This window comes from Dama dama, chromosome 19 (assembly GCF_033118175.1).
Source record: "Dama dama isolate Ldn47 chromosome 19, ASM3311817v1, whole genome shotgun sequence".
NCBI classification, from domain to species: domain Eukaryota; kingdom Metazoa; phylum Chordata; class Mammalia; order Artiodactyla; family Cervidae; genus Dama; species Dama dama.
The window spans coordinates 68160068-68590737 of record NC_083699.1 but is presented as its reverse complement, the minus strand read 5'-3'; the positions used below and the strand labels follow the sequence as shown (position 1 = coordinate 68590737).

At 45.4% G+C, this 430670-nt stretch overlaps 2 protein-coding genes across 2 annotated transcripts; both read right to left on the bottom strand.

Annotated features, from left to right (window-relative positions):
* Positions 1-71263: 71263 nt before the first annotated feature.
* On the bottom strand, positions 71264-387177 carry KCNJ6 (potassium inwardly rectifying channel subfamily J member 6). The gene is made up of 4 exons (XM_061167964.1): positions 387083-387177; positions 300147-300198; positions 158850-159770; positions 71264-71589 (listed from the first exon to the last, which is right to left on the bottom strand). The coding sequence occupies exons 2-4, from the start codon at positions 300169-300171 to the stop codon at positions 71264-71266; spliced, it is 1272 nt and encodes a 423-aa protein (XP_061023947.1). The 5' UTR covers positions 300172-300198; positions 387083-387177.
* On the bottom strand, positions 216584-217070 carry LOC133073984 (acyl-CoA-binding domain-containing protein 7). The gene has a single exon (XM_061167963.1). The coding sequence runs from the start codon at positions 217026-217028 to the stop codon at positions 216762-216764; it is 267 nt and encodes an 88-aa protein (XP_061023946.1). The 5' UTR covers positions 217029-217070; the 3' UTR covers positions 216584-216761.
* Positions 387178-430670: the final 43493 nt, after the last annotated feature.

The window sequence follows — 430670 nt, the reverse complement described above, 5'->3', positions numbered from 1 at the left end:
CTTGTAACTATGTATCCATCTTGGACCCCAACCAGTCCTTCCTGGTGGCTTCCATTAGGACGTTTGATAAACAACTCATGCAGCTAACAATGGTCTTGAAGTCTTTGCCTTTGTGGGCTTTCTCAATTTTGCAGTCCTGTGGATCACAATGCAGGTGCTTCTGGAATCTGTGTCTCCTGGCTGCAGTCCTAACAAACTCCAAATAAATGCCGCTTTATTTCAATCAGATCCCCGTTGCTGAAATTTTGGTTAACAGCCAATACTTCTGACTGATTCAATGGACATGAATTTGAGCAAACTCTGGGAGACAGTGGAAGACAGAGGGGCCTGGTGTGCTACAATCCATGAGGTCACAAAGAGTCGGGCACAATTTAGCAGCTGAATGACAACAATGGTTTACTTTCCCCCAAACTCTCCTTCACGCCTGTCTTTGTGCCTCTGGGGACAGACCAAGAAGCCCTGCTCGGATGTCTGTTTTTGATATATCTATCAAAATGGACCATATCTGGGTCCATCAGGCAGGAGTTTCAGGCCTGCATTCTGAGAACTGAGCGTCTCTGATTCTCTATCATTGTGTACATTTGGAGTATAATTCCTGGGCCAGAAAGATCCCCTGAAGGAAATGGCCAGCCACTCAGTACTCTTGCCTGGAGAATTCCATAGAGGAGCCTGGCAGGCTACAGTCCATGGAATTGCAAGGAGTTGGACACGACTGAGCGACTAACACTGGCACTCTAAAGACTCTTTACGTGATTCACTAACTTTTTAAAAAATTAATATTATATATCATTTATCACATTTGATGAAATGAGAAGTTCCAGGTTGCTCTTGCAGGTTTCTGTGTGACGTGGCAGGTGGGAATCTTAGCTCCCTGGCCAGGGATCAAACTGGTGCCCCCTGCACTGGGAACTTGGAATCCTAACCATTCACTACATTGCCAAGGGAGTCCCTGCTCTTTCTTATTAGGTGAATGGCTGAAATAAACAGTTTAAATAGGATTAAAAAATTAAACATGACTTAAAATAAGGGCATTGTTATTACTGAAATGAAGTGAAATCACATTACATACAATTAACCAATTTAAAGAAGGGCATTAGTCTAATTTTTTTTTTTACATCCCCTCCTTTCACAAACAGAAACCTTTGTTTCTCTCCCCATTATTAGCCTTGTGATTTGATGAGGTTAAAACCCATCCTCAGCTCTAGGAAAGGATCCCTATCAGTGCTCCCATTTCATTTAATTTATGTTTCCCAATTTCTCCATCTCTTTTTCTTCTTCTTCTTCTTTTTTTTTTGATGTTCTTTCTCAATACTTGATCAAGCATAGTAAAAAAAAAGCTTTTGTATACCTACATATAAATAATGTGTATAATATATATTTTAGAAAGCTTATGAATTTTTGCCTAACTAAAAAACTGATGACATTGGGAGCCCACTTGTTTGATTTAGTGTGACTAGAATGCTAGATTTCTAAATAAGAAACATAGATATGCAACAAGCAACAAAAGTTTACTGTATAGCACAGGGAACTATAGTCAATATCTTGTAATAACCTATCATGGAAAATAATCTGAAAAATAACATATATGTACCTGTGTAACTGAATCACCTCGCCATGCACCTGAGACACTGTAAGTCAACTTCAGCCCCCGGGGTCGCAAAGAGTCGCACATGACCGAAGTGACCTGTCTGTGCTGTGTGCTCCGGCATGTCCGACTCTGCGATCCCATGGACTGCAGCCCACCAGGCCCCCCTGTCCATGGAGTTCTCCAGGCAAGAAGACGAGTGGGCTGCCATCTCCTTCTCCAGGAAGTGACCTAGCACGCACGGAAGCCAGAAAGTCAGAGGACGGCTACTCTGGTGTCAGCCTGTCTACATCCCCCACCACACATCGGTGCTCAGCCTCACGGGAATAAAAGGAGACGGCTGCAGATGGGGCCCGCGGGCACCCCGCCGCTCTGCGGACAAGGGTCTGAGCAGGTCTGCCCTGCGGGACTGGCCATCTCGCGCCTGCGTTGTGGGCACTCCGCCTTCTCAGTGCTGGGCCTCCCAGACCACCTGCGCCCCACTCCAGCCCCAGCAGCACCCTGAGAACCCCAGGCGGTGTCATCTGCGCTGAGAGGCTATGTATTCACTGGAGCGACCACGTAGATGTGAATAGGCCCTCTGCCGCGAGGAGCCCCCCCACAGCCAGGACGTGGTCAGTCACTGCCAGCCGTCCCTGAATCTGGCCCTGACTTCCAGCTCAGGACCCACCGGGGAAAGCTGGCCGTGAGCTCACTCCTCACCAACCACCCAGGATGCCTGCTTCCCGTCAGCTGCTTCCGGCCTCCCTGTGCCAGCAGCCTCCCACCAGGGCTGCCTAAGCCGCCCCTCTCTCTCACTCGAACACCTTCCCACTTCCTGCTTTGCTGCCTTTTGAGTCTCTGCCATAGGCAAGTTTATGGGTTGAGTTCTGTCCCCCAGAAATTCATATGTATAATATAGAAATTCATATATACATATAATTTTGGCCATACTGCATGGCTTGCAGGATCTTGGTTCCCTGACCAGGAATTGAACCCGGGCCCTCGGTAGTAACAGTGCAGAATCTTAACCACTGGTTTGCCAGGGGATTCCCAGAAATTTGTATGTCGAAGCTCTGATCCTCAGTAGTTCAGAATGTGACCTTATTTGGAGACAAAATCACTGCAGATGTAATGAGTTAAGATGACAGGTCAGACTGGAGCAGAGTGGATTGCTAGCCCCACACATCTGGTGTTGGACACAGCTCTGCGCTGAGATCCAGTGACGCCTTTACAAGTCAAGGGACACCACAGGTTGCCACCAGCAGCCAGGAGGGATATCTAGATCCTTCTCCCCAGTACCCTCAGAGGGAGCATGGCTCTTCTGATCCCACCGTCTCTAGGACTGTGAGAAGACTCGTGTCTGCTGTTTAAGGCTCTGTACCTTGTTAGGAGAGCCGTCTCGAACAAACACAGCAGGTGACGGTGACTGACTCCCTTGCCACAACAAGTCTGAAGACCCCAGAGCCTTGGCCTGATGTCATTGGCTGGTCTTCAACTATTTCCACAGCACGTGGCCCTGCTGTGGGAAGGACAGGCATTCCTAGCGAGTTGTGGTACCCCAGGCAGCCAGGACTCAACGAGTGGAAAAGTGAGTGTGAGTCACTCAGTCTTGTCCAACTTGCCATGGACTGTGGCCCACCAGGCTCCTCTGTCCATGGGATTCTCCAGGCAAGAATACTGGAGTGGGTTGCCATGCCCTTCTCCAGGGGATCTTCCCGACCCAGGGATGGAACCCGGGTCTCCTACATTGCAGGCAGATTTTTTACCATCTGAGCCACTAGGGAAGTCTGCTGGAAGCCTTTTCTCAGGCTCCGGGTACTGGGTCTTGACACAGCCCGAAGTTCATCTTGACTGAGAGGGTCCCACAGCCTCTGGACCGCCCATCAGGGCTCCTGCTCCATCACCACTGTTGTCTGGTTACTAAAGAGCTTCCCACAAGGCAATGCGAGGCCCGGCCCGGCTCAGGGCGCTGGTGGGCTGGCTGCCGCTACCCCATCCCGTGGCTGCACCCCAACCCCGGGCGCTCACAAGACAGCTATGGCCCTGGAAGTCTGCGATGCTGTTTCATTCCCATTTTGTCAAGTATGCGGGGCTCCTTCAGAGGCGTCAGTTTGGCGTTCTCTAGGCTTAGAGAACAAGGGCCTCGCCTCCAGGGCAGGCGGAGGCTGACTGGAAACAAGTTATTTTGAGACGGGCACAGGCTGTACAGATAACAGCGTGTTTTCCTGCTGAAGTCGTCGTGTGAGAAATGTTGGGGTAGGGGAGAGAGGCACGGGGATGAGTCTAAAAATAGAAGGCTGTAATTAGCCGAGAGCGGACTCCTTCTGGAAGGCGTCGATTGCTACGGCAACCACACACCCCAGTTTCTCTAGGACAGCTTTCATTCTGTGAAATCTGATTCTTTGCCGTTAAGGTGATCTGTTACGTGTCTGAATGCAACTTAATGTTACAGAATCGTAGGCCCGTTACACATAATGCACAAATCCAAACAAACGCTTGGTCATGTCGGCACTCATTTTTTCTTTCTGTTATGGAAATACAGGCATCACGGCTTGTGGGCTTTTCCTACAGGTTAAGGACAGGTTATGAAGATAATACAGACATGCGGCTGTGGGTCAGACATGGGGCTGCTTAAAGGGTGTGAAGGGGGGAGTTAGGCTTAAACTTCTTGGTTGAAAAGCAGGACGTTTTTTACTGGCCGGAAACTCCAAGGGCCAGTTCCCAAGTCTTTATTCTGTATGTTGTATCTCATGGAATTCCAGAGTGGTTCTGTAGGGGACATGCATGAGCTGCTCTGGGTGTGATTATGGCACGTATGTCATCATGCTTACCCACAAAGTGATGGGTGTGTGATGAATGGGATTTGCACAAATGCACCCTGCAAAGCCCAGAGCTTGGGGCCCGAGAGGCCAGAGCCCCTTGGGTGGCAGCAGCATGGGTGGGATCCCTTTATGGACAGAGGACAGGAAACCATCTTTCTGTTTCCTGCCTCAGTTCTCAGAGGACGTGTCAGCTGTGTTGACTGGTGGATGGAGGGGGTTAGAGGCCAGCAGGCATCAGGAGGGGAGGACCCCAGGGGAAGAGATGGTCATGGTAGCACCGGAAACCTCCATATTGGAAACTTAGGTGTTTGTGGCTATTTGTATTTTCAATAAGGATTCCCCTTGTTTTTCTGCAGTCTTTGTTATATTAACATTCTTTCGCAAATATCAGCTAATTTTGTTTATCTTCAGGGAATAAGAGCAAAGTCTCTTATTTTTTGATGGGCACCAAAGAAATCAGAGTTAAAAATAAAACAAAACACCACTCCCAAGGGAAAGTTCATCTTGAAAGAAAGAGTCTGGGAGACCTGGAGATGAGTTGGAAAATGCCCCTCTTTCTATGAGGGGCTCCTTTCAAGTGCCTCTCTGCTGGAGGGAACTTTTGAGGGGTTTGCACTTGGGACTTACAAGGACGCTGTTCTGTGTTCTGACTGTGCTGCCCTAGGAGGTGGCATCTTAAAACACTTGCCTCCAACACTGCTTCTGGTTTGTAAAACAGTAAACCTGTTTTTCCATATGTGCTTTGTGGACTAGAAATATTACAGTTGCCATTTTGGAAAATATTCACCTACCATACAGCATAGCACAGTTTTTTTTTTTTTCCAAACAAGAACTTTGCTTTCTAAGAGAGACTGGCGCCAGCTCCATTCCTCGTGCTGTGCGCTGTACACCCAAATGGATCCTTGTGTGCATGCCCTTTTCAAAAAAATTATTCATTTGGTTGCACTGGGTATTAATTGCAGTATGTGAATTTAATTGTGGCACGTGGGCTCTTAATTCCCTGATAGGATCGAACAGCCCCCTGCACTGGGAGTGTGGTGTCTTAGCCATTGGACCACCAGGGAAGTCCCTCATGAGTCTTTAAGAGATCTTTTCGCTCATGCTATTCCTGATCCTTGTTTTTCTTCCTTTTTTTTCATTTTATATCATCTTTTTTGCTTACGCTTAGAAAAACTGTCTTTAAAATAATGTTTTTCCTTCAAAGGACACATTCAGAAACCATTATACTTCCTAAAAGTCTTTCAGTAATTTAACCAGCTGAGTAAATATAAGGTGTTTTGTTATATGTTTGTTTCATGAGAACGCTGATGTTAGGACAATGGCCATACAAACTGCTACCACACTCTCATCACCCCAGACCCCAACTTGTTCTTATTTTAATGACTCTTTTGAAAACAGATACTTTTAGGCAACCTAATTACAATATGATATATAACGTTTGGGCCAGTTGACCCAGATCAACATTGAATGGAAACCTCTGATTATTTAGGCAAAAAGCAAGCCTAATAAATTACATGTGGATTTCACAGAGGAGGTACAACATTAAAAGCATCATGCCATAGCAGGCAGGGGGCTGCCTGCAAGGTGGAGAGCTCCTATGCAATTACGTATTGTAGTGCCCCCGAGGTCACCCCAAGAAGCCCTACTTCTTGGAGCCCTAATGCCAAACCCTTCCTGAGACCTCAATGGTCCCTCTGAACATAGGTCCTGAACACAGAGTGGATTGTGTTTGGTGCTTAGGGAGCCTCACGCTGATCAATGGGCTGTAAAGCCCTCTGCCATGCAGGACGTCCAAGTGTGTTTTCCACTCAGCTGCCTTGTGCAGGGGTACATGTCATGCACTGATCAACTCTGGGGCACCATTCACATCAGAGTCATCTTCAGTGCAGTTTCCTGGCTGACAGCAGTATCCCAATTCGCGCAGAGGTGCAGGATGCTGGGGAGGCAAAACAATATGTGACTGGAAACAGTGAATTGGAATCTCTGTCCTGCCCCTTCTCCTTCCTGGCTGTGTGGCTGTCCTGTGTTATCAGTTGCCTCAGGCTGCCGTAACAAAGTATCAGTACCACAGACTGGGAGGCTTAAAGGACAGATGGTATTTTCTCACAGCCTGGAGGTTAGAAATCTTAGATAGAGGGGTCAGCAGGGTAGTTTCCCCTGAGGGCTCTCTCCTCTGTGTACAGATGTAAAAGGCCAACAAGTTTTGGGTGCACTAACCCTGCATATAGTTAGAAGTGACGGCGTCTTTACTGGGGCACGGACAAGGTCACTGGTGAGCAGTTCTACCTTCCCTGAACCGTGGCAGATTCTGAGCAGTGTTACTCCTGCAGCAAGCATTTGCCTGGGGGTGGAGGTGGCTGGGGTAGGGGTAGCAAATAGGGGTGGGTGGGTTAGGGTTGGGAAAGTGAGGGGAACGATGACAGATTGTTTCCTTTGGACCACCTGCTACATTTTGATAACATTTCTCAAAATGTATGGAAGTGCTCTTGCTTTCTGAATCTATTTCTAGAAGAGTGAGGAAGGAAGGTCAAATCTCTTACTCCCTGCCCCTGCAACTTCCACACTACCAACCTGGGCTAAAATCAGAGGAGTCTGAACAGATAGAGACAGGAGTCAAGAGCATGTCCAAACAAAGTAATTCTTCCCAACTTAATAATAACGTTGACTGCTTATGTCATCTTAGGCTTCTTAGTCTCTTCTTTGGAGTCAACACCATTGATTTATCAACTTGTTTTCCTTGACTTGTAAAGAATCTGCCTGCAATGTGGGAGACCTGGGTTCGATCCCTGGATTAGGAAGACCCCCTGGAGAAGGGAAAGGCTACCCACTCCAGGTATTCTGGCCTAGAGAATTGCATGGACTGTACAGACTCCCTGGGGTTGCAGAGTTGGGCACGACTGAGCGACTTTCATTTTCACTTCACTTTTCCTTGACTTTAAGGCTCTTTATCATTATTTTTCTGAATATGGCTTTGCTTTGTTCCCTGGAATAGGAAACGAAGGTTTCTGATGAACCCTGGGACAGGCCAGACCTTACTCTACAACTACATGCCTGCTCCCAGGCAAGTCTGGCCAGTAGTATTGAGAGTTCCCTTCATATCCATGGAATGTGGCCACAGACGGCCGTGAGCATTCAGTAGGCTCCTATGGTCTCAGAATCCCACAAAGGCAAGAGATGCGCCCCTCTACAGCTCGGGGAGTCTTAAGTTGACATGGAGAAACCCGGTCTTACCATCTCCCCAGAGATTTTCACCAAGTGGAAACACATCTCTGGACGCTCCCCAGTGTTCCGGGGGGGGGTGGGTGGGGGAGGGAGGAGGCTTCCCCTTGTGTGTGTCCTCTTCCCTCTCCCTGGGAACCCAGCTTTTTAATTTACCTCCTCTCCTATCAGAAAATTAGGGATTTAGTGTATTTCACCTATTAAAGAACCTAAAGAGGACTTCATAATCTTAAGAGTTGCTAATGGTGGAATTTTAGGCATTTCCACAGAATGTTTTAAATGATGGTGGGGGGACCTCTTGAGTCACCCGCAGGTGGCGGAAGCCGATTGTTTTGGCCTTACCAAGCCTATCACATGGGGCTGGAGACCAATGTTCATTTGCTGTGACTGGATTTCAGTCCGGACAATGCTTCTAGCCCCTTACAAGTTCCCTCAGAGAAGCGTCTGTGAGGGAGCTCATTTTTCATCCTTGCCCGGCTCTGTGGTTAAGAAGTGGCCCCCGGGAGTCAGCGCCTTCTTATTACAGCTGGAATCCACGGTGGGCCTCCTCCTCCGTCGTCCAGGCCCCGGCATGAACAAGAGCCCCCGAGGCTGGGGTTCACAAGCGGCACCAAGGCTATAGACCTGCGAAGGGCTCTGGTGGGTAGTGCCCACAGGCAGTCTTCTCCTGGGGACCGGAGGCTGGGTTCGGCCGCGGGGACACCTGGAACGCGGGACCAAGGGCACAGCCCACCCGTGACAAGTGCCCGGAGGCACTGGGCCGAGCTCTTCCCCCTCAGACCTCAGGGCCCACGTGCCGGCCTGCAGCTGGCCACTCACAAGCGGCAGTCGCCATCTGACTGCAGACACACGCGGCCGGGCTGCAGAGCCTGGCTGTGTGCAACCTGGGGCACGTTCCTCAAGCCCGTCTAACGCTCTTCCCTCATCTCTAAGGCGGGGACGAAGCCCGCTCTGCAGGGTAACGTAAGGGCGGGTGAGACGACCTGGGCGAGAGGCTGGCGGCTTTGCGGGGTTCGCACACACCAGCTGCTCTCGCACATCTCAGGCGGGGTCGACCCCGGCTTTCCTGCTGGAACGTTCTCCCGTGCCTCAAAAAGTTTTCGGTAGGCGGAGTGCAGGTGGTGACAGAGCGCTTTTAAAGTTGGAAAAGCGCGGGGCCAAAGCCCCCACAGACGTCCGTTAAGTTCGTCCCCACTTCCGGCCCCGGCGACAAAGCCCCACAGACGTCCTTTAAGCCCGTCCCCACTTCCGGCCCGGCGAGGGCCGGTCAAGGGCCTGGGGGCCACCAGGGTCGACTGAGGCGACGAGTCGACACCAGGGGGCGTGCGGCCCCGGTGGAACGCCGCTGTCCTGACGAGGACGGTCGAGCCGGCAGTAAACCCTTCCGAATCTCCCGCCCTCGGCGCGGCCCCAGGTGGAGACGGACGGAAGGGATAGGAAGGCCTCATGGTTCTCGCGAGAACATCCTCCTCAGGGTGGTGCCGGCGGCCTCTCCCCACGGTGGGCGGGGCTGCGAGGCGGAAGGCGGAAGAACGGGGCGCCCGCTGGCGATCACGTGACCTCAAGCCCGCAGCGAGGATTGGCCGGACGTTTCCGGGCCACGCCCCGAGGGCCCTCCCGCCCCCTCTCAGCTGCGGAGCTGCGGGTGGCGAAGTAGTGTCCTCAGGCGCACTCGGGTGGGGCTGTTCGGGCTTCTCGGCGTCTTGTTGAAGATGTGGTCCGCCGTGCAGGGTCTCGGGTGGCCAGGTACCTTAGGTGTGCAGAGCTTGGCGTCCTGCAGGGCAGCTGTCTCCGAGATAGAACTTTCTGGAGAATGCTTAAGGGCTGCGCTAAGGAGAAAGCCAGCCCTCCACGCGGCGTCATATCCTCGCTGTCCCTCCATCCGGGTTGTGGCGCCTGACTGGATCTCAGTGACCTGAGGGCAGCCCCCCCAGGAAAATCCTTGCCGAGGTCATCTTTCTCTTCGTGCAGAATCCGAGCCCAGTCCCAACTTGCTTTTCACTCCAGTTCGCCCTGAGAATCGCAGAATCGGACCTCAGGACACCCACTCCTACCCCTCTGGCTCCTGGGTTCCCTAAGGGGCATCCGTAGTGAGACCGGTACTGTGACTGATTGTTGCAGGCGTCATTTCTTCTGGCAGAAGGTGGCAGGTCGCTGCTGGCCTTCATGCCTGTGTCTGGCAAATCACAGGTGTGATTTCTGAGTGAATTTACTCACTGGAGCCACTGAGATTTTTGTTCAGTCGCTCAGTCTTGTCTGACTTTTCACCATCCCATGGACTGCAGTGTGCCAAGTTTCCCTGTCCTTCATTATCTGTGAGTGTGCTCAGTTCGCTTTAGTCGCTCAGTCGTGTCTCTTTCCGACCCCATGAACTGCAGCACGCCAGGCATCCCTGTCCATCACCAACTCCCAGAGTCTACCCAGACCCATGTCCATTGAGTTGGTGATGCCATCCAACCATCTCATCTTCTGTCATCCCCTTCTCCTTCCGCCTTCAATCTTTCTCAGCATTAGGGTCTTTTCCAATGAGTCAGGTCTTTGCATCAGGTGGCCAAAGTATTGGAGTTTCAGCTTCAACATCCATCAGTCCTTCCAATGAACACCCAGGACTGATCTCCTTTAGGATGGACTGGTTTGATCTCCTTGCAGTCCAAGGGACTTTCAAGAGTCTTCTCTAACACCACAGTTCAGAAGCATCAGTTCTTTGGTGCTCAGCTTTCTTTATAGTCCAACTCTAACATCCATACATGACCTCTGGGAAAACCATAGCCTTGACTAGACGGACCTTTTTAGGTCATCATTAGGGTCTTTTCATTGGAAAAGAATGAATTGGCTGTTTGCATCAGGTTGCCAAAGTATTGGAGCTTCAGCATCAGTCCTTCCAATGTGTATTCAGGACTGATTTCCTTTAGGATTAACTGGTTTGATCTCCTTTCAGTCCAAGGGACTCTCGAGTCCTCCAGCACCACTTTTCAAAAGCAGCAATTCTTCAGTGGTTAACTTCAGCGTCCAACTCTTAACATCTGTACATGACTACTGGCAAAACCATTGCTTTGATTATACAAACCTTTGTTAGCAAAGTGATGTCTTTGCTTTCTAATACACTGTCTAGGTCTGTCATAGCTTTCCTTCTGAGGAGCAAGCATTTTAAAATTTCATGGCTGCAGTCACCATCCGCAGTGATTTTGGAGCCCAAGAAAATAAAATCTGTCACTGCTTCCTCTTTCTCTCCTTCTATTTTGCTATGAACTGAGAGGATTCCTGTGAACTCTGCTTTAATGACCTCCCAGTCTCCTTCCTCCGCATCCTCCTCCAGGTGTATTCTGCTGTGCCAGGCGTGGTATAAGCTCCCACTCAGGAGACCTGTTGAAAAAGGGAACCCTGCCCAGTGGGACTCATAAGTCGGAAGGGGAGAGAGAACTGGTCCTTTAACAGTTACAGTATAATATGCCACTGCCAAGTAGCCCAGGTTAGGCTTTTATTTGTCAAATAAAATGACCTTATGAGTTAACTGTTACCTTCATGTCACTCAGGAGGACTCTGAGACTCAAGAATGAGACCTTGTGAAACCATTCACCTTTTCCTTCCGCTCCTCATCTGGCAGGGCCAGAAGAGAGCTCCATGGAGGAGGGGGAGAAGGCGAAGGGGACAGAGAAATTCTAGAGCCTTTGCAATGTGAAACACTGTTGCATGTTCAAAAATTTCTACAAGATTCTGCCTTATTTTTCAAGACTTCTGGGGTTGTTTTATATTTTGTTATTTTATTTTTGCATTAATCCTCAGAAGAAGACTTCAAGGCACTGCAGTTATAGTCTAACTATCTAAATTGACCAGACTGCAAAAACACATTTGAAATTGACCTCAAAGCATTTGACCAGAGTTTTTTTCCTTTCCAAGTGAAGTACAATTGCATTGCTCTGAAACTGAGCAATGATTCCGTCCTTCTTTGGTTGTGGTCCAGGCCCCACCTGCATCACTCGGTCAGTCACTGCACCACAGTAGGACTGACTCTCTGGGGGTGGAGTTTGGAAATCTGCAATTTTAATGAGCTCTCAGCAGCTGCAGAAGCACCGTAAAATGAGAGAGCCACTTCTCTATTTTTAATACATGGTTTAGGAATGTATTCCTTCCGGTGGAAGGAAGCCTGAGACTATATTCAAGAGCCAGAGCTTGGGGCTGACTTCACTGCTTTCAGTCTGCAAGGCCATGCCAGCCTTGCTCAAATAGCCTCATGTTTCCACTGTAGTTCTTTAATAACAAATAGAAAGCGGAGTCAACTCTCAAGAGAAAGATGAACTAGTGACTGTGTTTAAAAAATCTATGTCCAAATGAAAAATCTAGATGCTGTTTCTGTTATATTCCTTTATTGATACTCTCTCTTTTCTCTCCCTCTTTTTCTTGCCTCTCTCCCCTCCCCTACCCTTTTACTATTGCCTTCACCTTTTTGTCTATTACCTGGTTGACCAGAACTCTCACTTTGGAAACAGAATGATATTCGTGTAAAGACTGACTTGATTTCAGTGGGAACATTGACCACTTTGAGAAAGCAGAGCACTGGATTTCCTGCCAGCAAGATCTTTTAAGCTCCACTGGGGCCTGACGACCCTGCTTCACACCTCAGCGCGTGGCCAAAAACCATGTTTTTTCACTGTGGTGATCAGCTGATCACCATACAGAATGCTGCTATCATAGACACTCTGTCTTCTCTGTGATATAACAGATCAAGAGAAGGAACTTGTATCCGTTAAAGCTTGAGATCACATCATCCACAGTATCATCGTTACATAGAAATTTGCAAGTCAGGAGGGACTGCGGAGCTGCACCCTCAGCAAAGCCACCCTTGTTCTCCTTTCCTTCTTTCTGGGTGTGGTCCATTTTCCTTCTACAGCTCTGCTTTCCTATTTTCCTCAGGCAGCCGGCTTGCACAGAGGTCTGCAAATGAGGATTCTGTCCCCTGGGCAGTTGTTCTCAAGGATAGGGGTGGGGGATCATTTCCCCTTTCCTCGTATCTCCCGTGGGGAGGCAATATCTGCAGACATGTTTGGTTGTCATAGCTGGGATTCGTCTGTGTATGCTAAATCGCTTTAGTTTTATCTGAGTCTCTGCAGCCCTGTGGACTGTAGCCTTCCAGGCTCCTTTGTCCATGGAATTCTCCAGGCCGGAATAGTGGAGTGGGTTGCCATGTCTTCCTCCAGGGGATCTTTCCGACCCAGGGATCAAACCCACATTTCTTACATCTCTTGCATTGGCAGGCAGGTTCTTTACCACTGGTGCCACTTGGGAACTAGCGTCTAGGGGGTGGAGGCCAGGTATGCTACTCAGCATCACAGGGCAGAGCAATGGGCCACCCAGTCCCCACAGTCAACAGTGCTGAGGTGAGGAGACTCTGTCCTGAAGCAAGGAATAAAAACACGGTGAGTAATCTGAGTAATGCATATTTGTGCAGAACCCTTGTCATTTTGTGCAGTTTCCCATGAGGCACCTTACCTCATTTTGTCTTCACAGTGGCCTGGGAGGTGAGCAGTGAACCCTCATTTTACACTCAATAAAGAGAAGGACATCAGATTACTTTTGGCAACAATTTCAGGAGAAAAAGTAGTTGAATAATCTCTATTCTATTCGACCTTGTGGAAGAGTTGCAAAGGGTTTCTTTCCTTGAAAAAATACATCTTCCTAGCTCCACTACGATTCACCCCCCGCCTCCCTAGGCCAACCTACATCTCGTTACCTCCTAATGTAGACCATTTACCCTGGTCCAACCTTTCTCCTCTCTGACCTCCAGACCACATGCTCGTACTTATCCAGCACCACATCTATGACCCATCTTTCCAGGACTTTGTGAATCTCCTCCATGGGTACCTTCTGCATATTATTTCTCACATCATTTGAAAAATCCTGATAATAATTTTTCCAGTTGTATTGAGAAACAATTGACATACATCACTGCACATGTTTAAGGTGTATAGCATAAGGGTTTGATTTACACATACTGGGAAACTATTACCACAATAGGTTTAGTTAACATCCATCATCTCATCTATGACAGATACAATAAAAAGAAAAACAGTTCTACCTTGTGATGAGAACTCTTAAGGATTAAATCTCTTAAAAACTTTCACATAGAGCTTTCCTATTTAGAGAGAATATGCCTTGCAATGCAAGGGACAGCAGTTTGATTCCTGGTCTGTGAAGATCCCTCATGCCACAGAGCAACTAAGCCTGTGTGCCACAACTACTGAGCCGGCAGCTGCAACTCCTGAAGATCATGTGCCTAGAGCCCGTGCTCCACAACATGGGAAGCCGCCGAAATGAGAAGTGTACACAGCACAGCAAAGAGGAGCCCCACTCACCACAACTAGGGAGAAGCCCTCACAGCAACGAAGACCCGCCACAGCCAAAATATACAATAAATAAATCTGAAAAGCCACCTTTCAAATATATCATACATCAGGGTTAACTATAGTCATCATGTTATATGATATATCCCTAATACTCACTTATCTTATAACTGGAAGTGTGTACCTTTTGGTGATTTAAAAAATACACAAGACAGCTCTGAGTTTCTTGGGCTTCCCTGGTGGCTCAGCTGGTAAAGAATCCGCCGGCAATGCGGGAGACCTGGGTTCGATCCCTGGGATGGGAAGATCCCCTGGAGAAGGGAAAGGCTACCCACTCCAGTGTTCTGGCCTGGAGAATTCCATGAACTGTATAGTCCATGGAGTTGCAAAGAGTCAGATACAACTGAGTGACTTTCACTTTCACTTTACTGAGGAAAATTCTGAATCTGACCTGCCTCTTGAGAAACCCATATGCAGGTCAGGAAGCAACAGTTAGAACTGGACATGGAACAACAGACGGGTTCCAAATAGCAAAAGGAGTACGTCAAGGCTGTGTACTGTCACCCTGCTTATTTAAGTTATATGCAGAGTATATCATGAGAAATGCTGGGCTAGATGAAGCACAAGCTGGAATCAAGATTGCCAGGAGAAATATCAATAACCTCAGATATGTTGATGACACCACCGTTATGGCAGAGAGTGAAGAGGAACTAAAAAGCCTTTTGATGAAAGTGAAAGAGGAGAGTGAAAAAATTGGCTTAAAGCTCAACATTCAGAAAACTAAGATCATGGCATCTGGTCCCATCACCTTGTGGGAAATAGATGGGGAGACAGTGGAAACAGTGTCAGACTTTATTTTTTTGGGCTCCAAAATCATTGCAGATGGTGACTGCAGCCATGAAATTAAAAGACACTTACTCCTTGGAAGGAAAGTTATGGCCAACCTAGATAGCATATTAAAAAGCGGAGATGTTACTTTGCCAACAAAAGTCCTTCTAGTGAAGGCTATGGTTTTTCCAGTGGTCATGTATGGATGTGAGAGTTGGACTGTGAAGAAAGCTGAGCGCCAAAAAATGGATGCTTTTGAACTGTGGTGTTGGAGAAGACTCTTGAGAGTTCCTTGGACTTCAAGGAGATCCAACCAGTCCATCCTAAAGCAGATCAGTCCTGGGTGCTCATTGGAAGGACTGATGCTGAAGCTGAAACTCCAGTACTTTGGCCACCTGATGTGAAGAGTTGACTCATTGGAAAAGACCCTGATGCTGGGAGGGATTGAGGGCAGGAGGAGAAGGGGACGACAGAGGATGAGATGGCTGGATGGCATCACTGACTCGATGGACATGTGTTTGGGTAGACTCTGGGTGTTGGTGATGGACAGGGAGGCCTGGCGTGCTGCAGTTCACAGGGTCACAAAGAGTCGGACACGACTGAGCAACTGAACTGAACTGAACTGAACTGAGTGTCCAGGAGACAGCCTCTCAGGTAGCTCTGAGGAAGTGCTCTGAATAGTGAGGGGAAGAGGTCAGTGTATATGTGATTTTGGCCAAAGGGTACATACATTCAATCATACTTCTCAGTAGAAGGTTACTGCTAGTCATGAGGAATAGATAGCTGATGATTTCAGTGCTTTTCTAGGTATGGGAAGAAGTAAAAACCCAGGTTCATAAAAAATTTCATCTGGAATATTTCTAACTATCTAAGGACCTGTTTCGCCTCATTCCTGATCTTGGCCCTGAAATCCTTCCAGGAGGTACTGTATGTAGGTCAGAGACCAAAGTGACTAATGACTCCAGAACTGGATTCTGGGCAACATTCTCTCTCTCTCTTTTTTTTTTCTTGCTTTTGACCACGTTCCTCTGATTCTGCCTTCTCCACCCCAATTTAAAACTTCATTTTAAATTACTGCAGTAGTTGCCCCTTATGTGTGGTTTTGCTTTCTGTGGCTTCAGTTAACTGAGGCCAATTGTGGTTCAAAAATATTAAATGGAAAATCCCAGAAATAATCCACAAGTTTTAAATTGTGTACTGTTCTGAAAAACATGTTGGGACCCCAAGACCTCCTGATCCGTCGCTCCCAAGAGGTGAATCCTCCTTTTGTTTAACAAATCCTGCCCATCAGTCACTTAGTAACCTCCTAGGTTATCAGATGGACTATAGCATTATCACAGCGATTACGCTCTCGAAAGCCTTATTTTACTTAATAATGACCCCAAAACACCCCAAAGTAGTGATACTGGCAATTAGGATAGTCTCTAACTGTGCCTAATTTAAAAAGTAAACTTTATCCGAGGCATGTGCTTGCGTGTGTGCTAGGTCACTTTAGTTGTGTCCGACTCTGTGCGACCCCATGGACTCTAGCCTGCCAGTTTCCTCTGTCCATGGGATTCTCCAGGCAAGAATACTGGAGTGGGTTGCCATGCCCTCCTCCAGGTGATCTCCTCATCCTAGGCATATGTTCAGGAAAAATCACAGCATATATAGAGTTTGATACTATCCTTGATTTCAGGCATTCAGTAGGGGTCTTGGAATGTATCCCCTGAGGGTGAGGGGGTAGGGATGATTGTAAGTATTAACTGAGAGGCCATACTCTGGAGCTTATCAATATCCTGAATTGTTATTTGGTTATTTGGAATTGTTATTTGTTAATTGCTATTCATGTACTGAATCTCTCTCCGAAGTGACACTAGGAGCTGAAATGACTGAATACCAGTTTTGTCAAAATCTTTGAATATACAAAACCTCTGCCCCTTCTTTTATTTTTTTGATAACTTTTATTTATTTATTATCTATTTATCTTTTGGCTGCTCTGGGTCTTCATTGCTCACCAAGCATTAAACTCCTGCCCCCTGTGAACTCAGGTCTGTTCCCTGCATTGGTAGACGGATTCTTAACACCTGAACCGTCAAGGAAGTCCCTGCCCATTCTTCTTAAGGTGAGACCATTCATTCGTTCGGTGGTAGTGCTTCCTTATGGCTGAGTCAGATCTTGTACCAGAGATCATACTGTTAGTATTTTCATTAAAATTGGCTTTAGGGGAACTTCCCTGGCAGCCCAGCAGTTAAAACTCTGTGCTTCCACTGCTGGGGCGGCTGGTTCGACCCCTAGTCAGGAAACTAAGATCCTGCAAGCTTCATGGTGTGGCAAAAAAAAAAAAAAAAAAATTGGCTTTAGAACTGAGAAATCTGATTATTTCCTCTGTACACTGGAGGGGCAGAGTTCAAATCTTTCGTCTGAAGCCACTTAGTAACTTTGGAACTTAAGTGAGGGGCAGAGGCAAAGCTGCAGTCTTCAGTGATAGTTACTGAGACGACACAAAAATTAAATAAGAGTAAAGATAGCCTTGCAAAGAGAATTAGGCTTTAAGTTTGAAAAGCCAACTTATGAGAAAAGCCGTCAAGCCATTTACATCATAAAAATGTGTTTCATGATAAAAACACTATTTTATAAATCTGGTAACAAAATAAAACCGGAGTTAAAAAGAACTTTTTTATTTTTAAATTGAAATATAGTTGAATTACAATGTTGTGTTACTTCCTGCTGCACAGTGAAGTGATTCAGTTATACATGCATATATGTGTGTGTGTATATATGTATACACTCTTTGATATACAGCTGGTAAAGAATCTGCCTGCAATGTGGGACACCCGGGTTTGATCCCTGGGTCGGGAAGATCCCCTGGAGAAGGGAAAGGCTACCCACTCCAGAATTCTGGCCTGGAGAATTCCATGGACTATAGGGGTCACAAAGAGTTGGACACGACTGAGCCACTTTCACTTTGACTTTCTTTAAAATCCCCCTTTCCATTATGGTTTCTCACAGGATATCACATATAATTCCCTGTGCTACACAGTAGGACCTTATAGTCCATTGATTCTACATATGATAATAGTTTGCATATGCTAATCTAACCTTCCAGTCCATCCCTTCCCCACCCACTCCCCCTTGGGAACCATCAGTCTGTTCTCTATGTCTGTGTGTCTGTTTTGTAGACAAGTTCATTTGTGTCCTATTTTAGATTCCACACGTAAGTGCTATCAGGTGGTATTTGTCTTTCTCTTTCTGACTCACTTCACTTTGTCTGAGCATCTCTAGGTCCGTCCAAATTGCTGCAAATCTATGCCCTGCGTGTCTTGTTATTATTGTGTTCACAAATATTTTTGCCTGAAGAATTTTTTCTGTCTGAGACGAATGGTTTTCAGTCTTTCTGTTGAAATTTCTCTCACATCTCTTCTGACAGAGCTGCAAACACACCGACAACCCCCAAATGATCTGATACGGGATCCTTAACAAGCGTGGATGTGTTCTCCAGATGGGAAGTCCCACCCTTGCTGAGCTCGAGGCTTCTGGGTTAGAAATCCAGGTGGGAGTATGTTTGACAGATCTGCCAGGAAGCCCAGGATGACTTTTCTCATCTGGAGGAACACATGTCACATATTGAACCCATTTGCAGGCATTTAAAAACAATATTTTGATGAAAGTGAAAGAGGAGAATGAAAAAGTTGGCTTAAAGCTTAACATTCAGAAAACTAAGATCATGGCATCTGGTCCCATCACTTCATGGGAAATAGATGGGAAGACAGTGGAAACAGTGTCAGACTTTATTTTTGGGGGCTCCAAAATCACTGCAGATGGTGACTGCAGCCATGAAATTAAAAGACACTTACTCCTTGGAAGGAAAGTTATGGCCAACCTAGATAGCATATTAAAAAGCAGAGACATTACTTTGCCAATAAAGGTCCATCTGGTCAAGGCTATGGTTTTTCCAGTGGTCATGTATGGATGTGAGCGTTGGACTGTGAAGAAAGCTGAGTGCCAAAGAATTGATGCTTTTGAACTGTGGTGTTGGAGAAGACACTTGAGAGTCCCTTGGACTGCAAGGAGATCCAACCAGTCCATCCTAAAGCAGATCAGTCCTGGGTGCTCATTGGAAGGACTGATGCTGAAGCTGAAACTCCAGTACTTTGGCCACCTCATGTGAAAAGTTGACTCATTGGAAAAGACCCTGATGCTGGGAGGGATTGGGGGCAGGAGGAGAAGGGGACGACAGAGGATGAGATGGCTGGATGGCATCACCGACTCGATGGGCATGAGTTTGAGTTAACTCCGGGAGTTGTGATGGACAGGGAGGTCTGGCATGCTGCGATTCATGGGGTCACAAAGAGTCGGACACGACTGAATGACTGAACTGGACTGAACTGAAAAACAATTTTTGTAAGATTCAAACCTTCCATGTATAATATCTTCAGGTTCGCTGGTATTTACTGCAAGAAGAGCTCAGTGGTGTTTATACTGAATTTGGGGTGAGCTCTATGACCTCTGCCCCCACCCCCCCCAACTTCTCTTTGGTTCTCAAACTCCATTCCTCTGAGGCCTCTGGTGCTGATGACTGACTGATGTCCTTTAAGCTTCAAGCTCCAGGACCCATTCCTCCCCCAGGTCTTCAGTCAGAGTCATTCTTCTGCTCAGTCAAACCTGCCACTTCCATCAGTATTCTGCTCAGAACTCTCTCTTCCAAGGAACCTTTCCTAAAAACCTGACTCCATATGCTGATTTTTCATCATTATCCTTCTGCATGCTTTCCCAGGAGGCTCACTGGTTTAAGGAATCTACCTGCCAAGCAGGAGACCTGGGTTTCATTCCTGGGTTCGGGAGTTCCCCTGTAGAAGGAAATAGCAACCCACTCCAGTATTCTTGCCTGGGAAATCCCATGGACAGAGGACCCTCAAGGGGGTCATAAAAGAGTCAGACAGGACCTAGGAACTAAACAAAACAATAAAAACAAAACGCCCTTAGTAGCATGAAGTTTGACCAATGTGGGAGACCTGGGTTAGATCCCTGCATGTAGGATCATCAGTACCATCTTTCTAGATTCCATACATATATGTTAATATATGTTTATTTGTCTTTCTTATTTCACTTTGTACTATAGGCTCTAGGTTTATCCTCTTGGTTTCTGCTGTAATCAACATGTATCAGCCACATGTATATATATGTCTCTTCCCTCCTGAAGCCCCACCCTCATTTTCTTTTTAAAGTCTTTTTTCTTTCTGCTGTGAACTGAAAGCTTGTGTCCCCTTCCCCTACACAACCAAATTCATATATGGAAGCCCTCATGCCTAAGGTGGGGCCTTTGGGAGACGGTCAGGCTTGGATGAGGTCATTCAGGTGGAGCCCCTGATGGGACTGGTACCCTAATAAGGGGATGAAGTAGAGAGAGTCAATTCCTAGGCAGGTTGATAAGAAGTCTGGGGTCCCCAAGGAGGAGAATGGGTTTTGGGCTCTTGAAGTGGAGATAGGTGTCTGGGGTTCTCAAGGAGGAGGAAAGGACAAACTTGTTTTTCTTTACATTCCTTAGTCTTAGTCACATAAAATGCTTCTTTTTCTTTAAGCCCAGAACTGGTGATTATACAACAAACAACTCAGTTTAAACTCTGTACTAGTGATTATATAACAACAACGTATACTGCTTGAGGACAGTTTCTCCTTCCTGAAACTGAACTGAACTGAACTCCTGAAAGTGAAGTGAAGTCGCTCAGTCGTGTCCGACTCTTTGTGACCCTGTGGACTGTAGCTTACCAGGCTCCTTTGTCCATGGGATTTTCCAAGCAAAAGTACTGGAGTGGGTTGCCATTTCCTACTCCAGGGGATCTTCCCTACCAGGGATTGAACCCAGATCTCCTGCACTGTAGGCAGAAGCTTTACCGTCTGAGCCACTATTCACACTGAACTCCTGAAAACCTTCTAACTAATCCTGATATCTTAGAATGTATATTATGGGAGTGGGTCTGACAGGAGCTTTCTATTGTTAAGTTCTAATTCTGTTATCCTAAAATGTAAATTGTGGGAGTGGGTCTGGTAAAATTTTTACAACTTTGAGACTTTCTTTTGATTTATTGTAATAACTAGTTAAAAAAGTATATAACTCCCTTCAACAAAAGTATATAACTCCCTTCATTCTCCATCCCCCTTCTGATGTCTATGTCAGAAGCTTCCTTTGTCCCTTTTCACTTTAATAAAACTCTGCTACACAAAAACTCATGAATGATCATGCCTGGTCCCTGGTCCCGATGTTAAATCTTCTTCTTTGGAGATCAGGAATCTGACACCGTTCACCATAAGCTATCAAAGGGATCAGAGCTTTCTGTCTCTGTCGATGCCATGTGAGGACCAGGAAGAGAGAACTCACCAAGGATCCAGCCATGTTGGCACCTTGATCTCAGACGTTCAGCCTTCAGATCTCTGAGAGGTGAACGTCTGCTGTCTGAGCCACCCACTCTTCGGTATTTGTTACAGCGGCTTGAGCTGACCAAGACACTTTCTCCTTTTCCACCTGCATAACCTCAACTGACCTGTCTTCAAATCTGCTCATGAGCCACACCCAGCAATTTTTCTGTGCAGTTACCGGACTTTATCACTCCAGAATTTATATATTTTTTTTTCTTAAAGATTTTTTTTTTGATGTGGACCATTTTTAAGTCTTTATTGAATTGGTTATGTTGACTAAAAAAAAAGATGTACAACTTGAGAGTTGTGAGTTAAGTTTTATTTGGGGCAGAAGGAGGTCTGCAGCCTGGGAGGCAGCATCTCAGATAGCTCTGAGACACTGCTCCAAAGCTGCCTTGGGGGAAAGTCAAAATATAAGATTTCGGTGAAGGGGGAGTTCAATACCACGAAGCACTCAACTTACAAAAGGTTTTTTTGTTAGTCATGAGGGTCTGATGTCCCCATGAAGGGATTTAGTGCTTCTCTAGATATGAGGAGATGCAAGGATGGAGATCATAGAACCTGTTCCTAAAAACATCCAACTATCTAAAGACCTGTCCCACCAGATTCCCTGGAGCACAGAGTGCCTCACTCCACTCTGAACTCCCTCAGGAGGTGTTGAAGGTCAACAGCTATAGCAGCCCCGGGGTTCAATCTCCATAGAGGCAGATGGCAAAGGACTTTGTGTTCAGTCGTTGGCAATGCTCTTGGTAACTTCCAGTTTGTAGTTGACTGTTACAACAATGCTTCTATTTTATATTTTGGTTTTTTGGCCCCAAGGTATGTGGAATCTTAGTTCCCTGACCAGGGATAGAACCTGCACTCCCTGCATTGGAAGGGAAAGTCTTAACTACTGGACTGCCAGGGAAATCCCTCTATTTGTTTATTTAAAAAAGATTCTCATCTCTTTATCAATACAGTCTGTGTGGTGGGACATGGTTCTCATGCTGGGTTCTCAGATATGGCCTCCTTGAGTTCTCTGAATCTATTTATAATAGCTGATTTAATGTCTTTACGTAGTAAGTTCAATATCTGGGCTTCCTTAGAGATAGTTCCTGACTGCTTTTTTCTTGCAGGACATATTTCCTGTGTCTTTACAGGTCTAATAATGTTTTTGTTGCAAACTGGACATACGAAATCTTATGCTGTGCAAACTCTGGGAATCACATGGTCCAGGCTCTGCTTGCAACAGCTGATGTTTGTTTACAAACTTTCCTGAACTAAACATGTAGAGTCTATTTTCTTCGTCACGTGTGGCCACTGGGATTTCAAGAGAACTCACAGACAGGCCAGTGATGACAGAGTCTGGCAATGGGGCTTTTGGGGGGAGCAACTTTTCCCAACCCCCACAGCTGGGAAGAGCAAGATGGGCCCAGGGCAGGTTAAAATGCTGCAAAGTTCACATTTCTTACAGAGATTCAGTCATTTTGGGGGGAATAAATCTCCTCAAATTGTTGCAAGCTTTTGGTTAATTTCCAGAGTGTTGAAAATATTACTTTCGATAATTTTCTGTCATTAGCAGCCAGACCTAATTTCAACATTTGTTTAAAACTTACTCTTTCTGGGTCTTCGTTGCTGTGCCTGGGCTTTTTCTAGTTGTGGCGAGTGGGGGCTACTCTGCAGTCATGGTGCACGGGTTTAGTTGCCCCAGGCATGTGGAATCTTCCTGGACCAGGGATCGAACCTGTGTCTCTTACATTGGCAGGCAGACTCTTAACCAGTGGACACCAAGGAAGTCCATGAAACTTACTTCTATATCGCTTGCATCCAGGTTTGTAAAACGGTTTGCCCATCACTCCCTGGATTCCATCTTTAATCCAGCTCACCCACCTGCTGTCAGCTGCTCCCTGTGATTGCCTCTCTGTGCTAAGTCTCGCCTCTCTAGGATGCGGGGCTTTATCCCAAGCCCGTGTCACATCCTGGCATTTTGGTTTCCATTTTCTTTTTTTTTTCTTTTTGGTTTCCATTTTCAACTGGGGCATGAACACAGGAAGGGGATGTTTTCTCATGATATAACTGGCGTGCTTTCCATGGCTAAGTGATTGGTGAATTGACTTAGTTTGTATCTAGACTTCAGGTCAGTTTTCTTGATATGTCTTTTTTTTTTTTTTTAAACTGAACAGATGCAGTGAGCTACCAAATCACTGGGGATATGTGTGTACACGTGTGTGATGATCCCTGAGAAACCAGAGGGGTGGGGGATGACTGAGCAGAGAAGGGGGGAAAGAAGACATGGGGGTCCCGGCCTGGCCAGAAAGGCTGGCCGACTGTTTGGTCCCGTGCCCTGTCTCCGGGGAGGCTCTGTGGACGTGCAGCTGCTGAGAATCCTCCTTCAGGAGGGAGGCGGGGAGAATCCATCCTTCTGTTCGGTCTCCTGTTATCAGAGTTTCCTTCACAGTGATCAAACCCCACACTTCAGGGTTCTGCCACCTGCCCCAGAGTCCAAAGGGGTTGGAACCTCTCCTGGGCTGCTTCTGTCAGCCACCCCCTCTCTGGGCAGTCTTGTTTCTCTTAGGGAGCCTGTATTTTTCACCAAACTTTTTGTTTTATAATGGGGTCTAGCCAGTTGACAAACAGCATAGTGATAGTTTCAAGTGAACAGCAGAGGGACTTGAGAGAGTCGATTCCTGCCACTGCTGCTGTTGCTAAGTCGCTTCAGTTGTGTCCGACTCTGTGCGACCCCACAGACGGCAGCCCACCAGGCTCCTCCATCCCTGGGATTCTCCAGGCAAGAACACTGGAGTGGGTTGCCATTTTCTTCTCCAATGCATGCTCACTTCAGTCGTGTCCAACTCTGTGCGACCCCACGGACAGCAGCCCACCAGGCTCCTCCGTCCACAGGATTCTCTAGGCAAGAGTACTGGAGTGGGTTGCCATTTCCTTTTCCGAGTCAATTCCTAGGCAGGTTGATAAGAAGTCTGGGGTCCCTGAAGAGGAGGGAGGGGTCTGGAATTCTCAAGGAGGAGGAGGAAAGGACAAACATCTTTTTTTCCCGCTACATTCCTTAGTCTTAGTCACATAAAACATTTTTTTTTTCTTTAAGCCAGGAACTGATGATCACACAACGAACAACTCAGTTTAAAGGCTGTACTAAGGATTATATAACAACAAGGTATCCGGCTTGAGGACAGTTTCTCCTTCCTGAAACCCTTCTGGTTAATCCTGTTATCTTAAAATGTAAATTATCAGAGTGGGTCTAGTAAGATCTTTACAACCTTGAGACATTCCTTTGATTTATTGTAATAACAAATTAAAAAGTATATAACCCCCTTGCTAAGACTAGTGATGGGGGGCACTCTCCGTCCCCCTTCTGATATCTGTGTCAAAAGCTTTCGCTCTCCTTTTTCACTTTAATAAATCTCTGCTACACAAAAGCTCTTAAGTGATCAAGCCTGGTCCCTGGTCCTGAAGTTAAATCTTCTTCAGAGATCACGAATCCGACACGGTTCACCATAAGCTATCCGACTCAGCTATACATACACATGTATCCATTCTCCCCCAACCCCGCCTCTCATCCAGGCTGACGCGTAACATTGAGCAGAGTTCCCCTGGGCTATATAGTATGTCCTTGTTGGCTATCATTTTAAACATAGCAGGGTGTACATGTCCATCCCAAACAGGGAGCGTGTTTTTTTTTTGTTCCGTCTTTCCATGGGGCCTTTCTGCTTGGTGGTGGGATCACTACCACCTTCTGCTTCAGAAATGGTCTTGGTGCATGAAATGGCCCCCAGGATGGTCCCCACTCAGGGGACAGTCACTTTCATTAACACGTCCCGCAACTCTTCCCCAAGGGGAAGAAAGACGAGTCATAAAAACAACCCCAGCAAACGAAAAATAAGAGACATTGGTGACTTCTTAATAGAACCTGATGGCCTTGCATCCCCCAGCCCCAACTGGCAAGAGAACGTGGCCGATGTCCATGGAGAGTGGCCACTGCTCTGTCGAGTGGAGTTAGATTTTCTTAGACCCGCCCGAAGCTTCTATTATTGGAGTGTCCATTTTTAATAACAAATAGCATGAAATCGTGAACACGGAGTTAGTTGTGACAGTGAATATTTATTTGCGAGAGAAAAAATATCCACCGTCACCATCAATTATAAATTTAATAACACACCCATTAGAAAGTCCAGGAAAGTAAGGCATTATTTTATTAGTTATCTGCCTGCACCACCTCTTTCCCCCTTCTCTCTTTTTTTTGGCTGCATAGTCTTTGCTTTCCTCTTTGTCTGACAACAATTTTTAAATATACTTGAAAGGATAGAATAGATTTAACATTTTTAAATTTTATATTATAGTATAGTTGATTAACAATGTTGTATTAGTTTCAAGTGTAGAGCAAAGTGATTCAGTTATACATTTACATGTATCTATTCTTTTTTCAAATTATTTTTCCACTTAGATTAGTACAGAATTTTGAGTATACAGTAGGTCCTTGTTGGCTTTCTGTCTTTAAATACAGCAGTGTGTACATGTCAATCCCAAACTCTCAACCTATCCCTTCACCCCCCTACCCCTCATTGGCTAACCATAAGTTCATTCTGTGTGAGTCTGTTTTCGTTTTGTAAATAAGTTTATTTGTATAATTTTTTTTTTGGTTCCACATATAAAGGATGTCATATGATATTTGTCTTCCTCTGATTTATTTCAGTTAGTATAATAATTTTCAGGTCCATCCATGTTGCTTCAAATGGCATTACTTCATCCTTTTTGTGGCTGAGTAATATTGCATTGCATAAAAGTACCAGATCGTCTTTGTCCATTCATCTGTCAGTGGGCATTTAGGTTGCTTCCATGTCTTGGCTATTGTCAATAGTGCTGCTATAAACATTGGGGTGCATGTACTTTTTTGAACCCCATTTTTCTCTGGATTATCTGCCCAGGAGTGGGATCACTGGTAGCTGTATTTTTAGTTTTTCAAGGAACCTCCACACTGTTCCCCATAGTGGTTTTACCAACTTATGTCCCCACGGACAGTGTAGGAAGGTTCCCTTTTCTCTATATCCACCCTGAAGAGACAGAATGCATTGATCATTCAATCTTTCCTCTGGCATTTGTGATCAATATTTGCTATTGACAATTTATCATAGATTAATTACTTAATTAATTATAACCTCACCACTCACTATTGGTAATGTCATGTAAAGTTTTAGGATTGTTTTTAAAATTGGGACCATCTCTACTGAGTTTCTTTCACTCGTGAGCTTTAAGATTGCAAGGCATTTCAAGTTTTCTTGTGACTGATTATTCAATGTCCTTTTTGTAGTGACATGTTGGGAGTTTTACATTATCTTTATCACTACCAGTGTCACAGAAACAAAAATTGAAATCTTATTTCAATGTGATCCTATGGTTCATTTCTCATTATTAATTGGATACCAAATCATTCAAGAAATTATTATTTCTATTAGAAATTTATTTCCTTGTCTTAATGATTGACTGCTAAACTAATCATCTAAACTTTTTCAACAACATTCTCTTTGCAATAGCAGAATTATTTCTGTTATTCATTTCTTATCTTTATTGCTTTTAAAATATTTTATTAATTTTGATGTATTTTTTCTCTCAGTGTTTTAATAAATTCTAGCGACTGAACTGAACTGAACTGTCAAAAAGATGCTTTCTAATATATATCCATAGAAGTCTATAATTTCTCCCTTGTTTTATTGAAACCTTTCAAGGCATATTTTCCCATTGCAGTTAAACTGGCATATTTAAATTTTATCAACTTATTTTGAATAATTCTTTTTGCATTCCTGTTGAATTTGGGTTTCTCACTTTGATCTTTAAAAACATATATTAGAGTACTTATAATATTGTGATATCCAAGTTACAAGGCTAGAACAAATTTCTAATAACATCTCTCTGCAATTAGACTCTTCAAAGAAAAATCCAGTTGATAATGTGTGCTTAAAGTGCTCAAACACTGAAGCTGATAGAGAAAACATGTATTATTGCAAAATATCAGAGAAGTTAACAACTCTCTGTCTTATGAAAGCAGTTTTTTTTTTTTCCCTGTGAGATTAAAGAAATGAGATGCTCAAGGCAAATATATTGTGATATCTGTGTCACCAAGACAAGTGAACTGGAACAGTGGGCGGGAAGAGTATTCCTGGAAATCATTTCTGCACTAGAGTAGTTTCTCATTTCATTTTTCTGATAAAGTTCCTTATGTTTTAACCAATTTTGCCTATATTTCACTCCAAATATGTTAACACACATATTAATACATTTAAAGTCTTTATTTGCCTATGACAGTTCTGGGTCATCCCTGGGTCTGTTTTTATTGACTATTTTTTCTCCTATTTATGGGTCATGTTTCCTAGATGATTCACATGTCCTTTAGGTTTTTTTTTTTTTTAATTGACTGCTGCAATTTGAGTATAATAGAGCAGTGAAAACTGACAGAAATTACAATTTGTTCCCAAGAAGTGCGTGCTCTTTTGTGAATCAAATATCTTGGACTAGGATCCGGTCTCTTCAATGCAATCATTAGCTGAGCCAAATTGGGACTGAACTTGTACCTCTAGTTCATTTAATTCACCTCTATTTTCAAATACCTTCACCCTTGTTCCAGAAGGGCTGTGAGATCTGATTCCACAAAATTTCTCTTTGTTTCCTGTGTTATCTTCCTGGCCACTATTGACTCAGTAAGATTCCATGGGAGGGGGCTGGCAGACAGCTGGCAGACCAGATTCAGGCCTACACGTCAGCTGGTAAACATTAGTTTCTTCTTATGCCCCCAGTTCTTCTCTACCCACAGCAGACTTGCTTTTCTCCCATTCTGACCCCAGTAATGGAAGAAGGGCCCATCCTTGTCTGGATTTTGGTTTATTTGGATGTCTTTGAATCTACAACTCTTCATTGGCATCAAAAAACACACAATTTCAAGCTTATCCAGTACTTTCTCATTCCTGTGCTGTGGTGGTGGTCTTCAACGACCTCTTCCATCTTAACCAGAAGTAGAACCTCTTCATTTCATTTTTGATTTGGTAAAATCTACTCTTTTATAGGGCTTCCCTTGTGGCTCAGTTGGTAAAGAATCCGCCTGCAATGTGGGAGACCTGGGTTGGATCCCTGGGCTGGGAAGATCCCCTGGAGAAGGGAAAGGCTAGCCACTCCAGTATTCTGGCCTGGAGAATTCCACGGACTGGATAGTCTGTGGCGTCACAAAGAGCTCTTTTATATTTTGTTTCTTTTAAGCCATTTTTTTGTTTTGTTTATTCATCTTTATGTCTGTTCTAATTTTTGTTTTTCTGAAAAATTTTCCTTGTACTTCTAATCCTGTTCTGTCACCTGTCCTTTCAAACCTTTTATTTCTAAATGTTTCTAGTTATGATTTGTTATACTTTTTTTTTGGCCACATTGTGCAACTTAAGGGATCTCAGTTCCATGACCAGCGATTGATACTGAAACTGGGCAGCTGCCGAGAAAGCCTAGTCTTAACCCCTGCACTGCTGGGAAAGTTCCTAAGTTACACTATAATAGCATCTATCATTTGCTTAGTTCCTTTGGCCTCATTTAAAATATTAGGTTACATTTTATCTGCATTGTGCAGCATAGGTTTCTGTTTTGCTCTCGTTGTCTGTAGGGACAGTATTGTGTTCTTTCCCCTTACAGTAAATTTTATGTTAGAATTGGTCACAATCCTCTTCTATTGCGTTTTGTGTTTTGCCTTTAGGTGAAATGAGTTTTTCTGTTTCTGGGAGTGAGGGGTACGTTGAGACAGGTTTTGTAGCTTCCTGGCTCTAGCACTCCCTCTTCTGATGCTTTTGCCAAGTGACAGAAAACGTTATGTTTTCAGAGATCCGATGTTCTGATCCCCTCCCCCACTTTCTTCCTGCACCATCTCTCTTTTCAGCATCCTTCGCGCCTATATCCTCTGTGTGGAGTTTGTCTTGAGAGGAAGCTTCCCTGCACTATTTCTGAGGGCTTCTAGACTGTTCTTCCTGGTCAGAACGGTGTGTCATGGTCCCTTTGTGGCCCCTGGTGAACTGGGTGCTACCATTCTCAGCCTGGACCTGTGTGCTTCCTGTGAATACAGGTGAGCACTGTTGTGGTTTTTCTGTTTTCCGTGCTGTTGGTGTCTCTTCCTTTCCTCTCACATAGGTCTACAACCACACGGGTCTTGCAGCTGTTTTGATTTACCCCACAGGCTCATTTTGCAAAATTCAGTGGGAAGTGTGTGTGTGTGTGTGTGTGTGTGTGTGTGTGTGTGTGTGTGCGCGCGCGTGTGTGTATGGCTTAGTCACTCAGTCATGCATGACTCTTTGTGGCCTCCCGGACTGTAGCCCACCCAGTTCCTCTGCCCATGGAATATTCCATCCAGAGTATTGGAGTGGGATGCCATTTCCTACTCTAGGGGATCTTCTGGATGCAGGGATCAAACCTGCGTTTCTTGTGTCTCCTGCATTGGCAGGTAGATTCTTTACCACTAATGCTACCGTGGCTTCCCTGTGGCTCAGATGGTAAAACATCTGCCTGCAAACGGGGAGACCCGGGTTCAATCCCTGGGTTGGGAAGATCCCCTGGAGAAGGGAATGGCAACCCACTCCAGTACTCTTGCCTGGAAAATCCCATACCAAGTTCCTCTGGTAGGTTATAGTCCGTGGGGTCACAAAGAGTTGGACACGACTGAGTAACTTCACCAATGCCACCATACCTTGTCAATTATTTTGTTGTTAAAGTTCAAGGTCTTTGATTTTTAAAAAAATTACTGATTTATTTTTGACTGTGTTGGATCTTTGCTGCTGCTCTGGCTTTTCTCTAGTTGTGGTGAGCGGGGGCCACTCTCTAGTTGCAGAGCACGGGCTCTAGGGCACATGGGCTTCAGTAGTTGCAGCATGTGAGCTCAGCCACTGGGCTCTGGATCTTTGGCTCAATAAGCCTTGGCACAGGGGCTTAGTTGCTCTCAGCATGTGGGATCTTCCTGGGTCGGGGATCGACCCATGTCTCTGCACTGGCAGGTGGATTCTTTACTGCTGAGCCGCCAGGAGAGCCCCAAAAGTCTCTGATTTTGATACAGTCGTTGCTTGGTCTGATTTGATGGGGGAGTTTTGAGAGATGAAAACTTCACACCTCATAATCTCCCCAGAGTAATTGAAAGTGAAGTCGCTCAGTCGTGTTCGACACTTCGCGACCCCATGGTCTGTAGCCTACCAGGCTCCTCCATCCATGGAATTTTCCAGGCAAGAGTACTGGCGTGGGGTGACCATGTCCTTCTCCAGGATGCCTTCCCAACCCAGGGATCGAACCTGGGTCTCCCGCATTGCAGGCAGACACTTTACCGTCTGAGCCATCAGGGAAGCTCAAGTAGTCTCCCCAGAATATTGTCATAATTATTTTGAGATGATTCTAAAAGAAAAAACAATAAGAGTCTACTGATGACTTACCTCTGATGCCAGTCGACTAGGATATTTCTAGACAGGATGCTTCTGTCCTAGTTTGATGGCTAAGCAAGGCCATGTCACCGTCTGTGACTTTTCATAGAATCCCACAAACTCTGACCTGATTCCTTCATGCCTTGTCTTTTCTCTGCTATGAGCTGAACTGTGTGCCCTCTAGATTAATACCTATTGACATCCTACCCCCCATGCCTCAGAATGTGACTGCATTTGGAGACAAGGTCTTTAAAGAGGTCATTCAGATTAAATGAGGTTATATGAATGGGCCCTAATCCAACAGGACTGGTGTCCTTATTAGAAGAGGACATTCAGACACAGAGAAGTCTGGAGGGGCCATGTGAAGACGCAGGGAGAAGGTGGCCATCTACGAGCCACGGAGAGAGGCCTTTGGAGGAGTCCAACGATACCGACACCTTGATCTCAAACTTCTGGCCTCCAGACTGAGAATAAACCTCTGTTTTAAGCCTCTTACTTTGCTATGGCAGCCCTCCCCACCCTCCATCTCTCTCTCTCTCTCACACACACACACAAATGCACAGACTTGTTGTAAGAATCTGACATCTGGAGTCAAAAGACCATGTGTGCGTGCTTAGTCGCTCAGTTGTGTCTGACTCTTTGTGACCGCATGGACTGCAGCCCATCAGGCTCCTCTGTCCATGGGATTCTCCAGGCAAGAATACTGGAGTGGGTGGCCATTCCCTGCTCCAGGGGATCTTCCTGACCCAGGGGTCGAATCTGGGTCTTCTGTATTGCAGGTGGATTCTTTACCATCTGAGCTATGAGGGAAGCCCCTCAAAAGACCATACCAGGGCCTTCTTTTTCCCTCTAGATATATAGAAATGGCTCCCTAGACCTTTCATGCCTTTAAAAGCTCATTTTGTGGAAAGAAGAAGCTACAATATTTTTCATTTTATTTTGGGTTCTTGGTTCAGGCAGAACTTGGAGGTGACTGACTTTTTGTCTGTTATCTTATAATCTGTTCCTGTATGGCTATGCCTACAAGTGTTTAAATTATACTCAATATGTTCTCTGCATCCTCTCTCTGTCACCTTCTCTCTCTCTCTTTCACTCCGAAGGCATCCTGAGTAGGGCGTACGACAGCAAGAGGGCAAGTTTTGTTGGAAGTGAGAGGTGGCTTCAAGTCTTCCATCTGCTGCTCACGTGTAGGATGGTGGATGAGGCACCTAACATCTCAGAGTCTTTGCTTTCTCCTCTGCCAATGTGAAATGATGCTCCTCCTTCAAGGACACGCCTGAAAGGCCACAGGAGACAAAGTTGTCATTTGCTTCCTGGTATGTAATCGATACCAAAGAAATGCTACTTTCTGTTTGTTTGTTTTTATTCCTCTCCCAACCACAGTTAAACTAGAAAAAAACAATTATGGACCAAAGACAACTTCGGTGAACTGAATGTATGTTTAAATGTGTGCAAATTAGCAACATATTACTCACTGCACTCTTCAATAAGTGCCATCAGCGGCAATTCAAAGGGGGTGCCGCTTCCAAACTCGGAAAGCGCCCGGCGAAACTGTTCCATGAACGGCTCTCTGACGGTGGTCCTCTCCGCAGAAACAGAGGCTTGTTTCCAGAGTGCTCTGTGCATCGTTTCTTTATTCAGCAACTGGCAAACTGGTGTCCCACCTAGTGGTCAGCGGGAGGTAGCCCGTTTTGAAAAGAGAAGATATTTCATATGATCTGCTGCTGGGCAGAAACCTGGAGAACAGTCAGTCCATCCTTTTCTCCCCATTTACAGAGGCCCGGGCAGTGTAACCTGGAGGAGGAAATGGCAACCCACTCCAGTATTCTTGCCTGGAAAACTCTTTAGACGGAGGAGGCTGGTGGGCTACAGTCCAGGGGGTCGCAAAGAGTCGGACACGACTGAGTGACTTGAGCCCACATGCACGCTTGGGCGGTGTAAAGCCCACGATGTGAGAAGTGGCGGGGTGTGTGTGTGTGTGTGTGTGTGTGTGTGTGTGTAGGTGCTGTGGCAATAAAATAGGTATGCTAGAGAGAAAAAGAGTTATTATATTAAAAGGCATACTGCTGAATGCTTTTCTTAAAATATGGATGATGTCAAGTATTCAGAAAAGTTCATGACAAACAGCACATTTACCACCCAACTCTAGCGAGTTACAGCATTTTTTCACAGTTGCCTCCTGTTTCTTTAAGAAGCAAAAGAACATACATGCAGACAGAGCTCCCAGTATATCCTTCCACTATCCCTTTGTTCTCCTGTCCCTCACCCAGGGGGAGCCATCATCTCCAATTTGGTGTTTACCTAGAATGGCATTTGAAAATTCTATTAACATCCTATATGTGAATCCATATTTTTTGCATGTTTTCAAAATGTATTTTAGTGATGTTATCCCTTGTATATTTTTTCTATGACAAACAATGCAATAAACACTTTTGTGCCATTTTCCCTCGGGCACTTCCACATGAATTTTTCTATTCTTTCCCTAGAAACACAACTGGGGGATTGAACAGGAAGTCTTTTCTTTCCAGAGTGATTATAGCAAATTACCCTTCACATACTCATGTGTAAATGATCCCATGGGTCTTTATATCTGACATCGTTAAGCTTCTGAATATTTTCCAATTTGATGGCTGTAAAATATTTCAGTGTTTTATCTTTCCCTAATTAGTATTTATATTGGGCATCTTTTTAAAAGATTTTACTGACGTATAGTTGATTTACAGTGTTGTAATTTTACTTCTAATGTCAGCTTACAGTTGCACATATTTTTTCATATTCTTTTCCATTACGGTTTATCACAGGATATTGAGTATAGGCCCCTGTACTATACACTAGGAGCTTGTTGTTTATCCCTCCTATATATAATAGTTTGCATCTGCTAATCATATCGAGCATCTTTTTATATGTTTCTTGGTCTTGTATTTACCTCTTCAGGATGGGGGTTGGTTGCCAGAAAGACTACACCGGGATTAGAAGCCTGAAACTTTCAGCCTTGCCCCGCAACCTCTGGGGAGAGAAGACGGATGGGGCAGGGGTTAAAGTCATCACCAATGACCAGTAACTGAATCATTATACTTTCATGTAATGGAACTTCTATTAAAACTCCTGAGCAATGGGATTCAGGGAGCTTCCATGTGGCTGAACGCATCGAGTCGCTGGAGGGTGGCACCCCCCGAGAAGGCGTGTAGGTTCTGTGTCCCACCGCAAACCCCCAGGCTTCTCTGTCATTTGGAGGTTGCTGAGTTGTATCCTCTATAATAAACTGGTGGCTCAACAGTAAAGAATCTGCCTGCCAGTGCAGGAGATGCAGGTTCAATCCCTGGGTCGAGAAGTTCCCCTGGAGAAGGAAACGGCCAGCCACTCCAGCATTCTTGAACATCTGGAAGTTCATGGTTCACGTACTGCTGAAGCCTGGCTTGGAGAATTTTGAGCATTACTTTGCTAACGTGTGAGATGAGTGCAATTGTTCCGTCGCTGGAGCATTCTTTGGCATTGCCTTTCTTTGGGATTGGAATGAAAACTGACCTTTTCTAGTCCTGTGGCCACTGCTGAGTTTTCCAAATTTGCTGGCATATTGAGTGCAGTGCTTTCACAGCATCATCTTTCAGGATTTGAAATAGCTCAACTGGAATTCCATCACCTCCACTAGCTTTGTTTGTAGTAATGACTTTGCATTCCAGGATGTCTGGCTCTAGCTGAATGATCACACCATTGTGATTATCTGGGTCATGAAGATCTTTTTTGTACAGTTCTTCTGTGTATTCTTGCCACCTCTTAATATCTTCTGCTTCTGTTAGGTCCATACCATTTCTGTCCTTTATTGAGTCCATCTTTGCATGAAATGTTCTCTTGGTATCTCTAATTTTCTTGAAGAGATCTCTAGTCTTTCCCATTCTATTGTTTTCCTCTATTTCTTTGCAGTGATCGCTAAGGAAGGCTTTCTTATCTCTCCTTGCTATTCTTTGGAACTCTGCATTCAAATGGGAATATCTTTCCTTTTCTCCTTTGCCTTTCTATTCTCTTCTTTTCACAGCTATTTGTAAGGCCTCCTCAGACAACCACTTTGCCTTTTTGCACTTCTTTTTCTTGGGGATGGTCTTGATCTCTGTCTCCTGTACAATGTCACGAACCTCTGTCCATAGTTCTTTAGGCACTCTGTCTATCATATCTAATCCCTTGAATCTATTTCTCACTTCCACTGTATAATCCAGATTTCAATGTATAATTTCAATATACAGATTTCACGGTATAATCCAGATGTTCAAACTGGATTTAGAAAAGGCAGAGGGACCAGAGATCAAATTGCCAACATCCGCTGGATTATTGAAAAAGCAAGAGAGTTCCAGAAAAACATCTGCTTTGTTGACTATGCCAAAGAGTTTGACTGTGTGGATCACAACAAACTGTGGAAAATTCTTCAAGAGATGGGAATACCAGACCACCTGACCTGCCTCCTGAGAAACTTATATGCAGGTCAGGAAGAAACAGTTAGAACTGGACATGGAACAGCAGACTGGTTTCAAATAGCGAAAGGAGTACGTCAAGGCGGTATATTGTCACCCTGCTTATTTAACTTATATGCAGAGTACATTATGAGAAACGCTGGGCTGGATGAAGCACAAGCTGGAATCAAGATTGCCAGGAGAAATATCAATAACCTCAGACATGCAGATGACACCACCCTTATGGCAGAAAGTGAAGAACTAAAGAGCCTCTTGATGAAAGTGAAAGAGAAGAGTGAAAAAGTTGGCTTAAAGCTCAACATTCAGAAAATTAAGACCATGGCATCCAGTCCCATCACTTCATGGCAAATAGATGGGGAAACAGTGGAAAAAGTGACAGGCTTAATTTTGCGGGCCTCCAAAATCACTGCAGATGGTGACTGCAGCCATTAAATTGAAAGAGACTTGTTCCTTGGAAGAAAAGTTATGACCAACCTAGACAGCATATTAAAAAGCAGAGACATTACTTTGCCAACAAAGGTCCATCTAGTCAAAGCTGTGTCTTTTCCAGTAGTCATGTATGAATGTGAGAGTTGGACTATAAAGAAAGCTAAGCACCGAAGAATTGATGCTTTTGAACTGTGGTGTTGGAGGAGACTCTTGAGAGTCCCTTGGACTGCAAGGAGATCCAACCAGTCCATCCTAAAGGAAATCAATCCTGAATATTCATTGGAAGGACTGATGTTGAAGCTGAAACTCCAATAGTTTGGCCACCTGATGCGAAGAGTTGACTCACCGGAAAAGACCCTGATACTGGGAAAGATTGAAGGCAGGAGGAGAAGGGGACGACAGAGGACGAGATGGTTGGATGGCATCACCGACTCAATGGACATGAGTTTGAGTAAACTCCGGGAGTTGGTGATGGACAGGGAGGCCTGGCATGCTGCAGTCCATGGGGTCGCAAAGAGTCGGACACGACTGAGAAACTAATCTGAATCTGAATCTGAACCAGCATTCTTGCCTGGAGAATCCCATACACAGAGGAGTCTCGCTTGCAACAGTCCAGGGAGTTGCTAAGAGTCAGACACAACTTAATGATTAAATAACAAACAACAGTAGTAAGGGAAGTACCTTCCTGAAGTTCTGTGTGTTGTGCTAGAGGATTATCAAACCTGCAGAGGGGGCCTCGGACACCCCTGATTTATAGCCGTTTGTGAGAAGACTGGGTGGCCCAGGACTTGTGACTGATGTCTGAAGTGGGGACAGCCTTCAGGGACCAAATGACCCCTTTCACTGACTCTAGGTAGACAGTATCAGAAATGAATTGAATTAATGGGCACCAGCTGGTGTTGGAGAGTCGGACAAGTGGTGTGTTAGAAGACACCATGTACTTAGAGTCAGGAGGAAAAAAAAAATTGCCCAGGATCATACCTAATGTAAGTGTGGTGCCAGTCACGGAGGGAGCAGTGAACACATTCATTCATTCATTCCAGGTATTTATCGCACAGCTGCATCATACCAGACACTGTGGCAAGCTCTTGGGTGGTGACCAGAGTAAATACAGTGTAAAAATACAGTATCAAAAGTCCCTGCCCACGTGGGGTTGGATTCTAAGAGGGAGCAAAGAAAGAAGAAGGAAGCATGTAGCGGATCAGAAAGTGTGTTAATTTGTTAAGGCTGCCTTTGCCAGTGCAGACTGGGCGGCGTAAACAACAGACCGTGCCACCTCTGTGCTGGAGGCCGGAGGTCTGACATCAGTGCCAACAGGGCTGGTTCTTCCTGAGGCCATGAAGGGGAATCTCCTCCAGGCCTCCTTCCTGGACTTGTGGATGTTCTCTTCTTTCACTGCCTTCACATCCCCTTTCCTTTGTATGTGTCTTTCCTTTTCACAAGGACACAGTCATACGGGGTCATTTCATTAGTGGCTCAGTTGTGTCCCACTCTTTGGGACCGCATGGACTGTAGCCCACCAGGCTCCTCTGTCCCTGGGATTCTCCAGGTGAGGATACTGGAGTGGGTCACCATTCCTTTCTCCAGGGGCTCTTCCTGACCCAGGGGTTGAGTCCAGGTCTCCTGCATTGTGGGTGGATTCTTTACTGTCTGGGCCAGCAGGGAAGCCCCCGTATGGTGTTTGGACGCCTCCCTGTGGTCTAGTTTTAACTTGCTTCCTTCTGTGAAGTCCCTATTCACCAAATAAGGTTCTGAGCAAATAGGGGTTAGGATTCAGCATATTTTTGGGGTAGGAGACAGTTCAGTCTGTAACAGGCAGGCCCTGTAGCATGCAGAGGGCAGGAGTGGGTGGTTTGTATATAGAGAGCAGTCAGGAGGGCTTCCCGTAGAAGGTGAGGTCTAAGCAGACCTGAAAGACATGAGGGAAGAAGTCCTGCAGGTGTCGGATGTTGGGGAAGAGCTGTCCAGACTTGTGGTGGTCTCCAGGACCCTAGGGAGGAGCAGCAAGCCAGCACATGGGGCCAGTGTGGAGCCTGGGGGCAGGGCGGCGTCTGCTCCTGTGTGAAGGACTCTTGGTTTCCTGAGGGTGCTGTAACAAAAAATCACAAGCTGGGTGGTCTAAGCATCAGCAATGTGTTCGCTCACCGTTTTGGAGACCAGAAGTCTGAAATCACGGTCTTAACAGGGTCATGCTTGCTCCCTTCTGGTTGCCAGCCATCCTTGGCATTTCTTGTCTTCCAGCAGCATCATTCTAATCTCCGCCCTCCGCCACCCGTCCACAACCCCGTCAGCCACCCGTCCACACCCCCGTCATCTCACAACCATCATCCCTTTGTGTGGTTGTCATGTGGTGTCCTGCTGGTGCATTCCCATGGGCCCACGTCTGTGTGTCTCTTTTCTTCTTATAAAGACTCCAGTCATATTAGACCAAGAGCCTAGCCTACTCCAGTAGGACTTTAAAGTTTATCTTCAAAAAACCCTGTTTACAAATAAGGTCACATTCACACGTGCCCATAGGCTAAGACCTCAACATACCTTTCAGGGAACACAGTGGTACCCACACAGGGACCTTGATCTTACTGTATGTGAGCTGGGGTCGCTAGGCAGTGGGCTTCCCGTGTGTCTGATTCCTTGCTCTGAGCTCTTGGACACACAGAGGCAGCTGCATAGGGTAGAGCATGCTTGCCCACTTTCAGAAAAGCTTGGATAAGCTTCTACAGGTAAACGCACAGGGTAGCAGAACAGTTACAAAAGAAAAGGAAAATTTCTGATGAAAAGACTGAGAAATAACTCTGTCCTGGCCCCAGGGATGCATCGAAGACTGAGTCTGCTGGCAGCAAAGGTAGAAGGGAGAAATTGGTTTAGCAGCATAAATGACTTGTTTTCAAAACAAAACAGAAAAGCCGGAGGTTAGTATGATGACATGGAGAAGGAAATGGCAACCCACTCCAGTGTTCTTGCCTGGAGAATCCCAGGGATGGGGGAGCCTGGTGGGCTGCTGTCTGTGGGGTCGCAGAGTCGGACACGACTGAAGCGACTTAGCAGCAGTAGCAGTATGATGACAAAGGTCTGCAGCTACCGTCTGGCAAAGTCAGAGGAACCACCCCAGCGTGTTTCCTGACCTGCTGTCAGCCTTGCCCGGAAGCCAGCATCCTGGGGACCAGCCGAGGATGCAGGGTCCATTCAGCATCGTGTTATCTCTAAATCCAAGGACGCTTTTCTCTGCGGAGGGTTGAAACCCCATGCTTTCTAGTGCTTCAGTTGAATGCAGCATTTGCATTTAGAGGTCTGAGAGGGAGGGATGGCTAAGGGAATCAAGACTGTGCTGAACTGACCTTGAATCGCCCTCAGACGGGCCATACTAGTCACGTGATCTCCGTGTTCCGTGTCGCCCCAGCTCCTGCCTCTTCTTCCCCTCCTGGGTCCTGGCGAGTCCTCGCTCAGTGCCTCCCGTGTCCATCACTTTTTTATCCTCCCTCCAGCCGCGATCCAGTGGCCCTTTTCTGGGTGAGCAGCCTCGCCCAGCCTCCCGGACTCCTCGGCTCTTAGAGGAATCCTCTCAAAACACAGCACCAGCAGGTCAGCCCTTTGTTAGGCGCTGTCAGTGGTCCGAGCCCCACAGCCCGAGTTTGGAGAGCAATGGAGGGTGGAGTCCCGAAGCCCTGCACCCCCATCCTGCCCTGTATTGATGCTCTGATCCTCAGGGTAAATTAGCCGAGTTGGCTTACTTAGGGTGTCGCCAGGGTGGGGATCCTGCTGACTCAACCCGATAACATCGGGTGAAGGTGTCAGGGTGTCTTTGGGGGCTCTGCTGGCTCCCCCGTTTTCATGCTGACACCACAGTTCAAAGCTCCGGGGTGCAGTCTTACATCTTCCGCGTTTAGTTTCTTAGGGAGTGCACCGCCAGGCCCCAGTCACAGTGTGGTATGTTGCCAGGATTTGCGGTGTTGGGTAAGATGGTAAAGAATCCGCCTGCAATGCGGGAGACCCAGGTTCAATCCTTGGGTTGGGAAGATCCCTTGGAGAAGGAAATGGCAACCCACTCTAGTACTCTTTCCCGGAGAATTCCATGGATGGGGGAGCTTGGTAGGCTGTGGTCCATGGGGTCGCAGAGTCGGACACGACTGAGAGACTTCACTTTCACTTTCAATCTGGATCAAACTCAGTGATGAAACAGTGAGCCCTCCAGTTCTCAGCTGCATGGGGTCTCGAGCTCCATCCTTGCAGAGCTAGGGGCCCCCCTCCCTGAAAAGAGAACTCTTCTAGAAAGCAGAAGTTGCTTCTCTCTCTCTTTTTTTTTCTATAAGATTTCCCATGTTTTCACCTAATATGCATAATCTTCTTATTTTAGGTGCTGAATTAGCTCACATGAGAGCAACTTTACAGAAGACATGACAGCATTTAATTATGCCCCAAATATTTGTCTCAGGGTGGTGAGATGCTCAATGGGGTTGCTAATGAAATAATTAGAAGTGGCTGCTTCAGTTTCCTTCGTCTTAATAATGGGTACATTCCTAATTAGGGGTGACAGATGAGGCGGCCAGCCATTCTGATGGCCCTCCCCACCGGAAACAAGCATTTTATGGACAGATTATTGCCATTCACGCCTTCAGAGCTTCTAGAAATTTCTGTTAGCTCTTGGACTGTGGGTGTCTGGACATCGAGGGATGTGAACACACATGGGGAGGACTCCCTGGGTGCTCTGTGTGAGCGTTGGCTCTGAGGGTAGACTAGCATCTTGGCTCTCCCTCTTGCTGTTAATACCCATGAAGCCAGGGAAGGTTCCTGATACGTTCTGAGCCTCAATTGCCTCATCTCTAAAATGGGGATAATTAAACCTTGCTCATCAGGGGTTGTGGGGAATCTCATGAGTTAATGCGTGTTAAGCACTTAGCCTTTGGAGGACGAGAAGGTAAGATTCTTACTCTGGGATCACGTGCTCACAAGCAGGACTTCGTGTGTCAACCACGGTCATGTGGGCAGCCTGCTTTGCTTCATCCCAATTCTTTTTTCGAAGGATGGATGCACGAAGGGCTTAATACTCTAGACTTAGAGGAAGTTGCTCGTGCTGAGCAATTCCTCCAGGAGACTGGTACTACAGTCTGGAAAGTCAAGATGGTCGGGTGGGGGTGGGTTGGCTTTCCCCTTAACCACATTCCGGGAGGGACTGTTTCGGCTCTGGGGAGGTGTTCCCAAACTTTTCAGGGTCAGGAAAAAGGCAAAGTTGTATTTGGGGAGTCTTCCCTCTCCATGCTGTGCAGCGCCAAGGTTGCCCCGATTGCTGGGGCAGCACCGGGGAGAACCAGGGAGACAGCACAAAGCGTGGTTTGACCCGGTCTCAGTCGGGCGATGAGGGTGGAAGGATGGGCCGTGGAATAACCATGAATTACTCTTCTGTCCCTTCTCTGGGATTCTCTGCTCAGGTTCTCTTGAGTGGACATTCTAGTAGGGAACTTGGATTTTTCCAGCGCAGCAACTTGAAAGGGAACTGATGATTTACTTCCTGACTGTACTTGTTGAATCCTGGTGTGGTCCAGGCACTTAGCTAAGCTTTCTCTCACAGAGGCTCATCCATCCTGGCGAGACCACTCAAGACAGGTCCTGCTGAGGGTGCCGAGGCTCAGAGAGGTTGAGTGACTTGCCCCGGGATGCACAGAGTGTGGCAGACTTGCACCTGCCTCCCCCAGAGCCCAGAGCAGCTCCATGGAACCTCCGTGCTGCTGTGTCCTCCAGGGCTTAACACAGAACAGCACCATCCTGGGTGTGAGTCGTGCATGGAAGTGGCATTAGTGAAAGTGAAAGTCGCTCAGTCGTGTCCGACTCTTTGTGACCCCAGGGACTATACAGTCCATGGAATTCTCCAGGCCAGAATACAGGAGTGTGTAGCCTTACCTTTCTCCAGCGGATCTTCCCATCCCAGGGATCAAAGCCAGGTCTCCCGCGTTGCAGGCGGATTCTTTACCAGCTGAGCCACCAGGGGCTGGTGAACCTGTGGCAAGAGGTCTGGGTCCTGCTTCTGACTGCCACTGCTGGAAAGGGAACATTCAACCATCTGCACTTCCTTCTGGCCTGAGGGATGGGACTCTGTCCTTCTGATACAAGTCCTTACAATGCTGGGTCTCTGTGTGCTAGAGGATTTCAGGGAAAAGGAAGCCATGTATGGCTAGATGGAGTTAGGGATGCATCAGTGCCCTCTGACAAGCAGCAGGTCACACGGTGTGTTTCCAGACCCATCTGGGCTTTGTACTTCCCCCAGGTGAGTCCTGATCCAGCCCCCAGGTGAGTCCTGATCCCGCCCCCAGATGAGCCCTGGTGCTTACCTGGTGGAGCCCTGGTCCTGCCCCTTGAACAGCCCATGGAAGTGTGTGCAAGCCTACATGTTCCCGAGCCACCGAAGCAGATGGCATGGCCCAGCAGTCCTGCGCAAACTGCCCTGGCTCTGGGGTCCAGGGTCACCAGGTCTGGACGCCTTTGCCTTCCTCGTAGTGGAGCTGTGTCCCTCTCCCTCCTTCCTTCTGGGCGTGAAGACCTCCAGAAGGACCCTAGACCCCTTTCTCCCTTGTGGGGTCCCAGGACCACTGTGGATGAGAAGAGGCGATTGCTTTCTACAGAGACCCCTCCTAAGCCTGTGCTTTGGCTTCTTGCAGACAGACCGTGAGCCCTGGAGGACGGATTGCAGCCAGAAGGGAAGGCAAAACAAACCTCACCACTGTGTTGCTGTTCAGTCGCTCAGTTGTGTCCGACTCTTTGTGACCCCATGGACTGCAGCATGCCAGGCTTCCTTGTCCTTCACTATCTCCCAGAGTTGGCTCCAACTCAAGTCCACTGAGTCAGTGATGCCATCCAACCATCTCATCCTCTGTCGCCCCCTTCTCTTGCCGTCAATCTTTTGCAGCAACAGAGTGTTTTCCAATGAGTCAGCTCTTCACATCAGGTGGCCAAAGTATTGGAGCTTCAGCATCAGTCCTTCCCATGAATATTCAGGATTGATTTCCTTTAGGATGGACTGGTTGAATCTCCTTGAAGTTCAAGGGACTCTGCAGAGTCTCCTCCAGCACTACAGTTTGAAAGCATCAACTCTTCAGCGTTCAGCCTTCTTTATGATCCAACTCTCACATCCGCACATGATGACTGGAAAAACCATAGTTTGACTATACAGACCTTTGTTGGCAGAGTGATGTCTCTGCTTTTTAATACGCTGTTTGGGCTTGACATAGCTTTGTCAACACTGTGTATTTTCTGTTTTTTAAAAATGCTCCAGAAAATCATAACTAAACACAGATCCAGGCAGGAAGAGCCAATACCCCTTTTCTGGCTCACTTCCATTGTTCCGCTTTGGGCTGTGGTTGACCTTTCCAATCATCTCATTATCTCCTTGAAGGATGACAGCCTGCAAGGTTTAGCACCATTTATCTGCTGAACGGTGGAGGCTGCCGAGGACTCTACAAGTGGTGTATGTTTTGACCGTGTTCCAAGTTATGCAAGTCATCCCCTCTGGTGGATAACCGCAGGTCCCTGAATCCTTTGTCCCCGGTCCCTTCTGCCTCCCTGCTGCCCTCTCCTGTTCACGGGGAGACTCTACCTGGAATGTCCTTTTTCCCTGGTGGCCACTGGGAATTCCCATCTGGGTTTCAGCCCCTGCTTTCTTCTCAATGCCCTCTGCTTTGGGGACAGTAGCCTGGATAGTAAGAGAAGAGCCTTTCCCCCTAGAGTACGACAGTTTGGGTTTGACCCTGGCACAGCCTCCAAAGAACCTCTAAGGGGCAGGTTGGAGGGCAACCTCTAACCTTGGTGCTCCCATCTCCTTGCTCTTCCATGGGGTACCAGTAGCTACCACCCACCTGGTTGTTGTGGGTGGAAGAGAGGTCACGTGCTCTTTGGTTCTTTCCCTATGAAACTTGCAAATGGTGGCCATTGTATGGAAAACTACCAAGGGGAATCATCTTTGTCCTGATGCCTTTGGGACTCTCTCTTGTTGGTGGAGCCCAGACATGGATCAAATCACTCCTGTTCAGACTGGAGAATCATGACCTTGGGGGTCTCCTGAGAGCAGGGAAAACACAAACGGTTCTGGACCTGACGGTGTGGCTGCCTTTCTGTGTGTGCTCTGTTTTTGGATTTCCCTTCCTTTGCTGACTGGACACACGGGGGTTTGGGCTTTATATTCAGTTCCCAGGGGAGGCTGGAACAAGTCACCATGGATGGGGTGGCTTAAAACACAGATCTGTAGTTTTTTTTTCCCCCACATTGCACAGCATGCAGGATCTTAGTCCCCTGATCAGGGATTGAACCTATGCCCCTGCTGTGGAAGTGCAGAGTCTTAATGACTGGACCACCTGGGAAGTTCTAACAGGCCCGTACTATCTCACTGTTCCGGAGCCAGAAGTCCAACATCAGAGTCTTGACGATCCTGGGCGCCCCCCGGAGGCTCTGGAGGAGGAGGCTTCCTTGGCTTGTGGCGGCATCCCTCCAACCTGCTTCTGTCTTTCCTCAGCCTTGGCCTCCGAGTCTGTCTTTTCCTCTTCATAGAAGGACACTAGCCATTGGTTGAGGGCCTACCCTGTGATCTTGTTTTTGAAAATAAGGATATTTTATTTATTTGTGGCTGCACTGGGTCTTCGTTGCTTTGTGAGGGCTTTCTCCAGTTGCTGTGTCCGGGCTTCTCTTTGCGGTGGCTTCTCTTGTTGCAGAGCATGGGCTGTAGATTGCAGGCTCAGTAGTTGTCGCTTGTGAGCTTGAGAGCCTGTGCTCAATAGTTGTGGAGCACAGATTTAGTTGTTCCTTGGCATCTGGGATCTTCCTGGACTAGGGATTAAACTGGTATCCTCTGCATTGGCAGGCAGATTCTTAACCACTGGACTACCAGGGAAGTCCCCTATGATCTCATCTTGCATGCATAAGTCGCTTCAGTCATGTCCGACTCTGCGACCCTATGGACTGTAGCTCTCCAGGCTCCTCTGTCCATAGGGATTCTCCAGGCAAGAATACTGGAGTGGGTTGCCATTTCCTTCTCCAGGAGATCTTCCCGACCCAGGGATCGAACCCATGTCTTTTATAACCCCTGCAGTGGCAGGCTGTTTTGCTTTTTTTTTCCACCACTGGTGCCACCTGGGAAGAATGATCTTATCTTAACTTTAATTATGTCTGCAAAGACTTTATTTCCAAACAAGGTCACATTCTGAGTTTCCAGGTGGACATGACTTTCTGGAAAGCATGATCCAACCTACTACAGGTGTTAACTGCGGGGTCAGCAAGGAATAAGCACACACTCGTGCCTGGGTGGCCTGGAAGCTCTTTCATCTAGGTCCCCAAACAGACTGACGAGACTGGGGAACTTTCCTCTGCTTTCTTCCCCCAGGGTCCACGGCAGCTCAGAAATTCCCTGTCCTCCACTGGCCTTTCCCTGACTCTTCTTGCAGACTCATCTTTCGACATCTTCCTTTTTTTGTCCTGTCATCCCAAGTACCCTACGATGAAACCAAAGCCATGTCTGAGAGCTGTGGCTCCCGAGAGGGTAAACAGTTGTTTTTTTTTTTTTTTTAATGCTTTAGAATGTTTAAAAGCAAAACATTTTGAATTTGAAAACAGCATAGAGATAACCGCAACCTATAAATCAAGGAATTGGTGGGGCTCCAAAAATGCTCAAACCGAAGTCTTTCTGTTCTGCCCCCTTTCAGCTCTGTTGTCTGTTTACATGCCCTCGTGGGCTTTGTGGGGGGTTTCATTCTGCTGGTTTTGTGTACACAGAACAGACCTCCAGGTCTTGGCAGCCCTTAGGGAGCAGGACCTGGCAAGCGATTATGGCCAAGAATTCCTTCCTTTCAGGAACTCGTGGTGTTTTGTTGACGTGCCGTAGGGGCTTATGCAGCACTGCGGTGCTTGAAGGCTCATCTCTCCGTGCACAGAGATGGGAGCTGCAGGTGAGTGAGTGTCCCATTTGGCTCAGGGTGGGTGCCTCAGGCACAGCCCAAGGTTGGTTCTCCTCCGGCTGCTGGCGACACTGTTGTGGGGCAGAGAGGGGTGGTGGTCCCCGCTAATTTGTGTCTCTTGCATCTTTGGCGCCGGCGGTCTGCCTCTGGTGTTTCCAGGAGTGGAAAAGACCCCCCAGATTGTTTGTTTGGGATCCTGTTTGACATCAATTACTTGGTCAAGCTGTGTCCTAGGGCCCGCTGGGCTGCTGTCTGCCTGGATTTTTCATCTTGGGCTTCTCCTGTCTAGGGCTTGTTTGTTGGGACCCATTACCCTGTCATGCATCTTACAGAAGTAAAGATCTTTCTTTGTGTGTGTGATCCAGCTTAACTTATTTAAGAAATTGCTAACTGAAACATGTGCTCTGCGTGCTAAGTCGCTCGGTCGTGTCTGACTCTCTGTGACCCCATGGACTGTAGCTCTCCAGGCTCCTCTGTCCATGAGATTCTCCAGGCAAGAACACTGGAGTGGGTTGCCATTCCCTTCTCCAGGGGATCTTCTTGACTCAGGGATCAAAGCCAAATCTCTTATGTTTCCTGCATTGGCAGGCAAGTTCTTTACCACTAGTGCCACCTGGGAAGCTGATAATTGAAATATAATAGGTGTACAATATAGTACAATATTACATAAGTTACGGGTGTACAATAGAGTGATTTACATTTTTAAAGGTTATATTTTATAGTTATTATAAATATGGCCTGTATTCCCCATGTTGTACAATATACTCTTGTAGCTTTTTAAAAAATATATTTATTTATTTGGCTGCTCCAGGTCTCAGTTTCAGCATGCAGGATCTAGTTCTCTGACCAGGGACTGAAACCAGGCCCCTGGGGTCTCATTCAGGGGACCACCAGGGAAGTCCCACTGTAGCTTATTTTATACAGAACAGCTTGTACCTCCTCCTCCCCTTGGCCTACTCTGCCCCTCACCTGCTTCCCACTCCCCGGCTGGAGCCACTGGTCTGTTCTCAGTGTCTTGACTTCTTTTTCATTACAGGGATCGTTTTATAGGGCAGCTCTTTGTGATTTCAGCACAGGTGAAAAACTCAGGAACGACATGAACAGAGGTCTTGCCTGTTGCATTGTCACGAGGGAGCCACTCTAATGCTCTAACTGGATTAATTGATTAATTAAGTGATTAATATGATGAGGTTCTATTTTTCTCGTTGTTTTTTTTTTTTTTTTTTTTTGGTGAGAGAAAGAATGTGTGAATATGGAGAAAGTCAAGCAGGGGCCTCAGTGCATGTTGCTGGGACATAGAAGGGGCGGTGGCATCATGTAACCTGGGCTGAAGGGTTAAACCTTTCACGGGGTCCTTCCAGATGGAGCTTCAGGTGGATTGGAAGGAAACCACAGTGCATCGCAATGCAGGCAGGTAGGGTTTTTCTAATTGGGTGGCGGTGGGTAGTGAACCTGCCCGCCCCTCCACCTCCCCATGACAGAGCGGAGTCTCCGGCACCTTGGCTCTGGGGTTGGGGTGGGTACTGTGACTGTTCGGGTCAACAGAATGTGGTGACAAGTGGTTCAGTTCCTGGTGAGACAGGCTGGGACCCGGGGCTCTTTACTGGAGTGCTTGCACCTGGACAAACATCTCCTCCAGGAACAGATGCAAAGAAACTATAATGGACTAAAGATAGCTGTACGCAGGCACAGCTGGGGCTAAGTACGAACAATAAGATACAAAAAAGGCCACGGATCGATTGCCATTTCTGCGGTGCTGGGAGCCAAAGCAGGGCACTGCGCTGTGACCCCTGCACACAGCACCAGCCAGGGGGTGGGCAGCGCCCTCAGCCACCTCTCTGGGCCCGACCCCTCCATCTGCTCCTCCCCCCACCCCATTTAAGGAGCCAGCTCACCTCCCTTGGGGAGTGAGCGAGGGAGCCTGTTACTTGTTCTCCAACCCTCTTGCTGGAGCACGAGTCCCAGTTCAGTTCAGTTCAGTCGCTCATTCGTGTCTGACTCTCTGCGACCCCATGGACCGCAGCACGCCAGGCCTCCCTGTCCATCACCAACTCCTGGAGTTTACTCAAACTCATGCCCATGGAGTCAGTGATGCCATCCAACCATCTCATCCTCTGTCGTCCCCTTCTCCCGCCTTCAATCTTTCCCAGCATCAGGGTCTTTTCAAATGTCCCAGAGTCACAGTAAAGCCTTATCCAAATTCCCAGTCTGGTCTGTTGAGCTTGTGCTCAGCCCAATCACTTTTCCACTTCTGTAGACTCAGAGCGAACAGTTGATTCCCTCTCTTTTTGGACTCTGATTATACGATGGCACAGCCACAGCAGAAACCGTTTCTCCGTAGCACATTTACACACAGGTGTGAGGAATTCCGTATCTGGTATCTCACTTAATCCTCGCTCAGTCACCCAGCTGTGTCCGACTCTTCGCGACCCCATGGACTGTAGCCCGCCACGCTCCTCTGGCCGTGGGATTTCCCTGGGCAAGAATACTGGAGTGGGTTGCCATTTCCTCCTCCAGGGGATCTTCTGGACCCAGGGCCTCTTAAGAATTTCTACTGAGTCAAGAATCCGAGAACCCTGCTGGCTAACATAGGCGCTGCCCTCCTCTGAATGGTGGGGGTGTCCTGCCTCTTGGAAGCACCATCCTGTAAGGAGTGGGACACTTGGAGACGCCCATGGAGGATCAAAGCCTGTGTCTGGTGACCATGAACGTCCTTGGGAGCCCAGCGGACAGCTCACCGGATCTGAGACACACCATCCCTGTTCACCCTCCCCGACTCCTGACCCTCAGTATCCTGAGCCAAACCAACAGCTGTGTGAAGCCTTTAAGTCTGGGGTGGCTTCATGTGGAGCGGTGCTTACCTGGGGCGTTTTTGTCAAGATTAAAGTGGTCACCCGGCTGGGCAGGGGAGGAAGCTGGGTGACAGCGGCTCCAGTAAGAAGTGAAAGTGAAAGTTGCTCAGTTGTGTCCGTCTCTTTGTGACCCCATGGACTTTATAGTCCACGGAATTTTCCAGGCCAGAATACTGGAGTGGGAAGCCTTTCCCTTCTCCAGGGGATCTTCCCAACCCAGGAATTGAACCAGGATCTCCTGCATTGCAGGCGGATTCTTTACTAACTGAGCTACGAGGGAAGGAAGTGGTGGATAAAGATTTCAGCCGCTCTCCCAGGTGAAGGTGAAGAGGGGCGTCTGGTGGGGACCAGTGTGGGTACAGATGCCTGCAGGAGGCCCCATCCCCCTGCCTCTGGGTGGCGGCAGGGCAGCTGGAACAGTAAACATAGGGGATCCCCGAGTTCCATCACTTCTCAGATGCCAGCTGAGCTCACATGTGCTCAGCACGTGAGATAGGAGGCTGTGACAGGCACCACCCTGGTTCCAAGAAATCCCTGCCTATCCCAGGGGAGAAGAAGGAGCTCCCGCGGGATGAAGATGAGTCCAGACTGGAGGGTCGTGGTGGACGGGGAGTGGGCCCCCCGGACCTGTCACGTCCTGGCCAGCCTGCCTGTCTCCGCCTGCTGCGGGGCTGCTGGATGCCCTGCTTGATGGCCAGTCTGGGGAGAGGCTCAGCCAGACCTGGAGTTAGCGGCGGGACCCCACCGACCCACATCAGCTGCTTTCCTTCATCGTCCACTGCTGTTGAGCCCCTGCTGGTCTCAGCTCCTTGGCTAAGCTTCTGCTGCCCCCTCCCGGCTGGAGCCTAGTGACCCCATCACCGCATGGGTAGTGATGGGTGGTTGTGTTCCTCTCAACATGAATTTGCTGGATCGTTTCCAAGAGTTTAACATGAAACTGGCAGTATAGCTTTCAGTTCAATATTATCATTGTATTAATAGCTTGCCATGTCATTTAGGACTAAGTGTTATAATCTTTGAGCCTCTGTTTTCTCAGCTAGAAAATGGGACTAATACTACTGATTTCGCAGGGCTATAAGGATTAAGGGCTTCCCAGGTGGCACTGCGGTAAAGAATCCGCCTGCCAATGCAGAAGACGAGGGTTTGATCCCTGGGTCAGGAAGATCCCCTGGAGGAGGAAATGGCAACCCACTCCAGTATTCTTGCCTGGGAAGTCCCATGGACAGAGGAGTCTGGTGGGCTACAGTCCATGGGGTTGCAAAAGAGTCAGACACGACTTGATGACTAAACGACAACAAAAACAAAAGTGACCTTCAGGAAAGCATTAGCAGTGGGAGATGATAGGTGCCCTGAGTCCCACTGGATCCAACGTTCATTTCTCTTGGTGGTCTGCCAAGTGATGAGTGGGAAAGCACTTGCCTTTCTGTAGGCTATCTATTGACCTTAGATGACTGGATTATAGCCTACTGGTTGTAAACCTCCAGGTCACAGTGATGAACAATGATCAGATAAGTGGACCTCTTTTAAAAATGCAAACTAATGAATTTCACAGAAATCACTCATTAGGGTGTGCTAGGATGTGAGCAGTGCAGTATGCCTTGTCAAAATGTTGGATGAGGTAATTTAGTAGAATGAACCATTCTACCTTAGGTGGAGTCACCAGATCATTCTCTGTTGGGCAAGAGAGAGAGATTTTCAAAATGTAACATAGCTGTGAAAGCAGTAATAGGGGTTTCTATGGCTGCTATCGTCACTTGGATTGCAAACCATGAAGGTACTACTCTTTCTCCTCCATCCATCCAACCACCCATTCCCCAACCCACCCATCTACCTATTCATCCATCCATGCACTCATTCATCCATCCATTCATCCACCCATCCTTCCACTTGTCCATTCATCCAAACATCCATCCATCCATCCAACCATCCGTCCACCTACTCATCCATCCATCTACTCATTTATCCACCCATCCATCCACTCATCCATCCATCCAAACATCCATTTGTCCATCCAAACATCCATCCACCCACTCATCCATCCATTCATCCACCCACCCATCCATTCATCTATCCATCCAAACATCTGTCCACCCACTCATTCATCCATCCACCCATCCATCCACTCATCCATCCATCCACCCATCCATCCACTCATCCATCCATCCACCCATCCATCCACTCATCCATCCATCCACCCATCCATCCACTCATCCATCCATCCATTCATCCACCCACTCATCCATTCATCTGTCCATCCAAACATCTGTCCACCCACTCATCCATACTTGTCCATCCATCCAAACATCCATTCATCCACCCACTCATCCATCCATCCTTCCATCCCTGCATCCCTGCATCCATTCATCCATCCATCCAAACATCCACCCATCCACTCGTCCATCCATCCATTCATCCACCCATCCATCTATTCATCCATTGCCCACTCATCCATCCAACAAAAAAGCATTGAGCACCAACTAAGTGCCAAGTATTATGGAAGGTGCTGGGGACATATGGGTGAGACGATCCTTGGCTGTAAGGAGTTTGTTGTCTGCTGGGGACAACAGACAAGAAGGGTTAATGTGCAGTGCAGTGCTGGTTTACGAGCTTTCAAGGTAGAGATTTGGAAGCCTGCTAGGGTCAGGGGAGTCAGGGAAGGATGTCTGAGCTTCCCAGATGGCTCCGGATTCACACGCCAGGAGGAAAAAGCAATGTTTTCAAGGTCTAGGTGGCCTGGGAGGATGTGCTCTGTTGGTGAATGTAGACATTTGATAAAGGGGGCTTGTGGGGTGGAATACTGGCCCATCCATATGCGCCCAGCAATGAGTGTGAATGTGATGCTGCACAACGGTGATTATTGACCTCGGCCCTGAGGACAGGGGCTCATAACCTCTCCTTCTGCTACAACAAGGCAACTCCACGTCTATATGATTTCAATAGTGAGCTCCTGCTTGAGAGTTCCATCAGAGAAAAGTTTCTGCAGCTTAGTTTGGAAACCACCAGAGTAGATGAGCATGCTCCAGCTATGGGTTTGGCTGGGGAATTGTGCTAGACAATCCCTCTGGGGTAATGTGGAGGGTGGTTCCAGGGGAGTCAGCAGGGGTGGGGGCTCTTCTCTTGGGCAGCTGAAGGGGTGGGAGCATTCCCATGGGTTTCTTTGGGCCTGGGGAGCACTAAGTGGGACGGATGGACAAGGGGCTGGGGGATGCAGATGACACGTCAGTAACACTGCTGGGCGCAGCAGCAAGACTGGGTGGGGGTCAGACTAAGAAAGGTGGGATGAGAGAGCATCGGTGTCCTGAGAGCCTTATCTTATGTCCTGCAGCCTCTGGGAAAAGACATAACCCAAGTATGTGTGCTTGTGTGTGTATATATGTATATAGGGCTTCCGCAGTGGCTCAGTGGTAAAGAATTCACCTGCAGCGCAGGAGACACAGGAAATGTAGGTTCTATCCCTGGGTCAGGAAGATCCCCTGGAGGAGGGAATGACAACTTACTCCAGTATTCTTGCCTGGAGAATCCCCATGGATAGAGGAGCTTGGTAGGCTACAGTCCATAGCATCGCAAAGAGTCGGACACAACTGAGCGACTGAACACATATACACACACACACACACACACACACATATTTACCAATTACCCAAGACATTTGTTAAAATTGTCATGAACATATTTGCAGAGTAAAACTGTTTTTAAAAAACAGAGAGGGAGAGAGTGGGAGGGTATGAGAGAGAATGAGAGAAGCCAGCGCTTTGCTATCACACCCAGAAACACAGGAAGATGCTCTCTTATGAATGAGCTATATTAACTCCATTCCTAAAATAGTTTGAGTGTGCTGCATTTTCAGAAAAAGGGAAATAGCCCAGGTCCAAAGGAAAGGTTCCTGCAACACCGTAAGCCGTTCATGGGGCTGTCCTTGTGTGACCACCCGTCTGAGACCCCGATATTGAGGACAGCGAGGCCCCCATGCTATGGGTGACGGCCGCCCAGCTGCCATCACTGGTGACCCACCCCAGGTGTATTTTCACACGCTGTCTCCCATGCATGTTGTGGTGTGAGGCGCCTGGGCTGGACTCAGGGCCTTGCTCTGTGCCTCCCTGGAGAGGGCGGGCAGCCAAGCCCTCTGGAGTCAGAGCTGAGATGCTGGATTCGGCCAGAGCCAGCCCCTTGCAAAGTGGAAAACTGAGACCATGGAAAACTCTCTCTTAAGGATGATTCTTGAGCTCAACATTGGACCTTGTCAGATATTGTTGAAGTCCTCTGGTGAAGATACTTAAGGGAATTCCCTGGTGGTCCAGTGGGTAGGACTCTGTGCTTCTGCTGCGGGGAGGGGAGGGGTCATCCCTGGTCAGGGAGCTAAGATCTTGCATGCTATAGGGCCAAAAAAAAAAGAAAAAAACAAACAAACAAACCCAAAAGACAGAGCTATGGCAAGCAGTTGTGAACTGCTGTGAGTCCCGAGGTGCCTTTCATCTTTTTGTTGCTGTTGTTATGATTTTTAAAAAAAATTTCCATGGGAGGATAATTATCTAAGAGTATTGTGATGGTTTTTGTCATACAGCAGCATGAATTGGCCATAGGCATACGTGTGTTCCCTCCCTTCCGAACCAACTCCCCCCTCCCCTGCCCATTCCTCCAGGTCATCACAGAACCTGGAATTTGGGTGCCCTGCATCATACATCAAACTCCCACCAATGATCTGTTTTACATATGGTAATATTTCATGGGCTCCAAAATCACTGCAGATGGTGACTGCAGCCATGAAATAAAAAGACACTTACTCTTTGGAAGAAAAGCTATGACCAACCTAGACAGCATATTGAAAAGCAGAGACATTACTTTGCCAACAAAGGTCTGTTTAGTCAAATCTATGGTTTTTCCAGTAGTCAGGTATGGATGTGAGAGTTAGACTATAAAGAAAGCTGAGCACCGAAGAATTGATGTTTTTGAACTGTGGTGTGAGAAGATTCTTGAGAGTCCCTTGGACTGCAAGGAGATCCAACCAGTCCATCCTAAAGGACATCAGTCCTGAATATTCATTGGAAGGACTGATGTTGTAGCTGAAACTCCAATACTTTGGCCACCTGATGCAAACAGCTGACTCATTTGAAAAGACTCTGATGCTAGGAATGATTGAGGGCAGGAGGAGAAGGGGACGACAGAGGATGAGATGGTTGGATGACATCACTGACTCAATGGACATGAGTTTGAGTAAACTCTGGGAGCTGGTGATGAACAGGGAGGCCTGGCGTGCTGCAGTCCATGGGGTCACAAAGAGTTGGACACAACTGAGTGACTAAACTGAACTGAGCTGAATATTTCATGAGGTGCAGACATCTAGCAGGTATTGGATGGGTCCCACCTGGTTGGGCAGGTGTGGGAAGGAGCAGGGCTGACCTGTTGCTGGGATCTGACTATGGGCAGAGGAAGGGGAGAGGTGGGTGGGAAATAGGAGGGAGAACAGAGGGAGAGACACACACAGAAAGAGAAAGAGAGAGGGCGAGTTAATCTGAAGCCATGATACATTTCTTGAATTATATGGGCAGGAGGTCTGACTTCCTGGGTGATCCTGTGACAGGTTATGGGGCTTCAAAAACGACTCATGATTTTTTGGACACACATATACATAAAGAAGAAACCAAGACCATATCAAATTTTGTTTTTATTGTTCCAGTCAAAAAAAAAGGAGGAACACCTCAATATGTAAACAGTTACCCTAACACAGCGAGTTCTTAAAGATATATTTTTTTAATTCTAAAAAAATTTGGCATTGTAGTGATTCCTTAATACATAACTTGTGCTTCCGCGCGTCGCATGCTTTCGCCTTGGTGTCCGTGCGCAGACGTACTTGGAGCTGAGTTACAAAAGGACTGAAAGGTGGTCAGGAGCCAGACCAGTGCTTGCGCCCTACCTGGCTTTCCTTTCCAAAAACTGGTGGAAAGGTTGGCGATATTGACTTCAGAAGCCGATCTAGTTAGCTATCAGGAGGAAAAGTCAGAAGACTTGTAGGATTTTGGAAAAATCCATTTTCTTTCTTTTTTTTTTTTCTGGTTTATCACTAAAGGATCATTGGTTTTGCTCAAGGAAAACTTCATTTTTTGCATTGTATTGTTTAATATCTATAAATCTCTCTTGTAATTACCCCTGTTTCATGATTTTGCTGGACATGTAGATTACTACTAAATGCTATTGGAATTCTACCAATGATTTATTGTTTTCCACAGATTCACTGAATCATTTCAGCTTGCTTGACAGTGTGGTCAAGGACATTTTGCTTTTTTTTTTTCCCAGTAAAAGTCATTCTTTAAAAAAAAAATTCAATCCTAAAGCCTTGAGAGCTTTTTATGCACGATAGTGGGTTTCTTAATAAATGCTACTGTGCAATTCTTTCTGTGGTCTGTGTTCCTTAACCTGGAATCCTAAGTCTTCTACAATTTAGCACCAGTTTTCAAAATGCATATTTTATCAAATCTTATCAAATCTTACAATAAGCTATCTCTCCTCATCTGGGCTGACCTGGTTACCATCTCCCAATCTTGCTTTTTGTGTTTGCCTAGCTTTAGACCCTCTCTCATGCTGTCTCCTCAAACTGAAAGGAAAGCCCTCCCTCTTGGATCTCTATATTCCAAATCCCATTTTAGTCTCGAGGAATGTCAGGACGAATTTCCCTTCCTTTCCCAGGAAACCATTCCTGAGGGCTTATATATGGAAGCCAACCTGCTTTCTTTAAATTTCAGAACAGCTGGTATACCCTCTATATTAGGTTGTCTTATTCTGAAAACTAGAGTATGTTAATTTCCCTCTATGCCTCAATATTTTCATTTGTAAAGTGGGAGTCCATACTGCTCACTGGGCTCCTATGTGGCTTATGCACTCAGCACGTGTTGACACATGTTGAGAGCTGGTAGCCATGAGGTTGGTTGTAGGCTTACTGAGGGCAGAGGAAGTCACCATTTCTTAGAATCTTCAGGGTAAATTGCCTAGGATATCACCCACTGCACTGCAACCATTCATGGCCAATACTCAGTCCAGCACATGTAGATGTAGGACTATTAAGTACGGGGCATCCGCTTCCAGAATATTTTGAGTGGAGATTTTTCTTTATCTAGTCGGTGACTTACATCCCTGAGAATGGAAATACAAGTGTATGCCTGCTCCCAGCATTGGTGAACTTCATGCACCTTGAAAACGAAACATTTTATTTCTCTGTAGGTGAGATTTATCAAAAACTCAAGTTTTAAAGACTTTCTGGGAACAGCATTGAATCTCTTCTTAGAAAACAGCATTTTCTAGGAATAGAAATAGACATACTGTGCCTGGAACACCAGCGTGCACCCCGGTGACACCCTAGCTGATGACTTGGTATCAGGAGTGCCTGGGCTTTGATTTATGTAAGTAGTTCCTGACAGTTCTGCGTGGTGGTAGAAATGAGAACTTCTGGGTCCATAAAAACATGGATGTCTACAAACACGCAACGCTCAAACCAGATTAAGACTTCTCAATTTCACAGATTCAGATTAAAAAAACTATTAAAGTTTAGGCACTGCTGAGGACTTTTGATCTGTTGAACTTTGCAGAATAATTTTCTGTCTTATGAAATGGCTCACAGAACCACCTCACATTTTACAGGGCCACAGTAATGTTTTTGGCCTTATTATTGTGCTATTTTATCAGAAAAGGCAAATGTCATGAATTATCTTTCAAATAAGAGAGGAAGATGGTGATATGGTTGAAATAAAGCAGTTGAATGAAAATGTTATTATGGTTTAAGCTTTTTGCCTCCTTACTTATGTTTTGTGTTGTTTAGTATCAATTATTATTATTATTATTTTTGGCTAGCCTGGGGTCCTGGATGCATGCTTCAGGGAAGGTAGAGCTGTATTCAGATTAAAAGTAAGTTGTCAATAACCTGCTGGGGCTGATCAAGCTGTTCATGGATGAACCTGCAAGGTGTAGGCATGCACTTATTTTCTATTAAAGACACTATATTTCCTTGGGGCATTTTTTTTTTTTAAACTGTAGAGGAGAGTATAGTGCTTATTTAGTAATACCTCATTTGTCTAGAAGGCACCCAACTCACACTTATAGCTTGTCTATTTGCTACAGGTAGTAAAAGAGAGAAGAATGTAGTTGGTGAGGGTGTGCTGGTGACAAGCACATGGATGGTAATGAAATTTCACTGCTGCCTGCAAAGGAATCAGTGAAACTCTTAAAAGCATCTAAGACTTAAATCTAAATCATCTTGGGCTTAGTTAGTGTAAGGATGGAGTACACCAGATCTGATGGTGACGTAGACCAGAACTGAGTCTGTGGGATTCAAAGGCTTGCTGAAAAAGATGAAAGTAAGAGCAGACACATTTTCTCCTCAATCTTAACTGAAACACTTACCAAGATAAACCACATTCTGGGCCATTACACACACTTTAACAAACTTAACAAAGAGTAGAAATCATGTAATGTCTGTTTTAGACCACAATAAAATTAAACTAGAAATCAATAACAGAAAGAGAGGTGGAAAATCTCAACGCACTTGGAAATGCAAAAACATAATCTAAATAACTTACGGGTTAAATAGAAATCTCAAAAGAGTTAAAACATATTTTGGACTAAATGAAAATGGAATTACAACTTATCAAAATTTGTGTGATGCCTTGAAAGAAGATCTTAGAGTGATTGAGAAGGAAGAAATAAATTTCTCTTTTCAGAAGACATAGTTTTCTATGTAGAAAATCTGAAATAATCAACCAAAATTTTTTTTTGCAACTAATAAGCCATTATAGCAAGGTTGCAGGATACAGGGTTAATATACAAAACCTATATGCCAGCAATGAACAAGTGAAATTTGAAATAAAAAGCACACCATCGTTTACACGATCACTCTCCCAAATAAAACACTTAGGTTTAAATCTGACAAAATACACATGAGGAAAACTACAAAACTCTGATGAAAGATATAAAGATGAACTAAATAAATGGAGAGATAGTGCATGTTCATGAATAGGAAGAGTCAATATTGTCAAGATGTCAGTTCTCCCTAAAGTGAACGATAGATTCAGTGCAATTCTAGTCAAAATCCCAGCAAGTTGTTTTGTGGAAACTGACAGACGGATTCTAAAGTTTGTACAGAGAAACAAAAGATCCAGAGTAGCCAAACTAATATTAAAGGAGAATACCACAGTTGGAGGACTGACACTATCCCGTCTCAAGGCTTATTATAAAGCTACAGTAATTAAGACAGTGTGGTACTGGTGAAAGAACAGACAAATAAATCAGTGGAACAGACGAGAGCCCAGAAATAGACGAACATAAATACAGTCAACTTATCTTTGACAAAGGAGTGAAGGCAATACAGTGACACGGAGACATTATTTCAATAAATGGTGCTGGAATAAAACTGTACATTCATATTTCAAAAAAAAAATGCATCTAAACATGGGCCTTACATGTTTCACAAAATTAACTCAAAATGGATCATAGATTTAGATATAAAATGCAAAACTATAAAACTTCTACAAGAGAACAGATGAGATAACTTAGATGACCTTGGGTATGGCAATGACTTTTAAAATAAAACACCAGAGGCATATTTCATGAAGGAAAAATTGATAAGCTGGTCTTCATTAAAATTAAAACTTTCTGCTCTGCAAAAACACTGTCAACAGAATAAGAAGACAAATCACAGACTGGGAGAAAATATTTGCAAAAGACTCATTTGATAAAGCACTATTATCCAAAATATACAAAGAGCTCTTAAAACTCTACAATAAGAAAGTAATCTGATTAAAAAATGGGCAAAGAGATAAAACACACACATTTATGGTCTACTAATCTATGACAAAGAGGCAAGAATATACAAGGGCAAAAAGAGTTTCTTCAATAACAGGTGCTGGGAAAACTGGACACCTACATGTAAAAGAATAAAATTAGAACACTCAAAATGGATTAAAAACCTAAACGTGAGCCTGGATACTTTAAAACTCTTAGAGGAAAACATAGGCAGGATACTCTTTGAGATAAACTGAAGCAAGATCTTTTGATTCACCTCCTAGAGCAATAGAAATAAAAACAAAAATAAACAAATGGGACCTATTTAACTGAAAAGCTTTTGCATACCAAAAGAAACCATAAGCAAAGTGAAAAGACAACCCACAGAATGGGAGAAAATATTTGCAAATGAAGCGATTGACAAGGGATTAATCTCCAAAATATACAAATGGCTCATCTGGCTCAATAACAAAAAATCAAACAACTCAATAAAAATAAGCAGAAAACCTAAATAGACATTTCCCCAAAGAAGGCATGCAGATGGTCAAAAAGCACATGTAAAAATGCTCAATGTCGCTAATTGTCAGAGACATGCAAATCAACACGATACTGGTCAGAATGGCCATCATCAAAAAATCTACAAACAGTAAATGCTGGAGATGATGTGGAGAAAAGGGAACCCTTTTGCACTCTTGGTAGAAATGTAAATTGATATCACCCCTATGGAGAACAGTATGGAGGTTCCTTAAAAAACTAAAAATAGAGTTGCCGTATGATCCAGCGATCCTACTCTTGGGCATACAACCAGAGAAAATCGTAATTTGAAAAGATACACTCATCTCAGTGTTCATTAGAACACTATTTACAACAGCCAAGACATGGAAGCCGCTAAAACGTCCACTGACAGAGGAATGGATAAAGATGTGGTCCATATATACAAAATTTCTCAGCCTTGAAAAGAATGAAATAATGCCATTTTCAGCAACATGGATGAGCCTAGAGACTGGTACCCTGACTGAAGTCAGTCAGAGAAAAACAAATATCATATCATAATGCTTGTATATGTGGAATCTAAAAGAATGATACAGATGAACTTATTTACAAAACAGAAATAGAGCAAAAAAAACAACCTTATGGTTACCAAGGGAGGGGGGAGAAATGGATAAATTGGGAGATTGAAATGGGCATATACACATTACTGTGTTCAAAACAGTGGCTCAGTCAGCAACGTCAGTTCTCCTCACTCAGGCAGTCATGAGACTGCTTGCAATACAGGAGACCTGGGTTCGATTCCTGGGTCAGGAAGATCCCCTGGAGAAGGAAGTGGCAACTCACTCTAGTATTCTTGCCTAGGAAATTCCATGGACGGAGGAGCCTGGCAGACTATAGTGCTTGGGGTTGCAGAGAGTCAAATATGACTGAGCGACTAAACCACCACCAGCATGTACAAAATAGATTACTGAGGACCTACCGGATAGCACGGAGAACTGTGCTCAGTACTCTGTAATGAGCTACACAGGGAAGGATCTGAAACAGAGTGGTATATGCACATGTATGATTGATTCACTTTGCCATACGACAGAACCTAACACAACATTGTAAGTCAACCGTATTCCAATAAAAATGTTTAAAAAGTGGGCAATTACCTGAACAGACACCTCATCAAAGAAGAAATACAGTGGCAAATAAGCATACAAAAAGATGCTCCGTATCATATATCATCAGGGAAACGCAAATGAAAACAGTGAGACATCAGTGCATCCCTATTAAAATGGCCAACATCCAAAACACTGAAAACTCCAAATGCTGGCAAGAATGTGGAACAAGAGGATTTATCGTTCGTGGTTGGTGGGAATGCAAAGTGGTCCAGCTACTTTCGAAGACAGCTTGGCAGTTTCTTCCAAAACTAAACATAGCTTTATCTTATGATCCAGCATTCATGTTCCTTGGTATTTAACCAAATGGGGGAAAAAAACCCCCCGATGTCTACATAAAAAACCTGCACACGGATATTTATAGCAGCTTTATTCATCATTGTCAAAACTTGGAAGCCACGAAGACGTCCTTCGGGATGTAAATAGGTAAATAAACTGTAATATATCAGGACAATGTAGGACTATTCAGCCCTAAAAAGAAATGAGCTACCAAGCCATGAAAAGATGTGGAGGAACTTAAAATGTGTATTGCTAAATGAAAGAAGCTAATCTGTAAAGGCTAGGCACTGTATGATTCCAACTCTATGTTGTTGTGGAAAAGGCAAACTTGAGGAGACAATAAAAAGACTAGTGGTTACCAAGGTTTAGAAGGAAGGAGAGATTAAAAGGCAGAACACAGAAGGTTTTTAGGGCAGTGGAACTATTCTGTATGATGCTACCATGGTGGATACAGTTCATTATATGCTACACATTTCTGAAAACTCAAGAGTGTTCAACACCAAGAGTGTACAATGCCAAGAGTGAACCTTAATGTAAACTACTGGACTTTTGTCATGATGATAAATCAGTATAGGCTCATCAATTGTAACAAATGTAACCTCTCTGCTGGGAGATGTTGATAATGGGGGAGGTTGTACACTGTGGGGATGGGGATATATGGGAAGTCTCTATTTTTTCGCTTAGTTTTGCTGTGGACCTAAAGCTACTCTAAGTAAGACAATAAAGTTTATTGATTTGAAAAAAAGATGAGAAAACAGTTTCAGAGCAGCTCATTGATTTAGTCAAGACCATCTGGCCTTTCTAGGGATGGAAGCAGGGCCAGAATCCTACTCTTCCTCGGACTGAATCCAGGTTTCCTATGTACTAGTGAAATAAAAGGCTGCTTCCTGACCCACTGCCTGTGAGTTCAGGGCAATGTATGGTATATTTAAGAAAGAATACCACAGTGATGGTGAGAGGGGCAGGGGAGAAGTGGTTGTTATTCTGATGGCTTTGCATTTCTGGAAATTCACTTATGTGGACCAGCTCATAACTGACTGGGAAGGATGTGTGTGTGTGTGTGTGTGTGTGTGTGTGTGTGTGTTTAAATGCATGTATATTTGTGCAAATGTATGTATGTATGCAGGGAAGGGGTTGTTGCATTTGTCAACTGATGTGTTAGTTATGAAAGACTGAAAACTCCCACCGCATTGTGTAATGTTTAGCACAGTCTTTTTTTCTTCTAGAAAAGGAAAAAAAAAAAAAAAAGCACATGAAGATACAAACAGAGAGGAACCACAGGAGAAGAGGCCGCACATCTTGCTGGTGCCTGTTGTAATCGTGTTAGAAAGTAAGATGGAAGTCAAACTGCTCAGGTTGTGATAAATTCTCTTTTCTCCTAGCACCCCATTTGAACGTGGCCAGATGACCAAGTGAAGTACAGACTCTGGGATCTGGTCTGTCTGACTTGCAGAGTGTGGGCATGACTTAGAGATTTGAACATTAAGACCCTCCCTCTGAAAGCATATCCTCATCTTGAGCATCACTGCCTCCAGAGTTTCCCTGAGGTCGGTGTCCAGTGAGATTGCTACAGAGATGTTTCTGGTTAGCATAGTTTATTCCAGTCAGATTCACTGAGCCTGACTGAACTGAACTCTGAAATCTTCAGAGCTAAATTCCACTTCACCTTTCATGCCAACATAGAGGAGTTCTGGAGAAGACTCTTGAGAGTCCTTTGGACTGCAAGGAGATCCAACCAGTACATCCTAAAGGAGAACAGTCCTGAATATTCATTGGAAGGGCTGATGCTGAAGCTGAAACTCCAACACTTTGGCCACCTGATGCAAAGAGCTGACTCATTGGAAAAAACCCTGATGCTGGGAAAGATTGAAGGCGGGAGGAGAAGCAGACAGCAGAGGATAAGATGGTTTGATGGCATCACCAACTCAATGGACTTGAGTTTGGGTAGACTCCAGGAGCTCGTGATGGACAGGGAGGCCTGGCATGCTGTGGTCCATGGGGTCCTAAAGAGTCAGGCACAACTGAGCAACTGAACTGAACTGAAAGGAGTTTTTCTCAGGTTTAAAGCCACATGGAAAATGGCAAGTTCAAGGAGAAACAATGTTGAGAGAACTTTGCATCCTGGGGGCAAAAACGAACACTTCCAATTGGAAATTAGGTTTTCTAAAAAAAATTATAAGTAAAATTTAAAAATCCCATTTGTTTGTCCTTGAGTTTATCATTGAAGCACTATTTGACTATTTGTTTTGGACCAAACTTTATCTTTTATGTAGAGATTAATAAGATGGTGGCTCTTTGGACATATATCAGAAAATGTGAATTTAGTTTTGGTTTTGGAATCTTTTTAAAGGCAAATGTGATTTGAATGTGAGAGTGTGTGCATGGGGATGATGGCTTGAAGAATAGGTTTTTAAGGAGCTGTTTGGCCTCCTAAGTGTGTGCCATCTTAGGAATGTGAGATAGGAATACATCACACGTGGCATGCTGAATAAATACCCATTTGCCTGGGCACTGCCCCTTGTATCCTCGGTTTCCCCAAGGCTATCTACAGGTGGAACACTCCTGGGGAGCCTCAGCTCTCTGGGGCCTCTGCCCCAGGCACCACATAGGGGTTAGGTTTTTCCCCAGGGCACAGTCTGTGCAGATTGTGGCAGAGGAAAGACCACTTTTCACAGGCAGGTATCCGAGTCACCATTTCAGAAACCTGCATGTGTGTGAGAGTTCACTGTTGTCCCTGCGTGGCTCTCATTTTAGATGAAGAATCATCGGGCTGAATAAAGATATTTGTAACGATATTTGGCAAGCTGGCTAGCCTAGTCACAAGGACAAGAAAATTGCCTTGGAAAAGTGCAGCTTTCTCTTTTTCACTGATGTTCCATTCAGTTATGGGCTGATGTCAAAATGCCCAACCATCACACATGGGCCCTCAATGTCTCACATCTATGGGGTAGGAGCAAAATATTCTACGTTTTGGTCTCAGGTAATCCGACCATGAATATATTACATGTTCAATTAAAACTGGTGGTAGACAATGAAGTAAGAGATAGGATTAACCCCAGTAATGGGCTCCCCACGTGACACTAGTGGTAAAGAACTCCTGCCAAAGCAGGAGATGTAAGTAAGAGACGTGGGTTCAATCCCTGGGTTCAGAAGATCCCCTGGAGGAGGGCATGACAACCCACTCCAGTATTCTTGCCTAGAGAACCCCACGGACAGTGGAGCCTGGTGGGCTACAGTCTGTGGGGTCACAAAGAGTTGGACACGACTGGAGAGACTTAGCACGCACACAATAGGTTCTCAGTTGCTGTTCAAGAATGGAATGAACACTCAGAGGAAGGTGCCAGGAAAGTTGGCTTTTGGAAGTTGCTGAGGAAGGAAATTCAGAAAAAGGAGCTGGGGAGAGTGCTTGGATGACCATTTGCAGTGATGTGAAAGCTCTGTGGGCGCCTGGGGACAGCTTAAGTTGGGTCTCCAAGTGTGGCAATCCAGAGGTGTTCCTTGCAAATAAAAAGAAGATCCTCGACTTTGCTGTCACATTTGGTGGCTCTTCCAGAGGAAGAGAATGAGATACAAAACTTTTTGACCTGGCTGGCATTTTTTTTTTTTTTTTGGTTGTGGGGTGGATTTGGACACATCAAGACTCCTCACTTAAAAAGAGGGGACAAGGTCAAGATCATCTTGGGAGATGGCTGAAACTGCTGGATGAGCCAATCAAGTATGTACTCAGGGTACTGGGATACCAAAACGTGACAATTTCTAGAGGCTGAACAATTAAGTAAAAAGGAAAATAAAGCAGTGAGGTAATCACCACGGGAAATGAGAACTCTCCGGGACTTTACACTTTCTTATTTATGTGTTAGTACTGCTTAATTTTGAGTTACATATGTTAGGGGCTTCCCGTGCACAGGGGACTCAAAAGGTCTTATTTCAGTTCTTCTAGGGAGGGTTATCATCTCTGAGCCACGTGGGTGCTCTGTGGGGTCAAGAGTGCTGGCCAAGTGAAGCTCAAAAGATGCAGTGTTCCCAGCGGACGCTTCTGGGGGAGTTGTCATCAGTTAGATGGGGAGAAACCAGCGTTGGAGGGGAGGACTCACCCAGAGGTGGTGGATATGACCAAGGCTTCTGCACCACCCAAGGCTGAGCCAAGGGGCAAGGGAAGGTGTGGCTCATGTGCGTCCCCCCAAGTCAGCCAGGCTGAGAGATGATGTCGGAAGGGTACTTGCTATGACGGAATCTGTGAACAGTATTCCTTCTCCTTCTCTAAGCAGGCTGGTTAAAGACCCAGAGGTTCCAATCTCACAGCTGTTGGGAACCCAGCTCTCTGCACTCCAGCTGATTCGGTTCTGCTAGCTGTGTTTAGCCGAGATAGACCCAGCATTGATATACCTCATAAGGCATTCAGTTTGGACTGGGGAAATGGCAACCCACTCCAGTATTCTTGCCTGGAGAATCCCATGGATGGAGGAGCCTGGTAGGCTACAGTCCATGGGGTCGCAAAGAGTCGGACATGACTGAGCGACTTCACTTCACTTTAGTACCGCAAGGTTCCATCTTAGGCTCCTGGGATGTCTTGTTCTTTTGGATGGATATTTTATGATTTCAATTAGAACTTTAGATATGATGATGCATTAGGTGCTTATTTTACTAGGGCCTGTTGGTAGCAGGTATTTACACTGCCTGAGAGAAACAGCCCTTCATATTCTTATAAAGATTGGCTGGTTGATATCACAGCATTCATGATCGGTGTTAATACAGGGGGTGCGTAACCTTAATCTTGAAATGGTCAATTACGCTTTGTGAGCAGAAACATTTAGTTCTCTGAAATCAAGCTTTGTTGCCTATGTGGTCACAATTCTCTAACTGACCACAGAGCACGTTAAAATGGACGTCTAGGGGTGTGGTGTCTAAGAATAACTTTTAAATACCATTTTCATTGGTGATAAATCTCAGTTACTTAGTTGTGTTGCTATTTCAATGAGTTATTCTTGTGAGTGTTAAAGTATTTTGTCACCCTTTCCTCACCGCTCTTCTGTTTGAATTAGGTGGTTGCCTGAAGCTTTCTTTCACCAAGGTAATGGGGCCAAGTAAAAGTCTGACTCTTTTTAACACTTACTTAAGTTTTATGGTGCTGAACTTTGAGATATTTTCCCTCCCCCTTAGTTATTATGCCATTCCATGCAGCTGCAAGATTGCAAGCTTCTTGTATGATTGCAGATACCATCAGGTAGTTTCAAACACAGGGCCAAATCCATCTCAGTTTCCATCATTTATCTGTCAGCAATACAATATCACAATAATTTATTACAAAAATTTTTCTTTCCCACCTAACTTCCAGGAAAGCACTTGTAAGAGAACTCGATGTATTTTTCAGTAGAACTAAATGGGTGAAAAACCTGGCTGACCTATGTCTGGCTTTGGAAATGCTTCCTTAGAAAACAAGTGAGTTTAGTCTGGTGATACTAAAGAGTGTCATTAAATATTGATTTATCTCAAAACCCCAATGTCTGAATTTCTTCGATCCAATATTTCTGTAGTTACCAATCTTCATCTTGTACTTCAGATTCAGAAAGCAGCAAACAACGCACCAATTCTTATACTACGCCTCTGTTTCTTCCTGAGCATTTTTTCAAAGGACCTGTTTGTCTTTATTTGCATGTTAACCTTTTAGCTGAGTAGCCAGAGGGAGCCAGAACATGTACAGCTAAACAGGAGTGGTGGCTTAGGCTTCTTATCATTGATCAACTGTGGGCTAGAAGAGCCTGGCAAGGAAGGATGGAGAGACAGCTCAATAGTCTCGTTAGCTCTGTTCCAAGAAGGCATGAGAGGGAAGGAAGGTAGGAGGGGAATTTGTTTGGACATGTGGCAACCACTGCAAGTCCAGGCCATCCCACACCACAGAGACTTGGGACCCAACCGGCTCCATATTTAAATTCCTGTGCATGTCAGCGAAGCAATAGCTCAGTGAAGGAATAGCTGGGAATTCCAATTAAAAAAAATCATTCATCATTTTTAATTTTTAATATAGTAGTTTTACCATATCACTTTCTGCAGTTGCTACTAAATCTTGCCTCACTATTTACTCTACTTACCACCCTTGGGGAAATGGTTATAATAAGGAAACAGTTTTTCTTTGAGATTCAGCTCAAAGAAACATACAACTGTGAAGCAGTTGTCTCTCTTACTAAAAAACAAGTTATTTTTCCTCAAATAAACCTATGCACAATACTGGAAATAGATTTATACTGTAAAAGATCATCATTATTCTAAGTTGCCCAGGAATCTTTTAATAGTACAGTAAAATATGCAGTAGTATTTAATGGTACTAATAGGATTTAATAGTACAGTGCTGGGGCTGGCAAACTTCTCCTGTAAAGGATCAGATAGTAGATGCTTTAGTCTTCTGGCTGTGGGACCTCTAGCTAATTAACTCAACTCTGCTGTGTATTGTGAAAGTGTTCATAGCAACACATAAGCAAATGGGTGTGCATGTGTTCCTATAAAACTTTATTTATGGACACAGGAATTTGAATTTGATGTTATTTTTACATGTCTCTCTCTTTTATTTTGCACATGGGTTTGAGACCAGGATCTGTAATTAACTGGACTTGTGGCCTTGAGGATGCTACTCAGCTTGTCCAAACCCTAGTTTTCCATCTGTAAAGTGTAAATTATAATATTCAAGCTCTCCGGTAGATTAGAATTAAATGAGATAATTCATGAAAGTGCTCTGAATGCTCCAAAACACCACACAATGTAGGGTGTGCTACTGTTTTGCTGTTATTGTTCATACTGTATTTTGCCAAAATGAAATAGTAGCCTGACCAAGTTCTGACTTCCAGATGACACTTCATCCAGAAGCTCTCTATGACGTTAAGGGCAGAAATACTTGGGGGAGGTGTGTTTACTCAATTTTAAATTAAAGGATGACATTTGCATAAATACAGGTTGGCCATAAAATCTAGAAACAAGATATTATTAGTTTACTCTATTGTAATGCAATATCAATGAAACTTTTATTAGGTATCTGTCACCTATATGTTTTTTTACTTTATAGCCATCCACTGAAAAGAAATGATAGAAGACAAAGTTCACCATCTGTGTAAGACATTTAACTTTCAACTACCCTTAGGACTCTTTTGAATCACATAGAGTATCACCCAAGTCACGGCAGACTGAAAACTAGTCAGACTAGTTTGGCAAGCTCTTTTGGAAATGACTATATTTTATTTATTTATTTTTATCTTGAATCACTTAGCTAATCAAAATCAAATAATTTCACATTCTTTTGGTGAGTTCAAATAGTTTCCTAGTGGAGCTTTTGTCCACTAGCACCCACCTTCATAAACACTTTCTGAATATCCCAAAGATACTGACTTCAACCTAAATACAAAAGCAAAGAGGTGGAAAATAAGAAAACGTAGGGAGAGAAAAACAGGAATGTTCCTTGGAAGCTTAAAAACTTAGGTTTTTAAATAAAGTCACAAATAATTTAAAAATTATAGAGTATCATGAAAAATAGACATTTCAGAGCCTTTGTTTGGTTAAACTGGCAAGAGAAAATTGTGCTTTAGAAACAGGCTGAACTTTTTAGAAACAGTGGCTAGAATTAATCATATTCAGGAACATAAGATACTAAACTAAATCGATGGAACTAGAACTGGAGAAAGAGGGAAACAGCAAAAGAGAGGGTCGGATGGAAGAAGGGGTGGGGAAAGAGAGATTTCCTTCCCACGGACCTAGAGTGTCTATGTATTGGACCAAACCAGGCCAGAAAGCCATGTTTTGAAGAAACTGAAAAGCAATGACCTGACCTTACAGGGATCACAAGGGTGTTAATCCAAAAGAGTATAGTTTGCCCATGGGACATCCAGAAACATAAACTATTTTATTAGTTACATAAAGCTGACATGAACAGGTGATCTTCTAGTCAGAAAGCATGTTGGGGTGGGGGGCAACAAGAATCTGAGGGTCCCAGCAGCCCTTGGGGAGGTCATGCTTCCAGCTGAGTCTGTCTTTTCTCCAGACTGGGGTCAGCTGTGGCAAGTTGTAACCCTTTAGCCTAAAGTTCTCATCTGGCTAATGATACTGTCATGCTTTTATGGGAAAAGGACTCAAATATGCCACCGGACAGATCAAAATATCAAGTTGAGAGTGATCCTCACTCATTATGAATTTTGAAGGATTAAAATAGGCTTATTTATTTCAATAATGCTGGATTTTCTGTGGAAATAAACAAGGGACTGAGTGATCAGAGACTGGATATGGTGGAAGAGAATGGGTAGAAACTGTAGAGTCATCTTTGCTGAACTGTCGATGAAAAACACCTTTCAATACTTGCTACTTAGAAAATTCAGTCTTAATGAGCTTCTTTCAGTTCCAAATTTTAACAGTTGACACAAAATACACTGTTAAACTGTGTTAGCAATAATTGTAGAAAAATAGACATGTTTGATAAGGACATTCTAATAAAAGGTTCTTCTGGAGCATCATCATTTAAAGATTCAGAGGCTCACATTACAAAAACGAGATTTGGTTCGTGTTCAGTCTCCAACCACACTGACACCAAAGACAGTGAGAAAAGGGGAAAGACCTCACACTCGGGTGTCCTGTCACAGATACAGAACTGACACTCGTGTCTGCCCAAAGAGTTGCTAGGGCTCTTTGTTCAGTTGTGCTCACCTGCTCTTCCGACCAGACAACAATCTGTGTTTCGTCCTTCAAGCCTTAGTAAAGCATTTGCAAAGGCCCATTGAGACTCCAGGAGCTACATTAGCAGATTTTTGCAGCCCCAGCTGATCTTGCTTTGTGCTACCATGCCTTTCCCTGCAACTCTGGTGATGCTGCAGGGTTAGCGTCCCCACGCAAGAGCGCCCTTTCCAAGGTTACAGGGAGGTAAGGCCACAGTGCCTCCCTACAGCCTGGCAAGAAACACACGGGGCTCCCTCCTCCTCAACTACAACCTCCTTTTTGGAGTGTGTGGAATGAAAAAACAACTCAACACACATTCAATGCAAAAAGTGAAATGTTGGCTGGCAAAGAGGCGAGAGCTACGGCCAACAGTTTTGTTTTCCACACGATCAGTGCCAAGACGCAACTGTCTTAATACAAGGTGTCAGAAGTGGGAGAAGAGAGACACCCCCCTCCCCCGCCATGTCAAATTTAGGAGTTGCTTTATCTCTGGGACATGCTTTTTAGTACACGAGGTCCCCAAACTACAGTGAAGGCCTGTGATATCTGGTCAGGGAAGGCAAGGGCAACAGGGAGGGGCAGCTAGTTTGAGCTCTGCGACCTCCATGGTGCAAAGCTTCAAACTGAGCACAACTGTAGGAGCTGAAAATGAACTTGGATCCAGTCAATGAATATCTATGATGGATGGTTGTGTTAGGGAACACACAGTTTATAAATGCAAAATTAAGGTGAAAGATCTGTTTCAGTGCAAAATCTCCACCTGCCCTTGAGGTTTTGTCTAAGATTCTCTTCTTCCTCTTATTTTTTCACTTGAAAATTTTTTTCATTTTTGAAAATTAGATTTTCAGCACAAAATATTGTTCCTTCCTTCCCTCCTTCTCTCCTCTCTTCTTTCTTTCTTTTTTCATTTACCTTTGCAGATTAAAATGAATTAAGATTGTCATTGTTTTTTGTCATTTTCTTTCACTGGGAGACACTTTGAATTTATAGTTTCTAACCTGTGGCATACTCTAGAGCAGGTCTTTATTAGACGATCACCAAGATTGTTGATCTAATCATTGAATACTGAGCTCTGGTAATTTCATAGTAATAATAATAATAAATACCAATGCAAGGAATTCTGACGGCTAAGCCCCTAGATATAGGAAAAGTGTCAGATGGAGTCAAGGTGTGTGAGAGCAGTGATTACAGTATACTTTGCCCACTACATGCCATCGTGAATTTCATGACTTTAGACCCAAACCATCTTTTATGAACTTACCACGTCTCATCTTTAAACTGTGATTGTAGAGTGGAAACAGTTGGAGAAATGGTTTTGTAGAAGAAAAGGTTCTCAAACTGTGGTTCTACAAAGGGTGAAACTCACTGGAAAAGCATCAACACATCATTGATGGGAATTCCCTGGTGGTCCTATGGTTAGGACTTGGCACTCCTTCCCCTGCCAGAGCCCCAGGTACAATCCCTGGTCAGGGAACTAAGATCTCATAAGCTTCTCAGAGTAGTCACCCCTACCCCTCCACCCCACCCCCCCCCCCAAAAAAAGAGAAGGAAAAAAAAAACACATACACATACAAGAAACAAAAAAAAAATGCACATCATTGGTGGCATGCCAGAGCATGTTCTCCTCCTGAAATTCTGCCCCAAGCTAGTCAGTGAGGTCCTCGTAGTCTTAAAAAAGAGACCTCAGTTTTGTAAACATTTCACAGTATATCAGCATATTGGTGGTGGGTTTTGCCATCTACTGGACCTCCAAACTTCCCCCAGACCTATGGCTTATTAGAGTCAACGAAAGGGAACAGTGAGGTACCCAAACGGATGCCAGTCTGGGACATAGAACAAAGGCCATGCACTGAAGGGCCAGCGGTCAGTGTGATCAGAGAAATCCAGAAAACAGAGACATCAGAACAGAAATGCCTACTGTACTTTGGGGGTCTTTTTTTTTTTTAAATCTTATTTCTAAAGTTATATATCTAAACCTACATTGATTTTACATCTATGTACAGTATTTAGAAGTTGTGTTCTACAGTACTTTTGTACATGCTGGGTTTTATTACTAACTGCAAAAGAAAATAATTACATAAGGCATATATATGTACAGTGTTTTGTCTTCACCTCACCTGGGTCCTATAACCGCGACGCCCACAGAGGGCAAGCACCTCGCCCTGTGGATGAAATTTATTGAGATGTGTAAAACGGAGGGCTCGACTCCATGTCTCACTGCATGAATGAATAGGCACCAGAGACCTTCCTCGTCATATCCCAGGGAAACTCTTCGATGCACTCTTTTGAGTGATCTGCTATTTTACAACACATGCAGGGGAGTAGCGTAAATCTCTGATCAGATGTGCCCTATCCCGGGAGGAGACCAGGCTGGGACCACAAATGAGGGCATATGACACCTTAACCCAATCTGCAAGCTACCTTGTCAATCTGAATTAACTGAGAGGGCAGGTAGATATTTTACACCTTGAAGATTTGTTTCCTGGTAATGCCAAACTTAAATATAAGGAAAGAACAGAGGAAGAGACAGAAAAGAAAGCGAATGAGAGACAAGAGAAGGTTGCGGGGGGTGGGGGCGGGGGTTGGAGGGGAGAAGGGGTGGCCCCGGGCCCGGGGACTAAACTTTGGATTCATTCTCTAGGTTTGCCACGTCACCATTCCTCTCTGTCTGCTCCTCAGGGCTCTTGTCCTCCTCCTCAGTCTCCAGTTCCGCGTGTTGGTTGAGTTTGCTGGAGACAGACCAGCTCAGGGGCAGCTCGGCCCTGCTGGCCAGCTCGGCCAGCTCTTTGGCACTGAGAGATGGGGTGCTGGTCTCGTAGGTTTCGTGGAAGCTATTGTAGTCGACTTCGTAGAACCCGTCCTCCAGCGTCAGGACGGGTGTGAATCGGTACCCCCAGAGGATCTCACTGGTGATGTAGGAGCTGCGAGCCTGGCACGTCATCCCTGCAGAGAGGAGAGCAGAAGCATTAGTGTGTGTGTGTGCACGTGCGCGTGCGTGTGCGGGCTTCCCACTGACCAGGGGACTCAGGGAGCTGGGCAGTACTGCTGCGTGTAGTGTTGAGACTGCAACCTGCATAGGCTGTTGTAACAGGGAGGAACAGATCTGACTCCATATTTTATCTGCTTCCTTTAACCTTTGCACTCTGTCGCTTTTGCTGCAACTTACGAATGTTGCCTATAGCCTGAAATACACAGGAGAGCCCATTTTCAAAGTTCTGACCTTTGAAGGTACAACACTGTCCTATTCGTACAGAGATAAAAAGTTGCAGAACAGAGAATAACATTTGTCTGGCTGGAGTTTACAGGAAGGTCATGACCTGAACTATGTGGACAGCTGCAAGAAGAAAGGATTCCCCCTCTGAGAAGTTTGATGCTTTTGAACTGTGGTGCTGGAGAAGACTCTCGAGAGTCCCTTGGACTGCAAAGAGATCCAACCAGTCCATCCTAAAGGAGATCAGTCCTGAATATTCATTGGAAGGATGGATGCTGAAGCTGAAGCCCCAGTACTTTGGTCACCTGATTCAAAGAGCCAATTCATTGGAAAAGACCCTATTTCTGGGAAGGATTGAAGGTAGGAGGAGAAAGGGGTGACAGAGGATGAGATGGTTGGATGGCATCACTGACTCAATGGATGTGAGTCTGAGCAAACTGCAGGAGATAGTGTAAGACAGGGAAGCCTGGCGTGCTGCAATCCATGGGGTCCCAAGGAGTCAGACATGACTGAGCAACCGAGCAATGACAACCATACACCCTCCCCTTTTAATAAAAAAGGAGCCTGAAGTCTAACTCAGGTAAGATGGTTCTTTGGGACACTAGTCCACCATCTTCTTGGTTTGCTGGCTTTCCAAATAAAGACAACTCGTCTCTCGATTTACTGGCCTGTTGAGCAGTTCAAGCTTGGACTCAGTAACAGTACCACAACTAAGGAGGTGTGTTTCTCGTCACAGACGTCTAGGATGCTACTATATGCATGTGCTCTCCTGCAGGGTCCTAGGGAGCAAGGTGAGTGTTCTGGTCCACAGCAGGCAGTGCTTACCTGCGAGGTCACAGGAAGTCATGTGTGCACACGCACACAGGTACACACTCATATGGTCATGCCTTGTCCACGTTTTGCTCCAGATTCACCTGAGGTCATGACAGGGATCTGACATTGCTTTCAGAGGCTTTGCCTGAGTCCTACTGGGATTTGAGTGCTCTAGCCACAGACTTAGAATGAAAGTTGACTTATGAACTACACTTATATGCCCTTAAGCTGGAGGCCATGGATTAGTATTGCTCTCCCAAGTCCTTGACACATAGGCCATGACAGTGGTTCCCCAAATAAGGCTGTAAGGGAAACCCATCCGTTTGTACTTTCCCTGGGACTAGTGGAGATGCCTTTCGGCTTATGCAATAATATAACAAAGTTGCTCCCACCTCACCCGCCCTTCCTGCTTACAGACAAGAAAATTTTTCTAATTTGCACAAAAATGCCATTCGAGATACTGGCAGCCAGGAGTCAGGAGTGGCTTTCTTTTACATGTGAAAAGGCAGAACAAGGGAAATCCCACCTGTTATCTTAGGAAAGAAAACAAGGCAACAGGCTTGGGGTGAAATAGGGGAATGTCATTGGTGCATTTTTCCACCCCCACGAGGTCAAAGAATTCTTTTATGAAACTTCTTAGGAACGGGAAGCCTTCATTGAGCCATCCCTTCAGGACTGATTTTCCCTCTAGCTCAGTAAGCTCAGTGCTAAAAGCCCATCCTGTTTTTAGGGGCCCATGAAAACTTTTATTTTGCTTTAAAGTCAGAAGGAAAAAAAAAAAGAGATTTCAGGTAGAGAAAATATTAATATATTCATCTTTAAATAAAGTATAGTACATATTTAATGGACATGAGTTTGAGCAAACTCCAGGAGATACTGAAGGACAGGGAAGCCTGGCGTGCTGCAGTTTATGGGTCGCAAAGAGTCAGACACGACTGAGGGACTGAGTGACAAACAACAGCAACAGCATATTACATATTATCTGTGCATGCATGCTCAGTCGCTCAGTCATGTCTGACTCTTTGCAAGCCCATGGACGGTAGCCCACCAGGCTCCTCTGTCCATGGGAGTCTCCAGGCAAGAATACTGGAGTGGGTTGCCATGCCCTCCTCCAGGGGGTCTTCCCAACCAAGGGATCGAACCCAAGTCTCTTGAATTAGAAGCGGATTCTTGACCACTGAGCCACCAGGGAAGCCCTCATTACATATCATATGGAGTAGGTTATATACTTCGTACATATTATATCATGTAATTCTATAAAAAATAATCAAACACTTAAAAAATGGAATACAGAGACCATGAAGGTGAAGCTCCGTAGGACTCATGATATTCCTACTGCCTCCTTATGTTCATTCATCCAGGGGAGCAACCAGTCACTCATATATTGTCCGTCAGGACAGTTAATAACATGCATTAAGCAATTGCTTTATGCTGAATGCAGTTGGGGTAAGGAGAATAGGACACAAGTATGTTTTACCCAGAAGGGTTCAGATCTACAAAATATTCCCACAGCAGGGCACTGGCTCCTCATGGCTAGAAGAAGAAAATGGTCCTAAGGATCGGGACTTAAGGAGGCAGGGACTAAAGGACCGACCCGCTGCAGCTGGCAGAGTCTGAGCCCACACAGTCCTCATTTAGCCCTTTGCTCTTCCTCCAAACTGAATGCCACTCTTCTTCAATGTTTTCCTGACTCGCCAATGACTCGCCCCTCACCCCCATACCTCGAAAACAAGTTTACAAGGCTACTAGGACTTGCAAAGCAAAAAACAACAGCATCTTTTTTTGATTTTTCAAAGAACGTTTCTATTTGGAGTTACTGACTCCTTAGCTGTGTTTGGGAGTCATGGGGGAAGGCAGGTGATGGCAGGGTTATATGTGCTCAAAGTGAGACACAGACAGGAAGTCAAGAGGAAAGATGATAAAACAACTGTAACTTTTCTTCCCCTAAAGGAAGCATATGTTTATTTTAACATGACTAGAAAACAGAGACAGGCACATAAAATAATATCTACCCAGATTTTCATTTCTGGTTATGTAAATAGCCAAATGGAACTAGAAATTAGAAATACAATGATTAAAGTTAAACTCTATATGTTAAATTTATGTTAAACTCAATTGGCTTCACATCTGATTGGAACTGGCTGAAGAGAGAATTAGAAACTTGAGATACAGGTATGAAGAAACAATGCAGGAAGCAGCCAAGAGGATGTCCTTGGGAGTGATGGGGAACGGACCTCTGAAAACCCTCTCCTCCATGAAGGCAACGAAGACATTGGCAGAAATTGACAAGACAAGCTCTTCAAAACTCTGTAAATGAACTTCAGGAGTGTTTGTTCAAGAAAAATGGCGGAACTCAGTAAGAACCCTGAGCCTTGTAAAGTTTCAATGTCTCCCTGCTCAGTTTATGTTGGCCTTAAAACCAATAGCCTGAGCTTCCCCTGGGGGCTCAGTGGTAAAGAATTTGCTTGCCAATGCAGGAGACATGGGTTTGACCCCTGGTTCAGGAAGACCCCATTTCTGAGGGGCAACTAAGCGTGTGAGCCACAGCTTCTGAAGTCTGTGCATTCCAGAGCCCATGGTCTGCAACCAGAGAGGCCACCACAATGAGAAGTCCATGCACTGCACCCAGAGAGTGGCCCCTGCCTGCTCCAACTAGAGAAAAAGCCTGGGCAGCAATGAAGACCCTGCATGGACAACAATTAAAAAAAACAAAACCAACAAACCCAGCAGCCGGCAATTGTGGTGCCAAAGAGCAGCTAGCAACTCCTGGAGGAGGGGAACAGAATTGGAGCTCTTTCAAAGTCTTATGTTCAGAACTGTCATTATTTGAAGTTTCTAGCAGTTCCCTAGAAAGCCCCATTCACAAAGCATGTCTCTATTTTGGGCACAGATCTTGCCCAATGAAAATAGTCTTTTTCCTTGGGTCATTTGTCAAAAGCAACCAATGGCTAAATTTTGTACTCACCTTCCCCCAAATACATATGTTGTTCCAACCCCCAGAACCTCAGATTGTGGCTGTATTTGAAGAGAGAATCTTTAAAGAGGTAATTAAATTAAAATGAAGTCATGTGGGGGTGTCCTAATGCACTGTGACTGGTGTTGTTACAAGAAGAGGAGATTAGTTATACTGACAAGGACAGAGGAAAGACTACTTGAGGACACAGGGAGAAGATGGCCACCTTTATCCACAGACTGAGCAGAGAGCAACCAACCTTGCCAGCACCTTCCTCTTGAATGACAAGCCTCCAGAATTATGAGACAGTGATTTTCTGCTGTTTAAGCCTCTGTCTGTGGTGTGTTGTGTTGTTAGCCCTAGCAAATGGATGTGCTTATTGAATTTCAGTGGGATAGTCAAATACATTTTCATAGCACCACTTTAATAAGATTTTGTTATTGTTCAGTCATTCAGTCATGTCCGACTTCTTGCAACCCCATGGACTGCAGCATGCAAAGGCCTCCCTGTCCTTCACTATTTCCCAGAATTTGCTCAAACTCATGTCTATTGAGTTGGTGATGCCATCCAACCATCTCATCCTCTGTCATCCCCTTCTCCTCCTGCCCTCAACCTTTCCCAGCATCAGAGTTTTTTCTAATGAGTTGGTTTTTCAAATCAGGTGGCCAAAGTATTGGAGCTCCAGCATCAGTCTTTCCAATGACTATTCAGGCTTTATTTCCTTTAGGATTGACTGGCTTGATCTCCCTGCAGTCCAAGGGACTCTGAAGAGTCTTCTCCAGCACCACAGCTCAAAAACATCAATTCTTCGGCATTCAGCCTTCTTTATGGTCCAACTCTCATGTCTGTACATGACTATTGGAAAAACCATAGTTTTGACTAGATGGACCTTTGCCTTGTTTTCAAAGTGATGTCTGTGCTTTTTAATAGGCTGTTATAGCTTTTCTTCCAAGGAGCAAACCTCTTTTAATTTCATGGATGCAGTCCCCATTTGCAATGATTTTGGAGCCCAAGAAAATAAAGTCTGTCACTGTTTCCATTTTTTCCCCATCTATTCGCCATGAAGTGATGGGATCAGATGCCATGACCTTAGTTTTCTGAATGTTGAGTTTTAAGCCAGCTTTCTCATTCTCTTCACTATGGAGTGTAAACTAGATAACTAGGGGAAAGCTGCTGTCTATAGCGCAGGGAGCTCAGATCTGTGCTCTGTGATGACCTAGAGGGGTGGGGTGGGGGTGGGAGGGAGGGAGGATCAGAAGGGAGGGGAGATATGTAAGCATAGAGCTGATTCACGTTGTACAGCAGAAACAAAACAGTGTAAAGCAACTCTCCAATTTAAAACAATGACTAAGTGAGATTTAAACAAATGCTCATGGATGCTTTCCCAAGTTTTATTCACCTTTTGGTGTCCTAATTCACTGTAGAAGAGATTAAAAAAAAAAAGAATATTAATGTATTTGTCTAACAGTATTAAAAAGTATTTCCAGTGTAAGCCGTGAATTTTCATTTCCTTCAGAAAGATCCCTGTCTTACATATTGACGTTGGTCCCAGTCCATTCTTAGAAAAAATGTAATTTTTACTTATGTTGAAAAAATAACCAAATAAAACCAACTAAATGGAGCTGCCAAAATTACGTCAGTGTGTGACGATGGAGCCCTTGTGATTTTCAGTGTCACTGAACTCAGTGAAGTGTGACTGACTCTGAGAACAATTTTTCATGGATTTTGTCTTAGACTTTGGAATGAGCGTGAGCAGAGGATGCAGAATTTTATTTGTTTAATAAAGAAGATGGAACATGAAAAACATACAAATATTGTCAACACTGATACAGGAAAATGGGAATGATAAATGTATATGTACCAAGCAGGTAAATGTTTAGATACTACGTATCTAACGTATCATTCGTGGGCTTCCCAGATTGCTCAGTGGTGAAGGATCCACCTGCCAAGCAAGAAACCCCAAGTGGGTTTGATCCCTGGGTTGGGAAGATCTCCTGGAGGAGGGCATGACTATCTACTTCAGTATTCTTGCCTGGGAAAAGCCATGGACAGAAGAGCCTGGTGGGTACAGTCCATGGGGTCACAAAGAGTCAGACACGACTAACAACAACAACAAATCTATGCATACATAGAAACAATAAAATAAGAGGAGCCTTTCTTGAATCCAGAAAAAAAGAAGATTCAATCAGTGTATGCAGTTGTGTTTGTTTTTTGTATAAGAAAGATCACTACATTGTCCTGAGGTAGGTTTCTTAAGCGAGTGAAGTAATCTGTGGAAAACGAGATGCTTCTTTTGTCAAAATGAACAAAACCTGAAAAATCTGATCTCCAAGTTGGGGGTCACAGCCTTTACTCTGGGCTGTTTTGCTGTTTGCATTTCTAATTCTTTTTTTTTTTTGCATTTCTAATTCTTATGCCTGTATTTGTGCTGTTTGCTTTATCTTGAATGCCTTGTCTTTAGCGGCATCTTGCTCGTCTTATCAGAGCCGATTTATTGTCTCCTTTTCTATCTCCTCAGGGACTGACGGGCTTCCCTGGTGGCTCAGCTGGTAAAGAATTCACCTGCAATGCTGGAGACCCCAATGCAATTCCTGCGTCGAGAAGATCGGCTGCAGAAGGGATAGACTACCCACTCCAGTATTTTGGGGCTTCCTGGTGGCTCAGCTGGTAAAGAATCCACCTGCAATACGGAGACCTGGGTTTGATTCCTAGGTTGGGAAGATCCCCTGGAGAAGGGAAAGGCTACCCACTCCAGTATTCCTGGAGAATTCCATGGACTGTATAGTCCTTGGGATCACAAAAAGTAGGAAACAACTGCCCAACTTTCACTTTCACTTTCACTGGGACTGACTCCTCTTGAATTAGAACTAGGAACCCAGGGCTAGCGGGACAGACAGTACGGAGACATCCCCTCCCAGCCTTCTCACAGCTTCTGCAGCTCAGGCTAAGCTTCTGGGTTCCTTGTCATCTGGTGTCCTTGTCGGATGGTGAATGCCTCGGGGTTTCACCATCTTTTTTATTTGCATACCATTTAGCAAGTTCTTTAATGTAGGAGGTTCCTCCCAAATACCTGTTGTTAAGTGAGGAGGATGGACCTAAGGAACGCTAGAGAAGTGTTGATTAGAAATGTCTGACATGTATCATTAAATTAAAAGATGGCTCGTGGTCCTTAGAAAAGAAAGTGGGAGATTTCTGCTTCCTGCCTTGTGTCAGATTACCTGCGAAGGACTCTCAGTTACAATGTGAACTAGATACCAGAAAATTACAAACACTTTAATTTTATCCAAAATAAGTTCAATAAAAAGTAAGGGATGGGATTTCTGGGCTTGGTGAAGATGGAGTCAGTTCTGCCTTTCCTTCCCATTGCTTACACCCAAGACTTCTGGACAAAATACAAAATGCAGCCACCTGCAGACTCTGGAATGTTACCACTAGGGGGACGATAAGGGTTTAAAACTCAACATTCAAAAAACTAAGATCATGGCATCCAGTCCCATCACTTCATGGCAAATAGATGGGGAAACAATGGAAACAGTGACAGATTTTATTTTCCTGGGCTCCAAAATCACAGCACATGGTGACTGCAGTCATGAAATTAAAAGATGTTTGCTCTTTGGAAGAAAAACTATGACAAACTTAGCATATTAAAAAGCAGAGACATTACTTTGCCAACAGAGGTCTGTATACTCAAAGCTGTATTTTTTTCCACTGGTCGTGTATGGATGTGAGAGTTGGGCTATAAAGAAAGCTGAGCACTGAAGAGTTGATGCTTTTGAACTGTGGTGTTGGAGAAAACTCTTGAGAGTCCCTTGGACTGCAAGGAGATCCAACCAGTCCATCCTAAAGGAAATCAGTCCTGGGTGTTCCTTGGAAGGACTGATGCTGAAGCTGAAGTTCCAATACTTTGGTCACCTGATGCTAAGAACTGAATCATTGGAAAATACCCTGATGCTGGAAAGATTGAGGGCAGGAGGAGAAGGGGGTGAGAGAGGATGAGATGGTTGGATGGCATCACCGACTCAATGGACACGAGTGTGAGCAAGCTCCGGGAGATGGTGAAGGACAGGGAGGCCTGGCGTGCTGCAGTCCGTGGGGTCGCAAAGAGTTGGACACGACTGAGTGACTGAACCAGCAATACTGTGTAACATAATATGTGACATACATTATTTTGTACTTATCAAGTACTATATTTTAAAAAGGGCTTCCCTGGTGGCACAGATGGTAAAGCATCTGCCTGCAATGCAGGAGACCTGGGTTTGATGAGTAATCCCATTTTTTGTTGTAGTATTAGCCTGCTTATCTTTTGTGCAAGGGCCCTTCTTGTTCTGTGTTTTCAAAACTGTTTTTTTTTTTTTTTTCCCTTGAAGAATAGTTGATTTACAATGTGTTAGTTTCAGGTGTACCACAGAGTGATTAAGTTATATGTGTATGTATTCTTTTCAAAGTACTCCCCAACATGGTTTATTACAAGATACTGAATAATTCCCTGTGCTATAGAGTAGGTCCCTGTTGTTTGTATGAACTTATTCTTTTTATTTAAAGAATTGGAAACAGTAAAAAAGAATTGTGACATAATCTAATCTATATAATTCTACTTTGTACTATCATTTCTGGGCTTCCCTGTAGCTCAGCTGGTGAAGAATCGGCCTGCAATGCAAGAGACCCTGGTTCAATTCCTGGGTCAGGAAGATCCACTGGAGAAGGGATAGACTACCCATTCCAGCATTCTTGGGCTCCGTTGGTGGCTCAGATTGTAAAGAATCTGCCTGCAATGCGGGAGAGTTGGGTTCGATCCCTGGGTTGGAAAGATCCGTTGGAGAAGGAAATGGCTACCCACTCCAGGATTCTGGCCTGGAGAATCCCATGCAGTGTACAGTCCATGGAGTCCCAAAGAGTTGGACTGTCATTTAAATGTTTCCAAACATCTGTTGGCTCAAAATGGCTATAATGATTTTCTTGAAGCTATCCTGTTCTCAGAACTGTTAACCACTATTTTTTCGGGTCATATTTATTAAATGCAATCTATGTGCTAAGTCCTAGCCTCAAGGGACTGACAGTCCATCTTTTTATTCCTGTAGCAGTTCAGCCTCAGATATTCTGACTGGGACTTTTGGAAGTGGTGACCCTGGCCTGAAGACCAAGGGCTCATGAAGACCGACAACCGACTGGATGCCTGGGGCTTTGGGAATGTATGGTTGGGATGGGGAGGGAGGTTTGGTACCACTGGGGCCTAACCTCCATTCCTGTCTCCTCGGCTCCATGTTCTCGCTGGTGGAGTTAAATGGAAGTGCGTGATTGTGTTTGCCACCTTTTAACTAACTTGTCATGCATTTTTGTTTCCTTGACAGTGAGTCAGAAATTAGGTCTCTGTAGAGTAGAATGCCACCTACTCAGCCTCCTTGACTGCTTTCTGTGCAAGTAAGCCTGGGAGATGCCACCACTGAGAGTCAGCTTAGAGGAGGGTGAAATGAAGTCAGAGACGGGGATGCGATTGTAAGACTTTGTGCTCTGAAGGGCAGTCTCCATTTCTCTTATTCTGCACTATCATGTCACTGTCATCCTCTTGGAACACCCCTAAGTGGTTGCTCTGAGCTGGGGCTTTCTCAAGGCCTTTACCTTGTTTATTTCATTTAATCCTCATACCAACACCATGAGCAGGTGCTGTTACACTATTCTTGTTCTACAGATGAGGAAACTCAGGAGTGGAGCCCACTCATGTCCCATCCCTGGGGAATCTGGCCTCACCATCTCAAGAAAAACAGCTGGACATTGACATTACAAGACAGCATGGAGGCCAGCAGGGTCAGAGGAGGAAGGGTCTCTTGGCGTGTTCTTAGGTCAGGCAAGCCTTTAACTGTGCTTGAGAAGGCTGCTGGATTTCTGCCAAATCTTGTCACGTCTAAGTTATTTCCCCAAAACCCAAATGGGTAGGTGTGTGTGTGTGTGTATATGTGTTTGTGACTTAAAAAAATTATTGCACTTAATTTTTCTACTGAGAAATTCTCTGGTGTGTGTTAGTCGCTCAGTCATGTCTGACTCTTTGTAACCCCATGGACTGTAACCCTCCAGGCTCCTCTGTCCATGGGATTCTCCAGGCAAGAATACTGGAGTGGGTTGCCATTTCCTTCTCCAGGGGATCTTTCTGACCCAGGGATTGAATCTGGGTCTCCTGCATTGTAGACAGATGCTTTACCGTCTGAGCCAATCTCTGGTTAATCTTCTAAAAGTTGAACTCACTTGGAAGTGAATAGAAACGGCCCATCTTTTTGGTGGTGTTTCCTTCCTTGAGTAAGGCGGTGTTAGGGTGAGGAGTTGACAAGGAAGCAATGCTTGGTGGTGGTGTTGAAGCAAGCCCGAAAACCAGGAAACCAAGCTGAGGCCCAGATAAGGGATCTAAAAGCCCTGAGCCACCATGGGTCTGGCTCTGCAAGATGGAGATTTAGGAGGCAAAGCCCTATTTTTAGATTCACGGTGACAAATAATGACAAGAGACATTTCATGTAGAATAGCAATACGATGAAAGCCATCCTCAAGAGAGATCCCTGAAAAAAGCCAGAGGTACTCACTCAGTAGATAGAAAATACATCACAAAGGCCCAGAGAATGTGATTCCAATGAAATAAGATGGATTTGAACCACCCTCGCCGCTTTGGAATTCTGTAAAGTAAATCTAAATTGCCAGTGCTCAGAAACAGAGAATTAACTGCTGACATTTTGCCTTTTTTATTTCAAATACCAGGCTGTATGATGCAATGTTTTCCTTGACTCTTGTTTCTCATTCTAATAAACCTGCACTGAACTAGTGCGGTAATAAAGTTCTCTGCACTAATGTTTATAGGTCTTCGCGTGGAGAATGATGTTGGTGATTTACCAAGGCCAGTGTCAAAAAAGGAGCAGAATAATCTTGCCGTAATAGTGGTTTTACTTCAGGAGGCTCAGCCAATTGCTGATCACTTAAATAACAAGTCCTGCCTTATGTTCAGGTTAAAAATACCTTCAGTAAACAGTTGTGCTTTTTCTGTTAGTGAAATATTAGACAGCCAGTGAAGTTCATCTCTAGCTGCACAAAAAAATATTGAAGTGTGCATTTAAAAAAATTTCTTAAAAAAGACATTCTACATGTGTACTCCGAATTCTGCTTTCACCAAAGTAGCTGACAAATTCATAAATCAAGTATTGAATTAAGTAATATACATTATTTACTTAGAGTGCTTATGTGTAGTCACTTAGGAATGTGTGACTCTTTGCCACCGAGTGGACTGTAGCCCACCAGGACCCTCTGTCCGCAGGATTCTCAGGCAAGAATACTGGAGAGGGTCTCCATGTTCCACTCCAGGGGATCTTCCTGACCCAAGAACTGAACCCATGTTTTATGTGTCTCTTGCATTGCAGGCAGGTTCTTTACCCGCTGAGCCATTGGGGAAGCCTGTTTATTATATGCCAGGCATCAAATGCTTTGCATTCGTCAATCAATAACATCTTACAACAACCCTCTTAGGTGGGGGTGATGCTACGATATCTATTTTACATAGAAGCGAACTAAGACAAAGAGAGGTTAAATAACTTTCCTGGGCCACAGTTTTATGGACTGAACTGTACGCCTCTGAAACGCCTCTACTGAAGCCCGCACCCTCTTACGTGACTCTGTTTGGAAATAGGAACTTTAGAGAGGCAATTAAAGTTAAACGAAGCCATCTAATCCAAAAGAAATGGTGTCCTTTTGGAGGAAGAGACTCCAGAGAACTTTAGTCTCTTTCCACCTGTGCTCAGAGAGGAGGCCACGTGAGGACACAGCCAGAAGGCGGCTGTCCCCAAGCTGAGAAAGAGGCCCCACCAGAAACTAACCCTCTTGGCTCCTTGCTTTAAAACTTCCAGATTCCAGAATGGTGAGAAAATAAAATTTCTGTTGGTTAAGCCATTCAATCTGCAGTATTTTGTTATGGCAGCCCTAACAGACTAATACCAGTGGGTCATTAGTGGAACCAAAGTTCTAATTTAAGGAGTCAGTCTCTAGAGCCTATATAGTCAACTGCCACACTGTTATATCTGCTTATTAAAAGAGGGATTATGTGTTCATTGTGATGTTTATAACTCCTCATGCATGCGAGCATGCTCAGTGGTGTCCGATTCTTTGCCACCTCATGGACTGTAGCCCACCAGGCTCCTCGGTCCGTGGGAGCCTCCGGGCAAGAATACTGGAGTGAGTTGCCATTTCCTCCTCCAGGGGATCTTCCCGACCCAGCAATCGAACATGCCTCTCTTGTGTCTCCTGAATTGGCAGATGGGTTCTTTACCACTAGCACCACCTGGGAAGTCCTGTAACTCCTATATGTGCCTTATACTTAAATTTACAAAATAAAATGGAGTGTGGCTGAATCATCATGGCCAGAGGATGCTGCCGTTGGGTGTTGTAACTTAGTTGCCAACAAATACCTACTTGTCATTTATCTTTCCCACTATATCTTCCATTTTTTTCCCCCTACCAGCTCTCCTAAGCCTGTCCATCTGGAGCACTGGCTACCAGTTCCAGAACGTTGCTTGGAGACATTAAGCAACCGTGATTCTTTTTGAAAGAAATCATGAGATAGCCTCAAATCAAATCACAAACTGTAGAATTCTTCTTCAACCTCTCCCACTCTGTATGTGTGTCTCTTCTCCAGCAGTTCTGGGCTCCCAACAATCTACGCATTTATCACTGGCTCTTTCCTATAAGCACACAAAACAGTTTGGGAATGATGACACCCATAAGGGGGCTTCCCAGGGGGCGCAGTGGTAAAGAATCCACCTGCCCATGAAGGAGCCATAGGAGATGCGGGTTTGAGCCCTGGATCAGATAGATCCCCTGGAGGAGGAAACGGCATCCACTCCAATATTCTTGCCTGGAAAACCCCATGGACAGAGAAGCCTGACGGTATTGCAAAGAGTTGAACATGGCTAAGCGGCTGAGCACACACACGCAAGTCTGCTGAGCATTTGTTTGTACAAGACTCAGCCATCAAAGCAGAGGACCAGACACCCTTCCAGCTGAAACAGAAAAAGCCCTGTGACTTGGCGGGAAAGCCCCAGCATGTACCAGTAGAGAGTGAACCAATCAAAGACTGCCAAATGCACTTGAAGGCCAATCAGAATGCTTCCCCACTTCCAAAAATTCTCCAATAGAACACTTGCCAATCAAAGACAGTCTTGACATTTCTACCTTTTACTCTGTAAAACCCATGAATTTCTCCGGGAAGGAAACAGATGGTAGCAAACTATTAATATCCCCTATAATCTGAAGAAACTACTTTTTGTTAATAGTACAGGTGTTCTTTGTACTGTTGAAACCTATGAGGTGAGATTAAAAATCATAATTCTTTTAAATCTTAAGCTATTCCCACTAGTGAAATCCAAGTACAGAGTTTCAATTTATTGAATTCATCCTTTTTTCTATGCAGCCATGTTATCTGTTAAAATTTTTTCCCCTCTACATTCTTTTTTTAAATTGAAGTATAGTTGCTTTATAAAGAAAGCTGAGGGCTGAATGCTTTTGAAATATGGTATTGGAGAAGACTCTTGAGAGTCCCTTGGACTGCAAGAAGATCCAACCAGTCCATCCTAAAGGAGATCAGTCCTGGGTGTTCATTGGAAGGACTGATGCTGAAGCTGAAACTCCAATACTTTGGCCACCTAATGTGAAGAGCTGACTCATTTGAAAAGACCCTGATACTGGGAAAGATTGAAGGTGGGAGAAGAAGGGGACAACAGAGGATAAGATGGTTGGATGGCATCACCGACTGAATGGACATGAATTTGGGTAAACTTCGGAAGTTGGTGATGGACAGGGAGGCCTGGCATGCTGCAGTCTATGGGGTCTCAAAGAGTCGGACATGACTGAGCGACTGAACTGAACTGATAGTTGCTTTATGATGTTGTATTAGTGAAAGTTGTTCAGTGGTGTCAGACTTTGAGACCCCATGGACTGTAGACCACCAGGCTTCTCTGTCCATGGGATTCTCCAGGCAAGAGTACTGGAGTGGGTTGCCATTTTCTCTTTCAGGGGATCTTCCCGAGGCAGGGATCAAACCTGGATCTCCTGTATTGCAGGGGGATTCTTTACTGTCTGAGCCAACTCTCTGCTGTACAATGAAGTGAATCAGCTGTAAGGATACAAATGTCCCCTCCCTCTTGTATCTCTCTCCGCCTTTCATCACCCCCCGAGTTTCGTCCATCCTACTCCCACTTCATCTCATATAACACAGTACTGAGCTCCCTGTGTTATATAGCAGCTTCCCACTAGCTATCTATTTTACTCATATCTGTGCATTGCATGCTCAGTTGCTCAGTCACATCTGACTCTCTGCGACCCCATGCACCGTAGTTCACCAGGCTCCTCTGTCCATGGAATTTTCCATGCAAGAATATAAGAGTGGATTGCCATTTCCTCCTCCAGGGGATCTTCTCAACTTAGGGACTGAACCCACGTCTCTTAGGTCTCCTGCATTGGCAGATGGATTCTTTACCACTGAGCCATGCGTAGTTATGTATACACGTCCATCCTAATCTCTCAGTTCACCTCACCCTCCCCTTCTTCCATGTGCCCACATGCATATTCTGTATGTGTCTCTATTCCTGCCCTGCAAATAGGTCTATCAGTATCATTTTTCTAGATCCCCCATATATGTGTAAATATGACAGCTGCTTTTCTCTTTCTGACTTACTTCACTCTGGGTCCATCCACATCTCTATTTGTTTCTAATTGTATTTCCTTTTAGGATTTGAATGATTTAAGAGGTTTAAAATTTCTTTTGAGAAAAGGATGACAAAAACAAATCTTAAATCATTCAAAAATAAGGTCAGTATAAAAAGGTATATTCAGAAAGGTCTCATTCCTACCTCTTCTTTTATCCCATTTCCACCTACTTCCTATGTGTAGCCATGTTCATTAGTTTCTGCTTTACCTCCTGTTTTCTTTTGTAAAATAAGCCAACATAGACATACAGACACTCTCATTTCTCATTTTGACCCTACGGAGGGCATGTATTTCAGAACAGGAAGCTGTATGATGATTTCCTTCTGCTAGAGTACTTTGGAATCTCTGGATGTGCTCATTTCTTATTATCACAGAATCCATAGGATCCTTAGTGGTACAGTGAAGCCGAACAACAGGGGCTGGAGGTAGACAGGCCCAGTTTGGCATCTGAGTTGCCCAGAGTCTCCTTGTGGCCTGGATAGGCTACTTAGCATCTCTTACTCCTCATCTGTCATAGCTGAGCCAATGATGACCAGAGTAGAGATATGAAGGCATCTATAAGAAATCTCAACATGGGGACTTTCCTGGTGGTACAGTGGCTAAGACATCCCACTCTGCATGCAGGGTGCCCAGCTTCCATCCTTGGTCAAGGAACTAGATCCCCCATGCTGCAACCAAGAGTTCACATAGAGCAACAAAAGATTCTGCATGGTGAAATAAAGACCCTGTGTGCTGCAGCTAAGACCCAGTGCAGCCAAATAAATAAAATAAAACAATAAAAAAGAAATTTCAACATGAAAGCCTTAACACAGAGTTCTGCCAGGGAAAGCACTGGAAATCCTCTTAGGTCCCTTCCTCCCTCTAGTCAAGTATAAAAGCTGATCTTTCTTGTAGAGTTAGCAGCGTTGATCAACAGCATTTGTCCCTTACATCAGGTGTTTTGTGGCTTGTTGATTTTTTATAAAGGGAATAAAAATCTTACAGAGAAAGATCTGGGAACAACATGCTTCATTTTCCTATGGGTTTACTTGATGCCTTATTATTCTCTGAACATTTCCAAATACCCTTTGATGCCTAATATTTGAAGAGTCACTCTTCTCTTCAAAGTGAAAAGTGTTAATGGCTCAGTCATGTTTGACTTTTTGCGACCTCATGGACTATAGCCCACCAGGCTCCTCTATCCATGGGATTTTCCAGGCAAGAATACTGGAGTGGGTTGCCATTTCCTCCTCCAAGGGATCTTCCTGACCATGTCCCCCATTATTTTGCATTTTCCAGGCAATGTCCTTAACTTTTAAGGTCAAGGACCCTTTTGGGAATCTTATGAAATCCATAGATCCTTTCTTAACAGTTTGCACATGATCAAGCGCTCTGGAACTGAAGCGGGTGGGATCCCAAGTTCTGACAAAACAAGGGGAAGTGAACAAAAACAAAACAAGAAAACCATTCTGGCTTTAGGGGAAGGTGTGTGCCTGCCGGTGAAGAGGAAGCGGTTTAAGGGAAAACAGAGAAGGGAGGGCTTAGTCAAACTCCACCTGGGTTGTAGGCAGCCCGTGTGCTTTCGCAGTAGCCAGGGCTCACCCCTCATGCGTGGGTGCTGAGTCATTTCAGTCGTGTCCGACTCTTTGTGACCCCGTGGACTACAGCCCACCAGGCTCCTCTGTCCACGGGATTCTCCAGGCAAGAATACTGGAGTGGGTTGCCATGCCCTTCTCCAGGGCATCTTCCTGACCCAGGGATCGAACCTGGGTCTCCTGCATTGCAGGCAGATTCTTTACTGTTTGAGCTACTGGGGAAGTATATGAGATGAGAAAAACTGAGGATGAGACTAAGTCTTATGACAATGTAACATCTGAAGGTGGAGAAGGATGAGCTTGCCCAGGATGTTAGGAGAGAGAGGGTGGTTAGAGAGATAGAAAGGCAGGAGAGTGGAGGGCGGAGAAGCCAAGGAGAAAAATGTTTCGGGAAGGGCAGGTGGTAAACAATGCGAAAAAAAAACAGATGAGAAAAACTGCCCCAAACTGAAAACTATATGTTGGATTTCAGACATGCTGGTCACTGTCAACTCAGTGACAGCTGATGGGTAAAGGAGTTAGTGAAGTGGGTTGAGACGTGGCCTTGAAGTGAGGAGGTGGGGTGGGTGAGTGAGTTTAGGAAAGTTTGTCAAGAATCCGACCCCAGAGATGAGGAGGGAAGGCAGTTGTTGGCCAGGGACGTGGAACTGAGTAATTTCTTGAAGACGTGGGACACCTGACCGCATTCAAATACTGATGGGAAAGGTTTTGAGAGGGCAGGGCTTGGTTTAAGTTGGAAGAAGAGGTAATCAGTGAACTTAACGATTCTGAGAGACGGATAAAGCTGGGATCTGAAGGTGAAGGGGCCCCTCTGTCCTCACTGTCCTTGGCTGTGGGTCCTGATGAATTTGTGATATGGGGATTTCTGTCTTGAAGTTCCTATTCTCTTTGTGAAGTAGGATGTGGGTGGGGGAAGATTTGAAATTTTCTGTGGAGAGCGGGAGAGTGGGCTAATCAGAGAAACAAAGACGGAATGAGACAGGAAGGTAATCATGAATTTATTGAGGCTATTTGTTGCTAATATTCCCCCTTCCTAAAAGGGCTCAGAGTTTTATTAGGTGCACCCCACCACGACAGCCCATGAACTTTGGGGTCCCCCTTGGCTTAAGCTTGTTACTACTATCCATTTTCTTAGCCACAGTCATTGATTCCAGGAGGCACAGGTGGTTCATTTAGTGGTTCCTGCAGGATGAATTTAAAGACCATTGTATCAAGTAATGGACAGAGGAGAGTCCCCGTTCACGAACCGCTGCACAGACAGCCCTGCTAGAGTGGAGGAGGGGGGCATCTTGAGGGACAGCTTAGATGCAAATTATCCACGTTTAAAGTGGGAAGTGATTGTTACCTTTTAACTGGCAAATTTAAGGTTTCTTTTTTCCTCCAAGGAAACAAAAACGCAGCTTAAGAGTTAATTTCAGTTTAGTTTAGTTCAATCGCTCAGTCGTGTCTGACTCTTTGCGACCCCATGAATCACAGCACGCCAGGCCTCCCTGTCCATCACCAACTCCCGGAGTCTACTCAAACTCATGTCCATCGAGTTGGTGATGCCATCCAGCCGTCTCATCCTCTGTCATCCCCTTCTCCTCCTGCCTCCAATCCCTCCCAGCATCAGGGTCTTTTCCAGTGAGTCAACTCTTCACATTAGGTGGCCAAAGTATTGGAGTTTCAGCTTCAACATCAGTCCCTCCAATGAACACCCAGGACTGATCTCCTTTAGGATGGACTGGTTGGATCTCCTTGCAGTCCAAGGAGCTCTCAAGAGTCTTCTCTTTTGAATTGTGGTGTTGGAGTTAATTTCAGTTGCAGAGAAAAGTCAGTTCTCTCTCTGCTTCCTGAGTGTTGCCTCTATAAAATTATAAACTCTCCTTGAACATGGTTTTAAAAGTTGGCTTAAAATTCTTAGAACACCTCCTTCTCAAACGAAACAAAAACTGACATTTATAACTTAAGTGCCTTCATCTTGGAGGGGAAAAAGCAGAGTCTGTGAGCCCAAGGATGCATTTTGGTGTTTACAAAGCGTAGGAAAGCTTGGGTGATTCTAGGACTCTGCACAGTTCAATGTAAATATCCTATTTCAACTGACTTGAAGATTCTAGTAAAACCAGACTTCCAAGTTTTGAGTTTGATAATTGGAACAATATAGACACATGGGGGTAGGGTTCAGAGAAATGAAGGATCTTTTTGACTGGTAAAGGATGGATGCTTGTGTGAATGCCCGATCACTTTAGCCATGTCTGACTCTTTGCGACCCTGTGGATGGTGGCCCACCAGGCTCCTCTGTCTGTGGGGTTCTCTAGGCAAGAAGACTGGAGTGGGTTGCCGTTTCCTCCTCCAGGGGAACTTCTTGACCCAGGGATTGAACCCGAGTGACCTGCATTGCAGGCAGATTCTTTACCCTCTGAGCCACCTGGGAAGCTCAAAAGGATGTACATATAGGCCATTGCTATGGGTCTGTGGGCTCTTGTCCAGTTCGTTGATTCTTTAGTGTTGAAAGCAGGCACTGCGGTTTTGAGAAGACCAAAACTTTCATGAACCACTGCCCATAGTGTTTTGTTGTGACAATCAACAGTTAAAAACGTGGAGGCAAGGGGCTTCCCTGACGGGCGCGTGGTTAAGAATCCAGCTTGCAATGCAGAGGACATGAGCTGGATCCCTGGTTGGGGAACCAAGATCCCACGTGTCACAGTGGAGTGATGAAGCCCGTGCACTGCAGCTAGAGAGTCCAGAGCAGCGAGGAAGATCCTGCATGCTGCTACTAAGACCCGACGCAGCCAAATAAATAAATAAAACACTGTGGCAACTCTGGGATGATGACCTCACCCCCCATCTAGGTTTCTGTAAAGCCCCAAACTCAGGCTGAACCACTGCTGCGGGCAGGCAACAGGTGGACAGGTGATCTTGTCCTGTGAAAATCAATGCAGGGGTCCTAGAGCTCCTATGTGTGGCCCATTGGAGGGGCTCTGCAGCGGCTCCTGCCAGCCAGCTCCTAGGTCCTCATGGCCATGAGGAGGATGGCCTGGGCCTTCAACATCCTCTTGTCTACACTCTCTCCTGGACGGTCTCACTCACTCATGTAATTTCACGTGGTGCTGGCCTTCAAACCTCCAGCTGGACCTCCAGCTGATCTCCAGACCCAGGCATTCACCTGCCCACTGGGCATCTTCCCGGTGGTGTCTCTGATGGAACGGCTGCAAGAAGGATCACTTTTCCTCTAAGCCTGCTCCTCGCCCCAGCTTTCTGATTCCAGGCACTGGGACCATCACCCGGACAGAATTGTCTCCTCCCCTCCCCCCAGCGTCCACTCCCTGAACACCTCTGGCTGACGCTGTGATTAGCCCCTCACTTGTATCCTACTCTTTGCGACCCCACGGACTGCAACCCACCAGGCTTCTCTGTCCACGGGGATTCTCCAGGCAAGGATACTGGAGTGGGTTGCCACACCCTCCTCCAGGGGATCTTCCTGACCCAGGGATCGAACCCAGGTGTCCTGCATTGCAGGCGGATTCTTTGCCAGCTGAGCCACCAGGGAATTGCTGGGATTCCCCGATGCTCCATCCCCTCCTGGCCACCATCCTGACCCAGGTCGTCTCCAGCAGCAACTCTCACCTTCAGCCTCTGTCTCCTTCTGTCAACAGAGTGACCTTGGAACAAAGCAGATCTGATAATGTCTGTGTCCCACTTGTGCGTACCTGTGTCCTCACACACTTCAGCCGTGTCCGACTCTTTGTTGACCCTATGGACTGTTGTCTGCTAGCCTCCTCTGTCCATGGGATTCTCCAGGCAAGAATACTGCTTAGAGGCTGTCAATGACTTCCCATCACTCCTGGAATATAATTGCTTCCCTGATCCTTCCAGCAGTCTCTCCGGGTCTTTGCTCCCCTTCCCTGACCCCCATCCTCCTCTCATGTGGCTGACTTGAGACTGATCTCGGGGGTCAGGGGGCCTTTCTGGACCCCTGCCTTGAGTTAGGTCTTCCTGTCACTCTTGCCTATCACACCCAAGCTTTGAGACGCTCACTGCAATTCTTGCTAAAATGGCCCATATTCCCTGATAGAACATAAACGCGGGGACAGCAGGGACCATTCCTGTTTTATGTTTCTGGAACCGCGCCCGGAGTGGGACATGCTGAGTGCCCCGTAAAGATCTGGGGAACTGAAGAAGAAAATGACAGCGCATACCCCGATTTTCTCTCACTGAGAACCCTTCCAGTGTGCTAATTTCAGCTGCAAAGGGAATGCTCTCACCTGGGGAAAACACAGTCTAGTGGGAGGTGCATATACTCGGAGCTAAAATGAGCAGCCCAGGGAGTGTGCCCAAGGGAAACGGCCAAGGGGCTCTCTCGGGGAAGCCTCTGGACTGGGCTGCCTAGAGCTGGGCCCTGATGACCAGGCAAGAGGGCTTCCAGGGCAGCAGAACCAATGTGCCTTGACATTTCCATCTGTCACTTGCAAACCAGCTCTGGGCTAAGGTGCCGCTGCTGCTGCTGCTAAGTCACTTCAGTTGTGTCCAACTCTGTGCGACCCCATAGACGGCAGTCCACCAGGCTCCTCCGTCCCTGGGATTCTCCAGGCAAGAACACTGGAGTGGTTTGCCATTGCCTTCTCCAATGCATGCATGCATGCTAAGTAGCTTCAGTTGTGTCCGACTCTGTGTGACCCTATGGACAGCAGCCCACCAGGCTCCTCCGTCCATAGGATTCTTGAGGCAAGAATACTGGAGTGGGTTGCCATTTCCTTCTCTGGGTTAAGATGCTACCATCGAGAACTAGACATGTCAACAAAGGCTTGATCTGGCACCTTGTGGATATCATTGGAGTCCCAGTGGGTGGTGACCTAGGTCTCTAGAATGGCCCTTGCCACAGATTTGCACCTAAATAGTTGTTTAGAAAGCTGAAAGTAAAGAGAAGGTGACACTGTTACTAGAGAGAGAGAATACCAACTCATTTGCACTTGATTTGGCCAAGAGTACAAAGCCAGCGGGCTTCCTAGGTGGCGCTAGTGGTGATGAACCTGCCAATGTAGGAGATGCGGGAGACGGGGGTTCAATCCCTGGGTCATGAAGATCCCCTGGAGGAGGGCATGGCAACCCAGTCCAGTATTCTTGCCGGAGAATCAATCCCATGGACAGAGGAGCCTGGAGGGCTGCAGTCCGTAGGGTCGCAGAAGAGCTAGATATGACTGAAGTGACTTAGCATGCATGCACAAAGCCAGTGACACCTATCTAAACAGTTTTCAGTCGCCCAATCTGAGGTTCATCCCTGTCTGTGAGAGGCATGTGTACAACCCTTGATCAGTTTTGTAATGGGGTGATTCATGCGCAGGAAAGGAGCAGAACGTGGTGACCTTCTGATTCCCCTTTAGCTCTGTGAATCTGTCTGATGTTTCAGGAGTGCACAGAAATTGGAGCTCCTTCCTTGAAAAATTATGTGTAGCTTGGGCCTGGTCTGACTATAGTTCACTTTTATTGCCTTTTCCTAATTGTTTATGTTTTTCATTAATTTTACACCTCAAGAGTCACATTTCATCAATTTGCAGAGATGCACCTTCCATGTTCTCAGAGGACTCATCTGTCCTCTGCCTTGTTAATAACCTGTCAAAAGGAAATGCCTGGAGACAGAAAAATACGGCATGATCTCACTTATGTGTGGAGTTAAAGAAAAACAAGAGCCACCAAACGCATAGGAAAAAGAGATCAGATTTGTGGTTTTCAGAGGTGGGGGAGTGGGGAGTGGGTGGAAGATGGTTCTAAGTTACAACCTTCCAGTTATAAGAGAAACAAGTCCTAGGGTTGTAAGGTAGGATATGATGAGGATAGTTAACGTCAGCATAGGGTAGATTTTTCAAATTGTTAAGAGAATAGTTCCTAAGAGCTCGTTACCAAGAAAAAAGTTATCTTTTTTTTTTTGGTATCTGTAAGAGATGATGGATGTTAACGAAACCAATTGTGGTAATATTGTTTCACAAGACATGTAAGTCAGGTCATGTGCCTTAAACTTCCACCTTAAACTTCCACAGTGCTGCATGTCAATCATAACTCAATAAAATGGAAGGAAAGAAAGGAAATGCTTTGAGCGTGTTTGAAATTCTTCTTAAGGTTAAGGGCATACCTGCAAAACAATAGCCACACTTCCTGCCCTCCCTCCTTCCCTCAAAGTCAATTTTCTGAAATACTCAAAGGTGACTGTCCTCCTGGGGGAAGGCAAGGGCTGGACAACAGAAGTGGCAATTGTGAGGTGTGAAACATGTCAAGAAAGCAGGTGTTTTTCTTTAAAAATAACAGAACAGATCCTAAAGGACTTTTTTTTTTTTTAAAACCATAAGCAATAGATTTTTAAAAACGAACAACCCCCCCTTTACAGCCTGACTTAGAAATCTAGAGCTGTTCTTGTGATCTGTTGGAATTTCCTCTTTCTTCGACTGACAGTGAACCGTGAACAAGCTTAGATCACTTCTGCTTACACAATTCCATCCTGCATCCTTTCTTCAAATTTGGATTCTTTCCCGACACGTGGAAAGTTTGGTTTGGTGTGTGGCACGTGAGGCAAGTCTTCTAAATGAATACATCCCCATAAACATGCGTCAGCTCGTTAGAAAGGAGAGGCTGCTGAGGCTAAATTCATGTTCAAGTCTTGATTCCAAGTACATAAGTCAACTGATCTCTACATTGCTCATTCCAAACCATTTATGGTGAACAACGTAACCCAGGAGGGTCTGATGTTGCAAATACAGGGTTTTGATGTTAAGGGAGAATCAAATATTTCTAAGGAGGGAATGGGAACAGCAACTTGGTGTGGCCAGGTAAACCCTCCCCACGCTCCATCCTTTGGCCCCGAATCCCCACCCAGGATCCAGATTCTAGCCTGCCTGAGCTCCAGGCAGTGACAGAACCGTCCCATCAGTTTCTACCCACCTCTTCTGGCTAATATTATCCTGGCGTGATCCTGTGTTCTGGGAGCCTCATCATTTACTTGACTCTGCCTTTTAAGGCAAGAAGGACCCGAACAACGACACTGTGTTCCTCCTTGGGCTAATCTCTGCCATCTCATCTCACCGAGGCCGGGATGTTCTGGCCGGTGTCCCTGGAGATGCTGAGCAGAGTTCCCGGGAGTCGGGAACAGGAGGTGCTGAGATGCTGGGTCATGATGAGTCTGCAGTCAGCGCCGACTCCCGGTGACAGTGGCCCAGTGGCCCTTACCCAGCGTGGCGGAGACTGTGTGCCGGGGTCAGGATTGAAGGGAAGGGGTTCCCCTCCTCTGTCCCAGTGGGAGGAAGACAAGTCTTCCATCAGATGGAATAAGACTCGGGTCTCTAGCCCAGCGCTGAGCTCTTAACTTGTTCCCAGCTAAGGGCACCGCCTGTTAAGCCCAGGCTCTTATGTGATGCTTGTCGTATCCTTGATGTACCAGTGATTCTTTTCAGCTCATTTCCTTGGATCCTTTGATTTTCTTTTTTTTTTGGGGGGGCGGGGAGGGGGGCGTCTTCTTAAGAGTGTTCTGTTGAGTTTAAAGACCTGGCCGAGGGGTGTGCATGCTTTCAGGATCAGGGCTGGCTGGAGGGGCAGAACACTGGCTGCTTCGTGGCTGGGTTCTGAGTTAATGTATGAACCGTGTCTTTTCTTTTCTATGTCCTGATTCTTTGACATTTGGGGTCTTGGTGATTCTGGAGGGACTGCCCCTCCTAGGTTTTGCAAAGCCTTGTCCATCGATAATGAACAGCTTGCCTGAGAGAGATTTTAAAACTCAAACTGACCAGTTCAGAGCCCCTACCCCTGACCACCTCCTCTCTGAGACTTTCACGCTCTCAGGCCCTTGTTCAACGGCCCTCATCCCTCCCGAGGGCCCCGTACCAATCAGGGATGGCTTCTGGGCCCAGAGTCCACTGAAATCATCCAGACTGGCCCATCTGGGGCCTGCCTCGCCCCTCCTTCTATAAACAGGGATAAAGGAAACCTCCTTCAGAATGGAGTCAGGAAGCCCTGAAACTTACAGACTCCGCAGGAAGCAAGGTTTCCCTTTGACCCCGCGACGCAACACGAGCCGCCCACTGCCCGTAGCCAGCGACCGACCCCACACCTCCCCAGTCTCCTCCTTTCAACCCCCCTCCTCTGTTCTCTGGACTTGCGTGTGCTTCAGCACAGTTTGCTCTCCCCAATCGCAATTTTCTGCTCTTCTCAAATAAAATCATTTTGCCGATAAAACACATGATTCTTTCTTTCTTTTTTTTTTCTTTATTAAGGTGCACTCTCCCATGGAAAGCACAGTAAGAGCTTTTGCTACAGTTTCCCTCTCCCTGGTCAATGCTAGTGGTACCCATACCCACCCCCTCCTGACGTGGCATGCCCCCTCCTCCTGGGATCTGCAGCGAGTCATCTTTGCAATCATCACTTGGTCTATTGGGCCCCCCTGGTGGCTCAGAGGTAAAGAACCCCCACAGGTGCTCTTGAGACGGTCCTGGGGGGAATCTTGGGACAGTCCTGGGGGGATCTTGAGACAGTCATGGGGGGATCTTGAGACAGTCATGGGGGAGATCTTGAGACAGTCATGGGGGGGATCTTGAGACAGTCATGGGGGGATCTTGAGACAGTCCTGGGGGGGGATCTTGAGACAGTCCTGGGGGGATCTTGAGGCAGTTCTGGGGGGATCTTGAGACAGTCCTGGGGGGATATGTCAGGAGCTTGCAGGGGAGGCAGCTTTGAGCGTGACCTCTGCCATTCTCTTTCAAGAATTAAAATGCTCCCCAGAGGAGCTAGGACTCGGGGAACAAGGGCTGGAAGGGCTCACAGGGGAAGAGCTTGCTGAGAAGCTGGAGGCTGGCACGGCCGAGGCCAGGCTGCTCTGTGTGGAGTCTGGGACCGCTGTCTGGCAAGTAGCCGGTTCCCTGCTCAGACCTCTGTCAGCTGCTTGCGGAGATCTTAGGGTGGTCCTCAGGGGAGCCGGAGGGCGGGGGGCAAGCCGGCCAGCCTTTCCTCTAGGAAGTGTTCATGCACTCACATGGTGGGCATCCATCTGCAGAACCGGTCTATGGCCTCAAAGGGATGAATGTCATCTGGCCAATCTTTAAATTAGGAGGCGAAAACCAGAAGAGGTTTATTTTCCTTTCTGGATCCCTTAACTTCACTCCTGTAGCATTTTCTCCTAACCAGATCGTCAGTCGGCGCACATTTACCATGACTGCTCTTAGAATGTGTGTGTGCGCTCAGGCGCTTCAGTCGTGTCCAACTCTCTGTGACCCCATGGACGGTAGCCCGCCAGGCTCCTCTGTCTAGGGATTCTCCAGGCAAGAATACTGGACTGGGTTGCCGTGTCCTCCTCCAGCGGATCTTCCTGACCCAGGGATTCAACCCGGGTCTTCTGAATCTCCTGCTTTACAGGCAGATTCTTTACCTCTGAGCCCAGGAAGCCCAATTTTAGACTAGAGAGTCTCAATTCCACTGTGCTGAGTCCTGGACTGTAGATGTCAGGGACCTTTCTCAGCCTGACAAGATGATGAAAGTCAACTACCTTCCCTGTTTCTTGTAATTTCTCAGCCACATTCTATTAGATTTATTACACTGGGGTTAAAAAAATTTTTTTTAAAGAAAGAACTGGGAATATTAAAACAACTGTGTCTCTTTTCCCTCTCCTTGACTTCTATTTAATTTTTGCAATTAAAATGTCCATGACTGTGGTGGAAGAGACCTGAGAAGTGTTGAGCCAAGGCGTCCTAGCACTTAGATTTCCAGGAGGAAGATGGGGTGGCTCTTACCCTCCGGCAAACACCTGCCCCCTCAGTTTCCACTAATTGTTCAATATTGTTCCACAGAATTCACCACCACTGTACAACTCCATAGAAGTTGTTAAGGAATATAGGAGGAGAAATTGAAGGAGACCTAGAGAGGAATTCTTTTGTAGGTTGCAAAAGCCCTCTGTGACGCTTGCATGATGAGAACAATGGGAATCGAGGATTTCCAAGGTGGGAGGCTGTGGGATGACTGCAGCCCTTTGCTAGGGGCTGTCTGTCTGGACCACCCAGAGAGGCAGTCCTGAGTCAGAGGTCGCCGTTGGTGGGGTTGCCCCATGCTGCTGTTTTGGAAGGGACTGTTTCTAGATGAAGCCCCCTGGATTCTGAGTTAGCCACATTTGTATCCCCTGTGTTTATTCTACGTCACTGAATAGAAGGTGGCCACGTGGCATCAATGAGACGCAGTGAGCGTCCTCTACATGCCCCTGCCAAGACCTTCGTGGGTGACACAGCCCTGCTTCGCTCACGCAGCCTTGGTGGCCGTGGGTTTTGGGAATATCTCTTGGTTCATAGAGGCCCCGAATCTCACTTTACAACTCACTGCACTTCCTAACGACTCCCTCGCTGTGAAAACACTGATTACAGGAGTATATGACAATGCGTGTGAAAACAGTAACTCACGATGTGATCTGAGTTAATCAGAAAATGTATAGTGTGGTGTGACCCAGGGTCTAAAGGGCTGATAAAACTGAGGAGGGTCTTGGAATGCACAGGAAAATGAGACCCTGATCGTCTTTTCCTCCCCCACGCTGTAACTGTTCAAGGATTTCAGGTCCTCCTGAGCAGTGTAACCCGTCTCCCCTCCAACCCCACAGGGAGAAGGTATTTGCTCTATTCTTCCCACACCCAATGTACGTGCCTCGGCAATCAGCAAATGACCTGCAAGACCCCATCCCACTGCCTCCTTGTATCCTGGGTATAAAAGTGGACTAAGGACCCGTGTTCAGCATCGGTTCTCCCTTGAGCTGGCCCGCTCTTCTGACAGCATCTCCCATTCTAGTAAACTTTATTTCCCTCCCGTTCTGTCTCATGTCTGGAAATTCTTTTCCAACCTGCTCACGGACCACGACGTATAGTGGAAGACCAACTTTAAAAAGCAAAGTGCTGGGCTTGCCTGGGACCTCAGGTGCAAAGAATCTGCCTGCTAGTGCAGGAGACACAGGCTGGATCCCTGATCTGGGAAGATTAGCACGTACTGCTGAGCAATAAGCCCGGGAGCTACAGCTATTGAGACGACGTGATGCCACTGCTGAAGGCCTGTGCCCTAGAACCCGGGTTCCTCAATGGGAGAAGCCGCTGCCTTGAGAAGCCTGCTCACTGCAGGTAGAGAGTAGCCCCCACTCCCTGCAACTAGAGAAAAGCCCGCGCACAGCAACAAAGAGCCAAAAATAATAAATAAATAAAATTATGAAAAAAAACAACAACCCCAAAGCAAAATGTTTACATAAAATGGTGTCAGCTGGAACTTTTCAGAACTAAGAAGGGAGTGGAGACAAAGCCAAGAGGAAGAGCATCCCTAGTGATTCACACCAGTCAAGGCCCAGAATGCAGAAGACTGAGCTGGGGTCCCAAGCTTCCCAGCTCTTTTCCTGTTTTGAACCATATCTATTTGCATGTCGGTCTCAACATTCCCCTGCCCGATTCACCAGTAAGCTTTCTGTCTCACACAGTATTGACCCTGTGCCTTGCAAAGAGCAGGTGCTCAATACATCAATGGATGGACAGAAGAGGAAAGAACGCGGTGAGACAGACAATCAAGAATGGACCCCATGGGTCTGGAGTGGAGGTGAGTCTGTGCTGATCTGCACGCGGGCTCAAATGATTCAGGCAGGGAGTGGGGGAGAGGGCTCAGGACATGCAACTGGGGGTCCTTCTACCCCAGCCTGGGGCCCAGCTGCGATGCACAGATGGGCTCCATCCTTTCCAGACTCCGGGTAACCCACCTGCCTGCTTCTCATTAGCCATATTTGCTTTCTCAACTCTTTGCTGGATGGCTTTAGTCCATGGAGATTCTATGTGGTTTGACAGGTGTGCATTGGACACAGTACCCGCTTTCTGCACTTACCTCCACATTCCCAGCTCTGCTTTTAAAAGAAATTAATTAATTTATTTTAATTGGAGGCTAATTACTTTGCAATATTGGGAAATAGATGACCAGTCTAAGTTCGATGCATGAAACAGGGCACTCAAAGTCGGTGCACTGGGATGACCCAGAGGGATGGAATGGGGAGGGAGGTGTGAGGGGGATTTGGGATGGGGGACACAGGTACACCCGCGGCTGATTCATGTCTGTGTATGGCAAAAACCAGCTCTGCTTTTAAATGAAGATGGGGAGTAGACTTAGGATGGCCTTATTTTTCACCTGCTTTATTGAGGCCAGTGGTAAAGAATCTGCTTGCCAATGCAGGAGATGTAAGAGATGCGGGTTTGATTCCAGGGTCAGGAAGATCCCTTGGAGGAGGGCACAGCAACCCACTCCAGTATTCTTGCCTTGAGAATCCCCATGGACAGAGGACTGTAATGGGCTACCATCCGTGGGGTCGCAAAGAGTTGGACATGACTGAGCGACCGAACACATATAATCTTGGTTACATGTTTGGAAAAAAGTCACTTCACTTTTTAGTTAAATGTTTAATGGACTCCGAACTATCTCTGCATTTTTTCCATTATTAGTTTGAACCTGCATTTTCGCTGGCAGTTCTTCAAATACAATTTAAAGACTTTATTAACAATCTAACCTGGGAGCTCCTTGCACCTCACTGATTCAGTGATCTGATAAGAAGTTTGTATTTCACAAAAGTGGTTCAGTTCAGTTCAGTTGCTCAGTCATGTCCGACTCTTTGCGACCTCATGGACTGCAGCATGCCAGGCCTCCCTGCCCATCACCAATTCCTGCAGTGGTGGTATTACCCTAATAGAAAAAGTGGAAGGAAGACCCTCCCTGGGTCAGGGAGGAAACGCAGTAGCTTGCTTGGCTTCCTCTCTCTCTCTGTCCCTGGAGGCTAATTCAGCCCTGGACTCTTATAAAGATTGAAGATCCTCAAACCACGCACAAAAATATTACCAAGATTTGTAGCACTGTGAGAGGCATGTGAGAGACATGAGCACATGTCTATTTATCTCTTTTTGCACTTGACATGCAAAAGGATGTTCCCATTTGTGAAATAACCAAGAAATGCTCATTTCGGCTCTGAAACAACCTGTCCACTGGGTCTGCCTTCTAGAACAGCAGTGTACTATGCTGTGACTTCCATCCTGCCCGGCCCTTAGGGAAGCTGACTCCACTGGAGGCTGACTCAGAGGGCCTGGGTCAGTTCCCTCCGGTCCTCTCTGAGCAATCTGCCCCTTACAAGGTGGGTCTGCGGAGGAAGTGGGCAGGGCAGCCCAGGGTCGTTGTTGGGAGTCAGCTACCTCGGTCTGCTTCTCACTCGCTGTGTGGCTTGGGGAAAGTTACTGCATCTCTCTGAGCCTCCTTCTTTTACAGATTCCTTATCTGCAAAAGAAGGACAACAATACCTTCCAGGTACTATACAAGGTATGTCGTGGATTTTACCTGACCTGTGGTCAGCTCTCCACAAAGATAGCAACTGGGGTGGGGGGTGGCAACCTCCGCAGCTTCATAACATTCCTCCCTTCTGGAACATTCTTGCTCCTCCTCTGCCTGTCGAAGTCCCATCCAATGCCATAAGGCGGCCTTTCTGAGCACCCTGGCCAGCTTTATTTCTCAGGAATTCTGACTTATTTATTGTCTGTACCACTGGCTAGGGTCTTTTCATATTCTGTCTATTCTTTTTCCTTCAAAAAATGAGCGCAAGTCTTAGTTCCTCAACTAGGCATAAGTCCATGTGTTTAGTAAACATATTTTTGTACCCCCCCCCCCCTCATTCCTTAACTGGGGAACCTGAATAGAATTTCTGATCTTTTGCAAGGGCTCCATAAATACCAGGCCCCTGCAGGCTACCCACTCCAGGATTCTTGGGCTTCCCTGGTGACTCAGACGGTAAAGAATCTGCCTGCGATGCGGGAGACCTGGGTTCGATCTCTGGGTTGGGAAGATCCCATGGAGGAAGGCAGGCAACCCACTCCAGTATCCTTGCCTGGAGAATCCCTATGGACAGAGGAGCCTGGCGGGCTGCTGTCCATGGGCTCAGACATGACTGAGTCATTAACACTGTTTTCTTTGAAGAGAAGAGTGACTCTTCAAATATCAGGCATCAAAGGGTATTTGAAAATGTTCAGAGAATAATAAGGCATCGAGCAAACCCTGACATCCACAGGAAGATGAAGCATGGTGTTTCCAGATCTTTCTCTGGAGTGACATGATTGAGTGACTAAATACAGCAACAGCCCCGGGACCTGCGCTGGCCTTGCTGGTCCCAGGTATCTGGGACCTGGGAATACCCTCCCCTGTTCTCTTTCAAGGCCCGAGCTGGCCTGAGTCGCAGAATTGGCTTTGTGGGTGTCCCTGGGCCTGAGGGGCTGTGGGTAGGTTTGGGTGTATCCACTGGGTGAACCCACACAGCCCAAGGGACCCCCTGGACTAGCTGGGGGCCACAGAGAGGACACGTGTGTCCTGTCACTCCACCTCTGCTCCTGCCCTGGGCCCATGAATCTTAGAGGGGCGGCTGGGGGGGGGGCGCACAGCCAGGGGGGGCCCAGAGGGGCACATCTGATGGGGGGTGGTTCTGAGATGGGGGCGCTGCACCCCCATCCCCGGGAAGAGCCCTCCTCTCTGTCCACAGCAGGAGAGCCACCCAAGCTCCGTGGGGACGTCAGGGCCTCGTCCCCTCCTCCTTTTCTCTTTCCTCTAAAGGGACCCTGCCCACCAGCAAGGGTTTATCGGGGTGACCACAATGAACCAGAGGGGCTCCCCTAATTTCCTGGGCTTGGCAAAAAAAAAAATCACACTTCTCCAGTTTTTTCCAGATCATTTTTAGCGGAAAGATAGTTAAGTGAGGTCATCGTGAAAAGATGGTTAAATAAAATGGTGATTTCTCAGGACCGATCCGTCTGGACCACCCCCTGATTCGGAAAAGTCCCTACAACACGAAGTCCTGTGACACCCATTCTTCTGGGGACCTGTTTGTCTGATGGTGTCTTTCACATGGTGGTCTCATGAGCTGGTGAAGCAGTGAGTGGAGAATTAAAAAAAACCAAATATATATATATATATATATATATGTATATATAGCATCTTTAATTGGAGGAATTAATTTAATTCCAATTAAAATTGGAATTTTAAAGGGAGGGATGCTTTGCAGTATTGTGTTAATTTCTGCCATCCATCAGTATGAATCAGCCACAGGTATACATATGTCCCCTCCCTCCCGAGCCTCCCTCCCACTTCCCACCCCACCCCACCCCTCTAGGTTGTCACCGAGCCCCAGGTTTGAGTTCCCTGAGAAATACGGCAAGTTCCCACTGGCTCTGTTTTCTATGTGGTGATGCGTGTGCTTCAGTTTGGAGTGGAGGCTTTGGATTCAGGTCTGTTGGCCGTCCAAGTAGACCACACCGTGGCCGGGCTGGACTCGTGCTCTGAGACTCATTTTTCTAGCTTGGGTGTTTTTATCCTAAAACAAGTTTCCTGCTTCTGTAAATATTTACTGATCACTTGATCACACACGGAACAGAATTGCTTTGAGCGTGGTGGGGGCGGAGGACATGGCCATGTGCAGTCAGGGCCCATTGAACTGATTTCACTCCAGCCATGGCCTGGCAGAGACACTCATTTTAGGGACTAAGTGGAAAATAAAAGTGAGATCAGGACATCATAAGCATACGGCAGGAACACACAGTGAATTCAAGGGAGGGTCAGAAGCACTTGGACCCTAAAGACACGCATGACATTGCAATTTAATCTGGATGAGAAAGCCGAGATCCCTTGGAAATGTCTTTGCACGTATGCGAGGGTCTCTATCAAGTTTCTGCTGCTGCACACCCATTTAACGTGGGTCCTAAAACATCTGCAACTCAGAACATTAGAGAAGAGCTTCTCGGTTGCTAAAATGTTGCAGCAAGCTGGGGGAAGTGATGTTTGTGTGCAAGTTTCTGATGGTTTGAAAAGCCCTGCAGATATGGGGAGAACAGTGGTGATAGGGTTTTTTTTTTTTTTTTTTTTGCTTTGTCTATAGAATGAGTGGAAAGAGAAAATGTACCCAAATGCTGCGCTCATTCCCAAGGCAATGCAGACACCAACGGCAGGACTCAGGGGAGGGGAGGGTTGCTGCTGCTGTTGCTATTGCTTAGTCACTCAGGCGTGTCAGACTCTCTGTGACCCCTTGGACTGCAGCATGCCAGGCCCCCCTGGCCATCACCAACTCCTGGAGTCCACCCAAACTCATCTCCACTGTGTCAGGGTTGCCACCCAACCATCTCACCCTCTGTCGTCCCCTTCTCCTCCTGCCCTCAATCTTTCCCAGCATCAGGGTCTTTCCCAATGAGTCAGCTCTTCACATCAGGTGGCCAAAGCATTTAGGCCAAAGGAATTTTCTGTGGCACAGAATCCTGACTCATTAGGGGTGCAAGGAGCCTCAGAGGGGGCCCCACTCCTTCTGTGCTGGATGGGGAAACAGAGGCAGTGACCGCTTGACCTTGGTGATCCTGCCAGCTAGTGACAGAGCCTGGGGCTCACCTGGACCCTCAATCCTCAGGGCAACCAACTTTCCATTCTGCCTCCCCCCAGACCTTAAGTATCTCTATAGACATGTTGGCTCGCATGCTTTAAAACATTAAATTCCCTGTTCTCGCTCCTCAAGTGAGTAATCTGTTTCCAGTGTTTACATTAGCTGGAAATCGAGCTGGGAATACTCCTTACTCTTTTTTAAATTTTTCCCAAAGGAGATGTGTTTTGATCCAGTTTCCCAGCCTCAAAAACGTCCCTGCTTTGTCAGGGCCTGTTGGTTAAAACTTGGTTCTCGGAGGTTCTCAGAGCCACAGGTGGAGCTTCAAGAAGAGTTCCAGGCCATCCCTGGTTTTTTTTTTTCTTTTTGCAGGCACTCCTGAAAATGGTAGCATGGTCAGATCACACTGTTCCTCATGAGAAATGGGCTGTGAGGTTGCATTCCTGACCATGAACTTGGCACCAGAGGAGTCACAGTAGTGAACCCGAAAGGTGTGACTCTTGAAGAGTCAGCTCCAGCTTTCAGGACCCCCTTACTGGCAGCAGAGACCTTGTTCTAAGTGGGGATGTGGGACAGGGACCGTCCCCTCACCCCTGGGGCAAATCTTCTGCGACCCCAACTGCTAGAGATGCTGTCAGGGTCTAGGTGGGTCTGAGATGTAGCCGAGAAGATGAGACTGGAAATAAGGTGAGCTTGAGAAAGACAAAAGAGGCAGAATAAACCAGGGGAAAAGCAGAGAAGGATGGGAGACACATCTGGAGAGTGGGGGAGCATGTGCTCACGATGGCCCGGGACCTCCCTGGGCGCAGGCGCTAGCTAGATCCTCAGCTTCCTCACTGGGGAGGCTCACAGGAGCCAGTGGTCTCCAGCTCAAGCCGGTGCTGGGACCACAGTCACCCTCGACCCATAGTGGGGTGCTGGGGACAGGGTGATGCTTGGTCAAGTTTGAGACGTCAGGATTCCAGCTGGTACACTCCTGGCTTCTTTAGCCTTCCTTACCCAGTAGAGATTCAAAACCTTTTGTAAAGCTATCCAAGCACTTCTGTGTCTGTCTGTGTAAGCAACCAGAAAACCAGCCCTCTATGAAATACTTAAAATGCTGGATACAGGATAAAAAGATAGGCGTCGGTACAGATAAAGCTGGAAGGAAAGAGAAGTGCCAAGAGGCAGGCAGAGGGACTGGGAGAGGAAGTGGAGATGGCTAGGGGACCCCCAGTGAGTCCTCTGTCCACTGGGGGCAGGGGGGGAGCAGCATCTCTGCAGAGTCTCACAGTCCAGGTAGCCTTTCCCGAACGAATCTGCCTGGCATGCACCTGCAGTCTCTTCCCCGCTCCCCTTTTTTTCCCGAGATGGATCCCCTTGCCCTTGACCAAGAATGGCCACAGTTCACCAGAATCAATCACTGCCCCAGAGTGCAGAGGCCTTCTGAGGTGTAAAATGGGGTGGTAAAAAATGTCAAAGCTGATGCATTCACTTGTAACCGGGCACCACCCTGGGTCTGCAAGCCCCGCCCTGGGCAGGGAGCGCCAGGTACAGGTGCTCCAGCTCAGCGGTGATGCTCTGCATCCAATCTCTTGCAGAGCGGCTTAGCGCACAGAACATCAAGTTTCCTTTAGTTGTCTTTCCCCTTTCATTACCTTCTATGGCCACAGCATGCACTGTCCCCTTGAGGATGAAACAAAGACTCTTGGATGGTAACGTCTCCTGTCTCCCAACAAGCAAATGCACACACACACACAGGAGTCCACGCCTTGTCTGTTTCTCGGTGTTAAAAATTCCGGCCTTGAAAGAAGTCACGCTCCAGGGCCCACTGGGTCCGAGCACCCTCTCTGCACGTTCTGCACCCTTGAGATGGAAACTTCCTGATGCCGGCCAGGCACTGGGAATTCTGTTCTCTCCGCATTAACGCCATTGGTCTTGAGGAGCCCTGTCTTCTGCTGGTGTCTCTGTGGACCATCTGCTTGATTTTAAGGATGAGAAGGAAAGGATGTCCACTTCTAGCACAGCATCAGGACATCTTTGAGAGAAGGTAGCATCTATCAGAGGGGCTTCCCAGGTGGCCCCCATGTTAAAGAACAGGCCTGCCAATGCAGGAGACATAAGAGATGTGAGTCTTTCTGTCTCTACCTTTCTCTCTCCTGCCTTTGTTCCCACCTCATCCCATGTCTTATCTTCTCCCCCATTTTTTGGTCCTACCCCCTCAAGGTGACTCTTCCCCTGGAGCCCCATGTTATGGCAGCTGAGAGGCCACTTGTGTTCAGGGTGGATGGACTACTCCGGAAGGTCACGGTCCAGATCCACGGGGAGGTCAGCAGTTTCTGGATCAGAAACCCTGCAGGGATCTCCCAGGGCCAGGAGGAAGGGTTCACCTGGAAGAGAACGAGTCGGCCTGGGGGCACCTGTGGCTCGAGGTACCAGACATAGCCGCCTCCGACTCCGTGGTGATGGTGATGGTGACTGCAAAGGATGGAGAAGCCAGCACGATGACCCTGACCCATGCCTTCCTCCGGCTCCTGGTGCGGGCCCCCGCCCCGCAGGATCAGCTCCCTGCTCCCACCTACTCGACTGACTCGGTGCTCAACACCTCCAGCCCTGCCTTCCATCTTTCCACCTTGGTGACTCGGGGCAGGGCTGGGGGAGGGCTGGTGGGCAACCCCTGGTGGACCACATTTGGGGGGATGTTGCTTCTGCTCAGCCTGGGCCCCTGGTGATAAAGCAGCCCCTGGAGGGAAGGGTCTCCAGTGCTGTGCGCCATCTTGCCCCCTGGTGAGAAGATGGGAGGGGCCTCTACCTCTCCAGGTGGGATAGAGGTTTTCCTTCTCATCCACTTGCCTTTCTTTCCAAGACTGGGATAGAGGGCGATGGATTTCCCACAATGCACTTTCCTAACCCTTGTCGGGGGCGGGAAACAGACTCATTTTTGGAGAAAGTTGCTTTCTCTTTCTCTGCAGCATCTTTGTTCCACTACTTATTCATGCTCTCTCCCAAGCTCAGGTGGAGGGGAAGATACGTGGGGCAGTGTCTAAGACTGGAAGTGGGGAGGAGGGTTCCCCACCTCCTACCCAAAGTGTTATTTATAGAATTGCCTTTATTGACATTCTGGAGGTGCTCCTATTTTATTTTTGAAATTCTGAAGAGGCTTCTATTTTATTTTTGTATTTAAAATTGAAAGACAATGCCAATAAACATGTCTTCTCCCCAGAAAAAAAAAAAAAAAAAAGAGATGTGGGTTTGATCCCTGGGTCGGGAAGATCCCCTGGAGGAGGCCATGGCAACCCACTCCAGTACTTTTGCCTGGAGAATCCCCGTGGACAGAGAAGCCTGGCAGGCTACTGTCCATGAGGTCGCAAAGAACTGGACATGACTGAAGCAACTTAGCACGCACACACATACACACACTGCATCTATCAGAGGTAAGACAGTGTTTTAGAGTTTCTTCAACATTATGCAGACTTACAGGGGAAGCATTTGCATTAAATTTTGCCAACTTTTTAATTACTGAATACCCTATTCAACTTTCCTTTGAAAAGGTGTATTGAAATGGGTAATATTTGTATTTTTCTAAAAGTTTTTGGAAAATGGGCTAAAAGAGATGCTCCTAACTACAAGAGGAACTGGTATAATTAATTTTGATTATTTTATTGTCATGTAATTAACTTGATACTAGTTAATAGCATTAGATACTATTGGTAATAGTTTTGATAACATCATCTGCTCCAGCACCCTTGTAAAATTCTTTGAAACTGAAAATGTAGTTGGGTCGGGAAGATCCCCTGGAGAAGGGTGTGGCAACCCACTCCGGTATTCTTGCCTGGAGCCTTCCATGGACAGTGGAGCCTGGTGGGGTTCATGGGGTCACAGAGTCAGACACGGCTGAGTGACTAACACTTGCACTTTCATAAGGACTAGTAATGTAACAGAGAAGAACAAATCTGACTCCATGTTGGATTGGTTTTTTTTACTTTAACTTTTGTATTTTACTGCTTTTGCTACAAGTTAAGCATGTTGCCTATAGCCTGAAATAGACAGGATAGCCCACTCTCGAGGCTCTGACCTTCAAAGGTATAGCACTTTTTCATTCACAGAGAGGTAAAAAGTTGTAGGAGAGGAAACACCATTTGTCTTGTTGGAGGTTTAGAGGAACACTGTGACCAGGCATACATTGACAGCTGCAAGAACAAAAGAGTCTGACATCAAGAAGTTTGCAGCAACCAGCCATACTCCCTCCCCTTTTAGTATAAAAGAAGCCCGAATGCTTGCATAAGATGTTCTTTGGGACACTAGTCCACCTTCTCCTCGGTCTCCAGGCTTTTCGAATGCAGTCACTGATCCTTGCCCCAGCAGCTCCTCTTTTGTTTGTTGGACTGTTGTGTGATGAGTGATATGAAATCAGACTCAGTGAGAGTAGCACATCCTTTTGTAAGGACCTGGTTTCTCAGGGTTTGCTTTTAAAAAAACTAAAACAAGATTTAACTCGTGTCTCAGTGTATGGATCTTTTAAAATATTTTTTGATGATTAGTCAATGTGTAACTTTTAAAACAAGTGACTCTAAAGAAGTTTAAAGGATTGAGTTACAAGTTATAGTGATACTCACTCTACCACTATTTATGTATTTATAAAAATAACACTTATTCTATGAGAATTCTTATAGAATTAAGAAGAATATTTTTATAGAGTAATTCTTATATATTTATGTTTCATGAAATATATTTAAATGAATCATGTAATCATTTAATAGCTATTGTCAATATTTAGAATATGTAAAAAAAAATCTTTTGTAGTTACTTAGCTTATGATAAACATGCTAGATGTCAAATTAAAGCTATATGAGAGGCCTAACACTTTGCCCACCTTTTTAAGGAGTATGTGAACAGAAAAGTTTATAACCCTCCCTTAACCTCTGACCTCGAGCACTCAACTAATTCCCTAGTAAAAAGACAAAGATGGCTCTACTGAGTTTTTAAAGAATTCAATGGAATCCTATTTAAAAGAGGCATTTCTTGAACAGAAGAGCACAGAAAGTTTGAAGAAAAATAATAATAATAGGTATATTAGGCAAAGAGTATCCAAAAGAACACTTGGGTATCTATATTAATAAGTGATAAACTGAACTAAAGCCAAAATTATTGCAAGAGATGAAAGGATCACTTCAAAATGATAAATGTTTCTACTCAGAAGATATAAACATGTTAACTTTACATACATCTAATAACATATTTTGGGTTTCCCAGGTGATGCTACTGGTAAAGAATCTGTCTGCCAAAGCAGGAGACATAAGAGATGCAAGTTCAATCCATAGGTTGGGAAGACCCCCTGGAGGAGGGCATGGCAACCCACTTCGGTATTCCTGCCTGAAGAATCCCATGGACAGAGGAGCCTGGAGGGCTACAGTCCATGGGGTCGCAAAAAGCTGGACACAGCTGAGCATCTGAACACACAATAACATATTGCAATATAGAACAAGAAGAAGGGGACACATTCACCAATGTAATGAAGGCTCTATCAGTAACAGATTAAACAGACAAGCAACCAGTAAGAATACATGTATCTATATAAAGAAAACAATGAAAAGCTTAGTTAATATCTTGAACGTGTGTCAAACACTGCATCCAGGGGCGGGGTGGCTTTCTTAAGCACATGCAGAGTGTTTATTAAGTTGGCCATGCACAAAATCAGCAAACAGGGCTGATAAATTCCAAAGAACTGTCGTTCAGTCCACATTCTCCAGCTGTCATGAAATTAAATCAGAAGTCAATAACAAGCAAGACTAATAAGATGCTGTGCTTTTGGAAATAAAGTCACGTCTAAATAATTTGTCAATTAGTGATCCAAGATCATGGTTAGATAACTCTTAGAATTGAACCATAATTTAAAAATGACAAATCAAAACTTGTGGGATGAAACTAAAGGGACTCTTAGAAAATTAATTCTGAATTTATTAGAAAAGAAAAAGGAGACAGAAACTGAATGAGACAAACCTGCACTTTAAGGGGAGAAAGTAACAGAAATAATCCAAAGAAAAAGAGGTTAAGAGACAATAAAGATGAAAGCAAAAGGTAATGAAAGAGAAAACAATAATGTAACAAAAAGGATTAAGTGGATTCTTGGAAGATTAATGAAATGGACCAACCACTAATGAGATTAACACAGTTGAAAAGAAAGATAATTTAAATGAAGAGTGTGTGTGTGTGCATGCTCAGTAATTCATGTCCATCTCTATGTAGCCTGCCAGGCTCCTCGGTCCGTGGGATTCCCCAGGTAAGAATACTGGAGTGGGTTGCCATTTCCTCCTTCATAAATGTAGTGTTAGGAATCAAAACGTATACATAAAGGTATGTGGAGATATGAAAATATAATAAATATAAACTTATTTTATAATATACAAACTTATACCAGTAAATTAGAAAATCTAAATTAAACAAATTTATTTAAAAAATGAAACTTTCAAAAAAAATGGCTTAACTAGAAATAGAAAATCCTGAATAATCTTATAACTGTTAAAGAAACTAAATGAGTACTTAAAAGGCTTCGTAAAAAAGAAATACTAGATGGAAAAAATGAAGTGTTTTCACCGTGTGCTTTCTTAAACATAAAAGGATAGATAACTCTAATCATACAGAGAATAGAAAAAGGAAATATTCCTCTAAAATTTTAATTAATTTTCTAATTAGTTTTAACTGAAGCATTGTCAATTTGCAATGTCGTATTAGTTTCAAGTATACAGGAAAGTGATTTAGTTCTTTTTCATATTTTTTCCATTATAGGTTATTATAAGATATTGAGTATAGTTTCCTGTGCCAGTAAGTCCTCATTGTTCATCTACTTTATATGTAGTCAGTTCAGTTCAGTCACTCAGTCGTGTTTGACTCTTTGCGACCTCATGAACTGCAGCACGCCAGGCGTCCCTGTCCATCACCAACTCCTGGAGTCCACCCAAACTCATCTCCACTGTGTCAGGGTTGCCACCCAACCATCTCACCCTTTGTCACCCCCTGCTCCTCTTGCCTTCAATCTTTCCCAGCATCAGGGTCTTTTCCAAGGAGTCAGTGCTTCACATCGGGTGGCCAACGTATTGGAGCTTGAGCCTCAGCATCAGTCCTTCCCATGAATATTCAGGACTGATTTCCTTTAGGATGGACTGGTTGGATCTCCTTGCAGTCCAAGGGACTCTCAAGAGTCTTCTCCAACACCACAGTTCAAAAGCATCAATTCTTCAATGCTCAGCTTTATTTATGGTCCAACTCTCACATCCATACATGACTACTGGAAAAACCATAGCTTTGACTGGATAGACCTTTGTTGGAAAAGTAATGGCTCTGCTTTTTAATATGCTGTCTAGGTTTGTCATAGCTTTTCTTCCAAGAAGAAGCATCTTTTAATTCATGACTGCAGTCACCATCTGATTTTGGAGCCCCCCAAAATAGTCTCTCACTGTTTCCATTGTTTCCCCATCTATTTGACATGAAGTCATGGGAATGGATGCCATGATCTTAGTTTTCTGAATGCTGAGTTTTAAGCCAAGTTTTTCACTCTCCTCTTTCACTTTCATTAAGAAGCTCTTTAGTTCTTCTTTGCTTTCTGCCACAACGGTTGTGTCATCTGCATACCTGAGGTTATTGATATTTCTCCTGGCAATCCTGATTCCAGCTTGTGCTTCATCCAGCCCAGGGTTTCTCATGATGTACTCTGCATATACGTTAAATAATCAGGGTGACAATATACAACCTTGATGTACTCCTTTCCCAATTTGGAACCACTCAGTTGTTCCATGTCCGGTTCTAACTGCTGCTTCCTGACTTGCATACAGATTTCTCAGGAGGCAGGTAAGGTGGTCTCATAGTCCTATCTCTTTCAGAATGTCCCACAGTTTGCTAGTTTGTTAGTAACAAGATAGATGGGTACATTTAATTTTAGAGGTGTGTTCGGCGCTCGAGAGGGCAGAGAGAAGGGAGGGATTTTCTGCATGAGTGTTGCAAGAAAAGTCTTCAAAAAAGATAGACTGGGGTTTTGAAGGATGAATAGGAGTTTACCAGGTGGCTCAATGAAGGCAAGAAGGGGGAAGAGGCTCTCACGGGGACTCGTCCCCGCTGTGTGTTGGAGACCCCTGGGGGAGCCTTGGAGGAGAAGGTGGCTGAAGAGCAGAGTTTACCTGTTTGCTTTCACCGTGTAACCTTCAGCTCTTCAGTTTCGCTTTAGTGCATAGAGCACACGCCACTCATGAGAAGTCGGCCTCCATCTGGGGTCCATAGAGACAGTGAAGACAGGCGGCTCTGGAGTGTGGGGCAGGAAGAGCCCACAGGTGCCTGTATAAGCCCAGGCCCACACTGTGGAGCTGCTGGGTCCTCACCTCCAACCACCCCCCCAACACTGCCTCTCACCTGGGCCCCTGCGTTGACCCCTCACCCTCTCCTGGCTGATGGCCACAGTCAGAGTGACCAGCTCATCCAGGCCTGCCCAGATTTAGCTCCGGACGTCCCAGCACACCCTTGATTTCTCCACATTGCCTTTTCCTTGCAAGGACTTAGCATTCATGTCCTCTCCGCCTGGGACACTCTCCCCCTTAGATTTCCATGGCTCACGGCTTCCCTGTGCAGGCAGGTTCTAACCTCACCTTCTCAGAGAGACCCTCTCTGACTCCCTGCCTCACCTGTGCCCACCCCCGCCCCACCCCCGCCCACACTTCACAGCCTGCTTCCTGCTTCCTTTTCCTTCTCGCCCACCCCACCCTGACCTGGGTCCTTTCTCACTTAGCCCCCGTCTCCTGTTCACTTGCTTGCAAACACGTGAGAGCCGGAGCCTGCTTCACTCACTGCTGGGAGCATAGCGTGAGCTCTGGAACACTCAAGAGGGTGTTCTCACTAATGATGAATGGATGAATGAATGCATGCATGCATGCACCAAATCCAGCCAACTGGCTCCATTAGGGTGGCTAAGGAAGAGAAAGGTATTATTTCTCTCCAGACCCACCCCCTCCAGCCCTCCCAGCCTCCCAGGTGGGCCCAGGGAGCCCTGCTCAGAGGGCCAGACGCCCTGGACTTAACTCAGCAGACGTCTTGCACATCTGAGTGTCTGGCGTGGACTGAGCTCGGGAGGCCTCAAAACTTTGTGCTTTGTTTACAGTCTTATGGTCTCAGGTCAGGGAAAACCCCACAGCCCTTTCCTTTCTTTATCTGGAGTTTCAGGGGTGACGGCTACACCTTGGAGATAACGAACATCCACAGAATTAACCTCGGAAGGGAGGAATAGAGTTAGGGGGTGTTTTCCAGGGACTGATGCCCTGGTTCTAGAGGCTGTGGCCCGCTGTGTGGTGACTACACCACCAGGTGGCGCTCGCACGTCTTTCAGAGACGGTCAGACGGACCCAGGTTGCTTTCGGTCACTGCTGTCCGATCAAAGCCATGGCTTTTCCAGTAGTCATGTACGGATGTGAGAGTTGGACCATACAGAAAGCTGAGCGCCGAAGAATTGATGCTTTTGAACTGTGGTGTTGGACTGCAAGGAGATCCATCCTAAAGATCAGTCCTGGGTGTTTACTGGAAGGACTGATGCTGAACCTGAAGCTCCAATACTTTGGCCACCAGATACGAAGAACTGATTCATTTGAAAAGACCTTGATGCTGGGAAAGATTGAGGGCAGGAGGAGAAGGGGACGACAGAGGATGAGGTGGTTGGATGGCATCACTGACACGATGGACATGGGTTTGGGTGGGCTCCGGGAGTTGGTGATGGACAGGGAGGCTTGGTGTGCTGCCGTCCATGGGGTCGCAAAGAGTTGGACACGACTGAGCGACTGAACTGAACTGAACTGACAGCGCTGGGCGGTCACCGCGAAGGTCACACAGGGAAGGTGCTGTCACCAGGAGACCTCGGGCCGCACCTCGGGTCCCCACCATCTCTGGGAGGAGCCACTCCTTCACCCCCTCCTTGGACCCAGGATCAGGGGCCGTGGCGATGACTTGAGCCCCAGTGCCTTTCCAGCTCTTGACCTGTAGTGGCAGACCCTGGAAGGTGTCACCAGAGGCCTTCCCTTTTCCTGAAAGCAATAGCAACTCGGCAAACTGCCTCTTGGCTTCGAAGGGAGCTCAGTGGTAAGGAATCCACCTGCAATGCAGGAGACGCGGGTTGGATCCCTGGGTCCGGAAGACCCCCTCGGAGAAGTGTTAGTTGCTCAGTCATGTCCAACTCTTTGCAACCCCAAGGACTGTCCTGTCCATAGGATTTCCCAGGCATGAATACTGGAGTGGGTTGCCATTTCCTTCTCCAGAAAAATGTTGCCGACTGAGGGATCGAACCTGGGTCTCCTGCATTGCAGGCAGATTCTTTACCACTTGAGCCTGCAGGGAAACCCTTGGAGAAGGAAATGGCAACCCGCTCCAGCATTCTTGCCTGGGCAACTCCAAGGACAGAGAAGCCTGGCGGGTTACAGTTCATGGGGTTCCCAAAGAGTCAGATATGACTGAAGCGATGGAGCTGCAACAGCAAGCTGGCTTTTAGACAATTTCTGTGTCCTGCTCCTGAATAAGTATGTCACCGTTACCCCAACCCCCAAATTCTCATTGCTAGCGTCATCTTCAGGGGGAACGCCTCTGCAGTCCCCTCGTCCGCGGGCAGCAGTGCACTAACCCTGCCCGAGGCGTTTGTCAGATTTCCTGACTGTGAGTTGGACTTTGCGTGTGGTCCCTCAGACCACCACCAGCAGCATCGCTGGGAGCTGGCTGGAATGCAGAACCCAGACCAACTGCATCACCACGTGCATGTCAGCACCACGTGCATGTCAGCACCAGAAAGCTTGAGGCCGGCCGGGGGGCCCACGGTCTGAGGGCAGGGAGCTAGGCAGGATGCCTGCAGCCTGGGGAACTGACGGGCTGGTGAGTGACTGAGAGTGTGGCATGGGACCTTCCTCTAGGGGCCGGTTCTGCCGCAGGTCAGCTGTGTGTCCCGTGACCCTAAGGAGCTCACGGGCGGGTGGACAGGTGGGCTCCAAGCTCCACCGTTCCTGCCCTCTGGCCCCTGTTGCCCCCTGCTGCCAGCTGATGCTGGGCACCAGTAAATCCCTGGGGAATGAAGCATGAACTGGGATGGACAATCGCAGAGCCCCGTGGATGAGCTGCCGAGGGCTCTGAGCATGCGCACGGGGTCCTGGGCACCTGGGGTCTCCTGAGGGCACTGGAAGGTCTGTGAAGGGGCTGTGTCCAGAGCTGGCCCAGAGGGAAGTGACAAGTGAGTGCACGGAACGACAGGGGAGCAGGGGGTCAGCCTTCCTGCCAGAACAGGGACTCTCAGCGGGCATTGTGCTCCCTGGCCAGGGACCCCGGGGGCCTCTGATGACACTTTGGGTGGTTAAACTGGGGGAGCGTTGCTACTGCCCTAGAGGGTAGAGGCCAGATATGTGGCTGCAGAACACCCTCCGACGCAGTGCCTAGCAAAGATGCCCCAGCTGGGAGCAGCGCCAAGGTGGAGGGACTGAGTGGGGACGCAGAGGGCTTCTGTCCACACTGCTGGCGATTTCCAGTCTTTTGGGGACTGCATCCTCTCCACCCCCTCCACTTTGCCCAGCACTGGGGCCTGCGACCTTACGCAGAGGGCCTGCAGCACTGGTCCCAGGGGACCACAGGGACAGGGCTCCTGTATTCGGGAGCTCCGTCTATCCGGTGGCAGAAATCCACCGTTGATTCGAGTCCCTTTCCCCAGAGGCCAGGACGGCGGTGCCTGCCTCCTTGCTGGCCTTGGACAATTGCTTCTGACGGCTGGACCCGTCCCTCCCGAGGCTGAAGACAGGTTCTGCCCTGCTGTGGTGGGGGTGGGGGGAGGGACGGGGGAGCGCTCCTGTGAACACAGCCCGGGATGGTGGCTTTTCCATGGCAACAGCTCCGCGCTGGATCCGCTCCTGAGGCTCACGGCGCACAGGCAGCCTGCGTCCTACCCAGGCAGCAAGTTGGCTCAGAGTTTATTTTCAATCCCTTGGGGGAAAAACAGTAATGTTGTTCAAGAGGACCAAATCCTTGGGTTTGTGAAATACTCGTGCTTTTATTTGCCCTTTCATCTGGGGTCCTTCTCATAGCCTGTCCCGTCTTTCTCCCTCTCTTTTGTTATTGTTTGTATTAACATTTTATGCTTTGTTTTTCATATGGTTTTATCCAGATTAGGCTGTTTTCCATAATATCTTTCTTTAGTAGATTTCTCCAGAATACATATATTCTATTAATCTTATTTTTATTTGATGGTTCTAAGACTGCAAGGAGATCCAACCAATCTTTCCTAAAGGAAATCAGTCCTGAATATTCATTGGAAGGACTGATGCTGAAGCTGCAGTACTTTGACCACCTGAAGCGAAGAGCTGACTCATTTGAAAAGACCCTGATGCTGGGAAAGATTGAGGGCAGGAGGAGAAGGGGATGATAGAGGATAAGGTGGTTAGACAGCATGACCAACTCAATGGACATGAATCAAAGGAAACTCCAGAAGATAGTGGAGGACAGAGGAGCCTGGCATGCTGCAGTCCATGGGGTAGCAAAGTGTCATGTCCACACGACTGAGCGATTGGACTGAACTGAATTGAAGCTCCATGAGATCAGAAATTGTGTCTCTCCATCCATCCACTCACCCATCTACCTACCAACCTAAATATTCATTCACCCAATCATTTATCCAACTATTACCCATCCATTCATGCATACATGCATCTATCCATCCACTCATTTATCTTTCAACCCACCCATCTATTTATCAACCCATTCATTTGCTCATCCATCCATCAGCTCATTCATCCAACCAGCGAACCATTCATCCATCCATCCATGTTTCTATCCATTGTTCCATCCATCTGCTCTTTTATCTCCTCACCCACCTACCTATTTATCAATCCATTCCTTTTCTCACCCAACCATCAGTTCATTCATCCAACAAGCCAAATGTCCAGCCAGCTGTTCATCCATCCATCCATCCACTCATTTATCTCCCAAATCACCCATCACCAAAATCACTACAGATGGTGACTACAGTCATGAAATTAAAAGATGCTTGCTCCTTGGAAGAAGGGCTATGACAAACCTAGAGAGCATATTAAAAAGGAGAGACATCACTTGGCCAACAAAGGTCTGTCTAGTCAAAGCTATGGTTTTTTCAGGAGTCATGTATCGATGTGAGAGCTGGACCATAAAGAAAGCTGAACACTGAAGAATTGATGCCTGCTGGAGAAGACTCTTGAGAGTTCCTTGGAGACCAAACTTGTGAGTTTGAGTCCCAAAGGAGATCAAATTAGTCCATCCTAAAGGAAATCAACCCTGAACATTCATCAGAAGAGCAGATGCTGAAGCTGAAGCTCCAACACGTTGGCCACCTGATGTGAAGAGCCGACTCATTAGAAAAGACCCTGAGCCAGTCTCCTGAGCCAGAACCATGCAGCTGAGGAGCTCCTGATTCTTGACCTATGGAAACTTCAAGTCAAGCTTCTGTGAATTTAAGAAAATTGAAATCATATCATGCATCCTCTCTGACCACAATGTTATGAGATTAGAAATCAGTTACAGGAGACAACACAGATTCGCTGTTTCATCCACTAAGTTTGGGGGTAAGTTGTGGTGCTCAGTGGATGACCAGTATGGAAGCTCTGTGCCCTCGTGCAAGTGAATTAAATCCCTGGTGCCTCTGCTTCCGCACCCACACAATTAGGGTGATAATGATGGTGTCTCCGTCATAGACGATCAACAGGAGTTTTGTGAGTTAGTCCACGTGGAGTCCTGAGAACAGCGCCTTGCATGCAGTAATCGCTCAATCAGTGGTCATTTGTTTTCAGGATCATTAGTAGCCATTGCATGAGTTTTGGGTAAAGGTGGAAGAGGGGAAGAAATAGAGTTCTTGCTGCATGAATGGAAGGTGGGAATTGACACTTATTCTAACTGATTGGCCAGCCCCGCCAGCACCAGGGTGAGGATGTCCGTGGGCCAGTGACCGGCACCGTGGAGGACTGGGATTGGGCTGAGCCTGCAACCTGTTTATCTCAGGGCATCTTCCTGGCCGCCTTCTGTGCTGACTCAGAGATCAGGCTCTCTCACCTTCTAGGCTTGGTTGAAAGAACCCTATCTAATACTGACCTTAAAAAGCTTTACCAAACATCCTCATTACTAATAGTTTTGAAGCAGCTGAGTATCTGTGAGCACCAGTTCCCTGGGAAGCCCCGAGTCAGCAGAAGGGCCAGTTACCGTGGGGAGAAGTTTGATTAAAATTCTTTTTTGACTCCAGCTAGATATTTGTATATAAATGAATGGTCTACAGTGAATCACGTTTTTATCCCCCCGCCTCCAAAAGGAAAGCTAGATGTGTCGATTCTATTTAGCCTCTCCATTGGTTTCTTCTATTGACTGGGAGTGTATATAAATAACAGAGCATTCTTACTTGTTGTTTACTCATCCCCGCCCCCCCCCCCTGCCCCCCCCCCCCCCCCCCGCTTTTGGAGGGAAAAAAAGTGTGTGAAGATAGAACTCGGGTGCAGACACTCCCAAGGAAGCAAGCCCTCTGGGGATGGATCAGAGAGAAACATTTGCCCAAGAACCATGTGCATGAAGGTAGCAAAACTCTGCTCATCACAGCCTGTGGCCTTCGTCCAATCAGCCAGGGCCCTAGAGAGCAACTGATGATGTGGATTTCCAAGGGGCGCCCGCAGGAAGGGGGACTCAGCATGCATGCCGATGCTGTCACTGCTGGTTTCATTTGACTGCTGCCAAGGGCCTGCCCCTTTTGATCCTTTAACGGGGCTGTTTCTCTGACTTGTGCCTCCCATGACCCCCTAACATGTTTCAGCTCCTTCCCCACAACACCAGAGTTCTCAGACCTCAGAGATCTCCAAGGACGCTCACTGTCCGAGCCACAGAGCAGCTCATCAGCCAACTCCGGGTGCCGTGTGGCTGCCATTGACATTGATGATGGTTCATTGTTTAAGTAAGTTTGGTGGGGGCCAGTCAGTGCCCAGATAATGTGGTCAAACATTATTCTGGGTGTGTCTGTGAGGGTGTTTCTGGATAAGGTTCGTACTTGAATGGTTGAACTAAGTATAACAGAGTGCCCTTCATGATGTGGGGAGCTCATGCAGTCTATTAAAGGTCTGAACAGAATCAAAGGGTGGAAAAGGAGATGCCTCTGTGTGATTGTCTTCCCGCTGGGTCACTGGTCTTCTCTCTTTGGGTCTGGACTTGGACTGGAACTACACTCTTGGCTCTCCCGGGTGTCCAAATTGCCAACTGTAGATCCAGGGACTTTTCAGCCTCCATAGCTGTGTGAGCCAATCCCTTATAATAAGTCTCTTTAGCTACCATCTGTTTCTGTGTATCTATCTGTTAGTTATTATCTGTCTATCTATCTACCTATGTATCATAAAGAAGGCTGAGTGCCAAAGAATTGATGCTTTTGAACTGTAGTGCTGTAGAAAACTCCTGAGAGCCCCTTGGACTGCAAGGAGAGCCAACCAATCCATCCTAAAGGAAATCAGTCCTGAATATTCATTGGAAGGACTGATGCTGAAGCTGAAGCTCCAATACTTTGGCCACCTGATGCAAAGAGCCGACTCATTGAAAAAGACCCTGAAGCTGGGAAAGACTGAAGGCAGAAGGAGAAGGGGACCATAGAGGATAAGATGGTTGGATAGCATGACCAACTCAATGGACATGAATCAAAGGAAACTCCGGAAGATAGTGGAGGGCAGAGGAGCTTGGTGTGCTGCAGTCCATGGGGTAGCAAAGAGTCGGACACGACTGAGGGACTGAACTGAATGATCCTATTGGTTCTGCTTCTCTGGAGGGCCCAGACTAATACATGTGCTACACAGAACACTGCAACCAGAATCTCCATCACCCTTCATTCTTTAATCCACAGCTCTGGAGCCTCAAGGCTCATTAAAGAGTCCCTTCTCCAGAGCAGGCAGCTTTCGCTGTTTCCAGCAGATCTTGTGTTTCTGCAAAGCTTCCCACCAAGAGAACTCAACTGAGGATCTTGTTGGCTGTGGAGGGAGCTGTGACCCTAGAGCTGACCGCAAGATTTCCAAGTGACCTCAAGAAATCTGTCTGATGCCTACTGAGGACTAAAGAGCTTAGTCCCATGGCCTAGGTCAGAAATAAGAATGCCACGGCTGAGTTTTCCTCTTGTCTCACTAACTCTCCAGGGATTGAGAGTTTTCAGTCCTTGACTTTTCCTGGCAATTTTCATTTGATGCAACAATTTGAAATTCTCAAACGAGGGGAGGAAATTCCCCAGGTGTCGACAGGTATAATGTGATCTGAGTGGAGGATGATCTAGAAATAGCCAGATAGTAATTTAATAACTTTCCAAGTGGCTGAGTGGTAAAGAACCCGCCTGCCAGTGCAAGAGATGCAAGAGACAAGGGTTCGATCCCTGGGTCGGGAAGATCCTCTGGAGGAGGGCATGGCAACCCACTGCAGTATTCTTGCCTGGAGAATCCCATGGACAGAGGAGCCTGGTGGGTACAGTCTATGGGGTCCCAAAGAGTCAGACATGACTTAGTAATTGAGTACAATTTGATAACTGTCCACGTTTCTCTGATTGAACCCTTCTCCTCATCTTCGTGGATAGTTCCTATGTTGGTTTCAGTCGAGAGGAGAGTGACAAGTACTCTTTGGTGAATTATCAGTGAATAGCACAGGATTCAGCACTGTCCTGAGCAGAATAGAAACCTGTAATTTGGTCAGGAGCTTCTGACAGGTGCTTGCCCAAGCCTGCTGTCTTCACCCTGATCCGTCCCCCAAGGGCTTGCTTCCTCAGGAATGTCTGCACTCACTCGGATTCTTCACAACCTTTTGTGATGCCAAAAGAAAAAACACAAGCAATGTTTTCTCATCTCGTTGCTTCAACATTCTCTTTGTGAATGTATATGTGACTGGTGAATTATGCAGGTGAAGTCAGTTAGTGACAAAAAAGAAAAAAAAAGAAAAGGTAAAGAAGGTGTTTTCTGGAAAGTCAAGGCTTGGGGCAGCCACCTGGCCAACTGAGGCCTCGTGTGATCGGAGGTCAGGGCGTGCCCTGCGGGTCTCGGATGGCTGTTGAAGGGCACGGGTACCTGCCGCTCTGTTTCTTTATTTAGGGGAAAGAGGTCTGGTGTGGCCACGTGTTGGGGGGCTGGCTGGGGCCTGGTGATTTTCTATCTTGTTGGTTTCTTTATTCCACAAATAGTATGTCTATAGATGGTCCTCAAGGAGACCGCAGAAGGTGAGGGATTATTTGGAGGGATGATGTGTTCGTTTCCCACGGCTGCCATCACAAATCACCATAAACTCGGTGGCTTAAAGCAAAGTAAATTGATTCTCTTGTAGATCCAGAGGCCAGAAGTCTGAAATCAAGGTGCCAGCATGGCTGAACTCCCTCTGAAGGCTCTAGGGGAGGATACTTCCTGCCTCTTCCAGCCTCGGGAGCCTCTAGGAGTCTCTTGGCTTGTGGCTGCCTCACTCCCATCTCTGTCTCCGTCTTCAGGTGGCCTTTTCTCTGGGTCTGGGTTCTCTTCTCCTCTCTCGTAAGGACACTTGTCGTAGGATTTAGGGACCACCTGGGCAATCCAGGATGACCTTATCTTGAAATTCTTATATCTTTGGGGATGGTTTTTCTAATAAGGTCACATCCAGAGGTACAAGGGCTTAGGGCATATAAGCATCTTTTAGGGGTGGGGTCATCATTCAACCCCCTACAGGTGGCTTGGTGCCCCAAGTGGTGACCGTAGTGGTCCTCTGTTGACTTGAGGATGCTGAAAGGGCTCCATCTCTCTCTGCAGCTTGCTGGGAAGGGTCTGCAACCCAGCAGCTTTCAGGAGCTCTGAGCAGCGGGAGCAAAGGCCAGGACGCTTCTGGAAGCAGCTCTTGCGGATGGTCAAGCCAGAGCACCCACATGCAGACTCGCCTTTCCAAGTAGATCCTGCTTGCTCCCACCCACTGCCTCTCATCTCTGGGGAGCCTTCCTGGAAAGGTGTGTCCTCTGAATCATACGGCCACCCTTTTCCCATTATCATTTCTTCAGCTGTGTGTTCCCAGAGGGAGGAAATCAGCTACAAGCCATGCCCCCATCCCCCTCCTCAATCCACATATAAGCACGAAACAACAGGAAGAAGAGCTGTATTTGCACAAACGACAGAGCCAGTGTCACAAAGATGGATTCCCTGGTGACAGAAGCGGCTGCAGAATCTAGCCAGTGCTGTGTGGTCATTGAGAAGCCCCCATTCCTGGAGGGATGTTTCACGGCTCTTGCTTTTTTAAAAACAGCATTTGCAGAGAGCAGCTTTGAATAAATCCTTCCTCCTTCAGGGTTTCCTGAAAGGATCATCCTTTTCCTCCCATCACCCCCGTCTTCGCTCAGCCTATTCGCTTTTCTGCCGTTTTACGAGCACATTGCGGATAATACTTCTTAGCTGCGGAACCTTGGCCGCATGGTCCCTGCAAGGGTGGGAATGGCCTGTTTGCCTGGCTCAGCGTGTTTGCTCATTTGCAGGAAGAGGGAAGGCAGGCCCAGAGCCTGGTGGGGTCAGAGGAGGGAGGCAGGGAGGCAGCTAAGGCCAGGGCAGGAGCGGGCAGAGCTCTGCTGGGTGCTGAGAGGGGCCGGGCTTGGGGAAGGCTGCTCAGCCTAGTCGGCGGCTGGTCTGGACTCAGGATGGGGGTGGTGCTCTTTGCTGACGTGCTGCGGGGGAAGGAGCCGTTACCCGGGTGGGCAAAGGGTGTGGGGCTGGCAGGGGGGCGGGTAGGGAGAACCAGGCCCCGGGGCGCAGCTTCCTGAGAGCCTGAGATGGCCAGTGACCACATCTGTGCGAGGCTGGCCTGTACAGAGATGTTCCCCATTGAACCTTCTCCCAAAGTGAGCCAGCTGGTCTCCAGTCTTAATAGGAAGTCAAGACCCTCCCTTTTATGGTTGTCTTGGTTTGCCGGGGCTGCCATGAGAGAGTCCTGTAGACGGTGGGGCTTCGGCACTGGAGAGCTGCGTCTCACAGGTCTGGAGTCGGACACCGAGGTGACCTCATTTGTGTTTCCCCTGAGGGTGGTGATGCCGGATCTGCTCCAGGCCCCTGTCCCGGCTTCTGAGGGCTTGTTGCAATCACTGGTGATCCTTGGCTCTGAGATGCACCACTCCAGTCTTCTTCTTCTTCCGTGATGCTCTTCCCGAGCCCACATCTGTGCCCAAATGTACCTTCTCATAAGGACAGCGGTCTCGTCCTATAGGTTCAGGGTCAGCAGTCCTTTAGGGTCAGGGTCCACCCGATTCCAGCATGACCTCATCCTAACTGATTACACCCATGATAACCCTGTTTCCAAACAAGCATGCCTCCTTAGGTTCTGGGGGCCAGGATGTCACCATCTGAATTTGGGGGGATATAGTTTAACAGTAATAATTATAAAATGTCATGTTGGCATAAGCAGCTTAAGAGGCCTTAGACTGACATTTGAAACCATTACTGTAACCCACAGATTAGGAATATTTACTATTGACTTGTGTTTCCTTTTGCTGAAGAGGGTCAGGCAAAATCACATGGTTCAAAGCTGTGTGTGTGTGTGTGTGTGTGTGTGTGTGTGCGTGCATGCTCAGTCACATCCAACTCTCTTGCGACCTCATGGTGTGTAGCCCGCCACGGTCCTCTGTCCGTGGAATTGTCCAGGCAAGAATACTGGAGTGGGTTGCCATTTCTTTCTCCAGGGGATCTTCCGACTCAGGGACCAGACCCGGGTCTCCTACCTCGCAGGCGGATTCTTTACCACTGAGTCACCTGCAGAGTCAGTGAGCACTCAGAGCAGCAGAGAGAGAAGTGGATTATTCAGAGGAGAGTGTTGGGACAGTTAGCCGGTCATCTGGAGCAAAATGCAAGCTGGCTTTCCAGCGGAGTCCAGCTGGGGCCAAGATCTCAGTCTAAAAGTGAAAAGCAAGGCAGAGTTGTTTCACGTTAATAACAAAGAGCAGGGAAGACCTATTCTTCTGTTATGCTTCCCTGGGGGCTCAGTGGTAAAGAATCTGCCTGCTAGTGCAGGAGATGCAGGTTTGATCCCTGGTCTGGGAAGATCCCCTGGAGGAGGAAATGGCAACCTGCTCCAGTATTCTTGCTTAGAAAATCCCATGGGCAGAGGAGCCTGGCTAGTCCTTGAGGTCCCAAAGAATCAGACACGACTGAACAACTAAACAATGACAATAATTCTTATGTTACTAAACCCTAAACACACCTATGACGTAAAACTGAGATCTCATAAAGAAAAACACTGGTAAGTTTTACTACAGAAAATATAAATATAAAAATATTCAGGCTAAAAATAAAAAAAAATAAAAGTACCGTTAACAAAGAAAGTCATGAGGCAAAGGACAGATTATGAAAAATGTGTTTGTGCACAACATGTAACTGGCAAAGGGCTAATTTTCTTTATATAAAAGAAGGCTTTCCAAGTCAATTAGAAAAAGCTAAAAATGCATTTGGAAAACTGGGCAGAGGGCAGAAAAAACAGCAGCAGTAAATATATTAAAAGATGCTCAACACCCCTCTAAGAAACATAGATGACACTTAGTTTCCACCTATCCTGCTGGTAAAGACCAGTGAGTTTTTATATCCAGTGATGGTGAAGGTACCTTTCCAAAGGCATCCGCCCCTCTGGAGGAAGGTTTGTAGTCGACACAACCTCCAGGGGGCAATTTGGCGGCATCTTTAAAAGCAAAATACGCGTACCCTTTTTTCTCCCATCAATCTCACTTCTAATAATCTATTTTATGGAAGTCAAAGAGTTTTCTTGCAGTGCTGTTCATACCAGAAAAAATGTCGGATGCTACCTAACTATTCATCAACAGAGAACTAGCTCTATAAACGATCGCACATTTATAAAACGGACTCTAGTTTTGTCGTTTAAAAGAACACATGAATGTATACATAGATTACATTTTGAAAAAGCAACTCACCAGGGGAAAAAACCGTATGCTTCCATATGTGTAACAAAATATAAATATGTATTAACGCACGTGGACATATGTTTGAATAAGTATGGAACATTTCTGGAAGATGTACAAGTGGCTGAGTATGCCTGGCTCTTGGCAGAGGCAACAGGAAGGAGAGGGGGAATATCCTGTTCATCATATATTCTTTTATGCCATTGGAACTTCTAACCATGTGCCACTGTGACTCGTAATGTAAAAAGATAGAAATTAAAATGAAAAAAAAAAAAAAACAAAACAAAACGAGGAACCAGACACTGATCCTTCCCTGGCAATAAAATGATTTTGCTCTGGGCAGCTCTTACGTGCACACAGCTGGGGACGCTGACAGGCAACATTTAATTGCTTTCAGTGGAAGCAGAGAAAGAAAGAGATTCATCAGCTTAATCAAACTGGCAGTGTAGGCGGGGGATCAGGGTGTCTGTGGTCTGGCAGGGGAAGAGCTCCTGTGATTTAACAAATAGGCCCTGAATCAGGCATTTTGACCTCCGCACGCACCCCTGTCTCAAGTTAGATGCTCTGGACACCCAAGGGGCTTCCTGATGGCTCAGCGGTAAAGAATCCTCCTGCCAAAGCAGGAGACACGGGAGACTCGGGTTGGATCCCTGGGTGGGGAAGATCCCCTGGAGGAGGACATGGCAACCTGCTCCAGAATTCCTTCTTGGGAAATCCCACGGACAGAGGAGCCCGGTGGGCTACAGTCCATGGGGTCGTGAAGGGTCGGACACACGGGGAAACAGGATTAGACAGGAGCCTCCATCTTGGGTCGTGGGCCCCCTGACTCCTGGGCACCCAGATGCTGGGACGCAGCCGCTGTGGGGAGGGAGGGGGTGAGTGTGGAAATGAATGGGTGGGGGGAGCTGTGACTGAATCCCGGCAGAACCTGGAGCACATGCTCTTCTGAGAGGCTGGCAAAGCCATGCTCCTGAGAACACTTGGCCGGATGAAAGAGGATATGGAGGCCCCCAGCAGGCTGGTCTCCTGGTCTATGCTGTTTCCTTCCAGGAAGTCCTTAACAGTGTCAGAGGGCAGGGTACCTTCTAGGACATGGCAGGTGGGGGCCGTGGGGCAGAGGGCATCGTCCAGGCCCTTGGAAGTGCCTCAGGGGTGGCTTGTGTGAGAGCAGTGTGCATTCTCCTGAGGACTGTGGGGCCCTGGAAGGCTCACACCTAGCTGGGGTACCAGCTGCCGCCTCCTCCCCACGGGATTACACCCTGCAGGGTGGATATTCCAGGGTGACCGAGGTTTTCCCCTGTAAGCGGCCATGGAAATGAACAAATGCTTTTTGGTTGAAGCCACAGGTCATTCGCCAGTGTGGCCAACACTGCTTTGTTTTCAAGCAAGACGAAGCTGGGCATCTTCCCAGCATGTTCTCGTGTTCCCCGGGGCTGTCCGGACCTCGGGAGACTGAAGCTGGAGGAACCTGGGCTTCTTTCTCAAACGGCTCCCTACGACGGCACGCTGGGCTGCTTTTCTTTGATGTGTGGATCTGGGCTTTCCATCAGCCAGCTGTTTTGCAAACCCATGTCCTGCCTTTATTTACTGCTTCTGTTTCTGGTCTAGGAACACAGTCAACTCACCTTCTTAGGATTTCCTATTAGAAAAAAGAAAGAAACAGGCTCTTGCATTTCTTCATGTCAGCCCTAGCACCTGTGCTAAAATGCGTGCCTGCATGCTCAGTTATATCCGATTCTGTGTGACCCCATGGACTGGAGCCCACCAGGCTCCTCTGTCCGTGGAATTCTCCAGGCAGGAATACTGAAGTGGGTTGCCATTTTCTACTCCCAGGGATCTTCCCGACCTAGAGATCGAACCCGTGTCTCCTGTGTCTCTTGTGTTGGCAGGTGGATTCTTTACCACTGCACCCGCCTCCCCCCCATGGGAAGCCCTCTGTGCTAAAATGCCCAGGTTTAATCAGTGGATACTCTGATGTCTTTTGTGTTTCCATTTCTCCCTCACTTCTGGGTTCTTAGTTGGATTCTGGGATCTAGATGGATCAAGTTGCCAGATAAATAAGTGTCAGATGATTAAAAAGTTTTTAGCACTACTTTGACTGTATTAATTCTGGATGATTTAAATTTTGTGGTTCTTCTCCATTGAGTCTTACCATCTAAGACGGAAGGCAGCCCTCTGGTCTGATCTGGTTCAGGTATGGAACCCTTGACGAGAAACAGACAGCTCTCCATCTTTAGTTTAGCTCATACTTTTGGTGAGGGCTTGGCAGACAGGGTTTTTTTTTTTTTTCTTTCCCTCTATAAAGATAATTTTAGAACTAATGTGTTCTATATGTGATGGAATTATATGTGATGGAATTCCCAGCTCATTTGGCTAAGATTCATCCAAAGAAAGAATCACCAGCTAATAAGGAGGAGGCATGCTTTTTCTAACTTGACATTTTCAGTAGTTTGAACCATCTGTCACTTTACAGGTGAGGAGAGCCTCTGAGCACTATAGAGATGCCAGGATTTTTAAAAAAGCAGACTTTTTTTTCTCTATCATCTGCAATATTTCAGATTCCATGCTAAGTGCTTTTATGGAATCTCAGTTTGCAATCATCAGAATCAAGCCAGGCAAGTTATCCTCTTCTCTCATCAGATACAGGAACTGGGGGTCAGACTGAATCAGATATCCTGATCCAGGACAGGGCAGGGTCAAGACGTGAACGCATGTTCTGATCGCAGATCACGGCCCCTCCTGGTGGAGTTCACCCTCTTGGTCAGCCTAATGCAGGGTGAGACATAACCCACTGCCGGTGCCAAAGGCTCTCCCTGACCCGGCTTTAGGCAGGCTCCCCTGAATCCTCTCTCCAGTGAGGCCTTGACCCTTGGACTTCTGTGTTTGTATTGCCCAATTTTAGCCAAAAGTCCTCCTAAGCTGGGTTAGCCAGCACACCCATCCTCCCCCATATCTGATCACCTCTGGTACCTGAGCTGGTTCTTGTCCCTAACCACTCCCTAGGTGACCTTTGATCGCCCTGGCCTGCCTTCAGTGAGCGTCCTCTTAGGTTGGATTCGTCAGAATGCTCCATGACCCCGGTTGTTTCCTCTCAGAACTTTTCCACCCACTGACACCTTCCCTCTCTGCCACCTTGGCTAGAAGTCCTGCTTGACCACATGGTGTTTGGAAGGGAGCCCGCTTCTGTGCTGAGCTTTCTTTTCCCCCTATTGTGATCGCTCCTGATTAAAATCTGCTTTTACTGCTCTAACTACTGTCAGGCGCTAGTTCTTCTTGAACGCTGGCAAGGCTCATTCCGGGATATTGAATTCTAATGGCCAAACAGGTTGGGGAGATGGCTGCAGGTCATCAGATAAGATACGTCATTAATCAGACCCGTCTGTACCCATACTTGGCTGGAAACCAGACTTGGTTGCTTAGTAAGTATTTTTCTCTTAGTCCTACAGTTTTAGCAAAGGCATTTAATAGACACAGTGACATTATGGGTGGTAAGTGAAAGTTTCTCAGTCATGTCTGACTCTTTGCAACCACACGGTCTATACAGCCAATGGAATTCTCCAGGCAAGAATACGGGAGTGGGTAGCCTTTCCCTTCCCCAGGGGATCTTCCCAACCCAGGGATCAAACCCAGGTCTCCCACATTGCAGGAGGATTCTTTACCAGCTGAGCCACAAGGGAAGCCCTTAGTAATTAAAGTATGTGCTAAAACTAGTATACAACTAAATCAAATGGGTGGAAGTGTTGACTAAAATATTAGATCCAAAGCGAGAATGCTATAGGTCAAATAGAGAAATCTTTGAATATATACTGAGCTAATGTAATTCATTTGTAGTCAAGATATCATTAAATATATGTCTACAGATTTACATAATTGTATATGTATGTTCATATATATATTTATGTACATATGACAAGCATATGTGGGCTTCCCAGGTGGCGCTAGTGGTAAAGAACCTGCCTGCCTATGCAGGGGGCATATGAGATTCAGGTTTGACCCCTGGATCAGAAAGATCCTGTGGAGGAGAGCATGGCAGTCCATTCCAGTGTTCTTACCTGGAGAATCCCACGGATAGAGGAGCCTGGTGGGCTACAGTCCATGTGGTCACAGAGTCAGACACGACTGTGTGACTCTGCATGCAGGCATATATGCATATGTATAATATGTAGCATTATATGTTTCAGTATGGTATGTTATATATTATGTGTTATCATATACACAGGGCTTCCCTTGTGGCTCAGCTGGTAAAGAATCTGCCTGCAGTGTGGGAGACCTGGGTTCGATCCCTGGGTTGGGAAGATCCCCTGGAGAAGGGAAAAGTTACCCACCCACTCCAGTATTCTTGCGTGGAGAATTCCAGGGACTGTATAGTCCAAGGGATTGCAAAGAGTGGGACACGACTGAGCGACTTTCACTATCACTATCATATACATATATTCTTTTTTTCCTGGCTGCTCTGCTTGGCATGAGGGATCTTAGTTACCTGACCATGGATTGAACTTGTCCCCCCTGCAGTTGAAGCACACAGTCCTAGCCACTGGACTGCCAGGAAGGTCCCATTTAATATACATATATTCTTTTTGTTTTAATTAATTTATTTTTAATTGGAGGACAATTGCCTTACAACGTTGTGTCGGCTTCTCGTATAACAACATGAATCAGCCATCGGTATACATTTATCTCCTCCCTCTTGAAACTCCTTCCCACCTCCCACCCCACCCCACCCATCTAGGTTGTCACTGGAGCCCTGAGTTGAGCTATACATGTATTTTTGAAAGGACAGTTAAAGTGAGTGAGACGTCCCTCTTGGGAAAGAACTGTCAGGGTCCCCAGCTTTTAAAAAGTGATCCCTTCCTAGTGGACAGAGTCCAAGTGAGGAAGGCAATGACCCCTCCTACCCTCCACTGTCCTTCGAGAGATGAAATCTTGATGAATTTCCGGCCCTGGAGTCACTTCAAAATCAAAATTTCGGACGTCTGGTGGGTTAGAAGGGAGAAGGGTGACTAGCAGAGCCCGTAGGCAAAGCGTGCTTTCCTTGTCTCCTCACCCCGCTCCTTCCGAGGGGCTCCACCTTGTTTTTCTCTTCCCTTTCAGGGGCTCCGTGTTCTCATCCTGTTTCTTTGTTATTGAAGCCTCCCAAGAAGGCGGTGTTCAGAGGTCAGGTAGAGTTTTTCAGATCTCTTCTTATCTGTCACCCACACAACTACAGCCCCCAGCTCTTAGTACCCAGGAGGCACCCTCCCTTCCTCCCTTCCTCCCTTTAAAGAATTAACAGTCTGTTGGTAACACAAGGAAACAGTTATCACTCACTGTCAGGACAAGTGACACATTGTGCTGGGCTATTTGTGTTTTGAACCCCGTGTTTTATTGTGAAAGATAGGGTTTAAGTAAGTAAGTAAGTAAAGTTGCTCAGTCGTGTCCGACCTTTGCGACCCCATGGACTGTGGCCTACCAGGCTCCTCCCATGGGATTTTGCAGGCAAGCATACTGGAGTGGGTTGCCATTTCCTTCTCCAGAGGATCTTCCTTACCCAGGGATCAAACCCGGGTCTCCTGCATTGTAGGCAGATGCTTTACTGTCTGAGCCACCAGGAAAGATAGGGTTTAATCTCTTGCTTATTTCACCTCTGGCATCAGAAGTTGGCGGGAAGCTTGGGTGACCTGAGAATCCTTTCCTCACACCATTGGTTCACATTGGGGAAATAGTGGCTCTTCCCCACCATTGAAGTTGCTTTGGGTCCCAAACCAAGAATCAAAGGTTGAATCTCAAAACAAAACAAAAAAACAAAGGTTGAATCTCTGATGGCCAAGGCAACAGCTTATTCATCATCAATGGGCCCAAGCTGCTGTATCCATAGGGAGCTTAATTTTGGATTGAGGATTTAGAAAGATAAAAGAAATCCACTGCAATCAACTAGAGACTGGCCTTATAAAAATCCTTGTCTTCTCTGTATAGCATTATGTAATTAAAACCAACAACTAATCAACACATGATATAATTACTTAAAAATATCCACACATATGAAAATTACCAATTGCTATATTTTTGTCATCTTTCTGAACTATTCTATGTCCAGAGGTTTATCATTTCTCATTTAACTTTTTTCACATTTAGATGCTTGCACATTGGTTTCCCAGTGACACAGTGGAAAAGAACCCTCCTGCCAATGCAAGAGATGTCAATTTGATCCCTGGGTCAGGAAGATCACCTGAAGAAGGAATGGCAACCCACTCCAGTATTCTTGCCTGGAGAAGCCCATGGACGGAGGAGCCTGGGGGGTTACAGTCCATGCGATGACAAAGAATAGGACATGACTGAGTGACTGAGCAGGCATGCATGCACACGTCCGCTCTGTAGCACATACTTGACAGTAAAATTTCCCCCCCTTGAAACTTGTTTAAATTTATAAAATTCAAACAGTTGACTACAAGACTTTTAATAAATATCTGTACTCCATGGGGTTAAAATTTTGACTTCAGCCAATGTCTGCTGGGCAGCTGTACAACTTCGCGTCTATAACAGGTGTTGGTAGAATACAAGGTCGTGGTTATGGGAAACTCCAATAATACCCTAAGGATATTTTCCTCAATTCTGGGGACCTGATTACCAAAGATGGCACCTGACTCGGATAATAGCCTATGGGCACAATCCAGGCACAAAGATGAATTTAAAAAGTAAAATCCATAAAGCCCTTCTATTTCCAAACAGAAGATGGGTAAGAAGCAGGCATATATTGGAGGAACATATTCATGGTGAAGTCTCAGCTGACTTTGCAATGTCAAGCCAAGAATCCTTAAGCTGTCTCTTTGAGGAGGAACGCTGGGGATGGAGGCTGAGAGCCCAGGCTTCCTAGCCCAGGAAAGCGCTGCTGGGGGGCTGCTGGTGAGGTAAGGGGGCCGGGCGGGGAGTGTGGTCTCACTGTGCTCTCTAATTCTACACCTCCGACCATTTATTTACCTTCAACGTGAGCGAAGCGTTGGGCTTTCCTGGTGGCTGACTGGTAAAGCAACACCTGCCAATGCGGGAGACCTGGGTTCGATCCCTGGGTTGGAAGATCCGCTGGAGGAGGAAATGGCAACCCACTCCAGTATTCTTGCCTGGAGAATCCCCTGGACAGAGGAGCCTGGCGGGCTACAGTCCATGGGGTCGCAAAGATTCTGACACAACTGAGCAACTAAACAACAACAAGGAAGAGTTGGGCCAGCGACCTGGGTTCTGACAGCTCGCTTTGCGGGCCTTCACGGAGCCCGGCAGTGCTTGCTGGAAGCCTGAACGTCTTGGCCCCCGCTGGGTGAAAGCGCCAGCTGAGCCTGAGGTCTGCAGAACTCGTGGCTGTCCTGCCCCTGATTCACAGTCCTGCCCCTGATTCACAGTCCTGCCCCTGATTCACAGTCCTGCCCCTGATTCACAGTCCTGCCCCTGATTCACAGTCCTGCCCCTGGCTGCAATGGCCTCCAGGTGTGGCTTCAGCCCCCTGTGCTTTGCTCAGTTTGAGGCACAAGCTGAAATCAGTAGTAATGGTGTGTGACCAGACCTGGCTGGAGCCGCCTGGCAGGGGCGGAATTGGGAGAGTTACTAGTACACCTGTGCGTGCCTGGAAAGCAGAGCCATCGCAACTCCATGGACCCTGCAGGACCTGTTAAGTTAAAACAAGGGCACAGACACAAACGTGTTTGTTCATTCAACACGCTTTTGCCGTGATCCACCACCGTGGACCAAAGGCAGCTCTCTTCTGAGATGCTCCGCTGTCTGATTAAAAGAAAACTTACCTGCCCTCAGCTAGCTGCCCTCTTAGTCTAAGCAATTCCTGACTAAATTCACTTTCAAAGAGACAGAGTATTGACAATTTGACATTCTCTAAGACACAGATCTATTGAGACCCACAATTAGCTGGTGACATGTCAAGGAAGTATCTGTTTAGCTCAAACTTCTAAAGTCACTTCCCTCAATGAAATGGTCATTTAGTTAAAGTTAGAATAAAAAGGCTGGGTTAGATACATTGTTTTAATATAGATGCCAAGAAGGGGTAGCTTTTTATATATCTCTATTTGCATTGTAAATCACCACAACAAAAGTGATTCTGTGAGCAACCTTGTAAAAATGGTCTCATTAAGGACTAGCTACACTCTGTTGATTTTTTTTTTATTAAAAAGGATTTTTAAATCCTTTTTATTAAAAAGCTCATTTTTTATTAAAAAGGATTAATGATCGACAGATGAATGGTTGAAGAAGATGTGGTATACTGCTCGGCCATAAAAAGAATGAAATGATGCCATTTGCAGCAACGTGGATGCAACTAAAGATTGTCGGACTAAGAGAAGTAAGTCAGAAAGAGAAACAAGTGTCATGTGGTAATATCTGCATGTGGAATCTAAGGCACACCACAAATGAACATATCTCTGGAACACAAACAGACTCACTGGACGTGGAGAACAGCTTTGTGGTTGCCAAGGGAGATGGCTTGGGGAGGGTGGAGTGGGAGGTTGGGGTTAGCAGATATTAACCAATATATGTAGAATGGATAAACAAAAAAGTCTTACTGTATAGCACAGGTGCCTATAGTCAGTATCCTGTGATAAACTATAATGGAAAAGAACATATGAAAAAAGAATGCGTAGATGTATGTATGTATGTTTTACTATAACTGACTCATTTTGCTATACAGCAGAAATTAATGCAAAATTGTAAATCAACTATATTTCAATTTAAAAAAGGACTGATGGGTAAGGAGAAACATCCCTGTGACACTCTCTATGGCGACAGCAGAAAAAAACACTCATCCAATCTGGAAATCTGTCCGATCAGCTACTGAAATGTGATAGTATCTCCTTCTGGCATTGATGCCGCCAAGTGCTCTGTCTCAGGTGTTCCCAGGCAGCATTCCAGCCACGACTAGCTCAATAACATCTAAGCAGAGGTATACACCCTGTGGTCTCCTGATGAATGCCATTGGTTGGGGGATGGTGTCAGATGCCTCTGCTACAAGGAGGGGGCCCCGGGGGTGTGCCTGAGCTGGAGGAGAAAGGAGCATGTGGGTCTGGGCTGTGATTCGTGAGTAATCAAGACTGCATCCTGGGTGACGGCTTGGAACTGACAGCTACGTCCACCCAGCCAGATCCCGTGGGCAGGAAGCGGCTGTGAGTCCAGGAGGGCTGAGCGGTTCTGGGGAGAACAGGAGAGGCCGGGGCAGCCCCTGGTGTGTGCGGGTCTGTGGGTGTCCCTGCTGGGCAGACACTCTTGCCCTGAGAACATGAGCTGCTCGGTCAGTTGTCAGTAGAAGCGATCAGGAGAGGGTGGACCAGCTGATCACTCCAGATGGATGGATGACTTGGGAAGAAAAGCAGAAACCCCACTGCATGAGCTGAAACAGTGCTCCTGAAGCTACAGATGAACCCCTCTGCAGAGCCAACGGCACCTTCCTGGGAGAGGGGCTTGGAAGACGGACGTGTAGAGAAGGTTCAGAAGGGAGGAAGCTCCAAGCTGGGGTGCAGATGTGACGTGCCCAGGACCCCAGCCACGTACACTCAGGCTTCCCCTTCTGAGAAGAGGCCGGCTGGATCCGTGGCCGTCCTGCTGTGTATTTACACTGGTGGTTCTCACCTGGGCAGGTGACAGCATCTTGGCTCAGACCCGGGACCTCCCCACCCCCACGGCCCTTTCAACAACAATGAGCTCATGTTCTAACGGAGAAAGAAGGAGTGGGGCAGCTCCAGCCCAGGGGGAGGGGGCGCTTTAGGATTTTTCTACACTGTTTGGTTGTAGGATAATGAGCCAAGTTTTAGCGGAGTGTTGTCTATATAATTTTAGATAGAGTGGGCTTCCCAGGTGGATCAGTGGTAAAGAATCCAGCTGCCAGTGCAGGAGATGCAGGAGACTCGGGGTTCGATCCCTGGGTCTGGAAGATGCCCTGGAGAAGGGCATGGCAACCCCCTCCAGCATTCTTGCCTGGAGAATCCCATGGACAGAGGAGCCTGGTGGGCTACAGTCCATGGGGTCGCAAGAGTCGGACATGACTGAGCAGTTTCAGACAGAGCCCAGGTAATCGAGTCGCAGATATGGCAGGTGTGTGAGCAGTGAAGGCTGCAGACTCCTAGCGAGGATGCACACATGTGTCCTTGTGGTTCACAAGGACAGACGCGGTTTACGTGGTGTTACAGAGTCAGCTCTGTCCCCTCCCTCCAAGTTCATGCTGAAGCCCCAGCGTGGAGGGGCCTACTGTTGGAGGTAGGGCCCATTCAGAGGTGCTTGTGTGCTGAGTCGCTTCAGTCGTGTCCGACTCTTTGCAACCCTATGGACTGTAGCCCACCAGGCTCCTCCGTCCTTGGAATTCTCCAGACAAGAACACTGGAGTGGGTTGCCATGCCCTCCTCCAGAGGATCTTCCTGACCCAGGGATCGAACCCGGGTCTCTGATGTCTCTTGCCCTGGCAGATGGGTTCTTGACCACTAGTGCCACCTGGGGTTAAAGGTGGTCATGAGGATGAGGCCCCTCATCCTCATGGGATGAGGCCAATCCCATAGAATACTGTGTTTAGTTGCTCAGTCGTGTCCGACTCTTTGCGACCCCATGGACCACAGCCCACTGGGCTCCTCCATCCATGGAATTCTCCAGGCAAGAACACTGGAGTGGGTTGCCATTTCCTTCTCCAGGGCATCTTCCCAACCCAGGAATCGAACCTGCGTCTCCCACATGGCTCTTTACCGTCCAAGCCACCAGGGAAGCCCATAGAATCGGTGTCTTTTTAGTAGAGGAAGTGCGGTCTGTCTTCCAGCATGAAGGAGAAAGGCCTTGTGAGGACACCAGGAGAAGGTGGCCGTCTGCAAATCAGGAGGAGCGTGGTCACCAGAAACCGCGTCTGCCAGCACCACCACCTCCGTCTGGGACTTCCAGCCTCCGGGACTGAGAGGAAGTAAGTGTCTATTGGGCAAGCTGCCTGTGTCATTTCTAATGGCAGCCCCCACACGACTAATGCAAGTGGCCTAGATATCCATAGCAACCGTCATGATGCGGAGGGGGGGTGGCGACGCTAGGGAGAGAAAGCTTGCTAGGATTGGGTCATAAAAAGCACCAGGGATGAGGCACTGTGCAAATTCACACCCCAAGGAGGTGCAGGCTTGTTACGGGCACTGCCGATTTGGTTCCAGACACTATTGTGACCACACGGGAGACCTGGCTGCTGACTATACACATGACGCAGAGTTTATAACATCTGTCACATACAAGGAAATCAATTTCTAGGCAAAATCCAACTACTCTTAGCACTGTGATGTGAAGAAATGTCTCCTGAGTTTGTAACAAGCTGATGGGGCTGTGTCCCTGCAGTCAATACTGTCTTCTAGGAGACACACGGTCCCTTTCACCGGGCTGGTTTTACTTCTTACAGCTCAGTGAAAATGTTCAGCAGTGGGCTTCTAAGTCCAGAGTAATTCTCTTCTAAGTCTAGCAGTGGGCCTCTTCTCTGAGCTTCTTTATGCTCAGTCGTGTTGGACTCTTTGCGACCCCATGGACTGTAGCCCACCAGGCTCCTCTCTCCATGGAATTCTCCAGGCAAGAATACTGGAGTGGGTATCCATTCCCTTCTCCAGGAGATCTTCCCAACTCAGGGATTGAACCCAGGTCTCCGATATTGCAGGTGGATATGTTACTGTCTGAGCCATCAAGAAAGCCCTCTGCTTCTCTGGTAGGTGCAAAAACTGGCTTGTAGACCATCTGGATGGATGTGGAGTCTGCCTGAGGCAGGCAGGCCTTCCCAAATGGATCACTTTAGACCAATTTTCTGAGAAGTAATGGAGGAGACGAGCTTGAGATTTCTCCCTGAAGAGTTTCTGGACGGCAGTGCTTCTGAACTTGTGGTTTAATTCAGATACATACAATGAGCAGTCAATGGCACTGGGATAGAACTGACCTTCGCCTTTGTAATAGGAGGAGTCTAATATAGATATCTTCTTCACACCTAGTGCCCAAGTCTTGGTTGCTAAAGACCATTCTCTACCAAAAGGAGTGAAAAAAAGTCTTTTGAAAAATGTCTGATTGCATAGTAGGGACTGGAAAATTACAATGTGAGTCTGGAACATCTGTTTTTTGCCGTAAAGGAAAAAAGCACAAAAAGTGATGGGGAAATGTTCAAAGGGTGAGACGCCTGCCTGTAGGGGGTCCTATTGGTCAAATCCCCAATACTTGGTGCATCACAAATCAGTAACTGTAGAAGCAGAAAAAGTCCATTGGATAAAATAAGACTCAGTGAGTCTATACTGATATAAGTGATCGGTAATGCAGGGAGAGAAGCTCTTTCTCACTGAAAGTCAACATCTATCAGTAATGCAGGGAGAGAAGCTCTTTCTCACTGAAAGTCAACATCTCAGTCAGTTCAGTTCAGTCGCTCAGTCCTGTCTGACTCTTCGCGACCCCATGAGTCAACATCTAAATGTAAAGAATCATGGAGTTAGAACACTGCAATATGGTAACCATCCTAGTGGGCTCCCCAGGTGGCCCAGTGGTAAGCAATCTGCCTGCCAAGCAGATGTCAGTTCAATCCCTGACCGGGGATGATCCCTGGAGAAGAAAGTAACAACCCATTCTAGTACTGTTGCCTGGGAAATCCCTTGGACACAAGGAGTCTGGTGGGCTACCCTGCATGGGGCTGCAAAAGAGCTGGACATGACTTAGTGTCTGAACAACAACAACCCTCCTAATAATAGTTGTTTCAAGTAAGAATCATCCGTGGATACTAAAATGACGGTTTGTGGCAAGAACAGGATATTTACTTGGTCTCAAAGTGTCTATCTACAAGATACTTTTTGCAAAGTCACATCACCCAAATTGGGAAACACCAGCATCAGGTACTTCCCTCTATGATGTACAGAGAAGCGCACAGTTTCACTTCTGTTGTATTCTTGTCAAAAATGCAGAACCTGAGTCTAACCATGCGACAAATCCATATGGAGGGAGGGGCATTCTACAAAAGTAAGTGGCCTTTGCCCTTCAAAAAAAGTCAACATCCTGAGAGTTAAAGACACACAAAAGAGCTCCACTGAGTCATAGGTGATTAAAAGAGACACGGCAACAAAGTATGACCTGGGATTATCTGTGACAATAAGAGAAATTATTTGGAAAATTGGCAACGTCTGAATCAAGCGTTTAGATTAGACAATAACCTTATATAAATGTCAACTTTCTGATTTTGATGGTTATATTGTGGTTTTGTAAGACTGTGTTCAGATTTACAAAATATGGGGTAAAGTGGCACTATGTCTACAGTTTACTTTCAAGTGACTTTTTAAAAATCTCAAATGCATATACAGGTATACACATGCGTTCCTATGTTGACACCTGTATGTGGATCTGGAGAGGATGGTCAGGCAAATGTGGTGAAATGTGGAAGACTGTTCTACCGCCCATGATTTGTGATCGGCTAAGAGAATCAACATGAGGATCTGAACCGGGTGAGTGACGTTGAACATCTGTAGCTGAACTGAACCAGCTCTGGTCCCAACACTGTCAAATTGTTAACAAAGAACCCTTGGCACATTTGGGGTCTGTAGGGGGCGTCAGGAGGTCCCTGAGCTGTCCCCACCACGTGCTCTGATCTCTTGGGCTCAGCATGGCCAAGGGGACCCGGGGGAGAGAAGACCAGAAGCTTAGGGTCCTGCCACTGTGTGGCTTAGGGTCCTCTTGACCATGGCACTTGGAAAAGTAGGAGACAGTAGCCATGTCTGACTTTTGTGACCCCATGAGCTGTAGCCCACCAGGCTCCTCTGTCCATGGGAGTCTCCAGGCAAAGAATACTGGAGTGGATTGCCATTCCCTTTGCCAGGGCATCTTCCTGACCCAGGAATCGAACCCATGTCTCCTACATTGGAGGCAGATTCTTTACCACTGAGCCACCTGGGAAGCCCAGGGGATAGTACTGGACCTCGTCAGCAGTGAGAACAAGTGGCAAGCTGCCTCACTCAAGGGCCTCACAGAGGAGGGCACTTATCTGATCTTGCAGGGTGTGGAGGACTCAGGTTAGCAGGGAAAGGAAGCCAGAGAAAGCTGCGTGGGGGCAACAGGGAACAAAAGTGAACCAGGAGAGACCACGAGGCTTCCACCTGTGTGTGTTCAGGTGAAAATTCATCCTAGGGAAAACGATTTTTGATAAGGCAAGTTCCAGTGTGCTACTGTTTTTCAAGAGTTTGTTATGATTATTCTGATCCAAGATCCTGTGATCAGATAGAAGTACAGCCAAAGTATGTCTGTGGGTGTTGGTGAAGTCTTTCCACCTGTCATATTTGGTTGCATCGCTGGGGGCTGCGTTGACAGCAAGTTGTGTAACGGGAGGCATTTCCAGCAAAGTTGTTAAGGACTAAGCCCCATGGTTGTCTGGCAGGGGACAGAGTTGGTCTATGTGGATGTGTGATTCATAGCAAAGGTCGAGTGTCTTGATGGCTAATCTTGATGGCCAATCATTGTACGTTCCACTCAGCCTCCTAAGAAAACAGCAGTGAGGTAGGCTGGGGCAGAGGGGAGTTTGGGCCAAGAAAGGTTCTTTTTGGGTGGAATGGAGCGTAGGACCTTCAACTTCCAAATGAACTGATGTGAAGAATAAATGTGGGACTTCCCTGGTGATCCAGTGGTTAAGAATCTGCCTGCCAGTGCAAGTGACACAGGTTCGATCCCTGTTCCAGGAAGATTCTACATGCCGTGGAGCAACAAAGCCCGTGCACCCAAACTACTGACATCTGTGTGCCAAGAGTCTGTGTCCTTCAAGAGAAACGGCCGCGTTGAGAAGCCACACACCGCAGTGAAGAGGAGCCCCCACTGACCGCAACACAACGATGGGAGATGGAATGTCTTCTGCAACATCAATAAACAAGAATGTAACAGCCCTCAGCCATTTCTGGCCTCCGAATGTGAATGAAGGGCTCCCAAAAGGGAACACAAAGCCTATGATCCAACAGATGCTGCCACCCCCCGCAGTAATGGGTGAGGGGCTCAGGGGTGGGGGAGACTGTGAGAAATAAAAAAGACGGGATGCTGGCCCCAGAGAGCTGAGATGCCTATGAAAGAGATGACCTCAATAATCCGAGTCTGTTGCATCTTCCCATACCTACAAGAGCGCTAAATACCTTAATGTGATATCCGTGAAAGTGAAAGTCGCTCAGTTGTGTTCGACACTTTGCAACCCCATTGACTATATGGTCCATGGAATTCTCCAGGTCAGAATACTGGAGTGGGTAGCCTTTCCCTTCTCCAGGGATCTTCCCAACCCAGGGATCGAACCTAGGTCTCCCGTATTGTGGGTGGACTCTTTACCAGCTGAGCCACAAGGGAAGCCCAGGAATACTGGAGTGGGTAGCCTATCCCTTCTCCAGGGGATCTTCCCGACCCAGGAATCAAACTGGGGTCTCCTGCATTGCAGGTGGATTCTTTACCAACTGAGCGATCATGGAAACAAAAAACGTGACATCTGGTTTTCCTTATTTAATAATAATCTTTGATGTTCCGACTGCCTGCTCCCTTTGTTACGAACTTGTATATAGCCTGACTTCCTCTTCTGCCTCCTTGGAGCAGTTTTCTCAGAGCTACCTGAAATGCTACCCCATGGGCTTGGAGTCCTAACATCACCACCAAATAAAATAACTCTCTACTTTCAGGTTGGGACTGAATTTTTAGTTGACAACCAGAAAGCCCGAACGCAGAAAAGACTCAGTGCAGCCAGAAATAAATAAATACATAAAAATAAAGAAATTAAAAAAAGGATAAAGGTTGACATAGAAAACAAATGTACAGTTACCAAAGCAGGAAGGTAGGGGTGGGATGAATTAGGAGTTTGGGGTTAACAGAGTCACCCTACTGTACATGAATTAGATAAACAGCAAGGATCCACTGTATAGCACAAGGAACTATATTCAATAAATTGTAACCTGAAATGGAAAAGAATCTGAAAAATAATACATATATCTGAATCACTCTGCTGTATACCTAAAACATTGTATATCAATTATATGTCAATAAAATTAAATGAATAAATAAATATTTTAACTTATAAAAAAGAACAAATGTTGCTGGGAGAACAGTGGTACAATTTTAAGGCAAGAATACTGGAGTGGGTTGCAGTTTCCTTCTCCAGGTAACTTCCTGACCCAGGAATCGAACGTGTCTCCTGTGTCTCCTGCATTCTTTACTGACTGAGCCACTGGGGAAGCCAGCTTTAAGAAAGGGGAGTGCTTTGCAGTCAAAGAAAAACAGAGCAAGCACAAAAGGGAGCGTCAGTGCAAACCCTCGTGAAACACAGACACTCACATTCTTTTATTTTTTTTCCCCTTTAAACCATGATGTTGATACTAGTACTATTGACTGATAAATCTCCGCCTTTGAACAGAAGTTCAGTTTTTAGCTTGCTCTCCAAGGTCAGGGACCCTCTGCTCCCTGTTATCGTCTCATTCTGGGGGGATGCTGATGCAAACAGAAAATGGTGTGATTCCTTCTCTCCTGGGTGGTGGCTGCTTCTCCTCCTCCAGGGAGGTGCCAGGCTTGCGGTCTCGAGCACTTGTTGAGTGGCACACACTTGAAGTGGGATTCTGGCTGGCAGTACAAGAGCAGAGCTCCTCTACCCGCTGGCCCACCTCCCCATAAAAAAATGCTCTTTTAATATACATTATTCCATTTTGCATTGCAATTTGTTTTTATGTCCAGTCCCATGGCCTAGAGCTGAAAGTGGTTTTGACATTTTTAAATGGTTGGAAAAAACCCCAGAGGAGAGTAATATTTTATGACACGTGAAAATTATGTGTCCATAAATAAAATTTTACTGGGACACGGCCACGCTCCTTTGAAAATGTATTGCCCTTGGCAGCTTGTATGCTACGGCAGCCGAGTCGAGTCGTTGTGACAGAGACATCACAGAGTCTGAAATATTTACTTCCTGGCCCTTTACAGAAAACATTCTGCCAACCTTTGCTCTAAAGTGTGAGTTCCCTCAGGGCAGGACTGTGTTAGTCTAACTTTGCACAATGCCTAGCACATGGAAGTTTCTGGAAAATCCTTGCCTGCAGACTGGGTACTCCTCAGCTTCAGACACTTTGCCTGTTGAGTTTTTACCTCCAGCAAGCCTTCCGAGGAGGCTTCAGAGGTGGACTGGTGTGTCCTGACTCAGCACCCACCCTTGTCTTTCATCACTGCAGTGTTGTTTTTGTGTAGTCGCTCAGTTGTGTCTGACTCTTTGAGACCCCAAGGACTGCAGCATACCAGCTTCCCTGTCTTTCACTCTCTCCTGGAGCTTGCTCAGACTCATGTCCATTGAGTCAGTGATGCCATCCAACCATCTCCTCCTCTGTCATCCTCTTCTCCTCCTGCCCTCAATCTTTCCCAGCATCAGGGTCTCCTCCAATGAGTTGGCTCTTTGCATCAGGTGGCCCAAGTAGTGGAGCTTCACTGCAGTGGGTATGGTTCATATGGAGAGACTCTTCATTTATTTCTGGATTAGCCGTTTGGGTAAAGGCATCTTCTCTCCCCACAAATTGCTCTTCTGAGGTATCTGCTTGGTCCTTGGCAGAGGGGAGGAGATTGGCGAGCAGAGCCATACAGCATGGGAGGGAAATAGTCATGTGTGGGATGAAGGGGAATGAAAGCTGTGAGGAGGTCCTGCCTGCTATCCCCGCTGAGCCTCCAGCGGACCAGACCTGCTTAGAGAAGGGGCACAGGGATGTGTTTACCTGGCAGAGCCTGCTGTGTGGTTTGAGATCAAATTCTGGAACGAGTTTGCCTTTTGGATCTCTGCTTTAAACTATCTGTGTATACCTATTGGATGGGCTTTATTAGGTTCTCAGTGAATATTGGCTGGTGGAAGGATCTTGTAGAATAAACAGACTCTTTTAATAAAATGTGTCTTTAATTTTTTAATTAAAGGATGTAACAGCCTCACAGGGAAAGCAGATATAGCCCTTGGCTCTCAGCAGAGTTGAGAGAGCATGGTGCCAGGTGAAAAGGAAATGCTTTAGAGAGTCTTAGACACATTTAGAAAGGGCAGATCTTGCTTTGACAAAGCCACTGGTGTGTTCATTCTTTTTATTGAGCACCTACCATGTGGCAGATGGTGCTAGTTGTTGGGGATAGGAAAGAAAAAAAGGGCATAATATTTGTCCTCAAAAAATGTAGAGTCTGCTGGGGACACCTAGCCATGTGATCAGTCACCCACAATGCAGTCAGATAGGATGGAAGTTTGTAGAATTACAGGGAAGCAGAGATGGGGGATACCTGAGTTTGCTAAGCAGTTAGGAAGGTTTCACAGCAGGCAATGTTTGCAGGGACTTTCGGTGGGTAGGTAAGGGGTTACTGGGGAGGTAAATGGAGGAGCATATTCCAGGCAGAGATAATGTTATAGTATGTGTACAGAGGCAAAATAACCCATGGTGTATTCAGGAATTTTAGTAGCTCATGTGGGTAGTGGGGCAAGTGACAGGTCTCCTGGACAGGAGGCATGACTGTGACAATCAAAGGAGATTGGACTTGATTCTTTAGCTACTCAGAAGCTACTGAGAATGTTTGAGCTGGGAGTGGGGGAAAGTGGGATTTATAAGTTACAAAGTTTATTCTGCTAATTACAATGAGTGAAACTGCTGACGTAAGAGTCTACACTTAGAGAAGCTGGCTAAGATGCTGGAGAGGAGGGGACATTTGGATACTAGACACAGGTCAAAGATGGAATGGCTACATTTAGCCAGGGCTGCCACATACGGTTGTGTAGGCTGTGCACTGCACAACTCACCACACCTAAGGGGTACAGATATACTGCCATATTTATGACACGCATTTCCCAGCAGATGGCAGTAGAGTTGAGGACGGAATGCATTTTCCTCATTTGCAAGAAGGAGTCCAGTTGTCCAGGGTTTGGGGAAATGGATGGGAGTGAGAAGGGCGCAGTTCCCCAGGAGGGGAGGGATGGGGAGAGCACAAGATGACAGCCAGGTTTCTGACCTGGGCAACTTGGAGACCAGAGGTTCCATTCATCTAAGGGTGGATACAGGAGAGGGAGCCGGTTTGAGTTTAGGACAAGTTGTACTGAAGAGACCTGAGTGCCACTTAGATGGACCAGTTAGCAGTCTGGGTCTAAGACTGCCCCTAGGGCGGGACACACCGCATATTTTTGTCTGACATCTTCTCTGTCTCCTGTCTGCTGGGCACCACCTTCCCAGGTTATGGATGCTCCTCATTCATGAGATGCCCGCTTCTACCTGGTGAGTGTGTGTCAGAGTGAACTCCAGGGAAGAGATGCCGCTCCATCATTCCAGCCTCTGCCTGGCTATAGAGGAAACCTTGCTATGCTGACCTGGGAACTTCAAGTGCCGCCAGCTAGCCTCTTCGGTGTTAGGAACGAGCATTTCCAGCCACAGGTGGGGCTTTGCTAAGTCATCCACCAAACCCAGGGTGTGACTCTGGGCCAGGTCCCCAGAGCCGCAGAAGCTGTGAGGCTGTATTGGAAACGTCTCTGCCCTGGTTTGCTGATGGCCAATCAAGCTTCCTACTCTCCCCCATTCAGTCATGACCCATCTGTTCTTGGCTTAGTGAATGCGACCTCTTCCCTCCCCCCGTCTTTGGGGCTGAAATAGGGTCTGCAGGCCAAGCTGAGCAGGCTGAGGTCCTTCTGGGCGAACACCATGGACTCATGCTGGAAAGACCCAGGGAGGAGTTTGGAAATCTTTTTTGCACCCCGCCCCCACCCGCCATGGATTCATAAGATCTTTTGCAAGAATCATAGACAAGCATCATTTTTCTCCCCCCTTAGGTTTTTCTCTTTGATTGTTTTTTAACTGGCGTACAGTTGCTTTTTTGGCTCACCTGGCAAAGAATCTGCCTGCAGTGCGGGAGACCTGGGTTTGATCCCTGGATTTGGATGATCCCCTGGAGAAGGGAAAGGCTATCCACTCCAGTATTCTGGCCTGGAGAGTTCCATGGACTGTACAGTCCATGGAGTCACAAAAAATTGGACACGACTGAGTGACTTTCACTTTGCAATTGGTTTATTGGTTATATAGTCGCTTTACAATGTTGTGTTAGTTTCTGCTGCGTAACAAAGGGGATGGATCAGCTACATGCTTACCTTATCCCCTCATTTTTGGATTTCCTCCCCATTATGGTCACCACAGAGCATTGGGTAGAGTTCCCTGTGCTGGACAGTAGGTTCTCATTAGGGCATCTGTTTTATGCGTTAGTCTCTCAGTTGTGTCCGACTCTTTGTGATCCCAGGGTCTGTAGCCAGCCAGGCTCCTCTGTCCATGGAATTCTCCCTGGAGTGGGTAGCCATTCCCTTCTCCAGGGGATCTTCCCGACCCAGGGATTAAACCTGGGTCTACCACATTGCAGGCAGATTCTTTACCATCTGAGCCACCAGGGAAGCCCTATCTATTTTATATATAGTATCGACAGTGTATATATGTCAATCCCAACTTCCCAATTCATTGAACGCCTCCCCCCCTTCCCCCTTGCTTTTACATCTTTTCCAACTTTAGGGAGACAGACAATATATATGACCTAGTATCTAAAGCACTTTACTACTACTTTAGCTCCCTGAGTTGTTTTAAACATACTTAATTTGAGGCAAAAGGCCATATAGTCAAAGCTGTGGTTTTTCCAGTAGTCATGTATGGATGTGAAACTTGGACCGTAAAGAAAGCTAAGCACTGAAGAATTGATGCTTTTGAGTTGTGGTGCTGACGAAGACTTGAGAGTCCGTTGGATAGCAAGGAGATTCAACCAGTCAATCCTAAAGGAAATCAACCCTGAATATTCATTGGATGGACTGATGCTGAAGCTCCAATACTTTGGCCACCTGATGCAAAGAACTGACTTACTGGAAAAGACCGTGATGCTGGGAAAGATTGAAGGTGGGAGGAGAAGGGGGCTACAGAGGATGAGATGGTTGGATGTCATCACTGACTCAACAGACATGAGTTTGAGAAAACTCAGGGAGATAGTGAAGGACAGAGAGGCCTGGTGTGCTGCGGTCCATGGGGTTGCAAAGCCTCGCTGACTGAACAACAACTCTCTGGGGCGAATGTGAACATAGCATTTGACAAATTCAGGTTCAGCCATCAGTCTTGTCCCTTTGCTGCTTCCTGCTCTATGTTCTTCTCTTTTTTTTTTCTTTCTCTTTTTTGTTCTTTCTCTTTATTACCCAACAGCCCCTCCTTTATCCATCAGCTTTCACAGGCTTCTTTTAACATTCACCCTATAGAAACTATGCTTGAGAAAATGTAAAAGAAAATGTATTTACTTAGCAAATGTTTGATTAAAATCTTCTAAGGATGGCCTCAGTGACTAGAGAAGACTGATCCTCATCCCCCTTTAACTCCAAAAACCGTCTTGTTGGATGGTTTGTGGTGAAATGGAAACCCCGACAGGGCCTAAATCTTTTTATTATCGTGCTTTCTGGCAGGAATCTCAGAGTCTAAATTGATTCTTCCCTTTCAATGTTAAACTCTGTTTTCTCCTGCCCTCAGGGTTTTTTGAGCTGGTTGCGTGGTTGCACTTCAGGTTATGCTTGACAGAGAGTAAAACTGCTTTGGATTGGGTTGGCCCGGAGTGTCGACTGGAGTGGTTGCCTGATAACGTAGGACTGGGTGGAATCTGAGGGTATGAACAAGTAGGTTTCCTTTCAAGAGACTCAGTGCCAACTGTTATGTAAAAGCAGATGCCCCCGCCTGCCTCCTGCGGTCAGGCGAGGTGAGCTTGATTAGGGAAGCCAATGCCAGTAATCAAAAGAAATTGGTGCAGCCACTACAGAGAGCAGTGTGGAGATTCCTCAAACAACTAAAACTAAAGATACATAGTGTATAGCTGTCTAACCCTGCAGCCCCACTCCTGGGCATATATTTGGGGAAAAAAATGGTTGGAAAGTCTATTGTTCTTCAATGTTCACTGCAGCACTGTTTACAATGGTGCTGTGAGCAAGACATGGAAGCAATCTAAATGTCCACCGACAGAGGAATGGATAAAGAAGATGTGGTCCATGCACACAATGGAATATTACTCAGCCGTTAAAAAAAATGAAAGAATGCCACGTGCAGCAAATGGATGGATGGATGGATCTAGAGATGATTCTATTGAGTGACTCAGACAGAGAAGCAGAAAGGCCTATGACGTCCCTTACATGTGGAATCAAAAAGAAATTTTACAAATGGACTTCCTTACAAAGCAGAAAGAGACTCACCGTCCTAGAGAACGGACTCTTGGTTGCCTATACAGCCTGCCATGTTTAAAATGGGCAACCAACAAGGACCTGCTGTCCAGCACAGAGAACTCTGCTCCTCGTTATGTGGCAGCCTGGATGGGAGGGGAGTTTGGGGGAGAAGGGATACACGAGTATGTATGGCTAAGTTCCTTTGCTGTTCGCCTGAAACCATCACAACACTGTTAATCAGCTATACTCTGATACAAAATAAAAAGTTTAGAAAAAGAATATATCGTCGAACCACCGCAGTCTACATACTAATGAACTTTCATCAATAACCACAGCTTTCACTGTGCCTTGGTGTGCTATGCCGTCCCTGGAGAGGCTCAAAGGAGACAGACTGGAAGGTGGGCATCCCTGAGAGGGAATCCTAGCTTTGCTAATTCACCATCTAGGTGACCTCCGACAGGTTACTCTCCCCAACGCCCTACTCAAGAACCAATCTCCTCATTTGCTAAATGGGAATATAGTACCTCCTTTCAGTTCAGTTCAGTTGCTCAGTCATGTCCGACTCTTTGCAACCCCATGGACTGCAGCATGCCAGGCCTCTCTGTCCATCACCAACTCCCAGAGTTTATTCAAACTCATGTGCATCAAGTTGGTGATGCCATCCAACCAACTCATCCTCTGTCATCCCCTTCTCCTCCTGCCCTCAGTCTTTCCCAGCATCAATGTCTTTTCAAATGAGTCAGTTCTTCCCATCAGATGGCCAAAGTATTGGAGTTTCAGCTTCATCATGTCCTTCCAGTGACTATTCAAGACTGATTTCCTTTAGGATGAACTAGTTGGATCTCCTTGCAGTCCAAGGGACTCTCAAGAGTATTCTCCAACACCACAGTTCAAAAGCATCAATTCTTCAGCACTCAGCTTTCTTTATAGTCCAATTCTCACATTCATACATACTCCCTTACAGAATGGCTTCAAGGATTGGAAATGATATATGTAAAGCATCTAATCAAGTAATTGACATTCAACAGTCACCTAATGAATGATGGATGAGAATAGTATGATTTATAGAATCACACATTCATTCTTTACATTTACTGGACACTTACTATGGTCCCATGATGAATGACATGCCTTTATTATCCTGCAGAATCTTCTTACAAATATAAGTATCATTCCTAGTAAGAATGAAAAAAAGTTTGGCGTAGTTAAGGAATGTGATATGCCCAATCACATGGACAGTCAGGAGTGGAGGCAGAATTGGAACTCTGCCTGTCTGACCTCAAAGTCTTACCCAGGGAAGAGAGAATTTAAAGGAGGGAGGAGAAATTCTGCAAAGCAGCTGGCCAAAAGTTCATTTTATGTCATGTCTGGAGCTATCAACAGTATACAATAGTCAACTTGTCAAAATGTTCATATGGCGTTTTGTATCAGGCAGAAGAGGTTAGTTAGAACCGTGGTAACAAACAAACTAAATATTAAAAAACTTAAGATCATGGCATCTGACCCCATTGCTTCATGGCAAATAGAAGGGGAAAGGGTGGAAGCAGTGACAGATTTCCTCTTCTTGGGCTCTAAAATCGCCGTGGATGGTGACTGCAGCCATGAAATCCGAAGATGTTTGTTTTTGGGCATGAAAGCTATGACAAACCTAGACAGTGTGTTGAAAAGCAGAGACATGACTCTGCCTACAAAGATCAGTATAGTCAAGGCTAAGGTTTTCCCAGTGGTCTCATAGAGTTGTGAGAGCTGGACTGTAAAGAAGACAGAGCACTGAAGAACTGATGTCCTTGAACTGTGGTGCTGGAGAAGACTCCTGAGAGTCCCTTGGACTGCAAGGAGATCCAACCAGTCAATCTTAAGCGAAATCAACACTGAATATTCATTGGAAGGACTGAAGATGCTGAAGCTGAAACTCCAGTATTTTGGTCATCTGATGCAAACAGCTGACTCATTGGAAAAGTCCTTGATGCTGGAAAAGACTGAGGGCAGAAGAAGGGCATCAGAGGATGAGATGGCTGGACGGCATCACTGAGGCAATGGACATGAACTTGGGCAAGCTTTGGAAGATGGTGATGGACAGAGAGGCCTGGCATGCTGCAGTCCATGGGTTTGCAAAGAGCTGGACACAGCTGGGTGCCCGAACAACAACAATAAACAACCTAGACTGCGGTGTCTTAACACACTGTTAGGTTATTCCTCAGTGATGTACCAAGTCCCAAGACACTTGGCAAAGCTATACTCTTCAAAGGTCCAGAATGACAGAAACTTCACTGTGACCTGTGCTTCCATGAGAACTGTGGAACTAGGAAGGGCATTATCATATGTTGACTTGTAATGTTTCCACCAGAATGATTCTCATGACGCGTGCTTATCGTGTTGTGAAAGTTGCTCAGTTGTCTCCGACTCTTTGTGACCCCATGGACTTCTCCAGGCCAGAATCCTGGAGTGGGTAGCCTTTCTCTCTCTCCAGGGGATCTTCCCAACCCAGGGATCGAACCCAGGTCTCCCACATCACAGGCGGATTCTTTACCAGCCGAGCCACAAGGGAAGCCAAGGGGATGCTTACTCGCCTTGTGGTACAGAAACAGGAAACTTGAAGATTCGTCCCTAAAGAGCCACTGACTTGCCACGTGCAGGCCCTGCTCGAGGGTGGGTTTTGTCTGAGGACCATCACGACAGCAGTGAAGCAGGCCAGGGGCTTTGTAAGACACACACAGCCTCTGAATGACAGATTCTCGCACTAAACTGGCAACTGCCTTCCAGGGCCCTCAGGATTTACCACGTGTGGACATCACAAGTGACTGAGCACGAGACAGGACAGAGAGTGGTGAGAAAGGAGGGCTGTCTCCTTTCTGAAGGAGCTCAGTCTTCAGGTCCAAGGGTCAGGGATAGGGATCCCCCACCCCCACCCCCAGTCTAGTGCCCTAAATTGTTGGGACAAATGTAAGTCACATGACCATGTTCAACAGAAACAGAAGTGGGAGCCTGGGTGTGTGCATGTTAAATTGCTCAGTCGTGTCCGACTCTCTGTGACCCCGTGGACTGTGGCCTACCAGGCTCCTCTGTCCATAGGATTCTCCAGGCAAGAACCCTGGAGTGGGTTGCTGTGCCCTCCTCCAGGGGCTCTTCCCAACCCAGGGGCCGAACTTTCGCCTCTTATGTCTCCTGCATTGGCAGAGGGGTTCTTTACCACTAGCACCACCTGAGAAACCTGTAGGATCCTAACGTGTCTATAAGGATGAAAGCTGGACATATTCCACGAACAACCTAATGATTACTACATATTTTAAGCCCTAACTTGCAAAAACTTTTAATCTCCCTCTGTGGGTTTTCAGAACCACCTGGGTATCTGTGGTAGATTGTATTATTTTGTTCTGAATTATTTATTCCAAGTTCCTGTGAGAGAATCACATTCCCCATTCTGCGGACATCAAGCACTGCCATATGACTCGCTATGACTAATGAATGGCAAGCAGAAGCGAGGTGTTCTGTCATTTCTTCTTTTTCTCCCTGTCATTAGAATGGCAAGTCCTATGTGAGGCTGCTCCTTCCATCTGCATCTTGCAGCCAGCAGGACATGAACCAGGGCTGCAGCTGGTGTTTAACATGAGTGCGAAATGAACCTCTGTGTTCAGAAAACTTGGAGTTGTTCCTTACTGCAGCATGACTGAGCCAAAGCAGACTGCTACGATGTTCACCATTCTCAGAAAATAAGAGAACGATGGAATTGGCTGTACAGAAATTTACACCTACCGTCTGCTTTGTGGAAGTACATCCGTACTTTAAAGCAGAAGTCTCTTTCAGGACTTATTATGTAAATACGTATTATTCAGTTGAGTTTACAGCACAAAAATGCATTCTCCAGATTGGGGCATCAACTGATAAGAGTTCTTATGAAGGACCTAGGAGGGGGGTTGGGAACACAGAAATCCTGTTTTTATGCAGACTTGTTCTGGTGCAGACTCTTCCTGTTTGAAACTTGTGTTGTTTCAATGTATTAAAAAAAAACACAACAAAAACTTGTTTCGATTGAAACTTGAATCTTATTTCAATGCAGACTCTTGGTCCTGTCTTCCCTGAGGAGTGGCCTTGGAAGCCCTGAGCATAATTGATGTTCATGTCCAATTTGGGCAGACATTATAATGATAAAATGTTGCTATCTATAGGAGTGCAAAGTCTCTTCTGAGTCCAGTGAGCCTCGTTAATTCAGAGCGCATCAATCTCTGATTCACGGTAGGTAAGTGAGACAGAGGCCCAGCTGGCATTTACTCTCATGCTGTGAGCGGGCATTTCTTGCACTGGCCATCACAGGTTGGCATTTGCTGTTTTGACTTCTTCAGAGTGCCTTCCATGGGGGAGTCATGTCATCCTGGGGCATGGGGCCCTGGAGACAATGGAGTCCATGCCTGGGACTGGCTCTCCCAAATGCCTGGCTTCCTTCCTTTCTACCAACGTTCACCTGTGCCGTCTAGAGGGGAAGGAATGATCTAATAGAATCTGTGACGCTGAAAAGTCACCGATGAGCTAGGCTCCATCACTGTTCCCATTCTGTGATGTGCGTGCATGCGCAGTCATATCCGACCCTTTGCGATCCCGTAGACTGTAGCCCTCCAGGCTCCTCTGTCCTTGTGATTTCCTAAGCAAGAATACTGCAGTGGGTTGCCATTTCCCCATCCAGGGGGTATTCCTGACCCAGGGGATTGAACTCGCATCTCCTGGGTCTCCTGCATTGGCAGGCAGATAGATACTTTACCACTGAACCACCAGGGAAGCCCATTCCCATTTTAAAGAGGGCAAAACTGAGGCCTTGGAGAGGTTAAATGGGCCAGTGAATGAGACAACTGTGGTTTCAACCCAGGATTGCCCGACACTATAAATGACATAGAAAAGTACAGATAAACTGAGCTATGGCCTAGAGAGATTACTTCTGAAAAAAAGAGGCGTACTGAATAATACGGCAAATAAGATTTGTAAGTGGGTTGGTATAAAACAGAGGAGCAAGGGCATGCTTAACTGGGGAAGAAGTCCCTCTGCCTGTTTAGGTATTTAGCAGAGGGGTGTGTGTGTGTGTGTATTTGTGTATGTGAGTAATTTACACAGTTTTTCCCAGTGATCCTCTTCCAGTCATTAGAAAATGCTGGGTAGAACTGCTTCACCGGCACCACGCTGTCAGCACTCATATTACTGAATGCCCTAGGAAATAATAAAGCTCAATTTATTTAAGGATGCCCTAATTACAGGCGTCTCACTCTTTGATACTCATCTCTTAATTTGAATGGTGTAGTATCTTTCCAACATGGGTACTGACTTCAGAATTTGAAAAAAATTAGCTAAAAAGCGAACTTTTAGAGGCTAGTCTATTTTTTTCTTGGGTTTGAACTTTAAATGGTATATATTGTGTGACCATCCCTGACTTTTCCTGAACATCTAGTTTATGAGCTCCTCAAGGCCCATCTGGAGAAGGAAGAACAATGGATTTTCTTGTGTATGTGTGTGGTCAGTCACTCAAATCATGTCCAACTCTTTGTGACCCCATGGACTGTAGCCCACCAGGCTCCTCTGTCCATGGGATTCTCCAGGCAAGAATACTGGGGTGGGTTGCCATTTCCTCCTCGAGGGGATTTTCTCAACCCAGGGATTGAACCTGGGTCTCGTGAGGCTCCTCATTGGCAGGTGGGTTCTTTACCACTAATCTGCCCAGGGAGCCCCAGATTTTCTGGTACGATGGGTGTTTTAATAATGAAAAGTTTTATAGTTACCCAGTACTTTTGCCTTTTCAAACACAATAATATATGCTGACCTTGATACATTGCTGCTGTCTAAGTTGTGAGATTCTAAGTGCCTTCTAAATTATGAGAAATATTTAACAGAGATATAATGTTTAACAGAGTGACAGCATTTATTTTTTAGAAGGGGTGGTGGAAGGGTTTAAAATTCTATCTGTGTTTTGTTGCATCCAACTTCCGATTGTTAGGATCAAAACAGTGTCCCCAAACTGCTTAGAGTCACAAAAAGTTGACCATGTCTGGGGAGCAGGAATTATCAGGTTTTAACCAGCCAATGACACTACCCGGGTATATTATACTGAGGTGGACGTTTGAGAGGAAGCTCTGAATAATCAATCGCCTGAACCTAAAGCTGGAAGAAGAGAGGGTGGTTAGATTTCTTGATGTTGATGAGTGGTAGATTTCTACCAGGGAAAATAAATTCATATACCTTTGAAATTTTTTTTTTAAATTGCACCTTATAGAGATTTTCTGGGAGATTTTCACCCAAGATCTAAGCATTTCAGATCTTATCAATGAACTCTTTTCGCAGGCTTGGTAGTTGGGGTTACAACTCGAAAGAAAAAGGGCAAATCTGGAGATAATGAATGGCCAGTGGAGGGATTAGCAGTAACTTATCTAAAGAAGAAAATAAGATTTGAGAAATACAAAGGCTGTGAAATATTATTAGTAGAAACAGCTTAAAAGTACTGTAACACTAACCCTCAACCATCTTAGCTGAGAAAAACCACCTTTTCAAACTCTGTGAGCGCCTCTATTATAGTGAAGTGGCATTTTGATTATGGCAAAGAAAAGTGGTCCTTGGGAATCAGACTTGATGGAACATTATGGTCTTCCAGGAGTATTTCTGTAGGTGGTGTTTACTTAATTTCAATTTCAGACTGGTTTTGTGGCACATCTGACTTTAATATACAGTTGTTAAAAATTCATGTGAATGTAATAGAGAATTTTAAAATAAGCTGATAACATTGGAGCCCAACAGAGAAACCTTAAAGAAAAAGGACCGATGGTGGGAGAGAAGAGATCCTGTCCTCATGTTGAATACCAGTTGTCCTTCTGGGTGCACTGCCCCACAGAACCTTCATGAACCGACAGTGTTCATGATGCAAAAGGCCCTGACCCTGGAGGCTGGACAACATCATTAGTGGCTTCTGGGCTTCAAATTCTTGCTCTGCCCCTGATGAGCTGAACTTAGCCAGCTCCCTAGCCTTGCTGGGACTCAATTTCCTCACCAGTAAAGTAAGAGTAGGGTGAAGACCTGCAACTCAAAAATCCTGCCGTCTGTTGCATGACTTATGCAACTAAGCTGTCTTCATGTGAAATCAAGTGACTCTGGAAATGGAACTGAGCTTTCCTATGGAGAAGGAAGGTTTGGCCTCTCCTCCTTGGGAACCCCCAATACTGACTTCTGGACAGTCAGCCCTCTTTGCCATCCACAAAAATGTTATCTAGGATAACCTCACTAAGTTGGCAGCTTCCCACCCTCCACTGTCCCCAGTTTTCTATCTCGTATATAAATGTTTCAGAAATTCTCTTCTTTGAGAAAAACTTGAAAGGAAAAAAATCCCACAGAGACGGAAGGAGAGCTCATAGACTAAGGCTTGGAAGAGATCTCAGCCAACTATAGTGTGTTAACCTCATTTGGATTTGAACAAGCAGATTTAAAAAAAAAATTAAAAAGACATCTATAAGACAATTGGCACTTGGCACATGTAGTAGATATTGAATCTTAAGAAATGATCATTAATTATTTTAGGTGTCATAACAGGGTTACAGTTATGTGTCAAAAAGAGTCCTTATCTTTTAGAGACAGATTTTGAAATATCTGCAGGTATAATACTATGATGCTGGAGGGGCAGTTAGTGAGTAGATGATACAGATGAATTGACAATTATAGAAATTGACTGGTGCGTACGTGGGAGTTGATTACATGATTTGGTCTACTTTTGTAAAAGTCTCATAGCTCCCATCAATGAAAAAAATATATAAAAGGTTAAAATAGATAACAAGGACTTACTGAACAGCACAGGGAATTTGACTCAATATTCTGTAATAACCTATATGAGAAAAGAATGCAAAAAAGAGGAGGAAGGCAGATACATATAACCGAATCACTTTGTTGTACACCTGAAACTAATACAATGTTGTAAATCAACTGTACTCCAGTATAAAATTAAAAAAAAAAAAGCTTAACAGGGATTCATCCTAAAGGAGGCATATTTGCTGAGGCGTTGGAAAGGGCCGCCTGTCACCGTTGCATAATCGCTGGGGGTAAATTTGGAAGTGCATCAATCAGAAAGCCTATAGTGAGGCGCTGGCTGGCACGGGGCCCAGCTCCGTGTGGCTGCCATCTAGCCTGCAGGCCAATTTGCCCTCTATAAATACCAGTCTATGTGAATGCTTCACTATTTTAACGCACGCTTGCCGCAGCTGCCCGGCGTGTCTGTTTACGTAGCTACGAACCCTTCTGTAAACAACACTATCTCCAAATTGCCCATGTGTCAGGCACATAAAGGGCCCCCTTTAAAAATACATTCACGCGATGAGATGTGGCCAGTGCCCAGATGTCTGGGTGGCTGGTGTCAGAATTTTCCAGGGTTGGATTCATTTTCAAAAATAGAATCACATGACTAGAAGGTTCTTGAGAGGTGACACATTCCCCCTGATCTGGGCAGGGCCAGATCCAAGCCGTCCACCAGGAGCGTGGGTCTGCCTTTTGTGGGCGTGAGTCTGTCTTTTACTGGATCTCCAGAAAATAGCACATTGGGCCACTGTGTGCTCACACCATGCAAGACAGGAAAAGGGCATTGCTGCGAGGCTGCAGAGGTGTTGCTGATGGAGCTCGTCCTTGAAATGGGCCTCAGTGATAGTCCCACTAATGGAGGTCATGGACAGTAGTTTAAGGTCAACTGAGACAGACTTGAAACAAAGCTGGAATCAAGCAGAGGCTGTTTTGTGTCAGCGTGTGGTTTCTGTGGCTCCTAATTTCCCATCTAGCCCTCCAATGAATAATGAGATCTTTGTGAATTTGTTTTCCTCAGTGTTCATTTAGTCCACATTAATTTTTTTCTTGTGGCTTTGATTCACTGAGGCACCTTGCCTCCCCCAAAGTGAAAGTGAAGTTTCTCAGTCCTGTCGGACTCTTCACTACCCAATGGACTGTAGCTCACCAGGCTCCTCCGTCCATGGGATTTTCCAGGCAAGAGTACTGGAGGGGGTTGCCATTTCCTTCTCCAGGGGATCTTCCCAACCCAGGGATCGAACCTGGGTCTCCTGCATTGCAGGCAGATGCTTTACTATCTGAGCCACCAGGGAGATCTTCCCAAGGGCCTGTTTCAAACCCATAAATCCCAACTGTGCTTTTCATTCACAAAGAAAAAAGTGTCCCCCTGAAGTTTAAGAGATCAGATGTGCTGGAAAGACTGAACTGTGCAATCCTGTCAAGAAAAAAATCAAGAGGTGTCCAGCTTCTAGAAAAACCCAGAACTCTCTAGAGCACTCCTCCTCCCTCCATTTTCCAGAAATTAGAAAATTATTGGTATTATTTTTAGAAAGTTAACAGCAGTTGCCTTTCCCCAGGAACAGGGATGTGTTGATTCCTTTTTGCTGGCAAACACCCAATTTTCTCTAAAGCAGCAGCAGAAAGGCCACCGGATGCTCAGAGGCAAATATCACTATTAATTACCAACAAAGGGACGTTTCTCTGGTTGGAAAGGCTCACTCATTACAAGCTGTCATCAGAAGGACGCAGCATGCCCCTGGGAGGATTCTGACTCAGGGACAACACAAAGATAACTTCCTTATTCCGCATTTATTTATATTTCGAGATTGGGCTTTGATCTGAGGAAACAGCTCCTGCAATTTGAAGTTCGTATTAACACCAGTAACCAGATGGTACCTCTCCACTGGATTTTGCTTCTGGGGCTCAGAGATGGGAGGAGAACGAAGCTTGCCCATTTTCCTCCCTCCTGTCCTTTTGGGAGAGTTTATAGCAAGAAATCAAATATTAAACCTGCATCCCCAGTGGTCAGTTTGTGCTGCCAGAGGCTGTATCTCAGCGGCCACCACTAGGGGGACCCAGAGTCCCTGTGCTTTGCCGGGGAGGAAGTTTCTGGTCCGTGGGAACTGATGGAGCTCCCTGTTTGAGTCGGTTTCTCCTCCCTTCTCCCTGATCCAGGCTCCTCCCCCTTCCCCTGCTCCCCTTTCTCCCTTCTCCCCACACAACTATTGCCTCACCAGTGTGCCCCAAAGTCAGGCTCGGGGACCGAGGGCCCTGTGCACGTGTATAGCACTTATTTAGCGTTTCACAATAATTATTTTGTTTTAGACGTTCCTTTTGTCTCAAGCAAAGGAGCCCAGTTTATGCAACGCCTTTTACTCACCTTTTCACTGCTTGCAGCATTAAAAAAAATCTACTGCTGAAAGTTTTACCACCTTAAGAGAAATTTGTTAGAGGTAATGACCTTGTCTGTTGGGTCCAGGGTAGCAGAGACGTGGCAACAACGACTTTCAGTGGATGGATGACCGAGCTCAAGTTATGGGCAGAAGAGTCTGGAGTCTGGCCAGTGGCCATGCATTTTCAGATTGTGTAAACCCACCCTGAGCCTCAAGTTGAAGACCTCAAAGCATAGAAGGGCCGCTTGTACAACTAAAAGAGCATCCCAAGGCTAATATCGATAACTCAGAAGACAGTAAAGCAATGTGTGGATTAGTGTTCTAGTTTATGCTTATCCTATGGGACACTATTGTTCGCTTAGGTCAACAATTACAACTCTTATTTCATAGAACGTTACAGATCAATATGGAAGGACCTCCCTTGCGGCTGGGATGTGTAAGACATATGAAAAGATATGAGTGAAGACTTCAGTAAAAACAGACCATTTCTCTAGTTCTAGAAGACATCATCTTGGTTAAAATATTCCAACAATTAGCTGTTCACAGCAGAAGGGTCAATAGGACTATGGTGAGTGGGTCTCAATTTTTATTCTTTTCTGCTCGAGTTATTTACTGGGTCTGCATTATTGCATCTACAGGAGATGTGGTAGTTAGAGTATGGAGGAAAGACACCAAGTTCTCACTCAACATACAAGAAAAGCCCAGGCTGTGGGTCTTGCAAATGACTCCCAAAGAAGGGGCCAAATTGCATTTTTATTAAAGCAATTTGTCAGGTTTTCCTTTGAAAGGCTTCTTCCTGTCTTGGCAATAAATAGCCTCAAGTTATACAAACTAAACAATGCTTTAAAACCGCCTAAAACTGCTTTAGAGGGAGATCAAATTATCATTTAAGTAAATGTTTGAAAAATTAAAATATATTAAGAGATGTTTTAAAAAATTATTAATTGTGCTCGGGCCTGGTGCACTGGGAAGACCCAGAGGAATTGGGTGGAGAGGGAGATGGGAGGGGGGATCGGGATGGGGAATACATGTAACTCCATGGCTGATTAAAAAAAAAATTATTAATTTATTTTCCCAAGGGTTTTTTTTTTTTTTTAAGAAAGCTCAATGGTTAGATTCTTGGTGGACATTCTCAAGGTTAGAGGCTACATACTATTTCATGAATAAAAAGGTGATGTCAGTAGTGAGGTAGGTTCGGTTTTCCATGTCTTGTCGTGAGTAAGGATGTGAAGTCCGGCTTAACATGAACATCCATCCCCAGACCCCCCAGAGCGGGCACATCTTACCTGTAGCTTCTACCATTCCTTCCAGGATGACCACAATTTCCAGTTCCTCTTTGGGCAGCTGGGCTTTGGAGATCTCCCAGAAAGGACTCTGCTGGTTAATTTCGTGACTGATGATGAGCGGAGACACCAGAAACAGACGGTCATCCCCCGTGTAATACCCGACGTTGATGTCCGTCTGGTTCAGAGGGATGAACTCCCCTTCCGAGGTCTGTTTGGATTTAATCAGCTTGGCTCTGATGGAAGCCTCCACGATGTGGGAATTCCTCAGATCCCCCACCCGAAACATCAGGCACAGTTTCCCATCCCGCATGGAGATCACTGCATGCGTGGAAAAAACCAGGGTCTCCGCCCTCTTCTTGGGCTGCGATATTTTAACGAACATGCACCCCACCATGAAAGCGTTGACAATGGACCCCAACACCGACTGGATGAGGAGGAGGATGATGCCCTCCGGGCACTTGTCCGTGATGACCCGGTAGCCATAACCAATGGTGGTTTCTGTCTCTATGGAGAACAAAAAAGCAGAGACGAACCCATTGAGGTTGGTGACGCATGGAGTCCACGACGGGTCCTCTATGTGATCCATGTCTCCTCGGATGTATGCAATTAGCCACCAGATCATCCCGAAAAAGAGCCACGTCACGGTGTAAACCATGACGAAGATCAGCAGGTTGAATCTCCACTTGAGGTCCACTAAGGTGGTGAAGATGTCGGTCAGGTAGCGGTAGGTCTCCCTCACGTTGCCGTGGTGCACGTTGCACTTCCCGTCTTTCCGCACATACCTCTGGATTTTCCGTTTGGTCCGGTCCCGGCTGACGTGTCTCGGCAGGTCGTCCCTGGCCTGCTTAGGCAACTTTGGCTGGTGAATGGCCACGGGGCTCTCAACGTCCTGGTCCATGGAGTCACCCTCTAGGACGTTAGCTGGTGGTTTGGAGAAAAGAAAAGAAAAACCTAGTGAAACGCTGGCTCTCTGAGGGTCCTGGAAACCCCCTTGGTGGTTGGCAGTGCGATAGATGACGGAGCATCATTGGACCACTTGTGCAGCTCCTATCAGAGCAGATGAAGCCTCTTTTGGGGGAGCGTCATCTGCCCGTGCTCCGTGATCGAGCTTGTGTAAGGACTTTACCACACTTCCCACCGGGACAAGGCTTACTGCTGTGAAACTGTCTCCCTGCCAGCAAGCTCTAAGAGTCGGCTCTGACAGCGGGGTGTCTCCTGGCTCTCTCTGAGATGCTCTGGTACGTGAGAAGCAGCACACTCCGGATAAAGAAATGTCTCGATCCAGACAGCCTTGGTTCTACCACTCAGCGGCTGTGGGCTCCTGGTCGTGCTATTACGGATTGTATTCTCCTAAACCCACATGCTGAAGCCCTGACACCCAGCATGACTCTGTTTGGAGATGGGTCCTCTGAGGACGTAATTAAGGTTAAATGAGTGCGTAAGGGTGAAGCCCGAATCCAAAAGGACTTGTGCTCTTTTAAGGAAAGGAAGAGACACCGGGGCCATGCTTGCAGAGAAAGGCCATGTGAGGACACAGCGAGAAGGCAGGAAGAAAGGTCTTCCAAGCCGATTGAGGGGACCAGAAACCAACCCTTCTGGCACCTTGCTCTCAAACTTCCAGCCCCCAGAACTGTGAGAAAATAAACCGCTGCTGTTTAAGCCCTCGAGTCTGTAGGGTTCTGTCAGGGCAGCCGGAGTAGACCAATAGACTAATTGAATTCATTGATTGATCCTCAGTTTTCACATTTACAAAACGGTCATCATGATAGCCAACTCATAGGGTTATTACGCAGTTAAACAAAACCACGCGCATGATATATGTCTGCATGCAACAGACATGTAATCAACATTTCTTTGTAATTGTTCCTTTGCTGCTCTCCTTAATTTTAGGGGCAAGAATTTTGAGTGAAATCTTTAAATTGTCAGTCAAATTTCAGAGTAGAAAAAATTCTGGTTTTTATCAGTAAGTATAGGCATCCTTGATAGCTCAGTTGGTAAAGAATCTTCCTGCCATGCATGAGACCCCATTTCGGCTCCCGGGTTGGGAAAATCCCGCTGGAGAAGGGATAGGCTATCCACTCCAGTATTCTTGGGCTTCCCTCATGGCTCAGCTGGTAAAGAATCTGCCTGCAATGCGGAAGACCTGGGTTGGGAAGATCCCCTGGAAGAGGGCATGGCAACCCACTCCAGTATTCTGGCCTGGAGAATTCCATGGGCTGTTACAGTCCATGGGGTGGCAAAAGGCCAACCATGACCGAACGACTTTCACAAGCACGCATTTACCCTAAGGTGATGCTAAGGTTAAAAGCAGTGTGGGGCATGTCTTTCTCTTTCTATGTGTTTGCATATTTGATTTGGTTTCTGCCTCAACATTTAACATCTGCAGGTTTGGCTTGTGGTTGTATTCTTTCTGCTGGCCTTCATGATTAATGCATTGGTACAATCATTTGATGACGAAGCATTAGGAAGACTCTCCTGGAATCCGAGTGCAAGGGGACATTTAGAACCGATGTTGCTATGAAACACATATAAACCCCTGTGTGAAATTCCTTGTTCAGCCAATAATTTTAAAGCTTTCTGAAAGTTTTATAAGCAGTTTCTTCCCTCAGGCTTGTGTTCTGTGTCATTTGACCCTGGGGTGCCTTTTCTCCCCTTGGTTAAAGGAGAAAAACAGTCTGTTGAGAAAGCATTTATCTGAATAAGCAAGCAGCTGGGGATGGGACTCGAGTGGTTCCAACTTATCTTATGGATTAACCTTGCTCATGGTTGGATAGTTTCCTTAATAATCAATCCCATGGATCTGTTTTATTTTTCGGCACAAGGAAGAAGCAGCATCTGGTCTGTGAGTCCAATGTTTGGCGAGATAGCTTTGACGTTTAGATAACTGCCCTCAGTAACTCTTGATTTGTAGAGGAGGAATCTTGCCTTTTTTCCCCTTAGAACAGAACAGATACCAGGACAAGAGTCAAAGGAAGCAGCTGAGACTGGGGCAGGGTGGATGGGGTTGGGGGATCTGGATGGAAGTCATGAGCAATGTCCCTGCTCACTGCCAGCACCCCATGCAAGGGGGTGGGTGTTTGATGCAGGGGTTGTCATGCCTGAACTCTCATTGCTAATTTTGCCCCGAGACGGAGTCTGTGAGCATGACTTCATGTGGGCTGAACTCGGTTCAAAATCAGCCAGGCTGGGCATTCTTGTCTGGAGACCTGGAGCGTGGTCCGACCTTGGCCCCAGGTGGGGCGCTCTCTGCCTGTACGGAGTCACCCTGGGGTCTTGTTTCCCTGAGTGCAGAGGTGGAAGAGGGGGGGCTTTGTCAGATTAGCTGGCTCTTAGCAGTTTTCTGGGCTTCCTTGATGGCTCTGATGGTAAAGAAGCCACCTGTCAATGCAGGAGACGTGGGTTTGATCCCTGGGTTGGGAAGATCCCCTGGAGAAGGAAATGGCAAAACTCACTCCAGTGTTCTTGCCTTGGAAATCCTACGGTCAAGAGGAGCCTGGTGGGCTATAGTCCATGGGGTCACAAAAGAGTCGGACATGACTTAGCAACTCAACAACAACAGCAACGGTTTTCTGCCGTCTTTCACACATTCACATGTTATGGAGGGAAATTACACTCATCTCAGCCCCCAGTTTGAAGCTGTTTTCTCCATCTTCTGGCTCATATATAACCTTCCTGTTTGAATGGTCAGTGAGTTTCTGGACCTACATGAACAGAGGTAACTGCTCCGGGCAGTCCTGGGAGCCTGCCAGTTGACCCTACAAACTCACTTTCCCCCTTTTCCTAGCTCAGGACTAGACTACATTTCCCAGCTTCCTTTGCATGGAGGGGCAGCCACACGCCCAGTCCTGGCCCACCAGGGGTGGGTGTTCCCTCTGGGCCAAGGTCTTAAGTAATGGGTATGCCCCCTCCTCTGGCCTTGCCCCTTCTAGGCTGGATGATGAAGGCATGAGATGGAGGGGCCTGAGTCCCTAGCTGGTGGCAGAAAGCTACCATCTAACCAGAAACAAAAATAATTGTGTTTAAACAGTTACGCATTTTGAATCAAGCCTTCTCTCTAATGCTGTGGGCGTCAGTACTGACATGGTTAAGCAGATAGAAGAGTTCTCGGAGGGCTGATGTGGGAAAAAGCCAGGAGAAAGGAGAAGAATGAAGATGGGGTGTGTTGGTTTGATGTTGTTGAAAAGAAACAAGGGTCTCCTGACATGGAGTCACTTGTGCTAAGCTTTATATCAGCCAAGGCAGACTAAATACCTATCCTAACCCCAGGTTCAGTCCCTCCAGAAATGTGACTTTTTACCAGTCAGTCTGGAATTTCCTGGCCAAAGATGAGGTCAGTCTCTCACATAGACCCCTACTTTACCCATAAAGCAGGTGATCTTGCCTGAAATAATCCTTTATTGTTTATGACTTCCTGTCCCATCCCCTTTAGACCTTTAAAAATCACCCACTTTGTACAGCACCCCTAGTGTCTGCTAAATAGGATGCTGCCTAGTTCGTGCATTGTTGACTAAAGCCAATTTGATCTTCAAAGGTACTCTATTGAGTTTTGTTTTTTAACAGTATCTAGCGAGAAATAAAATATTCCCTGCCATGTCAGTAAACAAAGAATATTACGGTCATCAGCAATTGCAGCCCTCCAACGGTGAGCCTGGAGGGAACTCAGGATGTGAAAACACAGGGTGCTGGCCCCAGACAGCTGAGGAGCATATCAAGGGAACGATTTCGGCAAGCTCAGACTCTTGTATTTTCCCATTCGTAGAAAAGCAGTCAATTCCTTAGCTTGAGATATCTAGTTTTCTTTTATTAGCTCTCATCTTTTTTCCCCATTAGATGCCCTTTGTTGCAAAACTCATATATTCTAGCTCCCCCTCCTCGCCTCCTTGGTGCAGTTCCCTCAGGGCTACTTGAGATACTGCCTCCCGGGCTTGAAGTTCTCAGTCTGTCCTCTGAATAAAACACAACTCTCAACCTTTAGGTTGTACTGTTATTCTTTTTTTTTTTTTCAGTTGACACCCTAATGAACTAGCACGCGGTTAATCGAATATCTGTGTCGTGTGTCAGGGCAAAAAATGTCAGGGCATATGCTACTTAAGTGCCTTTTAAAAATGAACAAAAATGGGAGCAAAGAAAGCTAAAGGTCCCAGGGAGTGGGATGGAAAGGTGGCCTTGAAGTAGGGAAGAACAAATCTGACTCCATGTTGCATTGGTTTCTTTTACTTTAACCTTTGTACTCAATTACTTTTGCTACAAGCTAAGAATGTTGCCTATAGCCTGATATACACAGGGTAGCCCGTTCTCAAAATGCTGACCTTTAAAGGTGTAATACTCACTGATATAGAGATCAAAAGTTGTAGAATTGAGAATAACATTTGTCTTGTTGGAGGTTTCTAGGACTATCATGACTGGACCTATACGAACAGGGGCAATAGTAAAGGATTCCGATGCCAAGAAGTTTGCAACAACCAACCACGCTCCCTCCCCTTTCAGTATAAAAGAAGTCCAAACTCTGACTTGGGTAAGATGGTGCTTTGGGACACTAGCCCATCATCTTCTCAGTCTGCTGGTTTCCCAAATAAAGTCACTATTCCTTGCACCCACAACTCATCTCCTGACTTACTGGCCTGTAGTGGGTGAGTTCTATGAGCCTGGACTAGGTAACAGCCTCAGAGGTGTCTCTGAGCCTCAGCCAGGTGAGGCAGTGGGTGCCGGTGAGGTGCATCCCAGGGAAGATGGGATGGGAAGCTTAATAGCACCTGGTGGGGAACAGGAACACAGTTGAGAAACCAAAAAAAGCCGATGAAATGTGAGAGTATCTGGAGCATAGAGGAGACTGAATTTGGAGTGTCAAGTAAGTAGTGGTGCCAGGAGGAGTCGGATTTGGGTGTGGAGTGGGCAGAAGAGAGCGGCCCAGCCTCAAGGCCTGGTCCAGAGCAAACGCAGGCAGACCTGGACTGGGGAGATGGGTTCAGTCGCTTCAGTCGTGTCGGACTCTTTGCGACCCTATGGACCAGCCCGCCAGACTCCTCAGTCTATGGAATTCTCCAGGCAAGAATACAGGAGCGGTTGCCATGCCTGGGGAGGGGAGAGGGCCATGGCAGGTCTGAGCTGTGAGCATTGCTTCAGTACCTGTGGGTACCAATGCAAATACACACAGGGGGGAAATACAGAAAGGAATGTTAATGATCGCTCTTAACGTTGCTTTCTTTCTTGGAATCCCAGGTGTGAATTTGAGGGGGTGATGTGAATTGCATTGACAAGAGCATTTGAGCTGCTCAGCGGGAGGAGCTGCAGCTGTGGCTGGTAGAACAGACCATCCTCCCTGTTTCCGCACAGCCTGGAACGCAAAGGACTTCTCCCCCCAACTTCGCAGCCCCACCACCGCCCCGCGGGCACTTGTCCTGGGCCCCAGTCAGGCGCATGCGCATCAGAACGGTCCGAACCGCAGCCCCGTCCTTCCGCATCCGACACGTGGGTTGCCCAGCAGTGATGTGGAGCAACTCTCTCCACATTGTGAAGTGTTGTACAGCGTGCAAAAGGATGACCCGAGCGGGGCCCGGGATCTTGATGGTTTCCTTGACCTGAGTTGCTTTTCTGTCATTTGTTGTAGAGTAAATGTGGGTCTGTGTGAAAAATCCAACCCCTTCCCCCTGTTCTTTTTCTCTCTCCTTGTTAGAATGAGGGGCTTCTCAGGTGGTGCTTGTGGTAAGAATCTGCCTGCAATGCTGGAGACGCAAGAGATGTGGGTTCCTTCCCTGTGTTGGGAAGATCTCCTGGAGCAGGAAATGGCCACCCCATCTGGTGTTCTTGCCTGGAGAATCCCATGGACAGAGGAGCCTGGCGGGCTACAGTCCACAGGGTTGCACAGAGTCAGATAAGACTGAGTGACTTAGCTCAGAAACACATTAGAAAGATGATTAATTTGTGTTAAACTAGCTAAGGTGCAACATAATCCGATGGTGAACTTTAACCTCCAAGAAACAAGACATGACTGAGTTACGTGCTGGAAAGGACCCGGTCGAGAAATCGCTGGAATCACCTCGAGTTTGGGGGCTTTGCTTGTGGACAGAGGCTGGCATGACGGTGCAGGCCAGTAGAAATGTTCTTCTGATGAGCAATTCTACATGGCAAATTATATACGAATTCTATGGGGGAAACTTGCGGTGTCTAAGAGAGTGTTCAAAGAGCTCTTTGAGAATTTCTAGTATTGGGGAAAAGCCCACAGAAAAACAGGGTGGATCTCAAAGGTACAGACTAAATCAAAGACTGGAAGGACATGCACACAGATATTAATAGGGAACTTTAGAGCGGGGGGCTGTGGGGGCTTCTAATTTTCCTTTTAAATATTCTAGGGACTTCCCTGGTGGTCCAGTGGTAAAGAATCCTCCTTCCAGTGCAGGTGACGCAGGTTCCATCCCTGGTTGGGGAATTAAGATCCCACTGATGGAAGAAACAGACAGAACAGACTCCTGGAAACAGGACTCCATCTTGGGCCGGACTGTGGACTTTGAGCTCTATGCTCAGTATCTATGGAAACGACATACCAACTGGAAAACCAGACTCCCCCGGCAGAAAGAGCCCCAGGGCTTGTACCTAGACTTTCCGTCACCTAAAAGAATACCCTAATTATCTGTATAACCGAATAGAATCATGCATTCTATTATGCTTATTGCGGTATGACCACAGGCCTGTTGATAATTGTCCACTGTTAATTACCTAGACTTAAGGCATACGAATCACCGGTTAGCTTTGATTGTATCTTTCTTTTCCTTTGTTCAGACTAGTTTCAGGGAATTTGGGGAAGTGGGTTTGGGCATGTACACTTAGGGTATATAAGGTTTTCACAAAAACTGTTCCGGGTCCTTGGCTAAGAGGAGACTCTGCCTTGGGCCTGCCGGTGTAATAAACTGCACTCCACTATCTGCATCGTCCTGCTGAGTGAGTTTGTTTCCTGGAATGCTTGGCTACAGCACCACATGCCCTGGGGCAACTAAGGGAACACAACTACTGAGCCTGCGCAGCAACTAGAGAACCAGAGTTCTGCAGACTACAGAGAGAACACCCACACGCCATGACTAGAGGGAAGCCTGCAGGCCACAGCAAACACCTAGGCAGCAAATAAATGAATATTAAAAGAATTTTGATTTTTTCCCCAAATTTTCTAGGATGACTTTATATTACTTTTACCATCAGAAGGGGGAAAAAAAAGTATTTTCAAACAAAATGTTGAGACTCTCCTGGCGTATGACTGATGAAATTTAGCACAGAGGAGCTAAGGAATGATCAAGTACTTGATCTGAAGGTGTCCCATCCCAAGTGTCTGGTAACTTAGAAACAAGGACATTTGCTTCACCTGACTCTAAGGAAATCGTGAGTGAATCCCATGGGATGATTGTGCTGGGAGGAGCAGTGGGTATAGGGAATGTGTGTGGGTCTGAGACTGTTAGGGGAAGCACAGTGACTGAAACCGCCCACCCTGGCCAGGCACCATCGTAGCCATTTGCATGAGTTGTTTTACGACAGGAGGTCCTGGTAAGGAGCACCGAACTAGTAAGCTGCCACCACCAACTGGAGAGTCCGGGAAAGGTCAAAAGGTGACACCACATGTCCAACCACCTCCCAGAATCCTTCTCGCTGGAGTCCATCTTGGCTGAACAAGGCATGCACCACCAGGAACGACTCTGAGTCAGAATGATTGGCCAAAGACAACCCGGAAACTAATCCCATCACCATAAAACCGGAGATTGTGAGCCTCGTGGCAGAGCAGTTCTCCTGTGTTCCCTTAACCCGCTGCTCTCCACCCAGGCGCCCCTTCCCAATAAAATCTGTTGCTTTCTCAGCACACGTGTCTCCTCGGACAATTCATTTCCAAGTGTTAAACAGGAGCTCACTTTTGGGCCCTGGAAGGAGTCCCCCTTCCTGCAACAAGACCACTGGAGGGGTGGATATGAAATAGACTGGAGGCAAACGTCTGTGAATGTTTTCTGTAAAGGGCCAATGGTAAATAATTTAGATTTTGCAAACAACATAGATCTTTGTTGCATACTCTTTTTTCCCCTCCCCCTGGCAATCCAGTGGTTAAGACTTCACCTTCCAATGCAGGGGATGTAGGTTTGATCCCTGGTTGGGGAGCTAGATTCCACGTGCCTTCATGCCAAAAAACCAAAATAAACAGAAACAATATTGTAACAAATTCAATACAGACTTTAAAAATAGTCCACATAAAGATTCCTTAAAAAACTGGAACTAGAACTGCCGTATGACCCAGCAATCCCACTCCTGGGCATACACAACGGGGAAACCAGAACTGAAAGAGACACGTGCACCCCAATGTTCATTGCAGCGCTATTTATAATAGCCAAGACATGGAAGCAACCTAGGTGCCTATCAGCAGATGAATGGATAAGGAAGCTGTGGTACATATACACAATGGAATATTACTCAGCCATCAAAAAGAATACATTTGAATCCGTTCTAATGAGATGGATAAAACTGGAGCCCATTATACAGAGTGCAGTAAGCCAGAAAGATAAACATCAATACAGTATACTAACCCACATATATGGAATTTAGAAAGATGGTAATGATAACCCTATATGCAAGACAGAAAAAGAGACACAGATGTATAGAACAGACTTTTGGACTCTATGGGAGAAGGCGAGGGTGGGATGATCTGAGAGAACAGCATCAAAACATGTATATTATCAAGTGTGAAACAGATTGCCAGTCCAGGTTGGATGCATGAGACAAGTGCTCGGGGCTGGTGCACTGGGATGACCCAGAGGGATGGGATGGGGAGGGAGGTGGGAGGGGGGCTCAGGATGGGGAACACATGTAAATCCATGGCTGATTCATGTCAATGTATGGCAAAAACCACTACAATATTGTAAAGTAATTAGCCTCCAACTAATAAAAATAAATGAAAAAAAAAATAGTCCACATAAAAAAATTTAAAAATTGTTTGCACTGTTTTCAAAATGTAAAATTATCTTTAGCTCATGGGCAGGGCAGAAGGAGGCTGCAGCCTGAATTTGATTCACTGGGCTATGGTTGGTTGACCTCTGGGTTAGCAGGATGCTGGTAAGAAAGAGAGATGGTTCACTGCTGGATTAAGGGAGCAGCCGTGAGGGTGAAGATGGGGCAGTTGGTCTGGACTGAATAAGAAGCAAAAATCAAATAATCTGGAGGTTACTGGCCATGGAGGGAGCAGCCAGGAGGATGGGGGATGGCAGGATGGTTGAGACCTGGAGGCAGAGGATGATGTTTCTGGTGAAAGTATCTGCTCGCTTCTGTGGGCTTCCCGGGTTGCTCAGTGGTAAAGAATCCTCCTGCCAATGCAGGAGACTCAGGTTCAATCCCTGGATTGGGAAGGTCCCCAGGAGGAGGGCTTGGCAACCCACTCCAGTATTCTTGACTGGAGAATCCCCATGGACAGAGGAGCCTGGCGGGCTACAGTCCACTGGGCTGCAATGAGTCGGACAGGACTGAGCATGCACGCATGTGCTCACACCTGTGGGAAATCAGGTGTGTGGGCATGAGTCTTATCAGGGACCGGACCAAGCTCTAGGTTTGGAGGTGGTGGGCACATACACAAGAAAGTGTGACTATGGGTATGGTGAAAGCCTCTCTCTTCCCTGGGAGATTGTAGAGTGAGTAGAGGATACAGAAGACAAGAGTCTGGAAAATAGCTATAGTATGAAGTCAGAAGGAGAGGAGCCAGAGAGAGTCCTGGGGAAGGGATGGATGGGAGACGGGAGGGGCAGAGGACTCCCCAGGTGGCAGGCAGGACACACACACTGTGGGAACAACTGGAGGAAAAGTGACGCATCCTTTCCCTCTTTCGTGGGCTTCCCAGGTGGCTCAGTGGTAGAGAATCCACCTGCAAACGCAGGAGACTTGGGTTCAATCCCTGGGTCAGGATGATCCCCCTGGAGGAGTAAATGGCAACCCATTCCAGTATTTTTGCCTGAAAAATTCCATGGACAGAGAAGCCTGGTGGGCTACAGTCCATGAGGTCTCAAAAACTATCTTGGGATTCTGATGCTTTGTCAATATAAAAATTACAAATGTTTGAAACATGAAGCAAGAAGATAAACCATGAAAAATATTTTCACACTTGACGTTTTTGATTTACAAAAACAATGAATACCCCCATAGGAAAAAAATGATCAAAGGAAGTGAATAAGGAATTTATAAGTGAAGAAATACACAGAGCTGAGGAGCATATGTTCAACCATGGCAAAGTAAAAGCACTGCAGATATCATAACTTTTTTAAACTCTAAAGTTAGCATCATTAAATATAGACCATAAATACAGTATGTGGAGTTTGTGTGCCTGGTAGGTCAGTAGAATTGTGAATTTGCATATATTATCGGATGTGTGAACTGGCAAAGTCTTCCTGGAGGACAGAGTGACAGTGGGCCTCACAATTTAGAAATGATTAGATGTGTTAGCAATTCTGGGTCTAGACATTTATCCTAAGAAAATAATTTTACAACATTTATCTGTTGTAGGCATGGGCTTCCTTTGTGGCTCAGCTGGTGAAGAATCCGCCTGCAGTGCCAGAGTCCTGGGTTCGATCCCTGGGTTGGGAAGATCCCCTGGAGAAGGGAAAGGCTACCTACTCCCGTATTCTGGCCTAGAGAATTCCATAGACTGTATAGTCCGTGGGGTCGCAGAGTCGGACACGACGGAGAGACTTTCACTTATCACTTTCAGGCAGGGGGTATTGCAGCCTCTTTTATAATAGTTAAAAAATAGAGACAGTTTAAATATCTGCCCATGTAAGAAAGCTGTGGTACATATACACAATGGAATATTACTCAGCCATTAAAAAGAATTCATTTGAATCAGTTCTAATGAGGTGGATGAAACTGGAGCCTATTATACAGAGTGAAGTCAGCCAGAAAGAAAACCACCAATACAGTATACTAATGCATATATATGGAATTTAGAAAGATGGTGACGATAACCCTGTATGCGAGACAGCAAAAGAGACACAGATGTATTGAACAGTCTTTTGGACTCTGTGGGAGAGGGCGAGGGTGGGATGATTTGGGAGAATGGCATTGAAACATGTAAATTATCATATGTGAAATGAATCACCAGTCTAGGTTCGATGCATGAGACAGGATGCTCGGGGCTGGTGCACTGGGATGACCCAGAGGGATGGATGGGAAGGGAGGAGGGAGGGGAGTTCAGGATGGGGATCACATGTACACCCATGGTGGATTCAAGTCAATGTATGGCAAAACCAATACAATGTTGTAAAGTAAAATAAATAAATAAATTTAAAAAAAAAAGAAAAGAAAAATCTAAAATAAAAAAGGAAAATATCTATCCATGGAGCACCAGTTAAATGTACTGTTGCAGGTATAACCAATGGAATACTATGTGGTCATTGAAAATGATTTTCCAGTGTTTTGGGGTCTTCAACTGTTTGTACAGAAGTCACCTTCTTAATGAGGCAATTTACCTCCTTTTTTAAAAGTCACAATCACTGCTACTCACTCCTCACAGTGCTCTTCCTTATGCTACTGTTTGTTTTCTCTGTAGCACTTTTCATCTTCAAGGTTATTTATTATGTTAATAATCTTATTGTTGGTTGTCCCTGTTGGAAAGGAAGCTTCTGAGCAAAGATCTATGTGTGTTTTATTCACCATTGGATCTCAGGTTCTGGATAATGTGCCTGACACATAGCAATCCTCTGCATCTATTTATTCAATGAATGAGTATGTGTTTATCAACCTGGCATGTTGTACATGCCATAGTTAAAGGGAAAAAACATAATATAATATACAGTTTACTTTGTATATATTCTTAAATTAATGAGTGTAGAAGAATGTCATCCAAAATGTTAATTTAGGTAAATCTCTAAGAGCTGTAAGTTTGTGGGTGTTTTTGCTTTCTTTCAATTTTTCTACATTGACACTTTCCCTTAATGACTCTACAATCTGAAAAACCTGTAGGAAATATAAAGCTATTTCTGTTTTAAACAATCAAGACAATTGCTGCAGATAGCTAATGGGCCATGTCCGTTGGTCTTGGCAATTGAGGTTTACTAGGGTTGAATGGTGTTGCTCTACACGCACACCTGAACCTCAGACTACAACTTTGTTTGGAAGTAGAGTCTAATTTCAGCCCACTCCAGTATTCTTACCTGGGAAATCCCATGGACAGAAGAGCCTGGTGGGCTATAGTCCACTGAGTCGCAAAAGAGTCAGACATGACCCAGTGACTAAACAACAAGAGCCCACTTTGGAGCTGTAATTCAGGTAAGGATTAAGATGGAATCATTCTGGAGTAGGGTGTGCTCCAAGGCCAGTCAGAACATCCTCATAAGAGACAGAAAGGGACAGGCAGAAAAGGCTGTGTGATGGAAAAGTTGGGGGGTGGAGTGAAGCGGCCACAAGCCAGGGAACACCTGGAGCCCCCGGAAGCCGATGGGTGAGGTGGGATTCTCCCCTGGAGTGTCTGGTGGGAGGGCGGCCCTGCTGACACCTTAATTTCAGACTCTGACCTCCAGAAATGAGAGAGGAGACTTTTCTGTTGTTTCAAGCCACCCACTTTGTTGTGCTGGCTGCTGGAAACTAACACAGTTGGTGACTTTGAAGTGGAGGAGTTTGGGCATGTTTATATCCTGAGAAGAAGCCAAAGGGGAGAGGCTGACTCTACAAGGATGGAGGGTGTGGAGGAGTGAGGTGTCTGATGGCCTGTAAATCAACACAAAGTACTGTTGAGAGCAAAGGTGGGGAGGGGTGCAGGGTGCAGTGCATGCGAGTTCTGTTGTGTTTGCGACCCCATGGACTGTAGCCCACCAGGCTCCTCCGTCCATGGGATTTTCCAGGCAAGACTACTGGAATGGGTTGCCATTTCCTTCTCCAGGGGATCTTCCTGACCCAGGGATCAAACTGGTGTCTCCTGCCTTGCAGGCGGATTCTTGACCCACTGAGCCATGGGCATGTCCATTTCCTCTCGAGAGACAGGTGTGGAGTGGAGAGGAAGAGAGAAGGATGGGGAGGGAATCTTGGCAACATCTCTCTCATGCTTCGTGTCCTGGAGGAGCTTCAGATGGGCTCATTTTCCAGTGTGATTTAAAAAACAATCTGCACTCCAGTAGTCTTATTGAATTGCATGTACATCTCACAATGCAAATAACTGAACTCTGCATAATCAGAGATCAGCCTAAGATTTCCGCATCCTTACTGCTCAAGAAAGGCTGCTGCTGTTGCTAAGTCGCTTCAGTTGTGTTTGACTCTGTGCGACCCCATAGACGGCAGCCCACCAGGCTCCCCCATCCCTGGGGTTCTCAAGGCAAGAACACTGGAGTGGGCTTCCATTTTCTTCTCCGATGCATGAAAATGAAAAGTGAAAGTGAAGTGGCTCAGTCATGTCTGACTCTTAGCGACCCCATGGACTGCAGCCCACCAGGCTCCTCTGTCCATGGGATTTTCCAGGCAGGAATACTGGAGTGGGTTGCCAATGTCTTCTCCGGCTCAAGAAAGGCACATGTAAACAGAAACTTGTACCCTCCTGTTCACAGCAGCACTATTCACAATAAACAAAATGTGGAAGCAACCCAAGAATCCATCAGCAGATGAATGGATAAAGCTTAAAAAGGAAGGGAATTTGGATACATGAGACAACATGGGTGAAACTTGAGGATATTACGGTAAGTGAGATAAATTCCCAGAAAGCAAATGTTGTTTGATTTCACTTATAGGAGCTTCCTAGAATAGTCAAGTCCTTAGAGACAGAAAGTACCAAGGGCCGGGGGAGGAGGGAATGGGGAGTTAGGGTTTAATAGGTATGGAGCTTCAGTGTAGGAAGATGAGGAGTTCTGTAGTGGAACAATAGTATGGCTGCATAACAATATGAATGTACTTAATGCCATGAAAATGTAGATTCTATAGAATGACTGAAATGGCAAATTTTATGTTATATATACTTTACCACAATAAAAAAGTAAATTGTGTAAACAAAAAGACAAGCATATTTATTTCCTAAATGGGAAATGTCTCTCAGTCATGTCCTACTCTTTGTGACCCTATGGACTGTAGCCCACCAGGCTCCTCTGTCCATGGAATTCTCCAGGCAAGAACACTGGAGTGGGTTGCCATTCTCTTCTCCAGAAGGTTTACAAACAGCAATAAATAATTGCAGGTGATGATGCTTCAAAGATAGGAAGGGTGGGGTTTTCCTGTTAGAGTCATTCCTGCATTTTTCCATTTATGCGCCCAATGATGACTGGAACACATCTGAGAAACAGCTGTAGTTACAAGTGGTGCTAAAATTCAAAATCAACAGTTGGCTTTGGTCCTCTTGCCATGATGCTTGTCTTTCTGCCTAAGTCCTTATGTGACGATTCTTCTTCACTAGGGACTGGTGGTGATGCTTGTCACTGATGTCTGATGTGCCATGGGGAGGTGAAGTCATGTTTACTTGTCCTATATCTTGAGCTGTTGTAACAATGGGAGACTATTATGATGATCAGAAATCCAGACACAGATGTGTGTGTGTGTGTGTGAGTGTGTGTGTGTGGCAGAACAGCTACTGCGTTTCACTGGGAAGATGTGATAGAAACTAAAGGGCAGAGGGCGCCTTTTAAAATCCTAACTCGGGGGCTCCACACATGAACCTAAATTGAGAACGTCTAGTATCCTTTGCAAGGTCAGAGGACTAGCCCTGGCTGCTTTGTACGTGGGTATGACTTTGGACAAGAAGGGAAATGACAGTTCACTTCGGACAGGACAAAGGAGACCAACATTCAATACCATGATTTCTTTTCTCATTGGATTTCAAAAATCAGAACCTTGGATAGTTACAACTGTTACTGAAAGTGGGGGTCCAACTGCTCACAGCTGAAAAGCTAATGAAAAAGCCAGGTGGATAGAAAGGAAAGTTTGCTTGATTTTGGATGCTGGCTGGGAAGGCAAACATCTCTCTAAAGGCACACTCTCCCCTACCCACCGGACAAGCAGGATGCAAGAGCTTTTATAGACAGATGCAGAAATGGCATAGTAAGCTCTGACAGTCATCTTGAAACTGGTCATTGGTGGTCTGATGACTGTCATCTTGATTGTTTTAAGTACAGTTCAGTCATATCCAACTGTTTGTGACCCCATGGACTGTAGTACCCCAGGCTCCTCTGTCCATGGAATTCTCCAGGCAAGAATACTGGAGTGGGTAGCTACACCCTTCTCTAGGGGATCTTCCCAATCCAGGGATCGAACCTGATTCGATCTGCTCAGGCAGATTCTTTACTGTCTGAGCCACCAAGGAAGCCCCAGTCTTTAGTTCCAGGGCCGGTCTGTTTTCATTTCCCTGAGGACAATTCTCAGAATCATAGCAGCTTATGTTGTGGCTGTGGTCTGGTTACCATGTAGTTAACTTCTTCCATCTGGTGGGAGTTTCAGTACCTATATGACAGCTCATAGGATATGGCTCAGAATATTATCTATAGTCCTCGAGAAAGAACTAGAAGTCTGTGACTATGCTTAATGACTGATTATTATTATTTGATCTTCTTTGACTATTTTCCTTTGTTTCTGCATGTTCTCATTACTCTGATTAAACTTATTTTTTGGCTAAAGTTTTTCCCTGGACAAAAGGCAGGCTGAGGACATGGGGGCTGGGGCAGGGGAAAGGACTGTGGGGTCCTGCTTTGTTTCAGGACCCTTAGGACCCTCTCGGGACCACTGCACACAGTTGTGTAGGTCGTGCACTGCACAGGGTGCCATGAGGAGGGGAGTAAGAGGCTGAGATCCAGTCTGTGCTTTGCCTACCTTGTCAAACTGTGGGTATCATTTATTACATCCTCCTCCTTTCTAAATTTAAATCTTTTTATTGAAGTATAGTTGATGCACAAGATTAGATTAGTTACAGGTGCATGCCATAGTGATTCATAGCTTTTTTAAGGTTACACTCTATTTATAGTTATAATAAAATGTTGGCTATATTCCTTGTGTTGTACAATATATGCTGGTAACTAATTTTATGCCTAATGGTTTGTACCTGTTAATCCTCTACCCCTCTGTTGCCCTTCCCTCCTCCCCTCTCCCCACTAATTTGTTCTCTATATCTGTGATTCTGCTTCATTTTGGTAGTGTTCTCTAGTTTGTTGCATTTTTATTTTATTTATTGGGATATAGGTGCTTCACACTGCTGTGTCAGTGTGAATCAAAGTGAATTGATTAATATTCAAAGTATGAAGCAAAGTGAATCAACCATGTGTGTGTATTAGTTGCTCAGTCATGTCCAACTCTTTGTGACTCCATGGACTCTACATATACATATACCCCCTCTGTTTTGAATTTCCTTCCCATTTAGGTCATCACGGAGCATTGAGTAGAGTTCCCTGTGCTATACATTAGTTCTCATTAGTTATCTCTTTAAACATACATGCTCTACGGTGAGCAAGAGACTTAGAATGTTCCAGTATGTCACAGACAGGGGTCGACAGTGGTTGGACTAAGCAGCAAAGTGAAAGTGAAGTCACTCAGCCCTGTCTGACTCTTTGCGACCCCATGGACTGCAGCACACCAGGCCTCCCTGTCCATCACCAACTCCCGGAGTTTACTCAAACTCATGTTCATTGAGTTGGTGATGCCATCCAACCATCTCATCCACTGTCGTCCCCTTCTCCTTCTGCCTTCAATCCTTCCCAGCATCAGGGTCTTTTCTAACAAGTTGCCTTTTTGCATCAGGTGGCCAAAGTATTGGAACTTCAGCATCAGTCCTTCCAATGAAAATTCAGGGTTGATTTCTTTTAGTATTTTATTGGAATATAGTAAAGCAACTATACTCCAATAAAAATTAAAAAGGAATAAAAAGTGGGAGAAAGGTCCTGGTATTTCACTCTGAGCAGTGACCAGCTAAATGGACGCTTCAGGAAAACTGGTCCCCGCAGTGAAACCCTTGTTGGGAGACTCCACCTGTTACCTGTGGGGAGGATTCAGGGTACTTGCTCTAATAAGGTATATTTAATTTTATAAGAAAACAGGGATTTCCCTGGGTCATTTCCCCCTCATCTTCCCCTTTACTGCACAATCCATAGAGATCGTGTCATTTGACTTGGCACTCAAAGTTTGTTAGCATTCTGATCATATTAAAGCTGATGTCCCCTCTTCCTATGAAGGCTTGTGTCCTCCGAATGTGTTGCAGTGATCACACTAATTTCTGCAACAGTGAAACTGCATCGCTTTTATCAAGATGCGGTTTAAATTCCTGGTGAAGCTCCGACTGGAGTGCAGAAGGCCTACCTGGTGCATTTTATTAAATCTGTGTTGTTCTGGAGCAATCTGCTGTGGGCATTTCAGAGTCTTTTGAAGAGAAGCTGGCTCCCTTCAGTCACTGCCTTAGTCCTCAGGAAGGGGCAGGTCCTTAGCCAGGGCGTTGTGGAGGGAAACTGCACTGGATCTGGGGCCTCTTGTCCTCAGAAAACCACTCGGCCCCTCATCTTGGTCCACGGACCTTACTTCCCCATCTCCTGTGCCTTTTCCCCAAGGACTGCTGGTAGACAGCCTACCCCACCAGCTTTGATCCTGAAAAATAATTCCCACCTACGGTTGTTTTTTAGGGTGAAATAAGAAATTTCTTTTAAAAGGAAGCTCGAAAAGAATGAAATAATGCCACTTGCAAAAATATGAATGGACCAAGAGATTATCATACTAAGTGAAATAAGCCAAAGATAAATATCATATGATATCACTTATATGTGGACTCTAAAATGTGATACAAATGAACTTGTTTACAAAACAGAAACAGTACTCACAGATGTGGGAAACAAATTTATGGTTGCAAAAGAGGAAAGCGGGGGATAAACAAAGATTTTAGGATTAACAGATACACAGCACTGTATATAAAATAAAGAAGGACCAACTGTACAGCACAGGGAACTATATTCAACATCCTGTAATAAAACATACTGGAAAAAATAGAAAAATCAATGTATGTATATGTGTGCTCAGTGGCTCAGTTATGTCCGACTCTTTGCGGCCCCATGGACTATATATATATATGAATCACTTTGAAACTACATCAGAAGCTAACACACCACTGTAAATCAACTGTACTTCGATTAAAAACATTAAAAAAAGAAGCTTGGTGTATTTTTGAGTGGTTTCTATCTAATGAAGCAAACTGCATGTAGTTTTCCCTGGGAAGCAAATAAGATAGAATTTTAGCCCTAAGTTCTCTAAAGACTTTAGCGAGTTTTCAGTCGATGTGAGAAACGCAGTCACTATCTATTCAAACATCTGACTATGTTTGATGAGGCTTGTATTCCCCCAGGTTTCAAAGAAGAGGACGGGCCCCCCGCCTCCACCTGCATCAGAAAAGCAGGTGTGGCCGTTCGCTGACCTCTACCTCATCTCCCTGGGCACCCCGGCTTCCTGTGAACCTGTGCCAGCATCCTGGGTTCTCTTTGAGATGGCACTTGATGGAGGCAGCCCCCAGGTGACTGCATAGGCAGCCGATCTCACTGGCTTATTTCCTGCAGTCTCCTGTATTTTAAGCATTTTTCTCATTTGTTGGAGTCACCATGTGATGCCTGTCCAGGGTTCTGAGCCGCCAGCAAGCAGAATCTCAATCTCTAGGCTGGATGTGGGCTTCTGGTTCTCTGTTTTGCCAGGTTCCAGGAATACCACAGTCTTTCTTTTCATAATTATTTCACTGTCTGGAGATTACTTTATAAGCCATTTCAGGTGGATTTCCTCACACCAGGGCTGAGAGTTGGGGTACGGTTTAAGGTGTTCCCACTCAGAAGAGTGGAGTGGAAAGTACCACCCCCTTCCAGTCTGTGGAGAAGGGAACCCTCGAAAGTTCCTCAGAGGGGACCTGGTTCAAGAATTGTACAGAGCAGAGAGCAGGACATGGGGAATCTTCAGAGCCCCCTGACACGCCCTCCAATCCAGGAGACTGTAAATTGGGCTAAGAGCCCTCTTACGCTGGTAAAGCAGCTCCACTGGGGGAGGGGAGAAGAGAAGCATTGATTGGAGAGCCTGCCAATTCCTGTGTTGTAAAACCTCCCAAGGAGATCCAACCAGTCCATCCTAAGGGAAATCAGTCCTGAATATTCATTGGAAGGACTGATGCTGAAGCTGAAACTCTAATACTTTGGCCCTGATGTGAAGAGCTGATTCATTTGAAAAGACCCTAATGCTGGGAAAGATTGAGGGTAGGAGGAGAAGGGGAAGACAGGGGATGAGATGGTTGGATGGCATCACCAACATGATGGACATGAGTTTGAGTAAACTCTGGGAGTTGGTGATGGACAGGGGAGGCCTGGCGTGCTGCGATTCATGGGGTCGCAAAGAGTTGGACACAACTGAGTGACTGAACTGAACTGAACTGAAAAACTCCCACCGTGCCTGATTTTACCTATCCACTATGGACCAGCTCTCAAAGTTCCCCAACATGTAATGGTCGGCTCTTGTGAGCTGGTATGAATCTACTTCCTCTCTGGCCAGACCAAATCCTACATCCCAGAGTGGGGATGAAGAGAGCCCATTTTGAAGGGGAAGGAAAGTGAAAAGAGAATAGGTTTAGGAAATGCTCTTGCCTCTGCTGCCCTCTTGGAGAGTTCTAGAACAAGCTGGCATCTTAAGGCTTCTGAATCATCCCATTTTGATCAGATACATATATATACTGAAGGCAGAAAGAGAAGAGGGCATCAGATGATGAGATGGCTGCACAGCATCACCGATGCAATGAACATGAATTCAGGCAAACTCCGGGGGATGAGGAGGGACAGGGAGGCCTGATGGGCTGCAGTCCATGGGGTCACAAAGAGGTGGACACGACTGGGTGACTTAACAACAACAACAACAACAAATATATATATATATATATACACACATTGGAAGAACTGATGCTGAAGCTGAAGCCCCAATACTTTGACCACCTGTTGCAAAAAGCCAACTCATTGGAAAAGACCCTGATGCTGGGAAAGACTGAGAGCAGGAAGAGAAGGGGGCAACAGAGGATGAGATGGTTGGATGGCATCACTGACTCAATGGATACGACTTTGAGCAAGCTCCGGGAGATGGTGAAGAACAGAAAAGCTGTGTGTTGCAGTCCATGGGGTCGCAAAGAGTTGGACATGACTTAGCAACTGAACAACAAATAATATTATATATACTATAAATTATACATGTTTTATTATAATATGTTATATTCTGTTATATACAAAAGGGAAAAGTGAAAGTGAAAGTCGCTCAGTCATGTCCGACTCTTTGAGACTCCATGGACTATACTGTCTATGGAATTTTCCAGGCCAGAATATTGGAGCGGGTAGCCTTTCCCTTCTCCAGGGATCTTCCCAACCCAGGGATCGAACCCAGGTCTCCCGCATTGCAGGCAGATTCTTTACCAGCTGAGCCACCAGGAAGCCCAAGAATACTGGAGTGGGAATATATCATGTATGTAATCTGTAATTGCTTGAATGTGCTCCCCCCCAAATTCCCCAATCTCATTTCAGCTCAGGACAACCTGTGCACATCTCAGGTCGGGACCGTGCATCTGAAATGCAGGTTTGCTGGTTCCTGGGGGGTTCTGGAGACAGTCGGGTCCACACGTGGCCCTCTTTACTGCTTGCTCAGGGAAGGTTCCCCCCTCACCCTCTGCTTGGCTGACACGGCTGGTGCTGCAGGCTGCCCTGACTCTCAGGATCCCTATTGTTCTCGGAGTTTCTCCTCCCACATCCCTCCTCCCTCTCCTTGGCTTGGGAAAGAAAGATGTGACTCAGTCCCTCAGTGACGAGCCAAGATGAGAGTGACATATTATCCCAATAAAAGGAAGACTCTCTAACACAAATGGGAGGTTACCTGCGACTCTGTTGCTAGACTCAGAGGGTAGATGGAAGTCAAGGTTCTAAAATAGAATCGCTTAAACAGAAGCGGGTACCACCCGAGGCTGGGAATCACCTACAGAGGCATTGCACTGCTTTTTTGGCTTTCACCCAGTGCATCTTTCCTGATGGGTTTGAAAATGCAGTCTTTCCATGTTCAGGTATGGTGCTAACCCCTTAGAGGAGCAGGGAGCCCCAGACCTCAGCACCCAGCCTTTGGGCATTTTGGTGTATTTATCTCCTTCCAGCCCTTTTCCCCAAAGCTCACCCCTCTGGGGGAAGCTGGTGCCAGGGCCAGGGCAGTATCTAGACCAGTGTGTGTGCGCATGCGTCGGCCACTGTCACGTCCGTCTCTCTGCGACCCCACGGACTGTAGCCTCCCAGGCTCCTCTGTCCCTGGAATCTTCGAGGTAAGAACACACTTGAGCAGGTTGCTCTTTCCTCCTGCAGGGGATCTTCCCCACCCGGGGATCGACCCTGAGTCTCCTGCATTGACAGACAGATACTTTACTGCTGAACCATCGGGGAAGCCCCATCCAGATCTGACCCCACTCCAAAAGGTCAGGGCAAGTCCTGAACCCTCCCCCAGAGACATAGTGTGGGGCCAAGGGGCAGAAGAGGTGCTTAAAGGGACAAAGTCTTTGTTTGGTGGAGACCCGCAGCTGCAGACAGACGAGAAAAAGACGTCTGTTCTGAAAGGCCCGCAGTAGGCGGGGGTTGAGGCCAAGCCCCATCCCTAGAGCAGCAGGTGCTGCTATTATTGGAGCCAGTTTAGGGGACAGTTTGCCACAGTCAAATGTCTGTCCCTGAAAAGTGCTTGCTGTTCTGTGCTGTGATGTATCACGTTCCAGCATCCCATGGACCACCCATGGCTGAGTGTCCGGGGGGGAGAGGAGACGCTGACGTGGAGCCCATCTGTGGATGTGCCATTTGGGATTCCCCTGGGGCCCGGACACCATGACGGAAGGAGGGTTCTCGTTCCCAGCTTTCCCGTTAGCCTGGGCCTTGGGTGAGCTTGACACAGAGTCTAGGGTGAAGTGCACTTTCAGAGGAGCTGAAATTTGCATTCCTGATATCTTAAGTGCAGGCTCAGTGCCCTGTTTCTGCCATTTTGCTCCCACAACTTCAGCTGGGAGCCACAGGCTCTCTGTGCTAAGGCCCTGGGGATACAAGGATGGATAAAACCCAACTCCCTGCCTGAGGACACCACGCTCTTTTGTGGCTAGAAGCTGGGCTGAGGTCAGGGAAGGAGTGAGGGGAGACAGTTTTTGGGAATTAAACCGGATGTTCTTTCTTGAAAATTTTATTTATTTTTAACTGGAAGATAATTGCTTTAATATCGTGTTGGTTTCTGCCATACATCAACATGGATCAGCAACAGGTAGACATATGTCCCCTTTCTCTGAACCTCCCTCCCACCTCCCACCCATCCCACCCATCTAGGCTGTCAGAGAGAACCATGTTTGAACTCCCCGTGACATATAGCAAATTCCCACAGGCTCTCTGTTTCACACATGGGAATGTATGTGTTTCAATGCTACTCTCTCAATTCATTCCACCCTCTCCTTCTCCCACTGTGTCCACACTTCCGCTCTCTATGTCTGTGTCTCTATTCCTGCTCTGCAAATAGGACCATCAGTACCATCTTTTTAGATTCCATACATTTGCGTTAATATGATATTTGTTTTTCTCTTTCTGACTCACTTCACTCTGTATAATAGGCTCTAGGTTCATCCACCTCATTAGAACTGACTCAAATGTGTTCCTTTTCATGGCTGAGTAATATTCCATCTGTGTACATGTACCACAAGGAGAAGATGTTCTTTTAAAGGTTGTGTTGAAATGGGGGAGGGTGTCAACTTAATGGGCAAGGGGTTTTCTTTTGTGGGGGGCGATGAGAAGGTTTGGGAACTTGATAGAGATGCTGGTTGTATGACTTTGTCAATGGACTAAATGCTATTGAAAGCTGCTTCAAAAAAATTAGGTTTTTGGACCTCTGGCTGTCCAGTGGTTAAAACTCCAACCTTATACTGCAGGGGGCCTGGGTTTGATCCCTTTTGGGGAACTAATATCTCACATGCAGAGTGGTGCAGAAAAAAAAAGAAGTAAAGAAAAGATTAGCTTTCATGTTATGTGGATTTCACCTAAAATAAAAAAGTTGCATTGCATGGTAAAAATCAAGAAGGTCATGACTCCCCAACTGCTGAAGCCTGAGAATCACAGAGGCAGTTGGGAGGTGGAGCATGTTGGCAGATCTGCCACTGGCCTCATGGAGAGGTGGACAGAGGTGAGGACTGTCCGCCCAGCTCCCTGTTCACGTACCATTCACTGCTATGTCTCCAGAGCCCACTATCACGCCGAAGCCAGCTTAGGCCCTCTGGCTACTCATTCATAACCAGTGACTATGATGGACGCCCGTGAGCTCCAACCAGCATTAGCCTTTCAGAGTCCCTGGATGGGAGGTGCTATCTTAATCGGGGCCTTATGCAAATTAGACACGAGTTGCCCCCACGGGCCATTGCAGTTGACTGGCTGACCACAAGCTTTTCTTCTGAGGTCAGTTTCCCAACGGATCCCTTGGGGAGAGCCGGCTTTTTCCTTTTGTGATGTTAGCATTCCCGGGTTGGCACTGATGTTGTGAGGTGCACAGCCGTTTCCTTAGAGAGCTGGCTCGCTCCTTCCTTGAGGCCTTCTCTCCATCCAATGCCAAGTGAAGACCTGTTTCATCTTGCCTCGCTTTGCGGGTGTTTTCTGGAAGAGAAGATCTCCTTCGGGGTTAGAGCGGCCAGAAGCGGACGGGATCGGTACCTACTGTTCATTTACTCCTGGAGGATGGTTCCCCACTTGAGCCCACAGTATGGTGTGAATTTTCATCAGCCACTCGAAATATTTGCATTTCTCTCTTTCTTCCAGCTCAGACTGTGTGTGTCTCTTGCAAAATCAAGTGCCTTTTTAAAGTGAAGCAGAAAGCACGTCAAGAGGATGATTTCTCTGCAGTTCTTTGCCAGTTTTGTTTGTTTCCTGGTGTCGTTTTGCTAAAAGGAAGACACAGTTTCCCCAAGCAGCAACCTTGCATTTTGGAACAACTTCAGACAGTGCTGACCCTAACAGGTCTCGAACTGAGTCTTCTGTCCCGGGAGGGAAAGAGATCTGGAAAGCGGAGTGTCAACTCCCTCAGCTCCTCTCACAGCTAGTGAGGGTGGGGCCTGAGTGGGTTCTGGGGATGAGGTCAGAACTCCAGCTGAGGCTCTCTGTCCACTAAGCCACAGCTCTGGACTGTTTTCTGTATGTGTCAGTCACTTAGTTAAGTCCAGCTCTTTGCAACCCCATGGACTGTCGCCTGCCAGGTTCTTCTGTCCATGGGCTTTCCCAGGCAAGAACAATGGAGTAGTCCCTTCTCCAGGGGATCTTCCTAACCCAGGGGTGGAACCCAGGTCTCCTGCATTGCAGGCAGATTCTTTACAGGGAAACGCTGCTCCCAGCTGCAAATGTCTGCACAGTAAAGCTGGTCAAGCCCTGCATGGCTCCGACTGGGGACGGAGGGCCACTCTGCTCCTAGGTTTTCAAGTCTGCATTTGGACGGGTTTGGAAGTCTCTGTGGCTGAGATGTGCCTCTCAAGGAAGTTGCCTTTGGTGGCAAGGGAAGAAACGTTCTCGCTGATGTGACTCTGCACCGGGTCAGCTCTCAGGGAAGCTGGGTTTGGGACAGCGACTTCGGGGGTTTCCTGATGCTGTGTGTGCTCAATGTCCACACCGTGCTCTTTTTATTTTATTTATTTATGTTGGCTGCGTTGGGTGGCATGTGGGATCTTAGCTTCTGGACCAGGGATTGAACCCACGCACTCTGCAGTGGCAGCATGGAGACTTAACCGTTGGACCTCCAGGGAAGTCCATCAGGCTCTTTTTAAACAGTAAGCTCTTTCTGATTCTCTGCTGCTGCAGAAGCTGGCATGGGCCATGGTTCCAGGCAGCCCTTGGGGGCAACTGTGATGCCCCATTTGGCGTTGTGTATCTCCCGAGGCTGACTTATTAACAGCCCATAGACCGCAAACGGTCTCGCGCTTCCCTGCCGCTGTGGTCTGTCTGCTGCAATGCTGTTTGGGGTTCATGCTCCTGGGATATGGTCCTTTTAAAATTACATTTTCTCCTGCTTCTGTGCTCCTCCCCTGGGGCCCATCAGCAGTGTTGTGCTCTCAGTTCAGCCTCCCACTGAATCATTCTTGCTTTTCGGTTCTCCAGCCAAGGTTTATTTGATTTCTTTAAAGTCACTTGATTGAATTCTCCATGCAAGTACCTACACTGAAGTAATTACATCTGCTCTTCTTAAAAGGAAAAATAGAAATCTGTGTTCTTCTCTCGACTTTGCCTTGCCTGTGGGAGTCAACTGTTGCAAATGATGTGTCCTTGAAAAGTCATGTTTTATCTAGCTTTGCAAACTTTTGGCTTATATCATAAATTTAGAGATACTGATGCTCCTAACTATAAATCTAATATTCCTATTTATCTCCTTTCCCCCGAGTCCCAAGAAATACTTTTCAACTAAATACTCAGGTGGACCAGGAGAGAGTGTTTGCTTTAGTGGCTCCTGTATTGGTTTAGATAATGCTGTTAATTACATAATAAGGCACAGTGGGTTACATGTCAGCTTAGTCTCCTTCTGTACCAGCCCTAAAAACTAATAGCTTCCTTTTTTAGACTTTTCTTTTCAAATTTTCAAAAATTGAAATATTGATGATTTACAAGGTTGCATTAGTTTCAGGTGTATAGCAACATGAGCTCAGATGGTAAAGAGTCTGCTGACAATGCAGGAGACCTGGGTTCGATCCCTGGGCCGGGAAGATCCCCTGGAGAAGGAAATGGCAACCCATTCCTGTATCCTTGTCTGGAAAATCCTCACAGCCAGAAGAGCCTGGTGGGCTACAGTCCATGGGGTCACAAAGAGCTGGACACAACTGAGCGACCAACACTACACGGATCAGCTGGTAAAGAATCCACCTGCAATTTGGAAGATCTGGGTTCGATCCCTGGGTTGGGAAGATCCCCTGGAGAAGGGAAAGGCTAACCACTCCAGTATTCTGGCCTGGAGAATTCCATGGACTGTATAGTCCATGGGGTTGCAAAGAGTTGGACATGACTGAGTGACTTTCACGCTATATTTAGATATATTCTTTTTTAGATATATATGTTCTTTTACCTATATATTCTTTTTTTAGACATATATGTTCTTTTATATATGTAAGAATATATATATATGTATATTCTTTTTTAGATCCTTTTCCATTATATGCTTTTTAAAGATTTTTTTTGACATGGATCATTTTTAAAGTCTTTATTGAATTCATTACAATCTTGCTTCTGATGTTTTTATGTTTTGATTTTTTGGCTGTGAGGCATGTGGGATCTTAGCTTCCCAACCAAGGATTGAACCTGCACTCCCCACGTTGGAAGTTGAAGTCTTAATCCCCAGACCACCAGGGAAGTCCCTCCATTATATGTTATGGCAAAATATGGAGTATGGTTCCTTGGGCTAAACTCCATAATTAGTTGTGTGTATATGTTCATCCCAAACTCCTAATTTATCCCTTTCCCCTTTGGTAACCATGTTTGTTTTCTAGGTCTGTGAGTCTGTTTCTGTTTTATAAATAAACTCATTTGTATCTTTTTTTTTTTAGATTCCACATATAAGCGATGTCTTATATTTGTCTTTGACTTACTTGTATGCTCAGTCACTCAGCTGTGTCTGACTCTGCGGACTTACTTAATAGGATAGCTTCTAAAAACTTCTTGATACATGCAAAACAGAGAGATCCTTTTTAGTCTGCAAGTTCCACTGGGATGGACTGATGGGCTCATTTCATCTGGGAAGAATGAGTGACTCTTTCTGGAGAGACCACTGTGGTGGTCCCCAGAGGGCCGGCCAGGAGGTTCCCTGGTCTCTTGTGATCTCATGGATCTGCATTCATATGGTAGCCAATTGCCACATGTCCCTGCTGGGCATTTGAAATGGGTCTGAGCCAAATTGAGATGTGCTGCAGGTGCAAACTAAGTAAGGGATTTTGAAGCCATTGCGTGAAAAGTAATAATGCAGGAATGTAAAATATCATCAATGGTTCTCATATTGATTGCACTAGAATGACAATACTCTATTATTATACTGGGTTAAATACAATATATCACTATTTCACCCATTTAATTAATTTCACCCATTTAATTTTCCTTTTAAATTTGCCTGCTTGATGATGTTAGTTAACGCAAGTGGCTGGCATTAGGTTTCCACTGGACAGGGTTGTCACGGGAACATATACCACTTAGCAACGCTTACTCCTTCTAGTGTGTTGTGAATGAAATTGATTCCAAGGAGCAGCCAAACTGCTGGCCTAAGAGAGAAAAGCTGCTTCCCAGGTGGCTCAATGGTAAAGAATCTACCTGCCAATGCAGGAAGCGTGGGTTTGATCCCTGCGTTGGGAAGTTCCCCTGGAGAAGGAAATGGCTACCCACTCCAGTATTCTTGCCTGGAGAATCCCCTGGACAGAGGAGCCTGGTGGGATACAGTCCATGGGATTGCAAGAGTCGGACATGACTTGTTGCTATCTGTCTTTCGTACCAGCACAGTCCCGTGCAGGGGTCCTCTCTCCCACAGTTCTGTCCGGCTTCCTCCTTTGGCACTTTGGGTGGGGAGGGCGCCAGTTACTCCCAGCTCCGTTGCCTCCCCATCCATGACTGTTTTCCCCTAGCTTTCTGCACATCGCCTTGGGATCTGTCTGTCTTCTAATCCTCCACACTCCCTCCGCCATGTGTGTCTTCTGTGTCCTGTAGAGCCTGACACATACCTCGCCCACGTGTCCCTTCCCTTCCCCTGACTCCACGCATGGCAGTGGCATCTGTTCAGATCTGCAAGCCAGAAGCCAGGGCATTCTTGCTCCTGTCGGCTTCACCCCATGGCCACTAAGATGTCCAAGTCCCAGGGCTTCTTCTTCCTAAAAGCTTTTCTTCGTGGCCTCCCATTATGGTCTCCCTGAACCAGAACTGCTTGGGTTGTGGAATAAATGAAGACCAACCACACGAGAAAAGTAGAGACTATTAGGGCTTGCTGCAGCAGGAGAGTCAGCCATGCGACTTGCATTTTGGCAGCGATACAAAGGCAGGCAGAAGAGCGGGAAAGCTTCATAATGGAGACAGAGGTGGCTGCAGGTGGGCCCTGATTGGAGGCTGACGTGAAGCTATTGGAGAAGCTGTAGGTGGCCACCTGGTCAGGGAGGCATCCCACGGGATTGCTTAGGGCTATGTAGTTAGCTTTCTTTAATTGGTACTAAGTTGGAAGCAGAGACAAAGATGAGGAAAGCTGTCAGTTATTACTCAAGGCCTGGCCATTCTGAGCTGATTGTTATGGGAGTCAATATTTAGCTTCCTGGGTTTTACTAGACATGAAAATCTGGGTTTCTACCCCTCTGATTTAACAGTAGGCTAGCTTCCTGGGTTGTTTATTGTACATAAGAGGTTGGTTTCCCGGGAAAATTGCTGCTGGATGTGGGTCAGTGTTCTATTTTTATATATGGTCTGGCTATTGCCTATTTATATATTCAGTCTCTCAGGTCACTGGCAGCTTTTTTAAAAAAAATTATTTGTTTCGTTTTGGTCACACAGTGCAACATGTGGGATCTTAGTTCCCTGACCAGGGATTGAACCTGAGCCCCCTGCATTGGGAGTATAGCCTGCCGGACAGACTGGGAAGGACCTCAATGTCAGTTTTTAAGCAACAACAGCAAAATTTTTTTTTTCTGTTTTTGATTATAATGATCACATAGCCTCATGAAGAAAGTTATGAGGAACCAAACAGTTTTTAAGCAACAACAGCAAAACTTTTTTTTTTCTGTTTTTGATTATAAAGATCACATAGCCTCATGAAGAAAGTTATGAGGAACCAAAGAAGGATTAAAGAAGCAAAGCCAAGCATTCACCTTGGGTCCTGTTGCCAGAGGAAACCACCGTTAAAGTTTCAGTGGACATCTTTCCTGCTACTTTTCTCTGTTTCAAAACACAGATTCACACCCAAGCGGTCAGCCCACGTGTGCTCTTTTGTAGCCCTTTCTTCAGTTTGCATCTGGATTCCTGCAGGGGTCTCCAAGTTTAGGTCACAGCTCCAGTCTTTCCCACTCCACTTCCTTTTTACTTAGAAAATTGGAGTATAGTTGATTTACAACGTCATGTTAGTTTCAGGTGTAACACAGATAAAGACTCCACTTCCTTTTCCACAGAGCTTCCAATGGGGCTATTTCTAGCTCAGATCCCACCGTGTTCCTAGCCTGCTTTGCGTCGTTCCGTGGTCCCTCCGATGCTGTGACCTTGGCTTTCCCTCTGCCTGAACCTAAAGATCCCAGGGTTCTCTAAGGCACGGTGGGCTTTCACACATGTGTCTTTTCACTTCCTTCATCTTCCATGCTCTTCCTTGCCTCCCACAACTCACCCGAGTCCTCAGGACTCAGCTCAAACTTCCCCTCCCCAGGGAGCTCCCAAGATGGTTGGTTGGCATCCTCACCACCCAGTGCCTGCAAAGGACAGCATTCAGCATGTCATGTGACAGAGGCTGCCTTCTCTCGGCAGCACCTGACCTCTCAGGGGTGAGTGGCGGTGGCTCACCCGCTTTCTCTGCACCCCTGACCCCCGTGCCTCTGATGACGTGGGAAATAGAGTCGAGGCTCTGTAGACACTGTCTGAATGAGTAAGTTGGCGGATGGATGAAATTATATGAATGTGTCATCTGTAATGAACTCACTGCACATCAGGGTTGATTTTGGGTATCAGTAGAAAATGCCACTGGGCTGGAAGAAGCACAAGCTGGAATCAAGATTGCTGGCAGAAAGAGCAATAACCTCAGATATGCAGATGACACCACCCTTAAGGCAGAAAGCGAAGAAGAACTAAAGAGCCTCTTGATGAAAGTGAAAGATGAGACTGAAAAAGTTGGCTTAAAGCTCAACATTCAGAAAACTAAGATCATGGCATCCAGTCCCATCACTTCATGGGAAATAGATGGGGAAACAGTGGAAACAGTGACAGACTATTTTTTTGGGCTCCAAAATCACAACTGAGTGACTGGCCCAGGAAAAGCCCACAGGCCACCAAACCCAAGTGTCACAACACTCTAGAGCCTGCATTTCAAAATAAGAAAAGCCACTGCAATGAGAGGCCCATGCACCACTAGACAGTAGCCCCCACTTGCTGCAACTAGAGAGAGCCCGAACGCAGCAACGAAGATCTAGTGCAGCCAAAAATCAATTTATTAAAGACAAACCCCACATCCTTCATGACACTCACTCTACTCTGAGTAACTCCCCTCTGATTAAACCGTGGAAAAACAAGGGAGCGTTCAGGGCTTCATTTGACCCTAAACTTGGTACTTAAAACAAGACCTTGCACCTAATAGGAACTCAATGTTCCTTGACTAAATGAATGTGTCATTTCCTCTTCTTAAGACTAAACATTTGGAATGGTAGTCTGCAGCTTTTTCATTTTTCATGCTCCCTAAATTGTACTTCATTCTCTGATTGCTCTACAGCTTTTTTTTTTTTAAATGTCCTAGCACAATATCCAAACAGATCCCAAGTAAAGGTTTTAAGCTTTTCAATGACAGGATTTTTTGGCTATTGAGATTGGTGGCAAAACCCGACATTCTTCTTTATTTTTGATGACTTTTGAAGCCCTGCCTCAATTCAGTTCAGTTCAGTTCAGTTGCTCAGTTGTGTCCAAATCTTTGCGATCCCACAGACTGCAGCACACAAGCTTCCCTGTCCTTCACTGTCTTCCGAAATTTGCTCAAACTCATGTCCATTCAGTCAATGATGCATTTCAACCATCTAATCCCCTGTTGCCACCTTATCCTCCTGCCTTCAATCTTTCCCAGCATCAGGGTCTTTTCCAATGAGTCAGTTCATCACATCAAGTGGCCAGAATATTGGAGCTTCAGCCTCAGCATCCGTCCTTCCGGTGAATATTCAGGGTTGATTTCCTTTAGGATGGACTGGTTGTCCAAGGGACTGTCAAGAGTTTTCTCTAGCACCACAGTTTAAAAGCATCAGTTTTTCAGTGCTTAGCCTTCTCTATGGTCCAACTCTCACATCCATACGTGACTACTAGAAAAACCACGGCTTTGACTATATGGACCTTTGTTGGCAAAGTGATGTCTCTGCTTTTTAATATGCTATCTAGGTTTGTCATAGCTTTTCTTCCAAGGAGAAAACATCTTTTAATTTCATGGCTGCAGTCACTGTCTGCAGTGATTTTGGAGCCCAGGAAAATAAAATCTATCACTGTTTCCACTTTTCCCCCATCTATTTGCCATGAAGTGATGGGACCGGATGCCAAGATCTTAGTTTTTTGAATGTTGAGCTTTAAATCAGCTTTTCCATGCTCCTCTTTCACCCTCACCCTCTTTCGTTCCTCTTTGCTTTCTGCCATTAGAACGATATCATCTGCATACCTGAGGTTGTTGATATTTCTCCAAGCAATCTTGATTCCAGCTTGTGATTCATGCAGCCTGGCATTTCATACATGGTGTACTCTGCATAGAAGTTAAATAAGCAGGGTGACAATAGACAGCCTTGACATACTTCTTTCCCAATTTTGAACCAGTCCATTGTTCCATGTCTGGTTCTAATGATTGCTTCTTGACATGCATGCAGGTTTCTCAGGAGACAGGTAGTTGGTTTTGCAGTTGGGGGGGACTTGAGCATATAATGCAAGGAAGTGGCAAGATGCTGAAGTGTATGGTGGGCAGGATCATGTCCTCCCAAAGATGCCCATGTCTTAATCTCTGGAGCCTATGAATATGTTATGTTGCATGGCAAGGGGGAATTAAGGCTGCAAATGGTATTATGGCTGTTAATCAGATGATTTTGGATTAGAGAGATTATCCTAGATTATCTACATGGTCCAGTGTAATTACAGGGGCCCTTGTGAGTGGTGGAGGGAGACAGACGGGGGAGAGCCCAAGAGATGGCAGCAGAAGAAGGACTTGGCTCCATGAGGCCGGTTTTGCAGATGGAGGAAGGGAATCTGGAGTCACATGGGCAGCCTCTAGCAGATGGAAACGTCCAACAAATGGATTTTCCCCTGGAACCTACGAAAGTGACACAGTCCTGCAGAAAACTTGATTTTAGCCCAGTGAGACCTATGTCAGACTTCCCTCAGAATTGCCAGATAATAAATTTGTGTTCTTTGAGCCACAGGTTTTGTGTGCAACATTTGGAAACCAACACACGGTGAAATGGAAATGCCTGGAGGCTGAGCCTGTGGGAGGAAGAGGTCTCGGGGACTTCAGGGGACCTAGAGGCATGAATTCATGCTCACAAGATGGTATTCCTTTGAATGGATCATGTGGATGGGTAGATGACAGCACAGTCCAGGACTGGAAACCCTCCCCATAACCTCTTGAGCTACTTGTTCAACCCTGGGAAGAGCTGTTATCCCTCAAGAAAGACAGACGGGGTGATTTCCCCATCCTTGGTGGCAGGAGCTCAGAACCAGGAAAATCTGGGATTGTAATGATTGTGCCCCTGAGGGTTGTGAGTAGGTTCACAGTTGACTTGTTGAATTGAGACTTTTCTGAAAGAATATGTTAATTGCAGCAGGATTGTCCTTGTCAGAGCAAGCTCATAAAAAAGATGGGTTTTGACCCAGCAATCCCACTCCTGGGCATACACACCGAGGAAACCAAATCTGAAAGAGACACATGCACCCCAATGTTCATCGCAGCACTGTTTATAATAGCCAGGACATGGAAGCAACCTAGATGCCCATCAGCAGACGAATGGATAAGGAAGCTGTGGTACATATACACCATGGAATATTACTCAGCCATTAAAAAGAATTCATTTGAATCAGTTCTAATGAGATGGATGAAACTGGAGCCCATTATACAGAGTGAAGTAAGCCAGAAAGATAAAGACCAATACAGTATACTAACGCATATATATGGAATTTAGAAAGATGGTAACGATAACCCTATATGCAAAACAGAAAAAGAGACACAGATGTACAGAACAGACTTTTGGACTCTGTGGGAGAAGGTGAGGGTGGGATGTTTTGAGAGAACAACATCGAAACATGTATATTATCAAGGGTGAAACAGATCACCAGCCCAGGTTGGATGCATGAGACAAGTGCTCGGGCCTGGTGCACTGGGAAGACCCAGAGGGATGGGGTGGAGAGGGAGGTGGGAGGGGGGATCGGGATGGGGAATACTTGTAAATCCATGGCTGATTCATGTCAATGTATGACAAAAACCACCACAATATTGTAAAGTAATTAGCCTCTAACTAATAAAAATAAATGGAAAAAAAAAAAAAGATGGGTTTTCAGCTGTGTTTTGACCAGGATGGGAGTGGTGGCTGGGGAGGAGGGAACCGGACCCCAGGGCATCAAGGATCAGAGGAAAGAAGCCTGTTAGAGATGGACGTTGGGAATCCATCTCTAGAATCTCAACAGAGTTTCAGGTTTTCTCAGAGTTTTTTTTTTTTTTAATTGGAGAATAATTGCTTTTCAATGTGTTCGTTTCTGCTGTACAACAGTGGGAATCAGCCATATGTATACATATATTCCCTTCATCTAGAGCCTCCCTTCCAGCTTCACCCCAGCCCTCTAGGTCATCAGCACTGAGCTGAGCTCCCTGTGTTACACAGTGGCTTCCCACTAGCGATCTAGTTTACACTTGGTAGTGTGTGAATGTCAGACTAATGACCCGATCCATCTCAGCCTCCCCTTCCCACTATGTATCCACACATCCATTCTCTACATCTGCATCTCTATTGCTGCCCTGGAAGTAGGTTCATCTTTACCATTTTTCTAGATTCTCCATATATTAATTAATATACAATATTTGTTTTCCTTTTTCTGACTTTCTTCACTCTGTCAGACTCTAGGTCCATCAACGTCTCTACAGAGGACCCAATTCTCTTTCTTTTATGGCTGAGAATGTTCCACTGTGTCTATATACCATATCTTCTTTATCCATTCATCTGTCATTGGACATTTAAATTGTTTCCCAAACACACATGTACCCTGATGTTCACTGCAGCACTATTCATTAATACAATAGCCAGAATATGGAAACAACCTAAACATCAGAGCTTCGGTTTATCTTGGGGAAAATATGACAAAATGAGTGCACTGGTGATAGAGAATGGAAGAATTCATAATCGAGAGGGTCAAGTCTCAGCAGAAATATTCAAAAATCCAGTTTCTATCTTTAATAGATGGAGTTTTTTGCTTCTCCCACTGTCTGTCTGTTACATTCCAACACTCTAGGTTGAGGTTTGACAGCTGCTCCAGGATCTTGCAATTTAATTTGTTTTAGGTTCACTTTACTCAAATTCATCCTTGACTTTGTAGTACAAAGGACAAACCTGTGGGTCTGAGTATCTCCACTGGGGTCTCACTGACCTGAAAATTGGGAGCCCCATGAAACTGCAATGACAGGAAAAAAGGTCCAGGGACAAATCTGTAGAAAAGACCTAGACATTAAAGATTCCAAGGTGATCTTTGTCTTGCGATGTTTTACTAGGTAAAGAGCAATTAACCCGGAGTAGGCAAAGGATATTTAACCCTCAGGTTGTATACACCTCTCACCTCTATGCAGCTACAGGTACACTTGTTGATGGGAGGCATTGTTTTAAAAATGAACAGATTGGGGCTTTCTTCGTGGTCTAGTGGTTAAGAATCTGCCTTGTAATGCAGGGCACATGGGTTCATCCCTGGTCAGGGAACTAAAATCCCACATGCTGTGGACCCTGCAGCTAGAAAGCCCACACACCACAACGAAAGATCCTGCAAAGTGCAATGAAGATTCTGCGTGCTGCAACTAGGACCCGAGTTAGCCAAATAAATAAATACTGAAAACAGAAATGTACAGATTAATTTCTATAATTCCTAGTTCTTGAGTGGCAATACGGGTAGTCTTGGTGATAGGTAGGAGGTGGGTGGGGTGGGTTGATGTCTACATACAACAGCAGATATGTAGACATCAATGGGCTGGTCAGAGGGAGAGGTGAGTGGCAGCAGGTTTTGGCATTGCTTCAAGGAACTTGGGTTTGAGCCAGGAGCAACTTTGCTCAGCAAACAGTTGAGCGGAGGATGAATATGTGTGCATGAAGCTGTGTAGACACCAGCACAACCTGAAGAAATATCCTCAGCTGGGAGATAACATGGCATCATGCTGGGGACCCCTCAGGAGCCACTTCATAAATACAATTGGACTTGATCACTGGGCTGTACGAGATGAAAGTTTCATGGCACCCATGCCTGGATCCCAGCTGTCACTCTCTGTGTTGTGGAGACAGAGGGGAAATGTCAGGGCTGTCCTGGATGCCTTCCAAGAGGATTTAGACTCCAGTGTAAAGAGAGGCTTTGTGTTTGAGCTAGTCACATTGCAAGAGATGAGGAAGTTGTGTTTGTGGGTTGTGATCCTAGAACTGTCTACTCTATTAGCTTAAGGATGGACTCTACGGGATGCCAGAGGTTGAAAAATGGTCTTAAGCAAGTCCTCCTGCTTACTACGAGGACATAACCCACTGAGGCAGCATAGGGTGCAGGGCAAACCAACTGTTGGGGAGTAAATGACAACATCAAAGGGCAGTGGTCCCTCACATTGCGCCCCTTGTTGTTCAGTCACTAAGTGATGACAGTTTGGAATCTTCTCACATTGATGATCAGTAGGACATTATCTTATGAGAGGAAGGGGCTGGGATACAAAGTCACAGAGCTGAACCTTTTATCTGTGGGATAAAGTTTTTGGATTGATGTGTTTTAAAAAAGCTTGCTGTTTTACTGGCAACAGAGCGCAGAAGCCTACATCAGTGCAGTAGTTTTATTAGAAACTACGGTTGATAAGAACCAGGAACATGCCTGAACCTGTGATCTTGCTACATACTCACAAAAGCCCTTGTTATGGGTTTAGGATTAATAACTTTTTTTTTGCCAGAGCAAAAAAAAATATTGTTTTATTTTGGACATAACCACAAATTCAGTAATAAATAACCACCTTTTCCCTACTGTTTGCAATATGATGAATTTCTAAATTCCTATTTCTTTTCTTTTGATGTCTTACATTATACAATGGAAATGAGAGTACTTCATTTTAAGTATTCCTTATATTTTAAAATTGGAGTGAAAGAAGTCAGGTGAAATAATTGCCACATGCTGATTTTTTTGAATATTAGCCCTGACCATGATTTAGGTACTTATGATAAAATTTGAAAGTTATGTTAAATGTTATTCTATATTTCTAAATTTTAAAATTTTGCTCTTAGTTAATTAAAAAAATATTTTTATTTAATGGGCTTTCCTGGTGGTTCAGAAGGTAAAGAATCTGTCTCCAAATGTGGGAGACCCAGGTTCAATCCCTGGGTCAGGAAGATCCCCTGGAGAAGGGAATGGTTACCCACTCCAGTATTCTTGTTTGGAGAAATCTATGGACAAAGGAGCCTGGTGGGCTATAGTCCACGGGGTCTCAAAGAATTGGACACAACTTAGCAACTAAGATTTTTTATTTTATACTAGAGTATAGCTGATTAACCGTGTCGTGATAGTTTCAGGGAGCGGGACTCAGCCATGTATATACATGTATCCTTTCCCCCCCAGACTGCCGTCCCATCCCAGCTGTCACATAACATTGAACAGAGTTTAAGGTTAATGGAATTAATGACACCAACAAGAAAGCCTTGGAAATAAGAGAACCCTGCTTGTATTTGTATTTCATGGTGCCCTTTTGAAGAAGCCGCTAAGTAGAGGAGGAGACGACATTTTTGAGCACCCTGAAGGAATTGTCTTTTGCAGAGCAGACACTTAAGCAAATCCAAGAGACAGTGGAGAGAGCTGGATGTACAGGAGGATGCGATGGCCTTTGCCTTCAGTCTCACGAGCATTTGCTAAAGGCCCAATCTCTCACTGGAATTCTCTGCACCTAAAATAATTCATGGTGTGGCTGTGGCGTGAGTCCTGGCCTGCAGGGTGTTTTCTTGGGAGGCCGTGTAGGGTGCTGCCTGCTGAAGAGGTAGAGAGCTCAGCCTCGCTTCCTCCTGCCCCTGTGAGGATGCTGGGCCCAGGGAGGGAGCCCGGAAGTGGGATATGTTGTTGTGGGGATCATCTGCCTCTATCCACACTTACACATTGGACCCCTCCGGGAGTCAAGTGCAAGGTTGGACACTCCTGGTTTGGAGTGGGTTTGCACTTGCCATGTGTAGAGAGAAGCGTGAGAAACCTCTTTGCTTAGCAGACCCAGTGGACTGAGGGGCTGCAGGGAAGGAGTCCAGCTGTCCAGAGGCGTTTCAACTCCCAGGATGGGCTCCTCTTTAAATGTACTGTTTATGATGCCACAGAAGGCTCTTGATGGTAAGCAACTCAGCTTCTGTGTACCGAGTTTAAGTGTGATGGTGGCATCTTATAAAACGCTTCCTCCCAAAGGGAAGAATAATGTAGAAAAATGAACATTTCACAAATCCATGCACTACTGTGAACTGTTTTACTGTTAGGAGGTCTTTGAAGACAGGAACACTTTTTTTTTTTTTAATTTCTGTATCCTCGGGCTCTAGAGCAATACTTGATAGATGGTCATTTCTCAGTGCATTCTTAGTAAATGAATGAGGGAAGGAAAGAGAGAGGGAAGCAAGACTTTTCCATTGTGTGAACAGAAGGCATCAAATTCAAAAGAGTGAATTAGTACAGCTGAAGAATGGGTAGCAGTGGAAGTCTATCCACCATGTACAGTAATCCTGTTCATTTGCAAATTCAATTGAGCCTTCAGTGGCTACTGAAAATGATGTTGATAAAAGAAGAGCCCTCCAGAATCTCAAGGATCTGTTATTCACCAGGTTGGAAGCGGAAAAGCATTCACTGCAAGGCACGCCGCTTGGTGTCCTCATGAGACCTCAGACTCCGGAGTCTACCACATCTGTGGCCCCTTTGGAGGGGTTTTCCTCCACAAGCTGCTCTGATTCATTCCAAAAGGGCCTGCTACCCTGCTCACAGCTAACCGGACCAGAGGTGGACATCTGATTGCAAAGGCAGCTGCTCTAGACTGACGAACCGTCAATGGATGACCTGACACGGAGCTTCGCCCAGTAGGAGATGACGCTACAGGATGGCGGCTGGTCACCCAGTCCTTCTCTCCCTGGAAGGCTGAAAGTGAGCCCGCTAGAGAAGTCAGCGTTGTTGTTCAGTCACTAAGTTATGTCTGACCCTTTGCAACCTCATGGACTGTAGCCCGCCAGGCTCCTCCATCCATGAGATTTTCCAGGCAAGAACAGTGGAGTGGGTTGCCATTTCCTTCTCCTGGGGATCTTCTCAAGCTCAGGGATCAAACCTAAGCCTGCTGCATTGACTGGTGGAATTTTTTTTACTAGAATCACCAGGGAAGCCCTATGTAACACCCTACCAACATCGTAGAAAAGAAAATTCATAGTCATATCACCTGAAATAGAAAAAGGGCAGGGAGAGCATCACCTAATTCAACACCCTTTTCTCAACATCTAACAGCACGCACTCAAAGATACTAGTGAGTGAATAAATTCTTTCCATCTCTCGTATCAACCATCCTACATAACTGATGATTAAAACTCAAAGAGAGAGAAGTCACGGGTGGCAACAAAAGCTGAGAGGGTTGCAGAGAGAGGGAAGTGAGAGGAAGCACTCAGGGAGGAGAAAGGAGGGGAGAACAAAGCCAGGAGCCGGAGGAGCGGGAGTGCGGTGGGGATGGAAGTAGAGAAACTACGTCCCACCATGGCGGATGCTCAGCTATTGGCTCATCAGAGATGCCCGAACGCAGCGATGCTAATATCAATAAATCCTGGAAACCCACGCCGCTTCGGTCCCCAGAAGCCTGGCTAGGTGGCCCCAGGTGTGTTTAAACAAGCCCACTGACCCCAGACAGCCCAACAGGCTTCCACAGGAAGAAGCCTCCTTCACTTCAACGGGCCAGCGTGGTCCAGGAGATGCAGCACTAAATCTGTGATTTTAGGGTCCCATGTGCTCTGAGGAACTGAGGGGCCCCTGGGAAACTGTCAGGCTTTGCCTTTACCTGGAAGGGAATCTGATACTTGAGCTGAGAATGCAAGAAAATCCCAAGACACTGTATAGTAAACTTCTGAAGCGAAAGAAAGAAATACAGGTTTCCAGGAGTCAGAACTGGGTCAGCAAGGAGCAGGGGGAGGACCCGGAGAAAAGGCACGTCCTGAGCTGAGTGATGGCTGCGGGGCTGGCTCCGTGCAAAGGCGCACAAGTGAGCGGCAAATGCCCGCGTGGTGTGCAGCTGGGGTGGGGGAGGGGGCAGCCCCCACCTCTGCACGCCCGGGTTGGGGGGTGGGGGAGGTTCCTGCGGCCTCAACGCGGAAGCTCAACGCTCGAACCTCTGAAACAACCAGAGTGAACAGCTGGGGCCCCAGAAGGCCTTTCCCGGCTTGGGTGACAGCTGTGATCGTGGCTGTCCCCTAGTTCCCCGCAATCAGCACAGTGAGGGCACACGTGCGCTTCTTCCCGGGAATGGCTGGTCTCCGATGGGAGAGGGACCGCGTCGGGGGAAGCGGCAGCCGGGGGTCAACTGCAGAGGGCGGCAGGGTTCCGGTCCCACTGCGAGGATGCGTCCCACTTTCCTAAACCAAAGAGACACAGAGGGCTGCGTCTGGAGAGATGGACGGCGGTCTGCCTGGTTCCCACGTCGGAACTCGGAGTTCTCGGCCTGGCTCAGCTCCTGATGCTGGAAGGGGACTCTGGACAGGAAGCTGGGGAAGACCTATCCAGATAACGTTAAGGCAGAATGCATTCCAGAGGGGCGTCTGTTCTCCTTTCTCTGGCTGCTTCTCATCATTTGACATGCCTCTTATGGTAGAACAAGGGACCACTCACGGCAAGGTTTCACAGGCAAGCCCCGAAGAACCCTAGGTACCCTCGGATTGTAAAGTGGGAGTCTAGTCTGAGTCCTTGCTCTCCTTGGCCTCTGAGCATCTGATGTCCCTGCCTTCACTCCTAGGGGTGCCCTGGTTTTATTGCATTGGGAACAGGGCTGGACCCCAGAAGCCTGTACTAAATGACTTTGGAGCTGAGGGTCGATCCCTCATGGGGGTCTGAGGTCAGACCTGCCATGCCTGTAGGTAGCTGTCAGGAATGTTTGAAAACATCTGGAGCTGGGATAAGACCTAAGACACAGTGAGCAGCAGAGAATTAAACATGGATGCCATCTGCAAGCCCAGCCTCTAAGTTCTGCATGTGAAACAGACATCACTAGAGGAAGAAAACCTCTGGGGCAAGGAAGGCCCAGGCAAAGCAGTTACTGGAGATGCTGAAGTATTCCCGGTGATTTTTTTTTTTTTTTTTTAAGGATAGTGAAGTGTTGACTTAAAAAATATTCACAACCTAGAAGCTGAGAGTTATGTTTTATTGGGTGGGAATTTTTAGGACGTTAAGCCCAGGAGGCAGCATCTCAAGGGTCCCTGAGAGAATTGGTTTGAGGGGACTGAGAGGGGGAACCAGGTTACATAGGCGTTTTGTAGCAAAGGGCAGGCAGTCTGAACATCAAAAGATTACTGTTAATTAAGGGAAAACCAGATATCACAGGGCTTCCCAGGTGGTGCTAGTGGTAAAGAATCTGCCTGCTAATGCAGGGACATAAGAGACAAAAGTTCGATCCCTGGGTCAGGAAGATCCCCTGGAGGAAGAAATGGCAACCCACTCCAGCATTCTTGCCTGGAGACTCCCATGGACAGAGGAGCCTGGTGGGCTACAGTCCATGGGGTCACATAGAGTCAGACACAACTGTAGCGACTTAGCATGCAGGCACGCAGCTATCTCAAAGTGAAAAAGTGAGTGTTAATTGCTCAGTCGTGTCCGACTTTTTGCGACCCCGGGGACTGTAGCCCACCAGCCTCCTCTGTCCATGGGATTCTCCAGGCAAGAATACTGGGTTGGGTTGCCATTTTCTTCTCCAGGGGATCTTCCCGACCCAGGGATTGAACCCAGGTCTCCCAAATTGCGGGCGGATTCTTTACCTGCTGAGCCACTAGGGAAGTAAAGTGTAAGTGAAAGTTGCTCAGATGTCTGACTCTTTGCGACCCCAGGGACTATACAGTCCATAGAATTCTCCAGGCCAGAATACTGGAGTGGGTGGCCGTTCCCTTCTCCAGGGGATCTTCCCAACCCAGGGATTGAACTCAGGTCTCCTGCATTGTAGGTGGATTCTTTACCAGCTGAGCTGCCAGAGAAGAATCAAATTAAGGTTAATTTAGCACTTTTCTCTGTATGGGAAGATGCAAAAGTCTGGGCTCATTGAAATCTTTCCTTTGATATGCGCCTCACCTATCTGGGCCCGAATCCTGGATTTTCCCATGCTGAGTTTCCTCAGGGCACAGGGTAAGGAGGGGCTGCGATCTGATGACTGCTGGATGGCAGGTATTCTTTTCAGCCCTGAGTTCCCTCAGGGCTCACGGTTGAAGGACTGCCATCGCTGATGACTGTGACATCCTTTGTTTACTGATCTGGCAGGAAATATTCCATTTCTCAGAGGCTTCTCTGCAAGGAGGCCTTCTGGGATCCTAAGACAAAGCATTCTAAGTCTTCACTGCTGCTGGCTGGAGCAAAATGAAACTGGCTTTTTAAGAGACCACAAGTCTGTGAAGAAATAGGAGCTCTTTTTTTTTTTTTTTTTTTTTAAATCAGGGATCTTCTAATGCCATTGTTTGTGAGCAGAATACAGAGCTGATCACCATAGCGCAAAGCCCCTGCTTTGGATTGATGTGTCTTTCTGGTGCTTGGCAGTTTATAAGCCCCCAATAAATGTCACTTTGTTGAATAAAAAAAGTGAAAGTTTGAAATGAAAAGAAACATACTATGTGTTTATCTTCTGTGGTTCTGATTTATTTGTTTTGAAACTGTGCTGTAGCAGAAGGGACTGGGCTTAAGACCACCACATGCCTCAGTGTACACATCCATATAATGGTTGTGTGAGGTTCCACTGATGGTGCACAAGAGAAGGCTGAGCGCTGTGGGGTGAGATATACCAGCGTTTACCTCACCCCTCTCAACCACAAATTGGCACTTGCCATGGGCACTTGCCATCTACCTCTTTAAGGGTTAAATCATCTGTTGCTGCAGCTGCTTATTTTTAATACCCAGAGCAGAAAGGAGGCACTCCGTGCTCTGGAAAAACTGGCAGAACAGGTCTTCAGATAGTTAAATATTTTCAGGAGCCGATTTTGTAAGCCCAATTCATGCATCTCCTCATGTCTAGAAAAGCACTAAATTCCTTCATGGTGACATCTGCTCCTCGTGACGAGCAGAAACCTTCTGCAAAAATACACGCTTGATTGCATAAACTCCCCCTTCACCAAAATCAGAGATATACCAACATCCCCCCTACCTCTTTGGGGCAATTTCTCAGAGTTATCTGAAATGCTGCCTCCCAGGCTATAGTCCTCATTTTCCCCGAATACAACTTAACTTGCAACTGCCGTGCTGTGCATTTTTTTTTTTTTTAAGTCAGCACCGCTAATTGTGGTTCCTTTCTTGCCGTGTGCGATGGTGAAGGGAAGAGCTGGATTTCTTCCTTTGGAGTTGGGAGCAGGGGATTTCCTTTCTGGAGGCTGTCCCTGGGTCTGTAGCCACTGTGTCAGCGCAGAAGGTTATACGGCTGAGGGCCACAGGCTGGCACGTGTGAGCACACCTGAGCGACACGGCATTAGGATGGAGCAGATGAGGTATCTTAGAGCTTTGAAGGTTCCTGAAGAACTGATGCTTCTCAACAGGTAGCGAAGTGACAAGCTAGCCAGTTCTAAGATGTGTTCAACACTCAGATGTACAGGCTACAAGTCTCCCTGAGAAGCAAGTCTAATTCCTCAAAGACACACACGAGACCCGCCTGGAAACCTCATAAAACTGTCACTGGCTTAGTTGGTTGAAAGTCAAGCTAAATAGAATTTTCGAATGCCTTGGAAGGAACAGAGATTACAATAAAGGAGGAATAATATCAGAAGGAACTTGGCTGACTTTTATAGTCCTTTGTTCCTTATTTCTGAGATACCCATGTTCAGTGGTATCCCGAAAATAAAAAAGTAGACAAACACGCAAGCAAAGGCCCTCAAAGAAGGCAAGAAAAAGCAGTGCCCTGGGGATAGAAAGCTCTTTTCTGAGACTTTTTTCTTTGCTATGGAAGTCCTGCAAATCTTCAAATACTGCCTGGGAGCTTTTTATCTGTAGTTGAAAGTCTTTTATTTTTTTTTTAGGCAAACCAAAAGAGAAAGCAGGGAGAAGCTATGCTTTCTTAAAAATAAACACACTGGTTTTATTTAAAAAAAATGTTTGTTGCTTTAGAGGTTTTTTTTAAAAAATTATTTTTTAGTAATTATTGGTCATTTGTCTTTCTTTTTAAATTAATTCTTATTGGAGTATAGTTACTTTTCAGCGTTGTGTTAGCTTCCTTGCACAGCAAGTGAATCAGTCATACATATGTACATATGTATGTACATATGTATGTACATTTGTACATACATATGTACAAATATCCCTTCCCTTTTGGACTTTCCTCTCCATTTGAATCACCACAGAGAATTAAGTAGAATTCCCTGTGCTATACAGTAGGTTCTCATTAGTTATCTGATCACTAAATCATGTCCAAGTCTTTGTGACCCCATGGACTGTAAACCCACCAGACTCCTCTGTCCAAGGAATTTCCCAGGAAACAACACTGGACTGGGTTGCCATTTCCTTCCCCAGGGTATCTTTCCTAACCAGGGATCGAACCTGTGTCTCCTACTTTGGCAGGTAGATTCTTTAGCCCTGAGCCACTAGGGAAGTCCTATCTATTTTCTCCATAGCCTCTATAGTGTATATGTGTCAATCCTAATCTACAAATTCCTCCCACCTCCCACACTGGCTTTAGAGATGCAAATCTGTGTGCCCCGGTTGCCAGCAGCAATTAAATAAAAGAAGGGACTGAGTTGCCTATAGCTTAGAGGGTGAGCAGTTCACTGCGAGAGCTACAGAGGTCTCTTCTTCCTGCCTTGGACGGGAAAGGTGGCCCAGCCCCCTGGCATCCCTGCTCATAGAATGAGCAGCGTGGCGGGTGTCGCCAAGGGGCCTGACCTCGCGGTAAGAGGGGCAGAGATGAGGACGTGGTGCCAGCCAGGGAGCAGAGTGGAGGCTGCCTGCTCCCGCCGGCCCTTCTCACACGGCGCCTGTTGGCCCCTGGGGGAGTCATCAACGCCTGAAAACTTCTGCCCTGGGTGAATGCGTCCTGCCCGCAGTGGACTTCATGGAAGTCTTTACTCAGGGGCTCTAAGTGGTCACTCGGTTTACACTGAGATGGAATGTAGGTGGTCAGTGGGGTTGGTTTCATTGAGAGGCTTCTGGATCAGAGCTCTTTCGGGTTTTCTGGTTGGATGAGTGGTGTCCCACTCTCCAGGTTGGAAACCAAGCCGGTGGCCCAGCTCTGGATTTAGTGCGATGGGCTTGTCAAGCTCCTAGCTCTGGACTCAGGGCCCGCTGGCCTCCTTTATGACTTGGGCAGAATATCGTTAGAAATGAGCAAATGTGTAGATAAACTGACTCAGAGGAAATGAACACTATGACACATAATTTTCTGTCCATGTCAGAAATGAAAGTTTGGTGTGATGATTTGAGAGAATAACACTGAAACATATACATTGTGTCTGGTGTGTGTGTGTGTGTTAAGTTTACAATTGTCATATGTAAAATAGATAACCAGTGGGAGTTTGATGTATGATGCAGGGAACCCAAAGCTCTTTGCTCTGTGACAACCTAGACGGATGGGTTGGGTAGGAGGTGGGAGGGAGGTTCAGTTCAGGTTTGATGCATGAGGCAGGGTGCTCAGGGCTGGTGTGCTGGGATGACCCTGAGGGATGGGATGGGGAAGGAGGTGGGAGGGGGGTTCAGGATGGGAAACGCATGTACACCCAGGGCTGATTCATGTCAATGTATGGCAAAAAACCACTACAATATTGTAAAGAAATCAGCCTCCAATTGAAATAAATAAATTTAAAAAAAAGAGAAAAAAAAGAGCGAGGGGACACATGTATGCCTGTAGCCAATTCACACTGATGTATGGCAGAGGCCAACTCTAAGTATTGTAAAGCAATTATTCTCCAATTAAGATGGGAAAAAATAATGAATGAACAATTAAAAAAAAAAAAAGAAATGAAAGGCTACACCTTGTTTTGTGATAACACAGGGAGTATGAGGCCATCCCTAGAAAGAGCATGGGAGCCGTGGACCCCCACTGTCTGAGAATATATCCCAGAAGCAGAGCTGGCTGGGGGCCTCGGAGACGATAGCGGCTGTATACATGGACAGGGGCTCGGCCTGGGGCCGGGGCTCCAGGCTGCAGAGGTGGACTGGCATCTTTGTCCATCTTCTGCTTGGGAGCGTGGGCAGCCCGCTGGCACCTGCCGTTTCTGCCCTGCGCTGTGGCCATCACCAGGGTAAAGTACCAAGGGGAGGGTCTGCCAATAGAGTGAGTGCCTGCTAAGTGGCTTCAGTGGAGTCCAACTCCTTGCGACCCCATAGATGGTAGCCCACCAGGCTCCTCTGTCCATGGGATTCTCCAGGCAAGAACACTGGAGTGGGTTGCTATGCTCAAGCCCCGTCTAGCCCATTAGAAAGAAAGAAAGAAAGTAAATTCAGTCAGTCGTGTCCAACTCTTTGGGACCTCATGGACTATAGCCCATCAGGCTTCTCTGTCCATAGGATTTTCCAGGCAAGAATCCTGGAGTGGGTTGCCATGCCAAAGCCCCATCTGGCCCATTAAGAGCAGTAAATTACAGTCTGATAACCTCCCTTATTGTCAAAACAATCATTCCTGGTTATGGAAAAGTGACAAATGGCCTTGACTGGCATGACGTTACTCATCTTGCACCTGGCTGGGATTAGCCCAGGTCATCTGACCTGACATCCAATTCTATCACAAACTGTGTCCCCTGGAAAATGACTCCTGATTAAAACAACAGCAGCAAGAAGGCGTCAGAGTCTCAGCTTCTGGGACGATACTGGGTGTTGATCTTCCACCCCTGCCGTTGTTCGCAGGCTGTGAATGACCGCCTGGCATGGTGCTGGGAAGTTGCAGTTTCTGGGTCCTGTGTGGGTGGGTGGAGGGTGTAGGGGAGGGGAAGCAAAGAACCCTGGCTTGGTTTGGGGCAATACTTCAGGTGGCCCAGGTGGAGGGGGTTTTGGGGAGGTTGCTGGGCTTCCCTTGTGGCTCAGCTGGTAAAGAATCTGCCTGCAATGTGGGGGACCTGGGTTTGATCTCTGGGTTGGGAAGGTCCCCTGGAGAAGGGAAAGGTTATCCACTCCAGGATTCTGGCCTGGAGAATTCCACGGACTGTATAGTCCATGGCGTCAAAAAGAGTTGGAGACAATTGAGCGGGTTTCACTTTGACCTTTGTCTTTCCTCTTAAGGCCCCCGGGACACAACATCCTTGGCAGGGTAAGAACGTGAGTGTCTGGAGCAGGGGGGCACTCTGGAGCATAGAGGTGGCTGTTGGCAGAAATCTTGCAAGGTGGATTCAGCAAGACTTCTGGAAGTCTTCTAACTTTCCTGTGGTGGTGGTGGTAGTTTAGTCGCTAAGTTGTGTCTGACTCTTGCGACCCCGTGGACTGCAGCCCACCAGGCTCCTCTGTCCATGGGATTCTCCAGGCGAGAACACTGGAGTGGGTTACATGCCTTCCTCCAGGGGATCTTCCCAGCCCAGTGATCAAACCTGGGTCTCCTGCATTGCAGGCAGATTCTCTCCCAACTGAGCTATAAGAGAAGCCTCTTAACTTTCCTGTCTTTAGACTCAAAAGGTGTCCAAGGTCATAATGGTTGCATTGATGAGAGGTTTGTGTAGACTGATAGCTGATGTTTGGGCAGAAGTTACTGTGTGCTGTAAATATTATCTTCTTCTTCCATTCTTAAAACAAAAACATGTGCCGTGGTTCTTTGCAATACTGCAAAGAGAAGGGGGCTTCCCAGGTGGCACTAGAGGTGAAGAACCTCCCTGCCAAAGCAGGAGACATAAGAGACACGGGTTCGATCCCTGGATCAGGACGATCCCCTGGAGGAGGGCATGACAACCCACTCCAGTGTTCTTGCCTGGAGAATCCCATGGACAGAGGAGCCTGGTGGGCTACAGTCCCTGGGGTTGCAGAGTCAGACTCGAGTGAAGCGACTTACACGAATGCAGGTGGCGAGAAGTGGGTGGAGAAAAGCCTTGATTTGCAGCGTTTGCTAATTTCCATGGTGTAAACGCTCCCACCATGGCTGATTTCAGTCTTCTCAGCAGTTTCACAACCGGTTCACAAACTCCCTGAATATTTACCAGGCAGATCTTACGAGCCAGAGGAGCGGCTCCAGCACATTTGAAGTAATAAGAGATTTTACCGAAGGAGAAGGTGATGATTAGAGATTTTAAAGGTGAAAAAATGGAAGCTTAGAGGTCACCTGGCCTCCAGTCGTGGGTTGGCAAGAACTGAACCGCTGTCTGAGTCTCCTTCCTCACTGACTCCTGGCCTCCATCTGAGCCTCAACCCTCAGCCCAGAGGTGACCTGTCCACATTCACAGCTGGGGAGCACATTGTCTCTCAGCTCAGCTTTCTGCTCCCCCAGGTCAGGAGGGGCCAGTGGCCTTGGAAGGCCAACTCGGTTCAGCCACATCCCACGGCCCTTGGCTCGCTCTGCCTGCTCTAAACTGGTGCCTTGGTCTCGTCCTCTACGGCCTTGCCCTCTCCTGGTGCCTCCGCCCTCCTTTCTGATCTTGAATGAGCTGCTCTGAAACAAGCGGAGAGACCGCCCTAAGTGGTCTGCTAAGGCGCTCATTCGTGTCCGACTCTTTGCGACCCCATGAACCGTAGCCCGCCAGGCTCCTCCATCTATGGGATTCTCCAGGCAAGAAGACTGGAGTGGGTTGCTGTGCCCTCCTCCAGGGGATCTTCACCACGCAGGGATCGAACCCGCGTCTCTTACATCTCCGGCCTTAGGAGGCGGTTCTTCTGTCACTGGGGAAGCCCAGTGGCAGGGCCTTTGAAAACCCAGAAATAAAGTCCGAGGGAAGAGTGCCACCATGAAGACAGGTGAAAATGCTGTCTTACCCCCCACCCGGTTCTTGCTCACTGGCTCCAGACACCCTGACCTCACGGATGGTCCGCAACCCCCCAGGTCTTTCTCTCTCCATGAGACACTTAAGCTAATGGTTCCATCTACCTGGAATGCCCATCCCTTGACTATCCCCATCACAGGCATCTCATTTTTTTTTCCTTTACACCTCACAGGTATTGTGTTTTTACAACTTGAAAGTTTGCGGCACTCTGTGTTGAGTAGGTCTATTGGCACCATTTTCCAATAGCATTTGCTCATTTTAGGCCTCTGTGTCACATCTGACAATTCTTACAAAATTTCAGAACTTTTCATGATTATTATATTTGTCATAATGATCTGTGATCAGTGATCTTTGATGTCACTATTGCAAAAAGATCACGACTCATTGAAGGAGCAGATGATGGTTAGCATTTTTTACCAATAAAGTGTTTCATTAATTACAATATGTACATTGCTTTTTTGGGAAGACATAGGCTACTTCACACTTGGTACACAATAGTCTAGTGTAAACATAACTTATATGCACTGGGTAACCAGAACATGTGTGAGACTTATTGCAATATTTGCTTTATTGCAGTAGTCTGGAACCAAACGGGGCTTCCCAGGTGGCACTAGTGTTAAAGAATGCTCCTGCCAATGTAGGAGATGCAGAAGATGAGGTTTCAATCCCTCAGCTGGGAAGATCCCCTGGAGTCTGAAATGGCAACCCACTCCAGTAATCTTACCTGGAAAATTTCATGGACAGAGGAGCTTGGCAGTCAACAGTCCATGGGGGTCACAAAGAGCACCCACAACTGAGCAATAGAGCCCTGGAACCAGACCCATAATATCTCTGAGGTCTGCCTGTGCTGGCTGCCTCCTGTCTTTCAGAAAGGTTTCCCCATATCACCCCATCTAAGGAGCTTTGCTGGCCTTCTCCATAGAACACCCTATTTCTTTCCTTCCTGGCATTCTGTCATCCGTAATTCTTTGACAGTCCTCCCTTTAAAAGATGGACCCCGATCACCCTCCTTCTAAAAGTGGGTGACTCTCTTTTGAGGAGCAGAATGTGGCAGGAATGATGGTGATAGAACTTCTCAGGCTGCCTGACTCTGCACCCGATTGTCATTTCTGGGGGGGACCAGAAGCCATGGTGTGGGGATGCTCCAGCAGCCCTTCAGGGAGGCCCAGGTCAGGAGGAACTGAGGCCTCCCACCACCAGCCAGCATCAGCTTACCAGGTATGTGCCTGAGCCTCCTCAGAAAGCTGGCTCGCCAGTCCTGAGATGACAGCAGCCCGGACAATAGCAGATGGAACCCGGAGGTACCCTGAACCTGACCTGCCCAGCCAAGCCAGTCCCCAAAGTCCTGGGCCCCCAGAAGATACCAGAGATAGTGTTCCCTGTTATTCTAAGTCACTAGATTTTGGGGTGTTTGTAAAGAAGCAACTTAATATGAACACTGAAGTGCTATTGAAAGTGAAAGTCGCTCAGTGGGGAAACAATGGAAACTGTGAAAGACTATTTTTTTGGGGCTCCAAAAATCACTGCGGATGGTGACTGCAGCAATGAAATTAAAAGAAATGCTTACTCCTTGGAAGAAAAGCTATAACCAACCTAGAGAGCATATTAAAAAGCAGTGACATTACTTTGCCAACAAAGGTCCGTCTAGTCAAAGCTATGGTTTTTCCGGTAGTCGTGTCTGGATGTGAGAGTTGGATTGTAAAGAAAGCTGAGCACCAAAGAATTGATGCTTTTGAACTGTGGTGCTGGAGAAGACTCTTGAGAGTCCCTTGGACTGCAAGGAGATCCAACCAGTACATCCTAAAGGAAATCAGTCCTGAATATTTATTCACTGGAAGGACTGATGCTGAATCTGAAACTCTAATACTTTGGCCACCTGATTCAAAGAACTGACTGCTTGGAAAAGACCCTAATGCTGGGAAAGATTGAAGGTGGGAGGAGAAGGGGATGACAGAGGATGAGATGGTTGGATGGCATCACTGACTTGAAGGACATGAGTTTGAGTAAACTCTGGGAGTTGGTGATGGACAGGGAGACCTGGCGTGCTGCAGTTCATGGGCTTGCAAAGAGTCAGACACGACTGAGGGACTGAACTGAAAGTGCTATTATTATCCTCATTTTGTGAATAAGCAGACTGAGGCTCAGAGAGGCCAAATGACTCAACTAAGGCCACACAGAGTCAGGATTTGAACAGAGGTGGCCAGATTCCACATCTCCTGACCATTGCATCATATTATCTCCCCCAACAATGTCCTCAAAGCCTTTTTACTTATGGACAGTGTATCTCAAATAAGGGATGGATTGGGTGGCAGGGAGGCACAGGACCCTCCCCTCTGCAGTCACATGCAAACTCAGGCCCTGCAGACAGGAGGGAGCTCTTTGACTTCGTTGGGTGTCCCACACCACCCCAGAGACCGAGGATCCTGACTTATGACCACCAGCCCCCCAGCTGTCGCGTGCTGGTGCCCCAGCCAGCGTCTGTGTCTGCTTTGAACGTCAGATGAGCTCTTCCCACTCAAGAACCTATCTTGCCCTGTCATCCCTACCTGCTGCCTTTCAGGGTCCAAGAACACCCCTCCCCTCCTTTGATCAGAGCCTGCCTGGCCCTCTTGTCATCCAGAATAGGAGGCCCAGGATGAAGAGGGATCGGTCTTTTGTTAGTTTCTCACCTGTGTTGGGAATGGAACATCCCATCCCTTCAATGCACATTTCTGGAGTTGGGGGGGATGGTGTTAGCCTGGCTTGACTAAGGGATGGCCAGAGGGCCTTGGCTGAGAGCCTGGGCCCAGAGGGGACAAGGCAGGTTCAGACAAAGCCAGGGAGGTGAAGAAGGAGCTGAAAGAAAGACATGACCTGGGGACCTGGGTTCCAGGCCCACGCAGCTGGGTTAGGGAGACTTGCTGTGGTCCTGGTGACTCAGTGGTACAGAATCTGCCTGCAGTGCAGGAGACATGAGTTCGATCCCTGGATCGGGAAGATCCCCTGGAGAAAGAAACAGCCACCCACTCAGTATTCTTGCCTGGGAATCCCCACGGACAGGGGAGCCTGGCGGGCTATTGTTCATGGGATTGCAAAGTTGGGCACGACTTAGTGACTAAATCACCACCACTACCACTCTTCAGAGTATGAGCAAGTTTGGGATACGTGCATGCATGCAAGGAGTACATGTGTGTGATGTGTTTGTGTACATGTAGGGTGTGTATGTGTGTGTGTGTGTATGCACATTTATACATGCACACATGCTCACTGCTAAACTTTTTACACTTTTGACCCCAGAGTCTGATAAAGTCCAGAGAGGAGCGAGGTCCACCTGCTGTGGGTTATATAGAAATCAGTTCAGTCGCTCAGTCGTATCTGACTCTTTGCGATCCCTTGGAGTGCAGCACACCAGGCTTCCCTGTCGTTGACCAACTCCCGGAGTTTGCTCAAACTCATGTCCATCGAGTCAGTGGTGCCATCCAACCATTTTATCCCCTGTCATCCCCTTCTCCTCCTGCCTTCAATCTTTCCCAACATCAGGGTCTTTTCCAATGAGTCAGTTCTTTGCATTGGGTGGCCAAAGTATTGGAGTTTCAGCTTCAGCATCAGTCCTTCCAATGAATATTCAGGACTGATTTCCTTTAGGATGGACTGGTTGGATCTCCTTGCAGTCCAAGGGACTGTCAAGAGTCTTCTCCAGCACCATAGTTCAAAAGCATCAAATAGGAGATGAGAAGCTGAGATGGTCTGGGGTCAGTCTGGAACCTTGTAGCTTTCTAGGGTCAGGGATATTTGTCTGTTGTTTGTAGTTTTTCTTAAGCATGTGGGGGATTTGACCTGAAGTCTGCGATACTGAATGTCGAGGTCTTCACCTTAGGGCATTACGTCCCCTCTTCCTTTGTTGTTAGGAGGACCTGAGGTTCATCTGCACTCTCTTCTCTGTCCCTGCGTCCCCCACCTCCCCCCCACACTAGCAGGACAGTGGCCCTGAGCATAAAATGATGCCCAGAACAGCCATAAAACACAGGCCAGCAGTCATCCCGAGCCTGGAGTGCACAGAACACACTGACAGGTTGAAGTCTTTCAGGGAGACTTCCCTTTTTTTCTAGAAAGGATCTGCCCACAGCTGGTACAGAGCAGGTACCCAGCTCTACCTAGCAGATGTCACCATCCACAGCAAGAAGCCCTGCAACCCTCCTCCCCGCCGCGTCCCAGACCCTCGCCCAGAGACCCCCACCCTGGGAGGAGCTAAGTATCAGATGGGAGCGGAAGTGAGAGGGAAAAACCCACCGAGCCTGGCTTCCCTGCTGCCCCGGGGGCCCTGCTCAGCCGCACTTTGCACCCCCACGTGTCTGGCTCACCGATGCCACTTCCAGTGGCTTCCTGGGTGGAGGCAGACACTTGATCTCTGGAAGGCAACTCAGTAAAGGAACAAGTCACGAGGCTTCCTGCCCAAGTTACTCAAAATTTAAGGACGAGCCGGCCACTGGGGGCTCCAGTCCTGGGGTGGTAGAGAGGCTGTGCCTGAGCCCTGGGGGGGAAATGGGGCTGTGACCACATGCAGCTGCCTGTCCCTTGGCTGGACACAGAGCCGGTCCCTCTCCCGGGTGCCTACATGTGAGGCCACAAGGTCCCCAGTGAGATCTGCACTTGTATACCATTCACGGCCATAGCTGTGTGCACCTGCTGACCTCAGAGTTCTCGCCACCAAGATGCGGGTGGTCCTGCGGCCGAAAGAGCCACACACTCTTGGGTCCTTGGGGACCCATCTAGTTGCATTTTTGCATTAGAGCTGCTCAGCTGTGGCCCTGCTTGCACATTAGGATCTCGGGGAAGAGTCTAAGAGAGCCCAGAGTCTAAGCCCCACTGTAAGGAAATTTGAATCCCGGTCTCTGGGGGGAAAGGGACTTCCTAGTTGGCACTAGTGGTAAAGAACCCGCCTGCCAGTGCAGGAGGCCTAAGAGACGTGGGCTCGATCCCTGGGTTGGGAAGATCCCCTGGAGAAGGGAAAGGCAACCCACTCCAGTATCTTTGCCTGCCTAGAGAATTCCATGGACGGAGGAGCCTGGCGAGCTACAGTCCACAGGCTCACACAGAGCTGGACATGACTGAAGAGACTTAGCAGGCATGCACTCTGGGGCAGGGCCTGTCTGCAGAACCCCTCAGCTGTTTCTAACAGGCAGCCAGGGGTGGGAAGCAGTGGCTGAGAAGAGTGATACTCCCATCTCGTTTCCACAGGGCGCTCTTCCTGCCCCCAGAATCTGTGCCGAGGAATAAGCAGGCAGATGAGGACAAACGCTGCTCCCGGCGATGTGCTCCTTGTGGTTTCCCGGCTCCCAAGAAGCCCGGAGTCCTCGAAATCCCCTGACGGGCAGCATCCAGTAGTGCGTGGGACTCACGACAGACAAATTTCCCAAAGTTTCTGGGAGAACAGGAGGCCGACCACCTCCCACCCCTGGCTGTGTGCCGGTCCCAAGGGTCAGAGCCTGCAGGCCCTAACCCACCCATTGTAGGGAGCCTGAACCCCAGGACCTGAAAACAAGGATGGAGCGCCAGAGGTGAAGAGCAAGGACAACATCATCTCTGCCTCTCTTCCATCTTCCTCTTCTGCCTCCCACTCCTGATGCCACAGGGGCTGTGGAACCCGTGCCAGCCCCTCTGGCTGGTCTATGGAGCTCAGGCATGCTGGCCGGCAGTGGCTCTGAATGTTACGAGTTCTTGGCTGGGTGCATTCCTGGGACCTTCTCCATCTACTGTTGTAGGAGGGACTAAGGGGGCCTGTCCCTCCCTTCATCACACCTAGTCCTGCCTGGGAGGTGGCCGAGTCTGAGGTATTGGGCAGCCATGGACTGAGCCCTCATGCAGCCCCCTGACCCAGGCACCCTGGGCCCCTCTGCTGGAGAACACAGCCTGGGAGTGACTCATGGGCACAGCAGCTGCCCACACCTTCCATGTTTCCTGAGTCACTTGGAACAGCCACCCTCTTCATCTAAGTCAGAGTTCCATTGTAGGCTCACCCCATAGCAGTCTTTCTCAGAAGACATATTCTTCTGGGTGGGGCGGTTGGTCTGCCGCCAGGATGACCACCATCACTACCAGATTCCTGTGACTGGCGAGGACAATAGGTGAAGAGTCCTCTGTGAGTGGCCTCAGCTGGCTGAGATTCCGGGGCTCTGATAAATGGGGGATCAGCAGTGTTACGAGGGCTGGACCACTGCCCAGGGATGCTGCTGCCCCCTGTCTGCTCTGTCCCCATAGACCCCTCCAAGACTTGAGCCTGACCTACAAGGGGTCCCCAGGACCCCTCATCCTCTCCACAATGCCACTAGCTGTGGCCCCTGTGCTGGGTGAAGAGAGGCTGGTTCTCCCTGTGTGCTTTCTGAAACCTTCTCCTTATCACCTTCTGCAATGTTTGTGATGGTGTTTAGAGAGATTATTTGAGTGACAGTTGGTTCAACACCCAAAGGCCATGGTGACTAGAAGAGGGACCAAGTCCTTGATCAGCAAAGTAGATGATTATGACACCAGTTATGTTTAAAATGAAGTTGCATCAAGCCACTGTAGAAAGCAGTCTTCTCAAAAAACTAAAAACAGAATTATCCCGTGATCCCAAATCACTGTGGATGGTGACAGCAACCATGAAATTAAAAGATGCTTGCTCCTTGGAAGAAAACTGATGACAAACCTAGACAGCATATTAAAAAGCAGAGACATCACTTTGCTGACAAAGGTCACCATAGTCAAAGTCAAAGCTTTGGTTATTCCAGTAGTCATGTAAGGATGTTAGAGTTGGACCATAAAGAAGGCTGAGCACCAAAAAATTGATGCTTTTGAACTTTAGCACTGGAAAAGGCTCTTGAGAGTCTCTTGGACTCTCAGTCAAGATCCAACCAGTCCATCCTAAAGGAAATCAATCCTGAATATTCATCAGAAGGACTGATGCTGAAGCTGAAGCTCCAGTACTTTGGTCACCTGATGGGAATAGCCAGCTCATTGGAAACAACCCTGATGCTGGGAAAGATTGAGGGCAGGAGGAGAAAGGGATGACAGAGGATGAGATGGTTGGATGGTATCACCGACTCAATGGACATGAGTTTGAGCCAACTCTGGGAGATGGTGAAGGACAGGGAAGCCTGGTATGCTGCAGTCCATGAGACTGCAAGGAGTAAGACACCACTTAGAGACTGAACGACAAAAACAATGACCCAGCAATTACATTCTTGGGTGTATATACAAAAAACTCCCAAACACTAATTCGAAAAGATACATGCCTCCTATGTTCATAGCAGCACTACTCACAATAACCAAAACATGGGAACAACCTAAATGCCTGTGGACAGATGGCTGGACAAAGAAGATGTGGTATAGACATATATTAATATATGCAATGGAACACTACTCAGCCATAAAAAGAAGGAAATGTCACCATCCTCAATAACATAGATGAACTTGGAGTGTATTACGTTTAGTGAAACATGTCACACAGAGAAAGAAAAACACTATGATATCATTTATATCTGAAATATAAAAAATACAACAAACTAGTGAAAGTTACCAAAAAGAAGCAGACCCACAGGTATAGAGAAAAATCTAGTGGTTACTGGTTGGGAGAGGAAGAGAAGAAGGGGAATATGGGTGTGGGGGATTAAGAGATATAAATTGTTACACATAAAATAAACTACAAGGATATATTGGACCACAGAGGGAAATAGCCAATATTTTATGACAACTATAAATGGAGTACAACCTTTAGGAATTGTGACTCACTATAATGCACACCTGTAATTTATACAATATTGTACATCAACTATACTTCAATAAAAATGGAGTTGCATCACAGGGCAAATGGATTTTTGGAAACTGACAGTCAACACTATCCCTTTATAAAGACATGGTGAGGGATGTTGAGGTCCTGGTGTTACTGTAAAGGGTGCCTCATCATGGGAATGAGTGCAGAGCAATTTGATTTGAAGGGACTTTCTCCTTCGGAGGCAGCAGGCTGGGAAAATGGAAGCATGTGAGCCATTGGCCAAGCACCTGGGAAGCATAACAGATGAAGAGGGGGCAAAGGAAGTGGGAGACTTTATTCCCTTATCTTTCCAGATAGCGTGCGTGTGTCAACACGGACTCACACTGAAGCGGTCAGCCCACACGCGCTCTTTTGTAGCCCTCTCATCAGTTTGCATCTGGATTCCTGCGGGGGTCTCCAAGTTTAGGTCACAGCTCCAGTCTTTCCTACCCCACTTCCTTTTTACTTTAAAAATGGAAGTATAATCGATTTACAATGTCGTGTTAGTTTCAGGTGTAAAACAGATAGACTCGACTTCCTTTTTCACAGAGCTTCCAATGGGGCTCTTTCTAGTTCAGATCCCATCATGTTCCCAAATGAGTTTCCAGGTCGTCTGCTGGTCGGTTGTGTTTTTAAGGGTGAGTGTGTGCTTGGTTATCTCAAGATCTGCTAGTGCTTTGAAAGTGTTTTCAGAACGTGCCTCAACTAAGGGGAGAGCTAGGGAGAAGCAAATGGTGTAAACAAACCGGAAGCTCTGCTCCAAGGTGCAGACTTAGTTCAGTTCAGTTCAGTTGCTCAGTCATGTCCAACTCTTTGCGACCCCATGAACTGCAGCACGCCAGGCCTCCCTGTCCATCACCAACTCCTGGAGTCCACCCAAACCCATGTCCCTTGAGTCAGTGATACCATCCAACCACCTCATCCTCTGTCGTCCCCTTCTCCTTCTGCCCTCAATCTTTCCCAGCATCAGGGTATTTTCTTTTTTTTTTTTTTTTGCAAGTAAAATTTTATTAAACATGTAGTTTCAGCATACCTCTAATTCAGAATGACAAGTCATGTTACTAGCAAAAATATTGATGATCCATCAAGAGTTATAGTGCATTTCTCCCCTAAGTATTAGGTCACGATACCATTATGAAGGCTCCAAAAGGAAAATTCTCTCACGGGCTGAATTCTAGATTCCGTATTTTTCTATTAGCTCTCTTGCTTTAGAAATATAGGCACTCATGGCATCTTCCTTTGATAATCCTTTTTGAAGGTTCCAGGCTTCCCACTTAGCCTTTCCTTTTAGATCTAACAGTGCTGGACACTCAATATCTATGTCTCCAGTTACAGACTGTTTGTAGAGTCCATAGATCTCTTTTAGTTCCTCATCATCTGGCCTGGTTTTCAGCTTCCTCACGTCTTTGGCCGCCTTGTCAAAATCATCCTGCAGGGACATGGCGGCCAAACCTGGACGGTGCCTGTCTCTAAACGCCGGGTTCCCAGGGTATTTTCAAATGAGTCAGCTCTTCACATCAGGTGGACTTAGACACACCACAAATATTTCATTCAAAACTGCACCTTTTCTTGGGTGGAAGTGGTGGTGTGCTCGAGCTTGCTTGATTGGCTAGGACAGCAGATTGTCAAATTTTAGGTGTATGAGCTGATTGTCAAACACGGCCATTGTTAAAAATTAAATTATGCAAATTTACAATAAAATTAATTATTTTCAAGGCAAACGAGATCAATATTCAAAACTCATCACTTTTCTACTCACTTCTTGAAGTTATTTACATGTTGTATCTAAAACATGGAAATTCTACAGAACAGCATTGCTGAAGTCACTTTGATAGCAATTGGCGGCGGCGGGAGTCTTTCTACCATGGTAACTGTCAACGCAACTGACGAAAGCTTGGGTTATTGTTTTGTTGGCTGTCAAGATTGGTGGTTATGAACTAGGGGTGATTTTGTCCCCAGGGGACATTGGTCAACGTTGGAGACACTTTTGATGGTCACAGACGGGGGCATTACTGGCGTCGTGAGTAGAGGTCAGGATACTGTTAAACATTTAGTACATACAGGACAACCCCCAGGCAAAAGAATGTTCAGACTCTCTGGTCGGAAATGTCAGTAGTGAAGCTGAAAAATTCTGCTCTGGATTCAAGGAAGAAACAGGAAATTGTTAATAATGCAGATTCAACTTAAGAGTGTCTCATGTCTGTACCTGTTACATTATGAATACCACCAAAAAACTGAGGAAAGATTCAAATTGTATTTGAAAACTATTATTTGGTTCAAGAAGTTGTTCAGGTCACTGATGAACGTGTGAAGTTCTGATTTGCATTTTCACCTTCTGTGTTTCACTAAATGTAAATGAAAGTTTCAACCAACGTTCCTGGTGGAATGACACTCATTTGTCCATGGCAACCATAGGCTGGCTGCAGGAGCAATAGTTCTAGAAAATTCCACAAAAACGTTCTGTGGGAATCAATGTGGATTTACACTATGTGGAAGTACAATAAAATGACTATGTATGTTATTATTTGTAAATTGTGTGCTCTATGTCCTTCTGATCAGTACAATTTATTATAAAACTGTGTGGGTATACACACATTATTTTTCCTAGCCAGCTTGTTGATAAACGTTTACCAGCATACCACTGGTTAGAAGTGGCAAAGTTATCTGATGTTCTGTGTAACACACTCTTTTCGTGTCCTCAGCAATATGTTCATGAATTTTACATCTTGAGAAAGCACAGTGCCATTCCGGGCAGCTATTTTCCGGGAGGGATTGGGGTAAGGATGAATACAAATGCGTGATCTGGCTGGTTCCACAGGTGGGTGGAGTAGGAAGCCTCCCTTGCAGTGTGATTTGGGCCACTGGAAGCCTACCTACCACCTCGTACGTACCATTCCAGGGACCTGTCTCCTGTGTCTGACACGGGCCCTTTTGGAGACAGGTGGTTTGTCACTATGCTAGGAAGGGATGGATGCAGAGACAGGGACAGAAGGCATGGGGGTGGGTAACACTGTGGGTGCCTTGATTTTTTGGCAGGGTTTTGGTCATGCATTTAATCCATTAGATCCCATGGGAGTCGATCTGGAGAAGGCAGAACTGGCCCGGTGAATGTTGATTACAGGCATGGAAGGGAGAGCAGAGCGTGAGAAGTCAGGGTGGGGCAGGGCCCCTCGGGGACCGCAGGGAAGGCTAGCAGGAGGGGAAGAGGCAGCCTCTGCTTGGTTTTCAGCTGCGCTGTGTGCTGTGGTCAGAGGCTCAGCCGTGTCCGACTCTTTGCGACCTCAAGGACTGTAGCCCGCCAGGCTCCTCTGTCCGCGGGGATTCTCCAGGCAAGAACACTGAAGGAAATGAAAGCTGAAGCTCCACAAATGGGATGCAACTCTTCTGAGGCCAACTGTGATATCCGGAGGACTTTCTGGCCCCCAATATACCCCAGCTTAATGCTGGGAACTCTGTGTATGGGATCAGAATCATCCCAGACCTTACATCCCTGGTGTGTCAGCTGCTCAGCCACGTCGCACTCTCTGCACTCCACGGACTCTAGTCCATCAGGGGATTCTCGAGGCAACCATACTCGAGTGGGTTGCCATTCCCTTCTACAGGGGATCTTCCTGACTCAGGAATCAAAACCCCAGTCTCCTGCATTACAGGCAGATTCTTTACTGTCCAAGACACTGGGGAAGCTTTAAGAATTGTGGGACACACTTCTTTGTCCAGGTGGAAAAGAAGGGACCTGGAAGGACTCAAACTGCCTCAATCCTCATCCTGGAGAAATTCTAAGTGTTTGTAATCCTTCGTGTCCCTGGGTTGGCTTTCAAATCCATGAAAGTGTGTTGTCCCTTAGGGTTCCCTTAACTGCCAGATCACGAGGTAGATGGACAGTCCTGTAGTATCATGCCTATCATGAGCATCATGTCTCATGGCGTAGACCCTGACCACTGTGTCAGGGACACACAGGATAGGGTAGAGGGTCAAAAAGAGAATAGAATTGTGGTCTGTAAGATCCAAAAGGGATCTGGGAACACTTCTGTTCAAATCTCATCCTTCATGGAGAAAAGAGCAGCCAGAGATTAGGGGCCTGTTTCAGGGGAGATGCTGGGCCACCCTCGGGGGCTCTCACTGCCAATCCCACCCTCTCACCACTTCCCAGGCAAGATGGGAAGGTTGAGAAGAGGGTGGGAGAGTCAGAAACCCAGGTAAAAGACGTGGTGATTGAAAGTTTGGTTTTCCTCTCCCTCCCCAAATCCTGAAGTTGCCTTTTAAAGAAAATCCTGAGATAATAATTTAAATTTAATGTTCATGTTTCCACTAAAAGAGTGGACTGATTAGATTTCAACTCAAATCGGTTGTTTGTATTTTCTGCACCAAAGCTTGGAAAATGATCTGTACTTAGAAGGAGACACAGAAGTCTGGAGGTCTGGGAAATCATACCTGAGAACTGAAAATTGTTTTTAGAAATGTGGGCTTTCATGCAAATTATATTTCTGAAGGACTTGGGCAAAATTTTTTAAATTGAAATACCGTAGGTGGCTGTGTATAGATTTTTTTTATTTTCAAGTGTCTGTATGAGTCACTGTGAGTTGTCTGACTTTTTCTTCTTGGCCATATGTCAGCCTGTGTGTCCTTCCTGAGTTGGTTGGTTGGTAGAGGAGGTTCTCTCAGGGCATCCCAAACAGATCACTGAGACACACCAGTCAGGGAAATCTCCATGAGACATGATACACAGGGCCATCCGTGTACCATATGACATGGCAATTAAGGGAGCCCTGAGGGACCACTTGCTTTTATTTTGGCTTCTGAATGTGCACATTGATGTCAGCACAACAGGAAGGCATCAAAGCTGGTTTGAGAGTTACTGCATTTGTATCTTTAAGTGGTTCTTTATTCTTACCAAGTGAGCAAGCTAAATGTAAAAGTAAGGAAGAAGAAAAATGAAGAACTGAGCAACCAAAATACAACAGTTGGCTTTGCAAGATGGAAAGTGGCCCTGGAGGTACATAGTACACAGGGTAACCGGGTCTCTTAACTTTCCTGCCTGGAGAACCTGTCTTGGTTCTGCCTAAGTGGAAGGGTTCGAGGTCTAGTGGACAGACGACACAGCAGAATGGAGAGTCATGGCCCCTGAATCAATTCCCAGATTAGGAGCTGTGGTCCACAGAGTCGCGAGAGTCAGACATGACTTAGCAACTAAGCAACAGCAACAGCAGGCTGAGAACCTCTTTAGTAAAGGGGATATCAGGTCCTTATGAGGACGGATCCCAGCATATTGTTAAAATTTTATACCATTAATATTTCCCCCAGTCTTCCCCAGAGGGATCTACAGCCAATTACCAGGGTTATTATGCACTGGGGAAAGGGAATAATGAAACATGTTAGAGTTTACTAGACAGTGAGTCTGAAAGGATACAGACTCCAGGAGATCCAAACCACTACTTTGGTCCACCAGTCAGAGTAAGGGCTTATGAAGGTCAGGTGATCAATGTCAAGTCCATTACTCAGTGGGCTCACTGGGTCCCCAAACCCATCCTGTGGTTATTTCCCCAGTTCCGGAGTGCATAATTGGAATAGTCATCTGAGTTATCTGAGGCAAACCATTCAATATCACAGTAATCCAAGTCTATGCCCCAACCCGTAAAGCTGAAGAAGCTGAGGTTGAATGGTTCTATGAAGACCTACAAGACCTTCTAGAAGTAACACCCCAAAAAGATGTCCTTTTCATCACAGGGGACTGGAATGCAAAAGTAGGAAGTCAAGAGATACCTGGAGTAACAGGCAAATTTGGCCTTGGAGTACAGAATAAATCAAGGCAAAGGCTAACAGAGTTTGGCAGAGAACTGTTTGTTTTGCAGCAAACACCCTCTTGCAACAATACAAGAGAAGACTCTGCACATGGACATCACCAGATGGTCAATACCAAGATCAGATTGATTATATTCTTTGCAGCAAAAGATGGAGAAGCTCTATATAGCCAGCAAAAATAAGACCAGGAGCTGACTGTGGCTCAGATCATGAACTCCTTACTGCCAAATTCAGACTTGAAGTTGAAGAAAGTAGGGAAAACCACTAGACCATTCAGGTACGACCTAAATCAAATCCCTTACGATTATGCAGTGGTAGTGACAAATAGATTCAAGAGATTAGATCTGATAGACAGAGTGCCTGATGAACTATGGATGGAGGTTCATGACATTGTACAGGAGGCAGGGATCAAGACCATCCTCAAGAAAAAGAAATGCAAAAAGGCAAAATAGTTGCCCGAGGAGGCCTTACAAATAGCTGAGAAAAGAAGAGAAGTGAAAGGCAAAGGAGGAAAGGAAAGATATATACATTTGAATGCAGAGTTCCAAATAGCACAGAAAGACAAGAAAGCCTTCCTCAGTGATCAATGTAAAGAAATAGAGGAAAGCAATGGAATGGGAAAGACCAGAGATCTCTTCAAGAAAATTAGACATACTAAGGAATATTTCATGTGAAGATGAGCACAATAAAGGACAGAAATGGTATGGACCTAACAGAAGCAGAAGATATTAAGAAGAGGTGGCAAGAATACACAGAAGAACTATACAAAGATGATCATCATAACCCAGATAACCATGATGGTGTGATCACTCACCTAGAGCCAGACATCCTGGAACGTGAAGTCAAGTGGGCCTTAGGAAGTATCACTATGAACAAAGCTAGTGGAGGTGATGGAATTCCAGCTGAGCTATTTCAAATCCTAAGATGATGTTGTGAAAGTGCTGCACTCAATATGACAGCAAATTTGGAAAACTCAGCAGCGGCCACAGGACTGGAAAAGGTCAGTTTTCATTCCAATCCCAAAGAAAGACAATGCCAAAGAATGTTCAAACCATGGCACAATTGCACTAGTCTCACAAGCTAGCAAAGTAATGCTCAAAATTCTCCAAGCCAGGCTTAATAGTACATGAACCGTGAACTTCCAGATGTTCAAGCTGGATTTAGATAAGACAGAGGAACCAGAGATCAAATTGCCAACATCTGCTGGATCATCAAAAAAGCAAGAGAGATCCAGAAAAAACACCTACTTCTGCTTTATTGACTATGCCAAAGTCTTTTACTGTGTGGATCACAATAAATTGTGGAAAATTCTGAAAGAGATGGGAATACAAGACCATCTTACCTGCCTCGTGAAAAATCTGTATGCAGGTCAGGAAGCCACAGTTAGAACTGGACATGAAACAACAGACTGGTTCCAAATCAGGAAAGAAGTATGTCAAGGCTGTATATTGTCACCCTGCTTATTTAACTTACATGCAGAGTACTTCATGCGAAATGCCGGGTTGGATGAAGCACAAGCTGGAATCAAGACTGCTGGGAGAAATATCAATAACCTCAGATATGCAGATGACACCACCCTTATGGCAGAAAGTGAAGAAGAACTAAAGAGCCTCTTGATGCAAGTGAAAGAGGAGAGTGAAAAAGTTGGCTGAAAGCTCAACATTCAGAAAAGTAAGATCATGGCATCTGGTCCCATCACTTCATGGCTAATAGATGGGGAAATAGTGGAAGCAGTGAGAGACTTTATCTTTTTGGGCTCCAACATCACTGCAGATGGTGACTGCAGTCATGAAATTGAAAGATGCTTGCTCTTTGGAAGAAAACTTATGACCATCCTAGATAGCATATTAAAAAGCAGAGACATTACGTTGTCAACAAAGGTCCATCTAGTCAAAGCTATGGTTTTTCCAGTAGTCATGTGTGGATGTGAGAGTTGGACTATAAAGAAAGCTTAGCGCTGGAGAATTGATGCTTTTGGAATGTGGTGTTGTAGAAGACTCTTGAGAGTCCTTTGGACTGCAAGGAGATCCAACCAGTTCATCCTAAAGGAAATCAGTCCTGAATATTCATTGGAAGGACTGATGCTGAAGCTGAAAGTTCAATAATTTGGCCACCTGATGTGAAGGACTGACTCATTGGAAAAGACCCTGATTCTGGGAAAGGTTGAAGGCGGGAGGAAAAGGGGACGACAGAGGATGAGATGGTTGGATGGCATCATTGACTCAATGGACACGAGTTTGAGTATACTCCGGGAGTTGGTGATGGACAGGGAGGCCTGGCATGCTGCAGTCCACGGTGTCACAAAGAGTTGGACACGACTGAGCGACTGAACTGAACTGAACTAAACTGAATTGAAAGAGATAAACCCAACAACTGGCAGAATCTCCATATGGGTTCCCTGAGGTATGGAGTGGGGATTTCCTGATGGCTCAGCAGTAGAGAATTTGGGTGCAATGCAGGAGACCCAGGAGACATAGGTTCAATCCCTGGATGGGAAGATCCCCTGGACGAGGGCACAGCAACCCACCCAAGTATTTTTGCTTGGAGAAACCCATGAACAGGGTCGCAAAGAGTCAGGCATGACTGGAGCCATTGAACACATATGCAAGCACAATCTCTGGAGTAAGGGCGTCTGGTAGGAAAGGTCAAATGGTAGCCCTAGAATTGCCTTTACCCACAAAAATGGTAAATCAAATGTAATGTCTTATATTTGTGCCAGCACTGAGGACTGATGCTGAAGCTGAAGCTCCAGTGTTTTGGTCATCAGATGCAAACAGATGACTCATTGGAAAAGTCCCTGATGCTGGGAAAGATTGAGGGCAGAAGGGAAGAGGTATCAGAGGATGAGATGGCTGGATGGCATCACTGAAGCAGTGGACATGAATTCGGGCAAACTTTGGGAGATGGTGAGAGACCGTACGGGCTGGCATGCTACAATCCATGGGGTCGCAGAGTTGGACACGACTGGGCGATTGAAGAACAACAGTAGTGATGATTTCCACCACCGCCCCATCCAATTTGCCTATTAGTGCAGGAGACAGATGTATCTCAGAGAATGACAATGGATTTATCGCTTAACCAGATGACAAGTCCAACTGCAGCTGCTGCTCCAGACGTGGTTGTGTTGCTTGAGCAAATGAGCACACCCCCTGGCGCCCAGTGTGTAGCTGTTGATTTGGAAAGTATTTTCTTCTCTACGCCTGCTAATAGGGATCACCAGAGATAGTTTGATTTCAGCTAGCAAGGCCAGCAGTACACCTCCCTCATCAAACCTCAACTCTGCAGTCTAATGTCATAATACAATCTTCAGGGACCTTGATCACTCTTCCTTCCTATAATACATCATACTGGTTCATTAAACTGGTGTGTGCATGTGTGTTCACATGTGTGTTCACATGCATGTTTGACTCTTTTCTGCTCTGTGGACTGTAGCCCACCAGGCTCCTCTGGGATTTTCCAGGCAAGAATACTGGAGTGGGTTGCCACTCCCTATTCCAGGGGATCTTCCTGACCGAGGGATCAAACCTGCATCTCCTGCATTGGCAGGCGGATTCTTTTACCACTGTGCCACCTGGGAAGCCCTTAACCTGGTGTATGCTGATTGGACCTAGAAAGAGAGAAGCAGCAACTGTTGTAGACTTGTTGGTAAGATGTTTGCAAGCCAGAAGCTGGGAAATCACTTCCACAAAAAGTTCAGAAGAATTACACCTTGACGAAATTGTCTAGGGTTCAGTGGGGCCGGGCACGTCAAGACATCCTTTCCAAGTTGAAGAATAAATAGATTGTTGCATCTGGTCCCTTTTACAACCTAAAATGAGGCACAGTGGGCCTCTTTGGATTTTAGAGGCAGCACAGTCATCACCGGGGTGTGCTACTCTGGCCTGTGTGCTGAGTGACCTGAAAAACTGCTGGTTTATAACGGGGCTCAGAATAAGAGAAGGCTTTGCAACAGGTCTAGGCTGCCATACAAGCTGATCTGCCCCTCGGACCCTATGATCCAGTATATTCGATCATGTCTGAAGGGTCAGTGCAGGTTGGGATTCTGCCTAAAGCTGTTGGCAGTGCCTGCAATTGAATCACAGTGTGGATCCTTAACATTTCTGTAACCGAGTTACCATGTGACCTCAGCTGTCCAGCACATATCGGTTATTGCCTGATCCACAGAGCGATTAAGTTGGGTGTGCATGGCAGGACTCCACGGTCAACTGGAGTTGATACATACCAGGTGGGTATAAACGGGAGTGTTATAAATGTCAGTCTACACCTGGTGATTCATTTTGTCTGGAAGGAGACTAGCTGGGCGTGTGATTATACCCTGCTTCATGTGGTGTGGCCAGTAGTGTGGCTGACAGGCAGAGACCTGGAACAAACATGATCAAAAAACTGGTGACAGGGGGCCTGGGAAAAGGCATGTGGTTAGACATCCTTGAATGGACAAAGAATGGGCCCTTTGTAAATGCTCATCAAAGGTTGACCTCCGTCAAGGGAGGTTTTAATTATCAAATGGACAGGGTGGTCTGTCCTGTGGATACCGGTCTGCACCTTTTTCCAGCCACGCCTGTCATTGCGTGGTGGGCTCATGGACAAACTGGCCGTGGTGGCGGGGATGGAGGTTAGGCATGAATCAGAAACTCGCAGGCCACTGTGTCTACAGCCATGAATGAAGGCCCAGTCTGTGAGAAGTAAACGGATCCTTGTGAATTCCCCAACGTGGCACACTTCCATGAGAGCAGCCAGTCTGTTACCTGGTGACAGATTGATTACACTGGACCACTTCCATCATGGAAAGGGAAACACTTTTTTAAAATACATGAATAGACACTTAATCTGGATTTGCCTTCCCTATGTGAAATTCTGCCAAAACTGGGATGTCCTTTAGGATGCAATATGTGTTCTAAATAGTGTCGGATATATGGTAGTGTTGCTCCTATAGATTCACAGATCCACTCACTATTAAACCTAGCAAACATTTTTGCTTCCTGGTCTCTCATTTTTCAGCTCTGCTGGTCCAGAAGTCTTGGTCTCTAAGAAGCAGTTCTTCCACCACAAGACACTAGGATCACATTGAACTGAAAGTTACGACTGCCATCGGCCACTCTGGGCATCTTGTGCCTCTGAATTAACAGGCAATGAAGGGGGTTAATGTACTAACTGGGGCACTTGATTCTAATTACCAAGGAGAAGTTTGATTGTTACTACACAGGGGGTTAATGAAGAGTATGTCTGGAATACAAGAGATCCTTTAGGTCAACTCACAGTACTGCCATACTTGGTGATTAAAGTCAGTGGGAAGTTATAAAACCCAGTACAAATTTGCAGGACTGATAATGGTCCAGACTCCTCAAGGGTGACGGTTTGGGTCACCCACTGGGCAAATGTGACGGTCATTCAGATACACCAACGTGGCTAAGCTACAGACCCTAGTTATTCACTCAAACCCCAATCTCGAAGTTGCCATGAAGGTATTTTGTAGATGTGATTAAAGTCCATAGTCAATTGACCTGAAGTGAAGAAGATTATCTTAGATAATCTGGTCATGTGAGGAGTTGTAGAAATGAGGACTGTGATAGTTATGAGTGTTTCTTCCTATTTTTAAGGCATATATTTGTATTTATGTATTAACCAGCTAATTTTCTTTTCTTATTCTCTTATCATCTAACGCATGCTCAGTCACTTCAGTCATGTCTGACTCTTTGTGACCCTTTGGACTGTAGCCGGTAAGGCTCCTCTGTGCATGGGATTCTCCAGGCAAGAATACTGGAGTGGGTTGCCATGCCCTCCTCCAGGGGGTCTTCCTGACCTAGAAATGATGGAATTCTAGGTCTCCATCCAACAGAATGCTCGTCTCCTGCAACTCCTGCATTGCAGGTGGATTCCTTACTGCTGAGCCACTGGGGAAGCCCTATTATCTAACATAAAATCCATTAATAATCTTTAACGTTCCGTCTCAGATTTGAGGTACAGAATGTCAAAGAAGACAGAACATCACTTGAGGGCTTTGCCCTACAGATTTCAGACTGGCCTCCACAACTACGTAAACCAATTCCTTACAGTAAGTATCTTAATATGTGTCTCTTACTTGTTCTGCTTCTCTGGTAAACCTTAACAGATACACTTGATTTAATCCTCTTGTGGGTTTGGCAATGAGTATCTGCTCATAAGCCTTAGCAATGGGGCTGAAAGAACTGCTGGATTCAAGGAGACTTTCCAGATGGGTAATTTTGATTTATAGTAAATACGGTAATGACCACCTCATCTATAATGAGTATCTTTTGGTTGAGGTACACATGCATCACTCCCACAGAGTATGCTTTTTGGGGAAAAAAGAGGCAGGGGTTTCTCTGGGCAAGTAAGTTTGAGAAATGATGTTAAAAGGATGTCTCTATTTCAGGATACCTTATACGGGAATACCGGGCCTGAGAAGTCCAAAGGAACATAAAATAAGGTACCTTCTCATCTTGTTTGAATATGGAATAATTTCTCCCCCTCGGGGTACTGCAACACTAGAATTGCATGAGAGGTATTTTAGGAAACACTTATCCATACATTCATGGTCCTTAAATAAAATTCTGAGTGAGAAGAATCTTATCTCCTTAGGTTGCCTTTTTCTTTAGCCACAGTAAATTAGACTATAACCCTACTTTTAAAGGCATTTTATAGTAAAGACAAAGAAACAAGAATTAAAGAGTATCCTGAAATTATATCTGAGAGAAGAATTTTCATATCCTAATCTCAAAAGGATATCCAGTGGAAGCAGTATGTCAGGAGAATTTATCATTATTTGCACATATTATTATGCTTATACCCAGCTGGTGAATGGAAATCTTGTAGTTTGTACATTTAGGATTCCTTGATAGAAACCCACACATGCATGCATGTGTGTGTGCATGTGCACCCAAATACACACATTTTATAGTACACATTCAACCAATTTACAGGTTATAGTAGATGAAAATGGCTTGTTTTTATTCAGGCACTTAATATTTATTTTAGAATTATCATACTCTTAAATTCCCCTCTCTGATTTTTCCAGCAGTGAAAAAAAAAAAAAAAGAAAGCAATGCTGCAAAATTAAATATTCTAAATTGGTTTAATTTTAAAAGACTAAATTATAAAGCTCAAGAGACATGGGTAGAATGTCTCAGATTATGCTGCCACCTTAGTATTTTCCAATTTTTATCTGTATAGCATATGTTTCTCTTGCTCTTTACTCTCTCCTTGCCAAAAATTTTGGGGAGTTTCTTTAGCTTTCTCATTTTCATATCTTTTACTTTACATTCTAAAAAAACATTATTCTCCACTAAATCTGATAAAGTACATTTCAAACAGGATAAAATCTAATTTACATATTTCAATAGCAAGAAGATACTGCTGCCATTTCTTTATGCTATACAGTAGTTATATGCTGTGTGTATGCTGGACCACAGCATCGGTTCATCAGGGATGCTGTGAAATGATTGCATCTTCTCAGGAGAAGTGATGAGCGTCTGGGAAAAATCCTTTTCATCCTTAATACATTAGCAAATTTAGTAGCAACTCACACACATACAGATTTATGCTCTTACTCCTCTAGCAAACAAAGGTCACTGCTGTCTGCGACCCCTGCACCTTATCTGTTCAGCACCAACTCTGCTGTCTTTTGCCCGATGCACGGCTTCATTATCCCCAAGTCCTCTGAGTGACCTTGTCCAGCAGTGGTCCAGCTCTTGCATTTCCACCCTCAGGACCCCTGGTCTGTATCACTGTAAGACTTTATCCTTGGGTTGTTACACTTGCTTCTTATATTTTGTCCTCTCACAGATGTTGTCCATGCCATCATGCACTCCAGCACTTAGAATAAAGCTAAGCTCATGGTTAGTATTTTTAGAAGCTGAAACTCCAATACTTTGGCCACCTGATGCGAAGAACTGACTCAGTGGATAAGACCCTGATGCTGGGAAAGATTGAAGGTGGGAGGAGAAGGGGATGACAGAGGTTAAGATGGTTGGATAGCATCACCTACTCGATGGACATGAGTTTGAGTAAGCTCCGGGAGTTGGTGATAGACAGGGAAGCCTGGCGTGCTGCTGTCCATGGGGTCACAAAGAGTCAGACACGACTGAGCGACTGAACTGAACTGAACTGAAGTACTGTTATTAAGTATTAGAAAGTGAAAAGTGAAAGCGTTCGTCACTTAGTCATGTCTGACTCTTTGTGACCCCATGGACTGTAGCCCACTAGGCTCCTCTGTCCATAGGATTCTCCAGGCAAGAATACTGGATTGGGTTGCCATTCCCTTCTCTAGAGGATCTTCCCGACCCAAGGATCGAATCCGGGTCTCTTGCATTGTAGGCAGAATTCTTTACCATCTGAGTATGCTTAGTTAATTGAAGGTGAAGAATTGGTATCTTGTTTTAGAAGGTGCATTGCATTTTTAATGATGAGCATTAAGTGGAATGAACAGCCACCTATCAGCTGCCACTTCTGTTATGAACTCATGCGTGCATGCTTGGTGGCTCATGTCCAGCTCTTTGAGACCCTATGCACCATAGCCCGCCAGGCTCCTCTGTCCACGGGATTGTCCAGGCAAGAATACTAGAGTGGGTTGTTGTGCCCTCCTCCAGAGGATCTTCCTGACCCAGAGATCAGACCAGCATCTCTCATGTCTCCTGCATTGGTAGGTGAGTGAACTTCACAACAGAAATCTTGCCTATTCTTTTGAAGGAAATGAAGTGTCTGGTGCAGACTTCTCACTCTGGCTCTTTTACCGGTGTTCCTGGTATTGGTTGATAGCAAGAAATGCTTCATAGGTTCTGGGAAAGGACTCTTAACCTTTACAGAAGAAAGGGGAGCAATAGATCCCATAGGTGGAACCAGGAACACCAACCTTGACAGCAACCTCGCCTACTGGCAGCCCATTTTTATCAAGAGCCCCAGGCATGGCTGCTCTCTGCAGCTCAGAGACTCAGGAATGATGCCTGTCTCAGAAGGACAGGAAAATGTTCCTAATATTCTGACCATCAAACTGGTAACAGCTGTTTGAAAAGAGGAAAGAAAAACATGACCCAAAGCGTCAAGGCCATCCTTCTTTTTCCAAGCAAGAAAAAGAACTGTGTTTGATCTATGGCAGGGGTTTATTTGAACTGAAGTTTCTAAGGGATTTGGAGTATAATTTTGTATGCTAGGGCTTGCCTGGGTGAGAATTCCCAAGGGAAGGACCTATTCCCCTCACGCATTGCTCCTTGCCATGTCAAAGTTAGCGTTTCCATATACATGGCTTTGAGCCTTTTCTGTTTCCAAGTTTGTTACACTAGCCCTCCAGACATAACTACCTCTTCCTAGAGAACTGCCTCTTCCTGGAGAATGCCGGAAAAGAATACATCACACTTCTGAAAGTGTTTCTCTTTTTCTTTTTTTGTGTTTTCCTAATTTTACAGAATGGAGCCACCAGGCTCCTCCATCCATGGGATTTTCCAGCCAAGAATACTGGAGTGGGTTGCCATTTCCTTCTCCAGGAGATCTTCCTGATCCAGGGATTGAACCCCGGTCTCCTGCATTGCAGGCAGACTTTACCATCTGAGCCACCAGGGAAGCCCAATTTTATAGAATGAGCTTGTATTATTTTTATGATGGAAAAAAAAGTGTGTATATACCTATACCTCTAAAGGCAGCAACAGGGTTGGTTCTGTTCATAGCTCTTTTCAATTTTTTAAAGATTGTTTTTTTTGTGATGTGGACCATTTAAAGAGTCCTTATTGAATTTGTTACAATATTGCTTCTGCTTTATTTTTTGTTTTTTTTGGCCACCAGGCAACTGAGATTTTAGCTCCCAGACTAGGGATCGAACCCAAACCCCCTGTGTTGGAAGGTGAAGTCTTAACCATTGGACTGCCAGGGAGGTCCCTGTTCATTAGTCTTGCCTTTCAATTGTCATTAGAGAATTCTGTGCTCGGGATACTATGGTTATTGCTTCCATCCCAGACTCTGATGGAATTTTTGGGACCCCCAAACTCTGGCCCTTCTCACTGTATTTCTTTTCTTGTTTTTAAGACTCATTTTCTGTTTGAATTAAGACAACATCTCCCCATATGTCCTGTGTCCCCCCACTGCAGCACATGTCTTTCCCTTCGCTCTGTGATTGCCTGCCCTTGGTGGCCTCCCTTCTGCCTCTGTGATCCTACCCGCCTGTCAAAGCTCATCTCCGATTCACGGCACTTCCTTGAATCTCCTGAGTCCATTCAGACATAGCTGTCTTTTCTCTGAATTGTTACTACCCTTATTATCTGCAGCAATAGTATCCTCCTTGCAGTATCACCTTGCATTTGAGCAGCCCTGTGCTATTTTCAGAGCCTGTTCACACCCATTACTTCATCTGAGGACCTGGATTAGGGGAAGAGTGAGGCACTCACCCTCAGGCTTCTGCAAGTGCTGTGGGTTGGGTACCATCTTTGTTTAAAATGTTGATCTTTTGTCCATGGGGTTGCAAAGAGTCGGACACGACTGAGCGACTGAACTGAACTAAACTGAATTTTGTTCACCATGAAGTTTTCAGCGTTCATTTTAGTTTTTAAGTATATTGCATCAGAATAAGATTTGTCTTGATTCCTGAGTTTTTTTGGTGTGCTTTAAAAGTTTGCACCTGTGGCCAGTGGCTCACTGGCCTCACCCTAGTCCTGACCCTACTTCATGCAGTCTATTCAGTGAGGGGTGCCCAGGATATCACAGGTCCATTTTGCACACAATAGAAGTCCTCTTTCCCACTTGACTCCAAGTTTGTAGGCATCTTTGTGGTTGATTTTGTCTTGCCTTCCCATGTCAACATGTGGAGATACCTGCTGGCGGCTTACTTCAAGGTGTAGCAATGTGATTGGGACCATGTGCAATTGGGACCACTTAGCAGGACCCTGTGGGACCTTCCCAGAACAAACTGCCCCCATGCCCTCTGCATGCCTTTTGTCTGTAGAAAAACTTTAGTCAAAGAATAAATTTAATCAGAGGAGTGAGAACATGCAGAAAGGAAAAAAGTCAAGCAAGACAAAATAATAATAGTTTAGCTATTAAATAAAGTCAAGGACCTTTAGTTCCTCATCAAGGCTGTAGATAATATCATGGCCAGGTCCTTTGAGCTGTTTTGCAGATGCTAAAACCCCCACCATGTGGAAGAAGTTAACTGCACTCTGCCCACCAGCAGAGACCCCAGACTGGTTGGAACCAGAAGGTTGATGATGGTGACTCCCAATTACCTCACCACCAAATGAGAAGAATGTTCACAAGCTGATCAGGTGGCCCATAACCCCTCTCCCTCACCCTGTCTTTATAAACCTTTCCCTGAAAGCCTTCAGGGCCTTAGGACTTTTAAGCACCAGCTACCCAGACTCCTTGCTTGGCACCTGAAATATACACTGCACTTTCCTTCACCAAGATCCAGTGTCAGTAGACTGGCTTTACTGTGCAATGGCATGTGGACTTGAGCTTAGTTCAGTAACACACGTGGGGACCATGAACTTGTAAAAAGCCCAGTCGTTGCCCTTGACCTGTCCATGAGTGCCTCTGTCTGTAGACCTCCCTGCAGATCCAGGAAATGAACTTCCTCTGCTTTAGAAGTCAAGTGACCAAAGCTGGATTCTTATCCTACTAGGTTATGGAGACTTCCTTGTCATCTCACTGCACAGCTGTGTGTGTGTGTGTGTGTGTGTGTCTGTGTGTGTCTGTGTGCATGTAGGGGAGTCCCTGACTGCTGGTTATTCCTCTGTTGGTCTGAGATCATTCTGCCTGTTTGCAAATTGGAGACAGAGCGTGGGTCTAAATTATTACCTCGAGAGAACAAAGATAAGGAATGAATGTGTTTCATTCAGTGATAAAAGAAATGAGCTATCATGCCATGAAAAGAGATGGAGGAATCTTAAATACTTATTACCAAGTGAAAGAAGCCAAAAGCCAATATGTGTGATTCCAACGATATGACATTCTAGAAAAGGCAAAACTATGGAGACAGTGACAAAGATCACTGGTTGCCAAGGGTTATGGGCTTGGAGAGGGAGAGAGATGAACAGCTTGAGCACAAAGGATTTTCAGGGCAGTGAAAGGATTCTGTCTGATACTATAATGATGGATTCCCTGGCGACTCAGAGGTAAAGAATCTGCCTTCAATTTAGGAGACGCAGGAGATGAAGCTTCAATCCCTGGGTTGGGAAGATCCCCTGGAGGAGGAAATGACAACCCACTCCAGTAATCTTGCCTGGGAAATCCCACGGACAGAGGAACCTGGAGGGCTTCAGTTTAAAGGGTCACAAAGAGTCGCACATGACAGCAGCTGGACACAGCACAGCACATAATGATGGATATATGTCATTTCCTTTGTCAAGACCCACAGAATGTGCAACAAGATAGGGTCCTAATGTAAACCATGGGTTTTAGTTGATAATCAAGTATCAATATCATTTCATCAATATTGTTATAACTGTAACAAATGTACCATATTTAATGCAAGATGTTAATAATCTGGAAACTCTGAGGTGGGGAGGAAGGGTGTGTAAGGAAATTCTCGGTACTGTCTGCTCGATTTTCCTGTAGACCTAAAACTTAAAAAAATTAAGTCTCTAAGTTAAAAGGAAAGCAAAAGAGTAGGAAAGAAGCCTGGTTGTCTCATCTTCCAACCAAGGGCCTTGGTTCTAAACAGGGTGTTAGCAGGAAAGCTTGGTTGGGATGGGGTGAAGCAGGCTGTTTTGACAGGCAGCACACATCTGTTCCTGTCAGCCTCGCTCAGAGCAGCCGGGTTTCCATTTCCAACCCCACCACCCATTCTGCATTTAGTCCAATGGAATTTTCAGCGATGTGGGTCATGAGGGACCCACCTTCTTGACACGGCAGATGTTCCCCGGGGATGTCAAGTTTGATCCCCATTGGAGCTGCCTTGGTTGCGTGACAATGTTTTTGCTCATAAGCATCATCCAAACCTTGGCAGAGACTGCGGTGAAGAGGCAGACAGGGTGGTGTTCTCAGAGCCTGGAAGTGTTAGACTGAGATAGAGGAAAGTGTTTACACCTAGACACAGCAGCCCCGGGAGGTGACGCAGAGCTGGGATTTCTTGCTAATGAAAAAGGGGTAACTGATACTTGCAGAGGGGTCCACATGCATGAATGATGAGGGTATGAGGAACTAGATGAGACTGGCCACCACCCACCCAACTAGGGTGACGAAGAACAAGATTAGAGTGACACCCACCAATGTTTCCCATGAGCCAGGCCCCAGGGTGAGCGTTTTATAAACAGAAAATTATTTAATCATGACAAAAACATGATTGGTAGAGAGGTGAGCTCTACCAATCTCCCACTCTACAGATGAGAAAACTGATATTCTCTGTCTAAGGAATTCTCCAAGCAAGAATACGAGAGTGGGCAGCCATTCCCTTCTCTAGGAGATCTTCCCAACCCAGGGATTGAAGCCAGGTCTTCTGTATCACAGGCAGATTCTTTACAGTCTGAGCCACTAGGGAAGCCCCCCTAACAACAACAGAGGTGGGGGTCTACCAATATCCCATTCTACAGGTGAGAACACTGATACTAGATTTGGTTGCGTGGATAAGACTGCATAATCAGTAGAAGCAGAATTAAATTAAAATCCAGTCTTCTAGCTCAAGACAAAGGCCTTTCCCCAAACCACATGGCCTCTGCTGCCCCACACATTAGCCCCCTGCTGCCACCCAGAGCCACGGATCCCAGCTCTATAAGTTAACATTCCCCACTCGCTGTAAGGACCTGCTGGAAGACTACTTTGTCCATGGACTTTCCTGTTTGCAGCTAGACTCATCCCTCTGCCTGTGATGCTTGAGGAAGTTTGGGTTTGCAGTGGCCATGTGTAGAGGGGTAAATGTGTGTGCATGCTAATTTGCTTCAGTTGTGTCTGACTTTTTGGGACCCAATAGACTGTAGCCCGCCAGGTTCCTCTGTCCATGGGATTCTCTCCAGGCACGAATACTGGAGTGGGTCGCCATGCTCTCCTCCAAGGGATCTTCCCAACCCAGGGATCAAATCTGGGGTGTGGGTGAACAGTGTCCCCCAAATTCATGTGCAATCAGAACCTTGGAAGATGACCTTATGGAAATACTGTCTTGGCAGATGTAATTAAGTATCTTGATGGGATCATGGTGGATTTAGAGTGGATCCTAACTTGTCCTTTTGAGAAGAAAGGAACCCAGAGACAGAGGGAAGGAGCCATGTGAAGACAGAGGCAGAGACAGGAGTGATGCGGCCACAGCCAAGGAATGGCAGGAACCACCGGAGGCTGGAGGAGGCAAAGAAAGAGTCTCCCTTAGAGACGCTGCGGGGAGTGAGACCCTGCTGACAGCTTGATTTCAGCTGTCTGGCCACCAGAATTGAGAGAGAATCAATGTTTCTTGTTTTCACCCACCAAGTTTGTGTGATTTGTTCTGACCACCCTGGGAAACCAATACCCCAGTATTACAGGTATTTGAATCCACACCTGCCCTTCAGGAAAGGTGCCTCATTCCAGCTAGCACGGGGCCTTCCCTAGCATCCTGACACTAGGTGAGCTTGTAAACTCTCACGCTGTGTTGAGACAGTGAATGTCCCCTGGCTGCTCTCTGTCACTTGTTCTGCTGCTCAGAGGTTTAGTGACTGGGTCTGGGTTTCTCAGCACGGGGTGTGTGCCCACCCAGCCCCAGGGACTTATGAATTGCTAGCAGAGCTGGATGCTACAGTTCCCAACAGCACCCCAGATTCTCCATCTGCTTGTTATGCCTTGCATCTGAGAAACGCTCTCAGGATTCTCATAAAATGTTCTGCTAGGTGGACTTAAAATTTTCCTTCAGAAACTCCCCTGTTCCTTAGCTCTTCTAAGCCTCAGTCATTAAAGAGACATGTTATTCTGAGCCCAGATCGGGGTTATTCTAAAGATATATCTATTAAGAACCTCTAGACTCATATCCACCCCTTTTGAGATCAGCTGTTTTATTAAAACAGAAGGGAGGAAGGAAGCACCTTCTTAGACCACAGAGCCCCAGGAACAGCAATTTCCTCCGGTTGATTGTCTCTAGAGAGGTTAAGGGGAGTTATGGAGGCTGATTCAATGGGGACTCATGGTGAGAATCAGTGCATTCCATGTATCATAGTTCCATTGGCTCCATACACACCCAAGAGTGAAGAGGACCAGGAAAACTTAGGTTGCAAACAAGTTCTGAGCAATAGAGAAAATTCTAGAAACACATTTAAAAGGAGATTTTAGACACTGGCACTCTTCATAAGTAAACCTCATCACAGTTTGCAGAGACACACTGCTGTGCTGTTATAATTAACAGGCATCCAGGTCTTAACATCTGGGAATAATGCACCAAAATTGCATTATCTCAGTGCATTGGATTTTTGTCATTGTTACATTTTGTTTATATGTTGTTAATACAGAATAACGTGTACATTTGTTAGTGTGCAATATTAACAAATAAAAAACAATATCTGTCCCTAGTTGAGTGCTTACTAGGGAGTAGAAAGGCAATGGATAAAGTGGTTTATGTGTATGTGTTTGCTCTGGAGGTTATGACAAAATGCCATGGGCTCAGTGACTTGAACAATCTTATTTCTCACTCTTCTGGAGGCTGAGAACTCCAAGATCAAGTTGCTGGCAGACGTGGGTTTTGGTGAAGGCCCTCTTCCTGGTTTGTAGACCACAGCCTTTTCTCTGTATCCTCATTTGAGTTCCCTTTTCTTCTTATAAGGGCACTAATCCTATTCTGGGGGCTCCACCCTCAAGACATCATCTAAAACTAATCATTTCCCAGAGGCCCCACCTCTCAATACTTTCATGTCAGGGGTTAAAGGCTTCAACATATAAATTTTGTGGCAACGCAAACTTTCAGGCTATAGAACATTGTTATTTTTTAACCTCTGAAACAGATCTTTGAGGAAAGTTTGTGCGTTTTGCAGGTAAAGAAATTAAGGGTGAGAAAGGTTGAATTTGCTTGCTGAGGGTCACACAGGAAGTGGAGGCGATGTGAGCACAGGTCTGGGTGGCCATTGCCCAAGGGTCATTCAGTAGGTAGTATGTATGTGACACCTCCCTTTCCCTCTTCCATGGGAGGCATTGCTAATGAGCATGGTGCTTTTTTCTTGATGAGCTCTGATGTCCTACCACCCTTTTCAGCCCAGTCCTCCAAGAAATCAGAATTAATCAGCTGGAGTTTTTGTCACCACAGGAGATGCAAACTCCTTGCTCTCTTTTGGACACAATGCTTTCCATTTTGGTGTGATGCTGGTCCATTGCACTCAAGCCAGAAGTATTATATTAGCTGCCACAGTGGGGAAGAGGTAGGGCTAGGGAACTTTTAAATGCAATGGAATATTGCTCAGCCATTAAAAAGAACACATCTGAGTTAGTTCTAATGAGGTGGATGACCCTAGAGTCTATTATACAGAGTGAAGTAAGTCAGAAAGAGAGAAAGAAATATCGCATATATATGGAGTCTAGAAAAGTGGTACTGATGAACCTGTATGCAGGGCAGCAATGGAGACTCAGATTAGAGAAGGGACTTGTGGACACAGTGGGGAAGGAGAGGCTGGGATGAATTGAGAGAGTCGCACTGAAACATATACATTACCCTAAGTATAATAGATATCCAGTGGGAATTTGCTGGATGACTCAGGGAACTCAAACCCAGTGCTCTGGGACATCCTCGAGGGGTGGGGTGGGGTGGAAGATGGGAGGGAGGTTCAAGAGTGAGGGGACATACGTATACCTACAGCTGATTCATGTTGATGTATGGCAGAAACCAACACAATATTGTAAAGCAATTATCTTCCAATTAAAAATAAATTAAAAACTTAAAAAATTAAATAAATTTTGGCAAGGACATTTAATATGCGATATACCCTCTAAGGGCTTCCCTGGTGGCTCAGAGGTTAAAGCGTCTGCCTGCAATGTGGGAGACCCGGGTTCGATCCCTGGGTTGGGAAGATCCCCTGGAGGAGGAAATGGCAACCCACTCCAGTATTCTTGCCTGGAGAATCCCATGGACGGAGGAGCCTGGTGGGCTACAGTCCACGGGGTCGCAAAGAGTCGGACACGACTAAGCGATGTCGCTTTCACTTTCGCTTCATACCCTGTAAACAAAGTTTTGAGTGTACAATATAGTATTGCTTACTATAAGGACAGTGCTATACAGAAGATCTCCCAGAGCTAATTCATCTTGCTTAACACAGCGTCTTGAAATGCGGCCAGCACTCAGGTGGACTAACACCTTCCTCCTCCACGTGGGGCATCAGACTCTGGGCACCTTTGCCTGCCCCACAATTCAGCCGAGCGGGGAGGCCAACAGGTATAATACAGCCGCCCTAACTCTGGCGGCCTCAAAGGCCACGTACAGAGCCTGGATCCACTTCTCCACCCACCTCTCTGCCTGGCTGATGCCCGCTGCTGTCCTAACGTGGAGGGACGGGATGGGGCTTCAGAGTGAGGTCAGGGGGCCTTTGACTCTCCCATCTGCTGCTTGCTAGCAGTGTGCCCCGGACACCTCATCTAATTTCTTTCAGCAGTGGTCTCTTCATTTTATTTAATTTTTGAATTCTTTTTTTCTAAAAAAGACTTATTTACTTATTTTGTTTTTTGACGACAGTGGGTCTTTGTTGGTGCTTGGGTTTTCTATAGTTGCAGCGTGAGTGAAAGTCGCTTGGTCATGTCTGACTCATTGTGACCCCATGAACTATACAATCCATGGAATTCTCCAGGCCAGAATACTGGAGTGGGTAAGCCTTTCCCTTCTCCAGGGGATCTTCCCAACCCAGGGATGGAACCCAGGGATGGAACCCAGGCCTCCCACATTGCAGGCGGATTCTTTACCAGCTGAGCCACCAGGGGAGCGAGTCCATAGTTGCAGTGAGCGGGGGCTACTCTCTAGTTGTGACGTGCGGGCTTCTCACTGCGGTCGCTTCTCTTGTTGCGCAGCTTGGGCTCTAGGGCGCTCAGGCTTCAGCAGTTGCAGGGCAGGGGCCCAGTAGCTGCGGCTCCCCAGCTCTAGAGCACAGGCTCAGTAGCTGTGGCCCAGGGCCTAGGTTGCTCTGCGGCACGTGGGGTCTTCCTTCTCAGACCAGGGATCGAACCGGTGTTCCCAGCATTGCGAGGTGAATTCTCAACCACTGGGCCACCAGGGAAGCCCAGCCTCTTCGTTTTACAATGAGGTCATTATGAGGACTGGACGTGATAATAGGAATACAGTGATCTTGGCAGCTGATGGGCACTCGGTAAATGGAAGATACACATTTCAACCGTGATTGCTGACAGCTACTTTCTCTGTGTCTGTTCTATTGATGTTTCTCCGAGTAGAGGGTAAGTTCTTTAAAAGCGGAGGCTCCCTGGGAGCACCTTGCAGAGCTTGCCGTGCACACAGTAGGGCTGACTGAACAGTATCCCCTGAATCATGGTCGATGCAACTATTTTTAAATTCTGGCCTCAGTTGACCTGGATTCTGTTCTCTTTTGTCCTCTACCTTGAATCCAGGCCAGCATCTGGGAAAATAGTTTAAACGACAGCGAGTGAACAGGGGGTTGGGACGTTCTCCCATCAGCTGTGTATGGAACTGTCTAAAGCTGTAAACAGACTTGCTTGGAGGCCCTGGTGGGATGAGCTGAGCCTGGGAGGAGGGTGGGGGGAGGGTGGTCTAAACCCAGGAGTGTCCTGATGGGCCTGGGGCTCTGCATCTCTGGACGCTCACTGCAGACCCCTCTAATGGGGATGCTGTAAAGGATGCTGATGTTTTCATGTTGGGGAATACTGAATTTTTATGCAGCATTTCAAGAGGATGGATCTGCTGCTCTCCCTTGGAATCCCCAAATACATGAACGCATTTCTTTGGGAGTTTGCAGTGAATTTTAATGAACACAGTCATGCTGGGAATAAAACAGAAAAGGTGGTGCCTGATGCCCAGGGGAATCTAATACTGATTATTTTTGAAAGCAGAAGGGAATTGGACTACAAAAAAAAAAAAAAAAATCAGCAAACACATTTAAAATGGAGTTAGAAAGAGCTGGCAGAAGAACTATGAGGAATATTAACAAAGTGATGAGTTTGAGCCGAGTCATGGAAAGGTCAGAAATGTTTTCCTTAAGGTCGTGGATCCATCCATAGTGACTTTAATTAAGAACAATAGGGTTGGAACACCTCTGCTCTTATCCCTGAGTCATTACCATCCCAGGTGGAGAGACCCCTTCTTTAAGGACTTGAACAGAAAGCTAAAGTGATGAAGCCCTGATTTTTACATTTCTCCAGTACCAAACGTGTGGGGACAGGAGAAGGTGACAAGGAAGATCTCTTACTGCTCAAGGCACTTGCTCATGCAGTTTTGGAGCCATTCAGTACTTATTGATCACGTAATGAAGCTGCTAGTGGATTTCCAGCTTTCCTCCTGCATTAATTTTAGACAAATAATATCCATCAAAGAGCTTGTCATTCTTGCTTGGATGTAAGTATATGACAGTTTAGCAGAGTTTGGGACACATGACAGAAGCTAGTCACGGAACATGGTGCTTCTTTTTAAAAAAAATCTAAAAAAGAATTATTTTATTTACTTGCTTATTTTTGGCTGTGCTGAGTCTTTGCTGTTGCCCAGGCTTTTCTCTAATTGTGGTGCGTGGGCTTCTTATTGCGTGGCTTCTGTTGTTGTGGGGCTTGGGCTCTAGGGTGCAGAGGCTTCAGTAGTGGTGGCCCATAGGCTCTGGAGCACAGGTGTGGTGGTTGCATTGTACCAGCTCAGCAGCTACGAGGCATGTGGGACCTTCCAGGACCAGGGGTTGAATCTGTGTCTCCTATATTGGCAAGTGGACTCTTTACCACTGAGCCATTTCGGTTCAGTTCAGTTGTGTGACCCCATGGACTGCAGCATAGCAGGCCTCCCTGTCCATCCCCAACTCCCAGAGTTTACTGAGCCACTAGGGAAACCCTAAGAATGTTTTTTTGATATAGGCTAGAATGTTTACTTTATCTTGCTCTGGGAGTGGTATTAATGTAATGCAACAAAATATCTTCTTATTAAGAACATCCTTCTTATTCTCACTTCCACATTTGTTCACATGCTTCACACTACGTGACCAATCTCCACATGACCATGATCGATTTCAGACATGCCCTCCATATTCCCAGTCTTTACAATGTGACCTTGCCACTTCATCCAACAATGGGCAGAGTCTGATCCCCTAAACCCTTCACCTTAACTCTGGGCTGCTCTTGGGATTCGCTTTGGACAACAGAGGTAAAGGTGCCAGTTCTCTTTGTCTCTTGGAAGTGAGCCCAGGTCGGCCTGTGTCAGGATAGAGAGACCACGTGGAGCAGAGCCGAGACATCTCGGCCAACGTCATAGCTGATCTGGATGCATGTGTGACTCCCGTCAAGGCTGGGAGGAGAATTGTCTACAGCAGTCCAACTCAAGTTGCTGACCGCTGAATTTTGGATAGCTTTGTTATGCAGCAAAAGTTAGCTAATAACCTCTCTCTAACCTAAGGGAGGTTCTTCTGATAATCTATCAAGAACTCCTTAAAAAAAAGTGACCCTCATTGTAGAGTCATCATCATAAAGATTGGTACTTCTTTTGGAAGCTTTACCATTTCATTACTTTAAAAAAAAATTAGGGTAAATAGTTACATCTCCTTTGTCAGACTGTGAACATGGTCAGTTAAAGCTTCTTCATTTCCAGTCACCCACCTCTCAGTTCTAAGTCTTCTTTGCAGCTGGGGAAGGACCATGGGACATAAAGTGGAAGTCAGTCAAGGAGTTCTTTCCTAGGTTGTGGAATTCTAGTTGAGCTAATCAAAATTCTAAAAGATGATGCTGTTAAAGTGTTGCACTCAGTCTGTCAACAAATTTGGAAAACTCAGCAGTGGCCACAGGACTGGAAGAGATCAGTTTTCATTCCAATCCCAAAGAAGGGCAATGCCAAAGAATGTTCAGAATACCATACAATTGTGCTCATTCCCCATGTTAGCAAGATAATGCTCAAAACCCTTCAAGCTAGGCTTCAGCAGAATGTGAACTGAGAACTTCCAGATGTACAAGCCGAATTTAGAAAAGGCAGAGGAACCAGAGATCAAATTTCCAACAGCTGTTGGGTCATAGAGAAAGCAAGGGAATTCCAGAAAATAATGTCTACTTCTGCTACACGGACTACAGTAAAGCTTTTGTGTGGATCATGACAAACTGTGGAAAATTCTTCAAGAGATGGGAATACCAGACCACCTTACCTGCCTCTGGAGAAACCTGTATGCAGGTCAAGAAGCAACAGTTAGAACTGGACATGGAACAACAGACTGGTTCAAAATTGGGAAAGGAGTACATTAAGGCTGTATATTGTCACCCTGCTTATTTAAATTCTATGCAGAGTACATCATGAGAAATGCTGAGCTGGATGAATCAAGCTTGCTGAGAGAAATATCAATAACCTCAGGTATGCAGATGACACCACCCTTATGGCAGAAAGTGAAGAAGAACTAAAGAGCTTCTTGATGAAGATCAAAGAGGAGAGTGAAAAAGCTGGCTTAAAACTCAACATTCAGAAAACTAAGATCATGGCATCTGGTCCCATCACTTCATAGCAAATAGATCGGGGGGAAAAGCAGAAACAAAGACAAACTTTATTTTCTTGGGCTCCAAAATCACTGCAGATGGTGACTGCAGCCATGAAATTAAAAGGTGAAATTTGGAGGGAAAGCTATGACAAACACAGAGAGCATATTAAAAAGCAGAGACATCACTTTGCTGACAAAGGTCCATATAGTCAAAGCTATGGGTTTTCCCACATGTACGGATGGGAGAGTTGGACCATAAAGAAGTCTGAGCACCTAAGAACTGATGATTCTGAACTGTGGTGCTGGAGAAGACTCTTGAGAGTCCCTTGGACACCAAGGAGATCCAATCAGTCCATCCTAAAGGAGGTCAGTCCTGAACTTTCATTGGAAGAGTCAATGTTAAAGCTGAAACTCCAATACTTTGCAGTAAGTGAAACTTACTGCAAAGAGCTGACTCATTGGAAAAGACCCTGATGCTGGGAAAGACTGAAGGCTGCACAAGAAGAGGTCGACAGAGGATGAGATGGTTGGATGGCATCACTGACTCAATGGGCCTGAGTTTGTGAAAACTCTGGGAGATAGTGAAGGACAGGGAAGCCTGGCGTGGTTCAGTCCATTGGGTCCCAAAGACTCAGACATGACTTAGTGACTGAACAACAACAAAAATATTTTTTTGCACTCCTTTCTTCTTTCTATTAGAATTGCAATGCCTAGATTATGTCAGCCACATTTACCCCTTACTATGCACTGAACTGTATTCCCCTATAATTCATGTTGAACTTTTAAGTCCTAATCTGATTACATTTGAATACAGGGCTTTTTTGAGATTAATTGAGGTTAATGAAGTCATAAAAGTGGGGATCTTAATAAGACTGGATTAATGACTTTTAAGAACAAGAAGTGAGATCTCTCTACCGTACACATACCAAGAAAAGACCACATGAATTCCAAAGAAGGTGACTCTAAACCAGAAGGAGAGCCCAGCCCAGAAACCAAGCCTGCTGGCACCCTGGTCTCAGACTTCATGCCTCCAGAACTGTGCAAGCATGCATGGTAAGTCACTTTAGTCATGTCCGACTCTTTGCAACCCATGGACCGTAGCCCACCAGGCTCCTCTGTCCAAGGGACTTCTCAGGCAAGAATACTGGAGTGGGTTGCCATGTCATCTTCCAGGGGATCTTCTCAACTCAGGGATCAAAACTGCATCTCTTATGTCTCCTATATTGGGATGCAAGTTCTTTACCACTAGCACCACTTGGGAAGACAGGTGTGTTCTCCAGAACTGTGAGAACATACATACATTCCTGTTGTTTAAGCCACTCTGTCTAGATATTCTGTTCTGACAGCCAGAACAGATCAAGATACCCCATAAGATGACAAGATTGAGGATGAGAGGTTTACTTGCAAAGATGGGCAGAGAAGAAAAGAAAAGCCCAGGTGTCTGGGTGGCAACTTTGGATGATGGAACCAACTCCCACTACCTATTTCATATTATGTGACAGAAGCACATGCCTTCCTGTGGGTTAGTCCACAGTTCATCAGATTCTCTGTTGTTATAGCCAGAGGTGTTCCTGGGTGATGCAGGTAGATACAACCTGAGGTGTCTTGGGTCCCTTTGGGCACATATGCATTTATTTGTGGTCCAAGTGGAAGACCAGTAGTTCTAAACACCTGTACAGCCCTCATGAACCACCACAAATCCAGGCGTGTGAGTGATGGAGTGGGAGAAGGGCTGGAGGTCAACCCAGGGTGGGGAAGGACCAGCCTGAGGTTCTGGTGACTGGGAGGGACTGCAGTCATGTCTCAACTGTGACCAGTCTAGTCTTTCCATCTCTGACGACCGTGTTTAAAACCTCTCTCTTTGTGACTTCTTGGGGCACCGGGCTGTGTCTCCTTGAATTGTGATTAGCATGTCTTCTTCCGCTTTGATGGCACTAGGGAGAAGATATCAATTCATGAGACATTCCCATCAAATTGAAATGGGAAAGGAGTAAGGAGGGAGTGGAGCCTGTCTGTCGTTTAACGCCCCACCAACCTGAAAAACAATGACTAGCATCGGTTGTTGCCTTCTTTTTTGCCAGGCAGCATTACTGAATATTTTACAAGTATTCCCTTCAGTCAGTTCAGTTCAGTTCAGTCCCTCAGTCGTGTCTGACTCTTTGCGACCCCATGGACCGCAGCACGCCAGGCCTGCCTGTCCATCACCAACTCCTGGAGTTTACCCAAACTCATGTCCATTGAGTCGGTGATGCCATTCAACCATCTCATCCTCTGTTGTCCCCTTCTCCTCCTGCCCCCAATCCCTCCCAGCATCAGGGTCTTTCCCAATAAGTCAGCTCTTCACATCAGGTGGCCAAAGTATTGGAGTTTCAGCTTCAGCATCAGTCCTTCCAATGAACACTCAGGACTGATCTCCTTTAGGATGGACTGGTTGGATCTCCTTGAAGTCCAAGGGACTCTCAAGAGTCTTCTCCAACACCACAGTTCAAAAGCATCAATTCTTCGGCACTCAGCTTTCTTTATAGTCCAACTCTCACATCCATACATGACCACTGGAAAAACCATAGCCTTGACTAGACAGACCTTTGTCAGCAAAGTAATGTCTCTGCTTTTTAATGTGCTGTCTAGGTTGGTCGTAACTTTCCTTCCAAGGAAAGTGTTCTCTTAGGTAGTTCTGAAAATAGCTCTGTGGTCCAGGCACAGTTATTATCCCCATTTCATCGAGGAGGAGCCTGAAGTTTAAGGCCATTAAATACCTTTCCCAAGGCTGTGCAGACCACAGGTGGCACAGGCAGGATTGAAGTGGTTAGCTTCTTCTCACTGCAGAGGTCTATATGATAAAACCAAGTGATATAGAATGAAGATGGATCTCCAATGACTGTAGAAGATCTCTAATATCCTCCCTATGACTGGGGGAGCTGTGGCTCTTGTCTCCTCAAAATGCAAAAGTAACTGTTTGCTATAACCTTCTTCCCTTTTCCCCCCACTTCGCAAGCATGGGCAGAAAACTTTGTAAACAGGGCGGGAGCAGTAAGGCTAATCAAATCAAAAGCATCCTCCTCTGCCCGCCCCTCACCTGACAAACCCACAGGCTCACACTGGTGTTTGCTAATGTGAATCCTTTCTGTTCAAAGTTTAATACCTCATGCAAGGGCTCCACAATTACATTTCTATTACTTCCCACTGTTTATCACAGTTGGATTGCAAAAGGCAATTTATGTTGTGATTTCTCCTTTGCTGGATCTCTACCGTCTATTTTTAAATTTGTCTCACGGTCCAGTTGGGAGCCTGATCACAGTGTTGGCTCTGCAGTGGTGCTGGGACTTTGTCCTCCAGCCGCACAGTGTCCTCTGGACCAGCCCTGAGGTCACAGGAGGACTCTGTCCTTGGATACGTCTCTAGCTCTTTCTCTCTCCTCTAGGGCAGTATCTGATGAACCTTATATCAAAAAAAAAAAAAAAAAAAAGACACAAACATTTCCTTGCAGATTCTAAAATGAAGAAAAATGATTGTGACTCCCAAATGTCTCTGATCTGGGGTTCATGATCCCAGACTCAAGGGCTTTCATCATATGACCGTCCTCCTTGGCAATCTTATGGTCCATACTGGAGTGACCTGGGTTTTAAGCTGGAGGTCAAGTTTGCTGGGGTTTCGGGGAGGGGTGGAGAGCAGTGAAATAGGGACAGAGGTCTTGTCCTTTGACAAGAAGAAAGAAAGGTTTCCAGACAACCTTTGGAGAAGAGCTGGTAGCCTAGGACAACAGTATTTTTATGGGCATAAATTACTTCTGATGAAAAAAAGAATCAGGGTCCATTAAAAAAAGCTATAATTTGAGAGTGGTTTTGACCATAGCAGTCTAATATTTGAAGAGGTTTTTTTTGTTTGTTTTTTTGTTTTTTGATGGGAGGTTTTATTGTGTACCTGCCTTTGTTTTTTTTTTTAACTCTCCAAGGCAACAGGCCAATCAAGCCGGCCTATCTGCACTATTTTTCTAATCTATTGGCAATGACTGAAGTATTTTTTTTTAGCCTGCCTTAACAATGTCCCTATTTCCTCCTACTTTATTTTCTTCATATAAATTGGTTCAGGGGCTTTTTATCAGCATTAGAGAGACGTGACCTTATCCATTCGTGGTTGAGTTGTAATCTGCTCTGTTTAGTCACCAGTGAATGATACATGGAGGTGTGCAGCCTCCTGGGCCAGCAGGAAGAGATGAAGAGAAGGCAAGTGAAGAAAAACCCCAGTCCTCGGACAACCGATGCTGGAGCTTCTGCTGCCTCCCATCTGTTTGCTGTTCTTTGGCCATTGGTCCTTTGACATAACTGCTGGGAGAAATATCAGTAACCTCAGATATGTGGATAATACCACCCTAATGGCAGAAAATGAAGAGAAACTAAGGAGCCTCTTGATGCCTTTGAAAGAGGAGAGTAAAGAAGCTGGCTTAAAGCTCAATATTCAGAAAACTAAGGTCATGGCATACGGTCTCATTACTACATGGCAAACAGATGGGCAAACAGTGGAAACAGTGACAGACTTTATTTTCTTGGGCTCCAAAATCACTGTGGATGGTGACTGCAATGAAATTAAAAGATGCTTGGTCCTTGGAAGAAAAGCTGTGACCAACCTAGACAGCACATTAAAGAGCAGAGACGTTACTTTGCCAACAAAGGCCCGTTATAGTCAAAGCTGTGGTTTTTCCAGTAGTCATGTATGGATGTGAGAGGTGGATCATAAAGAAGGCTGAGCACTGAAGAATTGATGTTTTTGAACTGTGGTGTTGAAGAAGACTCTTGAGAGTCCTTTGAACTGCAAGGAGATCCAACCAGTCCATCCTAAAGGAGATCAGTCCTGTGTGTTCATTGGAAGGACTGATGCTGAAGCTGAAACGCCAATACTTTGGACACCTCATGCGAAGAGCTGACTCATTGGAAAAGACCCTGATGCTGGGAAAGATTGAAGGCGAGAGGAAAAGGGCACGGCAGAGGATGAGACGGTTGGATGGCATCACCGACTCAATGGACATGAGTCTGAGCAAACTCTGGGAGATGGTGAAGGACAGGGAAGCCCGGCGAGCTGCAGTTCATGGGGTCACAGAATCAGACATGACTTACCGACTAAACAATGACAGCCAAGTCTCCAGCAAACCTTGCCCAACTCTAGGTGCTGTTCTAGTTCTGCAGGCTCAGCTCTGAGCCCTCAGTTGCTCAGCTCAATCACCAAGTTAATTATATTTGTTCTTTGAGCTCAATTTCTCCCCTGCCTTTATCCCTGTGGAGAGTGAAAAGCACAGCGATGCCTCTCTTTGCCCATCTCTTTGAGGAGCATGATGCTAGAAATTTGCAAGTGGCAAAGCCAAACTTTATGCAGTCTGGTGGGAATGGCACATATTTGGGGACCGGTGGTGCAGGAAGGGGAAACGAAAGATTGATTGGGCATCTTCTACATCCCTCCAAGGGTTTAGCACTTGTTGTCTCATTCCCTTGGACTGCAAGGGTATCTAATCAGCCCATCCTAAAGGAAATCAACCCTGAATATTCATTGGAAGGGCTGATGCTGAAGCTGAAGCTCCAATACTTTGGCCACGTGATGGGAAGAACTGACTCATTGGAAAAGACCCCAATGCTGGAAAGATTGAAGGCAGGAGGAGAAGGGGGCGACAGACGATGAGATGGTTGGATGGCATCACTGACTCAATAGACATGAGTTTGAGCAAGCTCTGGGGGATGGTGAAGGATAGGGAGGCTTGGCGTGCTGCAGTGCATGAGGTCACAAAGAGTTGGACACGACTGAGTGACTCAACAGCAGCACCTCGTTTAATCTCCACAACAGGTTTCATTATTGCTGCAGTTTGCAGATTGGGAATATGTGTCAGGCAAGGGTGGGTAATTTCCCCACCATCACACTCGGGCACCAAAGTCCTACTCTTGTTACTCTTCCTGCACCCTTATCATATTCTTGAAGGTGAGACTATCTGCCCACTTTAATCAAGGGGTGTTTATCCATCAAGGTTCATGAGACAACACACAGGAAAGAAGCATGTTTGCAAACTCTGAGGCACTCGACGAAAGCTAGTTCCTATTGCTTTCCCTGTGGAAATTCTCCTGGATTCCAGGCGGTTTGGCCAGTTCCACAAAGTAGACTGGTCAGTGTCCTGTGATGTATGAGGCCTTCTCTGAAGATGCCCACGGTACCGGAGTCACCTTTACAGGTGTCAAGGGCGCAGGTAAAGGCGTCCCTTGGGGGAACTTTGTTTGTCCTTTCCGGGTCATTGGGAGCCTTACTAGGGAAGGTCTGTCAAAGCCATGTGTACCCCATTAAAACTGGAAAACAGTTTCTTTCCATTTATCAGGATGGGGTAGCCTCTGAGAAGCTGGAAGGTTTTTGGGGTTAGAAAATCTTCATGGCTTAGGTGTTATTTCTAGAATGTTCCTTCTTCATTAAGGAACAGGTTCTTTTCGGGCTTTCCTGATGGCTCAGATGGTTAAGCGTCTGCCTGCAATGTGGGAGACCTGGGTTCAATCCCTGGGTTGGGAAGATCCCCTGGAGAAGGGAACGGCCACCCACTCCAGTACTCTTGCCTGGAAAATCCCATGGACAGAGGAGCCTGGTGGGCTATAGTCCACGGGGTTGCAAAGAGTCAGACACGACTGAGCGACTTCACTTTCTTTCTTTTTTTTTGAGAGGCTGGTTTCTCATGGCTTTTCAAACAAAGCGGATTCTTTCATGCATTTTGTGAAGGAATTCATACATGAAGGCTGTGAACGGGTGTCCATGCAATCAGAGGGGCTGCCCAGTGAAGCTGACTTCTCTGTCACACTGAGTCACCTCCCTCTCCCCACATCCCCAGCCATTAGCTGAGATGCCTGGCAGACATCACAGCGGGCAAAGCCACCTCCTCCTGGTCACACCTGCTGTGGAGGGATGAGTTTGCTTAAGGGAGCAAGAGCTGCTTGTCTTGAAGGCTTACTGAGGGCCAGGCTCTCTACTAAGCATGCAAAGTGCATCGTTGTGTTTGGTCCTGGTGGGAACCACGCCAGGGAGGAACCATGCTAAGAAGGAACCATGCAAGGGAGGCTGCTAATTGTAGGGGAACCTGGTGCTGGGGGAGGTTGAGTCATTTGCCCAATTGGGAAGTTCAACACTGGGGTTTGAACCCAGTTCAGTCTGATTCCAGAGGCTGTTGGCTTGACCACATTACCACACAGCTTAGGCAAGGCCTGGGGCCTGACTTGGTTTTCTAGGTGGGGGTTTGCTTGGAGTAAATTATTACTACTGTCTTTGTCATAAATGGAAGGCAGGAAATCTTGCATGCATGAAAGTAAAAGATAATCCATCCACTAGAAGAGGTCATATGGCCTAGTGCATTGGTTTTCAAACTTTTTTGGACAGTAACTCACAATAAGATAGAGAAGGAAATGGCGACCCATTCCAGTATTCTTGCTTGGAAAATCCCATGGACAGAGGAGCCTGGTGGGCTACAGTCCACAGGGTGGCAAAGAGTCAGACTTGACTGAGTGACTTCACTTCACTTCACAATAAGAAATATTTTTCCCCTATAATTCAGTGGACATATGTATTTGTGTATACATGCACTTGTGAATGTGTGTGTGCTTGTGTGTGTGTAGACTCAACCCCAAATTTCATGGGATAATTCTTTCTAATTTACTGTGTGCTTCTGTGTGCTCAGTCACTTAGTGATGCCCAACTCTTTGCAACCCCATGGACTGTAGCCTGCCAGGCTGCTCTGCCCATGGGATTTTCCAGGCAAAAATACTGGAGTGGGTTGCCATTCCCTTCTCCAGGGGATCTTCCCAACCCAGGGATTGAATCTGAGTCTCCTGCATAATTTATTGTGTACTCCACACTGAAAAGTTTCTCTGTTCTCTTTTTCTTTATCTCAGTTTTTTTTTTTTTACAGTGCTAGTTAAATTTATTTTTATTAAATTTATTTATTTTCACAGACTTTAGTCTATGACCCCCTTGTCACAGACCCTGGTTAGTGGAGGCTGTGTCTCTGGAACAGACTGTCTTAGATAAAAGTTAAGATCTTCTACTTCTGGGCTGTTTGACCTTGGCTAAATTCCTTAAACCCTCATGCCTTGGTTTCCTTATCTATAAAATGAACATAATGAAATAGCACCCACCTCAAAGAGCTGTTATAACAAATAGGTGCAGATGAAGTACTTGCCCCAAGGAATAGTGAAAGTAAATACCCAATTAATATTAATTTCCTAATTATTACAAATGAATTTTCAACAAAGTATTTATTTTGCATCTGTATCTGCTATTTAATAGCATAAAAAAATTAAGGCAGTGGATGTCTATGGGAGGGATGCGAGTCTGTCTTTGAGTGGGTTAGAGGTCTGGGTAATGTTCATACAAACCCTGCTTTTCTAGGGCTTAGAGACAGGTGTGACCAATCTGAAGTAGAAAACAATGAATCTAAAATTCAAACCCAACTCTATGTCTTGAAGTATGCTCACAGTACAGACACAGAGTCATAGACAGAAGATTAAATTATACTTAGCCTTAACTCGACATAAAGAAGGTGGGGAAAGATGGAACACATTTTAGAAAAATTTCCATTGAGATAATAAAACGAAGTTAAAGTGTTGGCACTGTGAAGGGGTAAATTCTGTTATCTGGAAGACTGGTTCCTGTGGAGACACATTCCCCATGACGCCTGTGGGAGGATGAAAGCTTGCTTTATGGAACCTTTCCCGTTGTGATTTACGGCTGGTGTATCATGAGGGGCTGGGGTGAAATCAGGATACGAATGGGCTCCACCCACCCTCAGGGCAGGTCGCCATTTTTAAAGGGAACAAGGGAAGTTCCTCGAGTTCCTGTGAAATGTGAGATCACCACATGGAATTCAACCCCAATTTGGGGATTTTAAAAGAAAAAAAAAGAAAGAAAATTAAGTAATCTCTTTGAGCCTTAAATAATCTCTTGGAGTGGGTATTCTTTTCTTATGCCCATTTTATAGATGAAGAAATGGAGGCATGATAAGGGTAAAAAATTTCCCCTTAGGCATTAAGGTACCTTTTAGGCATTGACCTCCTGGGATTTCTCCCTATTTTGATGGAGTGTGATAGAGTCTTATCCTGCCCTTGCATTTAAGATGTAGAAAATCAGAGAATCTCTGGGAGACTGAGGGATTCCCTGGTGGCTCAGTGATAAAGAATCCACCTGCCAATGCAGCAGACTCCGATTTCATCCCTGGGTTGGGAAGGTCCCCTGGCGAAGGAAATGGCAACCCACTCCAGTGTTCTTGCAGGCAGAATCCCATGGACAGAGGAGCCTGGCAGGCTACAGACCACGGTTTTGCAATAGAGTTGGAGGTGACTTAGTGACTAAACAACAACAGTGAGAGACAGAGGTGAAGGGATGATCTTTTAGGATGTTGCTACATGGGAAAGACCAGGAGTCTGCCATAACAGAGCAGAATTATGACTGGACACTGTTTACTTTGAGGCCAGAAAGTGGGGTTTATGTGCGCCTTGATCCTAGGTTGCATCTAGGTTTGTCTTCATGTCTCAGTGGGCATTGCATGGAAGTGAAAAGGCTCGAATGTTGCCAAGATTAGTCAGCAAATGTGATGCTATTTGCTCTTAGCTGGATCAATGACCTTCTTCTTGCCTCTTCTTCGAAGCTTGATGTGTTAGAAACTAAGCAAAATTAAAGAAGTATTAGAATGGATTAATTCATTAAAATGTATTAAACCTATGAACCCAAGGAAAGATTGACTTCATTGTCAAGGGGCAGAGTGCTAGCTGTTTTGGGAGTCTAAGCTAACAGGGTCAATGCCAGTATCCTGGATGAGTGGTCACAGACAGGACCAAGCTTCATTTCATTCAGATGAATCTGGGTCTAATTCTGCTTCAGTTCTTTCCCACACAAAGTGAAGTCCTTGGATCAGACGGTCTCTGAGCTCCCTCCTGGTGCTAATACTGAGACTTAAGGTAGTGAAAACAAGACCCTCCCTGTTTTCTCAATCAGGTCTACCCGGAGACCACTTGCCTGCATGTGGATTTCGTTACTGAATCCTTGTGTTATTTGTCTACACAGTTGCAGTTGGCAGTAAGATGCCCTCTCTGGATTCTCCTTTGTGCCTTTTTGTGGCTACAATGCAGCAGGATTTGGGTGTGGGTTGCAAACAGTGTAACAAGTGAGATTTCTTGTGCAGCCAGGAAAATCTGTAAAAACCCACTATTGGGAATAAGTGGGCAACAGAATACACAGTTTCCAAATCAATACAGTTTCATAACTGTAACATGGAATTATAACAGCAATAAAAATGTTGCCCATTTACTCCCAATAGTGGGTTTTATAGATTTCTTTTTGAGGTGATAAAATGTTTGAAAATTGACTTCAGTGATGGTTGCATGTATTTGAGAATATACTAAGAATCAATGATTTGTCCATTTTAAATGAGTGGATTGTATACTATGTGAATTATAGTCACAGTTCAGCTGTTAAAAATATAGTGCCTCTAGGAGGGAAAGCAGCTTAGTCAGCCATTGTCATTGGTGGGCTTTGGCTGCAGCAACTTTGGGGAGCAGAAAGGGGGGAGGGTTGGAGAAGCTGGAAATGGGGACATGTCAGCCAGTGCCATTGGGGTCTGCATGGTGACAGAGGATCTCTCCTTGATCAAACTCTACTTGGGGTTCCTCGAACTCTTTTTCAACCAGGTCTTGGCTTTCAGAGTTCCATGTTTGTCCCTGTATTGTCCAGTTTTAGCTAGGGTTCTCTGAAGACAGTTTAACCAGAACTCCACACCTTTGACATCTGATCTCCCTCCATGTCCGATCAGGTTCCCTGCCCTCCACCACCCCCGGGGGGTGTCTGATTACCCAAACATTTCCTCTAGGTCATTCCCCCTCCCACTGACCCCACCCTGCCTTTGACTATATCTCCCACTTGCTTATGCTGTCCTCAGAGTTGAGTCCAGCTTCTCCCCTGCAAAACCTCACTGCAGTAGCAGCTCCATCGACCTAGGGCGACAGCCCTCTTTGAATGACATCTGCCTTCCTGTTCTTTAGCAAGTACCACTGAATGGTTTGCTCTTTAACAGCAGTGAGAAGGTTTGTGTATTTTCAGGGTAGGGTGAGACAAGGTGTTCCCAGGATAACTGTTCCTTTTCTCACTACCTTGAATGATGGGAGCACCCCCCACACAATAATTATGTCCAACAGACAAGAGCAAAAGCTCTGCTTGGGGTGGAAGCGATAACAGCTCAGCCAACTGCAGTTTAGATCACAAAACTTTGTGCAAAGAAATGAAACAGTTCTACCTTGTAGAAAAGAAAAATGCCTAGAAAATATCTACTGAAATATTTGTTCCATGTTTGCTCAGAATAACTTGCTTGATGTTTTCTAGGGCTTTGATTCAATTTCTTATATGACATTGGGAAAGATTATTCTTTTTTTTAAATAATATATTTCTTTAAAAAATATTTATTTATTTGGCTGCATCAGGTCTTAGTTCAGTTATGTGGGCTCCAGATCACTTGGGCTTCAGTAGTTGTGGCATCCAGGCTTAGGTGTCCTGTGACATGTGGAACCCACATCCCCTGCATCGCAAGGCAGATTCTCAACAACTGGGCTACCAGGGAAGTTCCTACAGGTTATTCTTTACTTAAATATTTTTTAAAATGTGGTTTTATTTGGGATTTCCCTCATAGGTCCTCATTTCAAGGGAGCATTTTCAGAATAGATTTGGTTATTCCTCCTATGGACTCTATTTTAAAGCTGTGTTCTAGTTGCTCAGTTGTGTCTAACTCTTTGCAACCTTGCTCCTTTGTCCATGGGATTCTCCAGGCAAAAGTTCTGGTGTGGGTTGCCATTTCCTTCTCCAGGGGATCTTCCTGACCCAGGGAGCGAACCTAGGTCTCTTGAATTGCAGGAGGATTTTTTACTGTCTGAGCCACCTTAAAGCTACAGTTATATTATTTTTTTTCTTCAAGAATTCTTAAGAAAATGGGGTATCCAACCCCCCTTTTCTCTTCAATCTTGGACTCCTCACCCCTAGGATAACATCAAGAGATGCTGACAAGTTTACCCTAGGCATTGATTAGAAGAGGCTCATTCCTTGACTGAAATTCTCAAATCCTAGAAGAAATTGGAAAAAGAGAAGAAGGTCCTAGAAGAAGTTGGAAATAGAGAATTCTCCAAAAGAAAAGGAAGATGTGGCTGGAACAGACTGAGCTCAGCTTTGCTGGAGCAGAGACTTCTTCATGGGTACCCTGGTGGGGTGTCAGCTGGCCACACACGAGGGTACCTGCTTATTCCACATGGGATGCGGGATGCAGAGAATGCAATGTAGGACTCCCTTATGAGGCTGGGGAAAGACCACATGGGAATCCACTTAAAGAAAACTTCATGCTGAACAGTGAAAAAAATGAGGAAAAAAAAGTATGCTTGTTAAGACTTTACCTTGAAAACTGAAACAGAAACTATGAAAATAAATTTACTTTCTGTTCTATTGAACATGCTTTTAGTTATCATCATAACTACGCAAAAATTCTTAGGGAAAAAGCAGAAATGAAGTGTTGATTTTTTTTTTTTTCATCTGAGTGATTTTTCTGGCAATATCGTGTGTTAGTAACAATCAGATTGCCTTCATTTTACACACTGAGATGACCAAGAAGGTCATAAAGAGGGTCAGGTCTGCAAAAATATGCTGAAGCTTTATTTCCCCAAGGGCCTCTAATAACCTTTTGCTACTTGAATAGTTCTCTTTGAAGGCACCTCCTGTTTGCCATCTTCCTAATTATTACCTCCTCTTCGGTTGTCACGGCCCATCTCTGCCAGGTCATGCTGTATTGATGACGTCCCCAGTGATGGGAGGAGGTCCCCAACTTGACCACTTTCAATTGACTTTATGAAATCCTGAATCTATTGCAAGATTTCATAATTCACTTGCGAGAGATTACCAGGTAATGTCTGTGACTCAGAGAGACTGACCTATAAAGGACTTAATGCCTATAAGAAGGATTTAATTTTGATGAGAGGTAAGGAAGAGAGATGTTTGGGATACAGGGAGGACCAGTTGCTAATTTAGCCAACTCTTGGGGAGGCATTCTTGTATATGACAACTTCTACTGCCTTACTCAATTCTCCAATTTCTCAATCTCAGATAACAAGGGTCCTTCTATATAATCTGGATATGTGAACCTAACCCTTTGGCCTCTGCTCCTAGATATTCTGGATCAAGGTACACCCCTATCGTGCTTGAGTAATCTTGCAAACAGTCCCAACTTTTTGTTTCAGTTATTGTCTGTGGTTTGATACCAACCCTTTGGAGCACCCACTTTGTATAAAACTCTCAGAGGACAAATAGGATTACATAAACATCCTGCCTTTTCATACTGTTCATGGGGTTCTCAAGGCAAGAATACTGAAGTTTTTTTGGGAATGGTTTGCCATTCCCTTCTCTGCATATTGTATATGTACATGTATAAAAAGGCTGTATTTTGTCACCCTGTTTATTTAACTTATATGCAGAGTACATCAAGTGAAATATTGGGCTGGATGAAGCACAAGCTGGAATGAAGATGGCCGGGAGAAATATCAATAACCTCAGATATGTAGATGACAGCACACTTATGGCAGAAAGTGAATAGGAACTGAAGAGTCTCTTGATGAAAGTTAAAGAGGAGAGTGAAAAAGCTGGCTTAAAGCTCAACATTCAGAAAAGTAAGATCATGACATCCAGTCCCATCGCTTCATGGCAAATAGATGGGGAAACAATGTAAACAGTGACAAGACTATATTTTTGGGCTCCAAAATCACTGCAGATGGTGACTGCAGTCACGAAATTAAAAGATGCTTGCTCCTTGGAAGAAAGGCTATGACCAACCTAGACATTACTGACAAAGGTCCATCTAGTCAAGGCTGTGGTTTTTCCAGAAGTTATGTATGGATGTGAGAGTCAGACCATAAAGAAAGTTGAGTGCTGAAGAATTGATGCTTTTGAACTGTGGTGTTGGAGAAGACTCTTGAGAGTCCCTTGGACTGCAAGGAGATTCAACCAGTCCATCCTAAAGGAGATCAGTCCTGGGTTTTCATTGGAAGGACTGATGCTGAAGCTGAAATGCCAATCCTTCAGCCACTGATGCAAAGAACTAACTCATTAGAAAAGACGCTGATGCTGAGAAGGATTGAAGGCGGGAGGAGCAGGGGATGACAGAGGATGAGATGGTTGGATGGTATCACCAACTCGAAGGAGATGAGTTTGGGTAAACTCTGGGGGTTGGCGATGGATAGGAAGGCCTGGCATGCTGCAGTCCATGGGGTCGCAAGAGTCGGACACGACTGAGCGACTGAACTGAACCATCCTGCCCCCATATTTTCTCCTGGATACTGTCTAGAGAATTCCATTCTTTTCAAATTCAAACAGCACTTGTGGAAACTGCCCGCCCTCTGTGCACACTCAGCGTTTTCCCCAGGACTCTCTTGCCTCTTATTCTGAGGTTGTTTATGTGTCTCTCCCGTGGCCCCACCCCCAAAGGCAAGGCTTCCTGAGGGTGTGAACTCATCTCCACCGTGGTTCTCCCGCTCTTGTGCTGCTTTCACTGCAAAGTGGAGACGCCCACCCTTTCCCTAACTCAAGGGGTACGGTCAGGACCAAGAAATAATGTCAAACAACTTACACTTATTTGCCATTTTGTTTATGAAAGTCCCTTCCCATACATTTTCTTAAAAGTATTGCCCCTAGTCAGCTTTTGTGGTCGTTATGAAAGATACTGTCCCCACAAAGGGTTGATGAAAGTGTAGCTATAGGGACTACACTCAGGAAAGGTGCAACTGGCCGCATGTTATGCAACCCGTGGCCTGTGGGTGCTGAAGCTGGCATTGACACCAAGCTCTCAGTTCTTTCCACAGACACAGAGCAGTTTTAAGTCTTTGACTTCACTGCATATCAGGGCCTATCTCTCTCTCTGGTGGAGGAGAAACCACAGCAAGGATGGAGGATCTGAACGTCTTTCCATTATATACTTGTCAGGTGATATTTTTTCAGTCTCCTCTTTTAGCAAGAAGTAAATCCTTTCACAGGGGGAAAGGTCCCCAGTCCCCTGGTGTTCAATGTTGGGGAGACTACACTGGGCTGAATCATGGACCCCACAAAATGTCCATGTTCTAGCTCCCAGAACAGGTTAATGTCACCTCACAGTGGAAAGATACTTTGCGGACGGAATTCAGTTAAGGATCCTGAGATGGGGAGAGTCTCCTGAATTAACTGGATGGGCCTTAAATGTCATCACAAGGGTCCTTATAAGGGGGAGTCAGGATGAGAAGAAAAAGACAACAGAGATATGATGACACGGAGGTGGGGGTGGAAGAGAGAGCGAGAGAGGGAGCGACCCCACTGATGGCTTTGCTGATGAAGTACGGATGGGTCCACGATCCAAGGACTATAGGCATCTCCAGAAGCTAGAAGTGAAAGTATCAGTCACTCAGTCTTGTCTGACTCTTTGTGACCCCACGGACTGTGGCCCACTACACTCCTCTGTCCATGAGATTCTTCAGGCAAGAATACTGGAGTGGGCAGCTATTCCCTTCTCCAGGGGATCTTCCTGGTCCAGCGATCAAACCCAGGTCTCCTGCGTTGCAGGGAGATTCTTTACCATCTGAGTCACCAGGGAAGTCCCAGGAAGCTAGAAAATGCAAGAAAACAGATTCTTTCTTAGAACCCACAGAAAGAACTCAGTCAGGCTATTCCGTTTTAGATTTTTAGCTGCCAGAACTGTAAGGGAATAAATCCATACAAGTTTCCTGTTGCTGCAAATTACTACAACCCATGTTTGGGTGTTTTGTAGCCATCTCTCTGGAAAATGATGCTTTAATCAGTTTGAGGTTCATAGGAGACCATGGCAAGAAAGACCTACTCAGAAGGAAATACCCAGAGAGAAGAGCAGAGGTGTCTGCAATAGTTCAAGAACTGATGCAACACTGCAGTAATAATTTATGTGTGCAGACTTGAGAATCTTCCACCCAAAGGCCGGTGAGCTCCTCTATCCCAGGACACTCAGTCAGACCCTTCATTCCTGACTTGCTTGACCCAGGGGTAACAGCAGCGCTTTCAACTCTGCCAGATGTGGTAAGAACTCTGAAAGCCTTTTGAAGGTGCTGAGTTTCAAATAGGTGACTTTCTCAGCTGACTGTTGTCCTAGCCTAGGGGACAAGTCAAGCTGCAAATTTTTGACAGTATATTTATATTCTTCTCTCCAGGGCCAGTTGGAAGAGCAGGCAAGTGACCAGGAACAACAACAGCAACAAAAAAATCAACCCACCCCCTTGCCAGGGACGTCTTTCTACCCTCACAGCCACAGGATGGCTGAGCAGACTGTGAAGCTTAATTTCCCATTTTAGTGCTTTCCTAAGGCGACAGCTGGGCTGAGGATCTATGACCTCAAATCCACACTTCCCATTACGTAGTATTTGAGTGCTCTCCAAATGTACTTAATAGAACAAAACATCATTCCACCATGGAAATAATTCCCGGGGATGCTGGGGCCAGGTCAGGGGCAGAAGATTCATGGGTTTATAGTCAGTCTGCCTGAAACATAATTACAGCATTTGTCATAATTCCTGCCACTCTAATTGGCTTAAGTGTCTTCCTGGGACTGTGTTAGGCGGTATTTCATCACGGGGATTTACTTTTTGAGGTGGTTTTGTAGCCGAACGTCACCACTGTGGCTGGTAATTGCTGCCTCAAATTGGTGGAGAAGCATTCTCCCTTCCCCCTGTGACCGATAGGCAGTGACAAGAAAGTGGTATTCTGCCTCTAATTAAGATAAACAGATGACTCTCCGCTTGAGGAAATAGCAGTATCCTACCCACTTTGTTTCTCCATTGCATCTGTGCTGGGCTCACCTTTCGTCTGTGTCCTTTCCATCGGAGTCCTGACTTCATGGTGGCCAGGGGCACAGAGGAAGGAGGTTGGGCTTCAGTGATGGGGATCCTTTGGGCAGAAAACTCTTGCTCATATTGTCTGTCCTTCACTACTTTCCAAATCTCCCTCTTTGAATTTTATTTCTGGGTTCAAAACCTTTGTGTGAACAAGAATGCTCTGCACCGAGTTAAAGAAATGGACAAAGGATTTGAAGAGACGTTTCTCCAAAGAAGATTTTAAAATCACCCATAAGCACACAAGGAGATGCTCAGCATCATTAGTCATGAGGGAAACGCAAATCAAAACCTCAGAGAGGTGCAACTTTTCCCCCACCAGGATGCTGACAATTCAAAGGATGGACAATAACAAGTGTTGGTGAAGATGCGGGGAAACTGGAATCTTCATTCATTGTGTGTGTGTGCTCAGTCGTGTCTGACTCTTTGTGTCCTCAGGTACAGTAGCCCAACAGGCTTCTCTGTCCGTGGGGTTATCCCAGCAAGAATACTGGAGCGGTTGTCATTTTCTCCTCCAGGGGAATCTTCCTGACCCAGGGATCACATCCGAGTCTCCTGCATCTCCTGCATTGGCAGGTGGATTCTTTACCAGTGAGCCACCTGGGAAGTGCTTGTAGGATTGTAAAATTGTGAAGCTGCTTTGGAGGACATATTGACAAGTGCTTCAAAAAATTAAGCATAGAGTTACCATATGACTAAGCAATTCCACTCCTCAGTATATATCCAAGAGAGTCGAAAACATAGGTCCACACAGCAATTACCATGTGAATGCTCACAGCAGCGTTATTCATAATAGCCAAAACAGTACCAACAACCAAATGTCCATCAATTGATGTATAGATAGATAGAATGTGGTGTACCCATACAAAGGAACATGATCCAGCTATAAAAAGGAAAGAACACGGATAAACCTTGAAAACCTTATGCTAAGTGAAAGAAGCTAGAAATAAAGTGGCCATATATTATACAGTTTTATTTATATGAAATGGCCATTAAAAAAAATCTGTCAAGTCAGAATGTAGGTTAGTGGTTGCCAGAGGCAGGGCAATATAGAATTACTGACAACACATAGAGTTTCTTTTTGGGATGATGGATGTCTTGGCATGAGGTGTTTGCGATGATTCCTCAGTTTTGTGAGGAATATTAAAAACCACTACATTGGACACTGTGGAAGTGTGAACTTTATGGTATGTGAATTATATTACAAGAAAAAGATTATATGAGAAAAATCCCCTCTGAGGAGTGATACTGGGGTTCCTAGGTGGTCCCATTCTCCTTGAATTTTGAAAATTATGTTACTTTAATAAAGATAATGATGATGGTAAAAAAAAAAAAGATATTTTTCTGATCTCTGTTGCCACCTCCCTCCCCAATGGCATTCAGTGTCCAGCTCTCACCTCTGAGCACAGGCGTCAAGGGTCTCTCGCCGTTTGCTGTCTGAGCGTGGCTAACTGACTGAGTGTCTCCTGAGGGCCTCAGTCACCCCTGTCTTTCTTGTTTGTTGTGGGTGATATTGTGTCCCCACCCCAAGATAAATTCAAGTCCGAATTCCTGCTATCTGTGCCTGTGACCTTGTTAGGAGATAGGGTCTTTGCAGAAGTAACCAACATCTGAGCAGGTGATACTGGGTTGGGATGGGCTCTAGTCCTATGACTGGTGTCCTCAGAAAGGGAAAATTTAGACACATGGAGAAGACAGCTTGAAGATGCACAAGGCAAAGATCTTGTGATGTGAGGAGGCAGAGATCGAAGTGCCACAGCTGCATGCACACTGAGGAATGCCAAGACTGCCGACAGCCAGCAGGAGCTGGGGGAGGTGAGGAGGATCCCCTGCAGGATTCAGACGGAATGCCTGGCAGCATCTTAATTCTGAACTTCGGACCTTCAGAGTGTGAGAGAGCAACGTTCGATTGTTTGAAGCCACCCCGTTAGTGACATTTGTTCTGGTCTCCCTAGGAGAGTCTGTGGTGCTTTTGAACTGTGGTGCTGGAGAAGACTCTTGAGAGTCCCTTGGAGTGCAAGGAGATCCAACCAGTCCATCCTAAAGGAAATCAGTCCTGAATATTCACTGCAAGGACTGATGCTGAAGCTGAAACTCCAATACTTTGGCCACCTGATGTGAAGAGCTGACTCACTGGAAAAGACCCTGATGAAGAGTGAAGGTGGGAGGGGAAGGGGATGACAGAGGATGAGATGGTTGGATGGCATCACTGACTCAATGGAGATGAGTTTGGGTAATCTCCGGGAGTTGGTGATGGACAGGGAGGCCTGGCATGCTGCAGTCCATGGGGTCGCAAAGAGTCGGACATGACTGAGCGACTGAATTGAACTGAACTGAGGAGACCAGGATGCTGCTTTAGTGCGGAGCCTGGCACACGGAGATTTGAGCACATCTGCTGAGTGAATGAACCCTCTGCCTCCACACCAGCTGTCCTGGCTAGGAAGGAAGGAAGCCTGAGCCACTGGCGGTTAAAAAAAAGTTGAAGGGTAAATACTTGCTTTTGCGTGTGAAGTATCCAGAGAGAGTGGAAGTGGTGTGCCCCAAGCAGGGAGCAGAGTCGGGGACCTAGAATTCAGATCTTTCCACCCTGAGTTAACAGAAGAAGATGGAAAAGAGGAATGAGCCTAATGAAGAGTCTAATATGAGTCAGATGCAGTGAACTTGGCCTGATTTAATTCTCTCCACAGCCCCATGTGACAAGTATTCTCATTGACAATCCTGCAAATTAGGCAACTGACATTAAGAAAGAGATTGTGTGTGTGTGTGTTAGTTGCTCAGTCCTGTCTGAATCTTTGCAATCCCATGGACTGTAGCCCACCAGGCTCCTCTGCCCATGGAATTCTCCAAGCAAAAATACTGGAGTAGGTTGCTATTTCCTACTGCAAAAAACAAAAAGAGATTGGAATGCCTCTAAGATCATCTAGCATATGGCAAAGTCAGAGTTCCATCCCAGGGCTTTATGATTTCAAGGTCTTGCTTCCTCCAATCTTGCCAGGGAGAATCTATTGATTAGACAGCTTTCAAACTTCAGTCAAAGCCTTCAGTCAAAGCCTGGGGATCACAATAAACTGTGGAAAATTCTAAAAGAGATGGGAATACCAGACCACCTGACCTGCCTCTTGAGAAACCGGTATGCAGGTCAGGAAGAAACAGTTAGAACTGTACATGGAACAACAGACTGGTTCCAAATAGGAAATAGGAAATTCCAAATAGGAAAAGGAGCACGTTAAGGCTGTATATTGTCACCAAGCTTATTTAACTTACATGCAGAGTACATCATGAGAAACACTGGGCTGGAAGAAGCCCAAGCTGGAATTAAGATTGCCAGGAGAGATATCAATAACCTCAGATATGCAGATGACACCACCCTTATGGCAAAAAGTGAAGAGGAACTAAAGAGCCTCTTGATGAAAGTGGAAGAGGAGAGTGAAAAAGTTGGTTTAAAGCTCAACATTCAGAAAAGTAGGATCATGGCATCCGGTCCCATCACCTCATGGCAAATAGATGGGGAAGCAGTGGAAATAGTGAGAGACTTTATTTTTCTAGGCTCCAAAATCACTGCAGGTGGTGACTGCAGCCATGAAATTAAAAGAGGCTTACTTCTTGGAAGGAAAGTTATGACCAACCTAGACAGCATATTAAAAAGCAGAGAAATTACTTTGTCAAGAAAGGTCTGTCTAGTCAAGGCTATGGTTTTTCCAGTAGTCATGTATGGATGTGAGAGTTGGACTATAAAGAAAGCTGAGCACCGAAGAATTGATGCTTTTGAACTGTGGTGTTGGAGAAGACTCTTGAGAGTCCCTTGGACTGCAAGGAGACCCAACTAGTCCATCCTAAAGGAGATCAATCCTAGTTGTTCATTGGAAGGACTGATGTTGAAGCTGAAACTCCAGTACTTTGGCCATGTGATGCAAAGAACTAATTCATTGGAAAAGACCCTGATGCTGGGAAAGATTGAGGGCAGGAGGAGAAGGGGACGACAGAGGGTGAGATGGTTGGATGGCATCACTGACTCAATGGACATGAGTTTGAGTAAACTCTGGGAGTTGGTGATGGACAGGGAGGCCTGGTGTGCTGCAGTCCATGAGGTCACAAGGAGTTAGACAAGACTGAGCAATTGAAATGAACTGAATCATAATGATTATAAAATCATAATTTGATTATACAATCAAAATCAGGATTTTGATCTGAATTCATAAATATAAATTTTTCTCTAATCAATAGGACAAAGATAATATTTTAATATATGCAATGTGACAGCATGTTCAGTTGCTTTAGTTGTGTACAACTCTTTGTGACCCCATGGACTGTAGCCTGCCAGGCTCCTCTGTCCATGGGATTCTCCAGGCGAGAATACTGGAGTGGGTTGCCATGCCCTCCTCCAGGGGGTCTTCCTGACCTAGGGATTGAACCCAGGTCTCCTGAATTACAGGTGGATTCTTTATAGCTGAGCCACTGGGAAAGCCCATATGCAATGTAGTTTTACCGTTTAGAGAGTACCAAATTGCTAAGTTTATAATATGAATTTTATTCACTTATAATGTATATTATAACCAATCAATAGAACATGGATAGTGAAACCTTAAATTTAATGAAGCAGTTTTTGTATTCCATCTTTCCAAGTAAAGTGGCTGAGAGATATTTCTGCATAGGCATAAGAAGTATTTGTAGGTTATATTGTTTTAGTATTTTGGGAGTAGTAAATAGAAACAACTTTTAATAGAATTTGGAAGGCGTTTTTCTTTCTCAGCTAATTAAAAACATATTCTGTAACAATTTAGAAGGGATTGTCTTTCAGTTTCTTTCTCCATTTCTTAGGAAATCTCTATGAGGTTTGGCTTATTTTGAAGTTGGTAACATAGTTGTATGGTATTCCCAGGTGACTGGAACGGTAAAGAATCTGCCTGTCAAAGCAAGAGATGCAGGAGATGGGAATTCAATCCTTGGGTCGGGAAGATCCCCTGGAGGAGGAAACGGCAACCCACTCCAGTATTCTCACCAGGAAAATCCCATGGACAGAGGAGCCTGGCGGGTTATACACAGGTCACAAAGCGTCGGACATGACAGAGCAACTGAGCATGTAGGCAGCAACATATCTGTACACTGGGGGACAGCTTTTAACATCCAATGACCTACACTTACCCTACGTGTCAGGGGCACGGAGTGTAGATAAGCCAGTGTTTTATAATCTTTGGAAAAATTACTTTCATTAGAGCAAGTGGTAATGTAGTTGGGGAGGACTTAGTCCATTTTCCCACGGCCTTGAGAAAAATGAAAAGAAAACTATACGTCATAATTAAATTAAGCCAGTAGGAAGAAAGGCAACATTTTGGCCCTGAAATGAGTTTCTCAAGCTTGTAAGTCAGAAACGTGTGGCCCTGAATGTCAAGGATTGTGGGAGATTCAACAGCAGTCATCCCTTTTAAGAATATGCTGTTTGGCCCAGCCTGCTCCCATTCGGCAGGCCCAGAGCCCTGCTGGGAGAAGTGGTTGAATTGTGGTACCTCTTTTCTTGCTGACAAGCAGATGAGACAGCCTGGTTCACCGCAGACCCTGCAGGGCCGAGAGACGTGAGGCCTGCCTCCTCAGCCTCCTGTATCTCTTGGGTAGCAGTGAGTCTGGGAACCAGCCCGACATACAGGGTTTGAGTTAAGAGGGAAAATACGCAGAGGCCATGTCCTGGGATGCTGCTGGCTATTTATGGCTAATTTGTGATGCTCTTTTATGCAAAAATCTTTCTCTGTAGATTCAAGGTAGACACGCATTTGCTATATGATCAGATTAGTGTGCACTGCATGGATTTCTTCCCATGAATTAAATAATAAACGGCAATTTGCTAGTCTGATGACCTTAGAATACATTTTAATTGGACTGCAAGGAGATCAAACCAGCCAATCCTAAGAGGAATTAACACTGAATACTCATTGGAAGGACTGACGCTGAAGCTCCAGTACTTAGGTCACTTGATGCGAGGAGCTGACTCATTGGAAAAGACCCTGATGCTTGGAAAGATTGAAGGCAAAAGGAGAAGGGGGTGGCAGAATATGAGATGGTTGGATAGCATCACCGACTCAATGGACATGAGTTTGAGCAAACTCTGGGAGATAGTGGAGGACAGAGGAGCCTGGTGTGCTGCAGTCCATGGAGTCACAAAGAGTCAGATACAACTTAGAGACTGAACAACAGCTACAGCTGAAATCTGTGAAATTCATCCCATCGTCGGGAGTGAGAGGATTATGTTAAGTGTTAATCGTAATCCTGTACGTGAGTTTGATGGGCTGATTATTTTGGACATGAACTATCAAGTTAGCTTTGCCGTGTCATTCTGAAGATGGAGGTAAAGGACCGAGAGTTGCCTTAAACAAAATTCATGGGTGAGGATCACAACTAAAGTTTAGATGGACTGCTGAAACATTGAATGCAAAGTTCTCCCACCACCTCCTCCCAGAAACACATGAATTATTCACTCTATGAGATTAAATCTGGCCTTGCGCATGGTTTTAAAAAGACAGCAGATAATCCATTAATAATGCAATTGGCTTTTCCTTGTGTTCAAAATAAAATTCAGTAACGTCCTCCTACTTTGTACCCTAGAGGTCTAAGACGTGAGAACAGAAAGACGAGTTTTCGGAGCCTAAGGCCATCTCACTCTCCCAGCTCGTGCTGACTGATGCTGAAGTTGGGAGCACACACAGAGAGAGGGGGTACCTGACTCCTGGGGTGAAAAAGCCAGTTGCATACTATATCAGTTCAGCATGACTTAGAGCTCCTGCCTTCTCCTGGGCTAGCTCTCTCAAATTATTTTAATTTCTCTCTCTCTCAAGACACTATTATTCTTAAAAAAGGAAATTTATTGCAATTTTTTTTTTTTTTTGTCTATAACAATAATAGCAAGCTCAGTTGGAAAATTCAAGCAATACAGGAAAAACACAAAATCTTGGCACACCTGGGACATGGGATATTCATGCAACTTCTTTCCTCCTCCCCGTGGAGTCACGGCTGTCCTGACTCCCTTGTCCTTAGGCAGGCCACTAGGAGGGGGCGCACGATACCTCTGGGCCCGTCTCATTAAAGGCTTTCCTTGTGATACACCATAGTCTTTCTTTGATTTCTCATCAGGCTAGAATGGAAAGGTCTCCTAAACTGACCTTGGGGTCCACACACTGGAAATGGCAAAGCACAAAATGACAGGAGTCTGAATTCTCTGCACAGCCAGCCACCCCTCTCATGTGGGCTTTCCCCGAATGAGAAACAAAATTCCACTGTATTGGATCATCATGTGCCTGCATTTATTTCTTAATGCAGCATCATCCATCCTACTCTGACTAGTAAAATATCTTACCACGGGAGAGGACAGTGTAAGGTTTTAGTAAATGCTGTTCCAGATATCATCTCTTTATGAGTAACATCCATGCACACACATGGAAGCAAATACAATGTTTTCTTTATAGGATTATCCTATACACAATATCTGTTTCACTCAATTATTTCTGGTGCAGATATTTCCAAATACTGTCTTCATACATCATCCTTATAAAGGGCTTCATGCGATTTCACTGAAGGATCGTATCACAATTAAATAAATAGATTGATTTTTCCTTGATGGAAATTACAACTATTTCCAGTTTTTCATCATTACAAACAACGTTGAGATGAGCATCCATCCATATGTATACCTCTTCGTGAATTTGTCCAATTATATAATCAGGATAAGTGTCAAAAGAATTTCGAGAGTTTGAGTCATATTGCTACACTGTTCTCCAAAATTTATGATAATCCATTTGTCAATTGACCATGAAAGGCACCCATTTTTCCCACTTTCATCCACCTGTGGTCACAAGTTAGAATCTTGACCCACATTAGCAGCAAAGAGAGATCGCATTGGTGATTTTATTTGCATTTCTTTTTTTTTTTAATTACTTTTGTTATTGACCTTCCTTCACATATGACTGCTGACTGCCTGTCTTCTTTTGTGAATCATCTGTAGCTTTTGACTATTTTTCTGTTGGGGAGTTTGTCTTGTTTGTATTCATTTGCAAGAAAATCTTGCAAATGTCTTCCCTTTTGTGAGGCTTATCTTTGGAGCCAGTGAAATGTGCTTTGAAACTGACAGGACTACCAAGCGCTGGAATTTAAATGATCTAAGTGGGGGTGGGGGTTGGCTAGGAGAGCATCCTCTGAACCTTGGATTATCAGGAAGCACCCTGCACCCCCAGAAGCACCCTGGTTAATACAGCCGAGCTCTCCTAGGAGCAGTGGAGGGGAGTCACAGGGAAGCCAGCCAAGAGACATAACATCGGGAAAACATTTTGCAAATAGAAAGACGTCTCAGAAGGGATAAATGGAAACAGCGCCAAACTGGAGAGACAATTAAATGGCAGGGCTATTTATATCGCTCAGGTGGAGAAGGGACTAGACTCGCACCTTGGAAGAGTTGAGAAATAAAAGAAACGTGGCCAACGTGGGGGTCCCTCATCCCCCACGAAACTGGAATGCATGTAAAACTAGCTTTTATCTTAAAAATAAAAAATGCTTTGACTACCCAAACCTTTCTGATAAAATCACATTGGGGTTGGTCACACTAGCATTTGAGAAGTCGTCCTGGCTAAAATGACTCCCTCGGCAATCCCTGACCCCACCACATCTTTGGGTCATGCTGGGAGGTCCCAGACCCGAGTTCCTTCCAAGCTCAGAGTGTTGAGACTGAAGCGTTCTTCAGTCTCACAGTGTCTGGTTAGCTTCGAGAAGGAAAAAGAAACACATCCATCTAACCTAGCATCAGACCTGGGGATTCAACCAAAGGGTCATTGTATTCTGACATGACGCAAACGGATGTGAGCAGGGAAACACGTTATTATGGCCATGCCTGGGAATGCTTCTATGCACTAGGTACCACGTGGAGATAAAAATTCCCATCACTGTCTGTGTTGCTCTTGTTTCATGGGAAGATGTGCTGTTGGGGTAACAAATAACACACGGAAGGATCCACGTGCTTTCGGCTGGTTTCCGCTTTTGGTCAAAACGTCATTTCTCACCTCTCCCACTCTGTTGCTGGGATGTGAACCATCTGACACCAGGAAAGGTCAGTTTGGACGTCACGGGCAGGTTTGTGCTGGCTGGAGGAGGGTGCATCTCCAGCGTGAAATCTGCTGACAAGGGTCTCCTAACAGGGGCAGGGACTGCCAAGGGTGCTAGCGGTGCTGAGCGTGGGTCCTGGGGGGCCGTGGGCGCACTGACCCTCTGCTTGGTTCCCAAGGGGAGCAAGCCCCCCACCGCCCAAGCACAGTGCAGCCACTTAGCAGCGCTGGACCAGGAGATGCCGCTTGGAGCCTGGCCACCAGCCACATGTGCTTCTCCAAGCTGCCTCCTTGATTGGTTTGTTTGTTTATTGTTTTGGTTGCTCTGGGTCTCTGTCGCTGCACACGGGCTTTCCCCCTCGTTGCGGAGATCCGGGGCTTCTCTTGTTGCGGAGCCCAGGTTTGGGGGCGCGCGGGCTTCAGTAGTTGCGGCACGCGGGCTCTCGATCGCAGGATCAGTAGTTGTGGGGCAGGCGCTCAGGTCCTCCACGGCATGTGGGATCTTCCTGGACTAGGGATTGAACCCGCATCCCCTGCGCCGGCAGGGGACTCTTATCCACTGTGACACCAGGGAAACGCCAGGTCCTTGACTGAGCGCTCTGAAACTTGAATGCCTGAGTTCAAATTCCAACCCTCTCCTATTTTAACTGCTTTCAGTTCAGTTCAGTTGCTCAGTCCGACTCTTTGCGACCCCATGGACTGCAGCACACCAGGCCTCCCAGTCCATCGCCAACTCCCAGAGTTTACCCAAACTCATGTTCATGGAGTCGGTGATGCCATCCAACCATCTCATTTTAGCTGCTTAGCTTTGGGCAACTTTTTTTTTTTTAACTTCTCTGTGCCTCAGTTTCCTTATCTGAAAGTCCATTAGCACCAAACTTCATAGAATTGTTAAGTTTAAATACATGGATACAGTAAAGCAAGTTGAATAAAAATGATTCAGTGCCTCTTTGTCTTGAAGCCAGGGACTCCAGCGTGGAGACAGAGCACCTGGGTTAAGAGCCAGGTGACCTGGGTTGGAATCCTGACTTTGTTCTTTTCCTCATCATGTGATCTTGGGGGAAAGTTCCTTAGCCACTCTGTGCATTAGTTTCCTCCTCCACATCATGAGAATAACAACTGCATTCATTCCCAAAGGCTGCTGTGATAAACCAGTGAGAAAGCCAAGTGCTGGCGTAAGCCTGTGACACATTCTAAGCACTATGCAGACACTAACTCATTAATTTTGCTTTATAGATAGAGAAAACAGGTCAAGTAAATTCTCTGAAGTCACACAGAAGTTACATAGCTAATAACGGGGTTGCTGGGACCATGCTCAGACCCCCTAAATAAAAGGAGAATTTCTCCCCCTCTTCTCTGAAGTATTTTCCTTGTCGTGGGAGCAAGAGGGAGCCTCAGGCCTGAAACTTTCATCAGATTGTCCACAGCCCTTCCCAAACCAGCCAACAACAGGACTTCCTCCTGGTTCAGAAATCAACTGCCAGGGGTGGCTGTAGTTACTGTTGATGGGTTTGATATAGTTATGCCCACACTCACAATTACTCTGCGAAGGGACTCCTTGTCTCCCTGGCTCTCTGGGGAGAGTTTTGTTTCCACATCTGGCCATCCTTCCCCCCTCACAGGAAGTCTTGCCCACTAAGGCTCAGCTTCCTCTCTACGCTCAGAACCTAGACAGAATGGTCCTCTCTTCACTCTCCGCGGAAAACATAATCCAAAGGTTACAGATGCCTCAAAAAGGAGCCACCCCCAAACCTTCCCTGATCTGGTCTTTACTCCTCAACCCCCACCAGTGTTTTTCAGTCATCTCATATGTCTGCCTCCATAGCCAGTTTGTCTAACTGAAAGCTGTGTGTGTGTGTGTGTGTGTGTGTGTGTGTGTGTACACATAGGCTGAGCACCCCGACAGTCTCTTTCCCTTCTGTAGGAAATACCAGCAAAGCTGCAAAACATCTCCATGGAAACCGGCCTCTCAGTCCATCAGGCTTCTGCAGCGTGGATGCGTCCTGTGCTAGGCAGGCAGGGACTAATGAGGCAAATTTACAGAATGCCCAACCTGCCAGCTTAGAATGCCACGGCCCTTCCTCGGGGCTTCTCATTAGCCAGCGATATCCCAGTGATGACAGAATCCTACCTTTCTACCCCGTGAAAGCTGGAGTGTGTGCCAGCTCTGATTGTCATGAAACTTTTGTAGGTTCACCTCCTCACCAGGCCGTGCAATGTAGGTCTCTATAGTAACCTACAATACAGTCAATTTAAAAATGACAGTTTCTCCATCATGATAAGACTCCCCTCCCAGTTCCCTTTTAGGTCTCTTGTGTGATTCCAAGCCGTTTTTTCTTGTTCTTTCATCACAGTGATATTTTTAATCTGCTGAGAATCAGAGGTGATTTCAAGAGGAGGAGTTCTGATTTTTAAAAAAATGTTTTCCTCATCCTCTTCTACCTTTTCTCCAGTAGAGGATGTGTATTAAGGCTCTAACCAATATATACGCAATCTTTTTGCCTTTCAGTCAGGGTCAGAATGGTTCTGAATCTTGCTGGTAAGAGGTATAAACTTTAGGGTTGCTCTTGTTTAGTCCCTAAGTCTTGTCTGACTCTTTTGCAGCCTCATGAACTGTAGCCCGCCAGGCTCCTCTGTCCATGGGATTTCCCAGCAAGAATACTGGAGTGGGTTGCCATTTCCTTCTCCAGGGGATCTTCCTGACCCAGGGATGGAACTCATGTCTTCTGCATTGCAGGCGGATTCTTTACCACTGAGCCACCAGGGAAGCCCAGATTTTAGGCTACCACCCATCAAAGGTTAGGTAGCAACTTAACAATATTAACAGATGGGATTAAACATATATTTAAGTGCATGGATAATTCCCACAAGTGTATTATTTTACTCCTTCATTAATATGAAAGCTCTTTTTGTGTCATTATGATTTTCTGGAGCTTTGAACAGTTTTCTACGTTATTTGGTCTCATCCACCCTGGACCAGCTGGATATTTGTCTTATGTGGTTATTGCTTTACATTTCGTTAATAAAGTCTTCTGTTATTCTGTATTTTTCTGGCAGCAAATAGTAAAAAATTCCAAATATCTTTCAGTTTGATTGACCACTTTGCCTGGAAAGCTCTGGGGGAAAAAATGTAAGATCTGATTATTTGAGAAGTGTATTATACCAAGTTTTAGAATTGAAATCAGAATATCATTGCCTCAAAACTTGAGGCTGTTCTTTTGTTTGCTTCTTAGGCTTGTTAACTCTTGGCATTTGAAAATCATCATTACATATTATTAAACTGATTATGGCAAGAGCGTGCTGTTTGAGAATGTTTAGAGATCTGAAAGTTGATAATATATTTAAAAGAAAAAAGATGTCTATACTCCCTCTTAAATAATGTGCTACTTGTAAAATGTGATCATGCTTTTTAGTAAGTCTGTCAGTCTTCCTAAAGCTGGCTTTTTCTTGTATCTTTATACTATCAGTTCTCGTGTGTGTGCACGCACATGCTTGTGTGTGTGTGCGTTAGTTGTCAGTTGTGCCCGACTCTTTGAGACCTCACGGACTGTAGCCCACCAGGCTCCTCTGTCCATGGGATTCTCCAGGCAGGAATACTGGAGTGGGTTGCCATTCCCTTCTCCAGGGGATCTTTCTGACCCAGAGATCAAACCTGTGTCTCCTGTATTGCAGACAAATCTTTACTATCTGAGCCACCAGGGAAACCTTCTGATGTAAGTAAAGTCTCCTAAAAGAATGCAGGTACACCTTCCTAAAGTCAATTCATTTATCTCTTATGTTTGGCTGTTGAAAAAGCCAGTTCACCAAGAAGCCATTAATTAAATTCTAAGCAATTTTCCCACCAGAAAAATCTGGAAAAAAAGGATGAGAGGAAAAATAGATTAGAAAACCCACCTCCTTTTCTAATTTCATGGGATTAGAAGAAGTAATATTTCTTCTGCTTGAAAAAAAGGTGAAAGATAGCATTTGGAATATAATGAAAATAAATTACATAGTTAATTACTACAGGAGGCTTTTCTGTTTTGGTTCCCAAAGTTAAAGTTAACCTGTCAGAATGCTACCTGTTTAAGGATGTTCTTCACTGTTTGGTGAGGGAGAAGTTGAAATTATATATACATATATATATAGTATGGGGCTTCCCTCGTAGCTCAGCTGGTAAAGAATCCGCCTGCAATGCGGAAGACCTGGGTTCCATCCCTGGGTTGGGAAGATCCCCTGGAGAAGGGAACGGCTACCCACTCCAGTATTCTGGCCTGAAGAATTCCACGGACCATATAGTCCATAGGGTCATAAAGAGTTGGACACAACCGAGCTACTTTCACACACACATATCTATATTATACTGTATATAATATATATAGTCATATATATATATATATAATTTCAATTTCTCCCTCACCAAACGGTGAAGCACATCCTTAATATGTATATATGTATATGGTCTGTTTCCACCTAAACTGACTGTATTGCAATTCATTTCTGATTTATGACACTAACCATTTCACGATCCCATAAGTTAAGGGCTCAGTGCTCCACCACTCGGCCATTACTTCAGCTGCGAGATGCAGTTTGAGGTCCACTGTCCACCGGCACTTCTGACCTATATGTCTGACCACCCTTCCGGCTATAAATTCTGGGGTTCCCATAACTCCTTTAGGTTTGGTAGTCCATGAAAATGACTCACAGAACTCAAGAGAGTGCTATATTTGCACTTAGAGTTTATCATAAAAGATACTGGACATGGAACAACAGACTGGTTCCAAATAGGAAAAGAAGTACGTCAAGGCTGTATATTGTCACCCTGCTTATTTAACTTATATGCAGAGTACATCATGCGAAATGCTGGGCTGGATGAAGTACAAGCTAGAATCAAGATTGCTGGGAGAAATATCAATAACCTCAGATATGCAGATGACACCACCCTTATGGCAGAAAGTGAAGAGGAACTAAAGAGCCTCTTGATGAAAGTGAAAGAAGAGAGTGAAAAAGTTGGCTTAAAGCTCAACATTCAGAAAAGTAAGATCATGGCATCTGGTCCCATCACTTCTTGGCAAATAGATGGGGAAACAGTGGAAACAGTGGCAGACTTTATTTTCTTGGGCTCCAAAACCACTGCAGATGGTGATTGCAGCCATGAAATTAAAAGAAGCTTACTCCTTGGAAGGAAAGTTATGACCAACCTAGATAGTATGTTAAAAAGCAGAGACATTACTTTGTCAACAAAGGTCCATCTAGTCAAGGCTATGGTTCTTCCAGTGGTCATGTATGGATGTGAGAGTTGAACGGTGAAGAAAGCTGAGCACCGAAGAATTGATGCTTTTGAACTGTGGTATTGGAGAAGATTCTTGAGAGTCCCTTGGACTGCAAGGAGATCCAACCAGTCCATCCTAAAGGAAATCAGTCCTGGATGTTCATTGGAAGGACTGATGCTGAAGCTAAAACTCCAATACTTTGGCCACCTGATGCTAAGAGCTGACTCACTGGAAAAGACCCTGACCCTGGTAAAGATTGAAGGCAGGAGAGAAGGGGATGACAGAGCATGAGATGGTTGGATGGCATCACCAACTCAATGGACATGGGTTTGGGTAAACTCCAGGAGTTGGTGATGGACAGGGAGGCCTGGCGTGCTGCGGTCCATGGGGTCGCAAAGAGTCGGACACGACTGAGCAACAGAATTGAACTGAATAAAAGATACCCATTGGTGAGGACGGGGGTGGGGTGAAGGCTCTCAGGCCCTCTCCCCGTGGAGTCAGGGAGCTTTATCCTCCTGGGATGTCAATGAACTCATCAACCAGGAAGCCCCACTGAGCCTCATGCCCAGAGTTTATACTGGGGTTTCATTATCTAGACATGATTCAGGAAGTCACTGGCCACATGGCTGAAGTCAGTCTCCAGCCCCCTCCCCATACCAAGGTTGGGCTTGATATTTCTGGTGACCAGCCCCCATTGTGAATTGACCTAGTGGCCAATCATGAGTCATCTCATTAGCAGAATAAAGATGCTCTTGTCCCTCAAGAAGCTCTGAGGGGTCTTGGAGACCTGTGCCAGGACCTAGGGACCACACCACCTGTATTCTCATTACATCACAGCACCCACGTAACTCACAAGGCAAAGGTGTCAGTCTTATTTCCCCAGTGTCGGGAATGCGCTGCTTTGGGTACATTATTGCCAAATTTGTCACTTTCTTCATGCACTGTCATCAAGTGCCTAATCCTCTATCTGGTTATTTGCTTTGATTTCTGCAAAATACATCAAAATATCATCACGCATTGGTTCTGCCCATCTTCCAAGGTGCAGTTTTAATCATTTTTATTCTTTTACGCCACCTCTCCCGACTCTGACTTTTATGTAAAAAATATTTACCTTCACATAGAAGTTTGGGGGCCTCTATTTCAGGCTCACTTCTTTTGTCCTCCCCCCCATTCCCTCCCACCCCACCCTGGGCCAATATATTAACCAGCAGTGTTACATCATGGTCCTCATCAACAAAATGAGATTTTTTTCTCTTATGAAGAGAATTATGATGCCTAGGAAACTCAAGGATATAAAATTTCCATTTTGAGGACTCCGTATTTATGGGAAAGGCTGCAAACAGTCTTTTGCTGCAGACACAAAAATGGATATTCTAACTTAAATGGCCATAAATAGATAGGGAGAATGGAATTTTCTAGAAGTAGTTCTAGTACTGTTCTGGAGGTAATTCTAGTGCTTCTGTCAAGGCTTGTGGTTTTTCCAGTAATCATGTACAGATGTGAGAGTTGGACCATAAAGAAGGCAGAGCGATGAAGACTTGAAGCTTTTGAATTATGGTGCTGGAGAAGACTCTTGAGAGTCCCTTGGACAGCAAGGTGATCAAACAGTCCATCCTAAAGGAAGTCAAGCCTGAATATTCATTGGAAGGACTGATGCTAAAGCTGAAGCTCCAATACTTTGGCCACCTTGGCAAAGAGCCGACTCGTTGGAAAAGACCCTGATGCTGGGAAAGATTAGGGCAGGAGGAGAAGGGGGCGACAGAGGATGAGAGAGACGAGATGATTAGTTGGCATTATGAACTCAATGGACATGCGTCTGAGCAAACTCAGGGAGATAGTGAAAGACAGGGAATCCTGGTATGCTGCAGACCACGGTGTTGCAAAGAGTTGAACATGACTTGGTGACTAAACAACAACAACTAACTTAGATGGCCATAAATAAATTGATGGGGAAAATGGAATTTTCTAGAAGCACTTCTAGCACTGTCTACAAGTACTTTTAGTACTTTTGTCTTATCAAATAGTTTGGCAGCATAAAAGCTTCTCCCACACAAGCGTTTATTGACCTATGGATCTTTCTGCTTCTTAGTCACCACAACTACTGTTGCAAAGTTTTGTGAAGATGTGATTATATTTGTTCTGTGCCCAGTACATCAAGACATAGTATGGAAAATATTTACTTGTTTTAAATTGAGGTTAAATTTCCATAACATAAAATTAACCATTTGAGATGGACAATGCTGTGGCATTTAATACATTCACAGTGTTGTACAAACATCATCTCTGTGTAATTCTAAAACATTTTCATCACCCTGAAAGGAAACCCTATACTCAAAGCTATTATTCCCCTTTAGAGGGTAATTATCTTTCAACAAAATCTCTGATTTCAGTCATTCACTTAACAAATATTTATGTCTACTGTGTTAGGGATATGTGTCAAGCGCATTTTTTTTTTTTCTCTTGTCATTTTCTTATTTTTCCTAAATGTATTGTATGTGGTTATAGGAAGATTCCAGCCAGCTGGGTCTGGTTAATCAACTAGAAAATTCTACTCCATTGATACAGTCTGCATCTTCCATCTTATCCAGCAAAAAGGCAGACACACAGCAACAACATAAATAATTGCTGAATGACAGAGTTTTGCTGCAATCATATTGGGTTAGAATTATATTGTCAAACAGTTATATCATTTAAAAGATTTCTTTAGGCACATGTATGTCAGGAGCAACCAGAGATATGATTTCGTATCTGAGTCAATGTGGGGATTCACACAGGGGTGGAGGGTAAACTCACAGGAGCTGTCATACCTATTTGGTAAAAAAAAGTGTTGCACTCATAGTGTTTCAAAGGCGACATTCTGAACTGAAATGCAGCTTGCAGCTACTATTCCCAGACGAGCCAGTCGCCCAGAATTTGCCCTTTTGAGAGGCAGTTGTAAGAACCATGGGAGTTGCCATGTCCCTGGTTATGAAGGTCCGGAGGTTAGGGAGTAGCCCTTGGATATCATTTGACAATGAAGAGCATATAAGGATATAGCGGTGAGCCCACTCCTTGCGGGTGGGAGAGCCAGGGTGCCCGGGTGCCCAATTCTGTCCTCCCGGTGCCACTTAACAACCAGCATCCCTGGACCAGCTCTGGGGCTTCTATAATGAGGGAGCTCTCCTTTCTGAAAACCCACATGGCCCTGTTCTGCAGAGCTTCTAACTGACATCTGGCTACTGTTTTATGTGGGGTATTATTTGTCCAAAAAATCTTCTAAATTGCATTTTTCCTTCTCCGCACTGAGAGGAATATTCTGCTGACAGGATGTGTGATGTGGTAAGACGCTTTTCTTTCCTTTGGGTGTTGGGGTCCATGGCTTGGCTGGTGTTGGCACAGGTGGATCAGTGGGAGGGGATTTCACACAGAACTCTAAATCGCCATAAATTCATCTCTCTTTTATAAGATGTGGATTTCACCAGCCATCTGAGGTTCACTGGGTGACAGCTGCTCGGTCTTGGAGTCACAGAGCCAACCATTTGTTTCTTTATTTCTATTGGACTGTAGCTGATTTACAATGTTGTGTTGGTTTCAGGTCTATGGCAAAGTGAATCAGTTATACATATACATATATCCACTCTGTTTAAAGATTCTTTTCCCATGTAGGTCATTGCAGAGTGTCGAGTAGTGTTCCCTATGCTACACAGTAAGTAGGTCCTTATTCAGCTATCTATTTTATATACAGTAGTGTGTATATGTCAACCCAAATCTTCCAATTTGTCTCTCCCTCTCTTATCCCTTGGTAAACACTTCCATGGGGCTTCCCTGGTGGCTCAGATGGTAAAGAATCTGACTGCAATATGGGAGACTCAGGTTCGGTCCCTGGGTTGGGAAGATTTCCCTGGAAAAGGGAATGGCTACCCACTCCAATATTCTTGCCTGGAGAATTCCACGGACAGAGGTTATGGTCCATGGGGTCGAAAGAGTCAGACATAACTGAGCAACTAAGACTTTCACTTTGAAACATATGTTTATTTTCTATATATTTAACTCTATGTTTTGTAGATGCGTTCATTTGTAGCCCTTTTTTACATTCCACACATAAGCAATATTATACAATATTTGTCTTTCTCTGTTTGACTTACTTCAGTCAGTATGACAATCTCTGAAGTGAAGTGAAGTTACTCAGTCGTGTTCGACTCTTTGCGACCCCATGGACTATAGCCCACTAGGCTCCTCTGTCCTTGGAATTTTCTAGGGAAGAGTACTGGAGTGGGTTGCCATTTCCTTCTCCAGGGGGTCTTCCCAACCCAGGGATCAAACCTGGGTCTCCTGCACTGCAGACAGAAACTTTACCGTCTGAGCCACCAGGGAATCCTGACAATGACAATATCTAGATCCACCCATATTGCTGAGAGTGGTATTAATTTCATTCTTTTTTATGACTGAATAAGAAATATTCTGTTGTATATATGTATCACATCTTCATCCATTCCTCTTATATACAAAGTTACAGTTATCAAAACAGCATGGTACTGGTGTGAAAACAGAAATATAGACCATAGGAACAGTATAGAAAGTCCAGAGGTAAACCCACACGCTATCGTTGCCTAATCTATGACCACGGGAGCAAGAATATACAGCGAGGAAAAGACGGCCTCTTCAATAAGTGCTGCTGGGAGACTGTTCAGCTACATGTTAAAGAGTGAAATTAGAACACTCCCTAACACCACATACAAAAATAAACTCAAAGTGAATTACAGACCTAAATGTACGGCTGGATACTATAAAACTCTTAGAGGAAAACACAGGCAGAACGCTCTGAGATAAATACCGGCAACATTTTTTTTTTTTTTTTTGATGAATCTCCTAGAATAATGAAAACAAAGGGGACCTACTTAAATTTAAAAGCTGTTGCACAGCAAAGGAAATCATAAACAAAGCTAAAATACAGCCTCAGAATGGGAGGAAATATTTGCAACTGAAGCAACCAACAAGGGATCATTCTCCAAAATATATAAGCAACTCATGCAGCTCAATATTAAAACAAACAACCCAATCAGAAACTGAGTGGAAAATCTAAATAGACATTTCTCCAAAGAAGACATACAAATGGTTAAAAAGCACATGAAAAGGTGCTCAGCATCATAATTATTAGAGAAATGCAAATCAAAACTACAATGAGGTATGTAGTTCTCACACCAGTCAGAATGGCCATCATCAGAAAGTCTGCAAACAATATATGCTGGGGAGGAGGTGGAAAAAAGGGAACCCTCTTACACTGTGGTGGGAATGTAAACTTGTACCACCAACATGGAGAAGAGTATGGAGGTTCCTTTAAAAACTAAAAATAGAGCTATCCGTATGAACCTGCAGTCCCACCCCTGGGCATATATCCAGAGAAAAACCATAATTCAAAAAGATACAAGCACCTCAATGTTTATTGCGGGGCTTTTCCAGTGGCTGAGCGGGTAAGGAATCTGCCTGCCATGAAGGAGACACAGGGCCGGGAATTACCCAGGAGAAGGAAACAGCAACTCACAACAATATTCTTGCCTGAGAAATCCCATGGACAGAGGAGTCTGGCAGGCTACAGTCCAAAGGGTCGCAAAAGCTGAATATGACTGAGTGACTAGGCATGCACAATGTTCATTGCAACACTATTTTCAATAGCCAGGTCATGGAAGAGCCAAGCCATTTCTAAGAAACATTTAGACTTTGTCTTATATGACAGCACAAATTGCTTTAGGAGAATGCACCTCTAGTGAAGTCCCTCAGTTGTGTCTGACTCTTTGCAACCCCATGGACTGTAGCCCACCAGGCTCCTCCATCTATGGGATTTTCCAGGCAAGGATACCAGAGTGGGTTGCCATTTCCTTCTCCAGGGGATCTTCCTGACCCAGGGATGGAACCAGGGTCTCCCTCACTGCAGGCAGACTCTTTACCATCTGAGCCCCAGGAAAGTCCTCCAAAAGGGGACTTTATAAAAAATAATGCATATTTTTGTTCTGGTTGACCTAGAGGGTCAGTAAATATCAGGATGGAGCTTCCTAGGTGGTGCTAGTGGTAAAGAACCTGCCTGCCAATGCAGGAGATGTAAGAGACCTGGGTTTGATCCCTGGGTCAGGAAGATTTCCTGGAGGAGGGCATGGCAACCCACTCCAGTATTCTTGCCTGGAGAATCCCTTGGACAGAGGAGCCTGGCAGGCTACAGTCCACAGGGTCTCAAAGACTTGGACACGACTGCAATGATTTACCACACATGCAAGTATCAGGATGTCTCAAAATTCCCAGTTGGTAAATCCCTGGATCTCCTGGCCAGGTCTTTCCTTAATCTCACATTTCCATCTTCATAGTGGCATAACTGTTCAGTTCAGTTCAGTTCAGTCACTCAGTCATGTCCAACTCTTTGCGACCCCATGAATTGCAGCATGCCAGGCCTCCCTGTCCATCACAAACTCCTGGAGTTTACTCAAACTCATGCCCATCGAGTTGGTGATGCCATCCAGCCATCTCATCCTCTGTTGTCCCCTTCTCCTCCTGCCCCCAGTCCCTCCCAGCACCAGGGTCTTTTCCAATGAGTCAGCTCTTCGCATGAGGTGGCCAAAGTATTGGAGTTTCAGCTTCAGCATCAGTCCTTCCAATGAACATCCAGGACTGATCTCCTTTAGGCTGGACTGGTTGGATCTCCTTGCAGTCCAAGGGACTCTCAAGAGTCTTCTCCAACACCACAGTTCAAAAGCATCAATTTTTCGGGGCTCAGCTTTCTTCACAGTCCAACTCTCACATCCATACATGACTGTTAGACAAATGTAATTCTGAGGAAAACTGTCATTCAACTAACAGCCCCCCTTGGGTTCATTTCTTAGGCCCTGCACAACAGCTTACCCAAACCTGGGGGGCTTGAAATGGTAGAAATGTGTTCTCTCCCATTTCTGGAGGTGAGCAGTCTGAGACCAGGACTTCAGGGGGACCACACTCCCTCTCCCTTGCCTCTTCCAGGTTCTGGGGGCATGGGGTTGTGAGTAGCCCTTGGTTTGTGATTGCATTACTCTAACCTTCAAGACCAGCATCTTCACATCTTTCTGTTCTGGGTTCACGTTGCCACCTCTGCTGTACGTGTGTGATTGCATTTAGGATCCATCTGGATAATGCAGGGTAGTCTCCCCAAGTCAAGATCCATAACGTGATGACATTTGCAAAGACCTCTCCCCGCTTTATCCCCATATGAGGTAACATCCATAGATTTCATTAAGGCATTAAGATGTGGATCTCTTGTGGACCCTAGTGTTTTACTCAACTAAATAATTTCAAATTAGTCAATCCTAAAGGAAATCAACCCTGAATATTCATTGGAAGGACTGATGCCGAAGCTGAAGCTCCAATAATTTGGCCACTGATGCAAAAGACTGATGCAAATAGCAGCCTCATTGGAAAAGACCCTGATGCTGGGAAAGATTGAGGGCAGGTGGAGAAGAGGGTGGCAGAGGATGAGATGGTTGGATGGCATCACCAACTCAATGCACATGAGTTTGAGCAAACTCTGGGAGAGTGGACAACAGAGGAGACTAGCGTGCTCTAGTCCATGGGGTCACAAAGAGCTGGACATGACTTAGAGACTCAAAAGCAACAACAGCAGAATTTAAGCAGACTTCTCTCTTTCAGAGCATCTTAAAGCCTTATGACACATACAGACAGTGGGAATCCTAAGGGGAGGTGCAAGTAACTCCTACAAGTGTTTCACTAACAGTGCTCCTCAAATCTGAGTTTTAAAAAATTAGTCCGAAGCTAGAAGTCACATGCTGCAGTAAAAGCATGAGTAAGGTAGTTCTGTTTGAAAACTTGATTCTGCCTTAAGTGGTTCTGTGATATCTCTGGCTAGTCTTATAACCCCTGTGAATAGTTTCCCTCATCTGTAAAAGAAAGATATTAATGTTAGTTATACCTACTTTGGGGCTTCCCTGGTGGCTCACTGGTAAAAGAGTTTGCCTGACAATTCAGGAGATGTGGGTTTGATCCCTGGGTTGGGAAGATCCCCTGGAGGAGGAAATGGCAATCCACTCTAGTAATCTTGCCTAGAGAAATCCCATGGACAGAGGAGTCTGGAGGGCTATAGTCCATTGGGTCACAAAGAGTCAGACACGACTGAGCACAATACCTACTCTGCAAGGTTAGTATAATAATTAGAAATAATTTACTTGAAAGACCAAGTCCAGTGTAGCGCTCAGTGAATTCCAGTCATTATTATTATTATTTCTCTTGCTTGTATTAGGCAGAGGGATTAAAGGTGATTTTTTTTCCCCACTGTTACTGAGATATAGTTGACAAACAGCACTGTATACGTTTAAGGTGTACAACATAAGGATGTGACATGCACTTTGAAATAACTATCACAGTAAATTTGGTTAACGTCCTCATCTCATACATATATAAAAAAATTAAAAAAGGAGAGAAAGAAAAAAATTTAGTCTGAGGATGTCACAGGACCCATGGCCCAGGAATAAACTTCAGAAAATGTTAGGCTTTAGAACAACTTAGCTGAATGCCGAAGAACTGATGTTTTTGAACTGTGGTGTTGGAGGACTCTTGAGAGCCCTTTGGACTGCAAAAAGATCCAACCATTCCATCCTAAAGGAGATCAGTCCTGAATATTCATTGGAAGGACTGATGCTGAAGCTGAAACTCCAGTACTTTGGTCATCTGATGTGAAGAACTGACTCATTTGAAAAGACCCTGATGCTGGGAAAGATTGAAGGCAGGAGGGAAGGGGGCGACAGAGGATGAGATGGTTGGATGGCATCATAGACTCAATGGACATGAGTTTGAGTAAGCTCCGGGAGTAGGTGATGGACAGGAAGGCCTAGCGTGCTGCAGTCCATGGGGCTCTCAAAGAGTCAGACATGACTGAGTGACTGAACTGAACTAAACTGAGAGATTTCTTTTCCAGCATTACTTAGAATGCCCTACCCACCATGCTTAGACTTTTCTTTCTATTTTCCTACTTAAAATAAAATGTTCAGCTTTAGCCAATGTGTCTTGATCACTGTTCTCCAAACCCACCTGTGCTGTCTTGCTTCCAGGGTTCTCTTCTGAGAGAATGGTAACCTCTAAGCTGCCTACCACCCTCTAACAAGCAGCCCTGTGACCCCCCTCACCTCCCGGTAAAGCCCTGTCCATTTTCCAAGGTCCAGCTTTCCTGAAGCCTTCCTGAATCCCCCAAGGAGCCTCTCCCTTTTCAAATCACAGCTTCAGGGTTGAGACATCTCAGGGACAAGAGTCAGAAAGAGAAAAACAAATATTGTAGATTAATGCATCTATGTGTAATCTAGGAAAATGGTCCGACAACCCTATTTGCAGGGCAGGAATAGAGATGCAGACTCAGGGAAAGGATGTGTGGATGTGGTGGGGATGGAAGGAGAGAGTGGGATGAACTGGGAGGTTGGGGCTGACATGTGCTCCTCCACGGGTGAAATAAACAGCCAGCCGGAAGCTGCCGTGTAGCACAGGGAGCCCAGGTCGGTGCTCTGTGAGGACCTAGGTGGGTGGGATGGAGGTGGGGTGGGAGGAAGGCTCAAGAGAGGGGAGACTATGGACACAGAGCTGATTCACTTCACTATAGAGCGGAAACCCACACAGCATTGTAAAGCAGCGATACCCCAACTAAAAAAAATACAGAAATGTGCAAATCGTTACTGTTTTTCCTTTACAACCAGCAGATTCAAAAAGTATCCCCATAAAGACCCTGTGGTCTTTCCAATATGGAAAGACAGGGAGGTGAATTTCAGCATGACCTTGAGGTTCCTCCAGGAAATGTGCTGTGAGCTCCACTTCATCTGACTTCACGTCTTGGTTAAGAAAAAAAATCAATAAATAAAGATGAGGCTTTTCCTGACTCTTGTTTTATAATTTGCCTCCCCTCCCACACATGCTCACAAGCCTGCTGCTAAGTACTTGTTAATCACTGGGTTAATTATTTGTGATGGGCCCACCCTTGAATTTTGGGCTTCCCTGGTGGCCCAGAGGGTAAAGAATCTGCCTTCAATACAGGAGACCTGGGTTTGATCCTTGGGTTGGGAAGATCTCCTGGAGAAGGGAATGGCTACTAGCTCCAGTAATCTTGCCTGGAGAATTCCCATGGACCAAAGAGCCTGGTGGGCTACACAAGGGTCGCAAAGATTCGGACACGCCTGAGTGACTAACACACACATACCCTTGATTTATTTAAAAAATTAGATTAAAAATGTAGGATGCAAGGAGGAATCCTGCACTTTGAGGAACACAACCCTTGATTTATTCAGTCTTATTTCTTCCTTCGCTGATGGTCATGGAGTAACGTTTGCAAATCTGGCAGGAGAAAATGGTGAGAAAATCTTTTCCATGGGAGGATCTCAGACATGTGTCTGACACCTTCTCTTTCATTAAAGCCACGGGAAGAGAATGTGGATCTTACATGGGAGGAGAGCATCCTGAATTAAAAAAAAAAAGTCCAGACTTGTTTCTGCCTATCTGTTCTTTTGTGAGAGCTTTCTTGTTGAGACTGTGTGCTGGGGGTGGGGGTGGGGTGGGGAAGAGGGGTTGCAAAGTCATAAGCCTACAGGTTAGGGACCCAGCAACTTGGAGGAGAAAATAATTTGGGGAAGGGGATTATTTAGAAGTCAGAACACATTGATATGGGGCACCTTTCTTTGATTTACTTGGACATTTATTCCTAGGTGAGAGCCAGGGCCATCATCTGAATTAAATATCTACTAAGAAGGCAGCCCTTGCAAGCCAGCAGGCAATGATGCCTGGTTTGGCTTCAGGAAATCGCAGTCAGGTTTATCTCTCTTAATTCTGTGAACTGGACCGTGTGAATCCAGGGAGCAAACATCATCAGTATCACATCTGTTCCGGGAGAAAGCATATGATATTGGGAGGAAAGCGTCTGCATAATAAGTGGAAAGGATTACAGTTTATTTAGCAATGAAACCCATGAGGAGATTCTTTGGCCAGGATGAAAGTTCAAGTAGAAGGTGAAATATTACTTCTCAGAACAAACGGGCTACAGGTAATGAACAATGCATACTAAAATCCCCAAGGTAACTAAAATCAGTCAACGGAAATTTTTAGTACCTAATGTCAACTCATAAAATCATACAGTCACGCCATAACCCTTGCATCTTTAAGACAGTAGAACATAGGACAAGGGGACAAACTCTCCAGTATGAATAGCCTTATAATGGGCTTGAGAATTGCAAGTAAAGTGAGGTGTGGGGCGCATTAGAAGGTTCATTTTTGTGTTTGAGTGCCTGATGGGGAAAACTGCTGTGCTAAATGCTTTCCGTGCATTATATATTATGTGATATATAAATATATATATTTATTAGCTTTCAATCATGTCTATTAGCTTATGCATGTATATACATATTCAAATGCACTTATTTATACATACTCATGTGCATAAGCATACATATTAGCTCATATATACATATCCATTAGTTTTATATGCATTATCAAAACACTGCCAGGTGGCTGTTAAGCTCCCTTGCAGGAGCTCAGAAAAGTGAAAAGTGAAAGTCACTCGGTCCTGTCTGACTCTTTGCAACCCCAAAGACTATACAGCCCATGGAATTCTCCAGGCCAGAATACTGGAGTGGGTAGCCTTTCCCTTCTCCAGGGGATCTTCCCAGCTCAGGGATCAAACCCAGGTCTCCCACATCTCAGGCAGATTCTTTACCAACTGAACCACCAGGGAAGCTGACAGGAACTCTAAGAAGAGACAAGTAATTTGTGAGTGGGACTCCCAGCTAGGAGCAGGCTGAGTGGCCATCAGATCCTGCAGAAGACCACGCTGACGGATGGAGCTCTCCCTAGAAGGATCACACTGGCCCAGCATGCCAGGAATGTTTCGCTAACTATGTGGAAACCTTTATGAATGCAATTCTGGGCTTCAGAGAGACTCTCTGAGTCACTATTGAAACATCAAGACGCCCCCTGCCTCCCTTCCTCCTAACGCTTTTGAGCCTGAAATTTGATATCTTGGGAGAAATGAAATCAAAGCAGAAAAGCATATGAGAAATGTAGGCAGGGATGTTTTTACTGCTGAAAGCCCTCCCACCCGCCCACCACAGCCCTTTCCTCTTGGTGAAGCCGAGACTCGGTGAAATCTGAGAAGCGACTCCCTCCCATCAGCTGCCATCTGCCTTCACCCGAGTACAGTCTTGGCCAGTGCCCGTGTGTCCCCTCTCCAGACACATTCAGGGAGGTGGAGGGAGCCCCCTGGAGAACCCTGGGCTGTCTGGGGGAAGGGGAGGAGTGGCTAGGGGGAGGGGCGTCAGCCCAGTCTGGGGGCTCAAGTTGGGGACAGGTGAGTGATGACCAGCTCCCTGGAGAGCATCCTTGTCTTGCCGCTGGGAGTGTCAGCCAAGGCAGAGAGGGCTGGGCAGGTTGAGAAGAAAATTCCTGCACCCAGGGGCTCCCATCAGCCCGGGTCTGAGAAAGGCCCGCCCGCAGGTGTGGAGGGCACCCCTCCACCCCGCCCCCCAACCTGTGCCGCGCTCTCGGGAGCCTGGGACGTCAGCGGTGCCTGCTGCTCTCCGGACCATCTGTTCACTCCCAGCGCACCCGCCTTATCTCAGGCTTGGCGCTTGCCACACGGGATCTCGCCCTTTGGCTCTGGGTCGACATCTGTCCCCGCCTTCTGGCCTTTCTCGCGGCCCCATGCCTCTGGGCGGGGGACCCTTTTGTCTGCAGCCTGAGGGCCTAGACCGATGCCTGAGACCCCAAGTTCCCCTTTTCTGGCCCCACGCTAGTGGCCACAGCATCTCTTTCCCACTCTTTCCCCTGATGAGACCTGTCCTCCGCAGAGGCTCCGCAAAGGGGGTCTGACGGTTGGTGGGACGAGGAGGGCAGGAACTGACGCAGTGGGAGGAGGGAGGGGAGGGATCAAGTGAGGGTGACAGGCGGTGGGAGGACGGGGCAGGCCCCAGGGGGCAGCGCGGGGGAGGGGGAGGGGAGGACAGTGAGACAGGGTGGGGAGGGGGCAGAGGGCAGAGGATGGGAGGCAGGAAAGGGGAGCGGAGAAAGCAGGAGGGAGAGAGGTTAAACGTGCATTTGTTTACTTTTTCCCTTTAGGTTGAAGCTAAGGCAAGCGGCGGGGCGGGGGTGGGCCGGTGGGGAGCTGGGCCCCCAACTCGGGAGAGGGGTGCTCTGTCCTTGGGTCCCACCGGAATCCCAGCTCCTGGATAGCCCTGGGGTGTCACCTGTGCTCTCCCATGGGCTTGGCAGAGAGGATTGGGGAGCATGGCTGGCTGCTGAGATGTGCGTGCGTGGGGTGGGGGTGATGATGGAGGTAGAGAGAGATTTTTGGTTGTTCTTGGCCCCCCCCCCCCCCTTCCCCCAGGATGGTGGTGGCAGCCTGGCTAGCGTGATGTCTCCAAGCTGCCAAGCCGGGCTGGTGGCATGGCGGCTTATATGCCTCGAACACATTCTTTGTGTGCGCTGACCTTTTGTAAGCAGGGTGGAAAATGAAGGAGGGCCAGAGCCCAGGTATGGAGGGTGGGAGAAGAAGGGGGTGACAGAGGGTGAGGTGGTGAAGATGGCATCACCGACCCAATGGACGTGAGTTTGGGCAAACTCCAGGAGAGAGTGAAGGACAGGGAAGCCTAAAGTGCTGCAGTCCATGGGGTCGCAAAGAGTCGGACACGACTGAGCGACTGAACAACAACAGCAGAGTCCTTGTGACCCCAAAGGAGAGAGAGACACCAGTGAGCTGTTGATGGCACTCACTCACTCAGGTGCCCCCTGGGCTCAGGATGCGTGGAAACCAGGGAAGGGCTGAGCCGATGCAGCGCCCCAGAGCTGGGCTTCCCACCATCAGCAGCTCAGAAGGGCAACAGGAGAGAGCAAGCTATCAACAGAGCCAACGGGCACATCCTAAAACTGCTCTTTTGCAAAGAATGGTATTCCTCCCGGCTTCTGGGAGAAAGGAGGTCTCCACCTCCTCCCCACCCCCTGCCTTTCCCCTTTCCCCTTTCTGCCAGCCCCAGGAGTTGTGCCGTTTCCAACTCTCCTCTTGAACATTATCATGCTGGAAAATTCCCTTTATCTTCTGAGCTTCAGTCAATGGCATCATCAAGAGAAACAGAAATACTAGTGACTTGGCTGCCCCCGGAAGCAGGCAGTCGGGGCGGATAGATTCTCTTGGTGGCCACCAGGGTTGACTGAGGTTTCCACTCCTGCGTTAATCAAGTCGAAGGTGGTGGCTTCAGCGGGGAGTGATACTGGAGACTGAAACCTTGGGAGGATCTGCAGTTGACTAGGAAAACCCACCATTGCTGCAGAAGCACAAAGGACGGGTGCTCATTTGTCTAGAGCAGGGATTCCCAGTCTCCCACCAGGGCGGTGACCTGCCTCGCAGGACAAATTTAGTGATGTTGGAAGGTTACTGGGGGAAGGTGACATGGATACCTCGTGAGCTAAGGTCAAGTGCCAGTTGCTCACTGGTATCTGACTCCTTGCAACCCCATGCACTGTAGCCTGCCAGACTTCTCTGCCCATGGGGTTCTCCAGGCAAGAATACTGGAGTAGGCTGCCATTTCATTCTCCAGGGGACCTTCCCGGCCCAGGGATCAAACCTGGGTCTCCCATATGGGAGGCGGATTCTTTACCATCTGAGCCACCGGGGAAGCCCGAGCTAAGGTCAAGGATGCTGCTAAACATCCTTCAATATGTACAACGTCACAATGAAGAATTATCCAGGGACTTCCCTGGGGGTCCAGTGGTTAACAGTGTGCCTGCCAATGCAGGGGACATGGGTTCAATCCCTGGTCAGGGAAGATCCCACATGCTACGGGGGCAACCAAGCCCTTACACCAGAGGTACCAAAGCCTGTGAGCCCCAGAGCCTGGTGCTCTGCCGAAGAGAAGTCACTTCAGTGAGAAGCCTGCAGACCTCTACTAGAGAGCCGCCCCCGCTTGCCGCAATTAGAGGAAGCCTGTGCTCTCAGCAGCGACAGGGCACCACTGACCAAACAATTATCCAGATCCAGACGTCAGTGGTGCCCAAGGCAAGAAGCCATGATGGAGCTCTTCCGAGCGCCCTAGAGGAGTGGTTGGTGCCAGATGAACTTCTCACCAACTGAGTCAGGGACATTAATCAGAAAGTGAGGACCGAGGTGACCTCCAAAATCATGATGGGAGGGAAATGAATTTGAGAAAATAGTTTTTCCCCATTTCCTGCATGAAGGACAGTCATAACTTGGACAAATGTCAGGCACCCTAAGCTGAAATTTACTTACTTCGCTGTTTTTTGAACATGGCTGTGTGTTTCTACCAGTTAAATCCTTTAAGTGGCATGCTTGTTGCGGAGATGGCAAGGAGGAAACCGCATTCTTGTTTGGAGCTGGGTGTTAGAGGCACAGAAGCAGGAAAGTCCCCACCAGGAGGGACATGGGAGGGAGGAAAAGGGGGGACCAGGGAGGGCGTGGTGGGTCAGATCATTAAGTGGCAGGAGGTCTGTGGTCCTTCTCAGATCCTCTCACCTCTGAGCTAGAGTTTCTGATTCCAGCTCAACAGGTCCATCATCTCAAGCAGGATGCGATCATCCCTTGAATTCGAAAGAGATGTATTCCAGTAAGGAAAGCGTATGCCTCTTAGTGAAAAAAAATAATAACGGCTCTCTAGAAAAGCACACCCAGAGAAGAGACTCTATCGTTTTGGATGGAAGGAAGCATTTCTGCCTAACGGTGGGACTGAAACGATGTATGGTGTGGGGACCCAACATACAACGCCATCTTCTGCACCTCCACGCTGGCCCCTCTAAGCATCCATTCTTGGGCACCCGCCCCCCTTGTCCTGAGCCCAGGAAAAAAAGACACAAAAAAGGAGAAGGCACCCCTCAAGAGTTGCTGATTGAGTCAGTCTGGCGAGTGTGAGTGTGGGTGGGATGGGTAAGGGCAATGATGCAGCGTCCAGAGCTCCTGGGAGAGTCAGAGACCCAGGCTGCAGGCTGGGCTTCCAGAACCTGGTCCCGGAAGCACGCGGCAGGGCTGCTGGGAAGGGGGGGGCTGCTTGTGGCATGTGTGCCAGCCGGGCGCCTAGCCCCCCGGCTTGTCTGCATCAGCTCACCTGCAAGGTGGGGACGGGCTGTCATCTCAGGTGGGGAGGTGCAAAGGAGGGGAGGTGGGAAGCCCCCCAAAGGAGAGTCTGGAGGAGACGCTGGGCGGCGAGCAGCATGTGTCCTCTATTGACGAGGAAGCCACGTGAGGAGGGAGACTGGATGGGGCAGAGAAGGAGGAGACAGCAAGGAGAGTCGAGGGCACACGGCCAGAGAGAGCTGGCAGTGACGCGGGCCAGGGCGTGGTTTAGGAAACCCTGAAACCTCCCTGTTAGAGCCAGGAGAGGCAGCGACGAGTCCCTGGGCGGCTGGCACAGGAGCTCATTTAGATACTCATCACAAGTAATGAAGCGACGACTTACCCTGTGTAAGGGCAAGAACCAGCGCTCAAGAGCCCTGAGTTTGACTTTAAGTCATGCTACTTGATTTTTTTTTTTCTTTTTAAGGGGATGCCTTTTTGAAGTTTTGTTAAATCTTTTATAACAAGTAATTATATCCAAACTGAAAATAAATGCAGATAATAAGTGTATAAAACACAAAAAGTTCTTCCCACTTTCAATCATCAAAGGCAATAAGGTGATGCTGTTTCCAGTAGTCATGTATGGATGTGAGAGTTGGACTATAAAGAAAGCTGAGCACTGAAGAACTGATGCTTTTGAACTGTGGTATTGGAGAAGACTCTTGAGAGTCCCTTGGACTGCAAGGAGAGCCAACCAGTCCAGCCTAAAGGAGCTCAATCCTGGGTGTTCATTGGAAGGACTGATGCTGAAGCTGAAACTTCAATACTTTAGTCACCTGATGCAAAGAGCTGACTCATTTGAAAAGACCCTGACAGTGGGAAAGATTGAAGGTGGGAGGAGAAGGGGTTGACAGAGGATGAGACGGTTGGATGGTATCACTGACTCAATGGACATGAGTTTGGGTGAACTCCAGGAGTTGGTGATGGACAGGGAGGCCTGGCGTGCTGCAGTCCATGGGGTTGCAAAGAGTTGGACACGACTGAGCGACTGAACTGAACTGAACTGAACTGTAGACAGTATCTGGCTTTAGGTCTAGTGATTAGCATGAATTTTACAAACTAGATTTATACCTTTACTTTTGAAAATTTCCTCCTCTTTTCACTGCTCTTGTAACCCATCTGGTCTTCCTTCTTGTATTCTTTTTTCCTTTTCTAGATTTTTTTTAAAGGTTGCATGGAGTCAGGGGCTTCCCTGGTGGCTCAGATGGTAAAGAATCCACCTGCAATTGGGAGATCTAGGTTCAGTCCCTGGGTTGGGAAGATCCCCTGGAGGCGGGCATGGCAACCCACTCCGGTATTCTTGCCTGAAGAATCCCATGGATAGAGGAGCCTGATGGGCTACAGTCCACAGGGTCACAAAGAGTCGGACATGAATAAGTGACTAAGTATAAGTTTTCTGATTTTAAAATGCTTGTCTTCTGTCCTTCAACTCAGCCATCAGTCAGCCAGGTATAAATTTTCAGATTGAAAATAATTTCACTCAGAATTTGAATTTAGTGTTCTGTCATCTTTTTCATTTTTTAATTGAAGTAGCATTGATGTTATCAAAAACCTCAGGTATACAGATGACATTACTGTTATGGCAGAAAGTAAAGAAGAACAGAAGAGCCTCTTGATGAAAGTGAAAGAGGAGAGTGAAAAAGTTGGCTTAAAACTCAACATTCAGAAAACTAAGATCATGGCATCTGGTCCCATCACTTCATGGCAAATAGATGGGGAAAGAGTGGAAACAGTGGCTGACTTTAGTTTTTGGGGGTTCCAAAATCATTGCAGATGGGGACTGCAAGCCATGAAATTAAAAGATGCTTGCTCCTTGGAAGAAAAGCTATGACCAAACTAGACAGCTTATTAGAAAGTAGAGACATTACTTTGCCAACAAAGGTCCATCTAGTCAAGGCTATGGTTTTTCCAGTAGTCATGTATGGATGTGAGAGTTGAACGGTGAAGAAAGCTGAGCACCGAAGAATTGATGCTTTTGAACTGTGCTGTTGGAGAAGACTCTTGAGAGTCCCTTGGACTACAAAGAGACCCAACCAGTCCATCCTAAAGGAAGTCGGTCTTGAATATTCATTGGAAGGACTGATGCTGAAGCTGAAACTCTGATACTTTGACCACCAGATGCAAAGAGCTGACTCATTTGAAAAGACCTTGATGCTGGGAAAGATTGAAGGCAGGAGGAGAAGGGGATGACAGAGGATGAGATGGTTGGATGGCATCACTGGCTCGATGGACGTGAGTTTGAGCAAGCTCTGGGAGACGGTGATGGACAGGGAGGCCTCGCGTGCTGCAGTCCATGGGGTCACAAAGAGTCATACATGACTGAGCAATTGAACTGAACTGAGAGTTGATGTATAACATGATATAAATACAGGTGAACAGTACAGGGATTCACAATTTTTAAAGGCTGTAGGGAATAGAACAGGTATTTTATAATAACTATAAATGGAGTATAACCTTTAAAAATCAAGTTGTGTTACTTTTGTGATGATTCTGTGATGACCTGGGAGAGTGTGAGTGTGAGAGACAGATTTCCATATTGAAAGTGTCGAGTTTTATTGGGAAGGAGAAGATACATTTTACAAAGCACCATCTGATGGGTCTGATGCAGCTTTAGTCCCTGAGGAGAGACGGTCATTTCTCTCCCCGATGACCTTAATGCAAAGAATAGCTCTGCCCTGTCCTAAATGCCCTCCAGTATCCTACATCCAGTCCAGCTATGGGGTCTCTTACCAACCAGGAACAGAGACCAACATCTGGGTATCCACCTCTGCCTGGACTGCGACATTGTCCTTTTCCATTGGGGTTGTTGTTTGCTGTTGCTGTTTTAGTCCCTAAGTCATGTCTGACTCTTTTTTCGACCCCATGGACTGTAGCCCACCAGGCTTCTCTGTCTGTGGGATTTCCCAGGCAAGAATACTGGAGGGTGTTCCCATTTCCTCCTCCAGGGGGTCTTCCCTACCCAGCGATCAAACCTGCATTTCCTGCTTTGACAGCTGGATTCTTTACCCCGAGCCCCCTGGGAAGCCCTTTCCACTGGGGAGGGGTTGGTGAAACTGGTGCCTTGTGTTGAAATCCTACAGCCTGCCAAAGAGGGCTTGTGGCAGATGTGGGCAATAGTGCCTTTGAGAGGGTGGGTGGGCATTTCTCAGTGGGGATACAGGGGGCTTTCAACATCACAGCAAGCAGTGCAGGGCCAGGGGGTTGATACAAAAGGGGACTGTCTCCTTCCTCCTGCCACAGGAACCCCAACATTCTGGGACAAACGTGCTCCTGCGGAGAATCTCATTGCCTGCTCTCCTGGGCTCCTGCAGCTCCCACTTGAGCTTCCTCTTTTATGGGCCAGTTCCGGAGCTGTGGTGATGGTCAGCTCTGCCCTTGAAGACTCTTCTGGTTTCCTCTGGACCCATCCTGGCTGTTGGTTCTCAGCTCCCAGACTCACCTTTCCCCTCTTAGCTCTTTGCTGCGCTTAAGTGCTTCCCTGTTGCCCATGGGAAAAAAAATCCAAGCTTTGGACTCTCCTTTTTATGACCTGACTCCTGCTTGGGTGCCCAGCCATCAGCTGTCTTGATGCCCTGACTCCTCACTGCTGTTCCATCAGTGCTGGCTCTCCCTAAAGCTAGCCACTCTCTTGCTTTCCTGAGCTGGACCCTGGGTGCTGGGTGCGGGCACTCACTTTCCCACTGACTGCCTGGTGAAACCTGTACATCTTTATGCTGTTGTTGTTTTGATTTATTTTTGGCTGTGCTGGGTCTTGGTCGGGTGCTTGGGCTCATTGCACCCTGGCATGTGGGAATCTTAGTTCCCTGGGATAGAACCCGCATTCCCTGCTTTAGAAGGCGGATTCTTAACTACTGGACCCCCAGGGAAGTCCTGAAGCCTGCATATTCTTTGGGTGCCTATATGATGCCTGCACACAGCTGGTGGTGGTTTAGTCACCAAGTTGTGTCTGACTCTTGCGACACCGGGGACTGCAGCCTGCCAGGCTCCTCTGTCCGTGGGATTTCCCAGGCAAGAATCCTGGAGTGGGTTGCCATTTCCTTCTCCAGGGGATCTTCCTGACCCAGGAATCGAACCTGGGTCTCCTGCCTTGCAGGCAGATTCTCTACTGACTGAGCTATGTGGGAAACCCCCACACACAGCAGTGGCCTCAAACCTTGGTGCTTGCCAAGCCCCCCCTGCAAGACCCTCATTCTCCGTGAGGTACCGGTTGGTCTCCGCCTCATTCAGCCCAAACACTGCATGTGCTGTGAGCAAGGACCCGGTTTCCTTGTCCTTCCAGGGCTTAACACAATGCTGGAGTGATCAGAGCAGCTCATTCTCAGGAGAGAATGAATAATTAAAAACACTGTGCTTTAATGAAGCTAATTTAATATGCAGTGGCTGTAATTGGTTCTCGCTCTTCATTTCATTTGACATGAGCACGCTTGGAGTCTGGGCTAAATTTGAATGATTTCTTTCATGGCAGGAGGAGGGATTCCCTCTTCATTCAAGCAGGCAGCCAAGATCTCTAAGTGTCTCGGGAAACAGGCCCGTGTCTGCGGGCAGTGGGAGGGACTGTGGTTCGCTCACCCCGGTCCTGACTGGGAGATGATCGCCCTGGAGCAACTCGGGGTACAGCGGCCACTCTGCTGTTTATCTGAAGATAGTGATGGGGAACTCTTTGCTCTGCAGGTGGGTTATAGTTGCGATGACCGCAGGGATGATGGGGGGCGCAGCCTGGGTAGGATGGCTCGTGGGGAGGACCAGAAAGGGTGCTCTGGGGCTCAACATCCCCTATAGAGGCTGGACGGAAGGCAATGGAAAACCACAGAAGTCAACTCCTCCCACTGTGATTCCGAGTGCACCGTGGCCGGCCCCGAGGACCACCTACTGATGCAGGGATGCGCTCTGTACTTGTGCCTGATGTGGAGAAAGCTGCAAAAGTGGGGCTCCAGGAATTTAGGCAGAGCACTCGGGATGGGAGTGGGGCTTGGAAAGGGGCCCTGAAGCCTGGAGAAGTTGTCCCGGCCAAGCATCTCTACCTGCCCCGCCCTGACAACTCTATCACTGCTTGCAGGACCAGACATTTGATTACAATCCACATTGTTAGTGGACCATGTGGTGAGACTTCCCGTGGCTGTGTCTGACATATTCCCAAGGATGGGGGAGGCATACTGGCAATTAACAACCCCTAAGAGAATTACCTACAGAAAATTTATATAAGAATGACCTACAAAGGCACTCTTAAGGATCACGATTGCACAGCCCCCAGCCTGTCTGCACGCCTTTCAACACCTCCAATTTGTCACTGTCTGACTTAGATTCCAGAGGCCAGGAGAGAGCCTCAGTGTCACCTCTGATGACAGCAAGCATGGGATTTGGTTTCCTTGTGGGGTTGCCGTGTGCCTATTTATAGGCAAGGTTGGGAGTTTCCACTTGGATCAGGCTTTCAGCTCGGTTTCATTCATGGGTGGGTAGTAAAATCTGGGCTCCTGATGGCCAAGTTCAGTGTAACTTCCTCTAATCTGGGATTTTCTGTTGCCCCATTTGGAACAGGGTTTCTGGCGGTTCAAGTATGAGAATATCCACTTCTAACAGATGCTAACAGACATTAAAATGTCAAAGGGCAGTGGTAAAAATCAATAGCCTTTGAAACGTTCAAAGTCACAGCCAATGAACCCATGTAGGCAGTGTATGAATTTTAACCTCCTGAACCTCCTTGTCAATATATCTGCTTGGCTCCTTTCTCTTTCTCTTCTTGTCTTTGCCCCTGATTTTGTCTCTTTCCTCTTTATCAGCTCCTTTTCTGGGTTTTATATATATATATATATATATATATATATATACATTATATATATGTGCTTCGCTGGTAGCTCAGTTAGTAAAGAATCCGTCTGCAATGCAGAAGACCCCGGTTTGATTCCTGGGTCAGGAAGATCCCCTGGAGAAGGAATAGGCTACCCACTCCAGTATTCTTGGGCTTCCCTGGTGGCTCAGCTGGTAAAGAATCTGCCTGCAATGCAGGAGACCTGAGTTCAATCCCTGGGTTGGGAAGATCCTCTGGAGAAGGGAAAGGCTACCTACTCTAGTATGCTGGCCTGGAGAATTCCATAGGTTGTATAGTCCATGGGGTTGCAAAGAGTCAGACATGACTGAGTGACTTTCACTTTCATGTATATATATATTTCCCCTTATATTTCTCTCATGTGCATTTTCTTATATTTTATGTTTTTCTCCCTTTCTCTGTTTTTTCTTATCATATCCCCTCTTCAGTTCAACAATGTGACAAATATATTTTGAAGTATTGTCATGTATTTATTCAAGTTGTTTTTTCATTGGTGGTGGTTTAGTTGCTAAGTCGTGTCTGACTTTTGCGACCCCTTGGACTATAGCCCACCAGGCTCCTCTGTCCATGGGATTCTCCAGGCAAGAATACTGGGGTGGGTTGCCATTTCTTTCTCCAGGGGATCTTCCTGACCCAGGGACTGAACCTGGGTTTTCTGCATGGCAGGCAGATTCTTTGCCAACTGAGCTATGAGGGAAGCCCATTTTCCATTAAACATTTAAAAACTTGTTAATATTCTTGTGTCCCTTGCTTGCTCTTTTAAAAAGTGATGAATACTGTTTTTTTTTTTTTTTTTTTTTTTTGGGGGGGGGGATGGTTGATTAATGGCAAGTGAAAGAAATACTCCCTCTCCTGCTGTAGAAGATGAAGAAGAGACCCCCATCCTCATGAGGGCACTTGCATAGCCATCATAAGCATGTGAACCCCAACGGGACTGGAGAAGAAGCACCCTCTAGTTCTAGTTAAACACAGGGATGTTCTAGCAACCAGATGGCTTTCACTTGGCAGTTTAACAAGCAAAATGTTCCCTGGCTCAGGAAACCCCTTCAGTGTGCTGTGTCCTCGGCACTCGTGGTTCTGTTTTTGTCTCTTTTCCCTGGTGGTCATGGATTTGATGTTCCCATCAAATTTATTTTGCAGTAATTAAATCACTGTGGATGGTAACTGCAGCCATGAAATTAAAAAATCACTTGCTATTACAAACCTAAACAGTATATGAAAAAGCAAAGACATCACTTTGCCAACAAAGGTCTAGTCAAAGCTATGGTTTTTCCACGCGTCATGTGTGGATGTGAGAGTTGGACCATAAAGAAGGCTGAGTATCAAAGAATTGATGCTTTTGAATTGTGGTGTGGAGAAGACTCTTGAGAATCCCATGGACAGCACGGTGATCAAGCCAGTGAATCCTAAAGGAAATCAACCCTGAACATTCATTGGAAGGGTTGATGATGAAGCTGAAGCTCCAGTACTTTGGCCACCTGATGCAAAGAACTGATTCATTGGAAAAGACCCTGATGCTTAGAAAGATTGAGGACAGGAGGAGAAGGGGACAACAGAGGATGAGATGGTTGGATGGCATCACCAGCTCAATGGACATGAGTTTGAGTGAGCTATGGGAGATAGTGAAGGATAGGGAAGCCTGGCGTGCTGCAGTTCATGGGGTCCCAAAGAGTTAGACATGACTAAACAACCGAACAACAGCAACAGTTAAATGTTAATTCTTCCCTTAGCCTACAGATACACTCTCCTTCCATAAGTATGTATTCATTTCCTAGCAGGAAGTTTTCCTATGTAGAATAAACATAAGGTTGTATATGACATTATTCAGGAATTTCATTTTGGTGAAACATTTGTTAGTGTTGACCACATGATTAACTTCCATAGTGAGCACCTCAGAGAGTAATAGTACATCTTATATATTTTATGGGAAAAGGAAATGGCAATCCTTTCCAATATTCTTGCCTGGAAAATTCCATGAACATAGGAACCAGAAAGGCTACAGTCCTGGGGGTCACAAAGAATCAGACACAACTGAGCATGCATGCGTGCGCGCGCGCACACACACACACACACACACACACACACATTTTATGATGTTATTTATCTTTGTTAGGCTCAAGGGACTGAAATGTTGGATATGTTTCCAAGGTCTGTCTTCAAACTTTAAATTTCCTTTGTGCATTGAGCATATATATGTGATTTTTAAAAAGGCAGAGAAAATTCTAGAAGAATGGCTATGCACTTTTATCTACCCGAGGGTCTGGAATTAAATTTTGGCATCATTCTCTTAAGCCAGTGGGTGCAGAGATCAAAGTCACTAGAATAATTGCAGAGGCAAACATGAAACCCAAAACCAACGCATCAGGGAGGGTCCTGGGAGGGCTCTAATTTAAATCCGTCTGAATCCAATAGAGTAGAAAAATGAAATACCTTAATCAGAAATACTGACCAATAGATCTCTTATAGGGCCTTTAATGGTTTACAAGTTAGTTAGGTAAGTTAAAAAATATTCACTGAACTAGAATATCAGGTTCTAATAAGATCTTCATCATAAAACCTGTTAGCATCACAATTCACATGAGATACTATTTGGTTTAATGCACCATACACCCCAGACTCCACCCCTGGACAATGATGCTAGGTTCCAGCTGTTGGTCTCTCTAGCATTCAGAGAATCTGTGTCTTTTGTGTTGATGACTTTGGACTTGGAGATGAGAACTAAGTCTGTGGATGTGTTCTGGATGGTGAATTACTTGGAGTGTCACAGTCTCACTCCATATTTTGACAGCCCTGGCATGTCAGTTTCATGGTGGTCCTAGTACCCTCACTGTTTCATTCTAGGTCTGAGAAGGACAGCTTCTCAAGGTCCTCTCCATGACAGAGACCCAGGGTGGTGTTCTTTGAATCAAGTGGTAAGTTCTCTGAACATCTCTATGTCTGCAAGGCTAGAGGCAGAGAGAATGGTGGATGGAGGAAAGGCAGGGGATACACAGAAGGGAGAGAGGAAAAGAGGTGTGTAAAGAGAAGCATCCTGTTCTTCACTTAGTCCCTAAGAGCTATCGTCTACATGGTGTGATTAGGTAGAGGTTTGGGGTCAGGAACTAAAGAAGTGTGATGCACAGAATCTTGTAACGCTCCCTTTCCTTGGAGTCAGAACCTTCAGAGATAAGGGTTCATTTTCTGTGTTGTAGGAGGACAGTTGTATTAAATTGTCTCGGGATTTGAGGAATAGTAGCAGGAGGAGGCAGAGGGGCAGTTAAACGTGGGCCAGATCCATGGTTAATTTGCCGGCCACTTCTAAGTAGGTATTTATGGCCCTGAGGATAATGGAGAGGTGTTTGCAAGCTTCCCTTGCCACTTTAGATGTGAAATCTATCACTAGGGAAAAGTACCTTTCCAAGGGGAAAAGTCTGCGTAGTCTGTTTATTTCAAATCCATATGGACTTCAATATTTAAATGTCAACACAGGAAATTGCATTTCTCAGTTTGCAGGATTTATTATAATTAATTTTTTTCTGTTCTCCTCAAAACACTTCATGTATCCTGTTTATTTTGCTTAAGGGCTTAATGCGGATGGATCTGAAACCTAAATCATTGCAACTGCCTACATCTCAAGTACTCCACTGGTTAATAGTTTTCTCTGAAATTTCTGAACCACCTAACAGGTCTAATAACAATAAACCATTTTTGCTCTCTTTAGATTATACAGCCTATGGAATATCTGCACACAAATCTTCAGTTTTAGATTTTGTCTAAACCTCTTAAAAGTCAGCTTAAAATTATTGTAGGTCTCAATGCCCAGTGCAGTGTTACAAATAAAATCCATTCTGATTCTTTAGCTCCAAACATTAGGTGACCATTTCAGTACAGAATTGGACCTTGTGAAAGATGAATTTTGAATAAGCATGATATAACATTAACACAATATGATCTGTGTTAAATAGACCTTAGCTATGACAAGAGTGAAAGATAAACAGGATAATCACAAGGGGATGTTATTTTTTGCAGTATTCTGTAGTTTTCCATTCATAACCAAAGGTGAAGAATAAATTTCAAGTTACTCACTCATGGATTCTGTTAACTTGGCCATCGCTGAAATTTCCTCTTTGTGCTTTTCCTGGGGGTGAGAAGAAAAGATAATTATATATAAAGCACATCTTAAATATGAACCAACACAGTGGGTCTGTAACAACAGCTCTTTTTCTCACCCCCTTTCCCTTCTGTTAGAATTTGGTCACCAAAGATGAAATGAGTTTTCAAAACTCACATTATTGCTTCATGATCAGCCAGTCACTGACAAGAGCTTTTTATGATCCTAAAAAACTCACTAGTGCTCTTGGAAATGATCTTGGATATATATAATTGGTGACGCATGGCCAATTTTCAAAACCTCTTTGACACTGGAGTTTTGACATCCATATGCCAATCTTTCGCTCTCTATTTTCTCCTGTGGGAGCTTTTTTGGTATTTTTGGAGCTGGTATTTTTGCAGTCATTTGGTTTCTTTTTTTCCTAAAAGCTAAGTAAATCTGCTTACACATTTGTCTTTGTCTTTTTTTGAATTCTTGGAGTTATTTTTTTTTTGAAACACATCAGTTTTGATGGGTTTATGACCCTATCTATTTTGGACTGAAAACATTTTGTTTCGACTGGGATGTAGGGTACAACCCACTGAATTTGAGAACCAGAATGATCATACATAAATTTTGAAAATCTGGTATGCATGCATGCATGCATGCTTTGTTGCTCTGACTCCCTGGACTGTAGCCCACTAGGTTCCTCTGTCCATGGGATTTCTCAGGCAGGAATACTGGAGTGGGTTGCCATTTCCTCCTCCAGGGGATCTTCCTGATCCAGGGATCGAACCTGCCTCTCTTATGTCTCGTGCAATAGCACGTGCGTTCTTTACCCGCTGAGTCTACTATTTTATTCACTAGCCATGAATCTGTTCTAATTAGGAGATTACTTTGGACCATTAAGAATAATGGTTCTCTTTTTTGAAATTTCTGTTAAATTTCTTTAATTTCCTTAGATTCCTAACATGTGTAGTAGCTGCTATTATTTTCTTCTTTTTTGCAGCCTTATTTTTTTTCTGATGATGAAACTTATACATACTCATTACTTAAAAACTCAGACTATATTGAAAAATTATAAATAAAAAAATAGAATTCTCTCATAAGGCCGATCCACAGAGAAAACCACTGTAGTATTTTGGCAAAAACCTTCTATTCCAGTTTCTATACCTGTAAAAATATACAGATATGGAAATAGAATCTTGCTTTTATGAATAGAAATATCTATACTATACATACAATGTTGGAAGCTACTCTCACTTAACACAGTATCATACACTTTTTATGTCAATAAAGGTAGAATACATCATTTTTTAGTGACTGCATAGCATTCATCATGAATTACACCATAATTTCCTTACCTAGATTCCACTGAATTTGGTTCAAATTATCACTATTTTATAAAACACTGTGATGAATGTTCTTGAACTTATGTATTTGTGCCCTTGTCCTGTCAACACTGAGGATAAATATTAGGGTTTGGTATGATTGGGTTAAGAGTATGACTATTAAGAATTTTGACACTTGTAGCCCAATTTGTCCCCCACAAATGCTGACTCTGATTATGTTCAAAAACATTTGTGCATATTTGTTAGCTTGCCAGTGGCATTAGCACTACCCTCCCCCCAAATCTTTGCCAAACTGATAGGCAAAAAGTTGTCTCTTGTGCTTTTAGAACGTCATTGTTATTTCTCTGATCGTCTATTTATGAAGGACCATAGTATGCCTTCACATGGAGTAGGCACATCACCCACCCTGTCGTGGAGCAGTCCTCCAGGCCCTATGCCATCAACATTCTGCGTCTTAGAAATCCAAGGTGGCATTTATTTTTCCTGAGTGCCACAGTTTAACGCTGAACTCTTCGCAGTTACTTGGCTAGGACTTGAGCCAATGGGTCATGGCTTGAATATTGAAATTCAGTTCATAGCACTATTATTCATTCTTCCAGAGCCACTATTCCCAAATTCAAAGGGTCTGCTTTGAGTGTCAATAAACGACTTTGCACATCCCAAGTACGCTTGATTTTCATAAGCCCTGCATTCACAGCAGTGAAACCCAGGCACTGCCTCTTCCTTAAACTGATACTTGCCCTTGAGACCAGAAGGAGAGCTGAGAAACCGCAGTCTACCGTCCTGCTGTCAAGGCATTAACCTGTGATGGTTAGCCCGCCACGTGGTTTATATCAAGATGGAAAGAACTGACATAGCTATTGGAGAGGCTAGGAGTATTGAGTAGCAGAGACAGACAAGCAAGGCAGTCAGGACCTTGTCTCAGCAGCGCGGGCTCACAGGGGCGTGCACAGAGGCTGCTTCAAAGGTGAGTCTATCCTAGCGGTTGATGGCAGTTTACGCATCGATGCAAGTCCACGGTGAGAACTCAGTGACACTCATCCTTCACCTGCAGGGCCCTTGTTCTGTCTCTGCTCGCTCTGACTCTCCACTTCACCTCCTAGCTTAGTTCTTCTGCTGGTTTGCCCCACCCCACCACCCCTGGTTACACCATTTCTCCTTATATCCTGTTCTGTAACTGGTTTTCCCTTTAATCTCTGTGCCCATCAGGTCTTACTCTGCATCCCTGACCTATTCAACTTGGCCCTCTCCTAATGGTCCCAGGGATGAGACTCCCCAAACCCCTGGCACTCAGACTCCAGGCATTAGATCCTCACAAAACCCTGCTGGGTTTGTCTGTCTTCCTGTGTGTGTATCACTGTGTTATCTCTAATGAACCCCCCACCTTTTGCACCCCAATCTTGCTGGTGGGCGGTCCTTGCAGCTATTTTTATATAGATGTGTTGGATATCCTGGAGAAATCAAATACTGCCTAGATCAGCATTTTCCTTTTCCCTGTAGTTAAATGGAAACTTCTGACATCGACAAGGGGAGGGGGCCCTTAAAAATTCTAAATTTAGCCCTCTCAGTTTGACTCATCTTATCATAATTTATGGTGGAAATCATGACATGTTTCTATGTAAGTAGTTTAATCATCCTAAGAGATGTCTTTAAACTCCTTATGTCCTTCCCTCATTATCAGAAGTTGAGGTTTGCAATTACACGGCATGTATACTCGATAAAGGATTTACATTTCATTTGAGCAAATTCTCCTCCTTTTTCTAAAGCCAAGAGCTTCCTCCAAAATAAACTTGCTGGTTATCAGATTTACAATACTGGGAAGAGATTTGGAATGATAACATGTTAAATCTGGAAGACATTCTTTTAAAGATCATCAAGTCCAACCCCACAGTGATGCACTTGATGAAACTGAAACAAATACTGATCTCTGGCATTTGTCCCAAAAACAACAGAGCAGTTTTCCCTGAAGCTCATAAGACCCAAGGCTGCCTGGCTCCCAGGAAACTACTCATATAAGTATCCACAGCTGCTGCCCATGCACCCCATACCCTGCTTTCAGCACCCTCCACCAGAATACAAAGTCCCAGAACCTTGACACACTTCTTGGATGAGCTGGGTTCTTTTGCTCTAAGACGAACTCCACTTACAATTGCGTTGTCATATATTTAATGGAATAACAGAAACATTTAGAGTTTTGGCGAATCATGATGACATGTTTGAACAAAACATGCTCAAGGATGCTGAAAAAAATCCCAAGTGTCTTGTTAAAATCGCAGCAAACTCTTTGGGCCGGAGCATTGACTCTCAGGGCCAGTGGGTATTTACTTTTCTTACCGTCTGCCTGTATTCTCTCTACCATACCCGGAATATAAATAAAAAGCTCAGCAGTTTGCTCAGATGTGTGCATGTGTGTGTGTGTGATTTATACCCATACTTCTATTTCAGCTGGGGTGAATGTGGCTTCCAACCAGAACCACGCCAGATAAATACTTCCCTCTGTCTGAAATGACAGAGGGATTTTTAAAGAGGGCATTTATTACAGAGCTTATAATTTACAAACCAGTCAGTCCTAAAGGAAATCAGTCCTGCATTTTCATTGGAAGGACTGATGCTGAAGCTGACGTTCCAGTATTCTGGCCACTTGTTGGGAAAGGCCAAACCATTGTAAAAGACCTTGATGCTGGGAAAGATTGAGAAAAGAAGGAAAAGGGGATGGCGGAAGATGAGATGGTTAGATAACATCACCAACTCAATGGACGTGAGTTTGAGCAAACTCTGGGAGATGGCGAAGGCCAGGGAAGCCTGGTGTGCTGCAGTCCGTGGGGTTGCAAAGAGTCAGACACAACTTGGTGACTGAACAACAGCAATATAACAGAATTCGACTGTAACTCAAAGCTACGACCGAGGCACTGTGTGTGTGGTGTGGGTTGGGGTGGGGTTGATTGATGAGTGCCAAGTCTTAGCGTGGCTGGAGGAGGGGATTCTCCACTTCATGCGGCTCCCTCGAATACAGAGGGCAGGAGCTGGTGCTGCTGAGTGAGGTCTGCATGTTGAGCAGAGCGGCTGTCTTACTTTCTGGAACCCAGAAGTAGGTTTTTCAGGATGAGGGGGAAACTCATCAGAGTTGATATATTTCAAACCAGTCATATTTGCATTTTGGGTATTTTTATCTCTCTAAAAATGTGTGCTTATATTCATCAGAAAACTGATTTTTTTTTTAGAAGTTGCAACCGCTTAAAGGAACATTTGTATAAAGTGGGAAATGATAATTATTTTATGAGCTCCTACCCTCACTGGAGACCTCACCTCTAGGTTAAAACTGGGGCCACACGTCTCCCACCTTATCCATAGGGTTCTCTGCAAATGTGCCAGCTATTGCCCCCACCTGCAGCTTCCCTTTTCCACTTCCCTGACATGACGCCACAGCAGGTCACTGGAGGATTGATTTAAAGGGAAAATGCCACATCCTCAGATAGCCCATCAAATGAGTGTTCTTCTAATGGGGTGCCTTATGTTGCCTTGAGTTGCTACTGAAAAATATCATTGGCCTTAAGATTTAAGAATCACTGATTAACTTTTTTGCCTAATGGAAAACTCATGGAAATGAGTAGCCAGCATGCAGCTATGGTTTGCGAGAATACCATAGGAACCCCTCCCATTTATTTCACACTTATTATGCCCTGGGACTATGTCAAGGGCATTGCTAGACTAGTTCTTTTAATTCCCACCATGACTCTGTGATGGAAACGCTTTAACCTCCACTCTGGGGATGGAGCCATCCAGGCACAGACAGGGTCACCAAACTGCCCAGGTCACAGAGCTTCGAAGAGGTGGAGATGGGTGTCAAACCCAAAAGTTCAAACTCACAGAGCTAGAGCAGGCTCACAGAGGAAGAGCTTCATTGTGTCAAGGAGGACTGAAGACAGAATTCCCTGGTGGGTCAGTGGTTAGGGCTCTGTGCGTTCACTGCTGAGGGCCTGGGTTCAATCCCTTTGGAAAACTAAGATCTCACAAGCAAGCAGCACAGTATGGCTGGGAAAAAAAATAATAAAGGTAGAAGGGTGATGGGGGAGGGAGGAACAAGACCAAATATTCCAGGTAGAGAAGCAGAGGTGGGGACCTTGGTACTTGGGGAGCAGCAGGTCCCCGAGGCCAAGGGTGAGAAGAGGGGCAGAAGCCAGCTTAGAAGATGAGGGTGTCCAGTGTGCAGATTGCAGAGGCAGGGCTGAGTCGCTCCGGAGGGAGACCTGGGCTGGAGACACTGTGATGTGTGGGAGGAGGGGGCAGGGGGCCAAGGCCTGAACCAGTGTGGGCACCTTGGGGAAACCCGGAGAACTCTTTCTTAGCAGCCAAGGAAAAAGGGGGCTTGAAGAACTGAAAACTTGCCCCTTAGAATGGGGTATAGTTTTATGTAGGACAGTTAGGTATTTTTCTTTTTAAAAAAATTTTTAGTTGCACTGGGTCTTAGCTGCCACATGTGGGATTTTTGCTACAGCATGTGGCCTTCTCTCTAGTTGAGGCTCTTGGACTCCAGAGCATGCGGGCCCAGCAGCTGCAAGTATGGGGGCTCAGTAGTCACCCTGCTGCATGTGGGATCATAGTTCCCCAATCAGGGATCGAACCTGCACACTGGAAGTCCCTAGGTTAGTTAGTTTTTATCCTTGCTTTACTTTCTGAAGGACTACTAAGGTGACCTAAAGAGCTAAAGGATTTGGGGTAAAGAAAAAAATTGGCAGGGGTGTGTTTGAAGGAGGAGATGAAATTCTTCCTGGGCAGGGCATGCAGGATGCGTTTGGTGACACGGCCTCCTTTGCACAAGGTGAGACCCTATCTCTCCGAGACACCCTTTCCAAGCCCCTTGAGTACAGGTCCTCCTGCAGGGCTCCCAGGATGCGTCCCTGCGGCCGTGTTGACCAGACTTGGGAGGGATCTCCTGCACGGAGGTATTAGGATGACTTATAAAAATAAATGAACTCAAGGTTGTGCTTGTATTCATATCACTTCTATTCACCTGTGCTCCAGGGTGAGTCTCAGGTGGGAGGAAAGGATTTGGAGTATCACCCTGTGTCCTTTCCTGGAAGCATGTGGAGCACCTGAACTTCACCTGCCAATAGGGGCAGGTGGTGGGGCTGCGTCAGAAAATGCTGGACCACATGGCTGTAGAGTTTCTCCAGACCTCTGCGTGTATCCTCCCCTGCTTGAAAAACCCTGTAGGCTAGTGACACTCCAGACTTCCTGCACCAGCATCCCAGCAAGTTCTCAGGATGCCCAGTGTGGCTGATTTCCTGGAATATTGATGAGTGACTCATTCCTCTTTTCCTAGAGCTCCTGGAAATATCATAAAATATAGGACAAGCAGCATCGCTCTCATCACATTAAGACGTTCCCTTTAAAGAGAATGCTGAGCTCAACTGCAGAGAGACCTTGAGGAGATGGGGGCAACTGAAACACGCCGAGCCAGATCTCATGCCACCAACCCCAGGCGGCATGCCTGTCCCAGGACACAACTTTGTGAGGCTCACCGCAGCTCCCCAGAACTCAGCGGCGGTGTGCTGAATGTTGGAAGCAGCCTGCAATTCCCTTTTGGCTTCATCTCACTCCATCTATTGCCTCCCTTCTGGGCCAGCGTTTCTCTGAAGCTCTAGTTGTCTCCAGAGCTATCTTCCAGGAACCCTAGACCTTACAGGGGCCCATGCCTCCTCCACTCAGCTTCATCAGAGGCACTGGTTTTGCTAAACTCTCCTTGTTCACAAGAGGAAAGGGAAAAGAGCTTGTAACGATGTCCCTTCTTTTCCATTTTCCTTTGGCCCACAATGCAGGTTCTGAGCACAGCGAGTCCTCCCGTAGCTGCCCTTGCCTTCCTAGCTCTGCCCTGTTTCATGGTTAAGTCAGAACACTTTCCTCAGAGAGCTGGAAAGTGTCCACAGGGCTCTTCAGGCCCATTTCCTGTCACTCTTTGCTCCTAAACTACGTTCCTGCCAAATGACCCCTTTTTGGCGCCTGGACGCTTTGCATCGTTCCATCCCTCCTCTTGCCTTCTTTGCCTGCACAGTTCACGTCTCCTTGTCTTTGAGGATGGGTTCAAATTTGACTTCCTGTTTGACAGTATCCCTGGCTACTACTTTTCTAGTGACCATTCTCTCTGAGCCCCAGCACCTGCACATACTTCTGGCATGACTTCCAGAGGCAACAGTGATGACAGCATCAGGAACAACTGGAGAACTCAAAAGAATTCATCTCTTTGATTCCAAAGAAGAGAAAGCAAAATCCCCAAAGGAAACCAAAGAATGAATATGGATACCAAGGGGGAAAGGCAGGTGGGAGGAATTGGGAGATCGGGATTGACATATATACACAATTGATACTATGTACAAAAGCAAAGAGGAACTAAAGAACCTCTTGAGGAAGGTGAAAGAGGAAAGTGAAAAAGCTGGCTTAAAACTCAATATTCAAAAGCCTAAGATCACGGCATCCGGTCCCATCACTTCATGGCAAGTGAAAGTGAAAGTTGCTCAGTGGTGTCCGACTCTTTGTGACCCCATGGACTATACAGTCCATGGAATGCTCTGGGCCAGAATACTGGAGTGGGTAGCCTTTTCCTTCTCCAGGGGATCTTCCCAACCCAGGAATTGAACTGGGGTCTCCTGCATTGCAGGCAGATTCTTTACCAGCTGAACCACCAGGGAAGCCAAGTAGATGGGGAAAGTAGATGGGGAAAAATGAAAACAGTGACAGACTATTTTTTTGGGCTCCAAAATCACTGTGGATAGTGACTGCAGCCATGAAATTAAAAAATGCTTGCTCCTTGAAAGAAAAGATATGACCAACCTAGATGGTGTATTAAAAATCAGACATCACTTTATTGACAACGAAAGTCTGTATAGTTAAAGCTATGGTTTTTCAAGTAGTCATGTACAGATGTGAGAGCTGGACCATAAAGATGGCTGAGCACCAAAGAATCGATGCTTTTGAACTGTGGTGTTGGAGAAGACTCTTGAGAGTCCCTTGGACTTCAAGGAGATCCAACCAGACCATCCTAAAGGAGATCAGTCCTGGGTGTTCATTGGAAGGACTGATGCTGAAACTGAAGCTCCAATACTTTGGCCACCTGATGCAAAGAGCTGACTCACTGGAAAAGACCCTGATGCTGGGAAAGATTGAGGGCAGGAGGAGAAGGGGACGACAGAGGATGAGATGGTTGGATGGCATCACCGACTCAATGGACATGGGTCTGAGCAAGCTCTGGGAGTCAGTGAAGGACAGAGAAGCCTGGTGTGCTGCAGTCCATGGGGTTGCAAAGAGTTGGATATGACTTAACAATTGAATAAAAACAAATAAAATAGATAGCTAATGAGAATAGCATAGGGAGCTCTGCTCAGTGCCCTGTGGTGACCTAAATGGGGAGGAAATCCCAAAAAGAGGAGATGCATATGTATACATATAGATCGTTCTCTTTACTGTGCAGTGGAGACAGACACAACATTGCTAAAGCAATGATACTCCAATGAAATTAATTAAAAAAAGAATGAATAGAATGAGTAAAGTTTCCGGGAGCAGTTGTGAGTTTCCTCACATGGGAGGCTGGCTCGTCATTTGTCCAGAATGTTCCAGAAAGATTTCTGCTCTAGGAAGTAATGCAATAGAATGATGCAATGAGTGAATTTTAGAGCCCTTCTGAAATTGTTTCAAAGATGTGGTTATAGTTCAAGGGGGAAAATAAATTACGCAGAGAAAACAATTGCTCAGAGCTCACAACTTCCCTGCCTTTTAACTTCTGCCTATACTTTCCATTGGCGGGGATGAGCTAGCTTCTTCACTAGGGCTGGGCTGTGTTGTCATGAGGCAATTTGTCCATGTTCTGCCTCAAGAACTGCCTAGGTTGCAATGGAGAGCAAGGGATTTCATTATTTGTCTATTCTTCCATTCATTCATTCATTTATGGTTCAGTTTTGTGAGGGATGATCATGGACAGCCTTTGAGAGGCCCATGATCTAGTGTTTTTTTTTTTTTTTTCCAGGAAGGTTTATCCCAGGGTGAAACTTTAGACTGGGCTGCCCGATATTGGATAACCCATGTGGAAATGCCCCAATGAGATGGGGAAGCTAGTGGAGCACAGTAACAGCTCCTTCCCAAGCCAGGCCACTCTTGGGCACTGTTGGTGCCCAGAGAAGTGGTGTGGATGGTGGTTTTCAAAACAGAGGTCATCCCTGCTGAACTGGGTCACAGAGGAACTAGAGAGCTCTAGCTATTCCAACCATCAGAAATCATCCTGTTACTTATGTATGCGTGAGAGAGGATGTTGGGGACAAGGAGATGAAATCCTTCCATCTCTCATCTGTGTCAATACCAAGAGACTAAGTCGGAGGAGTATTTAAAAAATGTTATTTTGCAAAATTCAATTTCATAACCAAATGTGACATTTACTGGACTGGAGAATGAGGAACATTTACTGATAAAAATAATTTCATTTTATGTGCTTCTTGCCGCATTTGCAGCTTGAACTTCTGTTTGGGCAGAGGAGGGAAGGGAGAGAAGGTGACCCCTTCACTGGGTACCTCACAGCTCATTCTTAGCAGCACACATCTCTGAGAAGAAAGGGAAGCAAGAAAGTGCCATTTCCATAAGACTTTGTCTTTTGTTCTTTGTCCCACTTTCTCTTTTCTCTCTATTTACAACTAATCTCCCATTTCAGCTTCTGGGAAAATGGCATAGATGTACTTTTTTCTATTCCTCCCACTATGTACAACTAGAAAACCATGAACATTACAATCATACCTCAGAGATATTGTGGCTAGGTTCCAGACCACCTCAGTAAAGTAAATATCATGATAAAGTGAGTCACACACGGTTTCTGGATTCCCAGTGCATATAAAAGCTATGTTTATGCTATGCTATAGTCTGTTAGGTGTGCAATAGCATCAGGCCATATTTAAATTTAAAAAATACTTTTTTTTTGGCTAAAAAAATGCTAACTGTCATCTGAGCCTTCAGTGAGTTGTAAACTTTTTGCTTGTAGAGGGTTTGAAATATGGTGAGACTTAGCAAAATTCTGACATGGAGAATTCTGACATAGGAACAAGAAGTGAGTAAATGCTATTGAAAACAATGGTACCAAGAGACTTGCTTGATGCAACGTTGCCCCAGACCTTCAATTTGTAAAACACGCAGTGTTGGCTAAGTGCAGTAGAGTGAAGCATGATAAAAGGAGGTCTGCCTGTATACATACACACAGCAAGCATACGAAGTGGACAAAGCGTGGCAGAGTAGCCGGAAACTCTGAGCCTGAAGAATGATGGTGGTGAGTTCCCTGCTTTTGTTGTAGTTTTTATTTCTTCCTTTTTGCTTCTTCTATCCCAGACTGGATACTAGAGAAGCTGGCAGGATGGACATGTCAATGGATACAGAAAGAAATGCCCCAGGAAAAGTCTGCCCTCTCTAGCCAAGTACTAAGAAAGAGGTAGCTTAGAAAGACAGAAAACTTTTAGATGATAACTTCTCTACTCCAAGCCAAAACTACACCAAAAAAAGTGCAACCTCACCCTAGAGCAAAGGATGAGTGGGTAGCCTCGACTCTTACGCTTGCCAGTCTGTAGCAGGGCACCCAAACCTCCTGCCAGGATGCAATCAGAGAAAACAGAGGGAGGGGCCCAGATTTTCATCCTGGCTGAGGGGTAATAGCTGCCTCCACTTAGAGACCTCATGGGGAGCCTGGACTTCTCCCCAGACTCAGCAGTAATGAAGCTTCCCTCCCCATCCCCAGGAGGGTAGCATTGGAAGAATCTTACTCAGAGCCAGGACTTCCACTTTACTGCTACTCATCAGCAACGTTGCCACTTCAACAAAGAGCAGCAAAGACCACATGGGAAGCATCAGTGAGGTACTCCTCTTATCCAGGGGGGGCGGGTATCACTCCCACCCAGTGGTAACAAAGATCCTCTCTCATCTTACATCAAGGGACACTGACATCACATTGGTAGTAATCAGAACGAACCCCTCACCCCCTCACCACAAGTGTGGGGTCAGAAGAGAGCTGCTGTGATATGAGATTTAAATAAGATCCATAGTCTTATAATCCTTATATGTCTCATAATCTTCCCAATGTCTAGCATTCCACATGCTAGCAAGGTAATGCTCAAAAACATCTAGGTTTCAATTAAAAAACTCCCTTGTCCCCACAAGGAAGAGAAAGAGCTCAAACTGAATGAGAAGAAGACAGTCGTTGATGTTGACATGACACAGATTTTAGAATTATCTGAAAATTTTAAAGCATTTAATACAAATGCTTCAACAAGCAATTATAAATGCGATGAAACAAATGTTTTAAAAGTCTCAGCAAAAAAAAAGGTGTCAGAAAAAAGTGTAGCAAGTGTAGAGAAAAGCCACATGGAAATGCTAGAACTAAAAATTACAAATACTGGGGAAAGAAAGGTCCATGAGTGGACTCAGCAGTAGAGTGGAGGGGATGGACGAAAGTAAAAGTGAAGTTGAAGAGAGAATAAATTAAATTACTCAATAAGAACAATAGAGAGAAAACAGGCTGAAAAAGATATCAACAAGAACAAGAGAGAGAAAACAGAATGAAAAAGGAATCAACAGACCCTTGGGAACGTGTGGGTCTGTAATGAAGATCTAACACTAATGTTGTTGAGTACCAGAGGAAGAGGAGAAGGAGGAAGGGACTGAAAGAGTATTCAAATCTTCCCAAATTAAAGAAAGTATTAATTCAAGAAGTTTACTGAATCCCATATAAGGTAAATCCAAAGAACCCTACACAAAGACATGTCATAATCAAACTTCTAAAAGCTAGAGAAAATCTTGAGGACATCCAGAGAAATGACATAATACTTCAGGGGAAAAAGAATTCAAACAACAGTGAATTTCTCATCAGAAAGCAGGGGGGGCAGAAGGAAGTAGCCCGGTGCTTTTCAGTTACTGAGAGAAAAGAATCACAAATCCAGAATTCTATACCAGTAAAAAAAAATCCTTCATGAATGAAGAAGAAATCAAACCGTTTTTAGCTGATGAAAAACAAAGGTTGTCAACAGCAGACCCACTCTCAAAGAATGGTGAGAGGAAGCTATCTAAACAAAGAGAAAATGATAAAAGAAGGATTTTTGGAACACCGTAAAGTGAGAAACAAGAGCAAATGTCGAGGTAAATATGAGAGACTGTAATTCCTGTGATGGTAAAGGTAGATTGAAAGTAAAAGGGTGGAAAAAGATATGCCACACTGACATGAATGAAAAGAAAGCAGGTATAGCTTTATTAGCATACAGAATAGACTCCAAAGCAAAGAAAATGCCAGAGATGAAGAGAAGTCTTCTGTAATGACAAACGGTCAACCAGTCCAGAACATGCAGCAATCTTAAATGCATATATGTGCACCAAACAACAGAGAAGCAAAATATGTAAGGCAGAAACTGATAGAACTGGAAGGGTGAATGGGCACACCCACAAGTATAGTTGAAAACTTCAACACCCCTCTCTTAATAATTGTTAGGACAACTAGAGAGAAAATCAACAGAAATAGAGAGGAACTCAGCAACACCTTCAACCAATAGGATCTCATCAACATTCATAGAGTATTCTACCTAACAGCAGCAGGAGGTACATGCTTTCCAGGTGCCCACAGAGTGAATACCAGGAAAGAAACAGAGAAAAATAAAGATTTTTTTTTTTTTTTAAGTTTAATGCATGAGGACAGAAGGCAAGAAAGATGATAGCATCATCTCCAGCAGAAAGGGTCCTGGCCACAAGAAGAAAGTTTCTTTTCTATTTTCCTTTTTTGTGCCACCTCCTTCTCCTTCTGCCACTTAGGCTAGCTCTCATTCTAAGTGCTGCAGTGAAGATGTAGTTAATGGAAAGATTTTGGAGTGGGCTAGAGGCTTTCATGTTTCAGAGCTTTAAAGGAAAGAGAGAAATGGAATTTTCATTCTCCGAAGCCTCTCTAATGGAACCATCTCTCTCCTTTTGGAAAATTATCATTCCCTCCCTTTATTCTGTCCTGACTGTCCCTGGGACCTTTCCATACAAAAGCAGAGGAGAGAAGAGAATGGCTGAGGTTCCTCGCCCATGTCACGGAAAATGGGTTTGCATCTTTTGTGCAGGTTAGGCCATTTTGAGACAAAATAATTAAATGGAGCAGAAAAATACGTTCCTTTACACCTTACGGGGCCTAAAAATTCAACTGTAAATTTCCAATTCAAAAAGCAAAAGTCAAGAGTGACTGCATCTGCTGGGGACCCTCTCTCCCTATGGACTGGTCATTGTATAATTATGCATTGTGTTCACATGGCCATCTCAGGGCTGATGGACTATGAAGCCCAGTCTTGGCCAATCATAGTGAGTCTTTCTCAAAGCCACGGATTCACACTAAGGGCTTCCCCCTGACAATTTGGTCACTCCCAATTGTTTGATATTTAGCCACAAGAAAAGAAAAATGACTCCTGTCACCATTAGTTACAAGGTGGGCAGTTAGGTCAAGCACTGCCAGGAGCCTCAGTTTTTGACAGGCAGCAGCTGTTCAGGCTCCCTGCCCCAGAGGACAGCAGAAGGCAAGAGGGAGGGCTGGAGGTAGGATTCCGGGAGCTCAAGGCAAAAATTCATTCCTAAGACTGGATCCTCTGTGGGACTTGGCACTGGACAGATGGTGTTTGCTTTCTTCATCAGTCACGGAGCCATGGCCAGAAGCATGGCGGGTGGGGGTGTCGAAACCTAATTTTTGAAGCTCTTTAGGTTTTAAAATCACATAAGTCTGCTTTCTAAATATCACCGAGGCAGTTTTATACCATGCTGTGACATTGGCTGGACCTTATTCCCTGGGGTGGGGGTTGGGATAGAATTACTCAACTTAAAGCAGCAACCAGCTTCAACATTTTGCTTCTTCTTGTGACCGGGACCCTATCTTCCGGAGATCATGCTATCATCTTTCTTGCCCTCTGTCCTCTCCCTAAGCCCTCCTTTCGTGTTCTAACTCAGGGCGATTTGGTGCTGCTGGCTTCTGTGTTGGAATTCACCCTCTCTGATCCTGGCTCCCTGTCTCTACGTAGATGAGCTAGAGAACCTGTAGAGCAGGCGGACCTCAGGTCAATGGGGAGAATGTCCTTGCTCCCAGGAGAGTCATGCTCAAATACTTGGGGGCGAAGGATCTTGACATCTACAGCCAATTCTCAAATGGTCCAAAAGAGAGAAAGAGAATCCACAAATAAGGCAAATGCGAAGGGTGAAGAGGTCAAGGGTGTGTGTGTGTACTGGATCACTCTTGTGACATTTGTGTTGGTCCAAAATATTTCAAAATTTAAAAAAAAAATTGGGAAAACCCAGCATGGTCAGCCAGATAAGCCATCTCTCTTCAGTCTTAGGTCTGATCAAGGATCTCTGCCTTGGGGGAGGTGTGTGGCTAGGGTGCTGATATGGGTAAATATGATGATTACTTGATTTCCTTCTGGTTTGTGGTCATCTTAATATGATTTGTCAGTCAATCCTCTGAGTAGCATCCTAAATGCTTCACGTTCGTTGCCTGTGAGCTCTTTCTAAGCCTGGAGATGACGGTGCTCCATTGCAGACCTATTGAATTGAAACCCTCTAGGGGCAGAAGCAAAGAATAAGTTTTTATTTAAACCATTATTTGTGGAGTTACCCAATTTTATGATGGTAATGCGAGGGCTTCTCTGTCGCCTTCAAAACATGGCAGAGAGACACAGAAACAAGATAGAGTTTTATTGTTGGTGAAACTAGGAAATGTCTAGAGACCCAAACTATATGTAAAGAAGGATGTGAACAAGAGGCAGCAGGAACTGGATCAGGATGAAGCCTGTCGGTGAGAAAGGGTGACCGGTGGACACTGGAGACCCATGGCGGAACCAGCAGGGCACAGTCTTCTTCACCCCGAGGAGCGTCCAATGTTTAGGACAACAAGATGAAGATGTAGGCCTGTGGGAGCCTCCCTGGACCATGTGGGATGCCACAGAAGGGACACAGGAAGCAGAAAGGAATGAGAAGATGCTCAGATCTCTAAGAGGCAGTCCCCCTGGGTTGCTGAGTGGAGGAGCAGTGATGGTTAGCCGCTCTGGGTCTGCCAATCTTTCTTAGCTGTAGTGATTTAAGGATTAACCCTCTTACAGAATCCAGTGTAAGAGCCTCGCTTTGAACTGGAGACTCCCTGCTAATTATCAGCCCTTTTGTGGCTTCTCTCAAGACCGTCCTTTCACAGATAGCTGATCCAGGGGAGAATGCCCTGCATTCAAGAAAAAAAGAGCAGAGAATCTGTTTTAAAAAGAGACACACTAGAGGCTTTTGAGGAAAAACACAAGGAAACATTTTGTAACAGAATAGATGGAAAATACAACAAAATAATTCCCCATACACTCGAAGAACTGGTGAGAACTAACTTCAGTATTTTAAGAACTAAAAGCAGAGACTCCCGAGGTGTAAAAGGAAATGACAGAACAACAGAATAAAATTAAATATGACCTAGATGAGAAAAGTAAAGTGAATATAATAATAAAAGGCACACTGGATTTGGACAAAAGAGAAAAGACACCAATAAAAATACAATCAGATACATGAAGCACAGACTTGAAAAAATAGAGCAAAAGCAAAAACAAAATAAATAAGAGTTTTAAAAAGGGATTGAATAGAATATGATGGGCATAAAAGACAAAGATGGCTCAATATATAATTTGAGTCATTGGAGAAGAAAAAAGAATAAATCAACAGAAAAAATATTTGAACTAATCATTTAAGAAAAATTATAGGTAAAGTTCAATGCTTGACTTTGATAGGAAATACTATGCTCTTCTCAGAGAAGGAAGAAAATTCAAGGACATTGATACAAATTCTGATATAGGGACTGGACTTCAAAGAAAAGGAGATAACTCTGCAGGCATCAAAGTACAAGGAACACGTTGAGAAAGGGGGAAAACACGACTGTCTTTAAATTTCTCTCTGGAAACATTCAGTGTCCAGAAACGTTCAGAAGACAATGGAATAAGGTGATGCTCTTAGGAAAAGAAAGTGAGGCAAAAATTTTGTACCTAGCTATGTTGCTGCTGCTGCTAAGTCACTTCAGTCGTGTCCGACTCTGTGTGACCCCATAGATGGTAGCCCACCAGGCTCCTCTGTCCATGGAATTCTCTAAGCAAGAATACTGAAGTGGGTTGTCATTTCCTTCTCCAATACCTAGCCATATTTGTGTTTAAACAAAAAGATACGAGAGAGGTATCTTTCAAAGATGCTGGCATTCAAGAATTACAGTCCACTATGAACATTTTTTGAAGACATTGTGAAGTAAAATCTCAGGTGCATTAAGTGAAGAAAGGAGAAACAGAAGGTTTCGATGAGTGATGAATCCACTTGCTTATAGATCTAAGTATAAAATTGTCATGAAACTTGTGACTACAGAAAAGAATAGAGAAGTGAAAACAATGAGATGTTAACACTATAACCAGCCAAATCCAGGTGGTAGACAAGAAGAGAAGATGAAGACAGTGAAACAGAGCTAAATTCCTTACTTTACAGAGGAAGAAGCTCAGAAGTGTTAATGTTGAAAAATAAAAAAGGGAACTATCAGAGTATAATTTAAGGGAATTTAAATAAACACTGGATGAACTAGGAATAATAGCATCACAAGATACTGAAGGAGAAAGAGGAAAGGTGGATGAAAGTCAAAGAACCTGAATTTGAATCTAGCTTATGAAAGGGAAAGTGAAAGTCACTCAGTCGTGTCCGACTCTTTTTGACCCCATGGACTGTCCGTGGAATTCTCCATGGACAGAACACTGGAGTGGGTAGCCTTTCCCTTCTCCAGGGGATCTTTCCAACCCAGGGATCGATCCAGGGTCTCCCACATTGCAGGCAGATTTTTTACCAAATGGGCTATCTGGGTAGCCCATAGTTTATGGTGGGGAGGCAATAGATTCTGTCTGCAGAAGAGAGATATAAGTGTAGGATATATTAAGGAAGAATGAAATCAGACTTGGTGTCAAATTGCAAGTTGTAAAAAAACACACAACAAAGCAAAAGCAAAACTGGACCATAAAATGGAAGATAAAGAAAATAAAAACATTTAAAAATTTGAAGGCTTAATGTAAAATAATAACTCTGAAATACGAAAGAGCAAAATATAGCTCTAGGTAATTATCATGGAAAAGTCTTCAACATATGTGGTTAGTGAAAGTTGCTCAGTCGTGTCCCACTCTTTGCGACCCCATGGACTATACAGTCCATGGAATTCTCCAGGCTAGAATATTGGACTGGGTAGCCTTTCCCTTCTCCAGGGAATCTTCCCAACCCAGGGATGGAACCCATGTCTCCCACATTGCAGGGGGATTCTTTACCAGCTGAGCCACCAGGGAAGCCCAAGAATACTGGAGTGGGTAGCCTTTCCCTTCTCCAGCAGATCTTCCCGACCCAGGAATTGAATCAGGGTCTCCTGCACTGCAGGCAGATTCTTTACCAGCTGAGCTACCAGGGAAGCCCATATATGTGGTTAAGCAAATCCTTAACCTTAAGTGAATTCTTAATGATTTCTTTCCTGAGTCCTGTTGTACTCATAGTTGATATCTCACAAGTCAGCCTGTAATTGTTCCCCAGTTCCTCATCTGTGATCATTGTTCTCCAATGTTCTTGGGGGGAAGACCATGGGCTCTCTGTTGTATTAACAAGTAAATCCCAGATCTGATCATTGCTCACCATCTTCACAGTTACTACCTTATTTCAAGCCATGCTCACTTTTTGCTTCATCTAGTCCTAACTGAGCTTCCTGATAACCATTCTGCACCTTCTATAATTCATTCTCTATGTGGAAGCTGGAGCCATTGTTGGCTTTGAGCAGAAATCAGATGACCTTGCTCCCTGACTTGGAACATGTCAAGGGTTGTCCAGTACACTTGTGATAAAATCTAGGCTCAGGAGACCTACAGTGCTTGCGGGATCTCCAAGCACTCTCCCCATAACTGCCTTTCTCATTCTGTTTTTCTGGCTTTCCTCTCCATGCGCCAAGCTCCTTCCATCCTGAGGCCATTGTACTCGCCAGGAAAGCCCTTCCTCCGTGTCCTTGTAAGCCTCTCTCATCACATTATTCAGGTCATGGCTCAAAGAATAACTTCCCTGACACTCTATCTACTGTAGAGCTCCTCTCTACCCCCCATCAACTTCTAACCCTATTTTTCTTTGCAACATTAATCTTCACTCTGTATGAGAATGGAACATGTAACCTGGGGTCAGACTGCCTTGTGTTTAAATCTCAGCTCTGCTGCGTGAGTTGTGTGACACTGGGCAAACCCTTGAATTCCCTCTGTTTTGTGTTCCTCCTCTGTAAAGTGGAGGCGGTGTGCGACTCAGCTCATGGGACTGTTGTGAGGAGTGAAGAGCACTTAGAAGGGCGGCAGGCAGACGACAAGGACCACGTACGTGTGTGTCACATTATAAAGTTGGTATTTATTTACTCAGAGTTGCCTCAGTCCCTACGTGTTTTAGTTTGCTGTATGTGATTGCTCCTGCGAGCTCAGTCATGTCCGACTCTTTGCGACCCCAGGGACTGTGGCCCAGTGGGCTCCTCTGTCCCTGGGATTCTCCAGGCAAGAATACTGGAGTGGGTTGCCATTTCCTTCTCCAGGGATCTTCCCCACCCAGGGATGGAACCCGTGTCTCTTGCATGGGAAGGCAGATTCTTCACCACTGTGCCACCTGCGCTTCCCATTGAGTTTGCTAAGCCTGCAGTAACAAAGCACTGCAGGTTGAGAGGCTCTAAACCACAGGAATTGATTTTCTTACAGTTCTCGGAGCTGGAAATCTGAGATCAAGGTGTCGTCGGCTGGGCTGGCTTCCTCTGAGGCTTCCCTCCTGGGCTTATAGAGGCTCATCTTCTCGGTTTCCCATTGTAGTCTGTCTTCTGGACCTGTCTGTGTCCTAATTTCCTCTTGGAAGGATGCCAGTCATACTGGATTAACACTCACCCCAAGGACCTCCTTTTAAATTAACAACCTTTTTTAAAGCCTTATCTCTGCATGTGATCGCATTCTGAGGGACCGGAAGTTAGTGTTTCAACAGGTGAATTCTAAGAGAACACAACTCAGGCATAACATCTGGAGGGGGGGGCGATGACAGTTTGGTGAACTCTGCATGACAGCAGATAGAAGCTTGCTGCAGCTTATTTCAGCTCTCCCTGTTGTCGTTATTCAGTCGGTAAGTCACGTCTGACTTTGTGATTCCACGGACCGCAGCATGCCAGGCCTCCCCTGCTTACCATCTCCCGGAGTTTGCCCAAGTTCATTTGCATTGAATCAATGGTGCCATCCAACCATCTCATCCTCTGTTGCCCCCTTCTCCTCCTGCCTTCAATCATTCCTAGCATCAGGGTCTTTTCCAATGGGTCAGGTCTTTGCATCAGGTGGCCAAAGTCTTGGAGTTTCAGCTTCAGCACCAGTCCTTCCAATGAATGTTCAGGACTGATCTCCTTTAGGATGGACTGGTTGGATCTCCTTGAAGTCCAAGGGACTCTCAAGAGTCTTCTCCAACACCACAATTCGAAACCTTCTCCATAACCAACTCTTTAAATTAATTTTTATTGGAGTATAGCTGCTCTACAATGTTATTTTAGTTTCTGCTACACAGCAAAATGAATCAGCTGTATGTATACGTGGGCTTCCCTGGTGGCCCAGATGGTAAAGAATCTGCCTGCAATGTCAGAGACCTGGGTTTGATCCCTGGATTGGGAAGATCCCCTGGAGGTGGGCATAGCAACCCACTCCAGTATTCTTGCCTGGAGCATCCCATGGACAGAGGAGCCTGGCGGGCTACAGTCCAAGGGGTCGCAAAGAGGACACGACTGAGTGACTAAGCACATATGTATACATATCTCTCTTCCTTTTTGGATTTCCATCTTAGTTAGGTCACCACGGCGCATTGAATAGAGTTCCTTGTGCCCTACAGTAGATTCTCACTAGTTATCTATTTTATACACAGTATCAATAGTGTATATATGTCAAACCCAACCTCCCAATTCATAACTAACTGAACCAAAGGGAGAGCCTCCTCCTGCCTATCTGTTGCTACATCTGGTATATTCATTTCCTCCACGACCCTGAAAACACAGGAGGGTCTCCTGCCTACGTCTCTTGCGCTGCCCCGTGTCCACGAAGCTCAGGGCAGCTGTGAACACTGGGAGGAGGCATTTGAGGGGTGGGCTGAGTGCTTTTGAAGCACTGGACTGGTGCCCAGGTGACTCCTTCACCATCCAGCTGTGTGTCGGGCCCACCAGCATCACTGAGGAGCTGGTGCTGGGCTCTTTGGCAACCTTGGGAGTGGAAAGGAATGAGAGGCACAGAGGACCCTGAGCTTTTCATGGCAAGGCTGCAGGTCAGCACATATTACGGAGGCGGCTCCTGCCCTGCGGCATGACAGAGGTCCAGTGTCCCAACGACTGGACCACATTCAGTCCTCAGTCCTGCTCCCCGACACCTGGACCGAGCCTTGGAAGACAGTCCCTCTTGGGAGCAGCTTCTGATCTTCCAGAAGGGTTAGAGTCACCAAGCTTTGGGATTTCTCCTGTAGTGCTGGGAAAAAAGGCTATGTTTTTAGTCATTTACTACCAGGTAAACTATCATTAAATTCTCCAGAAGTTGTTTGTGAATTTTACATGTAAGTTTACCTAAAAGGCACAGTCAGCAGGATTTGGGGTGGAGGGTGTGTGTGTCACTTTTATTTAAAGTCAAATATAGTCAGTGTGCCTCTTTTCACAAGCAAGGAAACTTTCTAATTATCTTTGCTGTTTTGCAAATGTGACTTTTGCATACCCACACATACGCACACAAATACACACACACACACACACACACACACACACATTTTTGCCTTACCTCTGTTGAGGACCTGGTATCTAAATCAGACCTAAGAAATGAAGGCTTTATTAAGTAGTTCAGGCTTCAGAAAAAATTACCATCCTAGTTTAAGCTAAAATACCATGAAAAACCTCAAGCCAACATCTGTCTGCTTCGGGGATCCTCCTTTAAACTTGGGCCCCAACGTATAAATTCTGACTTTGCAACAGAAGCTGTAGAGACTGTGGTTAAGCTCAAAGCTCAGTTGCTCAGTTGTGTCTTACTCTTTGCGACCCCATGTGGTCTGCCAGGCTCCTCTCCATGGAGTTTCCCAGGCAAGAATACTGGAGTGCGTTGCCATTTCCTCTTCCAGGGGATTTTCCCTGCCCACATCTCCTGAGTTGGCAGGCGGATTCTTTACCACTGAGCCACCTGCAAAGCCCAGAGACCGTGGTTACAGCGTGTGAAAATTGTCAGGTAAATGTCAAGTATTGAGTTTTCTCCTTTTAGATTTGTGCTATCTGGTAAGTTGACTTGGTTGAATGTGTTTTGGTGGGTTTGTGAAAGAGTATTATAAGGCCCCAATAATGCAACTTGCTGAGTCATTCTCCTAGACAGCCTAGGGGTTTAATTGGAAAGTTAGGGCAGATACCTTGATTGGCATGTGACATCTTTTGTTGCCTCTAAAAAAAAAAAACCAAGCAGAATTGAGGCAAAGATGAAGGGGTCAGGTTTACACAAGAATAACCACAGCTGGGAGATTTTCCAGGAGATAGAACAGAGGCTTAAAAAAGAAAAGATCCTGACAAGACAAATTCAAGGCAACGAACAGCAGAGCAAGCCCCTTGAGGAATTTGGACCCTTGACATTAACAGCTGGGAAGAGACTGTTGTTGAATCAAACTAGGAAACTGAGGAGTGAGGTGGAGTTGTGTTTTGAGTTCTTTTTTTTTTCTTCAAAAAATGTGCTTTATTTTATATTATTTGATTCATTAGTATTTTACAGGATTAATTTTTGATCTGTTTGGTGGTCTTAAAGACAAGCTAAGAAAGTGAATTTAACACTCTTGGGTTCAAAGTTAATTCTCTTAATACTCTCAGGTTCAAAGATTTTGAAATTTAGAGATTACTATGGCTGGACTGTGCCTTCAAAAGTAACCAAGTCAGTGAATTCTGAAGATGAGGAGAAAATGAATGGCTCTTTGGCCATGTGCTCAGCCCTCAACTTGTTCATTTTGATGGCTGTGTCACCACTACCAACTTGGATTTATTGAAACCCTGGTTTAGCGTGGGTGCAGAGTAAAAGACTGTGTCTATTTTATAATTGTGTCCTTGAGAGTTTATTCTTCAAAAAGTACATCTGGTTCCTGACATTTATATTGTTAATGTTTTGGACTCAATTTTGCTTTATTCGTAATGTGCGGTTGATATCTAAAATCAATTTCTGTGCCTAAAGAAATGACATTATTAAAATATTATTAAAAGAGGTTTTTGCAGGCACTTGGCTCTGTGTGACAAAGTGCATAATTAGCAGGACTTAAGAGCTAATGGGTTTATAAACTCGTTATATATAAAGGCTCCACTTCTAAAATAATGTTCAGCTGATATTTAACATGCCTTGCTATGACTTATGTAAGAAACGAATTGTTCTTGGTTTACCAAGTCTTATTGCTTGTATTTTGGACTGCAAGGAGACCCAACCAGTCCATCCTAAAGGAGATCAGTCCTGGGTGTTCATTGGAAGGACTGATGCTGAAGGTGAAACTCAATACTTTGGCCACCTGATGTGAAGAGCTGACTCATTTGAAAAGACCCTGATGCTGGGAAAGATTGAAGGCGGGAGGAGAAGGGGATGACAGAGGACGAGATGGTTGGATGGCATCACCAACTCAATGGACATGGGTTTGAGTGAACTCTGGGAGTTGGTGATGGACAGGGAGGCCTGGCGTGCTGCGGCTCATGGGGTTGCAAAGAGTTGGACCTGACTGAGTGACTGAACTGAACTGAACTGATTGCTTGTATTATCTCTTAAAGTAGTTAAAAATATGGCGTTCGTATTGTTTGTGGCAGGGCAGCCGAGCGGGAGGAGCTTATACTATATTGGCAGTTTGGAGGTTGAGCTTAAACTGCCTGAAATGACTGGACTCCCAGAGAGACCCTTTGAAAATGTGGAGCTTTTTATGGCCTGTGTGTCATCAAGCACCAGATGCCAGGTCGGAGGGTTGAGGCTGGTGAGAAAGTCATCTGAATCAATGTACAGCCCACACCTGATGTTTGATATGGATGTGGAAAGAGCCATCCCACTCCTTAATAGTTTTTCTTCTTGAAATGTCAGCCTTCAAATTAAATATTTACTTGTCATTGTTCGAGACATTGCAGGATGAGTCAGGGAAGAGATGGAACCTAAACGGAAGTAAACACCAATCGATCCAGACTTATAAACTCTGTTTGTGATTATGTCCCTTAAAATACAAAATATTTTAGATATGACTGGACAGAAATAAAAATATGACTGGACAGAAAGAGAAAGACAGATACCACCTGACTTCCCTTACGTGTGTAATCTAAAATAGGACACAAATACCTTATCTAAGAAATAGAAGCAGACTCACAACAGAGAACAGACTGGCGGTTGCCAGTGGTGGGACGAGGGAGGTTGGAGGAGGGAAGGATTAGGACTATGGGATTAGCAGATGTAAACTCTTATATGTAGGCTGGATAAACAACAAGGTCCTATTGTAGAGCACAGGGAATTATATTCAATATTCTGTGATAAACCTCAATGGAAAAGAATATGAAAACGAATATATGTGCATGTGCAACTGAATCACTTCACTGTACAGCAGAAATTAGCACAAGCCTTATAAGGCAACTATGCTTCAATAAAGTATATTAAAAATAAGGAATAATCCTGCAGTCCTAATTTGAATTAAAGGTATCAACATGAACACATGAAAAAAAATACGACTTGGGTTCAGGGCTGGGAGGGTGTCAGGCCCTTCTGCTAAGGTCATGGGATTGGATTGCTCTAGTCTGGATAGTCATGAGGCACCTCTTCAAATTTCCAGCAAACATATGCCCTGGCAGTCCTGCATGCGTACGTAGTCGTCTCTGACTCTGTGACCACATGAACTGTATCCTACCAGGCTCCTCTGTCCATGGGATTTCCCCAGCAAGAATACTGGAGTGGGTTGCCATGCCCTCCTCCAGGGGATCTTCCTGACCTAGGGATTAAACCTGCTTCTCTTTTGTCTCCTGCATTGCAAGCAGATTCTTTACAGATGATCCCCTGGGAAAGCCCCAATGCCTCTCCAATGCTGCTGCTGCTGCTGCTGCTAAGTCGCTTCAGTCGTGTCCGACTCTGTGCAACCCCATAGATGGCAGCCCACTAGGCTCCTCTGTCCCTGGGATTCTCCAGACAAGAATACTGGAGTGGGTTGCCATCTCCTTCTCCAATAACTCCTCTCAAAATGGACAAGCTAACACTTCTATTTTACTCCTTCTGAAGTGAAGGTACCCAGGAGGATTTTTAGCACTCCTGTGGTTCCATCAACCTACAGTTTTCCCCAAACAAAAACGTCAAAAAAACAAAAAACAAAAAAAAACCACAAACAAACAAACAAAAAAACATTCTCTAGGTCTAGGAAGCTTCAAGGATGCTGATTTCTTGTGTTCACTCCTTAGAACTAGACCCCAAGTGTCTCCTAGACAGAGACCCCTAACACCAAACCTAATATGCACAAGAAAGCTCAAGGAGATTAAAGGAAAAAGCTGGACTCATCATTGGCTAGGTGATTTACCTATAATTTGAATATTTGAATTGAAATACACTTTCAAGTTGCTGTTTGTGTGCTGGGTGAAAGAGAGCTGCATCTTCAATGTGATGCTGAAATAGCTAAGACACATTCAACTTTGTGAAAAATAGAAGTGATAACTGGATTATTATTATTATTTTTTTTGATACCCACATGCCACTCTTGTCTCCCTGTAGTTCTTGGCTGTTTTGAAGGGGACAGGAAGAGAAGGGGAGAGAGAAAGGCACAGGGTCGGGGAGCAGCAATGTGTCTGACCTTTCAGAATGTGCATGGCTCCTATCAGGAAATGTGAATTTCAGCTCCTCTGCTGGAAAGCCAGAAGAAAGAACTAGCAGCTTTAGCCCACCGAATTAATCATTCTACAAGTGGGAAGCCAGGTCAGACAGATCCTGCGAATTCCCTGTAAAGAGCTATGTTCCTGCTGACGCTTGAATATAGTAATACAATACCTCAGGTCCTTGGCCACACTCTTTGTTTCATAGGGCTTAATGATGCACCTTACAATTTAACGCTCGAGTTAAAAACTCAGGGTCTGTGTTGAAGGGAGTGATGAGTTTTATGTTGCGGGTAAGGGAATGTTTTCAAGCTAGGACTTATCAACAATGGATTTTCTCAACACCTTAGAGATGAACCAGCGAATATCCTCCAGTTTGATCAAGCTCCAGTAACTCCTCTTTGCAGCCTGATGAGATTAGTAGAACCATCCGCTGGAAGTATGAGCTGTAATTTTTCATGATTAAAGAGCTGGAAGAGAAACAAAAAAGCCTCTCCATTTCAACTGTGTGAAAGACAAAGTTTGCAACATGTCAACTCTCCAAATTGTCAGTCTACTAATTCCCCTTCTTAGGGGGCTTATCCTCACAGTCTTTGAGTTCAAAGCAGGGAAAGTGGGAAGTAAATTTCTCTCTCCATTTGGTTGGTATTTGCATATCTTGAAGCATGCCTCCACAAATATGGGTTTAGAGTTTTGTTCCTAACTCCATGTGGCACTGTTCTGACTCTGAACATGTCAAAGGATGAAGAAATAAAATGCATCTACTGTTGGCAAGATGCCCTCTGCTATTCCACTTCCTCTGTGTGACAGGTTATGTTAAGGTGATTTGTTAAAACTTGATGTTGTCTTATCCCACTACTGGATAAATTCCCTGAGAAAATCATAATGCAAAAAGACACATGTATCCCAATATTCATTGCAGCAGTATTTACAAAAGCCATAACATGGAAGTAGCCTAAATGTCCATCACCAGATGAATGGATGAAGAAGATATGGTCCATATATACAAGGGAATACTACTCAGCCATAAAAAGTACCAAAACAGAGTCATTTGTAGAGATGTGGATGCACCTAGAGTCTGTCATACAGAGTGAAGTAAGTCAGAAAGAGAAAAACAAATATTGCATATTAATGCATATGTGTGGAATCTAGAAAAATGGTACGTGAACCTATTCGCAGGGCAGAAATAGAGACACAGACGTGGTGAATGGACATGTGGACATGGAAATGGAGGGCGGGACAAGTTGGGAGATTAAGATTGACATATACACACCACCATGGGTAAAACAGACAGTGAGTGGGAAGCTGCTGAATAGCACAGGGAGCTCAGCTCTGTACTCTGTGATGACCTGGAGGGGTGGGAAGGAGGCGATGTAGGTATCCGTATCGCTGATTCACTTCATTGGACCAGAGAAACTAACACAACAATGTAAAGCAACCATACTTCAATCAAAGAAAAAAAAAAAGAGTAAACCGGAAGGCATACACAATATTTCCAGTTAGTTACCAAGAAGCATGTTAGTAACAACCCATCATAAATACAGAACATCAAGCCCTGACTAGCTCAGTAGCCCAGGAATCCTAGCCAGACCAGGTCTGGCCGTTTACAAGGGAAGGAACCGATGGACATAGGGTCTGAGTGGTTCTAGTGACAGAGCCGGGCAAGCCCAGGGTTTGTGACAACTGCAAATCAAGTGCTGTTTTTGTTTTCACCACAGCACAACATGACTTGTGTCATCAACACACTGGCTTGTTTCCCAAGTGGTGTATCAGCTCGGCTGGGCTACCTGACTCATCGCTAATGGAAGTGGGGCTGGGAGAGTATTTCATAGATGCAACCAGGTGACATTTCCCGTGTGGGTCTGACTCCACCAGTTGAAAGGCTCTAAGGGGAAGGTTTGAAGAAATTCTCCCTGGGGATGGCAGCTTCAGCCCCTGCCTGGGAACCTCCATTTTCCCTTCCTGATGGCCAGACTAGAGGTCTCTGACATGACCACCATGTCTCTGACATGCTCTTAATCGTGGAAACCAATTCCTTCCAACGAATCTTTTCATATATATCTCCTATTGGTTTTTCTTCTCTGATTAGAGTTTGACTCATACAGCAAAGGAGCAGCTGTAGTTCAAAGTGGATCTGAGATGCTGGGAGCATTTCATAAGGTTTCTATACATGGAGGAAAGAGAAAGAAAGGCGTTGAATCCCACAGGCCACTGATTTTTTACTTCAGGGAACCAGGAGCCTGATCATTCATATACTTCTGTGCAGCTCTTATTGCAGAAGTATACTTGGCCCTGGAAGGACACTGAGGCCAGGATTGTGTTCTGATGTAAACACTGATGGTGGACATTGGCTCATGCCCACCAGCCAATGTGGAGAAGAGACAGAGTAGGCAAGAGAAGCATGGATCAGAAGCTGTGTGCAGAAAGGCGCTGAGATGATCAATTGGTGCTTCTTAGAAAAACAGAGCATCAGCAGATTTACCTGCCACAGGGTCACCTGAATGGAAGGACTGACTCATTGGAAAATACCCGATGTTGGGAAAGATTGAAGGCAGGAGGAGAAGGGGACAACAGGGGATGAGATGGTTGGATGGCATCACCAACTCAATGGACATGAGTTTGAGCAAGCTCCAGGAGCTGGTGACGGACAGGGAGGCCTGGCATGCTGCAATCCCTGGGGTTGCAGAGAGTTGGACACGACTGAGCGACTGAACTGAACTGAACTGAGGGCACGTTCAAGATGGAAGGTCACAGGTTGAATTGAAGATAGCCAATGGCTTCCAGAAAGAGGAAGGAGGGTGGAGAACAGGAAGCCAGGTTTTGGGTGTGGAGATTTAGGAATAAAGATTACTCGCAAGGAAGATTATTGAAAATTTCCAGAGAAAAACTATGCATTATTTAGAGCACACCTTTCTGGGTTTTCTAGCTGTTCATTGCCCTGGTGCTATTTTTGTAATTTGGAAATTGTAGAGAACTGATTGCAATGCAGTTGTAACTACCAGTTAAATCATTCTTGTATATAGACCTGAGAATCAATTTTGCCAAGTGGAGGTTCAGTCAATCTTCCCAATGGGAAAAAATATTTCAATATTCCTTTCCTCCATATAAATTTGTGGTTTGACTTCTTTGAACCTGTTGTAACATCTCTCTGATGTCCTTGTTTCATTAATGAGTTAAGTGCAATCATTGGCCTGGGTTCATTTTATGTTTGAAGGAACCTGAGGTGTCATCAGGATTTCCCAGGTGGTGCTAGTGATACAGAACCTGCCTGCCCAAGCAGGAGATGTAAGAGACGCGGGTTTGATCCCTGAGTTGGGAAGGTCCCCTGGAGGAGGGCATGGCAACCTACTCCAGTATTCTTGCTTGGAGAATCCCAAGGAAAGAGGAGCCTGGCAGGCTACAGTCCATGGGGTCATAAGAAGTTGGGCACATGACTACAATGACTTAGCATGCAAGCATGAGAGATAACGAAGCCCCAGAAAAACCCGTGCAGCCATTCTTGCAGCACAGATAGTGTAAATAAAAATAAACTTAAAATTTTTTCTTTTTTAATTAGGGGGAAAAATTCAGATCCTTTATCCTGAGATTGACATCAAGAAATGCTTTTATGGTTTTAGAAAGATGAGTTAAATGCACTTTCTGTGTTTCATGATTACATACACATCTGTTTATATAGGTACAATTTCTGTTTTACCTGCTTTCAAAACCCACATTGGAAGTGAAGGAGAGGGTAAAAGGAAAAAGAAGAATAGATTGTCTAGTAGGAGGCCAGACCTCACCTTGCAAAAAGCAATGTCATCTGCAGAAACACAGAGCAGATGGTGAAAAGCCATATGATAAAAATAACAGAAGGCTACATGGTGAATATATCATAACAGGTGAGCAACTAGTGAGACTGATGAACAGAAAGTAAAAGACGAGGAAGGAGAAGCTCACCCCAGGTCACCAGGTCTGGGATGTCAAGGTACCTTGCACATTGGATTTATGCCAACAGTCTCCAAAGAGCCAAGGGGTAGTTTTGCTTTCAGGATCACGTGGCATTTCTTTTGCAGGAAGGCAGGGTCCAGAGAGTGCAGACTAGGGGCTGCTGACATGGCTAATTCTCGTTTGTGAATGGATATGCTATGGCAGGGGTAGTGACCACCCCTGCTTTAGGACGTCACAGGCTGTTGGGAGGAGGAGCATTGAAGTCTAAGCCTCACATCTGGCTGACCTGGCCCAGAGATTGAATCCATGTCTCCTGCATCACTGAGCCACCTGGGAAGCCCAGATAAAATATCAGAGATCAACATATTTCTCATTCTCAAAGTCAGGAGACCTCCCCAACTATACACATGCAGAAAGGCTCCTTGGAGTTCAAAAGGGGAGTGACGCTAAGTGATACTAACTATCCACAAGCCTCTTTGGTAGAATCCATCCTGGCTAAGAGATGCTTATGCACACATGGACCCTTTGTTGTTGTTGTTCAGTTGTTAAGTCGGCAAAGTGTCTGATTCTTTGCAAACCCATGTGCTGCAGCATGCCAGGCTTCCCTGTTGCTCACCATCTCCTGGAATTTGCTCAACCTTACATCCATTGAGTCCATGATGCCATCCAACCATCTCATCCTCTGTCATCCCCTTCTCCTCCTGCCTTCAGTCTTTTCCAGCATCAGCGTCTTGTCCAATGAGTCAGCTCTTTGCATCAGGTGGCCAGCATATTGGAACATCAATGTGAATCAGCCACAGGTGTACATGTGTCTTCCCCCACCCTGAACCCCCTCCCATCCTTTCCCATCCCATCCCTCTGGGTTGTCCCAGTGCACTGGCTTTGAGTGCCCTGCTTCATGCATCAAACTTGCACTGGTCATCTATTTTACATATGGTAATACACAAGTTTCAACTCTATTTTCTCAAATCATCCCACCCTCACCTTCTCCCACCTAGTCCAAGAGTCTGTTCTTTACATCTGTGTCTTTTCTGCTGTCTTGCATACAGGGTCTTTCTAAATTTCATATATATGCATTAATATACTGTATTGGTGTTTCTCTTTCTGACTTACTTCACTCTGTATAATGGGCTCCAGTTTCATCCACCTCATTAGAACTGACTCAAATGCATTCTTTGTAATAGCTGACTAATATTCCATTGTGTATATGTGCCACAGCTTTCTTACCCATTTGTCTGCCGATGGACATCTAGGTTGCTTCCATGTCCTAGCTATCATAAACATTGCTGTGATGAATATTGGGGTACATGTGTCTCTTTCAATTCTGATTTCCTTGGTGTGTGCCCAGCAGTGGGATTCCTGGGTCGTATGGCAGTTCTATTTCCCGTTTTTAAAGGAATCTCCACACTATTCCCCATAGTGGCTGTACTAGTTTGCATTCCCACCAATAGTTGAAGAGGGTTCCCTTTCCTCCATACCCTCTCCAGCATTTATTGTTTGTAGACTTTTTAATGGCAGCCATTCTGACCAGCGTGAGATGGTACCTCATTGTGGTTTTGATTTGCATTTCTCTGATAATGAGTGACGCTGAGCATCTTTTCATGTGTTAGCCATCTGTACGTCTTCTTTGGAGAAATGTCTGTTTTGTTATTTGGCCTACTTTTTGATTGGGTCATTTATCTTTCTGGTATTGACCTGCATGAGTTGCTCATGTATATTTTGGAGATTAATTCTTTGTCAGTTGTTTCATTTGCTATTATTTTCTCCCATTCTGAAGGCTGTCTTTTCACCTTGCTTATAGTTTCCTTCATTGTGCAAAAGCTTTTAAGCTTAATTAGGTCCCATTTGTTTATTTTGTTTTTATTTAAATTTCTCTGGGAGGTGGGTCATAGAGGATCTTGCTGTGATTTATGTCAGAGTGTTCTACATATGCTTTCCTCTCAGAATTTTATGGTTTCTGTCTTACATTCAGATCTTTAATCCATCTTTGTGTATGGTCTTAGAAAGTACTCTAGTTTCATTCTTTTATAGGTGGTTGACCAGTTTTCCCAGCACCATTTGTTAAAGAGATTGTCTTTTCTCCATTGTATATTTTTGCCTCCATTGCATATTTTTGTATATTTTAAGGTGTCCATAAGTGCATGGATTTACCTCTGGGCTTTCTATTTTGTCCCATTGACTTATATTTCTGCCTTTGTGCCAGTACCATATCGTCTTGATGACTGTAGTTTTGTAGTATAGGGTGAAGTCAGGAAGATTGATTCCTCCAGTTCCAGTCTTCTTTTTCAAGGTTACTTTGGCTATTTGAGTTTTTTTTTTTTTTTGTATTTCCATGCAAATTGTGAGATTTATTCATTCTAGCTCTGTGACAAATGCCATTAGTAGCTTGATACGGATTGCAGTGAATCTACAGATTGCTTTGATTAGTATACTCATTTTCACTATATTTATTCTTCCAGTCCATGAACATGGTATGTTTCTCCATCTATTTGTGCCATCTTTGATTTATTTCATCATTGTTTTATAGTTTTCTATATATAGGTCTTTTGTTTCTTTAGGTAAATTTATTTCTAAGTATTTTATTCTTTTAGTTGCAGGGGTAAATGGGATTGTTTCCTTAATCTCTCTGTTTTTTCATTGTTAGTGTACAGGAATGCAAGGGATTTTTGTGTATTAATTTTCTATCTTGCAATTCTACTCTACTCATTGATTAGCTCTAGTAATTTTCTGGTGGTGTCTTTAGGGTTCTCTATGTAGAAGATTATGTCGCCTGCAAACAGGGAGAGTTTTACTTCTTCATTTCCAATCTGGATTCCTTTTATTTCTCTTTCTTCTCTGATCAAAAGCATAAATTCTTTGGCTCTCAGCCCTCTTTATCATCCAAATCTTATATCCATAGGTGACTACTGGAAAAACCGTAGCTTTGACTATAGTGACCTTTGTTGGCAAACTTATATCTCTGCTTTTTAATATGCTGTCTATGTTTCTCATAGCCTTTCTTCCAAGGAACAAGTGCCTTTGAATTCACGGCTGTGGTCACCATCCACAGTAATTCTGGAGCCCAAGTAACAAATATGGATTCTGAATCAGGCAGATCAAAATGAGTGGCCAAAGGAAATCTGGAAGAAATGCCTCATATGAGTGACTCAAATTGCCATGATGGCACAACTTTTCTCTCTTTGAGGCTTGTCCCTGGGTCTATCTACACCTACTGTTCTATTTCTCCTCCTAATAAACACTTCGTTTGTTTCAGTACTTTCTTTGTGGGATTTTTTTTCTGCAAAGTCAAAGAGCCAGGGCCTTGTCACTGACCACTCATCCAGTGGCTAGGATTTGGTGTTCTTACTGCTGCACCTGATCTCAATTTCTGGCTGGGAACCAAAGTCCTCTCTCAAGCCACTGCAGGTTGAAGCCACCAGAGATCATATCAAGGTACATTCTACTATTTTCTTAATATATGTGGTTGTGCTGAGAGCAATAATTACTGCAAATTTCAAGATGAAGTTGCATGAGATCCATGAGCACAGAGATTAATATTGTCTTCAAAGCAATTTAAAAAATTTTTACTAAAGGTCTTTTTCAATGAAATTATCACAGAATTAAATTGAATATGTGTCTACTCTATAAAAATATCATGTGCCTGAAGAGGTAAATTACACATTTTATCTAGAAAAAGCATTTGGGAAACTGAGATAATACATTAACACTCTTTCTATCTAGGAACTGCTGTTAAGAGGAGGATCTAGACAAAAACTGAGCTCCAGACAGGGCAAGAAGAACACCCCCATGGGATATGTGGGGAAAATAGAGACAGAATTTAAAGAGACAGTAGGGGCACATATGTGCTGACCAAGGGACAAGGGAGTTGGACAAAATGATGGTTGAAAAATTCAGAGGACCAGCCTCAGAGCCCTGGAAATGCACCAGTCAGGGGACAATCTCTGTGTGGATTCATGTAGCTCAAAACCTGTGTCGTATCCTGAGAAGAGGTACAAGGGGCTCTCACCATGGGCAGGAGCAGGGTAGGGAGGAAAGAGGAACTGGAAAATTAAAAAAAAAACCTGAAATTTTCCTTGGAATTCATATACATGAAATGCTTGGACCTTGTGTGTGGGTGACAGTTTTAAAACATGGTTCTCAAGCTATGCATTGACTGTGTCCCTCATTGACATGTGTGCTCAGTTGCTAAATTGTGTCTAGCTCTTTTGTAACCCCACGGGCTGTATTCTGCCGGGCTCCTCTGTCCATGGGATTCTCCAGGCAAGGATACTGAAGTGGGTTGCCATTTCCTTCTCCAGGGGATCTTCCCAAACCAAGGATCAAACCCACATCTCCTGCATTGGCAGGCAGGTTCTTTACCTGGGATGATGCCCCACTCATGGTTTCAGTTCAGTTCAGTCACTCAATCGTGTCCGACTCTTTGTGACCCCATGGACTGCAGCACACCAGGCTTCCCTGTCCATCACCAACTCCTGCAGCTTGCTCAAACTCATGTCCATCGAGTCAGTGATGCCATTCTACCATCTCATCCTCTGTCATCCCCTTCTCCTCCCGCCTTCAATCTTTCCCAGCATCAGGGTCTTTTCCAGTGAGTCAGTTCTTCGCATCAGGTGGCCAAAGTACTGGAGTTTCAGCTTCTACATCAGTCCTTCCAACGAATATTCAGGGCTGATTTCCTTCAGGATGGACTAGTTGGATATTCTTGCAGTCCAAGTGACTCTCAAGAATCTTCTCCAACACGACAGTTCAAAAGCATCAATTCTTCAGTGCTCAGTGTTCTTTATAGTCCAACTCTCACATCCATACATGACTACTGGAAAAACCATAGCTTTGACTAGATGGACCTTTGTTGGTAAAGTAATGTCTCTGCTTTTTAATATGCTATCTAGGTTAGTCATAGCTTTTCTTCCAAGGTGCAAGTGTCTTTTAATTTCATGGCTGCAGTCACCATCTGCAGTGGTTTTGGAGCCCCTCAAAATAAAGTCTGTTACTATTTCCATTGTTTCCCCATCTATTTGCCATGAAGTGATGGGACCAGATGCCGTGATCTTAGTTTTCTGAATGTTCTCATGGTTTAGTAGAGGGCAAAATGAAAGTTAGGGACTGGTGATGTCCTTTGCAGGTTGTGTAAGAAATTGACAGTTTTCCTGGGGTAGAGGAAAGAGGAACCAGGATTTCAGATCCTTGAGCTGAGCACAAGGCAGTGAATTGCTTCTTGGGATTTATCAAAGCAGCTTGAGTGAGTCATCGCCTGGAGGATTTGGGAGTAAATAATGAATCACATGCCTTGGGGACAAGGAAGGAATAGGATTTCCTGCCTGTGAAAGGCTACAGTTGATATAGGTCTGCTCCTGATACTTCCAAATGTCACGTTTCCTCATACTGGTGACCACTCGTCTAATTTTAGTAATGGTTACATTTACTGATCACCTACTATGTGCCACACATTGCTTTCTATGTATCAATTCATAGACATAATCTAGGAGATGGTCTAGAGTCAAGAAACTCATCAGGTAAGTTAGCTAGAGTTTCTGCTTTAAGCGCATAACCATTTTCCTGTGTTGTCAGTTTCAGTAATTCCTGGATGTGTTAAGCAGGGTTCTGATAGGAACATTTGCCTCAGGCCTTCGCATGTTTGCCTAATTTGGGTTTAGCTTACTCTGCTAATTTCAAATCCTTCAGGGGTTGGAACAATTCATATATATGATGTAGGGAGTTGGTGACCAGTAGTGATCTGAAGGAAGTAAATAGGTTCTATCTATCTCTTTGTAGGCTCTCCTACCCTTCGGGTAACATGGCATCTTTATCCTTCTATATGTTTAAAATCTACTCTGTTGTTCATACTTCCAAATAAGACAGGCAGTTCCTATTTAGGACCCTTTAAGGGCTGAGCTTGGAAAGCGGAGTCATCTTCTTCCTTTTGCGTGCTGGTTGACCAGATGGCTGTGGCCCCTTTACTAGATACTAAGTCATAAAGTTTGGGTTCCAGGACATGGCAATTTATTTATTTTTAAAACTAATATTTATTGGAGTATAGTTGCTTTAACAATGTTGTGTTAGGTTCTCCTGTACGGCAAAGAGAATTAGCTATATGTATACATATATCTCCTCTTTTTTGGATTTCCTTCTCATTTAGGTCACCGCAGAGCACTGAATAGAGTTCCCTTGCTATACAGTAGGTTCTCATTAGTTATCTGTTTTATACGTAGTATCAATAGCATATATGTGTCATTCCCAATCTCCCAAATCACTCCCCCTCTCCCCTTGGTATCTATACATTTGTCCAGTACCTCTGTTTCTCTATTTCTGCTTTGCAAATAAGATCATCTATACCATTTTTCTGGATTCCACATATATGCACTAATATATGATATTTATATTTCTCTTTCTGACTTACTTCACTTTGTATGAGTCTCTAGGTTCACTCACATCTCTACAAATGACCCAATTTTGTTCCTTTTAATGGTTGAGTAATATTCCATTGTATATGTACACCACATCTTCTTTATCCATTTCTCTGTTGATGGACATTTAGCTTGCTTTCATGTCCTTACTATTGTAAATATTCTATGAACATTGAATTCTATGAACATTGGGGTGCATGTGTCTTTTTTTCATGTTCTTGCTATTGTAAATATTCTATGAACATTGATTCTATGAACATTGGGGTGCATGTGTCTTTTTAAATTAGGGCATGGCAATTTAAATGAGAGACTGAGTTTTCCTGAGGTCAGACTTGAGGGGTGAGGTGTTATAGGTAATAGTCATTGAAAAGCAAAGAAGCAGGTAGAGACAAGCTAGGAAATGAGTGGCTCAGATTCTTGGGGGAAAAGCAGAGAAGAGAAAACTGAGACCACAATTCTCCAAAATGAGCTTCTTACAGAGCAACACCTTACATCCTGGAAGTGTGGAAGGCAGGAGCCCTCCGTAGATGCTGAGTTATCCCTTTTCTGTTGCTCATGTGTGTTGCAATAATTAGGAGGGCACACAATTGATGGAGTTTTCCTAGCTTGTGGAAACATGGGAGGACATGTGGCTTTATAAGTCTACTTAGATAAATTAAAAATTTAAGAGCAATAATGTCAGCAATAGTCACCATTAAACAGAGATCTCGGGAGCGGAACAGACCTTTTAAGCATCTGTTTTACTTGCGGCCGAGTATTTATCTCTTTGGCTCAGGCCCAAGGACAGAGCTGGCAAGGACCCAAACCTATCCCCAGAGTTGCCTCTTGGGATCTAAAAACTCCAGACAGCCAGAAGTGAAAGCTGTCTCTCTGGGTTTCAGAGGTCTGTTAAAATAATTCTGAGCTATTCCAGAGAATGCATTAGAAAATGGAAACAATTCAAGAATTATTTGTCTTGCTTTGCTTTCAAAATCAGCTCTTAGGAAAGGGTTGAAATGAGTTATAAATCCTTTTGAAGAGAATGTGCACACGGTGCAACGTATGCCTAGATGGTTTGGTTTCTTACTGTCAGATGTTTATATGTGATGGAGAAGCTTGTAAATTTTGGACCCTTTAAGGGTCCAACCCAAAGGGTGATCCAGAGGTGGTTTGATGATGCCACTGTCCATCGCAGTTCTTTGTGTCCCAGCATATACCTCGCCTGATGCTCTGCTGGCTCTGTGTCTGACCCTGAAGCTTGGCCTGGCCAATCATGGGAGCCTCACGTAGGTATGATCTGGGGCAATTCCTTGTCTGTCTCACAGATTCAGACACCAATTCCACTGGAGGATGCAACATTATATCTGTCTCTCCAGATAATTTTTTTTTTTGTCATGCTCAGGGTTTCTTCCTCCTTTGCCAAGACTTTTTTCTTATCCACCATCTTCCATTGTCTATTTTTATTTCCCCTTCTGACCTTGAAGGCTCCAAAGCCTGGCATTGGTTACCCTTTGACACACGAGTTTAATAGCAGTGGAGGGGAAAGTCCTGAGTGGATGAGAATGGACACAGGGCCGGGCAGGTTGGGTGGACTCAGGGTCCACCCTCAACTCAGGGTGCTGGATTGAGAACGTGGTCTGGGGGATATCACAGACACGGTCGTCATTGGAGGGGAGTCATGTACGTTCCTCCCATCCTGCTGCTTGCTCTGCTTTGTGTTATAACCTCAGGCGAACATAAGAGTTCAAACCAAAGTCTGGGGCTGAGAGTTCTGGGTGGGTGGGAATCGTGATGTGAAATGCAAGGCTGATGTGGGCCTTATGTGCCTCCCACCTACCTTACCAGCAGAATGTACAGGTGAAGGGCCAGGTGAGGGTCAGAGACCAACTCTGCCCTCGATAAGAGGACAGGGGTCTGGGCATAGTCACGTGTTGGGCTCTGAGACTTCTTCCTGAGTAACAGCAGTATTTATCCTCTTGGGTATTCTTCATACATGTGACTCATGGCTCTTTTCTCAAATCTGGAAGAGGTCAGTCAAAGAACAATGTGCTTCTGCAGACAGATGAGCAAACTGGCAGACAGATGGGGGACGGTTAGATAAACAGAGGTGGACAAAGGTGAGCCAGTAGCATGCAATGTGTCCAAAGCAACAGAAGTTTGGTGTTTGGATATATTTCCGACTCACTAAGTTTAACCACCTGTTTCTTCTTGTATTTTTTTTTTTTTAAGGATAAGCTTTTTAAAAAAGCTATTAAGAGACATCAAAATGATTCTTGGTCATTAGGCTGCTGTTAAAATGTTTCAACGGATTTAGAATAAATATGTTGGAGACATATGGATTTCATTTTTCTTTAATTAAATGTGAGAATGTTAAAATAAAAGTAAAATTCCCTACAAAAATAGAGTTTGATATTTTTTTATGGGGGGAGTTTATTAAACAAAGATTTAAGTACATGTAAAGCATCGGTACACTGGAGCTTCCCTGATGGATCAGACAGTAAAGAGTCTGCCTGCAGTGCAGGAGACCCAGGTTCGAGCCCTTGGTTGGGAAGATCCCCTGGAGAAGGGAATGGCAACCCATTACAATATTCTTGCCTGGAGAATTCCACGGACAGAAGAACCTGGCTAAAGTCCATGGGGTCACAGAGTTGGATATGACTGAGCGACTAACATTTTCATAGTTTCCTTTTCTATGGGTACCCTAAAGGCTGCTTAGATCAATTAATTTAGGGCAAGGCAGAGACTGGAGGCTTTCTTTGAGAGCTAAGCTGATTAAATTACTAATGTGCAATAATAACTGTAGGTGTCATCAAGAAAGAGTCTTTCACTTTCTAGACACAACCTAGGCTTAGAAGTCTCATTAAGAGTGCCTGGATGTGCAAAGGATCACAGCTGGTGAGGTTCTTGGAGAAAATCTGTGGATGAACTTGAGTGAAAGGGTTGCCTGGAGTCTGGACCTGTGAACCTCAAGGGGCAAGTTTTCCTTTGTGTACTGGCATCAGTTAGGGAACAGGGCTACCTGCAGGAAGTTGTCATTCCACCCAAGAGACCCAGTCTGTAGAGGCAAAAGGTAGATGACTGATTAATTCAGCCTGATGACATTCATTCATTCACATCACTCAACCAGATTCTGAACAGCCTTCTGATTATTACTTGGCTCCCTCAGTAGCCTTTCTTCCTGGCTGTGACATTTCCTAAGTTGGCTTCTGTTTTACACATCAGTCTGCTGTGAGTTTAGTTCATGTGAGTTTGGCTCCCTGAGCTCTACATTCTTTATGGGCCTTGACAAAGGCAAGTTGCTGCTCTTGGGGCCTGAGGGCCAGACTCTGGAACATGGCGATGACTCCAACCATCACTTGCCAGGCCTGTCCAGAACAGTATCACCATTCAACTACACTGCAGTCATTTCTTATTAATGTAATTATACCCTGACTGAGGGTGACACCTACCATCCTTTCCTGGCTTATCACACACCACACACTTTATATGAATCCTTCCAGTAAAACTACCCAGTGATTCTATGGGACTATTATTCATTGTCACTTACAGATGAGAAAACTGAGACAAAATCAAACAAAGGACTTTTCCAAAAATCTTGGTTAACAGTCAGTGGGGACCCTTGTATGAGGCCAGGTGGGACAGTGCAGTCCATGTGCCCAACCACACACTCACCAACCTACTAAACTAGCTCAGAAGACAAACCAGCCATAGACAGCCAGGAGATCATCTTAAGGTGTGCAGACCTGTTTGGACAGATGCATTTAATTAACCTTAATTTATAATTGTTTTAGCATTTGAGAACCTTCACTAAGAATCCATTGTGTAGGAACTAGAGATGGTAAGAAACAATGATCTATGTCTCCACTCTCCTTTTTCCTCTTGCTTTACATCTCCAGCCCTTCTCCCCAGCCTCACTTTCAACCAAAGACCCAGCTTCCTCTTTCACTGACAAAGCTGGTGTCCTCAGAGGGAAAGGCCCCCAGGTCACCAGGCGTCACTTGCCCACCTGATGCTCCTTGCCTGTCTCCTCTGGGCTTGGCCCTGTTGTTAGCCATGAAGCCCCTGGGTCCCCATTTGAGGCCACCTGTCTTTATCCTATGCTTCAGATTCCCGCTCTTCCCTTGTGCCTGCTAATGGACACCACGGCTCAGCCCTTCTCTTCTTTCTTAGCACTTTCAGCTTCTTCCAGTCTGCTGTCATTAGCTATCCTCAAAAAGAAAAATCTCTCCTTGTCCCTATCCATATCCCCCTGTCAATTTTGGTCTCCATTTCTCTGCTCTCTCTTTTATGGCAAGCTCTTTAGGTGACCCACTCATTTTGCCCCTCTGATCATTTCTGCCTCTCTCTTTCTCTCCTTTTCTTAGAAAGAAAGTGATGTAGCTCAGTCATGTCCAACTCTTTGTGACCCCATGGACTGTAGCCTACCAGGTTCCTCCATCCATGGGATTTTCCAGGTAAGAATACTGGAGGGGGTTGCTGTTTCCTTCTCCAGGAGATCTTCCCGATCCAAGGATTGAACCCGGGTCTCCCGCATTGTAGACAGATGCTTTACTGTCTGAGCCACCATGAGCGACTCATTTCCAGGCCCTCAGCGGCTCGTGCCCAGTGGATGTCTCCTCTGGCCCTCAGCTCCTCCTCTTGCTGAACCGTCTGTGGCAGGTGATGCACTTGATCACCCCCCCCCCCCCCTTCCTAGACGGTCCCCCCATCCCTTCCCCCACATCCTCTTCACTTGACTTCTCACTGCTGCAGTTTTCTTTTTTTCTTTTCCCCCTTGGCTGGTTTCTCATTATCTAGGCTAACCCAGGGCTCAAGTCCTCTGACCTGTTCTCTATGCCATTCTCACTCTGGATTTAAATACTCAACTGTGTGCTGATGGTGGCCAAATTGATGATTTATGTCTCCAGCCTGGACCTCCCTTGAGCTCCAGACTCACATATCTGACCGCCTCGATTTCACCACCCCTGTCTCCCTCTGGGTCAGCGCCATCGTCTCTGCATCCTTCCTGACCGGCCTTGCCGCATCCATCATCACGTCTCTGAAAATCTATTCTCAACACAGTGGTCCTTTCAAAAATATACATTGGGTCTTGGCAGTACCCTTTCTCTTGCTTTCACTGAACAATGCCAAAAGTCAACACTATGGTGGGCAGTTCCCAACCCGAGGTCCCAGGGAGGAGGGACCACATGGTGGTCGTATGCTCCACCTGCTGCCCTCAGCCCAGGGCGGGATCAGGGGGCCTGCCCCATCTCCACCGCTGATTCTAGAAATGAGGGTGCACGGTTTGCAGGACACTCTCTGGACATGGTCACTCCCTTCAGTGTGAATCACAGCTCTCTCTCTAATAAATAGGCAAAAATCTCCTTAAAAGAAAGTGAAAGTGTTAGTCACTTAGTTGTGTCTGACTCTTGGCGACCCCATGGACAGTCGTCTGCCAGGCTCCTCTATCCGTGGGATTCTCCAGGCAAGAATGCTGGACTTGGTTGCCATTTCCTTCTCCACGAGATCTTCCTGACACAGGGATTGAATCTGGGCCTCCTGCATTGCAGGTGGATTCTTTATGGTCTGAAACACTAGGGAGGCTCATTGAAAAAAGAATCTGAAAGCAGATGCCGAGTTTCCAGGAACCTGGAACTGCAATGCTTCACCCCATCTCTCCAAGCCCACCTCTTGGTGGGGGAGTCTCCACCTTTTCTAGGAATTCCAAGTGCCAAGCCCTGTCCTGTGTCCTCCTCTGCCGCCAGCCCAGTGCTTTCATCCTGGACCTGAGCTGGAGAGCCTGAGGTGACGGGTGGGGGGTAGACAGAAGAGAAAGAAGCCAGCAATACCCTGCCCCCTCCCTGGGGGCTGGCCCGCTCCGGGCCCCACTTTTGACCTTGGGCTCCCTCGGCTTTCACTGATGCTGGTTCTGTGCTTCTGAGGTTGCTGCTGCACACACAGCTGCTAAGAGTTCATTGTTTTGATTTTCCCTTATTACAAAGGATAAACTTGGCTCTTTCCAGGACAGCCACCTCAGGGTCAGCGCCTGCCAGCAGTCCAGTCCGCAACCTCCCGTGTCTGCTTGTAGAAGCCTCAGTGCCAGGACACATCTGGCAGTCAACTTCAGTCCAGTTCAGTTGCTCAGGCAAGAATACTGGAGTGGGTCGCCATGCCCTCCTCCAGGGAGTCTTCCCGACCCAGGGATCAAACCTGTGTCTCTTATGTCTCCTGCATTGGCAGGCAGGATCTTTACCACTAGTGCCAGCAGGGAAGCCATTTGAAAGATACCATATGATCCAGCAATTCCATCCTAGCATATATCTAAAAATACTCAAAACACCAGTTCAAAAAGATTCATGTGCCCCAATGTTCTTAGCAGAATTATTTAAAATAGCCAAGATATTGAAACAACCTAAGCGTCCATTCATGGATGAATGGGTAAAGATGTGGTATATATATTGTACAATGGAATACTACTCAATCATAGAAAAAAGACATTTTCCCATTTGCATTAATATAGATGCACTTAGAGGGCAGCATACTAAGTGAAATAAATCATTAACAGAAAGACAGATATTGCATGTCAAATCTAAAAAAATACAACAAACCGGTGAATAAAATAAAAAAGCAGACTCACAGACCCAGAGAACAAACTGGTGGTTGGTTACCCATGGGAAGTGGAAGCAGGGGTGGTTTAGGGGTGGGGGAGTGGGAGGTACACACTATGGGGTTTAAGATAAGCTCAAGGATGGATTCTGCAACATGAGGAATATACTCACTATTTTGTAATAACTGTAAATGGAGTGTAACCTTTAAAATTGTATAAAAAATTTAATAAATAACCACACCTTAGTTGCAGTTTCACACGTCTGTGGGTTGACAGCTGAACAAACATATAGCAGGAAATGTACAGGGTGGACCCAAATGGACACAGTCTGGATAACTAGAAAGCAAACTGGTAAGAGGCCAAGCCCAAGCTCAGGACAGCGTTTGGAGAATTGAATCCACAGTAGACCTAAGTGAGTAAAATTCGCTCAGTTGTGTCTGACTCTTTGTGACCCCATGGAAGCTATAGTCCATGGAATTCTCCAGGTCAGAATACTAGAGTGGGTAGCTTTTCCCTTCTCCAGAGGATCTTCCTAACCCAGGGATCGAACCCAGGTCTCCCGCATTGCAGGCAGATTCTTTAACAGCTGAGCCACAAAGGAAGCCCAAGAATACTGGAGTGGGTAGCCTATCCCATCTCCAGTGGATCTTCCTGACCCAGGAATCAAACCAGGGTCTCCCACATTGCAGGCGGATTCTTTACCAACTGAACTATCACGGAAGCCCTGAATCCACACAGTCACATATTTTAGAAAGACCAAACAAGAGGCCAAATATAATCAGACTTGAGGCAATGTTGGTTCAATGACCTAAGTAAGAAATCATCCAATGCAAGTGCTTGAAGCTCAACCTGCCCACCTGTAAGTGCCAGTAGCTTGTTTTGTTTCTCTTGTGTGGTCCAGGATTGAGAATACAACATTCTTATCCTTACTAGTTCTGTTTCCAAAGTATTCAGCCCTTGAGTTGATGGTTTGATAGAAACTGGTTTGCACTTGGGTGCCATTCAAACACTATTTGCATGTGTTGTGCCAGAAACAGTGAATCCACAGTAGAGGATTAAAGAAAAAGACAAGCAGACCAGAACCTGGTTTGAAAACAACTAATTCCATCATGATGATTAAACCATGAGCCACTTCCCCTCCCACCCCTTCCCCAACTCCTGCAGTCAGCCCCTTTCAGTTTTCCTTTCCAGGTTTCTCAAGACAACTCAGAAAGTATAAGCAGGACTGCCCTTCTTTCCTACAGAACACGCACTGGCATTATTTGCAATTTCTACTCTATCAGTGGTTGTTAGGTGAAGCAACCACATGAGAATATTTCTGTGGTTTTTATCTGACGACGTCAATACAGATCCCTGCAGGGTGTGTTTGGGGAAATCATCAATTCAAGAGATGCTTCCTCTTCCCAAACAAGAAATTTGAGGCTCAAATATGAAATCCAGATGAACAAGTTGTTTTTTAAATGAAGGGAAAGAGCCAGGATATTTTGTGAATACATCAAACCTAGTGTGGAGTGAGTGACATGAAATTAAGCTAAAAGCTCATTGAGATTGAAACCTGCAGGTGAGTTTGCTCTTTCTCCTGGAAGGAGAAATATTGCTGGACCCCCTGTGTTTCCACCTATTCCCAGCAGTTTGGCCAGCGGTGTGTTCTGAGGCTCTTGTCCCACTTGGTCTCCCTGTCCAGAGGTCTTATTCCCTGGGATTGTGGATTTGGATGCTGTTGTTTTAGTTTGAACTTAACAGGATACCAGGTTTCAGAACAAATGTGGGTGTGTATTATCTGCCTCTCTCTGGAATGAACCAGAAGTTCATACACTTAATTTGTTTGACATTTTGCAAGATAGAACACAAGTTGGAGAAGAGAAAATCAAAGAAAGAAAACGGATCACGAGATTTTCTTAAAGAAAGGGTAAGTAAAAAAAAAAAAAAAAAAAAAAAAAAGAGTTATGTCTGACAACATCCTCGACAGGAGGGATGGATAAATGATTTCATTTACGGAATGAGCTCTTTTTGTGGTTTCCAGTCTGCTGTCAATCTGCATCATGAGATCAAAAAGCATTAAGCTTTGAATAACTGAGGCTTGAGAAAGAAAACACAGCAAAATGCTAGTTTTAAACTAAGTAAACTTCAAGGATAATTGAATTATTCCTGTGCCTGAAGTTATAATGTCACATAGCATTGTGACTATTGTTGCATTTATAGAGATTTTTTTTTTTTAAAAAGAATTACCTTCTTTAAAGAGGAACAGAGCTAATAAGTAGTTCTTAGACTATGCTCATTTTCTACTTCTTTCCTTAAGCTGTGACTTGGAATTCCCAGCACGTAGCTTTGTAGGATGGGAACGGTTTATTTAGCAGCATTGTGGGTTAGGTAAGTGGCAAAGCAGGTTATATACACAAAAACTCTCTAGAAGTTCCTGAACATGTCAAATCTCCCTCCAGTGGGCTTGCTGATCAGCCAACTTCTTCCTCCAGCACAGCTCAGACCCAGAGCCAGGAGCCAGGACTGGGCAGGGCGATGGAAGATGTTAGCATCAGACCATTGTTAAGAGCTGTACCCAGCATCAGAGACCAGTGAACATGTTTGTTCCAATCATGTTTGTTTGTATTTTTGTTCAGGTGAAATCCTATTGGGGAGCTAGACTATTGAGTAAACTATGCCTACCACTGAAATCCAAAGGGGGGAGAAATTGTAAAGGTGAATAGGATGGGGGGAAATGGGGTGGGAAGATGAGAAAGGCTGGAGTGGCATGTTGGGAGGAGGTCAAGGAGGGACCAGCAGTGACCCCACTGTAGAGTTGTCTTCTTTCTCACACACCCACTCGGAAAATAGCAACCCTCCATGACATCCTGATACACTTAGCTCTGTCTTGAGAATCACCTAACATTTGCTAGACTGTGAGCTCCCTGAGGACCAGCACGGTCTAGTGATTGTCTTTCATGCTCACCTACAGCTCTTCAGTAAGGTTTGCAAAAGGAATGATTCAGAAAACAAAAGGAATCTGCTCTGTACAGTAAGTAAGTGTTAGTCACTCAGTCATGCCCGACTCTTTGCGACCCCATGGACTACAGCCCACCAGGCTCCTCTGTCCATGAGATTTTCCAGGCAAGGACACTGGAGTTGGGTGACCATTTCCTTCTCCAGGGGATCTTCCCAACCTAGGGGTCGAACCCAGGTCTTCTGCACTGCAGGCAGATTCTTTACTGACTGAGCTACAAGGGAAGCTCTTTACAGTAAGTCAGTTCAAGAAGTGTCAATTGCATCCTGCTGTGGGCCAGGTACAGATGGTTAGCTGAGCACCGAGATGGGAAGGGAGTGAGAAGAAGACAGAGCCACTCCCCTCAAACTGCTCACAGTTCAGTGAGGGTCATAGCAGCTGTGTGGCCGGGAACTGTGTACACAGGAAATGTGTACAAGTCAGGGTGTTGGCTGCGATTTCCTCTGAGGGCAGGGCAGCGTGCAAGTTTGTTCCCTAGAACAAAGCTGGGCTGCGCTGGTAGACTGGGACAGCACTTCCATTCTCAGAGGCTTCCTAGGGATCCTCCATGTAATACTGAGCTCTTGATTATGAGGGTTCCTTACACTGGAAAAAGGCAGCTTAGTGGCCGTGGTGACGGCAGCTGTGACAAACCCTGGCTGCTCTGACTCCACTGCTGGGTCAGCTAAGGACAGGACGGCTTTAAATTCATTTTGCCTCAGGTTTCCCGGAGGTTATTTCCAGGTGCAAAGAAAGACCTGTTATTCAAAATAACATCTCCCTCTCCTCTCTTAAAGTCTGGACTCTTGCTTGTAGCTTAGCTTTACAGACAGATTGACATCAAAGAGCTTGAAGCAGATGCCCAGCTGATGGGAAAAAAAAATCAGTGTCTGCCTTGCAAAGATGTGTGTGTGTGTGTGTGTGTGTGTGTGTGTGTGTGTGTGAGTGCACACTTGTGCACACATTGGGTTTCGAAGAGAGATGGGTTCCAGGTTGGATAAAACCACATTCAAAAAGAAGCAGAACTCTTCCAATCTTGAATTTGAAGGTGGCCTGGGTTTTGTAGAATGCCAAGCGGCAGCAGCAGAATAAAGTTGTGACTGATGTATAAACTCTTGAGGGGGGGCGTCCTGAAATTTACAGCTCACATCTCATTTCAAAAGGACAAAATATAGGCACTGCCCATGAAGAAGGGGTCATGCTAGGTTTTGTCAAGCATCTTGTATAGCACTTCACGCTTCTGGAGAGTGGCAATGAAAGTTTTGGTTTGGGGGAAACTCAGACTTCTGGACAGGGAGGGCTTGAACCACTCCAGGGCTACTGGCCAAGGTCATTATCTTCTCACTTGAGGGAAGTGGGAAAGGTGGAGAGGATGCGTCTCTGGGTTTTAATTCTCCCCCTAAAAGTAGGCTTGGTTGGGAACCTCACGGAATGTGATTCTGTCAGCTGGGGGTTTGTAATAGTGAAGGAAGAAGAAGGAAGTGTAGAGTCACCCAAAGGTTTTGAGTTCTGTCTTACATCAGTTCTCCAAGGTTAATAGGTTGTTGGCAACATGTTTTTGTTTTTTGAAGGATCGCAATGTTCTATAATTTGATGGAGTATCAAATGCATGGATAATATTGCTGTTAAATGCATCAAAATGTACACTCAAGTTTTTGGGAAATAAATTTAGAAAATTCTGTGTTCAGTGAAAAGTGTTTTGACTAAGGCCTTTCCACTCATGGAGTATTTCTCAAGCTGAAATCTTTTTGTTGGGAAGTGCTGAGAGCTTGTTGACCACATGTTCCAGGGAAAACAAACTAAGAACTCACTCTAAGTTTTCAGAAGGCAAACTTCTTTTTTCTATAGTTTTCTTTGTATTGAAATAGACATCAAGGACCTCATCAAATCAATTACAAAATGAGTGTGAAGGGGGAACAAAGCTCAACATATTTTTAAAAGATTTTTAAAAATAATGCCTCTGTCTTGCATGCCAACTAGAATGCATTGATATTGTGAACATTTGCAGTACAGGTATTAATAAATGGTGTGTGTATGAATGTTTATTCGTTCAGTCATGTCTGACTCTTTGCAACCCTTTGAATTTAGCCTGCCAGGCTCTTCTGTCCACGGGATTCTCCAGGCAAGATTACTGGAGTGGGTTGCCGTTTTCCTCCTCCAGAGGATCTTCACTCAGGGATCGAACCCGCGTCTCCTGTGTCTCCTGCACTGCAGGTGGACTCTTTACTGGTTGAATCACTGAGGAAACCTTATTAATAAATAGAGTCATTACCAAAAAAAAAAAAAAATTAGAGAATGTATGGAGAAGGACCCATGGACAGAGGTGTCTCAAGAAGGAGGAAGCATTTTAACAGAAGATGCTCGCTCTGTTGACACCGACGAGGAAGAAGATTTAAACCACAACTCTTCATGAAAGCTTGAGTCGATCGAGGACATCTGTATCAAGAACTGAGCCTCACACTTGAGATGCATGGTGAATAAGGCCGTTCTGTGTTTCAGAGTTTGAAAACTGCCCTCACGGACAGACGGCTTTGCAGGTCACAAAGAAAAAGCAGTATCACACTGCTATATTTGATAACAAACAAGGACCTACTGTATAGCACAGGGAACTCTCATCAATCCTCTGTAATAACCTAAATGGGGAAATAATCTGAAAAAGAAGAGAAACACGTATATGTGTAACAGAATCACCTGAAACTAACACAACATTGTTAACCAGCTGTGCTCCAATCTAAAAATAAAAATTTAAAAAATGAAGATGAGAAAAAAGTAAAAAAAAGAAAGAATGAAAGGAAAAGTGTCATTATTCCTGAGTCCTAGGCCCTGACGCAAAGTCCTCAGGGGCCCATGGGGCTTATATGTACACATGAGTAGGTTGTGTGTGCATTTATGTGTATGTGTGAGTATGTGGTATGCACACAACTGCATGTCATTTGTGTGTGCACATGTGCAAGCTTTTGTACACAAGTTCAGTCATGTGTGACTTTACACATGTAAATGTCTATATGCACACGTGGGTGTGAGTGTGTGTGTTCACATTTTTTCACACCCATGGGAGCCCTCCCTCAAGGTAGTAGAAATAAGTAACTTGGGTGCTGGCTTCCAGCTCTGTCTCCAAGTAGCTGGGTCAGCTTCTAGGAGTCTCTCCACCTCCCTGGGTCTTTGGCAATTCTTGGAAGCAGGCTTGCCCTGAAATCGAGGGAGTGGCAAGCTTTTTCTGGAAAGGGCCAGCTGTTCAGTATTTTATTCTTTGCAAGGCACACATAGTTTCTGTTGAATATCCTTATTTTTTTTTCTGTCAACCTTTCAAAACTGTAAAAAGGCATTCTGAGCTCAGGCCTCACAAAAAGAGAAGGAGATGTGGTCTGGCTGGAGGACCCTGCAGGTGACCTCATTCAGCTCCAGCAGAGCCGGTTTCCCTCACCCAGCAAACTGGCTGCTTTCAAGGCAGACATTTCACTGTCCTGGGGAGTTTGTCAAGGGACGGTCCTGCTTGACCAAGTGGTCAACACAGGCTGGTGGGAACATGGCCCTGATTCAGGGCTCCCTTACCTCTGTTCCTGGGTTCTAGCTTTGCTGCTTCCTAATTGGGTGGCTTTGTCCAAGGCAGGCCACTTCTCTGGCCGCTTGGGTAACTGTGCTTGAAACAATTCGGATTACTTTTGGATTTGAACTGGTATGATTTAACCTTAGTGCTGCTTGAGAGCAGGCTGTTTTGATTTCTCTTGTAGATAAGCATTCAGTTCTTTCAGTCCCTTCCACGCTGCAGCCCCTGCCAGTGGTCCAGGCCTGTGACCTCAGGATCCTGGCCTGGGGAAGTTGCCCACCTCCTGGAGGTCAAACCGTGATCCTTAGAGTGGTCCCTGCTCCTTGGTTCGGCTGTCTCAGTCTTCATGATTCGTGGGTTGTCTATGGTAGGAAGATTTCCTGCAGTGTTGGCAGGCTACTTAAAATGTCTAAAGTAATGCATCCATGTTGCTACTTTGCCAGTGGAGAAAACTTTCTGCTCAAGGAACCACTTGCAGGATTCTTGATTCCCAGGGTGTATCAGCTGAGCTGGGGCTCAGGGTGTCAAAGTCAGACAATGCAGGCAGGTCATCCGGTCTCAATGAATGTATGTGCATGTCCTCTAAGAAAGCCTCTGGAAGTGTGTGATGGAAACGCTGCTTCGAGAGGCCAGGCACTCATGGTACTGCCCCTAAATTCATGGGCTTGCTGGACAGGCTGAGAGTCGCCCAAGGATAAGCCTTGCTCTCCAACCTGTCACCCTCTCCCTGGTCTCCCTACCTGCCCACCTCCTCCAGGGACCCTCAGCTCTCTGCCTTTCTCTTTCTTCTTTTTCCTCTCCTCCAGGGTCTGTTCTGTTGCTAGATTCACATTCCAAAGATTTGCCCACTGATGCCACCAGTTATCCTTTACTCAGAGAAACTTCACAACTGCCCAAAGTCAAAATCAAAACCCAAACTTCACAGTGACTCAGATATCTATAGAGATGGAAAATAAAGAATGCTGAGCGCCAAAGAATTGATGCTTTTGAGTTGTGTTTCTGAAGCAGACTCTTGAGAGTCCCTTGGACTGCAAGGAGATCAAACCAGTCCATCCTAAAGGAAATCAGCCCTGAACATTCATTGGAAGGACTGATGCTGAGGCTGAAATGCCAATACTTTGGCCACCTGATGCCAAGAGCTGACTTGTTGGAAAAGACCCTGATGCTGGGGAAGACTGAAGGCAGGAAGAAAAGGGGATGACAGATGAGGAGATGGTTGGATGTCCGACTCAATGAACATGAGTTTGAGTAAACTTCAGGAGATGTGAAGGACAGGGAAGCCTAGCATGCTGCAGTCCATGGGATTGCAAAGAGTCGGACACGACTGAGCTCCTGAACAATAACAACAACATATCCTCCCCAATCTATGTCTCTATTTTCATCTCAGAATATCAGGCTAAAAAAAGACACCTGGATCTCACCCCCAATGCCTGGGTTTAATTGGCTGGGACTGGGCCCAGTCTCTGGGCTGAGAACCATGGCTTCCAATAACCCTGCTCAAACCTAGCTAGCCTCCTCACAGACCCTTGAATTTTCTATATGACAATGTACGTTACTTCTAGAATCAGAATAAAATAGTGAAGGTCATTAATTATAAATAACCCAAACTATGCCATGCGCCCTCTTGCCTCTCAGCTTCTGCCGTGGCACAGTTTCCTGCCCCTTCTTCTCTGTTACTTTTCCACGTGGGCCTGGAGTTAATCATCCTCAGAGAAACCTTCTTCCAGTTCATCCCAAGGTCCCTGAGGAGAGTAGACGATGCTGTGTGTTGGATTCCATCCACCCAGCATACCCATCTAATTCTGACTTTCCTATCCCCAACTCGACTGCACCTGGACAGCTTGGCAGAAATGGACTAGAATTAATTCTGAATTGAGATATGGTTGCTAGTAAAAGGCCCCTTCCACACACAGCAGGGCTCACAGGGTCCTACTTTTAGGGTGCGACTGGTGGGGAGAGGAGGGAAAGTTTTGAAACCAGCACAGTCGGTTGATATCCCACGAATGAATGAATGAATGAATGAATCCCACAGGCACACAAAGGTACCTGTGTCCGGTGGTTGGCAGAATTCCACAGTGTTGTTACCCACTCATATTCATGGCTAAAGAACTACTTTTTGAGTTGACTGGATATGACACTTAAGTCAAAACAACTTGAATGTCCATAACAAGCATATGTCATCCAAGCATAACGCCAAGTGAAATGCCTCTTACTCAAAACGCTGTGCAAGGGAACCAGTTATTCAAAGAACATAGTACATGTTAAATGTCCCCCTGTGAATATCAGCCCCTGTCTGGTGATTTTCAAATGCAAGTGTATTAACGCCAAAGGCTTATGGTTGGCAATGTGTTTGAGGTGTAACAGCCATCATTTTCTAAATTAACTTACACACAAAACAGAAATAGGCCCACAGACATAGAGAACAAACATCTGGATACCAAAGGGGAAGGAGGGAGGGATAAACTAGCAGGTTGGGATTAACATACACACACCACTATATAGTGGCTCGGATGGTAAAGAATCCACACTGTAGTGAAATCCATCAAATTTACCCCCTTTGTTATCAGTGTCTGAGAATAATAAAAAAATAAATAATAGAAGAAAACAATAAAAGTCAGTTCTCTTTTACATACAAAATGCAAATTACTAGAATCAAAGTGTTAAGCTTCTTTCTCTTTCCCATTTCCCTCTGCATTCTGTGTTTCCCTCTGCATTCATATATACAGGGGTTTTTAATTAGCAAGCAGAATGTTTTCTTCCAATAAATTCAGTGATTAATTTAAACGCATCTCATGTAAAACGTTCTGAAGAAAATCAAAATGCATATGGGCCTTCATTCCACTGCTTTGCAGTGCTCATAAAACCCACTGATATAAGGTGTAGATACCAATGCAGAGGGCACGGATTCAATCCCTGGTCAGGGGAGATTCCACATGCTGTTGAGCAGCTAAGCCCATGAGCCACAACTACTGAAGCCCATGTGCCTAGAGCCTGTGCTCCACGGCAAGAGAAGCCATCGCAATGAGAAGCTCGCACACCACCATGAGGAGCAGCTCCCACTTGCCGTAACTAGAGAAAGCCCCCCACAGCAATGAAGACAGAGTGCAGCCAAAAAAAATGAAGATCAGAAACCAGTTGACTTTAATGGGGGGATGGTGGTGGGTGGAGATGATCCTAGGTGGGCCTGATCTAATCAGATGAGCACTTAAAAGAAATTGAACTCCTCCTTGTAGGAGAGATTCGAAGCAAGAGAAGGATTTGAGGATGAGAGGGCACACAGAGGGAGCTACATGGCAAGGACTTTAGGAGCTGAGCCTGTCCTGAGCCTGCAGCCAACAAAAGCATGGGAACCTCAGTCCTGACACCTCAAGGAACCGAATTCCGTCAATAGTCATGTGAGTCTGCGAGAGGACCTGGAAAGGAGTGCAACACCTGCAGATACCTTGACTGCAGCTTCGAGGAACCCTGAGTAAAGGACTTCCTTAAGCTGCCCCTGACTTCCAAAAACCCCCGGAAACCATGTGATAATAAAGGAACGACGCAAAAACCTCCAGGCTTGTGGTAGTTTGTTAACTGCAATAGGAGGACTGCGTGCTTTCTCCTCCCCAAAACACCCTTTCTCAGAATAGTTTTCCTTCACGATTTACTAATGCCCTGCCCCCGTCAGGGCTGGGTTGTCATCTCTGGCAGATGAACGGACATGAGAAAGCAAGGTTTGATATGAACCGAGACATTCTCCCAGAACAGAGTGGGGTGGAAGAAAAGGGGATCCTATGCACATTCTAAGAACTCTTTTTGCAACCTGCTGTCAAAATTCCTAACAGTGACCACAACCCTCCAAGACATGGAAGGACAAAGTTATATATAAAGAAGATCCTTTATCTCTTGTCAAGAGCTTCAAGGGAACCTAAGTCTAGATCAGAGACTGGGTTGTGTTTTCAATAGTGAACCAGGGCATGTGGTTGCCCACACTCCTACTATGATTGCCTGTGGTTTCCCAGTCCTGTGTGGTGACACCCCAGCACTATCCACAGTGTTCCCACTCTGTCTCTGCATGGTGGCAGTGGTTTAGTCACTAAGTCGTGTCCAACTCTTGCGACTCCATGGACTGTAGCCTGCCAGTATCCTCTGTCCATGGGATTCTCCAGACAAGAATACTGGAGTGGGTTGCCATTTCCTTCTCCAGAGGATCTTCCCAACCCAGGAATGGAACCCAGGTCTCTTGCACTGCAGGCAGATTCTTTACCGACTGAGCTACCCCATGCAGAGAAGCCCCATGTCTCTGCAGGCATGTACGCTAAGTTGCTCAGTCATGTCACCTCTCTGAGACCCTATGAACGATATAGGCTGCCAGGCTCTTTAGTCCAAGGGGTTCTCCAGGCAAGAGTACTGAAGTGGGTTGCCACGTCCTCCTCCAGGGTATCTTCCCAGCCTAGGGATCAAACTCTCATTTTTTATGTCTCTTGCATTGGCAGGTGGGATCTTTACACTGGCATCACCTGGGAAGCCCTGTCTCTGATCAGTAGCTTTTCCCTGAGAGCAAGGGCATGGGTCAGCAATAATGTGGGTTTGGGGGTGGATCATCTGGTCTTTTCAAACTCCTTAAAGAATCTCGTGTAATTAGAGCTAACCTGTCCCAATTTCAAATCAAAAGATGACATGATTAATATCCTCTAAAAATAGTCAGCGAAAGGCACTTTTAATAAGGTGTCACACATATAGACTACTTTTAAATATAACCTATGATTAAGTCTGAGGATGTGCCCACTGGAGGAAGCTGGGATGCAGACTTGCTCCCAGCAGAGGGAGAGCTGCTGGCCAATTCACTCTTTCCACTTTGCTGCAACTCAATCGGCTTAAAGGTCAACTTTCATGCTGGTCTCACAGCCATAGAGACCATGGCTTATGAGAGACAGCATAGAACTCTGGCTTCTGCTCCTTGAGGGTTGGAATCATGAATTTTAGGGGTCTTATCCCCAGTTCCTGGGACTTCCCCCATGGCTCAAGTGGTAAAGAACCCACCTGCCAGTGCAGGAGATGCAAGAGACGTGGGTTCAATCCTTGGGTGGGGAAGATGCCCTGGAGGAGGAAACGGCAATCCACTCCAGTATTCTTGTCTGGAGAATCCCACAGACAGAGGATCCTGGCAGCCTACAGTCCATGGGGTCGCAAGAGTCAGACACGACTGAGCTCACACGCACATCTCCAATCCCAGGATGCTGCTGCCACATGGAAAGCTTTGTGATATGTTGATTTAACTAGGTAAACTTCAATCATTTCCCCCCCGCCTGATCCAACCTCGTGTTTCTATTCTTTCCTAAATTCTACTCTCCCTCTGTCCAGCTGGATGGGTAATAGCATGACCACCCTCCTCTCACCCACAGAATGTTCCCCTCCATCCCCACCCTCCTGAATGAATCTCACATTCCTGAGCTGGCTTTGGGGCTCAGACTGGTCTCCTTTTGACCCAGAAGTTTCTGTCCCCCATGGCCCAGAACCTTGGGGAAGTTCAGTCTGTGGGAATCTTCAAAGTGAAAGATTCTTCGGCCAACATTGTAGGGTTTGGGCAGGATTATCCTGTCTTATAATCATGCCTCAGCCCCAAGTCAGCACAGATCCTGTGTTTTACTAAGACACCCTCTCCCTGAACCATAATCATAGGTTGGCTTATGGTTTCCCATGTGGTGTAGTGGTAAAGAATCCACTTGCCAATTCAGGAGTCGCAGAAAAAGCAGGTTTAATCCCTGGTTCGGGAAGATCCCCTAGAGGAGGAAATGGCAACCCACTCCAGTATTCTTGCCTGGAAAATCCCATGGACCGAGGAACCTGGCAGGCTAAAGTTCATGGGGTTGCAAAGAGTCAGACATGAGACAGAGCATGTACACATGCATGGTTGGCTTATTGCAAAACCAAGCCTCACTCAAACTTGGTTATAATTTTCAGTGGCTGCTATCACCATTAATACATCAAGTCCTTCTTAGGTGCCTGCTATATGCCAGTTACTGTCCCAGGTCCTGGGAACACAGCAGTGAACAAGACAAATTCGTCATGGAATTTATGTTTTGGTGGGAGATCAAAACAGGAAATAATAGCTGTGTATTATAGATGTAATATAAATTTCAGGAAGTAGTATGTGATATAAATGAAAAGGTGCAAGAATATTTAAGTAACATGGTGGTGGCTATTTTAGGGTGGGATTGCCTCTCTGATGAGATGACACTTGAGAAGAAATAAGACGCATATTTCATGGGGGAAAAGTGATATAACAGAGGCAACAGTAAGTGCAAAGTCTTGAGCTTAGCAGTTGCTTCACTTCAAGCTTTTTAGTAACTGTAGCCATGAAATTAAAACATGCTTGCTTGTTGGAAGAAAAGCTATGACAAACTAGGCAGTGTATTAAAAAACAGAGACATCACTTTGCTGACAAAGGTCTGTCTAGTCAACGCTGTGGGTTTTGCAGCAGTCATGTCTGGATGTGACAGTTAGACCATAAAGAAGCCTGAATGCGGAAGAATTGATGACTTGGAATTGTGGTGCTGAAGACTCTTGAGAGTCCCTTGGACTGCAAGGAGATCAATCCAGTCCATCCTAAAGGAAATCGACCCTGAATATTCATTGGAAGGACTGATGCTGAAGCTGAAACTCCAATCCTTTGGCCACCTGATCCGAAGAGCTGACTCATTGGAAAAGACCCTGATCCTGGGAAAGATTGAGGGCAGGAGGAGAAGGGGATGACAGAGGATGAGATGGTTGGATGGCATCATCAACTCAATGGACATGAGTTTAAGCAAACTCCGGGAGATGGTGAAGGACAGGGAAGCCTGGCGTGCTACAGTCCATGGGGTCACAAAGAGTCAGACATGACTGAGCGACTAAACAACAACAAACTCTTCACCTCCTTAATGCCTTGATGATTTGGATACAGCCTCTCATTTCTTTCTGCCTGGAAATATGGAAGGAAAGTCAGGTGAACTGGGATAAAGCAAAGGGAGGCAGGTTGGAGGAAAGAATCTTCCACCTGTTTGGCCACGATTGGTGGCCCCAGCTGGGCAATTGGTGTTCAGGAGCTGTGTGGGACTGGGCCAGCCAAACCAAGTGTCATGTTGCTTCCGTGGCTAGATGTACTGAGCAGAAAGTCTAGAGAAGGGCTGGGTGGGGTCCATGGAAACTGGGGTAGGCCATGAAGTCAGGCCTGGCTCTTCTGACTCACCTGGGTTGATGGAGGAGACAGTGGAACTGTTTGCAAGGGACAGTGCAGGGGTTTGTAGGGGACAATGGAGTTGTTGGCAGGTAGCTTCTCTAAGGATGCACTAGGGTGATGCTGGAAAACCTTTGTGATCCCCTTCAAACACCACATTCCCTTCCAGACCTGATGCTCACCTCCCCCAGCATCCTCATCTTTCCTTTTTGCCCTTAGTTTCCCCACCCTTGAGCCCACAGGTAAAGGTGACTCCTCGGCCCATGGAAGGATCACACACACACACACACACACACACACACAAAACACTGCAAGGCACACAGTGGCATTCTTGGCTTTGACCTCCAGAACAGTGTTGGGAGCCAGGGCTTTGAAATTCAAGAGCCAGACAGATTTTTTTTTTAAGTTCTCCCAAGTTTTTCTTCAGGTACCAGGTGCAGAGCCTGGGGCACTGAGGGAGCCCTCCTGCTGTGGAAAGAAAATGCCATCACAGGGTAGCCATTCTCTTGGTAAATAGGAGGAAAGAACCCTTACTCTGGGGGAAGGAAGAAGGTGGGGTGGACTTGGCCAGGCAAGAGGAAAGAGTTGGGCTGCCCTCAGCCACCTCCTTGAAGTTGGACAACTAGAAGAGCTGGAGAATGAGTCTGGGGATTGCGGTGCAGAGATTTGCATCCAGTTTGCTCATGTGTGGCCCAGGGAATTGCAAACCTGCTGAGATCCTGGTACCCAGACCTAGACCTGTTTTGAGAGTTGGAGGGTCTGGAGCGGGTGTGGGCCAGCAGAGACTGTGAAGTTAGGATGAGGAGTCAGGTCCTCTTGGGGCCCAGGCAGCAGACACAGTGGGGACCTAGAGCATCACTGTGTCAGACCCTTCCCCCAAACCCACGAACATCTGCAAGGGAGGAGGGAGGAGCCTTGCGGGCAGATGCCCCTGGCATGGATGAAAATCATAAGGGATTGAGTTAAGGTCCTTTGATAAGAGTTTTCCTGCTACTTCCCATTCACAGGGGCTCATGTGGGGTTCATGTCCAGGGAAGGGAAGTTTCTCCTCTGAACACTTTAAGCTTTGTGACTGTGAGAATCCTATCTGCGATGCTCAATGTATGACCTGCTTGCTGGAATACCTTGGGGTCCCTGGAGAAGGCAGACTAATGCAGAAGAGGGGCCAGGGCAGACTGGTTGACTCTTTCGAGGAAGGTTCTTGGATATGTATCAGCTTCCCAGGGAGCTGCTGTAACAAAGTACCACAAACCGGGATGGCTGAAAACCACGGAAATGGATTCCCTAACAGCTGTAGAGGCCTGACGCCCCAGACAGAGGCCCTGGCAGAACCAGCTGAAGGCCCAAGCTCCGGGCCTCTCTCTCCCGCCTCCTGGTGTTGCCGGCCATTCTGGACATCTCCTGGGTTGTGGACACACCACTTCGGGCTCAGTCTCCATCTTCATGGGGCCTCGTTCCTCCCTGCTGTCACAGCAGCCTCCCTCTTCTCATAACGACACTTGTCGTATCGGATTAGGGCCCATCCTCATGACCTTCTTTAGGCTTGACTATGTCTGCAAAAGCTATTTCCAAACATTCCACATTCACAGGTACCAATCAGGGTGAGGACTTTGGCATATCTTTTTGGAGGGACACAATTCAGTTCACAATAGAGAACTAAGTTGCAGAAAGTCATTTATTTTGTTTGCGTCCTGGTTGGATCCTGGGTTTAGAGAAGTCAGATTGCAGAACTTACCTCTTTCTCAAAGGCGTTTTACAAGCTATTCACATTTCTAAGGCAAAGAATTGAGACCTACAAGTCTGTTCATAAACTGTTCAGCAAAGGCCTGTTTCTTTCTGAGACTCGGGAACTGATAGCATCCGGTTCTTCTGCTCCGGGGCAGCTGCTGAGGCTCTGGTACCCTGACCTGGTGAGTCACGCAGGTCTGCACAGCACACCCGCCCACAATGGTGCTCACCCTTCCCGTGGGTGAAACTCATCCTGAGACCTCTGATTTCTGGGGACTGGAAAGAACAATGCACGTGTAATTCACACACAAGGGAATGACAGGTGGCAACTCTGTGTATCAAAAGTTTTCCCCTTCATGCCCCACAGAGATGGACACAAACCACATGGATCTAACCCAGGAGAATGCTGACTATAATTCTACCACCTTCCCTACACCCCAGCAAGCAGCAAGAGAGGCAGTGAACAAAAACAAACCCCAGTGAAGCTGGAACCTACTGCCTCCTCCTCCCCAGGGCTTTGCAGAATCGAATATAGCAAGATGATGTGTGGGGACAACTTTATGAAAATGTTTCCTATAAAATAATGTGCTAAAAGTCTGGTGATAAATTTGAGAAATTTCTCCCTGAATGAAAACACAAGGAATTCTGAGGGTATACCCTGACCTCTTGACTCAAAGTGAATAATGTTCAATTATCCCAGCAAGGTAAGTTATAGATGGAAGGAGAGAAATGAAAGGCACAGGGCAGGGAGTTTTCCTCCTTTTTGTATTTATAGAATAGTTTCATGGGCTGGACCTCTCAGCAGGATGCTGTAGAGATTAAAAGGTGAGCATCACTTTTGCTAAAGCAATTTAGTAGGCTGGGGAACTTACGTCTACACACAGTCTCTCTTTCTCTCCCTCTCCATCCACCCTACACAGTATGTCTTTTCAGTTGTAGCAAAAATATCTTTTATACGTTGATCAACATTTGGCCTCTCACCTATCAAAGGTTCACACCAGCTGGAAAACCAAGGATTATTAAGCACTGCTTACAGATGTGTCTCTAAACGCTACCAAATAAAAATGCTAACGGTTATTTCAATTGTGTAAAAAGGGAGATGTATAGATTGATTACTTGCATGCTATCTGGATAAGAGGAACTGTTTTACAGTTTGTCACACCAAACTGATACTTGAAATACCATCGGGGGCCCAGGTTGCAACTGTTTTAGCTCCTTCTCTGGCCCCTTCTTCACACATTGTAAAAGTTTGAATTTGCAAATCCAAGAGCTGGTGATTTAAGTGCCTCAGTACTGTGTTTTGCCCTTTTTATTGTTGTCAGTGGTGGTGGTGGTGGTGATGGTGATGGTGGTGATGATGGTGATGGTAGTGGTGGTGATGGTGGTGGTGGTGGTGATGGTGGTGGTAATGGTGGTGGTGATGGTGATGGTGATGGTGGTGGTGATGGTGGTGGTGGTGGTGGTGGTGATGGTGGTGGTGGTGGTGGTGGTGGTGGTGGTGATGGTGGTGGTGATGGTGGTGATGGTGGTGGTGATGGTGATGGTGGTGATGATGGTGGTGATGGTGATGGTGGTGGTGGTGGTGGTGATGGTGGTGGTGGTGGTGGTGATGCTGGTGGTGGTGGTGATGGTAATAGTGGTAATGGTGGTGGTGATGGTGGTGGTGGTGATGGTGGTGGTGGTGATGGTGGTGGTGGTGGTGATGGTGATGGTGGTGGTGGTGGTGGTGATGGTGGTGATGGTGATGGTGGTGATAATGGTGATGGTGGTGATGGTGGTGGTGATGGTGACGGTGGTGGTGATGGTGGTGGTGATGGTGGAGGTGATGGTGGTGGTGATGGTGGTGGTGGTGATGGTGGTGGTGGTGATGGTGGTGGTGATGGTGGTGGTGATGGTGGTGGTGGTGATGGTGGTGGTGGTGATGGTGGTGGTGGAGGTGATGGTGGTGGTGGTGGTGATGGTGGTGGTGGTGGTGATGGTGATGGTGGTGATGGTGGTGGTGGTGGTGATGGTGGTGGTGGTGATGGTGGTGGTGATGGTGGTGGTGGTGGTGGTGGTGATGGTGATGGTGGTGGTAATGGTGATGGTGGTGATGGTGGTGGTGATGGTGACGGTGGTGGTGATGGTGGTGGTGATGGTGGAGGTGATGGTGGTGGTGATGGTGGTGGTGGTGATGGTGGTGGTGGTGATGGTGGTGATGGTGGTGGTGATGGTGGTGGTGGTGATGGTGGTGGTGGAGGTGATGGTGGTGGTGGTGGTGATGGTGGTGGTGGTGGTGATGGTGGTGGTGGTGATGGTGATGGTGGTGGTAATGGTGATGGTGGTGATGGTGGTGGTGATGGTGGTGGTGATGGTGGTGGTGATGGTGATGGTGGTGGTGGTGATGGTGGTGGTAATGGTGGTGGTGATGGTGATGGTGGTAATGGTGGTGGTGGTGGTGATGGTGGTGGTGATGGTGGTGATGGTGGTGGTGATGGTGGTGGTGGTGGTGGTGGTGGTGGTGGTGATGGTGGTGGTGGTGGTGATGGTGGTGATGGTGGTGGTGATGGTGGTGGTGATGGTGATGGTGGTGATGGTGGTGGTGATGGTGATGGTGGTGGTGATGGTGGTGGTGGTGGTGGTGATGGTGGTGATGGTGGTGGTGATGGTGGTGGTGATGGTGATGGTGGTAATGGTGGTGGTGATGGTGGTGATGGTGGTAGTGGTGGTGATGGTGGTGGTGATGGTGGTGGTGGTGGTGGTGATGGTGGTGGTAATGGTGGTGGTGATGGTGATGGTGGTAATGGTGGTGGTGATGGTGGTGGTGGTGGTGATGGTGGTGGTGATGGTGGTGATGGTGATGGTGGTGGTGGTGGTGGTGGTGGTGATGGTGGTGGTGGTAGTGATGGTGATGGTGGTGGTGATGGTGGTGGTAATGGTGGTGGTGGTGGTGGTGGTGGTGGTGATGGTGGTGGTGATGGTGGTGGTGGTAGTGATGGTGATGGTGGTGGTGATGGTGATGGTGATGGTGGTGATGGTGGTGGTGATGGTGGTGGTGATGGTGGTGGTGATGGTGATGGTGGTAATGGTGGTGGTGGTGGTGGTGGTGATGGTGGTGGTGATGGTCGTGATGGTTATGGTGGTGGTGATGGAGATGGTGTTGGTGATGATGGTGGTGTTGGTGATGGTGGTGATGATGGTGATGGTGGTGGTGATGGTGATGTTGGTGGAGGTAGGGGTGGTGGTGATGGTGGTGGCAGGGCTGTGTGGGTTGAGGGTGGTGGTGTGTGGGATGGGGATCACATAGTGCATGGAGAGGGTGGGGATATCCATCACGTGACTCTCAAATGGTTCCAGGCAATAAGAAAAAGACAGAAGAGTTTCAGGTTGGGAGTTTAAATGCTTAACAGTTTGCAGGTACATTTTTAAAGCACCCTGATGGTTATTTTCTGTAAACTAATGGTTCTCAACCTTGCCTGCCCAGTAAAAGCATGTAGGGAGCTTTGAAAACATACCAGTGCCTCAGCTCCCTGCTGAGATTCTGACTTAATTAGTTTGGGGTGAGGAACAGATGTGGAAGTATTTTAAAATCTCTCCCTGGAGATGCTAAGGGACAGATGGGGTGTTGAACCATGGCCAGGCAAACAGAGCATCCCAGTGAGGACCAGGGAGCACCGGGGGATAATCCAGGTCAGATGGTACCACCTCCCCTGTAGGAACGAGCTTGTCAGTCTGGTCGATAGGAGAGTCAAACACTTCATTTCTTTCTTCATTTTTTAAAAAAATTGAAGTATAACTTCATTTCTTATTATAAAGTATTTTAAAAATTCAGGAATGGACACAAAATATCCATGCTCTCACTTTCAGATTTAATATTGGATATTAGTATTCTGTCATATATCTTCTGTATCTATTTTGAAAATGTGGCTCTTAAAAAATATCTGTCAAGGGCTTCCCTGGTGGCTCAGTGGTAACGAATCTGCCTGCCAACACAGGAGACACAGGTTCGATCCCTGATCTGGGAAGATCCCACGTGCCGTAGAGGGACGAAGCCCATGTGCCACAGCCCCTGAGTCGATGTGCCCTAGAGCCCATGCTTCACAGTAAGAGTAGGCCCCACCCACTGCAACTACAGAAAAGTGTGCACAGCTGTGAAGACCCAGCACAGCTAAAAATAAAGAAATGCAATTATATTTAAAAATTAAAAAAAAATATCTGTAATGCATGAATGAATTGAAACATTTGGAGTGTTTTGGGGCAAATGTACTGCAAAGGTATGTTGCTCCTTGAGGGCCCTTATACGTAATTTGCACTTTAGTAAAAGTGAGGAAAGGCTTCCCAGGTTGCGCTAGTGGTAAAGAACCTGCCTGTCAATTCAGAAGACATAAGAGATGAGGGTTTGATCCTTGGGTCGTGAAGATCCCCCAGAGGAGGGCATGGCAACCCACCCCAGTGTTCTTGCCTGGAGAATCCCATGGACAGAGGAGCCTGGTGCTGCAGTCCATGGGGTCACACAGAGTCAGACACGACTGTAGTGACTTGGCACACACACACAGAAGTGAGGAGACCGAGTAGACGAAAGGGCAGAGACTGAAAGGTGGACAAAGACAGGGAGATGAAGGGGAAAGCGGTGAGGAGGGGCCTGAGGTTCAAGATGTCTAAGGCACCCTCCAGTGCACCCACTGCTGGCCCTAGCGATGGCTGATCATGTTTTCATTAAGGAGGTGTTTTTTTTTTTTTTTTTAAAGAAGAAATTGCAATTCAGGAAAGTGAGCACTCCCAAGAATTTTTTCTTTCTGTGTCACCCATCTGGTTCCTTCCATAGCTTTACACCAAGTTCCTGGACATTCTTTTTGATCCTGTTCCCTTTTTTGCAGAAACATGTTCATTTTCTTGTTCAGAACCTCCTCGAGGACACTGCCCCCCACCCCGCCCTGTATAAGTGGTTATTTGTGTGATCTGTCCCCCATGGCCCAGGGAGGACTTTCTTTGCTCTGTTGATAATTCCCTAATTCAGAATGGCTGCCTTTGGACATTTTTTTCCAACAAGTACTACCTTGGGTTCTGGGTTATATCCCTAGGACAGCTACCAAAATTTCCCTTGTCTTTCCATTTGGAAACGTCTGTTTTAAATAAGAGTGTAAAAGATAGACTTTAATTCTAAAATACTTCAATAAATAACCTCTCCCAAGTTCCTGTAATTTCCTTTGGCAGAGAGACACTAGATGCATAACCCAGAGCCATGTCAAAAATAGACACAAACAAGCCATGCCGGCCTCCTCCTCTCTCCTTCTTCCCTCAGATCCTCTTCAGCATCATGCCCTCTGAAATCTTAAAGTGATATGTTAAATTACAGTGTAATCAAAACCCTGCCATTCTCTATCACTTTTTAACTTCAGGAAGCCTTGTAATTCTTGCTTAACCATTCAAAAACAAAACAAAAACCACAGATAAAAAGGAGATGATCTGTGAAGCTCAGTTCTAGAAGAGTATTCCTTATTCAGCCTTCCTTGATGTCATCTCATAAAGTGAACAAGGCACTTGGCAAATCAATGGAAGTTACTCAGAGCCTTGCAACATCAGTGTCACCAGGGAGCTTGCCAGAAATGCAGAATCCCAGGCTGCACCCCAGATCACTTGAATCAGAATCTGCCCCTTCATTAAGAGCCTCTGATGGTTCCCAAACACGCTGAAGTTTTAGAAACATGAACTCGTCTCACAAGATCAACACTCCCCCAGGCAATGTTAATTTAGCTGCCTAGAGAATTTGACTCACAACTTTTGAGGCCATTCTTAAATAATTTACGGAAAATAAAACAACATGTCCAACTCTTTGTGACCCCATGGACTGTAGCCACCAGGCTCCTCTGTCCACAGAATTCTCCAGGCCAGAAGACTGGAGTGGGTTGTCATGCCCTTCTCCAGGGGATCTTCCTGACCCAGGGATTGAACCCAGGTCTCCTGCATTGCAGGCAGATTCTTTACCATCTGCACCACCAGGGAATCCCAAGGATACTGGAGTGAACAGCCTATTCCTTCTCCAGGGGATCTTCCCAACCCAGGCATCAAACTGGGGTCCCCGCATTGTCGGCAGATTCTTTATCGTCTGAGCCACCAGGGAAGTCCTAAATAGCAATACACTAACCTCTTCTCCAACATTCTTTCGTTAACACTGAGGCGATGTTTCCAATGCATGTTTTTCAAAAGAACCCAGAGAATATCACTTTATTTTAAAACTGTGTTCACTGTGTCCTATTTACTTTCTAACTAAAATTATATATGTTTAAAAAGGAAGAGAAACACACACAGCTTCTGAGTCATGCCAAATCAGCTTCTTTCTGAAACCCGAGTTAACCGTCCCGGCATTTAGATATGAGGAAGAGAAGGGCTTTTCTTAAAGCTTCATGAGGCAACACAGCTTTGTCTTCAAAGATCTACAAGATCAAGAACCGCAAGTTTAGCTGCTGGAAAATGGGAAGAGCCCAGAATTAACCAGGATAGGGTGGGAAGCTGGTCATCTTAGCTCCCCTGGGACCTCTGCCCCTAGTGGAGGAGCATAACCCTCTTGAATAGAGCCAGCTTTGTTTCTGCCTGAAGACAGCATCCCTGCTTTGAAGACAGTGACTTTTGTCCCCACACGCTCTGCCCATGGCTCATCAACCTCTCTGCCCTCGACTCCTTCTCCCACCAGCTTCCCCCAGGGCTGAACTTCCACCCTCGGGAGGTCATCCTTTGGAAGTGTCTGTGGCTAACAATGCCTCTGTCTCTCCCACCTCCCCAGAACATCGCCCTTTGTTCAATGGATGCCTTCTTTAAGCGCAGGGGGAGTTGGAGGTGAGGTGGAGACCTAGGGGTGTTAGGGATTCCACTCCCAAGCCTGACAGCAGTACTCTGCTTGTTCCAGTTTCTTGTTTTGAACGATGGAAACTCAAGCTGAAGTCTTCACGTAGAATCTTGCAGTTTCTCAGGGTAAAGTCAGACCCCCCAAGAGCAGGACCATTTCCATAAGTTTGTTTTCTACATCTGTAACTCTGTTTCTGCTTTGTAGAGGAGGGTAAGGTGTGCCGAAGGACAAACTTCGAGTTTGGGACTGACGTGTACTCACTACTGCATGTAGAATAGATAACTAACGAGGACCTACTGTCTAGCACAGGGAACTCTACTACTCAATACTCTGTAATGACTTATATGGGGAAAGAATCTAAAAAAGAGTGGATATGTGTATAACTGATTCACCTTGCTATACAGCAGAAACTAACACAAATTGTCAATCAACTGTACTCCGACAAAAATTAGAATAAAAACAATAAAAGTTAAAAAAAAAAAAGGACAGGAAGAGAGTTGAAGGCGGTGTGTGGGCATTGTTGTTCAGTTGCTCAGTTGTGTCCGACTCTCTGTGACCCCATGGACTGCAGCACGCCAGGCCTCCCTGTCCATCACCGGGAGTTTGTTCAAACTCCCGGAGTTTGCTCACACTCACGTCCATTGAGTCAGTGATGCCATCCAACCATCTCATCCTCTGTTGCCCCTTTTTCTCCTGCCCTCAATCTTTTCCAGCATCAGGGTCTTTTCCAATGAGTTGGCTCTTTGCATCAGGTGGCCAAAGTATTGTGTGGGCAGGGGGTAAACAAACTCCCTGAAGCCTTGTGGGAGCACTTAGGGCTTCTCTCTGGTAAGAGCTGGTGTCTAACAGGGCAACAGATAAGCTGACAGCCTTCGGGGAGAATCAACCTGGGCTCTAGAGGCAGCAGGGACACCACGCTGCCAAGCACATCCCTGCCCAAAACAGAGGCACATGAAGACAGTGCCTGGAGTGGGGATTTGCACTTCAAAAAGGAAGAGAAGAGGGGAGCCTCTAGAGCCAGGACTGCAGGGGATTCGTCTCCTGGTCAGACTCTGGGAGGAAGGGCCAGCGGGCTGGGATGAATCACAAAGACGGCAGGGTGGGGACCCGGTTCTTGTGGAAGCCCGAGATCCTCCTGCAGGAACTCCAGCTGGAGTCTGCATCTTGCTGGTGGACAGAAGCAGTTTCTCCATGCTGGGAAGACAGTTCTGGGGAGAACGCGGTTCTCGGCACTCTGGGAAGCTGCTTTGGGTTCGAAGACCTCTTGAAGGCAGCCCTAAAAGGAGGCCTGCTCTGCTGTTCCCTGGCAGATGGCTGGGTGGGGCAAGGACACATCTCCCATCACTGGGCACCCCTCTCAAGGTGCTGCCCAGCAAGGAGACAGAACCGGTCAGTCCCAGGACCAGGTGAGGACAGTGACTTCCCAGACAGCCACCCCCACACCAGTGGAGCCATGGGGATGGGGAGAAGCCCGATCACACTGCCTGTGGCAGCAGGCATGACCGGGGCTGCCCACCTCAAACACCAGCCCAGGGCTGCCCACCTCGAACACCAGCCCAGGGCTGCCCACCTCAACCCTCCTTGGGTAGGTTTCATATACACGCTTATACCCAGAGAGAAGCCCTGAGGTGTAGATCACATGGACACGGCCTTCAGGGTGTGGTTTTAGCAGAAGTGGGGCCAGCTGGGGGTGCCAGGGAAAGGTGGATCTACAAATAGGGTCTATTATTCCTCCGAATTGCCTGTCTTGCCCACAAATTAAGTATTGCTTCTGATACTGCTTTCCAGGTGGCAGCTAGTGGTAAAGAACCCACCTGCCCAAGCAGGAGATGGGAGAGACATGAGTTTGATCCCTGGGTTTGGAAGATCCCCTGGAGAAGGGCATGGCAACCCACTCCAGTACTCTTGCCTGGAGAATTCCATGGACAGAGGAGCCTGGTGGACTATAGTCCATAGGATTGCAAAGAACTGGAACTGAAATGGCTTAGCATGCAGCCTGCACTGATATTACTGTTTACCTAAACACAAGGATCATTTTTCTATAAGCAAAGTTGTCCCTTTCCCTGTCTTGCCTGGTCTCTTGCTTTGGCTCATAGTTGCGTCTGGGACGAAAGCTAAGGTCCTGCCGGCTGTGCACTGGGTCCCCGGTGGTTTCGCCCTTCCCCCTCCTCACATCTCCTCCTCCTGGCCCCCTCATTGTGCCAGGCCCCTGTCCTTCCCCACGGCCACCTCTGATTGCCTGAGTTCATCAGGTGAGGGGACAGCCTGGCTCCTCTTGCTGGGTTCCACCAGAGGTCGGATTGCCACACCTCACCCTGCTCCGGGACAGTGATCCCATCCCCATCAGCTGTAGTTGTCCTATTCTGCTCCCCCATCAGTAGGAAAACCCTTGAGCAGTACCACAGCACCTCAGGCCCAGTGGGACCCATTCCCTGTTTGCTGAGGGAGTCACCAACAAATGAGAGTGTAGATGGAAAACCACTTCCTATGCTGGAGCTCACGAGAGGGTTTAAGGGAGCATTCCTACTATTGTCATATAATAAACCTTGAATACTGTTCATGGACAGCTGAGCATCGAAGAATTGATGCTTTTGAACTGTGGTGTTGGAGAAGACTCTTGAGAGTCCCTTGGACTGCAAGGAGATCCAACTAGTCCATCCTAAAGGAAATCAGTCCTGACTGTTCGTTGGAAGGACTGATGCTGAAGCTGAAACTCCAATACTTTGGCCACCTAATGTGAAGAGCTGACTCATTTGAAAAGACCCTGATGCTGGGAAAGATTGAAGGCGAGAAGAGAAGGGGACGACAGAGGATGAGATGGCTGGATGGAATCACCGACTCAAAGGACATGAGTTTGAGTAAACTCTGGGAGTTGGTGATGGACACGGAGGCCTGGCGTGCTGCAGTCCCTGGGGTCACAAAGGGCTGGACATGACTGAGCGACTGAACTGAACTGAACTGAACTGAACCTTGAATGCTGGGCTGTGTACACTTGCTGTTGTGGCTTCTTCACCCAGGCTGCCCTTTAAAAATCCCTTGGGAAGCTCTGAAGACATACCCGTGTGTTGGGGAGGGGGCGCCACAAATCTGTTAAATCTGTATGGCCGGGGCGTCCAAGCTGGTCCAGAGCATTGTTTGTCTGAGTAACTCAGCTGCTGATTTGAGCCTGGCATCTGTGGTTCTGTTGTTTTTCCTAGAATGGTCATCATGCTGGCTCCAGAGTCTTTACTGGTCGTGGAAGATTCCACTCTGTATCGGCCACTGCAAAGTGCCTTTTGAGGATGGTTCCCAGTGGATTTCATTTCCTTTAAAATTTTGAAAATGTTGATAATGTACTATCCGTAAGTCCTTGGTGTCTCAGACAGTAAAGAATCCACCTTCAATGCAGGAGACCCGGGTTCAATCCCTGGGGTCAAGAAGATCCTCTGGAGAAGGAAATGGTGACCCACTCCAGTATTCTTGCCTGGAGAATCCCATGGATAGAGGAGCCTGGTGGGCTATAGTTTAGTGACTGAGCCACTAACACTAACATAATGAAACTATTAATAGTTTGTGAGCTCAGAGGACAAAACTCAGAGGCCATTGTAGTTGACTCTGGCCAAATGGGTTGGGAAGATCCCCTGGAGAAGGGAACGGCTACCCACTCCAGTATTCTGGCCTGGAGAATTCCGTGGAATGTATAGTCCGTGGGGCTGCAAAGAGTAGGCCACGACTGAGTGACTCTCACTTTCACTGGCCAAGTAGACGATGAATGCTATTATTAAAAACTACCCTTGGCCAGAACTACCCTTCTCGCTTTCTCTATCCCACTCTTTCTCCCTCTCTCCATATCACCCTCTTCTCTCCACATCCCTCAAGTCTAAAAATTGTAAAATAGTTTTAAGAAGGTAATATACTCCCACAGTTTTGCTGAATCTCTTAAAGTCTCTTCTAAAGGACCCGTTTAGGACATTCCTGGCCAGTGTGAATGTGGATGAAGAGTGGATCTCAGATGTTGAAACAGCAGAGGAGGGGAAGAGTTCAAGGTCAGATGCCTGGAATCCTGACTCTGATTACAAATCCTGGTGATCACCCACCCACTTGAACTTGGGTTTGGTTCTACCAGTGGGTCAACAGGGTGTGCCATTCCTTACTGGGTTCTTATGAGGATCAGTTGGCTTAATGATCAGGATATAATCTCTGAAAACTTGTATCCATCATCTGAGTTCCATCCCAGCAAAGTTTTTGCCCAATGTCTATATGATTTCCTTCTTTATAAATGGCCTGGTCTTGTGGTTGAGTGGCTCAAGTGGGCACAGTTTCTGGCAGCTGAGAAAAACCTGTTCCAACTCTTTTAATGTTCTTGCAGCCAGTGAGATTGCTTACGTGGGCAGTGGATCAGTGGATTGGAGCCCTGGTAGGTAGACTTTCTGTAGCCTGTAAACAGCCTTTCTGGAGGGCAATTTGGTAAAATGTTGTAAGAGCTTTAAAAACCACTGACCCTTTTACCCAGCAATTACATATATAATACTTCTGTGTACAAAGATGCTTATAATAGTGGCGGTGACAACACAGGAAGGGAAACAAATGTCCAAAATAAAGACAAAATAAATGCCCAGTAAATACGTTTTGGAGTTACTTACAATGCAGTCGTCACAATGATTCTCCATATTTATTCAACGATATTGAGTACCTATCACTCTCATATTGTGAACTGTGTTTGCAATGCTAGGGATGGGTCAATGCAATGGTTAATTTTATGGGTCCACTTGACTGCACCACGAGATGACAAGATTAAAGGCTATTTCCAGGTGTGTCTTGGGGGGCGTTGTTTTGGGATGAGATTAACGTTTGAATTGGTGGACTCAGTAAGGTAGATTTTCCAACCCCTCTCTTGTGTCAGACATCATCTAGCCCACTGCAGGCCTGAATAGAACAAAAGGTGGGGAAAGAAGGGTTTACCCCTGTTTTTCTTGTCTCACTGCTTGACCTGGAACATATCATCCCATTGTATCCTGTCTTCAGACTGAGATGCACATTATGAGCTCCCTTGATTCTCAGGCAAGTACAGATCATGTTCAAGAAGTAGCCGGGGAGGGCAGTTTATCAGCAAGGGGGTTAAAGTCCCACCGCAGAAGAGAGTGAGGCCAAAGACATCTATGACCCACCTCCAGGTACTGACTCAGAAAGAAGCTGATGATGTATCAATATTATCAGGAGAGAAAAGTATGCAACAGAATGGTGTATACTAAAAACAGTGATCCAGTTTTAGTTACAAACATAAATAAACTCATCTATTTACTGTATGTGCTATTTCCTTCTCTCGGCTCTCTCTCTCCTCCCTTCCTTCCTGCACGCTGCCCTTCTGATTTCCTTTATCCAAAAAATGTATTTGAATCTTTACATTTTCCTCCCCTGAATGTAGTTTACTGGTACAATGAATAAGTGAGAAACATCCAGGTAAAACAAACTGACTGCCTTTTATCGTCTTTAGTCAAGCTATCTGAGCACAGGCTTTGTTAATCTAAAAATTTATGTAGTTTTCTGAATTAGCTGTAAACATTCCTGGCTTTGTAGAAATGTTAAAATAATTGGAGAACTAAAATTGGCCAGTTACTTCAAAGGTAAGTGTTATCTCAGAGCAAGAAAAGGTTGATTTCCAGAAATCTAGTCACACCCAAGATACAATTTCTCTACATTTCTATTGGTAGAAATTTCACCAGGATGGATCCAAACAGTGCCACTTGCATGGAAACCATACATAAAATATTGTTCTATAAGTTACAAGGTTATTTAGGTATAAATGTGGAGACTCTCTTCCCTGGTGGCTCGGAAGGTAAAGAATCTGCCTGCAATTCGGGAGAACCAGATTTGATCCTGGATCAGGAAGATCCCTTGGAGAAGGGAATGGTAACTCACTCCGTATTCTTGCCTGGAGAATCCTATGGACAGAGGAGCCTGGTGGGCTATAGTTCATGGGGTTGCAAAGAATCAGACATGACTGAGTAACTAACACTTTCACTTTCTCCAGCTTCATACATAAGCTTCTGTACATTTTGATACTGACTTGTACCAACGTGTATGGATGTGAGAGTTGGACTATAAAGAAAGCTGAGCACTGAAGATTTGATGCTTTTGAACTGTAGTGTTGGAGAAGACTCTTGAGAGTCCCTTGGACTGCAAGGAGATCCAATCAGTACATCCTAAAGGAGATCAATCCTGGGTGTTCATTAGAAGGACTGATGTTGAAGTTGAAGTTCCAATATTTTGGCCACTTGATGCGAACAGCTGAATCATTTGAAAAGACCCTGATGCTGGGAAAGACTGAAGGCAGGAGGAGAAGGGGACGACACAGGACGAGATGGTTGGATGGTATCACCGACTCAATGGACATGAGCTTGAATAAACTCTGGGAGTTGGTGATGGACACGGAGGCCTGGTGTGCTGCAATTCATGGGGTCGCCAAGAGTCAGACAGGACTGAGCGACTGAACTGAACTGAACTGTATCAACAAGATTCAATATTAAAATTTGCTGTAAGGTTTTGATGGTTGAAAATGCTTGAGGAATGAGGTGGTTTTGTTTAAGTGAATTATTTGGATTATCTATTCCACCTAGGAGTAAAGAGAATTTAAACCTAGGAGTCCTAGGATTTCAAATTCAGTTGTTAGACATTGTTCTAACCCATGTGCTCACTTCCCTGTGTTTGAGTGTGCTAGGCTGGGCACAGCTCAGCCTTTGATGCTGTGGGTGCCCATGGTGTATTTGGGGCATTATTCTACACATGTCAAAGAGTAAATAGGTGAAACTTATTTCACCATTAGAGGCTCCAAGGAGCATCTGCATCCTGAACATCTTCCCTTGGCATTTTTAAAAAATGTAAAATCATTAAACTGCACATTATAATTTTCCATATCCTTTTAGAAGCAGGGGATAGGAAAAATAGCTCACTAATTTATTGAGTTTATTTCCCTGAATCATCCCTACTCTATAGCTGGGAAATCTGATAGAGAAAGAAGTTCAATAACTCATCTAACAAGGCTCAGTATCCGTCAAAACTCAATCTACAAACCGCATGACTCAACATTAATGCCAATCTCTTAGGCTTCTTGAGAGGAAATATGTTATGCTTAATAGTATGAGGGCTTAGGCCAGCATAGATATGTCGGAAACCAATGACCTGGAAATGACTGAGCTTAGATTTTTATATGACTGAGAAAAGTGAGAATGTTACTCACTTGGTCCCATCTGAAACCCACACTAATCCCTTTCCTTGTTCATTCACCTGTGTGTGCACGGCAGCCAAAATAGATGTATTTGCTTGATCAAGATACTAAGAGTAGAAGACACTCATTCTCTCTTATGTCTCCCCTCTGGCCTCCATCTACAAAATATGAGTGTTTTATTTCTTGTTCAGGTGGCCTTTACTGAACTTTTGGAGATGGCTACAATTGACTACCTGGGATGATACAGTCTGTATTCATCTTCCAAAGAGAGCTCTCTTTAAATAGTTTCAACAGCTTCAAATATTTCTATGGACTTCCCAAATGGCTCAGGGGTAAAGAACCAGCCTGCCAATGTAAGAGCTGCAGGAGAAGCAGGTTCAATCCCTGAGTTGGGGAGATCCCCTGGAGTAGGAAACAGCAACCCACTCTGGTATTCTTGCCTGAAAAATCCCATGGACAGAGGAGTCTGGTGGGCTACCGTCCATGGGGTTGCAAAGAATTAGACACAAGTGAGCATGCATGCACTGAATATTTCTATTGGAATTGGAAAGCTTTAGGCATCATAGAAATATTATTGAAATACCACATATTGAATGACTCTTCCGTGACATGCTTAGGGAGAAACACAGAGGGAGTGCAGTGATGTCTAAGTTTAGCTCTTGTTGACAAAGAAGGTTTGAGCCTAGCAGAGCAGTAGAGCAGACAGGTATGTATCAGCCCAGGACGTGGCTGCATGACAAAGCCCATGGGATGGTCTTCATAGAATAGTGGCCACAGAAAGACGCCCATGGCTAGAGAAGCAGGCTCAATCGTGACCACACAACTTTGAATTTCAGTGGCATTTTCCAATGTAATCGACATCTCATATTTAGGGATCTGGACTCTGAACTCAAGAAGTCACCTCGTTTATCACTTTGATTTGCTGAGACGACAGCACATAAATTACCATCCTTTCCTTTTAAAGCATTTGTAGGCTGTCAGAACATCTTGTCCAGGCCCATTTTCTTCCTCTTTATTGGAAACCATGGCCCATTCCCCCTCCCACGGTCTCAGATTCCTTCTCTTGTGCTCAGGGCTTCAAGGTCCTAGTTGATAGATTTCCTTTCTTTGCCAACTGAACGGGAGTTCTCTTGTCTTTTCGCATGCAATTGGACATTGGTGAAATCTCGGGGATATTGTAAGGGCAAAGAGTGATCCATTTTGTAGTTAGAATCTGAGGCACAGGTGACTCAACCAGTTCCTTGATGTCTGGAACTGGGACTCTTGAGAGTCCCTTGGACTGCAAGGAGATCCAACCAGTCAACCCTAAAGGAAATCAACCCTGAACATTCATTGGAAGGACTGATGCTGAAGCTGAAACTCCAACACTTTGGCCACCTGATGCAAAGAACTGACTCATTTGAAAAGACCCTGATGCTGGGAAAGATTGAAGGCAGGAGGAGAAGAGGATGACAGAGGATGAGATGGTTGGATGGCATCACTAACTCAATGGACATGAGTTTGAGTAAACTTCAGGAGATAAAGGAGGACAGGGAAGCCTGGTGTGCTGAAGTCCATGGGGGTGCAAAGTGTCAGACATGACTTAGGAACTGAACAACAACAACAGAGGTTTATTTGAAAATGATTGACAGATTGTGATTAAATTCCCCTCTTCCAGACTAGTTTTGTGTGTTACTACAATGTCATTTTTTCTTGACTAGTGGTTCTAAAATCCAGGATTTACATACTTTATGGGAGGGCCATTGTGGGCTTCCCTGGTAGCTCGGACTATAAAGCATCTGCCTACAATGTGGGAGACTCAGGTTCGATCCCTGGGTCTGGAAGATCCCCTGGAGAAGGAAATGGCAACCCACTCCAGTATCCATGCCTGAATCCCATGGACCGAGGAGCCTGGTGGGCAAAGAGTCGGACACGACTGAGTGACTTCTCTTCACTTCATTTCACTTGGTATTGTTTGGGAGATTAGATGATTATTTACAACCAGGAATTTTCAGGGGATTTATTCCTTCTGATCTGTGAATTCCAGATAATCACCATCATTACCAAGTGCCCAACATAACCTTTTTTGTTCTCCCCATGACAGCCAAACCTCACAAAAGATTCAGCATGGCTAATTTAAAATACACTCCACTACTGCACACGACAGGAATGAAGAATCAAGGTTCTTGTATCCACAGTGTAGATGGAAGGAACTATTTCTCTGAAAAATAAAATTGGTTGAAATAAACATATTGTTGTTCACTATTTTTACCATTTTGAGGTCTTGTAAAAATGATCTTTACTCTTTTTACAGTGGTAGATCTCATCTATACCTGGCCTTGTGCTAAAGGGGGCCAAGCCACTGAGGTTATTCCCGAAGGAAGGTGGGTCCATACAAAGCCCAATTTATGTTTACTCTTTGGTGACAGCTTAGTGTGAGGTCTGTTAGTGACAGGCTATTGAGCGGCAACCCATCTAAAACACCATGTTTCCTGGGGGCTCCGTTCATGCTGTTCAGAGCCAGACTAAATCCCCAGGGATTTCCATTAGGCCTTCAGTGAGTTCTACTCCAAGGGCAGTGAAAACCGTGGGACTCCAACATACATGACAAGGAATGACTATGAGACGAATATCAAGCAATGCTGTTTTTGCAAATGAGAAAGGAGTCAAAGGAGTTTGTTCTTCTCTCTGCTCTGTATCACAAAATAGCAAGGCCCTGTTACTGGCAAGATTAACAAATCCCCCATATGTAACCGTGGGCATCCTTGTCCTCACGATGCCTCAGGAATGACAAATTCCCAAAGACACATTTTGGAACGCTGCAGCCCAGTGTTTGCATGTGAAGGTGATGACAACCACGGAACTGCAGCTCTAAGCTCAGTTCTAGGGCAGCCCTCCCTCTGCTTCCTTCCCAGTCGTGTTATTTATCCACTGGAACGAGCTTGACACTCCACACCTGGACTACGGCCACATGCAATCCCTCTTGCTCATGGAGTACGCAATGCTGGAGCTTTCTTTGGACTGAAGCCATCACCAGCCTGGTCTCTCCACTCATGAGTGATCTAATTTCAGCACCACTGATGGCGCTCAAATGGGACCATTTCTCTGTTGGGAGTTTATAATTCTGAGTAAAGACGCGAGGTCTTCTTCCCTATCAGTGTCTGGCTGTTTTCAGTATTTCTTCTCAAGTTTGCCGTGCCCAAGGCTGACAGACAAAAATGACAAAGTAAAATCTGTATCCTCCCCTCTGCCTCCCAACCAATGCCACTCCTTGAGATCTAAGACTCAAGGTCCATGCAAGATGCCTGGTCTCTGTTTTCTCTATGGTGTGGTCCGCCATAACCCTGCCTGCCCAAACCTCACTGCCCATACTCTCTGCATGCAGACTGATTTCTCATTTGAAAAGCCTTTCCTTTCCTGTTTCCCCATCAAAATCCCACTTCTTCAAAGATTCCTTTACCTTTCACCATATTCTTGGATGTTTCCTCTTGCTACCAGCCTTGGTTAACCTCCCCTTTCTTTACTCAAAGCCTAGCACTCTCTTGTTTAAAGCTATGCTTCTTTGTCTTGTATACATTCTTGGTTCATTGATGATACTGTTTTTGTAAAGTCTAGTGCCTGCGAGGGCTGAAATGGGGATGTTTTTCCTTTTTCTTCCCTTGTCTTCTTTCCAGGTGATAAATGGTATATTTCCGGCCATATCAGTTAAACAAAGGATGTCACCATTATCCAACCGGAGCCAGTGACCCCTGAAGAAACTCAGGGCTGAAAAGTCCCTGCCATCTAAGAGCCATCAGCCTGAGGCCACTCCCTAGGGTGAGCCCCGAGGAAGCTCAGGATGTGAACACACAGCATACTGGCCCCAGGTAGGTGAGGTGCATATCAAAGAAATGGTTTCAGTGAGTCCAGACTCTTGCATCTTCCCATACATAGAAAAGCGCCAAGTTCCTTAACTTGGGGTACCTGGTTTTGTTTAATCAACAATCATTTTTTAATGCTCCAACTACTTGCCCTTTGTTGTCAAGCTCCTATCCATCCTAGTTCCTGCCCTCGCCTCCTTGGAGCAACTTCTCAGGGCTTTCTGAAACACTGCCTCCCAGGCTGCAGTCCTCATTTTGCCCCAAATAAAATTTAACTCTTAACTCTGATACTGTGCAAATTTTTTCAACACACAGTAAATACTCTTAACGCTCTGTTGACTGACTGGTTCACGTCACCATGATAATCCAGGGGGGCAGCTATTAAAGATCAGTGTCTGGAAATACACAGATGGTCAAGAGAGGTTTTAAACAAAAGTGAATGTCATAGAACTATAATTATTCTCCCCTCGGTTGCACAAAGGTTTGCCATGATAAGCCGGCTATTCAATTTTTTGTACTGTGGCTTTTCTCCAGAGTACACCATTTTAATTTCTTGATAGCGTCTTTTATTTAAAGGATAATAGATGAGACTATTAATTTAATGTAAGAACTAAAAACCTTCTGGATGGATTATCTGGAATTCCAAAAGACTAAGCAGTTTATTTATATAAAGAGAGCGATAGAGAAGCCCTTGCTTTCTGCCCATAATCTTCTCCACTTAGTGTGGATGATGCGTATTTTATCTGTTGGAACAAAAGTCTTTTGTCGTTGTCTCTTCCCCCAGGGCACTGAGGCCATGCAGAGGAAAATAAGGACAGGCATTCCGTCTACAGTTGTGACGTTACACAGTTATCGGGTGAGCACCCGCATGGAGGTCTTCACTACGGGAAGAAGCTTACAAGAGTGTCAGTGTTTGAGAAGAACCTAAGCCAGTCGTTCTTAACATCAGTATGTGTTTGACTTCCTGGAGGAGATAGGCAATGGTTTGCTCCATCCCTGGTTTCTGATTTAGTGGGTCTGGGGTGGGCTTGAGAATTAGCATTTGCAACCAGTTGCCCTGGTGATAGCATTGCTTCCGGTTCCTGGGACACAGTTTGGGAACCGCTGACCTAAGCTGACTTCTGCGAGCTCCGATGCTTCCTTCTGCCCACAGAGATCCACCTGGGGCCAGAAAGGAGCCAGGACAGGAGCTCAGCTGCTGATGAGAAAGAGGGCTGCCTAACGCAGTCTCCTCAATGGAGAAATTCCTTTGTGACAGCATATCTGTAACAGATGCACTTCACTTGCTTCTCTTTGCATCCTCTCTCCTTATATGTTTCACTGCGATGGGCCTGCTCACCCCAAGAGGGTGAATATATATTTAGGGTATTCACTGGTGAGTCTTCAAGATACAGCCTAAAAGGAAGGGCTCCATTCCTTCTTTGCTATTATTGAAACTGGATTCCTTAAGAGTAGGGATTTTATATTATTCACACCATGTTTTGCACAAAAGAAATGTCTGTAAATCTGAATCTTACTCTGGCTGATGTCATTGGGGTCCCGACACTGCAAAGAACTTGGGGCTTTTTACAAATAAGAAGGTTTAGGGTGATGTGTGTGTGTGTGTGCTCAGTTGTGTCTGACTCTTTGGGGCCCCACGGACTGTAGCCCACCAGGCTTGTCTGTCCATAGAATTTTCCAGGCAAACATATAGGAGTGGGTTACCATTTCCTCCTCCAGGGCATCTTTCAAACCCAGGGATCGAACCCATGTCTCTTGCGTCTCCTGCATCGGCAGGTGGATTCTTTACCATTAGGGCCACCTGGGAAGCCCCCAGAGTGCCATGAGATACCTCCAAAGAGGTATTTCATGTCCTACCTGTTGATTGCAGATAGAGAGGTACTGACAACATCAATCAGATGGATAAGTCTTTTCCTTGAGTGATGAGTCCCATAGATACAGCCTATCATGTGGTCCCTACATTCCAGGCCTGCTCTCACTGACCACACATTTTGTGTATGGACTGAAATGTCATTTTGGAGAAATACGACTCCTTTCTCTCTTAGAGAAATGATGGGTTCCCCACAAAACGATGACCTCATAGAATGACCATCATAGCCCACTCTATGGACCTCATAGAGGTCCAGTCTGATCTGTAGACCGAAACTGTAGGTCATCACTGGGATCCATGGAAACTGTAGGTCATCACATGGGACCTGGAAGCTCTTTGCATTGGTAGAGAATTCAAAACACAGGCAGCATGTCAACCGCATTTCTTAACTCCTCCCTCCTTTGTGCCTTCCAGAGATGGGGAATTCAGAGCTGCGCAAATGGAGAGAATAGATTATATCGGCCCTGCCTAGCTCTGACTATAGAACATTCTTTCTTATACTGAATGGAAATATGTCACTTTGTAACTTCTACCACTAGGTCCTACTTGTATCTGTAGAGGCCAGCAGAGCAACTCCAATTTCTCCTTCATCTTCAAATATCAAGATACCTTAAAATGACCCTCTTGCCCTTCACTCAAGAATTCTTTAGGAGAAACACCCACAATTCCTTCATCTGTTTCTTACTTTACACAGTTTAGACTTATCTACCATCCTAATTGCACCCTTCTGTAAGCCACTGAGTCAGGTTATATCCCTTCTAGGTTGAAATGATAGGAGCTGGTGGAACAGCAGAACCCTATGGTAATTGGCTCCTACCAGCCCCAAGTTTTCAGCCTGCCTTTTGGTCTGGTAAAACAAACTTTGGCAAAAAAAAAAAAAAAAAGTTTAATCAGGAAAATGAGAATACAGAGAAACAAAGGAAGACACTCAAAGGAGGTCAAATAATTATAGTTTAGTCTTTGAGCATAGTCAAAGGCCTTTAGTTCCTTCTCAAGGGCCACAGATAATATTCTGAGCCATATCCTGTAAGCTGTCATAGGACCTAGTGGTAGCTGTCTACCTGTGAGACCCCCACCAGGTGGATAAGTTAACTACATGATGACCAGACGTAGCCGTGACATAGGCTGCCGTAAGAAATGGCCTCAAAAAGTGGAAAAAAACCGACCCTGGGACTGAAGGTTAACTGTACATAAAACAATCAAGACAATGCTGGTCAGACCACCCCGATGATCAATTTCAAGATGATGGTTAGAGCTGACTGTCAATTTCAAAATGACTTCTGCATGTAGCCCCCTCCCTCTGTCTACAAACGCTCTTGCCCACTGTCAATGAAGGGGGAGTCAGCCTTCGGACAGAAGTCTGCCTCCCCCGCCAGTTGCCGGCATCCAAAATAAGACCAACTTTCCTTTCCACTTTCCTGACCTCTTCATTGGCTTTTGAGCAGTGAGCAGCCAGACCCTACTTTTGGTAACAGTGGTAGTGAAATAATGCCTCTTTTCAAGGATACTCAATTCATTAAATACAAGTTCCGCTGTGAGATGTTATTCATTTTGCAATGGTAAGATATTTACAGTGTTCAAGAGTTCTCCAATCCAGTGTAACTGCCCCATAGAAGGATGAATAGGGTGTTCACTGTTTCAGATTGGCAACCTTGGCCCTGCCTGAATGGACCAGGGCTTTGGCCCTTTGGCTGGAGAAACGGAATGATATAAAAGAGCTGGAAGCATTATGGATCACCACCACGTTGCTTTCTCACGCATCTCCTTCTGACATTTCTCTTTTTTAAATGTATGAAAAAGTGAAAGTGTTAGTGGCTCAGTTGTGTCCAGCTCTTTGCAACCCCATGAACTATAGCCCGCCAGGCTCCTCTTCATGGAATTCAGGCAAGAATACTGGAGTGGGTAGCCATTCCCTTCTCCAGGGGATCTTCCTGACCCAGGGATCAAACCCAGGTGTCCTGCATTATAGGCAGATTCCTTATCATCTGAGTCATCAGGGAAGCCCCTTCTAAATGTATATGTAGCATTAAAGCCAATCTCTTCCTTCTGGGTACAAGGTATAGTTTTTAGATTCCCAAGGTACGTTCTATGCTTGAGGCAGGCAGGAGTTCTCTAAGACTACTTACAAATTACATGGTCTATTTTCAGAAGAACACTGACTATTGCTGGATTAATTCAACCTAAACTCAGAGCATGTATCTAACCTTGTAGATGTTTATGTGATTCAAAACACAATGCAAATCGCTAGTCAACAGCAAGTAGCAGATATTGGAAGACAGCATCTAATTCTTCAGCTTTCTGAGACACAACGTGGGTGTCACTGTCAGGATTGGAAACTTGCTTCCAAGCATATCTTGTGAAGATGGCTCTTCTTTGTGTCTCCTTTAATGGTTTGGCTACCAGAAGGCAAACAGTATGGGTTTGCATCTCTTTTGTAAGCAACAAATACGCCTACTCCTGACATCGTGCATGCTCAGTCACTTCAATCATGCCCAACCCTTTTCAACTCTGTGGACTGTAGCCCACCAAGGCTCCTCTGTCCATGGGATTTCCCAGGCGGGAATACTGGAGTGGGTTGCCATGCCCTCCTCCAGGGGATCTTCTCGACCCAGGGATCGAACCTGGTGTCGCGTATGTTTTCCACCTTGGCAGGCAGGTTCTTTACCACTGGGGCCACCTGGGAAGCCCCTAAAGTCAAAAGATCCCAACTAAAATCATGTTGATGTATGGCAAAAACCACCACAATATAGTAAAGTAACTATAAATTAACTAAGAAAATACACCACTTAAGAAAGATTCAGGGGCTCAACAAAACACTATTTTCAACCAGGGATCTTTTCACCACTGGGACAAATCATCTGCTCTGCTCCACTCTATTCCTGACCCATAGTAACTGTATTTCTTTGATATCAGACATTTATATCACAGTAATCAAATCTGCATGCTTAATATTGGGTATATATGTCAAAGACTCAAATTGTTCACCCTACCAGTTTGCCTTCCTCCTGGGCATAGAGCTAAACTACTGTCTCCAGCTACCCTTGCAGTTAGGTGTGGTGACAGAATATGGCAAGACTGAAAGAATTACTTCCAGACTTGTACCACTGAAAATCTTCTGCATAATCATCTATCCCTCCCTTTCCCTATCTGCCAACTGCATATGAAACACTCAGGAGATCATGGAAGTCAGGTGTTAAAGATAAATAAAGTGTCCATACCTGTGGGTGCTGGTATGGCCTCTGCCAATTAGATTCACACGGATGAAAAATAATTTTCTATTTCGCTAAGCAGCTATGTGATTTAGGGATTTTCCCATTGCAGCAGCTATCTAATTAATAGAGTCCACATAACCTCATTGAGGATGGAATTTAATGACACATTGTAACAAGTAAATAATAGCATCTACTACCTATATAGTGACTACTTTGTTCTGGACATTGTGCTAAGAACTTCACTATCACATTCATCCTCATAACATCTCTGAAGTAGATACTATTATTACTTCCACTTTAGGCAAACCAAGAGCTTGAAGTAGAGCAGGGTCACTCAGTTACCACCACAGATTATATCACTGTCACCAGTTATCACTGCCTTCTCTGTAAGAAGGTGATACATCTCCACCTGTTGCTATGTGACTTGTAGTACCTCCCCATGGGAGTAATATACATCTCCATGTCATTGACCATTGGCATCGGCATGGCACGTGGCTTGTTTTTGGTCAACGGAATGTGAGTGGATAACTTGTGTCATATCTGGGCAGGACTTTTAAGAGCCATTGCCTAATGTGGCATTCTCCTTTCTTTCTGACACTGGAATGGAAAGTTCCAGATCAGACGGGTCCTTTAGCCGGGATCCCAGAATGAAGAAGACCTGAGGGGCAGGGTCACACCTGACCAGCAAAGGCATATAATTTGGGGGAGAAACAAACTTTGTTTTGTTAAGTCACTGGGAGGTTGGAATGGTTGCTATTGCATTAAACCTAGTAAAAGCTGACAGATAAATCTAGAACTTGATGCAAATGCAGTTAGTTAGATACCAGAGTCTGTGTTCTTCACCACCAAACAACACCTCTCAGGCATACTGTCACATGTGCACACATTCCTGTTGGATGATATGATGCAAATTTACAGCATCATTAAAAAAAAAAGTTATGTTCTCATTCTGGGTAAGAATGCCTGTAAGTTTAAAGAGAAAACGGACACAGCACAAGGATTAAAACTTAACTTGCAGATGTCTCTCTCACAACGCATATAAAATGTTCAGTTTCAGTCCCTCTCCCAACCTTGTTGGGAAAAAAAAAATGTTGGCACGGATGCGGATCTTATTGATTCATTTGCTGATTCACTTTGTAAGGTTTTCACACTGGTGACCACATCTCTGTGACTGGGAGTTTGGCAGTGAATAGTATCTGAAAGAGCTACCAGTTCTGTATGGTCCCTGGTCCTAAGTGCAGGCATCAAGAGGAACTAAGAAATGATAGACTGAAGAGGTTACCGGGATTAATCTGACCTGGATTCATCTGTGAAAACATGAATTAAACAGCCATTTCATTAAAAATTGGGGTTAACTTCATACACTGTAAGTAGGAAAGCTGATTGATGGTCTTAATGCGTCTGGAAAAAAGAGATTTGAATGGTTGTTTGAACATTGTGCAAGGAGAAAAGTCAGCCTCTGGGGTTTTGTTTAAATAACTATTCAATTCAGTAATAAATAAATAATTGGGCATCTACAGTTGATTAGCAGGTATGGTTAGATCAAAGCTGTAGTTTAGGGAATACTGAATATTCTTTTTAAGATAACATTGTCTTTCTTTGTTGGAAGGAAATAATGTTGTATTATTAATTAGTGCCAGTAAAATGTTATCAAGTGTGGGTGTATTATAGTCCTTTGTCAGAGGAGAGTCAGAATACCATTCGGGCACTAACTACAGTTATCATGATCTCTTCTTTCTATAGGGTTCTGATTATTTCTAGGACAAATTATTTTAAATATATTTTAAAAATGTATTTTATCCCAAATTATTTCATGCTATTTTCCTACCTCTTTAAATACTTAAGTACAATGAAGGGAAAATAATCTGAATTCAACAGAAGTGTCTCCATAATTTTTCAACTTTACCAATTCCCTTTTGATTAATACTACTGAATTTAATAATTTTACAAAAATCTGTGTGAACCAATTCTCTCTTGGTACTTAAATGACAATTATTGAAAATAAAAGAAAGAATGAATGCCATCTTAGTAAGCCAAATCCAAATTTGTTGAACTTAAACATCTCTGTTCCATCAACCTTAAAATTCTGTTGCAATGAACTTAAAAAAAACCACCTTGCTTTGAAAAGTACCACCACTTTAAATCTGGTAATAAATAATTAAATAAATAAATAACTGCCTTCTCTCCGAGCTCCCTTCCTTCCCCCTGTTCTGATTCTCTCTGGTCCATTTCCCTTATTAACCAATATATTATTTATGTATCATTTGGTTAAGGAATAGCTAGTGATAAAAAGAAAAGCTTTATCTTGCCTACCTGCTCATTTTGAAAAAGAGGGCTTATCTTGTTTTCAAGAAAATTCATTTTATCAACATTATTAAACCCTTGAAGAAAGTAAAATTTTCTATCTGTGAATGGAGTTAAGCTTCCATAAGGCTGTATTTACTTTCTCAAGAAAAAAATGAAGTATAGTATTGATGTACACTGTTGTGTTAGTTTCAGGTATATAGGAAGGTGATTAAGTTCTGTATATATTATACATATACATACATATGAATATATATGTATATTCTTTTTTTCAGATTCTTTTCCACTATAGGTTATTACAAGATACTGAATGTAGTTCCCTGTGCTATACAGTAGGTCTCTGTTGTTTATCTATTTTATATTAATATAAATATTTCTTAATTCCAAACTCCTAATTTATCCCTCTCTCCCCTCTTATCTTTACTGATTTTTAAATTCCAATGAATTTCTTTTTGCTTATTAAACAGTTATTCTCATGTTTTATTTTCTCTTTTATCCTGTAAACTAAGGGTAATTTGTGAGAATAGGGAAGCGTATGAGAGTGAATGGAAGCAATACTATATACTCAAAGGAAACAGCCAGTGCTGGTCCTGCATATTAAACAAACACCTGGGTCATGCAAGTGAATATATTACACTGATGTTCAGGAAATACCATGGTGAGGTATCAAAATTATATCAAAAAATTACAAAACAGCTCCAAGGGCGCATGAATAGACTTAAGTTGCTCTTCTTAACAAATCCTACTTGAAATGGGTAAATCAATTATTTGGGATATGCCACTGACTGCCATCAGGGCATCATGACACTTTGCTTAGCAATTAACCATCCAAGAAGAAAGCAAACCACAGTCTGGTAAATAAGCACTGAATACATGAACATGGAATCTACCACAACTAAGGATGATTGAACAGTTTCACTTAGATCATTTACGTTTCTGCCTTTTTTTAAAAAAGAAATTAATGAGAGAAATTCAACTTTACTAATAATTTATATTCTTATCTGACTTTATCATCATAAGGAACATCCACTTTCTTTCTGCTGGTGGGATCAGATGAAGCAAAGGCAGAGTAAGCTGCCTTGTTCCAGTCCCAATAATACTCCATGCATCACCTCTTTCTACTTTAGGTAGCAATGCTTTTATACATTTAACTATAGATAAACTAGTCAATATCCACCAGGAATGAAATGTAAGTGCAGTGTAACATCTCACCCTTTGCCCAGATTTGGAACAGACTGCTTTCATTTTCACTAGCAATCACGAGAAAATAAAAAAGATTGGAAAGTATAAACACACTGCTTTATCCAAGTCATGAGTGCTCTGCATGCCTCATCTTTGGAAAGCAATGAAATGCCCAGCAAGGAAAACCAGGATACATCTTGCTTACCTTTGTAAACAACAATCCAGAACTGGCTCAAGACCACACACGTATAAAAACACCCTCAAAAGAGAATGACATCCAAGTGAACTGCAGATTCTTTACTAGCATTTCCATCCAGTTGCCAAACCTTGACTGGGCACTGCAATTGAAACTGTGCCTTGTAGCACCTGAATGCCCCCCTTTAAAAGCTTGCTATTCAAAATGGTACTGCCACTTTACTATTTTTCCTTATCAGTATCAGTCTGGGGGAAGGTAGTTTGAGGACCTGGTACCAAAATTGAGGAGAGGAGGGCAGAGACCAGTCTTGCCTAAGGTGAACACAGAACGGTGAGAGGAACTTACCCGTTTCCCTTGTATGAATGCGCAAATGGAAATGGAATGATAATAATCGTCCCCTCTGGCACAATTTCTTCCTCGCTTCTATTAAGAGAAGTGACTCCTCCTGTTTGCTATGCCTGCAACCTTAGAGATGTAGTTGCTCTGCTCACATGCTGACTTGAAGTTAGACACTGGGTCTCATCTCACAGACGCACCCAGATTCCCTTTCCTGATGCTCACCAGCTCTGCTGAGAAGTCTAGCGGTCTGGACTAAGAACACACTATTTCTCCACCCTCCTGGGTCTCAGGACTCCTAGACGGCAGTTGGTTGGCTGGTATCTCCCTGGCCATAGTGCTCCCTTTCTGCCCTCTACGCCCGACAAAAAAGTTGAGAGAGAGAGAGAGAAAGGGAGGGAGGGTGAGGGATGAATGAACGCTTTTGAAGCAAAAGGGGCTCGGCTGAAACTAGGCAACTCTCATCAGGGACTGATCCGTGGCTTGCGCGAGCGCGAGTGTGTGCGAGTGTATGTGTGTGTCCCTTTCCTCCCCCGAGGGTGGGATTTCCCCCATTCTCAGCTCAGCTCGGATCCTCTGCTGTTTCAATGTTCTCTGCATGGCTATTCTGATGCACTGCCATGCGTGAAATGGATGATTTGCAAGCTCCTCTGTCCCACGCAATTCCGTGGATAATCATATATCCAGATTCTGCACGGGCAAGGGAAGCGGTCCTTAATGGAGAGGGATTGACTTCCCACGACCGAAAGGAACGAAGAGTGTTCGTTGTGGAAGCGGGTCAGATGGTGGGAAGCCGGCCGCCTGGGCTCTGGCCTTGGTGCTGAATGCGAAACTCGCTGCCCAACCGGTTCAGCGTCCCCGGATCAACTTTGGGAGATTTGATGGGGCCCGGCTAGTTCTAGACATCCCCTCGCAGGCTGCCGGCTAGGAGCTGGGCAAAGCCCATGCCCTGGGACCCTCCGCAGGACACTTGGCTGCCTTATTTCTTTGCTCGGATCTGGGAAAGTTTTGTCCAACGTTTATTTGTAACCGGAGTCACTTTCCCCCTCCCACCTGGGTCGCCATGGAGACTTGAGCTCTTTCTCTCTTTTTTTTCTCCAGGCAAAATGGGCGAAGCTTAGTTAGCTCAGCCCTGACTATAGCAAGCCCCTTCTTTTTAAGCAGCTCCTGGGCATCCCTCTCCTCCATTTTCCAGCAGAAGAAAGGTAGGCAGGGAATGGTGCTGGCTGAAATGTGGCATTGTACCCGGTTCTGTGGGGGCTCCTTGTGACCAGCAGACTTTGGATAAAAGCAGTCAGTAGACATGCTAACCGAATGATAAATCTCCAACTCCTGCACATGGGAGTTTCACCCGCCCCCCCCTTCCTCTTTGGGGAGTGGAGGCAGGATTCTTCAGAAAATTCTGGTATTTTGTTTCTACACTAATCTCACCCCATTACTGTGGCTGTGTTTGTCAAGCTATGTTTCCTCTCTAAGAGCCTCTCCATATTGAACCTGGTACAAGAGATGTACCTGTGGATTGACTCAAAGGTTTTATTGGGTTTGGGGAATACTAATGTTATTTCTGTTAAAAACTCATTCAAGCTCAATGTCTTGATGCAAATGAACATATACCCAGGAGGAAGCAAGCCAGAGGATTCACCCAATCCCCTAAATGCAGTAAACATCTCATTTTATCATTTAGAGGTTTTTTGTTGTTGGTGGTGATTTTTCCCCTCTTATAATTACAAAACAATTCAGCTTACTTCTGGGGACAGCGTCCTATCACTGTTGTTAGTTATTATATCATGACTGGTTATACTGATCGAGGACATTGGGAGTTATTGTTTCCCCTTCTCGGTTTCTTTCTTCCCACCCCTCACTTTTTTCTTTCCCTCCTTCTCATGTTTCTCTCTCCGTCTCTCTCCTCCTCTCCTCTAGGCAAAGAACAAGGATACAGCTTTCCACAAAGACGATGGGCTTCTCCCAACTGTGAATGACTACACAGCAAGCCACCCCTGCCAGTCCGTCCCTGCGTTTCATCTTTGCCAACGAATGTTGAAATGATGTCTGTAATCACTGACGGGGTTTCTCCGAGCCCTGAGCATGCAGACCCCTCCTCTCCCCACCCCCCCCCCCCCGCCCCCCTTGAGAGTTTTCAGTCGCTAATGAGAACCGTATGAAACAGATTTCCCTTCTGTTATGTAACCTGCTTCTCTCTCGCCTGTCCCTTGATTTGGGCATACCCCGTTTCTCATCAGAGTGGAGATGCATGCAGCGGCGGAAGCTGGGGAGGGGGAAGTGGGGACCAGAGGGCACGAAACCTCTTGCCCAGGTCGAAGCCAGCTTCTCGCCTGCCAGCAACTCAGCGCACCGCTTACCTTGCTGCGGACCGGGTGGCTTCATTCAATCAAGATCCTCTCTCCTGGAGCGGAGCAAGCTTTAATAATTCACTTACACGATGGAGAGCGAGGGGAGAAAAAAAAAAAAAAAAAAAGACAAGAAAAAAAAAACAAAACCCACATAAAAAGAACAAAACCGGGGTTTTCAGATGGTCAAATCTCACATCGGCCCCGGGAGGCGGTTAGGAGACTCCATTCTCCTCGCGGCGCAGCCAGCTCCGGGTCTAGCTTCCAGGTTCCCGCGGGTCCCCACCCCTCCGCCCGCCCAGCCTCTCCGGCCAGGTGCGGCCGGCCGTCTTGGAAGTGGCTCCCTCTGGCCGCGAGCGGAGAGCCGGGCTGGGCGCCGGGGGTGCCAAGCGAGGGGCGGAGGGGTGTGCGATCGAGCAGGGGCGGGGGAGGGGGGGCGGAGACCGGGTGGAGAGAGGGAAGGGGGGGAAAGGCGAGAGTGGCGGAAAGGAAAAAAAAAAAAAAAAATCCCTGGCTAGGAGAAAAGTGCTGGACCACGCAGGGAGACGTCATGAAAGCCGCAGATTCGAAGAATGGTCCTCAGTTCCAGGCGGCTGGCCGAACCCGGCTGGCAGCGCACGAAGCGATCAAAGCGAGCGCAGCGCCGCGCGCTGGAGGCAAAGCGGCCGCACAGCGCTTTCCGAGAGAGGCGGGGGGGGGGCGGGGAGCGGGGGACGGCGCGGGAGACCTGGGAAAGCCCACTCGCCGCCCCTTTTCATCACCCGTGTCGCTCCAGATCGCCCGGATTAAGGGGGTAGAGGGAAGCATCTCTCCAATGCCCCCGCACCCCGTCCTCCTCAAATCCCAGCCAATGCAGAAACAGCCAAGGCAAACCCCACCCCTCCAACACGAAACTGGAAAAGTGGGGCGCTAGAGGTCCGGGAGGGTTAGGGTTAGCCCCCGGTTCCCACCATTCCTCCCGAGCCGTCTTGAGTTATTCTCGGAGATAAAGCCTGCAAAGCAGGGAAGCCGAAGCTCGCGGCTGCGGGGGTGGGGTGGGGAGGGATCAGTGCTTGACTTCGGGTGGGGAGGGGGCGCCCCTTCTTTCATGCTTTTGTGACATCAGGGAAAAGAGTTTCTTGTCCCTGGTTCCCTCTGGGCTCGGATGGTGAGGCACCTCGGGGTGGGGTGGGGGGCCGGGGAAGCCGGAGGGCGCACCTTCAGCGTGGCCGGGAGGGGGCGCCGCGAGGGGCTGCGTGCGAGCCGAGGGACAGCGCCCCCAAAGCGTGCCCCGCCCAGACCAGCCGCTGCCCCACCCCTAGCCTCGCCCCATGCTGGCTCTGCTGTGACACCGGAGCAAGAGAAGGCGACTGTGGGCTTTTTCAGACGTAATCCGGGTTGCCTTCAAAGCTGACTTTGTCAGGTCCTGCACCACCGCCTCCCCCCACCTTTAGAGTTTTAAACTTGCTTTGTATGGTTATTGGAGAAGGAAAAGGCAACCCAACTCCAGTATTCTTGCCTGCAGAATCCCACGGACTGAGGAGCCTGGTGGGCTACAGTCCATGGAGTCACAAAGAGTCAGACACGACTGAGTGACTATCACAGCAGTTATATGGTTATTCCGGGGAACACCTCGGAGTGCGCCCCTCCAAAACCCTTCTTTTTTCCTCAGATCTTTACAAACAGTACTTCCACCTTTCCAAAGCCTTTCCACGCAACTTGGTTCAGGCTCCTTCAATCCACTGTTTTTTTTTTTTTTTTTTCCCCTTTTTTAATTTAGCTCTGTTCAGTTCAGTTCAGGAGAAGGAAATGGCAACCCACTCCAGTACTCTTGCCTGGAAAATCCCGTGGAGGGAGGAGCTTGGTAGGCTGCAGTCCATGGGGTGGAGAAGAGTGGGACACAACTGAGAGACTTCACTTTCACTTTTCACTTTCATGCATTAGAGAAGGAAATGGCAACCCACTCCAGTGCTCTTGCCTGGAGAATCCCAGGGACTGCGGAGCCTGGTGGGCTGCCATCTGCGGGGTCGCACAGAGTCAGACATGACTGAAGTGACTTAGCAGCAGCAGCAGCAGTACAGTTCAGTCGCTCAGTCGTGTCTGACTCTCTGCCGTCCCATAGACTGCAGCACGCCACGCCTTGCTGTCCATCACCAACTCCCCGAGTTTACTCAGATTCACGTCCATTGAGTTGGTGATGCCATCCAACCATCTCATCCTCTGTCATCCCCTTCTCCTCCCACCTTCAATCTTTCCCAGGATCAGGGTCTTTTCCAATGAGTCAGTTCTTCAAATCAGGTGGCCAAAGTATTGGAGCTTCAGCTTCAGCATCAGTCTTTCCAGTGAATATTCAGGGCTGGTTTCCTTTGGGATGGACTGGTTGGGTTGTAGTTATGCCATGCGGGATCTTTAGTCTCAGGGCAGGGACTCGGTAGTTGGGGCACAGTGGGACCAGAGCAGTTGGTTTCAGTAGTTGCCTGACAGGGGGCTTAGTTGCCGTCCAGCAGGTGGGATCTTAGTTCTCGTCCCAGGAATTGAACTGCCCTGGATTGCAAGGTGGATTGTTAACCACCAGAACACCAGGGAAGTCTCATCCTATCCATTCTTTTATGTTATCTTTTTCCTGGGATAAATGGGTTGACCAGTTGGGAGAGCAGTGAATACCATTGGTTATTTTGTGATGTCTCTTTCAGAAACTGGCTGTTTTTGTGCCTTTTTTGTAAAGCAGCTTTCCTTCTGCAGAATCTCCATTTCCAAGAAGGTGACCATATTCAAGAGCAAGGGCTGGCCAAGACCTCTTATTTCCAAGATTATTTTATTCTCTACCTGCATACTTTCTAATTACACAGCAGTTCTGTTCCTGAAGAAGGCCTTTTGTATGCAGAAGTGCTTGCCTCAAATTTGCATCATCAGTTATATGCAGATCAAACACAGGCACAACCTGTGGGCTCAAACTTGCTGATTTACCTGAAAAGGTTTTGTAATCTCACTTGCTCTTACTTCTGAGTCACACAGTTCAGTTCAGTTCAGTCACTCAGTCTTGTCCAACTCTTTGCAACTCCATGAACCACAGCATGCCAGGCCTCCCTATCCATCACCAACTCCCAGAGTTTACTCAAATTCATATCCATTGAGTCAGTGATGCCATCCAACCATCTCATCCTCTGTCACCCCCTTCTCTTGCCCTCAATCTTTCCCAGCATCTGGGTCTTTTCCAATGAGTCAGCTCTTCGCATCAGGTGGCCAAAGTATTGGAGTTTCAGCTTCAGCATCAGTCCTTCCAATGAACAGCCAGGACTGATCTCCTTTAGGATGGACTGGTTGGATCTCCTTGCAGTCCAAGGGACTGTCAAGAGTCTTCTCCAATATCACAGTTCAAAAGCATCAATTCTTCAGCGCTCAGCTTTCTTCACAGTCCAACTCTCACATCCATACATGACCACTGGAAAAACCATAGCCTTGACTAGATGGACCTTTTTTGGCAAAGTAATGTCTCTGCTTTTTAATATACTGTCTAGGTTGGTCATAACTTTCCTTCCAAGGAGTGAGTCACACAACCTGTGTGCAAAAGATATCAGGATATGTAATATGTGATTTTCAGGCTCCACAGTGCTTGCTGGGACTAGTAATTTCATCAGGGAATCCCAGTTCATCAGGCAAGGTAAGCCACTTCAGCTTACAATGTACTCCACTCACACTAATTTTAGGATGACTTGAATGTCATTTTGTTAATGGAGTGTGTCAGAGCCATGCTTTGCCTGATTGACACTTGGAGACCTAGCTCTACATCGTATCTTGAGTGTTAGAGCCTTTTGTCAATGTTTTGGATGATTTTACCAGTAAGCTGGAGAAGGAAATGGCAACTCACTCCAGTATTCTTGCCCGGACAATGCTATGGGCAGAGGAGCCTGGTGGGCCACAGTCCATGGGATCGCAAAGAGTCAGACACAACTGAGTGTGTGCACACACACGAAGATAAACAAAGGACAACTGGACTCAGCAATCCCTGAGGGACCCTGGAGTAAAGGTGTGAGAGTCAGGATTTTGGTGGAAACCTCCCTAGAATATTAAAAGAATGACTCACATTGACTGTAGTAGCCTAAAGATCATTCTATTAATATTTAATCCAGGAAGCTGCTAAGGTTATTTCCACCAAATTTAATTATGTAGGTTTCTACCAGTGGAAGGATTTCATAAGGCATCAGACTGAGTAAGTCAAAAGAGAAGAATCACTTATGTATCTCCTTTAAACACTTTGAAACCTGACTTGAAACATGAGCCAGGGTGAGGGAGGTTGTGGCTCTTCCTCAAATGAAGTGAAAGTCCGACTCTTTGTGACCCCATGGACTATACAGTCCATGGAATTCTCCAGGCCAGAATACTGGAGTGGGTAGCCTTTCCCTTCTCCAGGGGATCATCCCAACCCAGGTCTCCACATTGCAGGTGGATTCTTTACCAGCTGAGCCCCAAGGGAAGCCAAAGAATACTGGAGTGGGTAGCCTTTCCCTTCTCCAGGGGATCATCCCAACCCAGGTCTCCACATTGCAGGTGGATTCTTTACCAGCTGAGCCCCAAGGGAAGCCAAAGAATACTGGAGTGGGTAGCCTTTCCCTTCTCCAGGAGATCTTCCCTACCTAGGGATTGAACCGGGGTCTCCTGCGTTGCAGGCAGATTCTTTACTAACTGAGCTATGAGGGAAGCCCCCTCCTGAATGGAGTAGGAGTTTGTTTTGAGTGAGGTGGTTCACACATGCATGCCCTGGGATTTGATTAACACCATCGAGGAGAATGATTGGCTTAACTGAATTCGTTTATTCCTGAGGGAGCTCTGACAGTGATCAGCGTGGGTACAACCAGGAGTCTTGGTGTCGTCAGGAAATCAGGCATGCTGTGCTTCAGAGCTGCCCACTGCGGCTCCTCCGAGTTCCTCGGAGCGCCATCTCTCAGATTACACTTTGTTCAGCATGCCTAGGATCTCACTTATCCGTCTATTTTATGATTACCCATGAAAGCAAGGGCTGGGGGATGGTGCTCTCAAGCCTTTAGCTCTTTCCATCTCAGTCTCTGGGGAGATGAGTGCTCCAGAGCTGACAAAGACAGTGGCTTCTAGGACCCATTGATTCTTTTATACAGATGAGACTGGATTCTCCCCCACATTCCCAACTTGTAGTGGAGGCTTATTAGCTGCCAGAATTGCCAAACCGAATTATCTTGTCTGGGTGTCCTTTGTTGCTGCTAATCTAGTTTTTCTCCATCTTTGACTGTGGCAATTTACAATGCAGTCTCGCTTCCCCACCCACGTGCAGCTCTGGGTTGGCTTTGGGCGTGCTGACACTAAGAAGCGAGGTGGATTGTATTTCTTTTTTTGGATTTTGATAATAAATTTGGAGATATTCTTTTTTTTTTTTGACCAAACTGACCTGTTTTTTATTTTGCTTAGATTTAAAAAAAATAATTTTATTTATTTATTTTTGGCTGTGCTGGGTCTTCGTTGCCACGTGGGCTTTTCTCTAGTTGCGGAGCACAGGCTCAATAGTTGTGGCATGTGAGGTTAGTCACTCTGTGGTGTGTGGGATTCTCCTGGACCAGATTTCAAACCCATGTTTCCTGCTCTGGCAGGCAAATTCTTTACCACTGAGTCACCAGGAAGGCCCTGGAGATCCATCCTTAATAAATATCTCTAGGTGAAAAAAATTCAGTACTTTTGCTAAGAAGGGGCTTTCAGACGGGTTTAAGCTCCATAGCATGCTGGATGTTTTAGTGCTATTCTTTAGTATTAACACTTTTATTCTCTAGCCATTCAGCTATTGCTTTCCTCTTTTTGGATATCTTTCATCTCCTACAGTTTCCTTACTTCGGAATTCCATTCACTGTTCCTAGTGATCTTAGATTATAAGTGTTTGTAAACATTTTGAAATTATACATTTTAATTCTTGTTCCCTGATTTGATGAATAAATGAAATCTGAAGACTCGCTTAATAAATTCTTTCTTGTAGAATGTTTCATTAGCTCATCATTTAACAGGTATTACTCATTTTAATCACTGTGTCTCTCCCAAAGAATCCATTAAAATGCAATTTAGAAAGATCATGACTTCAGATACAATATCAATATTTCAAAGACCACAGGAGGTGATAATTACAAACAATTGCGTGAATTAGTTTTCCTATACCTCTTCATGCAAATAATTTTAATTAACACGAAATCTGCACAAATAAAACATTGAAGGCCCAAGTATAGGAGCTGAATTTGCTCTTTCTGCAGTTAAGTTATGGTAAGATGTCCAGCTATGACAATCCTAGACAGCATATTAAAAAGCAGAGAATAAGAGTCATCTAGTCAAAGCTATGGTTTTTCCAGTAATCATGTATAGATATGAGAGTTGGGCCATAAAGAAGGTTGAGCGCCATAGAATTGATGTTTTTGAATTGTGGTGCTAGAGAACTCTTTAAAGTCCGTTGGACTACAGGGAGATCCAACCAGTCAATCTTGAAGGAAATCAATCCTGAATATTCATTGGAAGGCTAATGCTAGAGCTGAAGCTCCAATCTTGGCAACCCAATGGGAAGAACTGACTGATTTGAAAAGACCCTGATGCTGGGAAAGATTGAGGACAGGGGGAAAAGGAGGCAACAGAGGATGAGATGGTTCGATGGCATCACCGACTCCATGGACATGAGTTTGAACAAGCTCTGGGAGATAGAGAAGAACAGGGGAGCCTGGGGCACTGCAGTCCATGTGGTCACAAAGAGTCAGACACAACTTAGTGACTGAACAACCAAAACAGCAAGATGTCCAGATTATTTGTTTCCTTTTGGCATTTTTAATGGAGACTGTGAATTGGAGGGAATGATGCAGCTCTTTTTTTGTAGGGAACAGCACCTGCTGGATGTCATCTCCTACAGTTACTTCACGCACTAAGCAAGACTGGTCTTGCTTGCTTTCAGTAGAAGTGGAGCTTTTGCCTAACATTCTCCCTCAGCAATCCTGAAGGAGCCTTGTCAGCCTTTCTTCCTAGAGGTAAAGTCTATGATCCAATTTCAGATTCTAGATCAGCATTGGTGGTCCAAAGCTAGATTTACCTGAGTTGTCCTTGCCCCACTGTCCATGCTAAGTGATGGGTTAAACCAGGGGTGTGTGTGCTGAGTCACTTCAGTCAAGTCTGACTCTTTGCAACCCCATGGACTGTAGCCCACCAGGCTCCTCTGTCCATGGGATTCTCCAGGAAAGAATACTGGAGTGGGTTGCCGTTCCCTCCTCCAGGGGATCTTCCTGACCCAGGGATTGAACTCGAGTCTCCTATGTCTCCTGCACTGGCAGGGGGGTTCTTTACCACTAGCACCACTTGGGAAGCCCCAAGCCAGGGGTCTTCCACTTTATCCTTTTATCTGTGTTATAGGTCACCTTTCTCCAAAACAGGAGGGACTCAAGACTGGTATCGATTGCTTTTCCTTTAGTCTGAAAGGGAAGAACCCTCCTGCCAATGCAAGAGATGTACAAGATGCAGGTTCAGCCCCTGGATGGGGAAGATGCCCTGGAGGAGGGGATGGCTACCTGTTCCATTATTCTTGCTTGGAAAATCCCATGGACAGAGGAGCCTGGTGGACTCCTGGAGGGCTGCAGTTCATAGGGTCATGAAGAGTCGGACATGACTGAAGTTTCTTGGGGAAGCAGACTCTGAGATGAAGTTTGGTGTGCAGGGTGTTTTTTAGAGACATTTCTCATGGATTTTATTCCTGTGGCAGTCTACCCGTTCCATTATTCTTGCCTGGAGAATCCCAGGGACAGAGGAGCCTGGTGGACAACAGACCATGGGGTCATCAAGAGTCAGACGTGATTGAGTGACTAACACTTAGGTACCAGTAAAAAGCACTAAGAGTAGGCTCCTTATTGTCTCTGATTAGTCAGTGAGCCCAGTCCTTGAATCAATTCCTGTGACTCTGAGGTTGCAATGCCAGGCGTGGTCCATTGGTACCTAGCATCTATTTCCATGTCTGGTACCTGACGCAGATTGGTTATGTTCAGAAAGGAATGTGAAATCAGAGCTGAAGTCAGGACACTGCTCTCCAGAATAGGAGGGACTCAAGGCTCTGGTATCAGCTTCTTTTTCTTTAGTCTGAAAGGGAAAAGGTCTACAGAATGGTAAATATTCAGTAAATGCTATACAACACTTTTGCTTCCCCGGTGGCTCAGCGGTAAAAAACTCTGCCTGCAATGCAGGAGCTACAGGAGACACAAGTTCGATCCCTGGGTGGGGAAGATCCCCTGGAGAAGGGCATGGCAACCCACTCCAGTATTCTTGCCTGGAGAATCCCATGGACAGAGGAGCCTGGTGGGCTATAGTCCATGGGGTCGCAAAGAGTCTGAAGTGACTTAGCAATGGCAACAGCAATAGTTACAACACAAAGAGATTTGCTTCTCTCTCTCTTTATTATAAACAGCTAGTGGCAAGAATTACCTTGCTGTGGGCTCATGGGACAGTTTGGTAACCATAGACAGTTGATTCACTTCCCCTTGGTATAGTAATTGTCAAAACTCAGTGATTTATTTAGGTAGCTCTTTCCTCCTCTTTTCTTTTTATTTCAAACTGAAGTGGAAGAAATGGAATACAGAGTTAGAAAGTTCTAGAGTCAACAAGGAATCAAGTTTCCCGGCCTGCGAAGTATACACGAGGCTGCAATTTAACACTGGGATCCATGAAATTGATAGCCTATGGCCAGCAAAGAAGAGCAGGTCTCATTTGCAGCCTCTGGTCCCCACGTGGTTGTCACTACTTGTATTCATTTGCTGAGGCAAAACCCACCAAGTGGCAGGAAAGAGAACAAGTTTTAAAAAAGATGATATGAAGATGATAGAACCACAGACTATAGAACTGGAAGTATTCACCTTAGGGTTTAGCTGATCCCTTTTTGGTTTCCATGAGCCTTATTCTGACCCTAATCAACACTCCCTGGGCTACCTTTACCATCTAAACATGTTGATTCGTTCCTACTTGCCACCTTTTGGGTGGACTGCTCTTTTGACCACATAGAAGCCTTTGACACTGATTCTCGTATCTTTAGCTTGTTTCTTACATTTGCTGCCCTGGAATAACTTCCCCTCTTCTCGAAACTAGATTCTCAACCTCGACCTCCATTGACTCATTCTTTGTCCTCCTTTCTGTCTTCTCAAATCTGTCTCATGCATTAGACAAATTATTTCTAGCATTGTAAATGTGAAAGGCATATACTTATTTCCGTAGTGTTATGTGATCCTTTTCAAGCCAATATAATTCAAGAAAGAAAAATGGTACCAGGTAATACGATGATACCAAGAAAGAGTTTTGTCCATATGTTCCCTGGAGTAACAAGAACTTTTAGAAATTTAAGCAATCTTGGGCAAATTACTTAACATTTCAGGTTCTCTAAAATAAGAAGGATAGAAAGATACTTTGCATCAGTTTTCTGTTGCTGCAAACATAGTAGCTTGAAAAATACTCACATGCTAGGTCATAGTTCTATAGGTCAGAAGTCCAGTCCAGAGCATGCATGGGTTCTCTGCTTAGGGATCACAGTGCTGAAAACAGGGAGTTAGTCAGACTGAGCTTTTGTCTGGAGGCTCTTTCTGCTGCCAGCCAGAGAAAACCCTCTGCCTTTAAAAGGCCCATGTGATTAGATCAGGTCCACCTAGATAATCTTTCTATGTTCAGGTCAACTGATTTGGGACCTTAACTCTTCCTGAAACATCCGTTCACAGCAGCACCTCCGTTACTGTTCGAATGGATACCTGAGAGAAAGTGAAGGCACACCGAGGCTGGGACTCTTTGGGGGCTGTCTCAGAATTCAGCTTAGCACATACCTACTCCACAGAGTTTTTAACAAATGAGAAAATATATGACTGCACAGTATACTGACAGGAAATTTAATGGAGACATCTAGAAACCACAGGTGGTTTGCTGATCTTCCGATTCACCTTGTTGGCATGAAGCATCATCCGAGCCTATGACTGACCCACCATTCCCTGTTTCCACTTGCTTCTCTGATTCCTGGGTCTGGTGTGGGCACGTTTAACCCTGTGACAGAAGACTTCCGCAGAACACTCATGTCACCAGGGCCAGGGGCAGTAAGAACTGGCACAGGGATCAGTTATCTGTGGGTTCCAGTCTGTTTGTATCACACTGGGTCACTGCTGGAGTCTCCATATCTCTGTCTGGTTTTAAGGGCTAGGATCTCAGTAGTGACTGCTTTTTTCTCTCACTATCTTGGGTCCCATTTACCCTCTGTCAGCACGTTGACAGGTGGACTTTACCTAGACAGGTAACTCCAACCTTTATTGATTAGAATGAGGGACCTTGGTGGTACTCTGATTACTGTCATAGTTTTCCAGAGCTATTGATCAAGGGAGTGATAAGTGGTGCCCTGTGAATTCCATTAAAAAATGGGCCTCCTTGCCTGTGTTATGGAGGAGCAACTCAGTTTTTCTTGGTTATCAGGATTGATCACAACAGCCAAGGACTCCTTGTCCACCTGTTGGCTTAGTAGCATAAGGAGTCCAAAAAGTCAGGGCATATTGCAAGCTCCTAATACATCCAGGAGTTGGTGATGGACAGGGAGGCCTGGCGTGCTGTAGTCCATGGGGTTACAAAGAGTCGGACACGACTGAGCCAATGAACTGAACTGAATGCATCAGAGCCTTTATTATGTCTCTTGGTAGACGCCTTGCACCCTTGGACACTAGGACCTCTAAACTCATGAATCCAAAGCAGGAAGGATGAGAAGCAAATATTATTTGGTAAAATAGTGATGGACTACTCCCTCCTTCACCCTGTTGGTTATTGCATACGCCTTCCCTGCATTCTGGCTATGCCCCTGTCAGTGCACATATTGGTTGACAGTCTAAGACACTTTCCACCTCCTGCAAGACAGATGCACATCAGATGGTCATCTGAACTAACTCACTGGAAAAGACCCTGAAGCTGAGAAAGACTGGAGGCAAGAGGAGAAGGGGATGACAAAGGATGAGTTGGTTGGATGACATCACCAACTCAATGGACATGAGTTTGCTCGAACTCCAGGAGGTAGTGAAGGGCAGGGAAGCCTGGCATGCTGCAGTCCACGGGGTTGCAAAGAGTCAGACACAACTGGGCGACTGAACAAGAAGAAGACAGAATCCCAGCCTCACAGGGTGCTGTCTGCCAGCTGGTGTCACGACAGAGCTTTCAGAAGACCATTCCACCTTTCCATCAAGTAGCTCCTTCTTGGTGATGATGAGACAGATCATCATGGTAAGACCAGTGAATTTGATAGGAGCCCTTTGTCACACTTCATGTACCACACATTGGCCCCTGCTCAGAGGGACACAATGGTAATGGATAGGGAGTAATTGTTCAAGCGGTGAAGGCTTGATGGAAGAAATTCAATAATGAATGTGCTACAGATGGGTCTCCTGGTTTCCTCAAGGAATGGTGCTACATCAGGTCCTCTGCGGTGAATACTGGCTCAGACATGAGACACATATCTTCACACTCTGCGTTCTTTCACTGTGGCCTGTGCATGTACTTTTTTCTTAGACCTCATTATCACCCATCCTGGTGACATGAATCAGGGCATCTCTGTACCTCTGTCCACCTTTCTTTCTCCATTATGTAGAGAACCTAAAACATCACTGCATACCTTTGCATGGGGTGGATTTCCTTTTATCATCATATTTTCTGAGCAGCTGTCCACTTTTCTCCAGAACAAATTAGGCCCTTGATTTTTCTTTCTTCTTTAATGGATCATTGAAAATTTCCAATTAAGCCATAAACATGTGTTGATGGAAAAAAGGCAGAGTGGTAGGATGAAGTCACATGGAAATCTAGCCAAGTCTCTTGTGCTGTTGGCTTGGACCATCCATTCTGTTTGGACCCAAGTCTATACCCCTGTGCTACATTGGTCTTCTAACAGCCTGCAGAGAATCATGTCTTTAGGTATCTGAGCCCTGTGTGACTTGGAAGATAGAAAATGTACCTACCTTCTTGGGTTTGGCTGAGATTTCCAGGTAGAATGTTGAAAGTACCAAATGGCACTTTTTTAAGCTGCATATAATAAGGAACTGTTTAACAATAATAAGAGAGAGAGAACTGTTCCATTTGTAAGCAGGATTTAGGAGATTTAGCTCAGCTGGTAAAGAATCTTCCTGCAATGCAGGAGACCCTGGTTTGATCTCTTAAGTCGGGAAAATCCACTGGAGAAGAGATAGGTTACCCACTCCAGTATCCTGGCCTGGAGAATTCCATGGACTGTATGGTCCATGGGATTGCAAAGAGTCGGATACAACTGAGCGACTTTCACTTTCAGTTTTTCATAAAAGAGATGGAACTTGCTGGTGGAAAAATATACTGTTTCTCATCTTGTTTTCCCACCAGCAAATGAGTTTTAAACTAAGGACTAGTTATAGTATAAGGACAAATGAAGGATGTAAATAAGGAAGACTTTTGTAAGTAAGGCTTGCAAAAGATTTAAGTGGCACCTGGTTAGTTCCTCAGTTCAGTTCAGTTCAGTCACTCAGCTGTGTCCAACTCTTTGTGACCCCATGGACTGCAGCACGCCAGGCCTCCCTGTCCATCACCAACTCCCAGAGTTGCTCAAACTCATGTCCATAGAGTCCGTGATGCCATCCAACCATCTCATCCTCTGTCATCCCCTTCTCCTCCCACATTCAATCTTTCCCAGCATCAGGTCTTTTCCCATGAATCAGTTCTTTGCATCAGGTGGCCAAAGTATTGGAGCTTCAGCTTCAGCATCAGCCCTTCCAATGAATATTCAGGACTGATTTCCTTTAGGATGGACTGGTTGGATCTCCTTGCAGTCCAAGGGACTCTCAAGAGTCTTCTCCAACACCACAGTTCAAAGGCATCAATTCTTCAGTGTTCAATTTTCTTTATAGTCCAACTCTCACATCCATACATGACTACTGGAAAAACCATAGCTTTGACTAGATGGACCTTTGTTGGCAAGTAATGTCTCTGCTTTTTAACTGCTGTCTAAGTGGGTCATAGCTTTTCTTCCAAGGAGCAAGCGTCTTTTAATTTCATGACTGCAGTCACCATCTGCAGTGATTTTGGAGCCCCCCAAAATAAAGTCTGACACTGTTTCCATTGTTTCCCCATCTATTTGCCATGAAGTGATGGGACTGGATGCCATGATCTTAGTTTTCTGAATGTTTAGTTTATAAGCCAGCTTTTTCACTCTCCTCTTTCACTTTCATCAAGAGGCTCTTTAGTTCCTCTTTGCTTTCTACCATAAGGGTGGTGTCATCTGCATATCTGAGGTTATTGATATTTCTCCCGGCAATCTTGATTCCAGCTTATGCTTCATCCAGTCCAGCATTTCTCATGATGTACTCTGCATAGAAGTTAAATAAGCAGGGTTACAATGTACAGCCTTGACGTATTCCTTTTCCTATTTGGAACCAGTCTGTTGTTCCTTGTCCAGTTTTAACTGTTGCTTCTTGATGTACATACAGATTTCTCAGGAAGCAGGTCAGTTGGTCTGGTATTCCCATCTCTTTAAGAATTTTACAAAAAAATTCCTCAATAGACAGAAAAAAATATGGAAGCATCTCTTTTATTCCTAGGGATCTCAACACCAATCATATTCTTGTAGGCCAAAACGCTGATCAGCACTTCATTTTTGAGGGTTATAATGGAATGAAAGTTTAGGTTATAGTTTCCAAAACATTGTTATTTAGATGTAGGTTTATAATCTACTTATGGGCTTCCCTCGTAACTCAGTTGGTAAAGAATCCACCTGCAATGCTGGAGACCCCGGTTTGACTTCTAGGTTGGGAAGATTGCCTGGAGAAGGGAAAGGTTACCCACTCCAGTATTCTGGCCTGGAAAATTCCATGGACTGTAATCTATTTATTTTATTTTAGATCTTTTATTATTAGTGGATTCTGGAAACTCTAGATAACCAGACTATCTCAGTAGGAACAGAAAGAATCTTAGAAGAATTGATTCTAAGTTATGAAATGCTTAACTCAGTAGACAAAGTGACAAATATCTGGAGATACTGGGTAATGAAGGGCTTCCCAGGTGGCACCAGTGGTAAAGAACCGGCCTGCCAATGCAGGAGACATAAGAGATGTGAGTTCAATTCCTGGGTCAGGAGGATCTCCTGGAGGAGGAAATGGCAACCCACTTCAGTATTCTTGCCTGGAGAATCCCATGGATAGAGGAGCCTGGCAGGCTACAGTCCATGGGGTCACACAGAGACCCCACTGAATTGACTTAGCACAGATAATGAATTCTATTATGTAGCACTGGAAACAGTGAGGGTTTGGGGATGTTATTCATGTAGCTACAAAAGCAGCTAGACCTTTTCTCATAGCAGGGTAGTCTTCAGAAGCATGTATTCCTATTTGTTTATTTGTATATTTGTTTAGTTTTACTCTTGTTAGCCTTTGTACTTTCTAGGAATAAGATGTACTTCCTGTTTCTTTTCTGTAACCACAGATCTTAACTCAGAGTGGGACATCAAAAAGTACTCTGACCATAGTTATTAAATAATAAATTCAGACAAATGGGAATACATTATACTAATTGATATAATTTTAGAGCATATTTAAAGAAAGTGAGAAGGAGAAGGAAAAAAAGAACCCTACTCGAATAAGCTGCTGTAGAGTGAAGTGCCCAGTGGACTCAGACTCACATCATTGAATGACTGCTCATTACTGGCTTGCAAAGGTCCAGAAACTCAGACTAAGTCAAGCACATGGCTTACTGCAACGTGCCACAATCGGAGACCTCTGATTCCAGTTTATCACTGTCACAGCAGCGTAGATCCTCACTGCCAACTCCTGGAAGAACGTACAAGTCTCTTTCTGCTGATACCGCTTAATTTCTCTTCTGATTTAAGAGAAAAAATTCTGTTTTTTTCTTTACACATTGAGTTCACAGCCAGGGTTGTATGATATGATTTGACACAATGTTAGCTATAAATCACTAGATTTGTAGGAATGGGGAAATCTAGTTTACACTTCCATTTCCTTGAAATGAAACAACTCATACACCTTTCCTCTACCTTTCACGATAAATTCTGTCAAAATGGCAAAGGAATTCGAGTTATTAATTGGTCTATTGAAATATTCATGGGGCTTTAGGATGAAAAGCTATGCTTGGAGAATGTGTTTTTAAGCAGCTCTGTTTTCCAGGTAATCAAAAAAGCAACACGATTTAAGAAAGAGAAATGCACAAATGTATAAGAAAATTCCCCACCTCTCTCAAGCAATTGTCAACTGTCTATCAAGCAATATTTTCAGGTGAAATGTGGGTGCTATTACAATGTTATATTTTCAGCTGCAGTAATAGGTCTCAGCTTTCCTCCAATCTTGACTGTGGAGAACCAAGGCTCTTGGATAAGAACTTAAGAAAGTTAGCATGGTAAAGGGCTTTCAGAGAGTCTCTTGTGCACTGAAGGAATAGCTGTTTTCTGTGGATGTAGAGCCGGTTTTACTCTGCAAAACCCCATATGGAGACCAACCTAGTGATTTCAGGTATGAGAATCAGTCCCACTGCTTTAGGGTTTCCTCTTTATCAAGTAATTAGTGTTATTCCTGAAAGGGGTGAATGTGTGTGAGTGTGCGTGTGTGCCCACGCACTATTATTGCAATAGACACATGTCAGTGATAGATGCAGATGTGTTGGAAACTTGAGCTAACACCACCCTAACCCCATCCTGACTGCCCCCCACCCTGAAATCTATCCTTGACAGCCTAAGCCCCTTCCATCAGACTGTCTACCAAACCTGCAGGGCTGAGGACCAGTACTAACATTTGACCAGTACTAAACCCCAGTTGAATAGTGCAAGCTCAGGAAGTGCATGAATGGTAATAGAGGAATTGATGGTCTTGATGTTTTTGTGTTAAGTGATTCCCTCTGGGTAGGGGGTGATTCTCCAAGAGATGGGAGGAGATTCAAGAGGGAAAGTTTGACAAGAATTTCCTGATGGCAGATAAGCTAGTTGAGCCCCACAACTCCTGGAGGACACTGTAGATGCTTTCTCTGAAAATTCTGGTAAACATTGTATTTAGCATCTCCCTTCCCTTCCCTCAGGGTTCCCAGGTGGCGCTAGTGGTAAAGAATCTGCCTGCTAATGTAGGAGATGCAGGAGAGGCAGGTTTGATCTCTGGGTGGGGAAGATCCCCTGGAGGCGGAAGTGGTGACCAATTCCAGTATTCCTGCCTGAAAAATTCCATGGAGAGAGGAGCTGGGTGGGCTTTGGTTCATGGGGTCACAAAGAGTCAGACACGACTGTGCACCTACATATATATTCCCTTCCCTCTCCCTTGTCATAATTTTTATGGCAAATCATCACAGCCTTTCAATAGATTCATACATGCTGGCATCGGTGTCTCAGTGTTAGACCGATGAAAGGGAAGTTTGATCAGGAATGTGAGCACTTAACTATCCTCTTTGGTCATTGGTGGAGGAAGGGGAACAGTTCCCAGCTGTAGACCATTCTCCAGAATTCTACATGGAGACAGCAGCCCAGGCACTGTGACCATGGGAAGCCAACGTAGGGGCTGGGGGACAGCTTTAAAGTTGACAGCTCAAGAAGATTCAAGACCCATCCTTCAGCTTTCCTCCCAGGAGCTATGAAGACAGACAAAGGATCTTGGAAAGGAGTTGATAATGAAAAGTAGATTGGCTGAAAATGAAAGTGAAGTCACTCAGTCGTGTCTGATTCTTTGTGACTCCATGGCCTGTAGCCTGCCAGGTTCCTCTGTCCATGGGATTCTCCAGGCAAGAATATTGGAGTGGGTGACCATTTCCTTCTCCAGAGGATCTTTCTGACTCAGGCATCAAACTCACATCTCCTGCATCTCCTGCATTGGCAGGAAGATTCCTTACCACTGAGCCATCTGGGAAGCTAGGAAAAAAGCTTATACTTGCATGAATTTATCAACTTGTGAGAATATGAGGTACACTGTGATGTTTTATATATATATATATACACTTTTTATCAGTGCATAATCACAATGTCAAAACAAAAAGTGGAGAGAAAAGCTCAGTTTGAATGTAAAGTTTTTTATTATTGAGTTAGATGACAAAGCATTGTGCTTTTTAAAAAATATGACAAATATATTTGGCTGTGCCAAAAGAATGTGATATGCATCAATATCACCATACTAAGCACCATAGAGTTTCCAGAAGAAAACAGAAAAAAATGTTTCTAACTTTGGATTAGGTAAGAAAAAAAAATTAAAAATACAATGCCAAAAAGCATGATCCATAAAATAAAATATTGACTAATGTTTGAATTCATTAAAATTAAACTATTTGCTCACATTACTAACAAAATACAAAGAGAAGTTATAGACTGGGGAAAATTCTTGCAAAGTATATATATATATATGATAAAATCCTATATCCAGAATATATAAGGAATTTTCAAAAGTCAAGGGTTATCCAGTCTTTTTTTTTTTTTTTTTTAATGGGCCAATTTTTAAATGGAAACTTCACCAAAGAAGGCATATAAATGGAAAATTCACATACAAAGTTTCTCACATCATTATTATTGTTTAGTAGATAGATTGTGTCTAACTCTTCTGTGACTTCAAGGAGTGTAGCCCACCAGGCTCCTCTGTCCATGGGATTTCCCAGGCAAAAATATTGACCATTTCCTTCTCCAGGAGATCTTTCCCACCCAGGGATCAAACCCACATCTGTAGCATTGGCAGGCAGGTTCTTTACCACTGTGCCACCCGGAGAAGACTCTTGAGAGTCCCTTGGACCGCAAGGAGATCAAATCCTAAAGGAAATCCTAAAGGAAATCAGTCCTGAATACTCATTGGAAGGACTGATTCTGAAACTGAAGCTCCAATACTTGGACCACCTGATGGGAAGAGCTGACTCATTGGAAAAGACCCTGATGCTGGGGAAGATTGAAGGCAGGAGGAGAAGGGGATGAAATGATTAGATAGCAACGCTGACTTAATGGACATGAAATTGAACAAACTATGGGAGATAATGAAGGATGGGGAAGCCTGGTATGCTGCAGTCCATGGGGTCTCAAAGAGTCAGACGGGACTTAGTAACTGAACACCGCCAACGCCACCAGGGAAGTGCCTTCACACCATTAGTTACTAGGTAAATGCAAATGAAAACCTCAGTGAGCTACACCAACATATCTATTCAAATGGGGGCGGGGGGGAACAACAACAAAATTGAGAAAGTCAAGTGGAGAAATTGGAACACTCACATGTTTTTGTAGGAATGCAAAAAAAAAAATGACTATTTTGGAAACCAGTTTGGCCATTTTTATTTATTAAACATATTTTTACCATAAGGCTCAGCAACCACATTAGTGGTATTTACTTAAAAGAAATGAGAGCTTATGTTCACACAAGAATCTGTATGTGGATGTTTAAAGCAGTATTATTCATAAAGGTCAAACAAATACTGTATATTAATGCATATACATGGACTCTAGAAAAATGGTGCAGAAGAACATATTTGCAGGGAAAGAATACAGATGTAGACACAGAGGACGGTGTGTGGACATGGGTGGGGGTGCACGGGAGGGGGTGGGGTGAATTGGGAGATTGGGATTGACATGCACACTTCCATGTGTAAAGTGAAAGTGAAAGTCGCTCAGTCGTGTCCGACTCTTTGGGACCCCAGGGACTATACAGTCCATGGAATTCTCCAGGCCAGAATACTGGAATGGGTAGCCTTTCCCTTCTCCAGGGGATCTTCCCCACCCAGGGATCGAACCCAGGTCTCCTGCATTACAGATACATTCTTTACCATCTGAGTTACAAGAGTGGGTAGCCATGTGTAAAACAGAGCGCGAGTGGGAAGCTGCTATATAGCATGGTGTTTGGCTGAAAGTTTTCCCTTTCGTCTCAGGTTCAAAGGATTTGTTAACAAAACAAGCCACTCTTTATATACAAATAAATAGTGCCAATATTTATTAGAAAATTATCTAGCTTACTTTCAATATGCTAACTTTAGAACAGCAGAGGATACATCACCAACTTGAGTTTTGACTCAATCAGCACTGGGAAGGCCTGTAACATAGCACATATGGAGTCACAATTGACAAAAGGTCCCAGACAGCGTGTCCGTCCCCTCTGTGGGTGAGACTTCAGAAACTGCAGTTTGGGTTCCCCTTTATAATCCCAGGAGGCAAGCTGACATTGTCAGCAATCTCTGAGCAAATTACAGCTCTGGTTTCCTGTTACAGCTGTTCTATTTCGTGTTAATGCTGTTTGTCCTGTTGTGTTAAAACTTGGAATGTTAAGCCTGGGGCTTGATTGGCCAGACCCCCTCCAGGGGCTAAACAGTCTCAAGAGGTGCCGCGAGGCTTGCAGTCACAGCAAGCAGTCAGACACTCACAGTCAGGGCTTTGTGCAGGCAGGTTAGAAGCAAGGTCAGAGGCCTGCTCTGCTTTGTCTCTGAAGCCTAAACAAGACTATTTAATTTCCCTGGCACACAGGAGGGGCTTCCCTGCTGGCTCAGAAGGTAAAGAGTCTGTCTGCAATGCAGGTGACTCTGGTTTGATCCCTGGATCGGGAAGATTCCCTGGAGGAGGGAATGACAATCCACTCCAGTATTCTTGCCTGGGAAATCTCATGGCCAGAGGAGCCTGGTGAGCTACAGTCCATGGGGTCGCATAGAGTCGGATATGACTATGGGACTGACATATACCCATACATAACACACAGGGAGCTCAACTTGGTGCTCTGTGGTGATCTAGATGGGTGGGATAGTGGGGTGGGGTGGGGTGGGGTGGGGTGGGGTGGGGGAAGGGAGATACAAGGGGAGGGTATATATGTATGAAAGTGAAAGTGTTAGTCACTCAGTTGTGTCTGACCCTTTGCGACCCCATGGACTGTAGCCCACCAGGCTCCTCTGTCCAGGGAATTCTCCAGGCCAGAATACTGCAGTGTGTTGCCATTCCCTTCTCCAGGGGATTTTCCTGACCCAGGGATCGAACCTGGATCTCCTGCATTGCAGGTGGATTCTTTACCATCTGAGCCACCACAAGAGGTGGGGGGCAGGGGGCGGATATATGTGTGTATATATATATATATGTGTATATATATGTATATATATATACATGTATATATACATGTATATATATGTGTATATATATATATGTATATATATGTGTATATATATATATATATATATATATATATATATGATTCACTTCATTGTATAGCAGAAACTAATATAACATTGTAAGGTGACTATACCCCAATTTTAAAAAATGGAAACAATCTACATGTCCGTCAAGAGGTAAACAGACAACTGTTTTCATCCACACCATACAGCACTACTTAGCAATGAAAAGAAACAATTTGTGATACACGCAGTAGCATGAATGGATTTCAGATGAGTTATGGTAAGTGAGAAAAGCAACATTCAAATGGCTGCATACTGTACAATTACATTTCTATGACATTCTCAAAAAGGTGAAACTATGGAAACAGAAAATGGATCAGCAGTGCCTGGGGGTGGGAGGAGGGATTTTCTACAAAGAGCCACCAGAGAAAATTAGGGGTAACGTAACAGTTCTATATATTGATTTTGGCAGTGGTTATAGGACTTTGTGACTGTCAAAACTCATAGAACTGTACAACTTAAAAAAAAAAAAAGGATAATTTGAAAGGTATGTAAATTACAATGCAGATAACCAGACTTGAAATAAAAGGGCAAAGTTAAAATTTTTCCAGATAAAGAAAAAGCATTGAAATAAATTGCTGGTAATACACCGGTATTCCCTTGCTAAAGGAAGTCCTTCAGGCTGAAGAAAATTGACACCAGCTGGAAACTCAGATCTACTGGAAGGAATAAATAGAATTGAAAGTAGTAAGTGTATGCATGCTTCTGTATATACTTGTATATTTTATTTTCTTAATGTATAAGACACAGCTGTATTTTGGGGTCTGTCTTACATATATGTGTAATATATATGATGACAATAACAGGGGCTTTGTTTGTGCCATCATATGTGGTAGGTAGAATAATGACTTCCCTGCTGGCTCAGAGGATAAAGAATCTGCCTGCAATGTGAAATGTGGGAGACTAGGGTTTGATCCCTGGGCTGGGAAGTTCCCCTGGAGAAACTACCCACTCCAGTATTCTTGTCTGGAAAATCCCTTGGAGAGAGGAGCCTAGTGGGCTATAGTCCATGAAGTCACAAAGAGTTGGACATGACTGAGCGATGAACAAAAATAATGATCCCTCCCCAGATAGGTCCTTGTTCTAAATTCCCCAAACTTGTGAATATGTTACCTTACATAGCAAAAGAGACATTGCAATTGTGATTCAGATAAAACACCTTAATGTAGAGAGATTATGGGATTACCTGGGTGAACTCACTGTAATCACTGGTGTCACAGAGACAGAAGAATGGAGAAGGAGATATGACTACCGAGCAGGGGGTCAGAGCAACTCCATGTGAGAAGAGCTTGACCCATTCCTGCTGGTTTTATAGCTGGAGGAAGAAGGTCATGAGCCAAGGAATGTGGGAGACTCTAGAAGCTGGAAAAGGCAAAAAAACAGATGTCTCCTAGAGCCTCCAGAAAGAAAGCAGCTTTCTGACACCTTGACTTTTGTCCAGGGAGACCCATTTCAAACTTCTGAACAACAGAACTGTAAGATAAGAAGTTGGTGTTGCTTCAGACTACTGTTTGTTGTAATTTATTATAGCAGCAATGCATCATATTAATGAAAAAATGTGAAAACCATACGATCATTTTCAGAGATACAGGGAGAAAAAACATTTGATAAAATTCTGCATGCTTTCATGATAAAAATTCTCAACAAACTAGTTATAGATGGGAACTTCCTGAATCTGATAAAGAGCATCTTCCAAAAGCTGACAACACACTAGTTAATAGTGCAAGGACTGAATGTTTCCAATCCAAGATTGGTAACAAAGCAAGGATGTCCACTTATCACTTCTCTTTGACATTATATTGAAGGTATCCTTGCTAGTGCAGTATGAAATAGAAGGCCTACACATTGAAAAATAAATTTAACTGTCTTATTTGCACAAGGCCTGATTTAGTATATAGAAATTCCCAATGAAACTACAAAAAAACCTGTTAGAACTCTCCTATATATTTAGCAAACTTTCAGGTAATATACAGAAAGGTAACAAGTAACATACAGAAACAATTTCTTTTTGCTAACAACAATCAACTTCTACAGAGAATAAAAAAATTTCTGTTGGCAATAGCATAAACAAAATACTCTGCATTTAACTTAACAAAAGATGTGCAAGATGGATACACTGAACACTCTAAAGTATTGCCTGGGGAGATTTTTTAAAAAGCAAAGTGAATGGAGAGTAAACTGTGTTCCTGGATTGGAAGACTCAAAATTGACCTGTAGATTTCATGCAATCTCAATGGAAATTCTAGCAACTGTTTAGAAATCAACAAGATAATTCTAAGAATTATGTAGTACTCTATACCATAAAATATCTAGAATAGACACTTATTTGGGAGTTACCTATGAAGCTACATTAATCTAGAAGGCATGGCTATACAGATAAATGAAATAGAATTAAGAGCTCTAGAAACAGGCTCACACTTACATAGTCAATTGGTTTTTTGACAAAGGGGTCAGGGGATTTGTTGTTAGTGTTCAGTTGCTAAGTCATGTCCAACTCTTTGTGACCCCATGGACTGCAGCATACCAGGCTTCCTTGTCCTTTGCTATATCCCAGAGTTTGCTCAAATTCATGTCTGTTGAGTCGGTGATGCCATTCAACCATCTCATCCTCTGCCATCTCCTTTTCCTTCTCCTTTTGCTGTCAATCTTTCCCAGCATGAGGGTCTTTCCTAATGAGTCGGCTCTTTGCATCAGGTGGCCAAAGTGTTGGAGTTTCAGCTTCAGAAGCAGACCTTCCAATGTATATTCAGGGTATATTCCTTTAGGATTGACTAGTTTGATCTTCTTGGAGTTCAAGGGACTCTCAAGAGTCTTCTCCAGCAACACAATTCAAAAGCATAAATTCTTCTGCACTCAGCCTTCTTTATGGTCCAACTCTCACATTCATACATGACTATTGGAAAAAAACACAGCTTTGACTACACAGACCTCTGTCAGCAAAGTGATGCCTCTGCTTTCTATTACACTGCCTAGGTTTGTCATAGCTTCCTTTCTAAGGAGCAAGTGTCCTAATTTTGTGGCTGTAGTCACTGTCCGTAGTGACTTTGGAGCCCAAGAAAATAAAATCTGCCACTGCTTTCCCCTTTTCCCCTTTTATTTTCCATAAAGTGATAGGACCAGATGTCATGATCTTCGTTTTTTGAATGTTGAGTTTTAAGTCAACTTTTTCACTCTCTTCTTTCACCCTCATCAAGAGGTTCTTTAGTTCCTCTTCACTTTCTGCCTTTGGGGTGGTATCATCTGCAGATCTGAAGTTTTGATATTTCTCCCAGCAATTTTGATAAATGAAATCATTGTAAATGAAAAGGCAAGCTTCAAACATGAATCTGAGAAGAGAATTTATTAAAGAATACATACAAAACGTTTATAACTCAGTAGTAAGACACACGGATCCAAGTACAAAAAAAAAGGAGGACAACTTTGAACACATGCTTTACAAAAGAATATTTGCAGATTGATTGATTCATGTTGATATCTGGCAGAAACCAACACAATATTGCAAAGTAATTATCCTTCATAAAGATAAATTTAATTATATAAAGAATATATGCAAACACCAACAAGAACATGAATGTGTGTGGCCATCCTTGGTCATTAAGGAAGTAATTTAAAATCTCAAAGAGATAAGTAACTAAAATTAAAAAGACTCAGCATACCAAGTGTTGGTGATGTGGAACATTTGGAACTCTCATATATTACTGGTGGGAATGTGAAATGGTGCAATCATTTTAGAAAACATTTCACAGTTTCCTTAATAGTTAATCATACTCTTATAGCAATTTCACTTCTAGTTACCCACCTAATAAATGTGAAAACAGCCCTGATTGTTCAACTCTGTTGTTGTAGAGAAAAAATAATCACAGATAAACTGTAAAATCAATGAGTGAGCCTGTGTTCTAATAAAACTTTATTTATAACAACAGGTGACTGTCCTTGGTCCATCGTTTGGCCATTCTGCATAAATTTCACTTTCTCTGGAGTAGTTGTAGTTGAGGAGTATGGTGTTAATGAATCATCTTGTCAACATGTAAATTGTTACAGACCAAGGTATTAGATGCAAGGTATTAGACCAAGAAATGATGCTTTTGAACTGTGGTGTTGGAAAAGACTCTTGAGAGTCCCTTGGACTGCAAGGAGATTCAACCAGTCCATCCTAAAGGAGATCAGTCCTGGGTGTTCATTGGAAGGACTGATGTTGAAGCTGAAACTCCAATATTTTGACCACCTGATGCAAAGGGCTGACTCGTTTGAAAAGACCCTGATGCTGGGAAAGATTGAAGGCGGGAGGAGAAGGGGACAACAGAGGATGAGATGGTTGGATGGCATCACCGACTCCATGGGCATGAGTTTGAGCAAGCTCCGGGAGTTGGTGATGGACAGGGAGGCCTTGCGTGCTGCAGTCCGTGGGGTTGCAAAGAGTCAGACATGACTGAACAACTGAACTGAACTGAAAGGTATTAGAGTATAATAAAATAAACTTCTCATCTTAATTATACCTAATGTGTGAAGTGTAATTCAACTGGTGTTTCATAAGGTACCCTAGCTTCATCCCCTCCCTACATTAAAATTCTAATTGTAAAATACAGTAAATATAGATGCAATAGATGCAAAGGTGTAGAAATTGACCCAAATCAATAACAAATATAGAAGTCTCCACAAACTTGTTATATTTAATAAGTATGTGAAATTTCGTTACTTACAAAGCTTTGGTTTCTTTCTCCTAAATATGTATATATAGACTTTGAGTTAGGGTTCTCAGACTTAGTAGTGAAAGTGTAACTTTAAAGAACAACTTACTTGCCTCAGGACTCAAGAATTAAAGGAACTGCTGTATGCAAAGCATTTTCCTTAGAAAATTCTAGGAAACAGAGCCAAGGCAACCATAAACAAAATGAAAAGACAACTCACAAAATGGGAGAACACATTTGCAAATGAAGCAACTGACAAGGAAATCTACAAAATATACAAACAGCTCATGCATCTCAACATCAAAAAAATAAACAACCCAATCAAAAAATGAGTGAAAGGTCTTAAATAGACATTTCTCCAGAGAAGACATGCAGATGGCCAAGAGGCACATGAAAAGATGCTCAACATCACTAATTATCAGAGAACTGCAAATCAAAACCACAGCGGCTAATGATTCATCTCATACCAGCCAGAATGGCCATCATAAAAAGATTTACAAACAAATGCTGGAGAGGTTGTGGAGAAGAGGGGACCCTCCTACACTGTTGGACAGGGATGTAAATTAATATAGACACTATAGAGAAGAGTATGAAGATTCCTTTAAAAACTGAAAATAGAGCTACCACATGGTCCAGCAATCCCACTCCGGGGCATATATCTAGAAAAAACCATGATTTGAAAAGATACATGTACTCTAGTGTTCATTGTACCACTATTTACAGTAACCAGGACATGAAAACATGTCCTGAATGTTCATGACAGAGGAACGGATAAAAAATACATGGTATACAATGGAATATGGTGCTGTGCTAACTCACTTCAGTTGTGTCCAACTGTTTGCGACCCCATGAACTGTAGCCCATGAAGCTCCTCTGTCCATGGGATTCTCCAGGCAAGAATACTGGAATGTGTTGCCACACCCTCCTCCAGAATAGAATATTACTTGGCCATAAAAAAGAACAAAATAATGCCACTTGCAGTTACATGGATGAACCTAGATATTGTCATACCGAGTGGAGTAAGTCAAAGACAAATATCATATGATGTCACTTATATGTGGAATCTTTTTTAAAAAAAGTAGTAGAAATGAAGTTATTTACAAAACAGAAATAAAGTCACAGATGTAGAAAACAAGCATATGGCTACCAAGGGGCAAAGGTGAGTGGGTGGGAGGCATAAACTGGGAAACGGAGTTTGACATATACACACTACTATATATAAAATAGATGACTGTAAGAACCCGCTGTATAACACAAGGAACTCTAGTCATTACTCTGTAATGACCTATTGGGAAAAGAATCTAAAAAAGAGTAAATATATGTGTATATATATAACTGACTCACCTTGCTATACAGCAGAAACTAACAGCATTGTAAGTCAATAATACTCCAATAAAAATTAAAAAAATAAAATTCTAGGACAGTATTAGGCTTGTTATATCTGCTATATTCTATTTTGCTGTTTAGTCACTAAGTTATGTCCCACTCTTTGTGGCCCTATGGACTGTCATCCACCAGGCTCCTCTGTTCACGGCATTTCCCAGGCAAGAATACTGGAATGGATCGCCATTTACTTATCCAGAGGATCTTCCCCACCCAGGGATCAAAACTGCGTCTCCTGCATTGACAGGCAGATTCTTTACTGTTGAGCCACCAGGGAAGCCCCATATTCTATTTAACTGGCGGCAGTATTTCTTCTATACATTTTAGCTCTTTAGAATCTAACACAAATGTGCAAGTAAGAGCATTTTCATACAGGAAATAATTTTTCAAAAGCCTGTGGTGTTAGCCATGCACTTTGCTATTTATTCCTTATTGACTTTTACTTTACATACAATCCTAAAATGTTTGATCATTTAGACTTCCAACCCACAGCAAGTGAGAGCAAGTGAGGTCGTGGGGGAAACCCACTAACAGCAGAAATACTGCTGATAAAAAAAACCACATTGTATTTATTGAATGTACTGGATTAAATAACTGTGATTCATCAAGAAAATTTTAAATTATGTTCATTGTTCTCTTTTTAGATAGAAGGAAACCATGCTGTGCATCTTAGAACAATTTCCATTAAAATAGTTCTGTTATTTAAATTAACTCTGATGCTGGGTGAAGAAGTTCTGACTATCTAGAGATAACCCATATGTAACAGGAGCTGATAATGCCAATTAATCAAGAGTTAGGACATACACCTCTTTTTATCTTCTCCATTGTAAACATTTTCAGTTCAGTTCAGTTGCTCAGTTGTGTCCGACTCTTTGAGACCCCATGGTCTGCAGCACACCAGGCTTCCCTCTCCATAAACAACTCCTGGAACTTGCTCAAACTCATGTCCACTGAGTCCATGATGCCATCCAACCACCTCATCCTCTGTAGTCCCCTTTGCCTCCTGCCTTCAATCTTTTCAATTTCTTTGCATGATACATATCTGCCTTTAGAGCCAAGATTCTGGGAAGAATTCTTTTAATAATAGCAGGTGTCTTTAAGTCTTCTGCAGAGAGCTCCCTCAGACAGTATACAAAAGGGATCATAGAAGATATTAATCATTGCTCCTGCTTACAAAATTCCAACCAGAGAAGGGTTTTTGTTCCAGAAACAGAAGGCAGATCATCCATGCCAGTTGGGATGATCAGTCTAGATGTGGTTAGACACTATTCACCAAGGTAACCTGTGAGAGACAATTTATCATCAGCCCTGAATACTCTGTTAAAGGCTGCAGACTGGGTCCCCAGTTTATTGAGAAAGGCAGCAAATTATACCTGTCCTGCTGCAGAATAGCAATTTCAGTGGTGCTTTGGGAGGCTCAGAGCCCTGGCGTTGGGGCAGATGCCCCCATGAAGGTAAATAGAAGCTCTTGGTTCAGGCTGGTTCCATCTCTGCTGGAAGTAAGATCACTGAAATGTGTAGGAGGTCACAACAGAGAAAAACACCCAGGATATGAAACAAGCTGGTGGGTTTAAGATCCAGTTCTGCAACCCAACCACGTGTGGGCAAAGGGAAAATGAGTGCTCCTGCCTGAGCTCTCTCCAGCCTTCCAGAACAGGGAACAACTATCTGCCCATATATAAATGACTCCCATATTGTAAGACCAAAGAGTGAGGTAGGGGCCAATTAGACAGGGTACATGTCACAATTATTTAGTCAATCACCAAGTATTGTTCACTTTCTTCTGTTGTTGTTGTTCAGTTGCTAAGTTGTGTCCAACTCTTTACAACCCCATGGACTGTAGCCTGCCTGTCCTCTACTATCTCCTGGAGTTTGCTCAAATTCATGTCCATTGAGTTGGTCATGCTATCTAACCATCTCATCCTCTGCAGCCCCCTGCTCCTTTTGTCTTCGATCTTTCCCAGTATTGGGGTCTTTTCTAATGATTCAACTCTGCATCAGGTGGCCAAAGTATTGGAGCTTCAGCTTTAGCAACAGTCCTTCCAATGGATATTCAGGGTTGATTTCCTTTAGGATTGACTGGTTTGATCTCCTTGGAGTCCAAGGGACTCTCAGGTGTCTTCTCCACCAACACAGTTCGAAAGCATCAATTCTTCAGTGCTCTGCCTTTTTATGGTCCAATTCTCATGTCATACGTGACTATTGGAAAAATCATAGCTTTGACTATACAGATCTCTAGTACAATGTTGTACAGTTGACTCACTGGAAAAGATCCTGATGCTGGGAAAGATTGAGGGCAGGAGGAGAAGAGGGTAACAGAAGATGAAATGGTTGTATGGCATCACCGATTCAATGCAGATGCACTTGGGCAAATTCCAGGAGATGGTGAGAGACAGGCAGGCCTGGTGTGCTGCAGTCCTTGGGGTTGCAAAGAGTAGGACGTGGCTGGGCAACTGAACACCAACAACAGTACCATGTTAATAAGGGCTGTGAGGGTGGCCATCCTTGATTTGTTCCTGATCTTAGGGATAAAGCATCCTGACTTTCACCATTAGGTATGATGTTTACTGTGGGTTTCTACACAATTTTGTCAAGTCAAGGAAGTTCTTTCCTGCTCCTACCCTCCTAAGGGGTTTTTAATGGGCCTGGATATTGGAGTTTGTCAAATGCATTTTCTGCAGCTATTTGATGACCATATGGTTTTCTCTTCTTTTAGTTTGTTAATATAGTGAATTGCATTGTTTTTGAACATTAACCAGCCTGCATTCTCGGGATAAATTCCACTTCATCATGGTCTATTATCTTTTTTATATAAGCTTTCTTATGTTGGAATCAACTCTCCTTATGGATCATGAATCTTGATTAATCCAACTAAGTTAGAAGAAAATGGGCTGATGTTTTGGTCTGGTCTACTTAATATGCAGGAAGGTAGCTGGCCTTGGAAAGAAAATGATCGAATGAACTTTTCTTCCCTCTCCTGCTGTCTTCGTTGGCAGCACATGTCCTTTTCAAGGGCTGTCACCATCAAAGCACATGATGAACCTCTGATGGTCAGCAGGCGGTGGGGGTCTTATGAGTGGTTATTTGTAATCTAGCAGTGTTCACACTTGAAAGCCTGTCAGAATCTACTGAAAGGCTTGTGGAGGCATGGAAGGCGGGGCCAGCTCCCTGAATTTCTGATTTATCACGTTGAGGGTGGGGCCTTATAAGGGAAGAAAGAAAAAGCCTATGGAACTACCACATTCCCGAGACCACAGACTGTCATAAGCTAAGAGTATCAACGGAACAAGGTCTCAAACAGCTGACCCCATGCAGGCTTCATGCTTGGTAACCATGGTTACCACAGGCACTCTCTCTCTTTCTCTCTCATCTCCCCTTTTGTAATAACACAGTGAGAAAAGAGTCAATCCAATGGATTGAGTGGTGAATAGGATTGGAGCAGCCTCCTCCAGCCACCTTGAAGGGGGTCTGGGCAGAGGCTAGAGAGAGAGCCAGCAGAGTACACAGTGTGTGTCTTGAGTTAATAAATGAAAGATGCAGTGCTGAGCTTGCAAGCTTGCTGCCTCTTGGTGCCACAGCAGGCCCCCGTCTGCCCACCTAGTTAGTAGTGTGGTAGTGTTAGTTGCTCAGTCATGTCTGATTCTGTGTGACCCCCTTGGACTGTAGCCCACCAGGCTCCTCTGTCCATGAGATTCTCCAGGCAAGTATACTGGAATGGGTTGCCATTTCCTTCTCCAGGGGAATCTTCCTGACCCAGGGGTTGAACGAGGGTCTCCTGCATGGCAGGCAGATTCTCTACCATCTGAGCCACTAGGGAAGCCCCAGTTAGTAGTTGATATAAGTAAATAAAAGTAGCTCATCCGTGCCCTCAGGCCCCTCTGAGATGCTGGAGTCAGGGGAGGAAACTCCAGCTCTAGGGGATACCCAGCCCTAGTTTTCCAGCATGGAGACCTCAGAGAGCTGGCTTGGCTTGTTAGCTGTCATTATGGCATCTGCTTCTCACTGACACAGGTAGGGTGGACCCCCACACCCAGGCAGGGGAGGCCCTACCATGCTTTGTCCAGGCAGAGAGAGGGGTATAAGGGCCTTGTCTCAGCATCCAGAGTCTCCTGCATCTGGCAGCTCTCACCGAGGAAGAGGACCTCACACAGGCCCCCAGACATGCTGCCTAGGCTGTCATGCTGTGCTTGGCTTGCCCCCTTTCCAGTGCAGACACCACCTGTTTCTGCTTTTAGGAACTGGCCACTAGTTTCCCATTGCCTTCTGCCTGATGAGATGCTGTGACTCTCTCAAAGGAGGTGCTAGACCTTTTGTTCTAGAAAGAACTTTTTTTATATATACTTAGAAGAAACCCTCTTTCACTGTGACAAGAGTCAACTCTGGCCATTCTGTCAGATACCTGGGATCCTTTTACATTTGCAATTCTCTCCCAGTTCATTCAGGAAGCTCTTCACAAGTGTCTCCTAGATACTAGACACAGTGTTAGAGAATCAATAAAACAGTCTGTGACCTCAGGCAGCTCAGGGAGCTCTCAATCTTGCCACAGAACAGGATGTGGACAGAAAATGCTACTGTACTAGGTAGGAGTTATGATAGAAATAGAGGGCTTCCCAGGTGGCTCTGTGGGTAAAGAATATGCCTGTAATTCAGGAGACACAGGAGACCTAGGTTTGATCCCTGGGTTGGGAAGATGCCCTGGAAGTGGGCATGGCAACCCACTCCAGCATTCTTGTCTGGGTAATCCCATGGACAGAGGAGCCTGGTGGGCTACCGTCCATGGAGTTGCAAAGAGTTGAACATAACTGAAGCGACTGAGCACAGCACAGCACAGCATGATAGAAATAAGCTCAGGGTAGCTACAGGAGCGCAGAGGAAAATCTAACCCAAAGAATGAGGTTTCCTGAAAAAGGTGGCTTCTGATATTAGCCTGGAAGTATGAGTAGGATTAGCTAGTCCACAATGGGGACAAGGCATTCCAGAAGGGGGAGAGAGCATAAACAAAGCCACGAAGGCAAGAAACAGCAGTGTATGTGTGTGTGTGTGTGTGTGTGTGTGTGTGTGTATGTGTGTGTGTATGCATGTGTGCACTTCTGTTTGCATGTATATGTATGTGTCTGTACATTTGTATGTATTCATGCATGTGTAGATGTTTTGTCTCTCCATGTGTAGACGTGTAGGTGTATGTGATACATGTGTGAGCATGGGTTTGTGCATGTATGTGTGCACATGTGTACATGGCTGTGCATATGTAGATGTGCCTGTGTGTGCATGGATGTGTTTGTGCATGCGTGTGCACATGCGTGTCAGCTCAGGCATGGCTATGTGCTGGCTTTGGCAAAGGAGGAGAGATTGGGACAGGGAATAGGAGGAATCCCACTTTTCTGAAATGTCAAGGGCAAGGAGTGGCAGGATGATGAAGGGGTAGCCAGGTCTGGGAGGGTCTTGAATGACACACTGAGGAGGCTGGCTTTGGGTTTTCTTTCCAGTGACTCTCTTAATGATATTCAAGGAGTGAGGTGCATGATGGGAACAGGTCAGGATCAGTGGCTTCTTGTGTCTTCGGAAAAGCTTGAGTCCCCAGAAGCAGAGCCTGAGGCAGGGATTCAGGAGCCCTGTTTTAAGGAGGTCACACTCTCAGCTCGCAGAAGAGATGTGTAGGATGCGGCAGGGAAGATGCTGGCAGGACTGTGGGCTCAGCTGGACGCCTGCTTCAGCCTGATTCTAGTTGGGGAGCCAACAATAGGGTGAAACAGATTCTTCCATCTGATGTTGGCATGGTGTTTCGGTACAAGATTTTCTGGAATCAAGATTGCTGGGAGAAATATCAATAACCTCAGATATGCAGATGACACAACCCTTATGGAGGAAAGTGAAGCAAAACTAAAGAGCCTCTTGATGAAAGTGAAAGAGGAGAGTGAAAAAGTTGGCTTAAAACTCAACATTCAGAGAACTAAGATCATGGCATCTGGTCCCATCACTTCATGGCAAATAGATGGGGAAACAGTGGAAACAGTGACAGACTTTATTTTTTTTAGCTCCAAAATCACTACAGATGGTGACTTCAGCCATGAAATTAAAAGACGCTTGCTCCTTGGAAGAAAACCTATGACCAACCTAGACAGCATATTAATAAGCAGAGACATTACTTTGCCAACAAAGGTTAGTCTAGTTGCATCACAAGCACAGAAATCAAAACTGTAATCAGAAATCTTCCAGCAAACAAAAGCCCAGGACCAGATGGTGTCACAGGTGAATTCTACCAAAAATTTAGAAGAGCTAGCACCTATCCTACTCAAACGCTTCTAGAAAATTGCTGCTGCTGCTGCTAAGTCACTTCAGTCATGTCCAACTCTGTGTGACCCCATAGATGGCAGCCCACCAGGCTCCTCTGTCCATGGGATTCTCCAGGCAAAAGTAATGGAGTGAGTAACTATTTCCTTCTCCAAGAAAATTGCAGAGGAAGGTAAACTGCCAAACTAATTCTATGAGGCCACCATCACCCCAATACCAAAACCAGACAAAGATGCCACAGAAAAGAAAACTACAGGTCAATATCACTGATGAACATGGGTGCAAAAATCCTTAACAAAATTCTAGCAAACAGAATCCACCAACATATTAAAAAGATCATACATCATGACCAACTGGGCTTTAACCCAAGGATGCAAGGATTTTTCAATATTCACAAATCAATCAATGTGATACACCACATTAACAAATTGAAAGATAAAAACCATATGATTATCTCAATAGATGTAGAGAAAGCCTTTGAAAAATAATTCAACATTCATTTATGATAAAAACCCTCCAGAAAACAGGCATAGAAGGAACATACCTCAACATAATGAAAATCATATATGATAAACCCACAGCAAACATTATCCTCAATGGTGAAAATTGAAAGCATTTCCCCTAAAATTAGGAACAAGACAAGGGTGCCCACTCTCACCACTACTATTCAACATAGTTTTGGAAGTTTTAGCCACAGCAATCAGAAAACAAAAAGAAATAAAAGGAATCCAGATAGGAAAAAGAAGAAGTAAAACTCTCACTGTTTGCAGATGACATGATCCTCTACATACAAAACCCTAAAGACACCACCAGAAAATTACTAGAGCTAATCAATGAATATAGTGAAGTTGCAGGATACAAAATTAACACACATAAATCCCTTGCATTTCTATACACTAACAATGAGAAAACAGAGAAATTAAGGAAACAATTCCATTCATCATTACAATGAAAAGAATGAAATTCTTAGGAATAAATCTACCTAAAGAAACAAAAGACCTATATATAGAAAACTATAAAACACTGATGGAAGGGATCAAAGGCAACACATATAGATGGAGAAATATTCCATGTTCATGGATTGGAAGAATCAATATAGTGAAAATGAGTATACTACCCAAAGCCATTTATAGATTCAATGCAATCCCTATTCAGCTATGGGCATGAGTTTGAGTAAACTCTGGAAGTTGGTGATGGACAGGGAGGCCTGGCATGCTGCAGTCTATGGGGTCACAAAGAGTCGGACACATCTGAGCAACTGAACTGATAATGATGGACACATATGCACGTGTCCAAACTCATAGAATGTGCAACATCACATAGTGAACTGTGATGTAAACTATGGACTTTGTGTGAGAATATTGTGTCAGTGTAGGTTCATCAGTTGTAAAAAATGTATCCCTTTGGGGGATTCCCTGATAGCTCAGTTGGTAAAGAATCCACCTGCAATGTGGGAGACCTGGGTTTCATCCCTGGGTCGGGAAGATCCCCTGGAGAAGAGAAAGGCTACCCACTCCAGGATTCTGGCCTGGAGAATTCCATGATCTGTAGAGTCCATAGGGTGGCAAACAGTCAGACAGGATGGAGTGACTTTCATTTTCACTTTGGGGGGTTGGTATGGCTAATGGGGAAGACTCCATGTGTGAGGGCCAGGGGTAAATATATATGGGAGTTCAGTTCAGTTGCTCAGTCATGTTCAACTCTTTGTGACCTTATGGACTGCAGCATATCAGGCCTCCCTGTCCATCACCAACTCCTGGAGCTTGCTCAAACTCATGTCCGTTGAGTTGGTGATGCCACCCTACCATCTCATCTTCTGTTGTCCCCTTCTCCTCCCACCTTCAATCTTTCCCAGCATCAGGGCCTTTTCCAATGAGTCAGCTCTTCCCATTGAGGCCAAAGTATGAGAGTTTCAGCTTCAGCATCAATTCTTCCAATGAATATTCAGGACTGATTTCCTTTAAGATTGTGATATATATATGTATATACATACACATATATCTATCTATATGGGAAGGAATATCTATACCTCCTGTTCACTTTTGCTGTGGACCTAAAACTGTTAAAAATAGAGGTGTGAAGTGCATTGTGCCCATGGGCACACAGGCTGTGGAAGAGGGTGAGACTCACGTTGGCTCAAGCCCACCTGAGACTAGCTTCTTCCCCACCTCCCTTGTTTTCTTTCATAAACCAGCCTAAGTCTTTCCTGGTACATCTGACTCTCATCATGAAAGTTATGTTCCTTAACATTGCTGCACATGCTGCATTAGTGGATAGTGACTCATAGATCCTAGCGCCTGGCAGTGCTGTGAGAATGAGGGAACCAGTCTGCCAACAACCAACGGTGAGCTCTTGGGAAAGTTACCTTCTCTCTAGGCCTCAGTTTCCTCATCTGTATGATGGACATGACTTCTCGTATCTCCAGCTGTTCCTTTTACTACATCGACACTGAGACCTAGAGTCTGGGCCCCCATCTTCACATTCTTTCTTCCTGCCTGGTTGACTGTTTATAAGTTCCCAAAGAGAGCTGAGCAAGTAAATTTGAATGTAGTATATGTTTATAAGTAAAAGTTTTCTGTTGCTTAAAAGAAAGTCTACTCGTCTGGGCCAAAAGACTTGCTGCTTTGGCGGGAAAATGAATTTATTGAAAATCACCTTCCTGCCAGGGCCTGACACACAGGTGATTAGGTGAGTGTGCTCTGAGAAAACAGACTGGCAAAGTGCAGATCCTGGGCTGTAAGTCATGCCTCGCAGTGGACTGACAGGCTGAGCTGGTTTATTCTGCAGGTGGGTGAAGATGGGGGCACTCCAGCCCCTAAAGAGCAGGCTCCAGGCTCTGCTTTCCTTGGCCTTTAATAGAGTTCCTGCTTGGATTTAAAGACCACAGAACCACAGAACCCCTGCACATTCTGACTAGTGAATACCCTCTGAGATCCTAGGTCACTTGTTTATCTTAGGTAATGGAGAGCTGGGGTGAGATACACCAATAATTTTGTTCAGGTTTCATAGGAATTTTTTTAGTATAAATGTGTGTGTGCGTACATACTCATTTGTGTCCGACTCTTTGCAACCCCATGGATTATCGTCCACCAGGCTCCTCTGTTCATTGAATTTTCCAGGCAAGAATACTGGAGTGGGTTTCCATTTCCTCCTCCAGGGGAGTCTTCCCAACCCAGGGATCGAACCCATATCTCTTGAGTCTTCTGCATTGCCAGGCGGATTCTTTACAAACTGTGCCACCTGGGAAGCTTAGTGTAAGTATACCTCAGGTAATATTTTGGATATACTTATACTAAAATTTTTGTTGTTGTTGTTCTCTGAAAGATTAGCCAGTTGTTCCCAGAAGTTTTAATTTTGGTGAAGTAAAATGACCAATTTGTTCTTTTATGTTGTCTTACCTAAGAAAGGGGCTTCCCTTCTGGCTCACCTGGTAAAGAGTCTGCCTGCAATGCAGGAGACCTGGGTTCGATCCCTGTGTTGGGAAGATCCCTGGAGAAGGGAAAGGCTACCCACTCCAGTATTCTGGCCTGGAGAATTCCATGGACTGTATAGTCCTCAGTGATCAGTGCAAAGAAATAGGAAAAACAACAACAACAACAACAAACAAACAAAACAAAAAACAGAATGGGAAAGACTAGAGATCTCTTCAAGAAAATTAGAGATACCAAGGGAACATTTCATGCAAAGATGGGCACAATAAAGAACAGAAATGGTATGGACCTAACAGAAGCAGACGATATTAAGAAGAGGTGGCAAGAATACACAGAAGAACTATTAAAAAAGATCTTCATTACCCAGAGAATCACGATGGTTTGATCACTCACCTAGAGCCAGACATCCTGGAATGAGAAGTCAAGTGGGCCTTAGGAAGCATCACTACGAACAAAGCTAGTGGAGGTGATGGAATTCCAGTTGAGCTATTTCAAATCCTAAAAGATGATGCTGTGAAAGTGCTGCACTCAATATGTCAGCAAATTTGGAAAACTCAGCAGTGGTCACAGGACTGGAAAGGTCCATTTTCATTCCAATCCCAAGGAAAGGCAATGCCAAAGAATGTTCAAACTACTGCACAATTGCACTCATCTCACACGCTAGCAAAGTAATGCTCAAAATTCTCCAAGACAGGCTTCAATGGTATGTGAACCATGAAATTCCAGATGTTCAAGCTGGATTTAAAAAAGGCAGGAGAACCAGAGATCAAATTGCCAACATCGGTTGGATCATTGAAAATGCAAGAATTCCAGAAAAATATCTATTTCTGCTTTATTGACTATGCCAAAGTCTTTGACAGTGTGGATCACAACAAACTATGGAAAATTCTTAAAGAGATGGGAATACCAGACCACCTGACTTGCCTCCTGAGAAATCTGTATGCAGGTCAGGAAGCAACAGTAAGAACTGGACATGGAACAACAAGACTGGTTCAAAAATAGGAAAAGGAGTATGTCAAGGCTGTATATTGTCACCCTGCTTATTTAACTTGTATGCAGAGTACATCATGAGAAATGTTGGGCTGGAAGAAGCACAAGCTGGAATCAAGATTGCCGGGAGAAATATCAATAACCTCAGATATGCAGATGACACCACCCTTATGGCAGAAAGTGAAGAGGAACTAAAGAGCCTCTTGATGAAAGTGAAAGAGGAGAGTGAAAAAGTTGGCTTAAAACTCATCGTTCAGAAAACTAAGATTGTGGCATCCGGCCCCATCACTTCATGGCAAACAGATGGGGAAAAAATGGAAACAGTGACAGATTTTATTTTCTTGGGCTCCAAAATCACTGCAGACAGTGATTGCAGCCATGAAATTAAAAGATGCTTGCCCCTTGGAAGGACAGCTATGGCAGATCCAGATAGCATATTAAAAAGCAGAGACATCATTTTGCAGACAAATGTCTGTGTAGTCAAAGCTATGGTTTTTCCAGTAGTCAGCTGCAGATGTGAGAGTTGGACCATCAAGAAGGCCTTATAATAAGCCTTTATAATATAAGCCTTTATAATAAGCCTCTATATAAAATTTTATAATAAGTCTTGACACCAGCCCTCCAATTAAAGCAGGAGATGGAAGCCCTCAGGGCCAGAATGGGCTGAGCATCATTTGATCCTGTGCTTGGGAGTCTTCAGAAGGATGCTGAGACGATTTGACATTTAAGAGGAGAGAAGCTGAACAGAGTAGAGATTCTGGCCCTTGAGGACTTATGGAGGACCTCTCCTTCCTATAAGAACCTTAGCAAAGTGCTCTTCCATTAATCAAGCAGTGATGGCAATCATAAGCACTGCCAAGATTATTGTTATTATTGGAGGGCCAGCTAAGGAGCTGAGCATTTCCATGTGTAGTATTTCATGCAGCTATGACTAAGATGCAGGATCATTATTATGTTCATGTTTCAGGTGAGAAAGCTGAGACACAGAGAGGTTAGGTGATATGTGCAAGGCTGCACAGCTATTAGCTGGCTGGATGGAGATACAAATCCAGGGAGTTCATAGCATAGCCCAGGCTCTAAACCAGCAGATTTCAGAGTGTGGTCTCTGAACTAGCAGCATTGACATCATTTGGAAGCTTGTTAGAAATGCAAGTTATTACCCCTGCGTTATGCTGATGCAAACAGAAGTCTGAGAGCTGCTGCTGGAATGAGCCCATGTCCTGTCTCTATTAGCAGATGAATTCTCTATGTTTAAATCTCTTAAATAGATGGGAATACCAGACGACTTCACCTGCCTCCTGAGAAACCTGTGTAGTTAAGAAGCAATAGTTAGATCCAGACATGGAACAATGGACTGGTTCAAGATTGAAAAGGAGTACATCAAGGCTGTATATTGTCACCCTACTTCTTTAACTTATATGCAGGGTACATCATGTGAAATGCCAGGCTGGATGAATCACAAGCTGGAATCAAGATTGCTGGGAGAAAAATCAATAATCTCAGATATGCAGATGACACTACCCTTATGGCAGAAAGTGAGGAAGTACTAAAAAACCTCTTGATGAAGGTGAAAGAGAAGAGTGAAAATGTTGGCTTAAAACTCAATGTTCAAAAAATGAAGATTGTGGCATCTGGTCCCACTACTTCATGGAAAATAGATGGGGAAAATATGGAAACTGACAGATTTTATTTTCTTGGGCTCCAAAATCACTGTGGACAGTGACTGAAGCCATGAAATTAGAAGACACTTGCTCCTTGGAAGGACAACTATGGCAAATCTAGACAGTGTATTAAAAAACAAAGACATCATTTTGCAGACAAATGTATGTGTAGTCAACTACAGATGTGAGAGTTGGACCAGCAAGAAGGCTTAGTGCCAAAGAATTGATGCGCTTGAATTGTGTTGGAGAAGACTTGAGAATCCCTTGGATAGCAAAGAGATCAAGCCAGTCAGTTCTGAGAAAATCAACCCTTAATATTCACTGGAAGGACTGATGCTCCAATAATACTTTGGCCATCTGATGTGAAAAGCCAACTCACTGGAAAAGACCCTGATGCTGGGAAAGTTTGAAGGCAGGAGAAGGGGCAACAGAGGACTAGATGGTTGGATGGCATCATCAACTGAATGGATGAGTTTGAGAAAACTCTGGGAGATGGTGAAGGACAGGCAAGCCTGGCGTGCTGCAGTCCCTGGGGTCACAAAGAGTCAGACACAACTGAGTGACTGAACAATAATAAGTCATGTGGTATTTGGGACATACTTATGCTAAACTTTTTAGTGATATCTAAAGATTAAATTTACCTAGATGTCCAATTATTTTATTTGATAGATCAGGTAACTCTACCACCTGGACAGTAGTGACTGTTTCGGGCCTCTGTAGTGGAGAAAGGAATTTTAAACCAGTCCTAAGTTCTGTGTGTTTGCTTTTGGGATGGGAATTTGGGGTGTATTTACGTTCCCCAGAAAGAGATAGCAGGATCAGAGACTAGCAGAAGTATTCTTGCTCTGTTCCCCCTTTACAATATTCAACTACATGTTATGAACCAACAAAGAGACAGATATAAAAAAGAACAAGGCAGTGACGGGAACTGTTAAAAGTGACTGTAATTTGGTGTATTCCTGCTGAAAATGAAAGCGAAGAACCAGGCTCTTCTTCTGACAGAAGGCTCTTCTTCTTTTATCTCTTCTTCTGGAAGATAAAAACAACAACCACAGCAACAAAAAGAACCAGACACATAACCACCAACAAAACAAGCCCACAGATACATTTAACCAGAAGTACATTTATTTAGTCCTCTGAAATGTCTTAATATAGGGCTGTATGTTCTGTTTATAAGTCTGTAATTACAAGTAACTCCATGGCAGTGATGACAAAATTGCAGGATATTTATGTGGGGATTTAATGCCATTAATTGGAGCTGTGAATACAGGTTAATTAACCTGAGTAAAGGGGCTTCTGTTAAAAATCCACTGCTTCCAGGTAAGCCTGTGTTCCAGGAACAGCAAAGTTTAAACATTAAAGGTTATAAATTATTGATGGCTGTAGTCAATGCTTCTGACAAGCTGTAAAGTGGGCGACTGGGTGCTGGGAAATTGGAAAGCATTTGATCCCTGTAGGTGGAAATGTTCAGAGAGAAAATGGGGTTGTGACAAGTTTGTTTCCAGATCGTTGGGGAGAGAGACCTACAGCCAGCTCTCACTGCCTCTCCTGGCATTCTCTTTCCACCTCCTCCCTTCACGCCTCCAGGCTGTGTCCGGGTTCTAGAACGCAGCCTTCTGCTCTGGTCACAGGATGGGGGGAAATAAACTAGGCTGAAGTATTAAATGGACATCTGGGCAGAAGCCATTTAAGATGGAAATACAAATTCACAAAGGGGGACTTGCATTCTATCCTCAGCTTCCCTCCCTATTCAAATGAGGATTTTGTTTTTCATGTTGATTTTTTTTCCCCTTCCTAACTGAAATTGTTTAATGTAATTTTAAACTAGTGGAATAGCTGAACTTCATTTTATGGAATGGATAGAAGTGTGCTTTGGTTTTTTTTTTTTTTTTTAAGAACAAATGCTTGCCATTCCCTATTTATGAACATAATAAACCGGGCTCTACTGGGGAGAGAAGTGAAGGGGGAGCGGCAGATGCATGTGGAAAGGGGCGTAATATTTATAACACTGTGAATGAAACATTTAAAGTGAGTAAATCGAAGACATATGTATTGCTTGAAACTCATATGCATGTGCGCCATCCTGTTCTTTGGAATCACACTGAATGCCGAGCTACTTGGCGTGTGTGTGTGTTAGTCACTCGGTCGAGTCTGACTCTTTTGTAACCCAATGGACTATAACTTGCTAGGCTCCCCTGTCCATGGGATTCTCCAGGCAAGGATACTGGAGTGGGTTGCCATTTACTCCTCCAGGGGATCTTCCCAACCCAGGGGTTGAACTTGAGTCTCCTGCATGGCAGGCAGATTCTTTACCATCTGAGCCACCAAGGAAGACCAAGCTACTTGCTAAGGGGAGAGTTTGATATCAAGCTTGAGTTTTTTAAGGAATCATCGTGTGTGCTCATACATGAGTAAAGCATAAGTGAGGAAACCATGCATCATGTCACTTCTAGAGGATTTTTAATTGGAAAATGTTCCCCAAACGTGCTACAGTCCATGGGGTCGCCAAGAGTCGGACACGACTGAGCGAGGGAACTGAACTGAACTGAAACCCATCTCATAGGGTGGATGCTAATTAAAGGAGAGGAATTTTGGCTTTAAAAATGTCACCTAACAATTCCACTCCTAGACATTTGCCCAAAGCAATGAAAGCACATGTCCACAAAAAAGATTTGCTGGAGAATATTCACAGCCTGCAAAACCCAAGAAACAACTCAGATGGGCATCGGGTGGGGAATGGGTCAACAACCTGCACATTCATACAGTGGAATATTACTCCGCAATGAAAAGAAACTGCTGATACACAGAAAAGACATGATTGAATCTTAAAAACATTATATTGAACAAGTGAAGCCAGATGTGTGTCAAAAAAAAAAAAAAAAAAAAACAAATCTGGAATCCATTTGGAGAGATTTTACCCAAGTGGAAATTGTAATTGGCTACTGAAAATAAGAGGCCAGGTCTGACCATCAAGTCAGCAAGTGTTTTAAAGGTTAGGGTTTGGGGTTGTTCTTTTTTTAACCAAGTTACTTAGTATTTACTTTTTTTTAATTATTTTTTAAAATATTTGTTTGGCTGCTTTGGGTTTTAGTTGCAGCATGTGGGTTCTCTAGCTGTGGCCTATGGACTCAGTTGCTCCACAGCATATGGGATCAAGCCTGCAACCTCTGCTTTGCAAAGTGGGTCCTTAACCAGTGGACCACCAGGGAAGTCCCCAGGCTTGCTCTTTTTACAGGGAAGAGTGAATAAATCTAGGAAGAAGCAGGTGGCTGAAGCAAGTGGGGTGGTGGTGACTGAACTGAAGAGCTGCAAAGTTTTACCCTGAGGCCAGCCTTTTTTTTTAGGAGGGATGGGGAAGGTGGGGCTGTTTATCTGGGAGGGGCTGTCCGTTGGCACTGAAGGATGGGCCAAAGTTCACAGGCCTGGGGAAGGAGACTCTTAACCCAAGTGTGTTTAACAACCATTTTGTTCTGATTGATTAGAGGGCAGAAGCAGTGCAGCTATAACCCTTCAGGAGGCAAAGGAAGGAAATTTACATAGTCTGGGTCTGGCTGTCGCACAGAAACAATGGGAGTGTCTTGGAGTCAACTTCTCAAGTTGTAAGGAGAAGGGTGCTTTTAGTAGTAAGACGCTTCTAAGAACACAAAAGGATTGTGACAGGAGTGGTGTTCCTTGAACCTTTGCTGTTTTCCAGGAGCACATGGCTCAGGTAAATTTCAGCCTTGTTGTGTTAAAAAGTATTACTCTATTTAAGTCTGTGAGTCTGTTTCTGTTTGTAAATAAGTTCATTTGCATGATTTTTTTTGATGCCATATATAAGTGATATCATATGATATTTTACTTTTTCTGTCTGACTTCTTTCAATATGACAATCTCTAGGTCCATCCATGTTCCTGCAAATGACATTATTTCATTCTTTTTAGTGGCAGAGTAATATTCCATTATATATACACACACCACATCTTCCTTATCTATTCCTCTGTTGATGGACATTTAGGTTGCTTCCAAGTCTTGGCTATTGTAAATAGTGCTGCTGTGAACACTGTGGTGCATGTATCCTTTCAGACCATGTGTTTCTCTAGATATTTGCATAGGAGTGGGATTTCAGGGTCAACTTTGCTGACAAAGGTCTGTATATTCAGAGCTATGGTTTTTCCAGAAGTTAAGTACAGTGAGAGTTGGACCATCAAGAAGTCTGAGCACCAAAGAATTGATGCTTTCAAATTGTGGTGTTGGAGAAGACTCTTGAGAGTCCCTTGGACAGCAAGGGGGTCAAACCAGTCAATCTTAAAGGAAATCAACTCTGAATATTCATTAGAAGGACTGATGCTGAAGCTGCAACTCCAATACATTGGCCACCTGATGAGAAGAACTGACTTATTGGAAAAGACCCTGATGCTGGGAAAGATTGAAGGCGGGAGTAGAAGGGGATGACAGAGGATGAGATGATTGGATGGCATCACTGACTCAATGGACATGAGTTTGAGCAAGCTCAAACTTGAGTTTGTGATGGACAGGGAAGCCTGGCATGCTGCAGTCCATGGGGTCGCAAAAAATTGGACATGACTGACAGACTGAACTAAAATGAACCGATGGTACCTTTATTTTTAGCTTTTTAAGGAAATAGTTTGGATTGACATGTACACACTGTTATATTTTAAATGGATAACCAACAAGGACCTACTATATAGCTCAGGCAACTCTGCTCAATACTATGTAACAACCTAAATGGGAAAAGAATTTGAAAAAGAATAGATACATGCATATATAATTGAATCATTTTGTTGTACATAGCAATGTTAATCAATTACACTCCAACATAAAATAAAAAGTTTAAAAAGGGGTGAATTATACAAAGAGGATAATTCTATATGTATGAAATTCTGAAAAGGCATAACTAAGATGGGTGGTTGCTTGCCAGTGTTTTATGACTGTGAAAGGTCATAAGAAAACTTTTAGGTGACAGAAACTTTCAAAATCTTGATTGTGGTGATGATTGCATTGCATATACATTTCCGCAAAT

What these genes read in the sequence shown, in the direction of transcription:
- KCNJ6 (XM_061167964.1), bottom strand. Translation starts at nt 300,171, where the DNA reads ATGGCCAAGTTAACAGAATCCATGA. An exon ending in CAAGTTAACAGAATCCATGA is followed by an intron (nt 159,771 to 300,146) that starts GTGAGTAACTTG and finishes CCAAACCACCAG; the next exon opens with CTAACGTCCTAGAGGGTGAC. An exon ending in AGGAATGGTAGAAGCTACAG is followed by an intron (nt 71,590 to 158,849) that starts GTAAGATGTGCC and finishes TCCTCTCTGCAG; the next exon opens with GGATGACGTGCCAGGCTCGC.
- LOC133073984 (XM_061167963.1), bottom strand. Translation starts at nt 217,028, where the DNA reads ATGTCCCTGCAGGATGATTTTGACAAGGCGGCCAAAGACGTGAGGAAG.